The sequence below is a fragment of the Chlorocebus sabaeus genome, chromosome 11, assembly GCF_047675955.1.
Source record: "Chlorocebus sabaeus isolate Y175 chromosome 11, mChlSab1.0.hap1, whole genome shotgun sequence".
Lineage (NCBI taxonomy): Eukaryota > Metazoa > Chordata > Mammalia > Primates > Cercopithecidae > Chlorocebus > Chlorocebus sabaeus.
Window position 1 is genome coordinate 101,619,714 of NC_132914.1, and position 576,716 is coordinate 102,196,429.

At 43.3% G+C, this 576,716-nt stretch overlaps 2 protein-coding genes, 1 long non-coding RNA gene and 1 pseudogene across 10 annotated transcripts; 3 read left to right on the forward strand and 1 right to left on the reverse strand.

Annotated features, from left to right (window-relative positions):
- Positions 1–1,472: 1,472 nt before the first annotated feature.
- LOC103238990 (uncharacterized) lies at positions 1,473–62,342 on the forward strand. Of its 2 annotated transcripts, XR_005239879.2 has the most exons (6): positions 1,473–3,180; positions 7,568–7,746; positions 8,320–8,528; positions 49,400–49,608; positions 50,755–51,003; positions 61,373–62,342. It is a non-coding gene; the product is annotated as an uncharacterized lncRNA (long non-coding RNA). The 2 variants fall into 2 exon arrangements; XR_005239878.2 differs by lacking the exon at positions 61,373–62,342 and having other exon boundaries at positions 50,755–58,732.
- A 13,097-nt stretch (positions 62,343–75,439) lies between these two features.
- Positions 75,440–384,403, forward strand: CHST11 (carbohydrate sulfotransferase 11). 5 transcript variants are annotated; one of them, XM_008004486.3, is made up of 3 exons: positions 75,440–76,303; positions 219,962–220,047; positions 379,185–384,403. In XM_008004486.3, exons 1-3 carry the CDS (start codon positions 76,186–76,188, stop codon positions 380,037–380,039), a joined length of 1,059 nt encoding a protein of 352 aa, XP_008002677.1. In that variant the 5' UTR covers positions 75,440–76,185; the 3' UTR covers positions 380,040–384,403. The 5 variants fall into 5 exon arrangements, with proteins under 5 accessions (XP_008002677.1, XP_008002678.1, XP_072877148.1 ...); XM_008004487.3 differs by having other exon boundaries at positions 75,440–76,288; XM_073021047.1 differs by lacking the exon at positions 75,440–76,303 and adding an exon at positions 76,358–76,550.
- On the forward strand, positions 123,021–150,439 carry LOC103238998 (ATP synthase F(0) complex subunit C1, mitochondrial pseudogene; annotated as a pseudogene).
- A 41,327-nt stretch (positions 384,404–425,730) lies between the features above and the next one.
- SLC41A2 (solute carrier family 41 member 2) lies at positions 425,731–564,477 on the reverse strand. Of its 3 annotated transcripts, none has more exons than XM_037996600.2 (12): positions 564,341–564,477; positions 559,604–559,786; positions 533,993–534,716; positions 522,459–522,566; positions 508,858–508,929; positions 502,698–502,842; positions 499,636–499,782; positions 486,305–486,452; positions 481,250–481,329; positions 466,854–466,985; positions 465,478–465,626; positions 425,731–428,517 (listed from the first exon to the last, which is right to left on the reverse strand). In XM_037996600.2, the coding sequence occupies exons 3-12, from the start codon at positions 534,545–534,547 to the stop codon at positions 428,332–428,334; spliced, it is 1,722 nt and encodes a 573-aa protein (XP_037852528.1). In that variant the 5' UTR covers positions 534,548–534,716; positions 559,604–559,786; positions 564,341–564,477; the 3' UTR covers positions 425,731–428,331. The 3 variants fall into 3 exon arrangements, with proteins under 3 accessions (XP_037852528.1, XP_072877151.1, XP_008002684.1); XM_073021050.1 differs by lacking the exon at positions 559,604–559,786 and adding an exon at positions 537,933–538,101 and having other exon boundaries at positions 564,236–564,441; XM_008004493.3 differs by lacking the exon at positions 559,604–559,786.
- Positions 564,478–576,716: the final 12,239 nt, after the last annotated feature.

The window sequence follows — 576,716 nt, forward strand, 5'->3', positions numbered from 1 at the left end:
CCTGTTCCTATGGATTACAGTCCGGTGGGGACAACAGAGAGTAAGCCATAGTGATACCAATCTGGTGAGTCTCGTATGGAAGGACCAACTGGTCCCGGCTTGCAGAGATTTTCTGGCTTTAGCACAGAAAGCCTCAAATTCTGGGAACCTCAGTCCTTGACAAACTAGATGTTTGTGTTAACCTAGTTGTGTGAAAAGGGAATCATAAAGGATTATTATTTGTTTGCCTTATTTTGAAATTTACTAATTTGACAGGTGTCACATGGGATTTCACTGCTGTTTTTACATTGCCTTTCTTTTGATCGCCAGGGAGGCTGAACAATGTTCTTGATGCTTTTTAACCAGGTTTATTTTCTAGTTTGTGAATCAGCTGCTCCTAGAATTCATCTGCTGAGGCAGAGGGTCTCAGCCTTGAGTGGGCATCAGAATCAGAGGAGGTCTTCTTAAAAAGCAGATCTCTGGGTCATATCCTCAGAGTTTCTGATTCAGTAGGTCTGGGGTGGGGTCTGGGGCTGGGCATTTCTTTCTTTCTTTCTTTTTGAGACATAGTCTCTGTTACCCAGGCTGGAGTACAGTGGTGTGATCTCGGCTCACTGCAATTTCCACCTCCTGGGTTCAAGTGATTCTCTCACCTCAGCCTCCCAAGCAGCTGGGATTACAGGCACGTGTGACCATTCCCAGCTAATTTTTGTATTTTTAGTAGAGACAGGGTTTCGCCATGTTGACCAGGCTGCTCTTGACCTCCTGAAATCAGATGGTCCGCCCACCTCGGCTTCCCAAAGTGCTGGGATTACAGGCGTGAGCCAACGCGCCCGGCCTGGGGCTGGGCATTTCTAACAAGCTCCCAGGTGACACTGAGGCTGCCAACTGGTCAGGAACCATACCTGGAGAGGCACTGTATTTGGGTGTTTGGTGGAAGCTCTTCCACCAAAGTGGTTCTCACATTTGCTGACTGTGCCCCTTAGAATCACCTGGGGAGTGTTACAAAATTCAGATGCCCAGGCCCTACCCTGGACCAGATGAAGCCAATCATGGGGAGTGGAACTTGGGCTTTGCTAGTTCATTAAAAAGTTTCCCAAGTGATTTCCTCATCTCTGTAGTGTTGAAATAAATTAAAATGAAGACCAGTGTGAAGAATCCCTGAGCAGACAAAGCCCATTATGCTTCATAAGTGACCTTAATCTTCTTGATTTGCAAACATAAGCAAAACTGGATGCTTTTTTTTTTTTTTTTTTTCCTAGCCTGACTTCACTAGCTAGAACTTCTAGCACTACGCTGAATAAGGGTGAACCTCCTGGCCAGGCGCGGTGGCTCACGCCTGTAATCCCAGCACTTTGGGAGGCCGAGGCGGGTGGATCACGAGGTCAGGAGATCCAGACCATCCTGGCTAACACGGTGAAACTCCGTCTCTACTAAAAATACAAAAAAAAAAAAAAAAAAAAAAAAAATTAGCTGGGCATGGTGGAGGGCGCCTGTAGTCCCAGCTACTCGGGAGGCTGAGGCAGGAGAATGGCATAAACCCAGGAGGCGGAGCTTGCAGTGAGCCAAGATCACGCCACTGCACTCCACCCTGGGCGACAGAGTGAGACTCTGTCTCAAAAAAAAAAAAAAAAAAAAGAAGAGTGGACCTCCTGGCCTTGTCACTAATTTTGTGGGGGAAAGCATTTAGTCTTTCAAGCATTAAGTGTCTTAGCTATAGTTTTGTGGGTAGATGCTCTTTATTAAGTTAAGCAATGCTTCTATTCCCATTTTTCTAAAAGTTTTTTTTTAACATGAATGGGTGCTGAATTTTGTCAAATGCTTTTTCTGCATTAATGTGTATGATCATATGTTTTCTCTTCTTTCACCTGTTAATATGGTGAATTGTATTGATTGATTTTCAAATATTCAACTACCCTTTCATCTGTGGAATAAATTCCAGTTGGTCATGGTGTACAATCCTTGAGATATATTGCTGAATTCTATTTGCTAATACTTTGTTAAGGATTTTCATGTATATTTTCATGAGGGATATTGATCTGTAGGTTTTTTTTTTTTGTACTACCTTGGTTTTTTTTTGTTGTTTGTTTGTTTTTGAGACAGAGTCTCTCTCTGTTGCTCAGGCTGGAGTTCAGTGGTACGATCTTGGCTCACTGTAACCTCTGCCTCCCAGGTTCGAGTGATGCTTCTGCCTCAGCCTCCTGAGTAGCTGGGATTACAGGCATGTGCTGCCAAGCCTGGCTAATTTTTGTATTTTTAGTAGAGATGGGGTTTCAGCATCTTGGCCAGGCTGGTTTTGAACCCCTGACTTCAAGTGATCCTCCCACCTCGGCCTCCCAAAGTGCTGGAATTACAGGTGTGAGCCACGGTGCCTGGCCACCAGCCTCAACCTCTTAAGCTCAAGCAATCCTCTGGCCTTAGCTTCCCAAGTAGCTGGGACTACAGGCACATGCCACCATGTCTGGCTAAGTTTTGTAATTTTTATAGACAGAGGGTCTCACTTTGTTGCCCAGGCTGGTCTTGAACCCCTGGGCTCAAGTCATCCTCCCACTTTCACCTCCGAAAATGCTAGGATTTCAGGTGTGAGCCACCGTACTCAGTCCTACCTCTGGTTTTAATATCAAGAAATACTATCTTCATAAAATGAATTGGAAAGTGTTCCCTCCTCTTCTATTTTCTGAAAGAAAATGTAGAGAGATGGTGTGAATTCCTCTTTAAACATTTGGTAGAATTCTTCAGTGAAACCATCTGGATCTGGAGACTTCTTTTTTGGGAGTTTTAAAATTGCAAATTCAATTTCCTTAACAGTTGTAGGCATATTCAAATTATCTAGTTCACATTGGGTGAGCTGTAGTCATTTGTATTTTTCAAGGAATCGGTCCTTTTTAACCAAGTTGTCAAAAGAATGTGTGTTCTCAGTAGCTTTAAAAAATTCTCTTCCCTCCATTAGTTTCTCTCACATTGAAATGAGATGCTGATTCCCCCACAGGCCTTCCCTCCCTCCAAATCGACGACAAAACGCATTATTCTGTGCCCTAAGCATTCTTGACAGGTAGAGTCCAGGATGGGGCAGTGCCAATGTAAACATACAGTTTCGAGGAACCAACTGGCCTTGGACCTCTCTGAAGAGCCCTGGAACCAGAGGGGGCTGGCGGTCCTCGAGTCACCTAAGCCTCCCTGGAGAGACCTCCGAGGCAGAAGGTAGGAGCTCCGTCCTTAAGAGCAGGTTTGAGAAGCCAAAAACGCTGGGGGCCCTGGGTACCACTAGGTGGCGCTCAGAACATACAGTTGTTCTTGGAGGCCAACAATGGACCCAAGAACCTCTGTTTGGCTAGATTTGGTCTGTGGGGCATTTGTTCTTTAAGTGAGATGCACTTTAGAGTCTAGAAGCTGCAAGGACCCCACGAGCTCTGAGTCGGTGGACTTGGTAATACTTTCTCTGACCTCCCTACTGACAAAAGAGGGAAGGCTTGAGAGGTGGTGCTGGCTGGAGGCTCCTGTGAGATGTCAGACTTTTGGGCTCAGGTGATCCTCCCACCTTGGCCTCCCAAAGTGCTGAGATTATGGGCAGGGAGCCACCATGCCAGCCGCAGCATCAAATAAGTGCTTGATGGACGTTGGCAGTTATTATTTTATCACATTTATTTATTTATTTGGAGATGGAATCTCATTCTGTCACCCAGGCTGGAGTGCAGTGGCACGATCTTGACTCACTGCAACCTCCGCCTCCCAGGTTCAAGTGATTCTTCTGCCTCAGCCTCCTGAGTAGCTGGGACTACAGTGCATGACACCATATCTGGCTAATTTTTATATTTTTAGTAGAGACAGGGTTTCACCATATTGGCCAGGCTGGTCTCAAACTCCTGATCTCATGATTCTCCCGCCTCTGCCTCCCAAAGTGCTGGGATTACAGGCATGAGCCACCACACCTGGCATTATTATTATTATTATTATTATTATTACTGTTTTTGAGAAATGGTCTCACTCTGTTACCCAGGCTAGAGTGCAGTGGCGTGATCACAGCACACTGCAGCATCTGCCTCTGGGGCTCAAGTGATTCTCTCACCTCAACTTCTTAAGTAGCTGGGACTATAGGTGTGCACCACCACACCTGGCTAATGTTCTTTTGGTGGGGGGGTATTTTTAGTAGAGAGAGGATTTCGCCATGTTGCCCAGGCTGGGTCTTAAACTCCTAAGCTCAAGTGATCCCCCCACCTCGGCCTCCCAAAGTGCTGGGATTACAGATGTGAGCCACCATGCCCTGCCACTCCTATTGTCACTAATTTTTGTACCTCTCCTATCCCAGCCCTAGCATAGGTGTACTTGTTTTCTATTACTGCTCTAACACATTACTACTAATAGAATGGCCAAAAACAGCCCAAATTTATTCTGTTACAGTTCTAGAGGTCAGAAGTCTATAATCAAGGTGTTGGCAGAGCTGTGTTCTCTCCAGAGACCTCAAGGGAAAATCTGTTCCCTTGCCTTATCCAGCTTCCAGAGGCCATCCATGTTGCTGGCCTTGTGACCCCTTCTTACATCTCTCCAACCTCTTGCTTCCATCGCCCCATCATCTGCTACTAATTTGATCCTCTTGCCTCCTTTTAAGGATTTGTACCTTGGACCCATACAGATAATACAGGATAGTTTTCTCATCTCAAGATCCTTAATAAACTGTCTGCAAATTTTCTTTTACCGTGTGCAGTAACATATTCACAGGTTTCAAAGATTAGGATATGGATGTCTTTGGGGGCCATTATTCAGTGTAGCACTCTGGGAAAACAGATCCAGTTCAAAAGAAATAAGGGTTGGGAAAGGGCTTCAGGTGATTTTATCTTTATATCCCCAGTGCTATGATTTGAATGTTTGTGTCTCCTCAAAATTCATATGCTGAAAACGTAACCCCCAAGGTGATGGTATGAGGAGGTGGGGCCTTTGGGAGGTGATTGAGTTTAGATGAGATCATGAGGATAGGGCTGTTATGATGGGATTGGTGCCCTTAGAAAAGCAGCCACAGAGAGATATTTGCCCCTTCCACTACATGAGGACACAGTGAGAAGGCACTGTCTAGGAGCCAGGAAGTAGGCTCTCACCAGACACTGAATCTGTTGGCATCTTGATCTTGGACATGTAGGCTGCAGAACTGGGGGAAAGAAGTTTCTGTTGTGTATAAGCCACCTTGTCTGTGGTATTTTGTTATAGTGGCCTGAATGGATTAAAACACCCAGAGTCTAGCACATTGCCTGTTTGGCCTGGAAGGTACTTACTTACTGAATGAGTGAGTATGGTAAGCATTACAGGTGCTCACCAATACCCAGCTCTCCTCTCCTTCTTTGGGCGGGGGCACATGACTAATGACTAGCTTTGGCCAATGAAAGTGAGCACAAGTGAAGTGTGTTACTTCCAGGCTGAGTCAGTGGAAGCCTCCATGTGACACTTCAGCCTCTGTCCTTCCCTGCCATGATAAATATAGAGGCCTTCTCTTGAGACGGACTGAAGCAGCCCATCACCACCACCATCAACACCACCATCACCACCCCCATCACCACCCTCATAATCACCACCACCATCCCCACCATCACCATTACCAACCCCATCACCACCACCATTTCACTGCCCCATCACCACCCCCATCACCACCATCATCATCACCACCACCATCACCTCCACCACCATTACCACATCTCCATCACCATCACCATCATCACCACCATAATCACCACCCCTATTACCACCACCATCACCACCACCATCACCACCACCATCACCACCACCACCACCACACCCATCACCACACCCATCACCACCACCATCATCATTATCACCACCACCATCATCACCACCATCACCACCACCAACACTATCATCATCACCACCATCACCATCATCATCACCACCATCACCACACCCATCACCACCACCATCACCATTATCACCACCACCATCACCACCATCACCACTAACATCATCATCACTATCATCATCATCACTATCATCATCATCACCATCACCATCATCACCACCGTCACCACCACCAACACTATCATCATCACCACCATCATCACTATCATCACCATCATCACCACCGTCATTATCACCATCATCATCACCATTGTTATCAGGAGGATGAGCAGGAGAAGGAAGAAATGTTACTCGCACTTCCAGTGTGCAAAGGAGAGAATAAATTTGATCAAATTCAGTAAAGACAAATACTAGTAATAGCAATCTCACCTTGTTAACTTTAACAAATGAAGCCAGTAGAAATTAATTTTAAGGTGAGGCTTGGGGGTTCACGCCTGTAATCCCAGAACTTTGGGAGGCCAAGGTGGAAGGAGTGCTTCATCCCAGAAGTTTGAGGCCAACCTGGGCAAGATAATGAGACCTTGTCTCTACAAAAAAAAAAAAAAAAAAAAAAAAAAAGTATGGTGGCCTGTGCCTGTAGTCTCAGCTACTTGGGAGGCTGAGGTGGGAGGATATCCTCCTAGGAGGTCAAGGCCGCAGTGAGCCGTGATCGTGCCACTGCACTCCAAAGCAAGATCCTGTGTCAAAAAAAAAAAGAAAGAAAGAAAAGAAAAGAAATTAATTTAAAAAGTCTTACACATTGTCATGTTTGTTTCTTCCTCTGAGACCATCGAGGTTTCTCTTCCTCCTCCTCCTCCTCCTCCTCCAAACCCTTAATAGACTTATGATTAATTAGAAATCTTTCTTGGAAAAGTAAGAGAAGCTGGGAAGTGAGGAAGATAGCCTATAATGAGACTTTAGAAATAAATTTCTACATAATCAATATAGTTCAATGATTTCCCAGAGAGACCGGCTTCTCTGCCATGCTATCAGTCCTAGTTTCAGCCAGTGAAAGCAAGGAGTGTGTTAGAAGCCCAGGTGGCAACTTTAGGACTCTCAGCTGCTTTTATGTAGTTGCTCACTGAAGTTGAACTGTCCATTTAAGAAACCATTCATTTATTCACCACATATTTGTGGAGCACTGCTGAGGACCAGGCACTGTCCTGGGCAGCTCTGGGGTGGGACTGATGGGTGTTAGGACACTCCCCACCCCCTTCTGGTGATTGGTTCAGGAATAGACATGTGACCCGTGCAGCTGAGGAACTGTTTGCTGGAGGGCCTGAGAAAGTTCCTCTCTTTTCCATAGGGCAAGAAAGAAAATGAAAATTATTTAAGCAGTAGGTACCTAAAAATGCCATGTGCAAAAAATTTTCATCACAGCATGGCCTGCAACAGTGAATCACTGGAAGAAATCATAGAGTTTCGTTAAGCAAGCTGTGGTATCTCAATAAAAAGCAATGCCATGCTGTTATTTAAAATAACACAATGACTATAAAACATGAAGAAATGTTTACATAAAGATACTAAGAGAAGAAAATTATATACAAAACTATATAGATATGCTCTGAGGAATCAAAATGAGAAGGTCATAATTAACTCATGGAAGTAATGGCTTTATAAGACTGCTGGGATTATGAATATTCAAAAACATCCTTTGAATTATTTTACAGTAGTCTCTATATTTTATTTCTTCTAAAGACCCCTCACAGTAATTTCTAAACAGGTGAGTCAGTTGGTTGCCATTTCCTAGGGCCTCCTCAGTGAGCTCATTACTCCTGTTTTCCTGGAAGTCTCTACAGTCATGAGGGTTCCAGCCTTCTGATGAAGCCAACGCTGAGTGTGGCAGAGAGGAGGGATGGAAAGGGACAAGCTCCCTCAGGATCTCAGCAAGCTGCTTGACCATGCTGCTGGACTCTTCCTGCGTAGCTGGTAAACTTTCAAATTATTTCATCTGGCTGGGATTGAACTTGTGATCGAGGCAGAAAACATCATAACCTAAACCCTCCCCATAGCTGCCTTCACATCTTTCATCACGTTAACACCCCTGCAAAATCAATGTATTACCTTGCAAAAGTTGTTGAAAAAGAGCCACTTTTGGAGAAGGTGTTCTGTGGAAGCAACCATTCCTTATGCTCCCCTCTCCCGTCATGTCCCTTGTTGCATCTGTTGCCCATTTTTTTCCACTATTTTTTTCTAGGCCTGCAGCTCTCAAACTTTGGTTGCATCAGAATCATGGCTGGGAAGGCTGTTCTTTAAAATGCAGATTTCCAGGTCTCACTTTTAGAGCCTGGCTTAGTCCAGCTCGTGAGTCAGGTCTTTGTTGTCTGCCTTGTCACTAAGCTCTCCAGGGCACTGTACTGCTGCCAGATTTGAGAACCACTGCTCAGGTGCAACTCTGTTTCAGAGTGTGCCCAGGAATCACAGGCAAGGCAGCCCAACGCAGATAAAGATAAGCAGCTGATTGAAGGGAATCAATACCGTGTGTGTTTCTTATTCCTACAGATGCATAATCAAATATATAAGTAAAAAATGATATTTCCTTTGAGAACCGCTTGGACAGTGACCTGAACATCTCAAGAAAAACCTTGGTGGACTTGCATGAACCTGATTTGGGTCAAAATTCAGCACCATGCTGAAAATCATGCCCTTGTGAAATGACAAATTGAATGTGTTCAGAAACTGCATTTGAACCAGTTGAGATCCTGATCCAGGTTAGTGGTTCTTTACCTTACTGTTCGATGAAGGGGTGACATTGATGATTCAACCATGTTAGCAAGCTTTATTTGCTCTATTTGTAATGAAAATGTAATAATAGTAACATTTCATTGATTCTAAGCTGCGATTCTAACCACCCCCCCACATACATTTTTAGCAGCTGTGTAATTAGGATGGGTCTTAAGATCAATGTCTTACGGTCATTAACACAAGGTCATAACATGGTTGTCATTGCCGACACCTTCTGGTGAGATCCAGAAAGACCCGGCAACAAAATTTGCAGAATGAGTGTCAGCAGCCTGGGAGAAACCTCTGAGACTTCAGCGTAGCATCTTTGTAAGAACTGCTTCCTCATCAACACTCTTGATGGCAAAGGGTGACTTTGCGTTGAAAGATACACACAATGACAAGATTGAGCTGAAAATCACAAAGATTGAGACTCTCTGAAAAAGTTTTGGGAATAACTTGACCAATCCTTTTCACTTCTTTTCCTATGAGTGCCCAAGGGTGACACATGAGATGTCTAAATAAGTCTAAAAAATTACTTTCGACAAGTCTTTTTTTGAGATGGAGTCTCGCTCTGTTGCCCAGGCTGAAGTGCAGTGGCGTGATCTCAGCTCACTGCAAGCTCCACTTCCCGGGTTCACACAATTCTCCTGCCTCAGCCTCCCAATTAGCTGGGACTACAGGCGCTTGCCACCACGCCTGGCTAATTTTTTGTATTTTTTAGTACAGAAAGGGTTTCACCATGTTAGCCAGGATGGTCTTAATCTCCTGACTTCATGATCCACCTGCCTCGGCCTTCCAAAGTGCTGGGATTGCAGACGTGAGCCACTGTGCCCAGCCCCTCAATAAGTCTTTACAATTTTAAGAGATCTAAGAAAGTATTATGTCATAATTTAATTAGTAGCATTTTCTGTTTGTTTCCTCAGTGATATATAAAATAATGGTGCATGTTATAATTAACAACATATTAGATACAGTGAAATACAGTAAAAGTTCACACACATAGAACTTCTGATCTGCCGTGGGTCAGTGCTCCATTCATGTTAACTCATTCAAGAACCCATTTTATAGATAAGGAAATTGAGGCACTTAGCAGATACAGCCATACAGCCAGAGATTGGTAGAGCTAGATGGTACTCCAACCCAGGCAGTCAGCCCCAGGGTCTCTATGATAGCGTCTTACCTAGAGATGTGCTACTTTGCAATGTGTCAGATAATAACTGGTGAATTGTTGACCAGATTTGTATTTTAACAAGCATAGCACTGATTAAGAAAGAAAAAAGTGCAAATATGCTGTGAAAACAAGGCCAATTGTGTGACTGGTAAAATAGCAGCAGAAACCTGCATCAAGGCTATTTATCACCCAGAACATTCCAGAAGGTGCTGCTTCATTTACCTATGGCTTCTCACACCAGAGTGTTTCTCATTGTGTTCGATGGAGTGTTGAAAAGAGTAGAAACAAAAGTAGTTTGGGTACTCATCTTTTCTCATAATTTATATTGAAATGGGGAGTGACTTCGATGACTTCTACACAGATGTTTGCAGCTTTTGTCAAAGGAAGAAGCAATCTCAGTTGTCGAGGACTGAATTCAGGCCTGAATTATTATTGTTTACCAAGTTTTAAGTAGACATTAGGACAAAGGGTAAAACTGTGAATTTAGTGTTTGACCTAATAGGAAAGCCTAGCTCTCAATACTGTATTTAGCAGATTTTTTTAAAAAGTCAAATTAGTGTAAATTTTATTTTGTTTTATTGCTTGTATTGTATTTTACAAGATTGATAGGATGACAATGAAATTTGAGATATCAATGGCTATAATTGATTATGGAGACGGAGTCTTTGGAGGCTTAATTCATTTTCAGTTGACAAAAGTTACAACCTTGGTGATGAAATAGAACCAAAAAAAATCAGTCATCTTTGTTCATGGAAATAGCTTCCATTGCAGTTCACGGAAATATCTTTTGAAGACTATTTTCCAAGGAGGGGAAGAGAGAGAGGGACAGAAAAAAAGAGAGAACGAGCAACTGGGATCAGAGACTGCTAAATTCCACCATCTGATACCAGCTTCTTGCTGTCTAAGAGGATGTTTGTGGAATTAATATGGTTTGGCTGTGTCCCCACCCAAATCTTATCTTGAATTGTAGCTCCCATAATCTCCATATGTTGTGGGAGGGACCCAGTGGGAGGTAATTGAATCATGGCAGCAGGTCTTTCCCATGCTGTTCTCGTGATAGTGAATGTGTATCACATGATGTGATGGTTTTATAAAGGGGAGTTCCGTTGCATACTCTCTCTTGCCTGCCACCATATAAAACATGCCTTTACCCCTCCTTCACCTTCCACCATGATTGTGAGGCCTCCCTACAAATGTGGAAATGTGAGTCCATTAAACCTCTTTTTCTTTTTTTCTTTTGAGACAGAGCCTTGCTCTGTCGCCCAGGCTGGAGTGCAGTGGCGCGATCTTGGCTCACTGCAAGCTCCGCCTCCTGGGTTCACACCATTCTCCTGCCTCAGCCTCCCTAGTAGCTGGCACTACAGGCGCCTGCTACCACACCCGGCTAATTTTTTGTATTTTCAGTAGAGACAGGGTTTCACCGTGTTAGCCAGGATGGTCTCGATCTCCTGACCTCGTGATCTGCCCATCTCGGCCTCCCAAAGTGCTGGGATTACAGGCGTGAGCCACCGCGCCCAGCACCTCTTTTTCTTTATAAATGACCCAGTCTCAGATATGTCTTTATTAGCAGTGTGAGAATGGACTAATACAGAATGTCCATGGGTAGGAGCCTCAATAAGGTGCATGGTACTTCCTCCCTGACAGTACTTTCTCCCCCGAGACTTCCTTGCTGTCTGCCATCTGCCTTCTGCACCCAAATGTTTAAGAGCATCTGAATTTTCCAGCTATCATGAAAAGAAATTGCCCTGAATCTGCTTGCAATGTGCACTCACTTCAATTCAATACAAATTTTCCAGAATTTCTTGGTACTTTAGCATTGCATTCATTGACTGAAAAAAAAAAAAGGTAGAATTTTTTTGAAAAAATGTGTAAGTAATTTAAAGCATTACTGTTGCGTTAAATTCAATGCAGCTACATTACTGGGGAAAATATGAAAACTAGGTGAATCTTAAAGTGAAAACTAAGATGAGCAGATACATTTCTAGCTTCCTGGTCAGCTTCAGTCTAGACCTCCAAGCCCCAGGATTCAGTGATCATTTTTGCTGCCCCAAACGATACTGGTGTGGAAAAGTTTGAGGCGCACTATGTTACAAAGAGTCCCTTGAGCCTCTTGCCCATTGGTCATTAAGCAGAAAAATACACCCGGTTCCTTCTGTCCTTGGCTGCCTCCCATTGCTGTTTGCCCATGACCATGGTCTGCCCATTGGCAGGCAAGGTCTTTTGGAGTTGAGGGCTTCCTTGGCAGAATATTCCCTGTAGTTTTAGACCAGGAGGTCCATGGAGTGTGGTTTTCAAGGCTAAGTCAGAGACCACCCTAGAATTTTGAGGCTGAAATGGAGCCTGTTCCTTTGGCCAATCTCAGCTGGTTTTGGTATAGGAGGGGTTAGGAATGGGTAGTAGGTGGCTAGAGCTGTGATGGTCTCCATTTAGGAGCCTAGTGAAACCAACAGAGTCTATACTTATGTATATAGATGATGGAATCTTTGACACTCTGAATAAGGTGTTCCCTTAGGTTTTTAAAAGAAGAGAACATATTTCCATGTATTTTAACATTTATTCATTCCACGATATTTGTTTTGTGTGTGCTGCACTGGGCCTGGGGAATACAGCAGTAAACAAAATAGGTAAAAACCACTGCCCTCGTAGAGCTTATATGCTAAGGTGGAGAGAGAGCAAATTTAAAAGACGATTAAATATCTGGAATGTCTGATGGTGATTGGTGCTATAAAGGAAAATGAGGGAAGAGGAGGGGGAATGTGTGTGTCCGTGGGTGAGTTGCAGTTTTAAGTAAGATGGTTAAATGCCACTGAACAGGTGACATTTGAGCAAGCCACTGAGGGATGCTGAGTCAGTTGCTTTGAAGGTGCAGCCTGCTGGGCTGCCTGAAGGATTGGATAGAGAGTATGAGAGAAGGTGAGAAATTGAGGATGACTCCAAGGCATGATAGGCAGTTTATGACACAGCTCACAGTGATCCCCACCTCCTGGTATTCATGCTCTTGTATAATTTATTTCTTCTTGAGTCTGTGATGGACCTAGTGACTTTTTAAATTTTTTAATTATTATTATTATTATTATTTTTATTTTTAGACAGAATATCACTCTGTTGCCTAGGCTGGAGTGCAGTAGCATAATTTCGGCTCACTGCAACCTCCACCCTCCGAGTTCAGGCGATTCTTCTGTCTCAGCCTCCTGAGTAGCTAGAATTTCAGGCGTGTGCCACAACACCCAGCAAATTTTTTGTGGTTTTAGTAGAGACGGGGTTTCACCATGTTGGCCAGGCTGGTCTTGAATGCCTGACCTCATGATCCACCCACCTCAGCATCCCAAAGTGCTGGGATTACAGGCATAATTACCTATACCGTGATTACTGCTCCCGGCCTGACTTTTTTTTTTTTTTTTTTTAAATAGTGAATAGATTATGGCAAAATTGATGGGATCTCATTTCTGTGGATATATCACCAAGATTTTGACTTCTGTTTTGCTAGCAGATTCTCTCCATTGCTTTCTTGGCTTGCACACTTCAGTGACACAGTCTGCCTTGTTAAGAGGCCCACATGGCAAGGAACTGAGGGCAGCCCCTGAGCAGCAGCCAGCCAGGAACTGAAGATGTCAGTCCAACTACCCTTGATGAACTGAATCTTGACCACATGAGCTTGGAGTGCATCCTTCCCACTTGTGCCATGAGATGAGAGCACGGCACCAGCCAACAGTGTGACTGTCCCCTGAGAAAGACACGAAAGCAGAGGGGACAGTTAAGCCATATGCAGATTTTTCACCCACAAAACTGAGATAATACGTGTGTGCTTTTTAAACTGTTAAATTTTGGGACGATTTGTTATGCCACAATATATAATTAATACACAAGGTTTTTGGCAACTGAAAGAATAAAATTAGTATTTATGATATCATAAGATGAGTGTAGGTAGAGGGTTTCTTTACAGGGAGATTTCAGGGTTTCTTTTTTTTCTTTTTTTTTTTTTTGGTGATGGAGTCTCACTCTGTCGCCCAGGCTGGAGTGCAATGGTGTAATCTTGGCTCACTGCAACCTCCACCTCCTGAGTTCAAGTGATTCTCCCTCTTCAGCCTCCCGAGTAGCTGAGATTACAGGCATCTGCCATCATGCCTGGCTAATTTTTATAGAGACAGGGTTTCACCATGTTGGCCAGGCTGGTCTCGAGCTCCTGACCTCAGATGATCTGCCTGCCTCGGCCTCCCAAAGTGAGGGATTACAGGCGTGAGCCACTGCAACCAGCTGATTGCAGGTTTTGGATATGTACAATGCACATATGTATCTATTTTTGTCATAATACTTCTTACTAATTTTTCAAATGGTAGTTAGCTACCAATATCTGTAATCTAAATACTCTGCATGAGCCACCTTAAAAGTTATTTAAGGCATCTTCAAAAATCAGATTCTAGGCTGTGTATGATGGCTCACACCTGTAATCCCAGTACTTTGTGAGGCCGACGCAGGTGGATGACTTGAGCCCAGGAGTTCAAGACCAGCCTGGGCAACATAGAGAAACCCTGTCCCTATTAAAAACACAAAAATTAACCATGCGTGGTGGTGCATGCCTGTCGTCCTAGCTACTTGGGAGGCTGAGGTGGGAGGATCACTTGAGCCCAGGAAGTTGAGGCTGCAGTGAGCTGTGGTCACGCCATTGCACTCCAGTGTGGGTGATGGTAGTGAGACCCTGTCTAAAAAAACAAACCAGATGTTATAATAATTTTAGTCATAATTATTTCTAGAAATGGAAAATGTCAAACACAGTACCAACCCATGAATTCTGATGTCTCACTTTTAGAATTTCTTTATTCTTTTCTTTCAGTTTGCACAAAAACCAGAATAAAATTTATCTTTGCATATCTGTGAGGAAAAGATGATTTGCTGGAGCAACTGGACAGAACAAACCATTTAAACGAATGTGCTTTTTAGGGTTTAAGGATTTATATGTTAATGAAGTAATTCACTATTAAAAGTTTGCCCAACTTCCCGAGGTTTTGAATGATAATAGCTTAAATGGAGATTAAAAGTAAGATATGGAACCAAGAGAAATGAAGGAGGTAAAATCAGCAGGCTGTGGTGATTGGCTAGAAGTTGGAGTAAGGAAGAGGGTAGTGTACAGATATTGTATGGTGCTCATCCTCTCTTGGCAGGAAAGGTGCTCATTCTTTATAAAACCAAAGGATTGTTTTGGAGAACAGCTGCCATGTCTCCGTACAAAGTTCAACCATTATTAATCTCAGACATTCTGCTTATTCCATGGGAAGCCCCAGCCCATGACTTGTTTAGGAATGGGCATGTGACACAGTCCTGGCAGAAGACTATTAAGTAGAAACTTTCCTTTCTGTATGTGTTGCCTGGAACCAGGCAGCCATCTTGGGACTACAGTGGAGTTCCTTGAAGAGATCAAGCCAGGAGCTGAGGGCAGTCAAGTGGGAAGACAGAGGGACCTGGGTCCTTAGATTGAGTGGTTGAACCACGACATTTGCCAATCCTGAAACCCCTGCATGTGGGGACTTGTTTTTATAGGAGGTGGGGCATTTTCTAGTGGTTTAAGTCATTTTGAGTTGGGTTTTCTGTTACTTGCAGCTAAATGCACTCGGAGACAGGGACATTCTAGAAGAAGCTCCAGTTTTCTGGCTTTATCAGTGGATCCATTTTCTATAACAGGACATTCAGAAGGAGAAGGCAACAAGCCTTGGGAAGTGGGGAGAAAGGATGACCTTGGTTCAGGACATGCTTAGCAGTGCTGGAGGAACACCGGGTAAGGACATCTGCTGAAGGTTTGAGGTGCAGATCTGGAGGTCAGGAGTGAGTTCACAGGAGATAGCACTATGGCAATCCTTGAGCTGCACAGAGAGAGGGAGGTTGAAACGTAGGCTTTGGCTTGGATCCAGCCTTACTTCTTAATTTCTGTGTCACCTGGGGAAAGGCACTTCGTTTTTTTGTTTTGTTTTGTTTTGTTTTGAGATGGAGTTTTGCTCTTGCTGCTTAGGCTGGAGAGCAATGGCACAATCTCAGCTCACCGCAACCTCCATCTCCCAGGTTCAAGGGATTCTCCTGCCTCAGCCTCCCGACTTGCTGGGATTACAGCTATGTGCCACCGCACGGGGTTAATTTTGTATTTTTAGTCGAGACAGGGTTTCTCCATGTTCATCAGGCTTGTCTTGAACTGCCGACCTCAGGTGATCTGCCGACCGCAGCCTCCCAAAGTACTGGGATTACAGGTGTGAACCACTGCGCCCGGACTTTTGTTGTTGTTGTTGTTGTTGTTATTGTTGTTGTTGAGACAGAGCCTCATTCTGTCGCCCAGATCTCAGCTCACTGCAACCTCCACCTGCTGGGCTCAAGTGATTTTCGTGCCTCAGCCTCCTGAGTAGCTGGGATTACAGGTGCCTGCCACCATGCCAGGCTAGTTTTTGTATTTTTAGTAGAGATGGGGTTTCACCATGTTGGCCAGGCTGTTCTCGAACTCCTGACCTCAGGTGATCCTCCTGCCTTGGCTTCCCAAAGTGCTGGGATTACAGGCGTGAGCCTCTGTGCTCAGTGGCACTTCACTTTTCAAAGCCTCTATTTCCTCCCTTGTAAAATGGAAATTCTTGCCTTAGTGTTTCCAAAGTAAAAATTCTTATCTGTGTGTGGCAGAGACCATGCTAGATCTTCACCAAAACTTGTTTTTCTTTCCTCCACGGCCCATGGACAAACCACATATGCCAGTGTCCCCACTGTTAGGGAGGGGTCATATTGATGGACTCTGACCAATAGCATGTGATGACTTCTCTTCCTGCACCTGTCAGCTGGGAGCTGAGAATCCAGGGGGAAGCTTCTAAGGCTCCAGGAGGATGATCTTTTAGATGGAAGGAGCCTGGGTCCCTGAGTGACTTGGTGGAGAACTTCCAACCCCAAAGCAGCTACACTGGACGTGACACGAGTGAAAAATAAACGTTGGGCATGTTGCTTTTATAGCAGCCAGCATTCCTTAGCCAGGCCCATCTACCCAGCATTTCCCAGTGTCTGAAACACAAGATGATTTAAGTGTGCCCAAACAGTTTAAAATGTTCACTTGTTACACATTTGTTTTACAGGTATACTTTCTTGATGCATTACATATTTGTTTTATAGGTATTTCTTTATTAACAAAGAACCATAGACTGAGTGGCTTAAGCAACATTTTTTTCTCACAGTCCTGGAGGCTGGAAGTCCAAGATCAGGGTGCCAGCAGGGTTGGGTTTTGGGGAGGGCCTTTCCCATGTTGTAGACTGTCAACTTCCTGTTGTATCCTCACATGAAGGAAAGATGGCTAGAGAGCTCTCTGGGGTCTCCTTTTTTAAAAAAAAAAAATATTTATTTATTTATTTATTTTTATTTTACTTTAAGCTCTGGGATACATGTGCAGAATGTGCAGGTTTGTTGCATAGGAATACATGTGCCACGGTGGTTTGCTGCATCTATCAACCCGTCATCTAGGTTTTAAGCCCCACATGCATTATGTATTTGTCCTAATGCTGTCCCTCCCCTTGCCCCCATCCCTCCAACAGGCCCTGGTGTGTGTTGTTCCCCTACCTGTGTCGGTGTGTTCTCATTGTTCAGCTCCCACTTAGGAGTGAGAACATGTGGTGTTTGGTTTTCTGTTGCTGTGTTAGTTTGCTGAGAAGGATGGCTTCCAGCTTCATCCATGTCCCTGTAAAGGACATGAACTCATTCTTTTTTATGGTGTAGTATTCCATCATGTATATGTGTCTGGGGTCTGTTTTATAAGGATGCCAATTCTATTTGTGAGGGCTCCACCCTCCTGACCTAATCAACTCTTAAAGGCCATACCTCCTAATACCATCCCAGTGAGGGTCAGGTTTTACCGTATGAATTTGAGGGGTCACACGCATTCAACCACAACAAAGTATTAATTATACACATACACCGCAACCTCATCAGTCTTATGATTTCAGAGATATTATCACTTAGGACAAGGATTGGTTTAATTATGCGAGTTAGTTAAAGAAAAATGTCAAATAAATAACAAAAGGTGGCAGGTGGAAATGGCAAACATTTTGACAGTGACACACAGGCTGACTTACTCCATGTGGTTGTTGTGAGGCTCAAATGACATCGTGGGCTGGCCCGGGGGCTGAGGCAGGTGGATTGCTTGAGCCCAGGAGTTTGAGACCAGCCTTGGCAATGTGGCAACACCCCAACTCTACAAAAAGTACAAAAAATTAGCCAGGCATGGTGATGTGCCTCTGTAGTCCCAGCTACCCAGGAGGCTGAGGTGGGAGGACTGCTTGAGCCCCGAAGGTGGAGGCTGCAGTGATATGTGATTGTGCCACTGCACTCCAGCCTGGATGATAGAGTAAGACCCTGTCTCTCCAACAACAAAAATGTCCCTCTCCTGGCCCGGCGCATAGTAAGTGTGTGACAAATAGTAGCTGTCCTCTTGTAGTATGTAACCTGCCTTGCAGGACGGATTCCACCACCTCTGGCTTGCTGTTCACTTGCCTACCACCCTTCGCCTCTGAATCTCTAGTAGTAGCTCCGTGTCCGGCACCTAATGGGGCCACATAAATGGAGACTGAGTGTTAATTATTAAAGGGACATACATCCTTTCCAGAATCACAGATTTGAGTACACTGGGATATGAACCCTGTGCAGACAAGAACTACATGTGTCTGACTGAGTGCTGTATCCGCAGCATCCAACCCAGAACCCAGTGCATAGTTGGTGCTCAAGAAATATTTGTTATGAATGAACATACTTATCTGAATTCTTCTCATAGACTCCTATACTGTCCAACCTGGCCTGAGCCTTGAGAACAATACTTCTTAGCTAAAGAAGAGGAAAGTAGGCTGGGCGTGGTGGCTTACGCCTGGAATCCCAGCACTTTGGGAGGCTAAGGCGGGTGGATCACCTGAGTTCGGGAGTTTGAGACCAGCCTGACCAACATGGAGAAACCACATCTCTACTAAAAATACAAAATTAGCCAGTGTGGTGGCACATGCCTGCAATCCCAGATACTTGGGAGACTGAGGCAGGAAAATCACTTGAACTTGGGAGGTGGAGGTTGCAGTGAGCTGACTTCATGCCATTGCACTCTAGCCTGGGCAACAAGAGCGACACTCCATCTCAAAAAAAAAAAAAAAAAAAAAAAAAAAAAGAAGAGGAAAGTAAAGTATGAAGAAGCAAAGCGACTTCACAAGGTCACACAGGTATGGGAATGTACAGTGGGGTTTTTGAAAGTCACATAGGACGTGAAGCAGTTCTTTGCTGTGCAAGACTGTCCCAGGCATTGCCTGCCAATGCCCTTGAAAGCCAATGGTGTGTCTAATCATTGTGATAATTAGAGATGCTCTGGAAGATCTCCAAAACACCTCATAGGGACAGTACCCCCCACCCCACCCCGGGAACTGCAGATCCAGCCTGTCCTTCCAAATGGATGAAGAAACTAAGACCCATGAAGGAAGACAGACTTCCTCAAATGATGGAGCCAGCATTTGGAACAAATTCCTGACACTGGATTAAGAATCTTTCTCCAGGGCCAGGCAGGTGGCTCATACCTATAATCCCAGCATCTTGGGAGGCTGAGCTGGGAGGATTGCTTGAGCCTAGGAGTTCAAGACCAGCCTGGGCAATAAAGCAAGACCCTGTCCCTACAAAAAATTAAAACATTAGCCAGACGTGGTGGCATACGCCTGTAATCCCAGTCACTTGGGAGGCTCAGGCGGGAGGATCACTTGAGCCAGGGAGCTCACAATCAGGCCACTGGACTCCAGCCTGTGTGGCAGAGTAAGACCTTGTCTCAGATTTAAATTAAAAAGAAAAAAAAAAAAGACTTTTTCGCCAATCATTGAGAGTAGGACTTGTTCAGATCATAAAGGAAGTTCCTGGAGGGACAGGGGCTTGGGGCTCATCAGGACTCAGCACCCCAGGGTGGTGCTAAGGCAACTCCCACGAGCTGATGAGGAGGGGAGCCCCTGGGATGCTCTGCCCTCTGCCCCGGTCCTTTCTCCCTTGTGGCTCAGCCCTGCCTAGGGAGGAGAGCAGCAAGGGGAGTGGGAGGGTGTGGGCAGAGATAAATCTGCTTCCAGGCAAAAGCTGGGTCTGACTCCTAATAGAACTGAGATGAGTGCATTATTTTAAAGCAAATAAATTTCAAGACCTGAGAAGGGAGATGTTAATGGCTCCATTCGAATTCAGTGAAATTTATTTTCCATTAGGGCTGGGCTTTCTGAGAAGCTTGGTTCAATCAAGGTTAGACATGAAAACAGCACTGTGGCTGAGTGGACACCAAGTTCCCCTCCACCCATGGCACATTGCTTAATTAAAGCTCCTGACCTACAGCTGCCCTTGGCTGGCCCACAGACAGATGCGCCACTCTTTTCTGCTCTTTTTGTTTTTTTCTATGTTGGATAAGATTATCTTTTCAAACTTATTTTCACAATCAGCACTGAGATGACCAACTAGCCAAGCTGCCCCGTGTGCCCACCACCTCTCCATCCACGGGTGCCTGCCAGCTGGTAATGAGAAGTTTGCCTTGCCCTTTAGAACCATTATTTTAAACAATGAATGGTGTTTGCAGAAGTGAGATGGCGAATAGAGATTCATAATGAATAGCTCCAGCAATAATTACTTATTTTCTATATTTATCAAAAATGACTACATACAGTATTGCTGTCTTCTCTGAAGAGAAAAATGCAGTAATTATCATCGCTATTTATCTACTTTCCTATTTTAATGACTAGCAATTGCCATTTTTTAATTACTAGGGCAAAAAAAATGGTTACCTCTTAGCTGAGATGGCTGTAGTGTCATGAAGAATGCATTTGCAGACTAATATCAGTAACGTTGTGTGCAGAGAATAAATATAAGGTGTTCGGGTTTCTTGCCATTCAACCTGTTTGTTGGGCCTATGACAGAAGCAGCAACTTGGGGTTGAAATGGTTTGTCTTCAGAGCTGTAAGGGAGCCACGTCTCTTAACAAAGGCAATATAGTCTAGTAGCATATATTTATTTATGTCCAGTGATGTACTGATAAATGTGCAACAACCAGCCTTCAAGTGGGGGAAGGAGCTATGACATGTAGCATTGGCCAATTACTGTGGTGTAAATACTCCCATCATGGCAGATTTTAAGATATCAACCCTACATCATGAAATACACATTTGGGACCAGAGGCATGCAATTGACTCTCTTAAGCTGGAGTCAGCCAACTCTAGCACATACATCACTGGATATTAATTCTATTATTTATTTATTTATTTGAGACAGGATCTGGCTCTATTGCCCAGGCTGAAGTGCAGTGGCATGATCTTGGCTCACTGTAACCTCCACCTCCTGGGCTCGAGTGATCCTCCCATCTCAGCCTCTCGAGTAGCTGAGATTATAAGTGCACACCATCACACTAGGATAATGTTTATATTTTTGTAGAGATAGGGTTTTGCCATGTTGCCCAGGCTGGTCTTGAACTCCTGAGCTCAAGCAATCTGCCCACCTGAGCCTCCCAAAGTGTTGGGATTACAGATGTGAGCCACAGTACTCAGCCCATATGCATATTTATTGAGGGCGTCTTGTGTGCCAGGCAGTGTCCCAATTGCTGATGTGACAGCAATGAATGAAACAGGTGGCCCCTGCTCTAATGAAATTTAGATTGACTAGGAGAGACAAGACAACCACCAAAGGAACTGATAAATATGTCACACAACGTTGAGGAGTGGTGAGTGACAATTAGAGTGGAGTACGAGGGCAGGCTGGGATGGGGTGAGGGTGGGAGCTCTTTTGCATACAGTGGACACGAATGCCCTCCCTAAAGGGTATCATAAGCATACATTTGAATGAAGTGAAGGAGAGAGTTTGTGAGGATTCCTGGGCAAAGAGCATTCTAGGGAGATGGAAAAACCAACATTGATTCTATGAGGTTGGCAGGAGGATGCCTGGGCATTGCTTTTAGTCTCTGTTTCTGAAGGTGTCGAGATCTGGGAAGTCTGGGGTATCTTCTAAGATGACACAGATATATTTCTTTTCTCACCCTGCTCCAGTGAAGCATTCTTACTATAAATTTCAGGGAGGCTTGAGACCTGGGGGTGACCATGACTCTCTCTCCCTCTATTTCCTGCAGGATATATTCTCACATTTCTTCTCATGTCCTTGCATACCTGCAGCTCGTTTGATTTCCTTGTAAACACTGGCTCCTGATCTCCTTATTCCTCTTACATTGAAACTTATGCCCCTACCTGGAACGGCAACCCGGTGGGGAAAGGGTTTGTTCACTCCTGACTTTCCGTCCCCTAGAACAGTGCCTGCCCCACAGTCAACACTCGGTAAATATTCATTGAATTCATTAACACAGGAGATGCAAGCATCTGATTATTTCATTAGGACTTCCAGTAAGGTCTTGCCTGAGCTAGAAAGTGCACACCCTCAATGCTGCATCCCCCTTCCTGGCAGTTTTCTTTGCTGTTCTGCACTGACACCCTTGCCTGGAGGCAGACACTCGTAAACACTGTAGAATGATTGACAGCATGGATATTGTTTTATTCTACATGACATCTGTTTTTATCCTAAATTACTTTTATTCCTTCTTCATAGTATAGGTAGGACTTTCTATTGATTTTTTTAAAAATTGTATGTGCAGGGAGGTAAAATTATCTGTAAATTTCATTTCCACATAGTGAAGGAAGCATGGAACTCTTTTGTTCTCTAAAGGGGCTGCCACATCTGAGAGACATAAGAATAATAGGCTGGACAGAATGATTTTCATGAATGGACTGTTTCAACAGGCCCTGGGGGTCACCTTGAGCATTCCTGAAGCCACAAGAGAACTATTTGGGTAGTTGACCACCAATTGGGGACACTGGGAGACTGAAGGAAGACTGCTGGTGACGTCAATGAGACACATCCCGGACAATGGCAGGGCTTCCTTTCTGGGCATGTCCAGTGCACACCGGCTGGAATCAGGAGAGGGGCCTTTCTGCCCCAGGGCTTTTAGAACCTGGTCAGCGATTCGGAGTGGGGGTTTGAAGTGAGTTTCTCACTTCATGCCACATTTGATCTTCGTGCACAAAGAAAGTACAGAGCCAGAGAGGTGACCCAAGAGGAAAAGGCCCTTTACTTTGGGAGCTAAGTCTTGTTGGGTTTAAGGAGTCTGCTCAATGCTAATGATGAGATCGGGAAGTGTATTGACATTGCTGGTGTTGTAAGTGTGAAGATGAAACAGACGTTTCTTTTTATCTATTCATCAGTGACTAGAAAAGTCTCTCAGCTCGAGAGATTTTATTGTTTTATTCTACTTTTTTCCACACTGACTTCTTGTGTAAAGAAACTCACGGCAGCACCTAATCTTCAGAAATAAGTGACTAGCAGTCAGTGTTGAGAAAATTGTACTAAGGACGGGCACTGTGGGACTATCATTGACCCTGTCCCTGCCATTTGGCAGTCAGTCGAGGTGGGAATAGTGAGTCATACCCCAGGTTAGAGACAAGGAAGCTAGGCTCAGGGAAGAATGGAATTGCCTGGGACCAACCTTCTGGTAAGAGATAGCCCTGGGCTGGGACACAAGCTTCCTGATTGCTGTTATCTTTGATGGGGAGTTGATAGAAGGCAGGAGCTGGATTGTGTTAGTCAGTGTTCTCCAGAGAGACAGAACCAGCAAGGAGTGTGTGTGTGTGTGTGTGTGTGTGTGTGTGTGTGTGGAGAGAGAGAGAGACTTTAAGAAATTGGCTTTCACAATTGTGGAGGCTTGATGAGTCCAAAATCCAATGGGATAGGCCAGCCGGCTGGAGACTGTGAAAAGTTGCAGTTCAAGTCCAAGGTCAGCCGCTGGATGAATTCCTTCTTGCTCCTGAAGGTTGGTCTTTGTTTTATTCAGGCTTACAACTGATTGAATGAAGGCCACTCATGTTATAGGTGGCAATCTGCTTTACGCAAAGTCCATCAATTTTAATGTTAATCTCATCCCAAAAAAAATACCCACCTTCACAGAAACATCCAGAATAATGATTGACTAAATATTTGGGCACCATAGCCCAGCCATGTCGACACACAAAATCAATCTTCACATACATCTTGATTTTAAAATATGTTTTAAATTATAGTAAATGCAATAGACACTCAGTATAGAAATTTTAAAATTGCAAACAAATATAAAAAAGAAAACTTTCCATTTCACCAGGGTACATTGGGATATTGCCTTAATAATTAATTCTAGGCATACTTACACTGTAATATTGTCATACCTTGGAATGGTATCATTTCACAGTAGTGTTACGCAGCTTACTTTTTTCACTTAGCAAGACTCTATGAACTTTTCCCCAGGTTAACAAATATTATTCCACATCCTGATTTTAAATGCTAGCACAGCATCTGTCTGATGTCAGCTGTAGTGAATGGCTTTGCCCCCTGCTCAACATCCTTCCTCCTTTTTCTGGGAACAGCATCAGATTTTCTTTTAGGGATCTTCCCTGCCCCCACTCCCAGACCATGTGGGTCAGGTGGAGCTAAATCTTACCTCCTGACCCCTCTTTGGCCTAGGACCAAAGTCATCAACAGTGAGAAAGAGGGCCGAGCACAGTGGCTCACGCCTGTAATCCCAGCACCTTGGGAGGCTGAGGCGGGTGGATCACCTGAGGTCAGGAGTTTGAGACCAGCCTGGTGAAACCCTGTCTTTACTAAAAACACAAAAATCAGCCAGGCATGGTGGCACATGCCTGTAATCCCAGCTACTTAGGAGGCTGAGGCACAAGTATCACTTGAACCTGAAAGGTGGAGGTTGTGGTGAGCCGAGATCATGCCACTGTGCTCCAGCCTGGGTGACAGAGTGAGATTGTCTCAAAAAAAAAAAAAAAAAAAAAAATTGAGAAACAGGGTTCTTTTTTCCAGGTTGTTAGGCTGGTTCACTGTAGGTCTGGAACTGCTGGAGGCCATTTTTGTCAATATGTGGACTTGGTCCTAAAGATGAAGCCAGAATGGAGGAAAGCAAATTAGAGAACTGGAGAGAAACAGATTCCTGATTACATATTATAGTTTGAACACCTGGATTCAGCCGTGCCTGAAGCTATTCTCCTATACTTTTCCATTTATGGGAGATAAGTTCTCCCTTTCTTTGCTTAAACCAGTAGAGTTGGATTCTGTCACTTTCCCTCCAAAGAGTTCAGAGTCTTATTTGAATATGGTATCACTCTACCTAACACAGCCCAGTACATGACTGTATTATTTTTTGCTTTTGTTTTTTTCTTCCTGGCGATTTACCAACTATGAGCAAGATGTTACAAGGGGATTTGGAGATTATAAAAGTGACTAAGAGGCCAGGCATAGTGGGTCATGCCTGTAATCCCAACAATTTGGGAGGCTGAGGGAGGAGGATTGTTTGAGCCCAGTAGTTTGAGACCAGCCTGGGCAACATAGTGAGACCCTGTCTCTATAAAAAATAGTAAAACCCGCTAGGTGTGGAGGCATGCACTTGTAGTCCTAGCTACTTAGGAGGCTGAGGTGGGAGGATTGCTTGAGCCCACGAGGTCAAGGCTACAGTGAGCTGCGATCGTGCCACCATACTCCAGCCTGTGCCACAGAGTGAGACCCTGTTTCAAATAAAACAAAACAAACAAACAGAAAATAAAAAACTAAATTAAGTAAAGATGACTAAGACATACTCTTGGACCTCAAACAGTTTGATTCAGTAACTGGGGCCAAGTGCATTTTAGTCACCTACAAGATTGTAAATTTCAACAGCTTATAAGGATCCAGACAGGCTTCCTAGAGGAATAAGCACTAGGCATTGACCTCGAAAAGAGGGAGACATCATTTAAAATTCCTTTCCATGGCCTATAAGGCCCTATGTGGCCTTGTCGTGGCCACAGTTTTAATATGCATATGTATTGCCTGGGATCTTACTAAAATGCAAATTCTGGGCATGGTGGCTCACGCTTATAATCCTAGTACTCTGGGAGACCGAGGCGGGAGGATCACTTGAGGTCAGGAGTTCAAAACCAGCCTGGCCAACATGGTTAAACCCCGTCTCTACTAACAATATAAAAAATTAGCAGGGCCTGGTGTCAGGTGCCTGCAATCCCAATCTCAGCTAATTGAGAGGCTGAGGCAGGAGAATTGCTTGAACCTGGGAGGCGGAGGTTGCAGTGAGCCAAGATGGCACCACTGCATTCCAGCCTGGGCGACAGAGTGAGACTCTGTCTTAGAAAATAAATAAATAAATAAATAAATAAATAAATAAATAAATAAATAAAATAAAATAAAATGCAAATTGTGATTCAGTAGTTCTCTGGTAGCGCCAAAATTCTGCATTTCTAGCAAGTTCCCAGGTGAGGTGGGTCTGCAGGCTGCACTATGAATGAGAGGATCTGGCCCTTCCTCACTCCTCCTGCATCATCTCCCACCCCGACCCCTCTGCTCAGTCCCAGGGACTCCTTTCTGTTGTCCCAGCACCTGCAGCTCTGCACACCTGCTGGCCTCCATGCCTGGATTGCTCTTCCCTGAACCTTCTTACCTGGGACTTCTCTTCCATCTCAGCTCAAATGCCAAGGCAGCAGCCAGGCCGCTGACGGTGCCCCTTTCACATGGGACTTCCCCACTCATGCTTTTCAAGGCTTTTTCACATTATGGCAGAGGCAGAAAACAGTACTCTATGTGGCTTGCTGGACTGAAGGGATAAGCCAGAGGTGGTAGCGGAAACTTCCAGGGGCTCCCCATTTTGCACATCTGTAATCCACTCATGGCACATGATCAGGAAGGTCAGCAGAACCTGCTTTCATAGCAATTGCTGGGATCTGTGATGATAGTATTGATTGACTTGTTCACTGCCTGCCTTTTCCAGTAAAGAATAAAGCCCTGTAACACACAACCCCGTTCCATTGCTCTCTCCTCAGCGGTGTGTGGCATGGCAGGCACTCAACAGATACTCCTTCTGTGAGTTTCTAGCAAAGGGAAGATCATGAGCAAAAGTGGGGAATGGAGTGAGTCACGCAGATGAGCTGCAGCCTGAGCACAGCATGTGTAGGAGGTGATAGGCAGTGAGGAAGGCGGTGATGAAGACCCGATGCTTAATCTGGGAGGTGATGGGGAGCTATGACCAGATGTGATCGGGGCTACTAAGGCGTGTCCGTCTGGCTGGTGGGGACAGGGAGAGGGAGAAAGTAGGCCAGTCATATGGTTTGGCTGTGTCCCCACCCAAATCTCATAATCCCACATGTTGTGGGAGGGATTGGGTGTGAGGTAATGGAGCTATGTGGGCAGTTACCTCCATCCTGTTCTCGTGACACTGAGTGAGTTCTCACGAGATCTGATGGTTTTATAGGGGGCTTTTCCCGCCTTCACTCTGCATTTCTCCTTGCTGTCACCATGTGAAGAAGGACATGTTTGCTTCCCCCTTGTGCTATGATTGTAAGTTTCCTGGGACCTTCCCAGCCCTGTGGAACTATGAGTCAATTAAACTTCTTTCCTTTGTAAATTACCCATGTCTTTATCAGCAGCATGAGAACAGGCTAATATAGCTGGGAACAGGGTGCCAGTAGCCACCAGACAGCTCTTCAGGCTCCTGAGGTGAAAGTGGGTGTGGCAGTGGAAAGGGAAGGATGGAATTCATGCAAAGGGTGGCAGGGCTAGGAGCGAAGAGGACGGTGGGAGGCACGATTTGGTGGTGGAGTGGGGAAGATACCAGGGCTGTGGACTTAAATAGGGAGGTTTCAGATCAGAAACAGGAGGTGTTAGGGAGATGCAAGCTCTGAAGGGAAGCTTGAGTGAAAACAGAAGAGTTCTTCAGCTCACTGATTCTCATTTGGATAGCTGGTTGAGTTGTATCACCTGCAGTCTGATTTAAGAGAAGGGTCAGCTGGCGACACTGACCCCCACACACGGAGGGGACCCCGGAGCCCAGCAGACCTCAGAGCCGCCCAGGTGAGCCCCTCCCAGCTGCGCTTCACTGAGGCATCACCTACTGGCTCCGAACATCAGTTTCTCAGATGTAAAATGGGGTGATAAGTGGCCTTGTAGAATGGTTGTGCAGTAGATAGAGAGCTTGTGCAGGTGGGTGACTCATGGCAGGACGTGGTGTAGGGTAGGTGTCCTGGATGTCGTTGGGCTGCCCAGGCCCCTCTAGGACCAAATCACTTACTGTCCAAATTGTTGGGCTTATTGGTAGCTGATGGCTAACAGCTGCATCCCCACAGGGCCCTGCCTCACCCTGGGACATCTCCTTCCCTGGGGTCAGCCACGTTGGATGGGCTAAGCCCTCTGCTGTGATTGCACCATCATCCAGCCTCTCCCTCTTTCCAATCCTGTATCCTTGGCTCCCCTTACAGGACAAGTTTTGTGTAGTCCCCAGTAAATGTCCGGCATGCAAATCTCAATCTCAGAGTCCACTTTCCCGGGAACCCAATGGATGGTAGTATCCTGGCAGAATGATTCTAAGCCACTGCAATATCGGATATTTCTGGTCGGCCAGAATCTTAAAGACTGTACTGCAAATTATCAGTCCAGAAGCTGAGAAGGAAAGAATGTGTTGGAGGACTAGCCTGTGAGGCAACAGGGTTCTCAGGCATGTCCGAAATTCTTTTTTTATATTATGGACCCCCTTCTTAAGTTAATGTTTAGAAATGCCTAAAATAAAAGACATAGGATTGTAAAGGAAACCCACTCTATTGCAATATAGTTATCAAACCATTATAAAATAGATTTATTACATATTTATATATGACATAGCAACGTAAATTACTGTGATACGGTAATATAGTTAATGAAAGATCTATCAGTGGGGCGAATCACCTAGACGAGGCAATGAATATTAATGTTATCTCAAGATATACACAGCAGTTATATTGGGATATGAAAATATCTGACTTCCGTTGATGACAAAATCACAGGTTTTGCAAATACTGAGGTCAATGAAAATGAAGAAGTAATTTTTCGCCACCCAAAATCTGGATTCCCTGAATTATATTCAAGGACTCCCTGGGAGTCTGTGGACCTCAGGTTATAAAAAAACAAAAACAAAATAAAAAAACCTTAGTATTATAAGGTCTGCAATCTACTGTAAGATATGTAGTTCTAGGTGGCATGATATACCTGTGTGTATTTGTGCTGTGATTTAAATATATATGTCGTCCTAAAATTCCTCTGTTGAAGCCTAATCCCCAGTGTGATATTAGGAGGTGGGGCCTCTGGGAGGTGATTAGGTCGTGAAAGTGGAGCCCTCATGAATGGAATTGGTGCCCTGATGAGAAGAAGTCAGAGAGGTAGCTCGCTCTGTTTCTGGCATGTGAGGATACAACAAGAAGATAGCCATCTGCATGCCAGAAAGCTGGTCCCCACCAGGCGTTCAGATCTGCCGGCACCTTGATCTTGGGCTTCCCAGCCTCCACAACTGTGAGAGATGAATGTTTGTTGTTTAAGCCACCCAGTGAATGGTAATCTGTTATAGCAGCTCAACTGACTAAGCCAGTTAGGAATCTACACGCCAGGGGTGATTAATTAACATTCACTCAGAAGGGTCACACCTCAGGACACCTGCTGCCAGCTCTTCTGTTTTCCGTATCACTGACCAACACCAGGTGTCTTACTAATTAGCACAGAGAATAGCAGAAGTAGGTTTTTATTGGTAAAACTTGTGTCCAACAACATAATAGATGTAAGAAATGGGCTCTTGTTCATAAAATTAGTGGTGTTCAAAATTAGGGAATTGGCTGAAATGTTTTTGAGACACCGCATGCTGGGACGATTGGGGTATAATAATTCAACAAGGCTTGTCCTTCTTCCACAGGGGTGGTGCCTGAGGCTTAATTCCTATCTGTCCTGTGTCTAATCACAGGCTAGAGGATATCTGGTTGCCTAATATCAACCCTATGCATAACAGGATCTTGCCTCTGAAATTTTGTTGTCTAATCCTCAAGAAAATGTTCCCTCTAGGGTATTATCAGGAATGGATCATAGTCCAAACTAATCCTTCCTCTTTACCAGTAATCCCTTTATATAAAATCAAGTAGCAATCACAAGACTGGGGCGAAAGAAAATAATACTCTGATGTATTCATCAAATTATAGGAAAGCAATTGGGGAGAGGTGAGCAGGAACCCAGTCCACATCATCCTGATAAACACTTTATGCAAAATGTAAATGAAAGACAAACTGCTTATCTATTCATGCATCCACTCACTCATTTATTCAACACATGACTTTCAACCACCTACTGTGTGTCAGTCACTGTGCTAGGCGCTGGGGGATAGTAAAGTATAGGAGAATGAAGGTCTCTTGGATCATAGACTGGTGGGAGAGACGGACATCAAATACGTAATTCCACAAATGATTATATAATTCTAATTGTGATAAGTGTTAAGGAGGAAAATGGAGGATAGCCTAAGAATATAAAACGGGAGGAGGGATGGTATCTAACCTAACCTGGGAGATTAGGGGAAGAACTCCCTGAGGAAGTGACATTAAGCTGAGGCCTGAAGATTGAATCTAACAGGCATGGTGGCTGGGTGCGGTGGCTCATGCCTGTAATCCCAGAACTTTGGGAGGCCGAGGCGGGCAGATCACTTTGAGGTCATGAGTTTGAGATCAGCCTGGCCAACGTGGTGAAACCTCATCTCTACCAAAAATACAAAAATCAGCTGGGCATGGTGGCACATGCCTGTAATCCCAGCTACTCAGGAGGCTGAGGCACAAGAATTGCTTGAACCTGTGAAGTGAAGGTTGTAGTAAGCCAAGATCACACCACTGCACTCCAGCCTGGGCCACAGAGTGGGACTCCATCTCAAAAAAACAAAACAAAACAAAAAAAACACGGCATTGAGCAGGCGAAGGACGTGCGTGTGTGTGAAGAGCATTCTGTGTAGAACTCATGCAAATGCCTTCAGGTTGGATGGTTTGGCCAAGTTCAGAAGTAGAAAGAAGTCAGTGGGACTAGTGTGGGTCATAAAGGGAGACAGGTGGGAGAAGAACCAGGGATTGTGCTGAGAATATAGATACGAATTAGACACAGTTACTGTCTTTGAGGCTCATGATCAAGTGAGAGATCACTGTGCACCTGGGTGAGGCACAGCATGGTAGAGAGATCTACCACGGAAAATTCAGAGAACAAAGTGGCTGATACCGCCTGAAGGAGTGAGGGAAGTCTGCTGAGAGGAGGTGGTATTTGATCTGGGTCTGAGCAGTTGCACAGGAGTTTATTAAGCCAAAAGAGAGAAAAGCATATGTGAAGGCCAGGGTAGCAGTCAGAGTGAATGGAACATAGGGGATGACACAGAAAATATCTGGAAATGAGAAGAGACAGAGGAAGGTTGTAGGAGATTGTATTCATTAGTTAATTCATCAGGGTAGCAGTCAGAGTGAATGGAACATAGGGGATGACACAGAAAATATCTGGAAATGAGAAGAGACAGAGGAAGGTTGTAGGAGATTGTATTCATTAGTTAATTCATCAATCCAACAAATTGGAGAATACGAGGCACTGGGAACACAACAATAAGAAGACAAAATTTGCTGCCCACATAGAACTTACATTCTATTCGGGGAGAGAGTCAATAAACATTTTTTAAAAAGCATAATATGTGCATTCTAAGTGACAGTGAAGTTCTATTAAGATAAAGTTGAAAATGGGGAGAAAAGTGCAGCCATGTATGAAGGGCTTGCAATTTAATATCTGAATGGTCAGGGAAGACTCACTGAGAAGTGAACTTGGAGCAAAGACCTGAAGGGGTAAGGGATAGAGGCAGGCGGATATTTGGGAACAGCAAGTGCAAAGACCCCAAGGTGGTAACGTGTCCGGAGTGTTCAAGACGGCAAGAATTTCAGTGTGGTTGGTGCAGGGTAAACAGAATGAATAGTTAGAAGTGAGGTCAGTGAGGTGAGAGGGCCTGATCGTGGAGACCTTGTTGACCAGTGGGTGTCCTGTAGAGCAACTTCGGAAGCTGCAGAGAGTTTTGTTCAGAGGAGAGGTAAGATATGACTTACATTTTAAAAGAACCATTTTGGCTGCTACGTTGAGAACAGATGATGAAGGGACAAGGCAAACACAGAAGGCCATCAGGGAATCTATTGCAATAATCTGGGGGAAGAATGATAGTTGGTTGAGTCAGGGTGGTATCTGTGGAGGTGGTGAGAAGGACTTGAATATATTTTGAAGACAGAGCCAACAGGACTTGCTGATAAATTAAATGTGAAGTGTAAGAGCAAGAAAAGACTCAAGGATGATGCCAAGGTTTTTTGCCTGTCCAACTAAAATGATGGGATTGCTGTTAACTAATGAGAACGATGGTGAGAGAACAGGTTTTGGGTGGGTTGGTACTCATAGCTTAGTTTTATAATTTGAATATGTCAAATGAAGATGTCAAATACACAGTTGGATACACAAACCGAACATCCATATACAGGAGTTCTTCATGTATTCTTAATATTAATCCTGTCAGATACATGTGTTGCAAATTTCTCCTCTTAGTTTGTAAATCGTGTTTTCATTTTCTTTAAGGTGTTCTTTTGTAGAAGCTCAATTTTAATGTAAGCATATTTATCAACCTTACATTTACGGTTGATGCTTTATGTGTCTTGTTTAAGAAAAACCTTTTCTTACCCTGAAATTAGAAAGTTAACCTATTTTTTTCTTAAAAGTTTTCAAGTTTTTTTTTTGTTTGTTTGTTTGTTTTGTTTTTTTGAGACAGAGTCCCGCTCCGTTGCCGAGGCTGGAGTGCAGTAGCATGATCTCGGCTCACTGCAACCCACACTCCGGGTTCAAGTGATTCTCCTGACTTGGCCTCCCAAGTAGCTGGGATTACAAGTGTGTGCCACCATGCCTGACTGATTTTTGTATTTTTAGTAGAGATGGGGTTTTATCACTTTAGCCAGGCTGGTCTCGAACCCCTGACCTCAGGTGATCCACCCACCTCGGCCTCCCAAAAGTGCAGAGATTACAGGTGAGAGCCACTGTGCCTAGCCTTACATTTAAATTCTTAATACTAAAATAAATTATTTAAGTAAAAGAGAGGCTTTCATGGATCAATGTTGGGAGGGTGTCATAAACCAAGGACTCTGTGCCCTTGAGGTTAAGAACTACAATGACAAAAAAGAATAGGAAGGTAATTGGACTACACATTCCTCTTTTAATGAAGCCGTCCTACCTCTTCCTCTAGTTTGCTGAAATGGTATCTTGTCTATCTTTCTACCACACAGCCAAATGTTGTTCATAGTCCTCAACAGTTCAATAAATATTTATTGACTGACAACACAAACGTTTGCAGGTACAAGGAGGGAAAGGTTAACAATTAGCTATAACCCTTTCTAGGGACCCTGGATTTGGTTTTCCTTAAACCCTCCAGGGTAATGATTCTCTAAGTGTGGCCTTTGACTACCTGCATTAGAATCACATGAGGTATTTTATTAAAAATAAAGATTCCTGGGCTGGGCACGGTGGCTCACACCTGTAATCCCAGCACTTTGGGAGGCCAAGTGGGGGCGGATCACTAGGTCAGGAGTTCAAGACCAGTCTGGCCATCATAGTGAAACCCCGTCTCTACTAAAAATACAAAACATTAACTGGGCATGGTGGTGGGCGCCTGTAATCCTAGCTACTTGGGAGGCTGAGGCAGGAGAATTGCGTGAACCTGGAAGGTGGGGGTTCCAGTGAACCAAGATCACACCACTGCACTCTAGCCCAGGCAACAGTGCGAGACTCTGTCTCAAAAAAATAAAGATTCCTGGGCCTCACCCAGGTCCATTGAATCAGGATCTTTGGAAATGCAGCCCAAGATCTGTTTTTTAAAACCTTTTTTTGCTTTAAAAATCAATTTTATTAATGTATAATTTACACGCAATAAAAGGTGTCCTTTTTAAGTTTACAGTTCTATGAGTTTTGACAAATATATACAACCATGTAATCACTACCCTAATCAAAACATAAAACTTCTCCATCACCCCTCAAAATTCCCTTGTATCCTTTTGCAGTCACTCTCCCTTCTAACCTCCCCACCTCAGCCCAAGGTAGGCACTGATCTGCTCGCTATCACCATAGATTAGTTCGCCTGTTATAGAATTTCACATAAGTGATATTACATAGGATGCATCTTTTCGTATCTGGGTTTTTCGGCATGGCCTAATGTTGTGATTTATCCATACTGTTGCGTAGATTCCAAGTTGCGTAGATTCTTTCTATTGCTCAGGAGTACTCTAGGATGTAACACAGTTGGTCTATTTATTAGACACGTGGGTGTTTCCAGTTTATGACTATTATGAATAAAGCTATAAATATTCATGTACAAGTCTTGGTAAGGACACATGATTTCCAGAAATCTGTGTTTAATCAGCATGTGCAAGAGACTTGTGCGTGCTGGCGTGTGATACCTGCTGCCCTAAGTGACCAGCAGGCCCTGGGTTAGAGGGAGCTCAATGCAGGACAAGAAGCGTTGGGCAAAATGCCATCAGCCAAATTCTTTGTCCAAGAAGACAAAGGTCAAATAATTGAGTAGTTGGCTACATCCTTCTGCCTTATTGAGACACTGATTCTTTCTTTTTTTTTTTTTTTTTTTTTTGAGATGGAGTCTCGCTCTGTCGCCCAGGCTGGAGTGCAGTGGCCGGATCTCAGCTCACTGCAAGCTCCGCCCCCTGGGTTTATGCCATTCTCCTGCCTCAGCCTCCCGAGTAGCTGGGACTACAGGCGCCCACCACCTCGCCCAGCTAGTTTTTTGTATTTTTTAGTAGAGACGGGGTTTCACCGTGTTAGCCAGGATGGTCTCGATCTCCTGACCTCGTGATCCGCCCGTCTTGGCCTCCCAAAGTGCTGGGATTACAGGCTTGAGCCACCGCGCCCGGCCAGACACTGATTCTTTTATCCCATGGAAGGGGTTCTGCTTCTTAAAAATTATTATCGTCGTTATCATGAATAGATATACCCAGGGTTTGGGGATATGAAAAATGCCAAACTATTTCTCTCATTACTTATATGTGCGTTTTCTCTCTTTTCTTTTTTCTTTTTCTTTTTCTTTTTTTTTTTTTTTTTGAGACGGAGTCTGGCTCTGTAGTCCAGGCTGGAGTGCAGTGGCCGGATCTCAGCTCACTGCAAGCTCCGCCTCCCGGGTTTACGCCATTCTCCTGCCTCAGCCTCCCGAGTAGCTGGGACTACAGGCGCCTGCCACCGCGACCGGCTAATTTTTTGTATTTTTTAGTAGAGACGGGGTTTCACCACGTTAGCCAGGATGGTCTCGATCTCCTGACCTCGTGATCCGCCCGTCTCGGCCTCCCAAAGTGCTGGGATTACAGGCTTGAGTCACCGCGCCCGGCCTTTCTCTCTTTTCTTTCAGATTTTAGAAGGAGCCAGAATTATTTCTTCTCTCAGAGTAGTAGAGGGAATTATGGAAAGTAATTTTTTTCTATCTTTATTGTGTTAAAATACATGTTACCTAAAATTTACCATCTTAACCATTTTTCAGCTTGCATTTCAGTGGTATTAAATATATTCATAATGTGGTAAAGTATCACCACCGTCTAGCTCTGTAACTCTTTTCATCCTGTCAAATTGAAACTCTATACCCATTAAACAATGGAAGGTAAATTCTTACCCAGAATCTAAGGTCTTCAATTCAGCTTCTGGATCTTGCCTCAGAAAGCCCTGTGTGGAATGGAGAGGTCTGGGATGCGACAGAGCTGGACTTGAATTTTTCAGTTGCCTCCCAGCTCTGTACCTAGCTCCTAGTTCTCTGGAATTCAGTTCTCTTATCTGTAAAAAGGAATGATTTGATTTCTACCTCTTGGCATTGTATTAAGAATTCAAAATAATAACAAATAAACCTCCTGGCCTGTAATCCCAGCACTTTGGGAGGCAGAGGTGGGTGAATCATGAGGTCAGTAGTTCGAGATCAGCCAACATGGTGAAACCCCATCTCTACTAAAAATACAAAAATTAGCTGGGCATGGTGGTGTGTGCCTGTAATCCCAGCTACTCAGGAGGCTGAGGCAGGAGAATCTCTTGAACCCGGGAGGTGGAGGTTGTAGTGAGCTGAGATCATGCCATTGCACTCCAGCCTGGGTGACAGAGCAAGACTCTGTCTCAAAAAACAAACAAACAAAAACAAAAAAAATGTTTCCTGCAGTATGACAGGCTTTGATAAATAATTACCATTAACTAACATTTGTAAATGTGAAAGAAAAATAGACTCTCAGGACCCCACACTCACCATGCCAAAGGGAAAGTTAAGCCTGGGCATGGAGTCACCACACTGTCTTCCTTTTGTTCTCAGATAGCTGTAATTTCACAACCCCTGTCATAGCCACATTTCCTCTCCTGTCGCCTTTCACATGTTTACTTTACCTTAGGTGAAATATAGATTTACTAAGCACAAGACAATGCATAATTGATTTTTTCCTCTATTCTCTTTTAGCATGTAAAATGTAGATTTACAGAGGCTAACCAGAGCCTTTCAAAAATGCAACCGTGTGCCTCACTATCTACCCTCCCTCCCTTTTTACCCCTCCTGCTTGTTCTCTCGCCTGCAAACACTGTAGTTCCCAAAGCTGCTTTTGGGAAAAGCATGGGCCACACGTACCTTGATGATTCATGTGTTTTTCCTTGGTGTGTCCTCAACCTTGAATAAATAAACCTCTAATTGATACACCTGCCTCAGTCACTTTTTGGTTTCTGCAAGTTATCTACAGTTTGTGGGTTAGAGGTTAGATGCACACCTGTGTGGACCCTGGGGAACTCACTTAACATCTCTGTGCTTCAGTTTCCTTATCAGAGCAAGGGTGATCATAACAGCACTTACCATAGAGGGTTATGAGGATTAAATGAGTTGGTCCATGTAAACCACTTGAGATGGTACATGTGCCTGGTAAGTGCTCAAATGTTTGCTGTTATTAATTTTATCTTCACCAGCCTTGAGGATATTGTTATTATCCCCTAAAGCTCAGAGAAATGATGGCCTCTAAGACATTAGGTGAGGGCTCAAGCCTGGCTTTGTCTGATTCTGATCCAATAGTTGTTATACCTCTGCTTCTGGCAACATTTTTGTTTACTCTCCCAATTGCCACCAGGGAAAAACATTTCATGGGCAATGATAGAAGCATGAATGAGATAGTTGCTATAGATTCAAACATTTCTACTACCCAGAAGCCTTAGTCCAATATATCTTCTGGAAATTCTACTTTCATCACCAATTCTTCCACACCTGGGAGGCAGCAGAATTTATCAGGGGCAGCCCAATGGTTATCATTGACTTTCTCCAATTTCCTCTCCGTCCACAATTTGGTCTATCACTCAGTTCATACTCTATGTCCAAAAATATGCCCTGGAATCTGTCTTCTCCTTTGAACTCTTATCTGCCTAATTAGGCTTCAGCTTTCCAAGGCCCCCAAGTCGGCCTAGTTGGTGTCGATGAAAAAAGTCAAATTCTGTAAAATATTTGAAGAGATTTATTCTGAATCAAATATGAGTGACCAATGGCTCATCACACAGCCCCAGGGGATCCTGAGAACATGTGTCCAAGGTGGTCGGGCTACATCTTGGATGTATGCGTTTTAGGGAGATATAAGACATCAATCAATCAATATGCATAAGATCAGTCTGGAAAAGGGGGGGCAATCAAAGTGAGGGGAGTGGGCTTCCAGGTCATAGATAGATTCAAGAATTTTCTAGTTGACAATTGGTTGAAAGAGTTATTATCTAAAGACCTAGAGTCAATGGAAGGGAATGTCTGGGTTAAGATAAGGGTTTGTGGTGACCAAGGTTCCCATTATGCAGATGAAATTAATAGAAAATATTTCTTATCAGACGTAAAAGAGTCTATTCTATTTGTATTAAGGTCTCTCTTTTTATGTTTATGCTGGTCAGCTGTGCCTGAATTCCAATGGGAGGAGGATATAATGAGGCATGTCTGACCCTCACTTCCCATCATGGCTCGAACTAGCTTTTCAGGTTAATTTTGGAATGCCCTCGGCCAAGAGGAGGGGGTCCATTGGCCAGTTGTGGACTTAGAATTTTATTCTTAGTTTATGTTAGTATTAGTCACACCCAGCTCTTTTGATTTTGCTCTTTTTCCCTTTTCCCACTCTTTCAGGTTCCAAAGATACCTTTCCTTGGCACTTTCCTTATTTTGAAATTATTTTTACAAGTATGTGTTTCCTACAAGGGTAAACTCCTGAAAGACATAGTCTTTTTTTTTTTTCTTTTAACCTGGAAATGGCTCCCAGGCACAATTAAGACCAGACTAATTCATTAACATGCCTAAAGGAAGAGTCCAGAAGGGGTGTAAGGGGCATAGATATTCACAGAAAGCAGAGACTGAGAAAACACACACAAAAATGTTGGCCTTCTTGGGTGAGGAGAGGTTCTTTCTGTCTATCTCAAGCTACCTTATTACTTTTTTAATTTGTAGAGATGAGGTTTCACTACATTGCCCAGGCTGGTTGAACTTCTGGGCTCAAGCGACCCTCCCACCTCAGCCTCCCAAGTAGCTGGAATTACAGTAAGTGTGCACCACAAACACCTGGCTAATTGTTTAAATTTTTTTTTTTTTTTTTTGATAGAGGTGAGGGTCTCACTATGTTGCCCAGGCTGGTCTTGAACTCCTGGGGTCAAGTGATCCTCCCACCTCAGCCTCCCAAAGTGCTGGGATTACAGGTGTGAGTCACTGCACCTGGTCTTAGAATAGGCATGTTTCTCAAGAACCGCAGATCCCTGTCACTTCAATCATTTGATGACTGAGCGAACTTCTCTCAAGTTTAGAGCCTCCTTTGAAGGCCTGCCTGGGAGAAACAAATGGGTCTACTTTGCAGAAAGGAGCTATGATTCCTGTGGTGAACAGAAAAATCAATCAGCATTTCTGTTTGTACACTGGCTTAGGGAAATGCAACTGAGTCCCTGCAAGTTGGTTCTGCCCACCTCCTGTTGACATACACCAGTCTGTGAGTCTTCAAGGACTTCAGTAACCTCACTGAGGGAGCTGGCCCCATGTCACTATCATCACAGTTAGCAAAAAAAAAAAACAAAAACAAAAACAAAAAAAAACTTGCCTGGATCTGATTCTTCCACTTAAGAAGTGCTTTTGGGGCCAGTTAGCAAAAAAACAAAAAACAAAAAACAAAAAAACTTGCCTGGATCTGATTCTTCACTCAAGAAGTGCTTTTGGGGCCGTATCAGTCTTTCCATTTCTCTAGGAAGCACTACAAACAATAGTAGCACTCACCTTTTTTTGAAAATTTACTCTGTGCCAGGCACATAGTTTTGTTCCTGCCCAGAATACCCTATCAATGTATTTCAACCCTAGCCATCCTTGAAAGCCAACCATTTGTTTACTTATTCAACATTTACCCAACACTTTCTAGATGCCAATATATCTGGCAATATTGAGATGAGTGATACGCAGCTACAGTCCTCAGGAGCTCACCGTGTAATGAGGCAGAAACAGAAACTCTCTAATGAAATAGGGCATAATGATAGAGAGATGAGCAGGATCCTATGGGATACAGAGGAGGGTCATATAACCCAGCTTTGCAAGGGAGGCTGATTTGAGAGGCTTCGTGGAGGAGGTGACACATGAGCTGAGTAGGAGACAGGCAATGGAGCAGGTGGAGAAAGGCATCCTTGATCAAGTTAGCAAGTAGAAAACCATAGTGGGTGCAGGGTAAAAGGAGCAGTGGTTCCACATGTTTATGGAGGACAAGTAAAAGGCCAGAGTCTACATCCCAGAGGGAGAGAAGATATTCAACTGTTCCCCCAGTCTTTCCATGCACCTTGTGTGGTGTGAGCATCCTGCCTCTGCACTTAAAGTGCCTAAAAGATACAGCATTATATGAAATATCTTCCAAGTACAAGCCTGCTGTTTCATCTTTGGGGACAACCAAAGAAACAGAAATCTGCCCCAATGTTGGAGGGAAAACTAATCATGCTAGCCCTTTGTAGAGAAGCAGGAGGAGGACTGTGTACCTGATGAGCATTTACAGGATTTTCTTAGGTAATTTAGATGTTGCACATCTTTGCTTAGACTTCAGAGCCAACCTTCTCCCGCTCCCATGCGGTTCAAGGGCTTGTCAATGTGTTGCCCTGCATTTTGAAATTTTTCCCAAGGAGACTGTTAATTGTATTGAGTGAGGATGGGTCATATCCCTGAGACAATGCTCTTGCATTTTTTTTTCTCTAGAAGAAATCCTCTAGAATACACAGTAGGCTGACTGGTTTTGATGAGATACCAGTGAGATTGGCTTTATTTTAAGCAACATGTATACAATAACATGTTCTACCAGAACTAACAATTTTGTCAGGTTACAGGTTTTCAGGGCTCAGGACACCACTAGTGGCCCACTTGCAGGGTCAGAACACACACTGGAAGTTCCCAGTTGCTTCTTCATTTACACAAGTTCAGTAGAAAAAACTATCAATGACAAAGCAGTGACACATGGTGGTGAAGACACTCCCTGCACCAGACCATGGCCGGATGGGGAATTAAAAGAAGGAAAAATCCTTGTAAACTTGATGTTAGAGTCAGAGAAGGGATGATCCAACATCTATAATATGAGCTGAGGGCCAAGGATGTGTATTATTTTTTTTTACTGTTAGTTCAAATGTGGATTTCCTCTGCTCAACTCCAGACACTCAACTCCAATTTTCTGATATTAACTATTGTAAAAATATTGCCACCGTCTTTGTTTTCTGGGTTTATAAGTGGACTAAGTTCCTATGCTTGGTTAGGTGGAATCTTTTTAGTGACCCTAAAATGAAGGCATATGCAAATATCTTCAAAATAGTCTTTTTGAAGCTGCACAGAAAGGAAGATTCGAGAGATGATTCTGTGGTAGTAACGATTCCCCCATCACTCCCAACCAAGCCAAATCTTCAGCAGGGAGCTGGAATTGGTTTTCCGGAATAAGAGGATTATATCCCAACAGTTCTGGAACCTCATGGGGTGACATTCTCATTCAGGTGCCGCCCAAGTTTTTCCTTTTTTTTTTCTTTCTTTTTTTTTTTTGAGATGGAGTCTCGCTCTGTCGCCCAGGCTCAGTGCAGTGGCCGGATCTCAGCTCACTGCAAGCTCCGCCTCCCGGGTTTAGGCCATTCTCCCGCCTCAGCCTCCTGAGTAGCTGGGACTACAGGCGCCCGCCACCTCGCCCAGCTAGTTTTTTGTATTTTTTTAGTAGAGACGGGGTTTCACTGTGTTAGCCAGGATGGTCTCGATCTCCTGACCTCGTGATCCGCCCGTCTCGGCCTCCCAAAGTGCTGGGATTACAGGCTTGAGCCACCGCGCCTGGCGGCCCCCCAAGTTTTGATGACATCTGTAACAAGTCTGCCGAGAGGCAAGCACAGAAGTCCCTTCAGAGGAAAAAGGCAATAAAAATGCAGCATCAAGATCCTGATTTATCACATTGGCATTTACCTGCCAGTCTCCTTGGATACGCCTCTCTGTTGCAGGGTACGGGTTTTGGTTAGAAATTCTGCTCACATGCTGGGGTTGGTAGCTGCATAATTCAACTTGCATGAACCACCCAGGGAAGCTGGAGAATGTTGATTGCTCCCAGATGGATGGCTAGGGGGGCACCTGGAGGACCTCAGGGTCTTAAAGGGGCCTCAAAGCAAGCTGCTGTTCTTCCTCACTTCTTCTCACTGGAGCACAAGGTGTTTTGCTGACTGCAGAAGGCAGAGATTTGTCAGAACTCCCTTCTGACCTTTATTATTGATGAAGCAATAGCAGATGGGTGGCCTATGTCCCACCCAACAGCTTACTAATCCGTACGTGCCTACCTTCACTCTGCGTTAGGCCAATTCACCCATGCAGGCCTGGGTGAATGCAGGCCTAGATCATTGTTTTGGATTGTAGTATCCCCCCAAATTCACATCAACCTGGGTCTCAGAATGTTACTTTATTTGGAAATAGGGTTAAGACGGATTAGTTAAGATGGGGCATTCTGGATCAGGGTGAGCCTCAGATTCAATGACTAGTGTCTTTACAATAAGAGATCACCGAGAGACATTCATGGAGAAGAAGCCATGCCAAGATGGGAGAAGATTGGAGGGATGCAGCTATGAGCCAAGGAAGACCAAGGCTTGCTGGGAGCCCTCAGAAGCCAGTGGAGAGGCATGGAACAGATTCTCCTAGAATCTTTCAGAAGCTTCCAGAAGGAACCAACTCTGCTGACAACCTTGATTTCGCACTTACAGCCTCCAGGACTGTGAGAGAATGCATTTATTTGTTTTAGGGCATCCAGTTTGTGGTAACTTGTTTTGGCAGTCCTAGGACCCTAATGCAACTGTCAAGGACAATGATGCTGCCGGAGGCTACGGAGTGAAAAATAGAGGGAAGGACAGAGCCAGGGATGCCCTGGTCCGCTCCCAACTCATCAGGAAGATAAATTACTTTTGAAGGGTATCAGGGGTGGGAACTTCATGGAGCTCATTGAGGGTGAGACTTGAAGAAGGCCTTCCCCCAATACCATCACTAATAAAAATCACACTGGAAGAGGAAAGTTTTCACGAAAGCTTTAATTATGACTAAGCTAGAGTCCCTATGGAATGAACATTCACTCATACTTCTCTCCTAACTTGTTGGAAAATAAGTAAACGAGCTTATCTCAAGTCCTTAATTAGAACATAACCACATGCAAGGGAGATCTTTTATCAGCATAGAAGTTTTTACCCACAGCTTAATGTTTGTACTGTTAGTTTTGAGAAGATGACCACACCTGTTCAAAAGGACATGCCAGACACCTTAGTCACATGCAAATAGGCTAAAATTACTAAGGCAGGAAAGACCACTAATAAATGTTATATCTTCTACCACAAGTCTAGGTATGGGCTGGTAAGTAGGAATACTCAATTAAGCAGAGCACATATTTGCCTTGAAAATCATAGTTAATCAAATTCTACTTCTGTCCAAGCCAAACTGAGGGTAGAACCAATTCCAGATGACATAGAGCAGAGAGATGGAGCCTGGTGGCATTGCCTGAGGCCTGGGTGAAGCTGTGCCTGAACCCATCTCTGCCTACTGCCTTTTTAAAGAACTAGACATCTGTGCAGAAGGCTGAGTTCATCATCATCCTCAGATCATGGCACTGTATGCAAAATCTCTTCATCTCCAATTAACTCTTACCCCTCTCCCCTTTCCCCATTTCTTCCTACGTGCAATCACTCTAATATGGTTAATATGGAACTTTGTCTGCAGTGGTTGTAAGCCTTTCTAATTTATTCAAATAATTTTATCATATCTTCTTTCTTTTACTTTTGTCACTGAGCACCATGTCTCTGAGGTCTATCCATGATGCTACTGTGGTTAACAGCTTTCCCACTGCTTCTCATTACTGCATACTTCTCCATGGTGTGTATTCACTGTGTTTTTCCGTATCCATACCCCGCAACCACCACCACAAAATCCCCTGACAGCAATAAACATGCTGTATGTGTCTCCTGTGGAGCTACGTAACAATTTCCTTGGGTCATAACATTAGCAGTGGGATTGCTGGGTCGGAGGAGGCACTTGATTTGACTAAGTAATGGCTAATTTCTCTGGGTAATGGATGTCAATCTACATTTCCAATGGCGAGGGTTCTTGTATCTGTATTTGCCACCCAAGGGTTCTTGTGGTTCTATTTGCCACTAGCACTTAGCATTATTCAGGTTTCTAATTTTTGCTGGTCAAATTTTAAAAAGGCAATATGTCATGTTTTTATTTATTATTTTACTTTTCTGAGAAAGGGTCGCACTCTGGAGTACAGTAGTATGAACATGGCTCACTGTAGCCTTGACCCCCAGGGCTCAATGATCCTCCCACCACAGCCTCCTCAGTAGCTGGGACCACAGGTGTGCACCACCACATTCAGCTAAATTTTAAAATTTTTGTAGAGATGGGGGTCTCAAAATGTTGCCCAGGCGGGTCTCCAGCTCCTGGACTCAGCTCCTGCCTAGGCCTCCCAAAGTGCTGGGATTAGAGGCATGGGCCACCGCACCTAGTCTCGTATTTTTTTAATTGGCATTTTGTTAATCACCAATAACTTGCAATGTCTCTCCATATACTTGTAAGTATTTGGGGTTACCCCTTCTATAAACTGCCTATTCATATTCCTCACCCATTTTTCTACTGGGGCTGCTTTCTTCTTGTTGGTTCACAAGTGTTCCATATGTAGTATGATATTTAACCCCTTGCTGGTTTTAGAAATTGAAGATATTTCCCCTTTCCTTTCATCTACCCATTAGCTTTGTCCACGGTGAGTCCTTTGTGGATCAGAGATCCTTAATTTTAATGGAATTCTGGCCTACAGAATTCTATTTTTTTTCCTTTTGGTCTGCAGAATTCTAAAGATGTCATCCCAAGATTCCGTTTCTCTGATTATCGAATCAAACACTAACCTAGGTACTGCAGAGAAGAAACTTAGCTGATGTATATAAGGTTATGGACTTTAAAACAGGGAGATTATCCTGGATTATTTGGGTAAACTCAATCTCATCACTTGAGTCCTTAAAAGCAGTGAAATGTCTTCAACTGGCATCTGAGAGATGTAGGAGGACAGATGAAGGAGAAGGAGCAAACAGAGATGTGAATCATGAGAAGGGCTTGACTGAATGTTGCTGGCTTGAAAGACTGAGGAAGGAGATCATGAACCAAGCATTGGCTACGGCCTCTAGAAGCTGGTAAGCCCCTGGGCTGGCAGCCGGCAAGGAAACAGGGGCCTTAGTCCCACAGTTGCCGGGAACTGAATTTGGCCAACAACCGGAAGGAGCCCGGAAGCAGATTCTCCTCTTAAAGCTTCCAAATAAGAGCCCATACCATCTGGCACCTTGATATTAGCCTGGTGAGAGCCTAAGAAAAGTGCCCAACTGAGCCCACTGGGTTCAACCTGCAGAACTGTGAGATAATAAATTAGAGTCGATCAGTTTGTGGTAATTTGTATGGCAGCAAGAGGAAACTAATAGAGAAATCAAACATGTCAATTTTTGCCTTATGGTTTATGTGTCTGGATTTTTTTTTTTCAAGTTTTTTCTTACCCCTGTGCATGCATGAATTTCCAGCCTTGTAGGGGGGTTTGCCCCCCATGAGGGTGAAAATTGGTTCTTGGGAGGTGAAAAAACCCCATTCATTTATGTTTAAAGCACAAGTATCTATATCTATGTATCTATATCTATATATGCACTATATATATGTGTGTGTATATATATAGGAAACCAACATAACTGGCGTTAACATCCCCTCTGGAGGGTTGCATTTATGAAAAAAAAGTCTTTAAAAAAACTTCTTAGTAGTTTTTATGAGTTTTAGGTGATAATTAAAAGAAGATTGCAAAACACTGGCTCCATGTCACAATGATATTCTTCTACATTTTATTTATTTATTTATTTATTTATTTAGAGACAGAGCCTCACTCCGTTGCCCAGGCTGGAGTGTGGTGGCACAATCATGGCTTACTGAAGCCTTGAACTCTCAGGCTCTAGTGATGCTCCTACCTCAGTCTCCCGAGTAGCTGGAACTACAGGTATGCACCACTATGCCTGGCTACTTTTTGATTTTTTGTAGAGATGGGGTCTTACTATGTTGCTCAGGCTGGCCTCAAACACCTGGATACCAGCAATCCTCCTGCCTCAACCTCCCAAGTGCTACGATTACAGGCATGAGCCACTGCACACAGCCTACATTTTGTTTTATTAACTTTATAGTCTTTATCTTTCATATTGAGGTCTTTAAGTTATATAGAATTTTAGTTTACTGAGTTCCTCTAAAAATTTGTATGGAATTTTTATTGAGATTGCATTGAATGTATAGGTTAATTTGGAGAGAATCAACATCTTTATAATATTAAATCATCCTGTCAAGAACATAGAAAGTCACTTCAAACATTGGGAGTATCTTCTGTTTCCTTTACTAGAATTTTAAAGTTTTTTTTCCACAGAGGGCCTTTGTTATTTCCAAAACACTAAAACATCTGTGGCTGTTGCGAATGGTGTCTTATTTTCTATTCTGTATTTATTCAAATCTAAGATGCTATCAATGTAAGATGCATCCCAATTTTAGAGACATTAAAATGTTAAAAAATTTGTGTCTCATTTTTTCTATTGATTTATTGCTAGTATAAAGAAATACTATTGATTTTTATGGGCTAATCTTGTATCTGGCAATGCTGTTTCTAAGTTCTAATAATTTTCCTGCTAATCCTGTTGATTTTCCTAGGTAAATGATGATAGTTTAATCTCTTCCCTTCCAATGTTTTCTTTCTCTCTTTCTCTCACTCTCGCTCTCTCCCTCTCTCATTGACTATGACCTCTAGTATCATGTAATCGTTAGTGGTGAGAGTCAACTATGAATTTTCAGTTTATGAGATCGATAAGTTATTTTTCTTTAGTCGATGTGGTTGAGGTGTCTGAAATTTACAACTCAAGAGCCCTAACGGATGGATCCTGAGTGCAGAACTATAGCCAATTCTTGAAGAAAACCAACGTTTTTAGTAATCTAGCTTCTCTGCACTACCTGATATAAATGTAGTGGCTTAACACCACCTTGGTTTATGATGAAGGCAAATTCTCTTAGAAAGGAGGTGTGGAAGGCTGGGCTTGGTGGCTCATGCCTGTAATCCCAGCACTTTGGGAGGCTGAGACAGGCGGATCACGAGGTCAGGAGATCGAGACCATCCTGGCTAACACAGTGAAACCCCATCTCTACTAAAAATACAAAAAAATTAGCTAGGTGTGGTGGCGGGTGCCTGTAGTCCCAGCTACTCGGGAGGCTGAGGCAGGAGAATGGCGTGAACCTGGGAGGTGGAGCTTGCAGTGAGCCGAGATCGCACCACTGTACTCCAGCCTGGGCTAGACAGCGAGACTCCATATCAAAAAAAGAAAAAAAAGAAAAGAAAAGAAAGGAGGTGTGGGCAGGAAGAGAATAATTGCTGGGTTTAGTACCAAATAATAATTAAGATAATTATAAAGATAATGATGATCTATCTTTATGACTTTACATTTTCAAAACAATCCTTTATCACATTTGATTCATGGGAGTCCTAACAAGCTGGACAGGAAAAGAATCATTATGTTTGTTTTCCACATGAGGAAAGGAGAGCTTGAGTTTCTATTTGGGTCCAATGATAGTCTTTTGGGGATTGGGTTTCAAGGGCAGGAGGAGCAGGGTAATAGGATAGGAGAGAGTCCCTGGACCACGAAGAACTGGGAGAGTTGCTTATTTAAAACATCCTGCAAAGCAGGGCTCAAAGCAGAACTAAACACTAGAGGATGAGCCAAATCAGAAGGAATACTGGATCTGAATGGAGAAGGAGGGCTAATGAGTGGCCCAGAACTGTAATTTTGAACCAGTTTCTAGACTAGAGTTCCACAGAACCCAGTTCCATGAAAACTTGTTATTGCAAAAGGAGCCCACATCATAACTTAAATTTTTGTGCCGTGTTATGTTTGTGTATGCAGTAAAGGACTTCAACATAGCAACTCTGTTTGAAATTTTGTTAAAGGTCTTTTAGCCCTGGAATCAATCAGGCAATCAGGGTTCCACTAGGGAAACAGAATCAGTAAGTTTTATATATTAAGACATGTATTGCAAGGAATTGGCTTAAGCCATTGTGGGGACTGCCTAGACAAGTTTGATATCCATAGGGCAGACCATGAGGAAGGAAGCCTTGAACCCCAGGTGCAGGAGCTGAAGCTATAGTCCTACAGTTAGAATTTCCCCTTCCTGGAACATCACACACCGGGGCCTATTGTGGGGAGGGGGGAGTGGGGAGGGATGGCACTGGGAGTTATACCTGACGTAAATGACGAGTTGATGGGTGCTGACGAGTTGATGGGTGCAGCACACCAACATGGCACATATATACATATGTAACAAACCTGCACATTGTGCACATGTACCCTAGAACTTGAAGTATAATTAAAAAAAAAAAAAAAGAATTTCCCCTTCCTTGAGGACGCCTCAGTTCTGCTCTTAAAGTCCTTCAACTGATTAAATCAGGCCCATCCAGATGATCTAATATAATCTTCCTTGTTTAAAATAAACTGATTATATAGACTAATATGGTTTGGCTGTGTCCCCACCCAAATCTTATCTCTGATTGTAATCCAAATTGTAATCCTCATGGGTTGACGGAGGGACCTGGTGGGAGGTTATTGGATCATGGGGGCGGTTTCCCTCATGCTCTTCTCATCATGATGAGTAAATTCTTATAAGATCTGGTTATTTGATAAGTGGCACTTTCCCCTGCTCTCTCTTCCTCCTGCTGCCATGTAAGATGTACCTTGCTTCCCCTTTGCCTTCTGCTATGATTGTAAATTTTCTGAGGCCTCCCTAGCGATGTGAAACTGTGAGTCCATTAAACCTCTTTCCTTTATAAATTACCCAGTCCCAAGTAGTATCTTTGCAGTAGTATGAAAATGGACTAATACATAGACTTTAACCACATCTGCAAAATACCTTCACAGCAACAACTAGTTAGTGTTTGATTGAGTAGCTGAAGACCACAGTCTAGCCAAGCTGGCACCTAAAACTCACTGTCACAGTCCCTGTGACAGTGTGCTGGAGAGCAATGTCCACTCTGTTGAGTCCATTCTCAGATGAGTCCATTGAGTCAAGACAAGGAGGCTGTGGATAACAAGCAAATTCCGAATTGCCCGGAAATGAAGAGAGTAGGATGATGGCATGAGCTTCTCCCTCCCACGTGACCTTGCAGAGCCTCCCCTTACTTGCTGCTGACTGGTTTATAGAAGCAAATGAGCTCTACTGGTGTAATAGAAACTCAGAGAGAAATTTTAAGACTGAAATTTTCACCCTCTGTGACCCAGCTGCCTCACCTTGACTCTTTGCTGTCATTGAAAACACTGCAAAATAGACTGAGCGGATAAGAGACTTGTAATGTGAAGTTTTGTGTTTTGTGTTTCATTTTCTTTTTTTTTTTCTTTTGAGATGGAGTCTCACTCTGTTGCCCAGCCTGGAGTGCAGTGGCATGATCTCGGCTCACTGCAACCTCTGCCTCCCGGGTTCAAGCGATTATCTTGCCTCAGCCTCCAGGAGAGTAGCTGGGATTACAGGCGCATGCCACCACGCCTGGCTAATTTTTGTATTTTTAGTAGAGACAGGGTTTCACCATGTTGGCTAGGTGGGTCTCGAACTCCCAACCTCAGGTGTTCTACCTGCCTAGGTTTCCCAAACTGCTGGGATTATAGGTGTGAGCCACAGTACTCAGACTTCTTGTGCTTTTTATTTTGTATTTTATTAACATTTGTGTTTACAGTTTCTTTTGAGGGTCATGTGGTGAGTTGTGAAGATGAGGTATGATATGATGGAGGAAAGTTCCAGGTCTAGACCTATAGACAGTCCTGGTAAAATCAGTGATGGAAAATCACACACAGGACCTGAAACTGAAGTCATCAATGAGGAATTACAGTTTCTATGGACTGAATGCCTGTGTCTCTGGCCCAAATTCACATATGAAACCCAACCTGACCCCAGTGTAATAGTATCTGGAGGTGGGGGCTTTGGGAGGTGATTAGGTCGTGAGGGTGGAGACCTCATGAATGGGATTGGTGCCCTTATAAAAACGGACACTGAGAGAGATACCCTCTCTCCCTCTGTTACATGAGAATACAGCAAGAGGGCAGCCATTTGTAAACTTGGAAAAGAGTTCTTACCAAGAACCCATCCATGCTGGCATCCTGATCTCAGACTTCCAGCCTCAAGAACTTTGAGGAATAAATGCTGTTTAAGCCACCTAATCTACGATATTTTTCTTATAACAGCCAGAAGTGACTAAGATGACAATCTTCAGGACACAGAGAAGCTGCTCCTTGTGATGAAAGCCACTCCTCAATGAGCTTCGTGAAGGCTGGTGATCCACATGGTCCTACCCCGCCCCACCCATGTGTCTCTGTGGCAAACAACTCACAAGTGCAACAGTGGCCTGGCCCACTGAAAACACACTGAGCTACAGGCCACTGCTATTGGTAAGGTAAGAGGCTATTTTAAATGGCAATTGGAATCTCAAAGAGTGGACAAGTTTTGTTAAAAAGTCACCCTCAGGCACAGGAAGCAAGATCTAGTAGCAGACATTATTGGCCAGAAAAGGGAAGGCCACACAGGTGGTGAGAATCTAATAATGCCTGTAAAATTTCAGTGAGTAAACTGCCAGGACAAGCTGCAATATGAGGGATTGGAAAGGTTTCACTCTCAGGGAATACAATATCAATCCATGTATTGATGGGATGTCACATGATGCTGAAGGGGTTTGTGCAATAAACTGAAAAGCAATATCTTCTCTGTCTAGGTTGATGTGTCAACAGATTTTGCCAATACATGTCTTAGTATTTGTAAGGCTTTTAAATGATGAAACTCAAGAATACGATTTCTGCTGCAAAGAGCTGCCCAAAACAAGTATATATATTTGTTTTGGGCAGCTCTTTGCAGTAGAAAACATATTTTCAATATATATTTTCTAACTTTTTGCATATTATTATTTTTCTATTAAAGCTTTATTGAGGTATAACTGATATACAATAAACTGCATAATTTTATGAGTTTTGATATAATTGTACATCTGCAAAACCATCACCACAATCAAGATAATGAACACAATTATCACCTCCAAAAGCTTCCTCATGCCCTTGTATATATAATCCATTTCTCTCTACTCCCCACCCTTGTCCCCAGTCATTGATCTGCTTTCTGCTACTATAGATTCGTTTGCATTTTCTAGAATTTAATATAATGCCGTCGTAGGTACCGTCATGCATCACATAATGACATTTCAATCAATGATGGACTGCCTGTATATGACAGTGGTTCCATAAGATTTTAACACTGTATTTTTCCTGTGCCTTTTCTATGTTTAAATATGTTTAGATACACAAACACTTACCATTGTGCTCAAATTGCCTGCTGTATTCAGTACAGTCACGTGCTGTACAGTTTTGTAGTCTGGGAGCAATAGGCTGTATCAGATAGCCTAGGTGTAGTAGGCTGTATTAGGTAGCCTAGGTCTACACCTAGTCTGTGTGATACAGCCTATTGCTCCCAGCCTAGACCATCTAGGTTTGTCATAGAGTACACTCTATAATGTTCATACAATAATGAAATTGCCTAACTGTATACTTCTCAGAATGTACCCCTGTCATTGAGTGACCCACGACTGTATCCTTTCGTGTCTGGGATGGGAAAGAAGGACTTCTTGTGGAATGCTCACTCTTAAGACCCAGCTGCCATGCAAAGCCCCAGTTAGCTGTGTGGAGAGGTCACGTGGAGAGAGCCTTCCAACCATCCCCACCGTGGTGCCAGACAAACGAGCAAAGCTATGCTGAATGTTCCAGCCCCAGCTGCCACCTCACTGAAGCCATACAAAAGACTTCGGGTAAGAGCAGCAGAAATGAGCCAGCTGGTCAACCCACAGAATTGTGCGATGTAATCCAATGGTTGTCATTTTAGCCATTACATTTTGGAATGGTTGATTATCCAGCCACAGATAACTGAGCAATCTAATATTCAACCCCTGTCAGAAGTTCCCAGGATAATGAAAGTCACCTTACTATAGAGCGACATCTGCCCTTTTCTGGTCTTTGGGCACTTTGTTCCCGTGACTGAAAAGGAAAAAGTCAGCCTCTGCCTCCCTCTCTAGTCCTGCAGCCAATAGCCAGACTCTTCAGAGCCCAGGCAGACCCATCTCTGTCATGCCCAGAGCAGAGTTGGGGGCTTCTGTGGCTCAGGGGTGTGGACTCACATTCGCTTCTGCACCCCTACCTCAGAAGCATTTGGTGCCTGCACCCTGTCACCTCCTCCTGCCTTTTCTCCTGCTCTCAGGCAAAAACCACCCATAACTTGTTAAGCTGCAGATTCCTAGGCTATGCTGCCACAGATGCCGTTTCAGTCAGTCTAGGGCTTGGCTGAGCAGGATGTGGAGTTTTCCACTGCAGATGACTGTGACACAGGACAATGATGGGATGATATTCAGACCATGTTTTCAGAAACTCTGCCCCGGATTCACAAGGCTTTTCTGGTGTTCAAGGGACATTTCCTTGTTATGAGCTGTTCTTGATAAGTGAGAGTGAGCATGCATGAGAATGTGTGTGAGTACGTGTATGTGTAAGCATGGGGTGAGAGTGAATGAGTGTGAATGAGCACGTATGTGTGTGTGTGTGAACATATGATTATAGTGTATGGGGAGGAGGTGGGGCAGGGCAGCAGTCCTGGGGTACGACACAGGGTTGGGTGTCACTGGCAGGAAGACACAAGCCCAGGATGGGGTGTAGGTGCCTGGTGAGGACGAGAAGGGTTGGGGCGGTTGCACCAAATGACAAGGGCTCTGAGATGGGAGTCGGTGAGCTATAGGACAATGTGTTCCCCACACTTGTGGCCAGCAGCTCCAAGCAGCCGCTCCACCTTCTTTCCCTAAAAACACATGTGCCTGTGGTCAGTCTGAGTCCAGAAGCCTCATGTTATAAAAAGGTATCTTGTGCAGGGCAATGGAAAAAGAGGGCAAAGAAAGACCACATGTACCTGGGAAAGGATCTGGGACTTGCTGGAACTTGGCAGGCAGCTTGGCCCTCCCATGGCATGTGGCCATGTGGCCAAACTGCATTAGCTTTGGTGCTGGATGGGCCCAGCGGTGGGGGATTTCGCCCTTATTTTTCTACTGCCCCTGTTTAAGGTGGACTCCTGGTGCTTGAGGTGTGGCATTGTGGCGTGCTTTAAAAAATTATCTGCTCCCATTTGGAAAGTGAAAGACATAATAATAGTAATAATAACAGCTGCTAGTGTTTATGTAGCAGAGTCCACCATTCCAGACATCAAAAGCTAAGTGCTTTTGGGGCAACTTGGGTGATCACAGACATTTTCTGGAATACTGATCCTGAAACCAATTTTAAAGCAAAGTATAGATATAAAGAAAAATGCACAAACCCTAAGTGTGCCCCTCAAAGAGTTATCACAGGGGAGCACACCTGTGTGACCAAGTGAGCCTGCTCAGCTCCCTGGAAGCCACCCTGGGATCCTGCACAACCTCTAACCCCCTCCTCCTTCCCAAAGGTAATTGCTGTCCTGACTTTGTACACCATGGGTTAGATTTGGCTATTTATGACCGGGCATGGTGGCTTAGGCCGCCACCCAAGTTTGGGAGGCCAAGACAGGTGGATCACTTGAGGTCACGATTTTGATACCAGCCTGGCCAACATGGTGAAATCCCATCTCTACTAAAAACACAAAAATTAGCCAGGCGTGGTGGTACATGCCTGTAATCCCAGCTACTCAGGAGGTTGGGCAGGAGAATTACCTGAACCTGGGAGGAAGAGGTTGCAGTGAGCAGAGATCAGGTCACTGCACTCCAGCCTGGGCAACAGAGCAAGACTCTGTCTAAAAAAAAAAAAAAAAAAAAGGTTTGCCTGCTTATAAACTTCACATGCACTGAACCATAGCCTATGTAGTTTTTTGTGACTGCTTCTTTACTCCACATGGTACTTGTAAGATTCATCCTTGTGGCTTGTGATTGCCTGTGATAGTTTTTCCTTCATTTTCTTTCCTGTATAGTATTCCATTGTGTGACTATACCACATTTTTTTTTTTTTTTGGAGATGGAGTCTCACTCTGTTGCCCAGGCTCACTGCAGCCTTCACCTCCCAGGTTCAATCAATCCTCCCACATCAGCCTCCCAAGCAGCTGGGGCTACAGGCATGCACCACCACACCTGGCTAATTTTTTTTTTTTGGAGATGGGATTTCTCCATGTTGCCCAGGCTGGTCTCAAACTCCTGTGCTCAAGTAATCTACCTGTCTTGGCCTCACAAAGTGCTGGGATGACAGGCTTGAGCCACTGTGCCTGGACGATGCCACATTTAATTTATCCATTCTGGAGTTGATAGAGGATTTTTTTTTTCCTCCTGGTTTGGGTAGCTCCACTTTTTACTGTTTTACTATTATTTTATGTCTCTGTGCAGCTCACAGTCAAAAGTACTGGATTCATGTCCTGGATACTCTACTTACCAGCTCTGTGAACCTTGGGAAAACTATTTACCCTTTCTGAGTCTCATTTGTCTCTGCAAGCAATAATGCCTAATTTCCCTTGGTTTTCTACTCAATCAGCAAGCATTTATTGGTCACCTGCTATGTGCCATCATTCTAGGAGATTTAGCAGTGACTGACACAAAGATCCATGTTCCATATGTTTGTACCTTTGTCCCTTCAATTCCCTGTCTTTGGGAAGCTCTTTTTTTCCCAGATCCATCCTTCTTCTTCCTTACCCCCACCCACATTTTTGCTTTGTTATTTTCTGCTCATCCTTCTAGATCGAAGTCTGATATCCTTTCCTTTCCTCTAGGAAGCCTTACATGGCCCCTGGCAGAGTACTGGCCACTGTTTACTGAAATGTTGGGGGCTCGGTCTGCACGCCTGTGAGCTTCCTCAGGGCAAGGGCTGATTTCCTGCACCTTTGGCATCCGCAGTGCCTATTCCAGGGTTAAGCTCAGGGTAAAGTCTTAGTACAAGTCAAGGAGAACTTTTTTGTACATGTAGCCAAATAAGCCAGTGTGGTGGCCACTCAGGTCGTATCTGCTGAGTTAGCACATCAAGATGGTAGTCCTGCCCCTGAAACCAGAGCTTATTCCAGGTGGTTTTCAGGGGGTTCAGCCACATTACCGGGGTGATTAGGTATGAAGAGTCCTGGAGTTCTTTGGGCAAAAAAACTTGCTCTCTCCAAGCCTCGATTTTGTCCATTAAATGGCTACCTTTACAAGGTTATCTGTGTATACTCGGAGTGCCTGGCATCTAAGAATAATGACTTCATTGATTGAAAGCTTATTAGATATTCAGCTTAAAAGGCACTTTACATATTTTAACTAATTTAATCAACACAACAGACCGTGATGGAGGAGCTGTCACTATTTGTATCAACTTACAAATGAGGAAACTGAGGCACTGAGTGTTTAAGGGACTAGCCTAACGCTACACTGACACAGCCAGTAAGTGGTAGAACTAGGAAGGAGACTGGTCTTGACTGCTAGGAGCTGCAGCTGCCACCCAGAGACCCAGCTCAGAAACTTCCAGACAGCATGGTAGCACAAAAGGCTGCACAAACCTTCCTGATCCTTCTCTTCCCCATTCCTTTAGGGCCAGTTCAGGCAGTAAAGTTGCAGCTTCCTTTGAAGTATTTTCCCTTCTCTCCTGATGAGGCCTCGGGAAAATGAGTCATTTCCTTATCTCAGCAGCAAAGAAACTGTCCAAAGAAAGACAGCAGTAGCATCTCTGTGGGAAGCTCAGGAATACTAATGATAAAACAAATTGATACATTCCATTTCAAATGTGTTGACGAGAAAAACTAATTGAGAAGCTCATTCATTTATTTAACAAGGATTTAGGGAGTACCAACTCCATACCAGTGTGGAGAATTAACTCTAAACAAAACAGCGGAGGCCCCTGGCCTGATGAAGCTTATGTTCTTGAGTTGGGATGTTACCAGAGGCGAATCTGTAGCGGTCTGCAGCAATCTCAGTTCTTGCCTCTTTAGAAGAAAGAATTTGAAGGAGTGACAGAAGGGAGAAGGAGAGACTGAGGCCAGTTTTAGAGCAGGAGTGAAAGTTTATTAAAAAGCCTTACTGGCCAGGTGCGGTGGTTCACACCTGTAATCGCAGCACTTTGGGAGGCTGAGGCAGGCGGATCACCTGAGGTCAGGAGTTCAAGACCAGCCTGGCCAAAATAGTGAAACCCTGTCTCTACTAAAAATACAGAAAATTAGCTGGGCGTGGTGGCATGCACACGTAATCCCAGCTACTCGGGAGGCTGAGGCAGGAGAATCACTTGAACCTGGGAGGCGGAGGTTGCAGTGAACTGAGATCATGCCAGTGCACTCCAGCCTGGGCAACAGAGACTCTGTCTCAAAAAAAAAAAAAAAAAAAAAAAAAAGGCTTTACTGCAGAAACAAAAGGAAGGAAAGTATACTTGGAAGAGGACCAAGTAGGTGACTTACAAGACAAGTTTGACTTTTTGACTTGGGGTTTTATATGTTGGCATGCTTCTGGGGTCTTACGTCCCTTCTTCCCTGATTTTCCCCTTGGGAGGGGCTGTCTGCATGAGCAGTGCCTGCCAGTGCTTGGGAGCGGAGTATGCGCAGTGTGTTTACTAGAGTTGTACGCATGCTCACTTGAGACGTTCTTCCCTTACCAGCCCAATGTCCCTTAGAAGGTTATATACCAGTTAAACTCCACCACTTCGCCTCTTAGGGCACGTGTGTGTGCCCACTCACCCAACTGCTAAGATTTTACCAGGAAGCTACTGATCACCAGTTTCAGGTTTTTCCCTTCGATAGGGCGACTGCGTTCCCCTGGCACTGGCTGGACCAATTATTATTTTAGAGAGACAGTTAACAACCACCTGACCATCACCTGATGGTCTCCTGACATTCTTGGTGTTGGGTGGGGGAGCCTCTCCTGCCCTGTTCATGTCTGACTAGCTACCTACTGTAACAGTGTAAATCTCTTTTCGACACTTTCATTTACAGGAAAGAAAATGCAAGAATGCTTAAAAAAAAAAAGACTCAAATACCAAAATTTGGACAAACTAAAAAGGTAAAAGAAGGAGAAGTGACAGAAAAAAAAACTTAGACTTCTTGAAATAATTAATGAAAGGATGTTTTGAAATAGCAAGTTTGTCCAGTATAGGTATAATGAAATTTGATTTACCCAAATTCCATTTTTTCCCAAGGATTTGTGGTATAATATGAAGCTTACCTTTCACAGCAAAGGCAAGGTCATCCCCCCTTGGAGGACATGGAGGACATGGTGCTGCTGATGACTCTTGAGACATCTCAATCTACAGTGGCTTCAAAATTTATGCCTTCAGCTCTGCCTCCTCCCCATTCCCAAGCTTCAAACTCAAATATTCAGCTGCCTGCTTGTCTATAGATTCTCTTGGATGTATAACAGCATCTCAGCTCCAGCATAACCAAAAGATAACTCTTGATTTGCACCCAAATCTTGTTTTTGTTTTTTTTCCCCTTAGTCTTTACCACTTCCTTAAATTGGCAACACTTATTCAATTGCTCAAGCCAAAAACTTAGGAGGCACCCATAGTCTTTATTGTGGCTATCAATAGCAAAGGCAGCTATTGTTCAATTGAGGGTAACAGAGACCCCAAATAATTGTGCCTTAAAGAAACAGAAATCTACTTTGTGTATTTCTTCCTCCTGTAGAGAGGGAGGTAAGTAGTCCAGACTTCCTAGTGTGTCTGAACTCCATGAACTCCTTCGGGATACAGGCACCTTTCAGGTCATTGTTCCACCATCCCTGGATGTGGTCTACCTCTTCATGACACAATACGACAGCAAAAGCACTGGTCATTGCATCATGGGTCCAAATAGCAGGACCCCTGTAGGAAGGAGGCATGAAAAAGAAGGGGCAGAGAGCATATACTAGCTATCTTTTAAGCAAGGTAATTTTGCTAACACCTCATTGGCAAAACTTAGTCACATGACTACATCGCCTAACTATAAGACAGGCTGGGAGATGTAGTTTTTATTGCAGGCAGTCATGTGCTTAGCTAAAACTTGGAAGTTTTATTGCTATGGAATAATAGGCCAGATATTGGGGTGGGTGGGGGTGGCCAAAAGTTCCTGCCATATCTGGGTTGTATCTTTAGGCTACTGGGCCTCTGCCTGCTTTTTAACCCCAACTCCTTGACCATGTTCAACACAATGTAGCCATTCTGGTCCCTTCTAATGTCCTTTGAATACATCAACCTTATCCCTGCCTTAGAGCCTTTGTGCTGCCACTCTCTGCCCCTGAGATGCACCCTCCAGATTTGCACATGGTTGACTTCTCATTATTCCAGTTTTGGCCCAAATGTCAGATCCTTACTGGGCATTCCCTTGACCACCCTTTCTAAGGCAGTGTTTCTGCCCCAACCAGCTTCGATCACATAGCCCCATTTCATTTTCCTCAAAGTACTCCAGAGTCACTCTCTGAAAATATCTACCACTTGGTTTTGTGTGTGTGTGTCTCCCTGTTACAGTGAGTAGCTAGTCAGACATGAACAGGGCAGGAGAGCCCCCCACCAGGAATGTCAGGAGACCATCAGGTGATGGTCAGGTGGTTAACCGTCTGTCTAAAATAATAATTGGTTACAGCCAGCCCCAGAAAAAGGCGGTCTCCCTATAGAAAGGAAAAACCTGAAACCGATTATTAGTAGCTACCTGATAAGATCTCAGCAGTTGGGAGAGTGGGCTCACACACGAGCACTAAGGGGGAAAATGGTGGAGTTTAACTGGCATGTGGTCTCCTAGGGACATTGGGCTGGGAAGGGAAGAACACTGTAAGTGAGCATGGGTACAACTCCAGTAAACACACTGCGCATACTCCCCTCCCAAGTGCCGGCAGCCCACTCCAAGGGAAGAATCGAGAGAAGGAACGCAAGACCCTGGAAGTCTGCCAACATATAAAACCCCAAGTCAAAGATCAAATTGTGCACTTGCCATTCATGTTGCCCACTTGGCCCTCTTCCAAGTGTATTTTCCTGCCTTTTTTTTCCTGCCGTAAAGCTTTTTAATATACTTTCATTCCTGCTCTAAAACTTACCCCAGTCTCTCCTTCTGCCCCTTAGTTGAATTCTTTCTTCTGAGGAGGCAAAAATTGAGGTTGCTGCAGACCCCTACAGATTTGCTGCCAGTAACATATTTTGGTACCATGTGACTTGGATAACTTTCACCACTAATGATACGATCTAAGAAACATGAAATTATAGCATCAAACAGGAGCTTTCTGATCCCAACACCTGCCTGGAGTGAACTCCATCTGAAAAATCCTGGTCCATTAGCCCTGGTAGGGGCTTCTCAGATCTACTTGGCCAATGTTTCACAGGCATCAATTTATGGAATGGCCCCTGGATTTCAGGGAATATTTTCTCACTGGTTAAACTTTTAGTGCTGAAGTTATTTACATTCGACCCACCTAGACACAAATGGACAAACACCTTATTCTCCATGGTCAAGCCAAAACTGGGAATTTTTAATGAATCTATATATACATATAATTTTTTATGAGGATTTGTAGATTGTATTAAGATAATGAATATGAAAGAAAGCTTAATAAAAAGTTCCTAAGTCTACTGAGGAATGCAATGTGTGCTTACCTCATTATTTGTCTGTGCTGAGACGTATACACACTCGTACGTAACTATGCAATTTTCATGTGTAATGGTCAACAATTTAGGTATTTTATAATTCCCACTCTCATCTGACAGATAAGAAAACAGGCCACCAACCTATTGTGGGGAGGCCGGGGGTGGGAGGGATAGCATTAGAAGATATACCTAATGTAAATGACGAGTTAATGGGTGCAGCACACCAACATGGCACATGTATACATATGTAACAAACCTGCACGTTGTGCACATGTACCCTAGACTTAATGTATAATTAAAAAAAAAGGCCACCAAATGCACACACGCATGTGTGTGTGTATGTATGAGATGTGTATATATGAGATGTGTATATATATGAGATGTATATGTATATGAGATGTATATATAAGATGCATGTGTATACATATATGTTAAATGTGTATGTTAAAATCTCTAAAAACCCCACACTGGCCCTGTCTCTTCCATAGATATGCAGTCATCCACACCAGCCCTAGGCTATGAGGCTTCTCTCTCCAGAGAAAGAAACGCTCCTTCTAGAGCAAAAAGGTCATTCATCAGATTTGGATATTGAAGTAGCATGAAAAGCCAGAATTTACCAAGAGAGAAAATAATTTCTCTATTTCATATATATATATATGATATAGATATATATATATATGATATATATATGGAAGAGATAGGGTCAGTGTTGACAGGAGACGGATCTGAGCATGGACTTGGTGATGGGGAGTCCCAGGAACTGGCTTGATGAGGGGGAGACCAATTCTTTGGTGAACTGATTGCCCTGTCACCTGCTGAGTGGAGAGGGTAGAGATGGACACACGGGAATGGTGAGAAACTGACATTTTACAATAACCATGACACGGGGCTTGAGTGTTTGTTCACATTACACCTAGAAGTATCCAAAAATGCAGTGAATGGTAAGAAGGAGAGAAATCAATATTTAGTCCAATAAGTAATAAACACAACCTCTGGAAGGGACATGTCTCTCAGCTCCATACTCAGTGGTTCAGATTCCACGCCACTCCTGCTTCTCTCTAAGAATCAGCTAGGTGTATAGAAGAGAACTCAAGGGCCATCTTGGAGGCAGGGGAAGAAGGGCCTGGGTCGGGGATCCCCACAACCACCCTCAGCTCCACAGACTTGCTAGGAGGACTCACGGGACTCAGCATATAGTCACAGTCATGGCTATGATTTATTACAATGAACGGGTGCAAAATAAAATGAGTGAAAGGAAGAGACACACGAGGCAAAGCTGGAGGAGACCAGGTGCAATATTCCAAGAAGTCACACAGGGTATGCTTAGTTCATTTTGAAAGAGTTGTGACAACCTATGTGGAATGCTGTCTACTAGGGAAGTGCCACTAAGCCTAGGAGTCAGTCCAAGGATTTTACTGAGGGTAAGTCATATAAGCATCTGTGGCCTAGGATGTACCAAAAGTCCGGGCTTCCAGAAGGAAGGCAGGTGTTCAGCATAAACCACATTTTTGTACAAGGAGTTCAGGTGCAGTGAGCTGCTCTTGTCCTTTCTGGGACTGCTGGGAACCGACCCCAAATCCAAGTTCATAGATGCCAGCCAAGGGCCAACCTTGCAAACAGTCTCAAACTGACTGTGTTTACTTTTTTCTGCCCGAGGCCTCAGAGCCACATGTATCTCCCTCATCCCTAGACTGGAGGCCATTGAGTCACAATAGGGTCTAAGTCCTGCTGCAGGCCATTTGCTCTCTGGAGCCCTGTACATCCCGGGCAGGCCATGGGAAGCCAGGAGGGTTGTGGCAGGCCATCTAGCCAGCCAGGCACTTCCTTCCACCAATGGCTGGATGTGACCACATGGACACTTCTTTGCCGTGCTCTCCCCTCCACTGGTACACATGGGGAAGTTTAGCATGACCTCCTCACTATCTAGTAACCTAAGTGCCCCTTGGGTCCTATCATCCATCTGTGTTTGTTCTGAGGTGGGGGTTGGGAAGGGGAACAAGAACGCTGGCATTTGAACTGCTCCCTCTGCCTCTTTCTCTTTTCTCCTGCCCACAGAACGCTGGGGTGGGAATATATGGCTTCCCATGTTTCCAAAGCCACAACATCATATCTGGAGTAAAACTGGCACCTGGGCAGCCAGTTTTAGCTGTTGTTAATGTGTTAACACATTATATGACCCAATGGCCACATAACAGGACCTTGGGGAGTACAGAAAATCCTTTTTTCTCTTAGCAAATTCTGGCTTTTTATGCTACTTTTTTTTTTTTTTTTTTTTTTTGAGACAGCATCTTGCTCTGTCACCCAGGTTGGAGTGCAGTGGCGCCATCTCAGTTCACCACAACCTCTGCCTCCAGGGTTCAGGCAATTCTCCTGCCTCAGCCTCCCAAGTAGCTGGGATCATGGGTGTGCACCACCATGCCCAGCTAAATTTTTTTTTTTTTTTTTTTTTGTATTTTTAGTAGAGACAGGGTTTCACTATGTTGGCCAAGCTGGTCTCTAACTCCTGACCTCAGTTGATCCACCTGCCTTGGCCTCCCAAAGTGCTGGGTTTACAGGTATGAGCCACAGTGCCCAGCATCATGCTACTTTAATATCCAAATCTGATGAATGACCCTTTTGCTCTAGATGGAGCCTTCCTTACTGTGGAAAAAGAGGCCTCATTGCCTAGAGTTGGTGTGAATGACTGCAAAGGTGAGTGAAATTTCATATCCCCCAATTTCATTCCATGATTTTCATTCCAGAAATGATAGTTTGCATTTGCAAATGTGCTTTCATGAACTTTTGGTCATGATAACTCAGAGACTGAGGTAGACATGTCCATTATACAGACAAAAACACTGAGTCAAAGAGGGCTGATTAATGGTGGAGGTTGGGCTTGAATTTACATCTTCACACTTGACTCTAGTAAACTTCTTTCTTCATATTATTTGTTGCTAGCATCAGATCTTTATTGTCTCTTGTAATCTATGGGCAGGAGCAGATTCTGTAAAGAATATCTGTTCTTTCCTATCCACGAAATGACCTCCCAAATATATTCCTGTCCTAATCCATGGAACCTGTGATTATGTTACCTTGAATGGCAGAAGAGACTTTGCAGATGTGACCCAATTAAGGATTTTGAGATGGAGAGATTATCCTGGATTATCTGGGTAGACCTGATGTAATTACAAGTATCCTTGTAAAAGGGAAGCAGGAGGGAGGGTGGAGGGGGGAAAGAGAGAGAGGGGAAGAGAGGAAAAGAAGAGGAGAAGAGAAGAAGAGAGAGAGGAAGAGAGAGGCTATACGATGGCTTTGAAGATGGAGGATGGGGCCATGAGCCAAGTGATGCAAGTGACGGACCTCCAGAAGCTAGAAAAAGACTAGGAAACAGACCTTTTCCCCACAGCCTCTGGAGGGGAAGCAGCCTTGCTGACACCCTGATTTTAGCCCACTGAGACTGGTTTTGTACTTTGGAACTCCAGAACTGTAAAATGATACATTTGTGTTGTTTGAAGTCACTAAGTTTGTGGTAATTTGTTACAGCAGCAATAGCAAACTAATACATGCAGTATCCTCTCTTATTAACTGTAATAGAATTCATCTCATCCTCTCCAGGTAGTTGCCTCTTGGAGAAACCGCCTGGTTCCATTCTTGGTCTGGTGATGTGAGTGGGGCTGACCCCACTCATGGCTTCAGGGCAGAACATAGCCTCCAGGCCTGGGCATCAAGCATGCTACGTTCTCTGGTCACAGTGGCTGGTCAAGGGTGAGCAAGGCCCTTCAGAAGGCAGCTCTAGACTCTTGCTGGAGGGGTGAGCAAGGCCCTTCAGAAGGCAGCTCTAGACTCTTGCTGGAGCTGTTAGGAAGGGGGTATGTCCTTTCTACAGTGGATACTGAGCTGAAGGGAAGCCTGGAGCAGGTGGGCAGCCACTTGAGAATGAAGACAACACAAAAGAAAGCTGAGCCAAGGACTGGAAAGAGAGGCATTCTCCTTAAGACACAGCTAGAAACCTGAATCAGGTCATGTCTAAAGAGAGCTTAAAGATCCCAATGACAGGAGCCAATCAAGTCTTTTTGTTTATGCTAGTTGGAGTTGAAGTTCTGAACCCAGATATTTCTGACTAATAGTGTTAGGTTAGAAGTCACCTAAATTGGATTATCTGATGATTGATTTTGTGGAAGTTCAACACTATGGAGCACCATCCAGTACCACCCAAAAGAAGGCATGTTAGTACCCAAATGCCATTGATCTTATAAACCGGGGAGAAAATTTGAGTCCCTTTCCCCCAGAGGATGTTCCTGCCGAGAGTTACTACTTCAGTTCTTTTTACTTAACAAATCCTAACCCTTCTACATCAGTATATTGCTTCCTCGGGTTTCATCTCATGCAGCTATGGAGAACCAAGGAAAGGGAGTGACTGGCTGCAAGACCCATGTCGGCTGGTGGCCAGGCTGGGATAAGAACTCTGACCCTAAGCACTGTGTGCTTTCTGAAGCATGCTGCTTCGAGCTTTCTTGTGAGCATAGTCACTCCTGTTTCTGTGGCTCTGAAAATTCACCCCCTGCTGTGTGCAATTAGTTCTTGTTGCTCTCACCTTGCCGATCAGCATTCTCAATTTCATTTTCGGAGCCTAGCTTTATCACCATCATAAAGAGATTATCTAACATCTTGAATATTAAAAATCTGACTCCACAGAGTAAGATTTGCATTCCAAGGTTATTGTTGTTTACCAGCACTCATCACTTGACCTGCTGTTTTTTGAGACACGTCACTCTGAAGGGCAAGAGAGAGCTCCCCACAGCCCTCCTATGGAGATCACATTTTAAAGACTCTTCATTTGAGTTCCTAATACTGATGGCATTGATCTGTCACATCTCCATGAACCAAGCTCAACTGACAATTCTAGAATCAACCAGAACAGGAAGGGATGTTAAAGGTTACTTGGTCCAATCCTTGCATTTTCCAGTTCGAAAAGTGAGACTTGGAAATTCAAGTATGTATCAGTCAGAGTTCTTGCTTAGAGGCAAGTACTCTGCTAACTTAAGAATATGAATGTTTTCAAACACCGCATGTTCTCACTCATAGGTGGGAACTGAACAATGAGATTACTTGGACTCGGGAAGGGGAACATCACACACCGGGGCCTATCATGGGGAGGGGGGAGGGGGGAGGGATTGCATTGGGAGTTATACCTGATGTAAATGACGAGTTGATAGGTGCTGATGAGGTGATGGGTGCAGCACACCAACATGGCACAAGTATACATATGTAACAAACCTGCACGTTGTGCACATGTACCCTAGAACTTAAAGTATAATTAAAAAAAAAAAAAGAGTATGAATGTTTTAAAGGTAGCTTACAGAAATTCCAGGAGGGTCCGAGAAGCAGGTATGTGCCTATGTAACTGGAAACAAGAGCTACAGGGGCTGCCCCAGTAAATATATCACTATCACTGTCTGTAGTCCGTTGAATGGTGGCCATCAAAAACATATGTCTATATCCTGACCTATACATGTGACCTCTCATTTGGGAAAAGCATCTTTGCAGATGTAATTAATGTAAAGAGATGGTTCTGGATTATCTTAGTGGGCCCTAAATCAAATAACAAGTAATAAGCCTTTATAAGATACAGAAAGGGAGACAGTGCAGACACAGAGAAGGCCATGCGAAGATGGAGGCAGAGACTGGAGTGATATGGGCATAAGCCAGGGAACACTGGGAGCCACCAGAAGCTGAAAGAGGCAAATAAAGACTCTCCCCTAGAAAGTTCAGAGGGAGCACACAGTCCTGCCAACATCTTAATCTCAGACTTCTGGCCACCAGAACCATGAGAGATTACATTTCTGTTATTGGTGTTTTGTAATAGCAGCCTGAACAGATTGATTCAGTGACTTTGGGTAAATCACTTTGTGCAGTCTTGCCAACATGGTGAAACCCCGTCTCTACAAAAAGATACAAAAATGAGCCGGGTGTGGTGTCACGTGCCTGTAATCCCAGCTGCTCAGCAGGCTGAGGCAGGAGAATCACTTGAACCCTGGAGGCGGAGGTTGCAGTGAGCGAGAGAGGGCCATTGCACTCTAGCCTGGGCGACAGAGCAAATGCCATAGACTGGGTGACTCCAACAACAGACATTTATTCTCATCATGCTCTGGGAACTAGAAATCCAAGGTCAAGCTGCCAGCAGGGTTGGTTTCTGGTGAGGCCTGTAGACGGCTACCTTCTTGCTGTATCCTCACATGGCCGTTCCTCTGGGCAGGCACAAAGAATGACCTCTCTAGTGTCCCTTTCTCTTCTTACAAGGATGCCAATCCTATTGGATTAGGGTCCCAGCCTCATGACCTCACCTAACCTTAATTACCTCCTTAAAGGCCTTCTCTCCAAATACATTCACGTTGCGGGTTAGGGCTTCAGCATATGATTTTCAGTCCATGACACTCCCACAGCTAGTTAGAGGCACGTTGAGATTTGAGCCTAGGCCTCCTGACTGCGAACCCACCTCTGAGTTCAACCCCCATAAGATTTGGGCAGGCTGGGTTACAAATGCATTTAGAAAAACAAAGGTATTTAGAAAATGGAATGATACCATGACTGGTCTTTGGGATCCATTTTAGCTTACTGCCTAGTAGCAAGGGGCCACAAAAGGGAAAATACCAATCTCCTTAGACATTGGTGGCCTAGCTATAGGTTCTGCCTCTCTGCCCATACCTCGTGATCTGTATATTCAGGGCTCTTAGCTGCAAGCAATAGAAAATATGATTTAGGCAAAAAAGGAATTTATTGAAAGCATTGTGGGTAACACAGAGAGATGCTAAAAAGGCTGGAAAATGGCTTGAAAATCAGCAGGAAGGAAGGGAGGTCAGCAATAGCCGAGATCACAGCACACGGCCGGTCCGGTGAGGCCACCATGGCCACAGCCATTGGATTTGCTGTGGCCATCACAAAAGTGGTTCTCTACCAGCTCTGCTTCTTTGCACCACTAGCTCCTGTCTCAGCCCATGCCATAGGTGCCTCTGAGTGCTCTGACTTAGGTTTGTGTAGTCTTCACAACATCCTGAAAATATGTATCATGATTCCCATTTTACAGATGAGGAACCTGAGACTTAAATATGCTAGGTGACTGGCTGCAGGCAAATTGAGGCCTGCCTCACTCCAAAGCCCACTTTCCCAGTAATCACAGTCTGGTAACTCCATCCCATGGCTGGGATAAGAATTCCAAAGCATATGTCAAAGAGGTTGTTCCAGTTGCTTCTACCAGCAACACTTGGGTGGCTCCTTTGCATTCCACCCTTTCCAGCCTCAAGGGAAATGTATTATCCAACAAACATCTTTGCTAATTTGATAAACTATAATTGTGTCTTATTGTTTTGGTTTGCCTCTTTTTAATTATTGAGGTTGGATGCTGTATTAGTCTGTTTTCATACTCTGATAAAGACATACCCAAGACTGTGAAGAAAAAGGGGTTTAATTGGACTTACAATTGCACATGGCTGGGGAGTCTTCAGAATCATGACAGGAGGTGAAAGGCACTGCTTACATGGCAGCAGCAAGAGAAAAATGAGGAAGAAGCAAAAGCAGAAACCCCCTGATGAGATCTCATCAGATCTCGTGGGACTTACTCACTACCACAAAAACAGTGTGGGGGAAACCGCCTCCATGATTCAAAGGATCTCTCACTGGTCCCTCCCACAACATGTGGGAATTATGGGAGTACAATTCAGGATGAGATTTGGGTGGGAACACAGAGCCAAGCCATATTAGATGCTTCCTTATATTTTATTATCTGGTATATTTCCTTTGTGTGTGTGTGTGAAAAATCCTGTCCATTGTTTTTGTTCGTGTGCCTATTGGGATCTTGGTGGGGTTCTCTGGTTGTCTCTATGAGATCTTTATATATCACAAAGAAACATTTCTTCCTTTTATTTTAGATTCATGGAGTACCTGTGCAGGTTTGTTACATGAGTATATTGAGTGATGCTAAGGTTTTGGCCTCTAATGAACCTGTCGCCCAAGTAGTAGCCAGTAGGTAGTTTTTTGACCCTTGTTTCCCCCATCCCCTTCCCCACCTTGTGGAATCCCCATTGTCTACCGTTCCCATCTTTGTGTCCTTGTGTTTAGCTCCCATTTCTAATGGGACATGTGTGAGCATATCACAAAGAGGTTTAATCTTTTATCTTTCATTTTTCTTTTCTTTCTTTCTTTCTTTTTCTTTTTCTTTTTTTTTTTTTGAGACGGAGTCTCACTTCATTGTCCAGGCTGAAGTGCAGCGGTGCGATCTCGGCTCACTGTAACCTCCACCTCCCAGGTTCAAGCAATTCTCCTGCCTCAGTCTCCCAAGTAGCTGGAATTACAGGTGCCCCCCACCATGCCCAGCTAATTTTGTAGTTTTCACCATGTTGGTCATGGTGTTCTCAAACTCCTGACCTCAAGTGATCCACCCGCCTTGGCCTCCCAAAGTGCTGGGATTGCAGGCGTGAGCCACCATGCCTGGCCTATCTTTCATTTTTCAATGAATATTTTTGCCACATTTTTATGTGCTGTTTAACTTTGCTCCTTTTCCTTTGACATACAAAAGTTTTACATTTATGAACAAATATTTGACAAATATTTCTCAGGCTGCCCGCATAATGCAAGGGATTGTTTTAGGCAAAAAAAAAGAAAACTCTCTGGATACTTAGATAATTCCTGTTTTTGGACTCCCTGCTACCTCCCAGTTCTTTGGGCGAGCAGGTTTATAGAGAGCCCTTTCATCTTTAGAGAGAGGCCCAGAAACAACTCTGAGAGGCATGATTTTTCACTGCACTTTAGGGCAAAAAAAAAAAAAAAAAAAAAGACAAAGGTGAGAATTGTTTGTGCCAATTATTTACACAGACTCATTTTATCCTCCTTTCTAAACAACTATTTGTAGGGAAGGAGAAGAAGAGGACAGGGGGCTTTAAAAGTCACAAGATTTGCCCTGCGGAAAGTCCCTGGAAGTGAGCAAGTCTGTGAGTGAGAAGGCAGGACCCAGCTGCCTGGGGGAAAAGCTCTTCATTAATTCCCAGTTTCCTATCCTGCACCCCCAAGCTTCTCCCAAGCTCCTTTAAAGGTTGATCTTGACAAGAAGCCTGGAGATGGTGCTTGCTAGACATGGGTAGAACATACAAATACAAGGCCAAGAGCTGTGGTGGTTCACACCTGTAATAAAAGCACTTTGGAAGGCCGAAGCAGGAGGATCGTTTGAGCCCAGGAGTTCAAGACCAGCCTGGGCAACACAGTGAGACCCCCATCTCTCCAAAAAATAATAATAAAAAAATTAGCCGGGTGTGGTGGCATGCACCTATAGTCTCAGCTCCTCACGAGGCTGAGGTAGGAGGAGCTTGAGACTGGGAGTTTGAGGCTACAGTGAGCCGTGTTTGCATCACTGCATTCAACGTGGGCAACAGAGTGAGACCCTGGATCCAAAAAAAAAAAAAAAAAAAAAAAAACATATGCTGGATACTCTCAGACTTTCAGAAGCATGGGCCTTGCTGCCTTACAACCTTAGTTCAAATCCCACCCCACCTCTGCCAATTAACAGATGTGTTAAGTGAGTGACTCCCTTAAGCTTTGTGAGGCTCAGTTTTGCCATCTGTGTGAGGGCATACTCATGCTGCCCTTGTGGGATGGATGAGGATCAGTGGTCATGTATGTAAAGTGCATAGCAGAGTCTGCCCACAGTGGGTATGCAATCAGAGGCCATTCTAACACACCAGGAAATTAATCGGCAAGTTCGTGTGGGTCATCGGTGTGTGGTCAACATTGCACCAAGTTCTGTGACAGCAGATTCTAATAGTCAGCTTGCGTGAGCTTATATGGTGTGGCCAAGGAGATAGGGCACAGCTCACAAAATGACTCTGCAACTGTATATGACAGTGTAAAAGTGCCAAATTATAGAGGAGTGGTTTAATTCTTATAAGCAGAAAGATAACTCTATGGCTTGAAATAATTAGGGAAAGCTCCATGGAAGAAGTAGGAGTTTAACTTGGGTGTTGATGATTTAAGCAACATATTCTTTGATTAGACAGAATATATTTCCATCTGAAAATGAAAATAGCTACATATTTTTCCTTTTAAACAATAATATGTACTCTTTTAAAAATACTTAGACAATACAGTAAATAGATTAAAAACTCTCCCTGCCCAAGAATACCTACTACTTTGTTGTATGAAGTACATATATATTTGTACATAGATACAATTATGTTTGGTTATTTATGCAAAAAACAAGAGAACATGTAAATATTGTATTTTAGAATATTCCATCATACAGAGGCTTTATAATTTGTTTAAATCCTTATTACCAAAAATTTAGGTTATTTTAGCACAGCTAAGTACATGAATGCCTCAGTTTCATCAATCAGTAACTTAGTGATGTTGGTCAACTTCTGACTGGATCACTTTCTAGAAATGTTATAAAAGTTGTATCAATTTATACCACCTTCCACCATCAGTTTATAAGGGTTCCCTTTTTCCCACACCCTTCTCAGTACTGACAATTGTCAGTGTTCTACAGTTATTGCCAAGCTGCCAGGTAAAAATTATAGCATTTAACATGTATTTTTAGCCTACTCTGTGTTAATTAGTGGTGATAAAGACATGGTCCTAGCCATCCCCTCTCAGAGCTCAGAGAACAGTAGGAGAAAGAGACATTAAACCAGTAATTACTCTAAACTGTGATGAGGGGTGCTATAATTTGCATTTCTTGGATTATCCAGTCAGGTCCTTAATGAATAAAGTAAAACAGACCCACTGAGGTTTTGCAGCAATGTGGCCTCTTGTTTTTTGGTGGACAGATGTTCTTTTCTGCCTGTTGTTAACGCATGGAATACAACAGATGGTAGGTGAACAACACAGAACATCCTGAAGGATTTTCTAGGGGAACAACATAACTAGATTATGCTTTTCTGGCCTCATTTCTATAACATCCTCAGAATCTTGTCTATTATCAATGCCTTGAGGACCATACCTTGCCTATGAGGATTATGTCCCGATGTAGCATACTCTAATTGCACAACGTGGGATAAAATAATACAATAAAATGGTGCTAGAACAACTGGGTATCAGTATGAATTTTAAAATGGGCAAATGATTTGAACAGCCATTTTATAAAGAAATTCATGAATGATTAGCAAACATGCAAAGATACTCAACACTAGTCATTAAGGAAATGTAATTCAAACCATAATGAGATACCACGTCACACTCAGTAGAATGGCAAAAATTAAAAAGATGGACAACACTCAGTGTTGGTGAGGATGTGGGGCTTTCTTACCTTGCTGGTGGAAATGCAAAGGGATATAGCCACTTTGGAGAAGAGTTTGGCAGTGTTTTATAAAGTTTCCTAAGTATTTTTCTCAAGATAAATTAAAATATTTGTCCATACAAAACCTTGCATGCAATTGTTCATAGCAACATTTTTTCGTAACAGCTAACAACTGGAAAAAGGGCAAATGTCCATCAATCAAAACCAAATTATGGTAAATCCATGCTCAGCAATAAAAAGGATTAAATATTAATACATGCAACAAGATGAATGAATTTCAAAATAACTTTACTAAGTCAAAGAAGGCTAAGTCAATGATGGGTTATGTCCAGTATGGTTCCCTTTATAAGAAATTCTAGAAACGGCGAAACTATAATGAAAGCAAGATGATCAGTGGTTTCCTGGGTCCAGGGTCTGGACTGGGGATCAACAGCAAAGGGGTAAGAAGGAGCTTTCTGAATGATGGAAATGCTCTATGTCTTGGTTATGGTGATGAGGGTTTGTATATACCTGCAGACAATTGCCAAAACTCAGCAGGCTGTATACTTATAATGAATAGATTTTATTTATGTAAATTACACTTAAACTGGGAGAAAAAACATTAACAAATCTGAACTTTGCTCTTTTAAAAGGTATTTCCTTCTTGATTTTTTATTATTAAGTTTTTGAGATGGAGTCTCACTCTGTCAGCCAGGCTGGAGTGCGGTGGCGTGATCTCGGCTCACTGAAACCTCTGCCTCCAGTGTTCAAGCGATTCTCCTGCCTCATCCTCCCAAGTAGCTGGGATTACAGGCGCCTGCTACCATGCCCAGCTAATTTTTGTATTTTTAGTAGAGATGGGGGTTTCACCATGTTGGCCAGGCTGGTCTCGAACTCTTGACCTCAGCTGATCCTCCCAAAGTGTTGGGATTACAGGCGTGAACCAATGCACCCAACCTCTTTCTTTAGAATTATTTCTATTTTGAATTACATATGGGAGTGGTACACCATAAGCTCCCAGCACTCAGAGGTTCTCAGCATCTTAATCTGGCCCTGGCACCAGAGCATGAAAGGCCCTCTTGGCCCCATGAATCACCTCCAACGCATCTGCCTGGTTCTGTCCTTGAAGCTCCCTCAGGTCAGCAGTTCTGTGACTTTTGTGCCATGCTTAGGGCACTGGAATCCCTGGTGGCACTGGGATCATTGTGCCAGGTTTTAGCCATCCCAGGTACTAGTACCTATGGAGCATCCACCTCCCAGGCAAAAGGGGGCAGGGCACTCACATATTCCTTCACAAATCCGCCCCCAGCACCCCCTTCTCTCCCTGCTATTATCTCTTCCACAGTTTTAAATTTTTCTCCCAGGAAGCCTTCATCAAATCCCTCAGGCAAGGTGGCACAAAGCCTGCTTGAAATGGAGGGGGCGTGGAGAAGTGGAAAATAGGAGGATAACACACACAAATGAATATTTCAATAAATTATCATGCCATGAATGTCAAAGTGTGCTCAAGAAATGCTAATGTCCTCACTGAGGAGCAGCAAGAGGCAGGCAGGGGGCCTGGAAAGACTCCATAGAAACCTGGATGATCTGGTGGATGGGTCATGGGACAAGCAGAGGCGCTGGCAGGGGCGAAGTGAAAAAAACAGTGAAGGCACCTGGTGGGGTGAGGCGGGGTGCTGGGGTGAGTGGAGGGCCAGGAGCTGGAGGTTTCCTAGTTATATAGATGGAGTTTAGGAGTTGATCAGCGGCCACCAGTTGAGAAATATTTGAGAGGGATGAGCAGCTCATGGAACTGATTTCTGGGCCGTGCCTGGAGACAGAGAGGTGGCCAGGGCTATCCAGAGGGCAGCTGGAGTCAGCTTAGGGTAGGGCCCAAGGGTCCCACAGACCTGGTCCTCAGTAAGGGAGGAGTCTTTCGGGCCTAAACGAGGTGAAGGAGCAAAGGTGGCATCAGAAAGTCAGACAAGGCCTGGTGCGGTGGTTCACACCTATAATTCCAGCACTTTGGGAGGCTGAGGCAGGCAGATCACTTGAGGCCAGGAATTGGAGACCAGCCTAGCCAATATGGTGACACCAATCTCTACTAAAAATAGAGAAATTAGCTGGGCGTGGTGGTGCACGCCTGTAGTCTGGCTACTCAGAAGGTTGAGGCAGGAGAATTGCTTGAACCCGGAAGGTGGGGGTCACAGTGAGCTGAGATCGTGCCACTGCACTCCAGCCTGAGTGACAGAGAGAGACTCTGCCTCAATAAAAAAAAAAAAAAAAAAAGAAGAAGAAAGCGAGACAGAATAATGATAGTCCTTTCCTCCTTCCTCTCCTCCCTCATTTTCTTCTCTCCCTTCTTCTCTCTCTCCTTCCTCCCTCTTCATCTTGTCTTCCCTTCCTCCCTCCCTCTCTCCTTTCCTTCCTCCCTTCTTTTCTCTCTTTCCCTCTCCTATCCTTCCTCCTCTTTCCCAGGCAATTTTTTTCTTTTCTTCCCCCAACCCTTTCTCCTATCCTTCCCTCCCCTTTGTCTCTTCCCTTCTACTCTTTTTCTCCCTTTCTCTCTACCTTCCTCAATCCCTTTCTCTTTTGCTGTCTTCTTTCCCCAACTTGATCAGAAAAGCCTGCAAAGCAGAGCCTGCTCTCAGAGTCATGTCATGAGTAACCCACTTGTGTTATTTGCGGTTTACCTACCTGTAGAAAATTTGTACCCTAACATCTCCACATACTGTGGGCAAATGGTTTATAATTCAACTCCACAAATATTTACTGTGCTCTGGTTAACTGAGTGTCCTTTGTGCTAGAGGTGCCAGAGAGATGCAAATGGCAGCGCCAGTCCTTGGAGGAGCCAGTCTGGGGCCCCTGGCTGATGTTGGCAGAAGACACATCCCTCTCTCCCCTCAAGGATGCTAAAGAGCCCTCTGTCTCCTAGAACCCTGGGCCCACTTTTCTCTCCAGCAAGGTGCAGAAAAGGGCATCGTTGCCAGGTTTGCAAGATCTTAACAAGACAGTACATTGTAGGTGTAATCTGCAGGAATGAGGAGGAGCTCAGCCTGTGCGGATTGGAAGGGCCACACAAACATGTCAGTCCATTGCCAATGGCACCCACAAGCTCGAATTCTGACTTTGCACCGATTTCTTCTCCTGCTATAAATTCTACAAGATTGTCAACATAAATAAGACTTTCTCCTCGACCAGTTTTTTCAGGGCCATGCCAGGCTTTAAAATAGGCAGGCCCCAGTTTCAGTTGCATGTTGTTGAGTTTGGAGAGTCAATCAAGCCAGGTCCCACAGTGAGCACAGTGCCAATCTGCAGAATCTTTCAGGGCAAAAGGGAATTTAGAAAGATGAGGGAGAAAGGATCTGAAGAGTGATCCGTTCCTCTTTCAGTGTTCAAAGTATAAAATCTTCTTTTTCCTCAGTCTTGTCAGTTAATACTGTCCTTTACTTGGCTAATGTTTGTTATATAGCATAAGATGTAACAAAATTTTCTTAGGCTAGGAATGGAAAGAAAGCAATGATTCTAACTGTAGTTGGGCAGTTTAGAGTGTGATGAAAGAGATAATAGAAATTTTCCGTCACCCCTCAAGGTGCACAGAACAACAGAATCACAGACTGTTACCACTGATTTTTGCCATAGATTTTAGAAGTGATCTAATTTAATGTCCTAGTCCAAGTAGGCATCACCTCTCTGCCTCTGACTTATTTGTACCTACTATGTACCAGTCATTGTGCTGAGCATTAGAAAGAGACAGAGATGAAGACAACTTGGATCTCTAGGAAGGAGTTCAGCCTAGTGGGTACAGTGGCCCAAAAGAGGTTTGGACCTAGTGCTCACAGCACAGAGGAGGAAAGATGCAATTTCAGGTGAGAAATCAGCAAAGACTTCTGGGAGAGGTGGTAGCTTATGTGTCACAGCCTTAATCCTCACTGTGTGTCTGGGCAGGTTCCTGATTGTGGGAATGCAAGAATGGATGCTGGGCATGATTCACCATCCTCCCCCACCATGTGGGCCAACTCCATCATCTCTATGACTCACAGGGAATTAGACTTCTGATCTTTCCTTTGACCCTGTGACTTCCCAAACTGCCTTGTGCATGTCCAGGCTTTGGGGCAGGTAACTGAAGTCTTTGCCCTATGAGGTGAGAGGTCGCTTGGGTGACCTGGGAGTAAATCCCTTCCCCTCCCTGGCTTTGTAAAGTTAAGTGTCAAATGAGAAACTGATATTCTAGGCAAAGGCTTTGTGCAAATGCCCATCTAAGCCATGACCCCTGCAAGGAATCCCATGTCTTAGTGATGATGGTGCGGAGGTGGGGAGGGTGTAGTGCAACTCTCATTCCTGATCTCCTATCACCAGAGCAGAAGAATCACTGGAGAAGACTCTGTCTGAAGCTTGCTCAGCCCGGCTTCCTTGAGCAAGCAACTCATTCACAGGTAAGTCCAAATTCACACAGCACACACTGGCTACATAAATATTGTGCTTTAATTGATTGTCTTCTGTAATCAAAGGCAAGGCTGCTGAGTTTGTTACTTTCCCTACCATGCAACTGCTGGAGAACGCTGGGGGAAGGGAACTGGGGTTGCCCAAGTGGTTTTTGTTGCATGTGTCTAACTGCAAGTTGTGTCTCTGTCTATTAAGGGGAGGATAAGGCCCATTACTTTCAGATTCAATAAGAATTTGTCAAATGCCTATTTTGTGAGAGGCATTGAAAGACACAGTATCTTATTTCATTTTTAATTGAATTAGTATTAGTAATGACTTGATGAGGCACAAAAGTTAGTCTTTACAATAACATTTTTTTTGTTGCCATAAAAGTGATCCCTATACTATTGCCTGTGTCCACTTTATTGATTGTGAAACAGCCTAAATGCATGGAATTGGAAATTGGAAGTCATTTTACACAATACAAGAAAGCAACACCGTCTTTCCATGTGCCTACCAGTGCTCTGGCTGGCGTGGCTTTTCCAGCAGTTTTTTGGACTTGGGTGAGGTGGCTTCCTAGGGGCATTTTCTTACCCCCTCCCAGCTAAGACTGCTGTGAATTTTGCATAATTTGGAGGATGCTCTACCCTTTGGGATAGCAGAGTTTTGCAACCCACAAATCCCTTTTACCTTGAGGAATGGTGGTGATGGTGGGTGTCAGAGACTCTGTCTGTATAAGTCCCTGGGAAAGCTCAGCTGTCGCCTGACCCCAGGGTCGTGCAGTTTCCTTAACCTTGACTTTAAGTCAGCCCTCTTTAACCCCGACTCCCAAGCTGGGCTGTCCTTTGAAAGAAAAACGAAACCGCCCAGTTCTGAGCGTCGGAAAATGGGCACTCTCTCCCTGGGGGCTTGGGGCAACTTCCCCGCTACGTCGCCCAGAGATTTTAAATAACTGCCAGCCACCAGAAACCCCCTAACCCTTAATTCTCCCCTCCGAGACCCAGCCGGCTCCTTGCCACTTCCCTCTGCAAACGCTCACGGGGGTGGGTGGCAGCAACGAGGCGATTTTCTTCGTCTTTTTTTCTCCGGGTTTTGTCATGGAAACGCTGACACAACCTCCAGACGGCGGCCGAGCCCGGCCGGGGACTGAGGGCTTTTGGGACCCTGCGGGAGCGCGGCGCGCACACAGCACTCCCCGGGCAACAGCTGGACGCGACCATATCCCGGGTAGGGGCGGGGGGAGCGCGACGCTCCGCCCAGGCGCTAGGGTCCCTCCCTCCTCCCGGCTCTCCGCAGGCGCCCTCCCCTCGCCGGGGGCCGCGAGTTGCATTCGGTAAAGCCCAGCCCCAGAATATATAGATCTTTGGAGCGCAATGAAGTAGCCTTTGGAGAGGAGGGAGAGGGCCCGTCGGACAGCCACAGCAGCCAGTGCAGCGGCAGCGGCGGCGACACCACCACCATCACCGCTCGCACTCCAGCCGCCCGGCCCGCGACCAGGCAGCGGCGGCCGCCGGCGGGATCGGAGGAGGCGGCGGAGCGGCGAGGAGGAGGAGCAGGAGCGCGCAGCCAGCGGGTCCACGCATCTCAGCACTTCCAGACCAACTCCGGCACCTTCTACACCCCTGCCCGGGCTGGGGGCTCCAAGAGCGGCAGCGAAGCAAGCCCGATCCTCCCTCCGAGCCTTGCGCAGCTCTGCCCCGCGCCTCCCGGGCTCCGGTCCGCGCGGCGGGGTCCCTGCTCCTGCGCCCCGGGCGCGCCTCCCGGACACCCCGGTCCCCGCAGCCAGGACAAAGCCATGAAGCCAGCGCTGCTAGAAGTGATGAGGATGAACAGAATCTGCCGGATGGTGCTGGCCACTTGCTTGGGATCCTTTATCCTGGTCATCTTCTATTTCCAAAGTATGTTGCACCCAGGTAGGGGGCGCGTTAGCGTGGTTTTGTTAGATATTTTCTTCTTTCTCGCGCTCTCGCTCGCTCGCTCCCTCGCTCCGCCTGGTTTCTGCCTCTTCCAACCCTACCTCTCCGCCTTCGGCCTCTTCGGGGCTCCTGGCTGCCCGGGTGTACCTGGGTCATCGCGTCCGGATGGGGAGGAGAAGGGAAGGTGTGCTTTCCCCTCTTCTTCCTCCCGGCTCCGGGCTGGAGGATGGGACCAGGAGGGGCGGTAGTTTTTTTTTCTTCTTCTTTTTTTTTTCTTTGTGTCCCTTGTCTGTCTGTCTGCGAGGTAGCAGGGAAAGGGAGAGGTGTGGGAAGCAGCCGGGGGTGAGGGGCTGGTTTGAGGAGAACGAAACTGCCTCCCCGTTGCTGCCGAGGTCGGGGGATGAAAGAGTTACCCGAAGCCGGCTGCTCAGCGCCTGGGCGAGCCGCCTCTTCCTGGTTGCCGGGCCGGGGGCGAAGGGTTTACGCCCCGGCGAGGTTGAGAGTCCCTGAAGCAGGCTGGGGAGCCCGGCACTGGGCTCCCACGTATCCCGGGCTCGACGCAGAGCTGAGCAGGTGTGGAGAGAGGTCGGGTGCCCAGCGCTGCCCCTCCACCACGCGCCGGCCGTTTGCCCCCGGGGTCCGGCTCCGCAGTGACCTTGTGGATGGTGCCCCGGGGCCTGCTCCAGCCCCCAGCCCCTGAGATGGGAACTCCGAGCTCCTGGGTCATGCCTTGACCACTGCAGTTTTGGAGGAAACTTTGGTCAGGTCCTGGGCTGACCGTGCGTTTGCATCCCCCACTTCTGGAATCCGAGCAACGGGAATCCCCCGGGCGGCGTGGGAATGAACCCCATTCCTCCCGTCCCTTGCGGCTCAGGCAGAGTTCCACGTCCGAAATCTGGACTGGGGGAGGGACGAGGCTCGTCGCTTCCGAGGGGTGCGAGGGAAAGTTTGGGTCCTGGAGAGGGAGGGGCGCCCTCGAGCGCGGCGGCCGGGGGTGAGCAGCTCGGCTGCTAAGCCCAACAGGTAGAACCTTCCGAGAAGCCTGCCGGGTAACGCGGGTCTCCCCTGCTCCCTTTTCCCCTCCCTTAGCAGCCCCCTGCCGGGCCACGTTGGCTCAGAAATCCATTTTCTACGCCTCCGAGTTGCCTTTCTCAGCGTAGTCACAGCAATAATTTGCTTTTCTAATTGCAAGGAGGAGGGAGGTGGAAACGCATTTCCTTCCAGGGAAGTGGGGTTGGTGTTTTTCATTTTTGCCTCCCGCCTTCTTTCACTGTGTATCTAACGCTTTAAGCAGACGCAGTCCCGAATTCATCAAGCCTGCGTTTGGGTCGATGGCAGAGGAATAAAGCTGGTCTTTCCATCATACGGGCAGGGCTGCAGGCTGCAGATTCCTTGACAGCGCAGGGACAGACAGCCCCTTTGCCCCACTCGGCTTGGAGCAGTTGTTAAGGCAGCCACACTGCCAAGGATATGGTCCGACTCTACCACATGTAACCTCAGGACGTCCGAGCCAGCCCTGTTAAAGATGGCTTTTGTTTGCAGCTGGGTATTTTTAGTTTAATGTCAGCAAACTACAGCGGTGTTTGTCTCCTCACCCAGACCTGCGGTTGTGGAACTTATAAAGGAATTTAAAAATGGACCTGGCTTGCATTCCGGCAGGCAGGCCTTGGTTGCAGTGGGCAGGACCAGACAACCAGGGGTATCTCAGAGTGCCAAGCTCCTGGGGCCACCGGAGACCGGGCCAGACTCACCCCAGAGCGCCAGGGGACTGGTGGTGTGCAGATACACTGGGGTTCAAGCAGTTTAAACAAGGGGCGGGGTGATTTGGTCTAGACTCTAGAGCTGTGTTCAGGTTTCTTAAAGTTTTGCTGGGACCGTGAATGCCAGTAACGCTCTGTACAAATGCCAGAACAAGGATGAGTGTCAGCCTTCAGCAGGAATGCGCTTGAGCTTCTGTGTACCTGAAATACAATTGTCATGGAATTCTTTGTGAGAATTGGGAAATAACTTTCTAGCCAAAGATACTAGGAAGAAACTTCCAACTTGTAATTGGCACTTTGTGAAAATTTCCAGCTCTTGTTAGATTCTTAAGTTGACTTGAAAGTGACATCATATCTTTTCAGTCTAGCCTTTTGGAAAAGGCAGAGAACCTTTTCTAAGCTTGTGCTGATAAAGATCCTCTGTCAGTCCTGCCCCATCCTTTATGTCCCCTTCTAGTCCTATTTTCTCCTGTTGTTTATTCTTTGGATCTCTATAAATATATTTTTCTGATATTTCCCCCCAGTCCATAGCCAATACTACTTTCAAAACCTTCTATTGAATGTAGTTACAGATAGTTCATTTGAAAGGCCTTCCTTATTTCAAATTATTTACAGTTCCACAAAAACTCTGTGTCAACAGTTTATCATTACACGGGGCATAAAAATATACTTTGAAATCCACATTAAACATTTTCTTTTTGGGGGGTTCATTTTTTTAAGCTACACTGTTGATGACCGCTGATGTGGAATCTTTTTCACTGGTTTGAATTTCTTTAAAAGTTAAAGATCCTTGCTTCTCTGAAGTATCTTGGGGTAAGGAGAGCTGATCCTTCAGCCTGGCTCTGCAGTTTCTGTCTCTCCAGATCACCCTGGGAGAGGCAGAAGGGACCACAGCATGGCACAGATTGTGTAGCTAAAAATTTGGAGGCCTCTGGCAGGGGTTCCAGATACCTGCGTGTGAAATAGAAAAATAGTATTGCAAAGGCAGTGGGTTCCAGGCATCGTTGTGGCTGGAGGGTGTGAGACAGGGGAGAGAAAGAAAAAAAGGAGGGCGGGGCACGGTGGCTCATACCTGGAATCCCAGCACCTTGGGAGGCCGAGGCGGGTGAATCACTTGAGCTCAGGAGTTCGAGACCAGCCCAGCCAACATGGCAAAACCACATGTCTACTAAAAATACAAAAATTAGCTGGGTGTGGTGGCACATGCCTGTAATCCCAGGAACCCCGGAGTCTGAGGCATGAGAATAGCATGAACCTGGGAGGCAGAGGTTGCTGTGAGCTAAGATGGCACCACTGCATTCCAGCCTGGGCGACAGAGTGAAACTGTGTCTCAAAAAAAAAAAAAAAAAAAAAAAAAAAGACACAAAAAGCAGACAGCTGGCAAGGCTGGCTGTCCCTCTCTCAGATTCTAATCTGGGCCCCATTATCTTTTCTAATTCATAGAAATGATTAATTTGCAAATTTGAGTAATTGGTCATCAGTTGCACAAGGGTTTAGCAGAAGTGGGCCTTGTCAGTAGGATAGTTCCATTTAGAAGTTTTTGATACTCTGAGTTAATAGTCTTCCTTAAGAATATTTTACTGGACATGGACCAGGTTTTAGACTCCTATTTTAATCCCGATGTTTTTTGCACAGTGTCTGACAACAGTGGGTTCTCAATAAAATATTTGCTGGATGAATGCATGAAGTGGTTAAACTCCAGAAGTAGATCCACTTCTCCGGTTTTCAGGAAGGTCACTTCAAGCCTTGCCAAGAATGCCTGGTTGATAACTCTGACTCTGTCCGGTGGGGATACTTCCTACCTTCCTGAACTCTGACATGGACCCGGTTAAACTCATCAAGTGCCAGACAGGAGCTTTCACCGTGGCCTAAATTTGCAGCCTGTGAGGTGTAGGCAGCTGAGACACTGCTCTGTGTCCTGGATTCTGGAGAAGGTTGGCCTTGTTTAGCCACTAAGGAAATCCATCCATAGAACAGACACCTTCTATGGCCGTGAACTATTCCTAAAGTCAGGGAGAATGGAACCACAGACCTGCGGTTTCTATACAGGTTTGAGTTCACCAGTGAATGCTTCCTATGAAAGTTCATCAGCTTACATTAAAGTGTCTTGCATACCTGTCCCAGATGGCTGGGTTTTGATGGAGCTGTGTCATGCAGTGCAAAGCCGAGAGGCCCCCCAGGCTGCATTGGTGCAGAGTGTGTAAAGGCAGCTCTTCGGAACCTTCCTTTTGTGTTACTCCATAGGATTGTGGTTTTTGTTTGAAATCTACTGTTCACAGAAAGAAGCCTTCAGAGGAGAAAGCCTTTTCTCTCCTGTTTGCTTCCTCTCTATTATTTTTATTTTTGCAAAATGTTTATTTTCACTGTCACCTGGGATTTTTTTGCCTTGGTTGAATGTATTGAAAGATTATATCCTTTATTTAAAGATGTCTCTGTTTACCCCCTTGCAGTTTCACTTGATCAGGTTGAATCTAAAATGCGTTTTATATTATAATTTTAAACTAACTGTAAACATAATACGTGCTCATTTTAGAAAATTCAGGAGGTGGTCAGGTGCGATGGCTTACACCTGTAATCCCAGCACTTTGGGAGTCCGAGGCGGGTGGATCACCTGAGGTCAGGAGTTTGAGACCAGCCTGACCAACATGGTGAAACCCTGTCTCTACTAAAAATACAAAAAAGATTAGCCAGGTGTGGTAGTGCACGCCTGTAATCCCAGCTACTTGGGAGGCTGAGGCAGGAGAATCACTTGAACCAGGGAGGCTGAGGTTGCAGTGAGCTGAGATCGCGCCATTGCACTCCATCCTGGGCAACAAGAGTGTAACACCATCTCAAAAAAAAAAAAGAAAATTCAGGTGGTATAGAAGAAAAACAATCATTATTCCACCACCAAGAGGCAACTGGTACTTTAAAAATATATTATAGAATATATTTATATATATTTATATATTCTATATTTTTCTCAACTATGCAAAATGCATATATATAGTTGAGATAACATCATACATTTTGTATCCTGTTTGATAATAAGTATTTTAGACAAATACATCATTATCACAACTAGTTATTAAAGTTAAAGACAAAGTTTAGCCATAACTGTTTAAATGTATAGACTTGCATGTGTCTCCACCTCCCACTGTACCCCTTTGCAGGATGTCAGTCTGGTATTATTTTTTGCTGTGGTTGCACAAATTTAATGTTACATTACAGAATCTTTTTGCTTATACATGGAATGAGTTTGGAGTCGTACTCTAATTTGTAGGGGCTGTTCTTACGTTATATACCTGAAACTTCCATTGAAAAAGTGTCAAGAGGGTCTCAAATATGAGACTGTTATGAATTCTGAAAACAGCATTGAATCACTGAAGGTTCTCATGTACCCCGTAAATATATACAACTACTATGTACCTACAAAAATTAACAAGCAAAAAAAATAACTGAAGGAGAAGACATTTTTAGCATGGGGTCTCTCCTTGGTCGTTTAAGTTAAATGTTTGCACCTCGATGGAGCCTTTTCATAGCTGTGCTCAGATGAGAGAGACGTCGGTGATCTCCTTTGATTGTTACAGTCCTCATTTTCATTGCCTTCCAAAATAAAAGGACTGATCAGGCACCATAGAAAGGGTGGTTGGGGGGTTTCCGTGGGGTGAGGGGAGAGGGAATCCATCCTTCAGCCGAGGTATCTGTTGTTAGTATTTGTCTGGTTGAAAAATCATTTTGTTCATAGCTTTATCAGCACAGTCATTTCAAAACAGGAAGTCAAAGGCTCCTAAGCAAGGGCACCACCCTTTCCCTTCTTAAACCCACCAAAAGGACCTCTCTTTAATCTGGAGGTCAAGTGAAAAAGGCTCTCATGAAAGTCATTGCCAGCAGTTCTCTTCTAAGTTCAGACTGAGAAAAACCAGAAGTCATTCTGCTGATTCATTTTTTTTTTCTTTTTAGTTTTTCTTTTGAATTTTTGGGATATCACCTTTATAACAAATAAAAGGGGAGGCAGTTCTTCCTATGAGATCATTGAACAATCTGATCTGTCAGTTAAAATTTCCTGGAACTTGTAATTTGATGCATCTCAGATCGGATGTGATTGATTGAAACTTACAAGCCGGCTTGTTCTCCTCCTCCCCAGCCCCCTCTCTGTCTGTCTGTCTCTCTTTTCCTTTCTTCTCCTCTGTGCCAGATGCTGTTCTTGGCACTGGAGATCTAACACATACATCTCTGCCTTCATGGAACTTAGATTCTAGTGGGACAGACAGACTTTAAAAAAATGCAGAAGTGATATATATGGTGTATCAGATGGTGTGAAGAGAAAAACAAAACAGAGAAGATGGTTGAGGGATGTGAGAGGCAGGGGTTGCAATATAATATAGAGGTAATTAGGGAATGTCATTGATAAGACGACACTGAGAGCAGACAGCTGCAGGAAATGAAGGAGCCGGCCATGTTCCAGGGAGAGAGCAACACAAGTTCAAGTCTGGTCCCTGAGGCAAGAACATGCATGGCAAGGTGGTCAGAGTGCCTGGAGCAGAGGGACAGAGGCAGCCAACAACCACAGTGGGGAGACACAAGTCAGAGAGAGACGATTGTTTTGAGCTTTGGGTTTAACTGTAGATGGGAGGGAAGCGCTGCAGAAGCTTGAGCAGAGGACTCTTGGGGCAGGGAGGTGGGGAATAAGGGTGGAAGCGATGTAGAAAGATTGAAAATCAAGTCTCCTACCTGCACTTTTTTTTTCTTTTTTCTTTTTTTTTTTTTTTTTTTTTTTTGAGACGGAGTCTCGCTCTGTCGCCCAGGCTGGAGTGCAGTGGTACAATCTCAGCTCATTGCAACCTCTTCCTCCTGGGCCCAAGCAATTCTCCTGCTTCAGCCTCCTAAGTAGCCGGGATTACAGGCATGCACCACCACACCTGACTAGTTTTTGCATTTTTAATAGAGACTGGGTTTCGTCATGTTGACCAGGCTGGTCTCGAACTCCTGACCTTAAGTGATCCACCCTTCTCGGCCTCCCAAAGTGCTAGTATAGGTGTGAGTCACCGTGCCCAGCCCTCCTTGCACATTTGTGTTCATCTTTGGTCAGCCGATAGTATACTTTGATTAAGTGGTTACCATGTAAGTCCCATCTCCCCTCTACCACCTGCTCCCCCTTGACCCCCAACTAGACCATTTCCTTTTTCAATTTTTTAAACTTTATCTTTATTTTTAAAAATAGGGTCTTGCTCTATTGCCCAGGCTGGCGAGTAGTGGTGAGATCATGGCTCACTGCATCCTCGAACTCCTGGGCTCAAGGGATCCTCCTACGTCAGCCTCCCAAGCAGCGTGGACTTACAGGTGTGCCACCACACCCAATCCCATTTCCAATTTTTAAAGCAGTAATGAAGAGATCTGAAAAAGAGATTTGAGAACAATTTTGACTGAGCTTGTAGTGGGAAATTCGTAATATCTTCAGGGTGCAATCCGTGGCATTTGTGAATAAAAATATCTAGAAAAAGTGCCAGACTTAAATCAGCACTCAATAAAAATATAGCGATGAAATGGATCAACACTCTGGCAGTGGAAGACTCAAGTCCTAGTCTGGGGTCTCCCACGTCCTATCCCCATAAATTATTGTGTATTATTGATTCCAGGACGTATTTTTTCACATTTTAGTAATTATGTAATTTGTGTTGTGATTGATGGCATCTCAACACCGTGCTGCGCTTTAATGAGCAGCTGTTTTGTTTCTTAGTGTTCCGTCAAATAGTGTGCCTTCACCATGGATGCCTTCTGAGGCCACCTCTGTAAATTGTGGAAGTACTTTATGTAAACTGTGGCACACTTCATAACCTCAGTAAGTGATGAAAAAATGGCATTCCTCCAAGATGCAGACTCTGGGGGCTCAAAAGTACCTGGTTAGTCTTGAGTACTTGCTTCTCAATGGCCAGACTGGCATGCAGTCTGTCCAGGCCTTTTTAACTTTGCCTGGCACTTATTTTCAGAACCCAGGGCTTGTAGTTAGTATTTCTCAGATTAATGATGAGGTTGGTTAAGAGTTAGAATAGGGAGGGTGGGAAGTAGGTGATTTAACTTGGGACTTGAACCCGGAAGTTCATCTAGAAATAGACACAAACATTTGCCCAGGGAAAGTATCACCAATGTGGATTTTTGTTTCTTTCAAGGCTACTGAGCTGTCATGACTTTGTCATTTCTCTTTTCTGGCCCTTTTAGAAATGTACTGTAGTTGTTTGTTTTTTTGTACATCTTCCTCTTTTGATACAGCAAGGCATGGATTCTTTCAGGTTCATCTTTATAGCCTCTGACCCTGGCCCAGAGGTGCCTAGGAAACATTTAAAGAGTTAATAATTGATTCTCAAAGATAAGCCTTTCCACCTTGGTCACCACCTAACCCACGTGCCCAGAACTCAGAAGGAGGAGCCAGGTTGGATTGTCATGTACAAACAGCATCTGCTGTGGTCTAGTCCATTTGTCTCCCAAATCTCTTTGCTTCTGTTCTGCTATGGTTCAGGCAGGAAATAGAAATCAGTCTAGGTATTTTATTTTTTTTATCTAATTGAATATTTCTTTTTTTGAGACAGAGTATCACTCTGTTGCCCAGGCTGGAGTGCCGTGGTACCGTCTGGCTCACTGCAACCTCTGCCTCCCAGGTTCAAGCGATTCTCCTGCCTCAGCCTTCCAAGTAGCTGGGATTACAGGTGCCTGCCACCATGCCCAGCTAGTTTTTGTATTTTTAGTAGACACGGGGTTTCGCCATGTTGGCCAGGCTGGTCTCGAACTCCTGACATCAGGTGATCCGCCCGCCTCGGCCTCCCAAAGTGCTAGGATTACAGGCATGAACCACTGTGTCCGGCCCCAGTCTAGGTATTTTAAGCAGAAAGATATTTACTAGAGGGAATTTGGTGCTTATAAAGACATTAAGGGGCTGGAGGAATGGGGCTCCAGGAATGTCTCCCAGCTAATGGTAGTAATTTATTTAATAATTTATAAACAAATGTATGTTGGCATGGCTGCTCCAAAAAAAAAAAAAACCTGACTCACTAGGGGTGCTACACCCTCCGAGACTGTGTCTGGAACTGTTGAGTTCAAGAAAAAACTGATGACAAAGCCGGAGAGTGGACCCTGTAGTGCTGTTGCAAAAAACCCTCGTGTCCCCATCTCCATGCTCGCCAGCAGCCAAACAGCCCCAAAGGCAAGAAGACGGCCTCTGCCTCACATCTGCTTTCTAAATCTCAAGTGAGTGCGTCTGTTTGCGGGGAGCCAAATTCACATCTAGAACCTTAGCTTCAAAGAAGCCTGGGAAATACAGCTTTTCAATTACCAGCCTCTGCAGGCTAGAAAGCTTTCTAGAAGAAGGGTAAAATGAATGATGAGCAAATAATCACAATACTCACCGCACCCTATTGGTAAAACATATTTGAGCAGTCATCCCTCAATATATTTTGTTTATAAATAATTTCTGAATATTTCTACCATTATCTACATATCTAGGATAGGATCTGTAGTGACTGTAAATACATATGTCATTATCTGTTGGATAATTCTGTTGGCTGACTCTTTATCAATTCTAATTCTTTCATCCTTTTGACCTTGTAATGCTGTCCAGAAAGATACGATGGAGAGCTAGTACTTAAGAGAGAGGAATGCCATTTTCTCATGTGCCTGGATTGTGACAATTATCTCTAAGTTGTGGTTTCTTGGGATCTCTTTAGGCCTCAGTTCTATTTTGCGAGAAATAGGATAGTTAAAAGTAGATAATATAATCTGTAAATTTACTTATGATTCAGTTGTAAATGGTTATTCATTGAAATATGCTGAGAAGGGTGGAATCATTGAGGTGGTCACTCCAGTTCATTTTGTGGTTGAAGATACCTGCCTGAGTTTCGTAAGTGACATGTAATTTGATATGACAGGTTTAGTGGGTTGTTTGTGGCCATTTGTATTCTTGATATAGTTACATTTTTTTTTAGGTTAACCGAAAATGGAAGGTCTGGTGTTTAGATGAACAAAAAATGCAAAGTCTGATGTTTCCTTCCCAGACCCCTTTTGTGGCACAATGTCCACCAGGATTTTGGAACCCCAGGACTAGACCTGCCTTGAATATCATTGGTTATTGTCAGACCTGCCGTTGTCAACTCTGGGTAAAAGTCCCATGTTAACCTAGTGCCAGTTCTGGCAGTGGTGGAGGCTTAGTTTGGCTTTAGATAAGCAGTATGGGGAGGGCTGATATTTCCAGCATCACCAGGAATTGGGTTCTGTCTCAGGTCGATAGGGATCGAGACAAAGAAACCTGGTAATGGAAGTGTTTCAGTCCTTGTCATTCTCTGGCGTGAGTGGTTATCTTAAATGCCTTGGGAGAAAAAACTCACAAAGGCAACTCAAGTGAAATAAGCTGGTGGCTGGGTTTCTGTTAGAAACTGTTAACTTCAAAGAATCTCAGAAGAGGGAAACCACAGAGGCCCCTCTGAGGTAGTGTTGTAACAGGACACTTAACATTTCTTAACGGTTGTCATATTTTACCTTTAATATCATTGCATATTGTCATTCATTATAGTGAAAACAGCACAGAATTTGGAGTCTAGACACCAGCTTTTAGGATTTGGCTGTTCCCTATATCCATTTGACATCATTCAAGATATTTTTGTTAAATGCTTACTAAGAGTTAGGCTCTGTTCTAGGTGTGAATCAAACAGGTGAAAATCCATGTCCTCATGGAACATACATCATAGTGGGGGAGACACAATAACAAACGCATATTAAATTAAAGAGTATGTTTGAAGGTGACAAATGCTACAGGGGATGGGGAAGCAAAGAAGGGTGATGTGAAGTGGCAGTGGTGGGGAGATTGAAATTTTAAATAGGGTTGTCAGGGAAGTTCTCTCTGAAAAGGTGGCTTTAAAGATTGAAGGAGATGAGGTAGATGGGAGATGAGCCGATGAAATAATAAAGATATTTATCAGATATTATTTACCAAAGGCCAACTTGGGTCAGGCATTGAATATAGATTACTCCCCCACAGGACTCTTATAATGTGTATGCTGTAATTGCCACCATTTTACAAGGGGGGAAACTGAAGCATAGAGCATTATCCCTTGTCTGAGAGCCCCAGGAGAGGAATGGATGGAATAAGAACTATACCCAGCTGTATGACTTCATATCTGCTGCTCTGAACAGCTGGGAGGGCTCTCATTTGGGCATTAGTCTTCCCATCCACCTCAAAGATTGGTGAGAACGATTAGACATTCTGCGAAGGGTGGGACCTTTCTGCCCACAACGAATCATTCTGTCCAAATGCCACTAATGCCCCTCCTTGAGAAAGAGCTCAAGACACTGTGTGTAAACAGCATCTGGCGTAGTACTTGGCTGCCTCCCATGACTTGGGCAAGTGCCTGGCAAGTGTAGGGGCTTAATAATTGATTGAATGAGTGACTGAGTGAAAGTCGCAGACACGAGATTTGGTCCCCTCGTTTGCCAAGTGAAGGTAGTAATATCACCTCTCTTGTGGGTGGTAGTGGTACAGATTAAATGAAAAGTTAGATGTGAAAAGGCATTGGAAATGGATGTAAACCTATGTAACAAAACTGAGTGTCCTGCACATGTATCCTGGAACTTAAAATTAAATAAAATTAAATAAAAAAAGAAAAAATGAATGTAAAAGCAGTATAATCATATTGTTGTTGTGATAAGTGACCTGTGTGGTTCCTCGTTCAAGGATGTGAATCTCGATGTCAACATGATGCTGTTGTATTTCATTCTGTTTGAAACCTGAGCAAGTTTTTATCCTTTTAACCTGTGTGTCCTACACTGTTAAATTTACTGAAAGGATCTAACTTCTATAAGTATGAGACTCCTGTGAATATCTTCTCTCTGTATGTGCTCACTCTCTCTCTGCTGTGCTAACAGGCATACCCTCTGCCAAGGCCAAAACTGTGTAGCAGTTTGCAAAGCAAGAGTTTATTTTTGGTGAGGAATCAGCCTTGTGTTTTCTTGTTGAATGCAGTGACCAGAGCATTTCCTCCCAATTATGCACTTAATTATTCCTCGGGTTCCCATTGGCTTTAACAAGTGAAAATAACACAGGCACTGGTCGATGCCATTTCTGAAGCTGAACTTCGAGGAGGATGGAAAGCAGTCATTTCAGAAAAGTAACAGTGGTAGCATGGCAGCCCGTAGGTGAGCAGTTGTTGGCTGGGTTAGCATGGCTCATTGCACAGGACAGCATTGACTGCCTCTGTGTCTCCACATTAACTCCACATTAATGCAGTTAAACAGTTAAACATGGAGCTTGCTCTGTGGCTGGTGTTTGTAGCTGGGGCACAGATCTATTTCCACCCTTCTTCACCAGACTAGGTCCTGAAATTCAGTTCAAAGACTCCATCACCCTGATCTGGGATAGGCCCAGCATTCTTCGACCTGAGGCCAGGCTCACATTTGAAATAGTCCCTGTTAGGCTGGAGAGTTATCATAGAGGAAGGGGAGTGTATTTGTCAGGGCCCACATTTCTTTACAAGTTGAAAAAGTTTTTATCTTTTTAAGCACCCAGACTTCTTTCCATTCCACCTAATCATTGATTTAGACTATTTGTTTGCAACTGGTTTGGGACCTCCTTCTTCCCCCACAGGTGACAGGTGGCAATGTCTGGAGACACTTTGGGTTGTCATTAACTGGGGAAGGTGTGCTGCTGGCATTTAGTGAGTGGAGGCCAGGGATGCTGTTAGACATCCTACAATGGATAGGATAGACTTCCCCTGCAACAAAGAACAGGCCAGCTCAAAATATCAATAGTCGGGAAACCCTGTATTAGTCTGTTCTCACGCCGCTGTGAAGAAATACCTGAGAGTGGGTGATTTATAAAGGAAAGAGGTTTAATTGACTGTCAGTTCTGCATGGCTGGGGAGGCCTTAGGAAACTTACAATCATGGTGGAAGGCACCTCTTCACAGGGCAGCAGGAGAGAGAATGCGTGCAAGCAGGGGAGATGCCAGACACTGATAAAGCCATCAGATCTCATGAGACTCACTCACTATCATGAGAACAGCATGGGGGAAACCACCCCCATGATCCAATTAACTCCACTTGGTCCTGCCCTTGACACGTGGGGATTATTACAATTCAAGGTGAGATTTGGATGGGGACACAGTCAAACCATACCAAACCCTTATTTGATTAAAAATGTTTTTGATGCTTTATGAAAAAAACCAGTAACAATAATGATCACTTACCAAATACTTGCTCTGCATCAGACAGTGTGTCAGCTGCTGTGTTTGGATTATCCATCCTATTTAATCCCCACCACAGCCTTGTGAGATGCGCATTTACCAATCCCATTATACAGGTGAGGAAACTGAGGCTTAGAGAGGTGATGGAGCCTGCCTAATTGGAAAGCTGGAACAGGAGCCTGGCTCAGGTCTAACTGACAGCAAACACTGTACTCTTCACCTCACCAGTATGCCCATCTCCATGTTCTTGGTTTCAGATAATTAGATCAAGAAGTAATTATTTCATAAAGGCCTTAAGCTCAGCTGTAGACTCAGTAAGTGGAACATTCAGTGATAGCCCCTTCTCTTCTTACCCTACACTCTATCTCTGGTGAGCTCATCCCCTCTTGGGGTATCATCTGTGTTTAGATGATGCTCATGTCTTTCTTCAACTTGGACGTGACCTTGGGTCGAAGTCTAGTTCATGTATTACGTCTTGTATTACCATCCATCCCCTCTTGGTCAGAATGAGGGGATGGATGTCCTTCCTTTCGTCCCTGTGGTACTTTGTGTGCGTACATCTCTAATATTACTCATTCTGATAATTGACTCCTTCAGGAAAGGGGCCATGTCTTGTTTAGCACAATATCCCAACATCTGCAATAGATCCTGGTCACTCAGTAACTCTTTGCTAAAAGAAGGAATACACTGATGGTAATTGGTCACTAAGAAGAAAATCCCCCTTTTTGGGGTGGTGGGTTTGATTTTCATTTTGATTCTATGGTGAGCTGTCACTTAAGAGAGCCAAGAACAACCCCTTTTATACCGTGGTTAAATGTGAACAGCCAAAAAGTGAACAACTGTCAAAGTTGTAGGAATTGCATCACTGTAACCACAAAGGTAATTAAATGTGTCCCAGGAAGGGATCTGCTAATTTGGTTTGCAATGGGAGTGTCTGAGACAAGACTTTTGTAGAGCAGCACTGTCCAGTGGAAATACACTGCTACTGCCCACAAAACTAAATCTTCTGGTAGCCATTTTTACATTGAAAAAAGTAAAAAGAAACAGGTAAGATTAATATCGGAAATATTCCAACAAGTACTCAATATTAAAACTCATTGCAATATTTTACATAGTTTTAGTACTAAGTCTCCAGAAATCCAATGTGTATTTTTATAGGACATCTAAATTCAGATTAGCTGCATTTCAAATGCTTACTAGCCACATGTGACTAGGGCTACTGTAATGGATAGTGTAGCCCTAAAGTATTAGAGAATCTTTTCTACACTAAACTAGGGCTTTTTTTTGGTCTCCCCTCAACCTAATTAAAAAAAAAATTTATGGTGACAGAGCAAGACTGTCACCCAGACTGGAATGCAGTGGCGTGATCATGGTTCACTGCAGCTATGACCTGGGCTCAAGCAATTCTGCCACCTCAGCCTCCCAAGTAGCTGGGACTGCAGGTGTGCACCATCATACTGGGCTAATTTTTGATTTTTTTTTTTTTTTTTTTTTTTGTAGAGACAGGATCTAGTTATGTTGCCCAGGCGGGTCTCAAATGCCTGAGCTCAAGCGATCTTGCCTCAGCCTCCTAAAGTATTGGGAGTACAGGCATGAGCCATTGTGCCCGCCCCTTCCATTTTCTTAAGGGGATGTTGTCTTTCCTGGGTTTTAGCTATACCCTTTGGGAATAATATTGATTATCTTAAGGCTCAACATGTTAAATACAAGATATTGGCTGCAAAGTTTTACACACACACACACACACACACACACAAACACACACACATCCCTAAAGTCATTTCAGGCCTCTAAGGTATCTTCAAAGTCTTCTAGTTAATCAGTCGGTATCTGAAGCTTGATTGTGCTATTGAGATCTTAACACAGTCTGCCATGTAGCAAGAGCAACTGTTACTAGCTCCATTCTACAGATGAGGCAGTGGAGACTCAGAAGGATTTGGGGAATTGCTTAAATTTTGTTTCAAGTGGTTCTAATACCAACGTTTAGCTGCAAAGTGTGGGCCAAAGAATATTCATTCTATTAGGGTGAATGTAAACACACATACTTTACTGTCTTATGGGGCCAGATGTGATTGCTGTTACAAAGAGAGACAAACTGTGAAGGAAAGGGAGAGGAGGGTGATTGATTTTGGTGGTGGTGGGGATGGTGGTGGTGGTGGTGGTGGTGGTGGAAGGAAGTCTCCCAGGGAAAGTTGAGGTTTGCACTGGGCTCTGAAGGATGAGTAGAAATTTGCTAGCGGAATCTGGGAAAGGGGAGGAAAGACATTCTAGGTGAGGACGTCTGCCAGACCAGTGAGGAGAGTGATGTCTGGGAATACAGGAGCCCAAGGGTGGAGAGGTGGACCTGGATGGCTCTGAATGCTCTAAAGTTTGAGTTTTATTCTTAGGACCAGGGAGCCACAGGTTTAGTGACTCCTGTTTTTCAGATGATGAAATTTAAGCTGCATTTAAACTCTCTTGTTTCATTAGAAAGGCAGTAGTTTCAAACTCACTTTCTCAAAATGAAGTCGGGGCCATTTGGAAATCGTTTCTATTACCGTCATTTAATGGGAGGCAAGAAGATTATTCATGAACGACTAAAGTGCAAAGTAAGAAAGAGCTTAAAAGCATTCTGTAGTGGGATTTGAAACTCCTCTGTTTTGCGTTGCTCGGGCCAAAATTATAGGACATGGGGGTTAAATTTCAGTCTCTCAGTTGCTAATGGTGCCCTAGCTTCACCCTCAGAGGGCCCTGGAAGCAGTGGTGGGAGAAAGGGAAAGTGTGTAAATCGTCCCAGGGAAGAGAGTTTCTTGCTTCAGTGGGAGCTCGTGGGTGTATCCGGGTCAGGCTGCAGCTGTTGGGCTGCCCTAGAGATGAGCAGTGAAGGATGGAGAACAAAGTCTGCTGCTTCCTCCTGGACGTCAGACCCAAGTGCACTGTGTGTGGGGTCTGAGTGCATTGTCCCCCTGAAAGATGCTGCCCTGTGTCCTCTTTAAATCAAAAGGCTGCCTCTTTTTTAGGCTCCCCTTCCTGGGCTGTGGGAGAGGGCATGGGGCTATTGTAGAGCTCATACACCATGTGAAAAGGATCTCTCTGTGGCTTTCACAATCCCTTCTGGGGGCCATTGTGCTTGGTACAAAGCTGTGGGCTGCCTGTATTTTCTCTGCTAGACTGTAGCACTTGACGCCTGTCGATGAATAATCGAGAGCTGGTTTTCTCATAGGGGCATCTCACCACCTTTGATCCCCTTTATTTTCAGTTAAAACATCACCACCACCACCACCACCACCACCACCATCACGACAGGGAGAGCTCTTCCAAAGGCTTAATTGAAAAAGAAAGTAATATAATGTAATCACAGATATGCAGCATGTTTTAAAGGGGGCACGTGGATAGGCAAGCTAAAAGGGTTTCTGGATTTATGCTTGCAAACTTATACCGATTTAGGGATTAGGGATTTGAAGGTCTAATTGAGGTAGTACTTATTATTGGAAGCCTATGCAAAGGTATTGGAATGGAGATTATTTTGCAATTGGAAGAATTAGATAGTGAAATCCTTTAAGAGCCAAGGTTTCATTATATGTAGGGTTTTCTGTATAATTTTGCTGTTCAAAAATGGAAGTGCAGGTTTGAGATCAGTAACTGAATAGGCAATCTTTTAGTTAATTGTAATAAAACAGCTTTTGTTGCGAGAGTGTGAGCCATCATCCGAATGACAATTATGTGCTTAAAAATATTAACTAGGAATAGTGGCTTTGCTCACTTTAGGATAATCCATTGCATTTAGGAGGGGAGTGGCTCAGGGCTCCTTCTTGGGACTCTGCAGAGAATTCTTTCAAGGCTTATGCTGACTTTGTTTCCTGTGCCTGTAAAAGCAAAATGAGATTTTTAAAAATAAATCCAGGGCTGATAGTAAGTGTCTTCCTGCAAATGAGATTTGAGGGATGTGCAGGATGTTGTCATTGGAAAGTCACAGCAACATTCCTTTTTTATTTTCATAGGAAATAAACAAGGAATGGATTAGGAACACAGAGGTCATTGCTGAGTGTTCGATCTGTTATAAAACTCCAACAAAGTAGAAAGGGCATTGGGTAGGCATTGGGTGGGGCATCAGGGATCTTGGGTTCTTGACCGGCTTCTTCTACCCGCTTTTGGGGACCCCACATGTGTTACTAACAAATGTAGATGTTGGCAGTTTTCAAACTACTCCTTTAAGCCCAAGCATGGGGGTAGGTCCTTGGAGGGGGCTAGGGGGTCCCAGTAAACCCCACCCCAATCAGAGTGGTTCCTTGCTTATCTGTTTCATATTTTGGGGTTCTCAATAAAATTTTGTTAGAATAAAGTACTTCAGGGCCAAAACCAACAATTTTGCAGTTGACTACTTAGACTATTTCTGAGGTCTCTACCCGACTCAGATCTGATGCTATTAGCAGTTCTCAAAATCAATACACATTTACATGTGGGTTTAAATCATAATTAAAATGAATAATTACTGTTCATGCAGTATGAACAGTCTGACATCTGTCCACCCCTCTATCCAGCACTCAAACATTTATCGACCAAATATTTATCTGACTGAAGAGACAAATCTAAATAAGACTTAGTTCCTGCCTGCAAATAACTTGCAATTTAGCAAGTGGTGACAGACCTGTAATTGTTAGCTGTAATGCTTTATAATAATGGCTATGGGCAGCTAGGGAAAAAAAGGGAGTAATTAGTTTAGGGAGGTCAGGGAACTTGACAGAGGAAGGAATATTTGAGCTGGGCTCTGGTCATTTGTTCAGTTATTTAACAAACATTTGTTGAATGGCTGCCATTTGTGCCAGGACTGTTCCTGTGCTAGGGAAACAGCAGGGGACAAAACAGACAATGATCCCTATCTTAATAGAGCTCATGTTCTTGGCATAAAATTTATCAAGGGGCAAGGTTGGTGGCCCCACTGGCTCCTTTACCATCATCTCCCTCCCCTGCCCCATGATACCTCAGAGTAAAGCAGTATTTTTTTATATATATATATTTCTGATTATGAAATTAATTCAAGTGTATTATAGAGAATTTTGAAAAAAGAGACTTACTTGCAGAAAAAGTCACCCCAATCCCTGCCATATATATGCATATATATATATATATTTATTTATATGTATCCATGGAAAAATAGACCAGAAGGTCAAGATATTTTTCCTGGGTGGCAGGGATTAGGGATGAATTTTTTTGAAAGTAGGTTCCATATGTGTATATATATATATAACTTTTTTTAGAAGTAGGTCCCATATATATAAAAAAAATATATTTACAAAGATATATTTTAAAAAGTTATCCCTAATATATAATTATAAATGTATATAATATATATTTACAAATATATACATATATGTAATACTTGTAACATACTTACATATATGTATATATTATAATATATACATACGTGTATATAACATACATTACATATATGTTATATATAATAGCATATATCACACATATATGCAATATACATAATATAGTATACACACATGACATAATATGCATTACAATATACACATATATAATATATACACATATATGTAAAATATGTAATATATGTGTGTATATATATTTACAAAGATGAAATCATCAGGCTTATATTATAGTGTATTTTGCTTTTCCCATGTAGCACCGAATCATGGGCATTTTCTCATGTCATTCAGTTGTCTCTGACAGCACTGTAATATTCCATCAGATGGATGTATTTTCATTTTGCCATTCTCCTTTGTTGAACATTTTTGAAAAAGATTTCCCCTTTTAAAAAATGCCATTTTTTTTTTTTTTTTTTTGTAAACTAAACTTTTGTCTGAGTTTCTTAATGTCTCTTTCAAATAACATTTCAGAGGGGGAATTCACAGGTTATAAACCTTTGAAGGCTCTTGATAAGTGTAGCCAAATTATTTTCTAGAAGATTGTATCTATTGATGCTCCAACCAGTAGTGTGTGAAAATGTCCATCTTACTATATCTCAGCTCCTTTGATTAAGCTGCCATCCAGATTCCTGATGAAGCCTTCCTGTATCTCAGCATTCATGCTTTCATTGAGTTTTTGGCCCACACTAGATTATAGGCTTCTGGAGGCCACAAACTGTGTCCCCAGTCCCTAGCGTATGACAGACTTGTAATAAAATAAATGTTTGTTGAATACATGCTTGCATGTCTGAATGAATGAGCCAAGGAAGGTAAGGAGAGGTTTCACTTGATATCTGGGAAGAGAACAGAACTTTCTTCAGATGTCACAAAGTATTTTATTAATGGTTTCCAGGGATAGGGAGATTCATGAATGGACAAGTAGCTTGCTGTAAATCTACCTCCATACCCTCAGTGCCTGTCCAAGAGTCCTATAATAGATCATCCTTAGGATTCAAATTAAATGAAAAGATACATTTTCACTGCTACTCACTAGGTACCCGTTACAGGTGTTAAATCATTTAGTCTTCTCCACAGCCTGGCGAGGAGGACTGGCCTTATCCTCATTTTTAGGTGGGACTCAGAGAAGTTTTGTAATTAACTTAAGGTAACACAGCGAGTTATCGGTGGAGCTGGGATGCCCTGGCTCATCTGACTCAAAGTGCTGTAATGAGAACTTCTCTCTGCAAAGCGTGGGCTAGCATCTGTGAGGAAAATTTCTTTTTGTGATTGACGAGGAAAAACATATGGAGAAACCCTATTGTCTAAATGCTGTCTCTCTCCCTAATTTATAGGTTGAAACCTACTCCCCAGTGTGAGGCCCTTAGAAGGTGGTGGTCTTTGGGACGTGATTAGGTCATGAGGGAGCCCTCATGAATGGGATTAGTGCCCTTATAAAAGATACCCCAGAGAGACCTTACCCCTTGTGCCGTGGGAGGACACAGTGAGAACCAGGAAGTGGGATCTCTGCAGACACCAAATCTGCCAGTGCCTTGATCTTGGACTTTCCAGCCTCCAGAACTGTGAGCAATAAATTTCTGTAGTTTACAAGCCACCTAGTGCAAGATATTTTGATACAGCGGTCCAAATGGATGAAGACAAGGAACGATCCTTGAGCTGAAAGGAAAAGGGACAATCGCTCTACAGTTGGGAAGACACAATGATAGCTCTAGGAAACATTGTGCACTCAATGGTCCTCAACTGATGGGAGAAAGGAATTCAGTTACGAGGAAGTTCATTTAGTGAGAAGGCCTAAGAGCTCTTCACAGGTCTCCTGTGACTCTTAGAAGGGTAATGGCTGGCAGCATCCTGAGAATGAAGCCTCTTTAGGGAGCTCTGTGTTAATGGTGCTCTCGAGTTTGGGAAACAACCCCCCTAACAGGAAGTGGGGGTGGGAGACAGGGAGAAAAAAACCAAACCAAACCCATAACGCAAACTGTATCTTTCCTCTTGCAAAAGTGAAAGACATTGCTGATAGTTAAACACACACACACACACACACACACACACACACACGGCAGATGGAGCTTCCTGTGTAATATTTCTGTTACTTATCTCTCCAGAAGGAAGGAAGGCCTGGGTATATTTTAATTTTATTATTTTCATTTCTTAAACTTTAAAAAATGATTTCCACTAGCCCATACCAGATGACCCCAAAATACACTGTAAGTAAAAATGCGATATTTGCCATGCGAATGCAGTGCCAGCACCTCTCTTCCACCAGGTCCACGTCCCTAAGCCTTTTTATATCTGCACTCTGGAGTCTCCACTGACCCCTTCCCCATAGTCTCTTTTATGTACACCCTGACTTCCCAGCAACAGGGTGCTGAGGTGGAAGCGGATGAGGGGAAGTGAGAATAAGTCTAAAATAGCTGTCTATTAGGTTTCCTGTTAAGTAGGATGTGGTCAATTAGCTTCGGTTATCTGTAAGTCTAGTTCAGGCTGTTCCTGTTAACAGCTAAGTATTCACGGGGCCCCAGAGCATGGAGGTTCTTGCCTGGGAAGGAAAGCAATGATCAGAAATGTTGGGACACAGTCACTAGCTTGAGGAAAACCGGTGGGATTTGGCCTTTTGGGAAATAAGGGTGGTGTTCCCTGTGGCCATTGGCGGCAGCAGCAGGCAATTTCAAGACTTTCAGGAGGTGATTGGAACCATCTAGTCTCTGGTCATTTGGGGTATGTGATGACATGGTTTGGTTCTTAACACATAGTGGAAGAGGCAGTGAACTGGTGCCTTCATTCTAGGGAGCTATTGAAAAGGAGGTTTTTAAAACTGGAAATGATAACATGGTAGGAACCTTTAAACAGTGCATTTCCAAGGCATGCCCAAGGAAAAGCCATTTTCAAAAGAGTCACCTGTCTTTACTTGGCATTTCCAAACTTGCCTCAGATATCTTTCTGAGGGACTCTTAAGGTATTGGTAGGAATTGGATGCAACTCCTTCCTTTCCCAACCTAATTCAAATTGCTTTAAGCAAAAAAAAGTGCCCCCCTTTTTTTTTTGGCTCAGGGAACTGAGCCAAACTCAGTGTGGCAGAGTCCAAGCACCCTAGGATGTGATTGTTCGTGCTGTGTCTGTCTCCTCATGGTGGCAAGATGGCTGCCTGTGGTTCCAGCCTCCATCCCAGCCTTTGAGCAGTCCCAGTAGAAAGAGAGGGTACTTCTTTTTTCCAGCAGTTTCCACAAAAGCCCTGGAATGTGAAGTTCTTAAGGGCAGGGGTTTTTATATTTTGTTTACTGTCATCCCCAGCTCCTACAACGGTGCCTGTCTTACAGCAAGTGTTCAATAAAGATGTGTTGAGTGAGCAAATCTCATTGGTGTGGCTGGGATCACATGCCCAGTTTGAGAGTAAGGCTGGGAGTGGGAGAGGGTGGTTCTCAAAGAAAACTGAAGATGCCGTTATCCAAGATAGGTATCTGATCTTGTTTTTCTGATGAATAACAGAACCAAGAGAGGCAAGAGGTAAAAAAATATATAATTCGCTTTTGAAAGTCTTGCATTCTTAGGTAGCAGGTAGTATGTTTGGAGGTTTTTGCCACTGGGAAAACCTATTTGGACTGAAAATGGCCACATGAACTTTTGATTCTGTTTACCTCCTGTTGCTAGAAGACAAATGTGTTCCTATGACTTGAAGAAGCCGCAGAACATATTTTTCTCGTGTAAGCATGCCACTTGTTGAAGATGGCTCACCACCATGTCCTACCAGTGGGGAGAGGGAGAGAGGTCCAGCGAGGGCATTCCCCTTGGATCCATCACTTTTGCTTAAATCTCACTTAGCTCCAGCCATTTCTGTCTGCAGGGGAGGCTGGGAAAGGTTGTCTTTGTTCTGTGTGGTCATGTAAAAGAAACTTGTGTTTTCTTTATTCTAAAGGAAGACAGAGAATGGATACTGGGGGTCAACCAAGAGTTGTGCTGCAAAAGGTTCTATACTTTAGTTGGTCAGTGCTCTCAGCCCTTATTGAATTTGGGCCTATATTTCATAAACATCTGCTTAGTCAGTGCGCTGAGTTGATAGTGTCCCCCTCAAATTCATGTCCTTCCTGGAACCTCAGAATGTGACTTGACTTGGAAATAGGGGCATTGCAGGTATAGTTAGTTAAGACGAAGTCAGCTGGGTGCAGTGGCTCCTGCCTGTAATTCCAGCACTTTGGGAGGCCAAGGCAGGTGGATCACGAGGTCAGGAGTTTGAGACCAGCCTGGCCAGGATGGTGAAACTCTGTCTCTAGTAAAGAACACAAAAAATTAGCCGGGCGTGGTGGCGGGTGCCTGTAATCCCAGCTACTCAGGAGGCTGAGGCAGGAGAATTGCTTGAACCCGGGAGGTGGAGTTTGCAGTGAGCCGAGATCATGCCACTGCACCACAGCCTGGGCTACAGAGCAAGACTCTGTCTCAAAAAAAAAAAAAAAAAAAAAAAAAAAGAAGTCATATTAAAGGACAGTGTGCCCTTAATCCAGTATGACTAGTGTCCTTATTATAAGAGGAGAAGAGGCACAGAAACACACATAAGACCATGTGATAATGGAGGCAGAGTCTGGAGTGATGCTCCCATGAGCCAAGGAATGTCAGGAGCCACCAGAAGCTGGCAGAAACAAGAAAGGATCCTTCTCTAGAGGCCTCAGAGAGGGCATGGGTCTGCCAACATCTTGATTTTGGACTTGTGGTCTCCAGAACCATGAAGGAATACATTTCTATTGTATTAAGCCACCAAGTTTGTGGCACTTTGTTATAGCAGCCCTGGGAAATTACTGCAGTCTGAAGGAACACATTTCTTGCCTTGACCCAGCAGGGATTCTTTCCAGTTGGAGTCAGGGGATGTGGCTTCTTAGCTTCGCCCCTGTGCTGGGATGTGACTCAGCAGAGGTCACTTAACCTCTCTGTGCCGTACTTTCCAGCTATGAAACGGGAAGAGAGCTGCCTTTCTGCTCTGCGGTAACATTGCAAAGGTACAGCCTTTCATGACTTCTCATTTTACCCAGAAGAGAAACCCAAATCCTTCGCCTGATCTCAAGGTCCCACCTCACTGAGGCCTGCCTGGTCCCACTTCCTTGTTCCCCTGCCCAGCTGGACTTGCACCACTCTGCCTTCTTTCAGTGCCTTACACGCTCTTGCCATGTCACGAATTTTGCACGTGCCATTCCCTGTGCTTGGAGTGCTTTTCCTTCAGGTCCTATTTAATGTTGCTTCCTTGTATTGACCTTCCCAGCTGGGTGTGCTGGAATAAGTTATCACTTAAAAAAATAATCTACTGTCAGACTCTACAATTTTTAGAATTTGACCCAGGTTTTTTAAGTCACTGAAAGAAATGGTTTCAAAAACCAAACCTGGCTGCAGTCACCTGAGCCCACTGTTCCAGCTCGTGGCTTACTTCTATAGGGAGCGGTCACGGATTCTCGCACGTGATGGTGGGGGCAACGATATCAGAAATGGCAAAGATTGGCCAAGAAAGGGAAGGCATTTTTGGAAAGGGCTCTGGGGTTTCTGATACCTAAATGTCTCATCCAAGTGAACAGAGTATTTACTCGTCTATGACTTGAAAAAAGAGTATCTTTTTGATGTTATTGTAAATAGGATTGTTTCCTTCCTTCCCTCCTTCCCTCCTCCCTCCTTCCCTCCTTCCCTCCTTCCCTCCTTCCCTCCTTCCCTCCTTCCCTCCTTCCCTCCTTCCCTCCTTCCCTCCTTCCTTCCTTCCTTCCTTCCTTCCTTCCTTCCTTCCTTCCTTCCTTCCTTCCTTCCTTCCTTCCTTCTTTCTTTCCTTCCTTCCTTCCTCCCTCCCTCCCTCCCTCCCTCCCTCCCTCTGTTCCTCCCTTCCTTTCTCTTGCATTTTTTTTTTTTTTTTCAGAGTTTTGTTCTCGTTGCCCAGGCTGGAGTACAGTGGCACGCAGCCTCCACCTCCCATGTTCAAGCAATTCTCCTGCCTCAGCCTCCCGAGTAGCTGGGACTACAGGAGCCCGCCACAATGCCTGGCTAATTTTTTTTATTTTTTATTTTTATTTTTTTAGTAGAGATGGAGTTTCACCATGTTGGCCAGGCTGGTTTCAAACTCATGACCTCAAATGATCTACCCACCTCAGCCTCCCCAGGATTGTTTTCTTGATTTTATTTTTGGATACATCATTGCTGATATAAAGAATGTATGGCTTTTTTTTTTTTTCCTATTCCTCACTACCTTCTGCCTTCCTTTTGCCTTCCCCCATCCCTTCTCTTTGCTGAAGACGGTGTGTCATCTGGGGTAGCCCTGGGTATTTATGAGCCAGTGGAGGCTGCTCTGCCACCTGGGGCCGGCTGGGTCCCAGAGCCACATCAAACGGGGAGCCCCCCAAAAATGAAAGGAGGCCATGTCAAATGGGCAGCTGGTGTTTACTTCTTTTAAGTTCAGGCACATCCTTTACATCCACATGGCTTTATTTCTAGGCAAGTGGGCTCACCATTTTCCTAGACCAAGTGGCCACTGCCTCCCTTCCCTTTCCCCCACCCTCAGTGTCATTTTGGCTTTTCCCACAGAGGAAAGGCTCACAGAACTCCAACGTGGTTCTGCTTGCTTAGATCGATGAGACAAGATTTTGGTCCTTTGAGCAAGGTAGGAATTATTGTAATAAGAGCTGACAATTATGGAGGACCTAGTGTGTGCCCGGAGCTTCACACACATTTGCCTCAAATTCTCACAATGACCTCATAAGTTACATGTTACCTTCACATTATGGACAAAGACAGCAGCTCAGAGAACTCATTCCACTTACCCAAGGTTGCAGATTTCAGCTCGGGCCCAACTCACTCCAGAGTCTGTGCATCCCCCCAATAGACTCTAATGTCTTAAAAATGTCCTCACTTTTTCTGTCTTTTAGTGGCTTCATGTCTGAAGTCTCTGCGTACTTTTTGGAACAGAAGGCGGTTCTCATAGACTTGGCCCAGAGTCAGCATGGGAGAAAGTCATCCTGTCTGAAACAATGCTGATTCGGGTCACGATAGATTCATGGTTTCTAACCTCAGCTCAACTTAAGAAGAACTTGGACATCCTTTCATGTAGTTCATTGATACCCACATGCTTCCTGGTGTAATATCTCCAAATTCTCTCAGATTTCATCCACAACTCTCCGTCCCTGCTGCCACCAAACCGCTCCAAGCCACTGTCACATTTCCCTGGGTTTTTTGCACAACTGGACTCCTGCATCCTCACATGCTCACCCTTCACACCCCATCCATTCTCCACACCCCTCACACCCTATCCATTCTCCACATGCTTCACACCCCATCCATTCTCCACACGCTTCACACCCCATCCATTCTCCACACCCCTCACACCCCATCCATTCTCCACATGGTTCTCACTCCATCCATTCTCCATATGCTTCTCACCCCATCCATTCTCCATATGCTTCACACCCCATCCATTCTCCACACCCCTCACACCCCATGCATTCTTCACACCCTTCACACCCCATCCATTCTCCACACGCTTCTTACCCCATCCATTCTCCACAGCCCTCACACCCCATCTATTCTCCACACCCTTCTCACCCCATTCGTTCTCCACACGCTTCACACCTCATCTGTTCTCCACACCCTTCACACCCCATCCATTCTCCACACGCTTCTCATCCCATCCATTCTCTACACGCTTCACACCCCATCCATTCTCCGCACCCTTCACACCCTATCCATTCTCCACACGCTTCTCACCCCATCCATTCTCCGCACGCTTCACACCCCATCCATTCTCCACACGCTTCACACCCCATCCATTCTTCACACCGTTCACAACCCATCCAGTCTCCACACACTTCACACCCCATCCATTCTCCACATGCTTCACACCCCATCCATTCTCCACACCCTTCCCACCCCATCCATTCTCCACATGCTTCACACCCCATCCATTCTCCACACGCTTCACACCCCATCCATTCTCCACATGCTTCACACCCCAGCCATTCTCCACACCCTTCACACCCCATCCATTCTCCACACGCTTCACACCCCATCCATTCTCCACATGCTTCACACCCCAGCCATTCTCCACACCCTTCACACCCCATCCATTCTCCACACGCTTCACACCCCAGCCATTCTCCACACCCCATCCATTCTCCATACCCTTCTCACCCCATCCATTTTCCACACGCTTCACAGCCCATCCATTCTCCACACGCTTCACACCGCATTCATTCTCCATACCCTTCCCACCCCATCCATTCTCCACACCCCTCACACTCCATCCATTCTCCACACCCTTCACACTACATCCATTCTCCACACCCTTCACACTACATCCATTCTCCACACCTACACCACATCCATTCTCCACACCCTTCCCACCCCATCCGTTCTCCACACCCTCCACACCACATCCATTCTCCACACCCTACACACCACATCCATTCTCCACACCTTCACACCACATCCATTCTCCACACCCTTCAAACCACATCCATTCTCCACACCCTTCCAACCACATCCATTCTTCACACCCTTAGTTGAATGATCCATTTAGTAACACCCACACCTACCCTTTCATGACCTCCTCTTCTTTTTTTTTTTTTTTTGAGATGGTGTCTTGTTCTGTCACCCAGGCTGGAGTGCAGTGGTGAGATCTCAGCTCACTGCAACCTCCACCTCAAGTGATCTACCTGCTTCAGCCTCCCAAAGTGCTGGGATTACAGTCGTGAGCCACCACTCCCGGCCAGCCTTTCATGACTTCTCATTCCACCCAGAATAGAAACCAGAATCCTTAGCCTGACTTCAAGGTCCTGCCTCACCTAGGTCTGCCTGGTCTCACTTCCTTGTTCCTCTGCCCAACTGGACTCGTGCCACTCTGCCTTCTTTCAATGCCTTATAAGCACCACGCTCTTGCCATGTCACACATTTGCACTTGCCATTCTCTCCGTTTGGAGGGCTTTCCCCTCAGGTCCTATGTTGTTTCCTCGTATAGCCTTCCTAGTTTCTGAAGGCAGGTCCCTTGGTTACAGTCTCTCCCCATGCATTTTTTTTTCTTTTTTTTTTTTTTGAGACGGAGTCTCACTCTGTTGCCCAGGCTGGAGTGTAGTGACGTGATCTCGGCTCACTGCAGCCTCTGCTTCCTGGGTTCAAGAGATTCTCCTGCCTCAGCCTCCCCAGTAGGTGGGATTACAGGTGCTGGCCACCATGCCCAGCTAATTTTTGTATTTTTGGTAGAGACAGGATTTTGCCACGTTGGCCAAGCTGGTCTCGAACTCCTGACCTCAGGTGATCGGCCCACCTTGGCCTGCCAAAGTGCTGGGATTACAGGTGTGAGCCACCGTGCCCAGCCTCCCCATGCACTTTGACTTTTTTTTCATTGCACTTCATTTGTCCATGCAGCAATCCCTCAGGATGTGATTCATTCAGCCTGCTGATTTTGGATAATAAGAGAAGAGAGTTCAGATACAAACTCCCCAATGTTACCTGCATCTCTTTGGTTCCTGCTTTTGGAGAGTAAGGGGTACCTGAGTTTGTTTTATGTCTCTTCTTCAGTATTCTGCTCCACAAGCTCCACATGTATTTATTCCTTGGCACGCCCCCTTAGTGAGTTTGTTCATTAGGTGACTGAAAGGAACAGATGAGTAGGTGAATGACCGGTGTGAGGCCTGGGGTCGGGGAGGACTGTGGCTCTTCTTACCTGCTGATGAAGCTGGCCTGGTGGAGGAGGCTGGAGGCAAAGGCAGGGATGTAGACTCTGTAGCTTCTTCTGCAAGTGGAGGGCCCACTGCTGGGGTCAGGGAGGATCTCAACCTGGGCCTGCTTCACTCTACAGTCTCTGTTTGTTTCTACTACTGTCTGCCAAGGTGTGCTGTTTCTACTGCTACAAAGTCACCTGCATCTAGATCTTCTTTTTGCCATTGTTGGGAAATGGTGTAAGATGGGATGAGATTAGATGGCATCATGGTCAGACTGACTCATTTCCTAATGGTTCCTCTCCTGGTTAGTGGCTGGAGGGGGCAGCAGAGACAAATCATCTTTCAGTGGGTCATTGCCAAGGAGGGAGAGCGTGGGCTTGGAGAGCTGTGTGCAGGTTCCTGGGAACAGGTGTCCTTGGCTTGAGATGACATATGGGTCAGCCCCGTCGTGACGATTCACGATCACATTGACATATCCAGTGCTCTGGGAAGTCCTGCCGTTAAGAACCCCAGTTAACCCAGAATTTCTTAAACTTGCACAACCACAGAATCTTTTTTGGGGACTAGAGAGGTCCCACTTCATTTATTGATTAAATAGTTACTGAGTACGTACCCTGTGCAGATACTATTTAGACCTGAGATATGGAGGTGGCAAGGCAGACCTGGCAAACTTACAATGTTCTCACTATAAAATGGGTATACAGGAGTGTCTACTTTGCAGGGTTATGGTGACGTCTGCATTTAATGAGCTCATGCAGGGTAAGTGTTTGGCACAACCCAGGGACATTGTAAGTGGTCAGTGATACATATGTATGATTGTTATCACCCTAGTGGAGGATCAGATATTAAACAATTAAGCAGGTACCTATTTAGTAACAATGGCGGTAAGTTATACAAAAATGGACAGGGTGTCAAGAGAGAACATAGCAAGGATGAGTGTTGGCAGCTGGGACGGGGATAGTGGTCACGGAAGGCTCTCTCCTGAGCAAGCCATGTTGAAGCTAAGACATGAAGGATGTGGGGGTTATTGGAAAAGGGTGGGAAGGGAGTGAGGACTGCTTGCCTTGGGAAATGTGGCCCGAGTGTCACCAGGCTTACACACCCGGGTGCTGTCTGGGGAGTTAAATTCTCTGGACTGTCTATTTCAGAATTAGGGAAGTGTGGGGGCAGACTGTAGTAGGCTGTGGGGTCCAGAAATGTGTGTCTTTAAAACTTACCCCAGAAATTTGGAGCACCCTTGGAAATACTTTTTGGAATTGTTGCTCCAGGACAGCGGGCCTCAGAGGTTCATGTGCTTAGAAATCACCGGAGTCTCACTCAAAATGCAGCCATGGGACCTCAGAATCTGTTTAACAGACACATCCTAGGCGATTCTGCTGCAGGGGGTTCTCTGACCTTGCTTCGAGAAACACGTCTCTGGAAGCTTGACTCTTCTAAAAAATCTGGAACATGAAGGCATGACAGCAAATGATTTCAGTGGAGAACTTACAGGGGGCACCTCCGGAGACTTTGTATTTCATCTTAGAAAGTGCACAGTGGGCAAGAAGAGTGGCATGCATCCCCATGTCAGGAGGGCTGCAGCTGCAGGGAGCGGGGCTCGGAGGGGCTGCCGGTCCTAAGAAGGATCCACGGCCTTTGGGAACCTTGCTGTTCCTGGCCTTCTGCTCACCGCAGAGGGTGAACTGGCCATCTGACACCCAGCCTCAACTTCAGGGTTGTTCAGTGTCTGTGCAGTTGTGACAATGGCAGAAACAATCGGTTTAAACCTTCTCTGCAGAAGGTAGACTGACTCGGGCACCTGTCTGTGTTCCCTGACATTGCCAGGCTTAGGAGTGGGTCTGTGGGGAGCCTTGAATTCAAGCCCAAAGCAACTTTAACATTCGTAACCACAACGCATCTGTGATCAGCGGGGCTTATCATGAGTGCTTGAGCTGCAAATAGAAACAGTGGAAACTGAACAGGCCTCCTACCACAGACTTCCTGCTGACCCACCTCCCTCCTCCCTTCGGGGTGCCTTGGGTTGTAATTACGGATGCACCATTGTTAGGCAGCAGGGTGATCTAAGGTGAATTGGGCCTTTGCACTGCCTGCTTGGTTAAAAGCTGGAGCATAAGTCATCGCACCATTCTGTGTGCGTGTGTGTGTGGGCATGTGTGTACCTGTGTGCACGTGTGTGTCTGTGTGTGTGTGCCCATCTTTGTCTTCCCTCTCCTCCCAGCCTTCCCTGTTTTGGGGCTTCCTGCGCTGTGAATTTCACTTTGCTGGGTTACTTCCAGTGCATGCTGCTAGTCATTCGTGCTTGACCTTTAAATTTTTCTCTTTAGGGAAAATATGATCATTAGTCTGTGTTCTCCAGCAGATGTATACCAGTCGCGGGCAGTCTTCCTGCTTCACTTCACATCCACGGGGAAAAAGTGTATTAAAGTCAGTGTGATTTTTTTTTTAATGACACAGAAATGAATATTAGATGGGAGGGCCACTCTGTCAAATGGCTGTTTGGACAGGAATCGGGGAATGCAGCGGGGTGCTCCCAGCTTTCAGAAATGATGACTTCAGCTGTTTGGGGGTCTGGCTTCTTGCCTGTTGGTGACACAGTGTGGCTGGACTGTGGGGTTCACCAGCCAGAGCTTAATCCTGGGCTTCACAGCCTATGCATGCATGAGAGAGTTTGACAGACGTGGGCTGCGTTTTCTGGTGCGTCTGGATGGTGAGATTGTCTAGAGGGTGTGTTTCTGGAACTTTCCAGTCAGGCTTCACCATGGTGAGTATTTAATGACCACACACGAAAGTCTCATTGCCAGGGCCGCTCCCTGGGACAAACCGAATCATGGAATCATGGAATTTCAGAGCTGGAAAGAGCCCCTGAGCCAACTGGAGGGGAAGAGAACTTCCCTGGGAGTAGGAAGACCCAAATTCGGGGCTCCTGCCCTTCTCCTGTTGCAGCTGAACATGATTTCTGAGGGAGGAACATGTTTAAAAGGAATAGGGGGGCATACCAGCCTTCTACCCTTTGTTATACGAATATGTTAATAGTCCAATTCAGCAATCCAACAGCGCGAGGCTTTTATAAAAAGGCATACCCAGATAGAGTTAGGAATATACCAAAGCAAAGCACATTTCTGGTATGAGATATTTTAAAGTCCTGTCTTGGTTTTGGGTGAATCCTTTGGTCGATACAGTAGACTTTTATAAATCAAGAGCACAGGCTTGCCAGATTATAGTTTCTGTCTGCCTAAAAATAGCCTGCTTTCCATCCCATGACTGTCAAGAATTCTTGCTTGTAATAACCCCGTTGTTATCAACATTACTAGACTCGTAATAATGACTATCTCTTCTTGAGTGCCTGATACATGCTATGCCAGGTGCTTTAGAAACAATATCTTGGTTTTTCTTGTTTTGTTTTGTTTTTCCTGAGACAGGGTCTCGCTGTTGTCCAGGCTGGAGTGCAGTGGCATGATTATAGCTCACTGCAGCCTTAACTTCTCGGGCTTAAGCGATCCTCCCATCTCAGTCTCCCAGGTAGCTGGGACTACAGGCACATGCCACCACACCTGGTTAATTTTTAAACTTTTTGTAGAGACAAGGTCTCATTATGTTGCCCAGGCTGGTCTTGAATTCCTGAGCTCAAGTGATGCTCCCGCCTCAACCTCCCGAAGTGTTAGTATTACAGGCATGAGCCACTGCTCCTGGCGTTGTCTTGTTTAATACAACTTTAGAGATGTTTTCATTGTCCTTATTTTACTGATGAGGAAGTTGGGCTTGGAGAGGTAAAGATATTTATCCAAGCTCACCAGCTGAACTTAGATTGCTGGCTCCTTTAAGAATCCTGTTAAAATGCATACAAAACAGTATGTACCAATTTTTTTTTTTTTTAAATAAAGTGGAGCTTCCTAGGTGAACATAGAGTTGTGTATCATTTAATTATTTGTATTCTCTTGTATGTCTCCTTGCGTGGTTAAAATACTAGTACATTTTTCTTTTTTTTTTTTCTATTTTTTTCACAAGGAGATACCACTTCGTACATCTATTAGAAGATTTATTTTTATTTTTATTTTTTGAGACAGAGTCTTACTGTTTTCCAGGCTGGAGTGCAGTGATACATCCATAGCTCACTGCAGCCTTGAACTCCTGGGCTCAAGCAATCCCCCTGCCTCAGCCTCCCAAGTAGCTGGGACTACTGGTGTGTGCCACCACGCCTGGTTTAAAATACTGGCAAAGTTTTCAAAAACAAACATTATCTGGCAACTAATTTTTTTATGTGGATGATTTTTTTTTTCTTTATAATTAAGCTAGCTTGTCAGGGGCCCAGGGCTTCTGAGAATTGGCTTTGCACATGGGAACCATGTTCAAAGGAAGGAGAAAGACGTTGCTGCCCAAGATGGCAGGTGCAGGTGGAGGTGCTGTGGAGGGTGAGGATGTGCTCCACTGCAGAGCCCCATGGGGAGCCTGAGAATAGAGAGGTCTGTGTGTGTGTGTGTGTGTGTGTATGCGCGCATGTGTGTGCATGTATGTGTATGTGTGTGTCTATCCGTGTGTGTATGTGTGTATGTGTGTATGTGTGTATGCGTGTATGTATGTGTGTAATGCACGTATGCATGTGTGCGTGTATGTGTATGCGTGTGTGTATGTGTAGGTGTGCGTGCATGTGTATGCATGTGTGTGTATGCATATGTGTGTATGTGTGCATATATGGGTATGCATGTGTATGTGTGCGTGTATGTGTATGCGTGTGTATGTGTGCATGTATGTGTATGTGTGTATGTGTGTATACATGTGTGTATGTGTGTGTATGCGTGTATGTGTGTGTATGCATATGCGTGTGTGTATGCGTGCATGTGTGTATGTGTATGCATGTGTGGATGCGTGTGGATGCGTGTATTTGTGTGTGTATGCGTATGTGTATGCGTATGTGTGTATGTGTGCGTGTATGTGTATGTGTGTGTGTATGTGTGTATGCGTGTGTGTATGTGTGCATATATGTGTATGTGTGTGTATGCATATGTATGTGTATGTATGTGTGCGTGTATGTGTGTGTGTATGCGTGTATGTGTGCGTGTATGTGTATGTGTGTGTATGTATGTGCATGCATGTGTGTGTGTATGCATATGTGTGTGTATACACATACCAAGCCTGTCTGGTTGTTCACCATCGTGTTAGTTGTTCACCGTCGTGTTAGTTTGCTGGGGCTGCCGTAATGAGGTACTGCAAACTGGTGGCTCGCAGTTCTGGAGGCTAGAAGTCCAAGATCAAGATGTCGATAGGTTGGTTCCTCCTGAGGCCTCTCTTGGCTTGACGGCCGCCTTCTGTGTCCTCACATCCTCACATGGTCTTTCTCCTCTGTGCGCCTCCCTGGTGTCTCTTTCTGTGTCCTAATTTCTTCTTCTTCCTCTTTTTTTTTTCCTTGAGACGGAGTTTTCCTCTTGTCGCCCAGGCTGGAGTGCAATGGCTTGATCTCGGCTCATGGCAATCTCCGCCTCCCAGGTTCAAGCGATTCTCTGGCCTCAGCCTGCCGAGTAGCTGGGATTACAGACGCACGCCACCAGGCCTGGCTAATTTTTGTATTTTTAGTAGAGACGGGGTTTCACCATGTTGGCCATGCTGGTCTCGGACTCCTGACCTCAGGTGGTCCGCCCGCCTCGGCCTCCCAAAGTGCTGGGATTACAGGCGTGAGCCACTGCGCCCGGCCCTAATTTCTTTTTACAAAGGCCCCAGTCAGATTGGATTAGGGTCCATCCACCGTTTTGACTTAATTACTTCTTTAAAGCCCCTGTTTCCAAATATAGTAACATTTTAAGGTCCTTGGGGGTAGGAATACTCTTATCTTTATTTTTTTTGAGATGGAGTCTCCCTCTGTCGCCAGGCTGCAGTGCAGTGGCTCAGTCTTGGCTCACTGCAACCTCCTGGGTTCAAGCGATAATTCTGCCTCAGCCTCTCGAGTAGCTGGGACTACAGGTGCGCACCACCACACCCAGCTAATTTTTGTATTTTTAGTAGAGACAGGGTTTCACCATCTTGGCCAGGATGGTCTCAATCTCTTGACCTCGTGATCCACCCACCTCGGCCTCCCAAAGTGCTGGGATTATAGGCATGAGCTGCTGTGCCCGGCCAGAATACCCTATCCTTAAACATGAATTTGGGGGAGGGGAGGACACAATTCAATCTATAACAACCATCACTGGCTGATTTTGGCAGAGGCCTGTGGCCTCCAGCATTTTGAGGGAGCTGAGGGCCATTGATCTCTCCATTTACTCTCAATGTCATGGGTCTCGTAGGATGAAAGCAAGCCTCAGACCAGATTCTACCTGATACATTTTCCAGCAAGCAGGCACGCAAACATTCGTGCAGCTTCTACTTGGAGCCTGATGAAGTTCAGATTATTTGTCCTCTGAGGCTCTCTTTGCATGGAAATTTCTCCCATGACAGATGAGAAAGTTCTGGGGCAGCATTCTGCTTTCTAGCTGGATTAGGCAACAGAATCCTTTGAAAATGTCTGTGCACAGACCAGGTGGCTCTCTGGGCCAGTATACTCTGCAAGATGTGTGTGCTGGCCTGGCTGGTTGTGGAAAAGCAGGGCAAGACTAACCAAATCACACATCTTGAACCGTCCTCATTCGTTATACTAACTTTCCCACCCTCTGGTGTGTATAGGAGATAAAGATGGCAGACGTGCTGTTAGGCTGCCAATGGGAGTGGGCTCTGATTACAGTCTTTCAAATGTGAATCACCTCTGGCATGTGTGTTTCCTGTTTAAGGACCTCAGATATTACCCAACTGCACCACTATTAAAATGGACACATACTGGGTCACGCAGTTGGTGCCGAAGTGTTTTAAGGGAAGTTGTAGGCAGTATGAGTTTATCAGAAAACTTCACCATATCAGCATTTTGCCTTGAGCTTAAACCATTCCCAGATCAAGGTATAAGCACAATGATTTCCTTTCCTGAAAAGTTCAACAAAAGCAAGAGAGAGATTGGAGTTGATGCTGCATTTTTATTCTGTGTTAAGTCTTGAACCTGCTTTTGCTGAACATTGGTCAGGGGAATTTGAGAAGTGGAAAGTGGGCTTTTCTCACCCTTTGAAAAGAGACGATGGATTCTTCACCAGAACTGACATTTAAAAAAAGTCAGCATGGCACGTTTCAGTATGTGTGGTGGATCTAAAGAGACAACATTTCAATCTCAGGAGTGTTTATTCTTGAACCATTTTCAGAACTCTAAGATTTGAGAAATAACAAAATATTGACCATCCTTCAAAGAGAAAAACACAGGGCGATCTTTGGCATAGCCTGTCATCTTGCTCACATTTCACTTACCTCTCTCCAACTTCAGAGCCCCTGCTGTGGAACAGGTGCTGTGCTGGGTGGCAGGGGAGGTCTCTGGCTTTTTTTTTGATCTCTGTCTTAACATCTAGTGTACTGGAGAAAGTGTATTTAATCATCCACTCATCTGTTAACAATTATCTCTGAGGGTCTGTCACATTTAGGCAAGATTCTAGTTTCTCTACAAGAATCCTCTCACTGTGTACATACTAAATCAACATCCTGCTGGATTTCCCCCGGACATCTCCCTTCATCACCATTGGAGAGTATCCTCTAATTGCCAGCCCAATTCACCATAGTTATCTCATTTGATCTGGAGTTTTCTGAGAGTGACTGGGGGTGGGATGGACAGGAGAATTTAGCAAGAGTGTATAAGTAAAATCTACATAATAAAAGTTATCTCCCTTTGCCTCCCATGATCTGTTCTTTATGTAGCAGTCTGCATGAGATTTTCAGAAACAAGAATCACTTTACCTTACTTTCTTCTTCTTCTCCTTCTCCTTCTTTTTTTTTCTTTCTTTCTTTTTTTTTTTTTTTTTTAGTATTATTGGGATCTGGCTCTGTTGCCCAGGCTGGAGTACAGTGGTATGATCTTGGCTCACAGTAGCCTTAAACTCCCAGGCTCAAGTGATCCTCCTGCCTCTGCTTCCCTAGTAGCTAGGACTGCAGGTTTGTGCCACCACACCTGGCTAATTGAAAAAAGAAAATTTTTTTCAATAGAGACAGTGTCTTGCTATGTTTCCAGGCTGGTCTCAAACTCCTGGCCTCAAGTGATCCTTCTCTCTCATCCTCCCAAAGTGTTGGAATTACAGGCATGAGCCACCATACTCGGCCAGTTCCCTTCTTAAAACACTCCAGCACTTCCCATTGCACTTGGGTTGAAATTCCCACCACTCACTGGGGCATGCAAGACTCTTCAAGACTGAATCCTTGCTCAACATTGTGACCTGCCCCCTACCACCTGCAGCCTCACTTGCTGTGCTCCAGCCATGTGGATCCTCCTCCTGTCTCTAAAACCGCCTCAGGACATTTGCACCTGCTGTTCTTCCCGAAGGCTGTGTGATTTCCATCAGTCAGTCTCAGCTCATATATTACCTACTTGGAGATACCTCTTATTACCAACCAGTCCAAAGAATCCCCTCTTTTCATGTCACTCTGTTTTATTTATTTTTAAGACATGTATCACTCTTTGAAAATTAGCTTCTTTCTTCTTTTTCCTTGTTATCATCCATTTCCCCCAACCAGAATAGAAGTTCCTGAGGCCAGAACTCTTGTCTCTCTGCCCCTCTCTATGTATCTCTGGCACATACCCCAGTGCCTGCCTGCTCCAAAGTAAAAGCTTGGTAAATATTGTTGTTGACTAAGTGAATTTTAATGCCCTGTGGAAGTTGCAAGTAAAGACAGGGATCCCTTTTTAAGATTACACTTTTGGCTATTGATCTGTGTGTCTGAAACAAGATACAGTGTGAAGATACTACCACGGGACATGACATCCGTTGAGCTGATTAAGGTTTTAGTAATAAGAATCCAGGATGTGTTTGGGCACGGTGGCTCATGCCTGTAATCCTAGCACTTTGGGAGGCCGAGGCGGGCAGATCATGATGTCAGCAGTTTGAGACCAGCCTGACCAACATGGTGAAACCCCGTCTGTACTAAAAAATACAAAACTTAGCCAGGCATGGTGGCGTGCACCTGTAATCCCAGGAGGCTGAGGCAGGAGAATCGCTTGAACCCGGAACCCGGGAGGTGGAGGTTGCAATGAGCTGAGATCATGCCACTGCACTCCAGCCTGGGCGACAGAGCGAAACTCAGTCTCAAAAAAAAAAAAAAAAGAATCCAGGATGTAACTGAGGAAAATGAGGTGGAAATGAAATGCACACTTACCTATAACTGTGTTTCCTGCTCTCAGTTAGGTCAGATGTTTTTGACCAAAAAAAGATCGGAAAGTGAAATAAAACTAATGGAAATGGTGTACGATGGCTCAGTGGTTTGTAAGCAATTTAAATGGCCTCAGCCATTCACATTCAGGCAGGAGCCGCTGATCCCAGTGTTTACCTTGGAGCTGGTATCCAGTAACGTGGCAAGATGTTTATTACCTTCTCATCAGATGATGGATGTGGAAGAGATTGGTTCTCCCTGGAACCAGGTAGGCCTTTGGGCTACTTAATTGGCTCTTTAATAGACATAGGTGCTCTTGAAACACACCTGTCATTCCCTTAACAGAGCACCTATGAGGTGCCAGGTGCTGGGGGTTCGTTGGTGAATGAAGTACGCTTTCTGGCTTCCAATCCAGTGGCTTTGGACACGCCGGTGAGAGGCGTGGAAATAGTGTATGTGAATATGTGTCAGATGCCTCAGAAGTGGGGAATGGAGGGAGAGTTTGAAGGCCTGATGGCGTTCCATCGAAGCTTCCTTCCTCGCCGTCTCTACCTTTCCCTCAACTCTGGCTCAGGCGAATGCCCAAAGTGACTCACCCTGGTAGGCATGGAAAGACAAGCGAGACTTGGATGTAGAAAGACACATGTACAGTTGGTGGAGGGCCACCCCTTCGGACGCATTTCATCAGTGGGCGTGACGCTCCCTGTGGTATCACACGTGCACAAACGAGGTGTTTGGTTTTGTTTTTTGACTGGATCTCGCTCCGTCACCCAGGCCGAAGTCCATTGGTGCCATCTTGGCTCACTGCAGCCTCCATCTCCTGGGCTCAAGTGACCTTCCCACCACAGCCTCCCAAGTAGCTGGGACTAAACACACACACCATCATGCCCAGGTAATCTTTGAAGATCTCACTATATTGTCCAGGCTGGTCTTTAACTTCTGGGCTCAAGCAAGCCTTTTGCCTTGGCCTCCCAAAGTGTTGGGATTACACTGTGAGCCACCGTGCCTGGCCTAACAAGATGTCTGTATGTGAAGCCACATTCCTGGCCCATCCACAGTCACGAGGACTTGGGACTACTGGCTGGGTGACAAAATCGAGCTGATTTCCCCAAATCTCCAAGGAGATCCCCTCTGAAGAGATGCCGTGCAGATGAGAGACAGAGACAGACAAAGCCTGCACCACGAAGCAAAGGCAGGATCTTGTGAGCTGACCCCTCTGGCCTTGGCCTCTTAGTGTCTATAGCTCGTCACTGCCTTAAAGACACCACATCACATGTCACTGTTCTTCAACACTGCTCTTATTTGAATGTCTCAGTGATAACATCTCAGAAATGAAAAACAGGGTCTCCACTTCTGAGGATGTGACAAGTGAGTTGGAGGCAGTTTCCCAGGGGAAGGATTTTTGTCTCAAAGCATTAAAATAGAATCCGTTCTAAGTCAGAATATTCCTTTTAAAGTTAACTTCACAAAACTTCTCCAATCTTGATCCTCTTGCTAGCAGCTGACTGCCGAGGATGGGTTCCAGCGCTTCTCAGAGCAATGTCGTAGGCGTATTAGCTCTGTAAGTCACCACGAATTCAGAATAATAACTGTGGGGTGGGGTGGGGGCTCACTGATTGACTTGGAGGCATCTAGAGTTCATTTTGTAAAACACTTAAACAATTCAGGGTGTTTTGTTTTGTGGGCAGATTTTAAAAAATAAATTAAAAAATGTAAAATTGTGGTTAAAAAAGCACAATGTAAACTTTACCATTTTGATCCTTTTTAAGAGTACAGGTCAGCAGTGTTAAGTGTATTCATATTGTTGTACAACAGATCTCCAGAACTTTTTTGTCTTTGCAAAGCTGAAATGCTGTACCCATTAAACAAACAACTCCCCATTTTCCTGGACCCCCTGAGCTTCCAGTAACCACCATTCTGCTTTCCGTTTCTATGAGTTAGATAACTTGAGATGCTTCAGATGCGTGGGATCATACAGTATTTCTCTTTTTGGGGCTGGCTTATTTTGCTTAGCTTAATGTCCTCGGGGTGCATCCATGTTGTAGCATGTGACAGGATTCCTTCCTTTTTAAGGCTGAATAATTCATTGTATGTGTACACCACATTTTTTTTTTATCTGTTCATCAGTCGATGGGCATCTGGGTTGTTCCTGTGTCTTGGCTATTGTGGATACTGCTGCTATGAACATAGGTGTGTAAATATCTCTTTGGAATCCTGCTTTCAGTTCTTTTGAAAGAATGGAAAGAAGTGGGATTGCCAGGTTTTGTGGTAATTCTATTTTAAATTTTTTGAGGGCCCGCCACACTGTTTTCCATAGTGCCATTTTATATTCCTATCAATAGTACACAAGCATTCCAATTTCCCACATCCTTGCCAACACTTGTTATTTTCTGATTTTATTTTTGATAGTCACAGTCCTAACAGGTGTAAAGTTATATTATGGTTAAACCGTGTAGTTTTATTATTTATACTTGATGTAATCAATACATAAATTAGTACTAATAAAAATTGATAACTACTATTTATTGAGTGCACATGAAGTATTCTAAGCATCTTGCATGACTTAATTCTCATTACATCTCTATGAGGAAGAGGTTCCATTTTTACCACATTTTATAGACGAGGAAATTGAGGCTTGGAGAATGTAAGGAACTCACCCAAGGTCACACAAGGAATTGAAGCCTGTGCCTGGATTGGAACCCAACCATCTGGCTGCTAGGGAGTTCTCTGCCTCTCTTTTCCTAATTGACTATGCTCTTTAAAATTCACATCTTCAGCTGACCCATATCAAGAAAGTCATAGAAGATAGTGACGTCCTGACTCCTGAGTGGAGTTCCTTGAAGTGCCCAGGAGTGAAAACTTGGAATAAGGCCTGTGTCTCAGTCATTCCTGATGCCTCGGATAGCGGACTTAAGCGAGGGCTTTAGAAATAGTGGCCTAGTCTCCTAAGCCCTGGGCTTGTAAGATACTCTGTACTTTTTTGGTTTGAATTCCCTTGTTAAGTAAATAATAGAAAATGTGAGGAGAGAGACACAACTTTTTTTTCTTGATACTATTCCACTTTGAGTTTGGTTTCTATTCCAAATCTCTCTCTCTCTCTCTCTCTCTCTCTGTGTGTGTGTGTGTGTGTGTGTGTGTGTGTGTGTAGTGGGGGAGGGAGGTGTGTTGATGAGTTATTGTTACATTAGAAGGTTCACGTTTAGAGCCATCAGATTTTCTGGAAAGCCATACATGTGCTATAATGCCTGTCAGATAAAAAATCAGTGTGACGTAGTTGTTTTAATTTTTGTTAATTTTTATTATATTTAATTTTGGTTTTTGACTAGACCTAATAATGGTCCAGAGGCCTTTAGGCACTGTTGAAGTGACTGCTGGCCACAATTCCCCATATCAGCTGTAATGTTTGTGTTGGATTATTGTATTAACAAATGCTTCAAATTACATTAGAAAAAATCTGTTACGTTATTTTAAGTTGGGGGACCAATTCGACACTCACATCTGGTAATCCTATCGGTAAATAATGGCACAGGGCCATTCTAACAGGGGCAATTAAGTCTGCAGGGCCTCTCTTCACTCTTTGATATGTTTTGTGAACATTTTTCTTATTTTAGTGCCATGAAATGAAGTCTCTGTGAGGAGCGCAAGTCATAGACTAATCCTCAAAACTTTTTTTTTTTTTTAAACAAGACAAAGAAAATATGAGATGTTGTTTCCTGCAACACAATCCTAGAGAGTTTGTAGGATGTATTGTTTATGGTATGTTTTGAGGATCATAGAACTGAGAAGTCCACAAGAATTTGCCATCCAGAAAAACTTTTCCACTGAAGGTGGGGAAGAGGTGCTTGCTTGACTCCCTCATGGGCTCAGGCCTACCTCTGCAGTTATGGTTGTGGATAATTTAGCCCCCCTTGCAACATTGTGGTACTTGCTGCTCTCACCTCTGACTTGCGGATGAGAATACCTGCCTCCTGGGACCTCTCCTGGATATCAAGCCTCTGGTATCTGTCATAGGACTTTCACTTAACAGGTGCTATACCTTAAAGGACAGATATTGATATTTTTGTTTGCTACAGGCTTAATTTTGTTCCCTTAAAGTTCATATGTTGAAGACCTAATCCCCAGTACCTTATAATGTCACTATATGTGGATATGGGGTCTTTTGAGAGATAAATAAATGATTGTGAGGTCATTAGGACAGGCCCTAATCTAACCTGCCTGGTAGTCTTGTAAGAAAAGAAAATTTGGATGCACAGAGGCACCAGGGTTGTGCACACACAGAGGAAAGTCCTCATGTGAGGACACGGCAAGAAGGTGGCTGTCTGCAGGCCAAAGAGAGAGGCCCCAGGAGAAACCAACCCTGCTGACACCTTGATCCTAGACTTCCAGCCTCCAGAACTGTGAGAACGTAAAGTTCTGTTGTGAAAGCCACCTACTCTGTGATATTTTGTCAATACATGATTAAACTCCTCTGATGCTTAAGTACCTCATGTATTAAAAGCAAATGTTCACATCCTGTTTTCTCTATACTGTTTCCTTGGTGGTTTCTTCTTAAGTTGTTTTCTGGGGTTTTCCATGAGGAACCAAAGTCTCTTGGTCTCTGCTAACCTTCTTACTGTATGTCTACATCTGTCTTCTTCCTCCCCACCTTGCTGAGAACTCGGGTCTGTGATAGTGGGTGACGTGGACTGGGGAGAGGGGACTGGATGGTAACAGTGTGATCAGCCTGCTGTTTCTTCACAAACTGATTACATGCAGACAGGTGCATATGGGGCATCTGCTCACGGTCCAGCTCCACCCTGCATGTGCTGAGTATCTTCCTGCTCCCTCTTTTTTTTTTTTTTGGAGACAGAGTCTCACTGTTGTCATCCAGGCTGGAGTGCAATGGTGAGATCTTGGCTCACTGCAACCTCCGCCTCCCGGTTCAAGTGATTCTCGTGCCTCTGCCTCCCATGTAGCTGGGATTATAGGTGTGTACCACCACACTCGGCTAATTTTTTTGTATTTTTAGTAGAGATGGGGTTTTGCCATGTTGGCCAGGCTGGTCTGGAACTCCTGACCTCAAGTGATCCACCCGCCTCAGCCTCCCAAAGTGCTGGGAGCTAGCTTTGCAGGCGTGAGCCATCGCACCAGGCCCTGTCTCTTCTCTTGTTCTGTCCTACAGCTCCAGGGCTGTTAGACTCCACCTGTTATCTTAATAACAATTGCCATCTCTGGCACTCTTCTCCCTCCTGGGCTGGGAGTGGGGCAAATGTAAGCTTCTCCACTTCCCCAAGCACATGGGTCCATTTTATTTTAAAGGCTTTATTGCCAATCATGACTGGGGAACAGACAGACAGGATTGGAAGTGATTAGATTTTAGGGGAATTTTAAACTGTCAGTGGGGCTTAACCTCAAACCAGTAAAAAGTCAGAAGAACAAAGGGATGTGTACAGGAAGGCTGGGGATGGTGTTAGTGCCTCATGACTGGGATCATCTACTGTGGAGTTGAAAGGAGGGCCAGGCCTTCAAAGATGCTTTTATTGAAAATGTCCCTCTAGGACCTTTTTCACTGAGAGTTTCACATCTGGGTTATCCGACTTGTCGGGAAGGGGTCTTGGTTATTTGTGCAACCCTTAATGATTTCCGAGAGAGTCCGCTCAAGCGGATGTGGGGAGGATTCAGTTCAAAGACCTGGAACACTTGAATTAGCCGTTGATGTTAATAGTCTTTTGCAGCTGATAGCATTGAGGGTTTCTTTTAGGAACCTTTAATAGGATACTTTTTAGGTAGTGGGAGAGAGGAGTTGTTTTTGTTTTATATGCTTTTCCAGAAGAAGAAAGGCGATTCAATTTTGAATTTCCTTTGATCTTTTCTTGATCTTCTTAACCCCCTTTCAGAATGGCTATCACTCGCCCTCTCCAGAACTTTCAGTGGCTCACTATTGCCAGTCCTCATTCTGTTTTCCTCCCATGGCTGGTTTAATTTGGATCTCCCTATCTGGAATTTGATTTCTTGGCAGCAGGGACCATGATTCTTGTTTTTCAGTTCACATGGAGCTCAAAGAATAGAGTAACGCTCAGCAAATACTTCTTTTCATGGGAGAGGGTGTTAGGTTTTTAAAATCTTTTTCTCATAGGCTGTCAGATTTGATTGACTGCTTCATACCTGGGCTTTCTGTTGAGGCCAAGGGGTAGGAGTGTCTTTGGGACTGCATCAGATTCTGGGTGAGGCCTGTGACCAGCCAGTGGGGCCGCAGAAGCTGAGTTAGAACTGCTTGTACCTCCTGGTCCCCTGCCTTCATGGAGTGGAAAGGGATGAATTAGGGACTCCAAGTCCAGGTACCTGGGCTGTTCTCCATCCCACCCTAAGCCCGGAGCAGCAATTGGTGATTGGGCCATTAACTTTATGTAGTTCTGGGGCCAGACTGTGCATCCTATAACCTTGGCCTCAGCAAGAAAACATTAAAGGGGAGACCTGGAGAAAATGTGCCTTGACAAATAGATACAAATTCCTCCTGGTGGCTCATGAGTAGAAAGAAGTCACTATTATATAAATCAAATAGACACTTAAGTCTGGACAGCAGGTAGCTCAACGCTGGAAGAGTTCACACCAAAAAAGAAGGAAAAAATGTCAGGGAGGGAAATGGTTAGAAATAGGGGTGGGTTTTCTGGGCCTGGGGCTGCCTGTGGTCCTCAGTGCCGCCTTCCCTCATTCTGCCCCTCTGTTCTCTTGCTGTCCTCCTGCCCGCTGTGGCCATGGGACTGCCCCCACAGGTTCTGGGGACATTTTCTGAGTCCCCCTGCACCTGGTACAGCCAGTCCAGGGTTCAGTGGGGGAAGTGCTCCATCAGTATTTTTTTGGTGGTGGTAAATAAGATTCATACAGCTTTGCAGTGTTTGATTGTGGACTTTTAATCTAGCACCCCAGGTGACCCTTAAGCTCCTTCTATTTTTCCCCGTAGCTGTCTTTTGAGATGCATTTGCTGGGCCTTATTAATGGTTTGTTTTTCTCCTCTTGATTTATGAGATTAGAAGCTCAGTTCTTGGCCTCCCCCTTCCTGGGAGAAGTTCTTGCTTCATCTCCATAAAACGTTGCTGTTGGGCTTTTTCCTGTTTTATTACTTTGCATTAATACCTGGCAGCTTATATCTGAGCTTTCATTTTATTTTCATAACGTATAGTATTGCCTCTCCTCTGGCAGGCTTGGTGCTTGCGAAGGGTTTGTTGGCCTCTTGTTTTTTACACTGGGAGGTAGGAATTTAGATTTATTAGTCCCAGCTTAGCGATGAGCGGCACAGAGAATTTTAAATGAGTTGTTTTAAGCCATGTAGCTAATTAGGGGGGAAAATGAACCAAGGATACTAGAAATGAATGAGCAAAAAAGAAAGCAAATGAACTTCTGACTTATTCTGCCCTTTGGTGTTTTCCTAACACAAGACTTATTTGTTTTTTAACTTGGTATTTCTCTGTGAAATGGGCAGGAAGAATGACATGAGCTAAGAGAGGAATGAATAAGCAAGGGATTTATGAACACAGTGCTCTGATGATGAGGACATTGGATCTCTTGAAGCTACATATATACTTTTTCCCACAAAATCCATCTTAGAAGAGGGGTTGCAAATCCCTTGCAAGGGAGGGTTATAGTTGGATGCCAGAGTGGTCAGTTTTTGATCTGGGTTTGGTGTGGGGTGTGTCCACTGAGCTTTAGCTTTCAGTGCATCTGATTCTGTGAAAGAAATAAGAACGGAGTAGTGGAAATGAACTATTGCCGTAGGTTGGCAAGTAAGTCTGGTGACGTTAGGGAGTAAACTGGGAGGAAGTTCCCCAGGCTCTGATCTCTGTAGGGCCATGGGTGGGAGGGCAGGTTTGATCTCTGCCCTTGTTGTGAGGGGGTTGGGTGGAGCCCTTTGATTCCATCCCCACCTCAGCTAGCTCAGCACTTACAGCGAACAGTGCGTGCTGTTCAGGACACTTCATTATGCCTTCGGAGTCCTTGAGGATCTTGAGGATCAGAGGGTCTCTACGTTTTTCTGCCTTATAAAAAAGTGGAGGAGCTTCTCAGAGCATTCTGGAATAAGAGATGAGACTGGGGTCTGGGAATGGAGTAGAAAGATGCTCAAGGAAGGACTCTCCTTCCTTGTTTCCACAGCTGGGCCACAAACTCAGGTCTCTTTTGCCTTTGACTGTACAACCTGCTGCCTGGGAGTTCCTGGGAGGGACAGTTTTAGAGTGTGTCCTTGATGGACACATAGTAAAGCCCTGGGATCCAGGAAGTAACAAGAGGGCACTTCCCAGTCCTTGAAAGCAAACACCTTAATTTTGCCAGGTAATTCTGGGGAGGCACCAAACCTGAAGGTTCAGGATCTAAAGTACTTTTTCTCCCTCTTAGGAAACGTGGCCTAGCATTTGGTGGTCATGTTCAAATCCTGGCCCAGTCACTTACTAGATTTCTAACCTGGGGCAATTTGCTTAGCTCACAGATGCTCATTTGACTTGAAAAATGGGCCCAAGCTGACACTCCAAGCACCCTCCTTGGCATTTGTGATTGTTAAATTCCGTAATGCAGGTAAAGTACTCAGCCCAGAGCCTGGCCTGGTATTTATAGTCAGCCTGGAGAAAATGAACTCATGAGTTATCGTTTACAAACGGTGAGCTCCTTCAGGTCCACCCACCAGATGCTGGATGAAGGAGTCGGCCTCTCTCTAGCAAGGCAGGGAGGCTGAGAGCCTTTGCAGAAAGAAGGTTATTGGCGCATCAGAAGTGCCATCCAGTAAACCCTGGCTTCAGTCACTGTGGAAATTGGTAATCAGACATATGACCCTTGCTGATTTTAGGGTAAGGCACAGCTGTGAGCAAACAGCTCACCTCTTTCTCTTTCCCTAGCAGCACATGAGTGGACAGAGGTCACCTAGGTCACCACATGTGTCACCTCCACCATTCTTCCCTTATTTCTTCTTTGTATTTATTTATTTTTTTCTCCAGGACAGTGTCTCACTTCGTCATCCAGGCTGGAGTGCAGTGGCATGATCATAGCTCACTGCAGCCTTGAGCTGCTGGGCTCAAGGGATCCTCCTGTCTCGGCCTCCTGAGTAGCTGGGACTACAGGCCTGCACCACCTTGCCTGGCTAATTTTTAAATTTTTTGGTAAAGACCTGGGGTGTGGTGGGGCAGTGGTCTTGCTATGTTGCCAAGGCTGGTCTTGAACTCCTGGCTGTCAACGATCCTCGTGCCTCAGCCACCCAAAGTGCTGGGATTATAGGTATGAGCTATTGTGCCCAGAGCCTTCTCTTATTTCTTCTAAATGCTTGGCTTTTAGAACAGTCTAGGAAAATAAGAATTGGCCAGATGACTCAGTTAATAAAGATGTACATTTTTCTGAGTACCCGTTGGTTGCTGTGTGGAAAAAGAAGTCATCTCCTCAGATTGCTAGTAATTTAATTGGATGGAAATCAGTTGATTTGTGAGTGATAATTTATCTCCGCTCCCTCTGCAATTAGTCTCTTAACTTTTAGCCCTACCCCCCCCCCCCGCCCCCCCGCCGCATCTAAGAAACAAGGTGATCCAGATGGAGAGAGCACCAGGTGTTAAATTGAGTAGCTCATCTACGTTCCAAGGAGCTCATGGTGCAATTCAGACTGTCAAGTGCAAACTGAGTTAAGAGAGACACCAGCATGGGGCATCATCAGGAAAGAGTTCATGACATAATTTTAACAATGGAAAGTTATAAATCTTCAGTTAGAATCCAAATACTCCCGAGGCCCAGAACCCAGGAGAGGAGAATTCAGAGGCAGGCCCTTCTACTGAGTCAGCAAGAAAACTGCCATATCAGCGCTCCTCAAATCTGCACATGCATGGGAATCGCCTGGAGTTCTGGTTAAAGTGCAGATCTGGATTCAGTAGATGTGGGGCAGAGCTGGCATTCGGCCTTTCTAACAATCTTCCAGGTGATGCTGATGCTGCTGGCCTGAGGCCACACTTTGTGTAGCAAAGTCTTATGTAATATTTAGGTTAGACAGTAATGTATAGATGCAGGTAATGTGACTAAAGGTGCTCATTACAAGAGAGAAGGAACTGTTGGTAGATGGAAGGAATATGCCCATCCAGACATCGTCAGGGTGGTGTGTGGCATTGCATGTCTGCATTCTAACCCCAAATCTGCCACTGCCTGGCTGTATGGCCTCGGACAAATCATTAACCCTATCAGAGCCTCATTGCACACCTGCGCGTTGGGGCAGGCAATTAATACCCACCTTCTAAAGTGTGTGCCTGTTTAGGAATAAAAGAGCAAATCCATGTAAATGCTTAGAACAGCTCCTGGCACACCTCAAGTAGCCAACAATAAGAGTCTTTCCATTCTCTCACTTGGGAGCTCCTCTTCTTACTTGGACTTGACCAGTGAGACCTTCTGTGCCTGGGCCCTGTGTCTTGTGTCCCCTGGAGGCCCTGCAGGGGCCTGGGAAGCTGACCTCTGCTCTCCTGATTATGATGGTGCTTCCTGATCTTCCTGGGAGTTCTGGCCACCACCAGTGGGGCATCAGCACGGGACACAGTTAGGACCCGTTCGCTTTCTCTGTGGCCAGGGATTGCTTCAGGAACTGACCAGCGGAAGCCAAGGAAGGGCTGTGAATGAATGCTGGAGGACTTATGGGGAGAAAAAAAAAATTTTATGTGGAGAGGAAAAAAAAAAGTCGTCAGGCAGATGCCTGAATTAAAAATGGTAAAATGCTTTTGGGCTCAACCTTGTAGTTTTGGGTTTAGAAAGCTGGTGAAATGAGATGTAAAATGCCTCAAAGTGTGGACGCATCCAGTCCGTGTTAGCTTTTTTTTCTGGCTCTGCAGAGAGCATTCCACTGAGTTTGCTCCAGTCAAGACAATGATTCTCACTCTCTAGGTCTTACCTGGGTGTACCCCACACCCCCAGGACAGCGTCCGTGTCATCAGCACCTTGCTGCGCGGAGAGTCGGTGGCTGGGAGGAAGGGCTCCTCTGGACCCACTTCAGTGCCTCCCGTAGTTTTGCAGCTGCAGAAAAGTCCCATTTCTCCCTGACTGCTCACGGCTGAAGCAGCCCTGCCTGCCCAACTTGGTCGAGCTGTGTTAATGTAGTTAGCTCGCTGGCTTCTCACTGAGGTGGACTCAGGCACAGTGGCATGTGTGTCGAGAAAACCAGATACCAGATTCCTGACTCCGGCACTGCTGAGTCCTGTTTCTTCGATGTCCCCTCAGTGGCAGCGGGTGCGCAGCCCGTGCTGGGCTAGATGGCTTCCCTGGGAGTCTGAGGACTCTCTAGGGTCTGGTGACTTGAAAGTCAGCTGTAAGTGACACATCTGGGTAGGGAGGAGGCCTGGGGCACAGGAGGTCAACTCCTGCAATTTAGGGTCCCTGGGAATGTTCTCGTCTAGTGATTCCTAAAAGCCAGTTCATGGCCTAGGTACTTTCGGATCTTTTGAGGATCTTGTTTAAAAAGCGGGAGCTGAGTGTGGTGGGTGGTGTGTGCCTGTAGTGCCATCTACTAGGGAGGCTGGGGTGGGAGGATCCCTTGAGCCCAGGAGTTTGAGATCAGCCTGGGCAACATAGTGAGACACCCATCCCCCATCTTGAAAAATAAGCAACATCTGGGGCCCCACTTGGAGGTTCTGATTTAGTTTGGGTGGTTGGAGGCGGGGGGGAACTTTAATCAATATTTTAAAAATGACTCCCAGTTGATCCCCATAGGCAGTAAGGTTTGGGGAAGCCATGCCAGAGTCCAGCCTTGCACTGGTGCTGAATGAAGAGGTGGAAGTCTGTGATTCTGTCCCCAGAGCATGTCAGTGACAGACCTCGACCCAAACCCAGACCTTGGAACTCAGAGGCTCTTTTGTTTTTGGACACCTATTAGACCGGTCTCTGTAATTTTTGCCCACAAACCCCAGATTTATGCCAGAAATTCAGCCTGGCAGAACAGGGCTGTTATAGACACCAGCGGTTCTATTCCACCTGAGGGCTATTTCACTTTCCCAGGGGACATTTAGCAATGCTGGAGACATTTTTGGTCATTATGACTTGTAAAGGGGTGAGAGTTGCTACTGGCATCTAGTGGGTAGAAGCCAGGGACACTGCATGGGACAGCATCCCCCACACGCCCTAGCAGAGAGCTACCCTCCACGTGATGTCAGTAGTTCAGAGGCTAAGCAACCCAGTTCTAGACAACGCTTCTCAGACAACTGCACTTGCTGGGTCCTGATTTCATAGGTCTGGGGTGTGGCCTGAGAGTCTGTATTTCTGAAAAGCTCCTGGGTGACGTTGATGCTGCCTGTCTGGGGACCACACTTTGCATAGCAAGTATTTTCAGAGCAATTGATTTCAGAGTGATTCGGGAGTAGCTTGGAGTCAGAGCTGTACCATTAACTAGCTGCTTGATCTTGGACAAGTTACTTTAACCTCTATCACCTTAAGTTTATTCATCTGTAAAATGGAGATCATATCACTTAGGGCCAAATTAGATAATGTATGTAAAGAGCTTAACACAGGTTATTGGCCTTGGCAAGCATTCAGCAAATGTAGCTGCTCCTTTCACTCCCTTATTATTTGCTTAGCAGTTCAGCTTTAATTGTCCATTGTTTCATTATTTACCTATTTTGTGTCTCATGCTTTGCTATAAAAAAAAAGATGAGGTGGGAGGTGATTCAAAGCATTATCTCTGTGACGGTGAGTTATAAAGATTACTAGCGTTGTTTTTACTCCTAAGTCACCCCACCTTCTGTCACGGGGTGGGAAGTGAGGCTGGAATAGGACTTAAAATCAGCTCCAAGAGAAACATTTTGAGAACTGGGGACATCATCAAGTCATTCTTCAAATTCTGGAAACACGGTAGTTATTCTCCACTCACTCAACAAAAGTGACTGTGGAAGGAATGTCCCAAAAATCAGGTGTCTGATTTGTGCGTTTCCATTCATCGTGGTTTTAGGGATCATGGAGAAGTATGACAAGCAAACACAGATATCCAATTTCATCAGCATCCTGAAATACATAAGTCACCTATCGCAGGAGCATTTCAGAGCAAGTTTTGAGCATGGGATTGAGCTTTGTTCAAAGTCCAACATTGCCACATATTAGCCGTGTGACCTGGGGGTTATATGACATCACAGATTCTCAGTTTCCTCATATCTAAAATGGTAGAAAGATCGTATCTGCTTCTAGAGTTGAAGTGAGGCGGAGGTGAGATGACACATGTAAATTACTTGATGACTTGACCAGGATGGACAGTCCGGCACATTAGAAAGGCTGTTTTCAAATGTTGGAGTGGGAGAATCACTTGGAAACTTATTCAGAGGTGTCCCTCAGAGAGTCGATTCATTAGGGCCAGGATGAGGCTTGGAATCAAACAGGCACCCTCAGGGATTCTAGCTGTGCTGTGCCACTTTGAGAAACCTAGTCTAGGTGCTAAATTTACAATGATCACCTTTGGGATTCTGGTGTCCGACAAAGATGGAAGCTTTGCAGGAAATGTTCCCCGGGCGGGAGGGCTAAGAGGACACTGTAACTCTTGAGAGTTGCTCCAACAGACCTTTTATTTTGGCAAGGGCTTGTGCTTTCTTTGCCAAGCCGTCATTCGTTACTTGGCTAGAGGAGGGACCATGGGGAGGGGAGAGGGGACATATACAGCTGGCTGTCAGAACAGTCGACCTCTAAGTGGGATAACCTCAGAGCCAGGCATAAGGAATCTGGAAACAAGGAGGGGAGGTGATGGAAGGTGGGAACAGAGGCAGGTGCTGGAGACATTGCTGCAGACTTCCTGGAAGGGGCTGCCAAGCCGGAAGATTCAGGGGGGAAGAGTGCAGCTGGAGAGACAGCCTCTGCGGGCTCCAGGTGCTGGCCCCAGAAGGCATCTTTGGAGAGAAGGGTCTGAGCTGTGACGGTTCGGTGCAGGGACAGGTGGGGTAAGCTCAGGTGTGCCGGGCTCCCTCTGCATGTTGCAGAGCTCGCAGGGAGGGCAAGGAAGTGAAGTGCGAGCAGATGGTTTCTGTCACTGCCAACCTAAATCAATGACTGGAGAGGGCGAATGCTGCCAATTAGCAGGATATCCAGAGCCCCTTCTCCCAGCCCAGCAGCCCCACCTGGGAGCCAGGCAGCATGCTTTGCCTCCTGCTGAGACAGATCCTGCTTTTGCTGCTTCCTTGAGAGAAGTTTTAGCACATGAAAATGGCTAAGGGCAAAGGCTTTGGCACCACTGCCTGCTTTCAGATTGCCGCTTTTGCTAGCCATTGTCATCTTGACCCTGTTTCTTCCCTTCTCTGGGCCTTGGTTTCCCCATTTGTAAAATGGCAGTGATGGCAATAGTACTTATTGGTTAATGCCACCACAGTGCTGCCCAGCAAACTACCTCCGTAGCACACAGTAGTCAGTGTTTGTTGTTCACACATCTGGGCTGGCCAGGCCAGAGGGCTTTGCTGGTCTTGGCTGGCCTTACTTATGTGTCTGGATGGCTTTGGCTGGGGGGAATGACTGAGATGATTTGTCTCAGCTTCCTGTGTCTCTCTCATCCTCCTCTAGAGGTGTAGCCCAGGCACATTCTCATGGATCTGGCAAAGGTACAAGAGCCAGTGAGCCACTCATGTAACTGCTTTTAAGTGTTTTTCTCACCCCCTCCCCAGCATGTTTGCTGCCATCCCATTGGCCACAGCAAATCACATGGCCAGGCCCAGCATCAAGGCTCCTGGCAGACTGCCCTGCCCAGGATGGCACTGCAGAGTCACAGCGCCAAGGGAATGCATCAGGAGGTATATGGAATTGGGGTGTTTTTTGCAATCTACCACGAGTACTAACCTCACAGTTTCGTATGCAAGCAAACCCTCATCCACTTACCAGTCTTAGGACAGAGGATCCTCACTGGTCTCCTTGCCCTTGAGCCACACCCAGATTAGGAATTCTTTTCTCCTCTAACTTCTTGTAATTCCCTCCATATACTGTTCTATTTCCCCCGTCCATGACACCTTTGTACTGCTGTTCCTTCTGCCTGTAATGCCTGCCCTTTGGCTTACCCATCTAATCAACTCAGCTCTGGGGTCAGACTGTTTGGGTTTGAAGCTGGTTCATGTCATTTATTTCAAGCTTCATGACCCTGGCAAGTTTCTCACCCTCTCTGGGCTTCAATTGCTTCCTCTGTAAAGTGAAGTATCGTAACCTTCTTCCTTCTCTGCCAGGGTTGTCGTGTGGATTAAATAAGAGTTGTAAAGCACATATCAGTGACTGCAAAAAACAAAAAGGAAACACTGAATAGAGGTTTGCTTTTGTAAAGCAGAATTTACATTTGCTCTGTTGCTGTTGAAGCAAGGGTGTGCATCACATCCCATAACTGGGAAAAACAAAGCTAAATAAACCCTTTTAACCTTGAGATGTGCCAGAAATAACAGGGTCACTCGTCTCATTCTGGTCCCCTGAATAAAGGAAATCTTGACCGTTTTCCATAAGCCTGGATTATCCAACCATCAGCTTTATCCTTAACTTGGCAATGATGATATGATTGCTTCTGGTGGTTATGATCATATATGAGAAATGTGGCAGTGGCAGAGGTAATTATCTCTTGCGATTATTTATGTGGTGTGACAGTCTTTCTAATAGCTGGCCCCCTTGAACCTCTTTACAAGTAAGATTTTTTCTTTCTTAAATGCTTTTATCTTCCTTCTATGTGTTGATGCTACTGTTACTCCTGCTGTTTCTACCACTACAACTACAACCACTGCCACACCACCACCACCATCATTACCACCACTACCACTATCATCACCACCATCACTTCAGCACAACCGAAATGACTATTATCCTTTACACCCTGCTAGGTCATCTTCCCTATGATGACTTTCTTAACCAGTTTCCCTCAAACAATTAGTAACATTTTTCCCATGCAAATCCATCTTGAATTCCCACATGTTATGGGAGGGATCCCATGGGAGGTAATTGAACCATGGGGGCAGGTCTTTCCCATGCTGTTCTTGTGATAGTGAATAAGTCTCATGAGATCTGATGGTTCTATAAGGGGGAGTTTCCCTGCCCAATCTCTCTCTTTGCCTGCTGCCATCCATGTAAGATGTGACTTGCTCCTCTTTGCCTTCCACCGTGATTGTGAGGTTTCCCCAGCCATATGGAACTATAAGCTCATGAAATCTCTTTCTTTTGTAAATTGCCCAGTCTCAGGTATGTCTTTATCAGCAGTGTGAAAAGGGACTAAGACAGCCTTCTATTATTTTGTATCTTGTACCTGCTTCTGTTTTAACACAGCATATTTGAAGTACAGTTTTTGTTTACGAGTCTGCTGTTTTCCCCTATATAAGGGGGCAGAAAACATGTCTCTGTACCTTAGCATCTAAGAGAAGGATCTGGCATATAATAGATGCTCAATTTATACCTGTTGAACATTGACAAAGGAATTTCATCTTACTCTCATGATATTCGCGTTCTAAAACCAAAAATTGCAATAAAAGGCCCCCACCCCCACAACCATGGTTGCAGAGGTGTAGAATAGAGTAGAACTCATGAATGACATGAGACATTGGAATTCATGGACAGGCACATGCTAGCAAGCCTGAGATCCAGTGGGGCCTCTAATTTAGATATTTATAAATGGACTTTCCACATTGCCTGTGTTATTTAAGGTAACATGAACTTCTGTTTCATAAGCCCCAAAATCTTGGTGAATGAACACAAGAAAAACTTATTTCCCACTGATGTGAATAGCCTAGAGTAGGTATTCTTGGTTGGGCAGCTCTCCTCCATTTGGTGTTTCAGGGACCTAGGCTCCTTCCACATCGAGAATCTTCCATCTTTAACACAGGCTTTCAAAGCCACCGTGAAGGTCATCTACTTTTTTGGCATCTAGCTGTAGGGGATAAGGACATTGAGCTTACTGAATCAGGCCCAGAGGAGGTCCCCATCACTTCTGCTCCCATTCCACTGGCCAGAACTTGGTCTTGGGGAGGCTGACAAATCTAGTCAGCCATGTGTTCATTTTCTGTTTAGTAAGACCTCATACAACAGTGTTTATGCAGGAGATGTGCCAATTGTTTTTACACCTGTATCTGGTTTTCTACTGCTAAACCGATCTTAACCAAACCTTACTTCCATTTCATGCAATGTTGGTTCTAGACTACAGCCATGTGACTAAATAGGGGCCCTTGAACCAGAAATGGAAGAAGGGTTGGAGTCTGTGAACTGCTATTTGCAATTTATGCATGATGAAGATAAGAAGGTCGCTTTGTGCTGTTCTTAGAACCCAGTTCATTTTTAGACTGAATGTTTATATGATTAGGAGCTGTAGGAAACGCCGTGCCCACCTTGCTTAGTTTAAAGCCTTTGAGATCAATGGTGGCTGAATATGCTTCCAGGAGCAGAATTTAATCTGCAGGGAGTGAGTGACTGCAGCAAAACTTTGCTCCTCGCTCCTCTTTGTGGAAACACTGTTTGTACAGCATGTCTTCCATAATCAATACAAGGGAGACATTAATGAAGAGAATGTCTTGTTTGGCAGACAAAGCCTTCTGTTTGTTGGGATTGAGATGCTCAGTTTATTTCCTGGGAGTGTATTTATGAGAAGTTGGTTAGTGATTCTTGTAAGTGTATGTGAGTTTCTTGATTTTTTTTTTTTTAAGAGAGGAGTCAACAACCCATTGTATTACTGTAAAATGTTTGATAGCTTGTAATTTGAGCAATGTACTCATGACAGCCTAGTCTTATAGATTTGGGAAATGTATACATACTTTAAAATGAGTAGGTTGGAGGGGGAACTTTAAATATGTATATTTTACTTTAAAAAAGACCTAAAACCTTTTGTTTGAAATTACCATAAATCAAAGTATTATGGGAGATAAATTTTCTAGACTTTGTGTGTGGAATTTCATTGAGAAAGATAAGGTGGACAAAATGCTGGAGAAGTGTGGGACAACTCCTGGGTTGAATCAGTCTCCACTTTCAGGGAGTTTATAGCCTAAGTTCCCTTCCCTTTTTCAAAAGGAATTTTCATCTGTCTTGTTTAATAATAGAATCTCTTCTTCCTCCTCCCAGCCTTGTCCTCACCTCCCTTCAGGCAAGCAGGGACTTCCTTCTCTGCGTCGCTCGGGAAAGTGTATTTCCCACTTGCGAGGCTGGCCAGCAAAACCTCTTTGCACGTTGGAGAAGAGGATGCCAGTTTCTGCCTTTCTGCTTTCTGCTCATAGAAGGCTTGTGTGGTATGTTATCATCGGGTCTTGCTGGCTTTCTTCTGGGTGTTCTTGCTTTCCTGAGTTTGAATCTGCATTATGTTACAGCAAATGCAGTTGACAGTCAGTGGTATAGTTGGAGTATGCATGGCCCATTTCATATGCTTTTTTGTTTGCTGAATGTTATGCCACCTCGTCTTGGTGATGAAATGGTTTAAACAAAATAATGCTTTTGAACTGAAATATTCTGGTTGGTGAGTTTTCTGGTCAATGGAAGGGAATGACCTTGGGCAGAGTCTGTGACCACAAGTGAATTATCTATCCTTGCAGAGCGTCAATTTCTTCACTTGGAGACGAGGCACACTATCGCTTTCCTTATTAGGGCTGCTGAGAGAATATAGCTGAGGTTCCTTGGCTACTTAGCAAATGCAGGACTCAGTAATGGTAACCACAATCATCTCTGGGTATCCATGGGGGATAGGTTCTGGGACCCCTCTCAAATACCAAAATCCAAGGAAGCTCAAGTCCCTGCTATGAAATGGTATAGTATTTGCGTATAACCTACAACACATCCTCCTATATACTTTAAATCATCTCCAGATCACTTATAATATTAATAACTAATACAATGTAAATGCTATGTGAGTAGTTGTTCCACTGTTTTGTTTTTTATTTGTACTTTTAAAATTGTTGTATTTTCCCCCCTACATATTTTCAGTCTGTGGTTGATTTAATCTGTAGTTGCAGAATCAAGTTATAGAGGGCTGGCTGTACTATTAATAATTATTAAGATATACAAAATCACTATTAGTGAGAGATTTAAAAATATCCAGGGTAGAAAGAAAATGAAATAGACTATCAGAAGCAGTGATTTTCTGGTATGATTTTAATTTGTAGTGATCTACAGGATCCTTTGTGGAGGCAAATTCTTTCTAGTTAGTAGTATCTGTGATATCATTTAAGGCTCCTGTTTTATAGATTCAGTTCCACAAATATTTATTATCGGGTGCCTGTGCTATGTCAGGTGCTGTGCTAGGAACTGTTCAGTTAGAAATATAGTACAGCTAAGAAAATAAGTCAGGGTATTCTCCCTTCCAGACCTTAGAGTTGGGGTGATTCTGTGTCCCAGTTTTCCCTGGAGAGTTCTGTTTACTGCTCTTGTCCTGGCATAATTATTCACAGTGCCCCCTTTTAAGTGTCCTGGTTTGGGAAACCAGGGTCATCAATATAGGCTATTACTGAGGCAGAGGGAGTTTCTCCAGAAAAGGACTGTGGAAGTTCTCTAAACAAGAAGGAGCATGATGAAAAGTATTTTTTAGGGAACTGAATTCAGGCTAGATGGTTAGTTGTAGGACCAGTGAAGAGGTGGGACAGGGGAAAACATTTTGGAGATAGAGTAAACCAAATACTACCAATGTGATGGACAGAACCCAACTGGAGGTGCCATCTTGAATTCCAGAGTGTGAAGAGCAGTCTCAGGTGCGTAGCCTTTTTTGTCTGGGTTTCACCAATCAGCATGTCCCAGATGTCTTCTTGGAGACCCCGTTAGGCTTTAACAATTGCCTTAAAAATTCCCCAGCAAAAGCATTTTGGGAATAGGGAGCAACTCCAGGTTGCACACGAGACGCTGAGGGAGGTCATTGGTTTCTATGGCCATTTCCCTCCTGAGTCTAGGTATGCAGGTCTTGAGGGGTGGAGCTCAAGGCTACTTTTGCATTTCTGCCAGTGCTTCCAAATGTCCTGACTCCGGGCGGGGCATGGGGGTGGGCGGTGGTAGAGGGAGGGACAAGTGGGCCAGGGTAGTACCCTTCCTTGACTTAGTGTTTGAAATTTGAAACACAGAAACTTAGTCTTTCTGTGCCATGTCTCACATACACAGAGGGAATACTGGTTGCAGTAACTTTGGAGAGAGTTAAAAGGTGATATTTTATATATTCGGGGATTATTGTTAAATTCGAAAGTAAGAGGAATGCAGTTCAGACTTCACAGATTTGGGAGGTAAATCTCCCCCGCCCCCAGTGTTTGCATTTGGTTTGAGTGTCTTAATTACCTTTCCAGAACGTTTGTGAAATTAAGGTGGAAAAAATAATTCTGGCTTAGGTTCTAATATATAACCCCTGTGTGTTTATGATGAAGCCTTCACCTTTAAGATTCTCGTTTGCAATCCTGGACAACACAACCAATTTTCTGTGTCATTAACTTTTTCCTGTAACACCAAAGGGCAGGAGGATGCTGGTCTCCACCTTTTCTTTCTCCAAGGCAGGTTGAACGACCATCTGTGCCATAAGATGGATGAGGCCGGGTGATCCTCTTGATTTGGTATTTGTGTCTTCACACAAGAATCTTTGCTGATTCCAATGCTCGATTCACTGAAATGCTCCCTGCTGTTCTCTGAATCGATGATGGATTAGTTGAGGTCTTTGTATTCATTATTGGCAAGGTTTTGAGACAGTCCATTAAGTGCAGGAAGAATTCTGGCAGTGGCGTCCGAAGGCCAAGGCTCAGCAACCTGGGATAAGTCACCGTCTGAGTCTCTTTGTGTTGCTGTAAAGGAATACCTGAGGCTGAGTCATTTTTAAAGAAGAGAGGGTTAGAGCTGGGCAAGTGCTGTGGGCTTAGCGGGGCTGCAGGGCAGTGGGAGTGCAGGCTTAAAAAATGCAGACCCCCAGGGCACCACTCATTTCTCTAGCTCTGATCCACTGTGGTACCAGGGGTCTAATCAGGCTTGTGCCTGCCTCCCTCTTGAACAGCCCAGAGAATTCATCTAAACAGCCTTCCTACAGCAGCTGCCTACTCCAGGTGGCCACATGGGAGTTCCAGATCAGTGTTGTTTCCTGGGACGCTGACACAGCAGCCAAGTTTGTTGGTGTTGGGGCAGCCACAGTTGGTGTGCGTGGTTCAGGGGCTGGCATTGGAATGGTGTTTGGCAGCCTGATCATTGGCGATGCCAGAAACCTGTCTCTCAAGCAGCAGCTCTTCTTCTGTGCCTTTCGGGGCTTTGCCCTGTCTGAGGTCGTGGGGCTCTTCTGTTTGATGGTTTCCTTCCTCATCCTCTTCGCCATGTGAGACTCTGTGGGGGTCACCTGCCTGTGCCTGCTGCTGCGACTCCACGACCATTCCTGGTGCTGGGAACATTTTACAACGTTTCTCTAAAAGCTTTACAACATTTCTCTAAAAAAAAAGAAAAAAAAATAGAGGCTTACTTGGCTCACGGTTCTGCAGGCTGTACACGAAGCATGACGTCAGCGTCTGCTCTTGGTGAGGGCTTCAGGAAGCTTCCACTCAGGATTGAAGGCAAAGAAACACTGGCTTATCACATGGTGAGGTAGGGAGCAAGAGAGAGAGGGGAGGGAGGTGCCAGGCTCTTCTTCTTTTTTTTTTTTTTTTTGAGACGGAGTCTTGCTCTGTCGCCCGGGCTGGAGTGCAGTGGCCGGATCTCAGCTCACTGCAAGCTCCGCCTCCCGGGTTTACGCCATTCTCCTGCCTCAGCCTCCCGAGTAGCGGGGACTACAGGCGCCCGCCACCTCGCCCGGCTAGTTTTTTGTGTTTTTAGTAGAGACGGGGTTTCACTGTGTTAGCCAGGATGGTCTCGATCTCCTGACCTCATGATCCGCCCGTCTCGGCCTCCCAAAGTGCTGGGATTACAGGCTTGAGCCACCGCGCCCGGCAGGCTCTTCTTAACAATCAGCTCTCGTGGGAACTAACAGATCAACAACTCACTCATTAGCCCAGGATGGCAAGAGCTGCCCCGTGACACACTAGACCCCATGTCCAACATTGGTGATCACATTTTTTTTTTTTTGTGAGACGGAATCTCGCTCTGTCGCCCAGGCTGGAATGCAGTGTTGTGATCTCCACTCACTGCAAGCTCCACCTCCCAGGTTCATGCCATTCTCCTGCCTCAGCCTCCCGTGTAGCTGGGACTACAGGCGCCCATCACCATGCCCGGCTAATTTTTGTATTTTTAGTAGAGACGGGGGTTTCACCGTGTTAGTTAGGATGGTCTCGATCTCCTGACCTCATGATCCGCCTGTCTTGGCCTCCCAAAGTGCTGGGATTGGTGATCACATTTTAACATGAGATTTGGAGGGGACAAATATCTGAACTATATCAATGAGTTACTTTGTGCCTCAGTTTCCTCAGCGGTAAACTGGAGTAAAGAAGGATATGAAGAACCAACCTGTTAGGATTGTTCTGAGGATGAATGAGATGGCCATTGTGAAAGGACTCTGGGCCGTCTTAATGTGGTGTCGTATTATTGAATGAACCATCTAAATTCATGGCCGAATCTAGCCCATCTCCCGCTTTTGAATAGCCTGTAAGCTAAGAATCGTTTTTATATTTTAAAATGGTTGGGGGAAAAAAAATCAAAAGAAGAACAATATTTCTTGACACGTGAAAAGTCTATGAAATTCAAATTTCAATGTCTTTAAATAAAGTTTCGCTGGAACTCAGCCATGCTCCCTTGTTGGTGTACTTTCTGTGCCACTTTTGTGCGATAACGGTAGAGTTGAATAGTTGCTCCCAAGACTGAATGGGCCTGCGAAGCTGAAGGCACTTATCTGGCCCCTTACAGGAAAAAATGTGCCAGCCCCTGATGTAGAACAGTGGTTATTGTAGTGGTTATTGTTCATCTTGTAGCAAGATGAACTGGATTCTACACAGAGATCTTTCCCTCTGATGGTGTCAAAGCTTGGGGAATGCTGAAGCTCTCAAATTTCTGAGGAAGAAATCAAAGCTAGTTTGTTTTTTTGTTAATCCATTCATTCATTCATCATTTTTCACCAGATATCCTTTGAGTTCCTGCTGTGTGCCAGACACTGTTGGGGTGGTGAGGAAAATGCAGTGACACAGGAGAAAATGCCTGCCCTCCTGGAGCTTATAGTCTAGTGGGAAGAGTAAGATAATATACAAGTAAAAACTCCTGACCCACCTGAGGGTGATGGATGCTCTGGCAGGGCAGGGGGAGACAGTGGGGACTGTCAGGAAAGGCCGTTATTGAGAAGACCTTAGGTGATGTGAAGGAGATGGTGTGTGAGCCCTGAACCTACATGATGGGGCTGGGGCAGCGGGGAGACTGCTTAGGCAGAGGGAAAACCAAGTTCAAAAGCCTTGGGGTGGAAGCACTGGAGATGGTCAAAGGAGAGCAATGTGCACAGAGCTTTTTTGTGTGTTTTAAAATTTCAGCATTGGCTACAGAGCTGTGGTAATCTGATATATGGTCCCGTTTAAAAAAAATTATTTTATCTTCAGAACAATAGGAAACACGAAGGGAGACCACGTAGTGCAGTGGTAAGAGAAGGAGTTTCAGGCAGATAAGAGGTGAAGCTCAACCTTGGCAGTATTGACATTTAGGGCTGAACAAAATCTTTGTTGCAGGATGCTGTCCTGTGCAATGGAGGCAGTTTAGTACCATTCCTGTCCTTTACTTACTAGATACTTGTGATAACCAAAAATTTCTCCAAACAATGTCATATGTCCCCTAGGGGCAAAATTGGGGCAAATGTTAGTTGGGAGAATAGAGACCCTGACTCTTGTTTCTCTCCTGTTCACCTTTTCTTCAGCAGAGAGCATGGTGTCTGTTCATATCCTGGTGAGAAGTATATGATTTATGTGATTGGCTCAGATCCTTGTGTTAAAATACAAGCTACTAAAATGGTTATCTTTCCAATTTTTTCATTGCATTTTTTTCTCTTACTAGTCGTCATCCCTTGTGTGTGAACAATTTCCAAATTGACCTGTGAAGCAACGAGGTAGACATCATTTCTTCCATCCACTTTCAGGCATGGTTGGAAGTGGAGGGCCTAAGGCTTACGAAACATGCCTGAGCCCCCTGAGTCCATGCTTTTGGCCCATCTGAACTCCAGGAGGGGAGATATACAGATAAAAGAGTGAGGTGCTTTCATACTGTTCCTCTGAGGCTCCCTGGTAACATACCATCCATTGAAAACTGGCCTCTTTGCCTGGGGGAGCCCCTAGGATGAGTTGATACCTAAGTCACCACTGGCCATTCTGAATTAAAGGATGCCTTGCTGTGAAGAGGAATGGAAGCTCAGGGCACCAAGCGGAAGGGGCGCATTAGGAGAGCCTAGCAGAAATGTGTTTTTGAATTTGTGTTCACTGTTGGGCTCATTTGGATTGATTTCCTCCACTCTACCTTCTATCCTGTGCCTAGGTTGATCATGGAGCGAAATGTTCCTGTTTGTTCTTCCTTCTAGAGTTACGAATGGTAAAAAGACAGTAACTGATGTTTACTGAGCACTTCTTAAGTGCTCTAAGCTCTCTTCATGCATTCTCTTTCCCCCCTTCCAAATCCTCTCCATCATGGCTGTTATTGCCACTTGAAGATGAAGGCAGAGCCTTGCGAGGTTTGGTAATGTTCCTAGGCTGAGTGGTTAAGTAACTAGGGGAAGCTGGAATTTGATCTCTGCAGCCATTTTCTTCTGCAAAATCTTGGATGCACCAGGAGAGAAGCCCAAGAATTGTCCTGTGAAATTAAAACTGCACCCCAAAGCTCAGCCCCTGGGGGGATTCCTGGGCTCCCTCCTCAGAGCCTTTTATTGCATCCACGCTTGGATGAGTCTCTCGAAGCCAATTTAATCCCAGTCTGTCTACACGAGGGAGCAGCAAGCTATTGACAGCCTCATTTTATGGTCATCAGTGCCCTCTTCCTTCTGAAGCTTGTCAATTTTAACGTCTGGAGAACCAGGAGGTGGTGTAGGGGCTTCCAGACCCCTGTTTGCAATCACCACTTATAGACCAGAGCTTCTCACACTTAGATGCGTGTGGAATTCCCTGGGGTTGGAGTTAAGCTGCAGGTTGTGATTCCATAGGCCTGGCCTGGGGTCTGATCCTGCATTTGTAACCAGCTCCCGGGTGATGATGTGGAGGCGGCTGTCCTCTGGCCACACTGAAGTCCCTAGTTCTAGATGCCATCACCCTCACCCTACTTCAGAGGCTGTATCAAATTCTTAGAAGAGAAATATTGCCTCAAAAGAGACCTGGGAACCACCTGGCTCCAGGAGGAATTCCATCACTGCAGGAGCGTGGAATCGGAGTGATAGAGGTGAATGACAAGGATGTGGTGTTCCTTAAGCTGACTCCTGATGAACTTGGCGAAATGAAGCCAGACATTTTATAATTGGTCACTTTTGTTTGTGTGGTGTCTAACATTTTTTGAATACCTACTGCGTGTCAGTGCCTTTTCCTGCTGAGGATCGTACTGGGTAACTTTGGATCTAAGGTCACTTTGGCAGTGAGAAGTTCCCTCCTCTGAGTCAAGACCACCTTTGAGCCCAGAAATGGTAGCTCACGCCTGTAATCCCAGCACTTTAGGAAGCTGAAGTGGGAGGCTCACTTGGGCCCAGGAGTTCAAGATCAGCCTAGGCAACATAGTGAGACCCTGACTCGACAAAAAAATAAAAAAAAAATTAGCCAGGCGTGGTGGCACGTGCCCATATTCCCTGCTACATGGGAGGCTGAGGTGGGAGGATCACTTGAGCACAGGAGTTCAAGACTGCAGTGAGCCGTGATTGTGCCACTGCACTTCAGCCTGGGTGAGAGAGCGAGACCCTGTTTCAAAAAAAAAATAAAAATAAGGACCACTTTTGAGTCAGCAAGTGTGACAGGAGCACGTGAGTAGGAGGGAAGATTTGGATGATACACATGTTGTCATGCTATATTTCCTTCACTAATTATATGGGCTCAGTAAGGGATATTCAGAGGTTGTCAGTTGCCTTTGTGCCAGATTCAGCTGGACTCTGATAGAGACCTAGGCAAATATAATGTCTGTGCACCGTGTTCCCGGAAGCACTTAGAAGGATCCCGGGCAGATTCACTGGCATAGTTAACACACCCTGGACTTTCCCTGGCCCTGCATATGGTGGCCTATGAGAAGAAAGCGAAGACTAGAAAATCATTTGTGTGTCACTTTGCAGGAAAAACACTTCAGGTAATGAGACAGGATTTGAGTGGGAAGGTGATTATCACCAACCCTTCATTCATTTTCTACAAAATAGTCAACATGCGGTCTCCCAAGCTGCATAATGAATGTAGCATCCTTCAGCTGGGGATACTGGGAGGGCTTATTTCTTATCTGTGATCCAATATTAATTTGCCTTAAACAAAAGAAGCAATTTACTATGTAATTCTGAGGTTTATGGTGTTTCTACTAAGTCCTTTCATCTTTGAAAGATGGTGTTATGCATTTCAATAGAAACTATTGTTTTCTTAAAATCTTTTCTCTTCTTTCTTTTTTTTTTTTTTTTTTAACTCTTTCTTCTCTTCAATCAGATTATAGAGTTGGAGCAAATGTCATGGTGAGCTTTGAGGCCCAGACCTGGTCTCTTGAGGGGTGTGTGTGTGTGTGTGTGTGTGTGTGTGTGTGTGTTTCTTTCTTCATAATAGTCCCAACCGTAAACAGGGGTATGGCACAATAATTCTTATGAACAAAAGTGCTGTTTGTCTACAAGGGGACTTGAGCCTACATTAATTGTATTTAATTAGGATTTTTGTGCTGTCCGTATGACGTTTAACCACACTGTCAATTATAGACTTCCTTTAAGGAATTTCCAGGAAACCCCCTTACCATAAGAGTTTAAATTAATGTTTTGCTAGTTTAATGACAGCAGTTGGGAAAGGAAGCACCTTTCAGACCATTAGCTAAAGCCAACTTCCTTTAAACTTAGAGAGGGCACAGCATGATAGATGGAGATCTGCCCCAGTGCGTCATCATAAATGCCTCGAGGTAGCCACAGGATGGATTTTGTGGGGGAGAGGTTTGGTTAGAGGGTTGGGTAGAACCCCCTAACCTGTAGAAGAATCTAGAAAAGTGAGATGAACGCCTTTCTCTTAAGGCTGTCACTTATCCAATTCCAACTCCCTCTTTAGTAACCACCTCCCTGCCTCCCAGTGAAGTGACCCCAGGGAGCCAGTTATTATGGCCCTACTTGATGGATAATTACTGGTTGAGGCTTGATTTGACACCAGCATTTTGCATGATAGCCTGTTAGATTTGCGTGGCTCAAAAATTGATATTTTCATTCCTCTAAGGCTGCAGCATGGAAACATGGTTGAGTGGGGTTTGCCAAGATGGGATGATTTCTTGTGCTGTGGCAGGACCAGGGCAGCTGTTCTGAGAACTGTTTCGGCAAAGCCTTCACAGTTGGTTTTGTTGAAGGCTTTTCTGCAGGTGCAGAGTTGGTTCCTTTTTTTTTTTTTTTTTTTTTTTTTTTGAGACAGAGTCTGGCTCTGTCGCCCAGGCTGGAGTGCAGTGGCCGGATCTCAGCTCACTGCAAGCTCCGCCTCCCGGGTTTACACCATTCTCCTGCCTCAGCCTCCGGAGTAGCTGGGACTACAGGCGCCCGCCACCTCGCCCGGCTAGTTTTTTGTATTTTTAGTAGAGACGGGGTTTCACCGTGTTCGCCAGGATGGTCTCGATCTCCTGACCTCGTGATCCGCCCGTCTCGGCCTCCCAAAGTGCTGGGATTACAGGCTTGAGCCACCGTGCCCGGCCTGCAGAGTTGGTTCCTAAAGGACAACCTGGTTTCCTGGTTTTCCTAGGAAACTACTTATGGAGAGTGCATGTGTTTAATTTAGGAGGCACAACTGTGCAAGGGACTGGGACTCCGTCAGGGAACGGGGTGCAGGAGCCCTGTGTTCCTTATGTCTCAGCTTCATTCCTAGTTGCTGGCGTCAGAACTGATCAAAGGTGTCTGTTGTCTTTCTGCACACCCATGCTACAGGCAGTAAGGGATGAGGTAGCAAAACGAGTTCACTGCTTATCAGCTGGGAGGCTTCAGGAAAGTCTCTGAACTACTGAGCATTAGTTTCTGCATCTGGCCAGTGGGCCCAATGGCACCTGCTCTGCTCATCTCTCAGGATCTTACATGCCACACAAGCTAATGGAGAAGTAAATGCTTGTTAAGCCTAAAGGAATGGGCGTGGGTGCATTCAGTGAGAGGCAGTAGGACGAATCGTTAGTGATTAGTTTGCCCAGTAGGAGCAGCAGTTGTTAGTGTAAGAAGGGTGGGTTGGGCCGGGCGCGGTGGCTCAAGCCTGTAATCCCAGCACTTTGGGAGGCCGAGACGGGCGGATCACGAGGTCAGGAGATCGAGACCATCCTGGCTAACCTGGTGAAACCCCGTCTCTACTAAAAAATTACAAAAAAAAAAACTAGCCGGGCGAGGTGGCAGGCGCCTGTAGTCTCAGCTACTCGGGAGGCTGAGGCAGGAGAATGGCGTAAACCCGGGAAGCGGAGCTTGCAGTGAGCCGAGATCTGGCCACTGCACTCCAGCCTAGGCGACAGAGCGAGACTCCGTCTCAAAATAAAAAAAAAGAAGGGTGGGTTAGTACATGGGCAGTGGTCAGGAGGAGCACCACTGCTGCTGCTACTTAGCCACTTGTGTAACCCTTTTTAAAAAAACAACAACAAAAAACCCCCAAACCTCTTAGTCTACTATAGGATAGGTTGTTCCAGCATCTGAAATTCCAAAGTACTTGTTGAAGGGGATTCTTAGGATAGCGTAATTTTGTTCACTTATAGGATCTTTTTCCTGGGGCATGATCCTAGCCATGTTCAGGATAAGCCCTGCACATCAAGCTGGTGCAGTGAAGTGTTCTGTGGCTGGAACTAAATCTGTCCCAGGCTCACAGCATGGGAGGCGGGGTGGCAGGGGTTTTTGAATTCCCTTGAGGGCACTTGGCCTTTGCTTGTATCTGCTCAGGAAGTCAGACAGTCTGCAGCCGGTGGCGTTTGCAGCTACCCCTTCTGTTCTCTGGCCCTGGAGGCTTGTGGTCCTTTTGTTTTAAAGTCGACTGCCTGATGTTCCTTTGGAATATGTGAGTCCAGTGGGAAAGAATAGAACATATTCTGAATCTTAATGGTGGATTTAAAAAATCTATTTAGGGAATCTGAGCATCACTTAATTAGACATATCTTTATTTCCCCAGCTGCCCTAATTAAATAGTAATCATAATAAGGATAAGGATAATAGCTGATCTCAGTGTCCTGTCTCCCAGTGAAGTTGCTCAATACATATTTGTAGATGAATGACTTGGAGATCCAAAGGAAGGTTTGGAGATTTGCCATCGTATTCAAGTCTACCCTGGTGGGACCTTGAAGGTGAACATTCTTCTTCTCTGGGTCTCCACCTTTTCCCTTCCCATATAACTATTTTCTCCTTATCTGCGTGCTTTTCTGCAATGCATTATCTGCCACAGGTGAGCCTGGGTGACTATGATTACATGCAGGTTGGTTTTTCTGCCTTCTTTATGGTCTGCATTTTGGGATTAAATCTCCCTGCAAACTTTGTCTGGTCAGCCTGGTTGTGACTGTGGATCTTGGTTTCGTATATTGTCAGAGATGGCAAGGAATTCAAAGATGATCTCGTTTTACCTCTTTATTTTATAAACTCGGGCCCAAAGTGAAATGTCTTGCCCAAGAATACACTGAGTGAGTGAGGTGGTCATAGAGAGCTAGCTCTCCTGATGCTTAGCTCTGACCTAATTCCCGGAAGGTGACTGCATCTGGCTTCTGCCCCAAAACATCCTGGGAAGAAATGGTATCCTGCTGAGAGAATGAGGGCTGGATGGAGGTGTCCTGCATAAGGGTGTCAAAGTACTTCACTCTCCTCTGGGAATCCCACAGTGATTCTTTGATTCTATGCCCACTGAGGGAAAGTTGATTTGGGTCTACTCCACTCTTTGATTGAAATGGGCCTCTTCTGTCCCCAGCCTGGTGAGTTGTATCTTGTTTCCCTGCCAGTGGGCATTTTCTGCCTTTATCCCCGCTCGTGTCTGCTGAATGGGTCACCCAGGCTGGAGCAGGCTGAACTACAGGCTAATGACATTGTTTGGCCTAGTTCCTGCTTGGTGGTGAAATCTCAGACAAGATCTTATCACCCTCTCTGTGCCCGGAAAATTAGACTCTCCTGGAGCTTATAAAATTGGGATGTCTGTTTCCACTAGCATTTCTTTCCCAGTTATATTATCAAGAATGTGAAATTAAATCAAGATATTCCTTATGCCGGCACCAGCTTCTCCAATACATTTATCTCTGTATTTTAGTATTTGCTTTGGCTCTTTTTCTCAGAAGGGGATTTTTCTATGCAGTTTAGGAGCACAGAGCGAACTTCCTGGGAAAGCCTAGAAATTCAAACATCCTTAGCTGCATAAACTTGGGAAATTCAGTATAATCTCACTGAGCCGTGTTGTTTTTAATCTGTAAAATGGGCATCCGTGTGCCACCCTTGCAGATGTTGTAAGGACTACAGGAGATTGTATGGCGCGTAGAATATACCTCACTTCGTGTTTGGCACTTAGTGGGTCTACATGTGGAGGTCCAAGCTTTTAAGACAGCCTTTGCCTGATGTAGATGTATTTACGTGTATTGGTGTAGGATTCTCAGGCAGGCTGACCATCAGAATTACCTGGTGTACTTTAAAATAATCCCAGCATGAGCATCAGATACCTGGGTGCCCCTAGACCACCCACTCATCCGAATCTCCGGAGCCAGGCCCTATGTTCCATCATTTTATTTTCTTTTTCTTTTTTTTTTTTCCCAATATTTTTGTCGACATGGGGGGGGGTGGTCTCACTATGTTACCTGGGCTAGTCTTGAACTCCTGGCCTCAGGCAATCCTCCTGACTCAGCCTCCCAAAGTGCTGGGATTACAGGTGTGAACCATTGCACCTGACCCTATTGCATCATTTTGAAAGGCTCCCTCTGTACTGTTTTGGATCCTCAGCCACATTTGGGGACGTCTGTAGAATGGGTTTTATTTTTTCTCATCTTCCTTGATAAAGGCAAAATGGTGGTATGGTATAGAGACTTGAGGATTTCAGTCTGATCATTTTTTCATGCTTGATTTGGGCTCTGTTCACATCAAGTTTGTTGGGATCGGTGGGGTAGGAAAGGGGGACAATTAAAAAATAATAGTCTAATCAGAGAAGCTGTGATACTTGACTAATTAGAAATGGAGAATTTGCTTCTTAAAAAGGCACTCTTCATAGTACTAAAGACAACCAGATTATATCTGTTCAGGCCACCATAGGGTTTGCCTTCAGATGCAGAAACTTATCTCTGAGATGGCTTTAAGATGGAGTGGTGAGAGTCCACATTCAGTTTCCTATCGGTTTCCAGATGTGTGGGTGGGGTTTCTCATCTCTGTCTCTGTCCCTCCTCCTCTGGCTGGCTTAATACTGGGAGAATTCTTATCGCTTCCCAGAGGACCCACATGCTTTGGAGTGAGGGAAGCCAACTTGAATTCTGGCTCCAATCCTTAAATCCCATCTGGAAGCGTCATATAGATGGGATCTGTTCCCAGCTTGGAATCTACCTGGGTATAACCTGGCACTCAACCTGCGGCCTCATATGTTTTTGTTGAGCAAAGAGAAATATATCAGAGAAGGATGAAAAAACTCCAAATCAGGAAACCTGTCCATTTCCACTTCCTGGTTCTGTGACCTTCAGCAAGTCATTGAACCTTAGAGAGTGAGCCTTGGTTCCCTTATTTGTGAAATGGAGTGTTCACATTCCTTTCCTTAGCTTTCTCAAGTGAAATACTATTTTATGTAAAAATGCTTTTGGAAAACCACAGAGCAGTCTCACCCTTACTGTAAAAGGAATATTTTGTTGCTTGTTGGAACACTGGCGTTTACTCAGCATTTTTGCTGGTTGTTTACCTGTTATCCCTCTCTGTGTTAAACATGAAAAATTATTTGTTTATAAGTTTTCTTTCTGCTTTTTAGTCTTCTGGGAACTCTGCAGTGCCTAGGCACTTTGAAGAAGGGTTTTCTGGAATTTCACGTGGGTTTCACCTCACCCTATCCACAAAGCCTGTCTTTAGAAGTCCCTATCTCCCTGTGTTTGCTGGGGTGAAAGACAGAAGCTCTGATCGGCAACCTCAAAGCTGCAGTGTTCAGGAAAGCCAGATATTTTCGTTTTCTTTTTTTGCCTCTCAATTGGAGTCATACCATGCTGCAGCAAGACTTGTTTTATGGATTAGTTACTGACCCAAAGTATTTTTCTTGCGAATAAATGTTACTTCCCACCACAGTGACTTGAGAATAGGAAGGACACATGGAGAGGATTATAAATAGGTTTTGGTGCCAACAGATAGGGCAGCCTTCCAGAAAAATTATTTGCATTCACCATGTGTTTGTTGAATGGGCAATTGTGGAGTGTACAGTTGCTAGCGTTTGTCTGCCTGTCCTGGGGAAGGCAACAGTTCAGTAGTGGCCTGCATTTGACCCTTAAAGAGCTAATGGGCTTTGCAACTAGTTCACTCATTTATCCTAATCTAGGATGGACTGTTTAAAAATACATATCCAGCCAGAAAACAGACATAGACACTTATCGGGAATGAGTTCTTGACAGAATTTCAGTATTTAACCATTGGTATGAGCATCCTTCCATCCATCCATTCATCTACTTTCCACTTTACCATCCATTTTCCATCCCTCCTTCCATTCATCCATCCACTCACCTACCCTTCTACCCATGCACTCATGCATGCATCCATCCATCCATCCATCCATCCGTCCATCCATCCATCCATCCATCTACTTGTCCACCTTACCATCCGTTTTCCATCCCTCCTTCCATTCATCCATCCACTCACCTACCTTTCTACCCATGCACTCATGCATCCAACCATCCATCCATCCATCCATCCTTCCATCCATCCATTCATCTACTTGTCCACCTTACCATCCATTTTCCATCCCTCCTTCCGTTCATCCATCCACTCACCTACCCGTCTACCCATGCACTCATGCATCCATCCATCCATCCGTCCATCCATCCATCCATCCATCCATCCATCCATCCATCCATCCTCCGTTTTGGCAAATGGCTATCAAGCACCTGTTAGGTGCCAGTTCTGTCCTGGGTTTTGGGGATAAAAAGTCAAATAAGACAGGATCTCTGACCTCAAGGAACCTACAGTCTGGGGTGCAGGGTGTTTTCCTAAATTTTAAGTCAAATTCTTCCTTAACACATAACCTATTTTTATTTTGTTTTGGTTCTCATCTCTGTGAACAGAGCAAAGCATGCAACCATTGTAACACTTTGATTTGTTTTTATACACCCAAGTTCTAGAGTTGGATTTCATGGTTTGCATAACTCAGCATAGTGTAAGTGCATGTATTATTAAACAGACAAAGAGGGAAGAAATGACAATCCAGAAAAAAGATAAAATCTTATGACTGTAATTTATTAAGTAAGGTATCCAATGAAATTCTTTCCTTTTTTCTTTTCTTTTTCTTTTTTTACTTTTCTCTTTCTTTCTTTCTTTCTTTGTTTGTTTGTTTGTTTGTTTGTTTGTTTGTTTCAAGAGACAGTCTCAGTTACGCAGGCTGAAATGCAGTGTCATGATCATAGTTCACTGCAGCCTTCAACTCCTGGGTTCAAGTGATCCTCAGACTTGTGGCCTCAAGCGATCCTCCTGCCTCAGCCTCTCAAAGTGCTGGGATTAGAAGCATGAACCACTGCTCCTAATTCTTAAGAGATATTTTTAAACCTCACAGTGTATACTCTTCAGAATCACTTTTTGAACCTTAAGTAAGTTTAAATGGCAAACACTTTCTAAATATATTTTACTGAAAGTCCAGTTGGGAAGCAGAGGATTCTATCATCTTTTGAATTAGCGTGAGGACAGACCATTAAAATTCATGATTAAGAGCATGGGATTTAGGTCTGACAAACTTGGGTTTGGATTTCCATTTTGCTGTTCTCTACCTGTGTGACTTGGGACAAATTACTTAATCTCCCTGAGCCTCAGCTTTCCTCTTTATAAAATGGGAATAACAAGAGTATTTACCTGAGAGAATTACTATTAGAATGAAGTGAGAGTAAAGATTTGCAAAGTACTCAACAAAGGCCTGGGACGTAGTAAGTGCTGTTTTGATTATTATTAGGGGCAAAGAGATTAGATAGTTAACAAGAAAAGGAAAACGAAATATTGGCCATTGGAGGGTTTCTGTGGAAATAAGATATGTGATGCCTTTTGGTATTACACAACTAACAGTCTCCTGAGAAATCGTAAGGTTTCTCACATAGCCCTTATTTGCATCTTTGCTGATTTTTACCAAGCTGTTTTTTGCAGTTCAAGGGTTGGTGGGAAACGTTTGTATGTGTAGGGGGGCGGTGGGAGGAGAAGGAGTGTTGAGCCTATAAACAATTATTCAGATTTTCAGCTAATTTTAGCACGAATTAGATTTTAGGTTTTTAGCACGTCTTTTCGGCAGGCCACCCCACTTAGGAGAAAATCCAATTCTGAAATTAATTTCAACAAATCAGAAAGGCAAATTGGTAGTTGTATCTGACTTATTTTTTTTTTTAAGGGTTGACCAATGAGTTGACTTTTATGTAACACTTGAGGCAAAGAGTTCAGTGTCATGGGAATTATTTTTACAAATGGATCATTTTCTTTAAAAAAAAAAAGAAAAGAAAAGAAAGGAGAATTTCTCTTGGTGTTTTTGTTTCATGGAAGGTAGTTCTACATACTGTTTATAGAGGCCTTGATCCTTTTTAAACTTAAGGAGCCCAGTTGGCCTCTATCGCAATAAATTGAGCTCCATATAGGGGCTGAGGGACATTTAATTTATGTGCCTGACTCTTTTCCCCAGTTCAGCCGGCTACTTCCTGGGATGGTGTTCTTGATTGATGGCCCTTCTGGCATGTTGTGCTGCTGGGATGTCTTTTGAAGTTTCTCCTCCAGGCCTGAGGTTTGCCCCTGTGAGGTGTTAATGGGCTTCCTGCTGGGGCTTTATTTGTGAGGGGTGCTTGTTAGAGGGGGCTTGATGGGCCAGTGGGGGCACCAGAGCGCCAGTTCTTCCACTCTGAAGAGTTGACTCTCAGGCCTTGGACTCGTGTTCTCAACCCACTGCAAGTCTTGTTTTTATTTCTGCTCCTCAGGTAGAAATGTTTAGCTTCTGGGGGTTCTGAGAACCCTGGCAAGTTTTGGGAGTGTGTGATCAGGCCCAGCCAGGGAAGGGTTGTTCTGAGAACCCATACAGACAAGTGGACTCCTCCCCACAGGGGATGGCAGGGATTTGCAGTGAATAACAAGGGGTTGAGTCTTGAGCAAGATGGCCCAACCCCAGCAAGACATACCTTGTCCTCTTTTCTCCCGGGTTGGCGAGGCCTCCATGTTCTCCTTCCTGGGTCCTCAGCGGCCTGACTGCCTCTAGTCTCCCCTCCCAAATTCCATTCTCCTCAGCACCACATGGCACTCTTTCTAAAATGGCTCTCCTCCCACCAGTCCTTTCGTGGTGTAACGGGTTGAATTGTGTCTCGCCACGAATTCCTAACCCCCAATGCCTCAGAATGTGACTTTACTCAGACTTATATAGGGCCTTTAAAAAGGTGATTAAGGTAAAATGGGGTCATTAGGGTGGACGCTAATCCAGTCTGACTGATGGGCACAGCAAGAAGGTGGCCGTCTGCAAGCCAAGGAGAGAGGCCTCAGGAGAAACCAGACCTGACCTGCCAACACCTTATCTTCCAGCCTCTGAAACTGTGAGAAAATAACTTTGTTGTTTAGGCCACCCAGTCTGTGGTACTTTATTATGGCAGCCTGAGTGGATTAATATACATGGCTACCTTGACCGATGGGGTACATTTCCAGCCTCATGGAGTGTCACAGGAGGTCTTTTGTCTCTGGCTGCTGTCTGCCTTTCTGACCTTGGGCAGAGATCTCTTCTCTTGCCTGAGAAACTACAGATCCTTTATGACTCAATTCTAGGCTACCTGTTCTGTGAGGCCCTCTGAGACCATCCTTCTCTCTCTCTCTCTCTCTCTTCCCTCCCCGCAGACGTGGGCCTTCTGTATACTTCTGAGAACCTTGAGGGTAGAGATAGCACCTAGCTCTGAGCCTGTTAGTTCATCTGTGTTTATTGAATTAGTTAAGACTTACTTACCCTTTGTTGTTTTGTTTCCTTAGAAAGCTACCCACCACCCCCAACTTAGTGCTCTATTAGAAAAGATGATGTATTAGTCTGTTTTCACACTGCTGTAAAGAGCTACCTGAGACTGAGTAATTTATAAAGAAAAGAAGTTTAATTGACTCACAGTTCTGCATGGCTGGGGAGAACTCAGGAAACTTACAATCATGGTGGAAGATGAAAGGGAAGCAAGGCATATCTTACATGGCAGCAAGAGAGAGAGTAAGCGAGGAAGTACCACACTTTACAACCATCAGATCTCATAGACCTCACTCATTATCATGAGAACAGTATGGGAGAAACCACCCCCATGATCCAGTCCCCTCCCACCAGGTTCCTCCCTTGACACGTGGGGATTACAAGTGGAGATGAAATTTGGGTGGGGACACAGATCCAAACCATATCAGATGATAAACCTTGATTTTCCACAGGGTGTTAATAGCTTCACACAGGTATGTCCCAGATGATGATGGTTATGTCCGTGATAACACTAGTAATTTTAGCTAGTATTTACTGAGCACGTTCTGTACACCAAACAAGTATGTGCCCCACCTAACCATCACAACACCCTTTCAGGTAGGTGTATCTTCAAGTAAACTTGAGCCAGCTTCATCTGGGAGATGGCATAGCCCAGCTGTGAGCAAGAAGATTCAAAAGCTATAGGCTTCTTTGCCTCCAGATCATTTTTGGCAGGCCTTGACACTCCAAAGCAGATTTTTCTTTAGGTGCCCAATCACATAGTAACATTTCTTTTTTTTAAAAAATTATTATTCTACTTTAAGTTCTAGCGTACACGTGTACAATGTGCAGGTTTGTTACATATGTATACACGTGCCATGTTGGTGTGCTGCATCCATTAACTCGTCATTTACATTAGGTATATCTCCTAATGCTATCCCTCCCCCCTCCCCCCTCCCCACAATAGGCCCCAGTATATGATGTTCCCCTTCCTGTGTCCAAGTGATCTCGTTCATTTCCCACCTATGAGTGAGAACGTGCGGTGTTTGGTTTTCTGTTCTTGTGATAGTTTGCTGAGAATGATGGTTTCCAGCTGCATCCATGTCCCTACAAAGGACACGAACTCATCCTTTTTTATGTTGGCATAGTATTCCATGGTGTATATGTGCCACATTTTCTTAATCCAGTCTGTCACCGATGGACATTTGGGTTGATTCCAAGTCTTTGCTATTGTGAATAGTGCTGCAATAAATATATGTGTGCATGTGTCTTTATAGCAGCACACATAGTAACATTTCAATGAAACTGGCGAGAAAATGAAACCTCCTTTAATTCACTCTTCATTTGCAAAAGTAGGAAGAAATTGTTCAGCGACAACTGTGTTCAGTAGAACCATCATGAGTTCACTGGGCCCCCCTGCAGCTTGGGGACCGGGTGGCCAGTGCTGTTCTTCCACCTGCCACTATTTAGATGTGGAAAAAGAGACCTGGAAGAGTTTTCCAAGATGTCAGGTTATAAGAAGAGCTAGTGAGTGCACTAGACTGTGCTGTTTTTCCTTTGGTGTTCAAATAGAGAGAGTTTTAAAATCACTTTTTGCTCTAGGTGTTATCAAGACTTTTAGTTATTTTTGATTTTAAAACCCTGGGAAAGAAGAGGGATGACCTGGCCATTTTCGATCCAATGCACTTGACAGTATTTCCTTGTGCTGCTATGTCCCCAGGACTGACTTTGCAATTCTTTCTGAGCTGTGCCATACCACTGAATCCACTGAGGGCAGCCTTACTTTTTGGAAGGGAGGTAAGAAGAATAAAGAAATGTAGAGATTCAATGAACACACTGCTCGGCAAGTAGGACCTCAGTCTAGTGTAGAGAGAGCTGGCTGCCATCAAGAAATAGCTGTGTCCACAGCTTTCTCATTTTACCTTAGTGCTCAGGCAGACCCTGTGAAGGAAATGCAATTTAAATAGAGAGGTGGAAAATCTCTACCTGAGCTTCCCTGAGGCTGGAGAAGGAGATGAGGGCAAATTGAGCACCTGGAGACCAGAGTAACTAAGGAGTTGTGCCTACTTACTCTTTGCTGGTGAGATTGTTAGGTCTGGCATACATTTTTGGGGGTTATTAGATTCCTTCCTTGGTTTAGGTCAACTTGTTATGTGACAGGGAGACATTGTATTCTAACCTCTGGAATCTGGCTGCCTTTTTCCATCCCTGGCCCTGCCACTTATTTTGAGAGCTCAGACAAGTGACTTGACTCTCTTGGTTCTTTTACAGGGCTGTGTGTGGATTAAATAAGATCATGCATGTAAAGCATGTAGCCCAGTACTTGTTTTATGAATTCAGCTGCTTTGACAGAGAGACCCCAAATAATGTTGACTTTAAAAAGATGTAAATTGATTTCTCTGTGATACATGGTCAGAGTAGATGGCCTAGGAACGGTTCTGCAGGTTTCACAATGATCAGAGACCCAGCCTCCTATAGCTTGTTGCTTTGCCATCTTTAATATATGCCTTCTAGCTCCTGGTCCAAGGTGGCTGCTCCAGTTCCTGCCATCATTTCTGCATTCCAGCCAATAAGGGAAAAGGGGATATGGAAGGCATGCCTCTTTCCCTTAACAACATGGCCGAAAAGTTACTCACAGCACTGTCTCGTCTGAATAGGCCAAAGCTGAATCATGTGATCACATTATTCACAAGTGAGGTGGGGAAATTTTAGTCTTTAGCTGGATGTCCAGCTAAAAAGCATGATTACAGGCCGGGTGCAGTGGCTCATGCCTGTAATCTCAACACTTTGGGAGGCTGAGGTGGGTGGATCACTTGAAGACAAGAGTTTGAGACCAGCCTGGCCAACATAGTGAAACCTCATCTCTCCTGAAAATACAAAAAATTAGTCGGGCATTGTGGCACACGCCTGTAATCCCAGCCAATTGGGAGACTGAGGCACAAGAATCTCTTGAACCCGGGAGGTGGAGGTTGCTGTTAGCTGAGATTGCGCCATTATACTTGAGCCTGGGAGACAGCGCGAGACTCTGTCTCAAAGCACTATTACTGTATAAGAAAGAGAGGTGGGATATTGGGGATGACTTGCAGTATCTATCTAAGAGTTAAATGCTCAATAAATGTTAGTTATCACTACCACCACCACCACCACCACCGTCATTATAATCATCATGACCATCATCATTTCTGGTCTTAGCCTATAGATTCCTCCACATCCTCACTTCTTATTTGGTCCCCTTTTTCTCCATTTTAGCCCATGTTAGCTTGTGCTTTGTTCTTTTGCATGATTTGCCTCTGTCCCTGTCTTGAGACCTTTTTATACCCAGAGGTTGGCAATGTAACTAGAGTCCTACAATAAGCTCCTGTGTGGTGGAAATGGATCTTAAAGCTGTGAGGACACTGACAGTCTAGGGAGACTAGAGCATAAAGTCTTAGTAAATCCGCTTGGCAGCTTCATTGAAATACTACAGGAAAAGGTGACGCAAGGAAGAAAAAATCTAGCTATCCTGAAATGTAGGTTAAGCACTTGCTTCATTTTGTTGTATTCTTTCCACTCACTTTTGTGAACTTCCATTGAAGATGCCTTGAATCTCCGTGGAATTCTTTCTTAAAGCTACAGTCTGGATATCCAGCCTCCTGATTCACCTTTGGGGTTTCCAAAATATGGTAAGTTCAAAATCTGTGGCCTTACAAAGGTGGTGGGAGCCAAGTTCCTTTTGGTTTAGAAGCACTTTGAGTATATAAATGGATTCATGCTGTGGACCCTGATTCACGATTTAGATGTTTCACAAGAGCTTTTCAGGATAGAGGTGGTTCATTGAAATTTCACGTGGATTTAAGGCTCATTAAGGTGTTGGGGAAGCTGGATGCCACTCTCTTGGTATAAATCCCAGTGAGGCTAATTTAGTGGAACTGCAGCCAGCTTTCATGTTTTCCGTCAGCCACACTTACCTTCATCTCTTCCCTTCTCCTTTCTAAAATACTGTATCAGAAAGTGACATTTTCCTCCTAGGAGAAGAATCACTCAAAGACAATGGCCTTCCTTCTTTCTACCATGGTATTTGTCTTTAAAGATTAGGTGATGTGGTGGGTGGGCATGGTGGCTCATGCCTGTAATCCCAACACTTTGGGAGGCTGAGGTGGTAGGGTCACCTGAGGCCAGGAGTTTGAGACCAGCCTGGGCAACATAGTGGGACCTTGTCTTTACAAAAAATTAAAAAATTAGCCAGGCATTGTGGTCCATGTCTGTACTCCCAGGTACTTGAGAGGCAAGAGGATTGCTTGAGCCCAGGAGTTTGAGGCAGCAGTGAGCTATGATTGTGGCAAGAGAGGGAGATCCTGTGTCCAAAAAAAAGAAGAGAGAGGAAAAAAAAAAAAAGATTAAGTGATATGGAGACAAAGGATGGGAAAATCCTACAAAGAAAGATTGAAGTCATTGTTGATTTGTTTTTTCTTTCCCTTATTCTTTCTTCTTTTCAGTCCCTGTGGGTTCTGCCTGAGATCTCTCTTGGGAATTCCTCTTATTCATTTCTTCCCTTCTGTTACTGTTCTAATTCAGGCCTGTAGTGTCCCTTGCTAGGACTAGTGCAGTAGTCTTCTGGTTTTCTTGCCCCCTGCCTCTTCTCCATCCTGTGCATGTTCTCCCAGCACTGACCTGGCCCAGTCACTCTGTTACACACAGTACCTTCTTCCCATTACTGTCAATGGCATGGAGTCAGCCTTCCTTGGCATGGGATCCAAGACCAGACCATGACTATGGTTGTTTGCTAACAGTTAAGAATATGTGGCATCCTTATAGGCATTGTTTGTAACTCTTTTTTACAGTGAAGGAAATGGAGGCTAGAGGGATTAAGTCACTTGCCCAGTGGCTCCTGTTAAAAAGCGATGAAACCAGGATTGGGCTCTGGGCAGCTGTGCTCCAAAACTGGTGCTCTTAATCCCCACATCATGTGTTGGTCTCATCTCTGTCTGTCCTCTTCTCCCACCGCCTCTTTCCCTCACACCCTGGCTTCCAGCCCCATGAATCGGCTTTCATGTCCCTGTCTTGTTGCCATCAACAGCATGACTTGAAGTTGCCCATGTCGTGGTGTCTGAACCTTCATGTTTGCTGTCCTCTCTGCCTAGAGTGCCTTCCCTCCCCTTTTGACTGGCAAAGTTTCACTCCAAGGTCTAGTTCACAGCACCCTCATGGTGATTCCCACTCCCACTCCCATTATAAAAATGAGCGGAAGACGGCCACTGTATATTGGTTCCTAGGTTGTTTCTTCACACCAGACTGTACCTAACAGTCTCAAAATTCTGTAGGTTCCAAACTCAATTTTTAAAATGTTTACGAGTTTATTACAAAGAATACCAAGGAACACTCTGACGCAGAGGTACATAGGGCAAGGTGGGGGAGGGGTGCAAAGCATCCATGCCTTCTCCAGGCATGCCAGCCTCCCACCACTTGTGTGTTCACCTGCCCCAGAAGCTCTCCACACCCCTTCCCAAGCTCAAATGTTTACACATCCATTTGTTTTAAAACTAGCCAAAACAAGCAGATTTCTAGCCATTCAGGGCCTGCCTACTTTGCATACCCCACAGAACCGTACCCACCATGTGCCAGCCGTTGGTAAGACAGAGCCTTATGGTTACAAGATGTAAGACTGCTCACTGACCCAGCGATCCTACAATGCTCCTGAGCTATATCATCCCCTACAATTCCCCTCCCCACCCCAGACAATGGCCCCCACACCCACCATAACCCTCTGGATGGTCCTCTGCTATGAGGGACTTCTGTCTCATGCAATCCTGTTTAAGTACTGTTGTGTGTTACTGCCAAATCTTTTTTCTTTTTATTTATTTTTAGAGATGGGTTCTCACGATGTTGCCCAGGCTGGTCTTGAACTCCTGGACTCAAGCAAACCTCCTACCTCAGCCTCCTGAGTAGCTGGGGCTACAGGCATGCACAACCATGCCTTGCTTCCAAGTCTGTTTTCTTGATCAGCTCCCAATTACTCAAACCCCTATACCCTCAACAGATTCCATCACTCTGTTTTATAAATTTCCATGGTATTTTGAACCTGCCTCCATGACTGCACTCAACACATCATGCCATAGTTGGTTGTATACTTGATTGTCATCCCTTTGGATTCCTGACCAAGACTTGAGGAAGCCAAGGAGTCCTGGGTTGGGAAGAATAGGAAGAAGTGTAATGAACTTGTAAACATGATCAGGTGTTCCCAGCATCATGGACTCCTTTGTTGTTTTGTACTTGGCCATAATTTATGTTGGTTGCTAGCATCAAGTCTGAAAACACTGGCATTTTGTGAAGCACCTGGGGAAGAACTTGTAAGTTTAATTTCTTCTGAGCCTGAAAATGTGCCCAGGTGAAATGTATGAGATAGAGATGATTACTAAAATGGAGACTTTTCAAGGCTTATTTTGATGGTTCTTTTGTTTCCTGCCACTCCCTTCCTTAACCTGGACTTGACAACTAAAAAAAAATGAATGAATAAATCAATAAATAAATGAGTGGAAGGATTCTTTGCATGATAATGATTCTGCTCAGCACATTTTCTTCCAAATTGTGCTCCCAGAAGACACTTGGGTTCTTAGATTGTTCATGGATCATTATCACTTGTCAGGGACAGTGGAAATGTAGGAGCTGGTTGCAAGTGCCAATCAATAAGCAATGAAAAGGAGGCACTCTGAAATGGCCTCAGCCAATGGATGTTCAGAGAGAGACAGACACAGGCAGCTTTTCTGGAATAAGTCTTTTTGGCTGTAGTTCACATCCTGTTACATAAATTTCCATTGGATTGGGCTGAGGCTGGGAAATTTAAGGCATTTCTTTAGAATGAAACTAAAATTTACCCCCATCCCCAAATCCTTTTAATGAAATTAAAGTTACTTATAAGGAAAGAAAGATCTTGGGTTAGTAGAGATACATTTTAATAGAGAAAGGGAAAACTAAAATGTGGTTTTCTTAAGCCTTTGGCAAGATTCATATTGAAATAACTGAGTTCTTTTTTTCCTTCAACATTGTCAGTGTAATAGTGATATAAAGTTTTATGGATAAGTAAATGTATTTAGCAAAATGACATATTTCAGTGATAAATTTGGTTTCTTAGTTCAGAATATTGCTTTGACTAAGGAAGGAGAGTGACAGAATGAATATCAAGGACTCTATCCCTCATTTCCATTTTCTTTGACAGCGTATATATGGGCCACGAATGAAGACCTTGATCCTGAAACCGTCTGTGGTTTCTCTAGCAATTCTCATGACTTAGCCTCTTCCTCCTTCTTCCCTCAGAACCGGGGAAATAGAGCGAGGACAATTTCCCGGCAATATTCTTCCAAGTTGTGGGTAGTCACTTGCTGTTCACGGTTCCCATGTAGTGATTTCCATTTCACCGAACTTTTTGCTTAGTGCCTTTTGAATTCATTCTTATCACATTACAAACACATACCTGAAGGTGGTCAGGTGGATGGATTTCAGTTGATCCCACTGAGAGGGTGGGAGAAGCCACTGTCCTCTTTAGTGTTTCCTCCCAGGAAGGAAGGATTTGTTGTGTAATCTGTATCGGTGCTGCTTGGTTTCTGGTATGAATGGTGCATGGCCTTGAAGCTCTGCTAATCTCCAGATTGCCAGACCGAAGAGCATAATGCATGTGTGGGCTGATTTCTTGGGAGCTTTTGTTTTGATTATTTTCATTTGCATACTGATTTATTAAGCACCAGAGCGTAAGGGCTAGAAATCTTTTTATTTCATCTTATTAAGAGGCTCAATTATTCTTCCTTCACAGAAGCCAAGTTTCTGATTAGCTATACCAACCCCATCTCCATTAGGCAATTTAAGATGTGAATTATACATTTTTTAAAAAGCAGCTAATTATGGTAAAGCCTGACACATTTATATTTCTGTGAAACCCCTGTGGCAAAGATTCTGGCTAGAAGATGACATCATATGGGGTTGTAAAATCACTCCTTGTGGAGCTGTTTCTTCATGTTGTAAGAAAACTTGTAAATGTGAAAAGATTGTACTTATGCCTTCTGATCCTCCTTCCCTGGGCCTCACCCACTGTTTGGAGTCTGTGGGCAGAGTTATGGTGTAGGGGCTCCGTCCTTGACATTCTCATAGAGATGCCCTCGTCTTCCTGGATTTCAGGGTGGAAGGAATGGGAATGGTAGGTCAAGTCTGAAGACATTGAGGTCTGACGCTGTCTTCCTGTTCAGATGGTAGCTTGTTCTGGGGACCTTTCAGTGGAGTGTCTGTCCTTAGCGCCTCATGCACTGCCATACACTGGGTTTTAACTGCAAACTGTTTTAGAATAATCTGGTCTTAATGTCTGGGAGTTCTAATCTGTGCATCCCAATGAGGTCCTTAGACCTCAGGGCCAGATCTCACACTGACTCTCTTTGACCGTGCTGCATTCCACAGGCAATGTGGAATGTTGCTTACCTCAAGGAACATAAACCTTACATTGTGGAATAGAGGTATTTGCAAATATCTTCTCCTCTCCCATTGCCAAGGTGGCTCAATGTCTGCTAAAATTGAATCCATATGGGTACACCGAGCAGAAGGGGAGGGCAGAATGGGTCAGAAAGTACATTGCAGTATTTGTTTGTGATGACATTCATTTAACCAGAGCTAACCTCGGAGTTATAAACCAGGGCATTATTTCCTAAACAGTATCATGTATTCATTTGTGGCACTATAGAAAATTTAATTTATACATGTATTTATGCATAGACATACGAAAGAGATCATAGCTCTGGATTCAATGTGAATAAAAAGCAGATTCATTCTAGAGTCCCAAATACAGTGGATTGTGAAGGACAATCCTTTTTATTATATAACATTTACTTTCCTCTAGGACATCTGTTAGTTCAGCTGTTTTCAATGGTGCATCAGCAACATACAGAGGGGATATGCATTAGAAATGAGGGCGAGACTGTAATTTGATAGAACATATCAATTCACTTTGCTGGTTTTTTCCATACAAAATAGACAGCAAAGCTGGACAAGTCTTCTTGCCTGACAGGGACATGAAAATGATGGACTGGGAAAGTATCTTCGGGATGAGGGCTCGTAAAGGCTGAGAAATGATGCCTTGGAGCTCATGAGAAATAGTATTTGCTCAAACCCTTTCAGGACAAACTATGACCACTTAATTTACTTTAAGTCTGGTATTGATGTCATAGATCCAGTATTTAAGTCTAGTGAGGCCAACTTCTTCTTCATACAGAACTGCCCATGAGTTGATGCCCATCGTTGCATGGTAAAGACTTCCTACTTAATGTGTGGTCCTATGACCACACATTATCAGCACCACAGTTTTTAGATGTCAGCAGTACAGAATCTCAGGCCTCACTTGTCCATGTGATGCACTTGTGTAAATTGTGCACACTTTTGCTTCACTGTTCTTCCATGTCATCCACATCAGCCCATGGTAGCATGTCTCACTCTCTTCCTTTGATCGGGAGGAGTCTGGATTTTGGATCGGGTCAGAACCGTGCTCAACTTGGCTCTGCCTATCTCTTCATTGCTCTGCCTTGCTTTTCTCTTCTATAAAGTGGAGATACCAACAACAACCTCACAGGGCTTTTAGGAGAATATGTATAAAACACTTGGCACAGAGCGAGGCAGATAGAAGATGGTGGTTATTACTGTGATGGCAGTGGTTATGTCCCATCTCCCCTGGTGGTTGTGTGTTCCTTTGAAAGAGCTTCCCTGTCCAGTTCATCTGTCTGTTCCTCCAGGCCCACTTCTCTGTGCCTGGAACATGTTTGATGGCTGAAGGGATAGTTGTGCAGCGCTAGCATCTGTACTTTAAGATCCTTGATCTCTGAAAAATTCAGTTTGAGTCAGAGGCAGCGGTCCTAATAACTTTAGCTCCCAAGGGAAGCATTCTAGAAGCTGTTAGGAAACAATTCCTTCACTGTCACGTTCAGGCATGTCCATGGCTGCCCTCTGGTTACATACCACATTGCACGCAGGTGTGTGGAACAAAAAGGGTTAGTTGCTGAAAATATTCCAGCTCAGGGTTTCCATTATCATGTCACTCTGGAATGAGATGGAAAATGAAGAGCTCAAATAACAGGCTTCAATCGTCCATCAACTTGGGGAGTTGTCATCTTGGATTGGGATTGTGGTTCTAAGATACAGAAGAGCTAAAACAGCAGAGCCTAGGATGGTGGGCTGGTGTCCATAGAAACTGCTGACCAGGCAGGTGCCCAGCATTGAATTAGCATTGGCCTTGAGATACCCATCATGTGGCTTTCCACGACACTGTGGGTAGTGAGGCCAAGGAGTTAACAGGGTGGACTCTGAGGTCCAATGACCTGGGTTGGAATCTTGGCCCTGCTTTCTATCAGTGGGATGACAGGCAAGTTACTTAACTTCACCAGCCCGCACCACTCACAAGAACATTAGAACACTGGAGATGGATTTTTGTGCTGCCTGGTTGAGTGGCTGTTCAATAGAATTTTTAAAAACCCTTTTGATGCATTTTTAATTTGGAATAGGTTTAGTATTCGAGAAAAGTTGTGAAAATAATACAAATAATTCAGTTTTCATCTATTCCTCCCAGTACCTGCCTTTTTTTTTTTTTTTGGGAACCAGGGTCTCTCACTCTGTTCCCTAGGCTGGAGTGCAGTGATGCCGTCATAGCTCACTACAGCCTCAAAGTCCCGAGCTCTAGTGATCCTCACACCTCAGCCTCCTGAATGACCAGGACCACAGGTGCGTACCACCATATCTGGCTAATTTTTTTATTTTTAGTAGAGATGAGGTCTTGCTATGTTGTCCAGGCTGGTCTTGAACTCCTGAGCTCAAGCAATCCTCCTACCTCGGCCTCCCACAGTGCTGGGATTCCAGGTGTGAACCACCCACTGTAGTTAACATCTTACATTAGTGTGGTACATTTGTCATGACTAATGAACTGATATTGGTACATTATTATTAACTGAAGACCATATTTTACTCTGATTTTCTTAGTTTTTACCTAATGTTCTTTTCTTATTCCAGAATTCCATATAAGAGATCACACATTCTGTTTAGTTGTCATGTCTCCTTGGGCATGTGGCTGTGGCAGTTTCTCAGACATTCCTTATTTCTGGTGATTTTGCCCATTTTGAGGGGTGTTGGTCAGATGTTTTTTAGGACATTCCTCAATTGGGATTTTTCTCATGTTTTTCTCATGAATTGACCGTGGTTTGGGGATTTCAGGAGAAAGACCAGAGAGGGGAGGATCTGTTCTTATCTCATCCTATCAAGGGTGCATCACCCTCTCAACATGAGTTATCACTGTTGATGTTGACCTTGGTCTCTTGGCTAAGTAGTGTTTGTTGAGTTTTTCCATGGTAAAATTGCTCTTTCCCACTCTTTCCATGCTGTATTCTTTGGGAGGAAGTCATTATATGCCACCTAAAGTTAATGGAGAATGTTAAAGAGAATATATATTTTTGAACTTTGCCCATCCATACCTTTTTTCAACATTTTCTATAGCCCACATCCTATTAAAATCCACTTAAATTTCTTTCCTCCACCAGATTGTAATCTCCTTCATGGAAAAAACCAAGGCTGATTTGTGTAAACAATATAGGTTAATTGGCCAAGTGACTTGACATTTCAGATCAGTTTCCCCAATTGCCAGTGCATATTCTAGTTCAGTATTATAACATTTGGCAGTGAGAAACAGAAATTTACTATCTTTATTTTGAGAAGTGTTGATTTTTGAGTAATTGAGGCCTAGAAAGGCCAAGCAATAATAACAATGAAAGCTCACACTTACATAGCGCTTCTTGTATTTCACACATGGTGTCTGCACTCAACATATGCCAACTCATTGAATCCACACAGCAATCCTATAAAGCAGTCACACTTATTCTCCTCATTTTACAGATGAAGACACTGAGGCCAAAATAATTGTCATGCCCAGAGAAGTGTTGCCCAAGGCTACACAGCTAGCAAATTGCAGAGCTAGGCAACAGAATTTTGAAAGCAAAAAGTTATCTACATATCTGCTAGCTGTTCTTCCCTCTACCCACAAGTAGCTTGATAACTCCACTCTTCACTTTTTTCCTGTGTTAGCACAGGGTCCAGACTTTGGAGCACCACGGCCACAGTGTTTATTCCTGGTTCCAGCACTTGCCTGCTGTGTGACCTTGGGCACGTTACTTCACTTCTGTGTCTCTGCAACTGAAAAATGGGGATAATATTGGTACTTCCTTGGGAGGCTTTAATAAGATAATGCACCACACCTAGTAGTTAGCATTTATTTTTATTATGTTTTTTAGCATTTATTACAAATACAACTGCTGTATTTCCTGAATTAAAAGTAGGGGGACATGGATGAAAAACTACAAGTGTTGGTATGGGGATAATAAGATGAAATATTTAAAATAGGGATTGTTTCCTGAAAGTAGGATGACTGAACAGTGGGATTATAAAATGCTTGTAAGAAAGATGGAGGAGCTAAATTGTGGAAGGGACTGAGAAAACCAGGACACGTTAGGACCCTTGGCACTGAGGAGGGATACAGCTCACACCCGCAGAATTGTCAACCACAGTGGCATAATTCACAGTGAAGCATAGACTGAAAGACTTTGGTTATCTTTTCAGACTTTTAGTAGTTATCTAAATACAGTCGTCCCTTGGTATCCTTGGAGGATTGGTTCTAGGACCTCTTATGGATACTAAAATCCACAATGCTCAAGTCCCTATATAAAATAGTGTAGTAGTATTTGTTTTTTCTTTTCTTTAGAGACAGGGTCTCACTATGTTGCCCGACTGGTCTCGAACTCGTGAGCTCAAGCAATCCTCCCACTTCAGCCTCCCAAAGTGCTGGGATTACAAGTGTGAGCCACATACCCAGCCCTAAAATGGTGTATTAGTATTTATTTGCATATAACCTATGTACCTCCTCCCCTATACTTTAATCTCTAGATTACTTAAAATACTTAATACAGTGCCTATGCATCACGTCATTTGTGTGATTCAGTGTAGTACTTGTTGTGCAGCAAATTCAAGTTTTGCTTTTGGAACTTTATGGAATTTTTTTCTGAATATTTTCCATCTGAGGTTGGTTGAACCCATGAATGTGGAACCCATGAATGTGGAACGCATGAATATGGAGGCTGATTGTACAGGACAAAAAGTCGTAAATAAAATGAATGAATAAAGCCTACTTTTAAATTGATGTATATTTAAAATTTTTTAAATTATAATTTGGGAGCCATAAAAAAGAATATAGGTAGTGTCTCAGATTTAGGAAAAGTCATTATTTTTAGCTAAGAACCATCAATTCCTAGACTTGTTAATCTTATCTTCACTTTAATCAATAGCTCTGGCAGGCCACTTTTTGGGGAGAGGCATATTTTTTGTAAAGAAAGAATGAAAGTCAGAGAGAGTGTTTATGTGTGCGAGAGACAGGAACCTCGAACCATTGGGCCACAAGGGCAGATCCCCAGTGACCGGAGGCCCCTCTCCTGTACTCCTCCACCCTCACCTGGGTGATCTTGTCATAGATTTGTGCCTCAGCAGAATCAGAATGATTGATTACATGTCAAAGACCACCAGGGAAACCTGCAGATGGGTGAAACCGCAGGGTTCAGTCTGGGAAAGCCACGGCTTCATCCTCTCTAATTACAAAATTAATGAGGGCTGGAGGCAAAGGCTCCAGACGGTCCAAGGTGAGCCAGGGAGCATTTTGATGCCCTAAAACAGCTCGTGTTTATTACGTGGTCTTACCTGATCGTGTGTGAACTGAAGTGAAGGGGTGAGGGGGAAATGGAGCTTCGCCTCTAAGATTTTGCTTCTTGAGTTAAGTTTGGGGTCAGGTCAGAAGATGCTTTTTCATCGGTAGTGTTTTGATAGCAAAAGCAAAGAGCCAGTGACAGAACTTTTCAAATGACTCTTAGAAGATGACCCGGCATCCCTGAAGTATCCAGCACACCAGCTTGTAAGAGTAAGGGTTAGAACATGACGCGTATCACACACAGAATCTCACACACACACACACACACACACACACACACACACACACACTTTAAAAGCTTTCATGTGCCCTGATCATGCTGTCCTTCTTTTGTGATTAATTGAGAGTCTTTGGCTTTGCTCTGGAGATGCAAAAATCCTTGAGGTGACCTCCACGGAGTGATGTAAATAACAAAGTGATTCATCACTTGTCAGTGAAGTTGACATCTTAAATGACAATCTGGCTTCACATCCCTTTTGGGGGTATTTCTTCTCAGAACCTGCAAGACCCTTTTCGTGAAACGTGGTCTGTGTTTGGCTTGCATAGTCATCTCGGTGCAGCTTTTTCTTTTCACTATAACAAAATAACGATGGTGGTTTCTTTTTAATTCCTTTAGCTTCCTTGCCTGAGTATTTAGGAAGCAGTACTCTAACATTTTTTAAATGTCTGTGGTAGGCTAGTGGATATTCTGAAATAGAGTTTTGGCCTCACCTCTTGCTTTCAAATCCCCTTGTTGGGAATAGGATATTTACTTTGAATGAATTTGTCTGCATTTTAGAGGCACTCTTGCTTTGCTCCATCTCATGGGGAAATTGGGAAAACAAATGAGAAAAGGGCAGTGCAAATTACTTCAGGTCAGCTAATCTGGAGGGGAAAGAAGTGTCTTAGGAGTAAAGATTGTTATTAGTTAGGCGTGGTGGCAGGTGCCTGTAATCCCAGTTACTCAGGAGGCTGAGGCAGGGAAAATTGCTTGAACCCGGGAGGCGGAGGTTGCAGTGAGCTGAGATTGTGCCACTGCACTCCAGCCTGGGAGACAGAGTGAGACTCCATCTCAAAAAGACTGTCAGTTACCAGTTGCTGTACCAGAAGTAATAACTGAATGATACTGCATTTTACTTTATAGCCACTTTCATGTCCACTATTTCATTTTCAACATCTTGGATGTGTAGGACCAAGTGATGATAAGCAACTAACTTCATCTTTCCTCAATTGAGAAGAGTGAGGCATGCTTTTAAATGGTAATGTTGAACATCGTGGAAGATATGCTAACATTTTAGAAATAATCCACATATAGCCACTGTGGGAAATGGTATGGCAGTTCCCCCAAAAATTAAACATAGAATTATCATGTGGTCCAGAATTCTACTTCTTGGGTATATACCCAAAAGAACTAAAAGCAGGGACTTGAACGGATATTTGTACACCTATGTTCATAGCGGCATTATTCACAATAGCCAAAAGGTGAAAGCAACTCAAGTGTCCATCAAGGGATGAATGGATAAACCAAGTGTAATATAAACATACAATGGACTGCTATTCAGGCTTAAAATGTAAGAACATTTTGACACATGCTACAACATGGGTGAACCTTGAAGACATGATGCTAAGTGAAATCAGCCAGACACAAGGACAAATACTGTGTGATCCAACTTCATAACAATGTAAAAAGCACAGGCTATTCTGGGAGAGACACGCATGAAACTGGTATCAGTGATTATGCAAAATAGTCTAGGACCTGGAACCCCAGTGTCCAGCACATAGTGTATGTTCTAGAAACACTAGTGAGTAGACAGTTGTTGCCTGGGTAGGGTGGGGATAGTGGGGAAGACCAAGTTTTCACTGTATAAACCTTTTAGTGTCTCTTGGTTTTCATACCGTGTGGCTTCGTTACCTGTTCAAAACATTAACCCTTTAGATCCAGTGGCAGTGAAGGTGGTAAAGGGAGATGTAAGTTCCCATTTAGGACATTTTAGGACACCCAAGGGTTGTTCCCCTAAAGAGTAGTTGATGATTGCACTAAATCTCTGAGTCATCCTCATGCCGAAGGGGTGTTGGCTGGACAGGGGACAGTGATAACCAGTGTGTTAGTCCATTTGTGTTGCTATAAAGGGATACCTGAGACTGGGCAATTTGTAGAGGAAAGAAGTTTGATTGACTCATGGTTCTGCAGGCTGTACAAGCATGGCACCAGCATCTGCTGAGCTTCAGGTGGGGCCTCAGGAAGCCTCCGGTCATGGCAGAAGGTGAAGGGGAATCGGGGTGTCACATGGTGAGAGAGTGAGCAAGAGAGAGGGGGAGGAGGTGCCAGGGTCTTTTAAACAACTAGATCCCATGTAAACTCTCAGTGTGAGAACTCACTCCTTACCAAGGGGATGGCACCAAGCCATTCATGAGGGATCCGCCCCCATGACGCAAACACCTCCCACTAGGCCCATGCCCAACAGTAGAGGTCACATTTCAACATGAGATTTGGAGGGGCAAACCATCCCAACTGTGTCATTCAGTAGTTTTCTAGGCTTACTTTTTATACTAGCAGGACAGGCATTGTTGGTAACATGTCATATTTTGTGTTTCCATTTGCTCCTGATAGGGGAGGAGACTAGTGGTCTCTTCTAGCTTTTTATGCTTTTAAATTGTTTTGCAGAGAAATATGGTGTTTCTCCCCAACCCCCTCCCATCCTTCTCATCCCTGGACTTGGCTCAGAGTCTTAACAGGAGTCCAGGAGTATAAGTTGAGGGAAATGAACACATTTGGTCAGATCCTGCCTGATGTACTTTATCTATCAGTGGCATCATGAGACCTGACGACAGTTACCGAAGTCACTGTATACTTTTTTCACCTCTTCGTGCCTCTTCCCTTACCCATCTCCCCTGCCCTGGTAACTAACAGATTCCTTCCAGTCAAGGAGCCGATTATTATATTGTTCCCTTCACTGTTTTTGGTAACGATGATTTGGTACACCGGTAACGATGTATCTGAAGCAGGGCATGGAGGTGTGCACCTATAGTCCCAGCTACTCGGGAGGCCAAGGTGGGAGGATCCTAGGAATTCAAGACTAGCCTGGGCAACATAGCAAGACTCCCATCTATGCAAAAAAATTTTAAAAATTAGCCAAGCCTGGTGGCATACACCTGTAGTCCTGGCTACTTGGGAGGCTGAGACGGGAGGATGGCTGGAGCCCAGGAGTTTGAGGCTATAGTGAGCTATGGTTGAATCACTGCACTCCAGCCTGGGCAACAGAGAGAGACCCTGTCTCTAAAAAAAAAAAAAAAAAAAAAAAAAAAAAGAAATACCTGAAAAGAACTAATTAATGCTCATACATAGAATTTTTGATGAGAACCTTCTGGCTGTAGAGAAAGTATTGGTCAACTGTACTGTCTAGGCTAATTTCTCAGAAAATAATGAGCATAGTTAAGGATAACTGAGAAAAATGTAAACTATGGAGACTGTATCCCATATCAAAATAAAAAAATTGGTGGATAGGGAGAGAGGAAGGTAAGGGAGAAAATGTATTTTGCCATTGTAGAAATCAGAAATTTGGGCAGGGCATGGTGGCTTACGCCTGTAATCCCAGCACTTTGGGAGGACGAGGCAGGTGGACCACCTGAGGCCAGGAGTTTGAGACCAGCCTGGCCAACATGGCGAAACTGTGTCTCTACTAAAAATACAAAAATTAGCTGGGCGTTGTGGCAGGCACCTGTCATCCCAGCTACTCAGGAGGCTGATGCAGGAGAATCACTTGAACCTGGGAGGTGGAGCTTGCAGTGAGCTGAGATCGTGCCACTACACTCCAGCCTGGGTGACAGAGGGAGACTTGGTCTGGAAAAAAAAAAAAAAGAAAAGAAATTAGAAATTTGAGCAGTCAATGCTGTGCCCTGGGGGTCGCAGTCCTCCCCTGGAGATAATGGATTTGGTGCTTTCTTTTTGATTTCTCAAAATAATAATAAAGGCATTTTCTCTTCCCTCTGAATTACGGCAGTAAATTTATATGGGGCGGATGTTGGCCTTGCCACAGCAATTATGTGGTTTCAAAGTGTGCCGTTGTTTTGCCCTGCAGCTGAAAAATGGGCGGGCTTATTAGATCCGCAGGGCAGCATCCTTGTTCTGAGAAGGGGGAGGCATGCAGGAATGGCCAGCATTCCTTTTTGCTGGGCTCGTCCCTATGGATGGCAAGAATCCCCCAGAGCCAGGCACAAATCCTGTCTGAGCATCCCTGTTATTACCCTGCAGAGTAAAAGGGAGACAAAGACCCAAGGCGAGTTTCGTTACAAATGGAAAAACAAAAAAAATCAATCCATTCATTGCCTTCTTAAATTCTCTGTCATGTTCCTCCACACTCAGAGGTTTAAGGACCTTGAGGGAATGGCCCCTTTGAGGTTGGGAAGGGCAGGGCCCGGCCCCGTGAGCTGCCTCAGGGCTTCTGCAGAGCTGGCCACATGCTGGGCTTTATTGATATCAGGCGTTGTGACCCTTGGACTTGATCGATCATTTCGGCCTTCCCTTGTGGAGCCTGTCCAGGAGAATGGATGTGGACTGTGTTCTGATGGAGGAAACTAAATTGTTCTTGGTGAGGTTTTTAAAAATAATGGTCCTTGTCTCTGAGGTGGGCACATGCTTGGCTGATTGATGGAATATGTGGAGGCCTTGGCTTAAATATAGAACAAATGATACTAAGCTACTTAATCTTGCCCACTATACCGCGTTCCATAAAGACGACGCCTTGGTCAGCGCAGGCTGCTGTAACAAACAATCAAAGGCTTATAAACAATAGAAACTTGTTTTTCACAGTCTGGAAGCTGGAAGTCTGGGATCCAGGTGGCAGCATAGTTGGGTGTTAGTGAGGCTCTCTTCTGGGTTTGCAGATGGCCAACTTCTCATTATAGCCTCACATGGGAGAGGGATGGCTGGAGAGCTTTCTAGGGTCTCTCTCTCTCTTGCTACCTCTCTCTCTCTCTCTTTTTTTTTTTAAAGCAGTGTCTCACTTTGTCACCCACGCTGGAATGCAATGGTATGATCTCAGCTCACCGCAGCCTCCACCTCCTGGGTTCAGGTGATCCTCCCATCTCAGTCTCTGTGCCTACCCTCTAGGTCTCTTTTATAAAGGCATAAATCCCACTTATGAGGGCTCCACCCTCATGACCTAATTACCTCCCACAGGCTCCACCCTCTAATACCAGCACATTGGGGATTTCGACACACACATTCAGTCCAAAACAGATGAGGAGCCAACATTGTTGAATCATAAGTGATCCATTTTATTTCTTTTTAGTTCTGATTGATCAAGGCTTGTAAAAGGTTTAACTTTTCTGGGTTGGGTGCAGTGGCTCACACCTATGATCCAGCACTTTGGGAGGCTTAGGTAGGAGGATCACCTGAGGTCAGGAGCTTGAGACTAGCCTGGTCAACATAACAAGACCCCACCTCCACAAAAAAAAAAATTAGCCAAGCATGGTGGTGCATGCCTGTAGTCCCAGCTACGTGGGAGGCTGAGGCAGGAGTATCACTTGAGCCCAGGAGCTCAAGGTTGCAGTGAGCTATGATCTTGCCATTGCATCCCAGCTTGGGTGACAGACCCTGTTTCAAAAAAACAAAAAAAAAGATTTAAATTTCCTTTTTAAGTTTTTCTTAGCTAGCATAATAAGGGATAGTCTGAGCAACTCAGAGTGCCTATTTAGAAAGCTCTGGGTTTTGCTTCAATATGGATGGAAAAGCGGGTTGTGAAAGTTAGCACAGAAGGGCACGCACTCTCAGAAAGGGCCATTGCAGTACCTGGTGATCTTTTCTTCCAGGATGGAGAAAAGTTCCTTCTTGTCAGGCTACTTCCTGATAGATTCCTGCAGCTGCTTTGATCCAACCTCCTCTTTTCCCCGCTGGACAAAACCAAAACAAAGCAAAACAAGTCCAAAAACAAAAGAGAAGTGGGGATAGGACCAGCCACGTGTGTACCCTTGGGCGGCTGGTACATGTTCAGGGCATGAGCCCAAACTTGCTGTGACAAGTATGGTCCCAGGCTGTGCCTTTTAGAACAGTGTCTTCCCAAGTACTAGTGAAGTGGTGCTGGTGCTGAGATTTCCAAAGACTGTCTTTGCAGAGCAGGATTTCTGATTCTGACAGAAACCAAGGGGAGAACTCACTTTTTCTATTAAAAAAAATTATCAGTAATAAAGCACTCAGGTCTTCCACCACTCTTGCAGATACTGATGTTTTTCTCTAGCTGAGTCTAGGAAGGAATACGAGTTTATAGTGTGGTGCCAGTAAGGTTGGAATTTTCTGTGATAGGGGAGTAATTGGGACAGGTACAAATCGTAAGATCTTCCTGGGGACTGGATACAGGAAGAAGGAATGCAGCCCCAGAAAGGGAGGTGTGCAGTTGCAGGCAAATAGACCAAGGAGATGGTCTGATTGCCAAGTGGATTGGAGCCCAAGTCTTCAGGTTCTCAAGTGGGTAATTAGAACAGGAAGGAGCCAAACACAGGCCTGCTGGCGCCAGGAGCAGCAAGATTTTCCATTCAGGTTGCGTCGTCTCAGAGCTAAGATGGGTGCATGGCAGTATTTCCCTGGCCAGTTAACAAACGCAAGCATCCAATACCGTGTCCATGACTGTGGGTGCAGGGAGCAGAGTGTAGGCAGATGAGCAAATGGGGTTTTCATTCCTGAGCAACAAGAAGTCTTAGGCTAAATGGTGAGTACCTCTGCAAAAATGAGAGAATAGCACAAGATGGCATAGCTGAGTAGTGCAATCCATGGTTTTGCTTCCAAGTGCCAGCATCTCTGAGCAGTGTGTCTGACACCACCAGCACACTCTGCTGTCAGGATCTTGGGTTTATATTCTGGCTACTCAAACTGTGTGGCCCTGAGCAAATTCTTTGATCTTTTTTGGGTTTCAATTTCCATAGCTATAAAGTGAGAATAGTTATAGTATCTATCTCATGAATTTATTATGAGAATTAAATTATTTTTTCTGTGGATAAAAAGAAAAAGGTCTTTTGCCCCTGATTCTTGCTTTGGAATACAGTCTTGATCCCCAGAAGTGTGGCAGCTCTCTTGTACACATGATGAAGAGTGTGAAGGGGAAAAGTTGATATGCCAACGATGGTGGATGAGAGGGGTGAAGCTGTTAGGATCCTTGATGACTGTGGGGTGGCCAAAGCTGACCTCCCACCTTCAGACTTTCTGAAATCAACCACTGATGGTTGGGCTTTCTGTTACTTGCAACCAAGCATATCTTAATTGATGCAGGCTTGTTGCCAGACTGTAAACTCATTGAGGGAAGAGACATGTCTTATTCACCTTTGGGCTCTCAAGGCCAGCCTAACCTAATGCACGGCACACAGTAGGTGCTTAGTGGTTTATGATAGGAAGATGTGTGGTTAGAAAGAGGGGAAGGAGGCAAGGAGGCGGGTAGAAGTGATTGCTGGTAAACATTTAACAATTAGATCTCTGGGGAAAAATTCTGATTTGTAGCATTTGCCAATTTCCATGGTGTAAATATTCCTATCATGGCTGATTTCATGCCACCAGTGTGATGTCAGTGAGCTCAGTGTTGGGAAGAGATGGTCGGAGTCAGTTCTTGTGAATTGGTACAGTCCGGCTGCAGCTTACCACTAGAAGGACAGGGAAAAAGAAAAGGAGAGAGAAAAGAGAAGAAAATTTATTATTAAAATTAATATTAATCATGGTAATGATGCTAACAATGTTTAAACTTTATTGAGAACTTACTCTGTTCCAGGTTCTTCCTGTTCCAGGTCCCTCCTAAGTCTTCCCTTTGCATCTCATTGACCATAACTGGGTTGCATGGCCTTTCCTAGTTGCAGGAGAAGCAAGGAAAGTTTGGCAAAGGAAAGTGGCAGTGTTGTGTCTTGCTTGGGCCATTCAGGTATCATTCCTTAGGGCAGGGCCCCTCGCCTCCCTGAACACAGGCAGGCAACTCTCAGCCAAAGAGGAAGAGGACTGTGGGATAAGCAGCCAAGACTCTCTGAAAAGACAAGACCTTTCAAGTAGAATGGATTATTTTTCAGACACAAAGTTGCCTTTTCAGCAAAGTGAACTAGCCTCCTCATCATCAAAATTCTAAAATTTCTCACTACCTTCCTTCGTTTCTGTGGATACCATTCCAAACATCATAAACTGATCTGGTCCTTCATATAGAATGGTTGGTTTTCTAAACCAAACAGATCCCAACCACAGTGATAGATGAGGTGGGGAGACGGGAAATCTATGCAGCTTGTCAAAATATGATTGCAATAAAACATCCAGAAGTGAAAACTGGAGCCTCCTGCGTGCAGATTCCCCATGTGTGAGTCAGGCTGTACAGTCCTGCATGGGCTGGAGTGGGGCCGGCTCTGGCAGGAGTGAGGTGGAGAGAGGGAGGTGGTGGGCATGTCAACTGCAAAGTTCCTTCATTACGCATCGGCATGCTCCTTTACACATCCTGCCGGGCTAGTTGCTCACAGTGGAGAGTCTGGAGTTACTGCAATTCTGTGGCAGACGAAATATATAGAATAAAAGAAAATGCCTTCATTGAGACCGTTTTTGGGAGAAAGAGGGCAAGAACTGTTCTAAGGGATATTTCTGTAGTCTTAGCATCCTCTTCATAATTTTTGCAGATTTTATATCCTGTTATCAGTTTCTTTAAAAAACAAACAAAACAAAAGAGATTACAAGTGATTTATGGGTTCCACCTCTTAAGAGGCTCAGTGTGGGAAAACAGAGGAAGGGAAGAAATCAATATACAAAGATTAACAATTCTGGTAGGAGGCACCATGTGATGGACAGGCCTAAACTTCCCATTGAAGCTGGTTGGAAGGCCGAGGCAGGAGGATTGCTTGAACCCAGGAGTTTGAGACTGCTCTGAGCAACATAGAGAGACCCCTGTCACTACAAAAAATAAGAAAAATTAGTCAGGTGTGGTGGTGTGTCCCTGTAGTCCCAGCGAGGTGGGAGTCTCTCTTGAGCCTGGGAGGTGGAGGCTGCAGTGAGCTGTGTTCTCGCTATTGCATTCCAGCCTAGGCAACAGAGCGAGACCCCATCTCCAAAACAAAAGATGACTAATTTGGAAGACGTGGACCCTGTTTTGAAACGATGATTCATTTCAGCTAGAGAAGAAGCCTGGTGGCACCCAGGTGAAAAGAGGCCTCATTATTTCTCAGCAGGCTGTAAATTGCACTGGAGTCAGAATCAATACCTACCTGACCTCTTTGGGCTGTTGGTAAAACTGGAGTCACCCCTTGTGGCTGTGCCGAGTCGATGTCCAGAAGAACATTGGTTGGAGGCGACGGTTCTTTTTAGGCTTACGACCCCCAGTGCAGGAGTAGCTTGGTTCTCTGTTGTTTGATAGTGTTTCCTGGGTCAGCTGGCATTTCCCCATGTGGCCTGACGTCCTGTGTTGTAAAGGCAAAACTACTTTAAGTTAGAGATCAGCGTCTGGATATTCAGTCATCAGCCAAATATTTTGATCTTTTTCTGAGCAGAATGGAAAATGTCCTGCTTTGAACTCTGCCTCATTCCTCGAAGGCAGGGGTTGGCAAACTTTGTTTTTAAAGAACCAAGCAGTAAACTTTGGGTGTTGCAGACTATACAGTCTCTGTCACAGCTTTTCAACTGTGCAGTTAGTTGTAGAGTGAAAGCATCTATAGGCAATAAGTAAACAAATGAGTGTGGCTGTCACTCAATAACACTGTTCACAAAAACAAGCAGTGGGAAGGATTTGGCCCACATGCCGTTGTTTGCCAACCATGATTCTAAGGGGTCTTGGATGGAATGGAAACCTCTCTCTTGCCCATATGGATCCTAATGCATTTTAAAAGTCAGTGCACTGTTTGGCTAAGAGGCACTTCCTCACCTGAAATCAGAGTGAAGAGCAAAAAGGGACAGTGAACTCCTTCTTATTCCATTGGCGCTCCAGGGGTAAAAGAGGAAGAAGATGTCGTTGGGCCACTTTATGTAAATATATATACTTGGATGGTGCAGGCTTTGAACTTTCACTGAGTGAAAAGTGTCCACCTCTTTTGTGTTAGCCGGCTGGCCAAAGTTTAACTTTCCTCTAGGACTTCACTGAATCCTCATGTCTGTAGTTTTTTTCTCTCCTCTTTTTAATAGCCAGGTTAAAGAGGAAAATAACATGAGTGCTGATGGTCCCTACTTGAGACACACTACAGCTTATTTCTTAGCACTTTTTGGGCTTTGGCCTATTTCAAAGGCGACCTACTCTGTCATCTTGAAGTATGGGTTGGGATTCACTCGCATATCCTCTCAGACTGGGGATGGCTCTATTAAGAAAGGAAAGCAGTTTCCAATTTTACAAATGTTACGATTTCCCCAGCAGACTTTCGACAGGAAAAATTAATAGGCAACTGCATGTTGCCTCAATCTATTTTCACATTAAGACCCAGAAGGAGGTGTGGGGTCAAGCTGACACCTCTTAGATCCGCACACCAGGGTGAGGGCCTCCAAACGCTGACAGCATCATTCCAGCAGGTAGTGTGCAGGGAAGTTGGCTGGTTTTCAACGTATGTCCTGTGACTGCTTGCTTTTATAAGCATGTGTTGGCTATAGATGGTTAGAAAGGTCAGCTTCGAGCGACAAAAGCCCTGGCTCATGTTGCTAAAATCACTTAGTTTCAATCCCTTTGAGGTCTTGAAAGAAGAAATGAGATAATCACCCTCCTCATTTCCGACTTGCGCTGTGCCAGTGTAACTTAGAAGGGCATCCTCTCTGTGAAAAGACTGGATTTACATATTTTGCTAATTACAGCTGTCAGATTCCTCGAAGTGATTTAAGGGTGGGGAGGCCTAACAAGTGTGAAGAGTATTTTTAGCCAAGTTGTGTGGGTTTGATAGCCATTTGGGGACTAGTAATTGAATCTAAAGCTTCATGTGAGGCCGTACGGAAGTGGTACGAGGTGGAAGGAGACCGAGATTGGGCGACGTAGGTGTGGGGCAGCTGTGGGGTGATTTGATCCTGGTGCGGGCTGGTGGTCTCTTTGCCTGCTGTGACAGCTGTCAGTCAGCCTGCTTTATGGGGTGTGAAATTGACACCTTCTCTTCTGTCTGGGTGCTGGAAGGGGTGCATTTGGGACTGGAAACTTGATCTGCAGAGTATTCGTTTGTTTATTCATTCAACAAGCATTTTTTTGAGTAAATTAGAGTTTCTCAAACTTTCTTGTACACACAGGATCACCAGGCAGTCTTGTTAATGTGCGGATCCTGTTAGTAGATCTGGGGTGGGCTGAGCGTCTGCCTTTCTAACATGCTTCTGGGTGATGTCGATGCTGATGGTCCAGGGACCATACCCCGACTCAGAAGGTTTAACATCGTATGCCACTTTGGTGTGACAAGATGAAACACTTGAGCTTGTTTCTGCCTCAGGACCTTCCTTTCCCATTTGCCCAGATGTTCTTCGTCTGGATCTTTTTTGTTTTTTGTATTTTTTGTTTTTCTTTGAGACAGGGTTGTACTCTGTCTCCCAGGCTGCAGTGTGGTGGCATGATCACAGCTCACTACACCCTTGACTTCCTGGGCTCAAGCCATCCTCCCACCTCAGCCTCCTGAGTAGCTGGGACTACAGGCACACACCACCACACCTGGCTAATTTTTCATTATTTTGTAGAGACAGGGTCTCACTATATTGCCCCGGCTGATCTCGAACTCCTGGGCTCAAGTGATCCTCCTACCTTGGCCTACCACAGTGCTGGGATTACAGGTGTGAACCACCATGCCCAGCCTTCGTCTAGATCTCTACTCGGCTGTCTTCCTTTCATTCCCATCTCAGCAAAAACGTCGCCACCTAGAGAAACTTTGTTTTCTTCCGTGGCCCAAATCTAAAGTAGCTCCCACTGCCTGTTTTAGCTCTTAGAAGACAGCCTCTGAGATGATCTTGTTTTGTATTTCTCTCTGTCTCTGTGAGAAGAGGAGCTCTGTGAGAACAAAGCCCTTGCACTTGTCTGTCTCTGTCCAATGCTGTTTCTTCCTCCCACCCTTGGCTGAGCCTAGCGGGATGCCTAGCACATAGTGGGTACTCAAATTGTGTTGAGAAGGTCACAATTCCTATCTCCAAGGGTTCCACTGACTAGAATGAGAGATGGAAAAGTCAGTAACTAGTTATAACCGTGGTGTTGAAAAGCAGTGTGAGAAGGAGTAGACCCCAGATTGTCTGGGTTCTAATCCATGTGACTCTAAAATCTCTTGTGCCTCAGTTTTCTCCTTAAAATGAGGTGAAGTAACAGTACCCTTCTTGTACATCTGATGTGAGGATTAAATAAGCTAATAAACGTAAAGCCTGAGCAAAGTACCTGGCATAGAGTGGACCATCAGGAAATGTTAGTTGCAATGAGGAGGATGATGAAGATGTTGGAATGGTGGTGGGGATGCTCATGGTGATAGTTACAGAGGGAGAGCCTAACTTTGCAGGAGGGCTTCACATAGGAAGTGTACTTTGAACTGAATTCCCAAAGGCAAGTAGTAATGCCTTAGGGCAGTGTCTTAGTTACCATTGCTGTTTTATTAGTCCGATCTTACACTGCTTTAAAGAACGACCTGAGACTGGGTAATTTATGAAGAAAAGAGGTTTAATTGAACTACAGTTCCACAAGCTGTACAGGAAGTATGGCTGGGAGGCCTCAGGAAACTTACAATCATGGCAGAAGACAAAGGGGAAGCAAGCACATCTTCACATGGTGAAGTGAGAGAGAGAGTGAGAACTAGGGGGGAAGTGCCACACCCTTAAACCATCAGATCTTGTGAGAACTCACTATCATGAGAACAGCATGGGGGGAAATCTGCCCCCATGATCTAATCACGTTCCAATGTTAGGTTCCTCCCCTAACATTGGGAATTACAATTCAACATCAGATTTGGGTGGGGACATGGAGCCAAACCATATCAGCTGCATAACAAATTGTCACAAATCTAGCAGCTTAAAAGAACACACATTTATTATCTCACAGTTTTTGTGGGTTAGGAACATAAGCACAGCTTAGATGGGTCCTCTGCCTTAGGGTCTCTCTCTGGCCTCCAGCCAGGGCTGGAGTCTCATCAGAAGGCTTGACTGGGGAAGGATCCACTTCTAAGCTCACATGATTGCTGGTAGGTTTTGATTCTTGCCATGTTGGTTGGTGTCTCTGGTCAGCTCACAACAAGGCAGTTTACTTCATCAAAGCCATAAAGACAGTGATGGCACAAGGGAAATTATAATCTTATATAATGTAATCATGGAAGCAATATGTCCTCACCTTTGCTGTATTCCATTATTTAGAAGCAAGTTAGGCTAGCTTATGCCCAGGGAGGAACGGGCATTACACAGGCTGTGAATACCAGGATTTGGGGGTCACTGGGGGTTGTCTTAGAATCTTTCCACCATAGATAACAAGAGGGTACCAAGGGTTTGACAGGAGGGTCAATCCAGGTAGAGGGAACAGCTTGTGCTAGGGCCAAGAGACAGGGGCACCATGTCCTAGTGAGGAAATGCCCATCTTGATGGGCCTGGCTGACTGGTGATTGGCAAAGTGATTGGAGATGGGGGTAAGACTGGGAGCAAGGATGCATGGGCTCTGGTGCTGGTGTTACTGCTCCTGGTGATGAGTCAGGGTATGTTCCTTGCTCTGGGCTTCCATTTCCCCAGCTGCATAAAGCAAGAGGCATGTCCTGGATCAGGCATTTTCACACTGGGTACCCAGGAACCTGAGGCCCCACAGAGAAATCTCAGGGGCTGCTGGGGAGGATGGAGGAGGAGTGAGCATCTACTGCCTCTTTGCCAGAGCACCTCTGCTTCAATCTGTGCAATACTGAGATTTCTGTATATGATTTTCTTTCAACAGAGGCTTCCATGACTTAAAAACAGGTGAAAATGCCAGCACTAGCTGCCCTCAGAGAGCCCTCTTATGCTGACCACATGTGGTTCTCTTATGGTTCCTATGGGCTTGAGCCAGGACCAAAACCTGAGACCCTGAGCCAGCCAACCAATGATATTGCTTTCCCCATCCAGAATCAGGAAAAAGGGGGACTTGAGGCTGTACCAGGGTCAGTGGAGAGGTATGTTACTGAGTTACTGGAAAATCCAGTTTCCGAGCGTGTGATCTCAACTATTTCATTCATTCACTCACTCAGTTGTTCATTTGTTCTTTTACTCACTCAGTGCTGTGTTAGGCAAATGGCAGTGAGTGTTAACGTGGGGCTTTATCAAGTCCTCCTCCAAAATGTTTTGTCAGTGCCAAGCTTGTGAAATAAGATACTCTGATTCCAGCCACATCAGGGAGGCAGGGAGCAGCCGAGGTTGTGCACACCTTGTGGCTTGCTCTCTGGAGGAAGGGCCTCTGTTCTCTGGCGGAACCCATGGAAAACAGTATCTGTGGGAATGGTGGGCAGAGTGGGGAGTGAAGATGAGTAGGCTAAGGAAGAGTTGACCCACAGAAGGGAGAAATATATTTTTGTAATAGGGATTTTACTTTTTAGATTTGTGAGTTAAATTTCTGTCATCTGGAGTGACCTGAGAAGATATTTCTTTCATTTTCTAGACAGGAGGCACACACCTTTCCTTCTGCCTCTTTCCCCGTCATTTCCTGTCTTCTCTGCATATTTTTAACTTTATAAAAGATGCTGTTCTGTGTAGGACTCAGAGAAACAGCTGGTTCTCTCTGATTTGGGAACTAATTGCCACTCCCCAGCTGTGGGATCTTGGACAAGTGGCTCAACCACCCTGAACTCAGGGGTCCAGGATGGGGGTTGGGCCCCACAATTTCTGAGCCCCTCATGACCATGCCTGGGAGGCTGGGTTCTGCCTGACTGCTGAGTCCGGAAGCATTAAAATTCATTGTCTTCCCTGGAGCCAACTCTAGGCTCCATTAAACAGCTGGTCCCTGAGGCAGATGGAGCTGGCAAGGGGCCTATTCTTAAAAGCAACAGGTTGTGTGTTGGCAGCCGCACAAAGGCAGCCTTGGGGGGATCCAGCCCCTGCCGCTCTCCGGGCAGGGAGTCCAGGTGGATGAGAAAGGAAGGTGCCTGTCCCCCTGGGAAGGAAGGGAGAGGGATAACCGTCAGGTGGTGGGAGGAGCAGCTCTCCAGAATCAGACCCTGGGACACTTGACCGAGGCAGCTCCACTCTTTGGGGTCTCAGCAGTGCAGGTGTGGAGCACATGCAGGGATGAGCTTTGGAGGGACCAGAAAGACCCTCCTCCCCCAGAAAGACAAGGCACAGGAATAGCAGCAGCTGATGCTTGTTTATTTTTCTGCATAAGTTAGTTACATATATTATCTCTAGCATCTAAGACAGTGTGGGGCCCCGTGGGGCCCCATTTTACAGAGGAGAAAGCTTTGAGGCCTCAGGAAACTTATTCTAGGTGGTTCAGCTGGCTGCAAAGCCCCCCTTCTCCCAGCTAAGGGATTATACAAGGGAGACAGGAAGACGATCCGTATGATCCTGGAGTTTGGCAGGGTGGATATGTTAGGTTCCCAGGGCTGCCATACAAATTCCCATTATCATAAAGTGGGTTGCTTGAAACAGACATTATCCTCTCATGGTTCTGGAGGCTGGAAGTCTGGGATCAAGGCTTGGTTCCTTCTGGAGGCTCTGAAGAAGAATCTTTCCCATGTGTCTCTCCTGGCTTCTGTGGTCGCTGGCAGTCCTTAGTGCTCCCTGGCCTGTAGACAAGTCTCTGTAGTCTCCGCCTCCATCCTCACCTGACATTCTGCCCTGTGTGTTCTGTCTTCACACTGTCTTCCTTCCCTGTGTGTCTCTGGGTTCAGATTTCCCTCTGCTTGGGTTGGGTGTGGTGGCTCATGCCTGTAATCCCAGCACTTTGGGAGGCCAAGGTGGGTGGATCACCTGAGGTCAGGAGTTCAAGATCAGCCTGGTCAACACGTTGAAGCCCCATCTCTACCAAAAATATAAAAATTAGCCGGGTGTGGTGGCATGCACCTGTAGTCCCAGCTCCTCAGGAGGCTGAAGCAGGAGAATTGCTTGAACCCGGGAGGTGGAGGCTGCAGTGAGCTAATACTGCACCATTGCACTCTAGCCTGGGCAACAGAGCGAGACTGTGTTTCAAAAAAAGAGATTTCCCTCTTCTTGTAAGGACACCAGTCATTGGAGATTGGATTAGGGCTCACACTACTCCAGTATGACCTTATCTTAACTTGATGACATTTGCAGAGACCCTGTTTCCAAATAAGGTCACATTCATAGGTGCTGGTTGGTCTGGACATTTCTTTTTCAGGGACAAAATTCAACCCACAACAGTGGGGATGGCTGTAAGGCGGGAATGTACCGGCGTGGGGTTAGTCTGAAGGGAAGTGAACTCACTTCTGCCTCTTTCTGGTTCTCTGGGCTGTGTACTGGGGAACAGGGCTCCTTCACTGCTCATCACCAGCTGGGAACCTGGAGGCTGGGGAGGCCAGGTCATGAGGGGCTTATAGGCTTTGGTAAAGGCTTTGGACCTGATCCTGGACTAGGCAGAGGAGAGCCATTGAAGGAGCTGAAGTGGAGGTGTGTGTGGTCAGAATGCATGGTGAGCACTGGGAGGGGGACGCATGGGGCGGGGACAGGAGAGGCGCGGCACTGGCCTGGGTTTCAGATAACGACGGCCCAGGGGAGAGGAACAGGGCCCAAAGCTCAGAGGGGAGAGGAGGGCGGCTGAACGGGAATCCAGGTGGTCAGGTGGGCAGGCCTTGGTCTCAAAGGGAGAGGGCGGGAGAGGAGGGAACATTTGTTGAGTGAATTGAAGGAGTCTGTAGCGAAGGAGGGTGGATTGTCCCTAGGAGGGGCAAGAGCATGGTGGGAGGGAAGGAGGTGGGGAGAGAGGCGAGGAAATCAGCTCACTCCATCTTACCAACGGCGGATTCTTCTCCCAGGGAAATGTGGGAACCAAATTAATCCTGAAGCTTCCCCAGGTTTCTGTGATTCTCAACCAGTGTGGGCTGGAGCAATCAGAGAAGGCTTCGTGTGGGTGTAGGTCTGACTTGGGGGAAGGAAGTACAGAGGCAGGAAAGCAGGGCGTGCATTTCAGGGGTGGGGACAACCTGTACAGAGGCCCAGAGCTGGAGCCGAGTGCAGTTCCACCCAGGGCCAGACAGGACCAGCTCTGCTGTGCGGAGAGGACCTTTTCCAGCCGCAGCAGCAGCTCCTGTCCTCCAGCCGTGGAGATGTGCAGTTATTCCCCCTCATCAATATTTCAGCCTTGACTTTCACAGAACACCCCCTCTGCCTCTGCCTCCCCCAGCAGCCTGGGTGACTAAAGGGAAGAGCTGACGCCGTCCCTGCTGGTGGGCATGCCAGGGCCAGAGAGGGACCTCTCGAAGCCTTCACACCTGTCTGTGACTTGAGACAGATGAGACTTCTTGAAACTGAGCCCCCAGCCCTCTGCCTGGCTGTCTCCTAGGCCCCATCTCTGCACCTGTCTTTATGATTTGTTTTAAGGAAAAGCTGGGGAGGGGGCTTGAAGTCTCCTTATTCTCTGAATGATGTTCATCTGAATTGTACCAATTCCTGCAAATTGGAGGCTCCCATGTCTGTACCCTCCCCCGCCCCCTCCCCTCCCAGAGTGTACAGAATTAATTCTGTTGCCTATTGTCATTCTCTCTGTTTAGCAGAAATTCTTTTTTTTTTTCTCCTGGAGACAGGTTCTCACTCTGTCGCCCAGGCTGGAGTGCAATGGCGTGATCTTGGCTCACTGCAACCTCCACCTCCTGGGTTCAAACGATTCTCCTGACTTAGCCTCCCAAGTAGCTGGGACTACAGGTGCACGCCACCATGCCCAGCTAATTTTTGTATTTTTTGGTAGAGACAGGGTTTCACCATGTTGCCCAGGCTGGTCTTGAACTCCTGACCTCAAGTGATCTGCCCGCCTTGGCCTCCGAAAGTACTGGGATTACAGGCTTGAGTCAGTGCACCTGGCCTAGAAATTTTAAATTCTAAGTCTTGGGCACCAGGAGCATCTCTAATAGAGATTTTTCAAAAATGATTTTAGGTTTCTATGTGGGTGACTGCTTCCTAAGCAGGTGAGTCACAAACCCATCTTTACAGCACAGCTGCATTCTCCGTTGGAGGTGGGTGGAATCTGCTGCTGGACCGTAGGCTTCTGCGGCAGCCGTGTGTCTTACAAGGTTGTGTTCCCACCGAGAGGGAGGAGCTGTGCTTCCCCAATATCGATCAGTGGGATGGGAGCAGGGACGGTGTTTTCTCTTCTGTGCTTCTGGAACACCATGGGGACTCTCCTAGCACTTCTGGGCTGGGGTTCTTCTCTAGGTATTGCCTCTCCAAGCTGTAAACTCAAGGGCAGGGATAGTATTTTGGTTTTTGGTTTTCAGTTGCTGTATCCTCAGAGCCTAGCACACTACTTGGCATGTAGTAAATGTTCAACAAATTAATTCATCCACTCACTTGTCAAATACTTACTGAGCGCCTGTTATGTGCCAGGCTTCATTCCAGGACTAAGGAGATAGCATTAAAGCAAACAAAGGCCCTCCCTTCATGGAGCCTCCATTCTGGTGGGGAAGACAGACTATCAACAAGTGAACACGGCTGGGCGCGGTGGCTCATGCCTGGAATCCCAGGACTTTGGAAGGCCAAGGCGGGTGGATCACCTGAGGTCAGGAGTTCAAGACCAGCCTGACCAACATGGTAAAACCCCATCTCTACTAAAAATACAAAAATTAGTCGGGCATGGTGGTGGGCACCTGTAATCCCAGCTACTCTGGAGGCTGAGGTGGGAGAATCACTTGAATCCGGGAGGTGGAGGTTGCAGTGAGCTGAGATCGTGCCGTTGCACTCCAGCCTGGGGCAACAACAGTAGCACTCCATCTCAAAAAGATAAAATAAAATAAAAAAACACACGCGTGGTAAATAATGTAATTTGGGGTAATGAAGAATGCCATTTAAGCAGGGCAAGGAAATGGAGTGATGAAGTGGGAAAACTACAGGTTGGTGCAAAAGTAATTGTGGTTTTTGCCATTTTAAAAGTAATGAAGAAAACAGTAATTACTTTTGCACCAATCTAATATTTTGGAAGGTACCATTGAGGAAGTCTTCCCTGAAGGGTGGCTTTTGAGCAGAGACTGAAGGGATGGGAAGGGTGAGCCATGGGAATTTCTAAGGGAAGAGTGTTTGTGGTAGAGGGAATACCAAGGATGAAGGCTCAGAGGTGGGGAAGAGCTGGGCGTGTTAGAGGACTGATGAGGCTGGATTGGATGGGAGAGGCAGGCAAGGGTTAGATTATGTAGGGTCTTAACGGTCAAGGTTGGGTGTTTACTTGATTATAATCCAGGTTAGTATTGACCAGATGCACATCAAAGGCCTGCAGGAAACCAAATTCGTATTGAAAAAAGATAAGGCAGTTGTATTAATATGATTCTATTCAACCATGTTTGCAGTTTACCTTCTGCTCATAGGTAGACAGGCATTGCTTTGTAGTTAACCTAGGAATTCAACATGGCAGAGCAGTGGGAAGGTTTGTTTGAGCCATAGCGGGGCTCATGGTACCTTCTAGGTATTCAGTCTTGGATGGGGTGAATTTGATGTGTGCTATTCAAACTCAAAAACATGGATCAGCACCGGGAAGCATCTTGAGATGGGGCGGGAAGGGATGGTCATGCCCCAGCAGGCGGCATTAGTACTTTATGGCACTTTATAATTGAGCAGCAGAAAAGGCACAAGACTTGAATTTGAAAGATAAGGGTTCAAGTTCCAGTTCCCCCACTTAGGGAGTGATGTTGGATTTGTCATTTAACCTCTACAAGCTTAGTTTCTGCAGGCGATGTCCTTGTTCTGCTTTTCCATAATGAATCTGAAAACCCTTTGCAAAGTGTTGCTGCTACATCCTCCATTATCAACTCCTCTATTAGACTGTGAGCTCCTTGAGTATGGGGGCTGCATGTCACGCATTCTGTGTCTCTTGGAATTAGCAGAATGCCAAGGTGCTCGCTGGATTTGCTGTGAATCGAATTCTGCTGTGACATTGCTGTGGTCAGCCATGTCTCCTGGGGTCTGAGTCTGCAACAGAAGTATCACATAACCTGGGAGAGGAGCACTCAAATTGGAGCCGAAATTCTAGCTCAGTCACTTAGAGGGGTTTGGCTTGGAGTAGTCACTTAACTTCCTTATGGTACTTTTTCCCATCTGTGAGATGAGTAAGATAATTTTACCAACCTCATTTGCTACTTGTGAGGGTCAGATGAAGAAACATGAGTGTGTTAGGTTATGGGACTGACTGCTATTCCATGGCAACCAAATAGCAATGGCTTACAGAAGATGGGAGTTCATCTCTCACTAAACAGTCCTGACATGGCCTGATGTGGCGACGCCATGGCATTGGAAGACTAGACCCCTCCCATCTTATTGTTCTGCCCCCACACTGAGTGTTGACCTTATCCATGTAGCCCAAGATGGCCCTCCACTACATTCTTACCCTTGCAGGGAAAGGGGGAACAGTGACAAAGGGTGTCTTCATAATCCCATTGGCCAGAACTGGGCCATGTGGCATACTTCTTGCTGAAAGGGGTTTTTAGCTGGTCTTTATTCTGGGTGCCAGCATGCCTGACTCACTTTCTAACACTGTGAAAGAAGGCAAGACCGGGTTTTGGGGAACAGGTGAAGTCTCTGCCACAGCAAAATAAAAGATAATTCTGAACTGTGAAGTGGAAACGATTCAGGGCTCACCCACAGCTTGAATTGGAAATGATTTGATTCTGCTGGAGTCTAATGGAAAACAACGCCCTGTATCTTCTGTATTACTATTGTCACTGAATGCTTGCTCTGTGCCAGCCACTGCGCTAAGGGTTTCATAGGTGCTACTTCTGGTTAATCCTCACAACGGTCTTATTGTGTAGGTCCGTTATTAGGTCCATTTTTTTTTTTTTTTTTGTAGACGGAGTCTCACTCAGTCACCAGGCTGGAGTGCAGTGGCGCAATCTTGGCTCACTGTAACCTCTGCCTCCCAGATTCAAGCGATTCTCCTGCCTCAGCCTCCAGAGTAGCTGGGATTAGAGAGACTGAGGCTTAGAGAAGTCAGAGGAGGGATTGGAACTTGGGAATACTAGACTCCAGAGCTCATACCTTCAATAGCTCCCACTGCTCAGTCCCCTGGTTCCAATCTGTTGTTTCTGTTCTGGATATATCTGGTTCCTTTCCTGCCCCTACCTTCCTGGCTGGGCCTCATTTCCAGAAATGCCACTGACATGGCAGGGGACACTGGTGCTCTAGTTGGTTGGTGGTGTTCCTAGCAGTGCTGTCATCCACCCGAAATGGAATTGATTTGCAGAAATATGGGCCATGACGGAGGAGGCTACTTATGCTAGTAGGAGAGGGCGCAGGTCCCACAGAGGTCAAGTGGACAGGGCTAGGAAAACCAGCTCTAGGGGGACAGATGTGATTTGGGAATTACCATTCCCAAATGCACCTGAGTTACTCCAGTAGGAAAAAGTGCAGAGCCCAAAATAGTGGTCAGAGCCTTTGCTTGAGCCTTCCAGAGCCTTCCCTGGCCCAGAGCAAAACTCAAAAGTCTCCTCAGGCTAAAGTGACTGCACTTTGTCCTGTTGGCAAATTGGTTGGTGTAGTGTGTTGAGAATTTAGCACCCATTTTTCAATGATATCAAAATCATTATCCAATGAAAGGTGATCATATCCTGGTTTAGTTGCAAGATTTTAGAGCTCAAGGGGGCTTAGGCATTATTAATCCAATCCTTATCTCACAGAGGACCAGAAAGCCTGCCTGCCAGGCCTGCCCAGGGTCCAGTAGCTACATTGAGTTAGGGCTGAGTCTCTGGGGGCCCCACCTGAGCATGAGGGACAGGACTTTGTGAAATCTCATATAGGCAACAGGGGTGGCAATTCATGATGATTGGACATTTGTCTGCCTCTTGGCATCTTCTCAAAGCACAGAATGAGTTAAAGGGGCATTCTTGATTCTCCACTGTGTTGACTTACCATTTTGGGGCCTCAGTTTCCCTATCTGTGAAATGGGCATGGTAGTAACAGAACTCACCTCATAGAGGGTTGTTGGGAAGTGATTTTATTTTTTATTCTTTTATTTTTATATTTTATAGATGTAGTCTTGCTCTGTTGCCAAGGCTGGAGTGCAGTGGTGTGATCTTGGCTCACTGCAACCTCCGTCTCCCCGGGTTCTAGTGATTCTCGTGTCTCAGCCTCCCAAGTAGCTGGGATTACAGGCGCTTGCTACCAAGCCCGACTAATTTTTGTATTTTTAGTAGAGACGGTTTTGCCTGTTGGCCAGGCTGGTTTTAAACTCCTGACCTCAAGTGACCCGCCTGCCTCGACCTCCCTAAGTGCTGGGATTACAGGTGTGAGCCACTGTGCTCGGCCATTTTGAGCTGATAGTGTCTGCTGTGCTTAGATCATCTCCAGCATGAAGGAAATACTCAAAGCAGTCGTTATGATCACTTCCACAGTAGCCTTTTTCACTCTTGCTCAAGGGGCTGTGTGCTCCCACGAAAGCTTGGGGATCTTTGTCTCATTCATCTTTGTATTTCCTAGGTCACACCATCCATCAGCTTGAAGATTTTTTTGTTTACCTTGATTATCTCCAGTGCACCATGCATGAATTCTTCAATAGTCATAATAGCCTTTTCATCCATAAATGTAATTTTAGCTTGTTTAATAGCCTTGCAGAACATGACCTTTTCCATGATAAATTGGCAGGAAATAAACCCATCCTTCTTCCATGGGGTAGACTGGTGAGATGGTGGGGGTTGGTGTTCTTGTTCTGGATCTGGTGGGACTGGTTGTGGGTGTTTGCTCTTGGTGGTTTTCAGTGCACATGTAAGGGGCTCTCTGGGGTTGTGTGGGTCGGGAGGGGTTTGGGGTAGGCTCTGCTTGGCCCTGGAATGGATCAGGTGGGGAACATTTCTCAGTTTCTTATAGGTGCTCAGTTGTCATTTGACTCCACAGCCTGCTCTTGGTTACCCTCTGTGTAAGTGGTTCTGGGGTCTGGCACTACTAAGGTGTGGCTGGAACATGTTCCTGGGACAGTTATTTGAGATCTATGTGGAGACACCCAGGAGCATCGAGGATCAGGTAGACTCAGTCTCTGCCCCCAAGAGCTCTAATGAGACCCTGTTTCCCCCTAGTCTTCCCCCTTTCTGCAGCTGCAAGGATGAGCACCCCCCAGAGTGGGCTGAGACCTGAGCTTCTCAGGTGGGTCTCCTCTGTGTGTCTTCATAGTTCAGCAAACACCTGATGTTTCCCTTGGGGACCAGCCCACTGGGGCATTACGGAAGCCCAGACACACTCCAGAGTCCAAACACTTGGGTGTGGATCCCGCTCTGCCACTCCATGGCTCCCAATCTAGGACAGTGCGGGAGCCACATGTGGAATAAATCTATGTTGGATGAATGACGATTAGTGTGTTGCCTTGGGAAAGTCATCTCATCTCTCAATCCCTCAGCTTCTTATCTCTAAAGTAGAGATCATAGTGTCCACCTCATGGTGCTCTTGAGAGAATTAAATGCGATAGTGCCTCTGAAGCTGGAACCACAGTGCTCAGGGTTTAGCGGGTCTGCAAACAATGTAACTGCTGGTGTTATGATATTCCTGTGGCCCCTCACTGCAAGGTTCTTGGAGCTTAGTTCCCTCCCAATATTAAGCCTTGATAAATCTTGCCTCTTTTTTCCCCAAGTCTGCCTAGGGTTAGAATTGTCCAAGACGCGAGTCAGTGATCCTTTGCCAATGTATTTGTATTCGTCCATTTTCATACTGCTATGAAGAAGAAATACTGGCTAATTGATAAAGAAAATGAAATTTAATGGACTTACAGTTCCACATGGCTGGGGAGACCTCACAGTCATGGTGGAAGGTGAAGGAGGAGCAAAGGCACGTCTTACCTGGTGGCAGGCTAGGGAGTGTGTGCAGGGAATCTGTCCTTTTTTAAGACCATCAGATCTCTTGAGATTTACTCACTATCATTAGAACAGCATGGGAAAAACCCACCCCCATGATTCAACTGCCTCCTACCAGGTTCTTGTTGTGACATGTGGGGATTATGGGAGCTACAGTTCAAGATGAGATTTGGGTGGGGACACAGCCAAACCACATCTGTATTATTTTCCCCCCAATAATATAATTTGCCTTTCACACCTAGGGTGACTCCAGTGGTGGGGACTCAAGAGCTCCCTGGTGGTGAATGGTGGGAGGAGGAGAAACCAGCTGTAGATGCCTCTGAATTCCTATCCTGGAAGGGACTCTTGGGACCACCTGGGCAGCCTCCATGTTTTCTAGGACTTTTTTTTTTTTTTTTTTTTTGAGACAGTGTCTCGTTCTGTCGCTCAGGCTGGAGTGCAGTGGCATGATCTTGGCTCACTGCAACCTCCACCTCCCAGGTTCAAGCGATTCTCCTGCTTCAGCCTCCCGAGTAGCTGGGACTACAGGTACGTGCCACCATGCCGGGCTAATTTCTGTATTTTTAGTAGAGATGAGGTTTCACCAAGTTGGCCAGGCTGGTCTCAAACTCCTGACCTCAAGTGATCCACCTGCCTCAACTTCCCAGAGTGTTGGGATTACAGGCATAAGCCACTGCACCTGGCCTCTAGGACTTTTGTAAATTGTCTACCTGAATATTAACCCATGGCTCAGGAAGCCCCCAGCGCTAAGATGCTCTATCACCAGTATTTGAGGAGTCTTCAGGCAGTGGGGCAGGGAGTGAGAGTAGAACAAATGCTCCAGGATGAGGAGACCCAGGGGATTTGTGTGACTTTGGCATCACCAGTATAGTTGTTAGGAAACCCGGGCTAATTAGGGTGCTCTGTTGTTCTCCTCAGCAGGCTCTTGAAATTGGGCAGACTTCTGGCTCACCTCTTAGAGAGAAAGGAACACGGTGTACCATTTTCTCCCTGTGTTTGCCACAGGGAAATGGCTACGGTTGTTGAGAAGTTGGGACAGAACCTGCAGGCCTGTGCTTACCACGTTTCTCAGGAGAGCAGGGATGGCCCGTGTGGCAGCCACATTTTCACTCCTTTGTGCTTCCCCCTTTGCCTCCATTCCCAGGCCTGTGAATGTTCTAGATTCTCTGGATACACTCAGCCTTCTGGAGTATGTCCAGGCAGCATGACTGTGGCATGCAAAGAACGAGGGCTTGGAAACCATTCTCTGGCCATGTGATGTTCATGAGAGTTAACCTGATGACTCTGTGCCTCAGTGTCACTGCTCTCATGGGAATCTAGAATATTCCTCACTGAGAGGTTTTGAGGCTTTATGGTCCCCCATAAATTACTTCTTTCTCTGTTCTTTCCCCTAAGCCTTATCTCAGAGTCTATTCCAGTCCTTATTGTCACTTGTGTGAAATTCTCCCTTCTCTGTTCTTTCTTCTAAAGTACATCTAGGGGTTGGAGTGGGGGGCGGTCTGCCTACAAAATGAAAGCCGCTCATAATGGAAATAATTTTAGACTCTCGCAGAAGTTACTGTGACTCAACAGCGGAACAAAAACGCCTGGTTTCTCATGCTGGAAGACATTCCTCCATCCCCGCAGGTCCTGGCAGAGGAGCAACTTTGTGACTTTCACCTGAGGGCCTGTGAGGTGTGCTCTCAGGGATTGTGAGGGTGGGTTCTGGAGGGATCTTCTCAACACAGACAGCATTGTTCCTCTCTTTGCAGCAGAGGGAGTCCTTTGAACCCATGAGTTTGGCCTTTATAATTCAATCCTCAGAATGTTTGAAAGAATAGGTCTTTAGAAAGTTGAAATTACCCTCCGTTTGGGAAATTACAAACACCTACAGGTACATACACCTCCCATGTTCGCCTAGTGTGAGCACAGCAGACATCACTAATGGATCCCAGCACCTTTCTCTGTGCTGAACCTGAATGGAACCTTAGAATCTTTTCCCCATAGTGCCTGAGCCTGAGAAAATGTATACTTTTACAGTTACAGAAATTGAGACCCAGAGACTTAAGTATCTAGTGTAAGGCAGCCTTCTTGTAAGGTGAATGAATATAAATATATATACACACACATATGTGCATGTACACACACATACACATGTACAATTTATGTCGCTAAGTTGTGCAAATTGTTCCTGATGGAACACCTCCCGCCCAGTACATTTAAATGTGAGGTTCTCCATCAGGACCAATTTGCAAAACTTGCTGCTGTGTCTAAAGAATGGAGTACAGTATCACACTGATAAAATAGCATAGCCCTTACGCTTGCCAAGTTTGAGCTGCGGGAATATTTGGGAAAATGAGCTGCATGGGTCGGATGGGCCACATCACCTGGAGCAGACAGAAGGCACCTGAGATGGAGGATGACTGACAAGTTGGAACATTTTTTGCTAGGCAGGGAGGTGCGGTTACAAAATATCTGCCTGCTTCAATTAGATCTGGCAGAAAATGCAATGCTCTTCTGGAGGGTAGAGAGACATTTGTTTGAAATGATTAGTTTCTTTTTGGGTAGAAAGGTGTTCCCTGGGTGGATGTTTTATGAGGCTTATGTCATTGTCCCTCTCTTCCTGCCTCTTCCTTTATTTCCTTTTGTCCTTTAAGATCCAGCTCCCTCCTCCAGGAATCATCCCCTCTGCTGCCTGCCCGAAGTACCTCTAGTTTCATTCCTGTTGAAACACTTTATTCTGTCCCCAGTGAGAGCCTTACAGCTCCACCTAGCATGAGCTCTCCTGTGAATTTTTTCCTGTGTACCTGACAATGTTGAGCAAGGATCCAGGGCCATATAACCCATGAGCTGCGTGCAAAGTTTAGAGGTTGCCATGGTCTGAATGTTTGTGTACCTCCCACAAATTCAAGTGTTGAAACCTAATCCCTAATGCAATAGTATTGGGAGGTGATTAGGTCTTGAGGGCTCTGCCTTCATGAATGGAATTAGTGTCCTTATAAAAGAGGCCTGAGGGAGCCTCTTCACCCCTTCTGCCATGTGAGGACACAGAAAGCGTCACTATTCGGTGCCTTGCCAGCCACCAAATCTGCTGTTGCTTTGATCTTGGACTTCCCAGCCTCCAGAACTGTGAGCAATACAAAGATAAATTCCTTAGTCTAGGATATTTTGTTATATCTGCAGGAGTAGACTAAGACAGAGATACCAAGTTTGTCTGTGCATTTGTGGCTTCCCAGGGCAGGTGAGCCTGGAGGAAGAACTCATATGTGTGTTGTTTTTCTATGCCGGGAGTCAGAGGTTGGGCTGGGTCCCATGATCAGGGCTGCTATTTAGGGCTGGGGTCTTCCTGTCTTCCGGCCTCGTGAATGGCCTGGTGCTTTGCCTGGCGAGAGGAGTCAGGCTGTCCTCTCTTGCTGCGGTGTGTTGCTGCTACTCTGCTGTCTAGCAGCTACCGTTGCCTTGGAGCAGCAAGAGGTACTGTGCCAGCGGCCCCCCTCCCACTGTCCTTGCAACAGCTCCTCTGTCTGCCTTCTTAGCCCTCAGCCCTGCCATGGGATGGGGACAGAGGAGACTGCAGCAGCAAGTGTGGCTGATTTTAACTGATTTCTGCTTGGTACACATTTACTGATGAGCTGTAGGTCAGCGCCTTCCAACAGAGCTGAGATGCGAAGAGAATGGCTGGCTGCCTCGTTGCTTCCTGGGACTTTGAATGGCATCTTGACATTTTACAAATGTGATCGTGGGAGCTGCTGATGGGACCTCCCCTAGAGACACAATGACAGCAGCAACTGTCATACTCTACTGTTATCTATAATGTGGCTTGTGTTTATCAACTCACTTGAACCTGGAGGCAATATTATCTCCACTTTACAGATAAGGAAACTGAAGTTCAGAGAGGTTAAGTAACTTGACCAAATTAACACAGTGAAAAAGAGGCAGAGCTGGGATCCAATCCCAGGCAATATGGCTTTATAGTTGATGCTGTTAACCACTATTTTATACTGCCTCTCTATTTCTAAGCTAAAAGTTGAAACCTGCCATTGGAGATCTTTAAAAATAAAAGTAGGTCATTAGCTCTTTAAGACAGTCTATGTATGTAGCAACTTTTTTGAAATACTTACTGAATAAAGTACCTCAGAGTATGCCAGGTACTCTTCTAGTTGCTCTCATGTATTAGCTCATTAATCCCCACAACACTCCTGAGAGGTAAGTATTATTATTTTCATCACCATTTCACAGAGGAGAAAACTGAAGCATGGAGAGGGTTAGTATTGACGGTCATAGAGCCAGGATGTGACAGGGTCAGGACTGGTACCCAATTGTCTGGCTCTAGATTCCAAATACAAGTAAAACTACTAGCTTATGAAACAAAATTTGACAAACTTCTCAACTTGGTTATTCTGGCGGAAGAAATTCTAGGAATAGAGAACCCTCCTGGAGTTACCATCTTAGTCACTAGAGCTCAATTTGTGAGACTCCATAGCTTTTCAGAACATTTTATATTCTGAATAAAAAAACATATACAACAAAAACAACCAGATGCATTTGTTCAAAGGAACAATCCTCAGGATTTGTGGACAGTTTACTTCGAGACCAGTGTCTCTTACAATCTCAGTTTTCTGTTCTGAGCAGTTAGCTTCAAAACTTAGGGGAAGAGCTCAGAGGACGTCTGAGTCCATTTTGCATCTTCATCACACAGAGCTCTGTGGCTGAGTGCGTCATGGCTATTAGGTACAGCAGACCTGTTGGGTTGATCAGCAACAGAATCGTTATGCCTGGGATAAGAACATAATGAAGTAGGGAGATTCCAAGCTTGGAATTTGGGGCCCAGATTCTAGGGGATGCCTCCAGGGTTCTCAGGCTGCACCTTCTCCGTTGATCTGCCCCGTTGATGGAGCCATGGGGGAATAAGTCCTGCTATTGAAGGTGATGTTGGTGCAGGTGGTATTGGGGTGGCACCATTGACCAGTCTGCACTGCGAGTCCCCAGCCCTGGGCTTTCCCTTTTGAGGTTCAGTGCAGTCTCTTGATTCTGCTTCATAATCTTACTTTACAGTTGGAGGAAGAGGACGGGTTGCGAAAGGAACTTCCTTTGCGTGTGGTCAGAGCACTGGGCCGTCTGAACAGCCGCCTCCACGGTCTGCAGAATTTCTAAATTCTGATAGAAACAGTTAGTGGTCTTGACATATCTGACAACCTACAGAACCAACATGCCCTGGGGTTTGATCTCTCCGGTGGTGTCAGAGGAGTCCGAAGTGAGCATCTGGAAGCTCGGCTGTGATCCAGCCTATTTGGGAGGATCTGCAGTAAACCAGTGACTGCCCTCCCTGCCCTACCTCTACTCCTAAAGGGTTCCATTTCACAAGAGCCAGGCTCAGGTACCTGTTTTTGTCCACCCACACCCTGTTTATTCCTCTCTTCCTCAACTGTCTTCGTTGTTGTTCTTGTTGTATATGAGAAAGTTGACTCATTTTTAACATTTGCAAGCCTCCCCCTCCCACTAGTAGGTGTGCGAGCAGCTGCGGATTTTACCATCTGTAAACCTTCCACACTCCAGCAGATCCTCTTTCTACCTTTCAGCACTGTGCAGCCCACCCAAGCCACGTGCCTTCTCGGTGTCCCATCTATGCCTCTCTCTGAAATCAGGAACCAAGCTCACTGGTGATGAGCATGGCGGGACCTCAGAAAGAAGCCTGCTCCTTTCCTTCCTGCAACAAAAAGTGCCAGGCAGTTAGTATTAGGGATACAGAAGTGAATACACAAGGTTCTTGCCTTCAAGCGACTCAGGAATTTAGGAGAAATAGCAACAGTATTAACAATTGCTACCATTTATTCAGTTTCAGGATATGCAAGCCACTGTGCTTTTTTGCTTTTTTTTTTTTTTTTTTTTTTGAGACTGAGTCTCGCTCTGTTACCCAGGCTAGAGTGCAGTGGCATGATCTCCGCTCACTGCAACCTCTGCCTGCCAGGTGCAAGCGAATCTCCTGCCTCAGCCTCCCGAGTAGCTGGGACTACAGGCGCCCGCCACCTCGCCCGGCTAGCTTTTTGTATTTTTTAGTAGAGACGGGGTTTCACCATGTTAACCAGGATGGTCTCGATCTCCTGACCTCGTGATCCACCCGTCTCGGCCTCCCAAAGTGCTGGGATTACAGGCTTGAGCCACCGCGCCCGGCCAACAAGTGTTTTCTGAGTATCTGCTGTGTGCCAGACAGTGTTCCTGCTATGAACAGAAGAGGCTCCAAGAGCTTGCCATTAAGGGTTGGAGGAGGAACTGGGGACAGGGATGAGGCCATGTCGGGTGGAGACAGTGCTCTGAAGAAGACATGCAGGGTAGTGGCATTGCAGGGATGAGGGTGCCAGGAAGGCCTCCGCGAGTCCTCTGTGGTAATCTAGGTGAAGGGAGTCTTAACTTAGACAACTGAAAAGGCAAAGAAATGCCTGGGAGCAGGAATATCTTGTCCGTTTGAAGGAAATTTCTGAGTGTGTTCTGAGTGAGCTGCTGAGTGGCCAGCAGGTGCCGTTCTGTGGGGTTGGGTGGAGTGCAGGCTGCAGCCTGGCCTGCGTGAGCCAGCTGTCAGGGTAAAGGATGCTGAGCCACCGAGTTGTCCCCTTCTGAAGGAGGCTGTTCTGCAGACAGCAGATTTGGAGGCCACTGCTTCATCAGAAGGGCCCGTCCTGCCCTTCCCTCCTTTGGCAGTGCTCAGAAATTGCTTATCGGGGTATTCCTTGGTCTTTGCCTGGGGAGTAGAGGAACTCAATATTGTAAATAAAAGGCTTAGCTTCTTCAAAATTCATTCTTGTCTTCTATTGTTAGAGACCAGAGCTTGTGCACGCATGCCACCCACCCTGTGATTACAAATCATGGCCCTCGGGTGGGTGGGTGGCATGTGTGCATGAGCTTTGGTCTCTAAAATAGAAGTGTGAGAACTGTTCTCTCTTATGCCTGTTCCCTCCCAAGTACAGTATATCCACGTCAGCTTACTCACAGGCGTGATGGTGGTTCATGTTAAGGGTTCACTCTGCTTCTCAGTGGCAGGAGAGCTTTTCTTGCCTTAGCCTACTGTGTCCTCACAGGAACTCTATGAACTAAGTACTCTTTTTATTCCTACTTTCCAGATGTGGAAGCTGAGACCCAGAGAGGTGAAACCTGAAGAGCCCAAGGTCACACGCTTGGGAGAACAAGGGCTGGAATCCCTGACACAAAGGGCCTAGCAGAAGCCAGGGCAGGTATTAGCAGACCCATTTTGCAGAGGGGAAGACTGAGGTGCAGTGATGCGAAATGTGTGGCAGAGGGCTGGGCCTAGATTCTGGGAGTTCCGGTTCTGGGTGGCCATCCACTAGAATGGGAAAGGTGGCAGAACCATACATATGAGCCCGCCACTTGTTCAGGGACTTGGTCAGGGGCCTCCCAGAACTTGGAGAAGAGCAACGGACTCTTCAGGGAAGAGCTCGGAACTGGAGAGCAAGAGCTGGGAGCACCTCCCATGGCTGCAGTCTCTGGTCATTTCCAAAGCCCATGCGAGGGCTGCATTTGGTTATCCACCCACTTCCATTTAGCCAGGGCCTTTAATTCATTCCCAAATCCTTAAAAATCACCTGGAACATGTTTAAAAGGGCAGATTTCTGGGCCCCGAGATAGGCCTATTGATTCAGGATCTGGATTTTGGGGGCCTAGGAATCTGCATTGACACCATCCCAGGCTCCCCTGAGGGACATTCGTGTTGGAGAATCCCTAGACCTCGGTACTAAGACTCCAGAGAGGTGGAAATGACAGTGGATTCAATCCGAGGCTGCGGGTGGGGTGCTTCAACAAAAGACCACGGCCACTCGGGGCCAGGGCAAATGTTATTTTCACCAGCCCCAGACACTCTGGGGACGTGCTGGAAACATCTGCGTGGCGGAGTGTTTCTGTTTTGCGCCAGTATGATTTGTGAATCTGAGGACTGCAGCCTTTCTTTTTTTTTTTTGGTATTTAAGAAAATGGTAAAATATACGTAACATAAAATTGACCATTTTAACCATTTTTAGTGTATAGTTCAGTGACATGAAGTATACTCACATTGTGTTCATGCAGCCCAAACTTAAGAGCTCCTTTTGTAACACTCCAGGAAGGAAGGGCTGTGTACACACTAGGTGCTTAATAAATGCTTTCAGCTGGCAGTGGGTGGTGGGATTATCGGGGTGGTAGGCTTCATTATCATGGATTAAGTAAGCATTCCCACTCTGTACTTTCTTAGGCAACTTAACCTCACTCTGTAATGCTGAAGCAGACACTAGTGAGCTATGTTTAACGCTTCATTTCTATTTCTGGGTGAAGCAGGATGATGAGTTCATTGTCTGGTCAATGCCAAGGGCAACTTCCTCTGCTTTCCTAGGCTCCCATGGCAGAATAGAGGATATCTGTGAAAAATCCAAATTTTCCTCCTATGTGTGTGTCGGGTAAGGGCAGCCCACAGTTATGACTGGGGCTTCAGTTTCAAATACTGCTGACTCGAGACCGATCTGGTTGAGAACCAGACAAATGGGCCTTTTTATACTTAAGAGGAGATTTTTCTTACCACGTGTCAACAAAAGATCTGTAGACAATCTTGTTATACATTTCACACTGCTGACTTCATAAGTGTAACAGCACTCACGACCCATTTACATTTTTTGGTGTATTTGGGTTTATTTCTGTGGTTACCATGCACTGAGGGAAGTCCACAAAAGGCAGCCTGTTCAGGGCTGGAGTATGGTGCCAGTGGAATTTTGGTGAGATTCACAGCGGTAGAAGGGAGTGGACTGGGAGGTGCAGAAGTACTGAATTTTGCTGCTGGAAGGAATCTTATATAGACTAAATCCCCCCTTATTTATAGATGAGGATATTGAGACCCAGAAACAGGGGGTGGTCCTGACCTAAGGTCACATCGCTGGTTAGGATCTCAGCCCACCACTGACTTCCTGTTCTCCAGACCCATTTACTTGCCACTGCTCGGATCTTCGCAGTCCTTGAACCCTGAGTTCCATTGAACTAGATGCCTTGTAATGTAATACAGCTAACGATAAGTTTTCCTGAATTGAGTATTCTTCCAAAAATCATGTATAGATTTGGTGGCTTCTCCATTTTTCTTTTTCTGCATTTGGGGAGAATCAATCTTTGTCTCTGAGCAGATCTTTCTGTTTCAGTGTCTTTCCTAAGAGCTTTATCTTTCTGATTGCATATTCAGAACCCCCTGCCTCTATTGTGATGACAGCTCTGGGTACGTTGGCTCTCTCTTTGGGATGACAGCACAGATTGAAAAGTGGAGAATTGAATCATCAGCTTTCTGGCATGGTTTATTCTGTCCCAGAATCCCAAAGTTCTGTCTGATACTATTTAGTCACTGTCCTTGCCGTGTGAAGAGTGATTCACATGTAAGCCATGGAAAGCGCTCAGCAAGCTCTCTGAGATAGGAATTCTTGAGGAGGCCATGAAAAGCCAAGAGTGTTAGTTGGAGATAGACTGCCATGTGAGAGCCAAACCCCTCATGTTCTCAGGTAAAAGCTAGGAAAATGTTGGGATCTTGTGATATGCAATTGTCTCAGCCTCAAAGCTAGATTAATTTACTCACTAAATGCAAAATGTTTGTTGAGGGCTTATTTTGGTCCTGGCCCTACTCAAAGTAAGAGATATGAAAAGCAACTTGATGCTGCCTTTGACCAGAAGAGGCCATGAGAAGGTGCCCAGGTACTTATCAAGGGGCTTGGTTACATGCCCCTGTTTCCTTGTTACCCTTAAGGAATGAGAGAGAGATGTTTGAAGAAGAGCAGAAGCTCTGCTTGCCCTTTAAGCTTGGTGAGGGTTGGGTCTGTTTCCTCCTCCATTCCTGGGCTTCTAGTACCATGTGGATGCTCAGTGAATATCTGCTCTTTCTTTTAGCCTTCATGCGGGAGGCAACTGTTGTGTAGAGGGAATAAGACTAGACTTGGGTCCCATCTACCTGGGTTGAAGTCTTTGCCCTACCACTTAGGTCTCACCCCTGAACAAGTCACTTGATGTTGCCAAACCTCCATTTTTGTTGCATTGATAGAGTGGAGATGCCAGCGATTGATCTTGTGAGCTTGGGGGCATCACTTAACCTCCCTGATGTTGGATTTCTCATCTTTAAAATGAAGGACAGTGAAGATAAGTGTGGAGCACATGTCAGAACAGACAGCAAAACAGGCATTCATTATTACCATTCCCATGTCAGAAATGGGCTACTATCTTACTGTTTTATCTCAAATGAAATTTCAAGAGAATGATATATTGCAACGTGGGTAACTTTCATTTGTCAATGTGTGGATGCACACCCCCTACCCGGGGTGTATTCCTCAGCAGCCCAGCAGGGGAGGGCACATCCACACATTGCCTGCTTTAATATTGTTGCCTGTTCTAATTCTGTAGCCCCACTACACACAACCAGCTTGTATCCCAGAGATGAAAGGTAATTTGAATAACTGTTTAAACCAAAACATAATTGGAGATAAAAGCTAAATGTCTAAGGTCCAGCAGTATCAAGATGACCAGAAGTGATGTATTGGATCCTCTGCTGCTTCTGAACCATCTGGATTAATACCATACTCTCCACCAGCTTTGGTCATCAAGGAGCACACAGAATCATTGTTTATAATTGAAGACTGTGGACAACGATCTCGTAAGATCATCCCTAAGTTACCAGTCCCTTTTATTCTAATGGACATTTGAAGAAAAAGGCCTGAATTTTCAATAAAAGCATCATCTTTTTGCTTTCAAGGCCCTTCAGCTATTTCATTAGGGGATTGAAGCCAGACAACATTTGTGACTTTCCCCTACATTTGGGGAATGGAGGACAGAATATCTTTTGTGGTTTTTGTTTACAAGAAGGAAGATTTCAGACTTGAGCTGGAGTATGAAAGGAAATTGAAACTAAAGATTGGGTTCTGGATTTGACTAAAGTTTCTAATATTGTTCAGCCACAGTAAAGCCAAAAGCGTTCACTGTGTGCTCTGGCTGATATAATAAACCATGGGCATTTAAGAAAAGGGTTAATTAGGTCAATTAGACTAGATGTTAGGCTGCCTGTTCCTAAATACCATGGGATATAATTTATTTCAGTGGAACTTTAAGCCCTCATGCATGGTAGACATGTCGATTATGGATAAATTAAAGGAAAAATAAATGAATATTCACTATGGCAGACACCATCAGAGAATGGTAGAAAAATATGTAACTTAACTTTCAACCTCTATACTAGCTAGGACTGTGCCCCCTGCAAAGCTTCCTGGAAGGTTGGGAGCCCAACTTTTTCTCTCTACTTGTTGTAATTTACTTCTAGGATATACCTGGGCCAGGAGGATTTTGTCAAGAAATGGGTGCTCGGTCTTCTGAGGCTCCATACTTAAGTTGGAAGGAAGGGGAATTTTCATACTTCTTGATTCCTTTTTTTGTAGAGACGGGGGTCTCACTTGGTTGTCCAGGCTAGTCTTGAACTCGTAGCCTCAAGCAATCCTCCCGCCTTGGCTTCCCAAAATGCTGGGATTAAAAGCGTGAGCCACTGTGCCCAGCCTGGGTTTTCATATTTCTTATAATTGTCTTAGAATTTTCAGTTCCAGTACGCTCATTGTGAAAAGCAAGTGAAGCCTTGAATATTGATGTTTATTGAGATTAGGAGAAAGTGAAAGGCAAAAATCTGAGTGCCTTTCCCACCTTTCCTGGTGTTTTTCTGGCCCTCCTGTTCTGTCCTGATTTCTCTCCCTGACCCCCTGACATTGGAAATGCAGGAGCTACTTCTCTCATCAGCCTTTTCTGAGTAGAAGCTCTGATAAACGGATGCTTCTTGCATCCTTACCCTTGTGGACTTTGGACCCTGCTCCCAAGGGTGTTGGCCTTCACTAGCTTCAGGGTGTTGACTTTCTTTAGCTTCTGCTGGGAGGAAAACCTCAAGCTTGGCCAGGTGGCAGATATCTGGAAGTCTTCATGACATACTAATATTTGTTGAGATACTAGTACTATCTATGTTTATATATGTATATCTGTGTATATGATTCAAGCACAACTGTGTCAACTGTTTAACAAAGTTTTATGGGAGAAAGCTTGATAATTGGGAAAATCTTATCCCTATTTATTTATTTGAACGACAACTTCTTGTAGTTTTTCAGACTTTGGGAAAACTGGTTATGATTTGATGTAGTGGACAAACATTGGAGAGTGACTGGACACCGTTGATTTAAAGGAACACTGCCTGGGGTTTCTAGCCTCAGTGAGGGCTGAGGCAGTTATTTGGTGGGCGGGAGGGAGGGGAAGGTCTGTCTGGGTACTGCTGAAGACTCAACACCTCGATCTATCCTGACAGAGAGTTGCCCAGTTCTTCATGACATTCAGGGTAGTGACCTTGGCTGTGTGAAGAGTGGCTTGGGCACAGGTGGTCTCAAAGGGCCTGTTACCCTGGAGCTACCTGTCTGCATCTGAGCGAGCCCTCTCTTTCTTTGGGTGCAGCCTCAGAAGGCACAGGGCATTTTGATGCTGTGGCACTTTGCCATTTCAATTTGAGGAGATTTGTCTTGGCTTGGAAAACAAAGCATTCAACTTGCAGCAGATTAAAATAAAAAGGAAGGAAAGTTGGGAACAAACACTCCATCCAGGAGTTTGGGCTTTGAGGTGGGGATGGGGATGGGGATGGGATAGAGGGAGGTGGAAAGGAAGTCAGGGATGCACTATGTCATTATCACCAACATCATCATCATATCCTTATTTCATCCAACCTAAGAAGACTGTGGTTGTAGGATGCATCGTTATTTCAGAGAAATTGAAATACGGAAATGTGCGCCTGAGAGTTGTGGCAGCCAGTGCACCCGGTGCTTTCCGCTCATGTCCTCCTCTTAATAACTTTATAAGGCAGGTTCTCGCATTATTTCCATCTTATTGGTGAGCAAACAGAGATGCAGGGGTTAAGAAAGCTTGCAGAAGATCATTCTGCTGGCTAGTGGAGGGGCCAGGATTTGAAGCAGGAATTCTAACACCCTTAGAGCCTACCGTTGGCTACGGTGCTCTGCTCCCCAGCAATGAAATCAGTGTTGAGGTAGTCATGTGTGTGCGTGCGTGTGTTTGTGCTTGAAGACTTTGATGTCAACATTTTGACCAGATGTGTCAGACAGATCTGTTGCTTCTGCCCCCATTACCTGTACTGAGTTACTTAAACCCGAGGCCCCTGTTTTCATGTTATTATCCTTACTAAGGTATGCAACTGGAGTTTAAGTTCTTTCTGCACATTTCACGTGCCCTCTGCACGCCCTCCTCACGGGCCAATCACTCTTGGGAACACTCAGAGATAATAAACATTTCCCAGCTGTATCATCCTAGAAGATCTGTCATTTATTAGCTGTGTACTGTTGGCAAGAACCTCTCTGCACTTGTTTCCTCATCTGTATGACAGAAATAATACATCTTGGGATGGTAGTGAGGAAGGGAGGGTTAAATAACATGACATTCACTGAAGTGCCTGCCTGGCATTCAGCATTGTATAGAACCGGAACTCCAAATGTCTTCTGCTAGTACCTGTTTCCCTTCTCCCAAAGTCACCCAGATCACAGGTGGCTGCGAGCTCTGAACTGGAACCGTTTCTAACACATCTGGCCACTTCCTCTAGAGACAGACATGCAAATAGCTTCACATCCTCTTGTAGCTGTAACCATTTGCAGACACCTTACACCTTATTGTCTTACAGTTTTTTAATTTGCCTGCACAAATAGACCTGCCTGGCCAACTTGGAGGGAATTTTAATATCTAAGCGCAGCCCATACATACGTGTTGCATACTAGGGCCATGCCTTCCTGCTTATCAAGGCAACAGAAATCTTGTACATGGTTTTCTTACTTTCTGGAGAAAGATGGGACTTTGTCTCTCCATTTTGTCATAACACTTTTTAATTTTTACTTTAAGATGAAACCCCACTCAAAATTGTGTTTCCCTGGATTTCCCTGGGGAAAAACCACTACAGTGGCTTTGACTCTTTTTCCCCTCCTTGGGATCATTCTGATCCCATTCCATAACTTTGGAGGGTCTATGGAATGGGGCTCAGCTTTACATCTTGTATTCACAATAAGGGAAGCAGGGAGTGAGGGAGATTGGGGGACCGTGGGCATGTTTCATCAGATGTAGCTCCAATGACCTTTTCTCTCTGACCATGTTTCAACAACCACACTTTACACACAGCCTAGCTTCCCCCAAAGCTCACGTGTGCACCCTCTGCCCCTGTCTGGGGCCTCCCCTATTCATTTTCAGATCTCTTCTGACACCTGCTTTTATCTCCCTCACCCCTTTAACACTTCTTGATGTCAGCAACTTAAGTATATTTAAGCATCCTATATTCCTAAAATATGCAGAAATTAAACAAATACCTTGTCCTCTCAGTTTCTCTCTCTTTTTTTTTTTTTTTGGAGGGGGGGATGGAGTCTCACTCTGTCGCACAGGCTGGAGTGCAGTGGCGAGATCTCAGCTCACTGCAACCTCTGCCTCCCAGGTTCAAGCAAGTCTCCTGCCTCAGCCTCTGGAGTATGTGGGATTACAGGCACCTGCCACTACACCCAGCTAATTTTTGTATTTTTAGTAGAGATGGGGTTTCACCATGTTAACCAGGCTGGTCTCAAACTCCTGACCTCAAGTGCTCCGCCCTCCTTGGCCTCCCAAAGTGTTGGAATTACAGGCGTGAGCCACCGCACCCCATCCAAAGATCCCTTGAGTAACAATATTCACATCAGTGGCTGAAGATAGAGAATTGTTAGGTTTTTGTTGGGGATATTCCAACTCTTTGTTTAGAACTTGCCTGATTTTCAGTAGCATCTTTAACACTTAGAGTTGATTTGGATCTGGCCTTACATTGAGTCATCATTTTTAGTGGGAAGAATACTATACAACATGAAAGAAAGTGTAAAAACTACTCTATTTTAACACAGTTGTTCTCTCTCTCTTTCTCTCTTTCTCTCTCTTTCTCTCCTTCTCTCCTTCTCTCTGTTTCTTCTTTCTTTCTTTTCACAGAGTCTTACTTTGTCACCCAGGCTGGGGTGCAGTGGTAGAATCTAGGCTCACTGCAATCACTGCCTCCCGGGTTCAAGCAATTCTTGTGCCTCAGCCTCCCCGGTAGCTGGGACTACAGGTATATGACACCATGCCTGGCTAAGTTTTGTATTTTTAGTAGAGATGGGGTTTTACCATGTTGGCCAGACTAGTCTTGAACTCCTGACCTCAGGGGATCCCCCTTCCTCAGCCTCCCAAAGTGCTGGGATTACAGGTGCGAGCCACCATGCCCTGCCTGTTTTCACTTTTATATGCTGTCTTTTATATGTGTATGTGTATTTACACAACCAAGGTCCCGATCCACATAATATTTTGAATTCTGTTGCTTTAACTTAAACCCCATTTACAAATCTTCATGTTATTTTAATAACAGTAGCATTTTTCGGTTGGTCCAAGATTATAGGAATAATTTCATAAATGATAGTTCATATCCTAGAGTGTTTTCAATTTTTGGCCATTACGAGGGAAATTCTATAGCAAACATCTTTACGCATCCATCTTTTAGTTTCTGTTGAATTAATCCCTTGGTGTAATTTCCCAAGAGGGAAACTGCTGGATTTGAAGGGTGTCAACATCTTCACGGCTCCAGTGATGCAGCGCACATGGGGCTATTTTTAAAATCAGTGTTCTCTCTGTTGGCATCTTGTGCCAGGAAAATGTCAGAAGAAAATAATATGAATGAACAATTAAAAAGCTAATTCCCATCTTTACCTCTTAAAAACATGGAAATGAAATAGGGGTTTGGGTCCGTGGGTGTTGCCTTGGAAGCCCCAGCTCTGTCACTGCAGGCAGGCCTTTCCTTGGGGGAGAGATCGTCTTTCCAGCTATCTTTGCTTCTGGAGAAAAGATGCTCACTGTGCTTGTTCAACAGCCCCACTTCTGCCTCCTGCACTTGCCTCGTACTCACCTTGAGCAATGCCAAAGCACTTAGGCCTCCAGCATACATCATCCACGCCTTCTGTCTGTTGACTGTGCAATAGCTCCTCTCTGGTTTGTGAAATAGTTGTGTGTCCACTGATTAATGTGTTTGTATTAAAACAGTGAGATTTTGGGTTGGAATATAAGAGGGTTTTGAGATACTCTCAAATAATTAGAAAGACAAGGGAGTGGACAATTAGAAATGGGAGCTAATTATGGCTTATTGAGCACTTACCTTGGGCCAGGCCCTGCTCCAAACACGTGACATGGATGAACTTACTTAGTTTTTACAACAACCCTACTAGGTAGGCATATTGTTCCCCCCATTTTACAGGTGAGATAACTGAGGCTAAGAGATTGAGTATCTTGTCAAGGACACACAAGATGGGAACCTGTGTGTATCAGTTTGCTAAGGCTACCATGACATATCCCCACACACTGGGTGGCTTTAAACCATAGAAATTCTTTTCTCCCACAGTTCTAAAGGGAGACCAGAGATCCAAAATCAAGGTGTCAGCAGGGCCATGTTCCCTCTGAAGGCCCTAGAGAAGAATCCCTCCTTGCCTATTCCTGGCTTCTGGTAGCTCCCAGCAATCCTAGGCGTGTCCTGGCCTGTAGCTGCGTCACTTGCATCTCCGCCTGTGTCTTCCGTGGTCCTCTTCCCTGTGTGTGTCTCTGTGGGTCCTCTCCTCTTCTCATAAGGACACTAGTCTGACCTCACTTAATTTAACTCATTATATCTGCAAAGACTCTATTTCCAGCGGTCACCTTCTGAGATTCCCAGTGGATATGAATTTGGAAGGGACAGCATGCAATCCACTGTATCATGGTCATAGCATGTCACAGTGGATTATAGTGGATTGTACACTGCGATCCATGGTTGCAGGTCCCCAGTGGATATGAATTTGGGACACTGTGCAGTCCACTTTACCATGGTCATAGCCAGGACCTGTTCCTGCCTTCTAGGACAAGAGTGGAGAAAAGCAGAAGTGGAGAAAAGAAAGCAGAAGCCTAGGTAGGCTCAGGGTTTGCCCGGGTGCTCTTGAGATGGACAAAGAATGGGCGAAAATCCCTTGGGCTTTTAAGAGGTCGTGTGGCCGGGAGGGACTGGAGCCCTGGGCGAGATGCCTGCCCGAGTGAGGTGGGGTTGCCGGGCACAGTCAGACTGTGTGAGGACTGTGTGAGTGAGATTATCCTGGGCAGAGCTAAACAGCTTTCTGGACTCAAGGGGAGGAGGCAGGTTTGGGGTTAATGCCCCGCCATGCTTGAGTAGCTTAAATAAAGGTTACCTGGACTATTTCCTTTCTCAAGCAGCTACGTTACTCTGTCTCTGAAGCCATGGGGGAACCCCAGAGGCAGACATCAGCATGTCCAGGTTGTAAAATCAGACTTGGAGTGCCAGGCAGAGCAGAAAGCACTTTGGCATGTTTTCTGCCTCACTGCAAAATAAATGTATGAGCATTCCAGGGAAACTGCAGGGAGAGGAGAACATTCTTCAGCAGGCGAGGAAGGATAAATGCAAAGTAAACGTATAAGGCTTATAATTACTCATTTGAAGTGTGTAAAATGTAATTAATATGATCTGTGTTGCAGTGCTGTCTCTCTTGTTTTATTTAAGTGAACATAAAATGTAATTTATGAGGGCTTCCCCAGGTTAACTGCCAATATCAATTCCTTGAACTGTGTTTTTTCCACAGCGTCTTAAGTTTCTCAGCAATAAAGTTCTTCTACTACTGTAGGGGTTTTCAGGGACAGAATTTATGCTGAGCTTTGGGGTAGGGGCTGGTTCTCCTTTACCCCAGACACTCACACCCTCCACCCCTTAGGCCAGCCTAAAGATGCCAATTCCTATTAATTATCTTCTCTGTTGATGTGAGGTTTTTCATGTCACTGGGATGACAGTTGTATACAGAAAAGGCTTCTAATAAAATTTAAGTCACAAACCTAGGAAGCTACCTTTAAATTTAGAATTACTCTTCTATTCATAAGCCTTTAACGGTTACATTTAGGGTGGCCTTTAATTAATGTTTGATCCTTTAACATACTTAATCTTCTGATAACAATTCAAATTGCGTTTAAAATGTCATCTATTTACAGTTATTTTTGAATACTTCATTTGCCCAATTAATGAACAAGCATTTATTTATTCATTTGTTTGTTTGTTTATTTTGAGATTGGGTCTCACGCAGTTGCCCAGACTAGAGTGCAGTGGCAGGATCGTGGCTCACTGCAGCCTCAACCTCCTGGGCTCAAGCAGTCCTCCCACTTCCGCTTCCCCAGTGGCTGGGACTACAGGCATGCACCACCACACCTTGGTGGTGTTTGTATTTTTTGTAGAGATGGGGTTTTGTCCTGTTGCCCAGGCAGGTCTCGAACACCCGGGCTCAAGCAATCTACCCGCCTTAGCCTTCCAAAGTGCTGGGATTACACGTGTTCACCATCCTGCCCGGCTCAAGTATTTACAAAATAGAAATCTAATACCTCAAACTTAAATATGGTGGATCTTAAGATTTACTTATTTAATTTATTTATTGTTTCAGACTCTTCAATTGGTTAGAGATGAAGGTTTTTTTGTTTTGTTTTGTTTTTGTTTTGTTTGTTTTTTTTTTTGAGATGGAGTCTCACTCTGTCGCCTGGGCCAGAGGAGATTAAGTTTTTAAAATGCTCTAGTATTATATATAAACTTAGATTTCAGCTTAAAATTTCAAATCAAATAAATTGTTTAATGAAGTCTTTCATAGTGTATTGCAGTGTAGATCTATTCAAGCAGGTCAAAATCTTGAAAGTATTAATATTATGGGTTTATTCTTAAACATCTCTATACTTATTTTAAAAGCAGTCTTATTGAAATATTATTTACATGTAAAATTCACCCACTTTTAGTGTAGAATTCAATGAATTTTAGTATATTTATAGAGTGCATCCCCACAGTCTAATTTTAGAACATTTCCATCACCCTAGAAAGAAACTCTGTGTCTATTTATTGTCACTTGCCATCCCCACCCCTGGCCTCAGGCAATTGCTGGTCTACTTTCTGTGTCTATGTACTTACCAGGTCTGGACGTTTTTTTGCACTTCATTTGAAATCATCCCAGGTTTTTAAGAAAACAATTTTGGCATCTCAAACAATATTGGGGTCACCTTTTCAAGCCACTTTTCGGGTTGCAGCCTCAGAAGCCTGAAGCTGCTTTCTTCAGAGCCGAGCTCTGCTCTGAGTGGCTTCCTGCAGCCTATGACCCAGACTTGAGTCACAGACTGGCTCATTCCAATGTCTTACCACCAAAGACCAGACCCACCCAGGTGGCTTCATTATGTCTTGATTCCTTCCTTGCCTGTCCTCGGGCTCACAAACAGCTTTAAGACTTAGTTAAGTGAGAGTTGACTGAAGTCCATCCTGGCATTGTTTTACCTAAGGTCACTGTTCTAAAGTTCTGTATGTGACAGCCATGCTCCATTGCCCACCTGCCATCCTCACAGCACCAGCTTTCAGTGTAGAAAGCTGGTGTACCACCATGCCCAGCTCATTTTTGTATTTTCATAGAGACGGGGCTTCACCATGTTGACCAGGCTGGTTTTGAACCATCAAGCCAGTTAGTGGTGGCCACCAGCCAACCTGCTCACCAGCAGCCTCTGGGCTCCGCCTCAGGGTGTTGCTCCATGTCCCAGCAAAACAGCTTAAAAAGCAAAACCGCAGCCAGGAGTTGGACAGATACCTGAACACCGTGTTCATAGCAGCATGAGTCACGGTGGCCAGAAGTTGAAAGCAACCCTAATGCCCATCAGTGGATGAATGGATAGTGGTATGTATGATGGGATATTACTCAGAATAACAATATGTCAGAATAAGGAAATTCTTATACATCCTACAATGTGGATGGACTTAGAAGACATTACGCTAAGTGAAAAAAGCCAGACACAAAAGGACAGACAGTGTATGATCCCACTTGTGTGAAGTACTTAGAATATTCTAATTCAGCTGGGTTTGGTGGCTCACATCTGTAATCCCAGCACTTTGGGAGGCCGAGGTGGGTGGATTGCTTGAGTCCAGGAATTCAAGGCAAGCATGGGCAACATGGTGAAACCCATCAAGGCAAGCCTGGGCAACGTGGCAAAACCCATCTCTATAAAAAATTCAAAAATTAGCCAGGGATGGTGGCCTGTGTCTGTAGTCCCAGCTACTCTGAAGGCTGAGGTGGGAGGATTGCTTGAGACTGGAAGGCAGAGGTTGCAGTGAGCCAAGATTGTACCACTGCACTCCAGCCTGGGTGACACAGCAAGACCTTGTCTCAAAAAAGAAAAAAAAAAAAGAATATTCAAATTCATAGAGACAGGAACTCGAATGGGGGTTACCATGGACAAGAGAGACGGGAATGGGGAGTTGTTATTACAAAGTGATGTGTAGTTGGTGACAGTTGCACAAGAATGTGAATGTACTTAATGGCACTGACTTGGACACCTGAAAGTGGTCAAAATGGCAAATTTTATGTTATGTGTATTTTATTACAATTAACAAAAAAGCAAAACTGCAGTTGTATTATTTCTTGCCTCGAAGAACTGATTCAAGGGTTCTAGTTTGACTACAGAATCAGATGAATGCTTTCTCGGTCTGGCCTCAAATCCTTGTCTGGATGACTTAAAGTTCCCAGCACTTTGGGAGGCTGAGGCAGGCGGATCACCTGAGGTCAGGAGTTCAAGACCAGCTTGGTCCACATGGTGAAACCCCGTCTCTATGAAAATACAAAAATTAGGTGGGTGTGTGGCACATACCTGTAATCCCAGCTACTCGGGAGGCTGAGGCAGGAGAATTGCTTGAACCCAGGAGGAGGAGGCTGCAGTGAGCCAAGATGGCGCCACTGCACTACAGCCTGGGCGGCAAAGCAAGACTCTGTCTCAAAAATAAATAAATAAATACATAAAGATGCCTCACCCTCGCTGGCCCATCCCTTGGCTATTAGGTGCCACATGACCCTTGTAAGTACCTATGCCCAGGCCCCTGGCCTCTTTGGCCCCACCTGGTACCAGTTTCTCCCTCTGCTCTTCTCCAGATGGCCTGCACGTGCGCTCTCTATGTGTGCACCTGTTCCCCATGTCTGGCTGGTCCAGCGTCCCCAGACCCTTCCAAGATACAAATCCCCTGGGGTGCTCATCAAGCTCGAAGCTTCCCAAGCCCCTCTGTAGGAGAATCTGATTCAGAAGGGCTGGGAATATATGTTTTTTAAATAGTACCTCGGATGACTCTTATCAGGAAAGTTTAGAAGACCTTGGACTGGGGTGACTGTATTTCAAAATGGTTTAGTTTCCTGTCTTTTGGGAAAGGCACTTCCATTCATTCATTTATTCATTCAGCCCTGAATTTAGGCCCCTTTTAGGAACTGAGGATATTGTGGTAGACAAGACAGTCCAAGTCCTTTTGCTCATGAAACTTAGGGTCTCGTGGTGGCAATAAATAGACAACAGCCAATAAAGCATTTAAGATAGAAAGACAGGAGGGAATCAATGCCTTGAAGAAGAATATAGCAGGCGGGGCACGGCGGCTTATACCTGTAATCCCAGCACTTTGGGAGGCTGAGGCGGGCAGATCACTTGAAGCCAGGAGTTTGAGACCAGCCTGGCCAACATGGTGAAACCCTGTCTACTAAAAATGCCAAAAATTAGCTGGGCGTGGTGGCACACGCCTGTAATCCCAGCTACTTGGGAGGTTGAGGCATGAGAATCGCTCAAACATGGGAGTTGGAAGTTGCAGTGAGCTAATATCACAGCACTTTACTCTAGCCTGGGTGACAGAACAAGACCCTGTCTTTAAAAAAAAAAAAAGAATACAGCAAAGAAGGGGAGGGACAGGAGAGAAATGAGGCCACGGGAGACAGTGTGTCCAGGGAAGCTCTCTCTGGGGACCTGATGATGCGGTCGGAGGGCAGAGTAAAGAAGAGAGCAGTTGTTGGTGTTGGGAGAGGGGCTCCAGGCCGACAGAGCAATGAGTGCAAAGGCCCTGAGGCTCATGCTTGGTTTTTTGGAGAAAGAGCAAGATGACCAGTATGGCAGAGGAGGAGGGGCAGAGGCAGGTGGGGCTATATCATGGGGGGCCTCTGGGCCATGGAAAGACTTTGGATTTTGTTCTAAGATGGTGGCAGGTCTTTGGAGCAGGAAGGCTGTTGTGATCTGATTTACGTTTTTAGAAGATTATTCTGGCCGCTGGTAGAGAATAGAGTAGGGAGGCCAAGGTGGCAACAGGGAGACCAGTTAAGAGGTTTTTGTCATAGCCCAAGGGGAAGGCGATGATGGCTTGTACCAGGGTGGTGAGGACAGAAACATGCTGATGGCTGGGGCATAGCAGACAGAAAAAAGAATTTAAGAATAATTCCTCGCTGTTTGGTCTTCACAGCTAGGGCATGGTGGTGGCATCCACTGTGATGGCGAACATTGTGGGAGGGAAATTTTAGCTGTGGAAGCCATGAGTTCTCTTTATCAATGTTTAACATATTCCATTCATAAGCACCCTCAAATTGAACTTAAAGGAAGAGTCAAGTCAAGGCCAGAGGTCCTACAGCAGGGCTGGAAAGCACACCTGTGGGACCTCTGGCCTTGGCTTGACTCTTTCCAGATATCTGAGTCAGGCATTTTCAAACCATGCACCATGACCCATTGGTGTGTTGTAAAATGGATTTAATGAGTTGCGACTAGTACTTTATAAAAGAGCAATAGAAAATGTTAGTTCATCACACATAGTAAGGATAGTACTTTTAAAATAAAACTTGTCTTGGTTTTCTATATATATTTATATGTAAATCACGTGCAAAAGGAGAAAGGGATGAGGCCAGGAATCAGGAGGTCTTCATTTTAGCTGCAACTCGGCCTATAGCCAGCAGTGTGTCCTTGAACAGATCACCTTCTATCCTGCACGTTCATTTCTTTACCTGTAAAATGGGCCTAGGGATGTGGTGGTTTAATCTTTTAATGCCTGGCACCTCCTCCCCTCCCCTCTCTTCTGCTCCCCTCCCCTGCCATCTCCTCTCCTCTCTTCCCCTTCTCTCCTCCCTTCCCCTTCTCTCCCTTACTGTCCCTTTCTCTCTTCTCCCTTCTCGTCTCTCATGCTCTCAATGGGTGGACAGCATACCCCACTGGCCAGGAAGAGTATGTTTGAGCTTTGTGTCTTAATCTGTTCAGGGTGCTATAACAAAATACCATGAACTGGGTGGCTTATACAGAACAGAAATGTATTTCTCACAGTTCTGGAGGCTGGGAAGTCCAAGACCAAGGCATTGGTAGATTTGGTGTCTGGTGAGGCCCTGCTTTCTGGTTCATAGGTAGTCCCTTCTTGCTGTGTCCTCACATGGTGGAGGGGGTTTATAAGGGCACTAATCCCATTTATGAGGTCTCTACCCCCCATGACCAAATCACCTTCCAAAGGCCCCACCCTCTAAAATGATTATCTTGGGGGTTAGTATTTTGGGGGGACACAAACATCCAGATTATAGCACTTTGTGTCCTGCCATTCTTTTGCTCAGTCAGAATCAGTTTTGAGGATACTTTCCCTAACCACATAGATTCATTCTCTTTCCTTGTGTGGAAGTCATTGGACCAGGTGGTCTCTGAAGAGCTCTTTTTGTCTTAGATGTGCCTGATGGTGCACTAACCTGTCAGGCTGACAACAGATTTGTACTTGGACAGGGATCTTGTACTTTCGGAAGCAGGCATGCGCTCTGGGCGTGTGTCTGCAGATCGGCCAGAATTCTCTAGAAGAGGGAATGGGTTGGCTGCTGGGGCCATGGGTTTGGGGGACTCCATTTGGTGGCCCAGTTCTTCTCCTGGCTGGTAAATATTTTAACGTATACAGTATATTCTTCAAAGCTGAGTATAAGAGCCCCCACTGGAAGGCTTCCATGTCAGTGAATCTCACGGCTCTTAGATGAAGCTGCATCTTTTCCCAAGCTATACTAAGCACATTCACGTAATTCTTAGATTTACACCCTTGACTTTCATCTGCCAAGTTTAATTCACTTTAGTTCTACAACCACCTTCTACAGGCTGGGCGTCGGGAGGGGCTCTTGCTTGGAGGAGCTGGAGTAGGAGAGGCCGACATGGGAATGGCTATGATATAGGTTCAGATTATTCTCAAATCAAATCAACCCCAAATCCCTCAGTATTCTTCAGTGAATTTGCTTATAGGGTCTCCAGTAAGGAGAAAGAGATTTGGGAATGGTTTTAAAGGCTCTGAATTGTCCCTCTGGGAGGGACTGGGTGAGGGGAGGAATGGGAAGTTGGAAAACTTAAGTTTGATAATGGCATGAATGACAGGTTAGGCTGAACCCTATTTTCACCTCACTGTTTCACGGCTCCTGGAAAGTCACTTGTGAATACAAGCGTGCTGAATGTTTTGTAAAGCTCCCGAAGGTCTGATTGGTGGGAGAATACTGGGTCAACATTTGGGATTGCCTATTTGCTTGGTCTCTATCAGTCCCAAACATCTATAAGCTGTGACATGTCCCATTTCCCAGGAGTAGGGGAAGCATGCAGGTGTGTGGGTTTGAATCCCAACTCTGCCATTCACTAGCTATGTCACTGGGTCAGTTCTTAACCTCTTTGAGCCTCAGCTTCCTTGTCTGTAAAATGGGTGTGATACCACCTCCCTCCTGGCTTGGCGGTAAGTAATAGAGAGAGACAGTAATAAAGGCTCATGTTGACTGGGTACTTGGAGAGTTCATTTAAGGCACATCACAGCACCACAGCAGTGTGTCATATTAATTTTTCTTTTTGATTTAACTACTTTGGCTAAGAAGGTAATTGAAACACTTTGAAGAAGCATTGGCACTTTGAGAAGAATTTGTCAGGAGAGCACATGCTAACTCCTTTTCTTTGTTCGTTTGCTGTAAGTAAGTGATTTGGTCTGATACCCTTTAGTAGAGTACCTTTGGTTAAATCCTCAGATCACTTGTTCTGTTGTTTTTATTCATTTGACACAAACGTACTGAGTACCTGCTGTGCGCGGAGCACTCAGGCCATGGACACGTCGAGAGGGGCAAACCTGGCAGGTGAGGGGCTTGGCTAGGCCCAGGTGTGATCTCCAGCCCTGCTGTGGGACCTCTGGCCATTCTGTCCCCACACTGGGCCCAGTATTTTCCTCTGCAAATGAGCAGGAGTGACCAGATGAGGGCTAAGAAACCCTCAGACTCCAAATATGAGTTCGGATTCAAAGAGCTACAGGATCCTTGTAATAAAATGAAATCTCACGGAGACAGAGGTTCCTGGGTATTTTTAAATCTCAGAATGGATTAGCTTCAGATGCAGTTTTCAGGAGGACTTACTGGCTTCTGTTTACCTCTCATATTTATGAGAACGGTTTAGGATTGAACCAAGTCTAAGCCAAACTGTGATGTAGAAGCCTTCGGGCTTCAGTACTCTCCCCGCTCTTCTCCCTGCTCTCCCCCTTTTATTTTGCTTTTTCTTCTCTTGCCTCCAGTTCTGGTATTCCTTCCAGAAAGCGACTCAAACAGTGCGCTTGGGTTCTAGTGTTAGAAGGGAGTTCCTTCCTTTGCACTTAAAAGGAGAGTAGGGCTTGAGGAGGTGGCTCACGCCTGTAATCCCAGCACTCTGGGAGACCAACGTGGGAGGATTGCTTGAATGCAGGAGTTCGAGACCGGCCTGGGCAACATGGCAAAACTGTTTCCACAAAACAATTGCAAAAATTATCTGGGCATGGTGGCATATGCCTGTAGTCCCAGGCACTGGGGAGGCTGAGGTGGGAGGATCACTTGAGCCTGGGAGATAGAGGTTGAGATTGGACCACTGCCCTCCTGCGTGGGTGACAGAGCGAGACCCTGTCTCAAAAAATTAAAAAATAATATAAAAGGAGAGTGTTGGCAGTGCTGAACTCAAAGTAATGTAAGTCATTGCTAAGGAGAGCTTCAAGGTGCCTCTGTTAGGGGTCAGATTCTTCCCACTCTGAGATCCCCTAACTCTGAGTTCCTCTTGGGAGAGCTTCAGGTTGCAGCTGGGTTACTGAGACAAGGAGTTTGTCCTAAAAGCTACCCGTGTGGCCCACGCCCCACTGAGCTACAGACTACCAGCTCTGCTTCTGTGTAAGGTTTTTTCTTGGAGGGGATGTCACTATTTCTGTGTTATTATTGCAAAATGATAAAAGCCTCAGTACCAGGGGTTTTAAAACGCTGGTGGATTGTAAACCGGGTAGAGATTGTTCTCACAGCCAGGTGTGGCTTTTCCGCTCCCTGCCTCTCCTGGCCTCAGATTCTTTCCTCCCACACTGATTACTGTTTCACTGCTCCCCACCCACCGCTCCTTCCACCCTGACTCCCCAAACCTGAGCAATTCTAGGGCTTGTTTAATCCATGGTTCTACTGTGGTTAACTTCCACCACCCTGTGCTTGGAAGTTAGGAGGTTAGAGTTAGAGCCAGCTCTCCACGGGCTGCTCTCGGTTAGCAGACTGGGAATGGAGTGTCCACTTGAAAACAACGTGCTCGTCATTATAATGAAACACACACAAGCGGCTCGAGTTTAATTTTAGCTTCATTTATGTATCGTGGGAGATGTGGAACTGTTCCTGGGTCCAAGAAATCATACTGTAATTTGAGCTAATTAGATTCTTAGCGATCACATGGTTGAACCTCTTCACCTGACCAAGGAGAAAACGGAGGCCCAGGGAGACCTTGTTCAAAGTGAGGATCTTAGTTTGGTGGCAGAGCTAGGGGTGGGATCCAGCTCTGTGGCTTTCCACGTGGACAGTTTTTGAGTGCCATGGACCAGGCTAGTTTACGTGTTCACTTCATTCCCACTACCACCCTATGATACAGGCATTATTAACCGCGTTGCATAGCTGAGTTTCAGAGATTAGGAAGTTGACCCAACGTCCCAAGGCTAGTTAATGGGTAAAACCAGGACTTGAATCCAATTCTGGTTGAACCTGCTTCTTCCAAAGGGTTTTGCTGGGTGAGCAACTCATCTTGGTTTACCTGGAACTTACTTGGTTTTAGCACTCATTTCATCACAGTGAGCTCAGAAGAGGATAGGCAGAGCTGGGAGACTCAGTGTCCTTTGAGGGCTGACTTTGGGTCCCCCAGGTGCAAAACAGAATTGCCTGTCCTTGCAGGGCAGCTCCCGCTGAGGGAGCTGGGCATTGCTCACCCTTCTAACTTGATGAGGTTGAATCAGACACTGTTCTGTCTTGACGGATGGGCTGGGGCACACTGCTAGGGCTCCGGCATGAATGTGTGCATTTGGAGAAAACATTTCTGCAAGTGCATTGCTGTCCTGCACTCTCCGAGTGTGGAGCAGATGAATCATGCCCAGCCTGTTAGCAAGTCAGATTTGGAAAGCGTCCGAAGTCAACCGAGTATTAGAGTTGTTTTGCCAGCAGAAGGAGCAGAGACCCATCTGGACTTGGGTGATTTAGTACAGCAGTGCTTCATTTTGAAACGTTGAGGGAAGTGACAGCCCAAAAATGGTAGGAGTTGTAAGGGTAAAAGCATCTTTTACTGCCTTCCGAGACAGCACGGTGAACAGCACCAGTGCTAGAAATAAACAGACATGGGGGTTGTCAATTTGATACTTGCCCTTGCTGCTTGCTGGCTGTGTGATCTTGGACAAGTTACTTAACCTCTCTGGGCTTCAGTTTTCTCAAGTGCAAAATGGGAGTAGATGACATCATTATTACATCTAACTTAAAGGGGTTTTATCAGGATTCAATGAAACAATGTGAGAAAAAGGCTGAGCATTGTGTCAGGCATCAGATACATGGTACATTCCCACTACGTGGTAGTTTATTTTGTAAGATACGAGTTCTGGCCCTGGCTCTGCTGCTAGCTACACTGGGCACTTCAGGCAAGCGTGTAAGGTCTCCGAGTTTCTTCTGTAAATCGAGGGGATTGGCCTATACTCAAATCCCTTGGAATTCTAAATGTCTTTGGTTTTAGGACATGCATGAGAGGCAAGTTCCTACTCAGGATCCTGCAGTTTTTCAGTTCTATGTCTTCAGACCTGAATTAACAATCCAGCAGCTCTCTTGCATTCCAGCAGCGCTGAGAGGGTCACAGGGAGTCGCCCAGAGAACCAGGTGGGCTTGATTCCTTTATCCTGAGCCAGCTCCCCACGGGCTGCTCTCAGTTAGCAGACTGGGAATGGAGGGTCCACTTGAAAACAACGTGCTCTTCATTATAATGAAACACACACAAGCGGCTTGAGTTTAATTTTAGCTTCATTTATGTATCGTGGGAGATGTGGAACTGTTCCTGGGTCCAAGAAATCATACTGTAAATTGAGCTAATTAGGTTGTTTAAAAAAAAAAAACCTTTAATCCCATTGATTTGAGTTTAGAGAGGAGAAAACAAGTGTTGTGGCTAAATAAAACTCCCAGTGGGCGGGGTGGACAGCAGAAGGCTGCCGTTAAATGTCCTCGGGGCCTCAGGGATTTCTTTTACGGGGCTTTTGATCATCAGACCTTTCATTTTTCAAAGGAAAAAAAAAATAACCGTAGCCTAATACTACTGGCAGTTTTCTCCATATATAGCAAGAACTAAACCTCTCTGATGCTCTTAAAGGAAGTGTTAAATCCTCTATCATTCATCAACCTTTTGAGTACCTACTACATGCCAGGCACTACAGCAACAACATGAATAGGTTAGAGAGAGGCTCTATCCCCCAAACCCAGTGCCTGGCGAGTTGCCCCACACATCATAGGTACGTGATAAAAACTTGTCGAATGAATGAGTGTAATAAAACCATTAATTAATAGTTTGCCATCACAGCATTTCAGTGAATCCTATTACATTTTGACTTGTCCTAGAAGTGGCCAGCCAAGCAGGTCTCAGGCCTGGAGGAGACTATGGAGATGTTTGACTTACCTGTCAGTGAAGAGGTGACCCAGTGTGGCAGCTGAGACCATGGGCTGTCTAAGGCAGAATCCCATCTCCACCTCTTTCTAGTCTTGAGACCTGGGCAAGTTACCTAACCCTGCTGTGCCTCGGTATTCTCATCAGTGAAGTGAGGACGGTAGTAGTACCCGCGCCATGGGACTGTTGTGGGGATTAAATGTGTGAACTGCTTGGTGAAGCACTGATGCCCTCTGAACGTTAGCTGCCACCGTCTGGGCCTTGGTTACTCAAACTTCCCTAACACCACTTGTAAGATACATGCAGGGTGAATATACTCTGTGCATAATTGCTGGTCCTTCCTTTGCATCCCAGGCAACAGAGTAGGTCCTCATTGTTACCATTTGCATATGACTAGCCCAGAATCATTTGTGGCCCCTGGAAACCGAAAGCCCCTGTGGTCTAAACCTGAGAGGGTACAGTGGGGCTTAACTTCTAGGGAGGGTCCGAACCTTCACACAACATCAGCAGTAGGAGATGGTCCACAGCTCTTACTGTAGATGCTATAGTGTCTTCTGAGGTAGATGGAGCCCGGTGGTATGGAAATTGTTTATTCTATAATTGGATGCTCAAGAATCAGAAAGCATAAAGAGCATAATTTGTACCTGTCTTCCCCATGGTGGGGAAGTCTTATTAAAATGCAGATTCCTGGGCCTTCACTTCCATCTGCCCTTCCTTCTGATTCAACATCTCTGGGAGGAAGCCCAAGAATGTGCCCAGAAATCTGCTTTTCTAACAAGCAATGTGATGGGCAAAATAAGTAGAGCGCGCATTGAGAAACTCTAGTTTTTGGAACGTGACATGGAGGATTTGGGGAACTTTATCTTTTCTTCACTCTCCTTCTCTTCCTTCCACAGATCACTGGGCTCCTCCTGAGTCATCTGGCTCCTTCTTTCCTCTTGAGGAGAGATAAAGTATTGGCCCAAGCCTCCCACCCTGGTGGGCGGGGTGGGCCTTGACTCAGTGGTCGGTATCCTCGTGGCCTGCTGGCCTAGCTGAGTTGGGAGGTGACCCTTGGCTCACAGGTTGGGCAGCGCCTGTCAGTCTCGAGGCTCAGCTTGGCTCCTTTCCACTGACATGGCCTTGACCTTGGCCAAGTGCCTGCAGTAAACGGAGGCGCGGAGGGGTTATCTGTAAAATGCAGGTACTTCCTTCCCCGTGGGAAGGATCCCACTGCACCGACTGCCTGGTGCACAGTGAGCACTCCAGAAACGGTGGGGTTGTTATCATTCCCATAAAAGGCACACAAGGCCCCTTTGGCTTTTGTGGTCTGGGGAGCCAAGGCCGGTTCCCATGGCACCCAGTGAAGTCACGGGCAGGGCTGATGGCTGTGGGCAAATAACCCAAGGCTCGGGCCCCACACGGTCAAAGCATTTTAAAGGCCTTGTATTAGAAAAATAAACCAATTAAATAATACTGCCCCCCATAAAAGCAGACTTAATGGATTCCATGGTAGGTTTTTCACCGCGGCGGTCCCAGAGCCATGGGCCTCGATGAGCCTGTCTGCCGCCATAGGGAGAATTTAATCTTGCCTGGCGTGGGCATAATTTTACGAGTTTTATGGCTGTTTTTACTTCTCCGAAGTGTTGCTATGTCATTGTGCACCAAGGGCAACTTGCGTGCATTTAACAGTTTACCTCCTTTTTGGTGGAAATGAAAAATGAAGTCATAAATTAAAGAAAAACACAACATAGAATTTTTTTTTCCCTCTTCTTGGGGCAACTGGAGGAACAAAGAACCAGTGTTTCTCTGTACAGCCTGATCAAATTCTAATGGCTTTAATGTATTGACATTTGCCTGTGATTCTGCCCTCCGCAGGGAAGACTGTGGGCATGTAGCTATGTTTGGAGCTTGTACTACTGACCCTGAGAAGACCTGGAGCAGTTCTCTAGGGCAGGGGTTGGCAAACTCTAGCCCAAGGGCCGAAGCTGGCCCACTGCCCATTTTTGTTCATTGGTGGAAAAAACTCAAAAGAAGAATAATATTTTCTGACACATGAAAATTAGATGACATTTTCCCAGATTTCCGTGTTCATCAGTGAAGTTTTGTTGGCGCCCAGCCACACCCATTCATTTCGGTATCGTTTGGCAAGGCTCTCACACCACGATAGCCCTGCGGAAGAGTTATGACAGATACTGCAGGGTGCAAAGCCTAAATACTGTCTGGCCGCTTACAGAAAATTTTGCTGACCCCTGCCCTAGGAAGTCAAGGAAAAGGAAAGAGAAAACATGGCATCTTGTTTCTGGGCATTGATGATTGACTTGCAGAGTTTCCATGTGGCTCAAAGTGACAAGTCAACAGAGGCTCACCTGAGCAGCAGTTGTTCCTCTGGAGACCTTCCAGATGTCATCAGCTGCTTGTGGATGACTCTCCTCCCTTTCCTGACCTCAGATTAACTTCTGAGCAGAGGTCCCTGGGCTTACCCCCTGCAGCCAGCCCTCCCAGTCATTTGAGCTGTACCCTGCTTGAGGTCTGGTTTCTCCTCATCAGGCCCCTTGATAGCCACAAATAGAGAAGTTCCTGCCTTCCTCCCAAGGGGATGTAAAATAGCTTCTGAAATTTGTCACCAACACTTTTAAACTCTGGCTTTTTGCCAGGCACACTTTTAAGCATTCTGCACATAGTAGTTACTCATTTGATCTTCACATCCAACCCAGGAAGTTAGATGCCTCTCATTCCCATTTTACAGACAAAGAAGCAGAGGCACGGAGAGGTTAGGTAGTTTCCCTAAGGTCACACAGCCGGTAGTAGTAGAGCCAGTATTCAAACCCAGGCTGTCTGTTCCAGGGAATGTCCTGCTCTCCATTTGCTGCCTCTGTGGAGCAGGTGAGTTCTTTAGGCTCATGGAAGAATCTAGTTTTCCTTTTTTCACTCATGCCATTGTTGCACCTTGAACCATAAGAAAACTGCCTATGGTATACTTGAGCAGAAAGCCCCATTTATTCTTCCCCTATCTCTCTTTTTTTCCTCTCTCCTTCCTTCCCTTCTTCCTTCCCTCCCTTCTCCCCTCCTTCCTCCTTCTCTGCTTCCTTTTTTCCTTTTCTCTTTCCTTTCCTTCCTCTTTTCCTCTCTCCTTCTTCCCTTCTTTCGCTTCCTCCCCTCCCTTTCCTTCTCCTTTCCTCCTTCCCTCTTTCCTTCTCTCTCTCTCTACTGCTCTCTTTCCTTCCCTCCTACCTTCCTTTTTTCCTTCCTTCCTTCCCTCTCTCCCCATTTCGTCCCTCCCTTCCTCCTTCCTCCTCCCACCAACAAATAATGGTCAAGCCCATGACTATGCTTTACACAGTGCATGAGGTGCTGCACAGAGTGAACAAGAAAAATGAAAAGGAAAGAATTCATTGCCATTTAAAAAGAGCCCTTGGTGGCTTCAATGTTGGTGGGTTTTGAGGAGTTCACTTAATTCCTCCTCTTTTATGAATTGTAAGTACCATCTCTGTCTGGATCCGTAAACTCTTGTCTTTTCTGCTTCATGCTGATATTTTCACTAAAAATAACATAATTTAGGAGAGGCTTTGGGGAGGCTGGGCCTCTGACCTATCCAGTGGGAGGAGCCTCCTGGGGAAGGACCTGCCCGTTCTCAGAAGCCCAGCTTCCAGGGACTAGGAATAAAAGGTCATTGACTGTTGCTGGAGAAGTCTGCAGAATCTTAAAATGTGTTACCAAGCCTGGTGCTGGGTAGAACTTGCTGTCTTTGAAGCAGCCATTATGCTATCTTTTGTAAGTGGTTTCATTTCAATGAGTTTTAGATGTCTGTCTTGTTTTCTTAAAACACTTGCTGGGGAGACTTTTTAGCATGATTTAGGTCCTTCTGGATGTGGAGATGCCTGAATGTTGGGAAGACAGACGGCAGCTGTGCTGTTGGAGAAGGGACAGCGTGGAAATCTTCCTTTGCTAGAAGCTGGTTTTCTCTTTCTTTCCTGCCTGTTTCTTCTTCGCTCCTCTGTGCCTTTTTCTTTGTCAGACAACAAATCTTTATTGCTCATTTCTGATGAGCCTTCACTTTCTTTCCTCAGTCATGCGGAGGAATCCCTTTGGTGTGGACATCTGCTGCCGGAAGGGGTCCCGAAGCCCCCTGCAGGAACTCTACAACCCAATCCAGGTAAGCTTCGAGTACTCAGCATGTGAACTTTTTTTTTTTTTTTTTTTTGGTGGGGATGGATACTAAAAACTCCAAAATTGTGGTCTTTGGGGGATTTAAAACTTCCTTTCACAGCCCGGCATTTTATCTTCAGTGGTTGCTTTCTTCGTCACCCTTGTTCTATGTAGCATCTCTGAAAATTTCTAGCAGGGGATGTTTAGAATTAAAGAAATGCCTAGGCTCAGTGCTAAGTGTTCAGATCTGCCCAGGGTTTGAACTCCTGAGATTAATACAGTCTCAAGTCTGAGCAATGGGACTCGGAAATTAAAGGGCCTGCGAGGCTGTGCAGACTTCTCGTTGGTATCCCCAAAGGAAGAGTTGCACATGGGTACACTTGACACCCACTCCCATATCCCACATATTAAAGCCCAGTGATGCCCCACCTCACTGTGCCAGTTTGGCAAACTCCCTTGTGAGCAGGGACCTTTTGCTAAGTGACTGCCTCAGTAAATCTAACTCGTTAGTTTAATGAGGTAGCAAACGTGGCCTCTGTGCCATCAATTATGAAAAGAGCTCCTCTTTGAGCAAAAAAAAGATCCAACCAAGGAAAAGTGTCTTCTGTGGAAAGCTAGTGCAAAGTTAGGAGGCCTGGTTGCCATGGCAACAGCCTCAGTGGCGTGTGTGGGTCCTGATGTGGAGACTCTGGGACTAATCCTTTCGTAGGAACATTAATTAGCACTTGATGCCCAGAACTGGTGAGTGAACAACTAGCAGCAGCATCAGTGGACATTCGATAGCTGTAGAGAAAGAGGGAAAAATGTACTGCTTTGGCTACAGTCTCTGACTAAATTTAATACTTCTTTGGACCAAGGTACCTGGTGGAGGAAGATAATGCATGGGCCTCAAAGGTGTCGAATTTTAGAACTCTTGCAAAGGGATGCACTCGAGAACTACCTGGTGCCCCCTACCACCCTTCCCAATCTCTCACCTGAACTCCCTTCTGGAAAAATGGACTCCTGAGTTTATGCATCATGGGTGGCCTAATTAGGTTAACTCATGCCCTGTCTTGAGGTGTGACTTGGCCAGATTAGTCCATTAATTGCCACATCAGTATTGCCTGAGGCTTGCTGTACTGGGTTCTGTGGTGACTCAGTGGGGAATTTGATAGTTGGGTTCCCTTTGGTGCCCCAAAAACTCTGCATATGATATGCAGGTCTCCCAGCCTGTCCACACACATTCTGTCCTAAGGAAGAGGCAGAACTGTGCTTCAACAAAGGATGGGATTTCTGGTAACCCATGTTGAAAACAACACAGGCTCCTCAGATGCAAACCATTCCCATCTTTTTGTTGATATCCTCTGTTCTCAGAGCATTTTCTCCTTCAATACAAAACTGCTGAAACACTGCTGCAAATTTTATGGGTAACATATGGTGTCATGGGAAAAGCTATTTCTGAAGTCACCGCCCCTGTGGATGGAAGGTCCATGGACTGCGTCTGTCCTGTTCACTGTTGGCTCCTCAGTACCTAACACAGGGCTCTCAGATACTTGTGATTCAAAACATGAAAGTCCAGGTTCAAATCCTGACTTCATCTCTAACTAATTGTGCAACCCTGAATATATGATGAGTTCTCTTTAGAGGTCAGTTTTCCTACCTAAAACTCTCCCCGGAATGTTGGGGGGATGAAATAATTCTGATGTGTCAGGGGCTCTGTCGGTATGATTTGTCATTTTTGTGGTCCAGAGGGTGGCTTCCATATCAGAAGCCTTGACTTAGGAGTGAGACCTAGGGTTCAAAGCCTAATTTCATCATTTCTTTGCTATGTGACTGTGGGGTGTTTACTTAACCTCTCTGAGATTTCTTTCCTTGATTTATAATGTGGCATGAATAATACCTGCCTTGCAGTGTTGCATGTAGTGATGTGTCTTGCTTGGAGCTTCTTGTAGAGTTTGTACCTTCGTGGGTTGATTCATCCCTTTTTCTCATTCATTTCTTCATGTGCTGTTACATGTGCCTAGGAGCATATAGCTTAGTAGCTTAGCAGCTTAGCACTAGGCACTGGGCACAAAAGGGTGCAGAGGGTGTGTGCTTAGCCTTTTGTGGCTGGTAACTCTGGGCTCAGGGTTGAGGGGAATGAGTTGACTGGCGAGGAAGACCCTGCTTGGTCCCATTGTAAACCAGTCAGAGAAGAGATGCCTGTCCTGGGTAGAGGCCCGCTCTTCCTTCCGGTAGTGTTCTGAGCATTGTCTGGATGACAGGCCTATTGAGCAGTAGCCTGGGACTTGGGAGGGAAGCTAGGGCTGGAGAGCAGCTCCGGGAGGCACTGGGGAGGGCGTAGGTGGGTGAGTCACCGTCCTCCCTCAAGGACGTCTTGGGCAAGTTGTCTGGCCCCATTAGCCAGCAACCAGGGAAATGTAGCTGCAGGAAAATCACCTCGTTTCCTCGGGATGTTTTTTCTTAGGCTGGTTTCCTTTACAAGCTGCAATTATGTTCCATCCCACGCAAGTTCAGTAAGTGGCACTTTTCAGAGAAACTGTCTTGGTGATCATTTGGGCCAGGGAGTTGAGGAGAGAAGGGAGTGAGAGCTTCTATTGAGTTAGTTGGTTTTGTGTCCATGAGCCATTTACAAACTTTGCACCTGATTGGGCTCTGTGGCAGTTTCTTGTATTTCCCTACCAGCCAAGCTGTTGAAGCTGCTGAGCCCGGAATGATGTTATCACTGAGGCAGATGACAAACCCTCTAGTTGCTAGAAACCAAACTGCTCCCCGAGCTGGCGTTTCCGTTTTTTGTACTGATTGCTTATTTGGGCTTGATATATAATGGTGAAAACAGGAACTGTTTATTTTAGGTGATAAGAAACCAACATTATGGCAAGAAGATGTCATCTTAGTTACTCTGTTATCAGTACCATAGGCCAGATACTATCTAGATGCTTATAAACATCTTATCTAATCTTTGTAATAATAAGCCCCAAGCTAGGTTTTATATCCCCATTTTATGGATGAGGGAACTGAGGCCAATAACTTCATACAGCTTCTCCAAGGCCAAATAACTAGTAAGAAACAGAGTGAAATTCAACCCAAAAGCAAACTATAAATCCAAATTTCTTTACCTCTATGCTGTACTTGCTGTTACCAGCAAAGTTCTCTTGGTGGGAGTTACCCCATCCCCTCTCAAAAAAAAAAAAAAAAAATCGAACCCAGATTTTCACTGGACAAAGGGTTGGGAAAATTGGGAAATTTTGGCTATAATCTGGGAAAATTGGCTATAATATTGGGAAATTGGCTATAATCTGATTTTAGTGTACCAAGTTCTTTATTTTAGTGTCCAAGATTTCCTTATTTTAGTGCCCTGCAAACCCCTAACCAATAAAACAACAATTGGTTAAGAAAAGTTTGGAGTTGATATTCTTAGAAAAACTGTACTCTGATGTCTTATAATTTTCCTGGTTCTCTGCTGTTTCCTTGGCCCCAAAATAAAATGTAATTGCCAATCAGATCAGCTGGAATCAAGTCACCGAAAGTTCAGGAGGTGTCAATTGCATATTTGTGGGCCGAGCACATCTGCGGACCTCTCTGGCTCAGTTCAGAGGCACAGGGCAGAGCTGCATTGTCAGCCATTAATAGGGCCTAATTTCCCCTAAATGCCAGCTAGGGTGAGACAGCTTGTCCTTCTGCCTCGCCCACCTCCTGGTCCTCTCGTGGGTTCCCTGAAATCTTCACAACGTTACTCATGTGGTTCAGCCCTACCCTGCTTGGTTCTTTCTTTAGCATTTACACTTGCTCTGTGATTACCATGTTCCAAGGGGAGGGACACACACAGCACAGGGCTGACCGTGAATTTGTAAGCACTGAGTCTAGGAGGTTTGCACAGAGCACAGCAGATCCAATTGTTCTAGGGGTCTCCGAGGATCAAACAGTATTCAAGGAATTTAGAGGAATTCTGGGGAACTCTTTACGGGGCGGGGTTGGGGGGTGGGGGAAAGGCTCCAGGAAAACTGAGAATGACAAGATCTTGGAGGCCCCCACTGAAGTCTCTGTTACATGGTGACTCTTTATTGATCAAGTCTTCAGGGTGCTAAAGTAAACTTGTTTCTCCATCAGTTAGACTCCAGGAAGCAGGATGGGGAGGAGGAGAGAGGGAGGGAGAAGGAAGGTCAGAAGGAAAGAAGGATGAGAGAGAAAAAGGAAGACAAATTACTATTTACTAAATGTATAATACATGCCAGTGACCATTCTACATATTTGTCACACACGTCTCATGGAATCTTTACAAGAACTCGTGGGGGAAGGTCTCCAGTAACCCCATCTTTTAGGTAAATTAACTGAGGCTCAGACGGTTGAGCAATGTGCCAATCACGCAGCTCCTGAATGAGCGAGCCGGGCCAATGTAGCCTGGCTAGGTTGCAGGATGAGGAGAGGCTAGTGCTTTATTTTTCCTGGGTGAAAAAATGCTTCCTTGAGATTCTCTTTCCCACTGACTCAAGCCGAGACCTGAGGTGTGCTCAGGACCAGCTGTAAAATTCACAAAAGCAGGTGCCAGGACTTCTGGAATGGCATGGAATGGACAATAGCCGTCAACAATTGCGGGCCGGGCACAGTGGCTCACGCCTGTAATCCAGCACTTTGGGAGGCTAAGGTGAGCAGATCACCTGAGATCAGGAGTTCTAAACCAGCCTGGGCAACATAGCGAAACCTCTTCTCTACTAAAAATATAAAAATTAGCTGGGCATGGCAGCTCGTGCCTATAATCTCAGCTACTTAGAAGGCTGAGACAGGAAAACCTGGGAGGCAGAGGTTGCAGTGAGCTGAGATCGTGCCCGTATATCCCAACCTGGATAATAGGGTGAGACTGTCTCAAAAATAAAATAAAATAAAATAAAATAAAATAAAATAAAAATTGCAGATTTATTTTTTGCTTACTGAACCTGATATATAGCCCAGTGAAGGACAGGCCTTTGTCTCCTGGCTGGAGCTGGCAGAGCAGGAGTCACCCCCGAGAATTCTGCCATTGGATAGAGCATCTTGGTGACATTTGGAAGCTGGGCTTGTTGATTTCGTTGAATGTTTTAGATTGATAAAAGCTTGTAATAGTCCAAAGGTTGTTGGGGCAGTTGTGGGGGACTCTCTTAGCCCCAACCTAAATAGCTTTTTCAGCAATGCCTGCCAAAATTTGTTCCTTCAATGGACATTTGTAGTAGGGAGGAGAGGCACCTAAATCATGTAACCTGATAAGCGGTATATAATAGAAGCTTTTTACAAAGTTATGAGAGAATCGGGAGTGAGTGGTTAGCCTCTGAGGGACGGTGCACAGTGGGGGCCTTTCTACAGGATTTGAGTCTAGTCTCTGAAGACACAGCAGACTTCCGCATGTTAAAGAAGTGAGACAGCATCACAGAGTGGGGAACATCAGCAGGGCCACAGGGAGAGAGTCCATGGTGCATTCAGAGAACTGGGAGGGGTTTGTGGCTGGAGTGAAGGTGATGCCAGGGGCTGATTGGAGAGGGGGCAGGAGTGGCAGGTTGGTAGCGTGTGGATTGGGTCATGTCTGCCGTTCTGGTCATTTCCAGTCCACCTGGTCTTTACCTATTGGCAGGGTTGGTAGTCACAAGGGGCCCACAAAAACTGGCGTGCATCTTGTGACCTAGCTTCTCCTTTTGACTCGGCCACTTGCTAACTGTGGGGCTTCTCCAGGGCAGGTAATGTCCCCTTCCAGGCCTCAGCATTGTCATCTATAAAATGAAGGGGTTAGACTGGATCAGTGATTCTCAAGCCTGTGGTGAGGACATTCTGGAAGCTTTTGGAAAATGACCAGTGCCCAGGCTTCACCCCTGGCGATTCTGATTTTATTGGTCTGGGTTAGGGCTGGGGTGTTGATATTTTTCAAAGCTCCCTAAGTGATTCTAATGGGTAGCCAGGGTTTGGAAGCCCTGAGTTGGAAGGTCTTTAAGCACCCGCTACCCCCTGGTCCTAAAAGTCTTTGATTCTAATATAACCTATAACTTGCAAAGTTAGGGAGGGAGAAGCAGGCTGGCAGGACCAAGGGAAAACAAAAAGAGAAAGCAGATAAGCCGTACGTCTGCCTGTCTTTGTGTTCCGGGACACATAGTCCTCCTGTGCAAATAACTCACCATCTTCCTACACCCACCTATCACCAGACCCTCGGCTGATAGAAAAACGCAAGTTAGTTCACTAAAACCTTGGCGTTATCAGTACTGCACAAAGCCCTCTTCAGCACACAGCATAAGGACCATCCTGTAAAATCCCCAGCAAGCCTTTGTCCACTTGTAGTCAGTTCCTCTCTTGCTGACCTGCCCATTGCTCCCTTGCAATGTGCTTTCATAAATCTGATAAATCTGCCTTTCTCTCTGATAAATCTGATAAATCTGCCTTTCTTTACCTACAGTTCTCTTGGTAAACTCTTTTTACCACCCACATGACACCAACCCCAGATAGTCGCAATGCAGGACATAACCCATTATGTGAAAAGCAACTCAAAGCATATATGCTGAGGTTGTTCACTCTACATAGTTTCTACTCTCTTTCTGTATGAAGGCTCTGTGTCTGTGTTTTCCACTAGGACATAGAGATCATTGTCCTTCCTCTACTCCATTTGTAGGTTTGTGGGTCCGATGCCTACAGTGCTGGACACCCAGCCAGCAGCATGTGGGCCAATCCGAGATGCCAAGTCTTCAGCCAAAGTGTTGGGAGGAGCCCTGTGAAAGGGACCCTTGGGCCACTTTTGTCTTGAGCCAGTAAGAAGGAGAACCCAGACTTGCTCCAGGCCAGGCGTCAGATGGACATTTCTGAAGGATCAGTTACAATCATAGAAGTGAGCATGGAAGGAGAAGGGTCCTCTGCCTTTTGAATGCTATTCAGGAAGAACGAAGCTGAGCGGTCACATATGCTGGGGAAGGCATGAAAGAGCAGACGTTGTACTGTCCCCAACTCTGGTCAATTAATCCCTTCATTACCAACCACCTGGTAAATGACGAGTTGGTCTAATTATCTTCTTTGACTCAGCAGCTGTCTACCAGCCAAAGAGGGATTAATTGATTTGGTTGTAGACTGACTCCTTATGCAAAGATAATGCTTACTGCCAACCTGGCAGCTGGCTGGCAAAGATGAAATATTACATTAACCTGATCTTACACACAGCACTTGGGAGAATGCTTCATTATTAATTGCAAATTACAATAGACTAGCGAGGCCCATTGCAAAAAAACCACGGACAGTGAACTACCTCTTTCACTGTGGCTAGTGGATTCATTATTCTTGAACCAGGGAAGCTTCACTGGTCAGATTTCCAGTCAAGTCAGGGGACATGACAGTCAGACACAATTTGGGTCAGAGGAAAGGATTGGATGCCTGAAGGAACTACTAGGAGTTCCAGCCCAGTTGTATGACCTGGGACAGTCACTTACTTACCCTGTTCAAGCTTTGGTTTCTTTATCTGTAAAATCAGAGCTTGATACCAGTCTTGCAGGTTTGTGAGATTCAGAATTCTATATAAAAAGCACCTAGGACAGTGCCAAGGTCAGAGTTGGTGTTAATCAGTAGCCATTCATTGTCAGAATGGAGTTAGGTAACCTGGGAATTTTCTTAGGGGGTCTGAGCCCTTGCTGTGCTCTGTAATGTAGACTCCGACATTTTGCACATGCACATTTGGAGTTTTGTTGAACAATAATAAGATGGATGATTCCCTCTTGCCTGGAAGCTACTAGCTGTCTTCATTGTGAGTACTTCCTAACAATTTTGATTTATTTGTTTCTAGCAGAGTCTGTGTTGATCAGCAAGCTTGATGCACTGATTTATAAAGCCATGAGTGCCTCCGTGTGTGTGTGTGTGTGTGTGTGTGGGGTGTGTGTTACATATATATTCACACAACCTATATTCTATAAAATGTGCAGATGCAGCTTTCATATTTTAAAAGTCTCCCGTGGGCATGTCTGTTATACTCCCAATGCCTAGTTAGGTACTCAGTAATGGTTGTTAAATAAGACCTCATCTCTGGGTTGTGTTCATGTGAAAGCATTGATCTCATTGATTAGTCCACATTTAACTCAAGCTTTCTTTATAGGCAGTTGTTCTGCTTCAGAAACAGAAGTTTCAGGAACAAGCCTAATTTGATCCAATATATTCAAATCTGGATAGTAAGCTCAATGCCCTAATGGAGTTTTTCTGTGTCAGTCTGTATGAATATAATCTGACATACCTAAACTGGAGAAGGGCATTCAAGTGACAAAATGACCTCGGCAATTTCCAAATGGTAACACAGCTGTACTAGCTGCCATTTTCAGAGAGTTATTTCCTGAATTACCCTTAATTATAAGAGGCCTCCACATAATTCGATTTTTCTGTAAATGACACAACTCAAGTAGCTTCTCAGCCAATTGGATTTTAACCTTGTCAGAATGGATAGAACTGAAACAAAGCCTGGCTTCTTCTGAAACTGCCCATAGGAGAGACGTCGGGGGTGGGGGGATGGTGTAGCATGCATCTTCCTTTCCCAGTGGAGTCTGTGGGTCTGCTGGACCATGCAGATCTCAGGGGAGTTTCCACCCCATCTTCACACTAGTTACTCTGAGATCCGAGGCACGTGGCTGAACCTTTTTGAGCACTGGAGTGCTTGTTTGTAAAACAGGAATAAAATGCTTGTAGTTCAGTTATTAAGGATAAAATTAGAAAATATATGGAATCCCAGGCACATGGCAAGATGCCCAGTCAATGTTGATTTTTTTATTTGCATGCAAGAAACCTCCTCCAGGAAGCTCTGATTTTTTTCCCCTCCAAGCTCAGGTGAAATGTCCTTCTAGAATGATGCTGCCCACTAGCAATATAATATAAGCCACGTATGTCATTTGAAAATTTTTGGTAGCCACATTTGGAAAGGAAAAAGAAAACAGCTGAAATTAAGTTTAATAATATTTAAAATTTAACCCTGCGTACCTAAAATGATTATTTCCATATTTAGTCAATAAAAAAGTATTAGTATATTTTATGTTTGTGTTTTCATACTAAGTCTTTGAAATCTGATGTGTATTTGACACCCACAGCACATCTCAATTGGGACAGGCAGTACATCAAGTGCTCAGGACTGCATGTGGCTCCTGACTGCTGTCTCGGACAGTGCTGGTCTGTAAGATGCCCCGTTATCCCTACGTCCCGCCCGTGTTAGGACACTAATCTCGCTCATTTAAAATGATTCCACCAGCCTTTGCGCCCCTTGAGGGAAGGAGCTATGTCTTTCTTACTCATCTCGGAGTGTCCAGTAGCTATTATGGGCCAGCCCCAGGAAAGGTACCCAGTAGATGTTTGGGCAATGAATGAAGTCACTTGCTCCTGTGCTTCCTGTGAGTTCAGCATGGGGAGGTGGCCAGGGCTTCACTCCCCTAGAGGTGCAGAGGCGGCCGAACATCAGGGTGGGTGGTTTCCTGGGACCCAGTGAAGAGTATGGCATGTTTGTCCCAAGTCTCCGCTTCATGCCGATGCTTGATGTTTCCCCCAGAAGTTCCTGCCGGAAAGTGTAAGTGTGAGTGTCGTGGAAGGGCTAACACTTTGAAACATATCAGTCATTCTCTCTCAACTTTGATTTCACAAGATGTTATGTGACTAGTGTGCGACAGGTGTGAGGCGGTTGGAGAGAATAGGAGCAGGGGATTGGTTGCATGAAGGAACTGGGGAAAGCAAGTCACGGGACTAGGAAGGGATTAGTGGACTGCTTAAGCCCAGACTCCACCCTCCCTCGCTGCTTAGCCCACACTCAGCCCTGTTTCTCAATTCCTTCCACTCCTACCTCCTTTCCTCCTTCTTCTATAGTGTGTGGCATGCAGCAAATACACACTGCGTGAAATGGAACTGGAGTTCCCTCACACCCCACCCTGCCTCCCTCACTGATTGCATATTCACTGTAGTAGTTTGCTGGGGTTGCTGTAACAACATACCACAGACTGGGTGGCTTAGACAATAGAAATGTATCGTCTCACAGTTTTAGAGGCTGGAAGACAGAGATCAAGGCACCAGCAGGATTGGTTCCTTCTGAGGGCCATGAAGAAGGGCGTGTTCCAGGCCTGTCTGTTAGCCTCCTGGTTTGAGGGTGATCTTTGGCTTCCTTGCTCTGATTGCTGCCTTCATCTTCACATGCTGCTGCCCCTGTGTGGGTGCCTGGCTTTGTGTCCACACTTCCCCTTGTTCTAAGGACACCCGTCATATTGGAGTAGGGGCCCGCTGACTCTAGTATGACCTCATCTTAGCTGATTGCATCCGCAATGACCTTATTTCCAAATAAGGTCACGTTTGAAGGTACTGGGGTGAGAACTTCAACATACGAATTTTGCGGGGGACATAATTCAATCCATAGTGCTTACTGTGTGTATCGCGTTCTGCTAGATGCTAGGGCTTTTGAGATAAAAGTCCTTCTATTATCAAAGATAAAGGATCAGGGTTGGCAGGGATGTGAAGAGGGAACTCCTGTGCACTGTTGATGGGAATGTAAATTGGTACAGCCATTATGGAAAACAGTATGGAGGGTCTCCAAGAAATTAAAAACAGAACTACCATATGATCCAGCAATCCCACTTCTGAGTATATGCCCAAAGGAAGTGTAAGCAGCGTCTGAAACAGACACCAGCCCTCTCACTGTAGCAGAGTTGCAGCATTGTTCACAACAGTAAGATACGGAATCAGGCCGGGCGTGGTGGCTCATGCCTGTAATCCCAGCACTTTGGGAGGCCGAGGCAGGCAGATTGCTTGAGGCCCAGGAGTTTGAGACCAGCCTGGGCAATAGGGCAAAACCCTGTCTCTACAAAAAATATAATAAAATTAGCCAGGCATGGTGGTGTGTGCCTGTAGCCCCAGGTACCCGAGAGACTGAGGGAGGTCAGGTGGAGGCTGCAGTAAGCCATGATCATGCCACTGCTCCCCAGCCTGGGGAGACACTATCTCAAAAGGGAAAACAAAGATACAGAATCAACCTAAATGTCCATCAGTGGATGAATGGATAAAGAAAATGTGAGTGAGAGATAGATAGATAGATAGATAGATAGATAGATAGATAGATACAGATATATATATATAGAGAGAGAGATATAAATGGAATGTTATTTAGCCTTAAAAAAGAGGGAAATGTTCAGCCCTTGGTGACAACATGGGTGAACCTGGGGGACTGATATGGTTTGGATTTGTGTCACCCCTGCCCCCTGATCTCATGTCGAATTGTAGCCCCCAGTGTTGGAGGAGGGACCTGGTGGGAGAAGACTAGATCGTGGGGTGGATTTCCCGCTTGCTGTTCTCGTGATCGTGAGTGAGTTCTCACGGGAACTGGTTGTTTGAAAGTGTGTAGCACCTGCCCCTTCTCTCTCTTCCTCCTGCTCTGGCGGTGTAAGATGTGCCTGCTTCCCCGTCGCTTTCTGCCATGATTGTAACTTTCCTCAGGCTTCCCCAACCATGCTTCCTCTACATCCTGTGGAACCAGTGAAACCTCTTTTCTAAGTAAATTACTCAGTCTCAGGTAGTTCTTTAAAGCAGTGCACAAACGGACTAATACAGGGACAGTATGCTAAGTGAAATAAGCCAGGCACAGAAAGACAAATACCACATGATCTTACTTATATGTAGAATCCAAAAAGGTTGAACTGGTAGAAGCAGAGAGCAGAATGGTTACCAGAGGTGGGGGAAACAGGGAGATGTTGGTCAAAGGGTACAAAGTTTCATTAGACAGAATGAATAAATTCTGGAGAGCTAATGCACAGCTTGGTGACTATGGTTAATAATAATGTATTGTAGACTTGAAATCTGCTAGGAAAGCAGATCTTAAATGTTCTGACCACACGAAAAATGATAACTATGTGAGGTGATAGATATGTTGCTTAGCTTGATGGTGGTCATCATTTTTGCTATCTATCTCTCTATGTAAGCATCATGTTGTATACCATGAATATATGTAATTTTTATTTGCCAAATTAACCTCAATAAGTCTGGGGAAGTTTGTGCTCTAATAGGGGTATCAAGCCAGTAAACTGACTGACCATGATAGAGTGAGGTCCTGGCCAGACGTAGTGGCTCATGCCTGTAATCCCTACACTTTGGGAGTCCGAGGTGGGAGGATGACTTGAGCCCAGGAGTTTGAGACCAGCCTGGGCCAGATGGCGGATCCTGTCTCTATAAAAAATTTAAAAATTAGCTGGGCCTGGTGTTGGTGCGCCAGTCGTCCCAGCTGACTCGTGAGGCTGAGCCCGGAGGATCCCCTGAGCCCAGGAATTTGAGGCAACAGTGAGCTGTGATTGTGCCATCACTCTCCATCCTGGGTGGATTTTTTTTTAATTAAAAAAATTATAAAATGATGCCCTATATGAGTTTAATACATGATATTGGAAGAGAATAGAGATGGACCCAGACTAGGCATGTGCATGTGTGTGTGTGGGTGTGCGTGTGTGTGTGCATGCATGCTTGTATGTATGTGTATGCGTGCGTGTGTGTGTGTATGTGTGTGTGTGTAGAGCCTTGGTCATCCCGATGGAGCAAAGACACAGGAGGGTGGCACGCAGAAGAGCAAGTGGCTCCACCCTCCCTTGCACAGTTAAAATCTGGCCAAGGTGAGAGGGGAGATGGGAGAGGGGAGAAGGGAGAAGAGGCACTGACTGGAGGGGCTGAAGCTTTGTCCCTCCTGGGCAGGCATTCTCCATCCACGCCCCTCTGCTTGGATGCAGAGGATAAGCAGGCCAAAGATGCATGAAAACTGAGTTCCATTGTAGCTCCAGACTTCTAGAAAAGTCAACAGCCCCCGTATTCTCTGCCGTTCAATGTCTGCATTACCACACTGGGAGACACTGACAGGTTGGGCTTGCCGCAGGCCATAGCAGACATTGGGCAGCCCTAGAAGGAAGCCGGCTGGCCTTGGAATGTGCCACAGGGGTATGACACCCAGGCCGACTCCAGTGCTGCCTAAAATGGCCTCTTGCAACATTCCTCTGTCTTCATCTTAAATCAGGGACTTGAAGCCACAAAATGGCAAATACACAGCTCTGGCAGTCACTTTGAGTATTGGAGAAATCGCTCTGGCCATCTGTTTTGTCTCCAGCATGTTTCTCACAGAATACCCACGGATATATCCACGGATATAACAGACATCCTGCCAAGGCAGAGCTTGGCTCTTGAGAACTCGGCAAGCTCAGTGCTTGCCTGGATTCCTGCCTCATGTCCCATCCAGTGTTTGGAGAAAAGCTCTGAGAGAAAGATGAATATCTGAGGCCACACAGCCTAGAAGTAGTCAAGAGCACAGGCTCTAGAACTAGCCCCACGTAGGCTGAAATCCCAGTGCCAGCGCCTGCCGGCTGTGTGACATAGGAGAGCTTCTTACCAGCTCTGTGCCTCACTTGTCTCACTTGTAAAATGAGAATTGGCTGGGTTCGGTGGCTCATGCCTGTAATCCCAGCACTTCGGGAGGAGGCCGAGGCGGGTGGATCACTTGAGGTCAGGAGTTCAACACCAGTCTGGCAAACATGGTGAAACGCCATCTTTGCCAAAAATGCAAAAATTAGCCAGTCATGATGGTGGGCACCTGTGATCCCAGCTACTCAACAGACAGAAGCAGGAGAATCGCTTGAACCTGGGAGGTGGAGGCAGCAGTGAGCCAAGATCGCACCACTGCACTCCAGCCTGGGTGACAGAGCAAGACTCTGTCTCAAAAAAAAAACAATAGCCCCTACCTCATTCTCTTTTGTGAGAATTTGATGAATCCAGACATGTGAAGTGCTCAGAAAGGCACCAAGCAAAGGCTGTTTGCTATTTTTTGTTGTTATTGTTACTCAGGCACAAAGGCAGAGAGGAGCAAATGGTCCCTGGGAGCAAATGAGCACCAGGTGGAGACTAAGATCACTTGAACGATGCCGCTGGCTCATCTTCCATCATCTTGGAAATCCACTATCTCTAAAAGAAACACCATCTTTTAGTGCAGGGGTTCACAGCTTTGGCTGCACTCTAGAAGCAAAAAAGGAAATTTTAAAAATCGCAATGCTCAGGCCACCCCATCGGTATTTTCTATAAACCCTCAGGAGATTCCAGTGAACAACCAAGTTTGAGAACCACTTCTCTAGGTTTTTCCTGTTCAAAGACAGATGCAGAGACCAGCAGCATTGACACACGTGGGAGCTTATTAGAAGTGCAGAACTGGTCCCCAACCCAGCCCACCAAAGTTTTTTTTTTTTGAGACAGAGTCTTGCTCTGTCACCCAGGCTGGAGTGCAGTGGCGCGATCTCGGCTCACTGCAACTCTGCCTCCTGGGTTCAAGCGATTCTCCTACCTCAGCCTCCTGAGTAGCAGGGACTACAGGTGCGCACCACCATGCCTGGCTAATTTTTGTATTTTTAGTAGAGGCGGGGTTTCACCATGTTGGCCAGGATGGTCTTGATCTTCTGACTTCCTGATCCACCTGCCTTGGTCTCCCAAAGTGCTGGGATTACATGTGTGAGCCACTGCGCCCGGCCAGGAAACTATATTTTTAACGGGGTCCCAGGTGGTTTGTATAAGCATTGACTGGACAAGGCTTCTTAGAGCCTGGGAGCCCCTAGAAGAAGCAGCCGTCAAGTAGGTTAGGTCACAAAGGACGAGTGGTCCCAGAGTCCGTGTGGATTGCTGAGACGGGACACAAGAAGAAGTCCTGACCTCTCTGGGAAGGTGGCATGCTTCTGCTTCCAGAAACCCTGGAAAATAAAAGGCCACGTTTATGCAGCTGTGGAGTACTGGTCCGTGGCAGGGAGCAGGAGTCCCAAGGTGGGTGTAGCCTCTCGATCCCTGTGGATGCAGTAAATACTCATAATTTCGTTTGACTCAACTCAGGGAGAAGAGAAATGTGGCATTGAACGAGTGCTTTTAGAAACAGAGGTCACCACGCTACCTGCAAAATGAAGACCTGTCCAGCCTGGGTGCAGTGTCCCTGGAGTGAAGGGGATTTGTGGGGCTAGAGGATAGAGTCCCCTGGGTAGCCACGGTCAGAGTTATTCGTAGTTCTCTTCATAGATTGGACTGTTGCTTCACTTTTGTCAAGAAAAAAGAAGGAGGAGGCAACCTAGGCTTTCCATGCCTGCCTCTCACCTTCACTCCAGCTTTTTCCTTCAAAGGGCATTTTTCGGTGTCGTCTTACCTCCTCCCATCACCCCTGTGCGGCCCCCAAATGCCTGGTGCAGCAGATCTCAAACAATGCAGTTTTGTAGGAAGAGCATGGAATTTAGACCCCTACATCCTAAGTTCAAATCCTGCCTCTTCCACTTACTAGCAGTGAGATTTTGGGCAAGTAATTCAACTTCTTGGATCTTCAGTTTCCTCATCTGGAAAGCTGGAATAACTTATTTAAGTTCAGCTAACAAGGCCACAAAGTGTAACAGTTAAAACTGTGGGTTCTCAGTCAGGCTGCCTTGCTTCAAATTTATATTTACTGGCAGAGCAATTTGGGGTCAGTTTTCTAATCCCTCTGTTTCTTTATATGTAAAAACAAGAAAAACAACAATACCTAGCTCTTTGGATTATTTTGAAAATTAAATGAGTTGATTTGTGTAAAGTGCCTAGAACTGTGGCTGGCAGTACAAAGTCAAATACATATTTTTTTCTTTCCTTTTTCCTTCTTTTTTTTTTTTTTTTTTTTTTTTTTTTTTTTTTTTTTCCCATGAAATAGAGTGTCACTGTATTGCCCAGGCTGATAAGCAATGGTGCGATCTTGGCTCACTGCAACCTCCACCTCCCAGATTCAAGTGATTCTCCTGCCTCAGCCTCCCGAGTAGCTGGGATTACAGGCGTGCACCACCATGCCCAGCTAACTTTTGTATTTTTAGTAGAGATGGGTTTTCACTACGTTGGCCAGGCTGGTCTCAAACTCCTGACCTTGTGATCTGCCTGCCTCAGCCTCCCAAACTGCTGCTGGGATTACAGGCATGAGCTACTGTGCCTGGCCTCTTCTTCTTTTTTTTTTTTTTAAAGCAGGGTCTTGCTCTGTTGCCCAGGCTGGAGTACAGTGGCGTGATCATGGTTCACTATAGCCTTGACTTCCTGGGCACAAGTGATCCTGCCACTTCAGCCTCCCAAGTAGCTGGGACTGCAGGCCTGGGCCACCACGCCCAGTTAATTGTTGTTGTTTTCTTTTTTTGGTAGAGATGGGGTCTCACTATGTTGCCCAGGTTGGTCTTTAACTCCTGGGATCAAGTAGTTCTCCTGCCTTGGCCTCCCAAAGTGCTGGGATTACTGGCGTGAGCCACCGCACCTAGCCAAGTTATTTTTTTTCTTTCTTCTTTCTATGTTCTCATCTTTAAAACTTTCCACTATTCTTTCTTTAAAAAGAAAATTGTAATCATGATTTGGGTCCTAGTAAGTGCTTTTTAAGAGAAGCTTCTTTTGCCCAATGACTTTTTTCCTGCCTCACATTCAGTCAGCCTTTCACTGCTTTGCAAATACATCATTCCCATTTTACAGATGAGGAACCTGAGCCATAGAGAGGCATCTTGTGAGTGGCGTGCAGCGTCATCCAGCCTCTTTGGGGAATTGCAGAACCATGATTCAGTCCAGCTCTGGAGCTTGCTTGTTGCTCATGGGACCAGGCTAGGCCACCTCCACCAGCTCAACTGGGGTCAACTCATTGATTAAATGAGTGATGTGAATTCCTTTGATCCTTAATTTACTGGTCTTTAAGTCAAGATGAAACCCCCGCCCTCTCCAGTGGTTTGTGGAAGGAGTATACAGGGCTTGTAAATGGGCTGACTCAGTGCCTGCTCGCAGTTGGGTGGTCAGCTGGAATGAAATGCACAGTGAAGACCACCCATGGCTGTCCCAGGCACACCTGGGGGGAGGGTCCTGAAAGCCCCCATCCTAGCAGGCAGGATTCAGTGAAATGGGAGCAAGGTATGGTGGGCTGTGTGCCCACCTGCGCCTGTGCCGGCTATATCTCTGTTTCCTGGATTGTCGGCTTCTCCTAGAAATTCACTCAGACCCCTCCTGAGTCAGACAGAGCATCCCTGAACCAGGACTGGGTTTGCTCAGGCCAGAGGCTGTGCTTGAAACAGGGGAGTTGCAGAGAAGGACCTCTGTGTGCTTGGAACTTTTTAAAAAAATTTTCCACACACACACACACAAATGTTAGGAGGCTGCTTTTAGACATCTCTTTTTTGAGCTCTTCCCTGCCTAGGCACAGTAACCATGTGTAATTTTCTTCTCAATTCATTCTTCTTGTCAGGAGAGGGCTATTTTTAGCCACTCCACTGGGTTCTGTTTTGAGCGTTCTCTTCTAAACCCCAACCAAGAATTGGTGTTCAGACGCAAGTCAGAATGATTCGGGGTCTCCTTCCTAATTAACAGGAAGCCCGAAGTCAGTGAAAGCAAGCCCCAAACAGGCACCGGGAGAGGCTGGGGTGGGGGCTGCTTATTCGGGGGCTGCCCATTTTAGAGAAGGCCGTTTATACCGATCCATCGACTCATTGGGTTTTGGTTGGCTATGGGTTCAGAAAGGGTTAATTCATCTCGCGAACCCATTCTCTAAGGGTAAAGAATTAAATAAACTCATGCTAAGCCCATGGGTTTTGCCGATGGAACATTCTGGTTTCTACTTTTCAAGAGCAACCCAAAAGTTCATTAACAAGGAGGAACTTGTAATCTTTGCGAAGGACCAAATTTGAATGGGAGAAACCGTTCCCTCAGCCAATAAGTGAGCCCCGCCAACTCCTCAGCCCAGCAGCTTTGTCATTCTATAATTGTCAGTCCTGAGGAGCCTTCATCCCAGGTCTGGTGGGGCCACTTGAAGATCTTATTGAATTTTGTAGGGAAATTGCATGCTTAAGAGACATTTGGAAATGAGGAGGCTTGAAGGCTGCCTTGAGACACATCCCCCAAAGGTATTTTGTCTCCACACAGAATGGCTCCCAAATGGTGCCCTTGCACTTTCTCCTGCTTGCTACTTTTGGGTTTCTCTCATCCATAGAACAGTTAATCTCAGTTCAGAATCTCAGTCTCGGCTCTCCATAGATTTTCCTTCATTTTCCGGGATAAATGAGCTGGAGTCTGAAAAGAAGTGTGACTTCTTCAAGGAACTGGCAGATACTAGGGGAGTTCAGAAGCAGCTGACATCCAATTATTCACGGTCATGGGGGAAAGGGATTGAATGAGAAATAGAAATCCACAAGATAGTCTCCAAACCTCATGCTCATCCTCAGCCTTCTCTTCCAACATGCCTTTAACAGGACCAAGAAATGGGCTGATTTAGCACTGTTTTCAAAACAGAGGTCCTGAGATATCAGTACAGTAAAATTAATTTGCCAGCCCTTCTCTTAATGAGAAGCATTGAAAGGAATGGAAATTCCCCAATTATTTATTTATTTATCTATTTTTATTACCCAGAGTAAAGCATCGTTTTTCTTGAGTAAGTGGCAAAATGAGCTTATTTTCTTGGCTGGTTTTGTTCATTGTTTGTTGTCACCAGAGAATAGCATAGAACATTGTGACTTTCTTTTCACTAACACAAAACAAAATAAAACAAAAATGATTGGGATTCAGGCCTGGATAATCTTGAAATAAAAGCCAGGAGCTAGGAGAATGACAGTCAATTGCAATTGATAATTGAGTCTCCTTCCCCATAATATCCCGAGGATATTATGGTGTAACTAAACCAGAGAGGAAGAAGTGATAAGTATCTTGTTAAGATAAGTCTTTGCCAAAAACAACCCATGGCAAATCGCTGCCATTTGTTATCCAATACTGAGTGCAGAGTGTAGTCTTTCTTGAGCCTCAGAAACCCTGCTTGTCTCTATCAGTTCAGTTCAAATTTAACTTGCTAAATATCATTGTCCAAAGCCTGGGCAGACTTTCAAAAGCAGCATTGTTGCTGATCTCAAGCTTGACACAGTGGGATCTTGCGGAGTCTCACAGACCACAGCCCCCAGTTTGTGGGGACACCTTGATCAAGGCTTAGGCAAAGGATCTGTTTGGAGAATAAAAGCCAAGCCAACTTCAAAGGTGAACATGTGTGGCCCGGCCTGTTAAACCCAGTCAAGGCGATGAGCTGCAGACATCCTGTCTTTCTCTGGTGCTGTCCTAGACCTTGCCATTGACTCAGGGCCATTCCAAACCCAAGGCCTACAGTCACAGCTTCCCAAGCTATGGTAGGCAGAATGCCTTGCCTCTTTTCCAAGTAATAAGAATATGTTATCTTATTTGGCAAAAGGGACTTTGCAAAGGCAGTTTAAGTTAAGGGTTTTAAGATGGAGGGATTACCCTGGATTATCCGGATGGGTCCAGTATAATCATCAGGATGATAAGGGAGGCAGGAGTGTCAAAGTCAAGAAAAGAGATGTGAGGATGGAAGCAGAGCTTGGAGTGATGTGAGGAAGGGGGCCACAAGCCTAGGAATGTAAGTGACCCATAAAAGATGGAAAAGGCACAGAACAGATTTTCCCCTGGAGCCTCCACAAGGAACGCAAGCCTGCTAACCCCTTGACTTTAGGACTTGTGACCTCCAGAATGGGAGCATTTATTTGTAGTGATTTGTTACAGCAGCAATAGAAAACTAACATGCACACACCCCTTTTTAGTTGGAGCTAAGCTTCCCTCTCCCAAGACCAGGGTCCAAAGGAGGCCTGGGAGAGGCCGGGTCTGTGACATCAGGTAAGCAGTCCGGCAGCAAAGTGGTGAGTCTGGAAAATGGGAATGCTGCTGATGGTGGTGGTGATACTGCCTTTTCAGAATTGTTTTGAGGATCGAATGAGGTACTGTGAAAATGCCTGGCAAATCTAGGTATAAGCCGGCAACCCCGGTGACCCCTACAGGCACATCACGGCTTACACACTGGCAGGGAATAGGCCGAGTCGATACAACCAAAATGCTTGTACATATTCATAAGAGCTCTTCGACAACCACACATTCAACCTGAGATTTACATCAGATCACACTTTTGTGGATGGGTTCCTATGGGTAGGAGGTACTACCACTGTTTAGTCAGTACATTTACTTTTTTAAAAAGGACGGAGTAAATATTTGGAATTAATGGCGTTATATTTGTCAAGATTTTCCTTCATGAAATGATTATATAATTCTTACAGTATTCTCAAAGTACCCGCATACAGGCTAGCTTCATTGAAACTCACAATTCTCTCAAGGTTGGCAGGGGAGAGATGTTATCTTCCCATTTTAGAGATGCAAAGAGAAGGAAGATCAGGGTATTAAATAACTCTCCCCAGCCGAGTAAGCTCTTAATAAATGTCAGGTAAGGCTAAACCTGAACGTCGAGCCTCGAGAGGGCATACAGCCTGCTGATTCAGAGCAGACACCCCTGCCAGGCACTAGCTGGGTGACTTTGGGCAAGTTACTTAACCTCACCGTGCCTCAGTTTCCTCATCTCCCAATGTAAGGATAATGTACCTACCTCCCAGGTTTGTTGTGAAGACTAAATGAAGATAATGCAATAAAAGGCTGAGGTCCATGCCAAGCACATGGTAAAAATGTGTCATTGCATATTAGCAGCAGCAGCAGCCACAGCAATAGCCAAGGGTCAATTAACTCCCGGTTCAGTGTTCAGTTCATGATTGTCCATGTATTAAGAGCCAAAGCACCCCCAAAGCCGTCTTGCCCTGCTGAAGCAGTCTGAAGTGCTCTACTAAGTTGGTGCATTAATCTCTAGACCAGAGGTCAGCAGACGTTTTCTGTAAAGGGCCAGACAGCAAATGTTTTAGGTCTCTGTTGCAACTACTCAGCTTTGCCCTTGTGAATGAAAGCAGCCAAGACAATATGAAAATGAATGGGTATGGCCAGATTTCATCCACAGGGGTTCCCTGCTTTAGGCTGTGCTGTGAGTCAGAGGTCTGGAGTTCAAGTCCCAGCCTCACCACGCTGCAAGAGTGTTCTTGAGCAAGTCAGGAAGGCTCCCCAGAGTCAGGCCCTTAGCCTCTAAAAATGGGAATAATAATGCCTCCCTCAAGAGCCGGTGAGACAAGGGAAGCTGTTTGGAAACTGCAGAGTACTGTGCCTAATTTGGTTATTAGTATTTTATTGCTGATACATGGTCAAGGTCCAGGACACCCATGGTAGATAAAAGTGCATGTGGGCTAGGCGAGGTGGCTCATGTCGGTAATCCCAGCACTTTGGGAGGCCGAGGCAGGCGGATCACCTGAGGTCGGGAGTTTGAGACCAGCCTGACCAACATGCAGAAACCCCATCTCTACTAAAAATACAAAATTAGCTGGGCGTGGTGGCACATGCCTGTAATCCCAGCTACTTGGGAGGCTGAGGCAGGAGAATTGCTTGAACCTGGGAGGCGGAGGTTGTGGTGAGCCGAGATCGCGCCATTGCACTCCAGCATGGGTGACAGAGTGAGACTCCATCTCAAAAAAAAAAAAAAAAAAAAAAAGGCCGGGCGCGGTGGCTCAAGCCTGTAATCCCAGCACTTTGGGAGGCCGAGACGAGGTCAGGAGATCGAGACCATCCTGGCTAACACGGTGAAACCCCGTCTCTACCAAAAAATACAAAAAAGTAGCCGGGCGACATGGCGGGCGCCTGTAGTCCCAGCTACTCGGGAGGCTGAGGCAGGAGAATGGCGTAAACCTGGGAGGTGGAGCTTGCAGTGAGCTGAGATCCGGCCACTGCACTCCAGCCTGGGTGACAGAGCAAGACTCCGTCTCAAAAAAAAAAAAAAAAAAAGTGCATGTGCACTTCGTGTAAAATACCAGGCTCTATCTCACCGTCTCTGTTGTCTGCAGTTGCATTATGAAATCAGGAAAGGGCTATTTAATTTCAATGACTTTCAACTTGTTTTGGGGTATGAGAAACACACCAGCCTTTTAAAGCTTCCCGTTGCTGTCATGCGATGTTTCTCTAGCCACGAAGCCTTCTGTGTAGTCTGAGTTGATCTTCATTCTGAAAATGGCAAATGAACAGAATGACCATGATGAATGGGGGCTCCAGAGAAACACAGCACTCGTTCTCAGTGTCTCAGGCTGGGGGAGTGAAGCCTGCAGCCTTGATGGGGGGAAGGTATGTGGAAAATGAATTGCTGAGTGGAATCTCAGAGAATGGCTGCTGAAGAAAAGCATTTCAAGGAGCAATTATGCAGCTCATTAAGATGCACTCCATTCCGGCCTCTGATCCTAGGGGAATTGTCAGAGCAATTATGTGCGAACCTCAATTTTGGGGTTTGAAAAGGGGTTGGTGCATAATCGGCAGGAGAAGAAAAAGAAGGGAGATGGTTTGAAACAATAGGTATTAAATGGTTGTCACAGCAAGGAAGACGGGTGGAAGGAGTGGACACCCTGGGTACTCAACACTGAATGTGTGGTCTCAGGACTGCATACAGGCCACACGGGCAGTGCATTTGTACACTTAATAGGACTTCTTGGAATCAAAGTGGTTTGCTTTGTACAAAGTTGTAAGCATGGTGTTTGGGATATGTTTGTTGAATGAATGAATGAATGATTTGTGCTTGCCGCATATGTATCGAATGAATGAAGGTGGGAAAAATGAATGAAGAAGTTAAAAAGGTGAGAATTCATGTAAAATGAAGATAATAATCATACATACCTTATATGACTACTGTGAGAATGAGGTGGTATAATGCACTTAAAGCTGTTAGCACAGAGCCTGACAGTGGCAGGCCCTCAATTCTAGCTAGTATTGCGATTACATTTTTCCAGGTGTGTTAGTCAGCTCAGACTGCCATAATGACATACCATGGACTGGGTGGCTTGAACAACAGACATTTATTGACTCGGGTCTTGAAGGCTGGAAACCCAAGATGCAGGTACCAGTAAGGTTGGTTTATGGTGAGCCTCTCTTTTTGGCTCACAGACGGCCACCTTTTTGGCTGTGTCCTCACATGGTCTTTCCGCGGTGCCCGTGCACTCCTGGTTTCTCTTCTTGTAAGGACACAGTTATTCTGGGTTAGGGTCCCGCCTTTATGACTTTATTTAACTCTAATTACCTCTTCAAAGGCCTCATCTCCAAATACAGTCACATTGGAGGACAGAGATTCAATATACAAATTTTGGAGGTGAAATTCCTCATTCCATAACACCAGCTGAAGAATCATACTTTGCTGTTGTGGTTATTAGGCCTGATCTTGTGACTAAGCAGCTATGCCAAACCTTTTAAAGCCACTAGAATCACTGTTTCCTGGGATGTGAAACTGGAGATGCCCCAGTGTTCTGTAAAAGTGAATAGACTTCCAGTAACATATGTCCTTCTGTATTAGTGCCTGACTCTGCTCTTCAAAGATCCCAGTGATCATCCTTTTTCTTTTTCTGAGACAGAGTTTCGCTCTTGTCGCCCAGGCTGGAGTGCAATGGCTTGGTCTCAGCTCACTGCAACCTCCGCCTCCCTGGTTCAAGCGATTCTCCTGCCTCAGCCTCCCGAGTAGCTGGGATTACAGGTGCCCACCACCGTGCCTGGCTAATTTTTGTGTTTTTAGTAGAGATGGGTTTTACCATGTTGGCCAGGCTGGTCTCAAACTCCTGACCTCAGGCGATCCGCCCGCCTGGGCCTCCCAAAGTGCTGAGATTATAGGTGTGAGCCACCGTGCCCAGCTGAACATCCCATTTCTTTCCACTGTTAAGACAAACAGGCAACTCACTCATGCTGTTTTTCTGAAAAAAGCAAAATTTCTGAACTGTCTTCCTAAGGATTCCATAAAACAGGTGTCCTGGGAGTTGAAATTGACCATGTGAACCTGTGATCTTGTGTCAGAGTGAGCACTACTAAATCTCATTTTCTTCCCTGTCTTCCTTTTCATTTCCAAATCTGCCTGGAAGACAGTAAAAGCTCATTAATTTGAACCCTGCTAATTTAGAATATGTAACATTTCCTCCAAGCTCACCATGAAGAAGGAATTTGTGAAGCAAATTAATAGTGTGAACATAATTAGAAAAGATGAATCTTGTAGTGTTGGGAGGTACCTGGAGGTGATCCAGTCCTTTTCATTGGTGGCTTGTTTCTTTTCAAATGAGGAAATCGAGGCCCAGTGAGGTTCTGTGGCTCTTCCACACTCACACAGGGGGACTGTTTAACCTCCTTCAGGACACCAGCCTAAAACACGGAGTCTTATTTGTTTGTGAAAGACACAGGCTCTTTATTAGCTGTGGGTTCCTTTTACAATGTGAACTTCAAGTACTAAAAGTGCATTTTTAAAGAAATATTCTGCATTTCAGGTTTCCCACTAATTATGACTGGCCTTCTCCCAAGTTAGTTGGAGCTATTTTGGTGAGGTTTTATAGTGATTTAGTAAGAAAAGCTTTTTTAAAACCTCATAAAACCTTCTGTACAATTCATTCTGACCAACATTCCCTCTTACAATTATGTCATTAACAGCTTCTTTTTAAAAGACCAGAACTTTTGTCTATTCATGTTAACCTTAAAAGCAGCATTCACTGAACCCCTGAGAAACAAGGAGAGCTATAATACTTTACAGGATTGGGGCAGAGCAAATGAAATCGTGTGTGAGAGAGGGTTCTGTACATTTGTTTTGCTTAATTGCCATCTCTGACTTGGGGAGCCCTCCCACCCCCCCCAAAAGAAAACATGGTCAAAATATACTTGTGCATGTAAAATGTGGTATTTCCTGGGAGAGTCCTGCGGGAATGGCCTGTTTTCCGTGTGATTTGTTTTTTAATACACTTTTTTTTTTTTGAGCAGTTTTAGGTTCATGGCAAAATCGAGCAGAAGTTTCCAGACACCTCTGCCCCCAGACATGCATGGCCTTCCCCGTCATCAGCATCCTCCACTGAAGTGGTCCATTTGTTACAACTGATGAACCTACATTGACACGTCTTTGTCACCCAGGCTCACAGTTTACATTAGGGTTCACTGTTGGTGTTGTATATTCTACGGGTTTGGACATGTAGCCACGTGCCATTATACGTTTTAGAGTAGTTTCATTGCCCCCAAAATCCTTTGGGTCTACCTGTCCATCCCTCCCTCCTTCCCTCCAACCACTGGCAACCCCTATCTTTTTATTGTTTCCATAGTTTTGCCTTTTCCAGAATGTCATGTAGTTGGAATACAATATGTAGCCTTTACAGAGTGGCTTCTTTCACTTTGTAATTGATGCATTGACGTTTTCTCCATGTCTTTGCATGGCTTGATGGCTCATTTCTTTTTAGTGCTGAATATTCCATTGTCTGGATGGAACACAGTTTATTTATCCGGTCACCTACTGCAGGACATCTTGGTTGCTTCCAAGTTTGGGCAATTAAGAATAAAGCTGCTCTAAACATCCATGCGCAGGTTGTTTGTGTGGATGTAAGTTTTCAGCTCCTCTGCGTAAATATCAAGGAGTGTGATTGCTGGATCATATGGTAGGAGTACGTTGACTGTTTTAAAAAAATTTAATGAGATGCCTATTTATTAATTGAAATCAAAGTGTAGCTGCCGCATGGACTGGAATGTCCTCATCAGCAGATCAGCTCGTACTCTCCCCGGAGTCAGACCTACTGAGGCACCAAACTGCAATCAAGAGGTTATTTAACAAGCCCAGGTTCAGAGCCCTAGTGAGATGGCCAGAATTACTATGTGTTCCTTAGCCTTGGGGTTTGAATTCTCTGCCACAGCCACAGCCGACAAGAATGCAGCACTCCCGAGTATTTGACAGGCTTCTTATTCTCTCCTTTTGGGCATTTAATACATGTTTAACACGAATCAGGATTGTGGAAGATTAGGGCTTATTTTCAAAGTGACTTCTCAGCATAAAGTCAGATGATGATCATGATGGTGGTGGTGGAGGATGACAGAATTAGCGGGTGGTGGGTGTGGTGGTGATAACAGTAGCAGCAGCAGCAGTGGCAGGACTGGTGGTAATTATGGTTGTTAACATTTCTTGAACACTCACTCTGTGCTTTACACACATTATTTCAATCATCACAACTCTTTAAGGCAGACACTCTGTTTGATGGATGACAATGCCAAGGCCCAAAGAAGTTAATCACTTTCCTAAGGTCACACAGCTGGCATGTGCTAGCAGCAGGAGGTAATCCCCAGCCATCTAATGCCCTTACCCCCTTCGCCGCTGCCTGGCACAGTGCTCTAAGTCTTTATCTGCCAAGACTTTTAAAAGTCATGGGATGCACGAGTGATGTATCTCAGGGCCCCGACATTTGCCATTAAACCCGAGGTCGGGAGACAGGAGACTGCAGTTGTCCTGCTTAATCCCAATGGTCCCGTTCTTCCTGTGTTTCTTTTAAGGGAGTTCTCTCCAGCCTCACAAATGCTGACAGGTGGCCCCTCACCCCACAGGGCTTGCTGACTGCACGTGCCCAGACCATCTCTTCAGGGTTCCATTTTTTACATTCAAGAAAAGAAAAAGGGCAAAAGATTTCTATTTTCAGCTGTCAGACACAACATGAGCCTATCAAGGCTTGTTGAGCTTGGAAGCAATTCCAGCTTTTCAGAAAGCAGAAATTTTGACGTTGGGCCACTGATGCTCGGTGAGATGTGTTTCCGTTGTCCAGGGTAACGTGGCGTTGAATTCCTCTGACAGAAGAGGCTCTGCATCGGCTCGAATGGGCAGCATCATTTCAATAGAGCTGGCCCCTCCCTCCCTCTTCAGCCTCATCTTGGGCCCCTCTATTCTTTCCCGCCCTCCAGGCCTTGGTTTAGTTCCTCTGCTGTCCTTGCTTTTTCCTGCCACTGGGCCTTTGCACGTGCTATTCTTTCTGCTTTACCTCTACTTGGCTGACTCCTTCTCAGCCTTTAGCGTCTCTAGGGCTGGTCACATGTTCCTCTAATACCCTTGCCTCTCTTTGACAGCCTTTGCTTACTGTAATTATTTTATGACTTTCTGGTTATTTATTGCTGTCTTCCTCATTGGATGCTAAGGTCCATGCTGGCTGCCTCTGTGCTGGCTTTGTGCCTAGTGGACTACGTGAAACATAGCGGAGTTGGATGGACGGACAGGCTGGGAGCCTCAGGGCACCCCAAGCTTCCTAAGAGCTTAGTCTTCTGACCAGTCTACTCAATGCCTCATTTTATAAGAAGATCTAGAGTTGCAACTTGCACAAGGGTTAAGAGCAAGTGCTTTAGAATCAGGCTGCCTGCATTTGTATTCCAGTCCTGCCTCTTACTAGCTGTATTTACCTGTTTCTCTTGCTGGGTAACAAATCACACAAACTTAGCAGTTCATGACAACACACTTTTTTAAAATCCCACAGTTTTGATGAGCCAGGAGTCCGAGTATCTTTTAACTGGGTCCTCTACTTAGGATCTCACCAGGCTACAGTCTCATGTGAAGCTTAGGGTCCTTGAAGCTCACATGGTTGTTGGCAGAAATCATTTCCTTGTAGCCATAGAACTCACAGTGGCTTGCTTCTTCAAGGCCAAGAGGACAGTCTCTCTAAGTTCAGAGAAGGTTAAGCCCTCCTTAAAGTACAGCTGCCCCTTGACTTACAATGGGATTATTTCTTTGTAATTCTTAAGTCAAAAATGCATTTGGCCAGTCGCAGTGGCTCACGCCTATAATCCCAACACTTTGGGAGGCCGAGGCAGGCAGATCACTTGAAGCCAGGAGTTCGAGACCAACTTGGCCAACATGGTGAAATCCCATCTCTACTAAAAGTACAAAATTTAGCTGGGCGTAGTGGCACACACCTGTAATCCCAGCTGCTCAGGAGGCTGAGGCAGGAAAATTGCTTGAACCCAGGAGGCAGAGGTTGCAGTGAACTGAGGTCGGGGCACGGCACTCCAGCCTGGGCAACAGAGTTAGTGGGACTCCATCTCAGATTTTTTTTAAAAAGATGCATTTAATACACTTAACTTATGGAACATCACAGGTTAGTGCAGCCTACCTTAAACATGCTCAGAATACGAACACTAGCCTACAATTGGGCAACGTCATCTAGCACAAAACTTATTTTATAATAAAATTATCTTGAAGAATTTTGAATCAAATTTAAAGCCAAACCATTGTTAAGTTAGGGATTGTCTTACTTATACCCTGGTTAGGTTAGCCCCATCCAGGTTAATTTTGCCTTTTGATTAACACGTAACTCACTTACGGATCTTAGTTATATCTGCAAATCCCTTCGCCCTTGCTGTGTAATGCAACATAACCATGAAGTGATATCCCCTCATATCCCCAGGTCCTGTCCACACTCAAAGGGCATTATACAGGACACGTATACCAGGAGCAGGAATCGCTGGAACCATCTTAGAATTCTGCCTTGGGGAAGTTGCTTGACCTCTCTCTGCCTCTGTCACTTCATTTTTGATCATGAAATCAAAAATCCATTTCATAGGATTTCTTGTAAAGGTTAAATGAGTTGATTTATGGAAAGTGCTTAAGACAATTCCTGGCAGGTGGTGAGTACTCAATAAATGTTAGCTGTTACAACCATAAAGATGAGGATAATCTCCAGCCGAGCCAGTGGGCTCCCAGCTTACAAATGCAGTCCACCAACTGGCTGGAAAATGAAATCCGAGAAGCCAGGCTGACCGGGAAAGAAGACACCAGAGAATATCAATGACTTGGTAAATCGGCCATCCCGAAAGGGAAGCTGACAGCTTCTCCTCCACCAGGCAAAAATGGGCAAAGCAGGTGGAAGGCTGTATCAAGTTACTAAAGCAAATTGGATCTATGTGGGTGCACGTGCCCCTATTTTAGTTCCTTTCATGAAAACATCTCAAGGCAAGGAGTCATGGCCTCATCTCTCTGAAAAGCTTTGAAATCCCTTACATCAGGGATTTCAATCGATTGATATCTCCCAGATATGAAGAAATGAGCATAATTAGATATCCTGGCAACTTACGAGAGCAGCTGCACCCCAAAGTTTATGTCTGCCTTAAGGGAAGGCTTTCTTCTGAAACAGGATCTCAGTTGGTTCAGTTTAAGAATAAGGGCCTCTGGTTAACACCAGTGAGACCCCTAGTAAAGTGAACCAGTCTTTGTGTGGTGTGGTCAGGAGGAGGCCTGCCTGGGAATTTGCCCCACGTTGTGTGTGTTTTGCTGGAGAGTGTTTAGAATCGATTTGTTGCTCCGTCTGGGATGCTGTTAACCAAATGTGGGAAGAAGCAGCGCGGTGAGTCAATGGAGCAAGTTCACAGTGGCATGTTTGTGAATACTGGCTGGTCGGGGGAGAGGGATGGCGCAGCTTCTTTCTTTGGAAGGGACTCGCTTTATTGAAATCCTTTTCAGTGGGGTCACCTGGGGCAAGTCAGTCACTCTTCCTTAGACCTCATATTTTGCATCTGATAGTTCAACTCAAGTCATTTTAGTGACAGTGGTAATGGACCCTGTTGGTGCTCTGCGCAGACCCGATCCCATCCGTTTTAGGGTTTCTGGGCTCTCATCTCCTGGCGTCTATGTGCTTTCCCTCTAATGGCTGCCTGCACCTGCGACTTGCTTTCTGAGGCCACCTTTGAGCTACAAGAGCTGCTTCTCCCATGCCCAGAGATGGGGAGGAGGCTGGAAAGTTACCTCTTCATGGGAGACCCTCAGCCCGGCTCCCTTAAGTCAGGACAAATTCGGGGGAGTAAAGTTATGTTCCAGAGCTCCCCACAGGATCAGAATTAAGCCTGGCATGAAGGCCTGAATTCCATGCTTGCTGGGCCTCTCCACCTCCCTTTGCTCCCAGGACTGGCTACATGATTTGCATGACTCAGTGCTGAATGAAAATGCAAGCCTCCTTGTTAAAAAATGATTAAGAATTTTAAAACAACGGTGACGGCAAAGCCTGAAACCTAACCTAAGACCCTTCTGATTGCAGGGTCGGAGCCACGGCACAGGTTGCACACCTACAAAGCCAGGCCTCTCTGTTCCCTGCTTTCCCGGGAGCTCTCCCTCATTCAGTCCGTTGCATGTGAACTCATGTCTTGTACTCTGCTCTGATGAACCTGACTTAAGGCCACTGCCGAGGCATAATACTGAGGGGCTGGATTCTGCAGTAGATATAGCACCAACCCTTCCCTCGAGGGGCCGACTGTTTAGCAGGGAAGACAGATGTAGGCACAGATCATAATGTCACAGTCAGACTGTGAAGCAGAGCCCCGTCCTGGAGGCGTCCACAGTGTGGGGAGGTGATGCTGCCTGGGAACACCAGACCTCCTGGATTCCAGGCCAGGGTTCCGTCTTCTGCCCCAAATGATGGATGAATAGAATTGGGGGTGATATGGGAGAAGGATGGGGGGCCACTTCAGAAGGGCACAGTGCAAGCAGAGGGGTAGCGGGGGGGACTTCTGTTTAGTTCGCAGGAACCTACCTGTGCTCAGTGTAGAAGACTTGCATTTGAAAAGACTGAGTTCCTGCCCCCAGGTTGCTCACAAGAGATGCGTACAACCAGCTCCGGTGGAATTCTGTTCAAGGGAAGTGCTGAGCTGACGAGATGAGAGGAAGTGCTAGATACAAGAGGAGCCTGGTCTTCTAAGAAGTTGCCACTAGGTGTTAGGAGTCCTAGAGTTTTTCATCAAAGAAAGATTCTGTAACTGTGGCATTTCAGAAATTGGCAAGCGGTCAGGGTTGGTTTTGGGGGAGGAGGGAACCTCCTGAAATCACTTTATGCAATGGGTTCCCCCAGCCGCTCAGACGCGTTTCTTAGTTTTAGCCCATCAGCCTGCTCAGGTGAAGTTAAGTTCTCTTCCAAGTTTGTTATCTGAAGTGACCCTGGGTCCCTCGGTACGGCAGCTGCGCCCTGACCTGGGCTGGTGACAGTGCTCTGCAGGATGCGCCCACTCATTCCCGGTCCTCTCCGGGAGGAGCCCACAGACACCACGTTGGTTTCCCGGTACACTGAAGCTATAGCTGACATTAAGGAGCCTCTTCTAAGCTGGGAAATGTGGGCAGCTGGCTGCGGTCCTCCCTGGAGCGGGTGAGGGAAGGTGATGGTGAAACGCTTGTGGTTCTCCGGGGCCCTGGGAAACTCTTTTCTTTATCATCGACTTTGTCAGGCTGAAGCCATCTCTCATTTTTCATGCTCATGGGCAGGGAGGGTATGAGCTCTTCCATCTGGGAATAAGTTCATAAATGCACGAAAGCAGCTGGGCTTTGCCAGGAAGCAGGATGAGGGGGCTGCCCTGGGTTTGATGATGTGCTTTCTTCTAATGCTGGAAATATTCAGCTGCCACAGGGTTGGATGTGAGCACCAACTGAGGCTGGCTCATAATTCTTCCTTGACAAATGCCTCATTTGGGACAATAACTCATGATTTCTTCACTGCCTCCTATTAAGCAATTAAAAGAAGGCATACATTATTCTATGAATATATATGATCAAATGATTTTAAATTATTGAGTGGTGTTGGAAGCCAGAGAACAGTGAGGGAAGGAACGGCATGTGCTCCTCTCCCTCTTTTTTTTTTTTTTTTTTTTTTTGAGATGGAGTCTCGCTCTGTCACCCAGGCTGAAGTGTAGTGGTGTGATCTTGGCTCACTGCAACCTCTGCCTCTTGGGTTCAGGCAATTCTCATACCTCGGCCTCCCAAGTAGCTGGGATTACAGGCGCCCGCCACCATACCCGGCTCATTTTTTTGTATTTTTAGTAGAGACATGGTTTCGCCATGTTGGCCAGGCTGGTCTTGAACTCCTGACCAGGAGTTCCACCCGCCTCGGCCTCCCAAAGTGCTGGGATTACAGGCATGAGCCACATCGTGCCCGGCCTCTCCCTCTGTCTTGTTTTAGAATTTTATTTTATTTTTTAGTTGGGCTTCAGAAGGGCCCTGGAACATGGTTCTGTATGATCTGGCCCCTGCCTACCTCTGCCACATCTCAGAGCCCTCTGTCCCACAGCTGCATCTTCCCATCCTCTGCCACTCCCAGCTCCCCCTGCCCCACTTCTCTGTTCCCTCTGCCTGGAGTATCCTCCACATTCTTTCTCGGGGACCCTGGTGCCGCCAGCTAGCTTAGGTCCTCTCCTATTCCCTCCCCTTGCCTTTTGCTTTTCTTTTATAGCACTTCATTCAACAAATATTTTTTGAGCACTTACTATGCACCAGGCTGTTATAGGCACTTATGACATAGCAATTAACAAAACAGACACAAAGCTCTGTCCTCATGGAACTGGTACTCTACGCTCATTGCCACTGTGTTGATGAGTAATTATTCAGCGATTGGTTTGTTAACTTGTCTTCCCCACTAGACTGGAAGCTCCATGAGGACAGGGCCGCATCTGTCTCGTTCATAGTACCATGAATCCCCAGTGCTTAGTAGGCACTCAGTAGATTCCTGGGGAATGAAAGGCAGTCTGGGATTGATGGCTGCCATTTGACCATCTAGGCTCTCTAAGGTGGCTGCATCTTCCTTGGGAATCCAGAGGTCGTCAAGTGGAATTAGCTCCTCGAGACTGAATTACACAGCCCGTTAGAGGGAATATAAGATGAGCCGAGCTGGCTCCACCACAGAGCTCCTGGGCCTGGAGCTGGTCCTGGAAGAACTCCGGAGACCACAGAATGCTCATAGTTTGTCCTGTGCCATGTGCCCGACACGTCTTGCACCATTTCCAAACTGCTCCTCGAGGGTCTCTCCCCTCTTCAGCCTCTGTGTATTTTTGCACTTACAACTTCTTAGGGTCATTTTACTTTATGTCAAATATATGCTTGCTGGGTGATCATGTCAGGGCCCTTTTCTTGCCCTGAGGCACCTCTTCTAGGTGTCCAGAGGGGTCTTCCCTGTTTGGGGTTAGCTGGGCAACTTCTCTTTCACCATGTTTGCTTTTAACCTGGGGCTAGTGGCTTCCTACCGATTTGTCTTTAGACCAGACATTAACCTCTTAAAAACCTCACACCTTCCGCTGAGAAACAGATCATCATTGCCCTCAACAATATGCATTTGCTCCATTTACTCCTGGGGTTGTCCATTTGGCTGTTCGTTCATTCATTTGTTGAGTCATTCATCGAGGGAAGGAGGGAGAGAGGGAGGGACTGGGGCCAGGACTAGGTAAGGCAAGCTGGGCTCCTGGGTTGCAGAATTTAAGGCAGCATTCACCCTCAGGACCAGGCGAGTGCAGAGTCGGCAGTCCTGTTCCTGGGTATAGAGTCCTGCCCTGCCCCTATACCCAGCTTCACTCCCCTTTGAGATTTCATTTGTCACAAAAGCCTTTTGTTGGGTGAGGCCCGAGCTCCAGAGGAGACCCCAGGTAACCCATGAGGGGCTCCTGCACACCCTCACGTCACCTCCCCACCATGTCCGAGCTTTGTATGTAACGAAAGTCTGTGAAAGACAGCGTGGGAGGGAAGTGAGACTCTCCACATTTTCAGGAATAAAAAGTACATTTTTACACTTGCATGATTACTTAAAGGCCCCATCCATCGCAAATGTCGCCTGGCTGGCCCTCCGGTGGCACACGCCCAGGTCTTCCAGTGTTTTGATATAAACCCAGACCCTTAAAAGGATGTAATTGCTGGTTGTCTTACAAGCAATCATCTCATCACAGGGGGGTCGGGAGCAGAATTCAGGAGGCAAACAGTCGCAAGAGCACCTGGCAGATCCAGTTCCGCTGGATAATGTCTTTGAACAAGACTGAAAATGACTGTGTTGATGGCTTTGCCGTTTCCCAACATTTGGTGGAATGACAGAGCCTTAGGACATGTCTGTGGCCACATCTGCCATCTCTGACTTCAACTGAGTGTTCCTAATTCCCATTCCTCTCTTTTAATGAGGGAAGAGTTCATCAGTGCTGGTCTTGTCTGAAGAAGCAAATTAGGGAGTCTGTTCTTTGCAAATGTTGGGGTGTGGTTGGTGATTGCTCAATGGAGACGCAGCTGCTGGTGATCAAGTCCTCTGTGTTCATCAGCCCCCAGTATGTACAAACTATTATGTATCCATAATAATTAAAAATTAAAAAAGAAAACAGCTCCCAGGCCAACACACAACACTGCCTTAATGAACATCATTGTCATTCAACCCGTGTAGTTTTCATTCCGGACAGGATGGGCTGGAATGAAAACTAAATTGTACTGCTGGATCCAGTACAATTTAATACTAATATAATTAACATGTACAGAGTGTATATTATGTACCATAAGCTTGCCGTGAGGTTTGACTCTGGATTGTGGCCATGATCATCCCCATTTTACAGATGCAGCTGTTGAGGCCTGGAGAGCTTGGTGGCTGATCCAGGTTACACAGTAGGGCTGTGGCAGAGGCCAGATCAGATCCAGGCATTGGCCTCCCATGTCCTCACTTCTGTGTTGTTCAGTGTCCTTGGACATCCTGCTCCATATCTTTGTTCAACGCTACCACCCTCTACCCTGGCCAGACTGGGTTCCTCTCTAACTCAAAGAAACATGATGGGACATGCTGTGCTTTACAGGGAGGGACAGTGGAGGCCAGGAGAGAGAAGGCTGACCCAAAGAAACTTCCTAAGGCTCAACTATTTATACAGTTCTCTCCATCTGTTCTCCATGTTCTCTCCATCAGCCTCTGAGGAGCTCGAAGCTCCTGTAAAAGTCCTTGGCCTTTTAGGAGTGCTCTGGTACCCTCTATCTCTATGACACCTTTTGTGGCCTTCAGGTAGAGAGCCAAGAAGGAACACCCCTTTTATTTCCGCTTGATTTTTGTGCCATTTATTTATTCAACAGTATTGTCTAGCATTTAAGAGCCTGGTTGTGAGTCTTGGCTCTGCTACTTAGCAGCTGTTAAGTAGCAGACCTTGGGCAAGTGACCTTGGGCACTGACCTTGGGCAAGTGACTTAACCTCTCTGTGCCTCAGTTTCTTTATCTGTGAAATGGGATAATAGTATCTAGCTCATAGAATTGTTGTAAGAATCAAAGAAGCTAATCAAAGTAAGGCACTTAGAGCATGACCAATATATGTTAATAGGAGGCTCACAAAAAAATCTAGCTTTTACTGCAACTCCTACTACTCCTATTTTTTTTGTTTGTTTGTCTTTAAACAACTTTTATTTTTGCACCCTTGTCCTGGAATAGATGCTCTTGGGCCTGGTTTCTATAAGAAACACTGACTGTCACCATCTGTAAGGATAAGTACTTAGTGACTAAATTGAAGTCTGCAAAGTCTTGCTTTTAAAAAAGAAAGACCCTTGGCTGGCCAGGCATGGTGGCTCACACCTGTAATCCCAGTACTTTGGGAGACTGAGGCAGGTGGATTGCTTGATCCCAGGAGTTTGAGACCAGCCTGGCCAACATGGTGAAACCTCATCTCTACTAAAAATACAAAAAAAAATAGCTAGGTATGGTGGCACGCACCTGTAGTCCCAGCTACTTAGGAGGCTGAGGTAGGAGGATCACCTGAGCCTGGAAGTTGAGGCTGCAGTGAGCTGTGATTGCACCAACAGCATTCCAGCCTGGGCTGTGGGAGTGAGACTATCTCCAAAAAAAACAAAAAAAAAACCCTTTGGCTACAAAATGCCCAACCCGTATCCAGATTAAAATCTGTGTGAGACCTTTCTATGTCTTCCTTCCTGTTGCACTTAGAATAAAATGCAAAGTCTCTAACAACGTCCATGAGGGCCCCCTACTAGCCCCTGCCTGTCTTCCACCCTGGCACTCAAAGCTGGTCACTGTCCCTGTTCCCCACTGAGACTTGCATTTTCTTGCCTGAGGAACTGCATCTGCTGTCCTCTTTGACTGGAACTCTTGCTCTAACCTTCAACACGTGCTTGGTCTGCTTTCTGCTCAGCAGGACTCAGCAAAATGGTCATCTCTCCCTTCTCCCTTTACCACACCCCCCCCAACCCCAAATCAGGCGTCCGTGTCACAAGTTCCCTGCACTTCTCTTTCAGTGTCTGGGTCCTGCCAGGCTGGAACCTCTGTGAGGACAGGGACTCCTTGCAGAATTCACCACCACCTCCTCAGTGCCTAGCACAGATCCTGGCATAGAGCATGTTCTCTCAGCTGAGCAACTCAAGGAGGCACAAGCACCAGGCAATGGTTTACCAGTGGTATGTTGTGACCTATCGTAAAATTGGTCTCTTGGGTCAAAACCAACCTTGGAAGAAGGGAAAAAGGAGGAGGAGGAAGGAGGAGCAAAATGAAAAGGAGCTGGAGGAAAAGAAAGAGGAAGAGAGAAAGAAAAAGAACAGAATGAAACAAAATAGAAAATATCAGAAGACATTGCATGTGAAAGGAGAAAAATATTGTCTCATAAGACTGTTTCATTTTATATGTGTGTGAACAGATGTGCGTGTGTGTGTGAAGTTGTACAATATGTTCTTACTATAGGTTGAAGCAAAAAAAAAAAAAAAAAAAAAAATAGGTGGGAAGGTTACCTGACTTAAAGTGTGATAATATTAGCAACAGGTGTCAACCACGTGACTCAACCTGAACTCCTGCCCTTCCCAATGGAGTGGGATGGGAAAATGCAGTCAGCATCCAACTGCCACTTGAATTACCAGCATCCACTATTCTCATGATAAAGGGAGTATGTGGGGGTGATTTGGGGAGTGGGCAGGATAGGGTATTGTGAGGTAAGGGTTGGGGTAACAAAAAATAGCCTTGCATTTCTGCCAAGAATCCCCTTCTTTAAGCCTGCTCACTTTGCAGAAGAATGCATGTGGGACATTTGTCTCAAGTTCCTTATCCTGTGTTGCTTTGGCTGAAATCTCCGATGAGTATGTGCAGCTCACCTAAGGGAAGAATTTCTCTTATCTGAATGGATCAAGGTCCTGCAACTCCTTTCATGGGGTATAACTGTAGTTTTCAGCTGCTTTTTTTCTGCTTCCTAGAACTCGAAAGGTACAGGCAGTCTGCAAAGTGCAGTGGCTTTTGAGTTGAACAAATCCCATATACCAGTGGCAGGCACAGATCCCAAAAGCTGCACATGTGGCTTTTCTCCTGGCACTTGAGCTGAGATTGTCTCTTTTAGAAATGTCAACTTGGGAGTGGGAAGCTTGAAAATGTCAGTCTTGCTGCTCTGGCTTGGTGGCTTTCAGGGCCTGGGGTTCTCAGAATTGCCTGTGCCTTTCCATGACCTTTGTTAGGAATGTATATGCCATCCTGGAGTTTGCAGGGCATGTGGTAGGAACTTCTGATTAATGTGCTTTGAAATTCAGGTCTGGAGTCACATAGCCCATGTTGGCATTTTTGATAACAGTTCACACAGTTTGAAGTATAATAAGACATACTTGTATATTACAGGTTGAAGATTGAGATGGCAAAATACTTTAACGCCACTGGTCACAGCCAAAGGACTGTACATAAATAGCATCAATCCTAAAGGCCCCAAACTGGAAACAAATGTCCATAAGCTTGTGAATGGATATACAAAATGTGGTATGTCCATACAATTGATACCCAACTACACACAGTAAACCAATCACCGTGACAATGGGTTTTGCTAAAGGAAAGCATTTTTTCATGAGGCAGCCAACCTAGCAGGTAGGAGAACAGGTCTCAGATCTGACTCCCCAAAGATGGGATTTTAGGGATCTTTATGGGATAGAGGAGCAAGGTGGCCTGAGGCATGGGGAAAGGTGATTACGGGGAAGGGAACATGAGGTAATTGGCAGTCATGCATGCATAGTCAAGCTTCATTACCCTTCACGGAATGAGTGTTCAGAAAATGGTAGCACTAACATGATCTGAAGGAGGAGTGTTTGGCCCTCTGATGTCAAAAGGTCACCTCTCATGCCTTTGTGCAGGCCCAGTTGGAGGTCAGTGGTCTCAGCCAGCTTGTGTTTGCAAAACACATATCTAATAAAAGACTCGTATCCCAAATATACAGAGAACTCTTAAATTCAACAACAAGAGAACAAACAACCCAATTAAAAATGGGTGAAAGATACAAACAGATATCACCAAAGGAAATCTATAGATGGCAAGTAAGCATAAGAAAGGATGCTCTACATCATATGTCGTTAGGGAATTACAAATTAAAACAAAAATGAGGTAACACTAAATACCTATTGGAATGGCTAAAATCCAAAACACCAGCAACACCAAATGCTGGTGAAGACATGGAGTAACAGAAATCTCATTCACTGCGGGTGGAAGTGCAAAATGATACAGCCCTTTTGGAAGACAGTTTGGCAGTTTCTTATGAAACTAAACATCCTCTTATGTGATCCAGCAATTACACTCCTTAGTGTTTACTCAAATGAGCTAAAAACTTATATATACACAAAAATCTGGACACAAATGTTTATAGCAGCTTTATTCATAATTGCCAAAACTTGGAAGCAGCCATGATGCCCTTATACAGGTGAAGGGATAAACACACTATGGTGCATCCATACAGCAGAATATTATTCAGCAATCAGAAATATGCTGTCCAACCTCAAAAAGACATTGGAGGAACCTTAAATGCATATGACTAAGTGAAATAAGTCAATCTGAAAAGGCTACATTCTGTATGATTCCAACCATATGACATTCTGTAAAAGTTGGTAAATGTCTGTAAAAGGCAGTAAATGACTGTGGTGGCAGTAAAAAGATCAGTGGTTGCCAGGGTTTCAGAAGGTGGGGAGAGGGACGAACAGGAAGAGCACAAGGGATTTTTTTTTTTTGAGACAGTCTCATTCTATCACCCAGGCTGGAGTGCAGTGGTGCGATCTCGGCTCACTGCAAACTCTGCCTCCCAGGTTCACGCCATTTTCCTGCCTCAGCCTCCTGAGTAGCTGGGACTACAGGCGCCCGCCACCACGCCTGGCTAATTTTTTGTATTTTTAGTAGAGACGGGGTTTCACTGTGTTAGCCAGGATGGTCTCAATCTCCTGACCTCGTGATCCTCCTGACCTCATGATCCACCTGCCTCAGCCTCCCAAAGTGCTGGGATTACAGGCATGAGCCTCCGCGCCCGGCCGAGCACAAGGGATTTTTAGGACAGAAAACTACTCTATACAATGCTGTAATGGTGGATGCGTGACATTACACAAAGAGTAAAGTCTAATGTAAACTATGGACTTCAATTAATAAGAATGCATTGATATTGGCTCATCAGTCACAACATGTGTACCACACCAATGCAAGATATTAATGACAGGGATAGGAGGCAGGAAATTCTGAGCAGAAAAGGGTTGGTCCTCGGTGAGGTCCCTACCCTCAAGCTGAAAAGCCTAATACCATAGCCCAAAGTGAGACCTTACATCCCTGTTTTCCTGTTCAAATGTTGCCTGCCCCAACCCCCATCCTGTGCCCATAAATACCCCAGGCTCAGCCAACAGCGATTGGAGAAGCAACTGGACATTGGAGACTACAGTTGGATGTCAGAAGCAGCTTGACTTTAGATGGACAGCTTGATGGCATAGCTTTGGAGAGAAGTCCAACCAGGGACCGCTGAACTCCAGGGGAAAATTACCTTCACACTCCGTCCCCTTTTTAGCACCCCTTCCTGCTGAAAACCACTTTCACTGGCAATAAAACCCCCCACATTTACCATCTTCAAGTCGTTTGCGTGACCTCATTCCTCCTGGACGCCAGACAAGAACTCAGGTGCCACAAATGTGAATGCAAAAGGGTGTCACACTGACCCTCCACTGGGCTGTTAACAATTAAGCTGTCCATGGATGGCAAAGCTAAAAGGCACTGTAACACTTCTTCTGGGGCTTCAGAGGTCATGGGCACCCTCCCCTAGATGCTGCCACAGGGTCAGTACAGAGTTCGCTCTTGCTGGCACCTGAAAGCGTTCACCCCACTTCCTGCACCCACTCACCTGCGTTTCCCCTCCCCTGAGGGGTGGAACAGTGAGTGAGTAGAATTTTCCCCTGCCAGCACCCGTGTACTCCAGTTCCTGGCTGCAAAGGGGTCAGGGAAGTATCCTGCTTCATTAATAATGGGAAACTGGGGGTTAAGGTATGAGTGTATATATATGGAAACTCTCTATACTTTCCACTCAATTTTTCTGTCAACCTAAAACTGCTCAAAAAAGGGAATCCATTAATTTAATTAAAAACAAAACTGGGCTGACCTTACTCACTTTCCTACCAGCAAACATGAAAAGGAGAATGACTGTTTCCCAGTGCTGACTGGGGCACTCAACCTTCTGGGGGCAATTTAGCAATGGGTAAGAAAATAAAAAGTCTGTAATTGCTTTGATCTGGCACTTCCAGGAGTTTATCCTAAAGCCATGGTTCTCAACCAGGGGGAATTTTCACCCCATCCACCCCAGGGAGGACATTTGGCAACATCCGAAGACAGTTTTGATTGTCAGAGCTGGGGAGCTGCTACTGTCCTCTAGTGGGTAGAGGCCAGGGATGCTGCTAAACATCCTATGATGCATAGAACAGTCCTTATCACAAAGAGTTATCTGATCCTGTATGTCATTAGTGACACTGCTGAGAAGTCCAAATGAGGAAGTGGGCAGGTACATAGTACTCATCTCAGTATTGTTCATAGTAGTGAGAAATTAGATATGATCAAAATATCATGTGGCAGTAATTAAAGGATGGTATATCCATACTATGGGATCGTGTGCAGCCTTTGGAATGCTGGTATGGGACTATGATCTCTAATATGAAAAAAAAAATGCTCATGAGACATTATAAATGAAAAAAATTACAAAGCAACATGCATAGAAGAATTGTATCATTGTAAAGACAGAGTATCTATGCGCATTTCTTTTTTTAATTTTTAAAAATTAGTTTGATTTTTTAAAATTTTGAGACAAGGTCTTGCTGTGTTGCCTGAGCTGGAATGCAGTGGTGCAATCATGGCTTACTGCAGCTTCGCCCTCCCAGGCTCAAGCAATCCTCCCACTTCAGCCTTCTGAGTAGCTGGAACTACAGGCATGTACCACCATGCCTGGCTAATTTTTGTATTTTTGTAGAGATGGGGTTTCACCATGTTGCCCAGGCTGGCCTAGAACTCCTGGGTCCAAGCGATCCTCTTGCCTCAGCCTTCACAAGTGTTAGTATTACAGGCATGAGCCACCACACCCAGCCTGTTATGTATCTCTGAGAAAACACATAACAAAATCTCAAGCCTGTGTCTAGGTGGTTGAAATATAGGTGATTTTTAATTTTTAAAATTATTTTGGGGATTTCGAATTTTTTTTTACAATGAACATTTATTACTTTTATAATTAAAACAAGAATACTTTTTAAAATTAAGAAATTATGAAACTAGATGTGTAGTCAAGTAGAGGTTGCTTAAATACTAAGGTTTATTCAACTACTAATTACTTTCAAAAGCATTTTAAGGAACAAATTATCATACCAATTAGATGCCCACTACGTGCAGGTTTTGTACATTCCATTTACTTCTCAAAAAACCGTGTTGTAGGCTGGGCATGGTGGTGTACACCTGTAAGGCCAGCACTTCGGGAGGCTAAGGCGGGAGGATCACTTGAGGCTGGGAGTTCAAGACTAGCCTGGGCAACATAGTGAGACCCCTGTCTCTACAAAAAAATAAAAAAATTAGTTGGGCATGATGGCACATGCCTGTAGTCCCAGCTACTTGGGGGAGGCTGAGGCGGGAGGATAGCTTGAACCCGAAAGTTTGAAGCTGTAGTGAGCTATGATTGTGCCACTGTGTTCCAGCCTAGGCAACAGAACAAGACCCTATCTCTTAAAGCAAAACAAAAAACCCCGAACCTTGTTGTTGCTCCGCACCACCCATTTTAGAGATGAGGAAGCAGAAGTTTGGAGGGTTACATATGTCAAATGCAGAGATGGGGTTCTACCCCGTGTGTTCAAAGTCCAAGTCTTTGCCTCTGTACCATGGTAGGGCCAATGTGCCACTGTACTGGGTAGCACGTTTGTGTAGGATTAGCAGTAACAGATTTCTTCCAGTATGCTCTTTTAAAGAACCCCAGCTCATTTAGGGGATTTCCATTTGGGGAACTTAAGAGAACATTCGGATACTTTCTCTTCACACACACGCAAAGTTCTCATGACTTTTTTTGCTGTTGTTGCACTTGAGGAGTTTTTCTTATCTGGAAAATTCCTGTGTCTGGAATGACTTATTCTAGATCAGGGATGGAAACATCAGTTGTGCCCGAGAATCTGGTCTGGGTCTCATGAACGTGTTTTCCAGCTCCTGGAAAGCCAAGACTTCACTGTTTTAACCCAGGGCAAGAAGGGAGCTCTCTAGAACATTTCTCAGCTGTCATCTCATAGAGACTTGTCAAACCTGATTCCTCTGGTACCAAGAGGAAGCAATTTGAATTTTCTTATTTCCTCTGGAGTTTAGGGGTGCAGTTAGCAAAGAAAGGAAACTTTTAGGTCTCTGCCTTTGCTATCTGCTAGTGGAGACTGCTTTTCTTGGAGGGTTTCTGCAAGAAGCTGTCCGGCCAGTTGTGGATTGGCTCACAAGGATGGAGAAATGCTTGCTCTGAGGAGAGGGACTTCTGCTTCCTCCTCACTGTGCTTATTGCCGCTCAGAGGCTGCTGGGAAATCCCTGCCGCAGCCCCCCTCACAGAGTGCATCTCCTGGATATCTGTCCACGGAAGCTCCTGGACACCCCCCACCTTCCCGCATCTGGATGGGCTCCCGCATGCACTTGCTGCACTTTGTCTCAGGTTGCCTTTTGACTCTCCACCGCTTACGATTCCACACGGTGGCCTCCCTGCTGATATCTTTCCTCAGCCATCTTGTACGTGGTTTCTCCTTGGTTCCAGCCCTCATTGAGACCAGATTCTGTTTCCTGCCTTCAGTGTCTAACGTGTGGCCAATCCTCTTTCTTCAAAGGCAGAGTGGCTCTTCTCGCATCTGCCAAAAAGACACCCCTGGGCTCCCTGCAGCTGGCGTGGTGCTGCCTGGGCATCCTGCCAGGCCAGCGTGCCCTCTTTCTAGAGGAGCTTTCCTGCTTCTGGTTTTCAAAGCCTTGAAGCAGCACTGGGGAGGAGACGAAGAGGGCCGGATTTGGAGTCTCTGGCTGAGTCCTGGCCCTGGCAGGCAGAGTGGTGGTTCTGTCTCAGAGCCCGGTGGCAGACTGACCAGTGTAGGTAGGGGAGGACTGGCTGGACCTCCATCTCAAATCTGTCCCTTGAAAGTAGGGTTGGGATGAGACTGCTTAGAGGCTTCAGTCTGGGAGACAGTGCAGGAGCAGAGCTGGTAGGAGTTGCTGTAGAGACCAGCCCTGTGCTGCAACAGGCCCATGGCTTGTCTGCATGAAACCTGAGGACAGATCACTGCAGCGAACCTTCTTCCACTGTTTGTGTGTGTGTGTGTGTGTGTGTGTGTCTTGCACCGTCATCCAGCTGGAGTGCAGTGGTGCGATGGCTCACTGCAAGCTCCACCTCCCGGGTTCATGCCATTCTCCTTCCTCAGCCTTCCAAGTAGCTGGGACTACAGGCACCCACCACCACACCCAGCTAATTTTTTGTGTTTTTAGTAGAGATGGGGTCTCACCGTGTTAGCCAGGATGGTCTTGATCTCCTGACCTCATGATCTGCCCGCCTCAGCCTCCCAAAGTGCTGGGATTTCGGGCGTGAGCCACCGCGCCCGGCCTTCCACTTTTAAATTGATAATAATAGTTCCCATGGTTGGAAGGTGCTCACTCTGAGCCAGGTACTTGTACTTAATCCTCTGAGGTGGAATCCGTGATTCTCATCCCTGTCATACAGGTGAGGAAACTGAGGCTCAGGAAGTTAAAGAACTGGCCCAACAGAGAGTCAGGGGGCTGGGCCAGGACTGGAGCTCAGGCCTCCTATTCTGCTTTGCAAGAAATATTTGTGTTGGAAGCCCAGCTGGGCTTGTTGCAAAAGCGACCTGCAGGTGGGGGTGGGTACCGCAGTTGTCTTTATTTTGGCCCCTTCTGAGTTTGCTCTCTGTCTGCCTGGGCTCTGGGGGGCCCTTCCCCACCCACTCATCTTCCCCTGCTGGTCCTGGCCTCCAAGGGCTCCAAGTCCTTCCCTCCACCCTCCCCTTGGCTTAGCTGTGGACTAATCCCTTTTCCCATTAGGTGAGCCAAGACAAGATTAGAGCTTTATTAAAAGGAAATTAAACTAGGAAATGAAAGGATAAACAAACCTCAAATGAGAAAAAAAAACAACAGCACCAAATAAGATGAGTTGACAGAGCACCACTCTTTATCCTAAAAGGTATCTGTCTACCTACAAATTAGGGTGTGGCTCCCAGCGGGGCCATCATCTCTTCTTCCACCCTCACCAGCTCTGCCGGCCTGTCATGGTCAAGCTGGTCATCATGGTGGCTTCAGCAAACATGTTCTTTGGGGACCCTGATGGTGGCACCATACTCTCCAGTGCTTTGCTCACACTAGCCCCTCCCCTGACTTCTTTCTGAGTCCCACATGCCGGATGCTGCAGGATGCTGCCGGCTCAGCCAGTGTCTCCCTGGTGAATGGACCCAGGTAATGTCTCCCATGCTGGGTTCCCCTACAGGGGAGAAGTTGCATTTCATATCCTCTGTATTCTACTTTCCAGGGCCCTGGGAGATCCACTCCCCACATCCCTTTAGTCTGCCCTCCTTCCATGCCTCGCTTCCACCCCACTTTTTTTTCCTTCTTTTCTCTCTTGCTGCAACCTCTTGGTGGCCTTTGCTTGCAGTGTTCCTCCTCTCACCTCCACTTCACTTGGCCAATGCCTGCTTAGTCTTCAGACCTTGTCTTAAATGTCGCTTTCTCAGGGTACCTTTCCCTAACCTCCCTAAACTGATTTCTCATGGAACCCTGGAGTTCACCTTCATCGTAGTGGTGATTAAACCATTATTTCCGGCCAGGCGTGGTGGCTTACCCCTGTAATCCCAGCACTTTGGGAGGCCGAGGCGAGTCTTGATCACGAAGTCAAGAGATCAAGACCATCCTGGCCAACATGGTGAAACCTCGTCTCTACTACAAATACAAAAATTAGCTGGGCGTGGTGGCAGGTGCCTGTAGTCCCACCTACTTGGGAGGCTGAAGCAGGAGAATTGCTTGAATCCGGGAGGTGGAGCTTACAGTGAGTCGAGATTGCACCACTGCACTCCAACCTGGTGACAGAGCAAGACTCCGTCTCAAAAAAACAAACAAAAGAAACTTATTATTTCCTTTGCACCCATCTCCCCTCCCAGACTATAAGCTCAGTGAAGGCCAGAACCAATGTGCCAGGCTCAACACTGAATCACCAGAGCCTAAAGTGTGTGACAAATACTACTTACTCATTGATCCATTCATTTACTCAATCATTCATTCCACAAATAATCCCTGAGTGTTTATTCTGTGCTGGGTACCATGCTAGCTGCTAAGGATACAACGGTGAGCAAAGGCAAGTGCCTGCTGTCATGGAGCTTGCAGACTAGCCACTCATTCTGTGTATGTTCACTAAGTGATCAACAGGAAGAGGAATGCCCACTCATTCTCACATACACTTTTAGTGATGAGCATTGCCAGCCAATAAGACCGGCTGCCTCACGTGGAGGTGAGCTCCCCAACACAGGAAGTATTCAATAAGATTCTGAACAAGAAAGAGCCCATTGTCGTGATGCTGCAAGCGGAGGCTCCTGAAGGTCCCTCTTACCTCCAGGATTCTCTGGTTCTCTGGAGGACGCCATGGGGTGGCTGCTGTTGTGTGGCTGTCAGAGCCCAGCAGCAACATGCAAGGTAGACATCTTTGTCTTTTCCTGATGGAAGTCAACTGGCTTCTCTTGAAAACCGGAACTAAACACTTGCATTCGATATAAAATAAATTTTCATTGGAAAAAACGAGGAAATCTATTTTTTTAGGTGTACTTTTTTTCAAAGAAAAATGATCATTTTGGAAAATACAGAAAGACTGAAAGGAAAATTGGAAGGACTTTAATTCCTCTACTCAAAGGTAATTATTGTAAACATTTAGCAATGGCCTTTTTGATGAATATATAAAAATGCACTTTTTTAAAAAACGAGATCACATCTTCTACCTTGTTCCTTTCACTTAAAAGATTGTGAGTGCTTTTTACTTTGCTAAATATCATTTCAAAATAAGATTTTTACCTCTGTGTGATATTTCCATATATATGTTATCTACTGATATGATCTATCACCCCAAAAGTTAGCAGCTTAACAATAATCTGATCTCTTCTGATTTCTGTGGGTCAGGAATTTGAGAGTGGCTTGGTTGGACATGTCTGTTGTGGGGTCTATGGTTTGGGCTGTAGTCAGATGTTGGCTGGAGCTGCCATCATCTGAAGACTGGATTGGAGCTTTCAAGGTGGTACCCTTACATGGTTATCAAGTTCGTGCTTTTCCACGTGGCCTTTCCACTAGACTGCTTGAGTGTCCTTGCAACATGGTGGCTGGCTTCCCAAGTGAATGCTCTGAGAGAAAGAGGCAGGTGGAGGATGTGCCTTTTCTATGACTTGATCTCAGAAGCCACATGCTGTCACTTGGGTGGTATGCTATTGGTCACGTAGGTCAATCTATTCTGTTTTGGGAGCATGTGTACATAAGGTATGAATACAAGGGATGAAGTTTTTTTGGAGCCACCTCGGAGGCTGACTATTGTGTATCCTCTTTCCACAATAATTGCTTCTTCACCAGTCCCCTGTGCTTGGGGGCATCTATATTGTTTCCACTGTTTCACTCTCATAGGGAAATTTCACTTTCCCGAAAACCTTAGGTACCTGATGTGGGACGAGTGCCTGATCTGCATTTGAATTCACTTAGTCCAACCAGAGTTTCATAGTTACAATTTAGGAACAGAGTCATTTCGGGGCCATACCCAAAGCTGCCTCCCATTTGGACCATTCCCTTTAAGCATTTTCATAGACTGTCTCCTGACGGGATGGTCATCATGATTCAGTAGGTTAGCAGGGTCTGGCAGGAAACAAAAATCAACTCAGAGACTCTCATGAAGGCCCCACTTATAAAGATCTGAGCAGGGGGCCGGGCATGGTGGCTCACGCCTGTAATCCCAGCACTTTGGGAGGTTGAGGCGGGTGATCACTTGCGGTCAGGAGTTCGAGACCAGCCTGGCCAACATGGAGAAACCCTGTCTCTACTAAAAATACAAAAAAACATTAGCCAGGTATAGTGGCATGTACCTATAATCCCAGCTGCTCGGGAGGCTGGAGCAGGAGAATCACATGAACACAGGAGGCGGAGGTTGCAGTGAGCCAAGATCACACCACTGCACTCCAGCCTGGACAACAGAGCGAGACTCTCAAAAAAAAAAAAAGAAAAGAAAAGAAAAGAAAGAAAGAGCTGAGCAGGGACTAGCAAACCAGCAAGATTTGAGGCACCCTGAAACTAGCAACAGAGATGAGCCATTGCCACCCTGAGGCCCGAAGAGCCGGGGTGACAGCTGCCTGAACTGCAGTGGAAGCAGGGGAAATACACCCTTACTCCAATCAACCTCCCCTTCCTCCCTCTCTTCCTTTCTGTCCTCTTGCTGGTTCCTCCTATTGGCCAAACTGAAGCAGAGGTCAGCCAGCTGCCAGCATGGAGCCCAGCTGATGTAGGATGGGAGTCAGCCTCGGGGGTTGGGGGAGGCAGAGCAGAGAAGGGTGGGGAATGGATGGGGCTAGGGGTGGGAAAATGAGGGAATGGGAAAGCCAACACATTCAGTCAATATTCTTGGAACATCATTAAGACACAGAACGATGTATCAGAGCAGAGGTAACTGACCCCTGCCCTATTGTAGATCTGAGATAATTTTATTATTAATAATAATCTTAACAGCAACATTAGCTATCCTGTGTTAAGTCTTTTCCATGTACAGGGCATTGTATTATGTTACAGGGCATTTAACACATACAATTTCTAATCTTTATAGCCAATCTGTTAGGCACATGTTATTGTGAGTCTGTTTCAGGCAAGGAAAAATGAGTTTGGAAAGGCTCAGTATCTGCCTGAGGTCACCAAATCTGTAGTAGAACTAGGATTAAACTCAGGTCTGTTTTACTGTAAACTCCAAGTGCTTTTGTCTAAAAGCAGTCTAGACTAACCTAAGAGAGGAGTGGGCGAACCAACGTGGTTTCTGTAAGAAGCCTTCAATGGCTTCTTCCACAGTGGAGCAATAATTTTAAAAAGAAGAAGGAAGGGAAGAAAATCTTTAGCATGCCAACTCATCTGAACAATTGCCCAGGAGTCAGAGTATAGTGTGTTTGGCAAATTATGAGTTTTGTGTCAGTGCATACAAAGTAGGCAGGAAGTGAGGAAAAGATCCCTTGAAATAATGGAATGGGGAATGCAGCACTCAGCATGGTGAGCTCATATAGGGGAATGCAGCACTCAGCATGGTGAGCTCATATAATAAAGGTCACCTTGTAGATCTCAGTAAATTATTGTGCAGAGACTGCTGCTGATGGACGAGGCACACTGGCATCCCTCAGTGCTCTGGCATCCCTGGGCACCCAAAGGGCACTCCATCAATTACTTGGTTTTAGAAGGCAATTTCCCCCACCGTGCCGATGGATGGATGAGAGAAGGATTGGCAGAAGTCGGAGAGGGCAGGGGAGAGGGAGAGGGTTGCAACAGAATGACATTACTTTACACTTGATATTTTGCAATAATGAAAATTACCCACTCTGTCTTCAGCACTGGACGTGTAGTAAAAAATTTAGGAACTTCTCTGGTTTGTTTTTGTCTATGTCCTTTGGGTGCTTCCTGAAATGGAGGAGGGGACTTGATGCCATTGTGCTGGGGAGGTCACAGGGTGGAGGATGGGCTGGAGAGCGGCCAGGAGCCCACAGTCTCCAAAGACTTTGGCCCAACTCTTGGGACAGGCTCTCCTTGAGCCGAAGCCAGAACGTGGTGGGTTTGGCGGATTTGTTTTGCGTTTCTCTACCAGGTAGAGACTTCTCTATTTATACCTCAGATCTCTAGATGCCATCAACCCTGAGATGCTCAGATGCTTGCCAAGTTAATCTCGCTGATTAGAACCTGCGTCTGTGAGAGGAGTCTCTACAAGGGTCACCAGAACGCTCTGCTTATTCACTTTAGAGATGCGGGCACAGTGCAAGGGGGAGTGGGACATAGGAGGGAGGAAATGATGGTGGGGGTGGGTAGCCCATGCGTTCACAAAGTCTCCAGGGTACTAAAGAGGTGACCAGGCACCCATCCAAGGCTTTGCCAGCCAACGGACAATTCCACATAGGCTGGAATTGGAAATGGAATTTGATCTGAGCCTAAAACATGAGAGGCACAATAGCACTTGGGGTGAACTTTGGCCCAGGGTCCTGCACACAGCAGGCGCTTCCTCAGCCAGCATTGCTAAGAACCTCGCCAGTATGGAGGTGGTTAAGAATGGGGACGTGGGAGCCAGAGGGCCTGGATTTGCATCCCGCCCTCTGTGATCCTGGGCAAGTCACAGATAATAATCACCCTACTTCATGAGGTTGTTGCAAGTGTTAAATGATTTAATACTTGTGAAGAGCTTAGCACATAGTATTTATTAGTCATTATTATTATTTCTAATTTTTAGCCCCATTTTCAAATAGCCAAGCCAACCTTTGATACCTTTTCAAGACCCCCAGTCTGGTGGCCCAATTGCCGATTCATCTCCTGGTCCAAAGCCATCCAGCACATCACCATCAGATTGATTTCTAAATTAACCTAAAGCTTTGTGTTCATTGCTTATTTGCATTAAAAAAATTAATACCAGATGTAAGAGACCTGATTTGCAATTTGGCATCGGTTCACATGAAGACGATCTGTGGGTTCTCCCTGAAAAAATTAATATGAGCCAAGAATGTGACACTCTGGTTTGTTTCTTTGGAAGCTGTTTGGATGCATATAATGTAATTAACATGTATTGAACACCTACTCTGTTGGAGGCGCTGTGCCGTTCTTCACTGCATACGTCAACAGTGTCCCCACCACTACCCTGCACTGTTTTTCAGAAGAAAAACACCTTAAATAAAATATTACCTTGGAACCCTCGCCAAAAGGATTGGGGTAGGAGTGGGAGAAGCCCAGACCTCTCTTGCTTAGCCTCTCCTTGACCCTGGGTGCCAGTCCTGCTTAGGATTCCCCGGCCTTGGCCCCTGGTCACTCCTCCTTTGTGCCTTGAGAAGAACTGACCAGAAGTGACCTACCCAAGGCCATTCTAGAAGGTTCTAAGGAAACAAAACCAGGGCCTGTGACTCCCAGCCCAGCCCCCTTTTTTCTTTTCTTGCTTTTTATTGCTCTTTGCCCGTAATTGTAAAAATGCCTCCTGCTTTCTACTGCCTCTTGATTTCTCCCCATCCCAGCTCTTGCTAATCTGACCCATTTTCTTTTCTTGTGCATGGATGCTGCTCTGAGAAGCTCCCAATCAATGCATTTGGGAAGATACCCTTACAGGGTTCCCCAACCGCACCTCATCTAATAGAGTTAACATTTCGTTCTCATTCTTTCCATGCATGAGCCACAGCCCCTGACTCCTGCACTTCCTGGCTGGGTGACGTTAGACAAGAAAGATTCTTTTCCTGAGCAAGGATAATTATACCCACTTAGCAGGCTTGTGAAGCACAAAGGAGGTGGCTTGTGTGACTGTCCCTAATTCAGTCCCCACTCCAGGCCACATTCCATCCTTCCCACCCACCCCCAGCTCTTAGAGATTCAGGAAAAATGTGAAGATTTTTTAGTGTTAATAATCATTTACATTTTCAGTGCAATCAAACTTGTAGTTTGATTTAGATGAGAAGAATAACTGCCAAATAGACTAAAAATGGCATGGACAATGATGGTAATTGTCGGCAGCGGGATAATTGATCTAATTACACAAAGGAAAGCAGCTCCCCGATGAGTTGAGCCCGTGGGCTCCTGCAGGCAGCAGCTCAGGCCGTGTCCCAGGTCCTGAGTGACTGTAAGAAAACCAGAAGGTTCAAGACAAGGTGAGGGGACAGTCACGGGAGCAGCATGTCTTCAAGGGGAAATTGTTCCAATTTGCCCACAGATGATCACTCATGTGTATTTTGCTGGACTGCCTCTGGAGAACAGAGCTCACATTTGGGATGGTTTAGATGATATTTTATTGCAGCTGTATTTACTGTTCGCTTTCCCAGCCATGGTGAGGAAACTGGTACATTCCCAAGGCCACAGAGGAAGTGATTTACAAACCCAGCCCAGGAAGGGCCACCCTGTTCATCTTGGGGGAAGACCCGAAGCCCCAGCAGGGTCAAAATGAAGCTGCTAATGGATGAGTCTTTTTGGTTTCAATCCTGAGCTCTGTTTGCCTGTGGAAGCTTTGCTCAGGACAGTCTCGGCCCGGCCAGCAAAGAGGGAGGCTGCCCTGCTTGGTCTCTGCTCCCTACGCACTCCCCACTCACATCTTAGTCAAACTGCTTCGCCTCGGGCCTAATGACCGCTCGTTCCATCTAGGGAGGCAGTGACCTTTCTTTTTAAATTATAAAAAACACATAACCTAAAACGTGCCATCATAACCATTTTTAAGTATACAGTTCCATAGAGCTCGGTGCCTTCACCCTGTTGTGCGGCAGCTCTCCAGAGCTGCTTCATCTTGCAACGTGGAGTCTCTATACCCTGTGAACAGTAACTCCCCATTTCTCCCCACCCCCATCCCCTCGTAAGCACCATTCTTTCTGTTCCTATGAGTTTGATGCTTTTAGATACCTCATGTAAGTGGAATCATATAGTATCTGTCCTTTCGTGACTGGCTTATTTCCCTCAACCTGATGTCCTGAGGCTCCTCCATGTTGTAACACGGTAGGATTTCCCTCTCTGTAAGGTTGAATGATATTCCGCTGGATATATATACTGCATTTTCTTTCTCCATTCATCTGTTCATAGACATTTGGCTTTCTTCCACCAAAGTGTACCCTTCTTTAACAAATACTGAGTACCTGCTACGTGGTGGACAGTACCCCCGATCTTCGAGCTAAAATGTATACTCATGGGAGGGTCAGTATGAGTGAATGCGAGTACCTGAGAGGAAAGAAAACAAACACCGTCTCCCACTGAGTGAAAACTGAATGTGGATCACAATCACAGCCACCCCATAATACAACAGCCCGTGTTTACTGGGCCTTTACCATGTGCCTGACACTGTACTTGTGTCTCCATCTTATGTGATCTCATTCAATCATTAACAACCCTATATGCAGAAACCTTCCCCGTCAACTTAACATTATCTCCAGTGAGGAATGGAGGCTCAAGGAGATTAAGTGACGTCCCGAGATCGTGTAGCAGGTAGTGGCAGAACCAGGATTCAAATCCAGGCACCCTGGCTCTAGGCCGCAATTCCTGAACTGCAGATGCATAGTTAGACTGAAAAACCTCAGGTGGGCGCTGTCCTTCTATTTCAGTGCCATTTCACCTGCAGGGGGCCACGATGCTTTTCCCAGGGTAGCAGAATGTCCCCCACCCCACCTCTACCCCATGGTCTGGAGCAAGTCATAGATACGTGGTTGGTTTCCCCGTTGCAGAATGTAATGGAACCCTGGATGGGTGCCAGGCTTAAGAGGGTCATCCCACAAGTATTTATTGAGCACCTCCTGTGTGCTAGGTGCCGGGGATGCAGAGGTGATCTAGAAGGCAAGGCTGTGCCTTCAGCAAGCGGAGCTTTTTGTATACAGGGCCAGGGAAGTCGGGGGAGGGAGCTCCGAGGCTACCTGCAGTCACTGGAGTCTTGGACAAATAAGTCCCGGTGTTCAGAATCATCCAGGTTGATCCCAGCACTTGGCAGAGCCCCAAAATTTTCCAGAGTCCTCTTTGGACAGTTGCATAAGAAGGTGTAGGGCTGAGAGTGTGAGAAGCTGCTTGATTGTCTCAACAGGATGATGATGAGATCAACAGAAAGACACCCACGGACACAGTAGGAAGTGACCAAGGATGTGGAAACATGGGGGAGGGCTGTGCAGTGAGGACAGTGCAGTGCGCTACTGGGTGGTCACTCCTGAGGTCCCTGGATTCCCCATGGTGGTGATACGCAGCACAGAGTGAGAGCCCAGAGGAGGAGTCCACCTGGCAGGGAAGCTTCCTTTGCCATTCCTATGGGGGATAATGTTCCTCATGCCAGCCCCTGCCCCCAGCCCAGTGCTCCAGAGACCGTGGCCTGTCCACTCACCAGGAGCGAGGAACTGGTACCTGCTAACCCCAGCTCGTAGCTGAGGCTGGATGCTGCAAGGTCACGTCCAGAAAGATGCCAACCTCTAGCCTCCCCACAGAGGTGAACTGAGTTAACCATGAGCCCCTCCACCGTTGCTTTCTACTTATTTCCACTGCCAACTTCCCCCTAGCTATGGAAGTCATCACCAGGCCGCTACCCCGTCCCCCATCTCCAAAACAGGAGTGGTCATAGCATCCGCGTTATAAGGACTGAATGAAATAAACTTGAAGCATCTGGTCCTGTGTCTGGCACTTAAAGAACACACATTTAGCTCTCCTTTCTCTCATTCTTTGGCTGTTTGCATGTGTGTCTTGGATCTCTGTCTGTCTGTGTCTCTCTTATCTCTTCATGGAATTCTGGGAAACGCTTAGACAGTGGGGGTTGGTGAGGACACATTCATGCCCAATAATAGTTGATGGAAATGGCAGGGGGCTTTGTCAAGTTGATGGGGGAAGGTTTCTGCATGCCTTGCTTTTGGTGGAAGGGTGAGCAACTTTGCAGAGCCCAGAGCAGGCTTCCAGCTGCTCGGTACAAATCCCCCTGACCTTCGCGCCGGAGCCGCGGGCAGGTATTTTCCACTTCACAGCATTTCTTTTAAGTCTTTCCTGATTGATGTATGAGATGCCAGTGTGAAGGCAGCTCTGCCCCTCCAGCCTCAGCAGGATGGCTAGGGATGGATTCCACCAGTGCTCTCACTCCCCCCAACATCCCTTTATCCTGGAGCCCGGGGTTTCTCAGCAAAGATTTGAGGAATTTGACTTTCCTTTTGGGAGCGGGAGTCCTGAGGAGGTGGAGAAGGTGGTGGGAAGTAAGGGACAGCCTCCTTGCTTTTCATGGCCAGAGTTCACTAGCAAAGGCGGGGCTGCCTTGCCTCACTCCTTGTTGCTCAGAAAGATATACCAGAGAGTCAGTTTAACAGAAACAGTGTTACAAGCAATGGGTAAGAGATTTAGGTAACGAAGGGAGTGGAAATGTAATCATTTTGAACCTAAGGAGCACATTTGAGTTTTAAAGTCCCAGAGTATAAAAGGGGTGCTGTGCTCATGTATTAAACCAGGGTGGGCCCATTCAGGTATAAGTGTCGGAGTGCTCTTCTGTCCTGCTCCCTGTATAGTCGCTTATGTAAATTCAGGGTGTTTTTCTCTCATCGCAAGAAGTCAAAGTTGGAGTTACTCTTATAAGTCAGCAGCTCAAAAATGGCAGAGCTGAAGTCTCTATAATTTTCTTAGTTTTTTCCTCTGGTTCCAAGACAGCTGCTATATCACCATCCATCATGTCTAGATTCCAGGCAGCAGAAAGAAGGAAGGTATACAAGACAAAAGGGGTAGTTCCTAGATCTAGAAAGCAAGACTTTCTGAATAAACCTTAAAAGATTTCTGGTTACAATTCATTGGATAGAACTATGTCAGTTGGTCACTGGTAGGGAGATTTGGAAATTTGGTGTCCACCTCGAATCAAATCAAACAAACAGGTGAGGAACAGAAGGAAGACCAGATGCTGGGTAGGTAATTAGCAACCCTGCTGTAGCACTTCTTTTGGATTCAGTCAAAGTCTAGCCGCATATTTCCCCTCCACCCACTTTTCCTCTTTTTTTCTCATTCATTTTCTGTCTTTTTTCCAAGTGATGCATCAGGCTTCCTATTGCTCAGGTGCAGTGGTCAGCCTGGGATGAGGCCCTGGGTCTGTCTTCACAGACTAAAGATAGTGCCTTGACCTGAGCACAGCACACAGACTCCATCTCAGGTGACCACCGTAACTTTGCATAGATCCAATAATCATCTTGTGTCATATCTCCTATGAAGCCAACTGTGGCGTGCTGGCAGAGCTCAGCGTGCACGCGGTGACTCTTCGTTGGCCTCTGTGGAATTTGCACCGCAGGACATCCCCAGCCCCAGACTCACTGCGACTGGTCTCACTGATGCACAAGTAGCCCCTGCCGGCCTTGCTCACGGGATGTTGGCATGTTGTCCCCAGCCAGTGAGACACAGATACACACTCACAAACTGTCCACAGAGGGGGTTGCTGGTTTAAAGCCAGAGACAGTGGAGGAGAAAGGAAGACCAAATCCTTATTTTGTTTGTTGCTATTTACTGTCTTCCTGTTCAACAAACTTTCAATGACCCCGTCTAGGTGTTAAGACTACAGAGGTGACGATCCCAAGTCCCTACCTCTAGTTCATACTTCGGAAGTTTCAATATTTCTAAGATACGGTGTTCCTTACAAAGGGACAGCATGCTGGGAAAGACCTTCAGGCATTGTCTAATCAAACTTCATCTTTTTTTTTTTTTTTCGTTTTTTTAATTGATGAAGAAAGCGTGGCACCGGGAAATTGAGTTGCTTAAGGCCAGAAAACTTGGAAGCAGTGGAGCCCAGCCTCAGCTCCGGGCTGTCAGCCCAAGCCCATGCTGCCATCCCCATTTGTTTTTCCCGTTACCTAACAGTCAAGTGGAATCATATTCCCTGGGCTAGCAAGCATCTTTAATTCACTATTTGCACGTCTTTCTCATCTCTGGGAGCGAAACAAAAAGAGTAAACTTGAAAGGTTTTCATATCCTTCACCCTAAATGACCATTTACGCACATTTTAAGTTATTGTCAGCGATTTGTGTTTTAAAGTACAAGACTTGCTATGTTTAGCTAATTCTCCTGGGTGAGAGGCATGATTGATTAGAGACTTAAACAGCCGTTCATGGAGGGAAGTGTACGTCTTTCAGGATCACGCCTCTCACCCAGCCTTTGTTGGGAATGGAGAATTGATCTGGGAGCCACAGCCCTTCTTTCTTCCCTGGCAGATGAAGAAAAAAAAAACCCTTGAGATCATTTGCAGGACAGCCCCGCTCCCATGTTTTTTCTGTGAGGAGCACAGGAGAAAGAATGCATGTTCCATTTCACAGCTTGGAAAATCAGCAGTAGTTGTTTCAGATTGCTGGAATTTTGGAAGGATTTTCTTTGTACTTTTCCAAGTGCCCCATGTGTTTGAATAAACAGGTGATGGTGGTGCTGGCTACCTGGACAGCTTCTGCCACCTTCACCCTCTGGTCTCCAGTGGCTGGACTCACATTCTTGAGGGTCCCCGGGCTCCAGTGTGGTGTGTCGGGAACATAGGGAAAACCTTGCTCAATAAGCATCTGTGTCTGCCTTGGCTCAAGCTGGAGCAGGGTGTCCAAGGCAGCACAGACCCGAATAAAGACACGCTTTATTTCCCCTTCAGTTGACGGAGGGGGATTTTGAAGGTAGCAGGGGAAACAGAGTGAGCAGTGTTCAGGGATGCAGCCCACCTTCCTGGGTAGTTTTCCACTGCGACAGACCCGCCGAGGCCAGCCGGCCAAGGATACTCAGAGTTTTACAAGCATGCCGTGTGGACTGGGGCGGGGGCTGGCGTAGAGCCCCCTATGCCGCCCCTAACCTGCAGTGCCTCTTGGTGAGGAGAGGAGGCAGGATGAGCGTCTGCTAGCATTGCCATGACAAAGTACCAGAGGCCGAGCGGCTTAAATAGCAATTTGTTTTCTCACACTTCTGGAGGCTGGAAGTCTAAGATCAAGGGGTGGGCAGGGTTGGTTTCTTCTCAGGCCATGAGAGAAGGGGCTGTCCCAGGCCTGTCTCCTTGGCTGGTAGATGCACCTTCGTGTTCACACGGCAGTCTCCTTCTGTCTCTGTGCAAATTTCCCCCTCTTGTTGTGATACCAGACAGATTAGATCGGAACCCCACCCTGAGGACCTCATTTGCACTTGATCATCTCTGTGCAGACCCTATCTCCAAATAAGGGTACCGTCTGAAGGACTGGGGGTTAGCACCTCAGCATGTGCATTTTGGAGAGACACAGTTAATTCATGACAGCGTGTACCTTACATTCCCTGGTGTTTATCTGGAGAGGCGGAAGCAGCCCTGGGGACCGTAGCTCTGGCACTTCCTAGTGTCTTGATGATTGGCTTTTCTCCTACCTTCTGCTTCCATTCTCCTCCTCCCAGACTCACTCATCCAGTAGCCCCCGCATCTGTACCCTGTTCACTCTGTAATAATGATAACTACTCCTTATTGGTTGCTCCTTAGGTGCCAAGCAAAGTGCTAGGCATTTTATTTTTATTAACTCATGTAATCCTCATGATGACCTTTGAAATAGGCTCTATTGCCATTCTCATTGTATAAACAAGGGAACTGAGGCGCAGAGAGATTCAGTAACTTGTCCAAGGGCACACTGCTAGTAAGTGGTGAAGCTGGGATTTGAACCCAGGCAGTCTGGCTGCAGAGGATACTTTATACACCACTTCTACTTCACTTAATAGACGTAATATTCCACTTGAAGCCCTTCACATATTACCAAGGGCTCCCAAAACGTTCTCTCACTTGATCTCCATCAAAAAAGAGCACCATTGGAGGGGCTCAGAAGGAATGGGTTCTAACCTGGGATCTGTCTTGGTCCGTGCTCAAGAACTGGGATGATGCCATGGATAAGAGTACAGCTCTGTGTTCTATGTTGCAGGCTCTGCATTGACTAGCTGTGTGACTTTGGCCAAGTGATGTAGCCTCTCTGTGCCTCACTTTCCTCATCTGCAAAGTGGTGTGACAGTCTCTCAGGGTTGTTTAGGGAGGATTCCTTGAAGGGCTGGCACATGATAATTGCTCAAGATATATGATCATTGGTGGTAATATTATTTCTCCATATCTCTAAGAGCTTCCAGGGATCTCTAAGAGCCATCACTGCCCCGATCCTCCATCCCCACAGTGCAAAGCTGTGCTGCTCAGGGTGGTGGCCCAAATGGCTGCTGGCACTTGAAATGTAGCGAGTGTGAATTGAGATGTGCTGTAAGGGTTAAATATATACCATATTTTGAAGAATGAGGACCATGAAATGTAAATGATCTCATGAATAATTTTTATATTGATTGTATGTTGAAATGAAAATGTTTTAGATAGGTTAAATAAAGATATATTATTAAAATTAATTAAGGCCAGGCACAGTGTTTCATGCCTGTAATTCCAGTGCTTTGGGAGGCCAAGGCAGAAGGATTGCTTGAGGCCAGAAGTTCGAGACAAGCCTGGGCAACATAGTGAGACCCCCATCACTACAAATAATTTTTTAAAAATTAGCTGGGTATGGTGGTGTGCACCTGTAGTCCTAGCTACTTTGGAGGCTGAGGTAGGAGGATTGCTTGAGCCCAGGAGTTCGAGGTTACAGTGAGCTATGATGGCACTGCCACACTCCAACCTGGGCAACAGAGTGAGACCCTGACTCTAAAAGAAAAATTAATTTCATTCTTTTACTTTTTAAAATTGTGGCTATTGGAAAGCTTAAAATTAAATATGTAGCTCACATTATACTTCTATTGGACTGTACTGGGCTACACTAGAAATGAGAAGCTCTGGGAACCACGTCTGTTTTGCTTGTCACTGTATCCCAGCACCTAGCCCAGATCCTGGCCTTATAGTAGATGCTCAGAAAATACTTGTTGATGCTGTTTTGATTGTACAGATGCTCTGTTCTTAGCCTCAGAAAGGTCTCCTGGGTACCACGCCAGGACCAGAGGAAAGTCCTTTGTTCCCAAAGCTCAGGGAAAGGCCTGCAGGCTGGGATTTTTAGCTCACTGGGTCTCTGTGGCATTGCCATGGCCCATGGGCTTGGCGCAGGTGGGCCCCCAGCTGAATGGCTGGGTTTGATGGCCAGGCCACCGCCTTGCTCTTCAGCCCAAGGGAAAACATGGCTATGGTAGTTTCTTCTATTTTCAGCACGTTAGAGAAACCAACTTTGTACGGAGGACATGAAAGCTCATTTCATAGGCCCGAGGAGGCCCGTGAAAGAGAACACTGTGCGCAAACAGCAGGAGAGAAAGACCCGAAGGAAATTTCCATCCCGGCTGAGGTCCTCTCCTGGACTTGGCTGCTCTCAGGAGCCCTGTGAAGATAGAAGTGTACTCCTTCTATCCCCGGCCCTTTTTCACATCCCCTTCTTCTCAGAAGAAAACCCCAAACCCAGCTCTTGTAAAGGGGTGTGTATGTGCCATTCCTCTTTGACCTTACATTTTATGAAAACTGAGTCTAGCGCCACCTGCAGTCTTGATCAGTCCCAAGATTTGAGGCCACTGGGAGGAGCATCTCAGGGAAGGAATTGCAGTTAAAGGATGCTGGAGTTCAAAGTCCAAACTACTTACATTTGGGGTTTCTGTGGTTCTTATCCTTCTGTGACATCTCTGCTACTATTGAGGACCTCAGCATGCAAGAGAAATAAGCCTAGATGACCACATCCTCAGCTCGATCCACTCCGTCCCCCAGACTGCCACGAGCCTGGGAAGAGTGATGTAGCTGAATCTATGTGAACAGCGATTCACCTGTGCCCACATCCTGACATAGCTTCGCCTGAGTTCTGTGTCTCCAAGCAAGTGACAACTTCTCCGAGACTTAGTTTCCTCATCCATAAACACGGAAGGAGGAGCTCTTGCCTCATTTGTCAGTGGGGTTAAATGAGACAATATGTAAAAAGCAGCAAACAGGCCAGGCACAGTGGCTCACACCTGTAATCCCAGCACTTTGGAAGGGTGAGGCGGGTGGATTGCTGGAGATTACTAGCGTTTCCACCTCCTTAAGCCCAGGAGTTCAAGACCAGTCTGGGCAATATGGTAAAACCCCATCTCTACTACTAATAATAATACAAAAAATTAGCTGGACGTGGTGGTATGCACCTGTAGTCCCAGCAGCTTGGGAGGCTGAGACGAGAAGATCACTTCAGCCTGGGAGGTTGAGGTGAGCTTTGAGTGAGCTATGATGGCACCGCTGAACTCCAGCCTGGGTGACAGAGTGCAGTGGCACCATCACTGTGGGTTAAAAAAAGCAGCAAACAGCGCCCAGCATGTGGTAGACATTTAGGAAGCAGGAGAGCTCCTTCTCTCCTGGGTCCTGAGTGCTAGTTTTTCTGTCTTACGCTCGTCTGCCTCCTGATACACAGCAGTAGTGGTGAAGGCGCTCCTCTCCTTGACCAGGACCCAGGATGCCTGGTTTCCTAGCAGCCACATGATCTTCACCCCAGTTTAACCACACCCAGTGATGAGGTCTCTTCCACGACAAAATTTGGATAAAATATTCTGGAAGTTGGAGATTACTAGTGTTTCCACCTCCTTTTCAGAAAACACCTGTTCTTTCTATTTGTGTCAGGATTAGAACATGGAATCTTGGCAAAAAGAAGATGTTACTTTTAATTAAACATCCTGAGCCTGGTTTCTCAGTCTGAGATGAGTCAGTGAGCTCCATCTGGGTGGAGGTGAAGGAGAGCAGGAAGTCATTTTTAATAGAAATATAAACTCTGATGGTCACAAGATGAAAGTCAAGGATACGTGTTGGTGACAAGGCACCTAGCACATAGTAGGATCTCAGTGTATGTTACCTTCTTATCCTTGATGTCACACCTGAAGCAGGTCATCGAACAAAGGAAATGGGCCGGGAGTCCAAGATCTGGGTTTGAGTGTCAGCACTTCCTCTCATTAGCTGTGTGCCCTCAGGAAAACCACTTAACATCTCTGAGCCCAAGGTTTCTCATCTTAAAAGCTGGACATAATTGCAACTGTACCTACTTCGTGGGGCAGTTATGAGGCTTGAATCATCAAATGAAAGGGCCTTGTAAATGGCAGAACTCCATAGAATGGTAGTTCCTCCTCCTCATTGTGGTTAGTGATAATTGTGTATCTTTTTCATTTGACTTGGGTAAATATTAGTCAATTCCCAGTCATGACTCAAACTAGGTATTTTTCAAATGATATGATTTTTAGGCCATTTTCTAACTCTTGTAATCAAATATGGATCGTGTTTGCTTTCTGGAGTCAGAAATTCAGGTTTCTTCCATGCTTTATTCCTTTTTACCTGATGTGTAATTCCCAGCTCACCAAGGTACCAGATGGGAGATCAGGAGGTCTTTTGAGAAGAAAGAAAAAGCTCATTGAAAACTGCTGATATGGAATGTTTATTTAATTTCAGAGGAGGAGGGTCTGTTTTTGTTTTTTAGGTGCAATGCAAGTAGGGTTTATTGCTGTTTGAGCTTTTAATTGGTTTACTAATATTTTTTATAGCTTCTTATTTTAATGCTTACAGGTCCCCAGATGCTGAGATTTACTGACATCTATGAAGGAATTGATAAATGATTAGCTGAAATAGCAAAACTGGAGGCACTGTATGAATTAGAAATTGTGCCACGGAGCCCACTCAGGTGCCACTAATTTATTTAACGTGATTTGGGTTGTACAGCTGTTCCTCACCACAGACAAAGGAAAAACAAACACCAACTGTTCCCCTAGAAAAACGGGGGGTGCCCCAAGGGATTGGGCCAAAGACTAGAGAGCACCCGGGAGGATCCAGCAGGCTGGCCTGTGTTGGGTCACTGTGACAAGGCTTCCTTCCAGAGGCCTGGGCGAGCCCTTTCTAACCTACTCCAGCCTCACCTGGGTGCAGCTTCCATCTTGTGACCTTCTACTGAATCTGTGATTTTGCTAAGTTTTTTATTTCAGTGGGTTTATTTTGCAAATACTTTTTCTTCTCTGGCATCATCAGCGATTTCTTGCGATTTTTAAGCTTTTTTTTTTTTTTTTGTGGGTATGAGACAAATACATGTTTAGTATAGAAAGTATAGAAAATAAATACAAGTCAAATGAATAAAGTAAAAATCACCAGCAAATCCACCACCCAGAGATAATCATTGCTAACAGTTTTAGTAAATATCTTTCCAGACTTTTTTCTCTGATATTCATGTTTGTATTTTTAAAAAATGGATACTCCTAGCTTATATTGTTTGGTAACCTGTGTTTATTCATGTATCATTTTTGAGCAGTTTTTCTCCATAACACTCAACTGCTTTGCTTAGACTGGTGTTCAAAGGGGGCTCATACAGACCAACCCTAATTTAAAAAAGATCTTACTGGGAATGGTTTGTCCAAGTGCATTGTGCCCTTGTAGAGAGCTGTGCATTTCTGTTCGGGTTGGTTCAATGTCATTTCAAGGGCACTGACATGATAAGAATACCCCTCCCCCTTTCTTTAGCCCATTTAGGGTACTTTATTAACAAGTTCATAAGGGTGACTTTGTTATTCTTGTTCCGTTTCTTTCTTCCACCCATCCATCTGTTCATCCAGCCAGCCAGCCAGCCATCCATGTATGGAGCAATTAGTCTGTGCTAGGCATTGTATCTGGTGATAAAGACGCAGATACATGATTTCAGCAGCCCCTGTCCACTAGGGTACTGGTCTCCATCCAGAACTTCCATCTGCCCTGGACATGAGATAGGGACCTCCATCTTATTTCTTCACCATGGAATTGATTACTTCCAGCAAGCTCTCTGGCAGATAATTCCTCCCTTTACAGTGGAGGCATCTCAAGGGTAGGAACTGTATATCACCTCTCTTCTATAAACCGCAGAATGCTGACTGTGCTTGTAGCCTAATACTCAGGGAGACCACGAGGTGAACTGAACTTTAGAGCTGAGGGTGAAGCAGCGGGAACATTTTTGAAAAGCTGTTTCTCAACACAACTCTTATGTATGTCATCTATCAAAGAGAAATGAGGATGCTAACAAAAATGTTTTTGGATTCCTTAAGACTTTTTTTTCTAAGTGTGGTCTTCTTAGGTCTTTGAGAGACAGCAAGCCCTTTTTGTTAAGGTTTAGACAGCATTTTCTCTTTCTCTTGGTGTGTTCTAGAGAAGCACGGCTTTATGTAAAAACGTAAGATTTATTTTTGCCAGTAAAATATAACACACAGCCCAGCCCAGCAACAGCATACATCCTCACTGGATGCCAGCGACAGTCACTGTAAAATGTTACAAGGGCAGACAGCCCCAGTCCCTCCTCGGACAGAGCATGCTGCCCTTTTTCCAGGGAAGTGGGGTTATTTCTTTTTATGATGCCATTTTGACTTCCTAAGACTGCCATAGATTTATAAGGAAATAATTCCTCCAATGGGCCCAAGTGACATCCTAAAGTTTTACATGAGCCAGTTATGAAATTGCAAGAACTGTTTCATGGAAACATTTCCATGTCACCAACGTAGGCCTATTTATTAAATTTATGGAACTTGCTATATGTGCTCTTTTAAAGATACCAAAATATATTTAATAACCCCAACCCTGAGGCAAACCTTGAGGGTTAATTACAGTAACGAATGTGGCCGACACCCAGGCTATTCAGGAAGAGAGACAGGCTCTGCGCTCTGCCTGAGTGCCCCACCTTGCGCTGGCAGACTCAGGGTGTTACCTCCGTCAACTTTTATATTCCGTCCTCTTCCCACTTTCACCTCTCTAGGTGATCTGGTCACTCTTGGATGAATCGCAGATGTATGAGAATGACCTTGAGATTTGGGATCGAAAGGCCTGACTCTGAGATCTGATTCTACCCCGTTTATTATTCACTGTGTGACCTTGGTTATGTTACTGTCCTACTCTGGGCTTATTTTTACATCTATAAAAGGCCAGCATACGAATAGCACTCATTTCAGGATTTGGGGGGAAACAGAACTTCGGGAGGAGCGAGGAGCAGCATGGAAGAACAGAAGAGAGTCTAGTCTTAAAATCATTTAAAAAGGTATCACAGTCCAGAAAGCCTTGTTTCAAACTGTGCCACCTGCATGGAGGTCATTGAATGTAGCAGGTTACAAATGCAGATCCTGGGGTCACGCTGCCTAGGTGTGAATCACAGCTGAATCTCTGTTTCCTCATCTGTAAACTTGGGATAATAATGACTACTCACAGGGTGGTTCTGAGTATTCACTTAATTAATCAACCTAAAGTGCTTTGCACAGCATCAGGTACATCATGTTCAATTTTTCTAATTTTTAACTTTTTATGCCTATTGAAAATTTGAAAACTCTGCATGCAAATTTGAAACAACATACTTGGAATTTTCTCTGGATGCTGAGCAAATGCCCGTGGTTTGTGGCGGGTGGTTGTGGGGGGGATGTTCTTTTGTTTTTTCTTTCCCTTTCTCTCTCTCTCTATTTTTTTTTTTTTTTTTTTTTTTTTTTTTTTTTTTTTTTTTTGAGACGGAGTCTTGCTCTGTCACCAGGCCGGAGTGCAGTGGTGCAATCTCGGCTCACTGCATCCTGTGCCTTCCAGGTTCAAACGATTCTGCTGCCTCAGCCTCCGGAGTAGCTGGGACTACAGGCACCCACCACGATACCTGGCTAATTTTTTGTATTTTAGTAGAGACAGGGTTTCACCATGTTGGCCAGGCTGGTCTCAATCTCCTGACCTCATGATCTGCCCACCTCGGCTTCCCAAAGTGCTGGGATTACAGGTGTGAGCCACCGTGCCTGGCCTCTTTCTCTCTCTTTTAATGATATTCAGACTATCATGTATAGAATTGAGATTGAGTACTTTATTTAAATTGCTACTGATTGCAAGTTCTGTTTGGTAGGGGTTTAAAAAATGCTTAATATTTGACATGATCACAGGTATAGGTTTTCTCTCCCTGAAAAACACCTGAACTGTTTCCCTCAAGCTTCCCAAAACAATTCAACTTTGGATGCGAGCAAGAATGGAGAAATTTAATAAAGATTTTTGTTTGTTTTCCAAAATGCAATACAGAAGATTGGGGTTATTGTGAAATGTGGGCAGGCTTTTGTAGTCCCCTTTACCTTAAATTCTGCTTTGCCAAAGCAAGATTTTATTAAGATAGTGCTATCCAATTTCCTTCCGTTGTTCTTGGGACTCTGCGTTTTTGCAACTCATTTGCCTCTGTCTGCGTGTTGAATTCTAGAGGGTGCGATGATGGAAGAATGAAATGGGATGGAATAATACCGGTGTCCTGCCGCATTTGTATTCAAATTCAGTATCCAAGGCTCCACATGCCTGAAATACAGATTTGCTCTGAAATACAGTGGATGGCCAACAAATGTTTCTTGATTGAAAAGAGATGGAAGGAAAGGGAAGGGAGAGGAGGAGAAGCTAGGGAAGCCCTGTGTGGAACAGCCAAGTTGGGATCAGGGACCTCATCAGAGAGGCGGGGCAAGGTCTGATAACCCCTTTTTTCACTCTTCTACAGTACCACGTGCGGTGGGGTCTGGAGTGAGCCAGAACAGGCAAGTTGTTGCCCCTTGCCATCCCCCAAAACTATGCCCAGGGTAGCTGGCCAGGACTCTGTCTGGGTCACACTTCTGCCAGTGTATGGCATGGGGCCTGGCAAATCATAGGTACCTTTAAAACGCTGGTTGAGTAGAACATTCCAGTTGAGCTGATAGTTCTTCATGAACATAGTCATTCATTGTCATTGACAGAACTTGTGTTAAATGATATGAAGTTATTTTGAGAGGTAAGTGACGCTGACCCTGTCCACAAGAATTATTCAGTTCAGTGAATTTGGTCCAGCAGAGTCTGGTTTTTAACAACCATTTGGCCTGAGCTATTGACTACAAACTTTTAAGGTTCTTCCAGGCTCTCTTATTAGAAGTTGACAGCACTTTGGCACCGCGGAGACCTGCAGGTGTCCTTATCCCCCACCACTCTTCCGGTAATGAGATATGAAAGTCATCCAGCCTCAGCTCACTTTGTGTTCCAGATTACACAGCAAAGCTATGCAATCTAGCCTGGGTTTTGCTAGATACTGGTCTGGCTCCAGATAAATGTCATTGGATGATAACATATATGTTCCTTAAAACTCCAGCCCTTAGAGTTTCATACCAGTCCTTACCTTGCATCTCAGTCAGGGACAGAATTTTGGCCATCATTTGGGAAGGGGCCAAGTGGACACAGGATGGTTTTAGACGAGCGACCCTACCTTTTTCATCTACATTTCCATCCAGTATTGGAGCTAGGACTTCCACATTCATCCAGACTCGGCTTTTCTGCTCATTTTATGTCCTTAGGGTAGCCACGAATTCCTCTGGGCCTCAGTTTCCTCCTCTATAAAGCAAGCAAGTCATGGACCTACCTCAGGCTGGTTGTGAGGATGGAATGAGGTGCTGCCTGTCGGCTTCTTAGCATCACCTAAGGTCTCTGGTGACGCTGGTTATTGCAGCTGTACACCCAAAGCACCCGGCGAGCTTTCAAACACCTTAGACACCCAGACCCACGGAATCAGAATCTCTAGGGGTATGCGCCCACGAGTTCATGGTTTTTCAAATCCTCAGAGATGACTTGTGTGCCTAGTCAGGATTGAAACCACTAATTCTAAAGGAAGTGGACTCATGGAGTTTTGTCTTTAGGAGGGAGTCTAGCCAGTAGAGTCAACCCACAGAAGCTGGAGTAAGAATACTTGGGTTCCGATCCCAGTACCACCCTTGCCTTACCCCACACCGTACACCCCTGGCTGTGTGACCTTGAGCTAACGACTTAACTTCCCTTGAAGTCAGTTTACACAACAAGAAAGTGAGGACAGTATTTGTGAGCACCTCTCATGGGGTCATACAGGGACTAAATGACATTATCCATGGCAAGTCTTATATTAAAAAGTGCCTGCCACAAAGGAAGCCCCCAGGAAGCGGTGAGCACGTGATACATGTTAACTCACTCTCCAGGGCAACCCTGGTAGTAGATTATGTCATCCAGTTTCCATATGTGGAGCATCTCTGTAACTCCTCTAAGGTCACGGGTGTTAAACCCACTCCCAAGACACCATGAAAACACAGAACACACCACACTGGGCTGTCAGCTGAGTCGGCTGAAGGACCTGTGAGTGCACGCTCCCTGAGCTGCAGCTGACCACACAAGTGGGCAACTGAATACAGTCCCCATAAAGCATGTTTATCTTATCTGGGGCTAGAGATTAGCTGTATTGTGCAGAAGGGAAGAGGCATTCCAGGTCTTTCCAGCTGTCTTGCCTGTGAACATTTATCGTCCCCTAGTTCCGACATTTATTATCCCCCAGGTGGATAGCACTAATTCATGCCAGTCCGTCTGATGGCAGCAACCCCCATAGATGTATGGGTCATGGCGGAAGAGGGAGAAACCCCAGACTCATGCTATTTGGAGAGAATGAGATTCTGGTAGTCACAGCCCTCAGCAAACTGTTCTCTTGGGAACAAATACAGTTGTTTTCCTGTAAGAACACAGAGATGACCCAGGCAATGCTGGGTTCCAGAAATGAAGGCCTCCTTGAGAAGCCACTTTAGCCCTGACATTTCTTTCTCATTTCTGTGGGCAAGGAACATGGCCTCCAAGCACTGAGGATGTCCCCACTGCAGCGCGCTTCAGATGTATGCACCCCTCTGCAAGCACAGGCTCGCACAATCGCCCGCTGTGTCTCCTGCCAGCCAGCTGGGTGAATGTTCCCGGGCAGCCAGAGCGTTTTTCCTCCCCTCCTCACACTCCCCTCCCCTTCCCCTGCCCTGCCGGCTCCACGCCCTCCTGAATGTTCCATTCTAAACAGCCACAATCAGGAGCCTGTTCTGCACTAGGAAAAAGAGCAGCATGAAGGCTTTTAAACTTGCTGGGTAATTTAAGGTATTTATCGCTATTTGGAGAGCTTTGCTTGTTTTGAATCCGTTCCCCCTCCAGCTCTCAGAAATGGTGCAAATGATTTTTCCCCCCTTGAAAAGGATGCTTCTAGGTCCTTCCACTGCCCCGAGGCTGGATTCTGAATGCAGGCGTCCAGACCGGAGTGCATTCGCTGAGGTTTTGTTCATTCATAAACGTTAATTGGGCGTCTCCCTGCTCCAGGCCTACATTGTGGTTGTAGAGCGCTCCCCCTTTCTGCAGTGGACTGTTTCTAACTCATGCGCAGTAAACGAGGTCAGAGAGCCTGGGTTTGGGATCCAGGCTGACCCAAGGTCAAGCTACGCCCTGCAAATTAGTGGTGTGACCCTGGGCACAGTTCTCAGCCTCTCCGGAATGCAGTTTTTCATCTGTTAAATGGGTATGATGACGACTCGTAGCTTACTTGCTTTAGAGACCAGCCTGCCCCTGTCCAGATCCCAGCTCTACCACTTCCTCCTTCTGTGAGCCTGGCTTTTGTTTTGTCAGTTGATTTACCTTCAGTCAGGAATAATAGCAATTCCCTCAAAAAGTGGCAGGAGGACTGAGTTGATGCATATCAAATACTTCTGCTTGGCACATAGAAAGTGCTCAACTCAACAAATGTTAGTTTAGAGGAGGCCCTTAATAAATCTAAGTTCCCTTCTCCTCTCTCGCTTTCCTAAAGCTTCACCTAAGCTAACAGCTGGACAGTAGCAGAAGCTTGCCAAGTCAGAAGAATCTGGACTCCACACCGCCTGCTGCAGGGCCTGCTGGCCTCACAGGGCTGCTGTCCAGAGCAGCCCACAGCGGCCTTGTGGTCTCCCAACTTCCTCAGTCCTTAGGACGCTAACAGGGCTGTAGGATAGTGAGTCCTCAAAACCAAGGGGCTTCCCCACCACTCCGATTCCACCAGCAATCTCTGCCTCTGCACAGCACCCAGGGCAGGGTGGTCCTTCCCCGCTTTTCTATTCCAGACCCTCCATGAACTGCCTCCATTTCCCCCACCCACCCCCAACTTAGCCTCCTTCATGGACCATACACACATGTGCAAGTGCATATGTTCACTCCCACACATACACACCCACTCACACTCACACACACTCCCATACACACGCTCTCACATACACACTCCTACACACACACACACACACTCTCTCCTACACATACCCCACACACACTCCCACTCATATACACACTCCCACACACATTCATACACACACGCACGCACTCATACACATACATGCACTCACACTCATATACGCACTCCCACACAAACCCACCCACATTCACACTCATACATGCACTCCCACACAAACCCACCCACACCCACACTCACACTCATACACACACTCCCGCACGAAGCCACCCACACTTACGCTCACATCCGCACGAACCCACCCACCCATACTCATGCACCCACACACACTACCGCACGAACCCACCCACCCACACTCACACTCCCGCACGAACCCACCCACCCACACGCTCACACACTCCCGCATGAACCCACCCACCCACAGTGACGCTCACACACACACTCCCACATGAACCCACCCACCCACACGCTCACACACTCCCGCACGAACCCACCCACCCACACTCATGCTCACACACTCCCGCATGAATCCACCCACCCACACTCACGCTCCCACACATACACATGCTCTTATACACACCCATACACACATGCTCTTACACTCACACACCCACACATACAGACGCACTCACACACACTCCCACACATACACACACACTCGTACTCCCACACACACACCCACACACTCATACCCACACACATGCTCTCACACTCATACATGCCCACACACATGCTCTCACACTCATATACACTCCCACACACATGCTCTCACACTCATACACGCTCCCACACAGACATGCACTCACACTCATACACTCCCACACAGACATGCACTCACACCCATACACACTCCCACACATACCACACGCACTCACACCCATACACACTCCCACCCACATGCACTCACACTCATACACACTCCCACATACACACGCTCACACTCATACACACTCCCACACATACACATGCACTCACACTCATACACACTCCCACACCTACACACACATGCACTCACACTCATACACACCCCCACATACACACGCTCACACTCATACACACTCCCACACATACGCATGCACTCACACTCATACACACTCCCACACACATACACACTCCCACAGATGCACACGCACTCATACTCATACACACTCCCCCACGCATGCACTCACACTCATACACACTCCCACACCTACACACACATGCACTCACACATACACACTCCCAAACACTCTCACATACACACACGCTCTGACAGCGCCCACACATACACACTCCCACGCATGCACTGACACTCATGCACTTCCACACATGCACACACTCATATACTCCCACACAAACACACACACTCCCCACACATACACACACATGCTCTCGCACTCATACACACTCCCACACATACACACATGCACTCACACTCATACACAGTCCCACACAGACATGCTCTCACACTGATACACACTCCCACACACACTCTCACACATACACTCCCATGCACACACACTCTCTCACATAACACACTCCCACACATACACACATGCTCTCACATACACTCCCACACATGCACACTCATACACTCCCACACACACACATGCACTCACACTCTTACTCCCACACACACACATGCACTCACACTTACTCCCACACACACACATGCACTCACACTCTTACTCCCACACACACACGCACTCATACACACTCCCATGCATACACACCCACACACATGCACACGTGCACTCACACTCATACACTCCCACACTCACAGTCTTACACTCCCACACATACACGCACTAACTTATACCCACACTCCCCCCCACACACACACATGCACTAACACTCATACACTCCCACACATACACACACTCATACACACACCCCCACACATATACACATGCACTCATACTCATACACACACTCCCACACATACCCACACATGCACTCACACTCATACACACACTCTCATGCATACCCACATACACACCCCCCACACACGCTCACACATACCCCTGTATACACACACACATACATACACACCACGTATACACACCCACACACATACTCCCACACATACCCCCACATACACCTACACATAAAAACTCCCACACACACAAACTCTCACACATATCCCTGCATACACACACACACTATACATACCATATATACACACCCACACATACCCTTCACATACACACCTATACACACACCCACACATACGCTCGCACACACACTCCCACACATACCCCACACACACCTATACATATACACCAACACACACACATGCACGCACATACACCCACACTCACACACACTCTTCCAGCTTTGCATTTCTGCTGCGTTTTCAGTTTCTTTGATTTCCTGCATGTAGATTTCCTGCCCTGCCTTCTGAGGGTGTTGGGCAGGTGAGACGCTCTAAGATCGTGTTCAGAGCTGAAAACATAATCACCAGATTGGAAGGCTGGAGATGAGACAGTGGAGAATGGCCAGTTTTAGCTTTTCTCATTAACACAGGGTGGGAGCAGATGACCTTTTCCTTTTAGCTGACAGTCTGCTGGCCATGGGCACACCCTCCTCCGCGAAGCCCCTCGTGATCTCCGGTCTGACTGGACCCAGCTTCTTGCTGCACCTGTGATCCTAAGCACGGGGTGTGGGGTGGCAGGGAAGAGGGCTGGAGCCAGGCTGCTTGGTTGAAATCTTGGCTTTGTAAGTTATTTGGCTTTGCTATGCCTTCATTTCCCCATTTGTAGAGCGGGGCCAGTGTTTGCCCCGATTCATAGGGTTATTAAGAATATTCGATGAGGTGAGCCACATGAAGCGCTTGGAATGCCTGCCCACTGATCGCTACTGTTACCAGCGCCATCACTGTTTTGATCGTGGAAGCTCTTAGCCCACTGCACTGTGATTGGTCTAAGAAGTCCTGTCGCTTCCCCTACAGGTTTCACAGCAAACGGGCCAGGACAGTTATCTCAGGCAACCTAGAGAACCACTGCAGTGTGAGCAAAGCCACTGTTTAAAGTGAGGTGACACTTTATTCACCAAAGATTCCTTTACTTATGAAAAGGCCCCCTTTAACTGATGATTTGAGTTTTAGACATTTTACCCAATCTCTTTCTCTCTGTCTCTCTCTTTCTCTGTCTCTCTCTCCTCCCTGCCCCCAGCCCTCTTCTTGCGTAATGTGAGTAGAGACTTTCGAAAGCCAAATGGAAACCCCCTTTGTCATCTTGTAGGCGTGTGGCATTGGGACACTGAAGTTAGCAAATTGGCCAGTGACTCATCTATTTCCTCTCCATAACTGGGCTGTGCTTGGGGGATGGGGCAAAGCTGGCACTTGGCAGGAGGCCTTGGCACAGTTCCCAGCCAGCGTTCCTTCTGACCGGTCAGTGACCATGTCCTACCCATTAAGAAATATTGTAATGATCAGCTCTGGGAGAAGGAACATTAAGATTTCTGCTCTGACTTCAGATGTTTTGATACAATCTGGGTAGCTTGAGTTCTCCATCCCTGACAATGAAGATGCCCAGGAATGCCAGGAAAGTGTGTTTTCTGGAAGCACACCTCCCCGAGACCTGTCTGGCCCACACAGGGGGGTGGACCCTGTGGGAGAGAGGTTGCTGTGGAACAGTTCCCAAGGTCAGCTCTGGCTCACGGAGTAATGGCTCGCGTGAGTGATGTGTGTGCAGGACTCCATGAGGGGCCTGGCTGTCCAGCTGTCTTGTGGCAAGTGTCTTTGCAGAGGGGGGCGGAAGGAGCAGATAGCTCCAGAAATGGAGAATAAAGAGACAAGTGCTTTCTGCTTTCTGCTTTCTGGTAAATTCTGCCAAAATTCTACAGAGAATGAAAAACGTTGAAGGAAAACCCCTGTATCAGCTATCCCACGCCTTGTGACCTTTGATTCCACCAGCAGGTGTTTCTGAGAGCTGGAAGCCGGCCTGGCCCTGGCCTCTTTCAGGAATAGAACATGTGAGGATGGTTGGCTTCACCACCTCCAAAGGGATCTCAGGAGGAGTAACCTCCCAATGGGGCAAGATTGCTCCCCACGACGGGCAACTCAGTGCATGGCAACAAGCGTATGCGCTGCTGGGCAGCGTTCTTGGCTGGAAAACTGGCTCGTGATTCTGACTGTGACTCTCCCTCCTACACTTTCCAAGCCAAGAGCCTCCCCCAGATTTCACATGCCTCCTGCATGGCACCTCTGTTCTCCTGCTGCCACCACCCAGACAGCCAGGCGTGAGGATTACTCTGAAACCCTGATGCTTGGCCATACCTGCCCCTATTTCTTTCTGAGGCTGCCATAATGAATCGCCACAGACCAGGTGGCTTGAAACAACAGAAATGTATTCTTTCCCAGTCCTGGAGGCCAGAAATCCAAAATCAAGGTGTCATCAAAACTGCACTCCCTCTGGAGACTCTAAGGGAGGATTTATTCTTTGTCTCTCCCAGTTGCCAAACTCCTTGGCTTGGGGCCACATCTCTCTGCTCCGTCTACACGTTGCTGCCCTGTCTTCTGTCTTCTTCTTTTCTGTCTCTTATAAAGACACATGTCATTAATATTTAAGGCCTACCCACACACTCCAGGAAAATCTCAAGATCCTTAATTTAATCACATCTGCAAAGACTGTTTATCCAAAGAAGGTTACATTCCCAGATTCTGGGAATTTGGATGTAGACCTATCTTTTGGGGAGGTATCATGCAACCTACTGTACCTGTTAATGGAATGGTTTGTTACATGGATTAACACTAACTTGAGGCTTTCTAGGGTGAGCCTAGAGCATTTCCTCAAAAATAAAGACATGGTGACACCTATTTTTAGATATTTGACTTGGACAAGTAACTTACCCTCTTTGGGCCTCAGTTTCTTCACCTATAAAATGGGAACGATAATAGTACCTACCCATAGGCTTGTTATGAGGATTAAATGAGTTCATGTAAGTACGGTGCTTTGAGTGCTATCTGGCAATTAGCAAAGCACTCCATAAATATCAACCATTCTTATGGTGATTATCATCATGGCATCATAATCATCATTGGAACCTACCCCAGGCAATGAGGCTGTCCTAGACAACTCATTTAACATGTAGCACTGCACATTCTTCTTGTGTGCATACCGTTTATGTTGACTTTTTGACCTAGTGAAAATCACTTGGAATTTGTTGCTGTGTGACCTTGGGCAAGTTCCTTAACCTCTCTGAGTCTGGTAGAACATTCCCTGGAAGGGCTGCTGAAAGATTAAATGTGGTCAGCCTCGTGACACATGTTCTGCATCAGTCCACGTTGGCTGAGCAGTGAGAAAGCAGCATGTTACAGTCTTGTCACTCCACGGATGTTGGTGGCATCTTTCTTCCCTGCCCGTATCTTTATGGCTACTTGGTTTTCCTCTGCTGTCAGCTCTCCTGGCCTCTATTAAATGGCTTGCACTTAGTTTTAGTCAATTTCCTCCCCTGAGTCTGATTTCTCTCCAGTTTCCAGCACAGATAAGGCTGCACATTTCAGACTGCCGCCCCAGAGCAGGATTTTTTTTGCTGGCTTCTTTGGGGAGGATGTTTGTTAACACGGAATCAAACCTTAGCTGTTCTGTTAGGTAAAAGATTTCCAGGTAGATTCTCACTTTGTGTGTTTAAAACTCTTAGCTGTTCATTAAAATGCTGCCTCATTTCTCAGTGGTCTGTCAGAGTGGTCCAAACCAGATCACTAATTCTACGACAACCAGTGTTTCTATGACAATAACCACCCTGCCATAGCACTTACTCTGTGCCAGGCATCGCTGTAAGGACTTTACGCTTAATCCTTGCATCCTAACGAGGAAGGTGCTGTTACAATCCACATTTTAGAAATGAGTAAACAAACAAGGCCCAAGAAACAAAAAGTGTTCCGTAACTTCTTGTCCAGTATCACCCAGTTTGTCAGTGGTGGAGCTGGGATTCAAACCCAGGCCCTCTTGAGTCCAGCAGCTCTGCTCTGAGCCACCACCCAGGACTGTCCCTCATTAAATGCCTGAATAATTTCTAAAAGTCAGAGTTCCATAAATGTTTATAGAATTAATTGAATATTGAATGGCTTTTCCTGTTAACAGAGGAATCCTAGTCAATCTTTGCTAATGGATTAGATTTTTTTTTTTTCAGCCCCTGGCTTGAAACAAGTGTAGATTTTTCTCTCATTGGTCTTCCAGTCCTGTATCTAGGATATAATGCCCTTGTCTTCTTGCCTGTGTATGGTATAAAAAGGATGGTCTTTCAAACCCAGATACTGTGTAACCTGGGCAAGTCACGTAACCTCTCTGAGCCTAACTTTTCAGGGGTTAATAACATTTAACACATTAAATGTGCTAATGTATGTAAAGTGCCAGGCATAATAACAGGTCCTGATACACAGTGACTTGAAAAATAAAATACAAAATACTTTGCATTTTTCTGAAGAAAGGTACCGCGTAACTCGTAAGGTGCGTTTTTACTATATTTGCCTTGCTCTGATCAATCTAGTGTCGGTGTCTCTATTATATTAATGTTTTAATGGTGATCACTCTAAGCAGTTATATATATTAAAATATTCTGGCCAAATGAAACGTTTATAAAGAAATGCTTTTAAAATTGAACCAGAAATAGATGAAGATAGTCGTCATTATTTTAGAAACAGAATAGTTTACCATTGAAATAGATCTCATTAAGGACCTATAATTGACATAAATTACTTCAGCTTCTGTTGTGCTCACGTCTTGATGGGAGCATTGAATACCCTCATGTGCCTTCTATACAAGTAAGAATGGTATGGAATTGCCTCAACCATAGATTTGCCTTTTCCCCCCTGGGTGATACAGACTCATAACCTTCCAATCTTCATTTTTCTTATTTTCTCTTAGCTATGTAATGTGAGTAGGATGTATTACTATCTCCCGTTCACAGGATCCAATTAACTGAGGCCATAATAAATAAATAGATGAATGAATGAATGAACTGAACTAACAACCACTGTTATGAGCCAAGTGCTTACTCAGTGTCAAATGCTTTGTTTGGACTTTATTCAATCCAGGGGTTGAAGAACCACCTGCTCTGGAGTCAGATTCCTGGTCCTAAACCGTGTACTTGAGCAAATTACTTCCCTGTGCCTCAGTTTCCTCTCCTGTGGAATGGGATTAATAACATTGCCCTTCTTATAGAGTTGTTTTGAGGCTTAGATGATATATACATGCAAAGTCCACAGCATGCTGTCAGGCTATAAGCACTCAGTTACATTAATTGCTGTTAATTCCTTCAAGGACTCTGACAGAGGTACACCCCTGTTTTGTGGATGAGGAACTTGTGCTCAAAGCGCTGGGGGCTTGCTCAAGGTCACCTGTGCTTTGGTCAGGAGGTGTAGGCTAAAACCCAGGTCTGACTCCAGAGCCAAGGTTCAAAAGCTACATCCTCGTGCGCCTCGGCTGGTCAACTCCTGTAATTTTGTCTGCACAGGAAAGACCTGTTCAGTGATTACCTTTTTATATTGCTTTGATTTTTGAGCCATGTATCTCATTTGAGGAAGAGATCAGCCTGGAGTTAGGGCACCATATTGGTTTCCAATTGCTGCTGTAACAAACTGCTACAAAGTAGAGGCTGAAACAACACAAATGTATTATTTTACTGTTCTGGAGGTCAGGAGTCTGAAATGGGTCTCCTGGGGCTAGAATCAAGGTGTTCATAGAAATGAGTTCCTTCCAGAGGTTCCGGTGGAGAATCTGCCCCTTGCCTTTTTTAGCTATTAGATGCCTCCTGAATTTTTTGGCTTATGGCCACATCTCCTCAACTCTGCTTCCACTGTCACATCTCTTCTGACTCTGAGTTGCTGCCTCTTTTTTTTTTTTTTTTTTTTTTTTGAGACGGAGTCTTACTCTGTCACCAGGCTGGAGTGCAGTGGCGCAATCTCGGCTCTCGGCTCTCTGCAACTTCTGCCTCCCGGGTTCAAGCGATTCTCCTGCCCCAGCCTCCCAAGTAGCCGGGATCTACAGGCGTGTGCCACCATGCCCAGCTAATTTTTGTATTTTTAGTAGAGATGGAATTTCACCATGTTGGCCAGGATAGTCTCAATCTCCTGACCTTGTGATCGGCCTCCCAAAGTGCTGGGATTACAGGCGTGAGCCACTGCACCCGGCCTCCCTGCCTCCTTTCCTAAGGACGCTTCAGCTCACTTGGGAAATCCAGGATAACCTCCCCATCTCAAGACCCTTCACTCTACCGCAGCTGCAAATTCTCCTTTTGCCGTGGAAGGTCACATTCACAGCTTCCAGGGATTAGGATGCGACCTCTTGGGCATGTGATTCTGCCTAGCACAGATGGCCATTCTCATCGTGCCAGGGTGCTGGCACATTCTTCTTTCTAGAGGGGCTGCATGGTGCGGGCCCCATCCCAGGCCCCACCCTTACTAGTCTGTGAGTCTAGGCTAAGCAGACATTTCATTTCTTTGCCCTTCTCCAACCTTCCCCCGACCCTGCCCCATTTCCTCCTTTCCTCATCTGAAGAATAGAGTGTTCAGTACCAGTTTTGCATGACTGTTGAAAGCACAAAATGAAGTAATGTGTGGAAAGTGCCTGGTCCTAATTGGCTCTCAAAAATGGGAGCCATTATTCTTGCAATGATTACTTTTCAATTATTTTTAATGCTCCTGTAACAACAAACAGAGCCCAGTGTCTTGGCCTGGTCAGAGGGAACAACGGTCTTAGCATGCAGGTCGAGGGGTCCCCATGGCCTCCAAAAAGCAGAAAAAAACAAAACCTGGTTCCAACTAGCCAGACCTGGACTCAGTTAGGAACAAAAGAGTTATTCAGCTGACCAGAGGATGGGTGAGGACCAGAAGGGGAAGGTGAGTGGAGATTAGCTTGTCAAACAGTATTTTCTTGTGAATGCTGCAGATCAAGGCAGTCTTTTGTGACAGCGTTTATATTAAAAGGGACCCAAGATATTTATAGCGCCTATTGGAGCCTAGAGCCTAAATAGCAACTCTGTTTGATCAGCCTTTCACAGGTCATGTGATGTTTCTCCTTCAGGGTGTCCATTGGAAAGTGGGAGAAACCACTAGGAATTTGAGGGGAATAGAGCAGAGAGAGGGAGGGAAATTTGGTTCATTTGCAGGTTCACGGAAGTTCAAATGTGGCATATAGCTGCGCGCAGCTTCCCCTCCTCCTTGGGTACCGTGTTGCCATGACGGGTGGTTAGAGATTCAATGGCAGAGGGCTAGATGATTCTGTTTCCAAGGGGCCCTGCTTGCCTTCCGGCCTCACCTCATATCACCCTGTCCCTCAGTTGCTGTTCCAGCCTCCTGGCCCACAGTCCTCAAACGTGTCAAACAGGTTCCACCACAGGACTTGCGTATTTGCTGTTCCCACTCCTGGAACATACTTCCCTGAGATCTTTCTGTGGTTGGTGCCTTCTCATCAAGTCTAAGATGAAATATCACCTCCTTCGAGAGGCCTTCTCCACCCTTCCAGGCACTGCTCCTTGCATGGCCTTGTTTTATTGTCTTCATAGCACTTGTCACCATCAGAAGTGATCTTGCTCATTTATTTGTCTGGTGTCTCTCTCATCACCTCTAGAATTTAACCTTACATTTAACTTTTATTGTTGGATATCCCTGTTGACCTCTATTAGGGCCCAATGGAGAAAGAAAAATGTTCTAATAATATATTGTAAAGGTTTGCCTAGAAAGATGTGTCCTTCCCCAACATTTCCATTCATTGAAAGAAAACGCCTTATTTGTGTGGTGTCTCTCTCACCACCTCTGGAATGGAACCTCTAAGGGAACAGGGACCTTGGCTCTTACTGACTGCCATAACCCCAGAGTGAGACATTGCCTAACACATGAAGGGCGTTTATGAAAATACTTGCTAACACGCTGCACTTATTATGGGCCACATCCTGTTCTAAATGTTTTGCATGATTTAATTCATTTAGTCCTCTCAACTCATCCATTGTACAGATGAGGAAATGGAGTCATAGTTTAATAAATGAAAGACATCAAATGAGTAGACTATTCAGGTATATTGGAGGTAGTACAGAATTGATTCAGCAGTTGTATCAGTTTTCCGTTGCCATGGTAATTCTGCATAACAAAACACCCTATTTCTTCCTGCTCGTTAAGGCTGCCAAGGAAGGGAAAGGACAAGGTTTTTGTTTTACTTCATGGTGGGGGAGATAAAAACTACATTTTATATTTTCAGAGAGTGACAATGAGCATTAATTGAGCATCTACTGTGCGTCAGGCTCTCTGTTATGTTTGGAATTAAACATTCAAAACAGTCCTCAGGAGTATGGCATTGACCCCATTTCATTCAGTTTGTGAAACAGACTGAGAGGTACAGTCACTTACTCAGCTCACACAGTCTCAGGGCTATTTTAATTTCTCCTGCTCTAGCTCACACAGTCTTGCCGCTATTTTTATCTCTCCTGAGATTCTCCAGACAAAAGCTCTAGCTCACAAGAGGGCACCCAGGCTGTCGCTGGTACTCAGTAGCCATTGGCTGAATGAAGGAGGAGGAAAGGCCATTAACTGACCTGTGAGGGTGGACTTTCCTATCTTCGTGGTACTTAGACGAGGAAACTGGAATTTAGAGAGATTCAGTCCAAGGTCACCTGGCCAGTAAATGATCAAGTCAAGATTCCAACCCAGAAAGTTCCAATTCCAGAAGCCAGTGCTGTCTGAGGGAGGTAGAATTTAGCAGTGAGGACTTCAGGACCCCAAATGCCTTCTCCACAGTTTAGAGCCCCCACCAGCCAGGAGAGAGGCGACAGGAGACGGAGGGCATATATGTTTTTCTGTAAACCCATTGGGAGGGTGCCCACTCAGGCCTGAAACCAATTCAGGCCCTGGAGCCTCCATGTCCTGCTCCATTTCCCCCCGGGCCGCAGTCTCCCTTGAGCAGAACTCTGGAGTCAGATCTTCACCTTTTTCCTCCGCCCCATGTGTGGTTTGGGAAGGAAGAGCTGGGAATGAAGAGAGCCCTCATGCAAAGTCATTTGCAGATGAGACCTCAGCAGCTGGTGAGGAGGGCCAGGCCTGTGTGGATTTTGAGTGGGATTTGTGGCGTGAACATACTGGGGCTGCCGAGCCCCAGCTGCAGGGACAGCCGGCACTATCACCTGCCCTGCAGAGAGCAGGCACCTTTCTTTCCCTTTTGGAAACTGCCATGTGTAACTCATGCAGTTTTTACATGAGTTACATGAATTACATGTAATTCATCTAAAAGATGCAATGGAGCCCTGCCCCATGGAAAATCCTAATTAGCTCCCCACAGGGCTACCAGGATCATGGCAGGCTCCTCACAGCCTCCCTGGCTCTTGTCAAAGGGTGGCGGCCCTGACTGTTCAGAGGAAGAGGCTTCCCCAAAACAAAACCCCTCCGGTTTGTTTTTGCTGGTGGTTTGTTTTTTTACTGCCCCAGGAATCGGGGTTATCTGCCGGACCACCTTATAATTCGCAAAGCCCCGCCAACTGGTCTGCTTTCATCAGAGTGACTGGAACGTCTGAGCATTCATTGACTCACCAAGCATCAACCGGACTCCTGCTGTGTGGGGGGGTTTTGTGCTGGGCCCCAGGGGTACAGCAGTGCATCAGGCTGTCTAATCCTTGTTCTCAAGGGGCATAACTTCTGGTGGAGAGGATGCAGGTGATAGCACATAGATAAATAAGATACAAGGTAGTGATAGCATGCAGTGAAGAAAACAGAGTGAGCACATAGATAAATAAGATACAAGGTAGTGATAGCATGCAGTGAAGAAAACAGAGTGAGCACATAGATAAATAAGATACAAGGTAGTGATAGCATGCAGTGAAGAAAACAGAGTGAGCACATAGATAAATAAGATACAAGGTAGTGATAGCATACAGTAAAGAAAACAGAGTGAGCCAGTGGGTGTTGTTCTTAAGCCCTGCTCTTGCCTCTCAACACCTGAGTGAGATGCGAATGCCATGGGACATCTCAGGGACATACTCAGGCAGAGAGAAGAGCAAGTGCAGAGGCACCACAGCAGAAGTAAGCCTGGTGGCTGGAAGAAGCCAACGCAAAGGTTGTGCAGGGAAACCTTGATGAATGTGGGGATGGGGACAGACATGTGGCCAGGCAGGCAGGCAGGCAGGGGCCAACATGCGGGGCCTGGTCAGACCACAGAAGTAAGGATGTTCTGCTAGGAAGCACCATTGCTTTTGCCTACTGGGCAGACGTGTGGAGCCTCCCACTGGTGTCCTGTCATTCGAGGGTTTATTTCTGCTTATTGGGTCAATGATTCAGCTCCTGCACCTGCTCCACGTGGGAAGGGAATGCTGTGCACTCAGTAAAGTCAGTTCTTCTCAATCCCTCCTCCTCTGGTATGTGCCCACCCAAACCACGTTTGAAATCATCATGTCACCCTGACCTTTAACTTATACCACACTCCCCCGGGTTCTCACGTGCAAGCAAAGCGCCACTAGCCGGGCCCACATCTCTGAGTGCCCCTGCCCCCACGTTCCTGCTGTCAGTGGAGGGTTCAGGTGAAGAAGGCATAGATGTTAGGGGCAGACAGATCTTAGGTTTGAATCTCAGTCTTGCCACTTAACGGCTGTGTGGTCTTGGACAAGTCTCTTAAAGTCTCTGGACCTCAATAACCCTGGGGATAATAATATCTCCTTCAAAAGGTTCTCGTGAGGATGAATTGAGATAATAAATGAAGACATCTAGGGCAAGGCAAGTGCTTGATTAGTTTAAAGCTTTTCTCTTCTTGCAGTCTCTTACCAGCCTGTTGTGGAGTACCTGGAAGGAAAGGTACACTTCTCTAGTAACACATCTCTGGGTGGCAATGAGTAGGGTTGGGCCATCTAACGACTTTGTAATGTATAACTTCATGCATTACCATCTAAATGATAGGATACATATAAATAGATCATCAATAAAAAGGAATACAGTACTGATGCATGCTACAACATGGATGAACCTCAAAAACATTATGCTAAGTGAAAGAAACCACTCACAAAAGACCACATATGATATGATTCTATTAATGTGAAATTTCCAGAATGGATAAATCTATAGAGACAGAAACTAGATTAGTGGTTGCATAGGGCTTAGAAAGGGTGTAGACAGAATCTTTTGGGGGTGATAAATATATTCTAAAATTAGATTATGGTGATGATTGCACAACTCTGTAAATACACGAAAAACCACTAAATCGTGCATTTTAAATGGATGAATTTTATGGTATATAAATTATATCTCAAGCTGCCTTTTTTTTTGAGACGGAATCTCGCTTTGTTGCCCGGGCTCAAGCTGCTCTTTTAAAAAGAGATATCGTTTCATTACTTTCAGAAATAATACAAAGATTAAAATGACATGCTAAACCTGGGCAACATGGCAAAACATCTTCTCTACAAAAAAAAAAAAAAAATTAACCAGGTGTGGTATCATGCACCTGTAGTCCCAGCTGCTACTTGGGAGGCAGGTGAGGTCTGTTTTTCAGTCTCATAGGTCTAGAAACATTAATATACTTCTTTTTTCTTTTTGTTTTGATTTTTTAGAAAAGAAACTGGCATAATATTTTGACAAATGCTGAAATAATATAATGTGGGATCGGGCTCTACTGGAAGTCTGTATGTTGTACAGCACTGGGAACAGCAAATTCCATCCGAGTGGGACAAAGTGAGGGAGCAAGAGTATGGGGAAAGTTTTTAAAGGAGGCTGCCTCTGAGCATGCCGTTGAGGAGTAAAGGTGTTCATCTGTCTGGCCAACTGCCACAATCTGGGTAGAAGCAGCAGCACACACACACAAAAAATAGATCAATAATATTCTGTAAGCTTTGAGCTGCCTGAAGAAACCACAGCAGCATTTGTTATGGTTGTATTTTAGTTGTGTCCTTGGTGACAAGAAACCCTCCCTGGCCACCGCACACAAGTGGGTCATTGATATCAGTTAACTCCTGGTAACCCCAGTTTTGGTAACACCTGTAATGTCTTGGCCTGGATCTTGGTAGTGAAAGATTTCATCTCTCTGGTGTTTATGGTCTTGTTTTTCACCAAACTGATATTGAGCGAATCTGAGACAGACTAGAGATAGCAATGGTGTCCTCCATATGGTACGAGGATTTCACCTGTATGATGTGTTTCTCCCATGAAACCATTTCATTGGGAAATAAATTCTGTTCCGTGGCAACCGATGTTCAATCACAGTGACAGCAGCATAGCCCAGCAGAAAGCACTGAGAATCAGATTCCAGATTTCAACACTGCTCCTAACCCTAATGAGCCAGCTACCGTAACCGAAGTCACCGATCACCGAGTACCAACCCTGTGCCCAGCCCCGCCTGACTCTCTGTCCTTCTTCTCCAAACTTAGGTCTAATAGGGGTAAACTGTACTCACCTTCACGGGAGTGTTATGCATTCAAAGACAAAAGTGAATCCACTTTAAAAGATGTGCAAACCTCAAAAGGGAAACTAACCTTTGGCAAGAAGGAAGAAAGTGTTGAGATGGCAGAAGGGGGCGGGGTCTTGAGCAGGAGGAGGAATGGGGTTGATTGGGCAGGGGGAGAATGTCATCAATAGACAAGGTTTGACACTTTCGGGCCCAGTACCCACTTGCTCAGTGCGAAACAATCCAGCAGTCAGACAAAACCAAGGCAGAGGCTTCAGCAAAGCTGGACGCATGCTAGCTCCCCACCCCAAAACAGAGAGGGAGGGAAAGAGAAATTGTTTATATTTATAAAAATCATCAATGTAGTCATCATAGGACCAGTCAGAAATGAGGCTGGGCTTACACTTACTTTCTGGTTTCACCTTATTTTCACTTCGAATCACATTTTGGAGGTGGCCCTGTGGTTTTGTTAGGGTTTCAGACCTCTAAAGGCCTAAATCCAGCTGTGACTACACTGAACAATTTTCCTGTAATGGCTGGGAGCAACTTTGTGGGGTTGAAATATGGTATTCAGAAATATGGATAGATTTTCCCAGGAAATAGCAAGGTACGAGATTCCCCTTTCAGCCACCCCAGAACTGTTCACTCTCCTAAGGTGGATCTTTGATTTGCCAACACCAGATTACCCACCCCCATGGAAAATTTTTAAAAATCATGATTTGAACATTTTTCTTTGACATTTGAATTGTATCCATTGTTACATCCCTTGGGTGCACTGCTGGGCAATGAGTAGATGCCAAGAACATCTACCAGGATGAATGAAGGAATCTGTTGGGGAGTAAATGAATGTGTGAGTGAACGCATGCATTCACATCTATGGGAAAATTCACTCTGATTGGGTTCAGCTCTGAACTCAGTTCCATCATGCTAGCATCTGTTAGCCAAGTAACCTAAGCTGGAGAGGCCTGGAGTCCTACCAATTCAGTGGATTAGAAGGGCAGAGAGGTGAAAGAAAGTTCCCTCAATGCTTAGCACTTGACTGTAAGTGCACACTGCTGGCAGAATAGTCAGCAGTGGAAATGAGGGAAGAGTGAGGAGATGCAGTAGAACCAGCCGTGGGGCAGAGCCCCAGATCCCCACGATGGTGGCATTATTTATGAAGAAGGACTCCTCTTGCAAAACTGCGTAGACACATGGGTGTGGCTCTTCTCCCAAAGGATTGGCTTTCCTTTCCTCCTTTCTTGAAGGATTACACAATAAATAGGAACTGGTACAAAATGTGGATGGATGGATGGATGGATGGATGGATGGATGGATGGATGGATGGATAGATGGGTGAATGGATGGATGGATAGATGGGTGGGTGAGTGGATAGACAGATGGACAGATAGGTGGATGGATGAGAGGACATCTACATAGGGTGGTGAAAAGAGCATTGGCCTTGAATAGCAGAGCTACTCAGCCTCTTTGAGCCTAACTCTGTCATCTGTAAAAAGGGGATAGTACACCCTGACCCTCCCTGGCTCCAAAGGCTCCAAAGGCTATTAGAAAGCTCAAATTGAAAGCCAAGACACCTTGGTTTGGTTTGGTTTGGTTTGGTTAGGTTTGGTTAGAGATGGAGTCTCACTCTGTTACACAGGTTGGAGTGCAGTGGCACGTCAGCTCACTGCAACTTCTGCCTCCCAGGTTCAAGTGATTCTCCTGCCTCAGCTTTACAAGTAGCTGGGATTACAGGCATGCGCCACCACGTCTGGCTAATTTTTTGTATTTTTAGTAGAGACGGGGTTTCACCATGTTGGCCAGTCTAGTCTCGAACTCCTGACCTCAAGTGGTCTGCCCGCCTCAGCCTCCCAAAGTGCTGGGATTACAGGCATGAGCCACCACCACACCCAGCCCCAAAACACCTTTGTTCAGTCAAGGTGCTCTGCAGCGATAAGGAATTATTTTCTTTGTAACCTCTTCCCTCCAAAGACTGCCTCTAATCCCCCATGCTGCAAATATATTATGATTAAAGTGCAAGAGTAAGTCAAAATCTTAGTAAACTCTATGATCACTTTGGCATTCCTCCAACAAACTCTGCATGGATTTTTCCTCCTCTCAGCTCCCAAGTAATTTTTCTTACATTGGAGGTTGCCAAGATTTTATGGCTATTTGGTTATCTTACCCATCCAGATGGTTAGCATTAATTTATGCTGAAATAAATCTGCAAAACCTCATCTGTCTCATTGCTCCAGAAGCATTAGGTGTAAGGCCTAAAAAAATCTTAATATATAGCCTCCTGAGAGGGCTGAAGTGCGATGTTACTGCATGCTTTTTATTTAATTTGGCTTGAAATTCTGCTTTTCTATCCCTTGATATTTATATATAAGCAAATTAGGTTGTTTCGTATAAGAAACCCAAACTTATTTTATGACTTTTAATACAGATGCTCGTCTCAAGTTACGTAGGTGCTTTTTATTGAGAAAAGTTATGCCGTGATGTATTACCCAATGATAAATTTTGAACACCTTTTCTCCATTTTTGAATATTCATCATTAAGACATAATGTATGGTTAGTGACCAGGGATTCAAATACTCATTAAATGTGTGACCTCAGGCAAGTCTCTCAGCCTAGTTGAGCTCCATTTCCATCACCTAGATGAACACTTGCCTGCAGGACTACTGTGAGGATTAAATGTTTAATGTATGTAGGATGCTTAGCACATAATAGCACTTAATAAATGCTATTAGGGACTATTCTTGTTATAGTCGAGCTGGTGAAGGATTTTGTGTGAGAGATTGTGTCTGGACTTTCATTTGGAGCAAGTTAGGTCAAAATAACTGCTCCTGGCACTGCTGGTGCTGAACGTGTGTTCTCTGCCTATTCACTTGCTGAGACATGAATTATTAATATTTTATGCCATTATTCTGGTGCTATTTGGGGACTTCTCTGGCAGACTCTGGTGTTTTCTGATGGTTCCAGAAATTCATGCAAGACATTTCTATAGGCTGGGCACAGTAGCTTACACCAATAATCACAACACTTTAGGAGTTCAAAGTGGGAGGACCACCTGAGGCCAGGAGTTTGAGACCAGCCTGGGCAGCCTTAGTGAGACCCCCATCTCTACAAAAACATTTTTAAAAAATTAGCTGGGCATGGTGGTGCATACCTGTAGTCCTAGCTACTCGGAAGGCTGAGGCAGGAGAATTGCTTGAGCCCGAGTTTGGAGGCTCTAGTGAACCGTGGTCCCACCACTGCACTTCAACCTGAGCACAAAGGGAGAACTCATCTCTTAAAAAAAAAAAAAAGACAACATAGTGATTCATAAGGTTGACCTGACTTTTCCTAAGAGTCTAATGGATAGCTGCTCAGCCGCTGATCCAGCACTTGGCTGACTGACTCCAGGTGCCAGAATGTGGGATAGCTGTGCTCTGAGAGACAGTCCTCTGCTCACTCAGGTGCAGATGACACTAAAGACTAGAAAGTTTGTGGCCGGGCGCGGTGGCTCAAGCCTGTAATCCCAGCACTTTGGGAGGCCGAGACGGGCGGATCACGAGGTCAGGAGATCGAGACCATCCTGGCTAACACGGTGAAACCCCGTCTCTACTAAAAAGTACAAAAAGCTAGCCGGGCGAGGTGGCGGGCGCCTGTAGTCCCAGCTACTCCGGAGGCTGAGGCAGGAGAATGGCGTAAACCCGGGAGGAGGAGCTTGCGGTGAGCAGAGATCCGGCCACTGCACTCCAGCCTGGGTGACAGAGCCAGACTCCGTCTCAAAAAAAAAAAAAAAAAAAAAGACTAGAAAGTTTGTTGATGATTGCTGGAATAAAGGATGAGAAACTGGAATCTGGTACTAGGCCCACACAAATTCAGTTACTATGTGTCACTTCCTGTTGGCTATTTATTTAAAATTATAGGAGGCCGGGCGCGGTGGCTCAAGCCTGTAATCCCAGCACTTTGGGAGGCCGAGACGGGCGGATCACGAGGTCAGAAGATCGAGACTATCCTGGCTAACACGGTGAAACCCCGTCTCTACTAAAACTACAAAAAAACTAGCTGGGCGAGGTGGCGGGCGCCTGTAGTCCCAGTTACTCGGGAGGCTGAGGCAGGAGAATGGCATGAACCCGGGAGGCGGAGCTTGCAGTGAGCTGAGATCCGGCCACTGCACTCCAGCCTGGGCGACAGAGCGAGACTCCATCTCAAAAAAAAAAAAAAAAAAAAAAAATTATAGGACTTCTGGACAAGATTTGCAACTGTGGCTGCTACTGTATCAAAAGTTAAACTGCTAAGTAGAGCCTTTAGTTTGTTGTTGTTCTGGTTTATTTTATTTATTTGTTTTGTTTGTTTGTTTGGAGACGGAGTTTCGTTCTTACTGCCCAGGCTGGAGTGCAGTGGCATGATCTCGGCTCACTGTAACCTCCGCCTCCCAGGCTCAAGCAATTCTCCTGCCTCAGCCTCCCAAGTAGCTGGTACTACAGGTGCTCACCACCATACCTGGCTAATTTTTTTGTATTTAGTAGAGACAGGGTTTCACCATGTTGGTCAGGCTGGTCTCAAACTCTCAACCTCAGGTGATCCACCCACCTCAGCCTCCCAAAGTGCTGGGATTACAGGCATGAGCCATCACACCTGGCCATTCTTGTTTATTTTTGTTGTAAGATGGTATATTTTGAATCAGTTTGCATCTCTGTCTCTACAGGGATTGGTTTGAGCATTGTGCAGGTCCCAACTGCCAAGGCTCGTGGTCCTTCTGTATAGATGCCACAAACCTGCAGTTAACACAGCAACCTTTCTGGCCTTGCCAAGTGCTAAAAGTGGTTGCAATAGGGCCTACGATTCAGAAGTGCTTAGGGCAGTCCGCAAGGCCCATGTCCCTCACCAGCACTTCTGGAACTATTTTGTTTTTTTAGCATCCAAGTGCTTTATACCTTGTTCTCATTTGGGTGGTCAAGCCAAGGGTTGTTGACTGAATTCATGAAAGCACCTTACACATCAGAGACACCAAGTAAATGTGTATAAATCCTGGACAATATGGCAGTAGTGATGGTTAATAACAATGGTTCTCATTTATTGAGCACTTACTGTGTACCACACACCATGTGAAGCTCTTTACCCGAATTATCTCATCTCACCCTCCAACCACCACATTAGGTAGATGCTGCACTAGCCCTGATTTTACAGATGAAGAAATAGGCCAAAGAGCTTAAGAATTTGCCCATAGTCATAGCCGGGAAGCCAGAGGCAAGGATTTGATCCCAGGGTAGTCTTTAGACGAAGACCTGGGCAGTGAGGAGGTACTTCCCAAAGACCGGGGCAGTGAGGAGGTTCTGGGAAGTAAAGAGGTACTATGAGTTGAAATGGAAAGATAGATGTCAAGGCCAATTTAGCTCAAGATTCTTTTTTAAAGAAATGGCCTTTCCTGCCTAGAATGATCCTATTTCAAACAGTGCCCCCTGCCCCCCCCAATTTTTTTTTTTTTTCTTTTGCAGCTTTGGATTTTAGTAACACCAACAATATTTCCTGGAGAAATACTCCAAATGCAGTCTTCTGGTACGCGGGAAGCTGTTTTCATACCATACCAGCATTTCACAGTTTAATGTCGTTGGGTGAGGGTGGCGGTTGTTATTCTGTATTTCCTGCTCTCAGCCAGTGTGTGGTTCACACTTGAATTTGGCAACAGTGTGATTGTGTTTTCTGTGCATCACTTCCCTGCGTGGCATCAGATGGGCCTTCTGATTCTCAAAAAACACAAAGATGTGGTCATTTGTGTGGCCGGAGATTGGCATCCCTGCGTGCGCTTTAAGAACCCCAGGCTGTTGCAGCAGAGGGAAACAATAGGGACCATTTTCAAATGGGATGCCAGTGTTCAGGTGACTGTGGTTGTGAGATTTTAACTCTGGATGAATAGCTTGCTGTTAGAAAGGATGGGTACCGACAGATTCATGGAGCTCTTGTCCTGATCCTTGATCACAAGTGCTTTCTGTGTAGATTGACAAGTTGAATATTCACAGCAACCCTATGTGGTGGGTGCCACTCCATCCATTTTATAGATGGGAAAACTGAGGCAAGGAGAAGTAACTCCCCACTAGTCCCTGAGCCAGTAGGTAGTAAAATGAGATGTGGCCCCAGGTAGCGAGGCTCAAGAGCCCCTGAGTCTATATATTGAACTATAGGGCTAGACTGACGTTTTGGGAAGTCTTCTGAATAAATTGCTTCTTCCTCTCACTTGTTTTGCTAGAAACATAAATTAATGCTAAAACATCAACCTGAAACATGTATTTAAAAACCTGTAAAATATTCTCAAGATAATCTTCAGAAATATGTGACAAATAAAATGTTAAGGATCCTTAAGGATGTTCACACAGGTGTTCTTTCTAATAACAAAAAATTGGAACTAGACAGTAACCAAAGATAGGGGTGTGGTTAAGTATATCCTGTCACAGCCATATAAGGAAAATGTATAGAGCCCTTAAGATGATGTTGTAGCATGAAGTTTATGGGCATGGGAAGATGTCAGTTAAAAGCCATCACTGCTGGGCATGGTGGTGAACCTGCAGTCCCAGCTCCTTGGGAGGTTGAGGCAGGAGGATGACTTGAACCCATGAGTTTGAGACCAGCCTGGGCAGGAAGGGGCAAGAAGGAGCAAGAGGAGGAGGAGGAGGAGTTGGTGAAGGAGACAAGCTATTGTTAAAGAAAAACAGTAGGTTTTTAATATAAGTATTATATGATACAATTCTTGGTATATACACACATTCATGAAAGAACATTTCTAGGACAAATGTCAAAATATTAACAGTATTTCCTTTGGGTGTAAGGGTCTATTGTGATGTAGACTTCATTCTTTTGTAACTTTCTCATTTTCCTTCCAAGCTGCCTGCAATGAGTAAGGATTAGGAAAAGACATTTTTAAGACCAAAATAAACCTTGGCCTCAGCCAGAATCCCTTCCTACCCAACCTGAAACCTCAGGGCCATAAATCGCCTGCTGCCTCCTTGAGTGGACATGCTTGCTTCCCACAGAAATACAATGGAAGCTTTTTCCATTGCCAAGGTAGGCCCAATGGCTGTTCTATCCCATAGCAAGCAGATGCCTGAGACCCTCGTTTGTGTGTTATGCTCTGTTGAAGATGGGGCATGACTTACCTCCCAGCAGCTGTGAGGCTGAGACGAGGTGAGCAAGTCCTTTTGAATTCTCTTTCATGCATTCATTCAGCAACCTTTTATCGCGCACTTACTGTAATTACGTGATTAATCATTGTAACTACCTTTATGTGATTCTTCTTGCCTGGCACTGTGGTAGGTGCTGCTTTATACCAGTCAGTGCCCAAGGCAGCTAACATACTTGTCTGAAGTTAGAGACAGGGTTGGGGAGACAGCTGTCCTTTAACATCGGAGAGGTTTGGACTGTCCTGGGAGAGACAGAGCCCTGTGAAGACCATTATGGGAAAATAGAGCCCAACACAGGCATTGTCTGCTTAACTGGACAGAAAAGCCCAGTTCCGTCTCTCCTTCCCCCTCCCAATACTGTCCCCAGCTCTGCCCCCCCGGATGCTCTTCCCCATTCCCCTCTGCTGTGGTCTTTCCCCCTGCCTCTTCCCTTTCCTCTTTCACAAAATGTCCATGCATATTTTTTTTACTTAAAACCACTACGCAGAAATCATAATTTAAGTTAAAACTGGGTCGATTCAACCCAAAGAGGATTTTGCGTGACATTCTCAAGAGTATTTTCAATTTGTCTAATATCAATTGTCTCCCCATTCAGGTGGACTCAGACTCTGGTGACGAAGGTGAAGATTTAAAAATAAATTATTCCCATGTAGCCACAGGAAATCAATTGAGCAGAGAAAGGATTGAGCTGAGCAAGTGAGATTTAGGTTTCATTAAAATAACACAGTGCCTATAAATAAGGTGAGAATCCAGTTAATAGCTTTCTATTAAAGTGGAGTTGACGGAAAGAATTGCACTGGAAGGATTTTGTATGGGGACTCCGTGAGGATTTAAACATTCCCTTCCTGTCCCTGGGTCTCTGTACATTTTGAAGGTTGAATCATTTCATTTGTATTTCTCTTTTCAATTTGCTAAAAACTATTCTTAAAGTTGCATCCATTTGTTACTTCTTGGTGGGCAGGAATAGAAGTAGATTTCTGATCCCCTCTCATATGAAAAATGGATGCATTAGATCCAACATCTGAGGTCTTCTCTGGTCAGTCGTAAAACAATAACAAACAGGCTGTTTGAAAAGAGATACGAGACTGGGCGCATTGGCTCATGCCTGTAACCCCAGCACTTCGGGAGGCTGAGGAGGGTGGATCACTTGAACCCAGGAGTTCCAGACCGGCCTGGGCAACATGGTGAAACCCCATCTCTACATAAATTTAAAAAATACAAAAATTAGCTGGACATAGGGGCATACGCTTGTGGTCCCAGCTACTGGGAAGGCTGAGGTGGGAGGATCACCTGAGCCTGGGAGGTTAAGGATGCAGTGAGCCAGGATTGTACCACTGCACTCCAGCCTGGGCAGCAGAGTGAGACCCTGTCTCCAAAAATAAAAATAAAATAAAAGAGATATGAGTAAGAAAATAAAAACAGAGTGATCGGGGAATGTCAGACCAAAACAGGATTTTCACAAGTGCAGCTTACTCACTGTAGTTACTGCATGTCAGAATCATCTTTGGCCAGCATCAAAGAGTGGTCTTTTCTTGCCTGAAAGAATCCATTACTGACTATGTTGAAAAAATTAGGTAATGTATAGACTCCTGCCATCTTCTTTCTTCCCAACTCTCACCAGGTCTGGGGTCAAAGATGTGGGTCCTAGCCACAGTCCTGTCCTTGAAGAATAGATGGCCTTAGACAGGTGTCCAGGTCCTCAGTTTCTCTACTAAGAAAATGTGCCAGTGCCCAACGAGGCAAGGGAAGGGTTGGTTGGCTCAGCTCGTTCTGAACTTCCTTTCAGCTCTGGATGTGCCACGAGGATGTGATGTTCTGTGTCCTGTTGTCTTTCACCAGGGAAGGGCGCCTAGAGAGAGCATCAGGTGGGTGCTGAAGTGCGAGTTGGACTTTCAGCTGATCCACTGTTAGATGAGCACAAGCCAGCATTCCCCAAAGCATGCTACCCACATCAACCATTTTTCTCTTCATGGTGATATGTCTATTTTAAAGAATACTGGGTGGGGCGGAGGCGGGGGACAAAAAAACAGGCACATTAGAGGCATAATTTTTTTTGTCACAGAGTCTCACTCTGTCACCAGGCTGGAGTGCAGTGGTGTGATCTCAGCTGACTGCAACCTCCGACTCCCTGGTTCAAGCGATTCTCCTGCCTCAGCCTCCCGAGTAGCTGGGATTACAGGCACGCACCACCAACACCTAGCTAATTTTTTTTTTTTTTGGTAGAGATGGGGTTCCACCATGTTGGCCAGGATGGTCTCAATCTTGACCTCATGATCTGCCTGCCTCGGCCTCCCAAAGTGCTAGGATTATAGGCATGAGCCACCGCCCCCAGCCTAGAGGCACAATTTAACACAGGTGTTGTCACCTAAGGGCAGGACAAGGGACACCAGGCTTTGGCAACCAGCCTCATGCAGACCAGATGAATTCCGAGTGTGTGGCTTGGTACTTGGATGTGTGACAATGTGGTGAGTGACTGCTGTTCAGGAAGTCACTGCCTCAGAGAAACGCTTTCTCTCCTAAGCTGCAGATTCTCTGCAGAGCAGTGCCACACCGCAGACCAGACCTCAGCGTATCTCCTTGTTTTGACTTTATCATCACTTTTAAATACATACAATGTCTTTGAATATTGAGAGCAAGATGATGAAGTCATTCAAGGATTGCATTTCTTCCTGAATGGAGGACCTGGTTCCAGGCACAGCAACTTCCCCAAAAGCAGCTCCTGTTCACTGTCTCTGCAATTTCACCCACGGAGTGAACCTTGGTCCGTAGTCCTCAGAGCATGCAGCCAACAGGCACAGCTGCTCTGACGCATGCAGTGCTCCCTGGGCAGCTCATACCCGCTCTGAAGTCAGGCATTGTCCATCCAGACAATGTGTGTGACTGCCTACCACGTTCAAGACATTGCATTAGTAACCATGGATTCGGCATGACCAACAAAAGTAGCTAACACTTTCATAGCATTTGCAATTTGCCAAGTGATGTTTTCAGTGTTTTGCATGTATTAATCCACTGAAACCTTACAAACCTCTGAGGGAAACTGTTATTATTTTACAGAGGAGAGAATTGAGACACAGAGGTTAAATAACTTACTGTATTAGTCTGCTCTGACTGGCATAATAAAACATCACAGACTGGCTGACTTAAACCAGGGGTCCCCAACCCTGCTGGCCACAGACCCATACCAGTCCCTGGCCTTTTAGGAACCAGGCTCCACAGCAGGAGGTGAGTGGCAGGTGAGCACGCATTACTGCCTGAGCTCCACCTCCTGTCATATCGGTGGCCACATTAGATTCTCACAGGAGCACAAACCCTATTGTGAATTGCATACGTGAGGGATCTAGGTTGTGGGCTCCTTATGAGAATCTAATGCCTGGTGATCTGAGGTGGAACAGTTTCATCCTGAAACCATCCAACCCCACCCCTCCCACCCCTATCCATTAAAAAAAACTGTCTTCCGTGAAACCAGTCCCTGGTACCAGAAAGGCTGGGACTGCTGACTTAAACCACAGAAATTTATTGTCTCACTGTCCTGGAGGCTGGAAGTCCAAGATCAAGGTGGCCGCAGGTTGGTTTCTCCGGAGGCTTCTCTCCTTGACTTGCAGATGACTGTCTTCTTGCTGCTTCCTCACTTGGTCTTTCCTCCCTACACACACATATCTGGTGTCTCAATTTCCTCTTCTTATAAGGACATCAGTCAGATTGGATTAGGCCCCACCCACCAAAAAATTCATTGTATCTTAATTACCTCTTTCCAAATCTTATCTCCAAATACAGTTACATTCTGAAGTGCTAGGGGCTAAGACTTCAACATATAAATTTGAAGGGGTCACAGATCAGCACAACACAGACAGTGTGACACCACTGAAAAATGGAGGGCTGAGATTGGAACCCAGAGCGCATGCTCTTAAGCTACTATGCCCTACCTAGGGTGGCAGTACTATATAATTTATCCTCCAAACTGGGACACTTTGAGAAGGAAGGATCGTTGTTAATATTTGTGCTGGGTCAGCAGGCATAAGATGAGGCTGTCTCAGGCACACCAGGATGTGTGGTCACTTAAATTATACAACTTCTTAACTCTGGCAGAATGGTGCCTGCCCTCATGGAGTCTACAGTCCACTGGGTGGGAGACAAGAAACTGGCAATGGTAATGCAGCATGCCAAGTGTCAGGACATGGGGGTTTCAGGGGACCATGAGAAGATGGGAACACAGAGAAGGGCCCCTGATTTGGTCTTTGGGGGTTAGGGAGGGCTTCCTGGAGGAGGCAACAGCTAAGATGAGATTGATGGGTAAGCAGGAGTTAGCCAAAGTGAAGTACATTGTGGTGAGAGCTGAGATGGAATGGATACCAAGGACTCAGTCTAGAGATGAGGCCTCTGGGCTTGGGCACACCCCTACTCTCTGGGAGCACTTATATAAAATGAGATATACTTTACATCAAGGATCTGTAACTTTTTCCTAAAGAGCCAGATAGCAAATATTTTAGATTCTGTGGGCCAAGAGGCAATATCAAGGATATTACATAGGAACTTGTATAGTTACTTAAAACATAACCATTTAAAAATATGAAAATTATTCTTAGCTCCAGGACCATATTAAAACAGGCAGCTAATTGGATTTGACCTGCACATTTATATCAAAAGTTATGGTCTTGCCCAGCTTTATGGCATATCTGTTCATCAGAAAGCTTTGCCAGGTATTGTATAGAGCGTGGGGCGGGGGGTAGCTTGTATCGTGGACATACCTATGTCAAAAGCCCCCAAAATCCCAGCAAAAACACATATTCAAACCTACTCCACTATCCAGCTGCAGTCCAGCCCCAGCCAAGCCACTTAACCTCTCTGAATCTGTTTCCTGACCCTGTGGAATGTGGGTAATAGCACTGCTTCTCAGGGCTGCTGTTAGTTGCCTTCCCATTCCTCTTACTCAGCATTCATCAAACACTTATCCTGCACTGGGCACTGCACCAGGCCCCGGAGTTCAAAGGTGGCCAAGATGCCACTTTTGAAGAAAATGTTTTTTGAATGTGTTTTTTGGTTTTGTTTTGTTTTTGTGGTCATTTTCTTGAAAAACTTGGGTGTGGTCAGGAACGCAGCCCCCTATTTTGATGCTGCATTAGTGGAGGGAATGAGTTTAATGAAGCGGGTGACTTCACCTGGGTCGCCTGCCAGGATTCTATCTGGGGTCACAGTTACTTCAATAAAGTGAAACGGGAACGAGGCAGAGGGGACGTGGGCCTTTGTGAGAACGAGCGATGGAATCTCTTTGAACTCCTGGGATAAAAAGGCCGAGCTGTCACTGGAGCTGTTCGTGATGGGGGAGTGATTAAAGCCCGTTGGAGTTTCCTGCCTTTTTGTGGCATCAGAACTTTCTGCCTGCTCTGTGTGCGGAACCAGAGCAGCCCCGAGTCCCGAGCTTTGACGTGGGAATCAGATTTCCCTGGGCCTTAGTCAGATTCTGGGCCCCACGGGAGAAGTCAGTGGCTCCCATTTGGCCGAGGGGTTCCCACCGGACCCTTTGCTGGATGGAAAACACAGCAGCCAAGAAGGATCTGTTGGTCCTGAGTCAGCTGTTGAGAAATGGAGGCTCAAGGGACACTGGGGGGTTCTCCAAAGCTTGACACCCTGCCTTCAGATCCTGGCATCGTCATTTGCCAGGAACACGTGTGGCCTTTCACAAGCAACAGGATTTCTTTGAGCCTCAGCTGTCCCATCCGTGAGATGGACATGGTGTTGCCTGTCCAGCTGGCTTGCCCTGAGACTAAATTTGTAAATTGCCAACATTCCTCAAATGTTCCTTATGTGCCAGTCATTGTGGGGAGGGCATCAGCTCAGCCCCCTCCATAGCCTGATAGTTTGAAGGCACTGAGGTAGAGGTTTTGTGTCTGTTCCCGGAATTAGGCAGTTTGGTTCCAGAATCAACATCGTTAACCATTAGATGACACTGTCTGTGAAGAGAAAGAAAACTCATGAAAACACAGTTCACAACACAATGACTCTGTGTGTGTGTGTGTGTGTGTGTCCTTGTGGTTTGCTTATTGAACAAGCATTTCCTGAGCACCTACTTTGTGCAAAGCCCTGGAAACATGAAGATGACTAAGGCACAGTTCCTGGCTGCAAGCGGGGAGCTTCCAGACATTTCTATCTTACCTCAGAGCTAGTGATAAGTATAGGTTCCCTCACTCTCACTTCCACCCAGCATGTGCCTTAGCTTACAATTGATAGATTTTTTTTTATTCTGTGACCACAGAGCTCTTTGCCAGAAATGGGGGCGGGGGAAATCCGTTACCCAGAAGTGGCCCCAGCTCCCCCATCACAACCCTCCTTTCTTGTGGGTAGCTGGCATTGCCACGTACAGAGTAACTTGGACGTGACGCTTCACGGTGAAGTCACGCTCCTGGTCAGCTGGGAACGGTGGGGCAGCCTTGGAGGAGCCAACCCGATGAATAACGTTATTGGAGGCGTCCATATAAAGAGGACCTTGTGTAAATAAATGATGTGACACTCCCACCCCCGCTTTGGCAGGGCTGCAGGGCTGAGAAAGGGAAGCACAGGAAATGTGTTTATTTTGCCTTTGCTGAGCAGTCGTTCTGAGTGTACACAATGCAACGTTAAACCCCAGGGGAGCCTCCTAGGTATGTTAACTCACCATCTGCATGCTCCCTTTGCTGTGCAAAGAGCACAGAAATGGTTTCCAAGCCTTCTGTTTGGCTCCCACCCACCCACCCTACCTTTTTTCTTTTTTCCTTTTTCCTTTTGTCTACTTGGGAAATTTTTGAAGATAAAGTGCAGCAGATGATATAATAAACACTTTACTCACCATCCTGGATTCACAAATGTAACATTGTGGCATATTTGCTTCAGATCTTTTATAGATCTGCCTATATAATATAAATAAACCATCAGGGTCAGGCACCGTGGCTCACGCCTGTAATCGCAGCACTTTGGGAGGCCGAGGCAGGCGGATTACCTGAGGTCAGGAATTCAAGACCAGCCTGGCCAACATGGTGAAACCCCGACTCTGCTAAAAATACAAAAAACAAAAACAAAAACAAAAACTGGGCCCGGTGGTGCACGCCTGTACTCCCAGCTACACGGGAGGCTGAGGCAGGAGAAGCACTTGAACCGGGAAGATAGAGGTTGAAGTGAGCTGAGATCGTGCTACTGCGCTCCGAGCCTGAGCAACAGAGTGACACTTGGTCTCAAAAAAGGATAAAATAAATAAACCACTACCAAGGTAGAAATCTCTTTTGAATCTCCTCTTCTCCCCTTCATCCCCGCCTCTCAACGTCTTATGAATTTACAATATAAATTCCAGTGTTTGTTTTATACTGCGACTCCTATATCTGGACCCAGATACAATATGCAACACAGGTTTATGTTTTCATAATTTATATAGGTGCTATCATGCTGAATATATTGCTCTTCAATTTGCCTGTTCTATGCAACTATGTGTTTTGATGTCCAGCCCTGTGAATCCTTCAGTCTGTTCCAATTACCGTATCATGTTCCATCATATGATTATATTGCATTCTATTTATGTATCTCCCTATAGGTAGACACATAAATTGCTTCCACTGTTTTTATCATTATGAATAACATTGATCAAAGCATTCTGGTGCATGTCTGCCTTTGGATGCACAAGTATAAGTGTGTCCCTACAGTGTGTGTCTCAGGACACCCTCCAGCAGTGGATGGGGACCCCAGTTTCCCTGGGTTCTCCTTACTGCTTTGTGTTGACATATTGTGATGGTTAATTTTTTGTGACAATGTGACTGGGTTAAGGGATGCCCGGATAACTGGTAAAACATTATTTCTGGGTGTTTCTGTGAGGGTGTTTCTGGAAGAGATTAGTATTTGAATCAGTAGACTGAGTAAAGAAGAGCTCCCTCTCCAATGTGGCCAGGCATCCTTCCAGTCACTTGAGGCCCTGGATCAAACAAAAAGGTGGAGGAAGGGCCAATTCTGTCTTTTCTTGAGCTGGGACATCGGAGCTCCTGGTTCTCTGGCCCGCCTATCCAGACTGAATCTCATCACCAGCTTTCCTGGTTCTCCAGCTTGCCAATGACATATCATGGGACTTCACAGCCTCCATAATCACATGAGCCAATTTCCATAATAAACCTCCTCTTATATATATCTCTATATATCCTACTGGTTGTTTCTCTGGAGAACCCTAACACACAGATGTTTTGTATTTCTTCCCAACTAAATGGCCTCTCCATTGAAAAAATAAGAAAATTTAAAACAAGGAGCTTGCTCAGAAGCGTCATAACCTGCCCGTGAAAAGGAATGCTTTGTAAATCCCAGAGTTCAACATCGTCCTTCCTCAGGGCTCCTGGAGATTCTGGACTCAGGAGCTCTTTGCCTTTCCTGGGACCATGCACAGCGGCCTGGCATTTCAGCCTCTGCCAAGTAAAGGGCGACCTCCTATGGCAATTTTTACCAAGTCTTGACTTTCTTACCTGGGTCATTTAAGAATATTTGGGCCTCTTCTCCCATCTGCTGTCAGCACCTGGTCCAAGCCTCATTATTCATCTTTTACCTGGATGGGTGCCCTGTATCCTCACTGGTCTCCTGGCGTCAATGTCCCTTAGTTGAATGCATCAACATGTTTATTTCATGCCATCACGTATCCAGCCATTTATTCATCCATCATTGACCAGAGCCCTGTTCAGTGCACCCCTGTAACTGTAGTTATGGCCCCTCATTACCTGCAGAACGCAACCCAAATGCCTTAGCCTGGCCTTCAAGGCATTTCATCATCCCAACCTCAACCCATTTCTCCAGCATCATCTCCATCTTCTCCACCTCCTCACCCACATGACTCCAAGCACTCGATGACAATGTTCTTGCTCCCTCTGCTAATGTTCCCTGTCTCTACCTGTGAAACACTTTCCTGTCACTTGGAAGTCACTTGGTAAGCTCAGTTCTTACCCAGGGAGCTTTCCTTGGGCTCCAGTGCAGGACTATCTTTTCCCTTGTCTGCTTCCATAGAGTTATCTGCCTGTCATCACCTATCTCTTCAACTACAATGCAAACTCTGTAAGTCCAAAGTTCTCACCCATCTCTGTAGTCTCAGGGCTAAGGGCTGTGTCTGGCAAACAGAAGGCATTCAATTAAAGCATATTGGTGAATGTCTCCTAACCTTCCTTCCTGCACTTACCAGCTTGGCATAGGCAGTGCTACCACTCAACTCTCTATTGTCTTGTTAGAAAGTTTTTCTGTTGAGCAAATTACTGGAGATATGATTGAAGGTTTGTTTAATCTTGGGAAAATAAATTAGTATTTTAAGAGTTTAACATAGTGTGTGCAAATGAATATTCTTTATTATTAATCAGGAAGTCTTATCTGTTTACTAAAGCAAGCACTGTTTACTTGGAAACTCTTTTGAATTTACTCTTTATGCTTAAAAGTAATTCAACTGAATGTGATTGAATATTGTCTTTAATTCCAACTTCGCTAGTTAAAAACCAAACTTTTCCTAATCAATATGAATTAGGGAAGCGTCTTCACTGGCTATCTGGCCAGTCTCTAAGAAGGCACAATAAATGATTCGGCTGCATTTTCTCAGCTCACTGCTTCCAAAATGACTAGTTGCATTAGAATACCCTGGAATGCTGGTTAAAATACAAATTCTCGGGCCTCACCCTAGATCTAATGAATCAAATCTTTGGGTGGGGGCTGGAAAGCTGTATTTTTGTACATGCTCCCCATGTGATTCTAATACATAGTGAGATTGAGAACTGTACATACAGATCTGTGCTTTCCAATATGGTAGGGAGCTCATGTGTGGTGATTGAGCTCTTGAAATTTTGCTAGTCCGAACTGAGATGTGCCATAAGTGTAAAATACAGATTTCAAAGAGTACAAAGAAAGTAAAATGCCTCTTTCATTAATATTTGTTAAATATTAATTACATGTTAAAATGATATTTTGGATATATTGAGTGAAATAAATGATTAGAATTTATTCCACCTGCCTCTTTTTGCTTTCAAAGGTGGCTGCTAGAACATTTTAGATTGTAAGCATGGCCCGCATGATATCTCCCTCTATGGGACAGCACTGGTCTCAATTGTGGGTCACTGAGAACGTGGTGCTTCTCTCCTGGTGGCTTTCAGATAGTTGGTGCTCACTGAATATCTGTTGAGTGGACAAATGGGTGAATGAGGTTGATGTGTAACACATGGTTTCCACTTACCTACTACGGGACCTAGACAAGCTGTTCCACTTCTCTTATATCTGTAATATAAGCAGAGTAACTGGAGCCCTTTTGTTCACCTGCAGTTGGATCTCAGTGATTTGGGGAAGGATCTTGGGCCTCCACTTGCAGTGACTACAGTGCTCCATCAGCAGGGGCGGGAAATGATGCTGCCTCCAGCTTGCAAGTGATGAGGCCAGTGCCTCCTGGGAGCCCTCGATAATTTTATCTTCTTTTGCCATCCTTCCCCAAATCTCTCGGTTCCGCCCAAAACTAGGAATAGTCCTGCCCACTGTGGCAAGCTGTGGTGCCCATCTTTCTTACAGCTGTCCCCACAGGGCTACTATAATTATTCACTTTTATCCCATTGCCTGTAATTCATGACTCAACTCTAGAAATACCAGATTAAACATTTTCTTTTACATTTAAAACACTGGCTGTATTCAAATACTACCCATCTGGATTTTTAAAAATCAGACTAGAAGTAAATGTCTTATTCTTCCAACTAAATTCCATTACTACAAGGATAGCAAAACAATGAAACAGTAATATATTGGGGGTGTCGGGAATGCAGCAATAAACATTTATTAAAAATAGTGATGGAATAAAATTTTAAAACTATCAAAAATAAAAAGGATAATAAAAAATAATTTACAAATAAATAAATAAATTACAAAATTAAAAAAAAAAAAAAAGAAGAAAATCATATGAACCCATTCTGAAATCCCCAGAATTCCTGGAATACAGAAATTCCTGCCTCTTTCACTATTTCACAGGAGTCACTGCAGGCTTAAATGGCTCTGAAAATTACATATTTACTATGGTGGTCAAAAGAGCAGCCTTCAAAATCTAATCATCTAGGCTCATATACCCATCCCTACATCTTACTAGTTATATGGCTTTGGACAAATGAACTGAGCACCTCGGTTTCCTCATCTGTAAAATGGGGATAATACTAGTAATTAGCTCCTGTGTAAGATGGGAGGGTTACAGGTGACTAATGTATGTAAAGCAGTTAGCATGGTACCTGGCACCTGGTAATATATTCATATTGCTATTGATTACTGTTTCAAAAACTTTTTTTTTTTTTTTGGCACCTACTCTATGCCAGTACGATTAGGATGTCACCTAGTATCCCAGACAAGGGAAGCTTTTTGGGAGAATGGCATAATGAGAGGATTAAGATGTAAACAGACATAGATTCAAGAAAGGAAAAGTCCAGCTGCGCACAGTGACTCATGCCTATAATCCCAGCACTTTGGGAGGCTAAAGTGGGCAGATCACGAGATCGGGAGATCAAGACCATCCTGACCAACACAGTGGGACCCTGTCTCTACTAAAATAAAAAAATTATTAGGCATGGTGGCATACACCTGTAGTCCCAGCTACTTGGGAGGCTGAGGCAGGGGAATTGCTTGAACCCCATAAGAGCTGGACAGGCAAAATATAGCAACAACAATAATTATAACACCAGATGCTTGCCATAGTCCAGTCCCATTAAACACACGGTCTCATTTCCTCTTTATAACCCCTCCATTTGATGCAGATGAGGCTCAAAGGGGTTGAGTAACCGGGCCAAGGTTAACCAACCTGCTGCTAAGTGGCCAAACTGAATTTAAACCCATGTCTTTCTGCCCAGAATGTCTCCCCTCCTTCTACTGACTCAGTTCTCTCCATTAAGGAGATGGGATTAATCCCTTTGATGTATCTGAAAATCTGTTTTATAATAAGACACCTCTTATACCCAGTGTTATTGCGGACAAGCAAAAATAAATCACTAAGGTTAAAATGAGAAGGCCTCTGCTTTCTGTGAACCCCAGACTGACTGTAGGTGCATGAAGTGAACCCGGCGGGCACACTGTGTGGTGTGGGCTAACCTCCAGTACGAAAGGCCAGGTGCTGGTCAGATCTGAGAAGGTGGGGCGGGCTGCCTGGGAGTACAGAGCTCCCTGTCACTGCAGGAGTCAAGCAGAGGCTAAAGACACAGTGTTCAAGAATGTTCGGCATTGAGCAGACCAGCAGGGTCCCTCCAGGTGAGACTTCAGGATGCTCTATGACATTTTCAAAGACCACTGAAGAAAGTGTCTCTACCCTGGGTAACTCATGACAGTGTTTAATTCACCCTGCCATCTTACCAAGCCGTGGGAAGTAGGGGGAATCCTGGACTTGGACTGCCCCAGGCCGGTCTGTGTGTTCAATTCTAGTGAGACTGAGCAGGGAAGGTGCAGCCTGATATGCATTTGGGTGCTGGACATGGCAGGGGGCACAGTGACCCTGGCTGTGTTCCCTTCCCGCCAGTATTAGGCTCTCAACATTGCTTCAAGCAGAGTTCACCTTGGTTTGGGGTCAGGGAGGGACTCAGAGGCACTCACTTCTGGCAAGCAGCCAGGCTGGGCTCACAGGTTCTTGTGAGCTGCACCAAGCACTGCCAAGATCCCCTTGGGTTCTAGAAGCCCATCTTTTATTCATTCGAGAAGCAGGCCGAGAGACTCCGCTCTATGACATTTTCAAAGACTGTTGGAGAAAGTGTCTGTACCCCCGGTAACTCACAATGGTGTTTAATTCACCCTGCCATCTTACCAAGTCCTCCACTGCCCATTTCAAAGAAATCCTGATACCAGCACATGCTGGATGCTTAATAAATAATAATAATAATAGCTAACAATTACTGAGTACTACTGCATGCCAGACACTTCTAAGTCATGCTCTGTGCTGTTTCATTCAATCCTCTCAACAATTCTGTGAGACTGCACAGCAGCTCTAATTTGTAGATATGGAAACTGAGGCATAGGGAGGTTAAATCATTTGCTCCAGGTTCACAGCTAGCAAGGTTGGAAACCTGGCTGGCCCTGAACCCATTCTGTGATGTCGACTGACGGGACATGGGAGGACGGCACCCAGCTCATTCCTCAGGGTCCCTCAGGAAGCTGCAGGGAGAGAAGAGACAGCTCTTTGTCCCAGTGGTTGAGAGACTCCCCTCCCACTGGGGCGAATCACCTCTCCCTCCCCACTCTCTCGGCTCCTTCCCAGATTCCACCCTGCCCCCAGCAGTGTCTTCAAGCACGTTGCAAACATTAAGTCGTCCCCTGCTATTCATCTGAGCTGATGTTGGCTCAGACAGTACCGTTTCGACGTTTCTCCAAGGGCGGACAGCGGGTCTGCGAGAGTCGATAATGGGTTCCAGCAGATTGGACACCGTTCAGATCTAACTCGAGCCTGGCGCCCTGCATGGACTTGGAGTCCAAGTCCTCCTCATGCCTTAGCAGCAGGCTCCAAAGCAGCCTGGATGGGATGGCAGGCGTGTGGTCACCACTAACCTCCTGGCCTTGCAGCCCCACACACACACTCTCTGGGACTAATCACACATAATGCCGACTTCTCACTTTTCCCAGCGACTTTCCCTGTCGCCCCGCCTGCGGCATGCCTGCTGGCTCATGGGAACTCACTGGGGCAAAGACTTTATCTGCTTCCTGCTGCATCCCCTGCACCTAGCACAGTGCCTGGGCCATAAGGGGTGTACCCTAGAGTGTGTGCTAAGTGAATGCATTCATAATTCCTGTTCTTAGCATGAGGCAGCTGACACCTCGGGCCTCTCGGACCCCAGACTTGTTCCTGTAGCTGCCTCCTGGCCATCTTATTTGGCGCTGCAAATTTGACAGGTCTAAAACAGCTCAGATCTCCCACCTCAACAAATGCAACCTGGTCTTTTCAGGGTAAAATCCTCAGAGGCCTCTGTGACATCCTCCTATTCCATGCCACGTGTTTAGCCCCCACACAGGTCCTCTCAGCTCGACTTTCAAAGGAGATCAATAATTCAGCCACTTCCCCCCACCCCGGCTGCTGTCTCTCTTCTCCAGTCTCACCTGGATGAACCCTGCCTCCACCCCCTCTCCCACCTGAGAACATTCTACTACCGCAGCCAGAGCTGGTCTACAGCATAAGTCGGATCATGTTCCTCCTACACTCACACCTCCAAGGGCTCCCAACTCAGAGTGAAAGGTCAGAGCCTCCTCGTGGCCTGTGAGGCCTGGCACTGCCCACTCCATTCCAGGCTCACTCTGTGGTTCCTCGCATGTACCAGGCACATGCTAAGCACACACCAGGTACGTGCCTTTGCCTTGCTGTCAACGCTGCCCGTAACATCCTTCCTCCAGGTATCCCCCATTAGTTCCCTCACTTCCTTCAGGCCTCTGCTCAAAAATCACTTATCATGGACGCCTGGTTTTGAGGATGGACGAGTTTGCATGTGAGGAGCATTTACAACAGTGCCCAGCTCAATAGCTGGTAGTTACGGCCGGGTTCTTATAATGGCTCCTTAGGGCCTGGTTTGTAGCTGATGCTCCTTTTGTTGAATGGCATACGTGTCCAGGGCTTAGTCCAATGCCTGGCACCAAGTGGGAACTCAAATGTTCGTCGAATGGAAGGTGTAGAGACGAGCCTGGGGCAATGCATACACTGCTTAGTTCAGGCCATAGGAACTGGACAGTGTGAGAGAAAGGTGACAGCCTATCACTTCCATATATTCTGGAAGCAAACTCCTTCCACCCCCACCTCCCACCCCTGCCTATGTCACGTTCCTGGGGCCTAACCTTTGCCTCCTGGATCTGTGCTCAGGGAGATCCAGGAAGGCCAGGGCTGTGGTCTCCTGGAAGGAACCGGACTCCAGACCTGGCTTAATTGCGGAGGGAGGGGCGGGTGGGGGCTGCAGGTGAGGGAGGAAGGGGAAACTGCGGGAGCCAGGCAGCAGCCCCTGCAGAGCTGAGACCTTGTGCTGGGCTCTCCCCGCCTCACCTCTGTTGCTCAGGTTCTGCCCAGGCATTCTGGGAACTGCTGCTGGTTAGAGGAGGGGGTGGGACCCAGCTGCCTCGACCATCACTGCTTGTGGCCTTTCTCTGCCTCTCAGCTGGAGGCTTTAGCCAGAAGAGTCTGAAGATGAAGGCTGTGGCCCAAGTCTTTTGGTCTCTTTCCAGGGCAGAAAAACCTTGTTAATCTGCTGTTTAGAGGAGTTCACAATTTGAAGCAGCTGCTGTCCCTAACCAAAATGATGCTGCTGATGCGCCAGAACCCCGGCCTGTGGAGGCCTTAGATGCCTGGCTCATTTGTTCTTGGCAGCTTGACCCCGAGGTATGGAGGGAAGCGGAAGGTTGTCACATCCCGCATCACCAGGCCACCTTGGCCCCTCGGTACTCCTCCTGGGGCGCTGAGAGGAGCACACCCAGCTTCAATCTCAGGGGACTTGATAAAGGGTATTTAGTGGCATAGGTTTCTAAGGCATGGAACTGTTTATGTTCCGTGTGCCTTAGTGTGTTGAGAAACAAAAAACATGGACATTTTTTATGAATCATATTACAATATGAAACTCTGCTTCCACTCGGAGAGGACGGGCCAGCTGTGTGCCAGAGAAGCCTCTCTGCTGATTAATAACGCCACCTTCACACTTTCTTTAGGCAAAACACGGAGAAGTGCTTGGTGCCTACAGAGCTTGATTTTGGGAAGATCTTGCTGTGGGTCACCTGGTGTATACAGTGTTACTGTTTGCTAAGTGGAAGCATTGTGGCCTGGAGGGTTTGGAGTCAGGGAGACCCAGGCTTCGGCTCCAAATTCATCACTGATTCCCTGTGTTGCCTTCGCCTCTTGGAGCCTCCGTTTTATTATCTCTAGAATGGGAATGATAGTAACCACTCTGCAGGGTTTCTGTGAGGACCAGGGGTCGCAGGTATGTAGAGGGCTCAGCACATACCAGGGCCATGGTAAATGGGAGCTGTTATTCATTGACCTGGGCAACAGCTATTTTTTTGAGCACCAACTGTGCCTTAGATGGGAAATAAAATAAAAATCTCTGCCCTTTTGGTGCTCACACTCTAGATGGGGAGCTGGGTAATAAACAGACAAGCAAGTGAAATATTAATATATAGCAAATCCGGAAGCTAAGGGCTGCAGGTTAAATAACGAGGGCAGGGCCAGGCGCAGTGGCTTACACCTGTGATCCCAGTGTCTTAGGAGGTCAAGGCAAGAGGATTGCTTGGGGCCAGGAGTTTGAGAACAGCCTGGCCAACATGGCAAAACCCCATCCTACAAAAAATACAAAAATTAGCCAGGCGTGGTGGCACACACTTGTAATCCCAGCTACTCAGGGGGCTGAGGCAGAGAATTGCCTGAGCCTGGGAGGCGGAAGTTGCAGTGAGCCAAGATCGCAACACCGCCAGGGCGACAGAGCGATACTCTGTCTCAAAAATTAAAAAAAAAAAGAAATTCAAATTAGACCTGGTGGCACGTGCATGTAGTCCCACCTACTAGGGAGGCTGAGGCAGGAGGATTGCTTGAGTGCGGAAGTTTGGGGTTGCAGTGAGCTGTGACTGCACCACTGCAGTCCAGTCAGGGAGACGGAGTGAGGCCCTATCTCAAAAACAGATAGATATTGCTGGGCACAGTGGTTCACGCCTATAATCCCAGCACTTTGGGAGGCCGAGGCGGGTGGATCACCTGAGGTCAGGAGTTCAAGACCAGCCTGGCCAACATGGTGAAACCCTGTCTTTACTAAAAATACAAAAGTTAGCCAGGCGTGGTGACGCATGCCTGTAATCCCAGCTACTCAGGAGGCTGAGGTAGGAGGATTACTTGAACCTGGGAGGCAGAGTTTGCAGTGAGCCGAGATCGTGCCACTGCACTCCAGCCTGGGCGACAGAGTGAGACTGTCTCAAAAAAAAAAAACAAACAAAAACAGGTAGGTAGGTAGGTAGGTAGGTAGGTAGGCAGGTGGGTGGGTACATAGGTGAGTGGGTAGGTAGGTGGGTGGATAGAGAGAGAGAGAGGTGATAGATAGGGTGAGTGGTCAGCAAAGGCTCACTGAGTAGATGGCATTTGAGAAGCGACCGCCTGGCAGTGAGGGAGATGACCCCACCTACACCAGGAAACTTTCACTTTCTATCCCTAGAGAGGGAGCCCCCAGCCTTGAATGACTGTGGGGGCAAGGACTCTTTTCATTGTTTTTGTCTCATTGGAAGTGGGCTTTCTGACTCGAGGCTCTCAACCCCACCTGCCTGGCCTCTCGCCTTCATTCCTGAGCCTTGTTGATCAGCGAAATCACCCTCCACAAACTCAGCTGTCTTCTATCAGACTAAATGTTATATTTTAATGTCCCGGGGGGGAAATGAGTCTGTGCCACTGGAGAACTGCCACATTTTAATATGGAGAACTTGGGGCAAAGTGTAGCTGAAAGGGGAGAGAAGAGGAGGGTTGGGGAGGAGGATGGGATCACAGCGAGGCTCTGAATCGAGGTCCGTTTCCACCCTTTGGCAGCATAGACTGGAAACAAAATACAGGACAGTCGTCCTCCCACCTTTTGCCAAGGTCAGCTCCTTCTCATCATCCAAGTCTCAGTGTAACTGTCACCTCCTCAGAGAAGTCCTCCCAGACCAGCCCACTGCAGCACCTTCCCAGACCCCACTAACCACCTGAAATGATTGAAATGTTTTAGGTTGGTGGTTCATTTTCTCCTTTAGAATGAAAGTGCCAAGAAGGCAGGAAACTTGTTTCCCAAGAATCTAGAAAAGTAGTTGGCACAAAGTAACTGCTCAATGCTCATTTGCTAAATGGGTGGGTGAAACCCCTTCCTACAGAGTCAGGGCAGGAGTCCCCAGCCAGCGTTTTTCAAACTGCAGTTCATGTCCCACGAATGGGCTGTGACTTCACTTTAGTGACTCATAGTTACTGGCATTTAAAAAATGAAATAGAAAAAATAAAAAATAGCGCACATTACACATGGTAAGGGTAACTGTTGTTTTAAGAAATATATATGGAATGATATACTTTATTTCTCGTGTGGTAGTCAAAAAATTTGAAACTCAGCAGTGAATGCTAAGTTTTCTCAGCCTAGATGACTTCAAAAGGAACATTCTTTCCCTGGAGACTGTAAACCTAGTCGCATAAAGTTTACATTCTGGTGCCCCAAAGCAGAACTTGAAGAAAAGATTTCTTTGTTTTCTATTAGCTGAAAAAAATGAATAACTTTCCACTATAGGGGACCCAGTCTCCTAAATCTCCACTGGCATACATGAGATCATTTATACAATCACATCCAAATGCACACAAACACACACAGATACGTGCATCATATATACCCATGGACAGTGAGGACACATAGAACATACATACATGCAGGCAGATACATCCATACATTCAAACACACACAGACGCAAGCACACAGCAATGCACTCACAGATGTGTGCATATACAAACACACATGTACACATAGACACGTGCAGGCATGCACACAGACACAAACACGTATAGACTCATGCTCACAAGCATACATGTGCATATAGACATATAACACAGACACAGTTTTAGACAACACATGTACATTCACAAAATACACATGTCCATACATGATCATCCTTATTCTATTCCATGCACTGACACTTCTCCTCCCCCCGGGAGATTCCTGGGCCATGTTCAGACGTGCACCCTGGCAAGGGAGAGCGTGGAACACAGCCTCTCTACTAACCGAAGTCAGTAGGGTGCTAGGGGTGGGTGCATCCACAGGCTTTGCAGTTAGGCCAACTTGGGTTTGAATCTTCGCCAAGTGACTGAGTGACCTCGGTCAGGGTAGTTCATTTCACAGAGCCTGATTCGTCGCCTGAGAAATGGGGCTGATGACAGTCATGCCTCCTTCCCGGGGGGCAGCTGTGGGGATGAGCTGGGAGCAGGATTGTCAAAGGCGTCAGCTTTCCCTGCAGGTGCGTGGGACCCACTTGTGTCCCTGCCTAGCTGTGCAGCGTTGGAACAGCTCCCTGGGCCCAGATACCTCTTTTGTAAAGTGAGGATCTCCTATCTCTGGTGGGATCCTGGTGAGGAGGAAACAAGGCTCTGTACGAGGAATGACAGCTCCGTGACTGGCCAAGCGTGCAAGGTGCTCAGGGTGTCCCTACTCCATCCTCCAAGGTTGCGTCTTCCTCCAGGTGCCCCCTCCTAGCCAGCCCACTCCATGCTGTCCTCACCATCTCTGGGGTCACACGGAAGCCGACTGGGCTCCCCTCGGGCAGGGACGTTCCCTAGAAAACCACTGTCTGGGCCATGTAGAGACATCCCCTGGAAATGCCATCTGTGACTTTTCGGATGGGTCTACTCTCGCTCCAGCTTCCCCCGTCTCCGGAAGGCTCCAGCACGATCACCCTGTATTACCTGCCACGCGGCAGGGGCCCCTTGGGTGCCCCAGTGAGCATCGGTTGAAAAGTATGTCATTTTTACCTTCATAGCTTCATAGAATGTGGCCTTACAGAGAGGAAATGGCAAAGCTGTGAATGTAGGGAAAGAGAAAGGTCACGGGGTAACGTGTGGGGATCAGCCATCCTGGGCTCAAGGACAGAGCACATTTACACAGGGCACCCGAGATGAGGAGGAGCAAAGCACCGAGATCCGGTTCCTGCTTTACTTTTGCCTTCAGAACAATGCAAAGCAGCGGATGGCAATGACAAAGAAACTGCAAGACAAAGAAATGCTTAAAACCAGAAAGCAACAGTTTGCCTGCCATCCGGCGCTGCCTCCTGGCCCTCCCGTGGGGACCTACGAGCCCCCTGCACCCACAGCCTCGCCCCCACACCCAGGGTTCACTCCAGGGCCTTCTCTTTCTCCTCAGCTTCCTCCCGTCATCAGGTAGCAAGTACATGAGGCTCTGATAGGAGCCAGGCATGTGGCAGGTGGCTTTGGGGACAGGAAAGCCAGCAAGGCAGATGTGGCCCTCACAGGCTGTCATCTGGTAGAGGGACAGGCACTGTCCTCAGAGTGATGCCCACCGTAGCAAAGCGTGCTGGAGATTCCTCTGCCAGCTCTGGGTCGGGCCAGGGAGCTGGAGTGAGCTTGTGTGCAAATGAAACAGTTGACTGGGGACATCTCATTTAATCCTTAACACCTTCCTTTGAGTCAGGTGCTACTGTGACCTGCTGAGAACCCAAGACTAGGAAGCTGCAGGGTTCAGCCAGCACATGCGGTTCTTTCATGAAGAAGCCCAGAGGGCACCATGTGGTCCATTTCTATGAAATGTCCGGAATAGGCAAATCCGTGGAGACAGAGAGCAAGTTAATGTTTGCTTAGGGGTAGGGGATGGGGACAGAGAGTAACAGCAAAAGTGGGTGGTGGGTACAAGGTTTCTTTTTGAAATAACAAAAATTGAAAACCATTGAATAATGTACTTTAAATGGGTGAAATGTATGATATGTGACTCATATCTGAGTAAAGCTGTTATTAAAAACTTTCAACTGGGCACGGTAGCTCATACTTATAATCCAAGCATTTTGGGACACCAAGGCAGGAGGATCACTTCAGTCCAGGAGTTTGAGACTAGCCTAGGGAACACAGCTAGCAAGACCCCATCTACACAGAAATTCAAAAAATCTGCCAAGCGTGAGTGAGAGAATCCCTTGAGCCCAGGAGGTTAAGGCTGCAGTGAGCTATGATTGCACCACTGCGTTCCAGCCTGGGCCACAAAGCAAGATCCTGTCTCAAAAAAAAACAAAGTTTTTTCATGTGAAGCCGAGCCCTTGATTCCTCTGTCAGCTGGCCTGTGGCTGCAGCAAGGAGGGAGGGAGAAGGGGAAAAGATGCAAGAAAATTCTTGCACCACTGACGTGGTCTTGAGTTGGTGCTGGCTGTCTCCAGACTGGGCAGATGTTCCCAGCAGGCTCTTTTCTTCCGTGGCACTTTCGTGGGCTCTCTGGGGAATCAGTTTCCTTAATAAGGCTTCATTCCGGCTTGCGGTTCCCAACTCATTCCTCATCTCCTCTCGGATTGGAAATCCATCCCATACCCTTCCAGGGTACCCCTCCTCCTGGACAGGCCCAAGCATGACCCCTCCCTGGAGCAAGGCCCACTCTGGTCCACAAGAAGCCACATTCATCCCTTTCCCGGAAGGCCTGGGAGGGCCAGCTGCACTCCAGCTTTTCCTTTGATGTTAGTTAGCAGTAAGTCACAGGTTCAGGCCCCCAGACAATGAGTAAACGTGGCCCCTCAAACTGTCAGGGCACGTATACTAAGCTCTTTAGTGATTTAACTCCCCCTCTTCTATTTAACACATGGGAGGACATCTCCCAGGCTTCTCCTGTGGGTAAATGGGCAAGTGTGACTTCCAGCTCTGCAACGTCTCTCCAGCAAACTTCTGTACAGCCTCTTTTCCCGTCTCCTAAAACCCAACCCTTCTGTGCTGGATGTGGGCAAAGTTGAGTGGGACTGTGATTATGAGTTAAGAGTAGCTCACCAGCTGTTAGCCTCTATCGTAGAGTCTGCTTTTAGTCCAGGACCTCTTTTGGATCGGGCATCTAGTATATTTTGATGTTTTAGCGAAACTTCTATTTTAACATCCTGTTGCAATTATCAAATATTTGCGTGGGGGGTGCATATTCTTCCTTCTTCCCTAGAGCAACGGTGTTGTGTCATACTCAGTAAAACTGTATTCATGCCAAGATGGGCTTGTACACAGAGCACATTTCCTGAGATGCCCTGTGAATGCTTTTTTAAATATCCCTTTTAAAACAGTGCCTGAAGTTCCCAGATGGATTTAATTTTTTTTCACTGGTTTATAGATGCACTTCCTTTCATAGGCAGTCCCTAGCACTTTCTTGCCCTAACTCTTGAATAGGTTATATATCCAAATAAAAAATGCTTCTTACAAAAATAAAGAAAAGAAAGCTGATGTTTCAGCATCACATGGAGATGGTAGGAAGTAGAATTAGAAATGATCCCTCCTTCCCTTCTACTGTGAATAAACAGCCAGGCTCATTTTTTTTAATGTCCTTAATGGCGATTTCCCAATTAATCTTGGGAACGACCCAAGGACAATGTCAGCCAATTTATAATTGAATCCAAACTGGGGGGTGGCAGGAGTGGGAAGTGAGAGGTTTATTCTCTTCTCAGCCATGTGCAGTGACATTTTTTTAAGCCTACAAGGGTGAATTTAAAAGGGCCTGAGAGGGTGAAGTAGAGGTGATAGCCAGGTTCTTTAAAGACAAGTGATGCTTTAAAAGTAAATAATAATACTAATAAACTTTGGAAGGAAATAACTGAACAGGACTTAGATGAGTCTTACATCTCTGGGTCCCAGGTCCACCTGGGGCTCAGGATTTTACAAACTTGCACTGTCTCATTCCAACGAGGAGAAATAGGAGGCCACCGAGGCAGAAGAAGCTTCCCAGAGGCTTCAGCCTAGTCCAGCTGGTGCTGCCTCTGACCACAGTTTAGCTTTATGGAAGGGACGGGACAGGCAGCACCTGACATTGGAAGGAGAGGAGTGTTCTGGGGGAAAAGCTGAGTCTCACTGGGAATGTATTGATTGGGTAAGAACACGTTAAGGTTGGGCTGGGGCGGGGCAGGAATGAGTGGTTAGGATGGAAAAGTCAAGCTGGGAGCTCACACTTACCAAGCGTTCACCATGCAGAAGGCACGGAGTGAGCATTGTACACCACGTGTACCATTTGGTTTCTGTGACATGGGTACTGTTACTCCTATTCCCATATGACACCTGAGGAAACTGAGGCCCAGAGAAGCACAACATCTTGTCCAGGTGCACAGCCAACTGAGGGTGGAACTCCAGTTTGGAGTGTGCCTTCAGCACCTCACCTTGACTCCTTATCTTCTGTGACAAGTTAACAGACAAAGGGAACAGATGGTCCATTTTGATCTCATATTTACTGTGTGCCAGTATAAAGCTTCTCACAGCAGCCGCTCCTTTTTGTACTACTACTACTTCACACGTGAGGACATTAGGAGCCAGAAAGGTGAAGGAACACACAGCTAGAAGGTAGTGGAGCCAGGGTCAAAATCCAGGTCTCTCTGTTTCCAAAGGCCAAGCAGCCATTTTCTCCCAGTCCCTGAACTCCATTTGGAGTTGCCTGGAAAGCATTTGGTGTGAAGGAGCTGGCCACATCTACACTAATCAGCTGTTAACCCTCAGAACTACCAGCCAAGAGAAATCCTGGTTGGCCAGAGCCTCAGTCCTTGAACAGTCGCCCTGACATTGCATGGAAATTCCTAAAACCAACGTCATCATTCTTGAAACCTCCCTCTACAACAGCATAAATGCCCTTTTCTCCTGGGCTGAATGAATGGAGACCATTTCTCCCAATTTATGGGGTGATGCCAGTTTGACTGGGTAGTTCTCATAGGCCCTGACCCTGGCAACTTAAAGTCTTCCATTATTTGGCTGGGGACAGGGGGTTGTTATTTTAGGGGACAATCTTCTATTGTTCTGTGCAAGCAAACCCCATCCCCCTTCCCACCTTCCCCTCCAGGACCCCTGAGATAAATAAGAACGTGCACTCATTAAACAAGTCCAACCTCTAATTCATGCGGCTTGCCGTAAGGACATAGGGAAAATGGTTAGCATACAGCAGCGTGTTCTTAAGGATCTACTGGCAGCTACGGAAGACAAATAATGAATGCCTTGTAACCCAGCCTGACCGCACCATTTCGGCAACTCAGCCTTATCAAACACAGGCCAGGTTGTGGATATTTCCACCCTGGGCCCTCCTCAGGATCCAGTGGGTATTCAAGGATGTGGCTGGACTGCATTTATTCTGCTTGGGGATTTGACATGTCTCCCAGTGAGACAGTGGATTGTGGGTGTATTTGTGAGATGGAGCCCTCCAGGATAGAAATCAGCCAAGCTAAGCCAGTGTCCTGGGAATGGGACTATTTACCTGCTTTGCCTACTCTGAGCACAATCAGTGTACCTGCAAAACCCAGGTGGGAACCAGGGTGTGTACAGCCAAATGTAAAGAAATGTTTCAACGTGGCTCTGTATGAAGATAAAAGATTTGAACGTACACTCTGTACAGCTTACTCTACATGGGTTTTGAGTGGCAGCTAAAGTGTAGTTAACAGGAGCCAATACCTGGCTCTGCACCTCCTCCCAAAGGAGTCCTGCTGGTGAAGGATGCCGTGCTGGGCCACTCTTCTGTTTGCCCACTTGGCTGACGCCTGAGGCCAGGTCCATACCGGGCTGTTCGTTTCCTGATTTGAGGCCATTTATCCTCATCACCCCATGATGCTGCAGTTCAGGCTGTCTCATTGCAGCGAGGGCTTGCTAACAGGCTTCCTCCCCAAGCCAGCTCCTATGGATGAGCAGAGGCTGCCTAAAGAGTTGGAGCAGCAGGAAGGCTAGGGTGTAGAGAGACACGTTGGCTGCATTTTTGCCCACCCACCCATAGCTGCCCCTTTACTTTCGTTCTGGCAGTGGGTTCTCTTTGGGTTCTCCAACTTGGAAGCAGCTGGAGCAGCCTCCCTGCCACCTGTCATGTGCTCTAAAGATGCCTCACGGGTAGTAAGGCTACCCCCTGCCTCCCACATAAGCATAGCTCAGAGCATTGCAATGTGATCATTACGTGTCCAGTATGGTGGGTTGCACAAGCACATGGATGTTTATATACGTATCTCAAAGGTCAGAGCACGCGAAGAAGGCGCACTGGGAGAGTCCCACTAAGGGGAACCCCATCCCCGTAAACAAACTCGTTCAAGTCCCTATCACTGAGGCCCCCTCCCTTTGGTGGGGACTGGGGAGTGCTTCCTGCTTCCTCTCCCACAAATGCCAAAGGATGCAACAGATTGAGGCACTGGGGAGAAAGCGCCCCGCCTGCGGGATTGTGAAGGGCAGTGCAAAGCCTCACCTGCTAGTAGAGGACCATGGGGCCGTGGTCAGTTTCACTGTCTGCAAACTGGGCTTGTTTTTCCCACCATAGCAAGCTGGGGTAGCTGACCTCGAGGCAGAGCTGTGGGAAGAGCCCACTCGTGACCTGGATGCAAACCCTTGACTTGCCAGAAGTCTGTCAGGGCTGGGGCAAAAGTCAGAGGCCTGATGGATGGGAAAGGGCTTTAAAATGTAAAAGTTGCCTGATAAATGTGAGGAATTCGGGTTTGCTTTTTTGGCGGTAATGATGATGATGGTGACTGTGATGATGACAATGACAATAATGAGCTCAGCCAGACACAGCGGCTGCTTGATGTTCACCCTGACACCGCATCGGAGGCCTTTCTTCACCGTGAGCTTTGTGGTGGTGAGAAGTGCTCGTCCGTATATGGTATGTAGCACAGCACAGCCCGGCGTAGCGTGGGATTTGTTTTAGGCGCTGCACGGTGCAGTGTGGGATTTGTTTTAGGTGCTGCACGGTGTAGAGATAAAAAGACTACCTGGGTTCCAAATCTGGGTCCACCACCCAGCTCTGTGACTTTGGGCAGGTCATTCAAATTCTTTGTGCCTCCGTTTCCTCATCTGTAAAACGGGAATGATAACAGTACCTCCCTCCTAGAGTACTCAGTTTCAAAGACCATGGGCTGGAACTCAAGAGCTAATGTTCCAATCCAGACCTGAAGCAAGCTAGGGTAGCTGGCCTCGAGGCAGAGCTGTGGGAAGAGCCCACTCGTGACCTGGATGCAAACCCTTGACTTGCCAGAAGTCCATGGGCAAGTTCTGGCCCCTGTGCTAACCTTAGTGTCCACATCTATAAAATAAAGACAGGCTGGGCATGGTGGCTCACGCCTGTAATCCCAGCACTTTGGGAGGCCAAGGCAGGCGAATCACTTGAGGTCAGGAGTTCAAGACCAGCCTGGCCAACATGGTGTGACCCCATCTCTACTAAAAATACAAAAAAGAAAACAATTAGCTGGGTGTGGTGGTGAGCGCCTGTAGTCCCAGCTACTCGAGAGACTGAGGCAGGAGAATCGCTTGAGCCCAGAAGGTGGAGGCTGCAGTGAGCTGAGATCACGCCACTGCACTCCAGCCTGGGTGACAGAGTGAGACTCTGTCTCAAAACCAAAATAAAAAATAAAAAAATAAAATGAAGACAGTAACAGTGACTTCTCTCAGAGCCATCAGGAGGAATTAAATAAGACCTTGCATGACATAATCATGTGGTTATTAAGTGCCGGCTGCCAAGCTAAACACCTTATATTGTCTCAATCCTCCCGATGGTCAGGGAAGTACTATTATGAGTCCTTATTTTATAGATGTGCAAATTCGGACATCCAGAGGAGTGTGTTGTAGGTCACCAGCTAGAGAGGTACAGGTGGAGGAAATGACCCAGCCAGCATTCGCCTGGCTGCCAAAGAATGCTGCTCCCGCAGCTCCTAGGAGGTCCCCTACATGCACCAGCCCCTCCCGGCTTAGGCTCCTGTGACTCCCCTCCCACTAACAGGAAGCCTTGCCACCTTGCTGTCCCCACCCCTGGGGGATATCACTCAGGGATGAGTGGGTTCTGGGGTTGCAGGCTGTTGCTGGAATAAATGAACTCGTGTGTGTCACACCTGTCTCGTTGAGAGAGCATCACGCTGTGCATTCTTGGTGAGCTGACCCGACGTATAGCAATATTGGATCCACGTTTAAATGGACAGCCGTGTGCTGCAGAGAATGACCAGTCAGTAAAGGCCTGTTGACTGTCAGCAGGCTTGGCTTGGCTCAGCTCCAGCCCAGGCCTGGGGTCTGTGCCAAGCCCAGAGAAAGGTATAGCACAAGCCCCCAGCTCAGGTGGATCTGGTGGTGCTGTGTCTGCAAACGGGGTGCCAAGGGCTCTATCATATTTAGCCTTCTGAATATCAGCCCCAGAGCCAATGTCACAGACATCTGCTTTAAATGAGGAATCCCTTCCTTTAAGATAGAGAGAAACCTTAGAGGCTAGAGTCACCCCTTCCTGCTTCTCTTGGATGGTCCCCATCCCCTGTAATTTTAGATGCAGCGTAGTATACTGATGGAAGCACTGCCTGGGTTCCAAATCTGAGTCCACCCCTCCCAGTTATGTGACCCATGAGCACCTCATGCAAAGACTCTATGCCTCAGTTTCCTCATCTATAAAATGGGGATGATAATGTTCCTTTCCTCATGAGTATTGTGAGAAATAAACAAATTAATGTATGGCACATTGCCATGCACCTAGTAAGCACAGAAAAGGGTTTCTATGATCATCTTACATCCATATCTGTCATAAATTAGTGTCCACTTTTGGCTGTGAGTGCCATGAGGGCAGGGGATGGTCTGTCTTCTTCACTGCTGTGTTCCAAGGAAAGTTCTCAGGAAATATTTGCTGAATACATGAAGGATGTATGAGCAAACAGATGTGTGATTGCCTCCCCGAAACATGCTTGGGGGAGGCAGAGGCAGGGGATGCTATAGATGCTGCTCATCCCTGGAGGGCTTCACAGGCCCAGAAGTTACCTTAGATTCGAAGATGAAGGAATCATCTGGGGCTATCTTAGTTTCCTATTGCTGCTGTAAGAAATTACTGCAAACTTAATGATTTCAAACAATACACATTTGTATCTTATGGTTCTGGGGCTCAGAAATCTGATGTGGATCTCACTGGCTAAAATCAAATCAAGGGGATTGTTGCTTCGGGGGCCACCTGCATTCCTTGGCTCATGACATGCTTCCATCCTCAGAGCCAGCAATGGCCGGTTGAGTCCTTCTCACATCTCATCACTGAATCCCCTGCCTGAATCCCCTGCCTTCCTCTTCCACGTTTAAAGGACCCTTGCGATTACAGATTACACAGGACCCACCCACATAATCCAGGCTAATCTTTTTATTTTGTGGTCAGATGATTAGCAGCCTTAATTCCATCTGCTACCTTGATTCCCCCTTGCCATGTAACATAACATATTCCCAACTTCTGCAGGTTAGGATGTGGACATCTTGGATGCGGGAAGAGGGGGAGGTGATTCTTCCAGCCACAGGGATTTTCAGTTTTTAAGGAAGATGAGAAAGTGAATGAAGGAATTCTCTATTTAACTGCCCCAAAACCATTTTGAGAGGGAAAGGACTTAGACCAGCGCTTCCTTCAGTAGGTCTCCATGGTATCTCTTTCTGAATTGCGTGACTCCAGGCTTCAGGGAATTTTTTTTAGTCATTTTCCGGGGATGGTCATAAGTGCCAGGAAGACAGGCCTCAATAAAGGCCAATAGACTGGGCACTCTGGCTCACGCCTGTAATCCCAGCACTTTGGGAGACTGAGGCGGGCAGATCACAAGGTCAGGAGTTCAAGACCAGCCTAGCCAATTGTTGAAACCCCGTCTTTACTAAAAATACACAAACTAGCCAGTGTGATGGCAGGCACCTGTAGTCCCAGCTACTCTGGAGGCTGAGGCAGGAGAATCGCTTGAACTTGTGAGGCAGAGGTTGCAGCGAGCGAGATCGTGCCACTGCACTCCAGCCTGGGCGACAGAATGAGACTCTGTCTCAAAATAAATAAATTAATTAATTAATAAAAATAAAGGACAATAGGACAGTAGCCCAGATGCAGAATCAGGAGTTGTTGATAGAGCCCCTCCCACGTGCCAGCGTGGGTTGCATTCAGCAGCAGCCACACTCCTGGGCCCATCTTTATTGAGCACTTACTATATGAAACGTTACCAGTCATGAGATGCTCCTTCTGTCACTAAATTCTCATAACAGCCCCTTGAAGTAGTTTCACTTGTCACCCCCATTTGACAGATGAGACAGCTGTAGCACAGAGGGATTTTGTGACTTGCCTGAAGTCACACAGTCCGTCAGTGGCAGAACTGGGATTTGAACCCAGGGAGTTGGACTCCAGAATCTTGGCTCTTTCCTGGCTCGACCTCCTGCTTCTCTACCATTCACACATATTGTTCCATTGCTGTTGCACAACCACCAGGTGAGGACGGGATTTCGTTTGAATCCCTACTGCTTAGATACGGAGACTGAAGCTGACAGGGATTGTGTGGCCAGCCTGGCATCACTCAGCCGTTAAGCGAGCTGCCTGGGCTCTTTCTCCGTATCACACTGCCTTGCCATGTGTTACTAATGAAGAATGAATTTCTAGAAAATGAATATTTTCAAAACACTCCCTGCCACCTGCGGTCCCTTTCAGGAGTGGCGATTGTTTGTAGTTCCCTAGGCCCCCCATACAGGTAAGCAACCACTCCTACTTTAGAACTGCAATTGGGGGCGTCTCCTCCTTGCCACCCAGGACTGTCATTTAGCCAGCCAGCCTGAAGACTGCAACAAGCAAGCAGATGCGATGCTTGAGAGAGTAAACGTGTCCAGTCTCCCAGGAACTCCTTAATGAAAAATTGCAATCCTGTGGATGAGAGTGGAGTTGACACAGTCCTCATTACTACCCAGGTCTAAATTAAACAAGACAAGGAAGGCTCTTGAGGAGCAAGGCAGAAGTTACTGAAGGCTTAAACAGTAAATTGCAGGAAGGGAGCCTCTGTCAGGGAAAGTTCTCTGACTTTCCAGGGTGTGTGGAACCCCAATACATTTCTCCTTTGGAGTATCAATGGCCACTTAGGTTGAGGATACAGAATGGGGCCCAGTAAACCCAGCCTCTTCCTTCCCTCTCTTGCTGGGTGAGGGCTGGGCTGCAAGCGTGGCCCCCAGGACTCTGCCTTGGCAGCTATGGCTCCAGAATGGTGACGCCCAGAAGCAGACACTCTGCAACGTACTGTCTTCTAGGCTGACAGCTCTTGCCTCCCCAGCTTGAATACATGCTCAGTGTGCCAGGGTTGAGTTCTGGAGTCCCCATGTCCCTTCATAGTGACACCCAGCATCTCTTTCTAGATAAGGGGCTTGCATGAAGCAACACCATGTTGGCTTACAAGTAAGAAATCATGTTCTTTCCCATCAGTTGGATTTCTAGGTGACCACCTGAGATCCAAAGTTCTGGAAGTCAACACACCATCCACCCACGCTCCCCTTGCCCACCTCACTCTGTCTCTCTCATGCACAGGCACATGCACATGCACACAGGGCTGCAGTCCGACAGAAACATAGGCTTCCTGCCGTTAACTGGAGGGCCCTGACTGCAGACACAGCATAACTATCTATTCATAGTCTTTTTTTAATTCTAAGAAATGCTGCTCTAGCTATCACCTACTTCGGGGCAAATGGCTGGCTGGCGTATCAGCATTTTTCAAGTTATAAACACCCCCTTTTAGCTGGGACCTCTTGTTTATTTTCAGTATTCTTCAGAATGAGGAGTTTGGGCATGGCCAGCCGGCCCTGGCTGTGGCATGGAAGATGGATTGGCTCTGGGCACTCAGGGAGGGGCGGTGGGGGTTGCACCCCATGGCCAGGGGACAGTTACAGGCACCACTGTCCCCAGATGCCCCAGGGAACACTGTGTCCCAGCTGCTTCTACATGACAGTCCAGGCCATGACTTTCCTTGTCTTGCACCCATTTCCTGGAGGAAAAGTGGGAATGGTTCAGGAATGGGTCCCTGCTCCATGGCTCCTGAGGAGGATTCCCTCTCTCCAGACTAACGCTGCTGTCCAGGCGCTTCTCCACCTTTAGATCCAAAGCTATGGAGGGGCTTGTAAACATGTTGCTTTTTGTAAATTGCACAAGTGGACTTGTCTAGTTCCGTAAACAATGCTGGCGGCATCCGGATGGAGCCCCAGGAAGCAAGCTTCCTCCTGAAACGCTCCTCTGGGGGCAGGACAGCCCCCCGACTCTGGCATCAGCTGCCATGTCTTGAGAGCCTACTGTGTGCCAAGCATTTTACCTGCAGGGTCTGATTTTATCCTCAATCCTATGCAGCGGGGTACCAGGATTTTCCCTTTTTACAGATGAAGAAACTGGAATTGAGAAAGGCCGAGGAGCTGCCCACAGCCTCACGATCGTGGGAGGCAGGGCCGGGACTTATGGCGTCCAAGGCACTTGGTGTTGTGTCTTCCCCCTGAGGGCTGCGTGCAGCCTCCCCTTCCAGACCCCACATGGTATTTCCTCATCCAGGAAGAGGGGACCTAGGGCTGGACGGCAGCCACGCTCACTCATGCGCTGGGAGGATCTCCCGGGGTCTCCCCAGGATCACGGCCACCTACCACCCCTGTCCCCTGAAGATGAATGGTCGCAGCTGCAAATTTCTTTCTTTTTTTTTTTTTTCTGAGACAGAGTCTCGCTCTGCCGCCCAGGCTGGAGTGCAGTGGCCGGATCTCAGCTCACTGCAAGCTCCGCCTCCCGGGTTCATGCCATTCTCCTGCCTCTGCCTCCCGAGTAGCTGGGACTACAGGCGTCCGCCGTGTTGCCCGGCTAGTTTTTTGTATTTTTTAGTAGAGACGGGGTTTCACCCTGTTAGCCAGGATGGTCTCGATCTCCTGACCTCGTGATCCGCCCGTCTCGGCCTCCCAAAGTGCTGGGATTACAGGCTTGAGCCACCGCGCCCGGCCGCAGCTGCAAATTTCAAACAGTGTTACGTGCTGCGGTCGGCAACCAAGACAAAAAGTCCACAGACGTTTGGCCTTTGAGGTAGAGGAACACCACGAGCTTTCCGTTGCTTTTCTTTTGATCTGCTATTCAATTTTAAAAAAGGAAAAAATAAAAAAAATAAAAAAAAATGGAGAGGATCAGTGAGTAGAAATCTAATTTGAAAAAAAAACAAAACAAGTTCACACAAACAGGAAATGTCGTCTGCCGTGGACCAGTCGCTGCTGCTTTGGGACTTTTAAAACGACAGCACGTCTTATGGACGCCGCTCACCTCTCTAAGTGAGCCTGGAATTCTGGGGCTCAGAGGAGCAAGGTTGAGAGGTCGTGGATGCGGGAAGGGAGAAGACACCATCTCATGTGCCCTGCGGCATTTGCTCCAGGGCCAGGGCTGGTCTTCGGCTAAGCTGGCTTCCTTGGTTTTACTAAAGGAAGACTCAAGTCTTCCCTGAGAAATGTTTGCTTACAAAAGACAGAAACCCACCCTGTGGTGCTGAAACCAAGGGGAATTTAATGCAAGAGCAAACCCTAGAGCCAGAAGCTGGGTTTGGGCCTGGCCCCATCCCCACCCCCATCTCATCAGGCATCACAGACTTAAGGAGTAGGGCTGGGGGTCCCTGGTGCTCTCTGAGCCCTTAAGTCTCTGCTGGGGCTTATCTCTGTGTCTCTCTTTCTGTCTCTCTCTCTCACACACACACACACACACACACACACACACACACACTCATGCCAGAGCTACTTCAGAATGGTGCCTTCAACCTGGAGCCTTCAATCCCACGTGGGTCCAGTGCTCTACGGGCTCACTGTCTCTGACCTTCTGTGCCACCTTTATGGGAAAGAGAGTCAGATCGGTTCATGTATCTCTGTGCCTCAGTTTCCTCTTCTACAAAATAGGAACGCTAATGGTATTTCTGTCCCGGAATGTCTGTGAAGGTGCCTTGGGTTAGACAGTGTGCTCAGCTCATTCAGACTCAGGCAAGTGTACCCCTGCGCTTGATAGAGAGTGAGTGCTCAAAATGGGGTGTGACTGCTGTCCTTCGTATTGTACAGCATCCCTGGTGTAAGGAGTTACGTGAGCAAATGTTTTCAGAGCCACCTCAAAGAGAACACAACCAGCATAGAAAAAAAAAATTAGATCATTTCACTGAAAGAACTATTATAAATACTTCATAAGTCAGATTTCTATATAATTTTCAAAGCACTGCCACATACATGGCTTAGGCGATTCCCTCAGTATTCTGAGATATTACTGAGACTGTTTAATAAACAAGGAAATTAGAGGTTAAGGTATTGCCTGAGGTCACACTGTCTGCAAGTGACGGAGTTTAAGCTCAGATCCACGTCCCACCTCTAAATTCTGTGTGGGTTTGTTGTTGTTTGTCTGTTTGGTTTTGGGGGGTGTTTTTGAGACAGGGTCTTGCTCTGTCACCCAGGCTGGCGTGCAGTGATGCAGTCATAGCTCACTGCAGCCTCGACCTCCCAGGCCGAAACCGTCCGCTCCCCTCAGTCCCTGGAGTAGCTGGGACTACTGGCGCACACTACCACATTCAGCTAAGTGTATGTGTGTGTAGATGAGATTTCACCATTGTTGCCTGGGCTGTTCTTGAATTCCTGGGCTAAGCCATCTGCCCGCCTCAGTCTCCCAAAGTGCTGGATTTACAGATGTGAGCCACCATGCCTGGCCAGTTTTGTGTGTTTTCAACTGTATCAGAGGTAAAAGTTTTTATAACCCATCATATTTCTCTTTATACCTTGGCTACCGGGAAGCACAAACATTTTTAAGTGTGATGCCCAAACTCAGCACTGCCCTAACCATGGTTTTTAGTATATTTTGGATATTGACTGAACTGCAGTACTTAGATGAGGTAGATTGGTTTTCTGAAACACAGCATAAGTCCCTCTGTGAAGTGGATGAATTGCACACGTTCAGAAATGGTGAGGATGAGTTTTATTTCTGACACGTCATCGTTTCTGCTTGTGGAAGAGGATGGGCTATGGTGGACATAGCTTGACACCTGTTCCTTCCTGTGGCATGGTTCTCTCTTCCAGCCTTTCTGTCTGGAGTCTTTGTGAAAAGAGTGTCCAAAGAAAACAAGGCCCCACTCGCCTGCAGGTCATCTTTCTGTTTCCTGCTGATACCTGGCGGGAGGTGAGGGGAGCTTTTCTCAAAGACCCTGGCAGTGAAACATCATCAAAGTGAGCCAAGACCTTTGTGAGCCTGAGACGGGGATCGCACCTTTCCAGAACGCTCATCAGTGTCACTTCCTAAGGATTTCAAACCTGCACAGACAAACCCATGTGTCCTACGGGAAGGCTGCTGTGTGTCTAGGGGAAGGCTAATGACTTTCTTGGCCCTTGTCCCTCAGTTCGCAGAGGGGCGGTGCTGGTGTGCCCTGTCAGACCCGCTTACCCCAGACAGGAGCCTGACACGCCTGGCTGAGTCCTGCCTCTGGCCCTGTGCCTCAGTTTCTTGATCTGTGGTGTAAGGGTAGTGTCACCTCCCCTGAGGGTCATGGTAGCAGTCAGCAGTGTTAACAACAATGACAACAGGGGCAGCCGGGCCCCTCAAGGACCGCACTTAATGCTTACGATATCCCTAATACTGCTGTGAGCCCTTTGTTTTAACTCATTCCTGTCTCACAATCGCTGATGAGAAAACAGAGAGTCTGCCCACTTGCCTGGAATCACACAGCAAGTACACACACAACAAAGCCAGGACTCCAAGATGAATGGAAGGCACTAGCTCAGAACAGGGAGCCTCAGACAGTGGGTTCTCAAGCAGTGTTGGTTCTCTTGCCTTCCCTGGGGACCATGAGGCCAGCAGCCTGTCTTGCCCGGAAGGTGACTGCCGCAAGCCACTGGTCCGTGCCTCCCCACATTCCTTCCTCTCTGACCCCCTTTCACCCTCTGCCCTTCATTTTTTTCTTCTATAAAAGCCCAGACCCAGCCTATCCCAGCCTGCATGAGGGACTGGTGTTGAAGTGGAGCTGAGCTGGGACCCTGGACCTCGGCTGCATAATGGGGCCGTGTTTTCTGAGGGAGCCAGTTCATAGTTGTGTTAAACACATGCACTTGACTTTAAAAACCCCAAGTCCTCAGTAAATGAAATACTCATCTCCAGCTCAACGCCGCTGTGGGGTTCGGCCCCTTGGAATCTGGGGGCTTGGGAGGAGAGAGTGCCTGCCCACTCCAGGACCCCAGCACCGCCTAGAAAGTGGCCTGTGGGCCTCTCCCCAGAGAAAACAAACTGCGGCTTATCTGACTCTCCCTTATTTATTTCTTTTTTTAATTTTTTGATAATCATCTTTTTAATCCATTTGAATTCCATTATCCAAATCCCGATGACAAACGTACCGACACACCCATCCAACCAGGGCTTGGTCTGCTGAGTACTGCCATGGTACCCCTGCAACTGTCTCTCATGAGACCTCCTGTATGCTGGGGACGCGGCTGCATGTTTGACGAAGTCCTGGCCTCACCCTGTGGGTATCATTAGCCCGACGGGGGACCACATGCCACAGTCTTATGGCCTGGAGGGCGAGATGGGCATCTGGGGGGCCGTGGGTCTGCCCCAGGCCTCTGCCTGCACCATCTCTAACCCTGAAGGCTTGTTCGATCTGTGGCCTGCAGTGAAGTGGGAATTTGCTCTCCCCTTTCCCGACACTCACTCCGATAAATCACTTCCTGTTTTAGTTTTATTGTTAGAGCAAAAATAAAACCTCCATAGAGTGCCCCATATATCTGCCTCTGGCATCTTTATAGGGTCTTTGGCATAGAGACACATGCCCCTGGGAGGTGGTAAGAGTTGGGTTAGCCAGGAGGTGGTGCCCAAATCAGACTCTGGGGTGACAGGCCGCCTTGATCACCCTGGCCAGGTACCCCTAATTACTGTGACCCTAAGTGGCCCTCCCTGGAAAGGGGCTCTGTCGTGTCCCTTTAGCACCCGGAAGACCAAGCGATTGGACTGGGCGTTTTCTGACCTCTTCTCAGAGAAAAACAGTTCCTATATAAAACGAATTCTGTTCAGTGTTAAAAAGGAATGAAATTTTGACACAAGCTGTGTGGATGAACCTTGAGGGTTCCTACTGGGGAAGTAGGAGAAAGACATTTCACAGACATGGTGGTAAGTGTATATGTCTATAATTGAACATATAAGGCATTATAGGCAATTATGTAAATTTGAGTTGAAGGAGAGCTCTTGGAGGTTTATAGGGAGAGTTTGACATGATGTGACATTTTAAAATAATCACTTTAGCTGCTCTGTTGAAAACAGATTATAGGGAAAAGAGCAGTAGTGTGGTGAGTAGTTAAAGGGCTACTGAAGTAGTCCCAAAGAGAGAAAGTAGTGGCCTTCAAGTGGCGAGAAGGGCATTCTGTTAATTGAAAGAAGCCAGACACAGAAGGACAAATACTGGACGATGGCAGCACTCGGAGGAGTCAGGGTGCCTCAGGATGATGGCTACGAGAAGCTAGGGGAGGGAACGGGGAGTTCATGTTTGATGGGTATGGAGAATCCGTAGGGAAGATGAAAAGGTTCTGGAGATCAGGGGTTGGTGATGGTTGCACAACTGTGGCAGTGTGCTGAATGCCACGGAACCGGAAGGAGAAGATGGTACATTCTGTGTTGTGTACATTTCACCACCACTTTTTTTTTTTAAAGGGGAGACTTCTGGGTGGTTTTCTGCCCATGTCGCTACCTAGGGAGCTCTCGGCAGGTGGAAGCATTTGTTCCCACAGGGTTAGGAGCAGCAGCAAGGGTCCCGGCAGGCAGAGAAACTTGTCCTCAGGCCTCCCCTCTGCACCTCTGAGGCCTCACCTGGGCTTCCTGGGCCGCTCCTTGCCCAGCACAGTTGCTGGAGGACTCCCTTAGTCTTTCCCTCCACCAGTGGAGCTGCAGTTGCCTTACAGAGCATTTGAGATCAGCTGTGGTCAAATAATACAACATGTTAGAGTAAGATAGACTGATAAAATACAAGACACCCCCCCCCCGTTGATATTGAATTTCAGATAGACAATGAGTAATTTTACAGTATATGTATATCCCACGTGATATAGGGACATACTCCTACTAAAATGGTCTGCAGCTCCGATTTAACGAGTGTTCTGTATTTTCTTTGCTAAATCTGGCAAGCCTATGTGAGCGGCAGCCCAGCAGTGGAATTCTCCCCAGTGTGTCTTGATGCTTTAGGGCTGGAAGTGGGTGGTAGAGTATTAGCCTTGTGAGTCCCGGTTCTGGTATGGACTTTTCTAAGTCCAGCACCCCCATTTTGTAGCCACTTGACTTTGAGCACATTCCCAGCTTTCTGACTCTCAATTTCCTTATCTGCACGTGCGGATAATAATGGTTCTCTCCTCATGAAATGGCAAAGGATGAAATGACGGTAGCTGTGCAGCCATTAGCATAGCAAGCGTTGTGTTCGGGTCAACACTTCAGGTTGTTTCTGTTTCTTTGCCTTCCTTTATGAATTAAAGATGACCATTTTCTAGATGAGCCTGAGGCCGTGGTGCCGAAACAGGAAAACGGCAGTGAAGACCTGGTTCTTCAGCCCAGCCTCGTCCTATGGGCTCATGACCTCGAGTGAGTCAGTTCACCTCTCAGGGTCTCAGTTTTCCCAGCTCTAAATTCAATTAAACAGTTCTCAGATTCCTTTCAAATTCAAAACTGTACATGATACCTCAATAAAGCTGTTAATTTTTTTTTTTTTTTAATGCTGAGCATGCCTCCCCTGTATCTCCTCCCAGCCGTGGTTGTTTTCTCACCTAATACTTACAATCATGAGAAGTGGGTGTCACTTCTCCACTTAAATAAGTCTCACGACTCAGACAAGTTCTAAGCCCCTGACTTAGGGGCACACAGCTCTTGTGTGGTGGAGCCTAGCTTCCAACCCTAGAGTTCCTATAGGCCAATTCTTATCACCCTTTACACACCAGGAATTGGTTTTCTTGGAGAGTGGGCAGTGGGTCTCATAGCCCAAGGCCAACCCACTCAGGATGAATGGTCTGTGGGCAGGTTCACCACTCACCAGACTCAACCAAGACAAGGTAGGGTAGTCACCGTGGCTCCCAAGGGCCAGTAGGAGCCGTGTATGGATGATCTTTCCAGCTGCTTTGCCTCTGCCGTCTTGATTAATGAAGATGTGGCTAGACCACAGGGAGCTCTTCAGTCTTGACATCATCAATCCCTTTGTGTCCATCTCTTGAGCCAGTGAAGCAGGATTGGCAAGAACAAGGTCTGTGGTGAACAGGCCTGAGCCAAGCCTCTGTTGACAGAGGTCAGAGAAGACAACAGAGAGACAGCAGAAAGAAATATTGCATATTTCATAAGGGGTTCTAAGCATCTCATCTAGAATCCTTAGTGAAATATGTAATCAGAGACTCTTTAATTCTTTGCTTCAGGCCTAGCTTCAGAGTTCAAAGGTAATTTTTGTCTTTTTCATTTTCTGACAGACCTTGTCAAAATTGGGTTTGGGGTGGTCTTGCTGGCCAGTGAAGTCCATATTGGTACATCCCCCGGTGCAGAGTCCACACTTGAAGTAGACACTGGATCCGCCATTGAGCATATTCAAAGAGAAAAACAAGGCAGCTGAATTAAAATGAAAAACTAAGCGGCCTGTAATTAAAAGGCTGTGGTGTAAACCAGAGGCCTGGAATTGGTACCTGGTACCGCAAACTAAAACTAGACTCTTTCCACAGAACAAGCAGGGAAATCCCAGTGGTCATGGAGCACTGGGAGGTGGACAGAGGAGGCCATGTGCATCTTCCTTCCCTCCTCTCCCCCAAGACAGAGAAGCTCAACAACGCTGCTTCAGGATGGCGTTTTCTGGAAACGGCCAAGCTGGTCTATAGGTGTAATAGACTGGGACAGGGTGTGCCAGGATTTGAGCTGCATCAAAACGTGCTATAGGGCTGAGACATTAGAGTGTAATTCCTCAAAAATATCCCCGACATACACATTTTAACTGGGCTTCAATGTGGTTGCATATGTGATTAGAGTACACTGCCTAAGGAGCCCATTAGCAAGATCTAATATATCTGAACAATCTCATCTTTCTTGCAGAATTCAGGGCCCTGAAAGGTAGGATGTAGGGCAGATAAACATTGATGGATAGAGTAAGGAGGCTATTAGGGACATGCCTGGGACTGGTCACTATCATGACAAAGGATGATTATACCCACCTGGCATTTTTGTCTGGTCCACCAGGCTGCCTTAGTTCACCAGTGTAATTGTGAACAAGTGGATCTCTAGGGATCCAAAAGGAAACGGACATTTATTTGGCCATCCACCCCCACCCCGAATGATGGTGCACTCATGGCAATGGCAAATTACATTATTAGAACCTGCTAGAAGGGAGTGGTTCTAATAATGTAATTTCCCAATCCCTGGAAGTCCCTAAGGTCTTGATTGGTTAAATTTTGTGTTGCACCCCTCAGGGGCCTACATTCAAGATCCTTTAGGGCCAAACCTTGCTCCCAGCTCATCCTATTCAGCCCTTGGAGGAGCAATAAATGTGTTAATCTAGCCAAGAATATACAACAGGGCCAGGGAAGTTGGCCATCTGCTCAGGTGCTGAAGTTACGCCAATGCAAACAGAAATTTACTCCTCAAATCCCAGCACAGACTGTGGCTATGGGGCCGGCAGGAAGGCTGATGGGAGTGGGCAGGCCCCAGGTAGCAGGGCTGTGGGGAAGCACATTCACCACACCTTGGAGTGGTGTTTTGGGCATTGGTAGAGTGGAAATGATAAGACTGGACTAACCAGTCCACCACCCAACACATGGTAGGTGTTCCTAAATGTTTACTGAATAAATGAGTTATCAAGTGATTTTATAATTGAATATAGACAGGAGTCTACACTCAGAGCCCAAGGAGGAAATGCTTCATTCTCCAAACCCTTTCAGTCATTCAACAGGTGTTTATTGAGTATCTACTGTGCCCCAGCCAGTGTTGTAGGTGCTGGGGACACAACCATGAAAATGGCCGACGAGCTCCTTGGGCACAGGAAGCTTATGGGCTAGTGGGAGGGTAAGGAGACAGTCACAGAACCAAGAACAGGGACCCCAAGCTACTCAGGAAAGTCCCTCCAAGGAAATGGCATCTTAGCCAAGCCTGGCAAGCAAGTTAAAAATGAGGCAGGCACAGTGGGAGATGAGGATCCAGGCACAGCTGTGCCTTCTGGCATATCTGGGGATAAAATCCAGTGTTGAAAGAGTTGACGCCCTCTGGACATAGCATGATTTTAAAAACAATGTCAGCAGTAATAGTAATAATAAGAATAGCTGCAATTTCTCACAGCTCTACATCAAGAGAGTCTTCACTTCTTTCCCTTTCATGGGCTGCGGCTTTAATTGGGTAAGTGGTTCCTTTAGAAACAATTAGGGATGGTAATCAGTCGCCATTCAGAAGTCTTCAGCAGGAACCGATTGGCAGGTCTCTTCGGGCTTGACCTTAAAACTTCCCCATAGCTGTGGCTAATGTCAAGCAAAGCCTGGAGGAGCATGATGGATTTCAGAAGAAAGGAAACAGAAATTTGGACGCACCCACAGTCTGTGCACACACTTAGCACCCAGCGTTTTGTGTTCTATGGAGAAACATCTGAAATGATCAGACCATCTTCAACTCCAAATTCTTCTTAAAAAAAAAAAAAAAAAGGCGTGAGTTGTCCTTTTTAAAAAGCACGGAGTTGGAGGAGGAATTTCAGACAGGAGCCACCCATCTGTCTGACGTTAGGATGAATTTCAGAGTTCCCAACTGTGTTTCACAGGGGCCCCGTGGAAAGTGCCGGCTCCTGTTCTTCACTGGCCATGATGTGCTCTTGTCCCACTGGTTTGACTCAAGAAAACACCGGGGACCGTTGAAGTCCTGAACTGAGGACCTTGATCCTCCTGTAGTCCTAACCCTACCCGGGAAGGCTTGCTCCCACCCTACCCTGCTGGGCCCCTGCCGTCCTGGGTCCCACCAGCTCTTAGACTCCTTGGAGGGCAGAGGGGAGAGGATAAAAAGATGCCACTGAGGAAGGCAGACGTGGGTGTGGAGATGGAGAGAAAGGGGAAGGAAGGTAGATGGCCAGTATCTTTCTTCCAGAGTCAAGAGTCAGTTAGAGCGGTGTCATGCTGGTTAATTGTCAGATGGAGAAATGTGACTTACAAAACAGTATAATACCAATTAAAACTTACCCCAAAAAGCTGGGAAAACATCAAAACAGGGATAATAATGACCTCTGGTTAATGGGAATTTAGGGGAATTTTATTTTCCTGTTACTGTTTTCCTCTAATTATTACCATTAGTTTCTATAATTGTCTTAAGGATAACAGCAAGCAAGAAATAAAAGAGACAGAAAAAACACAGAGATCAAGATGAGCTGACAGAAGCAGACACGCGGCCAGAATGACCGACAGACTAGGGGAGACTGACCTCCTGCCCCACATACTCTGTTCCCTTGAGCAAGCTTCTCTGTGACCTTCAGCTTCCTCCCCTGTGAAATCGTGCTTCCTGTCCTGACCATCTTATCAATTGTCCTGACACTCCAGTGAGAAGACAGGGGACCTGGCAAATTGTGTAGAGGATGATTGTGAGCCAGTCATTAAGTACTGAGGATTCAAGCAGTGTTTCTTTGCAGACAGTTCACCCAAATGATTTGTGAAGAATGCAGATTCCTGGGCCCAGACTGGGTCTCTGGGAGCAGGGCCCAGGAATCTGCATTTTAATAAGCACCTGCCCTCCGACTTTGAGATCCAGGCATTTCAGACAGACAGCATCAGGGAGGAACATGGAAGGATGCCTGTCGTAGGTGCCGTGAATGATAGAAGCAGTGTAAGGTCTAGCATATTGTCTTCTCGCAACTTGAACCTTGCTGGAGAAGTGAGAAGCGGGTGTGCAGAATCATACAGTGTGCAGACGGCGGCCTGGTGAAGTGCTGTGTGCTTGCAAGTTGAGGGGGAGCTCGATGGCGCTGGGGCAGAGGTCTACGGAGAGTAGGCCGGGTTTAGAAAGATGAAGAGGAGGAGCAGCACTGGCTCTCTGGATGGGGGAGCCCCTGGTGAGCAGGGTCCACCAGGTGGGAGGGCAAGGCCTCCTTCTCTGGCCGTGCGTGTCTGGTTGCTGGTTAGTGTCAGGGATGGTTTTGCACTTTCTGTTTCCTGATCTCACCTGTCCCAGGACTTGTCCCACCTGTCCCAGGGCTCTAAGTGGCATTACACTGGCTGGGCAGGCAGGCACCCTCGTCCTCTGACCTGTCAGACTGGCTGGTGTCAGCTGACAGCAGAGCCACGCTGAAAACAGAGACAGCACCGGGGCCTCCCTCTAGGGCCTTGTACTCACTGGTTTGCTTCCAGTCGACTCTGAAAGCTCCCTGCTGCTTCCTCCACCATTCCTTCGCTTGTTCCGGAGGAACCACCTGACCTGGGTTGGCATCCTGCCTCTGCCACTGACTGTGTGACCTGAGAGCAATTACTTAACCTCTCTGTTCACACGGCCACTTGTATGAAATGAGAGAAGAGTGGCTCTTGCCACGGAGGGTTGTCATAAGGATCCCTGAGATAATCCACACAAAACCTTTGATGCGGGGCCTGACACTTAGCAAGGACACAATAAATGTTAGCCACTGATACACGTGTTCACCTGGCAACTGTTCACTGAATTCCTGCTGTGCTAGGTGTGAGGGAGGGGCTAGAGACACCGGGAGCCCATGATGAGCCCAGATGGGTGTGAAATAGCCTCCTGTGACACAGTATGATGAAGTGGTATCTCGGATGCAGGTGGCACAGTGTGGCATGGCTGGCCCAGTGACGGGCCCAGAGGAGGAGACACTTGGTTGGGGCTTGAAAGGACAGAATGGGAAGGTGAGAGGACATTCCAGGTGGAGGGAATGGCATATGAAAAGTCCCAAGTCCAGGATGTAACATCCTCGCTCCTTTTATCCTCTGCTTGGGGAAGAAATGGGGAGAGGAATGGCTTCTGCTCGCCCACGCTGTTCATATCTAGGAATGGAGTGGCCAGGTTAAATCCAAGGACAACTTGGAGTGGGCGGAAGGTGCAGCAGTTCCCCGGAAGGGCTCTACAAGACTCCTGGGTTGCAACTGCCAGAAAATTCTGTTCCCCACAGCTCCCTGGTCCCAGCTGTGAGGTAGTTAACTGCAGCTGCCTCAATGTCAAAGCCGGGGCGAGGGTGCTCATCTTACCTTCTGCCCTGGACAGCTGCAGCTGTCCTGCATCCTGGACGTTTGCTGTCTGCGCTCCACTTACGAGCTGTCTTCCTCAGGCCAGTCCTGGCTGCCGGCTCCATTTCGTCTTGTTAATCTGTGTGCCTTGACAGTGGCTGTCTCCTGCATCATTCCAAGCCAGAGAACCCAGACTGACCAGAACCCTCATTGGAGCGCTAACTTACTGTACACAGCATGGCTTAGAGGCATGGAGGGTGAATGTATCTATCACCCGACACAGCTGCCCTGACCCTGGAAAACAAGGGCAGCCCACACAGGGACACTCCCACCAGCAAACTAAACAGGCAGTTCAATCCATAAGCAAACCAAAGTGGAAGCAAGTGCACCAAAGAGATGTCATCCTCCTCCAGGCTGTGCAGGGGGCTGGCTGGCTGTGCTGCTGAGACCTAAGAGAGTAAGTCCTGCTTGGGCTGGAAGTATGAAAACAGACCTGTAAGGCTTCTCTCGGTTTTATTTGGGGGGGATCAGGAGGAGAAGAGGGGAGAACCTGGTATCCCCATTCTGAAAATGGGCTTGAGGGCTGTGGCTCTGAGGTCACATTTTGGAATAGGAGAGTAAGCAAACTGGGTGTAAACCCCTGCACCCCTCCCTGCCAGCCCTGAGACTCGGGACCACGACTCAGCCTCTGTGGGCCTCAGCGGTTACATCTGTAAGTTGGAGCTGAGCGTGTCCACCTCTCAGGGTTGAAAGGATTCGGGATATAATGTGTCCAGTTTCCGGCACCAAGTAAAGGCTTCCTATTTTTAGTTCCCTTCCCTTCCCTGGCACAATGTCCATCCGTGTCATGCTTCGAAAATGTGGTTTTGCACCAACGCAACTGTGGCCTCCTTCAAGGTGCATTTGTCTACTACATAAAGTTTAATCCCCAGCGTACTGGGCACTGAGAATAGAGCTGTGAATGAGACAGATGAGCCAGCCCCAGGGGCTGGCAGCCCAGCAGATTGACCTTTGGTGGCGTTTTGGTGGAATCAGCAGTGATGGCAGAAAGTTCACCCCAGCATCCTCCCCTCTGACCTAGGGCAGGAGAAGCTGCAGCCATCTCCACAGCTACGCCCGCTCCCTCCGGGAAAGAGGACTGCGCTGCTGGTGGTCGGTTTTATTTGGGTGCACCTCAGCATCAGCGGCTCAGACGCAGGAGGTGGCAGGTTATGGCCATGCCCTGTGGTGGCTGGGCCCCCTGGGGTTCGTGAGCTTTGCTGGCGTGGTCCAGGCTGTGCCAGGAGCCTGTCCTCTGTTGGTCTATGTGCCGTAAGCCAGACCCCAGCAAGGCTTCTCCCAAAGACATGGGTGCCTCGGAAAGATGAAAGCAGTGATCCTCATTTCCCTAAGGGCCTCCCCAGCCTTTGACAAGGTCCTGGCAGAAAAACTAGACCTGTTTTCGTACGTTTTGACCCCAGGGACATTTATAGGTGGCCTGAAAGCTAAATCAATGGATTTTACTTACTTTTTAAAAATTCACCTTTCATTACATTTGAAATAGACCTTCTTGCCCTATCTCTGAGTCTCCTCACGTCTCCTCTCCCTTCCCCAACCCACCCTCTAAGGGTCTAAGGGTGAAGTAACAGGCGGGAGTGCCTGTCATACACAGTGCTAGGTAATAAAACACCTTTTGGGGCTTAGCCACCAAATGTCCCTCGTGTCCAAGTGTCCATATCCAAACCTGAGCTCAGTCAGGTATCCGATTGGTGTTGCTGTCACCGGGGCATTTGCCGCACCCAGGTGCTGACATCATCTATTGATACCCCCTGTCTCCAGATTCTTTTTGGCATCCTCCTCCCCAGCTTCCTAATCACTGATGAGACCAGATGGCAAAACAAATGGGGACTGATTTTGCAGTGACATCGGAATTGGAAGCTTTCTTTCTGGAACTAAGTATTAAGTATTTTTTTAAGCACTTATTTTCTAACATGTAGTCCACAAAGAGGGCGTCAGCCCTGTGCTTTGAACTTGACACGCATTGTCTCACTTCATCTTTGCTGCACACCCTTGTGTAGTAGGTATGACCAGCCCTATGAGAGAAGGGGAAACTGAGGCCCAGACCAGTGAGGTGATATGTGCAAGGTCACGGACTGGGATTTCACCCATGCACCTTGTCTCCGGGGTGTGTCCTCTTCCCACAATGCTGTTCTGCCATTGGGTTATTTACCTGGAAGATGATATAGGTAAGACATACCTTGAATGTAGCTATGAGGCCAGACTGTTTTTTGCTAGATGCAAAATCTGGAGTCTAGCTTTCCAGATCCCACAGGGAAAAGACCTTGGAGTAGATCCAAGATTCCCCCATGGCATGGAAGGAAGAGGAAAGGGGACATTTATAAGGCTTTTGTGGGAGGCAGTAACACTGTGACTGTGGGTGTCAAGAAAGGGCCTTGCCTGATTCTGCGGGCATCTTTAAACCCAGCAAGTTCCCGTGTGTTCAACCTTCCCTCCCAAGGCTGCATGATGGAACCCTTGAACCAGGGTCAGTTGTTGGGAATCCCAGCCAACACTTTGACACACACTGTGTTTCAAGTATTCTTCTGAATGCTTTGCATATTCTGTGAAGTTGGTACTTCTATTAGGTCGGTGCAAAAGTAATTGTGGTTCTTGTCACTAAAAGTAATGGTGGCCGGGCACGGTGGCTCACGCCTGTAATCCCAGCACTTTGGGAGGCTGAGGCGGGCGGCTCACGAGGTCAGGAGATCGAGACCATCCTGGCTAACACAATGAAACCCCTCTCTACTAAAAATACAAAAAAATAATTAGCCGGGCATGGGGGCAGGCGCCTGTAGTCCCAGCTACTTGGGAGGCTGAGGCAGGAGAATGGCGTGAACCCGGGAGGCAGAGCTTGCAGTAAGCGGAGATCATGCCACTGCGCCCACCTAGCCTAGGCGACAGAGCGAGACTCCACCTCAAAAAAAAAAAAAAAAAAAGTAATGGTAAAACTGCAATTACTTTTGCACCAACCTAATACTATCCCCACCTTATAGATAAGGAAGTTAAGGCACAGAGAGGTGAAGTAACTTGCCTAGGATCACACAGCTAAGTAGGTGGCAGAACCACATTCAAACCCCCATGGGTTTAAACCCAGGGAAATTGGTTGGCTGCACTGATCTTATCTATCCTGCCTCTGAGGAAGGGAACCCTGCTTTTGACACTGTAAGGTAGGAGGAGCTGAGCGATGGGTCTGGTTTCTTTGAAAAACCAGCTGAGGAGGGGGGGCTTTGAGCCTTCTGACGATGCCATGATGGCTGCCACACCCCCATGGCCCAGCCCTGGCGAAAATGCGTGCCTGTGGGGGCTGCCCAGGAATGTGGGCTCATGCCTCCTCCATGCCACGAGCAGCAATCTCTGTAGCTTTTGACTGGGCGCTCTTCCTCTGAAGAAGGCAACAGGGCTTCCCTGGGCCAGTAGCTGTGAGGCAAACAGCAGGGAAGGCCGGGCGGACCAGCTCCTGCCAGCACAACTACTTATCGAGAGGCACCTGGTCAGCACTGATGCCAGAGGGGCACAGGGAGGCGGTTGCCCAGGCCCAGCCCATGCTTCTCTGCAGAAGTGGATGTGCTTTTCTGTTTGTTTTTGTTTTTTTAAAAAATTTAAATCCAACTACCTTGAGATAGTCGGAGGTACAGAGCTGCTTGAGGAAAATTCAGCCCCAAAATTCATCAGAAAGATGATTGGCCTCAGGATTAGGGGGGGCAAGATCCCTCCTGAAGGACCAGCAGTGCCGGGCCCTGTGTAGGCACGAGGTGAATGTCGTTCATTTCAATCTCACCCTGGGCCCGTTTTATAGTTGCAGAAACTGGGGCTCCGAGAGGTCAGCTTGCCCGAGGTTGTGCAGCTAACAAGGGCAGGACTGGACCTTCGGATCTGAAGCCAAGTGCCTGCTGTTACTCCCTCCCCTAGTGATGAACACAGTCACAGGTGGAAAACGGGGTGGCCTGCGATGCTCCAGTCCCGTGTTTCTTACTTTGCCATGGGGAGGAATGAGGAGCTGGGGTTATCACCCTGTGGTTCATTCCACCCTTCACCCCATGGGATACCGAGTCAGCCCCCAACAGCCTTCCCCGGTAGGCACTCAGTTACACGCCCCGGGGTGAGCAGGATTTGTGAGAACTGTTGCTCTGCTTCTTGGGAGCTTGATGGCAAAGTAAAAGCAAGAGAACACAGACAAAAGACATATAATACGGAGATCCAGAGGAGGAGGGTTTGGAATGCTTAAACAAGGGTGGGGCCCTGCGTTTGTCTGATAAATAGCACAGTGATTCTGTATCATCATCGTGTTGTTTATGTGAATCCTGCTGGGCACCACATGCCCTCATCAGGGCAAACTGCAAAATCGCCAGGTTTGCTTCTGTTCTGCAAACACTTTTTGAGCTCCTGCTCTGGGGGCCGGCCTGGTACTAAACACGGGGGATTCCAGGATGAGCAAGGCAACAGTCCTGAACTTCAGGGAACAGAGCTAGGGGTCCAATGGGTAAACAGACAGTTACAGTATGTTGTGAGAGGAGAGTAAGCTCCAGAGTCCAATTGCCTGAGTTCAAATCCTGGCTCTACCACCGGCTAGCTTTGTGACTTAAATGACCACCTCTCTGGGCCTCAGGTGCCTCACGTATAAAATAGGAATATAGTATGTCTCTACCTTGTAGGAGTGATAGAAGAACTAAATGTGATTATATAAGAACTCAGTACGATGCTTGGCACCTGGCACTCAAAGTATATTAGCTCTTCTGGTGGTACTGGTGGCTGTGCTATGAATGATAACAGCAATAATGGTAAAAATAATACCATGTTCTATAAGAGAGATGAGCCCAGATCAGTGGCGAAGCACCAGGAAAAGGGGATACCTGACTGATCCAAGCCTGGTGGCAGGGCTGGGTCATCAGAGACATCATCTTAGAGGAAGTGAGGAATATGGTGAGGTCTGAAAGCCCCACAGTTAGCAGGAAGAGAGGAGTGAACAAATCCAGAGAGACTTGGGGGCAGGGGACTCCCTCCTGGGTAGGTCCCCTAGGTGCAAGAAAGCACAGTGCTTCTGGAGAAATCACAGGGGTCCAGTGCCCTGCATGGGGCAGGGCTGCTGAGAGACAGAGCCTGAGGGGCTGGCAGGGGCCAGGATGCAGACGCTGTGTGCCAGGCTGAGGCATCTGCACCTTCCATGGAAGGCAGTGGGGACTCGTTGTGGGTGTAAAGCACAAGAACAGCGGAGTTAGAGCTGTGGTCGCAGCCTCTGTTTTGGTCTGGAGGGACCCAGGCTTGGAGCCCAGAAACTAGGGGATTGTCAGCAGCAGTCCATGCTCGAGGGGATGTGGTTGGTACCAGGGTTGCCAGGATGGGGGGTTGTGGCCAGGCTGTGGGAAGTGGGTGCCTAAGTACCTGGCAGGGAACCTGAGCAGACAGCGGTGCTGTTCCCTGAGATGGGACACAGGAAGAGGGCAGTGACCACTCTCAGACATTCTGAGTTTGAGGTTCTTATGGGACATTCCGTGGAGAATGTCCAACGGGAAGGTGAGAGCGTGCTTCTCGCCTCTGCTATAAATCCTGCCTTCCCCAAAGTTCCCCTGCAAGATGGCCGTCCCTGTGCGCCTACAGAGTCTGGGGCAAGAGCATTCCATGCAGAAGGAACAGGACGTTCACTGCCCTGCGTGTGGCCTGTTCCGTGGAAGGAAAAGAAACGAAGAAGAGAGAAGAGAATCGAGAAGGAAGGTGGGGGAGGGCCATTTTGTAGGGGGTGATGATAAGAAAGAGACCAGTGACTCACAGGCTCGGACAGAGAATGCCTGGCCTGGCTGAGCTGGAGATTTACCCAGAGGCATCCGGCAGAGTCCCATGTATTTCCAGATGTTTCTGGTTAGAAGTTCCTATAACATTCAGAGAAAATGCCCTGCCCTCCTGGATTCTGGCCCAGTTTGAAGAGCACCCCAGGCTGACTGAGCTGTAGCAAAGCCTCAGAGATGCAGTGGTGGGCTGGCGGGCTGGGTCCCACTGCACGTACGCCTCGGGAAGCCCACCTGGCCCTCTGTGAGTCTGGCCTGTGAACTGATTTGCCCAGAGTTGGTCAGGTGGGGGGTCTTAGAGTAGCCCTTTGAGAAGGTGGTTCAGTTCTGAACCCCATCCAGGTGTCCGTGAAGGAGACTCCTTCGAGTGCCTTTCAGTCCCCCACACAGCGCTGTAGGTGTACTAGAAGTCATGTGTAAACTGCCCTGAAAATCTGATTTTTGAAAGCTTAGGAGAAATGCGTCCTTTGACTGCCTGAAGCATCTTCATGGTGAGTCTTCATAGAAACCAAGTATGGCTTCAGGGCTCAAGAAGGCCAAACCTCACCCTGTGACTTATACAACTGAGACCAGGAGTATCTTTAAGAATAAAATGTGATTTTCCTTTAACACAATTTATAGATGATCTTTATGGGATATTCTGCCTAAGCAATTAGTTATGGGAATTTTAAAACTCCATAACAACTTTAAGGAAAGGAAGTTAATCAGAACTTCCCGACTAAGAATTGAGTTCAATAATCATTGCCCAAGGGGCTTCCCTGTACCCAGAAGCCACGTAGATCTGGGCTGTGGATCAGCCTTTGCCATCCCCCGTGGGAATGACTGAAGTCACATGGGAGGTCATTGTGGGGGTGGCTGACTTGGGGACCAAAGACATGAACTTCAGAACAGGACAGCCAGGGTGGAACCTGGGCCTCACCACTTGCAAGGCCTGAGCCTTGGGACATGCATTCAAGCCCTCTGAGCCTCAGTTGACTCATTTGTAAGTTGGGGGTATCACTTTTGGGATTATTGTGAGGATTAACTGAGATGGTGACTGTCAAGTGCTTGGTGGGATGCCTGACAGGTGAGTTAGTAGTTTTCCCTTGTCTGGCCACCTTGGGGTCATAGATTAGTTAGTGAATGATCAGTTGATCTAGAACCTTCTAGATCTTTCTGTTTCATTCCAGATCTCACATTGACCCTTTTGTCCAGTGCCTTCCTCGGGGCAGTGGAGGAAGACACAGAGTGGAGGTATTTCTGACTCCTCTTGAGAGACTGTGGTTTTGATGTTTTTCAAAAAAAAAGAACAGAAATAGAGGAGGGAGAATCCCCCACCAGGCAGTTTTGCAGGGAGGGCCTGGCCTAAGAATGTGCTGGGCATGGGGAGGTGAAAGATGAGCCAGGCAGAAAGGGAGGGCTGAGGCTGTCCCCCGGGAAGGCTGGGTGGCCTGTCCCCAGCTGTCACTGGGGGCCTTTGTTCCCTGAAGCCAAGGGGCCTCCCTTGGAGGCATCCGTTGCCACAGGAAGCAGATTCGTTCATGAAAACCCACCCCCCAGGCCCCGACCCCACTTGCTTTTTTGAACCTTTCTGTTCTTTGCTTTGGCTCAGAGAATGCCACTTAGTGTATAAAAAAGGATCCCAGCGTCCCGCCCTGCTGGACCGGTGTAATTATGTCTGCTACGCTTCCTTTCTGGAAGGCCCTGGTTGGGGGGTGCTGCAGCCTTTCCAGGCCCCACAGGCTCATTCCTCTTCAGCAGACCAGCCTGTCCTGTCATTTTGGGCATAAAGCCTGTGCAGGGACAGCCATGGAGCCCTTCCCCTTCCCCGCCGGCTTCGAGGTTCGCAGAGGTGCCCTGCTCTCTGTCTCCTCAAGGCTGCACTCCCTGTTCCCCCGCCCCATCCCCTCTTAGATGGCCTTCGGCGCCAGCTCACTCCTTCTCCTCTGTGGGCTTTGCATGAATACTCCTTTCTTGGGAAAATCATTCCCTGCTCTCCCAAGCTGGAACGGCACTCCTGTGCCATGTGTCCATGGCACCTGTGCTTTATGAAAGCAGGGAACATGAACTAAACACACACCCAAGCCAGGGCCTGGTATGGCCTTCCTGACTTCATCCTCACACCCGCCCCATGATGCAATGAGGCATTTCCTGAGCGCTCACCTGCAGGGGCGCATGCAACTCCCTCCTCTCATCTGAACTTTACAGCCACCTTTGAAGCAGGGGGTACTGTTTGGCCCATTTTACAGTGAGGAAATACAGGCTTTAGGAGAAAGCCCAGACCTCATAGCTAGTAGGTGCCAGATCTGGGAATCTGACACCAGCGTCTTCTCTTAGCCACTAAATTACACTCCACCTGCCACACTGCATTGCCATATTTTCTGTTCCTCGTCCCTATTAGAATATGTGCTTTCTCCCTGAAATCATATCTTGCTTCAAACTGGGCTCCCCCAGCGCCTCAGGCTGGGGCCTGGTTGCATGACTGGCAGTCATCGGACTGATTCAGGCCAAGGATGGAGCTGCCACCAGGTTGCAGGGTCGCTCCTGAAGCTGGAGGATCGGGCCGGGAGGTCGACAGCCTGCTGGGCAGGGGTGAGGGGCGAGCTGACCAGTCCGAAGCTCATCCAGGGCAAAGCGGGACCTGCAGGTGGCAGACGTTGTCAGCGGGAGGTTGGGAACCAATGCCTGTGCGTGCCAGAGGAGCCCAGACAGCGGGTGCGGGCAAGAGCAGGCCTGAGCATTCTCTCCCTCTCCGCCTGGAACACCCTGAACTCATCAGCTTTGGGGCTCCAACCAGGGCAGGAAGAGAAAGTGAAAGGAAAGTGACATCAGCCACTCTCCCTCCTTGTCAGCAGCTTAGGGTAAAATTCTAGTTGGGAAAGGTGTCCTCATCTTTTCATTACCACATTGGCCTGAATTTCTAGAAGGTAGAGTGACTTCTCTTGGCCAGGGTATTCATCTGTGCAAGAGGCATACAGTCAGCTATTCTCACCATCATCTATAACCACAGGAGGTCTGTAGCATCGTCATCCCCATTTTACAGATGACAATGCCGTGTCTCAGATTAAGTAACTTGCCCAAGGTCCACAACCAGTCAGTGCTAGAGCCAGATTTTAAGCCCAGGCTGTCTGGCCGCAGAGCTTGTATTCTGAACCACTCTGCTCTGCTGCCCCTTGATGGAAGCAGCCACATAGTAAAGAAGTCTGTTTTTTTCATGAGAAAAAAAACTTTTAACTGTGAATATTAATTGTAGTCCATTAAGAGCACCTGTGGGTCAAGTGACACATTAAGTTCTTTGCAGACTTTATCCCTTTAAACCTCATAAGAGCCAGTGAGGTTGGTGCTCTCATCAGCCCTCACTTTACTGATGAGGAGACTGAGGCCAGGAGAGTGAATCTGACTGACCCCGGATCATGGGGCTGGTCAGGGCCCTTGCCAAATTTTACATCCAGGTTGGTCTGTCTGACTCCAGAGTCTGATCTCCAGCCTGTGCTGACGAGCTTGCTCATCTCCGCAGAGTCCCAGACATCCTAGGGAGAGTAAACCTTTGTTCCTTCAAAGCAAATACTCTCCATTTTTGTTCAGTATTTATTGAATGAGATCAGGGAGACACTGGTTTTCTGTAAAAATTGTATCCTGAAATCAATGTATTTAGTTTCTACCAGTTAGTTTCAGTAGGGTCACCAGCCTTTATTTAAAAAAAAATGCAAAGACTTCCCAGTTCTTGCCTCACTTTCCTTTAATGAGCTCTGAAATCAGGCCAGCCCAAGGGGACCTATCCCACGTTCCCTATTCTGGATAATAAAATGGGTCACTCACGTCTTTTTAGTTTTATAATTTCCATTGATCGTAAATCTATATGTGTTGCCAAAATACTCCTCTGAGGTTGATGGAAGGTAGCAAAGATATTTTTTTATTTCACAGGAATGTTATGGCACCACATAGATGACACTCCCTGCCCCCTCGCTCTGCCCTGGAATCCATCCCTGCACCTCCAACAAGGGCTGCTGGGTGGATAGAAGGAGAAAATCCCTCTCTTTGCTCTGCAGTCCAACAGCACAACAGAAAGACATACTTGGGTTCCAGTATTTGTTCTGCTGCTTCCTGGGAGTGGGTGGGTGAGCTCTCATCTCTGGGCCTCAGTTTTGCCATCTGAAAATCAGAGGGTATTTTGTAACTCTGAAGTTCTGGATTCTAAGGACTCTGAGATGTAAAATCATTTGAAAGCTCTACAGGCAGAAGAATATTAATACCTCTGATGTCATGCAATTGAGGGTGTCTTATTCACCTCTGGGCCCCAAGTCTACATCCCTGCCTTCGTGTGTGACTCTGTTCCTGGATATCTATATCTTCATGTCCTTGGCCATGGCCTAAGAAGCCGCAATGTGTAACTTCCTCAGTAAACAGCTGATGGAATTAGATGTGCTTGTCCCCCTAGCACTCCACGATGGTCTTCCTGTTTCACTTTCACTGTGATTACAAATGGGCTGTCCTTCTTGAAAGAGGAAAAAGGCAGTGAAGTGATAAACAAAATCTTCTTAGTACTCTACAAAGATGTTAATGTGTTGCCACAAAGCTAATCACCCTTTTCTGAATTCTGCAAGTATTGGGCACCAAGTGCCTGGGACACTGATAGCTGGGCCTTAATCCCAGCTGCCCTGGAGGGAGGGACATGAGTTGAGCTCACATTGTTCATAGTGACATGAACTATGATAAGGATGGAGCAGCTTGAGGCAAAGGGGTGCAGGTAAAGGTGGTGGAAATGGCTCCGTTGGGGCCCCAGGCTTGGTGGTGGTGGTTGCTGCGGAGAGAAAGAGGGTATCTTCCAGGCAGGGATGGGAGGAGGGCTTTGGAGCCCCATCTGCAGAACTAGCTCCACCTCTCCTCTTGGGGGAAGACCAGACTTCCTCTCACTGAGGGCATACAACATGCAGAAACGAAAGGCCCAGAGCATGGCTCATGCATGCCTTTGGAATGGAGAAATGGGGTATTGTTGAAACGTGCTGCTTGATTAAGAAATAAATGGACCTCTTTGGGTACCTCTCAATTCATAGTTCAGTTACTGTGAAATTCCATGAATCCTTTACAGTCTGTTAATACATATTGATAGCTAATCTTGATATTGCCAGAAAATTGCTCTTCAGACCTCCAATTTGCGTAACAACTGCCAATCTAAGTTGCCGCCGATTGCCTCTATCGGTCTTCTATGTCAGCGAGATATTAAGTCGCCATGAGCCAGGCATTTTGCACAGATGACAAATGTGTTTGGCGTTCACTGCAGAACCTGCTCATGTAAAAGCGACGCTCAATCAGCAGTTGTCAAAGTGAAACAGAGACCACCAGCCTCAGAACTGGCCTGACAGAATCACCACAGGGCAGCGATCAAGAGCGGGTTCCCAGGACAGCCAGACCCACTGAATCAGAATTACTCAGGGTGGTGTCTGGGAACCCGCATTGCATCAGATTCTCGCTGTGGTTCTTTCATACACTGAACATTGAGAAATGCTGTCAGGTGAAAGGCAAAGCAATATTCCTGCTATCCTGCCCGGCACTTGGGAAACCACCCTCCCTAAGGTTTATAGTAACTACTTCCTGAGTGCCTACTATGTGCCAGGTACCATGTTATGTGCTTTCCTTGTGGGTTCTCATCTAATCCTCAAAACAACCCTGAGAAGTAGACTCTATTATTGTCCCCATTTAGCAAATGGGGAAACTAAGTCCTGAAATGTTCAAATGATTGGGTCAAAATAGAAGTGCAATGTTCTGGTCAGTCTGGGAAGAGAACCAAGGAAGCCAACTGGTTCAAAGAAGGGAGAGGGCAGGAGGGGATCCTGAAGGGTGGTAAGCCCCCTGCCTCCCAAGAGCATCACCCTCTGGGAGGCCCATCTTGGTGGGGGAGGTTGATGGCCTCCCTGGCTAGGGGAGGGGTAAGCCACCCGGGACTGCTCAGTGGACTCATGCTCCTCCTCCCCCACTCCTGCCAGCAGCGACTTCTGAGGACCCCAAAGCACTAGCCAGCAGGTGCTCAGCCTGCCTGCCCTTACTTCTGATTTCCCAGCAAATTCAGCCTCCCAAGCAGTGTGGGAGCGGCATCCCTTCCTCACCATTGTTCCTGTTCCGGGCCACCATTCAGCGGAAAGCAGTCCAGCTTGGCAGCAGCTCCATTCCTATTCCCGCACCCCTCCGGCACCCTGCCCAGGCCTCCGGAAGCCCAAACAGCTGATCTGAGATGTCAGTAAGGCCCTTCCAGCTGCACCTGGCCTGGCTGAAAGGGAGCCCGGGGGTACCACGTAGCCTCAGACCAAGTCCTTCCTGGGCAGCCCTTGGCGCCTTCCCCCTCCAGCGTGATTTGATTCCCCTCCTCTTGTTTCTTGGGCTCACCAGATGGGTGGAAAGTGCCAGCGTCCTTCCCTCGTCAAAAGCTGTTGCATTTCTACCCAGGGCCGAGAGTCCCCGCTCTTCTCTCTTGGCCTCCAGCCCCAGGGCTGATGCTAAGTTCCTGTGTAGCAGCCACAGGCTCTAAGCCAAAAACCTCCACCAGAAGATGAGGCAGGGGCTGCGGGTTTAGGCACAGGAAGCCCATACAGCCTCATTGGCCGTCTTGTGACCCGAACAATCCCTAATGTCCCAGAGGCATTCATGCATTCCACAAAGCTTTCAGTGTCCACTGTATGTGAAGCACTGGGAATACAACAGTGAACAAAAATTAGTGAAAACTCCCTGCCGCCTCAGAGTTAACATTCTAGAAGGGAGAGACCAGCAAAATAAGTAAATTGCGATAAACTAAGGAGATAAGTACTACAAAGAAGAGGGAAGCAGGGAAGGGGATGGGAGAACTGAGGTTCCAGAGGTTTCTCTTACTATCCAGCACTGAGTGCGAGCCTTCCTAACTGCACCCAGGGACTCCCACATTCTGGCTGGTTCCACCTTGTCTTTCTCTTGCAGTTGCCCACAGGTTCCACTAACTGAGCAGGGGCAGCTGGGCTGGAGGCGGTGGGGGCTGAGAGCAGCCAGAAGAGGGCACCCCTTACTATCCTCAAACACCTGGGGGAGGCGCCAACCCAGACAGGGATGGTTCAGCCCACACCAGTAAAATGATTGTAGCTAACATTTAAGAATACAGAGATTTCATATGAAACCTGATATTCTGACTTCTCTTTTTTTTAATTTACATTTTTCTAACTTTTAAGTTCAGGGGCACATATGCAGGTTTGTTACATAGGTGAGCTTGGGTCATGGGGGTCTGTTCTTCAGATTCTTTCATCACCCAGGTATTAAACCCAGTACCCTTTAGTTATTTTTCCTGATCTTCTCCCTCCTCCCACCTTCCTCCCTCCAACAGGCCCCTGTGTGTGTTGTTCCCCTGTGTGTCCACGTGTTCTCATCATTTAGCTCCCACTTATTAGTGAGAACATTTGGCATTTGGTTTTCTGTTCTGCATTCGTTTGCTAAGGATAATGGTCTCCAGTTCCATCCATGTCCCAGCAGAAGACATGATCTCTGTCTTTTTTTATGGCTGCATAGTATTCCATGGTATATATGTACCACATTTTCTTTATCCAGACTATTATTGGGCATTTAGGTTGATTCCATGTCTTTGCTATTGTAAATAGTGCTGCATTGAACATACGTGTGCATGTGTCTTTATAACAGAATGATTTATATTCCTTTGGGTATATACCCACTAATGGGATTGCTGGGTCAAATGGTAGTTCTGTCTTCAGGTCTTTGAGGAATCGCCACGCTGTCTTCCACAATGGCTGAACTAATTTACACTCCCACCAACAGTGTATAAGTGTTCCTTTTTCTCCGCAACCTTGCCAGCATCTGTTATTTTTGACTTTTTAGTAATACCCATTCTGACTGGTATGAGGTGGTATCTCATTGTGGGTTTGATTTGCATATCTCTAATGATCAGTGATGCGGAACTCTTGTGTGTGTGATTGTTGGCCTCATGTATGTCTTCTTTTGAAAACTATCTGTTCACATCCTCTGCCCACTTTTTTATGGGGTTGTTTTTTTCTTGTAAATTTGTTTAAGTTCTTTATAGATATTAGACCTTTGTCAGATGAGTAGTTTGCAAAAATTTTCTCCCATTCAGTAGGTTGTCTGTTTACTCTGTTGATAGTTTCTTTTGCTGTGTAGAAGCCCTTTAGTTAAATTAGATCCCACTTGTCAATTTTTGTTTTTGTTGCAATTGCTTTTGGTATCTTCATCATGAAATCCTTTCCCGTGTGTATGTCCTGAATGGTATTGCCTAGGTCGTCTTCTAGGGTTTTTATAGTTTTGGGTTTCACATATAAGTCTTTAATCCATCTTGAGTTAATTTATGTATATGGTATAAGGAAGGGATTCAGTTTTAATCTTCTACATATGAACAGCCAATTATCCTAGCATCATTTATTTACTTATTTACTTTTCGAGACAGAGTCTTGCTCTCTTGCCCAGGCTGGAGTACAATGGCACGATCTCGGCTCACTGCAACCTCCGCTTCCCGGGTTCAAGCAATTCTCCTGCCTCAGCCTCCCAAGTAGCTAGGATTACAGGTGCCCATCACCATCCCTGGGTAATTTTTGTATTTTTAGTAGAGATGGGGTTTCGCCATGTTGGCCAGGCTGTTCTCGAACTCCTGACCTCAAGTGATCCGCCTGCCTCAGCCTCCCAAAGTGCTGGGATTACAGGCATAAGCCACCACGCCCAGCCCTCAGCACCATTTATTGAATAGGGAATCCTTTCCTCATTGTTTGTTTTTGTCAGGTTTGCTGAATATCAGATAGTTGTAGGTGTGTGGTCCTATTTCTGGGTTCTCTGTTCTGTTCCATTGGCCTATGTGTCTGTTTTTGTTCCAGTACCATACCGTTTTGGTTACTATAGCCCTGTACAATAGCTTTAAGTAGGGTAGCTGATGCCTTCAGCTTTATTCTTTTTGCTTAGGATTCCCTTGGCTATTTGGGCTCTTTTTTGGTTCCATATGATTTATAGAATAGTTTTGTCTAGTACTGTGAAAAATGTCAGTGGTAGTTTAATGGGAATAGCATTGAATCTATAAATTGCTTTGGGCAGTAGGGCCATTTTAATGATATTGATTCTTCCTATCCATGAGCATGGAATGTTTTTCCATTTGTTTGTGTCATCTCTGATTTTTTTTGAGCAGTAGCTTATAGCTCTCCTTATAGAGATCTTTCACCTCCCTAGTTAGCTTTATCCCTAGGTATTTTATTCTTTTTGTGGCCATTGTGAATGGGAGTTCGTTCCCGATTTGGCTCTCGACTTGACTATTGTTGGTGTATGAGAGTGCTAGTGATTTTTGTACACTGATTTTGTATCCTGAGACTTTGCTGAAGTTGTTTATCAGCTTAAGAAGCTTTTGGGCTCAGACAATAGGGTATTCTAGATGTAGGACCATCTCATCTGCAAACAGGGGAGTTTGACTTCATTTCTTCCTACTCGGATGTCCTTTATTTCTTTCTCTTGCCTGATTGCCCTGGCCAGAATTTCCAATACTATGTTTAATAGGAGTGGTGAGAGAAGGCATCCTTGTCTTGTGCTGGTTTTCTTTTTGTTCTTTTTTCTTTTTTTTTTTTTTTTTTGAGACAGAGTCTGGCTCTGTTGCCCAGGCTGGAGTGCAGTGGCACAATCTTGGCTCACTGTAAGCTCTGCCTCCTGTGTTCATGCCATTCTCCCGAGTAGCTGGGACTACAGGCGCCCGCCATCACACCCGGCTAATTTTTCTATTTTTAGTATAGACGGGGTTTCACCCTGTTAGCCAGGATGGTCTCGATCTCCTGACCTTGTGATCTGCCCACCTCAGCCTCCCAAAGTGCTGGGATTACAGGCGTGAGCCACCGCACCCAGCCGTCTTGTGCTGGTTTTCAAGGGGAATGCTTCCAGCTTTTGCCCATTTAGTATGATGTTGGCTCTGGGTTTGTATTCTGACTTCTTTTGAGAAATTGAAACATCTTGAAAGACCAGGTCTTCATTCCCTAATGACGGTATCAGTGAGATCTATGTGGCATCAGCCACCTTCAGTGGCCCAGGGACTGTGATTGGGTTCATTCCCATTCAAGGTGCCGAGTCCATTCATTTCTATTTCCTGATGGCTCTGGAGAGCCTTTGAGTTTGTGACTCTAACCCAGGTCACCCAATATAAATCCTGCCTACAAAAGAAGAACTTTAACTACTATGGTGAAACAATCCTTTCTCATTGCTCAGCAAATCCTGGGCTTTCCTTTCTGTTCATTTTCTTCTGCCTGTAAAGCTCCCAAGGTTAAAATGGAGCTCAGAACTCTCACTCACCTGTGCCAGCTGAGGCTGACTGGGGGCTGATCCAGAGCCTAACACCGGGCCCTCCATCACCATCACCCAGAGCCTCCTACCTCACCTTCAGGGCTCAAAATGCTTTCCAGCCACGGTGCATTTTCCTTCTTCCTTTTGCCTTGGAAAGGAAGGCAAAGCTTCTGCAGAGATTCGGTTGTTGTTCCTTGCAGTCAAACAGGTGCTTCCCTAGTGACAAGTTACAATCCAGAGAAACCAATTTCCCTGACAACATTAATGTCAGTTAATATGAAATCACTTCTTTCCTAAACCCTTTACATTTTGCACCGGGTCCAGACCAGATCGTTTCTTTAAAGGCCCAATATTTTTCTCCTTTCTTTTCTAAACTTAAGAGTTTTTGAGCATTATATAATTCTTAGTGCTTCCTCTAAAATGCACCCAAGCATGTCTGAGACCTGTGGCCTTCTAGACCTTTGACCCCTGGCTCTACTGAATGAAAAGTCCCCTATCTTAAACCTGAGGACCAGGAAGATGAAACTGGCCCAAGATCATATACCAGTGACTACTCCAGTCCAGGTCTTTGCTTTAGCTTATAGCTCCTGGCATTGGAGCTCCTGAAATAGTGGGGTCTCACCCGGGTAGCCTCAGATTTCCAGGAGCAATTAAATATAACGGATCTCTGGGGTGGGACTCAGGCCTCCAAGTTTAAAGCTCTCCTGTGATCCCAGTGAGCTACTAGGGTTGAGACCCACACCTCTAGTGACCGCCCAGGAGCTGATAACTCCCAGGTGGGTCTCCAGACCCCAGGAGGCTGCACCATGCGGGGTCTCAGAGCACAAGCTGCCGGGACTCGAACCCCAGACCCGGTTCCTAGCTCCCTGAGCTTGAGCAAGTCAGTTATTCTCCCTGTGCCTCAGTTTCCTCATCCACAAGTTGAAAATACTAATGATACCTACCTCATAGCATGTGAAGATCAACAGTAGCTGGTACATAGTAAGTGCTCAGTATATGGTAGCTGGCATAAACATGTGACCCTTTTTTTTGCTGTGGATGTGGTGTCTTCAGTGATTCTTCATGACTAGCCCTTTTCATGAGAGTTTAGGAATTCATCTACCAGAAGGAAATGTCAGAGCAAATCAGCTCATGGGGTACTCCTCCCCCTCCCCCAGTTCTGAAACAGACAGATGATGGCAGCATCAATGATGAGATGCTGAAAGGGGTTTTGCATTCAGATTTTTAAGTGGAGAAACTGAGGCTAAACCCAGGCTAACAGTTGTTAAAGGCAGATTCAGAAAACTGTCAGTCACTTGGTGCTTCCAAATGTACCTGTTTCTCTGGGTCGATTTCCCTGCATGTCCCCCCGACTCTGCCCACCCCGAGACAGTCAAAGGGGGCAACCTCTCTTCCTCCCGTTTGGGTGTCTGTGTCTGAGGGAAATTGCAAACGCTGCAGAAATGTTTTAATTTAAGGGAAACCAGCTCTTCCTTTTAAGATGAAACGTAGTAAAATTTTAAAGACTTTTTCAAACAGTCCCTAAATTTGGTACTTAAACTAATTATGGTTGCCTTTTATAAATGTCCAAATTAAAAATAGACATCTAAACGAGAATGCAGGACACAGCCCAGAGCCCGGAGCCATGTTCACGGTTTCCTAGAATCAGCCCTCCTCTGACCTAATTTATACTTTTGAGAGATCAAAGCGAGATGAAGGGAGTTGGAGGCTGGGGCTGGGGGTGGATCTAGGAGTCTCTCGGCAGCAGATGGCAAACCTGGGTTCTGTGTTTTGTAATTAAGTATAGCTGTGAATTGGTGAAAGACGTTAGATTACAGTCATTTCCAAATAGTATAAAACGGTGGTTCCCAAAGTTTGGTTCCCAGTCCAGCAGCATCAGCATCTCCTGGTGTTATACGGATTGAATTGTGTCCCTCCCAAATTCATATGTTGAATTTTCAACACCTAGGACTTCCAAAGGTGATTATATTTGGAGAGAGGGCTGTTAAATGGGGGACTGAGGAAAAATGAGGACTTTTGAGTGGGGCCCTGATCCAGTCTGACTGGTGTCCTTGTAAGAGGAAGAGACACCTGGAGCACATGCCCCGTGTGGTCGTGGGGGGAGGGGGGAGATTAGGAGGAAGAGACACCTGGGGCGCATGCCCAGTGGGGGCGTGGGGGGGGAGGGGGAGATTAGGAGGAAGAGACACCTGGGGCGCATGGTGGGGGAGTGGGGGGAGCAGGGGGGAGTTGGGGGGAGTGGAGGGAGACGTGGGGGGAAATGGGGGGGAAGTAGGGGGGAGTGGTGGGGGGAGCCGGGGAGAGAAAGTAGTCTTTATGTTCCAGCCTCCAGAACTGTGAAAAAATAAATCTCTATTGTTTAAGCCACCTGGTCTGTGGTATTTTATTATGGCAGCCCAAACACTTGGGGGGCTTGCTAGAAATGTAGGTTCTCAGGCCTGTCTGACCTACTGAGTCAGAAATTCTGGGAGGAGAACCCAGCAAGCTGCGTTCTAACAAGCCCTCCAGGTAAGAATGTTCACGCAGGCTCGTTTGAGAACCACTGGCATGAAGGATGATTAGTACTCAGGGGTAACCAGCCCAGGAGAGAATGACGCATGGTTGGAGTAGGGTCTGGTCGGCTAAATATAAACTTTCTTTTAGTAGGCTCTGCAGCCTCTGGAAGAGTCCCAACGGGTTGCTTAAATGGGATGGTGTATGTGAAAGTATTCCTTACATACTGAAGCTTTCTGTTGACCTTAGGTGGAAGTGAATCGTGGCATTATTCAGTCAGCTGAAGAAAGCAACCGTCTAAATACCCCAACACAGGCAAACTCAATCCAAGAATCTCCCTCCTGCACTGAATTTTCTGAGTCCCTTGAAATCCTGTGCATGTTCCTCTCCAAACAACTGGAATGTTTCTCTTTTCTGATAACTAGAGCAAGAAGATTTTATCATATATCCCCTTTTGTCCTTGCTGCTAGGAGCCCACAACCAATTGACATTCTAAATCCCAGCCCTCATAGAATATGTTTTTTTCTATTTTTATTTCATACTGCACATATGTCCTTTGTTATGGTCTCTTCAAAACCTTTTGAGAAAGCAAACAAGAAGAGGGGAGAGAAAGGGAGTGTAGGAAGAAGGACATGGAGCTCACAGTTCAGATAATTGTCAGAGCAACAAGTCCTTTCTTTGTAAAACTGATCAAACTTGGTGGGAAAAATTGGGCGTTCTCTTTTACTGATGAGGGAACAGGTTCTTCTTCATTAATGAGTGAGTCTTCTTCACTCTCTTGTCTTCCTGATGTCCCCAGAGTTGTTGGTCCCATCGGTAGTTCCGGAACTGTGCTCAGGGAACATGTTAGTTGCTGAGGGGTTACGACAGTTAACAAAAGCTCGTCTGAGCCCTGTTGGAGACAGGAGGAGCATGGCAGTGACATGACCAGGTCTGCATTTTTTAACGTTAGAAATCGCTGTTTTCCTGATCACAATCTCTAACAAGCCGTCGATCCTCTGAATAAATGTGGACATTTCTGGAACACCCCAGGCTGTCATCAGAAATCTCTCCTGCCCCATTTTGACACGATGGTAAAGAATTCCTCTCTTCCCTCTGGCCTGTCCAGGGCTGTTCTTAATCCAGGTTTCATAAACCAAGGTTCAAGAAGTCCACAGATAGAACCCCCAGGGGTCTAGAGTTCCATAGAAGAACTTTATTAATGGAGCATTTTTTATTTTGGTGATAATCTTTTGAAAAATGATTATCCATTTCTGGATCGTCAGGTCTGCCCGAGATCACCGAGTTCTGCCATGTGACGTCGTGGTGCCTGTGTTCATTCATGTTCTTGAGGGTTCCATGTAGCTTCATTATTGTCTTGGGCTAATTGGAAATGAGCAGAAAAGGAAAATATATACATGATGAGCTTTTACCAAGTAAAGGTCAAATGAGATTCCAGCATGCTGAGTTTCCTAGTAACTAGGAAGGGGGAAGTGGTTAGGAAACCGAGTCCTCATGCAACACAGGAGGAGAGGGAAGCTCTGCTGCAAACACCCTGACCCACAGCCGTCAGCGAGCGTCTGCGTGGTTTCAGGCAGGGCTTTAGTTCCAGTAAAACAACATCATCCCTCATGTTAATGTTGTGCATTTGAATGTTTATGTTTATTTTGGACTTGTAGTTGTGCACCTGGTTTTATATTTCTGCCCTTTTTTTTTTTTTGAGACGGAGTTTCGCTCTGTCACCCAGGCTGGAGTGCAATGGTGCAATCTCAGCTCACTGCAACCTCTGCCTCCCGGGTTCAAGTGATTTTCCCCTGCCTCAGCCTCTCCAGTAGCTGGGAGTACAGGCGTCCGCCACCACACCTAGCTAATTTTTGTATTTTTAGTAGAGACGGGGTTTTGTCATGTTGGCCAGGCTGGTCTCAAACTCCTGACCTCAGTTGATCCACTCGCCTTGGCCTCCCTAAATGTTGGGATTACAGGTGTGAGCCACCGTGCCTGGCTTGTGCACATTTTAGTACCATTTTATTTTTAATAACTTAAATCAATACTAGTCTGAAAATATTTTTATTTTTTGAGACAAGCGGCTTACTCTGTCACCTGAAATTATTTTAAAATTCAAAAATTAGAAAAACCAATTAAAATGTATTTTTAAAAACATTAATACTAGAGGCCCAGGTGAATTTCCATCTTGGATTTGGGAAGCATTCTCTTGACCCCTTCCGCAGAGTCTTCCTGAGGGGAAACTGTGTGTGCCTCGTCGTGGCAGGTACACCCTTTGCCCCTTAAACTGCTGTGGAGAAGAAGGAAATGGAGGGGAAAGAAACCTCAAATACCAGGTTTTAAAGCCCCACTAAGTTATTTTCCACCTCTGCAACTGAATGTAAAATGATATGCTGGTGTCATTTCCGTTTTTCCTGCCTTTGTGGTCCTGAATGCAGTATTAACTGGCATGTTCCCTCCCTGGGGATTCAGGTGGCCAGAAAATTGTCTCCAACTGAAAAGAGCTTGGGAGGGGGCGAGGGGGAGATCCTCTTATTTCTCTGCTCATCTTAGTAACTTATTGCCTTCAAAATTGTCCTTAGTGATGCAAATGGCAAAATTGATGGACCCCGTTTCCTTTCTAGTCCTTTCATTTCCTTTAGCACAGGTTTTGTTTTGTTTAATGGCATTGTTCAACAGCCCAAGAGGCCCATGAATGCTTCTCTTAGGGTGATGAATACATCAGCTAAGAGGTCATGAATTGCAAAGGTCAGAGTTTTCCTATTCAAAATAAATATTAATTGAATCCAATGACCTAGGGCTGACCTGCAGCAAAATTACAAAGCTGGTGAAATTTGTCTTTGAGATTTCTAGCCAGGAGTTCTTTTTCAGATTTCTTTTTTCTTCTTTGATAAAAGGATGCCTACGTATTAACCACCTATTTTGTGCCATACCTTGTCCAAATCCTGTACTAGAGTTGATCTTATTTACTGAATGCTGAAATGTACCTTATTTGCTGTAGTCACCACCCCTGCGGGGTAGGTGGTACAATCCCCATTTTGCAAATAAAGGAACTGAGACTCAGAAGGCTAAGGCTCTTGCCCAAGATCAGGCCCAGATCTTCTTATTTCAAATCTTATCCTCACTCTGCAAGTGCCCTAATACATTGTCCTTATTCTTCTATGTAAAATAGTCTCTTATATGATGTTATCTTCTCTTTAAACTTATAATTTAGTACCAACTTGCTCAAAGTTATCACTCGAATGATTGACCTCCTCTGTTAGGTTCCTGAGGCCATCGTAACAAATTACCACAAACTGAGTGGCTTAAAACTAAAGAAATGTATTCTTTCACAGTCCTGGAAGCCAGAAGTCTGAAATCAAGCTGTTGGCAGGGCATGCTCTCTGAAGGCTCCGGAGGAATGGATCCTTCCTTGCCTCTTCCCAGCTTCTGGTGGCAGCCGGCAGTCTTTGGCATTTCTTGGCTTGGAGACACATCGTTCTCGTGGATGTGTCAATGCCACATGGAGACAAATGCCGCGTGGAGACACATGGCATTCTCCCTGCGTGTCTCTGTATCTCTACTTTCTCTTCTTATAGGGACACCACCCATTGGATTATACCCTAATCCAGTATAATCTCATCTTAACTAATTGCATCTGCAAAAACCCTATTTGCATATCAAATCACTTTCCCAGGTTCTGGGTGGACATGAATTTGGGAGGCACATTATTTGTCCCAGTACGGCTCTATGAAAGAACTTTATGATATCGATGAACAATTGGGAAGTTAATTAATTAATTTATTTATTTATTTTTGAGACAGAGTCTCACTCTGTTGCCCAGGCTGGAGTGCACTGCCGCGATCGCAGCTCACTGCAACCTCCGTTTCCTTAACTGAAGGGACCCACCTTTGGTTATGAAGGGGTGAGGAGTAGGAATCAGGCAGGAAAGGTAGGTTCAAGCAATTCTCCTGCCTCAGCCTCCTGAGTAGCTGGGATCACAGGCACCCGCCACCACGCCTGGCTAATTTTTGTATTTTTAGTAGAGACGGAGTTTCGCCATGTTGGCCAGGTGGTCTCAAACTGCTGACCTCAAGTGATCTGCCCGCTGCGGCCTCCCAAAGTGCTGGAATTACAGGCATGAGCCACCGCGCCTGGCCCAGAAATTTCTTTAACTACAGAGGGGTTTTCCTGCTTACAGATCAAGTATCCCTACAGAGATTATTAAGCCATTCATTCATTCACTCAACAAACACTTATGGAGCGTCTCCTGTGGGGCTGGCACTTTTGCAAGCACAGGGGTATACCACTGTGGAAAGACAGAGTTCTTGCTCTGTGGTATCTCTATTTGGTAAGGCAGAGACTTCATGCCAGAACGGTGTGACAAGCATAGATCTGAGTCACACACCCTGGCTCGCGTCACAGTTCTGCTTCTCTTAGAAGGACTTACCTTGGGCAGTCACTTTGTCTGTCTCAACCTGTTTCCTCGTTGACAGAATGCAATGCTGAGACCACCACAGCTTTACAAATGTGGGGAGACTCTCCTCAAGGTAATGAACAAGGAGTGTTCCACAAATCGTTTTCCATATTATCATTCATGTGTTGGTGCATCTGATGGATACTCAGCTATAAAATGGAGATCCTGATAATCTCCGTTATGACTGATTGCATTGAAGAAGTTAGTCAGTGTGAAGCATGAAGAGCGTTACCTGGCTCACAATGAGCACTCACCCAGTCAGTGTTAGGTGTCATCATCATCCTGATATATATTGTGCAGGAGAGAAAATTAGGAAATTCTGCAGCTTGCTTTTGATATTTCTTGGCATATGCCTAGTGTCACTTATACTTGGAGAACTAAAAAATAGCATAACTGGAGATTTGGATTGATGGAGGACCCATGACCACTGGGCATTGAGCCTTTGTGGCAAAATCTCAGCAAGACAAAACAATACAAGAGTCCAGGCACTAAGGAAGAACATTCTGGAAGATTTCTCTATGGGACCCAGAAAAGAGTGCGTGGCCACCTGTTGGCTACCCTGGAAGAAACTGGGCTCTACGCAATTAAAGGTAGCCACAACCCCAGCAGTCACCTAATCTAACTGCCTCTTTCTGCAGGCAAGGCAGGGGCAGCCTAGAGAGGGAGGAAAGGAAGAAATAATACTGATTGTGTATCTACTGTGTTCAAGCCATGGAATACACACCTTATAGTCCTCACACCAGCCTAATGAGGCATGGGAGTGAGGATCTCCATGGCACAGGCAAGGAAACAAAGGCCAAGAAAGGTCCAGGCCCCATATTTGGGTCATAATAACATGGAAACTGGATCCGTGGTTCAGTAACCCAGGGCTCTTTGCACAAATAGATTATTGCTCTGCTCTTTATAGTCGGGATAAATTTGTTGAGTGGTGGCATTTGGTCTGTGAATAACCAGAGGTCAGTAATTTGCCAGTTATTTCCAATTTGGGAAACTCCAGGCTAACCTGGTTTTACCAAGTGGAAACCAAAAATATATATGGTGCCCTTGCTTCTCTGGAATCTGGCTGAGGGTCTCAGCATCATATCCTGACTGGGACCCTTAGCTGTCCTGTTTTTCAGCTCTCCTGTTTCAGTTATTTATTGCTGGGCAACAAATCGCCCCAAAACTTAGTGACTTAACACAGCGCTGATATGTCATCTGCCACAGCTCTGTGGGTAGGTAATTGAGCAGGTCTGCTGGTCTCTCCTGGGATCATTCACACCACTTTGGTCAGTGGGTGGCTGGCAGTTGGTGCTAGTCTGCAGTGCCCTAGTCTTCATCCTCCAGGAGGCTGGACAGGTCTTTCCATAGCATGACTGTCTCAGGGCAGCGTTCCAACAGCGTGAAGGCTAGGAACTGCAGACCTTCCTAACAGGCTTCAGAACATGTTCATCATTGCTTCTACCACATTCTACTCATCAGAGCAAGTCACAGCCAGCCCCCATTCAAAGAGCTGGAGAAATAGTCTCTATTTCTTGATGGGAGGAGCGTCGATGTCAGATTTCAAAGGGGAATGCACATCAGGGGATACTAACAACTCTTTCCAGATTTCCACCAGTTATTTGTGAGGTTAAAGCAGTGAGAGAATCACCATACTCTTCACACACAGACCTTGCAAAGCGTTAGTACTCTGTCTTGGTTTGCTTCCTACCTTGAGTATAAAAATTTTTAGTGGCGATGGCATGTTGTAGTTCAGCGTATTTCTGGGAAGATTAAACATAATGTATTTAAATCACCTGTGAAGGTGCCTCCTACAGAGTAACTCCTTAGTCACACTGTCTGCTGTTGTCATGGTGACCATTGCCATCCTTTGTCCTGGGGACCATGAGAGGAGATGCACGTGGAACTTAATGCAGGGTGCAATGGCTTCTCCCTGGTGGCTACCATGATGCCCCTCAGGTCCCCAGCAAACTCATCAGTGGCCCTAATTTAGGCCCATCCCAATGCCCTATGTACCTTTTAATATAAATTGTGCAGACTGAGGTTCAAAGTTGGAGGAGCAGGGGCAGATAATTGGGTTGCACTCAAGTCCTAGGCTCTACTGACTTGGCTGTCCAGGTGATTGGAGGATTTCATGGATATAGCTGCATTCTCAGGGCTCAAAGTCACCCACAGTCTGGCCTGGAGGAGGCAGTGACTCTGGGGCTCTGAGTTCCTGTGAAGCAAGTGGCCACAGGAGTTGAGAAAACCAAGAATGAAGTAGACAGGAGGGTTGTGCTATGAAGCACACTCAGTGTTGTGGGTGTTCAGTAGAGGGAATGATTCTTCCACTTGTGTGGCAGGGAGTGTGTGGGGCCATGAAGAATTGTCAAGTTTGGGGCCAGGCACAGTGGCTCACCCCTGCAGTCCCAGCGCTTTGGGAGACTGAAGCTGGCCGATCACCTGAGGTCAGGAGTTCAAGACCAGCCTGGCCAACATAGTGAAACCCCGTCTCCACTAAAAATATAAAAATTAGCGGGGCATGGTGGTGCATGCCTGTAATCCCAACTACTCGGGAGGCTGAGGCAGGAGAATTGCTTGAACTCTGGAGGCAGAGGTTGCAATGAACTAAGATCGCGCCACTGCATTCCAACCTGGGCAACAGAGTGAGACTCTGGGAAAAAAAAAAAAGAAAAGAAAAGAATTGTCAACTTTGCACCAGCAGAGATTGAGAAGGGAGAATCCCAGATGTGCCCAGCCTAAGGAATGCTTGTGGCAAAAAGTGAATCATTGGTTTCTCGGGAGCCTCCTTTGGTTATGAAGGGGTGAGGAGTAGGAATCAGGCTGGAAAAGCAGGTTGGCACTGGGCTATAGAGAACCCCAAAAGACCAGTGTATGAATGGGGCCTTGGTTCCTGAGGCAAGGAGGCCACCAGGCTACCACCTCATCTGTGGCTCCAGAGCAACTGTTCCATAGCCCTGTGCCCCCAGTTTCTCTGTCACTTTCATCACAATTAATATTATTCCATTTATATAAAAGAAGGACCACACTGAACTTTCATGAGTGGTGGAGGAGGTAAGGCAGGAAGCCGACAATAGGGTGCCACCACTCCGTGAAGGTCTCTGAGTCTCTGGGTGCTGGAGATGCAGGCGGTGGCAGAGCAGGGCAGAGTGTCCTCCTGTTTCCTGTTCTAGGTGGACTGTGAGCTTTGGTTCGGACTGGGAATGAATGGCCTTTGGGGAGAAACTGTTGCTCTTCGAATTCAGAGAAACACACATATCTTCCCAAGCATTTCCCTTTGCCCTCCATTGAGGCTGATGGCTCTCTGCCCTGGCACCTCCTAGACTATGAATGATTAAGGTTATGTCTTATGTCTCTTAGCAGTGCTGAGCAGAGTGCTTCATACATCATGAGGTCTGGATCAGTGTGGGGTGTGTGTGTGTGTGTGTGTGTGTGTGTGTGTGTTTAGAGACAGGGTCTTGCTCTGTCACCCAAGCTAGAGCACAGTGGCACAGTCATACCTCAATGTAACCTTGAACTCTGGGGCTTAAGTGAGATTCTCCTGCTTCAGCCTCCCAAGTAGTTGGGATGTCAGGTGTACGCCACCATGCCTACCTAATTTTTTAATGTTTTTAGAGATGGGGTCTCACTATGTTGCCCAGGCTGGTCTTGAACTTGTGGCCTCAAGCAATCCTCCTGCCTCAGCTTCCCAGAGTGCTGGGATTAAAGGCATGAGCCACTGCACCCAGCTTAGATACGTATTTGAATGGGTGGATTTATGATCTACTTGTAGCCAAGTGGAAATGTTTCAGGCAATTACTGAGTTCTTATTCCTCTTGTGTCCCCTCTGCAGCTGGAGCTCTCAAACACTGCTGTCCTGCACCAGATGCGGCGGGACCAGGTGACAGACACGTGCCGAGCCAACAGCGTCACAAGCCGTAAGCGGAGGGTGCTGACCCCCAACGACCTGAAGCACTTGGTGGTGGATGAGGACCACGAGCTCATCTACTGCTACGTGCCCAAGGTGGCCTGCACCAACTGGAAGCGGCTCATGATGGTCCTGACCGGGCGGGGGAAGTACAGCGACCCCATGGAGATCCCGGCCAACGAGGCGCACGTCTCCGCCAACCTGAAGACCCTGAACCAGTACAGCATCCCAGAAATCAACCACCGCTTGAAAAGCTACATGAAGTTCCTGTTTGTCCGGGAGCCCTTCGAGAGGCTGGTGTCCGCCTACCGCAACAAGTTCACCCAGAAGTACAACATCTCCTTCCACAAGCGGTACGGCACCAAGATCATCAAACGCCAGCGGAAGAACGCCACGCAGGAGGCCCTGCGCAAAGGGGACGATGTCAAATTCGAGGAGTTTGTGGCCTATCTCATCGACCCACACACCCAGCGGGAGGAGCCTTTCAACGAACACTGGCAAACCGTCTACTCACTCTGCCACCCCTGCCACATCCACTATGACCTCGTGGGCAAGTACGAGACACTGGAAGAGGATTCTAATTACGTCCTGCAGCTGGCAGGAGTGGGCAGCTACCTGAAGTTCCCCACCTATGCAAAGTCTACGAGAACTACTGATGAAATGACCACAGAATTCTTCCAGAACATCAGCTCAGAGCACCAAACGCAGCTGTACGAAGTCTACAAACTCGATTTTTTAATGTTCAATTACTCAGTGCCAAGCTACCTGAAATTGGAATAAAGGGGGTGGGGAGAGGGAGAGAATCATGCTTTTTAATTTAAGATTTTTATTTGTCAAAAGAATTATATGGATATTGGGTTATTTTGTAAATTAATATTTCTTTGGGGATGATGCTGCGAGCAGCATAGTGAGAATTATTTAAAATCCTTCGTAGGGAAGGACAGCTGTCTTTGCAGGGGAAATAGGATGGGTCGTCCTTGTCTGTAGAAGTGAATACTGCAACACTGTCTCAAAGGTTTCCTTGTGTTCTGGTGAATTCCATGAATTGTGCATTCCATAAATTCTAATTAATATTATTTATAGTTATTTAAACATGGTCTCATTATTTCTTTTTGTGGCAGCAAAATTCTGACGTCTTTCCAGAAGAAATCTATGTTTCCTGCTTTGCTTGCTACAGCTCATTTGGGGGCATGAATGTTCTCCTTACTAACCTTTCATGGAGTCGTGTGATAACAGCCATTGTCATGTGTACGGATGCCACCATTCTTGAATTTCTGCTAGCAATAAGTAGGTTGCTATTGCACTTAGAGGCATCTTTGCAAGGGACTCATTCTAAACCAGTTCCAATCGACCTGGAAGTCCCTTGCACTAAAGAAATGTTATTTTTTTTTAACCCAAGGAGAAAGTTGATTGTAGCAATTTTTCACCAGAAATAGCAATCTGATAGAATAGGCTTTTTTAACAGGAATTTTAAACTGGCAGTGCCAGTCGTGGTGAAGGTGAAGTGGCTGTTGCTTTATATTTGACAAGTATTTATTGAGCATCTACTACATACTAGGCCCTGAAGATAGAGTGCTGAACAAACCCAATAGTCTTGGCCCTCAAAAAGCTTTACGTGACATAGAGCATCCAGCTCGACAATTAGCAAACCCCTGATATTCATAGACTTGACATGAGGTTTGGACTATTCACTATTCATGAGCAACACCAGAGGGTCCATGCCCTACACATTTGCATTTTTCTATGGCCCAAATTTGAAAACCTCACATTCGGAGCAGGCCACTTTATCTTCATGAGTGATCCCAAGCTCATTGCCCAACAGAAAAGATGCTAAAAAAATGTTTCCTATCATGTGCCTGCTCCAATTGATGGGTAATGTCTGCCTTTAAACCCCAGAATGGAATCTCCAGGCGCAGTGTGGAAGAGTGCTGTGGTTGATTAGCAATGTCTGCCTTGGGTGAGGAAAGGGGAACACTCCTCAAGTGCCTCCTACTGTCATCTCCATCCAGCCTAGCACCACATCCCCATTTAGAAGTGTTGTCTTCTACTGCTTGCCACGTACAAGTGTGAAATGCCAAGGTGAGACTCGTACATTTGGGGATTTGCAATGGTTTTTGCCCCTCATGAAGGTCAGAGGTGGACCATTTGTACACATAGGCACATGCACACCCTCCCACATCCTCCAGAGGCTGAAAGACCATCAGCACCTTGGTAACTGCCATGCATGAGCAGCAAAGACAGCCTTCCATGCTGTTAATCCATGCCCCATTTCCTCTGGACGCCTGGAAACTTCATTTCCTGTTCCTTGCTAATTAACATCTAAACACGTTTCTCATTTCCAGCCATTGCTGATGCTTCTCGGTTGAAGTTTGAGCCACATCCCTCTTACAGCTAGTGAATGAGTTGGTAGCAGATACTGTATATAATAATAATAATAGTTTTAATAATAGGGGAGGGTGGGATGGGGTGTGGGTAAGTTTTGCCTTTTGTTTTGTTTTTGATGCAGTATATAGTGAAGGGGTGAGGATATTCTAAACAAACAAAAATTGAATAATTTATTCACAGAAACTATTAAGATTGTATTGTAAAGCTCACAGCAAGCTCAGTGGGCAGCAGCTGCAACATCTCACCAGGGAAATTATTTTCTTTAACATGAGTGAGATGTGGGCCGGAGAAGTTAGCTGGAGCTATTTATAAAACGTTGTGTACCTTCTTCCAAGCTCTCTCCCCTTTGTGAAGGGCACAGCAACTATACCCTTGATGGATGGAGATTTATGCAATGTGTTTTACCAGGTAGAGTGACAGACCTTGGCTGTCCCTGGAATTGAGAATCTGGACCTTATTTCCAGGCAGGGAACACTGTCCTCAGAAATGGGACTTCTGATAACGAAACAGGTTGTCCAACATTTTCTAATACGTACTCTATAGAACACAGGTTCCAGGAGGCATCAGGTTGGTGTGATGCAAACTAAGGGTTTTGTGGTCAAATATCCTTAAGAAACAAAGTTAAGTCAGTTTCCTTTCTGTAGGACTTTTCAGAGCCTTGAATGTGTGCTGTGCATGGTGAATCCCCAAAACTAATCCTTGAGTCTGTAGCATTTCCTGAACATACATGACCAGGATACTTTATTTTGCAGATCACCCCACAGAGCTAGGGTTCCACCAAGTATACTTTGCTTAAGCTGAGTTAGCATATCTGAGGTCTTTGAGGATAAAAACTGCCACTCCAACACCCTTCCATTAAAAAAAAATACAAAATAGCACCACAGTCTCCATCTGGTTTATATAGCAAGAGGTACTGTACTAAATAAATTAAGCTTTTACTTAAGTGCAATGGTTCTAATCCTGGATACTGCCATGGACTACGATTCCATCCCTTCCAGAGGGAGTGGAGGAAGTCTTGGGTGGTGTGGACAGAAGGAAGAGAGGAGAGGGCGAGTAGGGTATAGGGCCCAGGGTGGCTCCCTACTCCTCAAGCTCAAAAGGGTGCTCAGTGGGAACAGATGATCTCTTGATGAGTGTTTCTTCAGTTTCATAGTTTGGAATCGTTCCCTGTGCTTTTTGGGGGATTTTCAATGGAAATTCATGTTGCTTTGCATTTCTATGTCCGTCTTTGATCAGTTGTACAAGCCAGCTCACTGTCATGTGAAGATGGCCTTCTTTCATCCGGCTTCTCTCTCTTAAGTGAGAAAGATTGTCCTTCAGGGGACATGACATCAATAGGTTTCTGGAATGAGAGACTCTTTCTCCCCGTGTTTTGCTTTGTGTTCACATTTTCTTTTCTAATGGCATTGAAACTTAAAAAAAAAAAATGGATTCAACTGTTTTTTTGCAGAATGTAGAAATTCGGTGTCCTTGGTTAAAGAAATCCACTGGTGAAGTGTGCCTGGAAAATGAAAGTTTGTGTTTTTTAAAGAGGAATATTTGAAACTACTTTCTATGCATGCTTAGCTGGAGAAAAGTACAGGCAGGCGTCCAATCTCCCAGCCACTTCTCAAAGGTGCTGCTGTGTTTTAAAGACCAGGTACAGCCAGGGCAGAATTTGCAAGGACATTCCTGCTTACTTTATCCCTTTGGTTCGAAAGCTCTAGATGATTCCCGCAGCTCCTCCAGACCCCGCCTCCCTGCCCTCCCCAGCTGGTCTGGGAAGAAGGTGGTCTGCTGACCTGTAGTGTCTCAGAGGGGATGTTCCTCCTCCTCCCTGTGCACCAGGTAAGCTGCACCCTCCTGCCTATTCAGGATGTGGATGCCACAGGAGAGCAGCGGGCAGTGGAAACTTCAGTCGCACCGGTTCACCTGGTGGCAAAAGCATGAAGTACAGGGGTCTAATCCTGGCTACTAGAAAGCTCCAGAGCAAAGTGTGCGGGTCCCACGCATGCTTGGCTGGTGGGGTCTCGATCAGCGCTGAGATAGAGTTGGCAGAAGAAGCAGAGAGACTCTGCTTGCTTTCCTAGCCAGTCCTCCCTTACATACACACACATACACACACACACACACACACACATACACACACATACACACATATACACACATACACACATACACACATATACACACACACATATATACACACATACACACACACATACACACACACATACACACACACATACACACACACACACACACAATCTCAGCTGCCCCATTCTGTGCAATCCCAGTGACCAAATCCCTTCCTTGCCCACTTCTATGTCAGCAGGACTGACCACATCACTCCCCCAAGTTCCCACCACCAGCATTTCCTCCAACCTTTTTCCACCACAACCAGTTAGAACCCTACAGGCAACAAGGTCTTCTAGAATCTGCTTGACCCTTGGCTGATAACAGGCAAATTTCAGTCTGCTATACTTTGTTAGGTCCAGAAGGAGCTGCCCATACTACTTTCTTATGAGCATGCTCAGTATGGCATATGGACATGTAATTTCACATCTTTGTGGAGTGTGATTTTCTTTTTTTACATATTTGTATGCAGTAGAGGGCCTGTTGTAGAAAACGCTCCCTGTATCTTGCTGTACTGTTAAAGAAAGCTGAATTCCACATTGCCAACAAAAGCGTGAAAATGTTCATGAACCTTCCTCCAGGAAAAGCCATTCAAGCCTGATTATTTTTCTAAGTAACTTCAATTAAATTGAAGAAAAAAAGAAGCTGCTTTCTGTGTATGGTTTGTTCATGGCTCATTAACAAAAGACTGTAGGGGTGGGGTGGGCTGTGGCCCTTAGCATGCGGGGGGCCCTGCTCATGTGTATCAAAGGATGAACATGCGGGCTCCCTTGGCAGACTCAGCCCTGGTAAAAACCGCCACAGATCCGAATTCTTTCTGTTTATCGGGTGAATGGAAGCTTTTCTTCATTCCATTTTTTCTATAAGCTCTTTGTAGAGTAACGCATTAGAAGGTCCACTGTGATCACACAGTTCCACCACTCTTGTGAAGAGGCCATGAAGGCTGCCAGTAAATGGCTTTGGTGGCAGAGCCAGTATTCAAGCCCAGGCTGATGCGCCTTCAGAACCCCATGTTTTTGGCACTGAATAACATGCCTCTCTAAATGGCCATCCATGGTGCCACTGCTAGGAAGTTGCAAGCCAGGAAGTTGCAAGCCTGCACTTCAAGTCCCAGTTTTTCAATCCACATCCAATCCTGTTCTGATTCCCCACAGAGCTTCTTTCGGCTCTATGGATGAGCATCTTTTAGCTGCTGCTGCTTCTTTTTTTTTTTTTTTTTTTTTTTTTGAAACGGAGTCTTGCTCTGTCGCCAGGAGGGAGTGCAGTGGCGAGATCTCAGCTCACTGCAATCTCCACCTCCTGGGTTCAAGCGATTCTCCTCCTTCAGCCCCAGAGTAGCTGGGACTACAGGCGCACGCCACCACGCCTGGCTAAGTTTTGTATTTTTAGTAGAGATGGGGTTTCACCGTATTGGCCAGGATGGTCTCGATCTCTTGACCTCGTGATCCACCCGCCCCAGCCTCCCAAAGTGCTGGGATTACAGGCATGAGCCACTGTGCCCGGCCGTATCTTTTAGCTTTATTGGTAAAAATGATTTCTGTATATTTTTCCAAAGAAGAAATTATACTCAATGTTGTTTCTGTATTTCATTGTATTCTAATTTAATTTTAAGAGACAAGGTCTCACTCTGTCACCCAGGCTGGAGTGCAGTGACACGATCATAACTCACTGCAGCCTTGACCTGGGTGCATGTGATCTCCTGGAACAGCCTCCAAAATACCCAAGGATTATAGGCATGTGCCACCATGCCCGGCTAACCGATTTCTTTAAACATAACATCTAAACATTTTTAACATTAAAATATTGGGTGAGAAAATAGATCCCGTTTTCAACCATGCTAGATATGGTTTCTAATCACCAGCTGGCTTTCCCCACTGGTACCTAGTGCCCACCCATGGGCATGATACCCAAAAGACCAGGAGCCACTGGCTAAGAATACATTTGGCCAAGAATACATTGCTGGTGTCATCACTGTCCTTGCTATGGTCCCATCTGGTTGGGAAATGCCCAGACCACAGAACTTAGTCATCTTAGATTCATAGAAAACATACATCCTTTTTCATCAGTGAATGGATGTGACTTTGCCATAGCCTGTCTCTGTCTCTTTTGGAACATTGTAAAAGTCAGTGGAAAGCAAAGCTAGATAAGGTCATCTCTAGCCTGTTTGCTCCCCTTGGAGTGAGACTGACATGCTTTCTTGCCAGCTAATCGGGAGGTGTTTCTGATGGTACCCCAGGTGCCCTCTGTCTGACCTGCAGAAGCTGCAGAACCCGAGAAGCCTGTGGCCCAGAACACTGCCCGGGCCAGTCAGGGTAAGGTTATTATATTGTTCCCCCAAGTGGACAAAAATAGGATGAGGCAGAATCATTAGTGTAGGATGTAAAGTACTCTTTCTCGGGAAGAACTCCCTCTTCTCGTTACGTCTTTCCTACATTTTTGGATTAGAATACCTTTTCTTTTCTTTTTTTGTTTTGTTTTGTTTGTTTGTTTGTTTTTGAAATGGAGTCTCGCTCTGTGGCCAGGCTGGAGTGCAGTGGCGTGATCTTGGCTCCCTGCAACCTCCACCTCCCACGTTCAAGCGGTCCTCCTGCCTCAGCCTCCCAAGTAGCTGGGACTACAGGCACCCACCACCATGCCCAGCTAATTTTTGTATTTTTAGTAGAGACAGGGTTTCACCATGTTGGCCAGGACGGTCTCGATCTCTTGACCTTGTGATCCGCCTGCCTCGGCCTCCCAAAGTGCTGGGATTACAGGCATGAGCCACCGTGCCCAGCCTCTTTTATGATAATAGATGTTAATTGATACCAGGACATAAAATATTGGTAACTTAGGGTCAGCCCCCAATGTCATTTTAAACATTTTCTGAAAAAGTCATGATATCCAAAAAGACCAGGAACCATTGGTCAAGAATACATCTGAGGCATGAAGCGATGGGAGAGAAACCTCAGGGCCTGGTGGACAGAACTCTGTGGAAATCCCTTCTGAAGCACAGTCCTGAGTGCCCCACAGTTGGACCCCACAATGTGGCCAGTGGCTATGGCCTTCGCGTTCTGGGGTGACTTACAAGAAGCTGAACACTGGGCTAGCTACATTCACTGTAGATAGTTCATCAGACATCTTAGGTCTGGCGTGATGAATACGTCTGGTGTAATACGAAAAAGGAACATTCTAGCAAGGCTGATATGACAAAAACAACCAAACAACCACCTTTTCCCTATTTCACAATCTTCACCTAGCGCCTGCTTCTTCCCTAAATTGTAAGAACCCACAGGTGGAGAAAACAGTCAGAGGATGTGAGTGAAGGCAGCCTGCTGGTTCCAAACGCGTTGCTGGCTGAGAACCGTTCCCAAACAAACTCCCTTAGTCACTTCCTCTTTGAAATAGGGAAAACAATAATATCTGGATGGTGCCACGATTGAAAAGAACCCTTTCCTGGCTGCAGTTCATCCACCAAGGAGCTGTCTGCAACCTACAGGTAATTACTTTCTAGGCGGGGAGGGGACCTCCATTTCCTCATCTGCGGAACAAAAGAGCTATATCTGTGGTTTTCAATGCAGTTTTTAAAAATGAGCCTCTTAAAAATTCTTGCATTCTGAACACTCATATGTAGAACAGATGCAGCAGAGATGCTGTGATTGAATGGTTCGAGGCCCAGCTCTGCCTCTTTTTTCCCGTAAAGTCCCTGTAAACCTTCATGGGCCGTAAGGTTCTAAGGAAAACAGTTTGAGAAGCGGTAAGTCATGTGACCTCTGAGACCTCTGAGCCTTTTCTGCTTTGACTTCTCTAATGATCTACCTGAATCCTCTGTGGCTTCCGCTGCTTTACGCCTAAGAGATTGACCGGTTAGATGGTACCACGCAGGTAGAAACTGCTTTGAGAAGGGAGTTAAAGGGATGATGGTAGACGGAGATTAAGATGGAAGAACAGAAATTATAAGAAAAAAAAGAAAGAAAGAAAAAGAAAAACGTAAAAGCTGATGCAGGAAAGAGATAGCTCATAGCTAGATTCAAGATAGTAACCGAAATTTACTCTTCTTTCCAAACGCTCTACCATGGAAACACAGGCTCCACCTTTCTACAAAACCCTATTATTTTGAAATACAAGAGACTGGAATGAAAAACTGTCTCTTCATTAATCTGCTTCTTATTTTTCCATGTTTTGTTTTTTGTTGTTGTTGTTGCTGTTGTTTTTTGACACAGAGTCTCGCTCTGTCACCCAGGCTGGACTGCGGTGGCGCGATCTCGGCTCACTGCAAGCTCCGCATCCGGGGTTGACGCCATTCTCCTGCCTCAGCCTCCCGAATAGCTGGGACTACAGGCGCCTGCCACCTCGCCCCGCTAATTCTTTGTATTTTTAGTAGAGAGGGGGTTTCACCGTGTTAGCCAGGATGGTCTCCATCTCCTGACCTCATGATCCACCCACCTCGGCCTCCCAAAGTGCTGGGATTACAGGTGTGAGCCACCATGCCTGGCTCCATGTTTTTTAAAAAAAATAATAGAGCATCTCATTATAGGAGGAGAGCAAGGGCTTTGGATTTCACGTTGGTTTGGACAAGCCAGCAGCAGCTAGAGAAGGAGATTATTTTGTGGCTGGGACCAGCCTGGGGCTTTATCTGACAGATCAAGCCAGAAACAACTTTGTGCCTGGAACCAAACTGGCAAAAAGATGGAGGAAAAAAAAAATGCCTAAAGAAGAGACAAAGGAAGAAGGACCTCTGACTATAGAAATGATATCTTTATTCTGAGCTTCTTTGCACAATGAACACAAACTCAAACTGTGGGTGGCTTGGAAATGTTCACTTTTAATGTGCTCTTTTCCAAATTCTATATTTTCATAGGGAAACCTGACCATAAAGGTAGCTAATTTATTAACCATTCGTTTATTATATGCCACACCATGTGTTACATGCTTTCAATTTAATCCTCACAACCAACCAACAAGGTAGATACTCAGATCCTTTTCACAGATTGATATGGTTGGCTGTGTCCCCATCCAAATCTCATCTTGAATTGTAGCTCCCACAATTCCCACATGTTGTGGGAGGCACCTGGTGGGAGATCCTTGAGTCATGGGGGCGGTTTACCACATACTGTTCTCATGTTAGTGAATAAGTCTCACAAGATCTGATGGTTTTTAAGAAGTGTCCCCTTTCACATGGTTCTCATTCTCTCTTGCCTGCCACCACGTAAGACGTCCCTTTGCTCTTCCTTCGTTTTCCGCCATGATTGTGAGGCCTCCCCAGCCACGTGGAGCTATGAGTCCATCAAACCTCTTTCCTTTATAAATTACCCAGTCTTGGGTATGTCTTTATTAGCAGCATGAGAATGGACTAATACACACATAAAGATGCAGAAAATTAGAATAAATAACTTGCCCCTAGTTACCCAGAATTCAGATCCAGGTCTGGTTGACTCTCCAGCCCACTAAAATTGGGCATCATTGGTGGACCAAGAGTGGAGGATGCCAGAAGTCTAAATCTGGAGGCCAATGGTACTACAAAGAGACATGGATAGAGAGGAAAACTTTAGCCCAGTTGGCAAAAGCTTGGAAAACCTACTGGACTGATGAACATCAAATTTGGACAAACTGTTAAGAAAGCTTGGACTTCCAATAGAAGCCAATGAATGGCAAAGTGAAATTCAAATCAGGGGTCTCTGTGAGAGGGAGGGAGGGAGGGAGCTATGAGACTACTGAATGGAAAGAAAAAGCCGTAAGTATTCTGATGCTATAACAGAACAAGCCAGCCTGAGTTTCCAACATAGCCCCAAATCAAATTCCAAGGGCAGCCATTTAGGGTAGAGGTTGTGTTCAAGTAGCTGCACACACAGCAACACTGCCATGCAGTCCACTTGGGCAAGCAGCAGTGGGACTGGAGTCATTTAGCCCAAATGAAGGACATTTCCAAGCAGTACAGAAAGGCCAGACAAAAACAGGGTAAGAGAGAGAGACTCCAGGGCAGGTGGGAGTGTCTTAGGGCACCTTTGGATGTCTCTTCTACAGAGTTCCCTCTGCATGGTGGCTCCCTGCAGACAGCCCTAGGCCTTACTCTGTAAGCCAAGAGCTCTGAGCTTCCCCAAATTCCCTCCTCCATCTCACCCCCAGGAACCTGCAGCTGTCAAGAGATACATTCATTCCTTCATCCATGCAAACATATATTAAGCATCTGCCTATGTCAGCTCTTGTGCAAGATGCCAAGAATATGGGAATTCTTAAGATTCATAAGTGGACAACACAGAAATGTTAATGGGTAGTTATGGAATAGTTGACACATGCATGAAGACAAAACACCAGATTCCCCTTGGGAAAGAAGTGATGCAAGTTTGTAGCTAGAGAGATGGAGAAAAGTTGAGGGTTTGGAACAGTGGCTCCCAACCAGGAGTGATTTTGCCTCCCAGTGGATAGATCCCCACAACCAAAAATTGCTCGGTTCACAATGTCAATAATGTCGAGGTTGGAAAGCCCTACACTGGATAAATTGATTTGGGATAGAATCTATGGCTTTTAGTAACTGAATGGGAATGTAGGTGAAGAAGAGGAAAATAAGAAGGGAAGGAGGATTGCCACAAATCGAGCTTGGGCAACTGTAGCTGGATAGTGGGGCCATTATTGGAGGTCAGTTAATTAGGAGCAGAAACAGGTTTTGGGGAAGGCTGTGACTTACCTATGAGACATGCTGAATTGAGGTTCAGGTAAAACATCCAGGGGAAGTTGGAGCGGTTCTAGAGCCTTACTACTCAAAGTGTGGTTTGTAGACTAGCAACATGGAAATTACTTAGGAGCTTGCTAGAAACCCAGTGTTTCAGGCCCCACACCAGCCTTCCTGCATTTAAGGAATCTCCCCAGGTGATTCATATGCTTCACATTTGAGAAGCCCCTGTCTAAGCACAAGAGACAGCCTGAGGAGAAGCTGTGGCTTTGGGAAATGGGGTCATGTTTCATTACTGTTTACTCTTCCAGCAACCCTGAGACACGTATGATCAGGTCCACTGTGTCTGGTTGTGCAGGCTGTGCACTGCACAAAGGTAGGCCCAAGATGGGGTTGACGTTAGTGATTTACTCTGAAGGACTGGATGCCTTTTTCTTACCCTACTTGCCAAGTTATGTGCCCAAAAGCTGTAACCACCCAGAAAATGAATTGTCAAATTTGCACAAAAGCCCTGTGACTTAGCAGTGGCCCTAGATATAATGGTTTCACATCCCTTTATCTGCAGTTCTGAAATCCACAGAACTCTGAAAACGAAACGTTTTTTCATAGATTTGCAGCAAGCTCACTTGGCAGAGAAACCTGACCTTAGCTAGCATGAGACTAATTATAGTCTTTATTTATCCCACTTACTGTGAATATTCATGCATTTTCCTGCAGAAATATTCATGTGTTTTATTATGGGAGTTCAGCCCCGTATTCTACTAGGGTATTAAGAAATACATGGTATTTGCATAGTATTTGGGGGGGGAAAATTCTTAATTCTAAAACATGTCTGATCCAAGGGTTTCAGATAAGAATTGTGAATTTGTACTACCTCAATTTTACAAATGGGTCAACTGAGGCTCAGAGAGGTTAAGTCACTGCAAAACTAGTACATGAGAGAGCTAAGGTTCGTTCAGACCCATGTTCCTTTGGCATGACACTTTCTCCAAGAGGATTATTAATGAGCTAGACACTGCTCAGTTAACACTGCTCAGTTAACACTGCTCAGGCCTTTTTTCTTTCACAAGCCATGTGGATTTTCAGACAGAAACACAGGGAAGGGGCACAAGGAGCATAAAATAAAAGAATCTGCTTTTTGTGTGGGTCTGCCATAGCAGAATGCCAACTCCGACACCTGAGCTGTATTTTTCCAAACAAGTCTCTGCAAGTTCTGACAGCATTCAGCCCACAGCCAGGCACCCTGTGCTGGAAGCATCCATCAACTTCAGCCTCACTGGCAGACAGAGAGAATCCCAGCTACATTATAAAAGAATGAAAGCAGGCGAATTCTCTTGTTAGATCTGTGATTGAGATGAGGCGAACTACAGCAAAACAGCAGGATGATCTTCTGTTGTACTATTCTTATTCACCAGGGACACAAGTCTCCATTAGCGGCAGCAGGATCCAAATGCCAATTCCTTCTTTAAAAGACATTTGCGTGCTTTGGCGAACAATGCCTGTCATTGCTTCAGAACCAAGAGTTGCTCCCATTTCCCTTCTCCATCAAGAAAGAATAGGCTTTATTCTTCTTCCAGAAATAAACCTAGAGCTATAAATTATTAGCCAGATGAGAGTCAATGTACCTTCCTCTTTGAGATGTTGCAAACTCTAAAATTATATTCATGTGATATACCCACATCTGTATTCTTCCCTTTTGAGCTTACATGTTGGGATGTTGCTACGAGGTGAATGTTGGAAATTTGGTATCTTGGCACCAAAATCAAGGATTATTCATTATTCATTTAAATGAATTTAAGCTTTCCTTAAAATATTTATATGTAAAAAAACCCCTTTATTTAAATATATTCCACTGAATATTGAACTCAAAATCATTTTTGTGATTCTTTCCATTGTTTATACATGAATTACATATTTATATGTATGTATCACTTTAGATTATTCTATATACACATTCCTATATCTTCTTTGGAGAAATGTTTATTCAAATCATAAGTCCTTTATCAGAAATGTGTTTTACAAATATTTTCTCTCAGTCTGTAGTTTGCCCTTTTCATTTTCTTAATGTCTTTCAAGGAGCAAACATTTTAAATTTTGATGAAGTCTAATTTATCAATTTTTATTTTACGACTGGGTTTTTTGTGTCCTGTGTAGGAAATCTTTACCTAACCTAAAGTCTCCAGGATTTTATCCAATGTTTTCTTTTAGAAGTGTCATAATTTTCGCTTTTACATTTACGTTTATGACCATTTAGTTAGTATTGTATATATGAAGTAAGGGTCATAGTTCAGACCTTATAAATATCCAGTTGTTCCATTACCATTTATTGAAAGAGCTGTACTATTTTTACATTGGTGCCTTTGTCAAAAATCAAGTGATCACATATATGCGAGCTTCTTTCTGGACTCTCTCGGTTGTTCTATCGATCTATATGCCAGTTCCTATGCCAATATCACACTGTCTTAATTATTATAGCTTTATAGGAGGCCTTGAAGTCAGTATGATAATTCCCCAAGTATGCTTTTATGTTTTTCTTTATTGCACTGGCTATGACTTCCAATACCAGGTTTAATAAAAGTGGTTAAGAGGAAAGCTTCAGTTTTTTACTATGAAGTAGGATTCTAGCTGTAGGTTTTTTGTAGATGCCCTTTATCAGATTAAAGTGGCCAATTTGCTAATATTTTATTTAAATTTTTTTCACCTATGTTCCTAGAAAATATCACCCTATATTTTTCTTGTGATGCTTTTGTCTGGTTTTGATGGTAGGCTAATTCCAGCCTCATAATACAACTTGGGAAATATTCCTTCCTCTTCTATTTTCTGGAGGAATTTGTGTAGAAATTGTATTGTTTTTTCCTGAAATATCTGGTAGAACTCACTTGCAAAGCTATCTGCTCCTGGAATTTTCACTGTGGGAAGGTTTTAAATTACAAATTAATTTTATTTAATAGGTAAATAAATATTTAATAGATAAATACAATTATTAATGTTAAGTAAGCTACTTAAGTAATCTAATATTTCTTGAATGAGCTTTGGTAAAATATCTTTTAAGGAATATGTCTGTTTAAGTTGCTGAATTTATTGGCATAATGTTGTTTATAATTTTATCTTATTAACATTTAATGCCTGTTGGATAAGTAATTCTATTCCATTTTTCATTCCTTCTGTTGGTAGTTGATGTCTTCTCTCTTTTTTCCATTGTCTATCTGGAAATTTTTCAGTTTTATTCTTTCTAAGAACAATCTTTTGGTTTTGTTGATTTTCTCTGCTTTGTTTGTTTGTTTGTTTGTTTTTGGTTTCACTGATTTGTGCTCCCATTTTTATTATTTACTTCCTTCTGTTTGCCTTGTGAATAATTTGTTCTTCTTTTTCTAGTTTATGCCAGAACTTTAGATTATTAATTTGAGTCGTTTCTTCTTTACTAATATAAGCACTTAAGGCTAAAATTGTCCTTCTAAGTACTACTTTAGCTGCATCCCATAAATTTTGGTAAATTGTGTTTCCATTTTTATTCAGTTTAAAGTATTTTCTAGTTTTCTTTATAGTTATTTCTTTGATTCATAGATTATGAAGAAGTGTTCTGGGAATATTTTTGATGTCTTCATTTTATTTCTACTTAAATTCCATTGTGGTCAGAGAACATATTTTGTATGATTTCTGTCCTTTTAACTTCATAGAGACTTGTTTTAAGGCCCAGAGTAGGGTCTATCTTGGTATATGTTCCCTGTGGACTTTAAAACTATGTATATTTTGCTATTGTTGGATGGGAGGTTTTGTAACTATCAACTGGATCAAGTTGCTGGATAGTGTTGTTCAAGTCTTCCATATCTTATTCATTTTCTGAACATTTATTTATCAATTATTGGAAAAGGGGAGTATTAAAATGTCCTATTATAATTGTGGATTAACCTATTTATCCTCTCAATTTTTGCCTAATTTTAAAACTTCAAAAATTAGCTGCATACATAGTTCTCTTGAAGAATTAACTCGTTTATTATTATGCAATGTCCCTCTTTTTCCCCAGCAGTATTCCTTGTTCTGAAGTCCACTTTGATACTACTATAGCTACTCCAGCTTTCTTTTTTCAGTGTTTGCATTATATATCATTTTCTCTCTTTTACTTTTAACCTATCTGTGTCTTTATGTTTAAAGTAGCTTTCTTTGTTAACAACCTATATTTGGGTCTTTTAAAATCAAATTAAGTTTAATTAAGAATTTCTTTTAGAGACAGGGTCTCACTCTGTCACCCAGGCTGGAATGCATGGTGTGATCATAGCTAACTGCAGCCTCTAACTCCTGGACTCAAGACATCATCCTGCCTCAGCCTCCCAAGTAGCCAGACTACTTGGGCAAAGGTGCACACCCTTTGCCCAAGTAATTTTTTACTTTTTGTAGAGGCAGGGTCTTGCAATGTCACCCAGGCTGGTCTTGAACTCCTGGCCCCAAGCAATCCTCCAACCTTGGCTTCCCAAAGTGTTTGGATTACAGGCATGAGCCACCACAGTTGGTTAGGTCTTTAAAAAAAAAAAAAAAATCTAATCTGACAACCTCTTTCTTTTAGTTGGAGTATTTAGACCATTCACATTTAATGTAATTATTGATATAGTTAGGTTTAAACCTACTATCTTGTTGTTTTCTATTTCTTATCTTTTTTCCTTTTTCCCTCTTTTTCCTTTGATTCTAGTTTTCCATCTACTTTTGGCTAATTAGCTATTTCTTTGTTGGTTTGTGTTTAGTGGTTGCCTTAGGATTTATAATATGCATATTTAAACTTATTATAGTCCATCTTTTAAAAATTATGCTATATACACATTTAGCATAAGAACCCCACAACTGATTACTTCCATTTACCCCTTCTTTTTGCCCTTGTTGTCGTATATTTTGTTCTACATGTTACAAACTAAAAAATGTATTATCATTTTTGCTTTATCTGTCAATTATCCTTTAAATATGCAAAAAGTGAGAAAGACAATTTAATATTTACTCACACATTTACCATTTCTGGCCCTTGTTCTTTTGCATAACTCCACACATCTGGTCTCATTTTCTTTCAACCTGAAACATTTCCTTATCATTCCTTGTATTATAGGTGTGCCAGCAGTAAATTATCTATCTTTTGTTTGACTGAAAACTCTTGATCAGATTTGAAAATGTGTGGCCATTACTTCTCTAAATATTCTTTTCTTCCACCATACTCTATCTAGGACTCTACTTATATGTTAGGCCACTTGATGTTGTTCCATTGATCATGAACGCTTTGTTCATATTTTAAAGTTTTTGTTTTCTTGGTATGCTTCATTTTGAATAATTTCTAATTGCTCTGTCTTCAAGTTTACTGATTATTAATCCTGCTGTTAATACCATCCCAGGGAAATTTTCATTTCAGATGTTGTATTTTTTATTTCTATAAGTTCCTTTTGGATCTTTAAAAGTATTACATTTCTTTCCTTATAATGATCATATGTCCTTTTTATCCTTGAGAATGTGGAAGAGTGTGTGTGTGTGTTTGTGTGTTTGTGTGTGTGTGTGTAATCTTTTAATGTTATTATCTGCTAATCCATCATCACTATCATTTTTGGGTCTGCTTATATTGACTAATTTTTCTCCTGATTATTGTTCCAATTTTCTTGCCTTTTTGTATGTCTAGCAACTTTTAATTTGATGGTGGATATTTAATTTTACATTTTTGAGGCTGGGTTTTAATATACTCCTTTAAGGGGTGTTGGACATTTTCTGGCAGGCAATTACACCACTTATGGATTAGACTGATTCTCTTCAGGTTTGTTTTTAAACTCAGTTAAAGTGGGTCTGGAGTAGCCTTTATTCTAGAGCTAATTTAACCCCATTTGTAGGGTGTGGTCTTTCTAAGGGTTCCACTTAATTCCATGAATATTTAATGAGGTCTTTTACACTTGCTAGAAGCAATTCAAATAATTCCCGGCATTGTGTAACCTCTGGGAAATATTTTTCATATAGCACCTCAGCAATTGTCCTTTCCTTGGAAGTTGTTCTCATCTGGCCTTGTAGGATTTTACTCTATCCAAATTTCTGATGCTCTTTCTTAGTGTAGCTGTCTTCACTTGCATACCCTGCTCTGCACCTAATTGTAGCCACTGAGGCATTTCAGAATTTCAGTCTAACTCCTCGACTCAGAGAGACTGTATGGAATTTCCTTCTGTGAACCACAGTCTGGGAATTACCTCAGATAGAAAGTCTTGGCAATGTGGACCTTACCTCCTTTGTTCCCTTTTCTAAGGAATTTCAGACACTGCCTGTTGTTCAGTGTCTGAAAGTTGTTATTGTCTATGTTTTGTCCATTTTTCTAGTATTTTATTGTGGGAAGGCAATTCTGGACTGTCTTACGCTGTCATAGGTGGATACGGAAAAATGCCTGTTTTAATACCTATAGTTAAGCCAACATCTTATGGCTATTTAGTTAATCCCTTAACACTAAGAATTTAGTGTTATTTCTCTAGTTTTAAATATTATGCTTCATAATGCTTTTTCTAATTATTTCTATTTAAAACATTATACCTAGTACCAATGTGAACATTATTATTAAAAATGATTTTTTTCCTTTAGAGGATATTTCCTTAAGATTTAGAGTTACTAGAACACAGGATACAAACAATTTTATAGTTCTCATTGCAGTAGTTCCTGATTGTCTCCAGAAAGATAAGACTCATTTACAGTGCCTCTAGGAGTATGAATACATATTTCTCCTGATTGCTAGCATTGGACTTTATCACCCTAATTTATTTTCATTAGTTGAACGCGTGAGTAATGGTGCCTAGAAGATGGTTCAATTTGTTATTTTTTCTCATAGTGCTAGGAGTGCATTTTCTCAATAGATAATTAAATGTCTGACTTTTCTTGTGTATATACTATCTGTTCATCAATCTTGATGATGTAGCAAGTAGAATTATGGTATTTGTATTATAGACCTCCTTACATTTTGTAGAATTGTATGCTATTACCTGTTGTGTTTTTCACATAGCTTAATCCCCTCTTTTAGTTTACAAGTGACTTTCATTTTTCAGTCTTCTTTAAGCAACAGATTGCTAGATTTTGTTCTTAATTCTGTTAATGTTTCCTCCTCCTCTTCTCGTCTCTTCTTTTTTTTTCTTTGAGACAGAGTCTTGCTCTGTTGCCTAGGCTGGGACAATCATGGCTCACCACAGCTTCGGCCTCCTCAGCTCAAACAATCATCCAGAGTAGCTGGGACTACAGGCATGTGCCACCACACCTGGCTAATTTCATAATTTTTGGTAGAGATGGCATTTTACCATGTTGCCCAGTCTGATCTTGAACTCCTGAGCTCAAATGATCCACCCACCTTGGCCTCCCAAAGTGCTGGGATTACAGGTATGAGCCATACCGCTCCTGGTTCTTCTTTATCCAGAGGATTTTATCTTTTTGGCTTAAATATAAGTTGATACATTTATACTTTTTACAACATCTCAGTCTATTTTTAAGGGCTACTATGGCTTGTTTTCTCTTTTTATTTGCATTGCCACTGTAGTAAATTTCAGCATCTTGATTTCCCTTCATTCTGCACTCCCAATCTACTGGACTCTAAATTCCACGTCTGTGTTGTGAAACCATGTCTGTGTTGTAACTGCCATATTCTCAGTGTCTAGCACAGTGTCTGGCACATTGATTTATTCATTTAAAAATAATTATTGAGATCCTGCCGTGAATGCTATGGAGACCAGATATATGTGGCTTAACCCAGTAATCAGCTCTTTTCAAGAGTCTAGTTTTATCTTGTGCTTCTCATATTTTATTGTCTGTTTTATAGTTATTAATGTTTCTTTGTTAACTGTGCCTTCTGGGAATATCCTAGACAATTTCTCTTTCAGAAGGGTTTTCATGTAATTCAAATCTGCATTGCCCCTGATGGAAGTTCTTGCAGCTGTGGGATGTGGGGTTGACAAATTATTTCAGTACCTCTGACATATCTCATATTAACTCATAAAAGGTCAACCTGGCCTAGGTTAAAGGTCAAGCAGAAGGCCAACCAGACCTTGAAAGGTCAACCTGACCAGCCCTGCAAGGATACTGACAACCCCATTTCTCTTAGTTTTGTATGTTTTCCCCAAAGCCTTCCTTTTCTATTCTCCATAGTTTAAGGGGTAAACTCCAAATTTGTTTTCTTCTTACATCTCTCAATGCTTCCTTTCTTTTTAAATCCTTAAAAGAGGCTGTCTTTAATTCTGATGTCTAAAACATTGACCAGAAACTTTCTTTGAATGTTACTCTTTAATTTTTAAATTAATGTTATTCTTTAAATTTTTTGTGTGGATTTCTTTCATTCTCTCCCAGTGACTGAATTCAGATTGCCATTTAGGATAGAATACGGATCTTTAATGATTTTCTTGGCCCTAGTATATCCCTTGAAGCCCTAGACACTGTTGGGATCTGCTTGTCCTACTCTATTTAATGAGTTCTTCACAGAACTCCCAAGATCTGTCCATTTTTCCTGCATTCTAGTCTCTGTGTCTGTGATTTAGTGTTGATTTAGGTTGTTGTGCAGGTGCATCTCCCACCTTATTGACTGGCTTTTTGTGCTGATGCAATAGCATCTGTGTAAACTTTGCCAAATGCTTGGTTCAAATGAAATCTTATGCAGAAGTCCAGTCTGAAAAAGAGGCATACCCAGAGCTGCTTTGGTCATTGGTGGTGGTGAGGGAAGAGGATTGAGAGGGTATGGAGCCCTCCCAACTTCTCCATCCCCCATTGCCATAATTCCCCAAGAGAATTCTGAGAACCCAAGGGTTCCAAATAGTTTTACTCAAGCTGCACTGGCATCGGGTCTGTTTCCCTACCTTGGTTTTATGTCCTAGACACATTTATAAGCCTGAGTCCTGTCTTTCACGTTTGCTCAACTTTTCTTTTTAATACCATCATTTCTTACTTAATATTTTACATTAACCCATGTCTTATCCCTCATGCTTCCTTGAGGGTCTTTAGAAATCTAGGCAAATTTGGTTAATTTTTTAAAAATCTATTTACACTTAGGGATTGTGAAGAAGCCAGGAAAAAGTGTTTTGGATTTCTAAAATACACATATGGGCATCTTTTTATTTATTAACAGCTTTTATATGTTTTCAATATTATTCCTTAAAGCAGCTGTTTCTTTGAGTTCTCTTTCACACCTGCCTGTCACTTAGGATTTCCATTTGTTAATTTACAAATCTGAATTGGAAGTGACAAAAGCAAGGCACAAGGTAACTTTCCTGATTTTAAATTTTACTTATACATCTAAGGGTCATTTAGAAGCTCTGTGCATACCCAGCTAGCGTCACAAAGAAGTCACTGCCATTTACTCTATCCCTAAATACTGTTTTTGAGGTGCAAATACTAATATAGCACTTACCAGACTTATAATAGTTAGGTTTGTGTGTTTTTCCTCCATTAAATTGTAAGGCTCTGAAGGGAGCATTTTTCTTTTTATCCATTATTGTACTTAGTATGATGCAGGTGAATCATACATACTAAAATGGGAAGGGCATCATCTATTTTTACTTCTAGAAAGTCTTAAGAAAGCCAATTAAAAAGTTTAACTACCTTGGCATTGGAAAAAATCTGACACAAACTAACTTAGAGGAGGAAACAGAGTGTGGGTAATGTTTCTCCCCCAGATGGAAAAGGATATAATGTTCACTATTGATCTCAAAAGGGCACATTTTCAGATGACAAGTGGCTCTTCAGGATAGTGAAATGGCAAAATGACTGGGTTGACATAGGACCAGTAGTGCTTTAATGTGGAAAATACAAAAGGGGAACACATCTAAACCACATAGACACAAGAGTGGTTTGGGATCACCATGTAGTTGGGAGCCATTATTTCCATGGTTTGTTTTGGCAACAGGGACCCAACAGTGAGCTCGGCCCCACTGGTGAGAATGAGCAGCAACACAACACGGCAGGCAGGACTCTTCCTACTGGGGCTGGGCACATGTGCACCTTCCCTCAGTTACATGAGGTCTGAGCTGCCTCACCTGGAGCTGATCACTCAGGGCCTAGGCCAGGGCCTCTGCCACAGTCAGCAGTTGGCTGGCCAACATTATTCGGTCGACGTAATTTGAGGTGCTGGGCAAGGGTCTAAGTATAGTTGTTGCTTGGTATTCATGGGAGATTGATTCCAGGACCCCTACAGATGCCAAAATCCGGAGATGCTCAAGTACATTATATAAAATGGTATAGTACTTGCGTATAACCTATACCCATCCTCCTGTATACTTTAAATTATCTCTAGTTTAATTGATGTACACGTTATACAAATAGTTGTTATACTGTATTTTTTTAAAAATTGTATTGTTATATTGGGTTTCTCTCCCAAATATTTATTTGTGCTTGGTTGAATCAGCCAATGCCAAACCCACAATATGGAGGGCAGACAGTAAATTCCCACCAGGCTTGGCTTATCAATTCATTCATTCCACATGCATTTATTCAGACATTAAGGAATATCAAAATGAATCAAAGTACTTGTCCTCAATTTGGTCACAAAATAGATGATAATAAAGCCAAATGTGGTAAGGGCATAGCTCACTATCTTGGGCGACAATCCTGCTTAGACAATGCTACTTTATCACTGACATTTGCTGCTCTGTGATTGACTATGATTCCTTGCTTCCTAATGTGGAAATAAGCCTCTTGCAATATACATTTCAGTCAGGCTCCCAGAGAAGTGACCACCATAGAAATGCTCAATTGTCCTAATTATTCTACAGTGAAACCCATCTGTCAACAAATGAAGCCCATGCATGGTCTTTCTCTTACGACATATAAACACACAGCCAGGAATCTCCAAATATTTGGGAAAGCCAACCAACGCAAAAGGAAGAGCACAAAGCGAAGGCAAAAAATAGATCTGGAGGAAATACAGAAGATTAAAACAGACAAACAAAACCAAGTAGAGGTAAGAGAGGATATTATATACATAAAACAAGAAATGCCAGGAGCAAGAAGAATAAGCAATAGAGAATAGAGAGGGAAAAAAAAAAGCTCTTGGAAATTAAATATCGCACAGCCAAAATAAATTTAACTGAAGGATAGGGAGATAAAGTTGAAGAAAGCTCATAGAACAAAATTTTAAAATACACAGATAGAAAACAAGAGAGATGGAAGAGGTAGTTTATCTACCCAGGAGGTACAATTTCCATCTAATAAGAATTCCAGGAAGATAAAACAGTGAGTAGGAAATTATCAAAAAGTAGTGGAACTTTTCCCAGAAGTAAAGGAGACACTCTGTGTGCTCAGCACAGTGAAAAAACAAATGCCCACACCAAGAGGCTTATCATAAAATTTCATAACACCAGGAACAAATGCTTCTGGTAAAAGAAAATAAAGACAAATAGATAAGTAAATCTACCATATAATGGGAAAGGCAAGTCATAAAAATTACAATATAATGAGGTGTCTTTAGGTTGAAGATGATATACTGAGCAATTAAGTTTACCACCTCTTAGTCCTAGCAACGCATCAGGATTGAAAGAAAATCAAGCCATAAAATTGCTGAGAATAGAAAAGAGAGTGGACATCTGCGTTCTTAAATTGTAGCTACCAATGGATAGAAAGTGGATGGGGTAACACGAAAATGCAGGGAACGAGCCCCATCCCCAGACATACTGTCGAGAGCTCTTTCCTCCAGGTGCCCTCAGAGTCAGCGGGTACAATGGACGAATTTCAGACAAAGAGCAGACGTTGATAGAAATTGTAGAAAAACATCAAGTACCTGCTTTCCTCACCCCTATGAGTGATGGTGGTATTTGCCACCGGGCTTAAACCAGATAAACATCCTCTAAAAAGTTGAACTAGGATTTAGGGTTCCTCTAGTGGTGGCTGAGTTCTCAAAGTAGAAATAGTCATCCCCATTGGACATTTGGAAGAGAAAGTATATCTGCTTGTTCCTAACCTGGACATGTTTTCATGAAAGCTTTTAGTGATGCCCACCACTGGATATGCCCTACACCCCTAAACACAAACATACACATACACCACACACAGAAATACACACACATTATATAGTCCTTTGACCACATCATGCAAAAATAGAGGCCAGTAAAGACAGAGAAAATCATGCCAATGACCTAAGTGAATGAATCTAGTGCCACAGGATCTTTTCGGTGCTGCTTTGCCAGCCAGAAATCTCCATGGGCAATGGTGCCTCTGCCCAGGCTTTGCTTGGCCCAGGGTTTGACACTGGGCTCACTCTCTCCACTCGGCCTGACAGGCTATGCTTGGCTCGTGCCCTGTCCTGGATCCTACACCCACCTCAGGATCTGTGCTCAGCCTGCAGCTGGGTTGGGTGTGCTGTGACCTGCTTCTGCCTTGGGTGCCAGCATCTGGATGAGGGAAATGCGGTGGCACCCAAAAACTCAGAGATGCCAGTAACCACTGAGCCCCAAAGGGCATTACGGCTCTCACCTGGGGCGTCTCAAGGTTTGAGCCCCCAAGAAATGTTACAGCTCTCTCTCATCCCCACCTCCTGCAGTGTGGAAAATGGGGGATGTGTTACAGCTTATTTGTGTTTCATCTCATTCGTTCCTGCTGCCTGCAGTGCTGTGAATGGGCGTGTGTGGTACCCAGTGGCTTTTACTCCCCAGTTGCTTGGTGAATGGGAGGGAGGGTTGCAGTGTTACCGCTATTTTTGCCCCAACATTCAGCAGGTTCCTGGTTCTTGTCCTGTGACCAAGAAGAATGAGGTTATGTGGACACCAGAGAGTGAGCAAGGCAGGGAAGAATTTTACTGAGTGACAGAAAAGCTCTTGACAAGAGGGGGCTCAAAAGCAGGTAGCCCAATGTGTGACTGAGTCTGGGGTTTTTATGGGCTCAGAATGGGAGAGTGTGTGCTGATAGTCCATGGGCAGTCCTGGTAAAAGCACCATTTGATTGGCTAAAAGGCATTGAGGAAGTTCTCACTCCAGTTGTGGACCCTACCAGGAACTGGTAGCTCAGTTTTCAGGCTTTAAGCTGTTTTTGGCTTGAATGTCGGGTTTCACCAGGGACCCATCCCTGTCTGCTGAAGAATCTGTCTGCCTCCTTTCGCTATCACTAATACCATAAGACATTCAAGGAAAAGCTACTTCACAAAGGAGAAAAATTTAGGGGAACAAAGAAAACAATGAATGCTACATATCAATCTGGGCTTTTAGCTGCAGAGTGAAGTATCTACCTGGGTTTATACATTTATTCAACAAATATTTAAAGGCCTACAATGAACCAGGTACTTTTTCAGGTGTTGGTGGTACAGCAATGAATAGATTGGACACGACCCCTTCCTTTCAGTCAAGTCCGATCAGGCCTTCTGGATGAAGAACAGCCAGTGCAGAGGCCCTGAGATGACAGCAGGCTTTGTGTGTTTGAGGAGCAGCAGGGTGACAGTGTTACTTGGGAAGATAGCACAGGGAAGCATAGTAGGAGGTAAGGTGAGGCCACATAAAACCCTTCAAGAGACTGTCTTTACTATGAAAGAGAGGGGAGCCACTGGAGAGCTTTGAGCAAAGGAGTAGAATGATCTGATTTTACACAGATCACTTTGGCTGTGTGTGGAAAAGACGCTAGAGGGTCAAAATGGAAGACAGGAGACCAGTGAGGTGGCTATTGCAATAATCCATACCAGAGATGACAGTGATTTGGTACAGGGTGGTAGTAGTAGAGATGATGAAAAATGGTCAAATTTTAGAGACATTTTAAAGATATAATTGGATTTGCTGGTGGTCTGGCATCAGTTATGAGAGAGGAAGAAAAGTAAAGGATGGCTTCCAAGTTTTTGGCCTCAACAACTGGAAGGATAGAGTAAGATAAATATAAAGATAATGATGAAACTAAGAAAAATAGCTAACACTTTTATAGGACTTACTATGCATGATCAACTGTTTTAAGCACTCAACACATATTCATTAATTTCAACCTGACAATAGTCCTATAAGTTAACTAGTCTTATTATTAGCATTTCTCAGATGAAAATATCAAGGAACTTACCCGTGGATATACACCCAGTGAGTGACAGAACTGAGACTCAAACCCAGCAGCCTGACTTAGTACTCTTGACCACTATTTTCTTTTTTTAGGAAAGACTATGAGAGGAGCATGTTGAGGGTGGACTTGAAGATCAGGAGTTCGGTTCTAGACAAGTTAAATTTATGACACCTGTATTCATGATCTATTGCTACAAAATAAAACTCAGTGGCTGAAAAACCCCAAACATTTATTATCTCACTGCTTCTGTGAGTTAGATCTTGAGTGCAGTTTAGTTGAGTACCTGTGGCCCAAAGTCTCTCTTGGAGTCACTGGGGCTTGGGCTGTGGTCTCATGGGAAGGTTTGACTGAGAGTGAGGGATCTGCTTCCCATCTAACTCACATGGTTTTTGGCAGACATTGGTCCCTCACCACAGAGGCCTCTCTGCAGGGCTACCTTATGATATGATAGTTGGCTTTTCTCAGGTTGAGTCATCCAAGAAAGGGCTAGAGAGAGTGAGTGCCCAAGATGAAAGGCACAGTCTTTTTATAACATAATCTTGGAGTGACATTCATCACATCTACCACATTCTATTAATTAGGAGTGAGTTAACATGCCCAGTCAGCCCACAGTCAAGGAAAGAGGATTACACATGGGCACAAATGCCAAGTGGTGGGGTTCACTGCATATCCATGTGGCAAGGTCATATAGGCAGTTGGAAAATATCTGGACTCTGAGGGATAAGTCCAGGCTGGAAAGTCATCATGGGGAATGTATTTATTATTGGATAATATTTGAAAGGACTGGAGGGGCCGGGCGTGGTGGCTCAAGCCTGTAATCCCAGCACTTTGGGAGGCTGAGATGGGCGGATCACGAGATCAGGAGATCGAGACCATCCTGGCTAACACAGTGAAACCCCGTCTCTACTAAAAAATACAAAAAACTAGCCAGGCGAGGTGGTGGGCACCTGTAGTCCCAGCTACTTGGGAGGCTGAGGCAGGAGAATGGTATAAACTCGGGAGGCGGAGCTTGCAGTGAGCTGAGATCCAGCCACTGCACTCCAGCCTGGGCGACAGAGCAAGACTCCATCTCAAAAAAAAAAAAAAAAAAAAAAAAAAAGGAAGGACTGGAGGAGTCATCTCAGGCTGAGTCTCCAGGAACATCTCCCTGAACCATACTCCAGAACTGGTCTGAGAAGAGATCTGCTGTGGCCCCTGCTGCTATGGACTCCAAAAATGTTGCACCTCTGCCTTCCCCCAGTGCCAGCAAAATAGGCGCCAGGTGTCCTAGCAGGTTCTTCTTGCAACTAACTTTAGAATCAAAGCTCTCAAAAGAGCATATGCTGGTTGGCTGAACCAAAGTCTATATTCTAGTTACAAGGAGATGGAAAATGTAATATTTGTCATGTCTATGATAAGAAGATGAAATTAATATTATGAAAAGGTATCAAAATATGGAGAGAGTGCTCAAAGATTTCAAGCATCTATAAGTGACTTTTCTTCATCACATTCTGGGAGGAACTGAGATAATTTAGGAGAAAATGAAGGCCATAAAACAAATCTAATTAAGAGCCACAAAGATATGGATAGATATCATATCCATCCATTCAAAGTACTAACAAAAAGAAGCAAAAAACAAGAAGTAGGTTGTGAAAATTAAAGATATAAATGCATAAATGAAGAATGTAATACATTAGGTGAAATAAATAGATGAAAAAATCTCCCAGAATACAGAACAACAACAACAACAAACACCCCAAAGAAATGGAAAATCTGAGGGGAAAAAATAAGAAATATGTAAGATCAGTCCAAGATGGTCCAAATTTAAGACATCCTAGAAAGAGAAGAGAGAAAAAAAGCATGAAATGGTTTTTTTTAAATCCCAGAACTAAAGGAAGATATTCAAAAAAGTTTCCTAAGTTCCAAGTTCAATGAGTGAAAAATGACCCACATAGCTATAGTACCATGATGTTTTGGAACATGGAAGATAAATATAAAGATGATGGTTAAACCAATAAAAATAAGCTAACATTTTAATAGGCTTACTATGTGTGATCAGCTGTTTTCAGCACTTGACCTATATTGGTTAATGTCAACCTCACTATAGTCCTACAAGTTAGCTACTCTTATTATTATTATTATCATTTTTCAGATGAAAGTATCAAGGAACTTACCCATGGATACATACCTTGTGAGTGGCAGAACTGAGAATCAAACCAGCAGTCTGGCTTAGTACTCTTAACCACTATTTTCTTTCATTAGTGACAGTGAATTCTAGAAAGCAGTAAAGAAATGCCTTCAAAGTTCTGAAGAAACATAATTTTAAATGAAAATTACCTAAAATATCAATCAAGTATTAGAGGAATATAATACATTTTCACACATGCAAAAACTCAAATATACAAAAACCCATTTTCAAAATGCATGTGTGATCGTGCATGTTTGTTATATAGGTTATATATGCATGTTTATAGGTTATATATAACATGCATATGTTATATAAATGTTATATATAACATGCATATGTAGGTTATATGTACATGTTTGCATATAGGTTATATATACATACATACATATATATAGGTAAGTATATATACTTTCCGAAAAAGTAACTTAAGGATTTAGTGCAACAAAAGGAAAAATAGCTTGAAGACAAACAATGGCATGACCTCCAAGATCAGTGAACCAATTAAAGAGTGCAACAAAAAGTAATCCCAGATAACTTCTATGCAAATGGGCATAAGCACTGGCCATCTTGCCCCTATTTTTACACTTCTTTGGTAAGAAACTCAATTCCAGGAGACAGATTTTTCAGTTTGGAGTCTATCTGTATGCTTCCTTTTGTACTGAGACAGATATGATACTATAGGTATGGCCTGGAGATGGGCTGCAGGTAGAATCTGATGTCGTTTCCCAGGGAACTCAGGCAGACACAGCAGGGAGCAAGTGGGGCTGCTTCAGCATAAAAAGCTGCTGAAAAGCTATTGCCCACTGCTATGTGCAACATTCCATGGCTTCAGTTCAAGGATAAAGCCCTGTTCTGACCTCTCAAGTTTCCGCAGCTTTGGGATCCTGGGAGACAGTGCCTTAGGAGTAGACACCAGGGCTCTCAGGGCAGGAATGGCACCAACAGGAGTAACACCCCTACCCAAACAGTGTCTTGAGCTTTGAGCATGAACAAAGGGAATCCTGAGCTGAAGACCCTGAGAGGATGACTCTTGCCAAAGTGAAGTGAGAGACCCCAGGGACTCCTAGAAATAATTGGGTGAGGCTTAAAGAGAGGGAGCTAGTGTTTCGGTGATATGCAAATAGACTAATGAGCAGGAGAAATTTGAGTACTTACTGTAAACATATTGTAAACATAAGACCTTATTTGTACTCAGAGGTTGTTGAGGTCTGGGGACACCTGAATTATATTTATCCAGCTTAGCATTGTCATTATCATCATCATTAACATCCTATTCTGCACACACTCAGTATAATAGCAATTGTGCTTTATCTCAACTTCTTTTTGGATGCAAAATGATTTCAGTCTATGTGTCCTTTTTTACCTTTCCCATTCCAGCCTTGCTATTCATTCTGTGGTCCACAGACCAGCAACATCAGCATCACCTGAGAACTTTTTCGAAATGAAAAAGTTTGAGAACATCAAGCCTCACCCTAGGCCCACTGAACCAGAATCTGTAACAAAATCCCCCAGTGACTTATATACACATCAAAGTTTGAGAAGTTAATAACCACTCTTAAGGAGTGGTTATTGACCTGTCCTGGAACTGCTAAATTCCTGGAACTACTAAACTCCAGTGATAAATGTCTGGCTCCTGGAACTCTCAGAATCACCTGGAGACCTGGGTTTACAGTGCTGGAGTCTGGGAGCATGGCACTGGCATCTGGCAAGGGCCTTCATGCTGTGTCATCCCATGGTGGAAGGTGGAGGGGCAAAAGAGGAAAGAGATGAGAACGAGTGGGAGCCAAACTCGCTTTTGTGACAACCCACTCAAGAACTAGGCCATTCCCAATGACAATATTAATCTATTTATGAGAACAGAGCCCTCATGACCTCATTACCTCTCATTAGGTCCCACCTCCCAACATGGTTGCATTGGGGATTAAGTTTCCAGCACATGAACTTTGGGGGACACATTCATGCCATGGCAGCCTCATTACAGATTCAAATATGCATCCTTTCTTCTTTCTACTATAGGCTTGCTCACTTCTGACTCCCTTTTTCTCAATAAATGATTCTTTGGCCATGATTGACAGGAGTCAGCCATTGAGGAGTTGGGAGATAAGGAGGAATTGAGCTTACTGGATACAATGGATAATGAGGAGGCCAGCCCTAACACTGGCAAAAATACACATCAAAGAGAAATAAGAGTAGTAGGGAGATTATGAAGGACCTTGTTGGCTGGGTAGAAGAGTTCATTTGATGTGGTGGGAGAAATGAATGCCAGTGAAGATTGGAGAGAAGGGAGAAAGGATATGCTGAAAGTTAAGTTGAATTTAGTAAACAATTTGTATTTGAAGATAACGTATTTACCCACTTAAAACCAAGCATTGAAATGATGGTCATTTAGGCATTCTTCTCAGAAAACGACCTACCTAGGTGTTTCTCATACAAATCTGCTCTGGAGCCAGTAATGACATTTAATAAAGTCTTGCTCATTTCGTTCTCTAACCAATTGTGAGACTGCTTAATCCACAGTGCAGAGATTTTTATAGTCAATAACTGCGTTAAAGAGCCTCAGTTACTTACATACGGTGTCTAATTTTGGTGTTAATTATATCCATTAACCCAGACAGAATTGTTTTAAATTTCTGCAAGATGGTTAATGTGCTGATTCCTCCGAGGCCACTAACCACATTTTTCCTTTGGCCACATTCATAATTGGGGTTTAATAAAGCTTCTTAATCTGAATTTAGCCTCAGGATAAACGACCAAGAAGTCTAAAATTCTTCCTCATGTGGAATACTTCACAATATGCTTGAATTCAAACTCAAAATTAACCCTATTGGCGTTTTCCCATTTCTTTAATTTAGAATCTTTAAGATGGAGAGCACCCTTCAATGATTAGGAAAAATACAAGAGGGAAATAAAGACTGTATTACTTACAGGTCCTTGGGCGGGACATGGCATGCCTAGAGGCCACACACACGGAGGTCAGAGAGCACAGGCAGGGAGAAAAAAAAGGGACCCATGGGCCAATGTCTTTATTGGGTACTGGGCATTATCCAAACAGGTTTCCTGTGTGGAGTTTTAATTGGTGGGTTTAAACCAAGCAGGCACAAGTTCAGAAGGTCATGCAGTAACTGAGAGGTGATCACTATGGCAGATCTGCACAGTCCCTGTGGGGTGTAAGAGTGAGTGGGGCCAGTCAAGCAGGCTGCATCTAGCTGTCCCATGGGGAAGTGGTCACTAGGGAGCGGTTGTATAAGGCAGATATCTGGATGGGGCACATTGAGGAACTTGGTAGGGAGTTGGACTGGAAATAGTGTCAAGAATGACTGAGCCCTGCTTCTGGTATGAGAAAGTCTAATGTATTTAAAATGGATGCCAAGGCAACACAAAATATGTAAACTGTATAAACATAAACATAAATTTTGTTGGGTATAGTGAATTAAGCATTCAGTTTACCCAACAAAAAGTTGACTGAAAGAGGGGGCCAGACACAGTGGCTCAGACCTGTAAACCCAGGGCTTTGGGAGGCTGAGGCAGGAGGCTCACATGAGGCCAGGAGTTGGAGACCAGCCTTGGCAACATAGTGAGCCCCCCATCTTTTGGCTGGGCGTGATGGCAGGAGGATCACCTGAACCTAGGAGTTCAAGGTTACAGTGAGCTATGATCATGCCACTGCACTCTAGCCTGGGCAACAGAGATCCTGTCTCTAAAATAATACTTTTTAAAAAAAAGTTGGCGGAAAGATATACTAAATAAAAGTACATAGGTTTGTATCCTTCAGATCCTCTTAAAGAAAGATATTTATTATTGGAAGTTAGTAGTTCCAGGAGCCGAGGTCTTCCTCGGCTGAACAAGTCACCCCATCTACCTGGTTAACTGGGCTTGAAACGTCCCTGTATTTCACCCTTTACTTTTAGGGGCACCTACTGTTAATATTCTCAAGGGCACTATCTTACCTCTTATGGTGCATTTCAAAGGATGTGGTTGATTTGTTTGGGTCCAAAAATAGTATAGTCCGATAATCTGATCAGTAGCAAGACATAACATCACAACTGAAGTTGTATTTACTATATTTTGTTGCACACTAGGTCTTAGGGAGATACCAAGCTGGATAACAGTTGATAGAACAAGTTAGAATATAATTTGCCCAATATATGTCTGCAGACGTTTTGGAAGCCTGGGAAATGCAATGAAGAACTCTCATTCTGTGTGCTCCTGGCCGTGTCATATAGAGGATTACTTGCTCACCAAAATCACCTTAAAAAGATGCAAGAAATCCTTAAATCACTATCCTGTGATGATATCAATCAACATGGTTTTATCACTAATGAGAGTGACAGACAGTAGCCTGGGCAATGAGTATGCCACAAGTAAACCTAATATCCCCTATCGTAAACACTACAGCCAACTTCATTTGAAAATCTCATTTAGAACACACACTCTTGGCAGGTTTCTTTCTCTTCTAGGACACATAGCTTTTTTAAAAAATACAAAAATAGGCCGAGCACAGTGGCTCACGCCTGTAATCCCAACACTTTGGGAGACCAAGGCAGGTGGATCACCTGAGGTCAGGAATTTAAGACCAGCCTGGCCAACAAGGCAAAACCAGGTCGCCACTAAAAAAAATACAAAAATTACCTGGGTGTGGTGGTGCACTCCTGTAATTCCAGCTACTCAGGAGGCTGAGGCTGGAGAATCACTTGAACCCAGGAGACAGAGGTTACAGTGAGCCGAGATAGCGCCACTGTACTCCAGCCTGGGGGACAGAGCAAGAATCCGTCTCAATAATAATACAAAAATAATACATGTTCATTGCAGACAATTTGAGAAAGAGAAGCATAAAGAGAAAATAAAATAATCTAAAATCTCACTGCAAGATAATGAACATTTCCTTCCAATCTCTTAAAAATGCCTGGTTACATATTACATGTATATTTTGTTCTGTGTTCTTTTATGTGACGGTCAGTCAGATGTGGCTACAAGAGGACACAGGAGAGGCTCAGGAAAACAACAGTTTATTGTATTCACAGATTCTAGAAAGAGGAAGCATGGCACTCCTGCAGGGTCACATGGGGAAGCCACATGGGATGATTAAGGGGCAGAAAGCGGGGGCAAGGGGAAAGTCTCGGCCAGGGCCTTTACAGGGGCTTCCTGGGAAAGGCAGGCTAATCTGTTTAGAATTGGCTAATTTGAATAATTTTGGTGGGTTCTAAACTATAGGAGTGGTCCCTGGTTGCCCAGTACCTGGCCCTGGGGTGACTAAAGCCGAGGAATACTGTCTCCTGGGATGTATGGGCCAGATGAAGGAGGTGTGGCTCTGGAGTGGCTAGTTTGCATATCAAAGGCATGCTCCCAGCTGAGTCCTTTGCTTTCCGGAATAATGGGCTCGCCGTAGAGCGTAGTCTGTCTCCAGCTCAGAAGGATTTTTTTTGTTTGAATCCCGTGTTGTTGTTGTTGTTGTTGTTGTAATAGGACAAAAAGTTTTTAATCTTTTTTTTTTTTCCCAAATAAAGCAATTGGACAGCGTTCCTTCCTCTTTTCTTTTTTAAAAAAATTCCATAGGTTTTTGGGGAACAGGAGGTATTTGGTTACTTTTTTCTTTTTTTTTTTTTTGAGACAAGAGTCTGGCTCTGTTGCCCAGGCTGGAGTGCAGTGGTGAGATCTCGGCTCACTGCAACCTCCGCCTCCTGGGTTTGAGCGATTCTCCTGCCTCAGCCTCCCAAGCAGCTGGCATTACAGGCACCCGTCACTATGCCCGGTTTATTTTTGTATTTTTAGTAGAGACGGGGTTTCCCCATGTTGGCCAGGCTGGTCTCAAATTCCTGACCTCAGGTGATCCAGCCTTCTCGGCCCCCCAAAGTGCTGGGATTACAGGCGTGAGCCACGGCGCCCAGTTGAGTAAATTCTTAAGTGATGATTTGTGAGATTTTGGTGCACTCATTACCCGACCAGTATACATTATAACCAATTTGTAACCTTATATCCCTCACCCCCTTCCTACCCTGTTCCCCCCGGAGTCCCCACAGTCCATTGTATCATTCTTATGGGTTTTTAAGAAGTCAAAACATCATGATATACAGACAATAAAATGTATATATTTTATTGTATCTGTTACAATATATTAAAAGCAACAACAACAATGCATATTTCTTTCTTCTGAGCCCCATCCCAAGTCTTCCACTTCAAAGTCAGTGGGAGTCCCTTCTTATTTCTGTCCCCAGAGCATGTCTCAAGCCACCTTAGGGGAAGAGGAAAGCTGGGACTTCCACTGGTCCTCGATGTCCCTCTGTGTTCAGTGGCCTACAGGTGAGGGGCTGCCGTCGTTCACTGAATGTAGGACGGGAGGCCAGCCTCCCCACCGGCCCCTTTGCTGAAGCAGACATACACGGCGCCCCGAAAGAGGATGGAAAGTCCTTGAATCAATCCCCCACGGCTGTCAGGAAGCTGAACCGGGGAGGCGGCAGGAGCGGATCAGCGGCGTCCCTGACTCACTGAACTTGTACCGCACTGCTCTACTCCTGTACTAGGGCTCTGAGGTGCGCAGGCCCCACAGCTGACTCAATTAATCTGAAGTGGGGTGGAGCCATCTGTGTTTCTTTTAGGGCTTCAGGTGACTCTAATGTGCGAGTGTGAAACACTGGCTAAGCCCTCAGCGCTGTGCTAGGCGGCCCTCGCTTATACCCTACTTATTCCCACTTCTGCCTTCTCCCCGTGGTGTCCCCAACCTCTTCCTTTCCCTTGGGCACACCACCACTCCTGCAGAAATAGCTCACGACGACGTGCTCAATTCCACGACCTGTGGATTCACCGTGGCCACTGGCCGCCTTGCAGTTTCTGTTGACGCCATCAGGGGCAGCAGCGAGCGCGGGCTCAGTGAAGGAGGCCTCTAGCTTGCGGCTGGGAGTTGAGCTGGAAAGGGTCTGGATAAGGGTGAGTTCTGATGCTGTTTTCTTCAAAATAAGGTCTGAAAGTATATACCTGAGCTTTGTGAGGATTCATTTACTTCTCCCTGAGTTGTATTACAGTTTCTTTGCTTTGACTTAGGAAAACTGATAAACCTATGTGACTTTCTTTGCTTCTCTCTAATCCCTGGGTGGGAGATGGTGGAGGAGTCCACAGCAAACTCGAGTGAATCCGTTACTTCTTTTACCCACCAAAGGTCTGGAGCTGAATCTAGTCTCTGGTTTTGGCTTATAGACACTGCCCTTTTGATCTGAGGGTGAAAAGGGGATTCAATCTAAGAGTATTTAATTTCCTAAACAATCTGGAAGAGATGTATTCGTTTAAAAATCATTCACTGTTTGAGGAAACACTTTCCACATATATTCTATGCATTCTCTATATATGCCATGCCTTTTTTCACTTTCATTATATTGGGAAATTTTCCCCCATGTCATTAAATGTTTTTGGAAAAGATGATTGTCCATGAGGATACATATTTTGCAAATTTTATGTACCATAGTTTAACCATTTCTCTATTGCTGGACACTTACTTTGTTCATGATTTTTACTCTTATCAATAACTGCTTTAAATTTTCTCACATATAAATCTTTGGTCCTCTCCCATCATTTACCATGAATATTGAGAATGCGATATTTTATCCTTTTGGAGTCCTCTCGGTGTTAAGAACAGAAGTAGTTTCACATGTGACGCTTAATTAAAGCTTGTTAACTTCACTCATGGCCTAGATCAGCTTGCATTGGGGCCCTATAAAACCTGTCTCTTTAATAATTAAGCCATATGAAATCACAAGAGTATGCCAAATCCAGTCAGCATCTATCACGACTATCCACCGTATAAACAGGCATTTCATGTTTCTGTTACATTCAACTTCTGAAATGCCATTAGCAGAAATCATTAAAGCAAACAATGAAAACACAAGTAATAATTTCTTTAAAAAACACTTTGCAATGCCTGCATCATACATATTAATTTATAGCTGCAGCAACAGAATCTCATATTCAGATGGTGTCCTTTCAAAAGGAACTGTGTAACAAATCCCTAGCAGTACTTAGCTTAACGTACCTTCCTGGTGATTTATATGATGCACATCATTGTGTGCATAAAGTCCAAATTTCATGACACAGACACACACAATTATATGGATGACAGTAATATTCCAATGAATGATATAAACATCAACTGTTAATTCACTAAGAGAAATAGAAAGTCAAGGCAAAAGAGACTATGTCCCAAAACTACCTGACTACTGCCTTTAGGCAAAAGATCTTTTGGAAATCAGCTTTTAAAGACTTTAGTTTCATTGCCCTGAAGCAAGCTGAACCTAAAATGTCACTTTACTATCTGCCCAACCCTGGGCCCAGAGTTGCCCATGGAATACAGGTTGACTTCACCAAGATTCAAGTGAATCCATTACTTCTTATTCCCACAAAACGTCTGGAGCTGAGTTTAGTCTCTGGTTTTGGCCTATTGACATTGTCATTTTGATCTGAGGGTGAAAAGGGATTCAACCTAAGAGTATCTCATTTCTTAAACAATCTAGAAGAGAGGTATTAGTTTAAAAGTCATTCATTGTTTGAGGAAACACTTTCCACATATTTTCCATGCATTCTCTCTCTCTCTCTCTCTCTCTCTCTCTCTCTCTCTCTCTCTCTCTCTCTCTCTCTCTCTCTCTCTCTCTCTGTGTGTGTGTGTGTAGACACTACCTTTTAGGATTTTACTCTGTTATATAACTTTACTTTGCAACTTTTACTTTCCTGCAAGTGCCTGGATAAGTAATGTGTAAAGTGTAAGGCAAAGTTGTTTCTGTTCTATCTTGAGCAGTTCATAAAATAACCTTCAGGGCACCTTCCCTATGATCTGCAGATTGGCTTGGCGTGCACTCCAGAGGTGCCAATCATTCTTTTTCCGCTTACTCCTCTCTGTGAGAGGACTCACAGCAGTGGAAGAGGTGGTCCAATCACCATGTGATCTCTGCTCCTTAAACTGGCCACAGCAGATGGAAGCCAGAGCCCAGATGAGTCATTAGATTTTCTGCCCTGAGGAGCTGGAATTGTGACTTAGTGACTGGGTCTGTTAGCTGCATGGGTTTCTCTTTCTTCTGTTTCTCAACTAGCCTCAAGCCCTTCAGCCTCCTGGGCGATGTCTTCCTTGAATATCCAAATAAAATGTCTTAAGTCCTGTCCTGTGGAGGAGACAAATGCTATGTGTTAAACTCAATTTCATTTCTTCTTCCTCTTCCTGGGCACACAGGAAGACCACATTCCTGAGCTTCCCTTGCAGTTAAGTTGTGCCATGGCTGTCAGGTGCTAAGCAGAGAGGCAATGGCCAGGAAGAGGAGGCAGGAGTCTCGAAGAGTAGAGTGGTGTTGGTAAGCTCAGATGGAGGCTTTTCCTTCCAAGGAAGATTTGTGAATATGACAGAGCAGAGAAGTGGGCCACTGGTGCTAAAGAGAGGAAATGTGGTAGAAATGGATGGGTTGAAGGGTGAGCTTGAAACAATATGGGCATGTCAAGGCAGGGACAAGGAGTTACTGAGGAAGCTTATCCAGAGGCCTCAGCCTTCTCCCTGGAGTTAGAACCACCAGCTAAGGGCAGTGGAGGAGAAAGGGTGGGAAAAGAGAAACTCTGAAACTGCCCTCTGGCCAAGTTCGTGGAGCTGGACAGCATGGATTTGTAGTAAGCCAGACATGATTGGTTTTGTGCCAAATCCGTGGAGTTTGGTGTGATCCGGGAGAAGGACTAGAGAAGGCTGACTGTGGGAATTATCAGAAGTCAGAAGCCTATGTTAGTATAACATTATCACTTGCCTAAAGAACAGATGATAGGGAGAAAAATGTTATTCTTCTAGGCCCATATTTATTCACTATTTCTTCTTACTAACAATACCCCAGTGTCTTTAAGTACTAAAATGTTCCATTTCTATGGAATATTTTCTCTTATCTGTACGAATAGAAAGGATGTTCATTTTTTTAAACATCGGGTACTCATTACTAAACAGGACAAAATCAATGTTTTTTTATTTTTTAAGACCCAAAACAATAGTTAACTACTATTTGAGCTGGGGATCTATTGTCTAGAAAAGTAATAATTATTAAGTAATTCAAAAAATAAATATAAAAGTAACAGATTCATTTTTGAAAATGCGTTCAGCACAGAAGAGTTTTAAAAAGAAAAAAAATCCATAATCACATAATCCAGAGCAAAACATTTAAAATATTTTGGTGTCTTAAAAAATTAGTGTCATTCCAGATAAAGTTTTGTACTCAGTGTTTTTTGCACATTATTTAATAAATATTTTCCAAACTCATCAAATGAACTTTAAAATATAAATTTACTGACTATAATATATAGTACCCATTTTTTTTTAACTTTAAGTCTGTTTTGTTTGTTTGTTTTTTGAGACAGGATCTTGCTCTGTCACCCAGGCTGGATGGAGTGCAGTGGTGCAATCATAGCTCATTATAACATCAAATTCCTGGGCTCAAGTGATCTTCCTGCCTCAGCCTCCCAAGTAGCTGGGACTACAGGTGCATGCCACCATGCTTGGCTAAATGTTTTTTTTTTAGATATGGGGTCTCACTGTGTTGCCCAGGCTGGTCTTGAATGCCTGGCCTCAAGAGATCCTCTCACTTCTTTGGGAGGCTGAGATGGGTGGATCACGAGGTCAGGAGATCGAGACCATCCTGGCTGACACGGTGAAACCCCGTCTCTACTAAAAAATACAAAAAACTAGCTGGGCGAGGTGGCAGGCACCTGTAGTCCCAGCTACTCGGGAGGCTGAGGCAGGAGAATGGCATAAACCCGGGGGCGGAGCTTGCAGTGAGCTGAGATTCGGTCACTGCACTCCAGCCTGGGCGACAGAGTGAGACTCCGTCTCAAAAAAAAAAAAAAAAAAAGATCCTCTCACTTGGCCTCCCAAAGTGTTGGGATTACAAGCATGGGCCACCAGTCCCAGCTTGTCTGTTTTCAAATGAAAAATTTAAAGCTGAAAATTGCTGCAACATATGTTCTGATTATTACCTTAGGACCGATTTCTACAATGGTATATCAATAGGGCAAAGAATATATTTTTCTTTAAAAATAAATTTTCTTTATAAGTTCTAAATGATTTTTTGAGATACATCATTCAAAAATGAAGGTGATCTATAAAATATACACTGACCAGTCTTGTCCTCATCCCTATTCCCATTCAGTTTATTATGCCTTGTCCCCTATAGATAACCATTTTTCTCAGTTTCCTGATTTTTCTTCCATTGTTTCTTGCTCAAATGTTTATTTCCCAGTGAGAGAAATACCCTGTTTCTCACAACCTTACAAAAAGGGAAGATATTTTATATACTATTCCATGCCTTGCTTTTTTCACCTTACTATGTATCCTGGAGATCTTACCATATACATTTGTGAAGATATTTCCTGCTCCTTTTGTCTCTCAGTTGCATAATGTTCCATTGTATGGATGTACCATAATTTATTCCACTAGGAGCCCTGAGTTGTTGTCTTATCTTTTGCTATTACAAACAAAGCTATAATAAATAATCTTGAAGTATGTCATTACATATATGTCTGGAAATATCTGTAGAATAGATTTCAAAAAGTTGGATGCAGGGCAGCCCCTAGGATGTGTGGAGCTCCAGACAAATATTCTTTGCAGGGCCACTGCCCTCATAGGCCATCTGGCTTTAAACTGTTTTGCAAAATTCTTGAACCCATTTGAAACTTAGTGATTTATCGATGAAGATTTAGTGTAATGGATGGAAAAGAGGTACTGACACATTTGGCTATTGTCCAGTAAGTGCAAATGAAGATTCTTCATAGTGTCCAGATACTATCTTTTTGTGTCTTTTCTTTATTGTCAAATGTTATTCCTGGCTAATTTCCTGTCTCCCACTGCAAGGAAAAGTTATCAATATTGTTACTAGTTGCAATGCCAGGGCTCTTCAGAACCTATTTGTATTGAAATGGTACCACATTGACATCACCACATCAATGGTAGGCAAGGACACCAATTGAAAGGGCCAGCTGTGGAACAGTGGTCTTGAATACCTTCGGAAGAGAAAGGGACAGCCATCCCTAGAGACCTGCCTGACATGTGCTCTAGAGCCAGCAGAGGGGGTGGGGAAATCTCCCTGAGTGCAAGTGATGAAGTGTGCACAGGGTAAAGGGTGACTGCTACCACCGTGTCAGACTTGAATGCTCTAGACGGGAGGCAACGCGGCAGCCAGAATGCTGACATGAGACAGCTACGGCTTGAGTCCAAGGGTTAACTATGGACAGTTAGTGGCCCAGAGCTCTCAACTTGCCTTGTGTCTGACATGTGAGTCACACAAAATCAACATGTCATTTTGGTCAGTAAGAGTAATCAACTCATCAAATTGCCTTCCTGGAACGAGGGCTGGCCATAGAATCCTGGAACTACCCCGTAGGCATGAGTCTCTGGTCTCTGGTGGACCTCAAGCAAGGGGAAAAACAGAAACTAAGCCCACTGCCAGCCCACTGGCCAGTCTCAGACTTTGGATGGCAAATTACAAAACTGTAAGGTAGAAGCTTCTGCCAACTGGATACCATACAGGATCAGTTCCAAGTTGGGGCACCCTGCCCAGATGGCACTGCTGACCCCAGCTGGTCTTAGTATCGGGGGGAGACTTAGAAACGAGATTTAGGGCCGGGCGCGGTGGCTCAAGCCTGTAATCCCAGCACTTTGGGAGGCCGAGACGGGTGGATCACGAGGTCAGGAGATCAAGACCATCCTGGCTAACCCGGTGAAACCCCGTCTCTACTAAAAAATACAAAAAACTAGCCGGGCGAGGTGGCGGGCGCCTATAGTCCCAGCTACTCAGGAGGCTGAGGCAGGAGAATGGCGTGAACCCGGGAGGCGGAGCTTGCAGTGAGCTGAGATCCGGCCACTGCACTCCAGCCTGGGCGACAGAGCGAGACTCCGCCTCAAAAAAAAAAAAAAAAAAAAAAGCGAGATTTAGAAATTAGGAATTCACTCTAAAGAAGGGGTAGGTGAGTGTGTGTGTGTGTTTGTGTGTGTGTGTATATATAGGGACAGATAGTAAAGATTTTAGGCTTTCAGGCTCTATGGTCTTTTTTTGAAGCTACTCAATTCTGTGTACAGAGAGAGCAGCCACAGACCTTATGGAAATGAATGGACATGGCTGAATTCTAATAAGCTTTATTTATCCAGGCAGCAAACTGGATTTGGCCCACTGGCTGAAATTTGCCAAACTTTGCTATAAATCATGCAGCAAAGGGTCCAGCCTTTCCTTGCCTAGTAATGGTGGAATTACAGGATAGGATGACAAGTGCATTTATAATTTTGTTATATATGGCCAGATTCCCCACTACAGAGCTTTTATCCTGTTCTACCACCAGCAATTTTGTCTCCCTACAGCCTTGCCAAGGGAATGTTTTATCCAGTTTTGAATTTTGCCAATCTGATAGGTAAGTAGTATCTCAGCGTGATTTTAATTAGCATTTTTTTGAGTGGTATTAAAGATTTTTTTTTTCTGTGAACCATCTCTCCTCTGGTTATTTTACTATTGGGTTGTTGGTATTTTTTCCCTTGATTTATAAAAGTTCTTTGTTTGCTAAGGAGATTAACCTTCAACCTGTATTCTGCATTTGTTGGATAAAGTGTTCTATAGATGTCAATTAGATCAAGGTGGATGACAGTGTTCAAATGCTTGAGATACCTAGTAGTCGTTCAAGTAGGGTTGTCTGGCAGGTATTTGGAAATACAGATTTAAAACTCAATTGAGAGGCTGGGACTAGATAATTTTGGAATAATCAGTACAGATGATATTTATAACAATAAGATGGGTAAGATCACATAGGAAAAGAAAGTAGATAGAGAAGAGATGATAAAACTGAGTCCTAGAGCATTCCAACATTTAGAGACTGAGAACAAGAGAAGCAACCAGCAAAACAAACTGAGACGGGGCTTTTAGTAAGGTAAGGAAAGAAAGCGAAGGGCAGACTTTTGGAAGCAAAGTAAAGAAAATATTTCAAGAAGGAAGGAGATTCTGTTAAATGACTTTACAGATTAAATAAGGTAAGAATTCTTATTAGAAATTGATCATTGGATTTGGCAATGTGGAGGCTATTGGTGACTTTAACAGTGAAGACATGTTTTTGGTAAGGAATTTTAAGAGGAAAAGAGTAATTTTGTATGAGAAAGAATCTTGAGTGGCATATTTTTGTCCTAACATCAAATGACTGGTTATTTAAGAAAGAGGAAGTAGAGGACAAAGCAAAAAAGCTAAGCGTATCGAGTGTCTGAGTAAATCATGATAAGGTTTGTGAAGAATGAATTTATAAAAGGAATTTTTGTGTAATCATGTTGGTTACAACTAGAAGGGAATTATTTGTAAGTTTTTCTAAGGATTGAGCTTTGATATTAAAAATACACTCACACAAAATTAAATTTTTGGTCGTCTATGCTAGAATAGCAAGGTTTTCTCGAATTATTGATCTGCTCTTAGCAAAAATTACAAGAGATTTTTATTTTTAATTCTAAAATCTGTTTCTTAGCAGCCATTTTCTAAACTGTAGACAATTTCTATTTCTGCCACATTTCTTCCTGACATTCATTTAATGTCCCTAGTTTCAGGCTGAAAATGCTGTCTTTATTCGGATTGGTAATTTCACTTATCAAGGTAGAGTTTTCCTATTGAAGCTTCTCAGATCTATTTCTCAGAAGTTCGACTTTGGCTGTATCTAGGTACATGTGATTTGCAGGTCACACCATCATTGCCTCCTGTTCTTTCTCTACTTGAGAAGGACTGAGATGATCTCTCTCTCCTTCAACTTTTTTCTCATTCCTTAACTTTTTTCTCCAGCTCTAACTCTGTTGTTATAACCTGACAGTAAGATGCTTATCTTGAAGGCCTGGAAAATTAGTGTTTTCTTCTAGTATAACTTAATTCTGTTGGCTTTTCTTAATGTGTCTGAATTGTTCCATGTAACCAGGAAACTTCTGATGATGTTACTAAGACACATATATTCCCCTGCCCAAGGTACTGGTTTTCTTGTTTACATTTCTCTATAATATGGTATACATTCATAACCTTGGGCACACTCTTCCTGTGTCTGATTAAGTTCAAGTACCCTTTCATGAGGTTTGACTTTCAGATTATCTAAATAGGCTTCCCATAAGGAGAAGCAGTTACACTGGAGGAGGTTTTTCTTTATCTTTTTGGTAACTGGCCTAAAAAGCAAATATTTTATATTTTATCAAGATAATTTCCTCTTGTCTTCATTTTTATTATGATGTAGAAAAACTGAGCTTTGAAAAAGTTGCTTTTTTTTTTTTTTTTTTTACATTTATGAAACTTCCTGTGTTGCATTTGAAGTCTTTGGATTATCAGTCTGGTTAAATGAGTGGCTATTATTTCCCAGTGACCTGTTTTGATCAAGTATTTTGAACTTTTTGACATCCTTGGCAGGCTTCTCCAGGATCAACATTCTAAATTAAATCTTTTTGACCTAGAATTAACTTCAGGATTTTCCATGTGGGCCGCTGGAGAGCCTCAAAAGATGTATCTTTCATCTTGTAGAGACATGAAGTGACTAGGCTTGCTTAGTAAATTGTATGGGAAGTATTGTCAAATGATAAGTGATGCTAGGTTTTCTTTCAGTTACATTAATGGGCATGTTATTGATATGAATGGCCCCAAAATGTATAAAACTCTTAGAAATCTAATATCTTCTTGGCCATAATTCTGGTTATTATATTATATGCCACAAAATAACCAAATTTCCTTGTCAATTGCTGATTATAATGAACCAAAGTCAGATTTTTAATCATGGCTATTGTTAAGTCTCTGTCATTCACAATTATTGTTTTGATTTTTCTCCAAAAGCATTTGCAATTAGTTTCATGAAAAATACTCTAACAAGTACTCTTAAATACAGATTTCTAATAACTGTAAGATCAATGGACTACATAAAAAATTTTCAAAACGCTAATGAAGAAACTGATGGGTTCATAAAACCGATAATCAAGCAAGACAAAAATTAATTACATAAGATTAAGTAACTGATGAAGATGTTTTTATGTTTATTTGAAACATTATTGGTTCTTCAATGTTTTATTTTCCAGATTTGAGGAACTTTTTTTTCTTAAGTTATCCATAGTTTACAGAAATTTGGTAAAGTATACTTGTGTGAACAAAGATGGAAGTATTTGCTTTTCTACCTACTTGATGCCTCCAAAATGTGGGAACAATTCATGGTTATTTGCATAAATTCAGTAAAAATCTGCTTTCTATAACTGTATACAATGAAAACACTGGTTATATTACCAAGGCTTTGACTGATATAGATTGGAGAATGTGCACAGAATGCCTGACTTCAAGGGTTCTCAGCCTTACAGTGAATAAAAACTCACTTCCTGGCAGGCTCAGGAGCCTTAGGACTCTAGGTAACATCTAAAGTCTTCCTTAGTTTGGCTTCCTCAAGAGGTTTTTAAATTTGAGGTTCCTGTGTGATCAACATAGGCAGAAAAAGTTATGTTTATAAAGAAAAGGCTATAATACATCTGCTATTAGATTGTAGCTCTGTGCACTGTTTTCAGGTTCTTATTTACCTATAGAGTAGACTAGATCCTGAATTATATTCCTCTAATCCAACTTTCTTCCATGGAATTACTAAGAACAGGAACTGCTCTGTTCCTAAATTTCTATAAGCTGAAATGATACATTTTAAGGAACAAGTCTTGTGCCTGATGTATGGGCCACACAAAAAGTTCACCAAACTGCCTAATGCCATAACCAGAGACGTTCAGACTGCAAACAGGATAAGAAATTGACATTTTCATGCTGTAGACAGCTTTTCCCAAGATATTGGCACAAGACTCTATATCATAACAAGACCCTGACCTCCCGTACTGCTACCTTTTTCACTTGGCAGGATAATGGTGTAATTTAAATTTCTTAATCAGTAGCTTCTGCTAGTAACTAGACAGAAACTAATCATCTAAAAGATTCCTTAGCCCACTTATTGGGTGACTTTGGCAATATCCTTAATACAATTAGTGCTCACCTTTTGCTTTAATTCAACCCAGTCATGGGATACTAGATGATGAATAGCTTTATATTATTTATTGGCTAAATAAGAAAATGTCTGTGCTATTGCAAATATTACGTGCTGTACCCGGTAAATCCCTCTGGGAAAGTTGAAACCCATATAAGCAAAATAAAAACATAGCCACATGGTTACAACAGGTCTTACCTAATTCCCTATGGTCATTTCCTTCATTCAATTGGTTGCTTTTAAGCCTAGATTCACAGCTCAAAACCAATATGCAAACTGGGATTTTCATATTACTATTATTTCCTTTTTAAAGTTTGCACTATTACTTGTTAAATTTTTGCAGAAGTAGAACTCCTAACAGAACAATGCTGGCCCAGCACTTTGAGACAACAGCAAACGACTATGGAACAGAAAAAACTGAACTTAATAATGGACTCCAGGTAGACTTAGCCTGAGATCCACTCCCTGCAAACCTCCCTTGTTGCTCAAATGTGGATAATAGGGTTTTGACACTGACTCCTAGCCACCATTCACTTCCTCTAACATAGGACCAGATCAGCAACCCAGGGCAGGCCCATCCTGGCACCAGGGGATATCAACACCTGAATACAGGATGGTTGGTCAGTGATGCTTTTGGAGAAATATCTTGATCAAAAGGGGGAAATGTGAAACTTGTCAGAAACATAATGGAGTCACTTGTGTTAATAAAACTCTGACAAATAGAGCCAGAGAAGGCTGTGAAGAAAGGTTTCTCATGCATAAATGCCCAATAACAAAAACTATCACAAAAGACTGCAAAAACCACAACGTTGTACAAAGGCCATTGCAACCTTACACACAAAAAATACTTCTGTGAGAGTATCTGCCCAGCAAATGCCTGTTCAACCTCAGACTGGCATCATGCTTGCTATCGATCCTTGTAGCCAAGGATAATTATCTCAAAATAACTCATAATCCTTCTTTAAAAACATCCTCCTTCCTTTACCTCCCTGAATATGCAGGTAGTTCATATGCAATGAGAACACTGTGGCACGTGTATTCACATTGCAATTCCTGAATATCATTTCCTTTTAGAAACCTTATCTCTGTTTACTATCTAGGTTGACAACAAGTTTGGTTTCAGTAAAGTGCTGGGGACAAAGACCTGTCTCAGAAAGTAAAGTCATTAGAGAAATAGAGTAGGTTGCTGGGTAGTTGAGGGTTAACTTGATATCTGAGGTTATAAATTTAAACATCTGTCAGAGGAGCTGTGTGTTTTTCATGAGCCATATTGAGCACTCAGGTACAGGCAAAACAGAGAGAGGTGTCTTTATCCAGAGTTTGTGTTCTGTCCTGCCAGCATGAGAGAGGCAGTTGCAGATGTATGGATTGATGAACCAAGCAATGTAAGTTGGATAATGAGAGGAGTGAGGAAATGAGGAGAGTATTTGACTGTCAAAAAGTAGCAAAGCAATGCATTGGAGGTATCATATGTATACATAAATTACCCCAGTCTCCTCTGGGAGATTTCCACACTGGCTTGATGTTCTCTAATTCATCAAGAAGTAAGCATAACAAGACTGGGTAATTATTTCTTAAATTTTATTCTTATTTGAGTTTAAAACAATTCGAAGATGGCAGAACCCCATTATAAATGGGTACACTATACCACAGATATAAGGCAAGGAAGCCCAGTTACTGAAAGATTTTTTTGAATGGCCTTTATTTGGCTACATCATTGATAGTTTATGGTGTGGAATTTTTGGACATCTCCCAGAAGATATATTACCATAAGTTTCCATTTTATCAGGTTCTAAGAAATTTTATTTTTGAAAGAAAAAAAATGGGGAAGAAAGAAAAATGTTTTTAAAAGTGTTATCTGTGTATAAATAAAGTGGCTGATAAATTAGTGAAAAGGAAGAAGTTTGGAAAGCAGAAGTTTTTATGTTGTATAAAAAGATAGTGAATTAACACTACTTAAGACTAATACTAGATGACTGTTGTGGGTAAATGAGTCATTTTATCTGTTGCTTACTTATGTGAAGGCTTTCAAAAGGTCAGTCATAATTTAAAGGAATCTACATCCCTTTTATAATCAGTGAATTGGTAACTAATTTTTTTTTTTCTTCTATTACATGCCTTTTAGGCATTTGGTTGCTCTAACCAAGGTTGGGTAGCAAAAGAGAAAGGAGACAGAACGCTGTCAGTCATTATATTTATTTAACAGCATTTATGGCAAATGGCCAGACCTGGGCAGGGTGGTAGCAATGATAGATTTTACAAATTAAGGCATTGTTCTTTATTTTAATATTTTCATTTACCTATATTTTCCTTGTCTTAGGACTATGAATAATTTCGAGCTGGCAATACTCAACATCAGGATATAATAAATGGAGATTTCTTTGTCTGAAATTGAAAAGATGTAGTAATACTCTATTGTACTTGTAAAAATTCTGTTTTTCCAGTTGGCTTCCTCTCGGTGAAGTAGTTAGGTAGTCCTGGTATATTTGGAGGGTCATAAACGTGTCATAGAAAGAGTACTGGCATTATGAAAACCTGGATGTTAGGGACTTCACAATTTGGTCATTTTGCAGTGGTACAATCTTAGAAATGCAAGTTCTCTGAATGTCGGTTTCCTCTGATGTAAAACAGACATAGGAACATCCATCTGACATATTTCACAGGTACTACTGTGAGTATTAAATGATATTGTGTGCTGGAATGTGTACTGGAATGTGTAATACAATAAAGTTGTTGATTAATGCTTTTCAAACGTAGCTTGCCCTGTATATTTTTAAAAAATCAAAATAGAAATCATTGGGAAACGTAAATGTTTATGAATCATATAGCCAAAATGTAAATAATTTATAAATGCTTTACAATAAAATCAAAGATATTATTCATGGATTTTTTTTTAAGTAAAAAATCTTTACAGCTAAATATTCATCAACTTAAACTTATTCTTTCTTTTATAAGAATGTTCACTATGTGACATTACAACTCTCCAAAGGAGAAATTCTATAATTAGTTCAGTTCTCTGCCTTAAAAGTTTCATTATAAGGCAGAATGGAATAAAGTTTAAAAATAAGCAAAAATATATAACTCTAAACCACAGTACCCTCATTTAAAAGAGCTTAACAAGAATACTTTTCCCAATATATTTATAAACAACCTAATATTTGTATAACACAAAGTTACAACTTAAATCATGATGATCGAAGTTAATGTGCATTTTGATACCCTTATCAGCTTAAATTATTAAATATCTAACGGTCTTGAGATTGAATTTTAAAAAATGAACTACACGTGCTTTAAAAATGGTTACCTATTCAATAACTAAGGTGTTGGTCAAGTGTTTAGAATATAGGCCAGAGTTTTAGAAAAAATATTTGAGAAATATAGTATATATGATAGGGTCCCATGTAGAAATAAGCCTGTACAAATGGATATGTTTAAGCATGAACAATAATTGAGGTAACCCACCAACTTCTTCTTTAAAAGGGTAAGTCATGGGCTTCTTTAAAAGAGCAAATGAATCACTTGCTCATTTTAAATCTCCTATCTTTATTATATTAAATAGTACCACTTTTTAAAATAAGAAATTATTAATTACAGTGTAGGTAACAAATTAGCTGGGCGTGGTGGCACATTCCTGTAATCCCAGCTACTCAGGAGGCTGAGGCAGGAGAATCACTTGAACCCAGGAGGCGGAAGTTGCAGTGAGCCAAGATCACACCACTGCATTCCAGCCTGGGTGACAGAGCAAGACTCTGTCTCAAAAAGAAAAGAAAAGAATATAGGTAACAAATAGTAAATTCTGGTCAGTAGCAAAATTTTTGGACCAAATGACAAAAACATGTCAATAAAATGTGTTTAAGAATAACTATATTGCTGATATTCCAACAGCACTATGACCTTTGCTATCAGCAATCCAAGATTTAGTTCTTCATCAAAAGTCTCTGTCTCTCTCCCACACACTCTCTCTCTCACACACACACACACACACACACACACACAAAATTTCTCATACCATCTTGTCTCTACAAATGCATCTCAGGTTATCTTCTGTTTCTGAAGATTACATTTTTTAAAACACTTCAACATTTTTCCAACAAATCAATGATCAAAAAATAACCCACTGCTCTCATTAACAATCTCTCAAGATCACTCGATGTTTAAAGGTTAGCCTGACAAGAACTTGCAGAAATGAAATTGAATTGGCATCAGCACAGGGTAATTTTAGATGGAGGTAAAAGTGACTTTATCTTATGCTCAGCAAAACTATTTAGGTCAGTTTAAATATGAGCAATTGGTAAATTTATCCTCAGTTAGCATAGAGGTGGGCATTGTTAATACAATTCAAAGCTTGGCTGGGTACCCTTCGCTTTATAGTATGCCTGGGATACAGCACATCTGTGAGACAAGAAAGGCTAAACTAGAGCTCTGCTTCTTCTAATCCTGCATTACAAATTAAATAATACAGTACATTTCTGCTATGTTTGTGGTTTTTAAATTATTCACTATAAACATCCTATATTCTTTCCTAATTAATTTCAGAGCTAGAGCTTATATCTATGTCTATGTCAAATTATTTATTCTATGAAAAGCAGCACAAATACTCTTCATTCTGGTTTTGACACAAATTCCTTAAAAAAAAATTAAGGCCATTTAATTGAATCAGGGCCAACAGAAGATTACCCTGGCAAAAGTCAAACCACTGATTTAAGAGTTTTGAAAAAGAGCCATAAGTGGTTGTCGTGTATTTTCTTCATTGGTAACTTGAGAGCAGTTTGTAGAATTTATTAGTCTCCAACATCTCCATCTCGATCTCCAATAAGCCAAAGAAAATGAAAACTTAAGGCTAACAGAGCTGTCCCGAGCAGATCACCCAATGCTGTTAGGTAGGGGATAGAGAAACTATCCGGGTCCTTTCCTTTCCTCCAGAAGTGATGGACCATCCAGTCAGCAATCCACAGCAAGGTAAATACCTAGAAAAGAACACCAGAGATTACTCCTGCTGCCTGGACATTCCTAGCCCATGAAACATGGCCACAAGCCTAAACCACTGGCTTCTGGAAGGAACCGCATATGTCTAAGTCAAGAACCATGCTTGAAAAGAAGAAATACTTAGTTGACAAGAATATCTCCATTTCACAAGAAAAAAAACAGCATGTATGTTTACAGGTACTAAAATTTTTCTTCAACTTTTCATATAGATCTCATTCTAGCCTAATAGCCATAATAATTTTGATATTTTAATAGCATTGTACTGTTTCCAAAAGACTTTTTCTATGTGATAAACCTGTGAAAAAGGACATTATGAAGAAGGAAATAAAAATTAAAATAAGGAATTATTTAACAGTCTCCTGCTGCAGGTATATCAAATAAAATGAAGATGGAAAACTGACCATTCATTTACTAACTATAACGCCATTTGTGACTTGTCAAGGAAAATTTCAGTTCAGTAGTAAGACCAATAACTAGAAGGTAAATGCATTTAGAAATGGCTCATCTATGTAGTTATAGATGTAGACATAGATATATCCATAAAATGGAAATAGTTTAAAAGACTATTCAAACATGAAGGTGTTATATATAAATATTTTCCAGAATATCAGGAATATAAAGACTTTTGTGATGCTTTGAATTTTGGGACCAGATAAATGATTTTTTTCTTTGATCCACCTAGAGTAGGGAGACTTTCTAATTTTCAAATCCCTGAAGCAGTGAAAGAAATCTGGGACTAGAAAGGATAATGTTCACTGGTTTTGGACAAGTTGGCAAGTATAGCACGGTGGTTAAAAGCACTTCTTTACGGCCCTTCTCTATTGTCCACTAGCTGACTGTAGGCAAGTTACTCAACCTTACTGACTCTGTTTATCCAAATGAACATTAAAATGGTACCTACCTTGTAAGAATGTTGTGAGGATTAAATAATATACTAAATAATTCAGTGCCTGGCACACAATAAACTTTCAATAAATGTCTGTTATTAGTCTATTTTAACAGTTTTATTCTTATTACTACTTGTGGCCCCTCAAGTATTGGGAACACCTGGTATGTGCAGGAGGAAGCCAACCCCAGGTCTAGGGTCTAGGCCAACAGACCTTTCACTAACCTGGCAAGTAGGCCATGGGGGTGAGGCATTTGCCTGGGGACCTAAACTGCTGCGTGCTATCATTTTAGCTCTAACACCTTTACCAGGAAGGAGAGTGGCTTGTCCAAACGTAGGAAGACATGTACCTATTCCAAATGCATGAACTTTACATGCCTTTGGACATCTGTCAGAGAGAGGTTGTACTTTAAGCCCTATTGTCTTTTGCATGTGGTCAGTTCTTCATTAGTATTTCACCGGTAGAGACTGTTTGGAATCATATAAAGTTTTACCAGGACAATCTGCTTTGGGTATGGAGGAAGCATGAAATATTAGAAAGAATCCTGGACTTGGAAGTTATAAAATCTGGATTTGATTCTCAGTTCTGCCTTTGGGTAGGTTTCTTACCACTCTGAGCCTAGCTATTCTCATTTGAGGAAAATATGGGGCCTAATATTTGCCAAACTTACTTTGAAATAATAAAACTTTGGTTTAGGGGGATGAAAGGAAAGGCAAAAAGGCAGCATGATGTCAAGTTCCATCACTGAAAGCAAAATGCACAGACTGAGAGACAGAGAGTCATCCCATAGGACCCCCAGTGAGCCAGGCCACATCTAGACTCTGTTTTGGATGCCCTATTTTCAGAGAAACTGGTTCACATCTGCATCTTCAGTACCTAGCAAAGTGACTAACCTAAAAAGTAAACAACATCTGATTGATGGAATGCAAATCAGATGGAGACAGTGTCATATAGGAGATTCCTATGAGAATAAGAATTGTTTGTCTCGGGCAAGGTGGGTGGGAGAAGTGAACCTGAGACAAAGGTTATGTCAGGAGACACTAGGTTTCTAGTATGTTGCTTCAGAGAGTAGAGTGTTAGGTTAAAGAAAAAAAGACCAAAAGCAGAACTTAAAAAAAATTGGCTATCTATAAATAGAACAAGTTATATAGTAAACTCAAAATTACTGAAGTATATGGAGGTTTAATAACTACATTTGCTGATCGAATAAGTAATATATACAGGAGGAAACAATTGTTTTTAAAAGAATGAGGGTAGCTAATTTCTCTGGGATTAGCAAGAAAAATAAATGAATAAATTTATATTCTATATTATAATATTACATGTTTACATATTAACAATGTGTTAAATATATACTTATATACACAAATTTGTATATGATACATACATCATTTAGTAATTTCTTGTATAATATCTGCCCTGAATGATTTTTCTAGACTAAGGTTGGCAAACTACAGCCCATGGGCCAAATTCAATCTGCCACCTGTTTTGTAAATAAAGTTTTATTGGAACACAACCCATTTTATTGCCTATTTAGTTGATTTTTTATTCCTTGCCACATTCTCAGGAAGTAGGTAGGCTTACTATTCCTAATGTTCATTTGGAGAAATTGAGTCGGAGAGGTTAAGTGGCTATGTAGTTGTCACAGAGCGCATATGTTCCACTAATCCTCTGACATATAAAACACTTGCTGGCAGATTGCAGGGTTGAAATGTGTTTTATCTGTTTTATATTTTAAAAGATTCTGCCAGAAAATAAAACCAACCTTCTTCAAACAAACAAACAAACAAAAAAACTAAGGCAAAGTCCAAGAAACCTGCCCATGATCACACAGCTTACAGGTGGAGTCTGGTTCAAACTCACCGAGTCCAACACTAAAGCCAGTGTTCTTAACCATCACTACAGTACCTTGTTTTAGTAAAAAAGAACTTTACATTATGAGAACATAAACGGTACAACTACTTGGGAGAACAATTTGGTAGTATCTATTAAATTTGAAGATGTGCATCTCCTTAATTCAGCATTCCTACATAGAAATAATGATTTTTTTTTTTTTTCTGTGCCACTGGGGAAAAATAAAATTGTTCATGGTCAAAGGATACTAGCTCAGGGGCTCTGCTGACTCTAGGTCTCCCTGTTGCTACCCCAAGGACTGAGAAGACCAGTATCTTGGTGTACTTATGGAAACCATACAGAGAAATTCTTATAAAAGCATACTGAGAGATGTGCAAGAATATTCACTACATGTCTGTTTTAAGAGCAAAAAATTGTATCTGTTGACACGGAATGGCTAAATTCACTGTTAAGTCACACAACTGAACACTATGTAGAAGCTAAAATAAATGAAAAATGAACTATATAAATCAACACGAATATATCTCAAAAGCACAAGTTGAATGAAAAAAGTGGAAGACTATGCATATCATTTTAATAAAGTTTATAAGTATAAAACTATGTTATTTATAGATATATACATTTGTAGCAACAGTATAATAGTATAATGGCAAGAATAGATGCCAATTTAGAAGGCTGATAACTGTTAGGGAGGGATGAAATGAGCTCAAGAAGGGATACACGGGAGTTATCAACCATATATATGAGGCATTTTTATTTATTTTGAAATATTTGCTTCAGATCATTGATAAAGCTGAGTGGTAAATACATGGTTATCTTATTTCCTATTACTTCCTGTATGTTTATATTTCATAATTTAAAAAAATGTAAACAGTTGGGTTAATGGTAACTCACTGGCCAGGGCCACATGAGCTACAACTTAGAATATCTACTGAGAGGGACACATGAGAAAAGAAGTCAGTATGTCCTGTAGAATCCACAAAAGGTTTGGACTTGGAAGTACCAGATGGTGCTGAGGCTGAAAGCAAGGCTAAGGCCAGAAGATTACTTAAATGTCTGTGTGTAGAGCTAGCTCCACATTCACCATTTCTGCAAACTGTCCTCTCCATGTAGGAAAATAGAAGGATGTTTTCTGGAGAAACTGAGTGTTAGAGACTCAGGACTCAAAGACACTAGAAACTATGAGGTACTAGCTGAGAATCGGGGTAACTGAGAGTCTGCATACCTAACCAGAGTATTCCTCCAGATTCATATTTTGTTCTGAGAAGAGTCAGGAAGAGAGGAGAGTAGATGCTCACCTTTGGAGGCCCCCAGTTAAATGTCCAGTCCCCATGTCCATTAATGGTAAAGCATCCAGTCAACAGCCCACCCCTACCTTCCATGTTACTTAACCTCTCCATGTCTCAGTCTCCTCCCTGTTCAAGACAGAGATGTGATGTGAATGTTAAATAATGCAGAATGGTTAGAACAGTGTTTGGCACATTGGAAGAACTTAAAAAAGATTTGCTATGATTTTTAAAAACAGGTTATGAAGAAATAAGAATCTGATTTTTTTCAACAGCAACACTGGGAGACAAGGAGTAACATCTTCAAAATCCTGAGAGGGAAATATTTCCTGTCTATACATCTGTGCCCAATTTATCAATCAAGTGTTGAGAGTAAATGAAAGGCCTTTTAAGACATGCATGTACTTAGAAAATATTTCTCCCATGTTCTCTTTCTTTGGAACTTTCTAGAAAATGTGTTGAAGCAAAATGAGGGCTTGAATCGAGAGAAAAATGGAATTCAGAAAATGGAAGAGGCAACATAAGAGAGCAGTGAGAGAAGGTTCCAGGATGACAGCTGTGCAGTGGCCCAGGGCACCAAAGCCAGAGCAGGAGAGTGGACTGCTCTGGATACTAGGTCTCCATGATAAAGGCAAGTGGGCAAATTATCTGATATAATAAACTTTTGAGGGGCAAAACACTAATTTAGGCATGTGATAGCTGTTGATGGAGCACTTGCAAAAAAAAAATTAAGAAATTTAAAAATTCAGGCTAGTCATGGTGGCTCACGCCTGTAATCCCAGCACTTTGGGAGGCCAAGGCAGGTGGATAACCTGAGGTCAGGAGTTTACGACCAGCCTGGCCAACATAGTGAAATCCCATCTGTACCAAAAATACAAAAATTAGCCAGGTGTGGTGGCACACGCCTGTAATCCCAGCTACTTGGGAGGCTGAGGCAGGAGAATCACTTGAACCCAGGAGGTGGAGGTTGCAGTGAGCCGAGATCATGCCACTGCACTCCAGCCTGGGCGACAGAGCAAGCCTCTGTCTCAAAAAAGAAAAAAAATAATAAAATAAAAAATTTAGAAATGTAGAAAACTATGCAAGTGGAAAAATATGGTAATTATCTCCAAAAGAAAATTAAAAAGAGATAAAGAGAAAGAAAATAGAATACACTACATGGCTCCGTGAGAAATGACATTTATAAGTCATAGTAATAAAACCATTTATTTAAAAAAGTTCGAGCATTACTACACTAGGAGGATGGAAGGTGGGGAAATAAGGCACAGGGCAAGGTAGCAAAATCCTCGTCTACCACAACTGAGTCAATAGATAATTTCTCAAGTTAATAAAGCAAAATTAGCAATCCAAACAAAATAGGGGGATAAATAACAAAATAAATAGCTAAAGGAGCTTTGGAGGACTATTAGTAGTTAGAGTTTTACACATACACATACACAATTTAAATATATATGTATATATCCATATAAATACAAACGGATTTGTTTTGTTTTGTTTTTTTGAGATAGAGTCACGTTCTATTGTCCAGGCTGGAGTGCAGTGGCATAATCTCAATTCAGTGCAACCTCTGTTTCCCAGGTTCAAGTGATTCTCCTGCCTCAGCCTCCTGAGTAGCTAGGACTGCAGGCGTGCACCACCAAGCCTGGCTAATTTTTGTATTTTTCGTAGAGATGGGTTTTCACCATGTTGGCCAGGCTGGTCTCTTGAACTTCTGACCTCAGGTGATCTGCCCACCTCAGCCTCCCAAAGTGCTGGGATTACAGGCTTGAGCCTCAGCACCCAGTCACAACTGGCTTTTACAAAAATTGAAATAGAATAGAATGGACTAGAATAGAAAGTAGCATGTGTAAAAAAGTAGCACTGTAAGGGTATTTCATAAAACTTTTGTTTTAGCTATGAATTTACACATATTTATCTATGTATGTATATGTTTCAGAATAAACATATTTATTTCAAGTGCTGTGGTCAAAATATAAGAAAGCTACTTGGTCAGGCATGGTGGCTCACGCCTGTAATCCCAGCACACTGGGAGGCCAAGGCAGGTGGATCACTTGAGCCCAGGAGTTAGACTAGCTTGGGCAACAAAGTGATACCCTATTAGCCCCCTGTAGACCCAGCTACTCAGGTTGAGGTGGAAGGATCCCTTGAGTCCAGGAGGCAGAGCTTGCAGTGAGCTGAGATCTCACCACTACACTCCAGCCTGGGTGACAGAGCACGATTGTTTCTCAAAAAAAACCCAAAAAAAAACAACAATAAAAAAAAAACTGCTCATTTAACATACTCATCTTACAGATACATCTTACATGTTAGGTTGTAGGGATCTAATCTATCAATCCCTGAAAGAAGAAAACCATGTCTTCTTTCTGTTTGATCCCTTGGTTTCCAGCAAAATACTTATACATGATAAATGAAACAAATGTTTGCTATTGAAGAAGCTCTATCACTGAATAACTGTTACTGTCAACAAGTGAAAATTTCCTCATCTGTAAAATGGGGTTATCATTACCTACCGGATGGGCTGATTGCCAAAATTAAACAAGATAATATATGTATAGGGCTAAGCAAATGCTTGGTTTAGAATAAGTACTCAGTAAATATTGGTGCCATCATCACTGATACATCAATTACTACACTCTCAGAATTCATGGACTTTATTTAAAAGATTGTTGGAATAGAAGTCTGGTTTCTAACACTAATCAGTCATATGATTTATCACTTCTCTGATCCCTCATTCTTTAAAACGAATAAATTTATGTCTTCATAATCTGTTCTAGCTCTAAATTACAGAGGTAACAAATTTCATTGTGAACTATGCAGAAATTGCTCTACTCATCTTTGTGATATTCCCTCTCTGCTTTTGCACATTTACTTATACAATATGAGTAAAGTTCTCTTCCCGTGCAATTTATTTTTAAAGGTATTGTGATGATAAAGTTCAAGCAGGTTTAAATTTATGCGTTTTTTGCAAGTTAACAAAAGATATCAGTTTCCTTGGAACTCTGTGTGTAATAAATTATTAAAAAGACAATAAGTGGCAGACACTTGTTAAACATTTTTTGTTTTAAAACTAAATGATAATTTAAGGAATGCATGCTTTTCCTTGGGAAAGCACACTGAACACACCAAGGGTAGACTGTGCTTTTATATCGTCTGTTTGTTCTTGATGAAATATGCATAACCTCTCTAGGTAAATATGCCTTTTGAAAAGGCAACTTTGTAACCTCAGCTAATTATGCATGTTCTAAATGTATTTCTTGGAATTTAAATAAATATATAAAGTACAAAAATATATATTTGCTTTGGACGATATTGATTCCTTCAGCCAGCTCCTTCTTTGAGCTAGAATCAACATTCCCTTGTGTTAGCATCCCCTTAATGCCTCAACTGCCAATAACCACCTTGTGTATAGTGTGAAGAAAGATGATTTCTTTGGGAGAGGAATGCTTAGAAATATGATACAAATAAACCCGAGAAGTAGCAAATTAATACAGTTCTTCCTAACCCCTAACTTTACAAAGGTTGAATTCAGGTCCCCTACAAAAATATGCTTCCCTAATCCAGGTTTCCAGGCTGGAAACCTTACTCATTAAAATCTAATATTTAAATGTCTGCTAAGAATAATTTAGGATTATCAATGAACAGGAATTCAGTGTACTTCTTATATTCAGATATAAGCATCTTTTCTTTGGCTTGAACTATTTTGTTGGGTGGCAGGTGGGGGAAGGTGGGAAATAAATGGTGTTGTTGAAAAGAAAACTAATGTTTGATTACCTTTTTCCTCCTGGGTACTATAGTGGGTATTATTATCTGTATTTTCAGAAGGGAAAATTTAGATGCAGAATGGTGAAGTGGTTGCCCGGTAACACAGCTAGCAAGTGGTAGAGTCAAATCCAGGTCTGTTTGATTCCAAAGCCCACACTGCTTCCCCCATACCACCTTACCCCTGCTGCGCACTGATGGGGGGCAGCCGAAAAGGAGAAGGAAGTGTTTCTACTTGTAGATATGAAAAAACAAAAATGGAAACACAACCCAAAAAACAAGAACACAAAAAAGACCCAGATGAAACTTCCATTTTTAGCAGCATTATAAACAAAATACCCCAAATGACCTACCAACAGAAAACAACGTAAAACATTCAATAAAATATAAAAACTATCTTTTAAAATGCATCACTGAGCTGGCATGAAGGAAAGGAATCCTCGGAGGCCCAAAACAAAGGGAAATAGCACGCCAGGGTAAGACTATGAGGATCCTGAGCAGGCGGCTGCCCTGGGCCGTTTGTGCCCTCTGCCTCTCCAGGGGACATGGAGGCATCCTCCGCTGGTTTTGATGGTGGCACAGGGCACAGCAGATAGGAGACAAAAGCAAGGCCTGTCTCAGGTAGAGAGTCTAATGGAAGATTTTCATGTAAAATAAAAAGCTGCACCTCTGAATAAGAAATACACCAGCCCCTGCAGAAAGAGCAGGAAAGAAACTTATCTGACTGTGGTACTACCATGGTGGGAAAAAAGTCTCCCCTAAGAATTTATAACCACAGGTGACCACTACATGGATTTGGGCCAGGATCCAACTACCTATGTGATCTAACAATCCCAAATTGAGGACAGTTGTCCCTCGGTGTCCACATGGGAGGATTGGTTGCAGGACCCCTATCCCTCAAGGATACCAAAATCCAAGGATGCTCAAGTCCTTTACATAAAATGGTGTAGTATTTGTATATAACCTATGCACACCTTCCCCTATACAATTATGCTTTGCTTAATAATGGGGATACATTCTGAGAAATGCATCGTTAGGCAATTTCATCACCGTGCAAACATCAGAGAGTGTATGTACACAAACCTAGATGGTATGGCCTACCACACACCTAGGCTATGTGGTACAGCCTACCGTTCCTAGGCTACAAACTGTATAGCATGTATGTGACTGTAATGAATACTGTAGGCAACTGTAACAGAACCGGAAGTATTTGTATACCTAAACACAGAAAAGTTGCAGTAAAAATACAGTACAAAAGATAAAAAAATGGTACACCATGTAGAGCTCTTACCATGAATGAAGATTGCAGGACTGGAAGTTGCTCTGGGTGAGTCAGTGAATGAGTAGTAAGTGAATGTGAAGGCCTGGGACATTACTGTACACTTATGTAGACTTGATAAATACAGTACACTTAGGCTACACTAAATATATAAAAAATCTTTTTGCTAATCATTAAACTTGGCTGAAAGTACCTTTTTTACTTCATAAACTTTTTGTTTTTTACTTTTTAAACACTTTTGTAATGACAAAACACAGAAACATTGTACAGCTATACAAAAATAGTTTCCTTCTTTATATTGTTATTCTATAGGTTTTTTTCCTATTTATTTTTATTTTTTCCTTGCCTCTCTCTCCTCTCTTTTTTCTATTTTTGAGTTTTTACTTTTAAACTTTTTTTGAATATAGTAGTAAGTACCCAAACCAGTAACAGTTGTTTACTATCATTATCAAGTATTATGTACTATACATAATGAAATGTGCTAGACTTCTATATGATTGGCAGTGCAGCGGGTTTGTTTATGCCAGTGTAACTAGGACACACTAGATAACTAGCATACACACTAGGTACAGCACAACTAGTAACACACTAGCACGGTAGAGCCACGACATCACTAGGTGATAGGAATTTTTCAGCTCCATTACAATCATAGGATGCGATCATATATGTGGTCTGTTGTTGACCAAAACCTTGATACAGAGCACATGACTACACTGAAAATTGTTAAAAGAGTAGATTTTAAATGTTCTCATCACAAAAAAATAATTTTGTGAGGAATGGATATGTTAATTAGCTTGATTTAGCCATTCCACAATGAATACATATATCAAAACAGCATGTTGTATATTACAAATATATACAATCCTTATTTGTCAATTTAAAAATAAATAGCATCGGTGTTCTAAAAGAGCAAGAGCTTGGTATAAAGAGTCATATGACATAGACATGAAATGAAACAAGATACTAATAGGAAAAATAATAGAAAGCAGAATCAGAACCTGAAAGATTTTAGACACTAGAAAAATCTGGCACAGAATATAAGTATGTATCATATTTTCAAAGAAAAAGAAGAAATGAACAAATTAGTTAGAAAACCAACCAGAACTTTTAGAAATAAAAGTTTCATCCTCTGAAATTTAACTCAATAAATAGGTGAGATTAATAGCACATTAGACACACTTGAATATATACGTAATGAAAGATGAATCTAGAGGAATGGAAAGTAGCACAAAGATATAAAGAGTGGGGAAATATAAAAATAGATGTCATAAATATGGAGGGTAGCATAAATATGTAGGATAGTAATTCTCAAGCACATAAATTTGGAGATCCAGAAGCAAAGAAAAGAAAAAACAGAGGACAGCCAGACGCGGTGTAATCCCATTGGGATCATGCCTGTAATCCCAACACTTTGGGAGGCTGAGGTGGGTGGATCACAAAGTCGGGAGTTTGAGACCAGCCTGGCCAACATGGTGAAACCCCATCTCTACTGAAAATACAAAAATTAGCTGGGCGTGGTGGCAAGCGCCTGTAATCCCAGCTACTCAGGGGGCTGAGGCAGGAGAACTGTTTGAACCCAGTGGGTGGAGGTTGCAGTAAGCCAAGATCGCACCATTGCATTCCAGCCTGGGCGACAGGGTGAGACTCCATCTCAAAAAAAAATAAAATTTAAAGAGAAAGTCACCATCTTAGTGGGAGATGAGAAAACCAGATCATTTCAAATACACAATTAACAAATTTGATCTAATGGATGTATATAGAATACTGTAGCCAACATTTAGAAAATATACTTTTTTTTCAAACACATAGGTAATATTTATAAAAACTGTCCACCTACTAGGCAATAAGAATATTTTCAATAAAATCCCAAAGGATTACTGTCACAAAGGCCACACTCCCTAATTGCAGTGCAGGTAGAAATCAGTAACAGATACCAAAAAAATCCCATATTTTTGGACACTTTAAAGTATACTTCAAAATAAATCATGTGTCAAAGGGAAATCATAATGCAAATTATTAAATATGTAGAGCTAATCAATAATTAAATCTTATGTCCCAAAAATTGTAGAATGCTGGAAATGCAGCACCTAAATGGTTATATTAGAAAAGAAAGACTGAAAATAAATGAGTTATATATGCATATCTAGAAGTTAGAAAAAGAAAAATAAACCTAAGGTAGAATGAAAAAATACTAACGGTAAGTACAAACTAATGTTTGTACTTAGAAAACAAACATGATAGTGAAGACAAAGTCAAAGTTGATCCTCTGAAAAGGCAAATAAGACTAATAAATGTTGGATAATCTTAAGATAAAAAGAGAAGATACAAATAAACTGTGAAGAATGAGTACTGTGCTAGATATTGACTATTGGCACTCAGCATCCATTCTCACTCCTTTTGTGGTCTTTCTTATCTTCCGAGGAGAGAAATGCCTACAGCTGTAATTCTCAGACTTCCTTACCAGTAGGGTTCCAGCTAGAGATTAGGTTACACCATGTTGCACTCATGTAAGACTTTAGAGGTATGAATTCAGTAGGACCCCCCCTTCCCAACCCTTTTTTCCCTCCTGTAAGAATACAATGCTGTGGAGTCTTTAGTAGGTATGAGTTTTCACAAGGGTTGACCGGATTCAGCCAGTTAACAGCCTCAAGGTCTGGGAATAGCTGTGATGCTGTAGTAGTTGTGTTAAATTTACTAACGTCTCAGTAATATCAGGCATCCTGACTCTCTGGACCAAATCTGCTATAGCAAACCTAAAGCCAGTGGCAGCTCCCTTCCCTCCACACTGGCTTTCTGTCCTCCCACCCTGGCAAGGTCTAATAATGCTTTCAAATACCTTCCTCCATTCCTATCAACACACCTCTATGAGACTGGTATGAGCATCAGTAAACCAAACCTAGGCCAGGCATGGTGGGTCATCCCTGTAATCCTAGTGCTTTGGGAGGCCAAGGCCAGAGAATTGCTTGAAGCCAGTAGTTTGAGAACAGCCTTAGCAACATGATGAGACGCTGTCTCTACCAAAAAAAAAAAAAAAAAAAAGTCAAGCATGGTGGTGTACACCTGTAGTTCTAGCTACTCAGGAGGCTGAGGCAGGAGAATCACTTAAGCCCAGGAGTTCAAGGTGATAGTGAGCTATAATCATGCCACTGTACTGCAGCCTGGGCAACACAGTGAGACCTATCTCTATTAACAACAAAACAAAACCTAGAAACAATTTACATATACATTATCCTTGTAAATAGCGTTACAGCAGAGTAGATAAGTTAACAAGAAACAAGGTCATTTGTCATATTTAACATTTTAAATATTTACATACTTGACATTTAATCAAAATATGCACAGTCATTTAATGTAGGTTTTTGTTTTGTTTTGTTTTGTTTTTTTTCCAGAGTTTTGCACTTGTCGCCCAGGCTGGAGTGCAATGGTGTGATCTCGGCCCACTGCAACCTCCACCTCCTGGGTTCAAGCGATTCTCCTGCCTCAGCCTTCCAAAGTAGCTGGGATTACAGGTGCCTGCCACCACACCCAGCTAATTTTTTCGCATTTTTAGTTGAGACGGGGTTTCACTATGTTGGCCAGGCTAGTCTTGAACTCCTGGCCTCAGGTGATCCACTTGCCTCAGCCTCCCAAAGTGCTGGGATTACAGGCATGAGCCACTGCGGCCCGCCTAATGTAGGGAATTTCTATATCACTCTTGACTTTTTATTTAGTTCCAATGTGAAAAGACAAAAAGTTATGAGTATAATAACAATCTTCTATATTGTTATACAAGAACTTTCAGTGAACAATGTGTACAGTTTCTATGATTCTTTTCTTTTCCTCTATGTTATGTTTCTTCTGACTATATTTCTTGAAATGTAATTTTGTATCTATTGAATCTAATAATTTAAAAATCAGGGCTTTAAAAATACATAGATATATATTTTACATTACATATATAAAAAGAAGGTTGGTTTCCTTTATAATCCTGTGTATTTTATTGCATGCATTTAAAAATCTTAACTTGAGAAGAATCCCATAATATTAAAAAAAAATTTCGAAGGAATCCATGACATAAAATGGTTAAGATCTTCTTTACAAAATAAACTCTTGTAATACTTTCCAGGAGACCTACACGATAACATTCATAGCCTTGATTTTTAATAGCAAAAAGCTAAAAACAATCTAAAAAGTCCATTTAAAGAAAAATGGTTGAATAAATTGTGGAATAGTCACACAACAGAATACTGTGTAACAGTAAAATAGCTGAATGGTAGTCCAACTAAATATAGTAGATGAATAACACTTACATATGTGAATGAGTCTCAAATACAATGCTGAGCACAAAAAGTACTTAAGCATACATTCAGTATGATTCCATTTTCTAAAACTTAAAAACATGCTGAAATAAAACAACATTCAGGTGTCCAAATACATACAGTAAAATAACAAGGGAAAACATAGCCATGAAAGCTGTCAGGATGAAAAGTTTCCTCTGGAGAGGAGAATGGGGCACATAGGTGTCTTCGAAACCTGTAGGTACTAGGGCAATTGTAGTGTTATATTTTTGAGCTGACAGGTAAGTGTACTAGTATTCACTATGTTATTATTCTTTATACCTTATACATATTGTTCTTTATTCAACAGTTAATGTACAATTTAGAATTTTAAAAAATATCATCATTCTTGGCTGGGTGTTAACTATTGCCTAGTTACACCTGCCATGGACACTCCCTCATCCGACCATAACATTCTGACGGAATAATGCAAAGAACTAGAGACAGCTAATGTCACTTGATATTAAGAAATGATAGTCTGGCCGGGCGCGGTGGCTCAAGCCTGTAATCCCAGCACTTTGGGAGGCTGAGACGGGCGGATCACGAGGTCAGGAGATCGAGACCATCCTGGCTAACACAATGAAACCCCGTCTCTACTAAAAAAAAAAATACAAAAAACTAGCCGGGCGAGGTGGCGGGCGCCTGTAGTCCCAGCTACTTGGGAAGCTGAGGCAGGAGAATGGCATAAACCCGGGAGGCAGAGCTTGCAGTGAGTTGAGATCCGGCCACTGCACTCCAGCCCGGGTGACAGAGCGAGACTCCGTCTCAACAAACAAACAAACAAACAAACAACAAAAAAAAAGATAGCCTAAAAATCAAGGAAATATTCAAACTAAATAAGTTATTTCTTGGTTTCTAACAAGAAGAAGGAAAAAGAAAAAAAGTGTGAATGAAGCATATATAAATAACTAAAATAAATGAACATTTATTGATTTTCTACTATATGCTAAGTATAATTAGTGTAATACTCTTGATATGCATAGAATATTAAGGAAAGGTGCAATCAACAAAGGCTAGGCCCTGTACAACTTATGTGCTCCCTTTTTACTCTTTGTCCATAGTCAAAATGGCCCTGATTCTACTATCATGCCCGCTTCAAATAGGCCTTCTGCAGGTTGCCCAGCAAAACATTTCACTGGAAAAACGCATATTCGCTTATTGAAAAGTGTTTATTGAGTGTCTTTCCAAAGCACTACTCAAATTTGAAAAATTATTTTTAAAAAAGTTTTAAAAAACAGCATACACACCAAAATATTTGTGATGATGGCCTTTGAGTGTGGGGATTGTGAGCAATTTTGACAATAAGGAATATATGCTGTTTTATGAGAAGAAAACTCAATAAACTGAAAAACAAAAACAAAAATAGCCCCATGAAACAATGACCTAACATCCCTCTCTTGACTAAGCTCAGTATAGAGACCCATTTCTTAAGTAGGGGACATATGGTCTCAGAAAACAGATTTAGAAAGATGATTTTGAAATCTGTAGGAATTGAGTAATAGATACCTCTAGAAAGTGAAACTACCTGAAAAAATTTTAATTGCAAGTAAAAAAAAAATCAGAAGTATAGCTCTGAACTTCTTTGACATAAGAAGGGTAAAAAAACAAAACAAAAACCGTGATAAGAAGAAAACTCATTATATTGAGAGGGGATTAAAGGAAGGGGCAAAGAAATAATGGAGAAATTTGAACACTATAAAATGAATTTTGTTTTGACATGGGAGAGTCTAAAGTCATTGCTTGGAGAAAGAATATAGAGAAGAGCATAGAGTTTGATGTACAAAAGGAAAAAATGCTTAATTAATTAACATCTTGGAAAAAGCATCTATGAGAAATGACAAGTGTGAAAACCCAGACATAATCAACTTGGACTTCCAGAAGGTCTGAGATACAGCATCACATAAGGATTTGTAGATATAATTACTACTGCTGTTGAAATGCCAAAACTCTATGTTGAGAGTAGAGAATAAAAGGATGTTGATTTTGGCAGAAATCACAGTGGCAAAAACATCTACATTACATTTGGTTATTCAGTATATCTATACCTATCAACATAAAAATACTCATATATGTATGAGAGCTACCTACAGAAGAGTTTGCAATTTAAAAAAAAGGTAAATGATTTCTTTTTAAAACTAGAATCAAGAACAAGTTAAGGCTTAAAAGAAAACAACAGTTGCTTAAGAATAGACATATAAATCAGTGGAACAGAAGAAAGTCTAGAAATAGACCTGCATATATATATATAGTAAACTGATTTTTGACAAAGATGCTAAGATAATTCAAGGAAGAATGATAGTCTTCCCAATACATGCTGCTGTAACAACCGGATATTCATACTGAAAGATACGAACCTCAAGCCTTATCATATACCATACACAAAAATTAATTCAAAATGGTCAGAGACTCAAACAAAAACTAAAACTAGAAAATCTCTAAAACAGAAAAGCCTCACAACTGAGGGATAAGCAAAGATTTCTTAGGATATAAAAAGCACTAATCATTTACAAAAACTGATAAACTGAACGTCATTAAAATTAGAACTTCTGCTCTTAAAATACATGGTCAAGAAGACAAAAAGGCAAAATTTAAAGATCTAATATACAACATAAAGACTAAAGTTAGTAAAATTGTATTGTATTAGGGATTTTTGTTAAATAAGTAGATTTTAGCTGTTCTTGTCACACACAAAAAAGTTACTACATGAGATGATAGATATTTTAATCTACTTCACTATAGTAACCATTTTATTATCTATATGTATTTCATATATGGAATATATGATATGGAAGTGCCAGGAGGGGTGTGGTCCCTTTAAATGATATGGAAGAGGGGAAGGGAAGTGCTGAGGGGAAGGGAAGTGCTGAGGGGAAGGGAAGTGCTGTGTGGAGGAGGGTATGGTCCTTGGCTAGGGCTCCACCCTCGGGCCTGTGCCCATGGACCTATGTGAAGACAGGCATTTTTGTTTCTCTGCCCAAATGTTGCATTTCCCAAGAACACCCTGGCCTGCCACATCCCCATCCTGTGCCTATAAACCCCCCCGAGACCCTAGCAGGCAGACACACAGGCAACTGGACATCGAGAAGAGCACATCAGTGGAGCAACATATGGGTGGCTGAACATCAGGAGGAACACACTGACAGGCACCAGCATGCAAGCAGGCCATCCACCAGCAGAACAACATGGAGTCTGGCTGGGGCAGGTGGAGGAGAGCCCAGGCCTCTGAGCGGCCTGGCTCTGGGGGAAAACCATCTCCCTTCTGGCTCTCCCATCTGCCAAGAGCTACTTCCACTCAATAAAACCTTGCACTCATTTTCTAAGCCCACGTGTAATCCGATTCTTCAAGTACACCAAGACAAGAACTCAGGATACAGAAAGCCCTCTGTCCTTGCGATAAGGCAGGAGTCTTAACTGAGCTAACACAAGCTGCTTACAGATGGCTAAACTAAAAAAGCACTCTGTAACACATGCCCACTGGGGCTTCAGTTTTAAACATTCACCCACCGACACTGCTGTGGGGTCAGAGCCCCACAGCCTGCCTGTCTGTATGCTCCCCTAGAGGTTTGAGCAGCTGGGCACTGCAGAAGTGAACCACACTCCCATCACATGCCCTGCAAAGGGGACAAGGGAACTTTTCCCTTTTCAACTGGGGGCTCATCCAGGATTGTGGAAGGTGTGAGTGAATGTGAAACTGTCGGGTTTCCTCTCTTCTGAAACTCCACCACCTTTCTCTCTTTCCTGTGGGTAAGAGGCTCTGTTTCCCTTCATGGAGTTTTAAACCGCCCTAACTGGGCCAGGTAAAATCCCTAGACTTTGTCTCTTTTTTTTTCTCTCTCTCACATGGTTTAAAATGGCTCTTATCTCTTTCTTTATAATGTTAACAGTTTTGCTACAGGCTGTGGCAATGTTACTAAGTAAAATGAGCATTTGGCTCAGTCACCAAAGGTGCAAATCAGACCAATTTTTTCCTAGAGGTGCATGTATGCTTCCACCTTGACAGCCACAGGCATGCATGACTCAGGGCACCTCTCCTTATTCTTACCCCTCCAAGCTCAGGCACCTGAGCATGCCTGCAGCAGGCAAAAGCCAAACTCAACAGTCACAAGGAGGGCAGGAGAAAACCAGTGGTAGCCATGATCCCATGGGGTCAACAGATAGGGCGCTTCTCGCCTGCTGTGCCAATGGAACATTTCTCCTTTGGCCAAGGAATTTGACCCAGTCTGAACCAAGGGAAAGATATAAGAATTAGAGGAACCCAGCTGCACTAAGCAAGGGGTTCTTCCCCCAGAATCTCCCCCTTTTTGCCCCTTAAACTGTTTTTCTGTTTTTTTCCTTTTCTGTGTGAGAGGGCTCCCCCTCCCAACTCTGTTTCTGATACGGAAGTTAAGGGAGGAATGACCCCTGCTGGCTGAGAACTGCAAATTCAGCAGGGCTCATTTGAGATACTCTAAACAGATACAAACAGCCTCTGAAATATCTTTTCAGTTCCAAACTCGACTCCAAGCTTCAGGCTGAAGCCTTAGAAAGAAAAACCAGGTCCAAGGGATCCAAAGCCAGGCAACAGGCACAATGTAAATGAGAAGGACCAATTTCTGCCGACTGAACCCCACTCCACGGAAGGAGGCCATGCTTTATGGCATAAACAGGCCCAGGGAACTCAAAGATTGCCAGCAACAGGGAGAAAGGGAGGCATAGGTGACAGCGGTTAATTCCTATTCTCCAGGTTTTCTCTGCTTCATGGGTACATACTACAATTGTACCTATGGCCAGCACCTGCCAAGGTCACCAGGACTCAGGGATAAGAGGTGGAGAGTGAAGGGAGGATGCTCACTTTCTCTCTCCATTACATTCTGAGTTTTCACTGAAAGAAGGAAGGGAAATGAGGGAAGCCTCTATTCCCTGTCTTTCAGAATGGGCAACTAGTTCTCTTCACCACCCCCAGCTTATACTCCTCTGGAGTGTATCCTGAACCATTGGGACTGCTTTGACCCTCAGAATCTGGAGGAAAAGCACCTCATAGCTCCCTGCACAATGGTTTGGCCAAATTATGATTTACAGGAAGGACTGGCTTGGCCTCAGGAAGGGACCATTCATTTCATTACTGTCTGGCAATCAGAACTTTTCTGTAGACGTGAGGACAGATGGTCTGAGGTCTCATATGTGTAGACTTTCTATACCTTGCAAGGCAATCCCGACTTTTGCTGATAATGGAGGATTGACCCAGCCCCCATGTTTGCCGTCTCAGGGAAGGCTGCAAGGGGCCAGGCCAGGAAATTAAAGATGTGAGTCCCAGAGGCATCCCCAGCAGAGGAGCCAGCACCCTTAAGCCCTGCTCCTCTGGGTCCACCCCAACCTTTCTATCCAGCTTCAGCCTCTCCCTTACCCCCTCCTAGAAATCCTCACTCTAAAAAGCCCCAGTCTCACTCTTGCTCCTCCAACAGATGCCCAGTGAATTTGGGCCCGGTAAGGTCCAGGTCCCGTTCTCCCTACAGAACTTAAAGCAAATGGGGGATCTTGGCAAGTTTTCAGATGACCCTGATAGATATATAGAGGCTTTCTAGAATTTCACCCAAATATTTGAACTCTCCTGGAGAGACATTATGTTACTTTTGAATCAGAACCTGATGGATGCTGAGAAGCAGGCTGCTCTGCAAGTAGCAGACAGATCTGGGGATGAGTTTTGTATCACATATAGTGTCAGGGAAGGGGGCGAATATTATCCAATTGGAAGAGAAGCAGTACCAGTGTATGACCCTAAATGGGATCCCAGTGACAAGGTGGAGGACTGGAAGAGGAGGCAACCTTAGGTGTGCATAATAGAGGGCTCATGTAGAACTAAGACCAAACCTCTCAATTATACTGTTGTCCATGATCCATCAGGGATTTGATGAGAATCCCGCTGCCTTCCCGGAGCAGCTAAGAGAGGCCTTGGTAAAGCACACCTCTCTTATCTCCTGATTCAGTTGAGGAATAGCAATCCCAAAGGATACATTTATTACTGAGACAGCCCCTGATATCAGGAGGAAGCTATAAAAACAGGCCCTGGGACCAGATAGTACTTTAGAGAACCTCCTTAAAGTAGCCACCTCCATCTTTTATAATAGACAGGGAGGCCCAGCAAAGGGAGAGAAACACAGGAAAGAGAAAGAAGCTTTAATGGCCCCCAAGCAACCCCAGAATTCCCGGAGTGCACCTATCAACTGCTAAAGATATGGCAAGAACAGCCATTTCTCATTCTAAAAGTTTATCCGCTCCCATATAAGGTTTATTTTCTTTCACCAGGGTCATACAGTTAGTTCAAGGTACAATATTGTTTTTCATATATTTCACTTCTTATCTCTGTAATCTTTGGCACTAAATTCTTTCCCTGTATAATACACGTATAACCCATGTATTCTTAACCTTATAAAACTTGTTTTTTTCTCTCATGCCTAGAAGCCATCAAACTCCAAACAGGCAACCAAAGCCTCAGACGATGACTCCCCTTTGCTAGGAACCCTTAGATAGATTGGGAGGAATCTGACTGCTGTTTTGCCCAAAACAATGCCCCCCATTGGCAGGAAACAGCTAAGAACAGTCATTGTCCATATTCTAACGGCAGTACCATGTACCTCTTCAGAGGGGGGAAATAATATGGAAGTGCTGGGAAGCGCATGGTCCCTTTAAATGAGAGGGAAGTGGGGAAGGGAAGCCCTGTGTAGAGGAGGGCGTAGTCCCTGGCTAGGGCTCCACCCCCAGGCTTGTGCCCATGGACCTAGGTGAAGACAGGCATTTTTGCTTTCCTGCCCAAATGTTGCATTTCCCAAGACCACCCTGGCCTGCCACGCCCCCATCCTGTGCCTATAAAAACCCTGAGACCCTAGCAAGCAGACACACAAGCAGCTGGACGTCAAGAGGAGCACCATCAGCGGAGGAACATATGGGCGGCTGAACGTCAGGAGGAACACACCGACAGGCACCAGCATGCCAGCAGGCCATCGACTGGCAGAACGATGTGAAGTTTGGCTGGGGCAGTTGGAGGAGAGCGCAGGCTGCTGAGCGGCCCGGCTCCAGGGGAAAACCATCTCCCTTCTGGCTCCCCCATCCGCTGAGAGCTACTTCCACTCAATAAAACCTTGCACTCATTCTCTAAGTCCACGTGTAATCTGATTCTTCTGGTACACCAAGGCAAGAACCCCAGTATACAGAAAGCCCTCTGTCCTTGCGATAAGGCAGGAGTCTAATTGAGCTAACATAAACCATCTATGGATGGCTAAACTAAAAGAGCACCATGTAACACACGCCCACTGGAGCTTCAGCTGTAAACATTCACCCCTAGACACTGCCGTGGGGTCAGAGCCCCACAGCCTGCCCATCTGTGTGCTCCCCTAGAGGTCTGAGCAGTAGTGTATGGAAGAAGCCAGCCACGCCACCATCGCATGCCCTGTGAGGGGGACAAGGAACGTTTCCTGTTTCAACATCAATGTAAACCTCAAAAATACATAATAACATTTTTAAAAATGAAAATAAAGAGACAATTCACAGACTGGGAGAAAATATTTCAAATACATATATCTAACAAAAAAAGTAGTATCCATGATATAAAAAGAACTCTTATAACTCCATAAGTCAACCCAGTTTTAAAAAAAAAATGGGCATAAGAAAACATGGTTAATAAACCCATAAAAATATAGTCAATATCATCAGTCATCAGGTAAATGCAAATTATGATCACCATGATACTACCTTTACAACCACTACAATGGCTAAAGGTATTAATAGAAAGCCTGACAATACCAGGTGATAGCAAGGATGTGGAGCAACTAGAACTCTCATACTAGTGGGAATGCAGAATGGTATGATCATTTTGGAAAACATCTTGGCAGTTTCTTGTAAAGTTAAACATTTACTTCCATAAGACCCAGAAATTCTACTATAGGTGTTTACCCAAGAGAAATGAAAATATATCTGCACAAAAATGTGTACATGAATATTCATAGCAGCTTCATGCATAACAGCCCCTACTGGAAAAAAAACAAATGTTCACTCACGGGTGAATGGATAAACCAGTTGTGATTTATTCATACAATGGAATACTACTCAGCAATAAAAAGAATTAAACTAGTAATACATGCAACCATATGGATAAGTTTCAAAATATTATGTTGAGTAAAAGGAGGAAACAAAGAGTATTTAGATGCATTATATAAAATTCTAGAAGAGGAAAATATAATTTATAGTGACAGAAAAGAAGCCAATGGTTGCCTAGTGCCTGGCATGGAGGGGAACTGACTGCAAAGGAGCATGAGGAAACCTTTTGGAGGTGAAGGTAATATTCTATATGTTGATTATGGTAGTTGTTACATGGGTGTATGCATATGTCAACATGGGTGTACTTTATATAAAGTATGCCTTAATGTCGATCTTTTTAATTGTCTTTGTAGATTGCAGATTTCGTCTTTGTATACTGAGTAGCAGTGTGCAGCCCTCCAAGCAACAGCCTGTAGCCAGGGTCACCTAATAATAGCCTGTAGGGCAAATCTAGCCCTATATGGCCCACAAGATGGGAATAATTTTAGTTTTTAACATTTAAAAAAACAAAGGAAGAATATTGCTTTGTGACACATGAACATTATATAAATTTCAAATTTCAGTATCCATAAACAAAGTTTTATTGGGACACAGCCATGCTTATGTAGTTACATATCATCTATGACTACTTTTGCACTATTATGGCAGAGTTGAGTACTTGTGACAAAGACTATATGGCCTAAAGGCCTAAAATATTTACTATCTGACCCTTTACAGAAAAAGTTTGTGACCCCTACCCTAGAGTACAGGAATTCTTCCTGTCACTTCCCATTACCAAATAATGGAATTAACCAGATTGTTCTCAATCCTTTTACTTATCTCCTGTGATTGGGGAGGTGGATCATAAGCTTTGGAGTAATATAAGCCTAAGCTCAAATCTTATTTACCACTTAACTACTACAGTTGTCCCTCTATATCCATGGAGATTGGTTTCAGGGCCTCCTGCAGATATCAAAATCCATGGATATAAAAATCTGCGGACACTGAAGTCCCTTATATAAAATGGCACAGTATTTGCATATAACCTACACGTCCTCCTGTATACTTTAAATCATCTTTAGATTACTCATATAATACCTAATATAATGCCAACATATCACTTCACTCACGAGGATTCAATGTAGTGTGAAACAAATTCAAGTTTTGGTTTTAGGAACTCTGTGGAATTTTTTTCCTGAATATTTTTGATCCAATTTTAGTTGAATACACGTATGTGGAACTCACAGATGTTGAGGGCTGACTGTATATTACTTTGGGCAAATTTTTTGAGTTTTCAGTTTTCTCAGATTTTTCACTTAGAAAGTAGGGGAGATGATACAGATCTCAGAGGACTGCTGAAGGATTAATGAGATAATGTAAATAAAATACATATTGTCTAGTGGTTAATAAACACTTAATATTTCTTCATATTCTCCTTCTAAATAAAGTATTTAAAAACAGGGCTTGTCAAATGGGGAAAAAAGAATGAGCCTGATCACCTACCAGTTAGTTTTCAAATTAGAAGGCACAAGCTATTATTTCCTACATTATATTAGTTCTTATGCTGGCAGAAGTTAGTTATCAAACTTCATTTACTTTTAAAAAACCTTTTATGCCTATCTTCGTACTTGCTATAATCATACAATATGTAGTTTGTGTCTGGCTTCTTTTGATTAACCTTATGTTTGTGAGATTTACTACACTGTTGTATAGAGTTGTAGATCATTCATTATCCCTGATGTATATGGTATAATAGTACTTCACTGTGAAGCTTTACTTACTTTCTTTTCTTAAATTTTCATTTTCATTTTTAAGAGATGGGGTATCACTATGTTGCCCAGGGTGGTCTTGAACTCCTGAGCTCAAGCGATCTGTCCACCTCAGCCTCCTAAAATGCTGAGATTACAGGCGTCAGCCGCCAAGCTCAGCCTATTTACTTTCAATCATAAAATTAAAATCTTTTTCTCTCTCTGTCTCCGTAGAGACTGGGTCTCCCCGTGTCTTAAAAAATAAAAAATGTCTTAAACTCCCAGCCTCAAGCGATTCTCCCACCTCAGTCTCCCAAAATGTTGGGATTTTAGGCATGAACCACCATGACCTGCCAAATGTAAAGTTTAGCATTCTAAACTGGCTATGATGTTAAAATACCTACAGTCATGCTCCAAATAATTACATTTCTGTTAACAATGGACCACATAGATGATGGTGGTTCTGTAAGATTACAATACCGTACTTTTACTGCACTGTTTCTAAGTTTAGATATTGTATCCCCATTGTTAAGCAATATATCACTGTAGTCGTTCATAGAATATTTTATTACACTTGTTGAGAATGTAATTTTACTTTTTAAAAATATACTTTCAAATTGTTTATGGGTGTAAGTTTAATCTCTCCAACTGATCTGTTACCTCTTTCAGATAGAGAACCTTGTCAGGTGCTTCCCTATTACTCATACAAAGTACACTTAATATATCTAATTTAATGAATACTTATTTATATCTAACATAGAAAAGAGCGTGATGACATTCCTGGAGCATTCAAAGAGTAAGACATAGTTATTGCTTTCAATGGGATATCAGAATCAAAATGAAGAAACATAACTGAAATGCCTTAAATAATTCACAAATAATACGAAACAATATTCATTTTATAAATATTTATGTGCCAAGCAGAGGGTTGGGTGCTGAAGCTTCAGTGATGAATAAAACAGAATCCCTGGATGAGCCTGAACTGGCCACATCCTCTGCTATCCTCTGGAAAATGAAAGAGACTTTGACAGAGCTAAAAAGTAACAATTCATCAGAGAACACAAACTGAGGTTCTTCAGCATACCTTCAGAAGCAGATGATCTGTGGGAATTGACTATTAACCTAAGATTCTCAGAACAAAGAGATGACTACACAAAGTAGACAGATTCCACCCATGACCATTAGAACAAAATTTTTCTGTGTCATACTCCTTTGCATTCCTGTCTTTACAGATTATCTCTCTTGTACAATTCCTGGCTCTTTCTTCCTATGTAGAAATTAGTTTCTTTAATGCCAATCCAGGAACAGATTAATTGTTCTGCAGAACTATTAAGCCAATCCAAGGATACGACTCCCCAGTAGCCTTGGATGGATTATATCTCATTAGAGTCCTTTCTGGGAAAACAGTAACTAGTGGAACAAATGCCTAAAAATATCAACCTCATCAACAGGACAGTCAACTGGACAATTGGAATTGACAATTCAAAATTGTCCATGAAGATTTACTTTGGCTGATACAGTAAATAACACAGTCCAAGCCCTAGGGGAACAATTTAATTTCCTTAACTCAAATAGTTATAGTTAATTATTACAGCTATAGATAATACAATGGTGTTGTATTTTCTCTTGGGCAACCTAAAACATTGCTAACACTTCACGCTATACCTGAACTAACATTACAGATGAAATGAAGCAATCTATATCTAAGCTAAAAAGGAAAAAAAAAAAAAAAAAAGGCAGCCAAGCTACCTGGAGAAACATACAGACTTGTTTTCTTGGTCGGGCCTCAAAAATCTTATGTCTTGGTACTGATGTGCCTTCTTGTCCCTTCTTAAAATATTTCTCATTATTTTTGTTTGTCTTACAGTCACTTAATGCTTATTGTCCAGTCTCAAATGCTTTTGCACAGCTATTGTCCCAGCAGATGGTTCAACAAATGATTCAAAGATAAAAAGAATATGAAATCATGCTGATTGACACTTAAACTGAAAAGAGTTCTTTACATTGAAATCTCATCTTTAAGGAGAATCAACAGCAGAGTTGAATATCTGGATAATTTTTAATTATTTCTCCTGAGTGAAGAGCAAAAGTGAGAACTAAGAATAAAAAAGTTTCTACACTCCTTGGAAAAGACTGATTGTTCTTTAGCCACAGTAACATGTAGCCACCAAAACTGGTTTTAAATTCATTCAATCAATAAACGTGCCTCATTGAACATGCTTTAGAAGTTAGCCAATCAATGATAGTCCTTGTTCCTGAAGTAGCCAATTAGGAACTAATCCATTCCAATAAACGTACCCCTGAGGGCCAACGGTCATACCCAAGTAATCATACTTCTACAGATGACATTAGTCCAAACATGCTTTTGAACATTTGCCAGTTCCTGAAGCCATGCTTCTCTAAAACCCTACAGAAGATCAATAGTTGGCTCTGCTTGTGCCTGATCCTAGTATAACTCCGTTACAATAGTTAGTAAAAATTCAGCTTTGTCTTTTTATTTCAGATACTGAGTGACGGTCTCACCATCCTTTGATACCCTTTAAGCTTCCCTTTTAATAAATGCAAAAATCTTTGGAAACTTTTTGCTTTAATACATTTTCCTAGATAGTACAAAAATATAATTTAATTACCTTTGTTATGCTGAACTAATACGGATGTTTAGCTTTCAAATTAAAAAGTAGTATTACGCTAATATCTATTCCTAAAAATAGCTAAACATTTTCAATTATAGAATCATTCAGGTCAGTGTTTTTTTTGGGGGGGGGTGTGGGGGGTGAATACTCTAGGGTCACAAATCAACCCAGATTTTATTCTGGCAAATTTCCTGAGTAATTATTTTTATGCTTTTCAATTAAGTGGTTTCACTCAGTTATGTTATAAGATTTTTTTTGTAGATGATGTGAAAATTCCGCTAAATCATATCTGCAATGTCAGCATGATTCAGAGCACAGGAAGCAATGTCCTAAGCAGAATACTTCAGAAAAGATGGCTCAGCTTCCCTGGTTCCACCTTCACCCTCATCAGGCTTGACAAGACTGAAAAGAGCTCTCTTTCCCAATGTCTCACTACACAGGAATCAAGCATGCTGTGCTTCCAATAAGGCAGACAGTCATTTCATCTTCTGTGCATCACTGGCCTGGAGCCCAAGCATACCTCTCTAAAGAATTAACCATAAATATGGATTTAGAAAGGTGTCTCAATTTGAGACCTTACAACCTAAGCTGTAATAGCATAATCACACTACAACATAACACAAATGCAATCACGAGGCTGTTAAAAAATCATCTAAAAAATTCACCTGCTTCAAATTCTTATCTTAAGGTAACCACATTGATCAACTCCAAAAGTTAAAGTAGCTGTTTTTACAGCTAGAAAAAAAATTCTAGGAACTATAGGTCTTCCCTTCACATCTCCTTTATCATTCTCTTTATACTTCTCCTTCAACCCAAGCTGACAGACAGAGAAACCAATTAAGAGACAGAGGCAGAACAGTCACATAGAAAAAATAAAGAGATCCTACTTTCAGTTAGAATCTGGTAGAATTAAGTCCTGAGGAGTGAGAAGAAATGTGAAGATTAAGTAACCTGTTTAAATCTCCTGGTTGCTTAGGTTTATCCTTTGAGATGCCATCTGGGAACAGGGTTTGAGTTAGCATCATGATTTAAAAAAAAAAAAAAAAAGACATAACCACATCATGTAATGAGGGCCTACTGTGTGTCAAGTATTTAAATATTATAACTGCTGTGCAAAAAGGAAGCCTTATTATTTTATATGCAAAGAAAATAAGACTCCAAGGAATAAAGTAACTTGCCTGAGGCTAAGCTAATTAACTTGCTCAGCTACTGGGTGGTTATCCTGGGATTCCAATTATAGTCATGTTGTTACCATATGGCTACATTCTTCCTTATCTAGAAGAGTGACTCCAAGGAATGGAGTAAGGTATCAGAATCAAGGTAGAGACTCTTAATGCTGGTTTCATAGGTTCTGATTGCTCCACTGCCACCCTCAGAGAGTCACCATCCCAGTAATCCACAGCTATTGATGATGATGATGTTGATAATAAAAAAATAAGATAATAATGATGAAAATTATAGCACCTTAAATGCATTATTTCATCCTTATAACAACCCACAAGGTTGGTCTAGTCTTAGCCCCTTTCTACAGGTGGGAAACAGTGCCTGAGCAGTGACTGCCTAAGCTGATGCAGGTAGTTGATGGTGGAAGCCAGAGCCCAAGCCCTATAAATTATCTCACATTGCATCAGATGAATGTGTCAGATCTCTCAAGTTTGTTGGGAGTGGAAAAATAGTTGAAAATCACCATTCTATAGAATAAACTAAACTCTTTATCGTCTGTTCTTTAAGCTCCTTGATGATCTTGCTACAACCTGTAATTTCTAACCTTATTTTTCATCACTCCTTTTAACTCCCGGAAATTTCTTGCTGTTTTCCATAAATACCCTGAGTTTTTCTCATTTGCCTAATGCTACTCCTTTTAGCTGAAATGGCATTTTCTATGGATTCCAACAAAGCAAAATGTTATCCACTATAAAACTTCCCTCCTCACATTGAAAAACTCTCCCACTATTGAACTTCCGTAGTACTTTGTCCTTCTCTCAGAAAATTCAGGAGTTATTTATGTGCTTGGAATGGATTCCTACTTGACTTCAGTAGGCATTGATTCCGTGTGGATCCTGTGGAATGAATATCCTTCTGGGGCAATATGCCTGGCTGGAAGAAGTTGAAGATCTAATGAAACCAGAGAGAAGAGGCAGCTGTAAATCTTTAGAAGTCCTGAAAACTATGATCCTCAATAAGAGCAAAACAAAGCATCTTTTTTTTTTTTTTTTTTTGAGACAGAGTCTTGCTCTGTTGCACAGGCTAGAGTACAGTGGCATGATCTCGGCTCACTGCAACCTCTGCCTCCTGAGTTCTAAGTGATTCTCCTGCCTCAGCCTCCACAGTAGCTGAGATTACAGACATGCACCACCACGCCCAGCTAATTTTGTATTTTTAGTAGAGGTGGGGTTTCACCATGTTGACCAGGCTGGTCTCGAACTCCTGAACTTAGGTGATCCACCTGCCTCGGCCTCCCAAAATGCTGGGATTACAGGTGCGAGCCTCGCGCCCAGCCCCAAACCTGTTCTTATAAAACACAGTGGTTAGGAATGTAGACTTGAGCCAGTCTCCATCTTGCTGTGTGGACTTGGACAAATCACTTAACTTCTATGCCAACTGCCTCACCTGTGAACAGGAAATGAAAACAGAATCTTCCTTACTGGGCTGTTGTGAGGACTCAATCAGTTCATATACATAAAGTGCCTAGAACAGTGCACGGCTCATGATAAATACTATACAAATATTTGCCATTATTATTTCTGAAACTCATATGTGGATTGGAAAAGTGGCTCCAGTTGCAAGAGGGGAACTGTTAGAGATCAAAAATTTTCAGAAGAAACAATTTAGATGAAGCATATAAAATGGCTTATCTATAACTGAGGCAGTACCATTTTCCTCTAAAAAGTTATAGACCAAGAGAAGATATAACTGAACACTATAAAATAATAAATCAAATGATGGCAGAAATAGGAGAATATACACTTTCTAGGTAAAGTACAGAGACAACAGAACCAAGGAGTCCATCTGGAAACCTGAAGGAGATTGTTTTAGGTCAAACAAATTTAAAACTTGATAGCTTCTAACTTAACAGATGAATTTAAAATTAGCTATTTAGACTTGGAATACAATTGTTTTCAGGAAAACAATGTTTTAAGTATTGCCTGGGTTTTCTGGTTAATCCATAAAAGCCAATTTAACTTAATATTAGTCTAGTAGTAACAACAGATGATTTTAATATTAATAGACTATTTTAATTACCAGACTGTTTTAATATTAACATATATTTTACTAGTCATGTACAACAATGGTTTTGTAACACATCATCTGTACTGTAGGAATGGCAACTCACAAAATCATATATCATGAATGCAGGAAGGGATTTGAGTGACAGCTAGGGTCACTATACTTCCTAGTTTGCCCAGCTAAGTAATGGTTTATGCTTGCCACCTTAATTATTAACAGCTCCCCGTTAATTAAATCACAGAGGAAATTAAGTCACAGAGAGTGTTGTGACTTAGCAAAAGTCATAGAGTTAAGAAGAGACTTAGAACCCAGAAATACTTATTCCTAGTCCAGGAGTCTTCCTATTAGACTGCATGGACTCACCAGTATGAAGACAATGATGAAGACTATGACGGTCAGGATTCGGGGCACCTGTACACGTGAGATACAGAATCTGTGGGAGTAAAGCTCTCCTTATCCCAGAGGGACTTTCTGGGGTCAAGGGCTGAGGGATTTAGGGGATTCTTGCTTGTGTATCTAAGGCTGGCCAATTTCCTTTTTCATTGTCCCTACTTGTGGCTTCTTGCTCAACACCTCCCTGGAATGGGAAAAGTTATGGGGGATATAAGGAATTTAGTTTGGGATGTGTTGAATGTGAGATGTCTCTTCAACGTTTAACTGGAGATGTAGAACAGGAGTCCAGACTGGAGATACCAGTCTGAAAGTAAGCAATGAAAGCGTGGTATGTGAAGCTTAGGGCAGTCATCAGAGAATAAGAAGAGTTCTGCAGTAAAGAACAGGGGCCAAAAGGAGGGTAGGTGGTAAGAAGCGAGAAGGGGCTCAGGGAATTGAATAACCAGCTGTAACACTGAGGGAAAGAAAAAAATGAGGCCGATGACAATAAACATGATAAACTGCAGCTACTACCATTATTGGAAACTTACTATGTTCCAGGCACTCTACCAATATATATATTATCTTAGCCCTCATTTCTAGCCTCTGATGTAGGGGAAAAATAAGGTTACAAGAGGTTAAGAAACCTGACTGCGAATACAAAATAAGTAGCAAAGCAGAAATTCAGACTCAAGTGTGACTCTAAAGACTCTGATCTTTCTACAATGCTCTGCTTACTGGGAGCTTATCTTTTCCCCTTCGTATGTGATGTATGGATGACAGACAGTCTGGCTTATATTTTTCTTATGTGGAAAAATTTATTTTTATGTCTTTGTAGTTAAGATAATATTGAATCATGTGAACATGACTTCAGAATGAGGATACTGTCAGTGCTCCTTCTGGTAAGTATGCAGAGGTCACTGGCTGTATTTCCGCTCCAAGCATGTTCTACTGGATGAGCAATGGAACATGTTTGCTCTTAATCTGCACTATTAGTATTGTAGATATATTCATATTACAAACACATGTTCAACAACCAGGAGCTTTGATTATTTATAAAACAGAAATACTTATTAGGAAGTTTATTAGTTAATATGCTGATTATAAGTTTTGTCATGAGGGGCATTTATCTGTGCTTGGGCTTTGCTGAGAACAAGTATCTTTTTCTTGAGAATATGAATCTGTTGGAAAATATGAGATGGTGCAATTTGCATGTATGTATAAAATTCAAAAACAAGTATTGCCTACTGAAAGTAATAGCAAAAACTAATGAGACTTCTGTTTTTAAAATTATATTAATAAGAAGTATGAACATTACTATTTTGCCAGGCCTAGTTCTATATTTGTTGATATTGAGTTTCTCAGTGGTTAAAACTTATATTGTCTGATCTCCTCCCTCCAAAAAGAATCTATTAAAGCACTTTCAAAGAATGAAAGTTATGCATAGGCACAAAATTTAATTTATTCTGAAGTTACAGAAGAAAAAGACTGTATTGATACAAGGAAGTAAGTCTTGGGCTCTTCTTTAGCTGTTTCATGCATTTCAATCTAATCTACTGCTAAAAGATTCTTAAAGGCAGGGACAATCTTTTTTATTTCTTTTGTACAGTGACTGGCACAGTAGTTGGCACACTATATGTACTATATACTTGATACAATCCTGATATTTATAATTCTCAACTTTATGTATTGAGAATTTGTTGTCATTCTACCCTTTAAAGGAAACATTTGTTTCTCCCATGTGAAAACACAGATATAGCCAAAAACAAAGTTTTTCTACAACTAAACTTTCAAAATAAATTTCCCATGGAATTTCGTGCTGTTAGAATTTTAGTCGAGTTCTTAATAATCTGATTTTCTGTAAGAAACAATAATTGCCTAAAATAGAGAATTCAACATTTCATTTAGAAATAGTTTTAATTCATTGTTTACTAATTATATTAACAAATACCTTGTTGGAATTCAATAGAATAGGGCTATTGAATTTAAGGGCTAGAGAAGTCTCATTTTTCTTTTCCCACTGGGATATTTTACAGCAGAAAACATATTTATATACTTCATATTTACATAATCATCATAATAAAACAGAAAACTATAATAGTAAAATAAAAGGGATTATTGTTTTTAATCAAATGAGTAAAATAGTGGATTATAAGGATAATGAGATTTGAATAGTAATAGACTTATTTACATTTGTGATCACTTATCTAATTATAGTCTTTTTTCTCCTTTTTCAGTTTTTTTTTTTTTTTTTTTTTTGAGACAGAGTCTTGCTCTGTCACCCGGGCTGGAGTGCAGTGGCGTGATCTCGGCTCATTGCAACCTCTGCCTTCCGGGTTCAAGAGATTCTCCTGCCTCAGCCTCCTGAGTAGCTGGGATTATAGGCATGCACCACCATGCCTGCTAATTTTTTGTATTTTTAGTAGAGATGGGGTTTCACCATGTTGTTCAGGCTGGTCTTGAACTCCTGACCTCGTGATCCACCCGCCTCAGCCTCACAAAGTGCTGGGACAACAGGCGTGAGCCACGGCGCCTAGCCGCCTCTTTCAGTTTTTCTAGGGGCAACCTTTTTGCCTCTTATAGGATATGTCATCTGACAAGATGACATGTTTATGTTTTTGTTTTTTCATAGACAGAGGATATATATTTAGGATTTCTAACACAAAGGGGAACAACTAATAGAAGCCTTAAATTAAACAGTGAAACAAACCAAGATGTACTGCTGTTCCTTCTTTGCTCAAGAGATTGTCAGTATGCTTATTTAATTGAGAGTTTTCTTTGTACCTCCTCAGGTTTATTATGCTGTCAAGGGACTAGTCTTTGAAGAATACTGTAGGGCGTAAGGCAAACAAACAGAAAACTCTGAAAATGACAGTAAGATTCCCTTTGTTACATCTTAAAAGGAAGGCTAACAATGCCCATCCTAACTTGGAATCCTATATTATGCTTTTGAGTTCATAAGTTAACAGGCTTTGAGCCGTCAATGGAGCATCCAAATAAGTAGATGTGAAGGCTGGGAAAATCACTGCTTAGCGAGAAAGAACCCAATAAACATGTCAAAATTTGTAGAGGAAAGTATACTCTGCTTCTGTGAAATCAAAGCTGTGGGTTCAATGTGCTAGTTTGACATAAATAAAAAAATTATATTCTAAAACAAACAATAGTGCCTTAAGCACAGCTGGTAGTCTTACAAAAGCTGACTGATGGTATAAAAGGTATATTGGATCAAGATGGTTAGCTAGGTACCAACCCATCCTTACTGTTGAAGAAAAATAAACTCAAAAAGCCATGTGATTGGAGGTATGTCAAATAGGAATGTCTCTTAGCACATTACTGTGGTCTTGACACGGTCTAGCTACTCTGATTGCTCTCGGGGACTGGGCAAGAACACGAATAGAGTATAACCCATCACATCTTCTGACTGTGGTGCAGTGGCCTAAACATCGCATAACAAAACCATATTTGATAGCTTCCTTCTAATTGCAAGACACATAATAAATACCCCTAAACAATGTAATTTGTGACTTATAAGTAGTTTTTCTTAAATTTAAAAAATAATTTCAAAAAATGGGAGCTAGTGTGTGCCAAGGGCAAAATAAGAAACTAACTCAGCCATTCCAATGCCAGAGAATTTCAAATTTAAGTTGACTTTTTACTTTTCATTTGAAGTAAGAAATACCCATTCAGCTACAAGACCAAAACTGAGAGATGATATACTCTGAAAAAAAATCTTATACTAACATCTAAAATTTGAAAGTTTTATTTTAAAAAGTCCTTATTAAGGAAAACTTCAAGCATATACAAAAGTAGAATAGTATAAATTAACCCCACTCACTCTCAGGAACCATCACTGAGCTTCATCTATTATCAACTCATGATCAGTTTTACCCCTACACTTCTACTTCCCAAGAAATCAAGTTATTTCATCTCCAAACATCTCAGTAAAACCTTACAATTTTAACTGATCACTATTAGAAGTTGTGGGATTGTGTTTCATTTTTTATTGCTTTTATTTCGGATATCTATGTCAGTGAAAGAGAGGAAACTGGTGTTTATTGAAGACAAGGAAAACAAAAATCTAGATTTTTTTAGTTCTTCTGTGATTTTCCATACTTAAATAGTTATAAAATTTTCTCCTCCTTCCACTGAAGGAGATGAAGCTGGCAAGATATAGTCATTCAGTTTTAACAAGCATTAATTGAGCACTAGGGACAGGGCTGGGTGCTGGAGATACAAAAATGAGTGAAACAAAGAACCTATCTCTAGAATGGGTGAGACAGACACAATAAATATTATAGATAACGTCAATATAATATGGAAAATGCTAGGATAATGGTATTCACAGGGTACTTTGGGAAATAGAGAATAAGGCAATTCAGAGAAAATCAGATATTCAAGAAAGGCTTCCAGGAAGAGATGATATCTGAGTAAATGCAAAAGTGCTGCAAATGATTGTTACTATGTCATTATAATAAGTGCAATATGAAGGTTCCTTCAAATAGATTTCCTTCATTTAGTGGGTTGGGGAATTAGCAGGGAGGCTCCTCAAAGAGTATTAGTCTGTTGAAGAGTATAAAACAACATTAATTTATAAAAACAGCCACTATATCATGTCCTGTGGGGAATACCAAAGGGAAAGGCATGGTCTCAACCCTCAAGAAGGTTGGAATGTAGATGGGGAGAAATTCAGCATGCATTGGAAAACTGCACTATAGAATATCCAATCAAATTAGAGAGTTTAGGGATGAGAAGAGTGGCATGAACTAAGTATTTGAATAAGAGCTTAGACCAAGGTTGTGAATATAAATTCAACCTAGATCAAAAAAGGAAGACAATCTAGTAAAGAACATTAAAAAGGAAGTTCTAAGTGGTCAAAGATTCTTTGTCTTTAAGGAGTTATTTCATCCTTCTGTTCATCTTTGGACTGACTGAAGCCAGGTGGGGAAGGTAAAGATCTTTTACCCAAACCTTAAAGAGGTGTGTGTGCATGTGCTTATGTGTATAGTAGTGTCAGAACATGTAGATTTGATCTAAGAATTTACAACCTATTCTAAGCTATTCCATTAGAAAATGCACAGTATCAGGCTGCAAATGCAAAGATCTACTCTGGCGGATATCTGATTCTTGGGGGAAAAATGAAAAGCAAAGCCCATAAAAATTAAAGTCATAAAAGACACATAAGAAAATTCAATCAACAGTATAGTTTCCAGTTGTCATTCTGAACCAGTGACACACCATTTATAATACTATCTTTTTTCTTTTTTTTTTTTTTTTTTTTTTTTTGAGATGGAGTCTTACTCTGTCACCCAGGGTAGAGTGCAGTGGCGTGATCTCGGCTCACTGCAACCTCTACCTCTTGGGTTCAAGGGATTCTCCTGCCTCAGCCTCCCGAGTAGCTGGGACTACAGGCGTGTGACACCACGCCTGGCTAATTTTTTATTTTTAGTAGAGACGGGGTTTCACCATCTTGGCCAGGCTGGTCTCGAACTCCTCACCTTGTGATCCACCCACCTCGGCCTCCCAAAGTGCTGGGATTACAGGCATGAGCCACCACACCCGGCCTATAATACTATCTTTAATAACAACAACAATAGCATCAGATAACACTTACATGGCATCTACTATAAACACGCTTTATATAAGTAACTCATTTAATCCTCAAAGCAGCCTGTCTGGTAGATAGTACAACCTCTCCCATTTTACAGAGGGGGTAACTGAGACACAGAGAGACTAATAATTACTCTTTTCTCAATTCTAGTTATTCAACTTTCACTGATGAGAATTTAGATCAGAGGTTTAAAAGGCATGTAGGTACACAGTGGATATATGTTGAAACTTTTTAATAAACTAGAAAAATTACTTATATCCTTCATTGACTTAAGTGAAATGCTGCATGATAGTATGTTGGCACAGAACCATAAACATAAATGTCAAATAATCCATGAGGCTAAGAGGTAGAGTTGCAAATAGGAATATGCTCCAGCAATGGCTTGTTTATCAGCAAATCAAACACTAGTTTCTGAATATTTCCCCTGGGATTGAAGAATTAATCTTTTTCACAATAGTTACAAAGAGAACAGCATCAAACATATATGACAATAAATGACCATATAATATACAGCAATAAAAGTAGCCATTTGCTGTAAGTTTTGTCCCTACTGAACAGTAGAAAAACATTACTCACCAGGTAGAGGTACTTGCTTTTTCTTTCAAACTCTGAAAGCACTTCATATAGAGCTAAACTCAGTACTTACATTATAGTACATTATAATTCTTTGTTCATGTAGTGGCCTTCCCGCTAGACTATGAGACCTGAGTACGGAGTCTGAACTTATTCCTCGCGGGATTTAAAAGCCATCCCTCTATCTAGTAGCATGAAAGTTTACTGGATGAATAAATTAATTAATTATTCGATAGGTGACTGTCAGTAAAATCTAAGGCACTATGAAGCATAATAGACAAGCTAAAAATGTCAAGTTGTAAGGGTTTTGTTATTTTAAGAATAGATTCTAATTTCCCTTGTATTTAAGGCCTTTTCTACACCAGCCTTAATCAACCTTATTTTGTCTGTTAGATCCTAGATATGAATTATTGTACCTTGTACAAGCCCTGTGCTTTCTCACCTCTGTGTTTTAACTCAGTAATCTCCAAAAAGTTTTAGATTATGCAGCTCTCTCAGTACAAAATATTTGGTATACTTATTTAACATTGTGCTAAAATATATTTATTACTAAGCAAACACAAAAATAGAAGAAAAAAGATACTTCAAACAAATGAAGTTTTAATCTTTTCTTCCTCCACATGATGCATTGCTCTGTGTGTATCCCACTTTGAAAATCGCTGATTTATATCAAAAAAACAAATCTCATAGCATTTTGTAAGAATTAAATGAATCAATACATATAAAGCACTTATAATGCTTCTGAGCATATAGGAAACACTATAGATGCCAACTAATTTCATTATCATCATCATCATCAATGTAGTTTCTTTTCAGTGGAATAATGTCTACATACCTACCTTCTAGCCTCATTCCTACATGCCAAACTCCTTGAAAGTCAAATGATAAATGTTATCTCTTCAAAGAACTATTTGAATCCATCTCTTAAGGGATTAGGACTTACCTCACTGAAGAAGGTACCAAATCTACAAAGTTTAGCAAGAAGCCATGCCCAGGAAGCCAAAATAAAACTAGAACCATTGGTAAAAATTAAAGATGGGTTTATGGAAAATGATGCAGATGCAAAGAGATATGATTATTAGCCCCATGGGAAAGAAAATACAAGAAAAGTAAATATAAGTCATAGTGAAATTAACTGACTCTATAATAAACAATGTTTACATGGGCCTAATATAAATACTGATGACTAACAAAAAATTGTTTATTGGTTTTAAGAAGATCAAATCAATATGAAGATGTTCAGTTGATTTTTGAGATGGTAAAGTATGTCATGTGTTTTTAGATTTCCATAGTTGTACTTTTACAGCAGTCTCAGCATAAAAGAGGTTTCAAGAAGTTTTAACTCTTACCTGTAGCACAGCAGCAAATAAATACACTACTATGAAGATTATAGTTAAAGAAGTATGACCACTTTTCATCAAATGAATAGTGTAGAGGAAAATTAAATGTCCAGGAATCACTAAAAGCAGCAGAACTTGAGCAGACTTATTATTTACTCCTGTAATATAAAATGTAAAAGTAATTAAAACAAAATTATATTTTGGTTAATAGGTCATAGTTATTGAAATTTGAGGATTACTTTCTAGTTACTATACTTCATACTATCACATGAAATTTGATTGCCAAAAATAAATTTCAAGTAGTTACAATTCATTTCATTCTCTGAAATTTCCACTATATATGTTAATTAAATGAAAGGTGGTTGATAAAAACTTGCTATGAAGAACATCGGTCACACTTTAATATCTATCATAAAAACAGAGGGAAGACAAAAGAGAAAATATAAAGTTCTTAAAGTAAAAGAATGTTTTAGTTTTACTAATTTCTTTAGACTTCTATCGCTGGTATTAAAAGGGTAGCCATTTCTGATCTTCATTCATAGGCCAATAATCGCCAGGCACTGTGGCTCACACCTGTAATCCCAGAGATTTAGGAGGCCAAGGTGGGAGGATTGCTTGAGGCCAGGAGTTCAAGACCAGCCTGGGCAACATAGTGAGACCTCATCTCTAAAAAAATAAAAAAATAAAAAATTAGCCAAGCAAGGTGGCTCATGCCTGTAGTCCCAGCTACTCAAAAGGCTGAGGTGGGAGGATCACCTAAGCCAGGAGTTTGAGGTGCAGTGAGCTGTGATGGTACCGCTACTCTCCAGCCTGGGCAACAGAGCAAAGCCCTGTCTCACCAACAACAAAAATTGTTTTAAAACAAAAGTCAATAATCACACTTATTTTCATCAGGGAAAAAAAATGATAAGAATTGTGAGGTTTAAAATTATAGTCTTAGTTTTTTGGTAATCGTGTGCCTTTGTTTTTTCATAGTCACATAAATAATGCATCATCCTTGAAACCGAGGTTATCCCTTCTCATCTAGTTTGTTTGAGATCAAATGCCTACATTTAGAAAGGCCAAAATAATAATATAGATAAGATAGTACGTGTGCCTCCCAAAATCACCTGGCAATGATTCTTTTGTCTTTCACAAAATAAGGTTTCTCTTTCACAACTAATAAGCAAGTTACCTCAGAAACAGGCATCAAAGAAACATTATACAAAGATCCTCAGCAACTGTAGAATTGATACACATGCCTTTTCATTCACTGAGATTAGCTCTCAGAAATAGGAAAGTTGAGCAACTCTCACAAAACACATATACAATAAATGTTGCCTGCCTATAATCTTAGAGAGCAATAGGCCTTGATCTAAAATATGCAAAAATCCATAAGCACATACCTGGACCAAAGAAAGTTCTAAATGGGTAGTAACAACCTTTGGGTTCATCAGGCAATTCTCCTGGAATGCTATGTAAATGGAGGTAGGTAGAAATCCTGCTAGCCTGAATGGCCACCAAATTACCACCAATACCTGAAACACAAGGAAAAACAAAGTAGCAATCCTCATATTTTAAACAACTTGCATAAATTCAACCAAAAGCAACCTTCTCATGCAACATTATGGGACAATAAAACAAAATAAAGAGTTCTTCTGAAATGTTGATCTATTTAATGTTTAAGTAGACATTCCAAAAGCATAAAGTGATTGTTAGATAAGATTAATTCATTGTGTTTTCAAACTTGACTGTATGGTATGAAAGCAGACCAGAGCAGGTAATTTTTAAAAATCATTATCAAAACCAAGATATAAAATTAGGTACCAAGATCCTTCACGTTTATCACCTTAATGACAGGGAAGATAAGCTAGACTTACTCAAATAGATAAGGCTAGAAACTTTTCTTCTCAGTTTACTAAAGAAATTGGTACAGAGCCACTGGAAAAAATACTCATTACCCTCTCATATAATCTGAAGCAGAAGAGTTGATGCCAGGATGTGAAATGAATTCCAAAGAGTGGTAAGCCCCTCCAAGGTAAGACAGGATACTGAAATGGTTTCTCCTTTTGCAGAGTATGGGAGAAAGAAGTTAAGTCGTAAAAGTGAGTAAGAAGAAAACTGAAAAATTCAAATTCTTAACTGCTGAGGGTAGGACTGCCTAAGATTGATAAAAGAGCCAGAGAATCTCAAACCCCATCCCATGCCTTTCACTAAGAAATATCAGCAACTGACTGTTGGGAGAAGAGGAAGAGCACAGATAGTTAAACCTTCTAGGCTGCAGGCATATAGCCCTCCAAGCTTCACACTAAGCACAGGGTAGCCAGAGCATGCCCATAAAGAAAGTTGAGGTTAGTGGTGTGCTGAAGGTAATGATAATAACCACAAAAAACAAACCCAGTTCAAGTGCTGACTAGATTGACTCAAACCTCCATCCTAATGATGTAGCAGAAGAAAAGAACTCCTATTTCTAGGCAAAAATAATATTTATCTCAATCTCCAATGGTCTTGTATATATACTGTCCAGCAATTAAAAAATTAAAAGACAGGAAAAAACAATAAAGAATATAAACCATTGGAGGAATTAGGAAGTCATCAGAGCCAGACCCAGAGATAAATCAGGTTTTGAAACGATCCAACAAGGAATTTAAAATAATTATAATTAATACGTTAAAAGATCTAGTGGAAAAGGTAAACAAATATATTAAAAGAGACATAAATTAAAAGTAAAAATATGGAAAAAGATATATCATGCAAACACTAAGAAAAAGAAAGTGAGAGTGACTATATCAATATCAGGGGAAAAAAAGGCATTCTAACAGGGAATATTACCAAGGATGGAGACGAACATTGAATAAAGTTTAAGAAGGTCAAGATGGCCAGTAGTAGTGGCTCCCACCTGTAATCCCAGCACTTTGGGGGGCTGAGGTGGGCGGATCATGAGGTCAGGAGATCAAGACCATCCTGGCCAACATGGTGAAACCCCATGTCTACTAAAAAAATAGAAAAATTAGCTGGTTGTGGTGGCGTGTGCCAGTAATCCCAGCTACCCTGGAGGCTGAGGCAGGTGAATCGCTTGAACCCCGGAGCTGGAGGTTGCAGTGAGCTGAGATCGCACCACTGCACTCCAGCCTGGTGAAAGAGTAAGGCTCTGTCTCCAAAAAAAAAAAAAAAAAAAAAAGTCAAGTCTTCAAAATACATCAAGCAAAAACTGATAAATCTGAGAGGAAAAATAGACAGAGCTGTTTTTACACACAGATTTTACCACTGTATCTCATTCACTGAGTACACATATAGTAAGTCCTCACTTAACATCATTGATAGATTCTTGGGAACAGACTATAAGCGAAATGACATACAGTAACTCCTAGAATAGCATCATTCAATGTCATTATATTATAACATTGATGAGAAAAAAGTTGGTTTTGTTATGTATTGTTTCACCTAAAGTCACAGTTTTAAGAACCTGTTAACAATGTTAAGTGAGGACTTACTATATTTTAAAAATCAACAATGATATAGAAGACTTTAATAATACTATCAGCCAGTTTAATCTAAATTACATTTATAGAATATACTACCCAAAACAGCAGCATACATTTCACACATGCACTCATGGAACATTAATGAAGACAGACCATATTACAGGCAATAAGACAAGTCTCAATAAATTAGAAATTATTGGAACAAGCAATGTATGCTCTCTTTCCATAACAGAAAAGTAAGATATCTGAGGATTCCCCCAAATATCTGGAAAGTAAATAGTACATTTCTAAAAAACCCATAGTTCAAAGAAGAAAACACAAGGAAATTTGGAAAGTATTTTGAATTTACTACAAATGAAAACATAAAATATTGAGATATGTGGGAGGCACATAAAGCAGTATTTAGCAATCCATAGCATTACTTATATGAGGAAAGAAGAAAGCTTTCATGTCAATGAGCTAAGGCTCATATCTTAAGAACCAAGAAAAAAAAATTAAACCACAAGAAAGCATAAGGAAGGAATAAAATAAGAACAGAAATCAATGAAATAGAAAATAAAAACAGCAGAGAAAAATAAATGAAACAAAAAGCTGGTTCTTCAAATAGATAAAAAAGAGATAGAAGACACAAATTCCAATATCAAGAAAGAAAGAGACATCATCACTATAGACAGTGCGTGCATTAAAAGGATAATATAGGAATATCATAAACTTTAAAAATATTAAACAATTAGCAAATCAAATCCAGCATAACATAAAATGTGTATCATAACAAAATTTGATTTATCCTAGGAATGCAAGACTGATTTAATAGTTGGAAAGAAACTAAAGCAACTCAGCACATTAACAAATGAATGCAGGAAAAAACAATATAATTGTATGAATAAATGCAGAATAATTTATACAATTTTATATTTATCATTAACAACTCTTAGCAAATGAGGAATCAAGTAGGACTTCTTTAACTTGATAACCACACACCCACATACACACGAAATCTGAGATATGACAAAGGAGGAACTGCAAATCAATAAATAGTGCTATAGACGTGTAATAAGTAGTGCTAAGATAATTATGGAATATGCCAAAAACCTATGCAATTTGATCCCCACTCTCATATCATGCACAAAAATAAATTCCACATTAATTAAACACATAATGCAAAAGAAAAACATATTAAGTTTTACAAGATGATACAGAATGGATCAAAAAGGATTTTTTAACAAAACAGATAAATTACACACCATAAAGGAAAAAGTTGACAAATCTGACTACAGTGTAATTAAAACCTTCTGTTCATCAAAAGACACCATAAAGTGGAAAGACAAACCACAGAGTGGAAGAGTTTTTTTTCAACACATATAATTGTCAAAGGACTACTATCCAGAATATAGAAAGAACTCCTACATGTAGAGAGACTCAGTAATTGCAAAAATGTGAATAAAAGCATAATAAATATCATTTCATACTCATCAGATTGGTAAAAACTTTTAGCCTAAAAACATCAACTATTTATAATGACGTGGAGCAATGAGAACTCTTACACAAAGCTAGCAAGAATGTCAACTGTTACAATCCCTTTTGAAAACATTTTGGCATTGTGTAATACAGTTGTTGAGGCCAAGCGTAGTGGCTCACACTTGTAATCTCAGCCCTTTTGGAAGCCGAGGCAGGAGGATCACTTGAGCCTCGGAGTTTGAAACCAGCCTGGGCAATATAGTGAAACTTTGTCTCTACTAAAAATAAAAAAAATTAGCTGGGTGTGATGGTGCACACCTGTAGTTGCAGCTACCCAGAAGGCTGAGGCAGGAGGATGGCTTGAGCCCAAGAGATTAAGGCTGCAGTGAGCCATGGTCATGTCACTGCACTCCAGTCTGGGTGACAGAATAAGGCCCCGTTTTAAGTAAGTACGTACGTACGTATGTAAATAAATAAATAAATAAATAAAGTTGTTGATAGCCATATCCTACAATCTAGCAATTCCACTCTTAGACAAATACTCAAAGAAATGCCTACATAGATACAACAGTTGGAAGAATGAGCTCTGAAAGAAGTATGAAATCAAGAGAACTTGACATCTTAAATTTATGAAGGACTCCATTTAAATCACACCAAAAACACTGGCGAAGGAGATTTCTGAACAAGAAGAACGAGAGAACAATTGCAACAGGATGTCTGAACCAGGTGCTAAAGGTCGAAAGCTTTGATGATATCAGAGAGAATCAGAAGGCAGCAATCCTCTGGCCAGGTCTATTACCCACTGTTGATCCAAGTTACCTGGAAGCAAAATAGATTTCCCTCCAAAAAAAAAGTGTGATGAAACTACCTTGTTTTTGTTTTGTTTTTATAATAGGATTATCTGACTTGTGCTAGATTATTAATTGTTTGCTTAATAATTTAGGATGTAATATTTAGGATCCAGTTTCTTACTAAGAAAAAACCCAGCTCTAGCAGCCTCCAAATCTAAGCAGTTTAATCTTGGGTATCCATAAGCATTATACCCAGAAACAAAGATTGAGTAATTTTGTTCAAAGATATTTAGGTCAATATTACCTATATATCACCTATAGATTGCCTGATACCTAGTGAAGTTTTGGCATTCACTGAATTCTAATAATGTTAATTTGTTATTGTGGAATAAGAATTTAACATTTTTTAATTGCAGAAAAAATGTAAGTACAGAAACAGGAAAAGCATGAGCTTCCCCCCTTCTAAGATGAGAGGCTGATCGCTTTTTGTGCCAATGACCAAAAATGAAGCAATTTAAACATTATAGTTTTAAGGCTGAAATTATAATGTCTTGATCTTAAACTAAATGTAGCTTCATGATTTCCTCATCACATCTCATTTAGTAAATAAAAAATTCATTAAAGCAAAGCTTAAGATCATTTAAAATGCAGTTCATCATAAAAATCTTAAAATATGTATCCCAGGGAGTTCTGAAAAAATTTATAAAGGAAAATAAATTTCTTTAAAAATGTGTTTAAAAGTCACATGGACCAGATAGAATAATAAGGTCCATAAATGCAGAGCTGTGTTCTCTGTAACATTCTGACTGTGGCTCAAACTATGTGGGTTTGAAAATCACCTCAGTCACTTGCTATGACATCACTGATATTTAACTTCTTGGAGCTTCCATTTTCTAATCTGAAAATAAGGATAATTTAATATCTATCTAATAAGGATGCTGAGAGAATTAAATAAAATAATGCATACATGAAAGATGCTTAGCACAGTTTCTAGACATGGCAAAGGCTTAAAAATGTTAAATATTATCAATAACAATAAATTTATGTAAATAATGTGATTCTGACTTGGCGTTTTCTTAACTGTAGGTCCTGACATTTTCTGGAGAATTCATCGGTCAGAGGATGTCCAGAAACTGTATTGCTTTTCAATTCACAGGCTATTTTGTTTTAAAAAATATATATGAAAGAGAATAAATCATGTAGTGCCCATTCTATTTATTTATTTATTTATTTATTTATTTATTAATTTTTAGAGACAGGGTCTTGTTCTGTCTCACAGGCTGGAGTGTAGTTGCGCCATTATGGCTCACTGCAACGTCGTACTCCTGAGCTCAAGCAATCCTCCTGCCTTGGCCCCCTACAGAGCTGGGACTACAGGTATGCATCACCATGCCCAGCTAATTAAAAAAAAAATTTTTTTTTTAGAGATAGGGTCTCACTATGTTGCCCAGGCTAGTCTTGAACTCCTGGGCTCAAGCGATCCTCCTGCCTAGGCCTCCCAAAGCACTGGGATTCAGGCATGAGCCACCAAGCTTGGCTAGCACCCATATTTTAAATAATCAATTAAACAGCCTTCTGTTTACTCAATGAATTTTCCACTAGAAGTTAGAAGTGACTATCTTTTTAAAGTCTGGATTTTTCTAAATCTGAACTTACTTTCTAAAGAAAAGAATAGAGGCTGGTCCAATGGTAGTGGGTTATCAGACCTTATTCACAGTAGTGTTGCTATAGTTGGTATACAACTATCAACTGCTAAACTCACTGACGTTAAAAAATAAACAAACAACTAGACAGAACATTGAATAATTAGCATGTATTGGTACTCATCTGATAATAGCATATAAACAAGGCCAATAGTTTATACCTCTAAGTGAGGGTAAATGAAAATGTCTCAGAAATTGAAAGCGGCAAGAATATTTAACTATACAATGCAAGCATTTCCACAAAAAGTTACTGGGTAAACCAAAAAGGGGTAAATTAGCAAAAACAGCTTTATAATCTTTCTCTTTATAGTCACTCAAAAGGAAAAGAATCTAATATCAAAAACTATACTTAATGCAAAGCAGAATATTACATTCAGATACGTTTTTCAATGATGGATATTTTCCATAGGAATGCTTAAATTGCATTCCTCTTCAGTTGCTCTGGGGATTCTCTTGGGGGTAATGTTCTATGTGGTATTTTATTGAATATGGAATGCTTCAATGCAAACACAGACAGCATCTGCTATTAAGCCAAAGTATATCTGTTCTACAACTGCAACTTCCCTTGAATTGAGTTTGAAACAAAAAGCTACTAATGATTAATTGTAGCTCTCTTCTAAAACCCACAAATTTGTTGGTAAAACTTTATAAAACTACTTTTATAATTTATTTGTTGCCATATAACAAAGATAATGATAATAAATATAAATAAAGTCTTATAAATAAACAGCTTATCACCTTATCACCATTGTAGTCCAGGAAACACAGACATAACTGATGTTATAATTGTACCAAACTAAAAAGAAAATGAATGAGAGACTTCAGAAAGACCCTGATACCATTTTTCCAGATAAGGTGAATAAAATTTTTGAGTAAACATCATAACTACTGAAGGGGCTAATTAAAGTTTTAGCCTCTCATGGTTTCATCATGATCATTGGTTATATTTTTAAACTATAACAAAATTATTACCTTAGAATAGTTTTCTTTAATGTCAAAAAATGCTTTCTTGCTATAATGACATACACTATGTTTCTACTAAAAGCTAGTCTGTCAACATTTCTTTTAAATTATTTAAAGTCTTCAGGGACTAATTGTGTTATTAAAGCCAGTGGAGAGCATCTAAAGATAGTCTCACATAAATTAAAAGCATTAGTAAAAACAACTTGTCAATACACTAATTAATATGCAAGATTCCTCAGTATCCACAAGACCGAATTTTAAGTGTCTGATGCTTGAATAAGCTCAGCTGATGAAATAAAGTTTGAAAGTAGGAAGAAATTATCAGTAGGTTCATCTAGGGACTGTTTTAAAATCCAAATTTATGTTTTGTTAAATTTAGAAATATATGTTTCCAGTAAATGTTTAGCACTAACGTCATGGAATATATTTCAAATTCTGTCAAGAATTCCTTTGCACATTCCGAAGGGAACCCAAAGCAAAAGTTCATTTTCTTAAGAAATAAATCTTTATAATCAACAGTATAATAAGTCTGGCCCCTTCCTACATCCCTAACTATTTTCGCCATCTCTACGTACCTCTGCATTTTCACCTGTTCTCCTCTCAAGACTTACCAGAACTCACATGCAGAAATTACTCTTAGTTTCAAGAAATGCAAAAAGATGGAGGAGAAATGCTTCCATTTTTTTTCATATTTTTAAGAAGAAATACATTGGAACACCCTTTTAGTGAAGACCTTTTTATTTAAACAAGGGTAGGCGTATTCACCTCCCTAGTCCCTAATGCATTACCTTTACCATTTCCCTCCCAACACACTTGTAGACAAGGTGGTAAATGGCTGACGAACTCTCTAAATTTTCTACTTCCTTTACCATAGATCATGCATTCTTTTTTAAATAAATTACGTATGTATGTATGTATTTAGAGACAGGGTCCTGCTCTGTTGCCTAGGCTGGAATGCAGTGGTGCAATCACAACTCACTGCAGCCTTGATCTCCTGAATTCAAGTGATCCTCCCACCTCAGCCTCCCGAGTAGCGGGGACTATGGGTGTGTGCCACCATGCCTGGCTGATTTTTCTTTTCTTTTTCTATTTTTTTTTTTTTTAGTAGAAATGAGGTCTCACTATATTGCCTTGGCTGGTCTCAAACTCCTGAGCTCACACAATCCCACCTCCTTGGCCTCCCAAAGTGCTGGGGTTATAGAAGTGAGCCAACGTGCTCAGTTTAGATTATACATTCTTAACAGAGGTGAAAACTGGTTCTTGAGGGGAGAAAAAAAAAAATCACTCATTTTATTTATAAAGCCCATTTACACATACAGTACATAAATGGATAAAAAGTAGATGTGTAATATGAAAATTTCATGGGTAGGTACATTTAGGAAAAAAAAAAAATGATTCAAACGGCTCCTTCAGAAGGTGATGATGAAAATAAAAGACGGAAAAACACTGCCTTAGATCAGCAATTCCCAACCAGTGTGCCTCAGATGGGTTACAGCTGTGTCAAGATACTATCCTCTAAGCTCTTGGCATATCAGGTACCTCTGGTTACAAATGGCTGCATTCTTCACCCTAGGGTGCCATCCGAATATAATGTTTATGTGTGCTATGACATGAGAAAGATTAGAAAACACTGTCCTAGAGAAATGAATCTCTCTACTTTCTTGGGACAACTGAGGCTGTCAGTTGTAAGGTCCTTGTTCATCTTAGTCTCTATCCCCTCGCCCATATCTGTGTATTTCCGCCTGTCTTTCTTCAGGACTCCTTTTCTTACCACATTGAAATAAGGGGTTATCCTTTCTTTCCAAGGCTACTGTGTGGTCCATCACTTCATGGGCCTTGCTCCCTCATTATTCACCATCTCTCATGCATCCTTGATCTTTCCTTCTCTATTACTCCTTTGCCTCCTTGCCAACAAACGTACCCACATGTCTCTTCTCTTGGAAAAAAGTTCCTCATCTGGACTTCCAAGTGTTATTCTAATTCTTTTCTTTTCACTGTCAATCATTTAACATGAAGTCTAAAAGTGCTACTTCTAAGATGTTTATTGTTTTATACTATTTAATAAATGCAAAAATAACATTTTATAAACATATGTAAGTTATAAAGATTTATACTACAAAAAAACACCCATGTACCTACCACCCAGTTTAAGAAAAGGAATGCATTATCTTTAGATTTGAAGTGCCCTCTGCACTCTTCCCTAAATCTCATATCCTTCCTTCCCTATCAGAGTGACTATATTTGTGTTTTTTATTCTCCTGCTTTTCTGTGTTATTACCACACACGTATACTCCTAAATACCATATAATTTGGTTTTACATACACTTGAACTTTATATAAATGGAACAATTTATCATATAAGTTTCTGAGATTCATCCTTGCTCTTCTGGGACATGTAATTTATCCATTTTTATTGTTAATAACATTCTATTGTAAGACTGTACTTTCATTTATCTAGTCTGCTACTCAACAAAACTGAACTCTCAAATGACTTCCTGATCACTGAATAAATAGTCCCTCTTGATTCCTTCTTGGCTACAATAACATAGCTTTCATCCTCCTTCTAACCAACGCATCTCTAATTCAGAAGTTATTTCAAGAGCAGATAAAAATAGAGAGGATAAGGGAGAGGAAGTATGCGATTGGGGATGTCTTGTTTGGGACACTGGGTAGCTGACACCACTAACTGACACAGGAAACACCAAAGGGCAGGTTTGAGGGGAAGAGGATAAGTTCAGTTAGAAGTTTCAAATGTTCCATGTAGAAATATCCAATTTAAAGTATGGATCTAGAAAGGAACAGATATGTCAAGACTAGGGATAAAGCCATGAAATGAAGCCATATGACAAGGACAAGTTGTTCTCAAACTTTTGCATGTATCAAAATCAATTGATGAGTTCTACCTCAGAGCTGCTGATTCAGGCTTAAGAATTTGCATTTCTAATGAGATCCCAGGTGATATTGCTGGTCTGGGGACCACACTTCAAAAATCTCTGGATGAGACAATATTGCCCAGAAAGAAGGTTAAAAACTAAGAATAGGAGCTCAAGAGCAGGGACTTGAAGAATACAAAGAGGCAGGTAGAAAGAAGGAACCAGTGAAGGAAAATGAAAAAGAATTTTCAGAGAAGGGATGAGAATGGTAGAATTGCAAAAAGGGTATAGTAAATAGTATTAAACAACTGAATAGAATGAAGACTGAAAATAAGTCATTGGATAAAGTAATTAGGAGGTCACTGGAGAGCTTAGTAAATGCAGTTTTGTAGAGTGAGAAGGAAGAAAAAATACTATAATGAGTTGAAAAAATACAGACTACACTTGGGAAAGTTTGACTGTAGAGAGTAGGAGAGAGAACAGAAGCTTGAGAAGGCAGAGCACTATGGGAAAGGTGACTTGGGATAAAAGACTTGTGCACATTCGTAAGCTAAAGGGAAAAGATGTAAGAGAGGAAGACACGAGAGATACCAGAAAAGTTAAAATAATTGATAGAGTAAGGCTCCTGTTGGAGTTGTAATGGAATAGTGTCCAGGGCACAGGTGAACTAGTCGGTCCTGGGCAAAAGAATCAGCTCTTCTGAGATAGGGGTGAAAGAAGTTAAAAATAGACATTGTTAGAGATAAGAATAGTGGTGAAGGGAAAGGAGAGAGAAGCATGCTGGGAGAGACATGCCTAAAGCCTCTATTTCCTCTGTAAGCCTGCCCTACAACAAACCTTAAAGGAATTTCTTCAGGCAGAAGGAAAATAACACCAGATAAAAACCTGCATCTACACAAAGAAAAGAGTGTTGGAAATATAACTGTATATGAGAAAATATAAAAGATACATTTTTTCATTTTTAGTCTCTTTAAAAATAACTGAAGCAAAAAATAATAACAATATATTACAGGACTTACTACAAAGTAAAATCTATTTCAAAAAAGAGCACATAAGAAAGAGGAGTGGTAATTCAAGTATAGTGACATAAGCTTCTTATCCTATATGTAAAGTGCTTCATTATTGTTTGAAAGTAGACTGTGATAAAAAAGATATAAGCCCTAGATCAATGGTTCTCAAAGTGTGGTCTAGGGGGTCTGAGGAAGGCTAGATCTAGAAATCCCAACACCTAGCTAACAGAAGTACCAGAAAGAGAGACTCACGTATATGTTAGCATGACAAAGGCTTTAAGAAATCCTGTAGTAAACAAGTTTGTTTAACTTAATGTTTACCAAATTTGATTGACCACAGAACTCACTTTTCAAGTTATACTTATTAACATCTCACAGAACTGGTGTTACCAAGAAATACATTTTGGAAAATGCCACTAGTTCTGAAAGACATTAATACATATTAAAAGATATTCTAGTCACAATATGAACACAGATAGGTCTTACTTTAAATAATGTATGCATTCTTGTAGCTAGTAAAGCATAAATTAGTAGCTGCATATTTTGAGGAAAAAAATCATAGGCTTTAGAATAGACCCAATCTGGGCTTCAATCGTGACTGACCACTCACAAGGTAAGAGACCTTAGACAACTTGCTGATCTTATTGTGAGGATGACATAACATGTATAAAAGGGGAGTTACCTGGTACTTAGTGGTAGGTACTCACTAAATAGCAGATAATGATGAGGATAGTGATGAAGATAAACAAGGGTCCTCTAAATAGTGCATTCCCCAACACATTTTAAATGAAATTCAATTCTCAAATGTTCCATCTTCTTTCAGGAACATAGAATAAACCATTTCTATTAATGTTTTTTAAAGAGTGGAATTTATAAGTTCATGGTGTACCACCATGCCCAGCTAATTTTTGTATTTTTTGTGCAGACAGGCTTTGTTCGTGTTGCCCAGGCTGGTTTCAAACTCATGAGCTCAAGCGATTCACCTGCCTTGGCCTCCCAAAGTGCTGATAGCCAACTAACAGGTTTACTTACTGAGAGGCTAAAAATACATTACTATGAATATCACGCAATGCCACGGCACAGATGTCCAAGGAGAGCATTTCAGTGAAGCTCTAGAATTGTTTCTTATGTAAGGTAAAACAACTGAAATATGCATTAAAGTCTTATAATAAAAGGGTTATTGTAATTTAAGTTAGATTTCTTACTGAAATGTTTAATATAGCTCTAACAATCATTATGAGTAATGTTTATGCTAATGAACTCATCCATTAATATTCACAGAAGAGGATCTGAAGAGGTGGGAGGAAAGCAGTAGTTATTCCAGGCAGTGAAAATTAGATGAATCTTTGTGGGGACAATATAAAAACCTAGCTAGAATAATAATGAAAAAACTTGTACGTGTCTTTGCGAAACAATGAGTTCAACCATGTACAGAGGGCCTTGAAAGCTAGGCAGAAAAATTCAAATTTGATTTGATAGGCAGGGATAAAAAAGCCACTGTTTATCACATGGGTCTTAGGACCCATGTAATAAAAACAATGTTTAAGAATGACTACGCTATTAGTGACACTTAATTTGCATCAAATAGAGAGTGAGTCAGGAAGGCTACTTTATTACTTGAATGATGGCTATATTGAGACATTAAGCTACAAGGGTAAGACATGCTTGTTAGATAAATAAACGAGTGAGCAAGTGAACTGTGTTAAAGGGCAAGTAGACAATGGCTTGGTCACTTTTCAGTCAAAGAGGATGAAGGACCAGGTTGAAATAGATGGTCCCACAATTTTATGTGTGGGCAATGGGGAGAATGGAGGCACGAAGAGAGAGACCTATAGGGAAAATGTGTTCATTGATATTCTAAAGGGATATAAAAATTAAAATACTCAGTAGAAATTTTAGATATGAAATTAGATTTTGAAAAACTTGCCTTTATATGTCATATATATATTTTACATATATACATACATACATTTTTTTTGAGACAAGGTTTTGCTCTGTTGCCCGGGCTGGAGTGCAGTGGCATGATCTTGGCTCACTGCAAACTCTGCCTCCCTCCCAGGCTCAGGGGATCCTCTTGCTTCAGCCTCCCACGTAGCTGGGACTACAGGCGTGTACCACCATGCCTGGCTATTTTTATATTTTTTGTGCAGACAGGGTTTGGTCATGTTGCCCAGGCTGGTCTCAAACTCATGAGCTCAAGTGATCCACTTGCCTTGGCCTCGCAAAGTGCTGGGATTACAGGGATGAGCCACCACGCCCGACTGACACATTTTGTTTTTACATAGATATGCAAAGTAAATTACACTAAATATGTCGTATATCCTGGGACATGTTTTTCCCCAAGTAGAATTACTGTTTAAATTGCATTGGTCTAGGCTATACTTAAAATCTACTTTAGAGTTCAACAGTGAGAACACATGGACACAGGGAGGAGAATATCACACAACAGGGCCTGTCAGGTCAGGGGCAAAGGGAGGGAGAGCATTAGGACAAATAACTCATGCATGCAGGGATTAAAAACTAGAGGACGGGTTAATGGGTGCAGCAAACCACCATGGCACATGTGTACCTATGTATCAAACCTGCACATTCTGCACATGTATCCCAAAACTTAAAGTAAAAAAAAAAAAAAAAAAAAAAAAATATCCACTTTAATGACAGCCACCCCAGAAGCTGGTAGACTGGATTAAAATGATCTTATTAAATGTGATTCATACATAAATGTCTGTGAATTTAAATATTATAATTCCCATTTCATAGATAACAAAAAAATATATGACAGATTTTCAAAGGGATCAGCTGAGGACCAGCAGATTTTTCTCTTTAACTTTTTTTTTTAAGACAGGGTCTCACTCTGTTTCCCAAGCTAGCATGCAGTGGCTAACTGTAGCCTCTAACTCCTGGACTCAAGCAATTCTCCTGCCTCAGCCTCCTGAGGACACACCTGGGAATACAGGTGTGTGCCACCACACCTGGCTAATTTTTGAATTTTTTATAGAGATGGGGGTCTCACTATGTTGCCCTGGCCTCAAACTCCCAACCTCAAGCGACCCTCCTATTGAGGCCTCCCAAAGCACTGGGATTGCAGTCATGAGCCACTGTGCCCACCCTAGATTTTAATGAACTGAATGGACTCAAGCAATGTTTAAACCCAGCTGTCTCTAATTTATCCACAAAAATTGACAAAAGGAACAACAGAACAATATATGATAGCAGATAATCCCAATGTAAATAATAAACTAAATCTGAAATGTATTTTGCCACATTAATCTTAAGTCAGGTATCCCTGACTCTCAAACTAGTAGTTCATGATAAGATTAAGAAAGAGGACTTTTCAGAAATGTATTCCACCTACTGAGATCTGGGAATGTCATTTTCACTGGAGCAACAACTTAGGGTTGGAGGGAGAATGGCTGGATAGGAGTACAGACCTCTTGAATCTGAGCCCTAAGACTCCTAATAGTACCTAAGAGTATACAAGATTTGATATTATCAGGAAACAGTATATCTAATTCTTACCATTAATAACTGGCGTGTAAACAACAATCCCAACCAAGTTTGGGTCAGATACAGTTGTGTCCAGAATAAGGCCCCCAATACTGAAAGAGATAAAATTATACAATTTAGAGAAGAGGAAAGAGAATATACTTCAAGTTATTCTATACATACAGACACCCCTCCTTTTTAAAATAAAATACTCACACATTTTAAAAATAGAGCAAAAAGAAAAATATTCAAAGTAAAAATCAATGTCAACAGTAAAATGTTGAAAATAAAACATGGCATAAGCTCTAGCCCCAAATTTCAGAATTCTGATGTCTAAGATATGCAACTTGTGAAAAGAAAAAGCATATGCTTTAAATGCATTAAAATGTCGTGAACAGCACACAAGAAATTATTAACCATGTCTATTTCTGGGGGTAAGGGTGACAGGGGACTGACGGTCATTTTATATTCTTCTGTGCTTATTAATTTTTTAAAACCATGCCATTGATCACTCTCATAATTTAAAAAATAATTTTAAAAAGAGTATGTTTTCATATTTGAAATAAATAAGGCATAAAATAGGTTATTTTTATTGTGTTAAAACTAGATATTGTTAGGATGTGTCTTATTACCGGCAAATTAAAATAATGAGTTATTGCTACAGAAAGAGCTGATCTTGAGAACAGAAATCTGGAAAACTAACATATCGTTATATGGTAGCAAGCCGTACACTTTCAATGTGTCAGTGGAACTTGGAGACTTTTTTAAGTTTCCAAGGCCATTATCAAATAGTTAACATCAGTTTCTGAGTCTATGTAGTATAAAACATGGCCAGTCCTAATATTCCATGGGATCCTGTGCCCAAATCTTCCAGAAAAATGCCATCTGCATTACAACAAAATGAACTACATACTGTCACAGAATGGGACTGATTGTCAAAATATCAGATCAAATGTTCTTACCTGATAGTTAACATTAAAAAAGTATCAAATCTTTATTATTTTAATTCTTTAGTAAATAAATGAATTATGTCTTAATATGCCTAAACTGTAGGCGTTCTCACTAAAGAGGTACATTGCAGAGCCCCAAAATAGTCCTCTTTAGAAATATTTTAACATTTTAAGCCCTAATTAAAAGAACAAAGTACATATTTCAAGAACAAACTAGTTATGAGTCAAAAAATAAACCTCTCTGACAGAATATATAGACCCTGTTGTGGATATAACATAACAACAATTGCTAAAAATACATTTTTTTAAGATTCCTGTTAAGCCCGGTGTTTTAATATGCATGTACATATACGCTTACAGAAAAAATTAGAAAAGACAAAACGAATAAAGTAAAAACCAACCCTAGTTACATCATTGAGTTACACTGTTAGTATGCTGTTATATAGGCTTCTAGACATTTTTTACTTACATATTTTGTTACTTATTTAAATTGACAATAAAAATTGCATATATTTATCCTATACAACATGTTTTGAAATATGTATATATTGTGGAATGACTAAATTGAGCTAATTAACTTATGCATTACTTAACATACTTATTTTTTGTGGTGAGAACACCTAAAATCTCTTGGCAATTTTGATGAATACAATACACTGTTATAAACTATCATCACCATGTTGTACAATAAATCTCTTGAACATGTTCCTCTAACCAAAATTTTTAATCCACTGACCGACATCTCCACAACCCAGCGTTTTTACTATGTACATTTTTTAAAATAAAAATTAAATGATAAAAGTAGTTTTATTTGCTTTTATTAAATTTTATTTTTATCATGTAGATGTATGTCATTAAAAAAGTAAAAGTACAGCCGGCATGGTGGCTCGTGCCTGTAATCCCAGCACTCTGGGAGGCTGAAGTGAGAGGATTGCTTGAGACCAGCAGTTTAAGACCAGCCAGGTCAACACAGCGAGACCCTGTCTCTACAAAAGAGTAAAAATATTAGCTGGGTGGGTGCATGCCTGTAGTCCCAGCTGCTCAAGAAACTGAGGCAGGAGGGTTGTTTGAGCCTAGGAGTTTGAGGCTGCAGTGAACTACATTCAAGCCACTGTGCTTCAGCTGGGGAAACACGGCGAGACACAATCTCTAAAAAAAAAAAAAAAAAAAAAAAAAAGAGGTATGTAAAAGTACCATAAAGTTTATAATAAAATAATAGTCCCTAGCCCCACCTCCAGGTCCTTCTCTCTACTAGAAATTATTTTTAACTTCTTTAGTAGTTTCTTCTGGCATTTAATTTTTCTAAATAACATGCTTATAATGCTATTTATTCATTTTAAATTTTAGACATTTAGCAAATGACTTCCTACTATGGCAGATGAGTATTTGACCTCTCTTATACTTCCCTCCCCACTTTGATCCCTTCCTAAATCCCTTCCTCCTCCCATCCTGCTAATCTGGTTATAATTTCTGGTGAAATACTTAGGGGTGACTTTATTATAACCACAGAAATTTCATTATTCATAGCTGAGCCACAGAGTGTATTATTAGATATCTTCACTTACACTTTTTGTTTTGCCTCCTATTTTTCTTCACTTTTTAGGTACCTATTACTAATTCAACCTCACATGTGTAACTAAGTTTATGAAGTACCTTTCAATGCAGTCAAACTCATCAATTCTACTTTTCTTTATTTGTCTTAGAGACCTCCCTCCTTAAGCCCCTGTTCTCCTGCCAATCTGGATGGTTGCCTGTCTAGGCCTGATGCACAGCTGTCATCCTGTACCTTCCCTCCAATACCCCCTTGGATCTTGGTCTATGTACTATAACAAAATTCCAGTATTTCGTGGGATCCTGTTGCCTGAATCCTCCAGGAAAAAAGCAATCTACATTACAGAAAAATGAACCACATGCTGCCACAGAATAGATTTCTTCTTTCCTGTATCATCTTTCTTGATTTATTTCCTAACTTTGATAGACCACACTTCCTTTCAGCTTTATACAAAAGGGTAGAGGGGCAGTAAATTCCATGAGATCCTGCCTGTCACGTGTAGTCTTTTCTTACACGTGATTGATACTGTGACTATATTTTATGTTCAAAATAATTTTCTCTCAGAATTTCAAAGAAATCATTTTAGTGTTGCTATGGGACATAATTCTGGTTCCCAGTGCTTTATATGTAACTTATTTTTTCTCCAGAAACATTTGAGATTCATGATGATATGCTTTGATTTGGGTCCCTCCTACTTTAATTTATTGCACTGGGTACTTAGCGGGCCCTTTCCATCATGAAGCTCGTGTTTTTCTGTTCTGGGAATTTTCTTGTATTATTTATTTGATAATTTTCTCTCCTTATCATTCACCTCCTATTGTCTATCTCTTTGCTTCATGGGTTGCTTTTCAGGAGGGTTCCTCTATTGTAACTTCAAACTTTTCTACAGAATTTGTTTGTTTCTGCTATTTATGTATTTTTTAATTCCCAAGAGCTCTTAATGTTTTTCAGATCTTCTTTTGCATTATGTTCCTATATTATGAATATTATGCAATAGCTATTATGCAATAACTTCTCTTATTTATCTGAGGATACTGATAAGAGTTTTCTGAAAGTACTGATGGTACTTTCCTTGAGTATCATTTTTTTTCCTGTCTTTTATGTTAGAGGCCTTTATGAAATGTCGAGCAATCCTTTACTGGCTGCCTCTGTTTAAGGGGCACTGCAAGGCATACTTGGAGTTCTCTGTGTACATGGGCAGAGTTTGTCAGCAAGTGGGACTCACAGAAGACAATCAGGTGGGCTTGCAGCTCTTTCATCAAAGGACTCACAGGGGTTAGTATCTGCAGGTCTGATCTTTTGTGCTGGTAAGTTTCCCCAGACAGGAATTATCTAATTTTTTGCCTGGGGGTAAAAGGCTGTCTCCCAGCATTATACAAAGAAAAGGAAGTGGGATAGGGTTCTCATTGTTCAGTGTGTAGACTTTTGCTTAGTCTTGCTATTTTTCATACAGTACTTAAGCCACATCCTCACATGTACATGTGTTTTTGAATCCAGAACCTCTCCGATTTAGCCTCTTGAGAGGTTATTCTTGTCTTCTGCTAGGGTGTGAGGGGACAGTCACATGGGTGCTAAAGCTGGAGAAAGATTTTGGGGATCTAGTTGCTCCTTACCTAAACTTTCAACCAATCTTCATTGAAGCTTTCAGATGTACTTGATGCCTTTAATTCCTCTTTCTGGGTTTCTGAGGCTTGCTTCTGATAGTCACTTAGGTTTCAGCTTTTTTCATTCTGCTCATTCAGTTAACAGCTCTTCATCTGATTCCTATCTTCCTAACGTTGTCAGATCTCTCACCTGCTGCCCTCTTTGCTCCCCTTCTATCTTGGTGGTTTTATAACATTTTTATTCTCTTACTGTCCTTTTAGTAGTTTCAGGAAGGAAAAGAAATGTTTCTTAACCTACCATGTTTAGTAGGAAACTCATACTCTTTTCTAGGTTGTTCTTTTCATCAGATGTATAATAAACATCTTTCCATAGCAATAGAAATGCTACAACGTTATTTTAATGGCTGATATTCCATTTTGTGACTATATAATAATTTATCTGATCAATACCATATTGCAAGACCTTTATGTTGTCCTATTTTTTTTTTTATTAAAAACTCTGGGGTGATGAGGATGCTTGCAGCTAAATCTTTTACATACGTCCTTAATTACATCTTTAAGGTCATCAGAGTCCCAGATATGGAAATAGCCAATGGAATATACATTTCTAAGGCTTTATGATATTCATCTGAGCAACTTAATACTCAGAGTAAGTAATGTCCTTGTCAGGTTAACACACACATACACACACAAAGACAAACACCACTAAATTTTACTCAGTCTGGTAAGGCTTTGGTTGGAGAGAAGTTTGAAACTGGTAGCCAAATAAGGTTCTTTATGTCTACTGATTTCATTAATAATGCCTGTCATTCAGATCCCTTGTTATAATACCTGGGAGAATAATGAATTGGCTATATAAAATAATTAACCTAAGAAATAAAAACAGGCAATTCATTTGTTTTAATATGCATGTACATATACGCTTACAGAAGACACACAAAGACAGAGACACATACACACACACACACATTTTAATACTAACCTACTTATAACCATAGCTGTTATGACAGGCTCCCAGCCTGAGTGGAGAACTGTTCTTGTGGCTGGATGTTTGGCAGCTATTATAATCCAAATAGGAGTTAGAGCCAAGAAAAATACACCAACTAATGGAGAAATGTAGTAATAGGTCTCTAAAATTAAAAAAAAGAAAAGAGAGAGACAACATTTAAATCTCTCTTCTGTATAGCAAATCTAAATTATCAAAGTTTACTAGAAGGTATGACACTATCAAACATACTAACATGCTATACATTTTCTATAAACTTCAAACAAATTTATAACTGTAGATAAGGCAAAAATATTAAACAATGTAACTGAAAAGTAACACATTGATTGAACAAACATTTATTAAAATAGTTACATGATCTACATAGAAATAGCATAAAAACAGTAACAACAAGAAGAACAATAACAGTAAAAGGGCTAACATTTATTGGGCTCCTACTATATACCAAGTACTATGCTAAATGCTTTACATTCATCATCTCATTTCACCGTCCCCATCCATATAAAATAGATACTGTCATTTCTATTTTATGAAGAAACCGAGGCTTAGAAACTTAAGAATTCAGTGAGGAAATAGGGAGAGCTGGAAGAAAATATGTATCTGACACCAAAGTTAATGCTCTTAACTTTAAAGGTAAATAGGATATTGTTTTTGTCCATAGGGAACTTATAGTACGGGCATTCCATAAAATATTGGCTGTCTACTGATAATAGATATCCAAGCTCCAAAATGAAATAGAAAAACTAGGTTTGATTCTCAATTCATATTTACCTGTAAATCTCCCTAGGGTTAAAAGTTGCATATCCCTTATTGAAAGTCTTATCATCTCAAGGCATTTTTTTGATAATATCATTTTAGCTGATCAAAGTTTCATTACTATCAGGGATTTCAGCTAGGATATTCCTGGTTTCTTCTCCATAACTCTAATTAATTTATTACGCAAAGTAAGTACTTTTTAACTTAACGGCAGACTTTATCTTGCAGTCCTATAGCCTACAGCCTTAGATTACTTAATCTAAGTCAAATGTTACTTAATATTTTGATCTTACAGAATGCTGCAACCCTTACCCCAACTCTTATCTTTGACTGAATTTTCTATTTCTTTTGCTTCTTAAGATATTTAAAGATCTTCTCACCTATGATTAAAGATGCTTGAACTACATACAAACCCAAAATTTTTATTTTTTCCATATCATGTAGGAATAAGCAATTATTATAGATATTAAAATAAAGCTAAACAAATTTTACTCCTAAGCTTTTGTATGGATTTGCCATCACATCTTTAAAATAATTATACTAACAAAATTAATTTTTATATTTTCTTCTATTTAAAGGAATATGACTAATGCTACATTGTGTCATTTTCTCCGTGATTTTTCAAAAGACGAAAAAAACCTTTTATTTGTTGAACGGATTCCCAGTTCTCCTTGTAAGCCAATAGATAGGGATAAATAACATTCCAGTTAAGAAGCATTTTAATCTACTAAAACAACTAAGGTTGCCAACAATCTCTTTAACAGAACTAAATAGAAAACAAAATGCATTGAAAACCACTAAACACAAATGAAAAGAACTATTCTGCTAGGTCAGATCATCTTAGTATTTTATTCTCAGGTCAAGGGAGGAGCACCCTGCTAGACTTTAAAGAAGTTATCCTCAACATTAAATCTCTGGAAGGACATCTGAGGTTGAAAAAAGCACCTACCACCCCCACCCCAGAATCCCTGCCCTGAATTTTCAAAGAGGAGAAAAAATGCCTTAGGAGAGAAACTAAAAATAATGAGCAGGCAGTTCCTTAAAAAGTTAAACAGAGTTTAACTTGACCCAACAATTCTACTCCTTCATGTACACCCAACAGAATGGAAAACATATTTACATAAAAAGTTGTACATTACATAAAAACTTGAATATTCATAGCAGCACTATGCATAATGGCCAAAAAGTAGAAGCAACCTAAACGTTCATCAAATGGTGAATAGATAAACAAAACTTGGTATATCCATAAATGGAATATATTACTTGGCTATTTCATTAATCCATACAATTGAATGTTACTCGGCACTTCATATGATTCAAAACTGATGCATGTGACAACATGATGAACCTTGAAAACATTATGCTAAGTGAAAGATGCCAGACACAAAAGGTCACATATCAAATGATTACTTTTACATACAATGCCCAGAATAGGCAAATCCAAAGAGAAAATAGATTGGTGATTGTTAGAGGAGGTGTAGAATGAGGAATAACTGCTAAAGTATTCTGTTTTGTTTACAGACAGGGTCTCACTTTGTCGCCAAGGATGGTGTGCAGTGGCATAATCTTGCATCAGTGCAGCCTCAAATCCCTAGGTTCAAGTGATCCTCCCATCTCAGCCTCCCAAAGTGCTAGGATTATAGGCATGAGCCACCACTCCAGGGCCCAGCGTTTCTGTTTCAGGTGATGAAAATGTTCTGGAATTAGATCACAGTGATCTTTGTACAACCTTATGAATATACCAAAAACCAATGATTTGTACACTCTTAAAAAGTGAATTACATGGCATGTGAACTACATCCAATTTTTAAAAATCCTCACAGAGGGGAAAACAGGAAGGAGGACTGCATTCTTCAAAAATGTCAATGTCATTAAAGACAAAGGATATACACACATACATAGACAAAGAGAGAGAACAAAAGATAAAACAAATGGGGTAAAATGTTAACCTTAGGTGAATCTAGGTAAAGAGTATGGAGGTGTGTGTTTTTCTTTTTTTGTACTGTTTTGATTTTTGCAACTATTCTATAAATACATAATTATCTTCAAATAAAAGTTTTTAAATGTTAAAAAAGTGAGAAAACCATGATAAAACCCAAATTTCCAAATGATTTACTGTAAATGTATTCTACTTCCATTATCTGCCAAATCCAACATGCCCATTCCCACCAAATTAGATCATATGGATAATTCTATAGGACACTCCCAACTTATTCCTGGCTAACTTCTAATCCAATTTTGATAGGTAGGGAAAATTACAAATATATAATAAGAGATGATACAAACATTTCTCTTTTTTGGATATACTGGTGTTTTATAGACGTCATAAAATTAAAGAATTACTTTTAGAAAACCACCAATGAAACAATCAAGAGGAAATAGTCAATTAAAAGCCAACTATGAACTTCCGCATTAATATTAAAATGTGAAATCATCTTCCTTCTAAGTGAAACACATTTAAAAGATCCTGGTTAAAATAATATTTTGTATTAAAATGTGGGTATATCATAATGGGTATTAGGGTAGGCTGAATAAAATCTACGTAATAATTCACAGGACCTGTGAAATGCTACCTTATATGGCAAAAGGGGATTTGTAGAAATGATTAAGTCAAGAATTTTGGGATGGGAAGATTATCCTGGATTATTTGTGTGACCCCTAAATATAATTGCAGGTATCCTTATAGGAGGGAGGCAGGAGCAGATTTGGCTGCAGAAGAGGAAAACGCAATGTGACCACAGAAACAGAGACTGGAGTCATACAGCTACCAGCCAAGAACACCGGCAGGCAGCCACCAGAAGATGGAAGGGGCAAGGAACAGATTCTCCCCCGGAAACCTCCAGAAGGATCCAACCCTGATGACACCTGGATTTTATTCCTATATAACTCATTTTGAATTTATACTTAATTGTAATTGTTCTGGCTTCCAGAACAGTAAAAACAAAACAAACAAAAAAAAACCCAAAAACCTTTTATATTGTTTTAAGCCACAAGGTTTGTGGTAATTTGTTACAACAGCAATAGGTAACTAATACATGCATATTTAAACCTTTTTGGAATGTTAAGCCTAATAAATGTCCATATACATTTATACTGATTCTGTGATACAGGCAAACTACAGAAAAGTACAGATTAACACAGCTAAAGGAGTTCAAATTGCTCTGATGCCACCTAACTGGCAAACATAACTAGCATCTTTTGTGACTCCCACAGTTTTCATTTTATATTGTTGATGGCATTTCCCAACTGCTATTATATCATTTCATTAATAGTTTCATCATTCTCACCCCAAATTCTTCTGAAATACGTAGCTGTTATGATTGACAATTTTTATATATCAGCTGTTTCTATGTAAACAACAAAGCAATGGGCACTGTAAGTTGTGATTTTTTTTCTAAATGCCAATTAATAATCAATCTAAATGTTCTCAGGGAACTGAAACTCTAGAAATCACTCTAACCTAAGATGGTACAGTGCTAAAAATCCCTCAAGCATAGAGACATTCAAGATAAATTTAGATTCTACTCACACCACCACATTAAGGCAGATATATTCTAGAATGGTCTGTAAATAACCAGGTGGCATCCTTGTTAGTCTCCACAGGAATGCAGTAACCTGAGGCTAATTGCTACTGCTCTTACAGCTTCAGCCAAGTCATCTGTTTAAAGTTAATCTTGAAAAATGAAAAATCAATCAACATTTTGCCTCTCAGATCTTGCTTACAAAGAGAATATCTAATAACTTTTTTCAAATCAATAAATACCATGTACACACAAGAATTATATAGCGTTATATAATATGTGAAAAGGAATTTTAAAAATCTTATTGGAACTTATGCAAACAGAAAGAAAGAGCAACAATCATGTGAACATACATATATTCCAGTTACTGGCCCAATGCTGAATCCTGTTAATAACTTTTAAAGATTACTATATGTTTAAAGATTACTATATGAATGTATAAATGCCTTTATATTGTCCCTGTAAGCCACACAAAAGTGTATCAGAATCCAGAGCTTAGATGACTCTCTGAACTTTCTATTTCCATTTGAAATAGATCTTTTCTAGCCATGTGTTGCCATTTTTATTTTTCTATAGTGGTACTAATTCCCAGATACTTTCTGCTAAGGCAAGATATCCTTCCAATGTTTCCCCAATACTATATCCTCATCAAAAAGATTTTTTGTTACAATCTATTATGTTAGTGGACAGTTACTGTGCCAAAATCATTCTGAGTAACTTCTAATCATGTTAACTGAAGTGCTTTCAAAAGCAATAAGGCATTTGGTGAAGTCCTGTTTACTAAACATCTATTTTGTACATGGCACCACAGGGTGCTACAAAGAAATAAAATAAGAACACAGTTTTGTCCTTAAGAAGGTTATATCCTCATAAGAGAAGGTATAACATTTATAGAAAAAGCTATAATGACCAGCCAAACATTAAACATGTCATAAGAGAAGTGTCAATTAAGTGCTATAGGAGAAAAAAGATGACTTAAGACTAGGAAAATCTATAAATGTAGACTTTAAAAATGAGAAGGATTTAGATTGGCCTTGATGGGAAGAAGAGGATGAATTGGAGGAGGGGAATAAGAAGGAAATAAAAAAAAAAAAAACAGATGATATATGAGATCAGTAACAGCTGAGTTTGGCTTGAGTAAACGGTATAGAACATGAGAAGCAGGCAGAAGCTTGAGAAGGTAAGTTTCCAACTGATTCTGCAAGGCCTAAATACCAGGCTAAAAACTTTAACTTTGTCCATTAAGCAATAAAGAGTTACTCAGGATGACTACAAAAAATAAAGTCAATTGGGGTAAACAAAGCTTTAGGCTTGCTTTATTCTTTTTTGGAGGAGTGGAGAGGAAAAGGAGGAAAATTGCGTATTTACTTCAGATACCAAAAATCATCAAATTTCAGCAGAAGCAAAAGAAAGGTAGCACACATTAGCTGGGTATGGTGGCTCACACCTGTAAACCCAGCACTTTGGGAGGCCGCCACAGGTGGACCACTTGAGGTCAGGAGTTCAAGACCAGCCTGGACAACACGGCAAAACCCCATCTCTACTAAAATACAAAAATTAGCCGGGAGTGGTGGTGGGCGCCTGTAATCCCAGATACTTGGGAGGCTGAGACTCTGTCTCCAAAAAAAAAAAAGAAAGAAAGAAAAGTAGCACACATTGAATTGCATGGATGCAGAGAGCCTTAGTATATGTACGAAAGCTAACAGGACATGACGGGGTATTCAGTCATTTCAGAATACCCAGAATTCTAAGTAGTTGAATAAGACTTTTTTCTTTTTTTTATACATACTTAAGGTGTACAACTTGATGTTTTCATAGACATACATATATAATTACATGGTTAGTTATATAGTTAAGTGGTTACTAGAGTCAAGTAACTAGATTTAACATCCATCATCTCAGATATTTAACCCCTTTACACCTTTTTGTGGTAATTACATCTAAAGCCTACTGTCTTGGCAAACTTCTAGTTATAATACAATATTACTATAGTCCTCATTTGGTACATTCATCGGATCTCTAGATTTATTCATCCTACGTAACTGCAACTTTGTACTCTTTGATCTACATCTCCCCATTTCCTGCCTCACCTCCACCCTAACCCCCATTCCCTGTAACTACCATTCTACTCTTGGTTCCTATGTATCTGACACATTTTTAAAGATTCTCTATATAAGTGAGATCATGCAGTATTTTTACTTTGGCGTCTGGCTTATGTCACTTGACATAATGTCTTCCAGGTTCATTCATGTTGTTGCAAATGGCAGATTCTCCTTTTTTAAGACCGAACAATATTCCATTGTATATATACTACAATTTTGTTATTTACTTATCCATCAGGAACATTTAGGTTGTTTCCATATCTGGGCAACTGTAAATAATGCTGCAATGAACACGGGAGTGCAAATCAGCCCTGTGAAGGGCTGATTTCATTTCCTTTGGATATATACCCAAAAGGGAGATTGCTGAGTCATGTAGCAGTTCTATTTTTAATTTTTTGAGAAACCTCCATACTGTTTTCCATAAAACTGCACCAATTTACATTTCTACCAACAGTGTACAAGGATTTGCCTTTCTCCACATCCTTGCCAACACTTGTTATCTTTTGTCTTATTGATAATAGCCATTCTAACAGATGTGAAATGATTATCTCATTTCAGTTTTGGTTTGCTTTTCTCTGATGATTAGTGACATTGAGTACCTTTTCATATACTTGTTCGTCATTTTTATGTGCTCTTGAGGGAAATGTCTACTCACGTCCTTTGCCCAGTTTTTAACTGGGTTATGTGTTTTTGTTACTGAGTTATGTGAGCTCCTTATATAGTTTGGATATTAACTCTTTATCAAATATGTGGTTCACAAATATCTTCACCCAATCCATAGGATGCCTTTTCCTTTTCACTTTGTGGATTGTTTCTTTTGCTGTGTAACTTTTAAATTTGGTGTAGTCTCACTTATTTTTGCTTTTGTTGCCTGAGGGTTTTTTTGTTTGTTTTTGTTGTTGTTGTTGTTTTTGTGTTTTTTGTTTTTTGTTTTGAGACAGAGCCTTGCTCTGGTTGGAGTGCAGTGGTGCAATCTTGGCTCACTGCAAGCTCTGCCTCCTGGGTTCACACCATTCTCCTGCCTCAGCCTCCCAAGTAGCTGGGACTACAGGCGCCCACCACCCCGCCTGGCTAACTTTTTTGTATTTTTAGTAGAGACGGGGTTTCACCATGTTAGCCAGGATGGTCTTGATCTCCTGACCTCATGATCTGCCTGCCTCAGCCTCCCAAAGTGCTGGGATTACAGGCGTGAGTGATCACGCCCGGCCAAATGTTGCCTGAGTTTTTGATGTGATATCCAAAAAATCATTGCCAAAGCCAATGTTAAGGAGCTCTTCTCCTATGTTTTCTACTAGGAGTTACACGGCTTCAGGTCTTATGTTTAGGTCTTTAATCTATTTTTAGTTGTGTAAGATAACTATTTCTGTGTATGTGTAAGATAAAGGTCCAGTTTCATTCTTTTGCATGTGGATATCCATTTTTCCCAACACCATTTATTGAAGAGACTATTCTTTCCCAATTGTGTCTTCTTGGTGCCCTTGTTAAAATTTATTTTTTATTTTTTATTTTTTTGTTAAAATTTATTTGACTGTACATACTTGGGTTTACTTCTGGGCTCTCTATCCTGTTCCACTGTCTGTTCCCATGCCAATACTAAACTGCTTTGATTACTATAACTTCGTGACATAATTTGAAATCAGGAAGTGTGATGCATCCAGCTTTGTTTTTCCTAAGATTGCTTTGGCTATTCAGGGTCTTTTGTGGTTCCATATGAATTTTAGAATTCTTTTTTCTATTTCTGTGAAGAATGCCATCGAAATTTTGATAGGAATTGCACTGAACCTGCATATTGCTTTGGGTAGTATGGATGATACTAATTCTTCCAATCCATAAACATGGACTACCTTTCCATTTATTTGTGTCTTCTTCAATTTATTTCATTAATGTTTAATAGTTTTTATTATAGGGATATTTCACCTCCTTTTCTAAATTTATTTCTAGATATTTTATTTTACACAGTGTGCTGTATGTGAAACCATACTTGCATCCCAGGGATGAATTCCACTTGGTCATGATGTATAATATTCTTTATGTATTGTTGAATTCAGTTTGCTAATATTTTATTGAAGATTTTTGAAGCTGTGTTCATCAGAAATATTGGCTTACAGTTTTCATTTCTTTTGTTGTTGTTTAGGCTGTTTTTGTCTTTCTGTTTTAGAGATGGGGGTCTCACTATGTTGCCAAGGCAGGACTCCAACTCCCAGGCTCAAGTGATCCTCCCATCTCAGCCTCCAGAGTAGCTGGAACTACTGGTATGTGCCACCACACCTCACTAGTTTTGTTTTCTTGTGGTGTCTTTGTCTGGAAAGTTGGTATCAGGTGATGCTGACCTTATAAAATGGGTCTGGGCTGGGTGCAGTGGCTCACACCTGTAATCTCAGTAACTCAGGAGGCTGAGGCAGAAGGACTGTTTGAGGCCATGAGTTTGAGACCATACTAGACAACATGGTGAGACCCTGTCTCCAAGAAAATATTTAAAAATTAGCTAGGCATGGTTGTATGCACTTGTAGTTCCTGATACTTGGGAGGCTGAGGTGGGAAGACTACTTGAGCCCAGGAGTTCAAGGCTGCAGGGAGCTATAATGCCACTGTACTCCAGCCTGGGTAAAAGAACAAGACCCCCATCTCTGAAAATAAAAGTAAAAAGAAAAATAAATGAGTTTGGAAGTATTTCCTCTAGTTCTATGTTTTTGGAAGATAAGGATTGGTACTAATTATTTGAATGCTTGGTAGAATTCAGCCATGAAGCCATCTGGTCCTGGGCTTTTCTTTGTTGGGATGCTTTTAGTTACTACTTTAATAACTATTTGTTGTTGGTCTGTTCAGGCTTTCTATTTCTTCATCATTCAATTTTGGCAAGTATATGTTTCTAAGAATTTATCCATTTCCTCTAGGTTATTTAATTTGTTGGCTTAAAATTGTTCATAATTGTCTCTAGTGATTTTTTATTTATGAGGTCTCCACTTTTATTTCTGATTTTTAAATTTCAGTCTCCTTTTTTTTTCTTAGTCTAGCTAAGGCTTTGTCACTCTTATTTGTTAGAAAAGCCAACTAAGTTTTGTTAATGTATTCTTTAGTTTTTCTATTCTCTATTTGGTTTATTTCTGCTCTGGTCTTCATTATCTCCTTCCTTCTGCTAACTTTGGGTTTCCTTTATTCTTTTTTTTCTAGTTCCTTGAGGTGTAACATTAGGTTGTTTATTGGAGATCTTTCTTCTTTCTAAATGCAGGTGTTTATCGCTATAAACTTCCCTCTTAGAACTGCTTTTGCTGTGTCCCTTAGGTTTTGGTATGTTGTGTTTCCATTTTCATTTGTCTCGATATATTTTTTTAATTTCCCTTTGGATTTCTTCTTTGACTTCTTGGTTGTTCAGGAGCATGATGTTTAATTTCCACATGTTTTTGAATTTTCCAGATTTTTTTCCTATTACTGATTCCTAGTTTCATACAACTGTGATCACAAAAGATACTTGATATGATTTCAGTCTTCTTAAATTTCAATCTTCTTAAAGTCTTCTTTGTTAAGACTTGCTTTGTGGCCTAACATATGATCTATCCTGGATAATGTTCCACGTGCACTTGAAAAGAATGTGTATTCTGCTGCTGTTGGATGGAATGTTTCGTATATATCTGCTAGGTCCATTTGGTCTAAAGCATAGTTCAAGTCCAATGTTTCCTAATTGATTTTCTGTCTGGATGATCTCTCCAGTGTTGACAGTGGGGTACTGAAGTCCCCTACTACTATTGTCTTACGATTTCCCCCTTCATATCTGTTAACAATTGATCATATATATATTTTGGTGCTCTGATATTATGTGCATATATATTAACAATTTGTTATATCTTCTTGATGAATTGAGCCCATAAGACTTTTCTTAATGCCCAGATCTTTGAGCACTATATAATACATGGCCTCTATAACTAAAGCCTACTGCTATCATAAAATCCTCTTTTTATCTCTAAAAACTGCTAAGTGTTTTCAATATAGTTCAGGAAATAAACTTGGTTTCCAAAAGTGAAGCTTCTCAGCAGGATGAATGGGGTCTTGGAATTTCAATGTGTCTGTTCCAATCTTAGTATTCAGAATACAAATACAAGGCATCCAACTGCTGTTCTTATGAGGCCCCCTAGTGCTCACAGAGCAGACACTTTAACAATGTGAACACAGATACTTTAGAAATATCTTTAACTCTTAAATTAACTATGGGATTGATCTGTAACATATTAAAAAATATCTCTTTAGGGGAATCAATGATACAGAAAAAATGTAAAAGACTGTTTTAGTTCATTTATCTTGAATTACTTTGAGCCAACTTTCAGAAGACAAGGATTAGAAAATCCTAAGCAATATTTAATAACATTATTTTTCAAAATCATGATCTGTGATAGTAACATTCCATTTTACATTTCTTGATCCAGTTAAATTATTAATGCACCACTATATGACATTCAAAATATTGAAAGCTTTAGATGGCAACACATTATGATTAAGTCTTTTAAAAGGAGAGTTTATCCCTTGTATAATTTAAAAAAATAAAATTTTAGGTGGGGCAGGGTAGTTCACGCCTGTAATCGTGGCACTTTGGGAGGCCGAGGTGGGCAGATTGCCTGAGCTCAGGAGTTTGAGACCAGTTTGGGCAACGCTGTGAAACCCCATTTCTACTAAAAATATGAAAAAAATCAGCCGGGCATGGTGGCGTGTGCCTGTAGTCCCAGTTACTTGGGAGGCTGAGGCATAACTGTCACTTGAATCCTGGAGGCAGAGGTCACGTCGCACCACTGCACTCCAGCCTGGGTGACAGAGCAAGACTCTGTCTCAAAAATTAATTACTTAATTAAATTAAATTGTAAAGGTCAGGTGCATTATTTTCCTCAATAGTTGTTTATCTTCTGGAATCTCATAGTACTTAAGTCTGTAACATTATAACAATTGTCATGTTTATCATGATAACATTCTTCAGTGGCGTTCTCTTTCTTACTTTCTTACCACTGTCTTTAACTGAGGAGATATCTGGTATTTGCAAGCAGCTGAAAAATGTGTTATAAATGACTTAATGGTAATTTAAATATCCAAATCTGCAAATAATATACCTGTATTTTTTATGTATATAGGGTAACCTGTCCCAGAACCACTACCAGCCCTCCATCCCTACCCCTACCCTCTATGTTCCTGGGCAAACCCATAGAATTTCTGTCCTTTTAATGATATTGACACAGAACGCTTTATCCTCTTCTACTCCTCTTTTCCTCTCTCTTTCCTCCTCCTCAAATTGGGAGAGACTTATCTAATTAGTAATACTAGGGAAAGGGGCACTAACTCATGCCTAACTCATGCTGTTACTGGCTTTCTCTTTTGAGATACAGCCTATTAGTGACAGTCTCTCTTCCCCAATACAGTTAACAGCTTACTCTATGGGGTGAGGACTACAAGTTGTCCAGCTGTCTGGCTGAGAGTGTGTGGGTGAGTTTTATAATAGAGTAGGAGAAGAACATTAAGCCATAGTTTCTATTACTAGCCATAAGCTAATATTTCAATCCCTTACTTCAGCATCTATTTCTAAATTTTATAATAATTTAGAGAAGGAAAAAGTATTATCAATTTATCATCCAAACAATATAAATTACAGCAGATTTAAGATTATCCCTTTAATAACATAACCCACTTTCTGTGCTTTTTTTTTTTTTTTTTGAGTGTGAGGGAAGGGAATGAAGTGTTGTCTTTAATATACTTGAACATATATCATTCTTTGCAAATTGCACAACAACATAAAAAAGCCAAGACCTTTGGGAGTAAGAGCTTACATTTAGGCCATTGATCATTTCTTGTCTTACACCTCACTTAAAGTAGATGCAACTTTATCTTCTAAATGAGAGAAATATTCCTTGAACATATACACCAAGTCTTATTAAATATTGTTTTTATGCCACCCACTAAATAACTTAAGGCAATTTTATATACTAAATGAAGCTTCCTTGGTATCTCCAAAGGTCACAGAAAACTATTGCCTTTGGTTGATTAAAGCCCTTTATTTCTAGAACATGTATCTGAGACTCTTACTTCTTCAAATGAAATATGCTTTAGATTTATTTTAAGGTATACTATAAATCTGTATAGAACCCATGAACATATGTCAGGATATGTGAATAAATGTTAGCCTCTGGCTTGGCATATATACTCATGTTTTTTTCTTGTATTACTGTAAGTTTCTGTTTTCTTTAATTTGGCATCTAAAAATAATAAAACCACAATGAACTTTTAGCATTTAATCAACGCTCACAGATCATATTCATTTACCATTGACCCAGAACACAACTTTGCATTAAAACAACTCATTAAATTCCATACTCTATCACTATTTATCAGGAATTACATATATGGCTCCAACTTTATACAGCATTCAGTCTAATTTTCGTGGCGATTTTTTTTTCCTTTTTGTTAGTAGCCATGAAGCTACTTATTGGTGTGGGTTTCTAATGGGGAAAAAACATTCCATTGGTAAATTTTAAGTACCACTTATAAGCTTATATTCTGAGATGATTCTAGGCAAAGAACACTGAAAGTTGACTCCTAGCTGCTGTACATTTAGAGGAAAGGACAGAAATCACAAAGTATGATAAGCCTGTGTTCAGCTTTTTTACTAGCAGTTGTATAAACTTGGGTAATACACATAACTTCTGTGATCCTTGGTTTTCTCATCTAAAATTAGAGATGATAATCCTTATTTTACAGAGTTTTAAACTCTATGAGAAAAAAAAAAGTGGGAACCATAACACATAGCAGGTATAAAACAAATGATAGTTATCCTAATCAGTCTCAACAACAGTTCTAATGCAAATGAAGGCTACCATGGATTCATGGCATTGCTGCAACGATATTTATTTAAAGAGACTTGAGACAACACACAATATTTAGTTTTAAATCAACTTACCAAGACAGGAGTATAAGCCCTGACTTATCCAAGCCAATATGGCAAGAGTTATAAGGTCGCCAAAACTAGCAGCAATGGGTGTAGCAACATTATCAGGATTTATACCAGTCTTCTTTGAACCAACGATAACCCCAACCATTATTATTCCTAGAAGAAAGAATGTTCATTAGTTTTTAGCTATGATTTAAAGAAAATCAATCTCCCAAATACCAATATGTGTAGGATAGACAAACAGCCTATCAGTTCCAGTTAGACTGCTTAGATAAGCTGACTAAAGCAAACAGAACATTTACTCTAATGCTTTGGCAAAATGCCTTTCAACAAACTCCAAGTGGGGATCTTAGAAAATTTAAGAAATTCAGTGTTGCATTTAGAGGCCTGAAAGCTACTAAAATTATGTTAAAGCTAAAATTTCAAATTTAGTGACATGTATATCTCAGAGATAATGTATTTGTGTGTAATGAATCCAAAGGTTTTAATTTTAACCCTCAAGTAAAGTATGAAAACATTTAAAAAAAAGGTGAGTCATATGTATATGTACAACAACTGGGAAGAAAACCAACAAAACTAGATTTGTTCACATATGGCAGCTAGAAATGCTTGTTTCATTTTATTATTTAAAGACGTTGAAGTGGCCGGGCGCGGTGGCTCAAGCCTGTAATCCCAGCACTTTGGGAGGCCGAGACGGGCAGATCACGAGGTCAGGAGATCGAGACCATCCTGGCTAACACGGTGAAACCCCGTCTCTACTAAAAAATACAAAAAAAAAAAACTAGCCGGGTGAGATGGCGGGCGCCTGTAGTCCCAGCTACTCGGGAGGCTGAGGCAGGAGAATGGCGTAAACCCGGGAGGCGGAGCTTGCAGTGAGCTGAGATCCGGCCACTGCACTCCAGCCTGGGCGACAGAGCAAGACTCCGTCTCAAAAAAAAAAAAAAAAAAAAAAAAAGACGTTGAAGTATTAAGCAGCAGCACATAATTAAAATTTAAAACATTGAAGGCCAGAACACAAGAAACAGTCTTTGTAAAAGATATTCTTTAAACCTGAAGTTTCCGTCTATAAACCTACGAGAGAATAAAAGATGAAAATTTAACTGTGTACTTGTACTTTTACATCCTAATTTTCTTAAATCATACAAACGGGATAAAACTATTAACACTTTTATTCACACTAAATTGTGTAGATTTTGTCACACCAAGAGACTCATTAAGAGGATGTAGTAAAGAGAAAACTTTAAATGTGCTAAGCACAAATCAATATGAAAGCCTAAATATGGCTATGGAGAAAAAAATAACAAAATCTCACTGCACTTTTAGAGTTAAAATGACTCTAAATGTTTTTGTTCCAGCATACTCACTTTATAGATAATAAAACTGAGGTCCTACAGAGTAGGGCTTAAATTCTTGCCTAAAGTCACATAGCTTATGACTGTAGCCCAGTGTTTTTCACTCTACCTATAAAAGCCAAAATTTTAATAAGCAGAATTTTTGTCTTGCATCAAACAGTGCCTTACATTTTAGTATTCTGGAGGCTTTTTAAATTACTAGAGACTTACCTTTCCCATAATATCATTGAAAAAAAAAAAAGCTATAGCAGAAAACTTTTTAAAAAATGCATTATGCAATAATCAAGCAAGATGTAATTGCTTAGAATTTTTTTCCAAAAAGCACATTTGAAGATGTATATGGGAAGCTCTCCTATATATAGTATCATCTATATCTTTTCAGCTGTAAACAAACATTTTGTGTGTATCATAGTCCAGTGGAAAGAGCTAAGAGTCAGGAGACTGGTGTTTTAGTTCTGATTCGACTGGTAACAAGTTGATCAGACTGGACAAGTCACCTTAGCTAAGTTTTCTCACCTACAAATATGGCTAAGAGTTTCTACTTTACATATACTAAAGTGCTTATAAAGGGCAAGTTATCATAAAATTAGAACACACATTATTCAAAGTAAGAAGCTTTAAACAAATACATTTTAAAATTCTGAATTTTGGGTAGTTTTGAAAAGCTTTCAAATACTTGTTAGACTGAACAATTCTAAATGACACTTTCTAAATGAAATAAAATCAGAAAGAAAAAAGAAGCAAATGAGCCTAAAAAAATAGCATGCTGATGGTATAATATTTTTTTTTGTACCAAAAATTTAATTTTCTGACAGCTTCACTTTACTCTGCTTTGGTCAATGTTAACTCCATTCAATTGTAGTAATTCTTTATAAAGACAAGAAACTACCCCTGGTACAATTAAAGTACTAAAACAAAATGCTTGAAAATATTTTGGAAGTCAAGTCATAATTTTAATAAGATTCCCTAAATTCAAAGAACCTAGCCAAAAAAGTTAGCTGCATTGTATGATCACCTAACGTGACAATAATCCATTTTAAACTTTGCTGGTGATATAAGGGCAAGAAAATGGCAATTATAAAACAAAAAGAACAAATTCTTTATGATTTTGGTTCCACAATAAGCTAATTCTCTAGTGAAAAGTTCATACTAATAAATATAAAGAAAAATAACCAAAATAGAAGTTCTAAAGTAATTAATTTTTAAAACCTTCTGGCTCTTGAAAATTCTATAGCCAACAATATACTGTCTTAAGTATAAGGTTATATTCATATTGCCACAGAAACGGAAGAAGTTTTTCTTGAAATCTGACAAAAAAATGTCAACAGAGGATGGCTTTTGAAACCCAGAATTCCTGGAACACTTGTTACTCAAGTGACAAGCCAGTAAATCCCCTGCATGATGTCCAGAAAGAGTTTCCCAATTCATTTAACTTACAGAAACAAATCAATGTTTAGACAATTCTCCTGATGTTTTTGGGGAACTATAACAGAGTATCTAAGGCCAGGAGACAACCTCAGAAAACCCTGTTGTACACTAAGGTTTATAAATAATGAAATGTAAATATATCTGGAATAATTAAGACTTTTTTAAGTTTGTAGATAAGATTTTTTTCTGTTGCTTTCACAACAAGTATCATTTAAATAAAAATAGTCATCTTAAGAAATAAACCATTTAAATGTAAAAGGCTATAGAGTAGACATTTATAAATTCACTTACCCTGCAGAAGAGATGCAATGAAGGCAGTTGCCACACTGCTGGAGCACAAAAGTATGGAATGATCAAGGTAATATTTTCCTTCTGGAATCCAGCCCAATATAATTGCTGCCACAGCTGCTAGAAAACCAACTACTGTTGCCTGAACCTGAAAATTTTTTCATAAATCCAACTGAATTATTCACTTTAAAAACACATTTAAAAATTTTGATTTTGTAAATATTACTACAAAAAGTCAGAAAAAGTATTGCATATAATAATTGAGCTACATTACCTTTTAGAGTAGTCACTATATTTTGGTTTTAATATTCCCTAAGATGGTGGGTTCTCAAACTGCCCTGATTGATCTGGTGACAACGGGTATGGAATGGAGTCCAGGAATCTGTTTTTAACAAGCACCCCAAGTGATGCTGACAGTATAATTAATAGATCACCTAAGAAAATGCCACCTTCAGATTGAGAAGTACCCAATCCACACATCTGAAGTCTGACTCTAGAGGTAGTGTTGGCAAGAGATTGGATTTTATAATAGAAATATAGAAGTTTCACTCCTGGTTCTAGCACTTAATCTTGTAGCAAATATTTAAATTCATTAATTCAATGAGTATTTATTTAGATTCTACTACACATAATGTGCTATGTTTTGTGTTGGGCTACAGTAGTGGTCAACATTCATTATTCCCTGCCCTCACAGAGCTCTTGGTCAGTGGGAGAGACAAACATTTGAAAATAACCTCACAAATAAGCACAACTGTGATTAGTGCTATGAAAATTTCAGTTCCTAAACAGTAAGACAACAATGATTACCTCAAACTTTGTGATTTAAATTAATTATATAAATATATAAAATGCTTTCCACAGTGCTGACATAAAGCAACACTAAAAAAACCTGTGACTAAGAAACAACACTGACCGCTAACTCAGCTTCAGATTAATAAGATGTCAGAACTAAAAGAAACCCTAAGGGAATCATCTATTGCACTGATGAGTTTGTGTCATGAACTCCTTTGACAATCTGGTAAAAACTCTATAGAATAGAGTTCTCTTTCTCTAGGCAAACACAGAAGCACTCAGTATTTTGAGTAGAATTTTTTGGTGTTCATGGACTCTCTGAAGCCTATCCATGTGCTGGAATTAAGGACTCCAAGCAAAAAATTTCTAAAGTAGTCATACAGTAAATCAACAGAAGAGCCAGGACTAAAGAGACCAGATATCCTGGACTCCAGTCCCATGAACTTATATTAATACTATAGCTCCTGTGGATGTCACCCACAGATTCAGAGCTGAGATTCAAACTAATAAGCACCATGATGAGTGTAGCAGTTAAAATATTTCAGTATTTTCATTCTGGTTAGTAAATAATGTAATTACACTTTAAAGCAGTATAATTAATTTATAATATAAATTCTAGCACTATGATTCCAAGTCCTGCCTGGCTTGACATTGGAACACAGAGCTAGAGAGCCTACTGCAGACATCACGGTGTGTATATATATAAATCTATCAATTTCTGAGAAAATAAAAGCACACAACTGAGATGAGGAAGTCCTATTCTGGAAACCTGCAAAAGAATGACTAACTGAAAAATGACGAATTGTACCCAAGAGAAAGCAAAGTCTGGGTTCAAGTAGTAGATGGGAAGGTTAGTAGGGGCCATACGCCTGAAGAGATGTTGGTACAGGACGTGTGCCTCCTGGTGAGGCAATAGTTCCTCATGTGGGACTGGAGACTTTGCTTTATTTGGCTACTTATATATGTATTTGGTCCAGGAGGCCATTCTGTACAATCGTGAAGAAATCTGTGACAGGCGATCTGCCTGGGACTCCATTTAATAGTGAGAAGAGCACACCCCTGAGCAAGTGGGAGTGTGGGCCTCTTCTGTGCTTTCTACCCTTCTCTCTTTCTACCCTCCATGGCCAGTATCCAGGCAGAGGAGACTTGTGCAAGCCCATCCTACTCCCCTCCCCACACTCATCATTTAGTCCTTCACAAGTGTTAGCAAAAGAAGCCTCAGGAAGAAAAAACTCTCTCTCCCAACCACTACCCCCACCGCTCCATTTTCTTTTCTTCTCGCTTTTGTCTACTTGTGACTAGACTTCAACCAATTGCTGCCTCACTGGCTGGCACCAGGTGTGTCCTGAGGGGCCTGGTTGGGGTTCCCTGTTCTTCATACATCCTTGGCGGAGTAAGGCACATAAAGACACAGGCTTCGGGCTATGGCAACTAGAATCAGTGAATTCCTAGCCATGTCTGACTCCCATCTTGACTGACAGTTGCAGGGAGAGAGGATGATAAAGGAAAAGTGAAGACTAAGAATAGGAGGAATAATGAAAAGCTGAGATGAAAATTATTAGAATAATTTGACAATTTATACAACTCATATTACTTTGTAAGAGTTTAGGGTATTTAAAAATAAATGGAATATATTTTCAAATTTTATGTATTATTTACAGTACTCTACTGGTTGTTAAATATTTTGATTATTACCCCTGCATAGATTCCTACAATTTCAAGCTGAAAAAGATCTTAGACATCTCTAATACAATGATGATATTTAGAAGAGGAAAGAGACTTTCACCACTGTTATTTAACATACTACTATGAGTCCTACCTAAAGCAAAGAAAGAAAGAAAGGGCATCTAAATTGGAAAGAAATAAGTCAAATTATCCTTATTTACAGATGATATAATCTTATATTTGGAAAAACCTAAAGACTCCACCAAAAAACTATCAGAACTGATAAATTCAGTAAAATTGTAGGATACAAAATCAACACACAAGAATCAGTAGCATTTCTACACGTCAACAGTGAATAATCTGAAAAAGAAATGAAGAAAGTAATCCCACTTACAACAGCTAAAAGTAAAATAAGATAGAGCTAGAAATAACCAAAGACATAAAAGATCTCTACAATAAAAACTATAAAACAGGCCGGGCATGGTGGCTCATACCTATAATCCCAGCACGTTGGGAGGCTGAGGCGGGTGGATTACATGAGGTCAGGAGTTCGAGACCAGCCTGGCTAACATGGTGAAACCCCGTCTCTACTAAAAATGCAAAAATTAGCTGGGCATGGTGGCGTGCCCAGTAATCCCAGCTGAGGTGGGAGAATTGCTGGAACCCAGGAGGCAGAGGCTGCAGTGAGCTGAGATTGTGCCACTGCATTCCAGCCTGGCAGCTTGGGCAACAGAACAAGACCTCGTCTCGGAAAAAAAAAAAACAAAACTATAAAATATTGATGCAAGAAATTGAAGAGGACACCAAAAAGTGTAAAGATATTCTATGTTCATGGATTAGAAGAACCAATATTGTTAAAATGTCCATACTACCCAAAGCAATCTACAGATTCAATGTAATCCCTACCAAAATGCCAAAGACATTCTTCACAGATATAGAAAAAAAAAAAAAAAAATCCTAACATTTATGTGGGATCACAAAAGACTCCGAAATAGTCAAAACTATCTTAACTAAAAAGAACAAAACTGGAGGAATCACATTACCTGACTTCAAATTATACTACAGAGCTACAGTAATCAAAAGACAGCACTGGCATAAAAACAGACACAAACCAACGGAAGAGCATAGAGAAACCAGAAACAAATCCATATATCTACAGTGAACTCATTTTGCCAAAAGTGCCAAGAACATACACTGAGGAAAAGGCAGTCTTTTTAATAAGTGGAGCTAAGAAAATTGGCAGAAGAAATGAGACCCCTATCTTTCACCATCTACAAAAATCAAATCAAAATGTATTAAAGACTTGAATCTAAGACCTCAAACTATAAAACTACTACACAAAAACATCAGGGGCACTTTCTAGGACATTGGTCTGGGCAAAATACATTGAGTAATATCCCACCAGCACAGGCAACCAAAGCAAAAATGGACAAATGGGACCACACCAAGCTTAAAACCTTCTGCACAGCAAAGGAAACAATCAACAAAGTGAAGAGACAACCCACAGAATGGGAGAAAATATTTGCAAACTACCCATCTGGCAAACGATTCATAACCAGAATACATAAGGAGTTTAAACAAATTTATAGGAAAAAAATCTAATAATCTCATTTTAAAACAGGCAAAAGATCTGAATAGATATTTCTCAAAAGAACACATACAAATAGCAAACAGGTATATGTAAAGGTCAACATCACTGATGGTCAGAGAAATGCAAATCAAAACTACAAAGAGATATCATCCTCACCCCAGTTGAAATGGCTTTTATCCAAAGAACAGGCAATAACAAATGCTGGTGAGGATGTAGAGAAAAGGGAACCTCGTACACTGTTGGTGGGAATGTAAATAGCACAAGCACTATAGAGAACAGTTTGGAGGTTCCTCAAAAAACTAAAAATACAGCTACCATATGATCCAATAATCCTGCTGCTGAGTATATAATCCCAAATAAAGGAAATCTGTATGTTGAAGAGATACTTGCACTTCCATGTTTGTTGCAGCACTGTTCACAATGGCCAAGATTTGGAAGCAACCTAAGTGTCCATCATCAGATGAATGCATAAATAAAATGTGTACTTATACACAATGGAGCACTATTCAGCCATAAAAAAGAATGACATCTTGTCATTTGCAACAACATAGATGGAACTGGAGGACATTACGCTAAGTGAAATAAGCTGAGCAGGAAAACAAACATTGGATGTTCTCACTTATTTGCGGGATCTAAAAATCAAAACAATTGAACTCATGGAGCTAGAGAGTAGAAGTATGGTTGCTAGAGGCTGGGAAGGGTAGTAGGAGAGTGTGGGGGAGGTAGGGATGGTTAACGAGTACAAAAAAATTGAATAAGACCTAGTATTTGATAGCACAACAAAGTGACTTCAGTCAATAATAATTCGATTTTACATTAAAATATAACTACAAGAGTATAATTGGATTGTTGTAACACAAAGGATAAATGCTGGGGGGACGGATATACCATTTTAGATGATGTGATTGTTATGCATTGCAGCCTGTATCAAAACATCTCATGTACCCCATGAATATATACACCTACTATGTATCCACAAAAATTAAAAATTGAAAGAAAAGACCAGTCTGGACAACATGGCGAAACCCCGTCTCTACAAAAAGTACAAAAACTAACCAGGCATAGTGGCGCGTACCTGTAGTCCCAGCTACTCAGGGGGCTAAGGTGGGAGAATCACTTGAGCCCAGGAGGTCAAGGCTGCAGTGAGCCATGATTGCGCTACTGCATTCCAGCGTGGGCAACAGAGTAAGACTCGGCCTCAAAAAAAATAAATAAATAAAACAAAAATTTATTTCAAAGAAAAAAAAATAAAAGAGGAAAGTGAAGTCTGGAAAAGTCAAATCGATTAACAAAGGTTATAAATTGTTTCGTGTTAAAGCTGAGGTCAGATCGCAGATTTTCCTATTTCCACGTCTGTGATCTCACAAGCACTTATACACATATTCAAAAAGTGTGCTTTATTTCTTTGTCCTTGAATTACATGAAATTCTGTTCGTGCAACCAGGTTCACAACATTATGTCCTAGCTGAGCTAGTATCAAAATTAGTGTGCATTCCCTAAGCTCACACTAGCTAGAGAATTACTAGGGGTAGCCGCAGTCTTCAGTCTTAGGGGTAGGAGAAGGTGAAGGAAGAAGAAAAAGAGATATTCACCTAAGATTAGAAAGAGCTGTAGATTATATATGATCTACACTTCACATTTCAGTGTATATGTAATTGGTAAACTACTGTATTGTGTATATTAATACTAGTAACATTAACAAATTAAGGAAAACAAACAAATACCTGACCATAATACATAGAAAAGAACTCAGTTTATCTTTAAATAGCAAAGTAAAAAAAAAAAACACTTAATGAAGTGTTAAATATTTAGTAAACAGATATATTAATGCAAATTCTGGCTCTATCACACACTTATGATAGACAATATTTTGTATATTTTTTCCATATTTTGTATATATTTTTCATATTTGTAAAAACTAGTTTCTAAACAAAGAATAGCTTTCAGAGGTCATGGGTATCCATTTACTCCATCACTTTTTCAAGGTACTAAATTATTGTTTTGGTGTTTCTGAAAACAAAGGGTAGACTCAGTACTAAAATTTACAACAATCTTATAAATAACACTCAAAATTTGTACACCCAAGATCTGTAAACAAATATGTATACCACTTACCTGCTTTAAAGCCAGGTTGCCAATTATTAGGTTCCACTTTTCAATGGGCGAATCCATCTTCCCAATATTTACCTGTTAAAATGGATATTTTCATGTATCACTGAAGAAAATCTACATGCTCTCTGCTGTGTTCAAACAGCACATGAAATCTTAAAGCCCCAAATAATTATTCAGTAAATCCAATGAGCTCACATTGTACTTTGAAATTAATTCTGAATTTACTACCAGCCTTTCAGCTAACGCTAGGTTTGCCTAACATGTTTAGAGAAAAAAATTTTTTTTTTACTTACCTGTCTTACAAGAACTAGTGGACCCGTCAGTATTACCCACTTACTCACCGATGTTAACTTACAACTAGCATCATCATGTATCATCTTAGTATGCCAAATTTTGTGTATTGAGGTCCATTGTAAATAATTACATAATTTTGATCCACTAGCAGTTAATTCCAAATTATAAAACTAATGTAACTTGAAGAATTATTGATCCAAAAAACAAGATATAAACAAATCATTCACATGTATACAATTTATATTTGAGTCATGACTAAAACTGTTAGCAATAAAATTCATTCAGTTTACAAATAAATTTTGATCATGTACCTCAACTATTAAATTTTACACATCTTTCTGCTAAATGGAAGAACACTCTCCAAAATAATATTATCATTTACATACTCAATTTCTCTGTGAGCTAATTCATATTTCTCAACCACTTAGGATTCAAAAAGTGTATTTCCAAATCTGCCAAGTTTTTCTAATGTAGTTGTTTGGAAAGCAATGAACAATTATTCAGTAAAAACACTACACTGAGTTGCATTTCAATTACTCATGATGTGCTTGGTCATGAAAGACTTTCAAATGATCTATAGATAAATGGATAAAGAGGAAAGTAAGTAAGGATTGTATTCTTGGGTAGTTTTAACCAGGTACAGACTACAGTTTAGGTCACTGGCTTTAGACAAGCAGGTTAAGAGTTATATAAACATTTCCTCTATCAATCTGGAAAACAGATTCTATTCTGTAATCTCACTGTGGACTTTAGTCTCAAAGCATCCAGCAAATGCAAATATTGAGATTTCTCAGTATTTCAGAATAATTATTAATGCAGTCTTTATTTACATATTTCTTTACTAAGACTGGGAATCTAAATCATTGGTGAAATTCATGTTTGTAGTTCTAACAACCTGGGGCTTTGCTCAAGTGAGTAATAAGGTACAAGCAATGTTTACAGAGTGAACCTACCTCAGGTTTAGAGTTCAAGAAATAGGAATGAGTGAAATTAGTCTTATTTTTAAATAACTCATCAAGATAATAACTCTTATCTATAGGAAGCAATCTAAAATGATTCCATGAAAAAGTATAAGACATCAAGACTCCAGGGTTGCTTAATAACCAATGGAGACATACACATATTCAGGTCTAGGAAAAGATCAAGAAAGATAGGAGTTACAGAATGAATGAGTGCTATGAATTGGGTTTGCAACTGTGCCACATTAATTTGGCACTATCACCACCAGTCCCTTCTAAGGCTTGTAACTACATTCCCCAAAATCCCCTCCCCTATAGCTTCAGGTAACAGTCTGCCAGTGAGAAGAACTTGCCTAAGATTTGGAAGTCACCAGTGAAGCAGAGGTTATTATTTTTGGAAGGTGATCAGACATGCAGGTGTCCAGACTTCCTTGCTGTAATGCATGCGTGGCTTTCTTTCCTGCTCCAGAGCTTCAGGCAGTTTCTCTGAGCTTCCTACCACAGATCTTCATTTCTCCAACTTCTCCTACAATCATGTAATCCCAAATTTCTCTATTAAATTCCCTATTGATTCAATACATACCATGGCTCTGTTTTCCTGACCAAACCCAAAGTGACACTTTTCTTTTTTTTTTTTTTTTTTTTTGAGACAGAGTCTTACCCTGTCACCCAGGCTGGAATGTAGTGGCATGATCTCAGCTCACTGCAACCTCCACTTCCCAGGTTCAAGCGATACTCCTGCCTCAGAATCCCAAGTAGCTGTGATTACAGGTGCCAACCACCATGCCCAGCTAATTTGTGTATTTTAGTAGAGACAGGGTTTCACCACATTGGCCAGGCTGGTCTTGAAATCCTGGCCTTAAGTGATTTGCCTGTCTTGGCCTCCCAAAGTGCTGGGATTACAGGAGTGAGCCACCACACCCAGCATCACTTTTTCAATTAATCAGTTTGCTTTTTTTCATGATCTCTAGGGTGGCATTAATCAATTAATTTGTTTTATAAATGATGAAGGTCACACTCTCTGAGTCCCTTCCTAATCTAGAAGTCTCTGAATCTTTACTCTTCTTAGTCTAAGATAAAACAATAAATAACAAATTAAAACAATGTATGGCATAAAATAAAAAATAAAATGTAGAATATATTTATAAATAATAACCTTTTTTTATAAAGCAAAGATTTTCCAGAGTAAGATTTTTTTTAAAAAAGTAAACTAAAGAGAAATGTTGCCCCAAATTTACCTTCTTAGGGAAAATATGTATGGTATAGGCTTGCATTGGCATGTGGATAGAGGTATGGCAGGACACAGAAAATTGATTTTGTTGCCTCCACCTTGTAAAAACTACACCAACAGTTGTGCTGACCCATCCTACTGTCCAGTGGTTTAGTGTTAGTATAAGCCATCTAAGTTTTTTCTAAAGTGGAGAGGGAGAAGTATGAGTGTTCTGTGTAAAGGCCTTTGCGAGACCTACTTTTTTAGATTAGCTGACCTGATGGTGCCCAGCTAGACAAACCAAGAGCTTAGATGGTGATAAAATATAATAGGGCATGATCTAGTGAAGACTTCTGTGTAACCCAGTTTTATTTAAATTATGTATATCTTAAAGTATTAGAAAAATAGACCAATATTTTTGCAGAGACATCAACTAATATTTTAGGAAAGAGTAGAGCTGAGGTGGCCAGAGCCTGAAGATGTGTTATGTGTGGCCAGCACAGTGGTTTCAAAATTTTTGAATCTGAATGCCTTTAGGTAGAATCTGTCATCTCTAGTTTTTATAACTCCCAAATCCTTCTTCTGCATAAACAGATGTTACTTATCTGACACTGAGACATATTAGTTATGAGCAAGACTTAGGATTTATTGGAGCTACATATAAAAGGGGTCTTGGATGACCTTGAAATTATAGATTTATAAATATAGCCACTACAATTAATACTAGAAAAAATATGTTTAATGAATAAATACTTGAAACAAAGGTACTGAAAGTATCCATTGATGTATTATCTTAAAAAATATGTATTAACTATATGTGCAAAAAAATAGATTTTTTTTAAAAAAACAGAAAGTTACCATTGTTGCTTCCAAGGGTTCAGTGTATGGATAATTTTTATTTTGTACTTTGTCTTTTAGTGAATTTTTCAAATTTTTACCACTGAACATGCAGTGCCAGTATAATCATTTTATTTAAAAACAGATATTTGCAAAAGAAATATCTAATAAAGGGCTGCTATCCAAATGACACAAAGAACTCTTAAAACTCAACAATAAACAATCCAGTTTAAAAAATGGGTCAAAGATGTTAACAGACACCTCACCAAAGAAGATATACAAATGGCAAATAAGCATTTGAAAAGATGCTCCATATCATATGTCATCAGAGAAATGCAAATTAAGACAAGATAGCACTATACACCTATTAAAGTAGCCAAAAGCCAGAATGCTGACAATACCAAATGCTGGTGATGATGTACAGTAACAGGAACTCTCATTCATTGCTGGCATAAAGGCCTTTGCTAGGTCTACTGATATTAGATTAGTCGACCTGATGGTGGGAATGCAAAATGGCACTCTTCACTCCAGACCTTCCATTTAATTCTTTTTTTTAGTTACTAGTTCTCTTTTAAGGCTCCCTATCTGATCACTCATCGAAACATATTTGTCTATTATTTGAACATATTTTCCTTTAGTTTGAACATATTCATACTAGTGGCTTTAAAGACTATTAAATCTAATATCTAGGCCCAATTGGAATCATTTTTCATTAATTGAATATTAATCACACTTTTCTTGAATATCAATCACACTTTTCGGTTTCTTTCCACATCTAGTGATTTTGGGTTAAAAACCAGACAATGTAGATAATATGTTGTAGTGACTCTGGATACTGTTATGCTCTTGTGATGATAATTGAGCTTTCATTCTAATAGGCAGTGAACTTGCCCAGACTCACACTACAGGCTTTTGTCTCTCCCGTAGAGTGAAGCAGCTCATCTCTCTGCTTGGTTCTTTCAGCTACCAACAAATGCCTTTTAGTAGAGCCCTTTGAAAGTCTCTTCTGTACCTGTGCACTTTAAGCAAACTACACCACCAAAGATTTGGGCACAATTTATGCTCAGATTTCAGGGCTCACTCTCTATGTAATTCTCTTGTTTCTGAGATTCCTTTATAAGTTTCCATATGCTCTGTTAGCTCCCAACTCTGTCGTCTGATAATCCGAGCCACTAAAACTTCAACTTTCTGCCACTATAGCTATACATAGGTCACAGAAGACAGTCAACAAACACAGAAATCTTAACCAGTGCATTTGTTTTTCAAGTGTAGGCTCATCTCACATTTCTGCCTACTTTATTGTTGTTGTTGTTGTTGTTACCAGACTCATTTAGGTTATTCCTATGCATACGCACTTTAGTACTTGGCCAAAGATTTCATCAGATCTTATACTCAGATTTTGGGTGTCCACTTTTCTGCAATTCTAGAATTGTCTCCCTTAATTCCCAGCCACTCTGCCAGCTCTGAACTCTGCTTTGAGCTAATAAGACTATCAGTTTTCTGCCATATGATATCCAAAGATAGGGGAATTCCCTCAGGCAAAAACATCACTAACTTTGCAATTCTTACTCATTGTAGTATGGTCTTTTAAAGGTAAATGTTACTTTCTACCTGCTTCAGATCACTTTCCATTGCCTTCAAATAGTTTTCCAGATTTTATAATTGTTAATCTCTGGAGGCTTCACCCAACCATTTCATTCTGCCATTAATTAGAATTAGAAACACTGTTATAAATTTTCGTATGCTTGAAATATTTTATAATAAAACGTACACAAAAACACACACACAAATATCTGTCTGAATGTACAGAGATGATATATATGCTCCTTTTCTTGATTATGATGGTAGTTTTTACAGGTATATATTATATATCTAAACTCAGCAAACTGTAGATTTTAAAATTGCAGTTTATTATATGTCAATAAAGCTGTAAAAAAAAAAAAAAGGTGGGGAGGAAACCCTAATTATTGAAAAACCTAGTGGACTATACATAAGTAGTTCTACTACACAAAGCTATGGCTAGGGATTGATATTTATAACTTAAGAAAGATACTTTAAAGTGAGGAACTAACGGGAATATGCAATTCCATTTGTATCTAGCAATCAGGTTGTACAAGAACATGCAGAATTATGCCAAATTTAGAAAATAATACTGAGATTGTAACTATAACTAAATTGTGCCATAGTTATTAATATCATTATCTGGGTTTTAATTTGCCTTTATTTTAGAACTTTTAGAACCTGAATTGCAAATCTAACTTAAAATTATTAGGGGAAGAGATTTTGCCAACTTCTTCATATCCCTCATATCCCTTCACTGGAATGTAAGCTCAACAAAGGCAGAAATATTTTCTGTTTTGTTTATTACTGATCTCCTGGCATACACAGCAGTGCTTGGCATATAGTAAGGGCTCAAAAAATGCTTTTGCAATTAATGAATGAGAAAGGTAGGGTGTTACTAAATAATTTAGATAATCAAGTGTTCTCTGAGAAGAGGTTTGAGGCAATAGAAATCAGTTTTGCCTAGAGTAGAAAAGTGCTAATCAAATCATGCTAGGTGATTTACTCCTGGGAAATAGTTTCACAAACTTTTTTTAAAAAAAATAGTGGAGGGCCGGGCGCGGTGGCTCAAGCCTGTAATCCCAGCACTTTGGGAGGCCGAGACGGGCAGATCACGAAGTCAGGAGATCGAGACCATCCTGGTTAACATGGTGAAACCCTGTCTCCACTAAAATATACAAAAAACCAGCCCGGGCGACAGAGCAAGACTCCGTCTCAAAAAAAAAAAAAAAAAAAAAAAAAAAAAAAAAATACTGGGGCCAGGCGTGGTGGCTCACGCCTGTAATCCCAGCACTTCGGGAAGCCAAGGTGGGCGGATCATGAGGTCAGGAGTTCGAGACCATCCTGGCTAACATTGTGAAACCCCGTCTCTACTAAAAATACAAAAAATTAGCCAGGCGTGGTGGTGGTCGCCTGTAGTCCCAGCTACTCGGGAGGCTGAGGCAGGAGAATGGTATGAACCTGGGAGGCAGAGCTTGCAGTGAGCTGAGATCGTGCCACTGCACTCCAGCCTGGGTGACAGAGCGAGACTCCATCTCAAAAAAAAAAAATTCCTGTCTTTAGGGCAGTGAACACCATTTTTTACTCCTTTATACCTAACATTCAAAAGCTGAAAATTTTAGACCTCAAACAACAGAAAAACTCAACAATTTATAGAATCACTGTACTTGGTTCATTTTCTAATTATATACTTCTATTATAGATCTATAATAACTACTATAATCTCATATATACTATTGAAAAGATTAAAATCCAGGAAAAAATTATTCAAGTTAATCATCATACCTTTAGAAACAAGTTTTGACTCAAGTAAGATGGCAAGATAAAGTTGATTTGGATACATCATTTTTTAATTCCCTTGTAAAAATAAGAAACCTTATTTATTTATTTATTTTAAGACCAGGGTCTCACTCTGTTGCCCAGGCTGGAGTGCAGTGGCCCCATCTCAGTTCACTGCAACCTCCTCCTCCCGGGCTCAAGCAATCCTCCTGCCTCAGCCTCCTAAGTCGCTAAGACCGCAGGTGTGTGTCACCAAGCCCAGCTAATTTTTTTATTTTTTGTAGAGATGAGATTTCACCACGTTGCCCAGGCTGGAAAACTATTTTATTGAAATATCTTTTTATCTGTGACTGTTTAGTCTTTAGATTTATAGAATAACAAGCTTTAAAAACAACTGACCTTCCACAGATTGAATGAATAGACTCTATTTTATGATATCTTATGTCTTAAGTTCTTTATCTTTATACTTACCAAAGGCCGCCCTTATAATCTTATAAGCTCATTTATCCTGATTCTCCTTCAGATAATCAAAAAAATGAGAAAGGACTCTTGAATGGAGCAAAAAGATTAAAGTAACCATCAATCGGCCTTCTATAGCTATAATTATTTTTCTCCTAATTTTACAAGTGAAAACAAATACTACATAAAAAATGTAAAATGTTTAAAAGCATTTTTTTGCACATAAATGAAAAAAACAGCTTTCAAATAGTGACTGCTTTAAGTTAAAAAAAAGAAAAAACTATACTCATTCACCCTTCTCCCTGGAACCACTGAGTACAGTTAGAAACCTGCTTCGGTAGTCCCAATTATAGACAACAGGCAAATAAATTCAGGTAGTGACAGGTGGGGCATAAGGAAAAAGAAAGAGGAATTTCATAGGCAGAATTCATGGACTGGACAGTAACTGGATAGAGAGTGAAGAGGGACAAGATGATTGATAATGTTAATAAACTGATAAGAAATACAGAAAAAAGAGTATAACTGGAAATAAGAGAAACTAATGAGTTTCGTTTAGAATGTATTGAGTGGTATCCAACAGGCAACTGAAAATTCAGCTCTCAAGGTCAGGAAAGAGTCTGGAGATATGGATCTGAGAACAGCAATGTGCAAGCAGTGCTGGACTCCATGAAATTACTGAGGAAGAACATATAGAACAAGGTACTAAAATTTCAAGAAAACCTCAAATTTAGAGGATGAGCAAAGAAAAACAAAAGACATAGACTGACAAGCAGTGGTGAAAGAGCTGGGAGAATGAGAAGACAGTGGGGTCTCTTTTAAAGCCAAGGGCTATAAAGTTTTCAACTAGAGAATAATCGGTGAAGAGTTCAGAGAAGATGAGGCTTTGAGGATTTTGCCATCAAGAAGTCATTAACTTAAGAGTTTCTTAACAGCCCATAGAGTATCAGAACTGAAATACACCCAACACTTCTCTAGCATTCTGTCAGAACTGTAGTTCTCTACCCAGCAAACTTGAGATCTAGTTCTCTAAGCAATTAAAACACCATAAACTAGAAGAATATACCATGTTATCATAACTTGGCACCACAAGTTGCTACTTTCCCATCTACTAATTTGTTTGCTTTTACCCCTCTCAGATCCAGAAAGAATTTTTAGTGATGGCTCCTAGTGTTTAATTTCAGTTAATCCATCTATCAATTCTGTTGATTCTCTCTGAAAATTAATTCTGGACTCCAAGTACCTCTCACTACATTCACTGTTACCATCTTGAATATCATCTCTAACCTATTATTGCAACAGACTCCCAACCAGTCTCCCCGCTTCAGTCCTTGGCCCCCTAAACGCATATCTCAACGCAGTAGTCAATCTGTTAAAAAATATCTATCAGATCACATTAACTCCTCTGTTTAAAACCTTCCATTGGCTTCTTATCTCACAAAGTAGGCAAATCCATATATAATCTGGCCTCTGGCTCATCCCCTAAAATTGTGCCCCCTCGCTCACTTGGTCCCAGCCCTATTGGCCTCCAAGCTCTTTATCTAACACAGTGGTTTTCAAACCTCAAAGTGTATCAGAATCATCTGGAGAGTATGTTAAAATTTAGATTGCTGGCCGGGCGCGGTGGCTCACGCCTGTAATCCCAGCACTTTGGGAGGCCGAGGCGGGCGGATCACAAGGTCAGGAGATCGAGACCACAGTGAAACCCCGTCGCTACTAAAAATACAAAAAAATAGCCGGGCAAGGTGGCGGGCGCCTGTAGTCCAGCTACTCAGGAGGCTGAGGCAGGAGAATGGCGTGAACCCGGGAGGCGGAGCTTGCAGTGAGCCGAGATCCCGGCCACTGCACTCCAGCCTGGGCGACAGAGCGAGACTCCGTCTCAAAAAAAAAAAAAAAAAAAAAATTTAGATTGCTGAGCCACACCACTGGAGTTTCTGATTTAGTAGTTTTTGAGTGGGGCTGAGAATTTGTCTTTCTAACAAGTTGCGGATGCTGCTGACCAGAAGAGCACACTTTGAGAACTACTTATCTAACATACCAACAACAGTCCTGCCTCTGGCCCTTTGCATTGCCTGGGACATTCCTATCCCAAATGGCCTCAATGCTTCTTATTTACGTTTTCTTACTTCCTTATAATATTTTCTTATTTCCTTGACTGAACTATCTTCTAATCAGTAGCACAGCTCTCAACCTATGGAATCCGGCAGCTCTACCCCTACCTCTCCAAAGAAAGGCTGTTAGATCACCCTGCAGCAGAGTAGAGGCCACAGATGGCAAGCTTCTCCCCTGTGCTGAGCTTCTAATCAGCTCTGGAGACTCCTTCTCTTAAATATGGACAGATACATATAACCAGACATCTGAGAACAACACCTAGTGTAAAATACAGACACCACAACAAATTAACTAAGGTTAAAAAAAGATTAAATTCACCTTCATTCAGGTTTAATGGTAGTATGTGATCACATTAAACAGCAAATATCATTTGCAGCATATTGTTTTTTAACCAGATTCCCTATAGCATGGCCTATTTCAAAACAGACTGGTGTTTTAAATCTATTAGTTGGATTTAAACAAATTCTGGATAATGCTCAAGAACAATGCTTTCGAAATATTTTCTTTGAGGTAAGCTAGCCAAAACTTCACTTTTCCTGCCAAACTTATCAAGTTGCTTAAATTCTTGTATGCTTAACTGTATTTATCAGAGCAAAGTTCATTTTCCAACAAATGAAACTAAAGCCACTTTTTAACTCCCATTCAAATAACTTTCTTCTTCAAATTTTCCCGCTTTTGTTTCTCAAGGCCTCTTCATTCTCTATCTCCTGCCAAAAAGCCTCTTGGATTGAGTTCTATCTACGCAGGGTAATTCACCAGTTCTTATAACATAATACAAGTAGGAAAAGATGAAACACATGCATATAATTTCACAAATTCTCAAAATCTCAGTAAGACTACATAAAAGTTTTTTTGTTTTTTCTTCTTAAAGATAAAAGCTAGAGATATACTTGACACACATTGCAGCTGGATGCCAAATGGTCAAGTGTTGAAATCAACATTCAGCTGACACCAAATGTCACCATTATATAAGAAAATACTGGGATACAGGAACAAATATAAATCTTAGACCGTATGCTCCAGATACCTGAGACCAAGGTATCTCAAGTTAGTGTTCCTCAAGGCAGACCATGCCACCACTAGGTGCCAACTAACCCCAGGAGTGCCAAGGGATGGGTGTTTGTTGGAGGTGTAGATGGAGCTTAGACATGGGGCCTGGTGTATGTGTGAGGTCTTTCAAAGTGCAGCACATATTGCCAAGGGTGGGAAGGGAATTGGGGCAGGCCTCAGACCACAGGGTGGCTCAGTGGCTCTCTCTACAACATGACATACCAAAACAGAACCCAACAAGTCCAAAAATTCTAACTCTGATCTTAGACTTCCAGGTCTTCCTAAGAATATATTTGTCAAGGTAGACAGAAAGAGAAAATGTTTAAGTGTGTAAGTTTGTTGTATAATTTTAAGCTATGTAGACATATGTTACCTAGGTCTCCATTTGTATTGCTACCCCAAGCCCATCTGTTAAATGCTTAAAAAACATTTAAAATGCTTTTAACAAAGCATTTAACATGCTTAAAAAGCATGTTAAAAGCCCAACGGTCTAGAATGCTTATAAATATTTGACATTGTTACAATTATTAAATACAATAGTAACCTGGACTGATTTTTTATCAGATTCTGATATGGCTGACTCACTTTTACTATTCAGGTTCCAGCTTACATATACCTCCTCAGAGGAGACTTTCCTGACCACATTGTATAAAATAGCCCTCAGGAATCATCCGTCATCACATTATCCTGTTTGATTTTCTTCACTTCCCTTACTGATATCCAAATTTATGCAAATTCCATCACAGCAGAGACCTTGCCTGCCTTGTTATTCATGTATAGACTAATGGATTCTTATTTTATTCCATGGGTTATTTATAACCTCTAACTGTCATTATCTATTGTATGGCTCCAATTTTCCAAGATTTGGCCTGGCCAGTATGTCACTTGTTATCCTTTTGTCATGTCCCCTCCCTTTTTTTTTTTTTTTTTTTCATTTTTAGCACTTCTTTACTTTCTGGCACCACAAGATATTCGAGGTTCATTGTATACTTTTCTTCTCCAGCCCAAGGAGCTCCTATTATTTTTCAGTCCTTTTAATATTCAATAATTACAATGACTACATAATATAGACTAAAGTGAATTTACCAAAGTAATTCTACTCTATGAGTTTGGCTCTGCCTAAGTGGCTGACTGACACTTCCAGACATCATCTATAGTTTACCAACTAACTACATAGAAAAGTATTATATCTGTAAATAATAATGTTTGGAACAACATTTAAACATTTTAAATATTAAGTACCAAAAATATTATGCATTGGTGCTAAGACCAAGACCTTAGCAGATCATTCTTACAAGGCACATGGGGAAGTTATTAGGTTTTCGTTACTGCTGTTATTTATTGATTTTATAAACTCTGACAGAGTTACTCTGTGCAGGTAAAAGGAATGGAATGTGACTTACTCCACTATATGTAGAGCTGTGTCCTCAGGAAAGTTACCCAACTGTTCTAAGCCTCAATTCCTCCTCTGTAAAGCAGGATAATAGTGCTTATTTCACAAGGTTGGTATAAGATATCCCTGGAAAGCAGTTAGCAAAGGACCTGGCACATAATAAGAGCTCACTAATACCAGATATTTCATTATTGACCTCTGCAGCTATAGCTATATGACCTTTTATATACTATATAAGGAAGGAACTTACAAAGTTTCATAGGGTACATGAGCCATTTTCCCTTAATTAAGCAAATCAGGCCAGGCACAGTGGCTCACACCTGTAATCCCAGTACTTTGAGAGGCAGAGGCAGGTGGATCACCTGAGGTCAGGAGTTTGAGACCAGCCCGGCCAACATGGTGAAACCCTGTCTCTACTAAAAATACAAAAATTAACTGGGCATGGTGGTGCATGCCTGTAATTCCAGCTACTTGGAAGGCTGAGGCAGGAGAATTGCTTGAACCCAGGAGGCAGAGGCTGCAGTGAACTGAGATCACGCCACTGTACTCCAGCCTGGGCAACAACAAGACCCGTCTCCAAAAAAAAGAAACAATGAAGCAAACTAGTAACATTAATAAAACATTATTTTATGCATTTCTTTCCAAGCATCTGCTTTACTCAAGAAACTTTAGGAAACTAACAGTTGCCTGGGTGGAAAAAGGGGGAGAGGGGAAGTGGGACAGAGGGTGGAGAGTCCTCCCATCAACAGCACGGTTTTCAGCTCCCACTTCTTGCCTTTAGATACATAAATTTTTTCCTAATTGGTAGATGGATCAACTCTATCTTGCTCTATCCTCTTAAAGGAAAAAAACTTTATATACTAAAGGAATTTCAATTAGTAATATTAGCTGGTGACTTAGTTAAGTTTTGGCTAGCATTTCATAGGCAGATAGCTCTTTGAAGTGAACCTTACTGGCTACGTGGTTTTAACCATAACTTGGTTCCATGACGGCAAACCCCAAAATAACATTATAATAAGATAATAATGTCCTTTTGAGCTTCTAAAAATAACTCAGAACTCTGCTACTGGCAGTATTTTTTTAATTGTTTACGCTTTTTGAATGACAATTTTGCAATATGTAGCTAAAGACTTAAAAGTACAGATTTCTTTTTTCTGAATAGTAATTACAATCCTACAATTGGCCCTAAAAAAATAAGAATGGAAAAATATTTGTACAAGAATGAATATTCATCACAAATTTGTTTATAACAGAAGACTGTTAGAAGGAGCTTAAACATCCAGTAACGGATGATGAAGTAAACTGTAATAGAAATATACAACAGAAAAGTACATAGTCAATAATGACACGGATCTACATTTACTGATATGGAAAGATGATCATGATATATTTTTGAATGGAGATCACATTATAAAAGAGAATATATAGAATTCTAGTTCTGTTTTAGAATACACAGTATGTATTTGCATTATGATATACCTAACTATATGTAAGTATAGATATGCAGGTATAGAATAATCTGTATCAAAATATTAGTAGAGGTTACATCTAAGTGGATAATTAGATTTTCTTTTTTATATTTTTCACTTTTCTTTAGTTTTTATAATAAGCATGTATTACTTCTACAATTACAGAAAGTTTAAACACCAATCAATCAACCGTCGAACCACGAAGAATCTCAATATCTGATTTTCCCCATGCCTTAAACATTGATGATAAATATCAGAATGTCCTGGCATCAAAGGAGGCAAGTAACTACTTCCTGGTGTAAAAGAGGGCCTGTAATTATCAGATGAGACAATCTTTCAGAATATGATATCAGGCATAATTACTTAGCACAGCTCTGAAGTGCAGAAGCGTATCAGAGAAAGAAATATTTTCCTGATACAAGTTTCCCTTAACAGAGAGAAACAGTATAGGTAACACACATAATGTGAGGTAGGAAAAAACTTACTGCAGTGGATAATCTGGATGCCAACGTCATTTCCAAGTTCCCTTTGAGACCAAGAAGTGCCGGGACTAAAATGAAAACTTCTGTAACTTTTCTGAACACCTCCCAGTGCTGTAAGAAAAATAAAATAAAATTTTCTGGCACTCTTTAAAAAATACTTTAGAACAAAGACATTTCTAAAAATCTCAGCCTTTTTCCCAACTTGGCATCTACATTTTGAATAACTACACAGTTCATGTAATCAGCGAGCACCTAGCTTAACCCCATTCTCCTGAGCTCTGAAGCTCCAAGTCACTTTAGAAGATGCAGTTAGACCTGGGAGTCAGCTGATATGTTGCTACAACCCACTCTACATCTACTTGTTATATAAGCCTTATATTCCTAAAGGTTTTACTTTATCCCTTTATGATGACAATCGTTAGACTGGCTAGTGGTTAAGAGCACAGACTCTGGAACCAGACAATTGATTTGAATCTTGCTTCCAATACTAATTAGAACAAACCCACTGGAAAATTACAGTGCTATTACTATCTAATTTCACAAATGAAGGAATAAAGACTCAGAGAGATTACGTTATTTCCCCAAGATCAAAAGATGGGACCTAGAGTTGACCCCAGGAGTTCTAAGTAATTCCATGTTTTGATCCCCATTTTCAGGTGTGAGGCAAAGAGGTTCATAAAAACAGCTCTAAATTGGAAATAAGGTTTGTGCTTCTAGCCATGGATCTGTCATAACTTGGCTTCATGATCCTGGATGAGTCACGTATCTTTCTGATCTCAATTTCTTCATCCATTAAACGAAAATAATATCCGTCCTGTCTAGCCTTTCGAGAAATACCATGTATAAATGAAAAACAAACTTCTAATCTCCCCAACCAAAGGAAGAGACCCCCTTCTCAGCCAAGGGCATTCCAAAGCAAACCTGAAAAACTAGCTTAGGCCATGATGGGAAGGGGGTGGGTCAGACATGCCTCATTATATCCTCCTCCCTTTAAAACGCAGGCACAACTGACCAACATTAACATTAAAACAGAGATCTTAAGACTGACAAAATAGACTCTTGGTAGCAATGAGATACCAAATTCCAAACTGTCTCTAGTATAGCATCACATGACAGCAGAACCTGAATGAAACCAAAGTATCTCACCCCAAAATGTATTTCTTTGACATATTTTTTAAAGGCCCTGCAAAGTTGTCTCTTGTGTGGAAAATCTACATTCTGTAGCAAAACCTTTTCCCTTTTCAGGTCTTTTCCTAATCCAGGAGAGATTAAGAATCTGGCAACTTTTTAAGTCTGGTATGACCATCTATTCTCTCTGAAGCCTGCTACCTGGAGGCTTCATCTGCATAGTAAGAACCTTGGTCTCCACGACCCCTTATCTTAACCCACATATTCCTTTCTATTGATTCTACATCTTCAAATAATTTAGTTCTTTAAACCAATTGCCAATCAGAAAAGCTGTGAATACACCTATGACCTGGAAGCCCCCACTACATTTTGAATAATTACACAGTTCACGTAATCAGCGAGCATCTAACTTAACCCCATTCTCCTGAGCTCTGAAACTCTGAATCACTTTAAAAGATGCGGTTAGAGTTGGGAGTCAGCTGATATGTTGCTACCACCCACTCTACATCTACTTGTTACACAACCCTCATATTCCCTTATATTGATTGCAGGTCCCACATTCCTGAACCAAACCAATGTATAACTTACATGTATTGATTGATGTCTGCCTGTAACTTCTGTCCCCCTATAAATGTATAAAATCAAGATACAACCCGACCATATTGGGCACATGTTCTCCGTACCTCCTGAGGCTGTATCACAGGTCATGATCCATAACCCTGGCACAATAAACTTCTAAATTGAGATCTGTCTTGGATGCTTTTTGGTTTACATATGATAATAAAAATAACACATATTAAACTAACAGATATTAAAGAGACATATAAAGATATTAAAGATACAAATAGCTTAGTAACACAAAGTGACATTTTACCGGTGCTATTAAAAGGTGATTGTCTCAGTAAGAGATTTTATGAGCTAGGCATATTAACTTTATGTCAAAAAGTATCAAAAATACACGTCATAACTACCAGGACAGATGAGAAAAGTAAAACTTATTATCTATCAGATAAATGAAGGAAAATTTCAATTTGTTTCCAAACTTTCCCTAGGCTGTTCCAAATAGATGTAGAACTGGGGGACCTAAAGAGACCTCAGAAAATATTTATCAGATCAGTCTTCTGTAAAATCCTGGTTCAAAGAGTTCACAAGAGAAATCCCTCTAATTGGGTTCAAGCCAATTAAGGATGGGCCTAAAAAAGCACTGGGAGGGGGGGTTCAATGGCACCCCAGATTATTAGTCTTTAAAACTAACCATCAAACAATTTTGTCCATGTTTACAATGGGCTAATGATTCTGATGTGCTAGTGAAATATGTATCTTTCAAAGACATTAATAGCAATGATGAATAATAATAATAATAATAATAAATATGAATAATATCTAACATTCACCGATTGTTATGTTCCAGGCACTTTTCTTTAGACTCACTCACTTAATCTTCACAACAAACCTGACAGATAGGTTTGTTGTGAACCTATCAGAATACCTTTTACCTAGGTCATCATTTTATGACACCTGCTATGATACCGTGAAGCATATATTTGGTCTTCAACCCTGTTTCCTGGCATATATCTAAAATCGTTAGAATCTCCAAAGTGATGTCTTCGTGTATGCTGATTGATGACAGCTGGCAGTAGATGTAGAGTGGGTGGTAGCAACATATCAGCTGACTCCCAACTCTAACTTCAGGATGGGGACTGGTCACCAGAAAGACCAAGGCATGATTAGAGGACTGGGACTTTCAAACTAACCTCACCCACACAAACACCTTTGGGGCAGATGGAGGGACTGAAGGTTAAGTTGACCACTGATGACCAGTGGTTTAATCAGTCATGCCTACATAATGAAGCTTCATAAAAGTCCAAAAGGACTTGGTTTGGAGAGCTTCCACAAAGCTGAACATTTGGAAGTTCCTAGATGAGGGAACACACAGGGAGGGCATGAAAGCTCCGTGCTTCTGCCCCCATTTCTTCATCTGTATTCTTTATAATATCCTTAATGATAAACAGGTAAACATAAGTGTTTGCCTGAGTTCCGTGAGCTGCTTCAGCAGACCAATCAAACCCAAAGAGGAGATCATGGGAACCCCAGCTTGAAGCCAGTTGGTCAGAAATTCTGGAGGCCAGGACTTGCATTTGGTATCTCAAGAGGTGGACAGTCTTTTGGACTGAGCTCTCAACCTGTGGGATCTGACGCTACCTCTGGATAGATAATGTCAGAATTGAATTGGAGAACACTAATTCTGCATCAACCAGTGTCTGCTGCATAACTGACTGCTTGCTAATGTGTGGGGTAAAACCCCCACACATTTGGTCACAGAAGTCTTCTGTGTTGGTTGTTGCACCATGAAAGCATCACATGCCATCACGATTTAGACCTGCTAGAATGCACGCCTATAGGTTACTCCCTTTGGTTATTCTTTCCACATTCAATTCAAATGAAATACTTACGTGAGAATTACTATGAAATACTTAACACCCAAGCATTGGTGTGACAACAGTAAGAGCTATGAATTACTGATTTCCCACATTGTGTCAAAAAATTCTACATTATTTTCTCCATACTAGTGAGAAATAAAAATCCAAATCCCCCAAAACCAACTGAAAGAACCCCCTCACAGCCAAAAGGACCCCAGAGTAACCTTGAAAACTGAGTTATTGGCCAGGACAGCACGGGAGATCAACAACCACATCGCATTATACCCCTTCCCTTTTTAACTGCCATAATGCTTTCTTCCCTAAGGGCTAAACAAAAATCAACCTTTTCAAAAGACTCCACTGCTGATCTTGACTGCTTCCACCCTCTTTTGTAGTTTCAACAAAACAACTGACCAGCCCTCCTTCCTGATAAGAGACCACCGATCACAGAGTGGTTCTGGCCAGTCTACATGCAACTCATGAAGAAGTATGAAGTTCCACTGCACATGCACACGTCTCTCTTTTTACAAATATTCACATGACTCCTCTTACAGAATATTAAATATGTGGCCGGGCGCGGTGGCTCAAGCCTGTAATCCCAGCACTTTGGGAGGCCGAGGCGGGCGGATCACGAGGTCAGGAGATCGAAACCATCCTGGCTAACCCGGTGAAACCCCGTCTCTACTAAAAAATACAAAAAAAACCTAGCCGGGTGAGGTGGCAGGCGCCTGTAGTCCCAGCTGCTAGGGAGGCTGAGGCAGGAGAATGGCGTAAACCCGGGAGGCGGAGCTTGCAGTGAGCTGAGATCCGGCCACTGCACTCCAGCCTGGGTGACAGAGCGAGACTTCGCCTCAAAAAAAAAAAAAAAAAAAAAAAAGAATATTAAATATGTACGTTTGGCCACCCCACTCAGCATAAATTCCTATTTCCTTTTTTCCCTCCTTTGAAATGTCTGTTTCTGGCTTCTGACTAGAGGCTATGCTTCCCAGCCTGTCAGAATGGCCACCTTGCAGGCTGCAACCCTGTATGAGATATAAAGTTCTCCTTTCCAAATTTATGTACCTCATCATTCAAAAGTTAACACCAGGTCAGGCAGTGGTTCACGCCTGTAATCCCAACACTCCGGAAGGCCGAGGCAGATGGATCACTTGAGGTCAGGAACTCAAGACCAGCCTGGCCAATGTGGTGAAACCTCATCTCTGCAAAAATCAGCTGGCATGGTGGCACGTGCCTGTAATCCCAGCTCCTCGGGAGACTGAGGCAGGAGGATCGCCTGAACCCGGGAGGCAGAAGTTGCAGTGAGCTGAGATTGCACCATTGCACTCCAGTCCGGGTGACAGGGTGAGACTCTGTCACCAAAAAAAAAAAAAAAAAAAAAAAGTTGCCACCACCTGATGTGCTTGCAGAAGTTCCCAAACTTTCTCAGTTCATGGCATGCTTAGTATCTGAGAAATATTTTCATAGCATCCTTAGGACAAAAAGAATACCTAACAATCCTATGTATTAAGTAGTTAGGTCTGAACAACTTAATAAATATTTATTTCCTAACACTTTAGTAACCATTTGAGGAAATTATACAGGTAAACTGAAAGAAAAAAACAGTATTTTATGTCATTTTTTACAACCACAATTATTTACTAATGGGATATACGTATTATATTGGGCACTGCACAACTTCTCAAATGTTGGAATTGGAAACTGTCACCCTCATCTCCTGTTTTATATTGATTTTTGTGTAACTCTTGCTTTTTATCACAGTGCTACTGAAAACACAGTTTTGCAAAGACATATCATCCAAAGAAATGGAGTGTGATCTAATGTTGAAATGTTAAGCCACCTTGAGCCAGTAGTCTGCAATGCATCCAGGAGACATTGTGTCTCCCTCGAAAACTTAAAATATCCCACAGTAACCCTGGGGCGTCTTGACACACAACTGAGAACTACGAGAAGAGTGAGAAGAGCGAGAAGTAGTATGCACAGGTGTCAACAGCAAGGGCTCTAGAGTCAGATCACCTTCACTGAAATTCTGACTGTACAACGTACTGTGTGATTTGCGCAAAATTATGTTTTACTTTCTGCATCTAAAATATGGACATACTTGTACCACCTCAGAAGATTCTGCTCATGACTGTGCCTGCACATATTAATTAATTGAGTGTTTATTAGCTGTAAGACCAGGATGCATTATCAGTTAATTTTCCTGTCAAGAGGACATAATGCAGAAAATGTCCAGAGAGGGAATGCTGAGGCAGCTAGTGCCAAAAATAATGTTCACTTACTTACAAATTTCACCATGATCCAGTATGTGCTCTGGGGCTATGAACCTGCCCTAAAGTATGACTTCTTGTCATACCTAACTGTGCACGTGCATCAGTGCAGAAACTGAGGTATACATCTACAAGTCAAACATAATGTCAGATTACTTACATAAATACTAGACTTAACACCTAAAAATCTGTTTAAATCCACAAGAATAAACAAAAATGAAAATTAAAAATAATAAGTTGAAGAACACTTCTATAGACTCCTAACTTTAAAATGACAGAGAACATTTTTTAATTGGTAAAAGAAGGTTATGCAGTTAAAAAAAAAAACATACCCCAAATCCTTATATATGGAAAAAATTTTTATTGTCATTTAAACGTAGTTTGAAAATAAACCTATTCACTTTTAAACATACGACAAAATGACCAACTTCAATCATAATTATAGAAATACAAATGAAAAGGTGAAAAATTTTCATTGATGAGTTGGTAAAGATCAAAATGTTGGAAAATATACTTTTGCTAAAAGTATAAGGAAATAGGCACTCTTTTGCTCTGCTTGTGAAAACGTAAAGGTTTAACTTCTTTGGTGGAATCTGATAATACCTATCAAATGTAAAATGACCATAATTTTGACTCAGAATTCTACTTTTAGGAATTTGACCTATAAACAAACTTGCATATTAGTTCAAAAACACACCCATATAATAACTCTTCTTCATCACTGTTCATAACAGTCAAAGATTTGAGGTAATTAAAATCCCCTTCATAAGGTAACTTGGCAGATTAATTATGATACATCCTTATATAAGTGCATTATCTGTCTGGGAAGAATTTGGTAAATCTGTGTGTACCTACATTGAAAGAGCTCTAAGACAAATTAAGAAGATCAAAGTGAAGAGCTACATTATAGAGTGTTATTTGGTTTTTGTTTTTTAGAAAATACATATATTAATGCAAATACATGCATTGCATATCTGCTGAAGGAGATACAAAAAATAAAAATAAAACTGTCATTTCTACGGAAGGGCCCAGGGTAAGGGTGCATACCGCAGAGCAGAGACTTTTTTCTCCATCAGTTATTCTTTCATACTGCTTAAATATGCTTAACCAGGTACACATATTACTTTTTTTTTTTTTTTTTTTTTTTTTTGAGACGGAGTCTAGTTCTGTCACCCAGGCTGGAGTGCAGTGGCCGGATCTCAGCTCACTGCAAGCTCCGCCTCCCAGGTTTACGCCACTCTCCTGCCTCAGCCTCCCGAGTAGCTGGGACTACAGGCGCCTGCCACCTCACCCGGCTAGGTTTTTTTTGTATTTTTAGTAGAGACGGGGTTTCACCGTGTTAGCCAGGATGGTCTCGATCTCCCGACCTCGTGATCCGCCCGTCTCGGCCTCCCAAAGTGCCGGGACCACAGGCTTGAGCCACCGCGCCCGGCCACTTTTTTTTAATTAAACTTTTTATTCTGAAGTAATTGTAGACTCACATGCAATTATGAAAAACTAATACAGAGAGATCCCATGTAACCCTTACCCCGTTTTTCCCCAATGGTATCTTGCAAAACTACAGTACAATATCATAACCAAGATATTGGCCATCCTGGCTAACACAGTGAAACTCCGTCTCTACTTAAAAAAAAAAAGAAAAAAAATTAGCTGGGCATGGTGGCGGGCACCTGTAGTCCCAGCTACTAGGGAGACTGAGGCAGGAGAATGGTGTGAACCCAGGAGGCAGTGCTTGCAGTGAGCCAAGATCATACCACTGCACTCCAGCCTGGGCAACAGAGCAAGACTCCATCTCAAAAAAAAAAAAAAAAAAAATTAGTTGGTATAGTGTCACATGCCTGTGGTCACAACTACTCAGGAATTGAGGTGGGAGGATCACTTGAGCCCAGGAATTTGAAGCTGGGCTCCAGCCTGGGAGAAAGAAACCCTGTCTCTTAAAAAAATAAGAAGGAAGAAAAGAAACAAAGATTGTCTACAAGCTATAAAAAACTACCTTGAGAGACCAAAACTAATAATTATTCATATTCAAGAGGGAGTTGAGCAAGAGGAAGGGATAGAAAGCTTATTAAAGGAAATAAAAACTGAAAACTTTCCAAAACTTGAGAAAGCTATAAATATCCAGATACAGTAAGGTCAGAGAACACCAGATTTGACCCAAATAAGACTACCCCAAGGCATATAATAATAAAATCTCAAAAGTCAGAAAGAGAATCCTAAAAGCAGCAAGAGAAAAAGAAGAAATAACATAAAGGAGCTCTAGGTCATCTGGCAACAGACTTTTCAGCAGAAACCATACAGGCCAGAAGGAGGTGAAATAACATTTTCAAAATGCTGGGAAAAAAAAAAACCGCTACCATCCAAGAATACTATATTCAGCAAAGCTATCCTTCAAATATGAAGGAGAGAAAGTTTTTGCCAGACAAACAAAAGCTGGGAGCATTCAGCACCACTAGATTTGTCTTATAAGAAATACTAAAGGGAGTTCTTTGACCTGAAAGAAAAAAACACTAATGTGCAAAAAGAAAACATTTGAAGATATAAAATCCACTGGTAAAATTAAGTGCACAGCAAAACCAAGAATACTCTAATACTGTAATGAGGGTGTGCAATCTGCTCATAACTCTAGTATGAAGCCTAAAACACAAATCTATCAAAGACAATAATAGCTACAGCAACCTGTTAAGAAATAGGCAATATAAAAATGTGAAAATCGGAATAACAAAAGGTCAAAATGGAGGGGGCGGAGTTAAAGTGTAGTTTCTTAGTTTTTTTCTTTGTTTCTACTATTTTCTTTGTGATCTAAGATAAGCTGTCATCTCCTTAACATAACATTATAAGATTTTTTGTTAAGCATTATGGTAACCACAGTGTAAAAATCTATAACTTATTCACTAAAAATAAAAAGCAGCAAATTAAAATACGCAACTAGAGAAAAAACACAAAAGAATTACAGAGGAAGACAGTAAGAAAGGAAGAGTTACAAAACAGGTAGAAAATAAGCAACAAAATGTCAGTTGTAAGTCCTTACTTATCAGTAATAATACTGAATGTAAATTACTCAGTTCTCCAATAAAAAAGCATAGAGTGGCTAAATGGATAAAGAAATAAGACCCAGGTTTCTGCCTACAAGAAACCCACTTCAACTATAAAGACACACCTAGACTAGAGGTGAAGCAGTAGAAAAATATATACCATGCAACTAGAAACCAAGAAAAGAGCAAGAAGTAGCTATATTTATTCTAGATAGAATAGACTATAAATCAAAGACAGTAAAAGAGAAAGAGAGACCACTGTATAATGATAAAGGGGTCAATTCAGCAAGAAGACATATTTATATTATGTTTCTACAATGTTTAACATTATAAAGTCCTTAGGGCTAGCACTGTAAAAGTTCATAAAATCATAAAAGGAACTTTTTCCAATTACATGTGTGCTGCTCTCTCAGTATCAGGAAGTAAGTCAACATTACTCCAGATACACAATGAGCTATGTAAATATTCTGCTAAGCTGTACTCTAACACGTTAGTTCTATAGATGTTACCATTCTATAGTTAAATACTGAGTGTTTCTTCAGAATAACTGGTATCTCAAGAAAAAATCCCAACCAAAACCAGTTTATTTATTGTCGCAGTTGTGATACTACTATAAGAACTTACAACAATTATATTTCAAGTGAATGGAGGTTTGATATCTCTTTGGTATTATTATCTATTTAAAACTTTAATGTACTGCATTACAGTTCCTCTCATATACTTTCTCCAAATGATGGTGGAAAAATGTTTCTATGTACATTTTCCATTTAGATAAAAATATTACCTCTTGAATAGCATCTTAGAGTCACAAATAACCAGAGGTTCCTTAGTAGGGAAAAAACAATGAAAGATAAGAGCACATTACAGGATAATATGTCTAATACTTTCCCTTTCTATGACTGATAAACAAAAACTGACAGAATAAATTGTCAAATTTTGGCAATTTATTACTTTAGAAAGATAATTATATAGTAGGTATTTGGTAACCACAAGGCATTAAGAACACCTACAAATCTGCTAGACATGGTGGGTCACACCTGTAATCCCAGCACTTTGGGAGGCAGAGGCAGGCGGATCACTTGAGGTCAGGAGTTTGAGACCAGCCTAACCAACATAGTGAAACTCCATCTCTACTAAAAATACAAAAATTAGCGAGCCATGGTGGTATGAGCCTGTGGTCCCAGCTACTCAGGAGGCTGAGGCAGGAGAATCACTTGAACCTGGGAGGCAGAGGTTGCAGTGAGCCGTGATCATGCCACTGCACTCCAGCTTGGGCAACAAAGCTAGACTCCGCCTTAAAAACTAACAACAACAACAAAAAAAACGAGAATATCTACAAATCAATAAGTAGCACAAAAATTTTAAAAATAAAAGATACAAAAACAATTCACAGAAAAAGAATGGCCAATAAACATGACAATATGCTAAACATTAATAATAAAGAATGTTAATTAAAACATGATAACATTTTCCTGCCATTTGGCAAATATGAAAAAGATCAAGAAGACTCAATGTTGGCTGGGCACAGTGGTGTACACCTGTAAACGCTAGCACTTTGGAAGGCCAAGGTGGGAGGATTACTTGAGTCCAGGAGTTTGAGACCTGCCTGGGCAACACAGCAAGACCTTGTCCCTAAAAAAATTTTTTTTTTAATTAGTGAGGTGTAATGTGCCTGTAGTCCCAGCTACTCAAGAGGCTGAGGTGGGAGGGTCACTTGAGCCCAGGAGGTTGAGGGTGTAGTGAGCTGGGCCACACAGCGAGACCCTGTCTCAAAAAAAAAAGAAATAAAATAAATACCCAATGTTGATATGGACATGAAAAAATAAAAGTACTTATATTTTGACAGTAGGAGGATAAATTGGTACAAATTTTTTAGAATGCAACTTGACAGTATCTACAAAATTTTAAACACAGATATTAATACATACCCTAATATCCAATAATGCTGTTTTTAAATCTATCCTATGAAAATATTAGTATATGAATATATATCTTTATATTTATAAGGATAGTCATTACAGCACCAACAAGGAAGGAGGAGTAAGTAAATTTTGGTATATACATTCAATGGAATATCATGCACTCAGTTTAAAATGCAGAAAATGTTTGTGTACCAATTTGGAGAGATGTATTACTAAGCAATGAAAATAAGTTGCAGAAAAATATATATAACATTTTATTTTTATTTTTGAAAAAACTCTCTTATGTATATATGTAAGCACAGAAAAAAGTCTGCAAGTGTATACAACAAACACTTCACAATGGTAATCTCTGGAGAGGAGGAGAATTTTGATTTGGAGATAAGGAATAGGAGAAACTTCATGTTTTATTTAATACCTTCTAATGTTTGAATTCAATTTAATGAGTATATATTAACTTTTATTTTAAAAGTAAGAAAGTATTTAAATAAAACAATTTGGGAAGTTTTTCTTTTAACCAAGCTATTTTGGGGTCTGTAGAGAAGAGTTACTTTATAGTCAGAATAACTATTCTTTCAGAATTTCTAAAGGGGAAAAAGAAAAACTCCCACACAGAAATAGATTCTCTCCCAGAGTCAGCATCTGTTCACTTTACCAGGGATAAATTAAATCTAAAGTAAATGTTTGAGAGTAGTAACCTACAAAAAGCATTTTAAACAGAAATGGAATAACAAAAAAAGACAGTAAAGTTAAAGGAAGACGAAAACCCACCTGTACTATATCCAGTACCATGCCAGCTGAAACTGTTCCAAAACCAGCTAACAAAAAGGGCACAAGTATTTGCAATGCCATGATGCCACTGGATTCCTTTGGTAATTTTGGGGTCACTTCTACAATAGCATCTTCATCACCATCACTAGATATATCTTCATCTTGTAACATGGCAGTGGTTTCTGAAGTCTCCCTTCCATCACAGTAATTATAATTGGCATAGTCATCATACTTTTGGCTGCAGCTTGATGATGCGTGCCCATTATTGGCATGAAAAGACTGCTCTGAGAAACTGTGATACTCCATGTTTTGCTCAGATCTATTACTAAAAGTCTGTACTGCAGTTGATAATCCATCTTGCCAAATGCCGTTTGCTTTTTTGTGCCTGTCTTCTTGGTTTTTCTGGTAAATTACCGGAACCATACTCAAGAGTAAATTTAAAAACTTGTCAGATTGAATTGTGTTTAAACGTAAAGTCCAATCTACAAAACCTCCTCCATTACTTGAACCACCACTTGTTTTATCGGTAATAGATCTTCCTTTACTATTAGTCATATTGTCATCGCAAAAGACCCTGTACTCCCCTCAGATCTCAAGCTTCGTGGACCACAGCAGATGAATCAGAATCACACGAACACTGGTTTAAATTAAGTTGTTGACTTCATTGTGTAGAAAATATTTCCACTAATAAAAGATGTTCAGATGTTCCACAGAAGGACTGGATCTGGAAAAACAAATAATTTCTAAAAATCAGATAAACAAGATAGTTTCAGCATCAAGATAGATACTTAAATTCTTACAAAGGTATTAAACACACACATTCTTAAACCAACCCTAAGGTACTGATACTATACTTTGTGGGCTTCAAACATAATTGCTTTGTGCCAACTTTTTTGTGTACAGAAATACAATACAGAGCTATTTTTGTGCTCAGTCTTGGTTAAAAGTATTTCTTATCTTTGCATACTTTCTGTGATCAATATCCACGTAAGGTCTTCAACTGCCTCTGAAATCCCACAGTGGACAAATGTTTTAAATAAAGTAATAGCTTTTATTACTATTGCAAGGACTCAGAATCAAATTGCTACACTCTTTGCATATGTCAGTACACTACAAAAGTAAGATATATGGCATTATACTTTAAACATTAAATAATAAACCATATTACTTTACTTACAATATAATATACATTTTATTATTAAGACATGAAGAGACAAGGATGATGTTTACTATAAAAACACTTGGTAGGTATCCTGAATACTATATAGGGCATTTATTTCACATATAAAATGAGGCTGGAGTCATATTTGTACTTCTGAGGTATAAAAACTCATTATAATTGATTTAGGAATATAATCCTTCTTTCATTTAGGAATAACAAAACTAAAAAGAAATTACAAATATTCATTTAAACCTCCATTTGCAAGCCAGCCAGAAGAAAGCTTGTAATGCACTTATTTATGCCCTGCTCTGTCCATTAATGGTTCTCAGTCTGCTCTGGCCCATAATCCCAGGGTAGGCCCCTGACTGGCTGGCCATTCAGTGACTAGAGTCTTTTTGAAGACTTTGAACTGAGAGACACGAACACATAACTGCGGCACATCAAAGAGTGATGGGCACTGAAGCTGCAAGGTCACCCACCACCTGACCAGGGAGACAGCCTGACAATTGCTGCCATAGCTGGCAAGGCTTCCAAGCTATCAGGTGTTTCTCAGAAACACCTAGACCTGTCTTATACTTCCAAGAGTATCCAAGACCAAAAAAATGGCACCGATTTGATAAGGGATGGGTGGCCCCAACACCTAACTGGACTGCAATTCTGCCAAGCTAGACTGAGAATTGTTGCCGCTACTGTTGCTTTTAATGAAAACTACTATATTCCTTAGTATTTGTTTCTAACGTGTTAGAATATCCAGCTCCTCTCTGGATAGGAAGATCAACAGCAAGGAGTGGCAAAGGGAGAAAGAGAAGGGGCTATGTAGGACATAAGTGAGTGCTAGGGCCTGGCTCATCAATTCTATCACTCACTCACTTTCCTTTCCTCTCTCTTGTGATTATGGAGAGGTCTCGGATCTGGGAATTCCTTCCGGGGAACATTCTTAAAATATAGATTCCAGGACACCAGACCTACTGACTCAGAATGTCTGTGTTTGAGGCCCATAAATTTTTTATTTTTAACTTCTGCATGTGATGATTATGGTGCAGACTTCCTGTGGACTTGAACTGAGACTCTGATGAGTAGATTAAGCACTAGTTCCCATTTTTGTCACTTATAGGCTGGCCAGTATACAGAGAAAGTTGGTGTTTAAAGAAAATCAGATTTGGCCGGGCGCAGTGGCTCACGCCTATAATCCCGGCACTTTGGGAGGCGGAGGTGGACGGATCACGAGGTCAGGAGATCAAGACCATCCTGGTTAACACGGTGAAACCCTGTCTCTGCTAAAAATACAAAAAAATTAGCCGGGCGAGGTGGCGGGCACCTGTAGTCCCAGCTACTAGGGAGGCTGAGGCAGGAGAATGGTGTGAACGGGGGAGGTGGAGCTTGCAGTAAGCCAAGATGGTGCCACTACACTCCAGTCTGGGAGACAGAGCAAGACTATCACGAAAAAAAGAAAAAAGAAAATCAGATTAATGAAATCAATGGCCAGAGTGAAGCAGAGATGAAATCCTGTAGTCCCAGAAAGAGAGAAAAGGGCAGAGAGCCTTCCAGGTAATGAAAGGCTGAGCTATATATCTGGAACTTAGGAGATCCCCTGCAGCCTTACATGAGTTAGATTGAGTGCGTGTCTGTTCCTTCAACTCATCTACCTTTTTAAAAAGTAGTGAGTATTTCACTGCCCCAGTAGATCTTTAATCAAATAAAATGCAAAACAAACCCCAAAGGTATTGAGCTATAAGACAGTTCTATTCCACAGGAGGACCAGTGATAGGAAACTTCTTCCTCCTGATGCAGAATTTTCAGGATGATCAAAATGGAAATGCAGAGAAATGTAGGTAAACAAGAAAGAGAGACGACAGTGTCACCATTCAGCCATTCTAAAGTTCAGAAAGCTCAAAATCTGTGCTTTGAAAACCTGACCAACTATCAAAACTAGGTAGAAAAATGGAGAGAAGAGAAAGAAAACAAGGGGGAATTTCCCAAGACCAGTCATCTCAGAATTTCCCAAGATCAGTCATCTCTCAGAATATGTGCAAATGTGGCTAAGCACGTAGTCAACACTGAGCGGGCCCGTGGGATCCAGATGATCCAGGTCATACTTTTGCTCCTAGTATTCTTACTTCAGTATAAGCTATTCAGAAGTTTAGATGGAGAGATGGATACTCAACCAAGGATACCATACACAGAGACCATCCAAATGTGTACAAAATTAAAAACAGAGTGCCTCCTGGAAAAAGGAAGCCCTGTAAGTGGAGCTCTGGGCTGGATTTTAGCCCACGCTCTGTCCCCTCAGCAAGCTCCTTCATGCAGTGCAGAATCTGCACAACCTTACACATCAGAATAGGTAGTTGGGTAAAATATGAAACTGTCCACACATATGGTGGACAGATATTTTTTGTTGTTTGCTCAGCATCTTTTCCCAATTCCTTTAGCTAATGTTATCTCCATTAGCTATGGTAAATCCATTTCCCTATTCCATGAGATTCTAGTAGGTATATCAATCACAGTACCCTACCCTGCAGACCACAATAATGTCAAGTGGCTCAAGGAGGATCTAAGTCCCTTCCTGGAATTTTATATATTTGCTGCTTACTATTTCCTGAATGCCTACTAGATGCTGGGGCTACAGTAATGAAATAAATAGGTACACTTACTGCTCTGATGGATTTTACCTTGCAGTTGGAAGGAAAAACAATAATCAGGTAAGCAATTAAATAAAGGAGATAATTTGTGATAAAGGCTATAGGAAACAGTTGATTAAACAAACAACAAATGACTTACAGGGCTATTTCAGAGGGGAAGGCCTTTGCGGGAAGAAAGTTCTCATTTTCCTTTAGAATGACTTAATTCTGAAACTTTCTGTCACTATGTCTTCCTCCTCACAAAGCTCCCTCTACCACCACCACCATCACCACCACTTGGAAGAAAGCCATCTACATGAGAAGAGGACCTACAGAAAGAGGGAATCAGAGCTGAGGTAATGAGAGAGTCCTGACAACATAATTAGAATCTCTATACCATTTAGTTAAAACCCACTCCACTCCTGTTCTTCCCAACTATAGGCCAATAAATCTCCTTCATTGCTTAAGCTACTCTGAGTCATGTTTCTGTCCTAACAGCTGGGTTTTTTTTCTGTTTTTAAATAACGCAGTTTGAAAGTGCCAGGAATGACCTTGATACAAGTATATGCCACAGACCACATATCACCATCATGCATTGAGGAAAATGTGGGCTTTTTAAAATGTTATCCTTCTTTTTATCTGGTTAATGAATAATTATCAGTTATTTCAATGCTTGCTTATTGACAAGGTCTATTATCTCCTTAAGGATTCCTTAAACTTTCTTCCTTTAACTAAATAAATCACCTATTATAAACTCTTCTTGCTGAATAATGAATTACAATCAAAATAGCTTTGTTTGTAATCCTAAGCAAAAAGAACAAATTTGGAGGCATCACATTACCTGTCTTCAAACTACACTATAAGGATATAGTAGGCAGGGTGCAGTGGCTCATGCCTGCAATCCCAGCATTTTGGGAGGCCGAGTCAGGAGAACTACTTGAGCTCAGAAGTTGGAGACCAGCTTGAGCAACAAGGCAAAACCTTGTCTCTACAAAAAATACAAAAATTAGCTGGGCGTGATGGTGTGCACCTGTAGTCCCAGCTACATGGAAGGCTGAGGTGGGAGAAGCACTGGAGCCCTGGAGGTCAAAGCTGCAGTGAGCTGTAATTGCCTCATTGGTCTCCAGCCTGGGTGACACAGTGAGACTTTGTCTCAAAAAGAAGAAGAAAAAAAAGATATAGTAACCAAAACAGCATGATACTGGTATAAAAGTAGATATATAGACCAAAGGAAGAGAATAAAGAACCCAAAAATAAAGCCAAATACAACCAACTGATATTCAAGAAGCACACAAAAACATAAATTGGGAAAAGGACATTCTGTTCAATAAACAGTGCTGAGAAAATTAGCCACATGTAGAAGAATGAAACTGGATCCCTCTCTCTCACCATATACAAAAATTAACTCCAAATGGATTAAAGACTTAAATCTAATACCTAAAGCCATAAAAATTCTAGAAGAAAACCTAGGAAAAAACTCTTCTGGACATTCGTGTAGGCAAAGAACTTATGGCCAAGACCCCTAAAAGCAAATGCAATAAAAATAAATAAATAAATGAGAAATAATTGAATGAAAAAGCTTTTGCAGAGCCAAAGAAACAATCACCAGAGTAAACACAACCTACAGAATGGGAGAAAACATTTGCAAATTATGCAGCCCACAAAGGACTAATATCCAGGATCTACAAGGAAGTCAAATCAGCAAGAAAAAAACAAACGATCCCATCAGAAAGTAGGTAAATGACATGAATAGACACTTCTCAAAAGAAGACATACAAATGGCCAACAAACATATTTAAAAAGTGCTCAAAATCACTAATCATCAGGGAAATGCAAATTAAAACCACAATGAAATGCCACCTAACCCCAGCCAAAACTGCCACTATTAAAGTGTCAATAAACAATAGATGTTATCACGGATGTGGTGAAAAGAGAATGTTTACATACTGCTGGTGGGAATGTAAATTTGTACAGCCTCTATGGAAAATAGCATGGAGAGTTCTTAAAGAACTAAAAGTGGATCTACCACCATTCGATTCAGCAATCCCACTACTGGGTATCTACCCAAAGGAAAAGAAGTCATCAAATCAAAAAGACACCTGCACACATATGTTTATCTGTTTATTACAGCACAACTCACAACTGCAAAGATACAGAACCAACCTAAGTGCCCATCAATGAATTAGTGGATAAAGAAAATAAATATAAATATAAATATATATATATATATACACACACACACACACACACACACACCCCATGAAATACTGCTCAGTCATAAAAAAAGAACAAAATAATGTCTTTTGCAGCAACTTGGATGGAGCTAGAGGCCATTATTCTAAGTGACGTAACTCAGGAATGGAAAACCAACTACTGCATGTTCTTAGTTTTAAGTAGGAGCTGAGCTATGGGTATGCAAACGGGTATAATGGACACTGGAGACTCAAAAAGGGGGAGGGTGGGAAGAGGGTAAAGGACAAAAACTACCTGTTGGGTACAATGCATACTACTTGGGTGATGGGTGCACTAAAATCCCAGACTTCACCACTATACAATTCATCCATGTAGCCCAAAACTACTTGTACTTGTAAAGCTACTTTAAAAAAAAAAAAAATTGGTTAAGTTTTATGGTCGATTTAAAATGGGCATTGTGCATATATACCACAAAATTAAAATCATTTGTTCTGTATTTGTTATCCATCAATCCATCGATGAATGGGAAAAAAATAAACTAAAAAATAAATAAAATTGGGCAGTTTCCACTGGCTTTAATGTGCTTAAAGAGTGTCATTGAGATATTTACCTCTAGCTACTTTAATAAGTTATACTAATCCAATAGTAGCATAGTTGGGAAGAACCAGTGTCTTTAGAACTCCTAGTATTCTTACTTCAGTAAAGCTATTCAGACACTTAAATGGCTTAGGTTTAAATTCTGGACTTTCTTTGTAAACTATAAAGCAACAAATGCTTAGAAGAACAGACAAACAGCCAATATTTGTACAAGAGAGATGTTTAGAGAAAAAAAAAAAGAGCATCTACAACAGGTACAGAAAGTAGAGTGGTTAAAATCGTGGCTTGGGATTCTATCTGCACTCCCATGTTCATTTCGGTATTGTTCACAATATCCAAGATATGGAAGCAATCTAAGTGTTCATCAACAGACGAATCGATAAATACAATGTGGTTTATAAACTACAATGAAATACTATTCAGCTTTAAAAGTAAGAAAATTCTGTAATTCTTGACAACATGGGTGGAACCAGAGGACATTACGCTAATTGAAATAAGCTAGGCACAGAAAGAAAAATATTGTACTTATGTGGAATCTGAAAAAGTTGATATCTTAAAAACAGAGAGTAGACAGGTGGTTACAATGGGTGGTGGGGAGGAGGAGGAATGGGGAAAGGAAAGTTGTTGATCAAAGGGTATAAAGTTTTAGTTACTGGGAGAGACAGTTTTTGGTTTTTTGTTTGTTTTGAGACGGAATTTCATTCTTGTTGCCCAAGCTGGAGTGCAATGGTGCAATCTTAGCCCACTGCAACCTCCACCTCCTGGGTTCAAGCAATTCTCCTGCCTCAGCTTCCTGAGTAGCTGGGATTACAGGGGCATGCCACCATGCCAGGCTAATTTTTTGTATTTTTAGTAGAAATGGGGTTTCACCATGTTAGCCAGGATGGTCTCAAACTCCTGACGTCAGGTGATCCGCCCTCCTCAGCCTTCCAAAGAGCTGGAATTACAGGCATGAGTCACCGCGCCTGGCCTGGAAGAGTAAGTTTTGGTGATCTATTGCACTGTATGTCACTGTATGTTGACCACAGTTAATAATGTATTCTACGTTTCAAAATGCCAAAAAAAAAAAAAAATAGATTTTCAATATTCTCACCACATACACAAAAAAATGATGTCAGTGAGGTGATGTATATGTCAATTATCTTGATTGAATATTTTCTATAATGTATACATAGATCAAAATATCACATTACATATCATATATAGTTATTACTTATTAAAAATAAATAAAATTTAAGAATTATCTAAATTGCTCATGTACTGTCAATAAAAAGATGAAGCATGATTCAAAAATCTTAGATTCAATTGGATGTAACAAATGTTATTTACTGGTCTTGTTCCAAAGACTCTTTAGGTGCTATGGGCAGACAACACAAAGGCCACTCTGACCACGGTTATATACTGCATAACATTTTGGTCAAGGATGGACCAAATATATTATGGTGGTCCCATAAAATTATAATGGAACTCAAAAATTCCTATTGCCAGCCTGGGCGCAGTAGCTCATGCCTGTAATTCCAGCATTTTAGGAGGCCGTGCTGGGCGGATCACTTGAGGCCAGGAGTTTGAGACCAGCCTGGCCAACATGGCGAAACCCTGTCTCTAGTAAAAATACAAAAATCAGCTGGGCGTGAAGGCACATGCCTGTAATCCCAGCTACTCGGGAGGTTGAACCATGAGAATTGGTTGAACTTAGGAGGCAGAGGTTGCAGTGAGCCAAGATCGTACCACTGCACTCCAGCCTAGGCAACAGAGCGAGACTCTGTCTCAAAAAAAAAAAAAAAAAATTCCTGTTGCCTAGTGACATCGAAGTTGTCAAAATGTATGTCATAGCATGAGGCCTTAGCCACATGTTTGTGGTGATGCTGGGATAAATAAACCTACTGTGCTGCCAGTCATATAAAAGTATAACGCAGACAGTTACGTATATACAGTACATAATATTTGCCAATAATAATAAATAATGGTTCTGTTACTGGTTTATGTATTTACTATACTATACCTTTTATATTATTTTAGCATGTATATCTGCTCCTCTGTGTGCTACTGGCCCAGAAAACCTTGCAGTGGGGCAAGATGGAAGGTGGAAGACAGTGATAGTGATGTTATTGACCCTATGGAGGCCTATGCTAAGGTGTGTGTGTATTAGTCCATTTTCATGCTACTGACAAAGACATACCCAAGACTGGGCAATCTACAAAAGAAAGAGGTTTAGTTGGACTCACGTGGCTGGGGAGGCCTCACAATCATGGCAGAAGGCAAGGAGGAGGAAGTCACATCTTACATGGATGGTGGCAGGCAAAGAGAGAGCTTGTACAGGGCAATTCCCATTTTTGAAAAACCATCAGACTTCGTGAGACCCATTCACTCTCATCAGAATGGGGCAGGAAAGACCCGCCCCCATAATTCAGTCGCCTCCCACTGGGTCCCTCCCACAACACGTAGGAATTATGGGAGCGACAAGATGAGATTTGGCTGGGGACACAGAGCCAAACTGTATCAGTGTGTGTCTTAGATTTTAATTAAAAAGTTTTAAAAAGTAAAAGAAAAAAACAAAAATTGAAAAAAGTATACAGAATAAAGAAACAAAGAAGGAAAATATTTTGTGCAGCTGTACAATGTGTGTGTGTTTTAAGCTAAATATTATTACAAAAGAGTCGATATTTTTAATATTTAAGGTTTATAAAGTAGAAATGTTACAGGCTGGGTGCAGTGGCTCATGCCTGTAATCCCAACACTTTGGGAGGCCAGGGTAGGAGTTTTCCTTGAGCCCAGGAGTTCAAGATTACAGTGAGCTACGATTGTGCACTGCACCCCAGTGGATGACACAGCAAGACACTGCCTCTAAACAATTATTTAAATCAAAATTCAAACAATGAAAAATTAAAAGTTACAGTAAGCTAGAGTTAGTTTAATATCAACAAAGAAAACTATTTTTGTATATTTTATGTAGCCTAAGTGTGTTTATAAAGTCTACAGTAGTGCACAGTAATGTCCTGGCCCTTCACATTCACTCACCCCTCACTTACTGACTCACCCAGAGCAAATTCCAGTACTGAAAACTCCATTCATGGTAAGTACCCTATACAGGTATATCATTTTTTATTTTTTTATACTGTGTTTTGACTATACATTTTCTATTTTTAGATACACAAATACCATTGTGTAACAACAGGCTTGTACAGCACGTTACTGTACAGTAGCCTAGGAGCAACAGGCCATACCATACAGCCTTGGTGTGTTTGTGTGAGCATACTCTATGATCACGCAGCGACGAAATGCATCTAACAACACGTTTCTCAGAATTTATTCCCATCGGTAAGCCCTTCATGAAGGGATGCATGACTGTATTTAGTGCCTTAGATTCTTGGTATCAAAGTGTGGTCTTGCGTCCAATGGCCTGGCATCAACTGGGAGACTAAGAAATGCAGGACCTCAGTCAGCTCTCATCCCAACTCAACCTCCTGAATAGAAATCTGCACTTTAAATGGTATCCCAAAGGATTTGTGTTACTTTGAGAAGCACCTCCTAATACATTCAAAAAGGAATCTGATTTATACCTAATATACCAGACATCTGATATTATCAGGCTTTCAAGCATGAACAAGGATGTAAGCAGTGGTAAAGCACACAGCCCTACTTGTGCAAGTATAAACTGCCAAAGCCACTTTGGAAAACAATTTGACATTATCTACCGAAACTGAGAGGCATGTGCCCCACAATCCAGCATTTCCATCCTTAAATCCCTGCCCTAAGGAAATTCACACTGCACACCGGAAGACACATGAAAGAATGTTCTTGGTAGCATTATTCATACTAGAAAAAAAAAGGAATTAATCTATGAGAAAGGATAAATTGTGGCATATCAATACAACGGAATATAAAAATAAGGTTATGATAAACACACATTTCAAGAGAGTGCTTACATTTGGTGAAGTGATACAAAAGCACCCAGGAGGTTCCAAAGGTATTGGTTATATTTTTTAAGTTTGGTGGTGGGTACCTAGTGCTTATTATTGTTTTTCAAATTGGGCATATACAAGACTGCTTCAATGTGATTGATACTGTGATGGATGTTATTATTACTCCCCATTACTGCTCCCCTCCTACAGGAGGATTCTTGTCCCTACCTGTTGCCATGTTATTTGCAGAGACTATAGGAGAATTATACTCCCTCATCTGTAATAGCATCAGGTTTGGCCATGGGACTCCCTTTAGCCAATAGAATAAGAGCAGCAGCAACACCTACAAACAGAAACAATTCAGCTATGTCTCTTTCTGTCATGAGAATGGCATGTCCTAGGCAGTTGCTGCTTCTTCAGACTGGGTCCCAAGACAAAGACACATGGAGAGATACAGTGACCACAGCCACCCCCCATCAATCCACAGGCTACACATAACAGGAGAAAGAAATAAAGCTTTGTTCCAGAAAGCCACTGAGAGTTTGGGATTGTTTGTTACCACAGCATAATCTAACAAAAGCTAACTTAAAAAGTGTATGTATTAAAAAGTAATCTGACCCATAGATTCCTATCCATTTTAGTTTAGAAGAGTCTCTCTGACATACTGAGCACTTAAAGGTTCCGGTCTATGGTCAATGAGTTTTAAAACACTGGCTTCCAAACATTTCAATCTCAAAAACGTAAATCCCCTCCGAAATTTTACAAAGTCATAAAACAATCTTTTCCTAAAAAATGAGTACATATTTTAACACCAAAATATACAAAGGCCAAAATCTCAGACTAAAGGGCAGTCCTTTTCACCGAACACATTTAGATTTATGGAAAAGTTCATTTCATGTTTCCTGCGAGAGCTTTGTCATAGTTTACCACTGGTTTATAGAGTCATGTCAGGGAATCATTGACTTAAAAGAAAATAAGATCAGATGCTCCTTATGAATTCAACTTTACTTACAAAAATAAAAAAGGTTCTTGCTCTGTCACTCAGGCTAGAGTGCAGTGGTACAATCATAGCTCACTGAAGCCTCAAACTCCTGGGCTCAAGTGATCCTTGCACCTCGGCCTCCCAAGTAGCTAGGACTATAGGTGCAAGACACCACACCCAGCTAATTTTTAAATATCTTGTAGAGACAGGGTCTTGCTATGTTGCCCAGGCTGGTCTCAAACTCCCGGCCTCAAGTGATCACTTCCTCCTGCCTATGCCTCCCAAAGTGCTGATATTACAGGGATGAGCCACCGTGCCCAGCCATAAAATTGCTTTTTTAAAAAAGTAAAGAAAATGAAGTATATTGTATGTGTGTGGATTTACCAAACCAGAATCTTGGAGAAACTCTGCCTATTGCACTGAAAGAGGCATTCTAATCCATTGCAAAAGTTAAATAACAATGCTTAGGAAATCTAGCAGAGCTGAGAGTCAGGAGACACAGGTCATTCCTAATTACTAAGGAAGGTATTAAATTGGAGTTTAACATTTTGTTATCTTCCCACAACAATAAAAGAAGAAGTTCTAATGCAATCTATTACCAGTAATTATTTCATTTAGTTGAAAATCCCAACTTGTTGAGCAGGTATGTATATTTATATAAACATACTAAAATCCATGGTACTATCACACACACACACTCACACACACATACAGACACACCCAGAAATTGACTCTTTATGGTTATTATATATTCTTACTTTTGCCACTCTGCAAGTGTTCTTTTCATTTTTTCTTTATACCTCCTCTGTATGTTTCTGTTTGCTATTTTTTTTAAAGGCTCACCTCCAAAATGGAATGAAAGTATCTGAAAGTAACTCCTTTTTTTTTTTTTTTTTTTTGCTAAAATACATAGTAATACATAGTTAGCTCCTGGCCGGGCATGGTAGTTCGTTCATGCCTGTAATCCCAGCACTTTGGAGGGCCAAGGCAGGTGGATCACCTGAGGTCAGGAGTTCAAGACTAGCTTGGCCAATAGGTTGAAACCCCATCTCTACTAAAAATACAAAAAATTAGCTGGGCGTGGTGGTAGACACCTGTAGTCCCAGCTACTTGGGAGGCTGAGGCAGGTGAATTGCTTGAACCTGGGAAGCAGAGGTTGCAGTGAGCCGAGATTATACCACTGCACTCCAGCCTGGACAACAGAGCAAGACTCCATCTAAAAAAAAGTAAAAATTAAAAAAAATTAAAAATAAGAAAAGTTAGCTCCTAAGAAAAATCTTGACTTTTTTGCTTAACCTAGAAACTTTCCACTGAAACTGAATTCAAGAACTCACATAGGTTTAATTCAGGAAACAGACAGTGATGTCAAACTTTCTTAACAAGTTGGGGAACATGGAAGAGAGGTGAAAGGACAATTAACTGTCATGTCAGTAATACTGAATTGCTGTAAACCGGATGGTCCTGAATTATCTGCACAAACATGAGAGCTTGAGACATCACAGACACAATTTAGCTACTGATACCACAAAGCTAGCTGATTCCATAAAACAACTGCTCATTTCTAGGGTTGCCCACTGATAGAAAAGAATAATGTCATAACATTTATCAATCCTGAAGTTTCTACATGCCTAAACATTTGTAAAGGATTTAAGCCTACAGAAGAAATAACAGATACATTGAATAAATCCTCTATATAATAAATCCTCAGTACATCTAAAATAATTTTTGAAATAAAACCAGACCCAGAGCCACTGATTTTGTTCTCAGAATCACAACCCTCAACTCCGGCCTCCCACAAAAAATTAATATAAATTTTTAAAGGAATTTTTATTTGGAAGAAGGATACATCAGAAGCAAGCCAATGAATCAACTCAAACACAATCCATTTAAACCAACTCTTAACTGAGAAAATATTGACAGAATAAATATGCTATGTGTCCAAAGACCTAAGTAGATTGCATAAACAGAGTACAGTTCATTCTATTAGTTAGATTATATCTAGCTCCTATCAAACCAGGTGACTGAAAAGTGAAAAATATCAAATAGTTAATGCATGTGGGGCTTAAAACCTAGATGATGGGTTGATAGGTGCAGCAAATCACCATGGCACACGTAAACCTATGTAACAAAACTGCACGTTCTGCACATGTCTCCCAGAACTTAAAGTAAAATTAAATTTTAAAAAGTGAAAAATAATTCAATCATTTAACTTGGAATTCTGATTACACTGAGAGCGATGAATAAACAGTTTTTATAATACAGGAACAAACAATTAACAAAAGTATTAGCACTGCTGTCTGAGACAAGTCAACCAGTAGATGGATGGCAAACAAGGTGAATTAGAGAACTCTATTTTGAAGTTGAGAAAGTGCTTTTAAACAACAAAAAAAGAGAGGTATATTTATTTCCCCTACTCTATCTTAAACATTCCTTACATGTATCTTATTTTTTAAAAACTACCAAACACTTAATGACTCTCTCTTACAATTGACATGTGGCGGGGCACAGGGACTCACACCTGTAATCCTAGAACTCTGGGAGGCCGACGCAGGTGGATCGCTTGAGCCAGGGAGTTTGAGACCAGCCTGAGCAACATGGCAGAAACCCAACTCTAAAAAAATACAAAGATTAGCCAGGCATGATGGCGCATGGCTGTATTCTCAGCTACTCCGGAGACTGAGGTGGGAGGATCACCTGAGCCTGAGAAGTCAAAGCTGTAGTAAGCCATGATCGTGTCACTGCACTCCAGCCTGGGCTACAGAGTGAGATCTTGTCTCAAAAAAAAAAAAGGGGGGGCTACAAAGTCTCAAAACAAAACAAAACAAAAAGACACAATTCATAAATTTCCTGCAAATGATTTCAGAGAACTTTACCTCCTCATCACTCAGCACCTCCTCCCCTATATAGTCACAGGAACGTTTATTTAGAAATTACAGCTATAGGCCGGGCGCGGTGGCTCAAGCCTGTAATCCCAGCACTTTGGGAGGCCGAGACAGACGGATCACGAGGTCAGGAGATCGAAACCATCCTGGCTAACACGGTGAAACCCCGTCTCTACTAAAAAGTACAAAAAACTAGCCGGGCGAGGTGGCGGGCGCCTGTAGTCCCAGCTACTCGGGAGGCTGAGGCAGGAGAATGGTGTAAACCTGGGAGGCGGAGCTTGCAGTGAGCTGAGATCCGGCCACTACACTCCAGCCTGGGCGACAGAGCGAGACTCCGTCTCAAAAAAAAAAAAAAAAAAAAAAAAAGAAATTACAGCTATAGAAGGCCTTGTTACTTAAAAATAGTATTTTTGCTTTTCTTCAATAAAAATTGAGCCAGCTTTTTTTACTTTAGCAGTGAGGAAACTTACAGCTACATCTGAGACTCAAATTTCATAACTGACTTACTCATCTAATGTTATACTCCTAGTTTTATTTTCTCTGGTACTCTGTAAGTTGTATTATTTATGTTTTATTCTTATGTACTCTATCTTGTTACACAGAGTCAGCTTGTAAAATATACCTACAAGAAATAGTGAGTTCCCTGGCACTTATAAATCTGAAATAGCTAAATTTAGAAACTAAATAACTGCAGTTCATTAGCATTTCAAATGAGTAGAAATTGGTATTCAGGATTCATATAAAAGTATACTTTCATACTTAATCCTTAACACATTTTTATACTCTCACAGTTCAATTTCTAAAATGCAAAACCCACTCTGGGACCAAATTAAAATACACACTTGACTCTGTATAATTAAACTGAAAGTTAAAAGCTTCCAGAATTTTAAGGTGCAGAAAAGATGCCAATGGGTTAAAGTTTAAAAGAAAAAAAAAAGCAAAATCCTTCTTTTTAAGAGGAGAGAAAGGAAGAAAGGGAGCCAACGTATCAATGTTTAGAAGAAAAACAAAATTATCTTTTTAAGAAAAGTAAATTATGTTAATCAATCCAGAATCGTCACCGAGAAAGTTAAAGAAATTTGAAATTTAATACAACGTACGTAGAGCAGAGGAGCTTCAAAACACTGGACCCTGGGGCCTCCTCAGCCAATAGATGACCTGGATTCTTCCCTTCTTAGGACCTCTAGCAGCTATAATATTGTTATTCCTCTTTGGATCCTGTATCTTTAACCTCCTTGTTAAGTTTGTCTCTTCCAGAATCTAAGCTGTAAAGCTACAAACTGTTCTTCAAATGGAGCTCCAGATGCAGTCCATGACTAAGATCTACCCAGGACCCCTGGACCAGCCTGCTAGCCCATGCTTCCATGTTAATGACATTGAAGGCACCCTTCCCAAGGAAAGCTCAACTGCACAACCCCTGTTACACCCCAATTCAGCAGGAAGCAGCTACAGCAGTCGTCAGCCAACCTCCCCAACAGCACTTGGGTTTTCCAAGTTGAGAGGAGGAACTGAGAGACAGGACTAGCTGGATTTCCTAGGCCAACTAAGAATCCCTAAGCCTAGCTGGGAAGGTGACTGCATCCACCTTTAAACACGGGGCTTGCAACTTAGCTTACACCCAAACAATCAGGTAGTAAAGAGAGCTCACTAAAATGCTAATTAGGCAAAAACAGGAGGTAAAGAAATAGCCAATCATCTATCACCTGAGAGCACAGTGGGAAGGACAATGATCGGGATATAAACCCAGGCAATCAGGCCAGCAACGGCTACACTCTTTGGGTCCCCTCCCTTTGTATGGGAGCTCTGTTCTCACTCTATTAAATTTTATAACTGCGGGAAAAAAAATGTAAAAGAAAACAATTACTTGCCATCCGTACGTAAGGTTATCATTTTTATTCTACAATCTTAGACCACGAATATCTCATAATTTTCACGGCTATCACATCTTAAATACTTACTTGGAGAACTCATCCACTAAGCCCTTCTCTTTGCCCTATCCCCAGAGAGAAGTAGCACTCTACCATGAACTGGTGGCACTGAAGCACATTACCTCCCATTAGATGATAAAGTGGGCAGCCTCCACACGGAGGTCTTCCTCAGGTGGTGGCCTAACATCACCTTCCCTCTCTGGGACACCTTCGTAATGGCACCACCCAGGGGATGAGGCCGATCTTCTACCTTCCCCAAACTGCACTTTCCGTAAATCAGTTCAAGTGCACCAACTCATCACAAGAGACTAAATTGAGATTACGTAAATCACAGGTACACAGTATCATGTTACTCAATTATCTGGGCATCAAGTTGAAACAATGACCTAACTCTGAGTTCTTTACTCCTGCAATCAAGTTTCTCTTCTACCCTTTGGTCAGTGCTGAGCACTATTTTATTCAAATGGCAGTTTGTGGGTTTTTTTGTTTTCAAAAGAACTCTTTTCTGGAGGGTTCTAAGCCCAACTTGAAATTTAGGCTAAAACTATTCTCAAAACCACCCCAAAGGCCAATTTAGCTGTCATATAGTGATCTTTGCTCATAAAAATTCCCAACTACCCTTCTTTCCCGGATTATTTAAAAGTGTGTTTCTAATATCCACTGGCATAGAGTTCTCTCCCATTGTTTTAATTTTTTTCATAAAAGTAATATGTATTCAATGTAAAAAGAAAAAGAAAAAAAGAGGTCAGGCATGGTGGCTCATGTCTGTAATCCTAGCACTTTGGGAGGCCAAAGTGGGCAGATCACCTGAGGTCCGGAGTTCGAGACCAGCCTGGCCAACACGGTGAAACCCTGTCTCTACTAAAAATACAAAAATTTGCCAGGCGTGATGTTGCACACCTGTAATCCCAGCTACTCCAGAGGCTGAGGCAGGAGAATCGTTTGAACCCAGGAGGCGAGGCTGCAGTGAGCTGATATCACACCACTGCACTCCAGCCCGGGCAACAGAGCAAGACTCCATCTCAAAAAAAATAATAAATACAAATAATAAATAATGAAAAGAAAAGAAGGCTGGGAACAGTAGCTCACACTTGTATTCCCAGCACTTTGGGAGGCCGAGGCGGGGGGATCACAAGGTCAGGAGATTGAGACCATCCTGGCTAACACGGTGGAACTCTGTCTCTACTAAAAATACAAAAAATTAGCCAGGCGTGGTAGTGGGCGTCTGTAGTCCCAGCTACTCAGGAGACTGAGGCAAGAGAATGGCGTGAGCGTGGGAGGTGGAGCTTTTAGTGAGCCAAGATCGCACCACTGCACTCCAGCATGGGCAACAGAGCAAGACTCCATCTCAAAAAAAAAAAAAAAAAAAAGAAAAGAAAAAGAAACAACAAAAGATAAATAAAAACTGTTTATCCTGAAAATCCACCGTCCAGAGATAGTCATTGATGACATATTGGTATATGTAAATTTTTTATATTTTTTCCAAATATACGTTTAAAACAAAAATAGGCTCACATTGGACATACTGCTTTCCATCCTGCTTTTTCCATTTCATAACATATCCAAAAAATTTTCTCAATCAATATTCTACAGTTATCTTTAAATAAAAGGTGACAGCCTTCATTCAATTAATACATCCTAAATACTTTCAGACAATTCAGAATTCCGCTGTACTCCATTTTTTCATAGCCATAATTCACTTATATCTTATATTGGTTACATACTTGTGAATAAATAACTACAAATGAACCATCAACCTCCAAGGTGAAGCAAGGTGATACACCAAGTCCATGGTGTATTTTCCCTTCAATCCATCACATATAATTCAAAATGAAAATAACGCCAAATAAAACAAGTATAAGAGTCACAAAAAGGTGCAGGGCGCAGTGGCTCACGCCTGTAATCCCTGCACTTTGGGAGGCCGAGGCGGGTGGATCACGAGGTCAGGAGATCGAGACCACCCTGGCTGACACGGTGAAACCCCGTGTCTACTAAAAATACAAAAATTAGCCGGGTGTAGTGGTGGGCGCTAGTCCCAGCTACTCTGGAGGCTGAGGCAGGAGAATGGCGTGAACCCAGGAGGCTGAGCTTGCAGTGAGCTGAGATGGCGCCACTGCACTCCAGCCTGGGCACAGAGTGAGACTCCATCTCAAAAAAAAAAAAAAAGAGTCACAAAAAGGTATGATTTTTCCCCATGAATTCTACTTCATTGTTTTTAAAAAATGATAAAACATTAAATTTTTTAAAATCTTTTTTGGCATCCCTTTCTAGTGCTCAAATATGCTTCGATTGCATATTAAGCATTGTTCCCAGGGATTGAGAAAGGAATAGATTTTTTATTCTAAGAAGTAGCATAGGAGTTTTAAATTCAGGTTATAAAATCCTTAAACAATCAAAATCCCATAACTGAGTTCACAAATTTCAATCAGGCACTTTCTTTTTCTTTTTTTTTTTTGGTAGAGATATGGTCTCACGCTGTTGCCCAGGAGGAACAGGATGGAGTGCAGTGGTGTGATCCTGGCTCACTTTTTCCTTGAACTCCTGGGCTCAAGCAATCTTCCCACCTCAGCCTCCCTAGTAACTGGAACTAATTTTTAAAATTTTTTTGTGGAGACAGTCTCACTACATTGCTCAGGCTGGTCTTGAACTCCTGGCCCCAAGCTGTCTTCCCTCCTTGGGCTCCCAAAGTGTTGGGTTTACAGGTATGGGCCACCACACCTGGCCCAGGCACATTTTTAAAAAGAGAATAGTAACTACTTATTTAAAGTTGTATTATTCATGTGGAATCTTTATGGCAAGTACTTTATGCTATGTTTGAAATTGTACAAAGTTTACTGAGATGTTTGCAATGTTTTCATTTGATGAAATATGACTTGTATTGAGTGATTTTTATGGGGGAATTTCAAGTGACTTATTTGTCAAATCTTTACACTTCAATTAAGAGAGACAATCTGCTTCCAAAAATTAACTGTCAAGAAGTGTCAACACAATAATGATAATAAGAGCAGTTAAGAGCTAGGGCTTCAGAGTCAAACTGGCTTACATCCTGACTTTCACAACCGGTGGGACGTATGCCTCCATACCTCAGTTTTCTCATGTAAATACATCTCCTTCACTGGTTTATTGTGAGGATTAAATGACTTAATACATATAAAGTGCTTATAACAGACTTCAATAAATGTTAGCTAATATTATTATTCATCACTATTATTACACATTTTCATAAAAGGCTCAAAATCTAGCTTCCCACCTCTTTCTCTTCTTACTAATGAAATATACTATGTCATACAATCACAAAAATATTGTACATTGCTGTACTGAATTGCCGACTTTTAATTTATTTTTATCTTTTTTTTTTTTTTTTTTTTTTGAGACAGTTTCACTCTGTCACTGAGGCTGGAGTGTAGCGGTACAATCTCGGCTCACTGCAACCTCCACCTCCTGGGTTCAATAAATTCTTCTGCCTCAGCCTCCTAAGTAGCTGGGACCACAGGTGCACACCACCATGCTCGGCTAACTTTTGTATTTTTAGCAGAGATGAAGTTTTACCATGTTGGCCAGGCTGGTCTGGAACTTCTGACCTCAGGTCCACCCGCCTCAGCCTCCCAAAGTGCTGGGATTCCAGGTGTGAGCCACCATGCCTGGCCACTGGCTTTTAATTTTAAGATAAACTCTTTTGTTCTAATTTTCTATTAAAAAATCAACTGGATTTTAGTATTTATATTTTATATAACATTCTATTTTTCATAAATTAAACTGCCAATATATTTTTAAATTACATACATATTTTACATATATATGTGTGTGCACTGATGAATATAAATACATACTAAACAGTACATATATATACCAAAAAGTACAAGTCTTCAGGGAATCACAATGTTTTAAAAGGAAAAAAAGACAATGAAAGGTGGATTAGGAACCAGCCCTAATACTGATTTTTTAATTTAAATATCATATCTCACATATATTTTAATTCACAAAAGACATCTAAATAACATTTTTATAATTTACAAATAAACCAGATAATCTGAATTCACACAATAAGGGTTATCCCGGGCTAATGAACTAAGTCTACTCAACCAGAACTCATGAAAGCATTAGAATCCACCATGAGTTTGCCTGGGGTCATTTTGAAACTCCACTAATCTAGAAATGTGACAACACAGTTTGCTGACTTTTCTCTGAAATAATTAAAATTTATTATAATACGCCCAAAGTTACAACGTTCGTAAGATAAAGACACAGGACTTGAGTTCATGACTTTCTGACTAACCAGTTAATGATAAGGAAGCCACTGCAGATATTTCTCTGTGTTATAATCCTCCGACAACAGTGTACGCAGCCATGGGCACGAGGATGATAGAACCAACGTATATCATCAGTGTTCCCTCTCAGCTCCTTTCATGCCCAACACTGGAACCCAGTAAACTGGATTCAGGTTATTTTTGAACACAGTTTATTGCTCAAGAATAGAAATAGCTCCTTCCCAGGTTTCACCTCTGATTCATAGATGAACTATCTCTGCACTATCTTCTGTTACTCAATAAATGAACAAATATGGCTGGGCACGGTGGCTCACGCCTGTAATCCCAGGACTTTGGGAGGCCGAGGTAGGCGGATCACCTGAGGTTGGAAGTTCGAGACCAGCCTGATCAACATGGAAAAACCCTGTCTCTGCTAAAAATACAAAATTAGCTGGGCATGGTGGCGCATACCTGTAATCCCAGCTACTCGGGAGGCTGAGGCAGAAGAATCGCTTGAACCCAGGAGGCAGAGGTTGCGATGAGCCAAGATGGCACCATTGCACTCCAGCCTGGGTAACAAGAGGGAAATTCCATCTCAAATAAATAAATAAATAAAATGAACAAATATTTTCTGAAGATCCAGAAAAGTAATCATATCATAAATTGTCTTATTTATAAGTACCAATATAAAACAGTGTGGAAGAAATAAGAGACCACTTAAAACTTTAGTACCTGCTCCTGGAATGCTCTTGCTTTATAACATATTATTTCACTTATTTACATTAAGATCATCCTTTATTAGTCTATGAGCTTTTGCTACAAAATTCTCCATATTACCTACCCAGTATCGGACAAAATGTAAGTGTTCACCAACTACAAGCTGAAAGGAGGAATGAACAAAATGATGGTGAGCTAAACTTTTTCTTTTTTTTAAGATGGAATTTCGCTCTTGTTGCCCGGGGTGGAATGCAATGGCGCAACCTCGGCTCACCACAACTTCTGCCTCTCGGGTCCAAGCAATTCTCCTGCCTCAGCCTCCCGAGTAGCTGGGATTACAGGCATGCGCCACCATGCCTGGCTAATACTGTATTTTTAGTAGGGACGAGGTTTCTTCATGTTGGGCAGGCTGGTCTCAAACTCCCGACCTCAGGTGATCCGCCTACCTTGGCCTCCCAAAGTCCTGGGATTACAGGCATGAGCCACCGTGCCTGGCTGGTGCACTGAACCTTTAAGAACAGGTAAGATTTAAAGAAATTGAGGGGAGGCTGGGAGAGGAGAGACGGAAAAGTGCCTTTCAATGAGGTGAATGGTAATCAGGCAGAAAATGATGGGAAAATGGGAAGATATGAAGAGAAGATTCACTATGACCAAGCAGCAAAATGAGAAACTTGGGGAAGACATGGAATGCCTGACTAGGGGGCTTAGGACTTTGTTTTCTAAATTAGGACAGTTGTTTTTAAACTTCCCTTTATTCATTGATTTTAATTTTGAAACAGGGTCTCTGATATGCTTTGGTTGTGTCCCCACCCAAATCTGATCTTGAATTGTAATCCCCATAGTCCCACGTGTCTAGGAAGAGACCTGGTCGGAGGTAGTTGGATCATGGGGGTGGATTCCCCCACACTGTTCTCGTGAAAGTCTGTGAGTTCTCATGAGATCTGATGGTTTTATAAGGGACTGTTCTGCCTTCGCTCCTCACACTTTTCTCTCTCTTGTTGCCATGTAAAGAAGGCCCTTGCTTCCCCTTTGCCTTCCACCATGACTATAAGTTTCCTGAGGCCTCCGCATGCGGAACTGTGAGTTAATTAAACCTCTTTCCTTCATAAATTAGCCAGTCTTGGGTATTTCTTTATAGCACTGTGAGAATGGACTAACTCAGTCTCACTACTTTTCCCAGGGCGGGTCACCAACTCCTGAACTCAAGCCATCCTCCCACCTCAGTCTCCTGAGGTAGTTGGGACTACAGGAACTGTGGTTGGCTAAACCTTTATTTTCAATGCAGAGGAACCCTTTATTTAAATTAAACCCTATGTGAAATCCTAACAAATAAAACAGTTTTGTAAAAGCAAAGTAGTACCCATTGAAGCACCCTGGTTTCCAACCACTGGGTCCCCATATTATCCAACTTGAGAAGACCCTGAAACTCCTCCTCACAGTTTAAAAACCACTGGATTAGAAAAAGATCTGCAAGGCAAATACCAAAGTGCTCAAAGCATTTACCTCTAAGGAACTGGGTATGCCTAGATTGAAGTGGCTGGGGGAGAGGTAAGCAGTAATATAAAGCAAGATTGAAATACCATTTTCACTTTTTTTGATTCTGCATATTTTTATATTATTTGAACTTCTGTTTAAATTGAGTACTTTTTACTTTTTAATTTAAAAAGTAATTAACAGGAAGAAACTATTCCTCTAAAAAAGTATTTTTAATGGTTAAACTTTTTCAAATGGATTGCCATATTTTAGTAAATAATTTCCCTATAGCAGGACATTATTTGGCTAAATTACATTGCAATGAAAATGAATATCTCTATGCCTAATACTTTCCCATATTTAGAGTTATTTCCTTAGGAGAAATTTATACAAGTTAACAGTTTCCATTTAGTTCTACAATGTACTGCTTAAAATAAGACTCTGGGGAATATAAAAAGATAAAATTCTCTGAGTGCTTTTTAAAAGCCATCCCATATTAGCAAAATTTGATTTTGGCATTCCAGTTTAAGATACATAAACCCTAACTTAAAAATTAATGAGCAAAATTTTCACAAATCAAAAATTTAGTAAGATAAATTTGAATCAGAACTGAAATTTCCTTACCTTTCGTGAACTTATCATAACTTATTTTACCACTGATCAGAGCCAAACACTGAAAGAATTCTTCCTGTATGGTTGGGTTTCACAATTTAATTCTGTGAAGTCATAATACTGTGACAGGAGAATCATTCATTCTCTGGCAACAAACTGACATCATTAAATTCTTATTTGTAAATTCTTTAGGCTATATGGATATTCTATTTTCATTTGTAAGAACAAAATCTATTTACTGATGACTCTTCATTAAGCTCATATGATTGATATATTTTCATCCATTTAGGTTGGTGCAAAAGTAATTGCAGTTTTTGTCATTACTTTTAATTGTAAAAACTGCAATTACTTTTGCACCAACCTAATAATTTATTCCTTTTGTCCTCACAGCCATTTTTCTAAAACTGCCTTTGGGTGAGTGCTCAGAGAATGCCTCTAAATTCAAACAAAACAGAAATGATTTCTGGATTGGCTGCTCCTGTGAGCAATCTGTGTCACTGCCCTGTACTCCCTGGGAGAAGAAACATCAAAACCAGAATGTTCATTGTTCTTTTTATTATCTCCACTACTGTTTCAATCTAAGAATGTCCTTTGTTAAATTATCTTTTAACAAATGTATGCAATTCTATCACTAAGATGATTTCAACTGAGAAAAAAAAATTTGAATGAAAACTTTTTCTTTGTCCCAAAGCAGACATTACTAGAAACAGCAATGTCATGTCTACTACTGCATAACGTTCCTCATATTAAAGGTAGTTAGACTCTATCAACGAAGATTTGCTTAGTCTCTATTGTGAGCCAGGCACTATACTGGTTGCCAGATAAATCTGTTCTCACAGACCTTTTGGTCTTGGTGCAAAGGTACTTAGGCAAACAAATCTTTATGAACTGGGAGATTCCAATAACAAAAACAGTGGGAAGATTTTTTTACAAGAAATAGATTGGGCCGGGCGCGGTGGCTCAAGCCTGTAATCCCAGCACTTTGGGAGGCCGAGATGGGCGGATCACGAGGTCAGGAGATCAAGACCATCCTGGCTAACACAGTGAAACCCCGTCTCTACTAAAAAATACAAAAACCTAGCCGGGCGAGGTGGCGGGCGCCTGTAGTCCCAGCTACTCGGGAGGCTGAGGCAGGAGAATGGCGTGAACCCGGGAGGCGGAGCTTGCAGTGAGCCGAGATCCGGCCACTGTACTCCAGCCTGGGCGGCAGAGCGAGACTCCGTCTCAAAAAAAAAAAAAAAAAAAAAAAGAAATAGATTGGAACCAGGTTTTGGAATACCTGTAATGCTGGGCCAATGAATTTGAAGTTTACATTCGAGTTAAGAAAGACCAGGTACCCAAACAGATCTTTTTCTAAAGATCTCTAATCACTCTAATCAGCCCCCGATTAGAACTTTTCAATAGCTTGTTATTTCCACTAAGATAAATCCAAATTCTTTAACAACGTTAACTAAATCCTGCATAAACACCCTTACTTACCCCTACAATCCAGTAAGTATCTATGAGTGACACACCCTTATTTTCTACTGTATTTCTTTAAAAAAAAAATCTGGATTACAACTCACTAATTTGCTTTCACAATCTACTAGTAGGTGCCTGCAGTTAAAGAAAAAATATGTCACTTTAGTGTACCACAGTCGCACACCTCTTGGCCTTTCCACATGTTCTTTTTGCTCAAAACACTTTTGCTCAACCTCACTCTTCCCTTTTACCTAGCTACTTCCTATTCAACTTAAGATCTCAGCTCTTAAACATCATGTCCCTGGCCCTCATAGATAAGTTCCCCTTCTTCTGTCGTTCCAAAGCACTCTACACTTAACCAATGCTTATTATGCTTTATTGTAATGGAACTTGTACTAATTGTTTTTCTAGGTAGTAAACTAGAGCAAGGACCCATTCTTGCTCATCACAGAATCCCAAAGCCTAGCCCAGTGCCTGTTATGTATTAGACATTCCATAAATATTTAACCAGTACTGGTAAAACAAGGAAATATACTTGAATAATCTATATATTTAACCACACAGTAAAATAATCACTCAAAAGTTTCTAAGAGATTTAGCTATTTCCAAGGAAAATATATAGTCAGTTCATTTTTATAAATGGTGAATTAGTTCCTAGGCTAGCCTACAAAACACTATTTCCCATAACATACTTAACTATGAGAGGATGGCTGTTTACTTCTCTCTGCAATGACAACAGAACTTGCATTCCTCTAAGTAGGAGAAAACAAGATTAAAGGAACACTTTTCCTTCTCTCCACCGCCATCACTGGTTCCTCCCGCAGGAAAGTGACTTACCTAATTGCCAGGATAGGTATAAAGGTCAACTTTTCAGACAGGCTCCACCCCTGAGCTCTCACTGGCTCTCTTGGACTTGCTGTGCCCTCAAGGACAGAAAGTTTTCCTTTCCATTGTAACTCCTACAAGATAAGCTCCTTAGGACAGGACTTTCCCTTCCACTTCCTGGTGCAACAATTTCATCTGGGTAGGTAAATTAAGAAAGAACAGTAAGCATGGGTCTAAGCTCAGTTCGCCAATCTAGCTTTATCAGAAATGAAAATTACACTACTATTTTAATAGTATTTAAATCCTCATCTGGCTTGAGTCTGATCTCAATTTGACTAGAATCTGGAGAGAAAAGGGGTGTAACTAGCACACTTAAAAGCTTCAACACGAACAACAGTAATCCCAGTCTGATTTCCGGGTCCTAGAACAGTTAGCATGGAGAAGCAGGCGGGTAAAAGGGAAGAGGGATCAAATGAAGGAAAAGGTTCCCACTTTTCCTATTCAGACATTTTTCTTGGGCAAAAATGTCTAAATAAATCGAATCTGTCTTTATATCCTACAATCTTTCCTTCCAAATTGTTTCAGTCTTGCTTTTCTTTTCTCATGTTTCAGATACCTCACGCTATCTGAAGCTTTCCATTTTTAACATCCTCACTTTCAGAAATAGGGCAAATTTTGCCCAAAATTCCAAAATGTTCCATGATCCCATAATACTTACATTTCCTATCCCTCCTCAAATCAAAACTCCCACTTCCTTAGTGTAGCTAACCAAGAAGAAAGCAATCTGATTAAATCCATTCACATTAAAATAGAGTAACTGACAGTTCTAGTCATTTCCATCTAAATAGTTCTATATTTGTTATTTTTAAGCTAAATAAATCTAACTATAGTACGTTCAGAGAGAAGAAAAGAGGTCTCTACCCTCATCTACCATAAAGGAGACAGGTCAGCTGTGACCATCACTTCTCAGGGATACCTCCATATCGTTTCCCAATTGTCACTGCCCTCTACTTTCAGTCCTTCCCAATAAGAGCCACTAAAAACTCCAGGAGGCAGAGAAGGACAATTTGGGAAAACATCTGTAGCTGCAGGATATTTGTACATCATTGAGTAAGTTGGTAACAATCAATATTAGGTTAGATAGTTGATATTTTCAATATGTTTGATAATAATTTCATTAGTTAAAACAAAGTGAAAACACATTTTGGGTTATAAACCTGAAATTACCAGCCTCATTCTTCTAAATAAAGGCAGGGGCATAAAAGGGTTAATTCATATATCCATCATTTTGTCATGTGTAGGTTGATGAGCAGAGTAAGGCTGTGCTTCACATGCTTTTTATCAGTTGCTTACCTATTATTTCCATTGGAAAACCTTTACTTGTATTTCCATAAAGTTTTGGAAATTGGGAAGTATACTTTTAAACAATGACAAAGATTCTTTTCTTGACGAAATTTTACTCAGGCCCCTGAACCTTCTCCTAGGCCCATCTGCGCACTTCCTTGTAAAATGCGGTTTTATCAAAGAACCTTGCTAAGTCAGTTTAGCAAGAGCCCCTGACTCTTGGCCCTCGCTTTTTTTTTTTCTCGAGTTGAGACAAAGTTTTGCTCCGTCACCCAGGCTGGAGTGCAGTGACGTGATCTCAGCTCACTACAACCTCCACCGCCGCCTGGGTTCAAGCAATTCTCCTGCCTCAGCCTTCCGAGTAGCAGAGATTACAGGCGCCCACTACCACACCAGGCTAATTTTTGTATTTTTAGTAGAGACAGGGTTTCACCGTGTTGGCCAGTCTGGTCTAGCACTCCCAACCTCAGGTGATCAGCCCGCCTCGGCCTCCCAAAGTGCTGGGATTAGAAGCATGAACCACTGCACCCAGCCGGCCCTGGCTTTCTGATTACCCTTGCTACCTGATTAACCTCACAATCTGATTAGGTTCCTCATCTTCCACTGTCCCCCAGGTGGTGTCTGATCACTCTGGCCTGTCTTCAGCAAGAATCCTATTAGGTTGGTTTGGTCTGAATATCCATTACCCCCGATGTTTCCTCTCAGTACTTTTCTGTCCACTGACCATAACACTGCTCCTTGGCTATAAATTCCCATTTGCCCATGATCCATATTCAGAATTGAGCCTAGTCTTCCTCCCACACTGCAAAATCTCATTCCATGGTCCCTTCACCTATCACAGTCGTCCTGAATAGACTTCTTTACCACGCTTTCACAAGTATCATTGGATAACTTTTTTCTTTAACAACAATCATATTAGATCAGTGGAAAATTGAGTTTGAATTCCTGGGAGGTAACATCAGGTCTTTTTAGGTGTTTTTTACTATGAAAGACCTGATGGTGAATTTGTGTGCACTCAGAAATTAACCATGAAATAAGCACGGCAGCATTCATTTAGCTGTAAGTGGCTCTTAACCTTTGTGCCATCAAAAATAGTTATTTACCACCCACACGTGAACATAATTGTAATAAAAACTACACTGCACAAACTTAAGAAAACAAGATTCTCCACTTTACTGAGAAGTTAAACATATAAAAATTTGAGTAATTTGTTCTTGCCATTTATTGTTAGTTTGTTCAGCTGGCCACCAATATAAATTACTTGCAATTAAAGTGATAACAGGGATTTTCAAATTGAGTATAGAATATATGAAAGTACCAATTAAGGGTGGTCTCTCTTGACTCCAGTCAGGAATATGCCTTCTGTAGCCTTGCTCAAAACACCAGGGCAGTAAATGTAAAGGGGCAGTAAGATGTCCAAGAATGAACAGGTAGGGTATTCTTACAGACTGAAGTGGCACTTATTCAACCTTTACCCAATAGTAAGCATTAAGTTTTTCAGTATCAGATTGGCTGGATTTTTTTCAAGTCAGCGCCAGTATCCAAACCTATTAATAGAATTTTTTTCCATAAAGGAACAATAAAACTCAATAAAAAGCCAAGCAACCCAGACTGACCGCGGTGGCTTATGCCTGTAATCTCGGCACTTTGGGAAGCCGAGGTGGGCAGATCACTTGAATTCAGGAGTTGGAGACCAACCTGGCCAACATGATGAAACCATGTCTCTACTAAAAATACAAAAATTAGCCAGGCAAAGTGGTGCATGCATGTAGTCCCAGCTACTCCGGAGGCTGAGGTAGGAGAATCGCTTGAATCCCGGAGGTGGAGGTTGCAGTGAGCCAAGATTGCACCACTGCACTCCAGCCTGGGTGACAGACTGAGAGTCAGTCTCCAAAATAAATAAATAAATAAGTAAATAAAAAGAAAAAGCCAAGCAACCCAATTAAAATATGGGTAAAAGATATGAACATTTTCTCCAAAGAAAATATATGAATGGCCAATAAGCACATGAAAAGATGCTCAGCATCTCCATTCATTAGACAAATGCAAATCAAAACCACAAAGAGATACCATTCCACACTCACTAAGTTGGCTATAATAAAAAATAACCAGTAAAAAGTAACAAGCCTTGGGGAAGATGTGAAGAAATTGGAACCCTCATACACTGCTTGGTGGGAATGTAAAATGGTACAGCTGCTTTGCTTGGCAGTTCCTCAAAAAGTTAAACACAGAGCAATTGCCCTCCTAGGTATATACCCAAGAGCACTGAAAACACATGTCCACAAAAACCTGTACACAAATGTGCATAGCAGCATTACACACAATGGCCAAAAACTGGAAACAACCCAAACGTTCATCAACTGATGAATAAACAAATGTGGTACACTGATATAATAATATTAATATGCTATAAAAAGTAAAGTACTGATACATACTACAACATGAGTGAAACTTGAAAACATTACGGCATGTGAAAGACGCCAGACCGAAAAGCCACATATTGTACGCTTCCATTTATATGAGACTTCCACAACAGGCAAACCCACAGAAACAGCAAGTCGATTAGTGGTGGCTAGTGGGGTGGGGTCCAGGGGAAATGAGAACTACTAAGAGAGACAGGGTTTCTTTTGGGGATGATGATCTGGATAGTGGTCATATTTGGAAAACTTTGTGAATATATTAAAAGCTACACTTTAGAAGAATGAGTTTTATGGCATGTGATGTATATCTCAATTTAAAAATTGTCCACTACAAAAAAAGATGACATACATGCGTAATATACTTATCAATGTATATAGGTAGCACATACATACGTGTCGTCTCTCTCTATAAATGAGCATTTGGGCTTTTAAAATTGAGATATGCTCCATATATATAAAGAGAAGAATGAAAGAACAGGGTGACGGGGCCCTCGCGGAGCCCTGAACAGGCATCTGGGGTGTGCCCGAGCCAGCCTCGCAGCATCTCCATCCCAGCTCACCTTCAGCCATCACTCAGTCAACCACCCGCAGCCTGCCCCTGCCTTGGGCGCCCGAGACCGCTCATCCGCGGCGGCCGCGGAGCAGCTTCCCATCGCCCGATGTGGAGCAAGCGCGGGGGCCTGGGCTCGGGCGCTACCCGGCGGCCCCGGGAGGCGTCTGCAGGGGGCACGGCGACTCCGGCAGGACCGCTCCCACAGCTCCCCGCGCCCCTGCCGCCGGGTCCCCAGCCCAGGCCTCTCGGCCCCACCTCCCTCCCGCACCTGGGATGCGCCCGAACGCGGCGCAGCGGCCGAAGCCGAGACTTCCCCTCCACGGTCACCTGTGCCGGAGCGCGGCAGCGGCAGCGGCCGGTGTGAGGAGAAGGGTCCCCGTCTCCTCAGACCGGACCGAGACACCCGGGGCGGGGGATGGAAGGGGCATTCACCTAGTCCCTGGCACCGGTGGTGGCGGGGAGGACAGCGGCTCCCAGCCCACGGCTCCTTCCTGCTCCCGCGTCTCCTCGCTCGGCTGCGGCTCCGAGCTGACAGCCCAGCCGCCGGCGCCCGCGGCCCCCTGACTCCCTGCCGCCCCGCCCCCGCGCGGCAGTCCCGCGCAAGCGCAGCCGCGCCGCCGCCGGGGAAGCCCGGGCCTTGGTGATGTGGCCCGCGGGGCAGCGATCCGGAGCGACAGCGCCGCCCCGCCCGGACCCCGACCGCGCCCTGGCAGACAGCTGTCGGGAACGGGGGCGCTGGACGACGGCGAGGGGGCAGTTTTCTGGGGATCCTGACCAGGAGAGAAGGGCTGTGGCGTCCTTCGGCAGCCCTCTTCCCCACCAGCCCACGCACGCCCACTTCACTGCCTGCTCCAAGGTCCGAACCCCCGAATCCATGACTCATGATTTCTCTTCTCAGACCAGCGGCCTGTTTTTGGCTGAGGTCACATTTCTTGCAGACGGGGGTTAAAACCGAAGCAGGTGTCTTTCGGCCCGGCAGCGCAGTGTGGGCGGTGCAGGAGCCGAGAAGGGCAGGGACCACCGCCGAAAGGGTGAGGTTTAGGGCAGCCCCGTAGCACCTTCCCCGTGCCAGGCAGGTGTAGGCGCCAAGCACACGGGGCGCTGAGGAGTTGGCTGGGGTGCCAGGCTTTTCAAGTTTCCCCATACTTGCTTTTAAACCTAGATCAAACTGATCCAAAGTCTGCAGGTAAATCCAAGAGCTCATTTATTTTATTTACAGAACTATTTATTGAGGATCTACTGTGTATGATTCAGGGAATGAGACACACCCCAGGGATACTACAGTGAACAAAAGCAAGGTGTTGGTTCGAAGCCTGTTACTTTACAAATTACACAGCTGTTGCTAGGATTGGTGGCTCATGCCTGTAACTTCAACATTTTGGGAGGACCAGGCGAGAGGCTCGCTTGAGGCCAGGAATTTTGAGACCAGCCTGGGTAAACACAGAGAGACCCGAAGTAGCTAGGAGACTGAGGTAGGAGGATCGCTTGAGCCCAGGAGTTCAAGGCTGCAGGGGGCTGTGATCGCATCAGTGCACTCCAGTCTGGGCCACAGAGTGAGACCTTGTCTCTAAAACAACTCAAAATGACACAGCTAATGATACTCTTTTCCTCAAATCAAAGCCTTTACCAATTCCAACCCACACCAGTGATTTAGTAGCAGCTTTTTCTGGTGCTGAAGGACACCGGCATACATTTATCCAGGTTTTGTTTTTTGTTTTTTGTTGGGTTTTTTTTCCCCCTTATCCTTTGCAATCAGACTTTGAGCTTTAACCTTCACCTTCAGGGTGAAGGGTGCGTCCGTATCACTCTTGGCCATCTGCAGTCATGCTTTTTATAATGGCTCATCCTGGTGTTCCTCACCACCTAAAATTGAAAGTATAATTGCAAGGAATATGGAAAAGCAATGTTTTGACTGCATTTCCAACTGGTTTTTGTTCTGGTTGTTTTTTGAATTACAGATCATTAGAAAGTAGCTGCTCTTGAAAGTTTGGCAGAAGTTCCACCTGGTAAGTGTTCCTCCCCTGAGTGTGTAGTCTTTCAAGATTTCTACACAAAGCATATACAGAAGCCAGCCTCTCTTGGTTTTGAAAATTCTTCCACCATTTTTTTCTGAGCGAGCTGGTGGTTTCTACTGTCCTTCAGAGCATTACATGGCATGTGGCAGGCAACCTTCTACTTATCTTCTTCATTCAGTACCGCAAAGTAGTACTTTGGAGTTATGTTAAGCTTCAAGTTGGAATTCAAATTTAAATCAAATTTCAGCCCTGAAAATAACTCACATTGGAATCGGATGAGGAAATGCCCCCTTGTGGAAAAACAGGGTCCTAATGGGTGCAGACAACAACAATCCCATTGCTACTTCATCTCCCGTCTGACAGCTGGCAACTTCAAATGTGAAGCAAGTGGCTTGGAATTGAGGCTGTGTAGTAATGCTGTTGTGATTGCTGGAAAAAAGCCTGAGCGTTATGAGAGTGTATAACAAAGGAGCCTGTCTGTGCTAGGGGCTAAGAAAGATCTCCTTGAGGAAGTGACATTAAATCTCAGCCTTGAAGAATAAGGAGTTAGGGCAGGCAACAGAGAGAAGGGGGTGGGGTGGGCAGTGCATTTAGCTGTGGAAACTGCAGGTTTGAAGGCCCTTTGGTAGGAAGGGGTTCTGTGAAGGCTTTGGGGAAAGGCCACTGTGCTTAGACTGAGAGAGCTACCTGGGAAGGAGAGGTGGGTGGGCCCTTGAGGGTCAGGTTAAGGACTTTGGGCTTAATCCTAAAGACAAAAGAAGCCAATGAAGAGTTGAAAAGGTCCATCTGGACATGAGAAATTGCATTTGTAAAAGATGATCCCGGACGCAGTGGCTCACACCTGTAATCCCAGCATGTTGGGAGGCTGAGGTGGGAGGATCACTTGAGGCCAGGAGTTTGAGACCAGCCTGGGCAACATTGCAAGACCCCCAGATCCCCAGACCCCCATCTCTACAAAAATAAAATAAAATTAGCCAGGCTTGGTGGCACGCACCTGACTGAGCCCAGGAGTTCGAGGCTGCAGTGAGCTATGATCACGCCTCTGCATTCCAGTGTGGGCAGCGGAGTGTGAGACCTTGTCTGTTAAAAAAAATAATAATAAAGATTATTCCAGCTGCAAAGTGGAGAATGAATAAGAAAGGTGCAACAGAGGATGTGTGACAACCAGTTTGCAGGCAATGGAGATTAGGAGACAATGGTGGATTGAAGATATAGGTCAGGTATAGAACTGTAAGGATTTGATCGAATGCACGGAAGGTAGTGGCAAAAAAAGTGTCAAAAAATGACTCCCAGGTTTCTAACTTGAGCTTATGCCATTTCCTGACTTGGGAAATGTGGAGGAGGAGATCAGAAGGGGATAATTTTGAGTGGCTTTAGATATGTTGAGTTTGATACCTCTATGAGACATTCAAGTGAAGATACTGACTGTTTGAAAAATAAATCTGCAACTCAAAGTAGAGATCTGGATTGAGATGAATCAAAACTAAATTTTAGGAGAGCATGTAAAATGAACTGTTCATAAGAATTTAACCTCTAAACTTCAGAGAAAACCTGAGCAGACCGGGTGTGGTGGCTCACGCCTGTAATTCAGCACTTCTGGGAAGCCGAGGCAGGTGGATCACTCAAGGTCAGGAGTTCGAGATCAGCCTGGCCAACATGGTGAAACCCTATTTCTACTAAAAATACAAAAATTAGCCAGGTGTGGTGGCATGAGCCTTTAGCCCGGCTACTCAGGAGGCTGAGGTATGAGAATCGCTTGAACCTGGGAGGTGGAGGTTGCAGTGAGCCAAGATCACGCCACTGCACTCCAGCCTGGGTGACAGAGTGAGACTCCATCTCAAAAACTGTGGGGAAAAGAAAGAGATCAGCCTGTTACTGTGTCTATATAGAAAGAAGTAGACATAAGAGACTCCATTTTGTTCTGTATTTGAGATGCTGTTAATCTGTGACCCTACCCCCAACCTTGTCCTTGCAAGAGATGTGTGCTGTGGTAACTCAAGGTTTAATGGATTTTGGGCGTGCAGGGTGTGTCTCTGTTCCTAGAAAAGCTAGGTATTGTCCAAGGTTTATCCCCATATGATAGGATGAAACAATGCTGCTAAAAGGTTTATCTCAAGGCACAGTATTTTCCTTTAAACTTATTCATGTCACAGAGATCCTTGTTCTTATGTCTTACTGCTGATTTCCTCCCTAAAAACGATCCTATTGTCCTGCCACTCCCTTATCTTTAAGATGGTAAAGATAATTATCTATAAATACCAAGGGAACTCAGAGACCGGTGCCGGCGTGGGTCCTCTGTATGCTGAGTGCCGGTCCCCTGGGCCCCCGCTTTTCTTTCTCTATACTTTGTCTCTGTGTCTTATTTCTTTTCTCAAGTCTCTCGTTCCACCTAACGAGAAACACCTACAGGTGTGGAGGGGCAGGCCACCCCTTCAAAAACAAAAACCTGAGCAGAAGCAAAGGGAATATAATATTTACTATGTATGAAACACTTCGCATAGATGATTTTCTTTAATCCTGACACTCTATAAAATGATATTATAATCTCATTTTAAATATGAGGAAACCGAGGGTTAAATCCTTGCTCAAAGTTACTCAAATTCCCAAGTCCTACCTCAGACCCATTAAATAAGAATCTCGCCGGGCGCGGTGGCTCACGCCTGTAATCCCAGCACTTTGGGAGGCCGAGGCGGGCGGATCACAAGGTCAGGAGATCGAGACCACGGTGAAACCCCGTCTCTACTAAAAATACAAAAAATTAGCCGGGCGCGGTAGTGGGCGCCTGTAGTCCCAGCTACTCGGGAGGCTGAGGCAGGAGAATGGCGTGAACCCGGGAGGCGAAGCTTGCAGTGAGCCGAGGTCGCGCCACTGCACTCCAGCCTGGGGGACACAGCGAGACTCCGTCTCCAAAAAAAAAAAAAAAAAAAAAAAAGAATCTCTGTGGGTATTTCTGGTGATTACTGAGGTTCAAGAACCACCATGTGGCCTACTTAAAAGTGGTCCCACAAACCATATAAAATGCCCATAAAGAAAATTAACTAGAGAAAAACCATCATTCAGGGGACGTGCAGCCCATGCAGCCAATGTTCCAGATACGTGTGCTAGTTTCTGCCCCTACCCCCATTATCAGTGCCCTTCCTGGGAATCTCTACAATATTCATTTGTTCGTTCATTCAACAAGTAGCTATTGTGGGCCTCTTTTGTGCCAAGTATAAATCATCATTCATTCATTTATAAATATTTTTTGAGCACTTAGCTAAATGCCGTGCTCTGTCCTGTGCTCTGGGAATACAGTATTGAACAACATAAAGCAATGCCTGCCTTACGGCATTCATGTTCAAATGGGGAAAGACAATAAACAACTAATAAATAAGCAAATATATATCTAGGTATATGGTGATAACTACTATGAAAAGAAATAGAGTTAAAGAGTTATAACTGAGAGTTTGGGGGCAGGGGTGGGGAAGGTGTGGAGAGGAGTGGGGACTGTTTTATATAAAGTAATCCAGGGAGACCTTGATGGCTTGAACAAAAAGGAGTGAGGGAGCAGTAATGATATCTGGGGAAAGTACAGCAAGCACAAAGGTCCTAAGACAGGAGTGTGTATGTTGTGTTTTAAGAGACAGCAAGGAGTCTCCTGTGTCTGTAGTGAAGTAATCAAGTGGTTGAGATGAAGCAAAATTAAATTTGCAGGCCAGGTGCTGTGGCTCATGCCAGTAATCCCAACACATTGGGAGACCAAGGTGGGTGGATCACTTGAGGTCAGGAATTCGAGACCAGCCTGGCCAACATGGTGAAACCCCGTCTCTACCAAAAATATAAAAATTAGCCGAGCCTGGTGGTGCGTGCCTGTAGTCCCAACTACTTGGGAGGCAATCGCTTGAACCCGGGAGACGGAAGTTGCAGTGAGCCAAGATTGTACCACTGCTCTCCAGCCTGGGCAACAGAGCGAGACTCCAGGAATAAAAAAAGAAAAAATTAGATTTGCAGATGCAGTCAGAGAAGTGGCTAGGGGCAGCGCTTGCAGGCCATTGGCTTTGACTCTGAGCAAGGTGAGGGCCGCTAAAAGGATCTCAGTGGAAGTGGCCCACTCTGGCTTAGGTTTCAGTGGGATCACTGTGGAGAGCCAAGTGCGGAAGCCAGGGCAGAAGCAGGAAGACCCCTGAGGAGGCTTTTGTAATAATCCCGATGAGAGGGATGGTAGCCCAGCCCAGGGTGGGCACTGAGGAAAAGCACTGGACTCTGACACATTTGTTTGAGAGTAGAGCTGAAATACAGGATTTCCTAATGGATTAAATGTAGAGTTCAACAGGGAGAGAAGAGATAAAGATGCCTCCAAGGTTTTTGGCTCAGGCAGCTAGAAGAATGGAATTCCCATTTGCTGCAGTGGAAATGACTGTGAGAATAAAGTCTTGAGGCAAGTATGAGATCACCTACTGAGGGTTTACTGTTCTAACCGCCTTGTCTCTATGAACTCCTTCAGTACTCAAGACAACTCTCTAAGACAGGTACTATTTTCATTCCTGTTTTATAGATGCGGAATAGAGGCTTTACCCTACAATGTGCCTCAGATTCCATGTCTGTAAAATGAGAATAATACTCCTGAGTTTACAGCTGCATTGCCTATCAGGGAAGCCAGACAATTAGATAAACAATATAATAGCAACAGTTATGGTCGGGAAAGTCTGAGGGGCTATAGTTACACAAAACAGAAGCATCATTCCAAGTTTGGGGGTGGGGGCAGAAAAACATCAGGGAAAACTTCTAAGAGGATGTAATATTAGACTAAAAGCTAAAGAATCAATAGTCATGCTGCGGTGCTTTGAATGTGTCCCCCAAAGCTCATGTGTTGGCAGATTAATTCCTGATACAACAGTATTGAGAAGTGGGTGATTAAGAGATGATTAGGTCATGAGAGTTCTGCCCTCCTGAGAAGATTGTTATCTTGGGAGTGGGCTCATTATCATAAGAGTGGGTTTGTTATAAAACTGAGTTCCACCTTCTCTTACACACATGCATGTTTGCTCTTTCACACACATATGCGTGCACGCACACACACACACACACACACACCCCCCGCTTTGTGATGCCTTCTGCCATTTTATGAAGCACCAAGAAGGCCATCGCCAGATACAGCCTCTCAGTCTCAGACTTTCCAGCCTTCAGAACTGTGAGCCAAATAAATTTCTGTTCGTTATAAATTACACAGTCGGTGATAATCTGTTACAGCAACTTAAAACAAATTAAGACACATGCTAAGAGAAATTTTAGGACTTGGGATAAGAAAGGAAGGAAAGAGTATTCCAGGAAGAGGGAACTGCTTGTACAGAAAAAAGAGAGGGGCGACTTTTAGTAATTGAAAGGATTTCAGTGTGATGTTTGTACTCTCTCAGAGCACCTTATTCATTGGTCCCTGCTGAGAGTTTTTCTCCACAAGTACATGGTAATGCTGAGGCAGGATAGGTAGTCAAGGAAACGACCATGTTCTTGGAACGCAGCAACCATGGTGACCGTACGGCCAACACAGTAAGCCTCAGTATTCGCATTGGAATTGAGTTCATTCAAGCAAAGCTATCTTCAGTAGGGATTTTGCCTTCTAAAGAGCATGCGTATTTTAATTTTACCTGTCCTCAAACTGACGCTTTGCTCAGTATAATAGTAAACACACTCCTGGGTGGAGATTTAAGATGCTAATGAGACATGCGACATATGAACAAGTATGACCAGCTACTGTGCATGTGCACCCAGAAGACCACCCAGAACTTGCTTACTAGTAACACTTCTTCCCATCTCCTTATGAATAACCATGTAAGACTCTCATAAAGGGAGTTTCTCCAGCAATAATCAACGCTGCACCAGCCTTACGAGCAGCCCACCCTGAATTCTTTCTCTCTCAGGGTGTACTGTCTATTTCTGCATGTAACTTTCAAAATACTCTTTTTCTTTTGCAATAAATTACTCTACGCCATGTGTCTCCTATTTAAATTCTTTTAAATTAAGAAGCCAAGAAATGAAGTTTCAAAACAGCTGTCAACAGTGCTTCAAGGGATTTCTATTTCTGCTGTCCTTACAATGTATCTCTGAGAAGGCAAAAGTCCACCGTCCTTGAATGCTCACTAGGTCCCTGTTGTTCCTCAACCATGCCCACGAGTTCCTGCCTCCAGACTTTAGACTTGTTGTTCTCTTTAACTAGGACATTCTCTTCTCCCAGAAATCTTCCAGGATCCACACCCACCAGGTGGACTTAAGGGTATCAGTCCTCTTTATTTCCATAACAGCCATTGAATAACATGATCAACTCTTAAAAATACCAAATCACAAAGGTTTGCTTATCTGTCCATTTCTCTACTAGGTTATCAACAGGTTCTTTATATCTCGGGCTAGCATGATGTTGTTAGCCCCAAGTGAACACTCAATAACTTTCCCCCTGCAATCAATGAATGGATACATTTACATTTATCTCCCTTTACCATTAGTGGTGCTGCTACTGGCATTTTGATTTTCTATTCTGGTTCTAGCAGAATTATTAATTTATTTTAAAATCTTAACTATATATTACAGTATCTTGGCTTTCTTAACCTGATTTCATTAGGTTTTTGCCAGGAGACATGATTTCCACAACACTGGGATGTTGAAGGCTAAGATATTTTTCAGGAACATATAGGCATCAACTGCTTTTCTGGGGGGTGAGAGTGTGCCCTTCCCTACTGTTTGGTTTAAGGGCTATAAAAACTCAATATCTGATACCATTCCCTTAAATGGAGGCTCATCTATCCACAAAAAGACTTGTATAAAACTGCCAATAGCAGCTTTATCATAGTAGTACATAACTGGAAAGAACTCAAAAGCTCATCAACAGGAGAATGAAAAAACTAACTTGGGTATATTCATCCAATGCAATACTACTCAGTAATAAAATGAAACAAATTATGGGTATGCTTAACAAAATTGTGAATCTCACTAACATTATTCTGAAAGAGAGAAGGCCCTGATAGAAAAAAAAAAACAACATACTAGGCTTCTGTACCAAATTACCACAAACTTAGTAGCTTAAAGTAACACAGATTTTTTTATCTTACAGCTTGGTAGGGTAGAAGTTCTAATACATATCTCATTGCACTAGAATCAAAGTGTCAGCAGGGCTGCATTCCTTGTGGAGGTTCTAAGGGAGAACTTTATTCCAGCTTCTAGAGGCCACTCACATTCCTTGGCGTGTGGCCCCTTTACTCCCTCTTCAAAGACAGCAATGTGTTAGGTTCGTGCAAAAGTAATTGTGGTTTATGCCATTACTTTCAAAGGCAAAAGCCGCAATTACTTTTGCAACAGCCCAATAGCATTTCTGAGCCTGCTTCCATCCTCATGTTTCTCTGCCTCTCTTTTTCTGCCTCCCTCTTCCACTTTTAAGGGCCCTTGTGATTTTATTGGACCCACCCAGATAATCCAGGAATCTTTATTTTAAAGCCATTAGCAAACTTAGTTTCATCTGTAACCTTAATTCCTTCTTGCCCTGTAACCTAACGGGTTATGGAATCAGGACATGTACTTATTTGGGGATTGTAGGGAGCATCATTATGCCAACCACACTGTGTGATTTCATTAAGTTTTTAAAGAAGGCAAAACTCAGCTATGGTTTAAAAAAAAGAAGAAAAAGAAGAAAAGGGAAAAAAGAAGAGAAAAAAGAGACCAGGAGAAGGGAATGGGGAGGGGTGAGGGGAAGGAGAAAGAGAAGAAAAAGAAAGGTGATTGCCTTTAGGTGGGAGGAAATTGACTAGAAAGGCACATGAGGGAACTTCCTGGGTTATGGAAATATTCTGTATCATTAGAGGCATGTGGGTTAAACTTAGTACACATGGACTTATCAAAACTCATCAAATTGTAGATGTAAGATTTGTGCAATTCACTGTATGTAAATTATACCTGTAAAAAAAAAAAAGAACTGTAAACAAATATTGATCTCTAGATTTGCTTTTCTTTTTTCTTTTCTTTTTTTTTTTTCTGAGACGGAGTCTTGCTCTGTAGCCCGGGCTGGAGTGCAGTGGCCGGATCTCAGCTCACTGCAAGCTCCGCCTCCCGGGTTCACGCCATTCTCCTGCCTCAGCCTCCCGAGTAGCTGGGACTACAGGCGCCCGCCACCTCGCCCGGCTAGTTTTTTGTATTTTTAGTACAGACGGGGTTTCACCGTGTTAGCCAGGATGGTCTCGATCTCCTGACCTCGTGATCCGCCCGTCTCGGCCTCCCAAAGTGCTGGGATTACAGGCTTGAGCCACCGCGCCCGGCTCTAGATTTGCTTTTCATAGTGCTATGTATGAGCAGGTCTGAAACTAGTTTCTGAGTATGCTGAATGACAGTAAGGTTTCCAGTGGTGTGCTGCTAAACTGGCTCTCTGGGGGGGGAAAAAAAAAGCACACACACACACCCACACCTTGATTTGTAGCACTGGCTAATTGCTATGTTGTGAATAGTCCCATAGCTGATTTCAAAACCAGCTCACAAAATTACAAACCTTTAGTAATCAGCCCTATGAGCTGATTGAAACTGGCATACCACTGCAGGTTTCCCCTTGTTTAAGTTTTAAAACATGCATTAATAGATATAGAAATATAGATATATGAGGAGATGAGTGTGTGTGTGTGTGTGTGTGTGTGTGTGCATGCATGTGTGTATCTGTCTCCTTGCCCTCTGCAATGAGAAGACCTAAAAGTTAGGACATATTGGTAGCAGGTGCACATTTTGCTTCCAGATATCTCTTTCTAAATACCATCATTCTCCACTTGAAAAGGAACCAGTGTTCCTTGGCGAAAAGGCTAGTTCCAGGGCTGGAGTATAACAAAAGTACAAAAGGAGCTTGGAATAATGGATTGCACCAGAAATTAAGGAAGTGCTTAAAGAATGATGGGCATTGGCCAGGTGCGGTGGCTCATGCCTATAATCCCAGCACTTTGGGAGGCCAAGGAGGGCGGATCACTTGAGGCCAGGAATTCAAGACCAGTCTGGCCAACATGGAGAAACCCCAGCTCTACTAAAAATGCAAAAATTAGCTGGACGAGGTGCTGGTGTGCCTGTAATCCCAGCTACTCAGGAGGCTGAGTCAGGAGAATCACTTGAACCCGGGAGGCAGAAGTTGCAGTGAGCCAAGATTGTGCCACTGCACTCCAGCCTGGGTGACACAGCAAGACTCCATCTCAAAAAGAAAAACAAAAAGAAAGAATATGGACATATATAGAAAGGAGATATTTGCATACTGAACAAGTTCTACTTGGACAATTTTAGTACCAAGTATAATAAAATTACTGTTATATCAAATGTAATAGTAATGGACTAAAGCTCATTAAACAAAGTTACATGTGTCAAAACTGATATAAATAAATAAATAAGTAAATGGGAGAACAGAAAGCTCTGTCTCACAGTGGAATATTAACTAACACATAAAGAACAAATAAAAGCATTAGAAAATCATTAGTAGATGGAAAAATTCAGGAGTGAAAGTTTGGTAAGGGATAGGATGTTGACATATATCCCCACAAATACTTGTTAATTACAAAGAGGAAAGTAGTAATTCCTTACTACTTTTTTTTTTTCTTTTTGAGACGGTGTCTTGCTCTGTCACCCAGGCTGGAGTGCAGTGGTGCGATCTCGGCTCACTGCAACCTCTGCCTCCCGGGTTGAAGTGATTCTCCTGCCTCAGCCCTCCTGAGTAGCTGGGATTACAGGTGCACGCCACCGCACCCGACTAATTTTTTTTTTATTTTTAGTAGAGATGGGGTTTCACCACATTGGTCAGGCTGGTCTTGAACTCCTGACCTCATGATCCACCTGCCTCACCTCCCAAAGTGCTAGGATTACAAGCATGAGCCACTGCGCCCGGCCATTCCTTACTATTTTCAAGGGGGATTTGTAGTAATCACCTCACCCATGTGATTAAAGTTAACATCACCAGTAATGAGACAAATCTACATCATGGGCCTCCTGATATGATGCAGTGAGAAAGACCCAGTATCACTTCTGTGGTATTCCTGGCGAAAATGTATAATCTGAATCTAATCATGAGGAAACAGCAGACAGACCTAAACCGAGGGACATTCTGAAAATTCTCTACCCTATCCTCTTCAAAAATGTCAAAGTCACAAAAGACAAAAAGGATGAGGCACTGTCACAGATTGATGAGAGAAGACTGAGTGCAATGCGTGATCTTATGTTGGATCCTGTACTCGGAAAAGAATGAAGCTATACATGACGTTATTGAGACAACTGCAATTTGAAGACACACACTAGATTCCATGGTAGTACTATATGTTAAATGTTCTGCTTTTGATCATTGTACTCTAGGTATATGAGAATATTGTTGTACTTAGAATTTATACACTGAAGTATTTAGAGATAAATAGGCATAAAGTCTACAACTTGCCCTTGAATTTTTTTTTTTTTAAGTTTGCGAGTAGGAAGAAAGAGATAGAAAGAACGAGATGTGATACAGCAAAAAACAAATGGAGCACAATGTACCATTTTTAATCTATTTAAAAGGTATACAGGAGTTATACTACTGTAGCAACTTGTTTGTAAATTTGAAATTATATCAAAATAAAAAGGAACAAAATAGGGTACCTGTAGTGCCAGCTACTGAGAAGGTTGAGGTGGGAAAATTGCTTGAGCCCAGGAGTTTGAGGTTACTGTGAGCTATCATCATGCCACTGCACCAGCCTGTGCAACAGAGGAAGACCCCATCTCTAAAAAAAAATAAATTAAAAAAAAAAAGTGCAACAGGCACATAGCAAGCTACTTTGGCAGGGCAGAGA

What these genes read in the sequence shown, in the direction of transcription:
- CHST11 (XM_008004486.3), top strand. Translation starts at nt 76,186, where the DNA reads ATGAAGCCAGCGCTGCTAGAAGTGATGAGGATGAACAGAATCTGCCGG. An exon ending in CCAAAGTATGTTGCACCCAG is followed by an intron (nt 76,304 to 219,961) that starts GTAGGGGGCGCG and finishes TTCTTTCCTCAG; the next exon opens with TCATGCGGAGGAATCCCTTT. An exon ending in AACTCTACAACCCAATCCAG is followed by an intron (nt 220,048 to 379,184) that starts GTAAGCTTCGAG and finishes TCCCCTCTGCAG; the next exon opens with CTGGAGCTCTCAAACACTGC.
- SLC41A2 (XM_008004493.3), bottom strand. Translation starts at nt 534,547, where the DNA reads ATGACTAATAGTAAAGGAAGATCTATTACCGATAAAACAAGTGGTGGT. An exon ending in TTACACGCCAGTTATTAATG is followed by an intron (nt 466,986 to 481,249) that starts GTAAGAATTAGA and finishes CTTGTGTTTCAG; the next exon opens with GTATTGGTGGTAATTTGGTG. An exon ending in TATTTGCTGCTGTGCTACAG is followed by an intron (nt 428,518 to 465,477) that starts GTAAGAGTTAAA and finishes GTTCTTTTCTAG; the next exon opens with GTATTTACCTTGCTGTGGAT.